Source organism: Engystomops pustulosus, chromosome 4 (assembly GCF_040894005.1).
Source record: "Engystomops pustulosus chromosome 4, aEngPut4.maternal, whole genome shotgun sequence".
NCBI lineage: Eukaryota > Metazoa > Chordata > Amphibia > Anura > Leptodactylidae > Engystomops > Engystomops pustulosus.
Genome location: NC_092414.1, coordinates 168,469,461 through 169,046,176, shown reverse-complemented (window position 1 = coordinate 169,046,176; position 576,716 = coordinate 168,469,461). Strand labels below are relative to the sequence as shown.

Here is a 576,716-nt window from a genome sequence, read left to right as displayed (position 1 = left end):
TGATAGAAGTATAGCCTCCAGGTAACATATTTACTTAACATCTAAAGTTGAGCTGCAAATAAGAGTGGGCAGTCATCTGTGCCCAATTATTTTGGGGATCGAAACAAGATTTTTCTAGAAATCCAAACCCCATAGTGCTGGCGTGTTGGATAGAAGAGAACAGGGCCCTGCGGCTACCATGTATAACTATAAACATCTGATGACAAAACTTTTTTGTTCAGCTTTTCAAACATTTAATCTAAATTCCCAATGCAATTTTACATTACCTCATAAAAATGAATATCACATGTACAAAACTTCCAAATGGTAATTTTAGTAAGTAATACTTAGCTCTTAAATATGCTATTATGTCAGTCTATATAACAAATCAAGACCATGACACAGGAACCGTGCACTATACACCTGCCAGATATATCTTTCATTATATGAAGAACCCCAAAAAGCCATTATATCTTGGCTTTTTATATATCATACATCTGTTTAGATCTTAACATTCGTGCAATATATTTCCTGTAGTATAAATACCGGTCTCATTAATATGACTTCCCTGTACTGAATAAGGAGGCTACAGCTGGATAGTTGACTATTTATCAGATCAGCAGGATGCAGAGCGCAACCAGGGAATTTCTGCGACTCCCCACAAAGAGTTGTGGCCAACGTAGGGAACTATGAGAATAAAGATGGTTATTTTCATGTAAAGTTTCCCTTGTCAGCAAGTACCCTTACTAAAGGGATGAATCTATTGCCCTATTGTCTACATATGTACATTTCAAAATGTAACATTATGTCTGCATGTTTTGTTATTTATTGCATTAGATTTCTTATTCTAAATTATTTTTGTAAACTATTTCTTATGATGCATTCACACGAAGGTATAAAGGCCGGATATATACTCACCGGCCACTTTATTAGGTACACCTGTCCAACTGCTCGTTAACACTTAATTTCTAATCAGCCAATCACATGGCGGCAACTCAGTGCATTTAGGCATGTAGACATGGTCAAGACAATCTCCTGCAGTTCAAACGGAGCATCAGTATGGGGAAGAAAGGTGATTTGAGTGCCTTTGAATGTGGCATGGTTGTTGGTGCCAGAAGGGCTGGTCTGAGTATTTCAGAAACTGCTGATCTACTGGGATTTTCACGCACAACCATCTCTAGGGTTTACAGAGAATGGTCAAAAAAAGAAAAAACATCCAGTGAGCTGCAGTTCTGTGGGCGGAAATGCCTTGTTGATGCCAGAGGTCAGAGGAGAATGGGCAGACTGGTTCGAGCTGATAGAAAGGCAACAGTGACTCAAATTGCCACCCGTTACAACCAAGGTAGGCAGAAGAGCATCTCTGAATGCACAGTACGTCGAACTTTGAGGCAGATGGGCTACAGCAGCAGAAGACCACACCGGGTGCCACTCCTTTCAGCTAAGAACAGGAAACTGAGGCTACAATTTGCACAAGCTCATCGAAATTGGACAGTAGAAGATTGGAAAAATGTTGCCTGGTTGCCATCATGTCAATATGGGCCAAAATCTCTGAGGAATGCTTCCAGCACCTTGTTGAATCTATGCCACGAAGAATTGAGGCAGTTCTGAAGGCAAAAGGGGGTCCAACCCGTTACTAGCATGGTGTACCTAATAAAGTGGCCGGTGAGTGTACGTCTCCCATAGGCATCTATGGCGGCTGGGCTCGGTATGGTAGGCACAACGTGTTCACCAGACAGTGACCGCAAAAAGTATAGAGCATGCTCTATCTTTGGCTTTAAAAATGGCCATTATTTTCTATAGAGAGAGGAGGGGTGAGCATCTTCCTCCTTTCCAGCTTGCCTGACGTGTGCCCACCAATGGCGGATCCTCATATAAGTAGGGCCCTTTACTACCTAGACCACCGTAGTGAAATGTGTCCGCCCGCCGACATTCTTCGAATATGTCAGTGGCGCTGATGATAAAGCAGCGCCACTGATGGCTCTTGCAGGGCCCTGTGTGAGTATGTGAGGAAGCTTTGGACAATCTTTGCGCAGGCAGGAAACAGTTAATAATGCTGCAGCACAGACTGTCTGAAGATTCCTCGCTGTGGACCTGGGATATTACCTCTGATTCAGGAATATAATTAATGACGATTCCTGTAATTGCCTCTTCCGCTGAGCAGCTGCTGACCACCGGCTGACCACCGGCTTCAGCATATTTAAAGGGGCTGGGGAGAGGATTATGGGAGGTATATTCGGTGGGGGTCTTTTTTGAGGTGACAGGTCCTCTTTAAGTTCCATTATTGTGCTTATTCTCTTGTGCCTCCGTTACATAGTTATCGAAAAAATTGTAAAGTTCCATATTTTGACATAACTAAATCACAGTCACCTAGAACTCTATGGTGCATCCTCAAGATAAGTGCTTACAATCCCCCACTTCTCCACAGTTTAACGTGCCATACTACTATGTATTCAGTTGTAGGCTTCCTTTAAAGAATATTTTTATGATCCTCATATGTCCTAAAAGAGTGGAAAGAAATTATTGTACTTTGTTAAAAGGGTCAGCCTGGACTAAAATATTGATGACAATCAGGTCAGGGATGAGGAGGAAAGGAAAATTGAGCCCTAATTAGAAGCCAAATAGTTCTTCTGCCTACTTGAGGGCCACCTTAGATTGCAGCCTTCAATCGGGACAATTTCCCTATACTAAATAATGTGATTGATGGGTAGAAAGGAAAGCTAAAGTCAGGGTCAAACACAGAGGGGCAGATTTACTTACCCGGTCCATTTGCGATCCAGTGGCGCGTTCTCTGCGGTGGATTCGGGTCCGGCCGGGATTCACTAAGGTAGTTCCTCTGACGTCAGCCAGGTGGCGCTGCTGCGCTGAACTCCGCTGAAATGCACTCAAGTACACCGGCCTATTCCTGGTGAAGGTAAGTGCAAGCTCCGTGACACTTTTTGTTTTTTAAATGCGGCAGTTTGTCCGAATCCGTCGGGTTTTCGTTCGGCCACGCCCCCCGATTTCCGTTGTGTGCATGCCAGCGCCATTGCAGCAAAATCTGATCGCGTGCGCCAAAATCCCAGGGCAATTCAGAGGAAATCAGAGAAAATCGGAAATATTCGGGTAACACGTCGGGAAAACGCGAATCGGGCCCTTAGTAAATGACCCCCAGAGAGTATGTCAGAGATCAAAATCAGAATCAAAATTTGGAGTCACAACAAATAGGCAAACAAATCATTGACATAGAAAACCATCCCCAAGGAAGTTATAAAGATGGCTAATGAGATAATAGAGAGAAACACTACAGGATTTTTAACCATTAATTTCCTCTAACCTGTACTGCAAACAAGAGACACAACACCTTAGCCTGAAGTAGGTCATCAATATCAGATAAGTAGGGATCTGCCAGCTGCTAAATGATTCAGCCATGACACTTTTGTGTTAGTACAATGATCATTTTTCATAACACCAGAATTTGTACAGTTATTAATCGACAAGACAATAGCTTGGAAAAAAACGTGGCTGTTGTTTGTTTTCTCATGCAAAGGTGTAATGCTAAATAATAAATATCGTATGTGTAAAGTGTGAAACCTTATGAGTTATGACACAGAAAATAAAGCAAGTAAAACAAATCCTGTTCCATGGTGGCAGTACTTTTGTTTGTTACAATCACACGTTACCTGACAAGTCCTATCAGTAGCAGAAGAGTAACATGGTTGTGTAGTGTAGATAAATAACATCTGTACCTGCCGCTATAAATCAATATGTATACAAATATTACCAAAAGGAACTCCATGTGCATTCTATAAAAAGATAAAACAATCTGGCATTAGGATACAGCATATGCTGAGATGCCAGATTTGTAGCTCTTGTGCAGATTTTTCATTCTATGCTCTAAAAATCCACCGCGTGCTTAGCGTATGTAAAATATATGCCATGGCTTTCCGAGAATGTACCAGCATATATATTCATAATTATTAGCTAAGCAATGGGGTCATAAGCACACCGAGGACGAATATTGTTAACTGGTTGTAAGTCAATTGTAAATTACATGATATGATTAGAGATGAGCGAACACTAAAATGCTCGGGTACTCGTTATTCGAGGCGAACTTTTCCCGATGCTCGAGTGCTCGTCTCGAATAACGAACCCCATTGAAGTCAATGGGAGACTCGAGCATTTTTCAAGGGGACCAAGGCTCTGCACAGGGAAGCTTGGCCAAACACCTGGGAACCTCAGAAAAGGATGGAAACACCACGGAAATGGACAGGAAACAGCAGGGGCAGCATGCATGGATGCCTCTGAGGCTGCCTAATCGCACCATTATGCCAAAATTATGGGCAACAGCATGGCCATGACAGAGTGACAGAATGAAGCTAGATAGCATCTAAAACATCCAATAATTGACCCTGACACTATAGGGGACAGCATGCAGAGGCAGCGGCAGCAGGCTAGAGAGTGTCATGGCGACATACCCTAAATGGACTCAGGCTTCAAACCAATGGGTGGCAGACAGGAACCAAAGGAGGTGAGCAAGAAGCGCTCAAATAATATCGGTACATGATAAAAGTTTGCCAGTATATTTTGTGGATTACACAGCAGGGTGGCGACAAAGTTAACATGGAAGCCATGAAAACAACCCAAAATTCTGCCTGACACAGCTCGTTTGATAAGGGGACCATGTATGGAGGCAGTGAACTAGTAGTAGATTAAAGGTGCTGCAGTTAAAACTATGTTAGTTGGATCTTGGCATGGAGCTGGCGCTCCGCTGCCAGGCGAGCTTTCGCCAATCCAAGCCCCTGTCTATAGGCTACTCCCCAAACAGCACTTCTAAGAACCTTTTGTATAAGATCAAGTGTAGTAGCGTTCTTATAAGTTTAGGATATGGCGGGTGAGGGGAATGTAAACAGATGCGCAAGAAGCGCTGAAATAATATCCCTAAATGGTAAAAGTTTGCAAGTATATTTTGTGGATTACACAGCAGGGTGGCGACAAAGTTAACAACTTTGATGTGGAATGCCCTGTAATAGCTCTTGGGCGGTGTGCCTTTTATCGCCTAGGATCAGCAGTTTCAGCACCGCCTGCTGTCGCTTAGCGACGGCACTGCTGCTGTGCCTAGAGCTACCGACTGATGGCGCCATGCCCACGGATGGTAATTCGGAGGAGGAGGAGGTGGAGGAGGGGTGGGAGGAGGTATAGTAGGCCTTTGAGACCTGGACCGAGGTAGGCCCCGCAATTCTCTGCGTCGGCAGTATATGACCAGCCCCAGGGTCAGACTCGGTCCCAGCCTGCACCAAGTTAAGTGTAGTAGCGTTCTTATAAGTTTGGGATATGGCGGGTGAGGGGAATGTAAACAGATGCGCAAGAAGCGCATGATGCGCATGGAGCTGGCGTTCCGCTGCCAGGCGAGCTTTCGCCAATCCAAGCCCCTGTCTCTAGCCTACTCCCCAAACAGCACTTCTAAGAACCTTTTGTATAAGATCAAGTGTAGTAGCGTTCTTATAAGTTTAGGATATGCCGGGTGAGGGGAAAGTAAACAGATGCGCAAGAAGCGCTGAAATAATATCCCTAAATGGTAAAAGTTTGCCAGTATATTTTGTGGATAACACAGCAGGGTGGCGACAAAGTTAACAACTTTGATGTGGAATCCATGAAAACAACCCAAATTTCTGCCTGACACACCTCGTTTGATAAAGGGACGATGTATGGAGGCAGCTATATGGACGACTTTTGGAGGTAGCAATGGAGACAACGTGTGGAGGCTGCTATGGAGACAATTTAATTTGGATAGTGCCTGTATGTGGCAGTCCCAAACATTTTTCAAACCAGAGGAGCAGGTAGGTGGCCCTCCAGTAAAATGGGATAGATTGAGTGCCTGTATGTGGCAGTCCCAAAAATGTTTCAAACCAGAGGAGCAGGTAGGTGGCCCTCCAGTAAAATGGAATAGATTGAGTGCCTGTATGTGGCAGTCCCAAAAATTCTTCAAACCAGAGGAGCAGGTAGGTGGCCCTCCAGTAAAATGGAATAGATTGAGTGCCTGTATGTGGCACTCCCAAAAATTGTTCAAACCAGAGGAGCAGGTAGGTGGCCCTGCAGTAAAATGGAATAGATTGAGTGCCTGTATGTGGCAGTCCCAAAAATTGTTCAAACCAGAGGAGCAGGTAGGTGGCCCTGCAGTAAAATGGAATAGATTGAGTGCCTGTATGTGGCAGTCCCAAAAATGTTTCAAACCAGAGGAGCAGGTAGGTGGCCCTCCAGTAAAATGGAATAGATTGAGTGCCTGTATGTGGCAGTCCCAAAAATTGTTCAAACCAGAGGAGCAGGTAGGTGGCCCTGCAGTAAAATGGAATAGATTGAGTGCCTGTATGTGGCAGTCCCAAAAATGTTTCAAACCAGAGGAGCAGGTAGGTGGCCCTCCAGTAAAATGGAATAGATTGAGTGCCTGTATGTGGCAGTCCCAAAAATTGTTCAAACCAGAGGAGCAGGTAGGTGGCCCTGCAGTAAAATGGAATAGATTGAGTGCCTGTATGTGGCAGTCCCAAAAATGTTTCAAACCAGAGGAGCAGGTAGGTGGCCCTCCAGTAAAATGGAATAGATTGAGTGCCTGTATGTGGCAGTCCCAAAAATTTTTTAAAACAGAGGACCGGGTAGGTGGCCCTCCAGAAAAATGGAATAGATTGAGTGCCTGTATGTGGCACTCACAAAAATTGTTTCAAACAGAGGACCGGGTAGGTGGCCCTCCAGAAAAATTAAATGCATGAAGTACTATAGCAAGAGCCAGTGGGCCCTGTCAAAAAATAGCCATTTTCCTCTGCTTTACTGTACAAAGAGGAGGAGAAGGAGGAAAATGAGGAGGAGGAGGAGGAGTGGATCAATTATTCAGGTTGAGCTTCCTTCACCTGGTGGAGATTGGAAATTCTGAGAAATCCAGCCTTTATTCATTTTAATAAGCGTCAGCCTGTCAGCGCTGTCAGTCGACAGGCGTGTACGCTTATCGGTGATGATGCCACCAGCTGCACTGAAAACCCGCTCGGACAAGACGCTAGCGGCAGGGCAGGCAAGAACCTCCAAGGCGTACAGCGCCAGTTCGTGCCACATGTCCAGCTTTGAAACCCAGTAGTTGTAGGGAGCTGTGTGATCATTTAGGACGATGGTATGGTCAGCTACGTACTCCCTCACCATCTTTCTGTAAAGATCAGCCCTACTCTGCCGAGACTGGGGACAGGTGACAGTGTCTTGCTGGGGTGACATAAAGCTGGCAAAAGCCTTGTAAAGCGTACCCTTGCCAGTGCTGGACAAGCTGCCTGCTCGCCTACTCTCCCTCGCTACTTGTCCCGCAGAACTACGCACTCTGCCGCTAGCGCTGTCAGAAGGGAAATACTGTTTCAGCTTGTGCACCAGGGCCTGCTGGTATTCATGCATTCTCACACTCCTTTCCTCTCCAGGGATGAGAGTGGGAAGATTTTGCTTGTACCGTGGGTCCAGGAGAGTGAACACCCAGTAATCGGTGCTGGAATAAATTCTTTGAACGCGAGGGTCACGGGATAGGCAGCCTAGCATGAAATCTGCCATATGCGCCAGAGTACCAACGCGTAAGAATTCACTCCCCTCACTGGCCTGACTGTCCATTTCCTCCTCCTCCAACTCCTCCAACTCCTCTTCTTCTGCCCATACACGCTGAACAGTGAAGGACTCAACAATGGTCCCCTCTTGTGTCTCGCCAACATTCTCCTCCTCTTCCTCCTCATCCTCCTCCACCTCCACCTCCTCCGATATGCGCTGAGAAACAGACCTCAGGGTGCTTTGGCTATCAACAAGGGAATATTCTTCCCCCGTCTCTTGTGACGAGCGCAAAGCTTCCGACTTCATGCTGACCAGAGAGTTTTTCAACAGGCCAAGCAGCGGGATGGTGAGGCTGATGATGGCGGCATCGCCACTGACCATCTGTGTTGACTCCTCAAAGTTACTCAGCACCTGACAGATATCAGACATCCACGTCCACTCCTCATTGTAGACTTGAGGAAGCTGACTGACCTGACTACCAGTTCTGGTGGAAGTTGACATCTGGCAGTCTACAATCGCTCTGCGCTGCTGGTAAACTCTGGATAACATGGTCAGTGTTGAATTCCACCTCGTGGGCACGTCGCACAACAGTCGGTGAGCGGGCAGTTGGAGGCGGCGCTGCGCTGCCCTGAGAGTGGCAGCATCTGGGCTGGACTTCCTGAAATGCGCACAGATGCGGCGCACCTTCGTGAGCAAATCAGACAGATTGGGGTATGTCTTGAGGAAACGCTGCACTATCAGATTTAACACATGGGCCAGGCATGGCACATGTGTCAGTCTGCCGAGTTGCAGAGCCGCCACCAGGTTACGGCCGTTGTCACACACAACCATTCCCGGCTTGAGGTTCAGCGGTGCCAGCCACAGATCAGTCTGCGCCGTGATGCCCTGTAATAGCTCTTGGGCGGTGTGCCTTTTGTCGCCTAGGCTCAGCAGTTTGAGCACCGCCTGCTGTCGCTTAGCGACGGCACTGCTGCTGTGCCTAGAGCTACCGACTGATGGCGCCGTGCCCACGGATGGTAGTTCGGAGGAGGAGGTGGAGGAGGGGTGGGAGGAGGAGGAGGCATAGTAGGCCTGAAACACCTGGACCGAGGTAGGCCCCGCAATCCTCGGCGTCGGCAGTATATGAGCAGCCCCAGGGTCAGACTCGGTCCCAGCCTCCACCAAGTTAACCCAATGTGCCGTCAGCGATATATAGTGGCCCTGCCCGGCAGCACTCGTCCACGTGTCCGTGGTCAGGTGGACCTTGTCAGAAACGGCGTTGGTCAGGGCACGGATGATGTTGTCTGACACGTGCTGGTGCAGGGCTGGGACGGCACATCGGGAAAAGTAGTGGCGGCTGGGGACCGAATACCGAGGGGCGGCCGCCGCCATGAGGTTGCGAAAGGCCTCGGTCTCTACTAGCCTATAGGGCAGCATCTCCAGGCTAAGCAATCTGGAGATGTGCACATTAAGGGCTTGGGCGTGCGGGTGGGTTGCACTATATTTGCGTTTCCGCTCCAGCGTCTGGGGTATGGAGAGCTGAACGCTGGTGGATGCTGTGGAGGATCGTGGAGGCGACGATGGGGTTTTTGTGCCAGGGTCCTGGGCAGGGGGCTGACTAGCAGCTGACACAGGGGAAGGAGCAGTGGTGTGCACGGCCGGAGGTGAACGGGCTTGTTGCCACTGAGTGGGGTGCTTAGCATTCATATGCCTGCGCATACTGGTGGTAGTTAAGCTAGTAGTGGTGGAACCCCTGCTGAGCCTGGTTTGGCAAATGTTGCACACCACAGTCCGTCGGTCATCCGGTGTTTCCTTAAAGAACCTCCACACTTCTGAAGATCTAGCCCTCGCCGCAAGAGCCCTCACCACGGGAGCTTCACTAGTTGACAGTGGCGCTGATGCACCAGCTCTGGCCCTGCCTCTCCGTCTGGCCCCACCACTGCCTCTTCCAACCTGTTCAGGTCGAGGACTCTCCTCCGTCTCAGAAGCACTGTGTTCACCCGGCCTCTCAACCCAGCTTGGGTCTGTCACCTCATCATCCTCCGATCCCTCAGTCTGCTCCCCCCTCGGACTTCCTGCCCTGACAACAACTTCCCCACTGTCTGACAACCGTGTCTCCTCATCGTCGGACACCTCTTTACACACTTCCACTACGTCAAGAAGGTCATCATCACCCACAGACTGTGACTGGTGGAAAACCTGGGCATCGGAAAATTGCTCAGCAGCAACCGGACAAGTGGTTTGTGACTGTGGGAAGGGTCCAGAAAACAGTTCCTCAGAGTATGCCGGTTCAAATGCCAAATTTTCCTGGGAGGGGGCAGACTGGGGGGGAGGAGGCTGAGGTGCAGGAGCTGGAGGAGTGGGGATTTCGGTGACATGGGTGGACTGCGTGGAAGACTGACTGGTGGTGGACAAATTGCTCGAAGCATTGTCAGCAATCCACGACATCACCTGTTCGCACTGTTCTGGCCTCAACAGTGCTCTACCACGAGTCCCAGTAACTTCAGACATGAACCTAGGGAGTGTAGCTCTGCGGCGTTCCCCTGCTCCCTCATCAGCAGGTGGTGTCTCACCCCGCCCAGGACCACGGCCTCTGACCCCTGCAGTAGTTGGACGCCCACGTCCCCGCCCTCGTCCTCTACCCCTAGCCCTCGGGTTAAACATTTTTAAAATGAGAGTTATAACTTTTTTTTTTTTTTTACTTCTTTTTGTTTTTTTTTGTGTTTTTTTGTGGTTTTTTTTTTTTTTTGTGTTTTTTGTTTTTTTTTGAGTTTTTAAAACCAAACAATCCTATCCTATTGCTATGGCTATTTTCTAGCCAAGTATCAAAGGAAGCACACTACTATGCCAGATGAGATGACACTGAGTTAGTGCCTAATAGAAATCCAACCCCTACTGAATTTTGCCACTTCGGCCTTTGCTATGGATATGTGCGCCACTAAGCGCAGAACACAGCGGTCGCAAGTCTCACTACAAATTGCTCAGAATTGGCAAGTACATGCACTGCAGAAACTACAGCCACCAGCAGATCAACCAGAAATCAAATATATAGAACGCTACTGTAGGCTTCAAGAAGCTGTTTGTATTCTCCTATGGCTATTTTCTAGCCAAGTATCAAAGGAAGCACACTACTATGCCAGATGAGATGACACTGAGTTATTGCCTAATAGAAATCCAACCCCTACTGAATTTTGCCACTTCGGCCTTTGCTATGGATATGTGCGCCACTAAGCGCAGAACACAGCGGTCGCAAGTCTCACTACAAATTGCTCAGAATTGGCAAGTACATGCACTGCAGAAACTACAGCCACCAGCAGATCAACCAGAAATCAAATATATAGAACGCTACTGTAGGCTTCAAGAAGCTGTTTGTATTCTCCTATGGCTATTTTCTAGCCAAGTATCAAAGGAAGCACACTACTATGCCAGATGAGATGACACTGAGTTATTGCCTAATAGAAATCCAACCCCTACTGAATTTTGCCACTTCGGCCTTTGCTATGGATATGTGCGCCACTAAGCGCAGAACACAGCGGTCGCAAGTCTCACTACAAATTGCTCAGAATTGGCAAGTACATGCACTGCAGAAACTACAGCCACCAGCAGATCAACCAGAAATCAAATATATAGAACGCTACTGTAGGCTTCAAGAAGCTGTTTGTATTCTCCTATGGCTATTTTCTAGCCAAGTATCAAAGGAAGCACACTACTATGCCAGATGAGATGACACTGAGTTATTGCCTAATAGAAATCCAACCCCTACTGAATTTTGCCACTTCGGCCTTTGCTATGGATATGTGCGCCACTAAGCGCAGAACACAGCGGTCGCAAGTCTCACTACAAATTGCTCAGAATTGGCAAGTACATGCACTGCAGAAACTACAGCCACCAGCAGATCAACCAGAAATCAAATATATAGAACGCTACTGTAGGCTTCAAGAAGCTGTTTGTATTCTCCTATGGCTATTTTCTAGCCAAGTATCAAAGGAAGCACACTACTATGCCAGATGAGATGACACTGAGTTATTGCCTAATAGAAATCCAACCCCTACTGAATTTTCCCACTTCGGTCTTTGCTATGGATATGTGTGCCACTAAGAGCTAAACACAACGGTAGCAAGTCCCCCTGCTAATTCCTCACAAAATGGTAAAAGATGCAAATTAAAATAAAAAAAGTAGAACGTTATTGTAGCCCTAAGAAGGGCTGTTGGGTTCTTTGAGAATCACTCCTGCCTAACAGTAAGCTAATAGAACACCCTAACGCTTTCCCTGACCAGCAGCAGCTCTCTCCCTAGCGGCATCCAGAGACAGAATGATCCGAGCAGCGCGGCCAGCGGCTAGTCTATCCCAGGGTCACCTGATCTGGCCAGCCAACCACTGCTATCGACGTGTAAGGGTACCACGTCATGCTGGGTGGAGTGCAGAGTCTCCTGGCTTGTGATTGGCTCTGTTTCTGGCCGCCAAAAAGCAAAACGGCGGGAGCTGCCATTTTCTCGAGCGGGCGAAGTATTCGTCCGAGTAACGAGCAGTTTCGAGTACCCTAATGCTCGACCGAGCATCAAGCTCGGACGAGCATGTTCGCTCATCTCTAGATATGATCATGGAAAATTATTTATACATGGATGCAGTCAGTATGCATGTATAAGTAGGGCATAATGAATCAGTCTTGTTCCAGAGCTATGATTCAATGTAGCATTCTGCTATTATCTAGAGCTCCTTCTTGCCATACAGGACCTTGTTACCACTAGGAGCTCTGCTACCTCACTCACACATAAGAAATAAGAAAAGATTTGTCTACTCTGAATAGGTACATACCTAAATGCTCTGGCTATATGTCTCTGTCCTTGGTGGTAGTTGGATTACCTTTGAATTTAAATAAAGTGCCAGACCAATGATTGCAGGAACAAAGGCCTGGTGCTGGTGCCACCTCTTGAAGCTCCTGTTGGACTGTTGTAATATAACATGCCCTTTAGAGCAGGTAACAGTGGTAGTCAATCAGTATCCGGTAGTCAGGCACTGCTGAGGTCAGTCAGTGAAGGGAGGACATTAGTGTAAAGTCCATTGCTGAAACAATGTGATTAGCTATAGTTACAGTATGATCTGTCAGACTACAACATAATTTGAGAACAGGTGTACGAGAGCTGCAGGAGATATCTATAACGTCCGTGCCAGAATAGGTGGTGTTAATTTGTGTGTGAGCTTTGACTTAGTGTTCTGTGTTTGGATTACTGAGCCACACCCTGCTCCTTCCATTTCAGCCCTGCCCAACAAGGGTTACTAGCCTGATGGACAGTTCCCCCAGTGTGCTGCTGGAGGCGTGTCCGGGAACTGCCTTATATACCTGCCTACTCCATCAGACCTGGCTGGTTATTCAGTCTGATCTCTGTATCTAGCATTTTGTTGCTGTTTGTTATTCAGTGTTTTGACTTCTGCTTTGCCTAAAGACTAGAGGTGAGCGAACATACTCGTCCGAGCTTGATGCTCGTTCGAGCATTAGCGTACTCGAAACTGCTCGTTGCTCGGACGAATACTTCGCCCGCTCGAGAAAATGGCAGCTCCCGCCGTTTTGCTTTTTGGCGGCCAGAAACAGAGCCAATCACAAGCCAGGAGACTCTGCACTCCACCCAGCATGACGTGGTACCCTTACACGTCGATAGCAGTGGTTGGCTGGCCAGATCAGGTGACCCTGGGATAGACTAGCCGCTGCCCGCGCTGCTCGGATCATTCTGTGTCTAGATGCCGCTAGGGAGAGAGCTGCTGCTGGTCAGGGAAAGCGTTAGGGTGTTCTATTAGCTTACTGTTAGGCAGGAGTGATTCTCCAAGAACCCAACAGCCCTTCTTAGGGCTACAATAACGTTATACTTTTTTTTTTTTATTTGCAGCTAGTACCATATTGTGAGGAATTTGCAGGGGGACTTGCTACCGTTGTGTTAAGCTCTTAGTGACACACATATCCACCTCAAACACCAAAGTGGGAAAATTTATTAGGGGTTTGATTTCAATTAGGCACAGTCTGCCATTTACTTTTTATTTTACGTTTATTTTTTTAATAACTCAGTGTCATCTCATCTTGCATAGTAGTGTGCTTTCATACTTGGCTAGAAAATAGCCATAGGAGAATCCAAACGGCTTACTTACGCCTACAGTAGCGTTATATATATTTGATTTCTGGTTGATCTGCTGGTGGCTGTACTTGCTGCAGTGCATCTACTAGCAAATTGTGAGCAATTTGTAGTGAGACTTGCGACCGCTGTGTTTTGCGCTTAGTGACGCACATATCCATTGCAAAGACTGAAGTGGGAAAATTTATTAGGGATTGGATTTCAATTAGGCACAGTCTGCCATTTCCTTTTTTATTTTACGTTTATTTTGTTTAATAACTCAGCGTCATCTCATCTGGCATAGTAGTGTGCTTTCGTACTTGGCTAGAAAATAGCCATAGGAGAATACAAACGGCTTACTTACGCCTACAGTAGCGTTATATATATTTGATTTCTGGTTGATCTGCTAGTGGCTGTACTTGCTGCAGTGCATCTACTAGCAAATTGTGAGCAATTTGTAGTGAGACTTGCGACCGCTGTGTTTTGCGCTTAGTGACGCACATATCCATCGCAAAGACCGAAGTGGGAAAATTTATTAGGGGTTGGATTTCAATTAGGCACAGTCTGCCATTTCCTTTTTTATTTTACGTTTATTTTGTTTAATAACTCAGCGTCATCTCATCTGGCATAGTAGTGTGCTTTCATACTTGGCTAGAAAATAGCCATAGGAGAATCCAAACGGCTTACTTACGCCTACAGTAGCGTTATATATATTTGATTTCTGGTTGATCTGCTGGTGGCTGTACTTGCAGCAGTGCATCTACTAGCAAATTGTGAGCAATTTGTAGTGAGACTTGCGACCGCTGTGTTTTGCGCTTAGTGACGCACATATCCATCGCAAAGACCGAAGTGGGAAAATTTATTAGGGGTTGGATTTCAATTAGGCACAGTCTGCCATTTCCTTTTTTATTTTACGTTTATTTTTTTAATAACTCAGCGTCATCTCATCTGGCATAGTAGTGTGCTTTCATACTTGGCTAGAAAATAGCCATAGCAATAGGATAGCATCGTTTGGTTTTAAAAACTAAAAAACACAAAAAAAAACAAAAAACACAAAAAAAAGTTAAAAAAAAATTAAAGTTATAACTCTCATTTTCAAAATGTTTAACCCGAGGGCTAGGGGTAGAGGACGAGGGCGGGGACGTGGGCGTCCAACTACTGCAGGGGTCAGAGGCCGTGGTCCTGGGCGGGGTGAGACACCACCTGCTTATGAGGGAGCAGGGGAACGCCGCAGAGCTACACTCCCTAGGTTCATGTCTGAAGTTACTGGGACTCGTGGTAGAGCACTGTTGAGGCCAGAACAGTGCGAACAGGTGATGTCGTGGATTGCCGACAATGCTTCGAGCAATTTGTCCACCAGTCAGTCTTCCACGCAGTCCACCCATGTCACCGAAATCGCCACTCCTCCAGCTCCTGCACCTCAGCCTCCTCCCCCCCAGTCTGCCCCCTCCCAGGAAAATTTGGCCTTTGAACCGGCATACTCTGAGGAACTGTTTTCTGGACCCTTCCCACACTCACAAACCACTTGTCCGGTTGCTGCTGAGCAATTTTCCGATGCCCAGGTTTTCCACCAGTCACAGTCTGTGGGTGATGATGACCTTCTTGACGTAGTGGAAGAAGTGTGTAAAGAGGTGTCCGACGATGAGGAGACACGGTTGTCAGACAGTGGGGCAGTTGTTGTCAGGGCAGGAAGTCCGAGGGGGGAGCAGACTGAGGGATCGGAGGATGATGAGGTGACAGACCCAAGCTGGGTTGATAGGCCGGGTGAACACAGTGCTTCTGAGACGGAGGAGAGTCCTCGACCAGAACAGGTTGGAAGAGGCAGTGGTGGGGCCAGACGGAGAGGCAGGGCCAGAGCTGGTGCATCAGCGCCAAATGTGTCAACTAGTGAAGCTCCCGTGGCGAGGGCTAAATTTTCAGAAGTCTGGAGGTTCTTTAAGGAAACACCGGATGACCGACGGACTGTGGTGTGCAACATTTGCCAAACCAGGATCAGCAGGGGTTCCACCACTACTAGCTTAACTACCACCAGTATGCGCAGGCATATGAATGCTAAACACCCCACTCAGTGGCAACAAGCCCGTTCACCTCCGGCCGTGCACACCACTGCTCCTTCCCCTGTGTCAGCTGATAGTCAGCCCCCTGCCCAGGACCCTGCCACAAAAACCCCATCGTCGCCTCCACGATCCTCCACAGCATCCACCAGCGTTCAGCTCTCCATACCCCAGACGCTGGAGCGGAAACGCAAATATAGTGCAACCCACCCGCACGCCCAAGCCCTTAATGTCCACATCTCCAGATTGCTTAGCCTGGAGATGCTGCCCTATAGGCTAGTAGAGACCGAGGCCTTTCGCAACCTCATGGCGGCCGCCCCTCGGTATTCGGTCCCCAGCCGCCACTACTTTTCCCGATGTGCCGTCCCAGCCCTGCACCAGCACGTGTCAGACAACATCATCCGTGCCCTGACCAACGCCGTTTCTGACAAGGTCCACCTGACCACGGACACGTGGACGAGTGCTGCCGGGCAGGGCCACTATATATCGCTGACGGCACATTGGGTTAACTTGGTGGAGGCTGGGACCGAGTCTGACCCTGCGGCTGGTCATATACTGCCGACGCCGAGGATTGCGGGGCCTACCTCGGTCCAGGTGTTTCAGGCCTACTATGCCTCTTCCTCCTCCCACCCATCCTCCACCTCCTCCTCCGAACTACCATCCGTGGGCATGGCGCCATCAGTCGGTAGCTCTAGGCACAGCAGCAGTGCCGTCGCTAAGCGACAGCAGGCAGTGCTCAAACTGCTGAGCCTAGGCGATAAAAGGCACACCGCCCAAGAGCTATTACAGGGCATCACGGCGCAGACTGATCTGTGGCTGGCACCGCTGAACCTGAAGCCAGGCATGGTTGTGTGTGACAACGGCCGTAACCTGGTGGCGGCTCTGCAACTCGGCAGACTGACACATGTGCCATGCCTGGCCCATGTGTTAAATCTGATAGTTCAGCGTTTCCTCAAGACGTACCCCAATCTGTCTGATTTGCTCACGAAGGTGCGCCGCATCTGTGCGCATTTCAGGAAGTCCAGCACAGATGCTGCCACTCTCAGGGCAGCGCAGCGCCGCCTCCAACTGCCCGCTCACCGACTGTTGTGCGACGTGCCCACGAGGTGGAATTCAACACTGACCATGTTATCCAGAGTTTACCAGCAGCGCAGAGCGATTGTAGACTGCCAGATGTCAACTTCCACCAGAACTGGTAGTCAGGTCAGTCAGCTTCCTCAAGTTTACAATGAGGAGTGGACGTGGATGTCTTATATCTGTCAGGTGCTGAGTAACTTTGAGGAGTCAACACAGATGGTCAGTGGCGATGCCGCCATCATCAGCCTCACCATCCCGCTGCTTGGCCTGTTGAAAAACTCTCTGATCAGCATGAAGTCGGAAGCTTTGCGCTCGTCACAAGAGACGGGGGAAGAAGATTCCCTTGTTGATAGCCAAAGCACCCTTAGGTCTGTTTCTCAGCGCATATCGGAGGAGGTGGAGGTGGAGGAGGATGAGGAGGAAGAGGAGGAGAATGTTGGCGAGACACAAGAGGGGACCATTGTTGAGTCCTTCACTGTTCAGCGTGTATGGGCAGAAGAAGAGGAGTTGGAGGAGGAGGAAATGGACAGTCAGGCCAGTGAGGGGAGTGAATTCTTACGCGTTGGTACTCTGGCGCATATGGCAGATTTCATGCTAGGCTGCCTATCCCGTGACCCTCGCGTTCAAAGAATTTATTCCAGCACCGATTACTGGGTGTTCACTCTCCTGGACCCACGGTACAAGCAAAATCTTTCCACTCTCATCCCTGGAGAGGAAAGGAGTGTGAGAATGCATGAATACCAGCAGGCCCTGGTGCACAAGCTGAAACAGTATTTCCCTTCTGACAGCGCTAGCGGCAGAGTGCATAGTTCTGCGGGACAAGTAGCGAGGGAGAGTAGGCGAGCAGGCAGCTTGTCCAGCACTGGCAAGGGTACGCTTTACAAGGCTTTTGCCAGCTTTATGTCACCCCAGCAAGACACTGTCACCTGTCCCCAGTCTCGGCAGAGTAGGGCTGATCTTTACAGAAAGATGGTGAGGGAGTACGTAGCTGACCATACCATCGTCCTAAATGATCACACAGCTCCCTACAACTACTGGGTTTCAAAGCTGGACATGTGGCACGAACTGGCGCTGTACGCCTTGGAGGTTCTTGCCTGCCCTGCCGCTAGCGTCTTGTCCGAGCGGGTTTTCAGTGCAGCTGGTGGCATCATCACCGATAAGCGTACACGCCTGTCGACTGACAGCGCTGACAGGCTGACGCTTATTAAGATGAATAAAGCCTGGATTTCTCATAATTTCCAATCTCCACCAGGTGAAGGAAGCTCAACCTGAATAATTTATCCACTCCTCCTCCTCATTTTCCTCCTTCTCCTCCTCTTTGTACAGTAAAGCAGAGGAAACTGGCTATTTTTTGACAGGGCCCACTGGCTCTAGCTATAGTACTTTATGCATTTAATTTTTCTGGAGGGCCACCGACCCAGTCCTCTGTTTTAAACAATTTTTGGGAGTGCCACATACAGGCACTCAATCTATTCCATTTTTCTGGAGGGCCACCTACCTGCTCCTCTGGTTTGAAAACTTTTTTGGACTGCCACATACAGGCACTCAATCTATTTCATTTTTCTGGAGGGCCACCTACCTGCTCCTCTGGTTTGAAAACTTTTTTGGACTGCCACATACAGGCACTCAATCTATTCCATTTTTCTGGAGGGCCACCTACCTGCTCCTCTGGTTTGAAAACTTTTTTGGGCTGCCACATACAGGCACTCAATCTATTCCATTTTTCTGGAGGGCCACCTACCTGCTCCTCTGGTTTGAAAACTTTTTTGGACTGCCACATACAGGCACTCAATCTATTCAATTTTCTGGAGGGCCACCTACCTGCTCCTCTGGTTTGAAAACTTTTTTGGACTGCCACATACAGGCACTCAATCTATTCCATTTTTCTGGAGGGCCACCTACCTGCTCCTCTGGTTTGAAAACTTTTTTGGACTGCCACATACAGGCACTCAATCTATTCCATTTTTCTGGAGGGCCACCTACCTGCTCCTCTGGTTTGAAAACTTTTTTGGACTGCCACATACAGGCACTCAATCTATTTCATTTTTCTGGAGGGCCACCTACCTGCTCCTCTGGTTTGAAAACTTTTTTGGACTGCCACATACAGGCACTCAATCTATTTCATTTTTCTGGAGGGCCACCTACCTGCTCCTCTGGTTTGAAAACTTTGTTGGACTGCCACATACAGGCACTATCCAAATTAAATTGTCTCCATAGCAGCCTCCACACGTTGTCTCCATTGCTACCTCCAAAAGTCGTCCATATAGCTGCCTCCATACATCGTCCCTTTATCAAACGAGGTGTGTCAGGCAGAAATTTGGGTTGTTTTCATGGATTCCACATCAAAGTTGTTAACTTTGTCGCCACCCAGCTGTGTTATCCACAAAATATACTGGCAAACTTTTATCATTTACCAATATTATTTCAGCGCTTCTTGCGCATCTGTTTACATTCCCCTCACCCGCCATATCCTAAACTTATAAGAACGCTACTACACTTGATCTTATACAAAAGGTTCTTAGAAGTGCTGTTTGGGGAGTAGCCTAGAGACAGGGGCTTGGATTGGCGAAAGCTCGCCTGGCAGCGGAGCGCCAGCTCCATGCCAAGATCCAACTAACATAGTTTTAACTGCAGCACCTTTAATCTACTACTAGTTCACTGCCTCCATACATGGTCCCCTTATCAAACGAGCTGTGTCAGGCAGAATTTTGGGTTGTTTTCATGGCTTCCATGTTAACTTTGTCGCCACCCTGCTGTGTAATCCACAAAATATACTGGCAAACTTTTATCATGTACCGATATTATTTGAGCGCTTCTTGCTCACCTCCTTTGGTTCCTCTCTGCCACCCATTGGTTTGAAGCCTGAGTCCATTTAGGGTATGTCGCCATGCCACTCTCTAGCCTGCCGCTGCTGCCGCTGCCTCTGCATGCCGTCCCCTATAGTGTCAGGGTCAATTATTGGATGTTTTAGATGCTATCTAGCTTCATTCTGTCACTCTGTCATGGCCATGCTGTTGCCCATAATTTTGGCATAATGGTGCGATTAAGCAGCCTCAGAGGCATCCATGCATGCTGCCCCTGCTGTTTCCTGTCCATTTCCGTGGTGTTTCCATCCTTTTCTGAGGTTCCCAGGTGTTTGGCCAAGCTTCCCTGTGCAGAGCCTTGGTCCCCTTGAAAAATGCTCGAGTCTCCCATTGACTTCAATGGGGCTCGTTATTCGAGACGAGCACTCGAGCATCGGGAAAAGTTTGTCTCGAATAACGAGTACCCGAGCATTTTAGTGCTCGCTCATCTCTACTAAAGACCATTCTTTTTGCAAAACGATTCTGTACCTTTACTGGCTGGGCCAGCCGGTTATGGCTGGTGGGGTATTGGATGAAAGGCTTGGCGTAGAATTTAATGCTGTGCAAGCCCCACTAGATACATTAGGAGACCAGAGCCTCTTGATGTATCCGTCGGTGCTGGAGCAGCAGCAGGACGCACAAGTGATAAATAATGATCCCCCATAAATACAATTTTAAATAATGTTTGTGGTGCCCGCAGTTTTTCACCTGATTCTTTGTATTTTTGAGCTGCTGATTCCAGAAATACCTTCTTTTTCTATCTATTATTAGAGTGTTTCCATCAAGATTAAGTACAATGGAAAAATGGTAGAGTGGACAATGGGATTACACCTGTGATGGTTCATTACTATTTGAGCATCCTGCGCAAATATCCAAGAATACCTGATCACAGGCTACAAATATCTAGCTATATAGATGAGTAACTCACATGTGGCAGAGTTCAACTCACTAATTCACATGCAGGAACTTTACATCTGTAGACACATGGAGTAGCGGATTATAATATAGGCAGTTTGGACAGTGGTGCGGGGCCCAAGGCTTCTAGGAGGCTCATGGCCACTGTAACCACTCACCAAATTTTGTACTGAGAAGGACATTTGTTCCTGCTCTCCATACACATGTGCACAAGAGCCATTTCAGGACCTTTGAAGGTCCACCAAAGATTGAAAGCAGGCAGAAAGGTTGCATCTTCTTTCCCCCAAGAAGCTTGATTCTAGTACCTGTCAGGGAAATATCCCTTTATCTCGATGTGATGGTGGTCCAAATCATTGTATAGTACGAGCTGCTCGGTGAATCACTCAGACCTTCACATGTTGTTTGAGAGGATTCCAATTTATTTAGGTTGCAGACAGTTTTTATAGGTTCTTGAGACAAAGGAGCCTATTGAGCATGCTCACATTCCAATAGCCAACAGGATGTAACTGAAAGATGATCAGTGTCCTTGGGGGGATGGTGCTATTCATAGGGATCTTTTCTATCCATAGAGCCAAAAATCTTTGTATAGATACATGATAGAAGAACAGATTCAAAAATGGATTAGATTCCCTCACATACCATAAGTAGGAAATGAATTTCAGACTTGTAGGAGCTATAATATTCATACAGCCCAGGGCCCATAGCAATCTTAATACACCCCCTGATGCATAGCAAAGGAAATCGGGTCAGTAGAGTTTCAATCAATATTTTTTAATTATTCATTTTTTTATTATTTTATATATATATTTATTTTAGCTTTGAAAATCCTTGCAAGACTATGTTCCAATCTTCATCATAGGTTCTGTGAGGAGCCTCTGTCTCTGAGCTCTGTCCGAGCTATTTTTTTAAATGATTGATAGTGATTTGTAAGCGGATCCTTCTAAACTATCACATAAATGGAAATCTGCAAACGTATCACTTTACTGGAACATAAAAAAGCTGCTAATGCTGTGTATATGTTTATAACATACATTTTATAAATGTGGTGTGTAGAAAAGGCATTGGATGTATTGTGAAGGAGGTTCCCACCGACACTGTAAACCAAATGAATGTGTCTGTAAGAGTCAAAGTTCTTTTGTGATCACAGCTTTGTGTGGGATTATGTGAAATCTCCCATAAGATTTGTTTGGAGCGGCTTCTAAATCATCAATGTGTTTACTCGTAACTAAAAATCACAGAATGCAAATGCAGAATAGAAACTTATTATTTTCCCCTCTTGTATCTATATAGAGGAATTCTCAGTTTTACCCTCTTTAAAGGTGAACAAATAATGTAGAGGCATATAACTTGTAGAAACTAACAAATCATCTCAGCAGCTAGATTTTTCAATGCAAATTAATGGCATCAAGAGGAGTTGTTGAGGAACTGTCAAATAAATAAAATATTAAACCCAAGTTGAAAAAAAAAATGAAAACTAGGCACCTGTGTATACTGACAGATCTGAGAAATAACCGCAGGCTATAGGAAATACCTCTCAATACTGCAAGTTATTAACTATTTCAGTGATACAGAAAGCACTATGCTCTCTAATCATTGTTTCACATTGTAATTTAGGTATTTTTGAAGGGTCTGGAAAAGGACAAAAACAGTGAGCCCGGAGACTAAACTCTCATCTGTGGTGTCCCTGCCTAATCGCCCTACTTGCCCAAAACCGGTCATCCTTAGAGCAAACATAGAGACAAGGACAAAGGTTACAACCAGGAGAACAAAGCAGTAGAAAAACAAAAGGCAAGCAAATATTCAGGGACAGGCAGAAGGTCAGCTTGCCACTTACAAGACTATAGCAGACGAATACCACCAGTCCATGAGATGTCGAAGCCAGAGTCTAGAAGGTGATTGGATCAGTGCTCTTGAATGAGACTGGGCAGCACTGAGAGTGGGGAGAGATTCTGTCAATCATAATGGATTAACTGTTGATGAACCAGAGCTTTGCTTGCAGGAGACAGGTGAGTATGGTAGAAAAATTATCAAGGCTGCTAAAATTGGAAATATACTATTGTTCAGACTAGCAAAATAAGGGAAACAAACTGATAGTTATCAGTGCATTATCAACCATCCCTTATGGGCAGAGGATGATGTAGGCACACATGTAACATCAGTATGGCCAATCTACCTTCCAAGACCATATGATCTTTCCTGGTTATATTGATAAATTACCCAATATCCTGCCCCCACGCACATCATTTAAAGTGGCTGCCATCCAGTCATTGCTATGCTCCTCTTTGTTGACAAGGTAGGTACGCTCACCCTTGCAGTGCCGCATACCTGGTACAGCATTGAAATTAATGCTGTATCATTGGACCGTAAGTAGTCAGACATCAGCGCCTGCCTCTGTAAACAGACAGCACTGATGGACTAGATTCTAAGCTAGTCATGATTTAGTTATAGGAGATCTACCATTTGATTCTATGTATTATGAACCAAACATACGTTGAGAATGCTGTAACTACACTGATGCAGAAACATATCTTGTTTAATCCCTAAACCAAGTGGTTTAACTGAAAAAACAATTATAAAATTACACAGCGCTTCTCCTCACACTAAATATGCACTGCTTCAGCCATGTCACGCCCAGCATAAGCCAATAATATGTCATCACAGTGTGTTGTCCCTGACAGGCAGAAGTAATCAATTGCTGCACCCCCCCCCCTTCCAGCTGCTGTCTATGTCTCATCTAGCTCAGCTTGATTAGTCCTGTCTGGATAGTTTAGGATGCTCCGTGTGTAATCTTTTTATGTAGGCACCCAGCTTTCCCAAGGTCCTGAATTTCACAATTGTTTTTTGAGCAGAACCACTCGGTTCAGGGATTAAACAAGTTTCTGCATCAGTGAAGCTACAGCATTCTGAAGGTGTGTTTGTTTCAAAATGCAAAAAAGCAAATGGTAGATTTCCTTTAAAGGGAAGCACTGCAAGATATTAAGTGTCACACAAGAAAATGTCTGTTTAGATCGAGTACATGTCTCATTTCTAATAAGACAAAGTTTACATTTATCAAAAGCTTAATTACCCAAACATATTTCACAACTGGGCTGACATGCGATGGCTGATACACTTGACATCATTTCAAAGATAACTTATTTGGCCTTTGTAGCAGAGATTATATTAACTCATAAATAAAAATAATATGGCAAGTCTGATTAGAGCACAAACATGGCATTATTCCTTGGCGGGGACACGTGTTGAATAGCAATGCTTGTCCCCGCAGACACTGCGGCCCGTGGTGTTTAGTATGCAGTTTCCTCTTTTCTCATGCAATATCTCTGTTAAATTTAATCAAGGAATAAACCGTTAACGAACACCTCGGAAAGGTCAGGCACAATTTTTTTTTCCCCAAAGTGATTCATCTTAGCCAGTGATATTTAGGTTGTGTGGAATCCTGTGAATTGTGAGCACATGGACAGACGCCTGTTGGACACCGATACAGATATAGTTAGAATGAGGACACTTGAGAATCTAGTTAATAAATGCAAAACCTTGCCGAGTGGAATCAATCCGGTGCCAGTCATGCACAATTGCTATATTCCACAGGGCACCTTTGAACCGTTTGTAACCTAAATATAGAACAGACGGAAGCAATTCAGGGAGTGTATCAAGGAAAGACACTGAAGAAATAAGGTCTTATTATTTCCATTGCACATAATATTGCAGTTCAGTGGATAATGTAGCAATGTGATTTTACTTAAAGTACGTGCATGGTTCTTTTATTAGACACAGACATATGCTCCAAAAATATTACTACTTCAGTGCTGCACTTTCATTGTGAAGATTACTAATACAATATAGAGTATGGCCGAGAAGTGTAAGTGTTCTGCTCAGCTGATCTAGGAGTGAGCTACATCAACCAATGATTATTTTAAGGGATACAGGCGGTCCCCTACTTAAGAACACCCGACTACAATCCCTAGTTACAAACGGACCTCTGGTAATTGGTAATTTGCTGTACTTTAGCCTTAGGCTATAATGAATAGCTATAACAGTTATTAAAGGTGTCTGCAATTAAGATTTATTGCATATCCTGGTTCTTATGAAAACCCAACATTTTTAAAATCCAATTGTCACAGAGACCAAAAAAATTTAGACTGGGGTTACAATAATAAAGTATACGGTTCCGACTTACATACAGACTCAACTTAAGAACAAACCTAAAGAACCTATCTTGTATGTAACTCGGGGACTGCCTGTATTCTCATTATAGACATATATGGAATATCCACCGGTCATCATATGTCCCTTATCACACTTCATTGCACATAGTACTGTGGCTCTTGAAATTGTCCCACATGTAGGTGATGGGGTTTCCAACGGTCTATCATACAATCTCAAGCAACAATTTCATACATTTATTAGATCCAGATGCCTGCACTGCATATCTGTCCTCGCAGTGGCCTTTCTTAAGTGCTCATGAGAAATGTATTTATTAATCTGTTAAAAAGAAAGTCCTTTGCCTGTATCTCATACAAAAACAATATTATTTTATAAGGTTATTGTAGTCAGTTATTGTATCAGTCCACAGAGGGGCCGTTCTGAAGTGCACATAAACGAATTGGCTCGTACTGAGACATTTCCATTGCTTGAGTCAGTTTGAGCCTAAACATCGTTGAAGTTATGGAAAAAAGGACCACTTTTTTTCTTACCTGTGACCTGCTTGAGTGCTGCTTACTTTCTGGTATAAATTTTAACCTGGACTCATTTATTGTGCACCCATTGCTATTTATTTAGTAGTTGTGCTTCTAGGTCCTATAGTATCTATCTATCTATTTATCTATCTATGGAATCATAAGGTATCCATCAGCACCAATAAATATCCTGGACATGTGACATATCCTGTGCCTGTAAAATGTGCCCTTACATGTACAGTTTATATAGTTATTTGTGCATACAATATATAATAATATTATTTTTACATATAGTATATGCTGACAATAGTTAGTGGATGCTTCAAACTGATCTGATGTGTGTGATCGGTGCTGGTTTAACAGGGAACCTGGTTCAGGTCTAGGTTTGGTTTCAGTACTCAGCCAGGACATGAAAAGAATACAACCAAACCTGAACTTCTAAGGATCTGGTCATTAGGATATATACCAATTTTTGTACGGTGGCATTCTGTGTATAAAGGTACAGTATATGCACATTTATCTGTACAGTATGTCCTCGGAATATGTTCCTATTGATAATGGGTTGGTCTTTAGCTTCTCTGCCGAACCCAGAGTACTTTAGTCTCACTCTGTCAGAAGAGTATGAAATGATGATGTCTTGAACCTTAAAGTGTAACTGTAAAGCTATAGTGATTTTAACAAATTATTATATGTGATTCCCCCTTTGAAAACAAACAGAGCAATGCCAACTTTGTGCTGCTCACCCTTTTCTTTCCAAAGTTATGACATTTTCTGTTCTAAAAGTGTTTGATTAAAATCTTTCTCACCAGAAGTGAAGTGGGCGGAGACTAATGTCTATCAGTCTATGCCCTTAGGCTGAGGCCAGTTACCTTGCCCACATATCCCATGATGTCTTGTGTTCTCTCTCAAAGTAATTTAGCATTAAATCCATTTAGATTCCCACATGTAAATCCAGTGAACACTGCACAGTGAACATACAGGATGTATATGGGGACTAGCCTGGCAGCTTCCATCACATGGAGGAGCAGGGAAAATGTAATAAGTGGTAGAAATCATAAGTACATGAATTATGTGCCTGTGTTGTGTGAGTACTAAAGGTTAATAGCTTATCTGCGCAGATCTGATACTGCAGCATGAGGTGCAAAGAGAAACAGACTGGATTGACTAGGATGGAGGGACATATGTGGAATAGGGAAGATCTTGTACCTCACTATTCTGTGCAGGAGACATCGGCATTCACTGATCTGCACACATCCAGCTCTGATACATTCACTACCACATGACCTCCTCCCCTGTGAGCAGGGAGCAGCAGCTCCTCTCCTCCCCTGAATCCAACCAGAAACAAAGTTTAAACAAGCCACATACTCATAGGGCTTATCAGCACATGGAGAGGAGGAAGCCATTGCAGCACTGAGGTAATTTGAGGGGGATAGCAAAGAAACTGCTGCATATTGCTAGCAAAGATAATAGGTAAAGTTGTTTTACATCCCAAGAGATATTGATTCATGGAAAAAAAAAACCTTTACAGTTACTCTTTAACATTTATTTGTTTTTGTAAAAAAATGCCCTTTCTTACACTGAAGGCATCAGCGACTTTGGAGACACTGCAGACAGTTTGAACAGTCAGATCATGAGACAGGCCCAGGGTCTTACATTATTTCTTTTACATCTACCCCAGACTTATTTTCTTTTATCTTTAGGCCTATTTATTTGTTTTGTACAATAGTCTGGTCCTTTTGCAGTTTCTTAAAGCTGCCCTTCTTACTGCTTCTTCATTATCAAGATCACACAAATTACCATCTCTTATAAAAGTATGCTGGTATAAGCAATGTGTGCAAAAATGCTACATTCTGTATGCTTTAAATAATCAAACAGCAGATATTGAAATAGCCTAGCGTCTTTTCATATATATATATATATATATATATATATATATATATATATATATATATATACACACACTCACTGGCCACTTTATTAGGTACACCATGCTAGTAACGGGTTGGACCCCCTTTTGCCTTCAGAACTGCCTCAATTCTTCGTGGCATAGATACAACAAGGTGCTGGAAGCATTCCTCAGAGATTTTGGTCCATATTGACATGATGGCATCACACAGTTGCCGCAGATTTGTTGGCTGCACATCCATGATGCGAATCTCCCGTTCCACCACATCCCAAAGATGCTCTATTGGATTGAGATCTGGTGACTGTGGAGGCCATTTGAGTACAGTGAACTCATTGTCATGTTCAAGAAACCAGTCTGAGATGATTCCAGCTTTATGACATGGCGCATTATCCTGCTGAAAGTAGCCATCAGATGTTGGGTACATTGTGCTCATAAAGGGATGGACATGGTCAGCAACAATACTCAGGTAGGCTGTGGCGTTGCAACGATGCTCAATTGGTACCAAGGGGCCCAAAGAGTGCCAAGAAAATATTCCCCACACCATGACACCACCACCACCAGCCTGAACCGTTGATACAAGGCAGGATGGATCCATGCTTTCATGTGTTGACGCCAAATTCTGACCCTACCATCCGAATGTCGCAGCAGAAATCGAAACTCATCAGACCAGGCAACATTTTTCCAATCTTCTACTGTCCAATTTCGATGAGCAAATTGTAGCCTCAGTTTCCGGTTCTTAGCTGAAAGGAGTGGCACCCGGTGTGGTCTTCTGCTGCTGTAGCCCATCTGCCTCAAAGTTCGACGTACTGTGCGTTCAGAGATGCTCTTCTGCCTACCTTGGTTGTAACGGGTGGCGATTTGAGTCACTGTTGCCTTTCTATCAGCTTGAACCAGTCTGCCCATTCTCCTCTGGCATCAACAAGGCATTTCCGCCCACAGAACTGCAGCTCACTGGATGTTTTTTCTTTTTTTGACCATTCTCTGTAAACCCTAGAGATGGTTGTGCGTGAAAATCCCAGTAGATCAGCAGTTTCTGAAATACTCAGACCAGCCCTTCTGGCACCAACAACCATGCCACGTTCAAAGGCACTGAAATCACCTTTCTTCCCCATACTGATGCTAGGTTTGAACTGCAGGAGATTGTCTTGACCATGTCTACATGCCTAAATGCACTGAGTTGCCACCATGTGATTGGCTGATTAGAAATTAAGTGTTAACGAGCAGTTGGACAGGTGTACCTAATAAAGTGGCCGGTGAGTGTATATATATATATATATATATATATATATATATATATATATATATATATATATGCTACCTGCACTATAAAAAAGTGTGCTTAATGCCAAACAGTCACAATAATCTTTATTTGTAAAGGTAAGTTTAAAATTTGTCTTTTATTAATTCACAAATTTAAAATAATGTGCACTGGAAAATGAGAAATTTACACTTGCAAACTTATATAATTTTATTTACATACTTGTATCAAGGTCCTTTTCCACTTTTTGTGAAAGTCTGCTGTATGCTATTCAAGTTATCTATAGTTGCAAAAAGTGACCTGTAAATGACCTACATATTGTGATATACTTCCTTTCTGCTACATGTGACCTCAAATGGTTAATGATCTTTTTAGGGAATGTCTAGAAGATTGTGCACAGAGTACGGTTGAAGGTGTTATTATGCTTAAAGGGAACCTGTCACCAGATTCACTAATAGGCCTAATGAAAAGTTCCCATAGCAATATACTAACTTGTGTACACAATGGGGCAGATTTACTTACCCGGTCCATTCACGATCCAGCGGCGCGTTCTCTGCGCTAGATTCGGGTCCGGCCAGGATTCACTAAGGCAGTTCCTCCGACGTCCACCAGGTGTCGCCGCTGCGCAGAAGAGCATAGGAACGCACTGGAGTTCACCGAGCCATCGTGGGTGAAGGTAAGCGCGAGTCCAGCGTTACTTTTTTTTTTTTTATGCGACGGTTTTTCCGAATCTGTCTGCGCGCTGGAGTTCACTGAGCCGGGCTGAGTGAAGGTAAGTGCAAGCTCCGCGAAAGATTTTTTTTTTAAATGCGACGGTTTTTCCGAATCCGTCGGGTTTTTGTTCGGCCACGCCCCCCGATTTCCGTCGTGTACATGCCAGCGCCGATGCGCCACAATCCGATCGCGAGCGCCAAAATTGCGGGGCAATTCAGGGAGAATCGGCGCAAATCGGAAATATTCGGGTAACACGTCACAAAAAAGCGAATCGGGCCCTTAGTAAATGACCCCCAATGTTTTTAGCTAAAAAATGCATAGTTCCTATCCCCAGAAAATGTAGTTTGCAAGCCTACCGGGCACCCTGCTTGAAGGAGAAGGTGTCCCAAATTTGTCTTCTGTTCATGCAGGGCAATGTTTCTCTCACTTTATGTCTGCTTTATGTTGGCCAGTCCCTTCTCCGCCTCCCATGGGCTGATGAGTCAACTTCCGCTCTGCACTGCTAGAAGGAGGGGGAACAGAAGACATGTGGTGAGAGACACACTGCCTGCATAATAGCACGTGCCCTTGGGACAGCCAGCTCCTTCAAGCAGGGTGTAAGGGCTTACTAACTTGATGGTACAAGTTAATATGGTGCTTTGGGAATTCATTGATTGGCTTATTAGTGAAAATCATTTTTTGCTGATTATGGGTTCCAATAGCATACGTCTGGTGATTTAAAAATTACCTTTATCATTATTCTGAATAATTACAGTACTTTTTAAAAACTTTTTTTAATATTACCTGGCTCCCAGCCAGAATTGTGTAATGAGTCCCTGGTGGATGAGGGTGGAAGAAAGCTGCAGTCATTGGGGCACATTTACTCACCCGGTCCAGTCGCGATCCAGCGGCGGGTTCTCCGACGCTGATTCGGGTTCTGCCGGGATTCACTAAGGTCTGTGCGACGATATTCACCAGGTGTCGCTGCTACGCCGAGGTCCGCTGGAGTTCACCTGCTTTTTTCTGGTGTATGTGAGTGCTTGATCTTGCGACACAAATGGCTTTTTAAATTCTGCGGTTTTTCCGAATCCTTCGGGTTGTCCGGTGGCCACGCCCCCCGATTTCTGTCGCGCGAATGTCGGCGCGATTGCGCCAAAAATCGATTGCGCGCGCCACAATCCCGTGAAATACAGCGCAAAGAGGAAATATTCGGGAAAAACCCGACGGATTCGCGGCTGCGGACCCTTAGTAAATGTGCCCCATTGTGTCCCTTTTCCTACCATGCTTGCTCAATGCATTTGACAGGAAGTGGGGAGAAGGGGACAGAGAGAGCTGGATGAGTGTGGAGAAGAGGAAGCATGCATGAGATTCTGAGACACAGACATGGACAGGTGCTGGCAGCGAGCCAGGTAATGAGAAATAAATTATTATTAACTACTGAAATGATTCAGAATGCTTACAAATGATTATTTAAAGTCAGCATTAGGCTATTAGAACCTGCCAACATCTAAAAAAGGACATTCCTGATGGCAGGTTTGCTGTGAAAAGAAAAAGTGCTGTATAAGGACTTGTGCCATCCACCCCGACTGATAGGCACAGTGACTGCGACCACTATGGCATAATTAGGACAGGAAGATATATCACTGCATACAAGCACTGACAGGACTATTCTTAGACAGGTTAGATTTCATGCCAAAATCTAGATTACTGAATTCAGATTCTGCACGACTTCAGGATAAAAATATGGCAGCCATGCCAGAGGAAATAGAGTAGGGTGACACATATGACAGAGCTTTATTGGGCTCCATATGCAACTTTACAGTCTCTAAATTACAAGCATGAGACCTTACATGCAGTACCGTAATTTACCTACTATTTGCCTCAGTAGGTTTCAGGTTTAGGATACTGACCTATACTCCATAGTTACAGCACACGGAACAAATGGTTCATTTTATCTAAAACATAATAAAATAATATGTTTATAATACAAATATTAGATAAAATGCATCTTAGTCTAAAACATACAAATTAGATAGAATTCTTACTGTTTGTCCCTATGAATCCTGATATTGTCCTAATTATATATATATATTCATAAAGGAATAAATATATATATATGAATTTTCAATAAAGTAAAGAGCTTAACACATAACACAAGATAGAAACAATCTTAATACTGATTAATAGTACAGCATAGTGTCCCAAGTTTTGGAACTGATCTCCTCCTGGTGGGATAAAATGTCTTGTGTACTTAGTTTCAGTCTCCCGGCACATTCTAAAGAACTCATTCAACGATAAAACATGTCTATATATTCATCCACATATTCCAATAGAACAAAATGTAATTAGCATTTGGGGACAGAATGATATTATTGCATTTGTTTAAACAAGGGAATTTCAATCTTAGGCTTTAAATGGATTATGTGTCAGTGAATTTCACACGCAGAGTACTAAGATATAGATATGGAATTGTCTGCAGTCTACAGAAAAAAAGAAACCATTTAGTGATTTTGTCCTTTTTTTGTTATCTGTCTTTTTGAACTGTTACTTGTATTTTATGATTACTTTCTGAACATAAAATAGGGAAGAAAATTCAATGGTAAAATGTAATATCCTAGCAAATTGCTGTAATTAAAATAAAATAATAATCGGACGGGGAATAAACCTAAAAATATCATCCTAATGGCCTAGAAAGAACTGGTGAGCAGCTTTTTGTCTACATCCACACAAGACATGGATGAAGCAGAGTCATTTCATCAACATGCTGTGACCTAAGCCTACAAGGTAAGCTGACCCAAATTGTGGGATATCAACAGGTAGACTGTGAATTACCTTCCGAAAAAACTACCAAAATATTTAAAACAGTAGTAGACAAGAATGAATTAAGTAGCACAGCCATCCTGAGTGCTATAATGAATTATATTATTTTAGGGTACATGTGCATGGCCAAATTGTAAGGAGTGGGTATATATATTGTTAATGCAGAATGTTGGTTCATGTTAAAGGGAATCTGTCATTAGGAGTCCTTTTTCTGGCTCCTCAATGTTCCCATAGAGAATAATGAACATATTCCAAATAGTTATTTATTATTTAAACTGGCTATATCCCCCCCAAAAAAATAAGGTAGATGAAAGTTTACATGCAGAGCTGTGTCCCTAGTGCCATGGGAGTGGCCAGTGAGGAGTAGTTTAAACCCCATCCTTTGGAAACCACCCCGTCATGCATCGATTTCCGATAAAAAACTAACATGGTTCTCATATCTCCTCCCCCATCACTTCCACCCTCCGTACATCATATATGTCTGCCCAACTCCTCATTGGCCACTCACATGGGACTAGGGACCCAGCTCTGCATACAGAAAGGTAAACTTTGATCAAACTTATCTTTTTTTGGTAAAAAGCCAGTTTTACTATAAAAATTCCTTGACAATGTGTACACTGTTGTCTGTAGGGACATGGGGGAGCCAGAAAAAGGGCTCTTGATGACAGGTTCACTTTAAACAAAGTTAGAATGTAAGCTTAAATAACTTCAGGTATGGCTTGGGGTTATCAAGGGTTGAAGCAGCATATAGATGGAGTGTTGGCTGTCCATGATAGTTATAAAACAAGAAAAAACTTTTGCCACCTTCATTTAGTGATGCATGAAGGGGAATATAAACCACAAAAAAGTTCACGGGGTGAAACTGGTCAGAAAAGGGCCATAACCAGTCACCGCCAAGGAGACTAAACACCTTATGACTTCATAGCTGATAAATCAGAATAAAAATTTACAAATAACATGGTAAACTTTATAACTGATAATTAGAGATGAGCGAACATACTCGTCCGAGCTTGATGCTCGTTCGAGCATTAGCGTACTCGAAACTGCTCGTTGCTCGGACGAATACTTCGCCCGCTCGAGAAAATGGCAGCTCCCGCCGTTTTGCTTTTTGGCGGCCAGAAACAGAGCCAATCACAAGCCAGGAGACTCTGGACTCCACCCAGCATGACGTGGTACCCTTACACGTCGATAGCAGTGGTTGGCTGGCCAGATCAGGTGACCCTGGGATAGACTAGCCGCTGCCCGCGCTGCTCGGATCATTCTGTGTCTGGATGCCGCTAGGGAGAGAGCTGCTGCTGGTCAGGGAAAGCGTTAGGGTGTTCTATTAGAATAGTGTTAGGCAGGAGTGATTCAACAAGAACCCAACAGCCCTTCTTAGGGCTACAATGACGTTATACTTTTTTTTTTTTGTTTGCTTGTGGCTGGGCTTGCTGGCACTAGTAGTGCAGCTAGTACAATATTGTGAGGAATTTGCAGGGGGACTTGCTACCGTTGTGTTTAGCTCTTAGTGACACACATATCCACCTCAAACACCAAAGTGGGAAAATTTATTAGGGGTTTGATTTCAATTAGGCACAGTCTGCCATTTACTTTTTATTTTACGTTTATTTTTTCATAACTCAGCGTCATCTCATCTGGCATAGCAGTGTGCTTTCATACTTGGCTAGAAAATAGCCATAGGAGAATCCAAACGGCTTACTTACGCCTACAATAGCGTTATATATATTTTATTTCTGGTTGATCTGCTGGTGGCTGTCCTTGCTGCAGTGCATCTACTAGCCAATTGTGAGGAATTTGGAGTGAGACTTGCGACCGCTGTGTTTAGCGCTTAGTGACGCACATATCCATCGCAAAGACCGAAGTGGGAAAATCTATTAGGGGTTGGATTTCAATTAGGCACAGTCTGGCAGTTTCTTTTTATTTTACGTTTATTTTTTCATAACTCAGCATCATCTCATCAGTGTGCTTTCATACTTGGCTAGAAAATAGCCAAAGGAGAATCCAAACGGCTTACTTACGCCTACAATAGCGTTATATATATTTTATTTCTGGTTGATCTGCTGGTGGCTGTCCTTGCTGCAGTGCATCTACTAGCCAATTGTGAGGAATTTGGAGTGAGACTTGCGACCGCTGTGTTTAGCGCTTAGTGACACACATATCCATCGCAAAGACCGAAGTGGGAAAATTTATTAGGGGTTGGATTTCAATTAGGCACAGTCTGGCAGTTTCATTTTATTTTACGTTTATTTTTTCATAACTCAGCGTCATCTCATCTGGCATAGCAGTGTGCTTTCATACTTGGCTAGAAAATAGCCATAGCAATAGGATAGCATTGTTTGGTTTTAAAAACTAAAAAACGCAAAAAAAAAAAAACACAAAAAAACACAAAAAAAAGTTAAATAAAAAGTTATAACTTTCATTTTCAAAATGTTTAACCCGAGGGCTAGGGGTAGAGGACGAGGGCGGGGACGTGGGCGTCCAACTACTGCAGGGGTCAGAGGCCGTGGTCCTGGGCGGGGTGAGACACCACCTGCTGATGAGGGAGCAGGGGAACGCCGCAGAGCTACACTCCCTAGGTTCATGTCTGAAGTTACTGGGACTCGTGGTAGAGCACTGTTGAGGCCAGAACAGTGCGAACAGGTGATGTCGTGGATTGCCGACAATGCTTCGAGCAATTTGTCCACCAGTCAGTCTTCCACGCAGTCCACCCATGTCACCGAAATCGGCACTCCTCCAGCTCCTGCACCTCAGCCTCCTCCCCCGCAGTCTGCCCCCTCCCAGGAAAATTTGGTATTTGAACCGGCATACTCTGAGGAACTGTTTTCTGGACCCTTCCCACAGTCACAAACCACTTGTCCGGTTGCTGCTGAGCAATTTTCCGATGCCCAGGTTTTCCACCAGTCGCAGTCTGTGGGTGATGATGACCTTCTTGACGTAGTGGAAGAAGTGTGTAAAGAGGTGTCCGACGATGAGGAGACACGGTTGTCAGACAGTGGGGAAGTTGTTGTCAGGGCAGGAAGTCCGAGGGGGGAGCAGACTGAGGGATCGGAGGATGATGAGGTGACAGACCCAAGCTGGGTTGAGAGGCCGGGTGAACACAGTGCTTCTGAGAAGGAGGAGAGTCCTCGACCAGAACAGGTTGGAAGAGGCAGTGGTGGGGCCAGACGGAGAGGCAGGGCCAGAGCTGGTGCATCAGCGCCAAATGTGTCACGTAGTGAAGCTCCCGTGGCGAGGGCTCCCGCGGCGAGGGCTAGATTTTCAGAAGTCTGGAGGTTCTTTAGGGAAACACCGGATGACCGACGGACTGTGGTGTGCAACCTTTGCCAAACCAGGATCAGCAGGGGTTCCACCACTACTAGCTTAACTACCACCAGTATGCGCAGGCATATGAATGCTAAACACCCCACTCAGTGGCACCAAGCCCGTTCACCTCCGGCCGTGCACACCACTGCTCCTTCCCCTGTTTCAGCTGATAGTCAGCCCCCTGCCCAGGACCCTGGCACAAAAACCCCATCGTCGCCTCCACGATCCTCCACAGCATCCACCAGCGTTCAGCTCTCCATACCCCAGACGCTGGAGCGGAAACGCAAATATAGTGCAACCCACCCGCACGCCCAAGCCCTTAATGTCCACATCTCCAGATTGCTTAGCCTGGAGATGCTGCCCTATAGGCTAGTAGAGACCGAGGCCTTTCGCAACCTCATGGCGGCGGCCGCCCCTCGGTATTCGGTCCCCAGCCGCCACTACTTTTCCCGATGTGCCGTCCCAGCCCTGCACCAGCACGTGTCAGACAACATCATCCGTGCCCTGACCAACGCCGTTTCTGACAAGGTCCACCTGACCACGGACACGTGGACGAGTGCTGCCGGGCAGGGCCACTATATATCGCTGACGGCACATTGGGTTAACTTGGTGGAGGCTGGGACCGAGTCTGACCCTGCGGCTGGTCATATACTGCCGACGCCGAGGATTGCGGGGCCTACCTTGGTCCAGGTCTTTCAGGCCTACTATGCCTCCTCCCACCCCTCCTCCACCTCCTCCTCCGAACTACCATCCGTGGGCATGGCGCCATCAGTCGCTAGCTCTAGGCACAGCAGCAGTGCCGTCGCTAAGCGACAGCAGGCGGTGCTCAAACTGCTGAGCCTAGGCGATAAAAGGCACACCGCCCAAGAACTATTACAGGGCATCACGGCGCAGACTGATCTGTGGCTGGCACCGCTGAACCTGAAGCCAGGCATGGTTGTGTGTGACAACGGCCGTAACCTGGTGGCGGCTCTGCAACTCGGCAGACTGACACATGTGCTATGCCTGGCCCATTTGTTAAATCTGATAGTTCAGCGTTTCCTCAAGACATACCCCAATCTGTCTGATTTGCTCACGAAGGTGCGCCGCATCTGTGCGCATTTCAGGAAGTCCAGCACAGATGCTGCCACTCTCAGGGCAGCGCAGCGCCGCCTCCAACTGCCCGCTCACCGACTGTTGTGCGACGTGCCCACGAGGTGGAATTCAACATTAACCATGTTATCCAGAGTTTACCAGCAGCGCAGAGCGATTGTAGACTGCCAGATGTCAACTTCCACCAGAACTGGTAGTCAGGTCAGTCAGCTTCCTCAAGTCTACAATGAGGAGTGGACGTGGATGTCTGATATCTGTCAGGTGCTGAGTAACTTTGAGGAGTCAACACAGATGGTCAGTGGCAATGCCGCCATCATCAGCCTCACCATCCCGCTGCTTGGCCTGTTGAAAAACTCTCTGATCAGCATGAAGCTTTGCGCTCGTCACAAGAGACGGGGGAAGAAGATTCCCTTGTTGATAGCCAAAGCACCCTTAGGTCTGTTTCTCAGCGCATATCGGAGGAGGTGGAGGAGGATGAGGAGGAAGAGGAGGAGAATGTTGGCGAGACACAAGAGGGGACCATTGTTGAGTCCTTCACTGTTCAGCGTGTATGGGCAGAAGAAGAGGAGTTGGAGGAGTTGGAGGAGGAGGAAATGGACAGTCAGGCCAGTGAGGGGAGTGAATTCTTACGCGTTGGTACTCTGGCGCATATGGCAGATTTCATGCTAGGCTGCCTATCCCGTGACCCTTGCGTTCAAAGAATTTATTCCAGCACCGATTACTGGGTATTCACTCTCCTGGACCCACGGTACAAGCAAAATCTTTCCACTCTCATCCCTGGAGAGGAAAGGAGTGTGAGAATGCATGAATACCAGCAGGCCCTGGTGCACAAGCTGAAACACTATTTCCCTTCTGACAGCGCTAGTGTGTAGTTCTGCGGGACAAGTAGCGAGGGAGAGTAGGCGAGCAGGCAGCTTGTCCAGCATTGGCAAGGGTACGCTTTACAAGGCTTTTGCCAGCTTTATGTCACCCCAGCAAGACACTGTCACCTGTCCCCAGTCTCGGCAGAGTAGGGCTGATCTTTACAGAAAGATGGTGAGGGAGTACGTAGCTGACCATACCATTGTCCTAAATGATCACACAGCTCCCTACAACTACTGGGTTTCAAAGCTGGACATGTGGCATGAACTGGCGCTGTACGCCTTGGAGGTTCTTGCCTGCCCTGCCGCTAGCGTGTTGTCCGAGCGGGTTTTCAGTGCAGCTGGTGGCATCATCACCGATAAGCGTACACGCCTGTCGACTGACAGCGCTGACAGGCTGACGCTTATTAAGATGAATAAAGCCTGGATTTCTCATAATTTCCAATCTCCACCAGGTGAAGGAAGCTCAACCTGAATAATTTATGCACTCCTTCTCCTCCTCATTTTCCTCTTTCTCCTCCTCTTTGTACACTAAAGCAGAGGAAACTGGCTATTTTTTGACAGGGCCCACTGGCTCTAGCTATAGTACTTTATGCATTTAATTTTTCTGGAGGGCCACCTACCCGGTCCTCTGTTTTAAACAATTTTTGGGAGTGCCACATACAGGCACTCAATCTATTCAATTTTTCTGGAGGGCCACCTACCTGCTCCTCTGGTTTGAAAACCTTTTTGGACTGCCACATACAGGCACTCAATCTATTTCATTTTTCTGGAGGGCCACCTACCTGCTCCTCTGGTTTGAAAACTTTTTTGGACTGCCACATACAGGCACTCAATCTATTTCATTTTTCTGGAGGGCCACCTACCTGCTCCTCTGGTTTGAAAACTTTTTTGGACTGCCACATACAGGCACTCAATCTATTTCATTTTTCTGGAGGGCCACCTACCTGCTCCTCTGGTTTGAAAACTTTTTTGGACTGCCACATACAGGCACTCAATCTATTTCATTTTTCTGGAGGGCCACCTACCTGCTCCTCTGGTTTGAAAACTTTTTTGGACTGCCACATACAGGCACTATCCAAATTAAATTGTCTCCATAGCAGCCTCCACACGTTGTCTCCATTGCTACCTCCAAAAGTCGTCCATATAGCTGCCTCCATACATCATCCCCTTATCAAACGAGGTGTGTCAGGCAGAAATTTGGGTTGTTTTCATGGATTCCACATCAAAGTTGTTAACTTTGTCGCCACCCTGCTGTGTTATCCACAAAATATACTGGCAAACTTTTATCATTTACCAATATTATTTCAGCGCTTCTTGCGCATCTGTTTACATTCCCCTCACCCGCCATATCCTAAACTTATAAGAACGCTACTACACTTGATCTTATACAAAAGGTTCTTAGAAGTGCTGTTTGGGGAGTAGCCTAGAGACAGGGGCTTGGATTGGCGAAAGCTCGCCTGGCAGCGGAGCGCCAGCTCCATGCGCATCATGCGCTTCTTGCGCATCTGTTTACATTCCCCTCACCCGCCATATCCCAAACTTATAAGACCGCTACTACACTTAACTTGGTGCAGGCTGGGACCGAGTCTGACCCTGGGGCTGGTCATATACTGCCGACGCAGAGGATTGCGGGGCCTACCTCGGTCCAGGTCTCAAAGGCCTAATATACCTCCTCCTCCTCCCACCCCTCCTCCACCTCCTCCACCTCCGAATTACCATCCGTGGCCATGGCGCCATCAGTCGGTAGCTCTAGGCACAGCAGCAGTGCCGTCGCTAAGCGACAGCAGGCGGTGCTCAAACTGCTGAGCCTAGGCGATAAAAGGCACACCGCCCAAGAGCTATTACAGGGCATTCCACATCAAACTTGTTAACTTTGTCGCCACCCTGCTGTGTAATCCACAAAATATACTGGCAAACTTTTATCATTTACCGATATTATTTCAGCGCTTCTTGCGCATCTGTTTACATTCCCCTCACCCGCCATATCCCAAACTTATAAGAACGCTACTACACTTGATCTTATACAAAAGGTTCTTAGAAGTGCTGTTTGGGGAGTAGCCTAGAGACAGGGGCTTGGATTGGCGAAAGCTCGCCTGGAAGCGGAGCGCCATCTCCATCCCAAGATCCAACTAGCATAGTTTTAACTGCAGCACCTTTAATCTACTACTAGTTCACTGCCTCCATAATAATAATAATAATCTTTATTTATATAGCGCCATCATATTCCGTAGCGCTTTACAAATCATAGGAAACAAATACAAATGTAATGTAACAGAGCACAACATTTGTATGGAACAACAGGAGTGAGATCCCTGCTCGCCAGAGCTTACGGTTTATGAAGATGATGGGGTAACACGAGGTAAAAGAATATTTAATGGTCAAGCCATTCTTCTTAGGGAATAGAACAAAATATAATAAATGGAATTGCTGTCGCTTGAACCACTCAGCCGTCATCTTATATACCAGGTCCAGGGTGAATGGGACTGCTGAGAAGTCTGGTGCCTGTTGGTTGCTGGATAACAGATGGGAGGACGACACAGGACGGGTTAGTAGAAGAGTTAAAACTTCATGCAGTTAATGAGTGCTATAGGCTTGCCTAAAGAAATGGGTTTTAAGAGCACGTTTGAAACTTTGGAGGTTAGGTATTAGTCTGATAGTCCGGGGCAGAGCATTCCATAGAATTGGTGCAGCTCTAGAGAAGTCTTGAAGACGCGAGTGGGAGGTCCGCACTAGGGTAGAGGTTAATCTAAGATCACTGGCGGATCTAAGAGCACGGGTTGGGCGATAGACTGAGATAAGAGAGGAGAGGTAGGGGGGTGCAGCATTATACAGAGCTTTATGGATGAGGGTTATTATTTTAAACTGTATTCGAAAGGAGACGGCAGCCAGTGCAGCGACTGGCATGAACTGTAGACATACATGGTCCCCTTATCAAACGAGCTGTGTCAGGCAGAATTTTGGGTTGTTTTCATGGCTTCCCCCACAAACTTGTTAACTTTGTCGCCACCCTGCTGTGTAATCCACAAAATATACTGGCAAACTTTTATCATTTACCAATATTATTTCAGCGCTTCTTGCGCATCTGTTTACATTCCCCTCACCCGCCATATCCTAAACTTATAAGAACGCTACTACACTTGATCTTATACAAAAGGTTCTTAGAAGTGCTGTTTGGGGAGTAGCCTAGAGACAGGGGCTTGGATTGGCGAAAGCTCGCCTGGCAGCGGAGCGCCAGCTCCATGCCAAGATCCAACTAGCATAGTTTTAACTGCAGCACCTTTAATCTACTACTAGTTCACTGCCTCCATACATGGTCCCCTTATCAAACGAGCTGTGTCAGGCAGAATTTTGGGTTGTTTTCATGGCTTCCATGTTAACTTTGTCGCCACCCTGCTGTGTAATCCACAAAATATACTGGCAAACTTTTATCATGTACCGATATTATTTGAGCGCTTCTTGCTCACCTCCTTTGGTTCCTCTCTGCCACCCATTGGTTTGAAGCCTGAGTCCATTTAGGGTATGTCGCCATGCCACTCTCTAGCCTGCCGCTGCTGCCGCTGCCTCTGCATGCCGTCCCCTATAGTGTCAGGGTCAATTATTGGATGTTTTAGATGCTATCTAGCTTCATTCTGTCACTCTGTCATGGCCATGCTGTTGCCCATAATTTTGGCATAATGGTGCGATTAAGCAGCCTCAGAGGCATCCATGCATGCTGCCCCTGCTGTTTCCTGTCCATTTCCGTGGTGTTTCCATCCTTTTCTGAGGTTCCCAGGTGTTTGGCCAAGCTTCCCTGTGCAGAGCCTTGGTCCCCTTGAAAAATGCTCAAGTCTCCCATTGACTTCAATGGGGCTCGTTATTCGAGACGAGCACTCGAGCATCGGGAAAAGTTCGTCTCGAATAACGAGTACCCGAGCATTTTAGTGCTCGCTCATCTCTACTGATAATCCATGTTACATAAAATACAGTAAAACTGTATTTTTTGTATATTTTTATTCTGATTTATCAGCTTTGCGTATGAAGACATTAGGGGTTTAGTCTGAAGGGGAGTATAGAAATAAAAGGAAATAAAGTCTTTCTTTCAGCTCACCGACATGTAAGAGGCCATATGAGGATCAGGCGCACGGAGCAAAGAAGTCGGGCCGCTCCGAGACAATGTGGAAGAACAAACGAAGGTAAGCTCCAGCGAGGATCCAAAAATGTGGGAAGTCAAGAAAAAATATATGAAAAAATCAAAAAAATGGAAGCATAAAAACTAACTTTTAATTCATAAGGTTAAAAAACCATGTGCACATGGGAAAGAAAAAAGCCATGACGCGTTTCGGAAGTCAATCCTAAGTCATACTGGCGGGATGACTAAGGATTGACTTCCGAAACGCGTCATGGCTTTTTTCTTTCCCATGTGCACATTGTTTTTTAACCTTATGAATTAAAAGTTAGTTTTTATGCTTCCATTTTTTTGATTTTTTCATATATTTTTTCTTGACTTCCCACATTTTTGGATCCTCGTTGGAGCTTACCTTCGTTTGTTCTTCCAGTATAGAAATAAGGTCCCACCAAGCGTGAAGTCAAAGATCTGTCCTAAAATAAAGTAAGAGAGAATCCCTTCTACACGGCAGGAGTAAGATGACCTCTCCCATCATCAGTTATAGGAACATAGATGTACTGTATACAGAGCCTTCAATGGTTTTATAAAAATCGATGAGCCACCTGCTGTACAGCTTTTCCCTATGCTATGGATAAAATATTGAGTTTTTATGATAATGCTTTGATTATTACTAAAATATACTATTGTTCATAAAAATAAGTTTAGAGTTTGATTCAATGGGAAAGAGAATACTGCACTTATTGATAAAATGGCAAATTTGTCTATATTGGAGCAATGATATAGAGTTTATCATAAAATTCATGCACACATTGATGAAATATGTATTATCTCTGTTGGAAGAAACTACAAATTGTCTTAAGGCAAGAAAAGATTTGGCTTTAAGAAAACATGTCTGCCATGTCTATCTAATAATAATAATAATTCCTTTATTTATATAGCGCACACAGATTTCGCAGCGCTACACAGAGCTTGCCAAATCGGTCATAAACAAATCTATGAAATATAGTAGTGAATCAACAACAAATCTGTTATTGTATACATTATATAACCCTAGGACGGGAAGATATAAAGGAACCTGGAATATATAATAGGGACCCAGCCGAGAGATACCTTCAAGAGTACACATTTATTGATTTAGGATGTTCCCCTCACACTGTGGCTTATACACTGTGAAGAAGCAGGTCCTGTGTATGGCAGTTCAGGTAGCAAGTCTTGAGAGCATATATTAGCATCTGAGTTGTATGTCTGGAGGAAAGTATTGCTTTCACGATATCTTTAAATAAAACTTTTATAGATATGTTTTAAAAAGTAATGAAAAAAAGTGGTTAATAGAAATCCATCAAAATAGTGAACACCCTATAATCCAAAAAAGCGAGGACAGTATTGCACCTAGATATTTAGCAAGTCCTTTTTTTTTCAATTTTGAAAAGTTCCTTTCCTTTAATTATTTTTTACTTTATGGATAGTGTTGAGTGAGCCCATTGAAGTTTAGGTTGGAGTATGGCTGAAAGTCAAATTAAAGTTTGGTTTGGTAGATGAATCCCTTGAAATCAAAACGGCTATAAAATGAGGGTAGTGAGATTTTGAGGGCTGAAAAATGGGAGCAATAACATGGTATAAAAATGGGATAGTGAAAGTACTTAAAATAAACATAAAAAAAACATTAAATAATAAATAATTAATAAATAGGTGTGAAAGGTCTGGGGGGTAGGGGGAGGGAGGAGGAGGTGGGTGTGCTGGTGTAATTTACTGTCACTGTGTCATAAGATGGTTTGGTTATAAACACACAGTTATTGTCACTGTGCTATAAGGCAGCATGGCTATACACACTCAGTTGCTGTCACTGTGCTATAGGATAATATGGGTATACCCACGCAGTTACTGTCACTGTGCTATAATATAGTATGGGTGTACACTTGCAGATACAGTCACTGTGCTAAAACATAGTATGGGTATACACATGCAATTACTATCACTGTGCTATAGGATAATATGGGTATAAACATGCAGTTACTGTCACTGTGCTATAATATAGCGTGGGCATACACATGTAGTTACTGTCACTGTGCTATAAGATAGTAAAGGTATACACATGTAGTTACTATCACGGTGCTATAGGATAGTATGGGTATACACATGTAGTTACTGTCACTGTGCTATAATATAGTATAGGTATACACATGTAGTTACTATCACTGTGCTATATGATAGTATGGGTATACACATGCAGTTACTGTTACTATGCTATAAGACATTATGGGTATACATATGCAATTACTATCACTGTGCTATAAAATAGTGTGGGTATACACATTTAGTTACTGTGACTGTGCTATAGGATAGTATGGGTATACACATGTAGTTGCCGTCACTGTTCTATAGGATAGTATGGGTATACACACAATTACTATCACTGTGCTATAAGATACTGCCACTGTGTCATAATAAAGTATGGGTATACACAATTTATTTATTATTATTAATATTATTATTATTTATAGAGCACCAATTATTTCATGGTGCTGTACAATGAGTAAGAGGTTCACATACATGACACTAAGACAAGAACAAATGCAATTAAAAATTACAAAACTAAGTGATCAGGAGACAAGCGGAACGGAGACCCTGCCCATGAGGGTCCAAATCTATCCTGAACAGGTGGGTTTTCAGATTATATTTGAAGGTTTGGAAAGGGTTGGTGAGGGGAGGGGGGATCTGATTACTGATAAGGTAGCTCACTGCATAATTTAATTATCTAAATCAAAATATCGTACGGACTTAGTAAAATCTGGGGATGAAGTGGAGTGGTTTAAAGTTGCTAGCAAAAATAAGAAATCTTCAGTTCGATATCTCAGTTTTTTTAAAAATACAATAAGTAGAGAAAGCAAACTAAAGAAAATGACTGACAACATCAAAAAATATAATGATATAGTAAAATGTAAGGCATTTAATTTGCTGGGAACAAAGTGTTTTTCACAATTTACATACTTTTACATTACCTTCTTTAAATAAGTTCAAAAGAAGTTTGCCATGAAAATAAAAGATTTCACATGCAGCTATTCCAACCTGTAACAGCAAGTTTTCAGGCACTGAAGCAATTCAGAGTATTTTCTGCTTCCCATTCAACAATTTTTTTAAAATGTCAGCTAGCTACAGCTGTCAATAAACCCAGAGCTAAGGGAGGGGTTAGACAAAGGAAAATGTGTAAAAAAATAAACAAAACCATGGGGGACATGTATCACTCCTATTGCTTTCTTTTTCTATTTTTTTTGAGACTTTTTGTGCAACTTTTCACAGTTTGAGACTTTTTAGGTGCAGAATCAAAGTTAGCAGCCTGTATGTATCTTTGTAGCCCAGATGTTTGTTCAACTTGTGAGACTTTTGGGCTCTGAAATTGTCCCATTCTTGCACCTAATAAGTCCTGAAACAGTGCATGCTAGACCCAGACTTACTTTTTGTAGCTACTATTTGGGACTAAAAAGTCTCACTCCACAAAAAGTCACAAAAGTGAGACTAAACAGGCAATGCATCACATGTATCACAAACGGAAAAAACTTAAGATACATGGGAATGATTAAGTAGGCCAACTTCAGGAAACTTGAAAAAGTGGCAGCCGGAAAACTATGGTATGTGCCCCAATGAGCCTTATTTGAAAAATGTTTGTTTTCCTGGTCCAGAAGGAATTATATACCAATTTCTAGGACAATTGGAGCAACATCAGTTTGGAACAAATAAATTCAGAAGAAATATTTTGAAAATTTTTGAAAATCTTCAGCAAAGCGAATTTTTGCTGATTTGCTCATTTCTAGCCAAGAGGAAAGATATGCATTTATACAATTGTAATTTACTTTATAAATGTTTATATATTATACATTACTACCAAAAATGTTCAAATTGATGTGCTAGGTCCAATATAAACCAGTTAGCAATCAGCACTGCATTTTACTATCATTCTGAGTCTACCGCTATGATTCAGTTATCAGCAAACCTGTCTATACATTAAGATCCAATCCCTTTCAAGTCTTTGTATAAATTCCAGATATCATTGACATTAAGATAAGCTGTGCTGAAATTGAATGAGTGCAGGCAATCATTACAGGGAATTTGTATGAGAATGCACGTATCAATTTCATGTGACTTATATAAGCGCTAAAAGCATCAAAATTGTTATACATAATGTAAGGCAGATTCCAGGATGTAAGGGATGAAATTGGTGGTTGAGGATGTATAATGTGTATATTTATTGCATATTAGGAAAGGATTAATGTATTCATAACTATAATATAGTTATTGCCGCATGTCCAACGTTTTGAGTTTGTTAGGAATATGCTATTGCTAAAACTATAAAGACAGGGAAAAAAAAGGTGGTGTGCAACTAAATGGAATAGTAGTCCAAAATTGTAGAATAGCGTTGACACACTTACTAGGATTTAGTGCTATTACAGGAGAGAATCTATGCGTTGGTTCATAGATTTGGCACAAATCTGATATTTTTCAGGAACCGAATCAAAGCTTTTCTGTTATGCTTCAGACTAATCTTGTAAAATGGTGGCTAGCTACTTGTCGTGCATCTCAGAGCTTTGGGAGCGGGGGTTAGAAAATTAGAGAATTGGAGCTTGTTTATGAAATATCTGGGTTTCAAAGTACTAAATGGATTGTATGCCAATTAACACAATACAGACAGTTCCCGTGTTATGTACAAGATAGGTTCTGTAGGTTTGTTCCTTAGTTGAATTTGTATGTAAGTCGGAACTGTATATTTTATAATTGTAATCCCAGACAAATTTTTTTGGTCTCTGTGACAATTAAAAATGTTGGATTTTTATAAGAACCAGGATTAACAATAAAGCTTTGCAGACACCTTTGAAAACTGTTATATCTGTTTATTGTAGCCTAGGACTAAAGTACAGTAATAACCAACATCCAGAGGTCCATTTGTAACAAGGGGTCGTCTGTAAGTCGAGTGTTCTTAAGTAGGGGACCGCCTGTAATTGGTGCAACATTGGTTCAGACTAGAGATGAGCGAACATGCTCGTCCGAGCTTGATGCTCGTTCGAGCATTAGCGTACTCGAAACTGCTCGTTGCTCGGACGAATACTTCGCCCGCTCGAGAAAATGGCAGCTCCCGTCGTTTTGCTTTTTGGCGGCCAGAAACAGAGCCAATCACAAGCCAGGAGACTCTGCACTCCACCCAGCATGACGTGGTACCCTTACACGTCGATAGCAGTGGTTGGCTGGCCAGATCAGGTGACCCTGGGATAGACTAGCCGCTGCCCGCGCTGCTCGGATCATTCTGTGTCTGGATGCCGCTAGGGAGAGAGCTGCTGCTGGTCAGGGAAAGCGTTAGGCTGTTCTATTAGAATAGTGTTAGGCAGGAGTGATTCTCCAAGAACCCAACAGCCCTTCTTAGGGCTACAATAACGTTCTACTTTTTTTTTTTTTTATTTGCATCTAGTACCATTTTGTGAGGAATTAGCAGGGGGACTTGCTACCGTTGTGTTTAGCTCTTAGTGGCACACATATCCACCTCAAACACCAAAGTGGGAAAATTTAGTAGGGGTTGGATTTCAATTAGGCACAGTTTGCCATTTTTCCTTTTTTATTTTACGTTTATTTTGTTTAATAACTCAGCGTCATCTCATCTGGCATAGTAGTGTGCTTTCATACTTGGCTAGAAAATAGCCATAGGAGAATCCAAACGGCTTACTTACGCCTACAGTAGCGTTATATATTTGATTTCTGGTTGATCTGCTGGTGGCTGTACTTGCTGCAGTGCATCTACTAGCCAATTGTGAGCAATTTGTAGTGAGACTTGCGACCGCTGTGTTTTGCGCTTAGTGACGCACATATCCATTGCAAAGACCGAAGTGGGAAAATTTAGTAGGGGTTGGATTTCAATTAGGCACAGTCTGCCATTTGTCCTTTTTTATTTTACGTTTATTTTGTTTAATAACTCAGCGTCATCTCATCTGGCATAGTAGTGTGCTTTCATACTTGGCTAGAAAATAGCCATAGGAGAATCCAAACGGCTTACTTACGCCTACAGTAGCGTTATATATTTGATTTCTGGTTGATCTGCTGGTGGCTGTACTTGCTGCAGTGCATCTACTAGCCAATTGTGAGCAATTTGTAGTGAGACTTGCGACCGCTGTGTTTTGCGCTTAGTGACGCACATATCCATTGCAAAGACCGAAGTGGGAAAATTTAGTAGGGGTTGGATTTCAATTAGGCACAGTCTGCCATTTTTCCTTTTTTATTTTACGTTTATTTTGTTTAATAACTCAGTGTCATCTCATCTGGCATAGTAGTGTGCTTTCATACTTGGCTAGAAAATAGCCATAGGAGAATCCAAACGGCTTACTTACGCCTACAGTAGCGTTATATATTTGATTTCTGGTTGATCTGCTGGTGGCTGTACTTGCTGCAGTGCATCTACTAGCCAATTGTGAGCAATTTGTAGTGAGACTTGCGACCGCTGTGTTTTGCGCTTAGTGACGCACATATCCATTGCAAAGACCGAAGTGGGAAAATTTAGTAGGGGTTGGATTTCAATTAGGCACAGTCTGCCATTTGTCCTTTTTTATTTTACGTTTATTTTGTTTAATAACTCAGCGTCATCTCATCTGGCATAGTAGTGTGCTTTCATACTTGGCTAGAAAATAGCCATAGGAGAATCCAAACGGCTTACTTACGCCTACAGTAGCGTTATATATTTGATTTCTGGTTGATCTGCTGGTGGCTGTACTTGCTGCAGTGCATCTACTAGCCAATTGTGAGCAATTTGTAGTGAGACTTGCGACCGCTGTGTTTTGCGCTTAGTGACGCACATATCCATTGCAAAGACCGAAGTGGGAAAATTTAGTAGGGGTTGGATTTCAATTAGGCACAGTCTGCCATTTTTCCTTTTTTATTTTACGTTTATTTTGTTTAATAACTCAGCGTCATCTCATCTGGCATAGTAGTGTGCTTTCATACTTGGCTAGAAAATAGCCATAGGAGAATCCAAACGGCTTACTTACGCCTACAGTAGCGTTATATATTTGATTTCTGGTTGATCTGCTGGTGGCTGTACTTGCTGCAGTGCATCTACTAGCCAATTGTGAGCAATTTGTAGTGAGACTTGCGACCGCTGTGTTTTGCGCTTAGTGACGCACATATCCATTGCAAAGACCGAAGTGGGAAAATTTAGTAGGGGTTGGATTTCAATTAGGCACAGTCTGCCATTTTTCCTTTTTTATTTTACGTTTATTTTGTTTAATAACTCAGTGTCATCTCATCTGGCATAGTAGTGTGCTTTCATACTTGGCTAGAAAATAGCCATAGGAGAATCCAAACGGCTTACTTACGCCTACAGTAGCGTTATATATTTGATTTCTGGTTGATCTGCTGGTGGCTGTACTTGCTGCAGTGCATCTACTAGCCAATTGTGAGCAATTTGTAGTGAGACTTGCGACCGCTGTGTTTTGCGCTTAGTGACGCACATATCCATTGCAAAGACCGAAGTGGGAAAATTTAGTAGGGGTTGGATTTCAATTAGGCACAGTCTGCCATTTGTCCTTTTTTATTTTACGTTTATTTTGTTTAATAACTCAGCGTCATCTCATCTGGCATAGTAGTGTGCTTTCATACTTGGCTAGAAAATAGCCATAGGAGAATCCAAACGGCTTACTTACGCCTACAGTAGCGTTATATATTTGATTTCTGGTTGATCTGCTGGTGGCTGTACTTGCTGCAGTGCATCTACTAGCCAATTGTGAGCAATTTGTAGTGAGACTTGCGACCGCTGTGTTTTGCGCTTAGTGACGCACATATCCATTGCAAAGACCGAAGTGGGAAAATTTAGTAGGGGTTGGATTTCAATTAGGCACAGTCTGCCATTTTTCCTTTTTTATTTTACGTTTATTTTGTTTAATAACTCAGCGTCATCTCATCTGGCATAGTAGTGTGCTTTCATACTTGGCTAGAAAATAGCCATAGGAGAATCCAAACGGCTTACTTACGCCTACAGTAGCGTTATATATTTGATTTCTGGTTGATCTGCTGGTGGCTGTACTTGCTGCAGTGCATCTACTAGCCAATTGTGAGCAATTTGTAGTGAGACTTGCGACCGCTGTGTTTTGCGCTTAGTGACGCACATATCCATTGCAAAGACCGAAGTGGGAAAATTTAGTAGGGGTTGGATTTCAATTAGGCACAGTCTGCCATTTGTCCTTTTTTATTTTACGTTTATTTTGTTTAATAACTCAGTGTCATCTCATCTGGCATAGTAGTGTGCTTTCATACTTGGCTAGAAAATAGCCATAGCAATAGGATAGCATCGTTTGGTTTTAAAAACTCAAAAACACAAAAAAAAAAAAAAAAAACACAAAAAAAAGTTAAAAAAAAATTAAAGCTATAACTCTCATTTTAAAAATGTTTAACCCGAGGGCTAGGGGTAGAGGACGAGGGCGGGGACGTGGGCGTCCAACTACTGCAGGGGTCAGAGGCCGTGGTCCTGGCCGGGGTGAGACACCACCTGCTTATGAGGGAGCAGGGGAACGCCGCAGAGCTACACTCCCTAGGTTCATGTCTGAAGTTACTGGGACTCGTGGTAGAGCACTGTTGAGGCCAGAACAGTGCGAACAGGTGATGTCGTGGATTGCTGACAATGCTTCGAGCAATTTGTCCACCAGTCAGTCTTCCACGCAGTCCACCCATGTCACCGAAATCGCCACTTCTCCAGCTCCTGCACCTCAGCCTCCTTCCCCCCAGTCTGCCCCCTCCCAGGAAAATTTGGCATTTGAACCGGCATACTCTGAGGAACTGTTTTCTGGACCCTTCCCACAGTCACAAACCACTTGTCCGGTTGCTGCTGAGCAATTTTCCGATGCCCAGGTTTTCCACCAGTCACAGTCTGTGGGTGATGATGACCTTCTTGACGTAGTGGAAGAAGTGTGTAAAGAGGTGTCCGACGATGAGGAGACACGGTTGTCAGACAGTGGGGAAGTTGTTGTCAGGGCAGGAAGTCCGAGGGGGGAGCAGACTGAGGGATCGGAGGATGATGAGGTGACAGACCCAAGCTAGGTTGAGAGGCCGGGTGAACACAGTGCTTCTGAGACGGAGGAGAGTCCTCGACCAGAACAGGTTGGAAGAGGCAGTGGTGGGGCCAGACGGAGAGGCAGGGCCAGAGCTGGTGCATCAGCGCCAAATGTGTCAACTAGTGAAGCTCCCGTGGCGAGGGCTCTTGCGGCGAGGGCTAGATCTTCAGAAGTCTGGAGGTTCTTTAGGGAAACACCGGATGACCGACGGACTGTGGTGTGCAACATTTGCCAAACCAGGATCAGCAGGGGTTCCACCACTACTAGCTTAACTACCACCAGTATGCGCAGGCATATGAATGCTAAACACCCCACTCAGTGGCAACAAGTCCGTTCACCTCCGGCCGTGCACACCACTGCTCCTTCCCCTGTGTCAGCTGATAGTCAGCCCCCTGCCCAGGACCCTGCCACAAAAACCCCATCGTCGCCTCCACGATCCTCCACAGCATCCACCAGCATTCAGCTCTCCATACTCCAGACGCTGGAGCGGAAACGCAAATATAGTGCAACCCACACGCACGCCCAAGCCCTTAATGTGCACATCTCCAGATTGCTTAGCCTGGAGATGCTGCCCTATAGGCTAGTAGAGACCGAGGCCTTTCGCAACCTCATGGCGGCGGCCGCCCCTTGGTATTCGGTCCCCAGCCGCCACTACTTTTCCCGATGTGCCGTCCCAGCCCTGCACCAGCACGTGTCAGACAACATCATCCGTGCCCTGACCAACGCCGTTTCTGACAAGGTCCACCTGACCACGGACACGTGGACGAGTGCTGCCGGGCAGGGCCACTATATATCGCTGACGGCACATTGGGTTAACTTGGTGGAGCCTGGGAGCGAGTCTGACCCTGCGGCTGGTCATATACTGCCGACGCCGAGGATTGCGGGGCCTACCTCGGTCCAGGTGTTTCAGGCCTACTATGCCTCCTCCTCCTCCCACCCCTCCTCCACCTCCTCCTCCGAACTACCATCCGTGGGCACGGCGCCATCAGTCGGTAGCTTTAGGCACAGCAGCAGTGCCGTCGCTAAGCGACAGCAGGCGGTGCTCAAACTGCTGAGCCTAGGCGATAAAAGGCACACCGCCCAAGAGCTATTACAGGGCATCACGGCGCAGACTGATCTGTGGCTGGCACCGCTGAACCTGAAGCCAGGCATGGTTGTGTGTGACAACGGCCGTAACCTGGTGGCGGCTCTGCAACTCGGCAGACTGACACATGTGCCATGCAGGTTTCCTCAAGACATACCCCATTCTGTCTGATTTGCTCACGAAGGTGCGCCGCATCTGTGCGCATTTCAGGAAGTCCAGCACAGATGCTGCCACTCTCAGGGTAGCCAGCGCCGCCTCCAACTGCCCGCTCACCGACTGTTGTGCGACGTGCCCACGAGGTGGAATTCAACACTGACCATGTTATCCAGAGTTTACCAGCAGCGCAGAGCGATTGTAGACTGCCAGATGTCAACTTCCACCAGAACTGGTAGTCAGGTCAGGTCAGTCAGCTTCCTCAAGTCTACAATGAGGAGTGGACGTGGATGTCTGATATCTGTCAGGTGCTGAGTAACTTTGAGGAGTCAACACAGATGGTCAGTGGCGATGCCGCCATCATCATCCTCACCATCCCGCTGCTTGGCCTGTTGAAAAACTCTCTGATCAGCATGAAGTCGGAAGCTTTGCGCTCGTCACAAGAGACGGGGGAAGAAGATTCCCTTGTTGATAGCCAAAGCACCCTCAGGTCTGTTTCTCAGCGCATATCGGAGGAGATGGAGGTGGAGGAGGATGAGGAGGAAGAGGAGGAGAATGTTGGCGAGACACAAGAGGGGACCATTGTTGAGTCCTTCACTGTTCAGCGTGTATGGGCAGAAGAAGAGGAGTTGGAGGAGTTGGAGGAGGAGGAAATGGACAGTCAGGCCAGTGAGGGGAGTGAATTCTTACGCGTTGGTACTCTGGCGCATATGGCAGATTTCATGCTAGGCTGCCTATCCCGTGACCCTCGCGTTCAAAGAATTTATTCCAGCACCGATTACTGGGTGTTCACTCTCCTGGACCCACGGTACAAGCAAAATCTTTCCACTCTCATCCCTGCAGAGGAAAGGAGTGTGAGAATGCATGAATACCAGCAGGCCCTGGTGCACAAGCTGAAACAGTATTTCCCTTCTGACAGCGCTAGCGGCAGAGTGCGTAGTTCAGCGGGACAAGTAGCGAGGGAGAGTAGGCGAGCAGGCAGCTTGTCCAGCACTGGCAAGGGTACGCTTTACAAGGCTTTTGCCAGCTTTATGTCACCCCAGCAAGACACTGTCACCTGTCCCCAGTCTCGGCAGAGTAGGGCTGATCTTTACAGAAAGATGGTGAGGGAGTACGTAGCTGACCATACCATCGTCCTAAATGATCACACAGCTCCCTACAACTACTGGGTTTCAAAGCTGGACATGTGGCATGAACTGGCGCTGTACGCCTTGGAGGTTCTTGCCTGCCCTACCGCTAGCGTCTTGTCCGAGCGGGTTTTCAGTGCAGCTGGTGGCATCATCACCGATAAGCGTACACGCCTGTCGACTGACAGCGCTGACAGGCTGACGCTTATTAAGATGAATAAAGCCTGGATTTCTCATAATTTCCAATCTCCACCAGGTGAAGGAAGCTCAACCTGAATAATTGATCCACTCCTCTTCCTCCTCATTTTCCTCCTTCTCCTCCTCTTTGTACAGTAAAGCAGAGGAAACTGGCTATTTTTTGACAGGGCCCACTGGCTCTAGCTATAGTACTTTATGCATTTAATTTTTCTGGAGGGCCACCTACCCGGTCCTCTGTTTTAAACAATTTTTGGGAGTGCCACATACAGGCACTCAATCTATTCAATTTTTCTGGAGGGCCACCTACCCGGTCCTCTGTTTTAAACAATTTTTGGGAGTGCCACATACAGGCACTCAATCTATTCAATTTTTCTGGAGGGCCACCTACCTGCTCCTCTGGTTTGAAAATTTTTTTGGACTGCCACATACAGGCACTCAATCTATTCCATTTTACTGGAGGGCCACCTACCTGCTCCTCTGGTTTGAAAAATTTTTGGGACTGCCACATACAGGCACTATCCAAATTAAATTGTCTCCATAGCAGCCTCCACACGTTGTCTCCAGTGCTACCTCCAAAAGTCGTCCATATAGCTGCCTCCATACATCGTCCCTTTATCAAACGAGGTGTGTCAGGCAGAAATTTGGGTTGTTTTCATGGATTCCACATCAAAGTTGTTAACTTTGTCGCCACCCTGCTGTGTTATCCACAAAATATACTGGCAAACTTTTATCATTTACCAATATTATTTCAGTGCTTCTTGCGCATCTGTTTACATTCCCCTCACCTGGCATATCCTAAACTTATAAGAACGCTACTACACTTGATCTTATACAAAAGGTTCTTAGAAGTGCTGTTTGGGGAGTAGCCTAGAGACAGGGGCTTGGATTGGCGAAAGCTCGCCTGGCAGCGGAGCGCCAGCTCCATGCGCATCAGCCGCTTCTTGCGCATCTGTTTACATTCCCCTCACCCGCCATATCCCAAACTTATAAGAACGCTACTACACTTAACTTGGTGCAGGCTGGGACCGAGTCTGACCCTGGGGCTGGTCATATACTGCCGACGCAGAGAATTGCGGGGCCTACCTCGGTCCAGGTCTTAAAGGCCTACTATACCTCCTCCCAACCCTCCTCCTCCTCCGAATTACCATCCGTGGGCATGGCGCCATCAGTCGGTAGCTCTAGGCACAGCAGCAGTGCCGTCGCTAAGCGACAGCAGGCGGTGCTCAAACTGCTGAGCCTAGGCGATAAAAGGCACACCGCCCAAGAGCTATTACAAAGCATTCCACATCAAACTTGTTAACTTTGTCGCCACCCTGCTGTGTAATCCACAAAATATACTTGCAAACTTTTAGCATTTACCGATATTATTTCAGCTCTTCTTGCGCATCTGTTTACATTCCCCTCACCCGGCATATCCTAAACTTATAAGAACGCTACTACACTTGATCTTATACAAAAGGTTCTTAGAAGTGCTGTTTGGGGAGTAGCCTAGAGACAGGGGCTTGGATTGGCGAAAGCTCGCCTGGCAGCGGAGCGCCAGCTCCATGCCAAGATCCAACTAACATAGTTTTAACTGCAGCACCTTTAATCTACTACTAGTTCACTGCCTCCATACATGGTCCCCTTATCAAACGAGCTGTGTCAGGCAGAATTTTGGGTTGTTTTCATGGCTTCCATGTTAACTTTGTCGCCACCCTGCTGTGTAATCCACAAAATATACTGGCAAACTTTTATCATGTACCGATATTATTTGAGCGCTTCTTGCTCACCTCCTTTGGTTCCTCTCTGCCACCCATTGGTTTGAAGCCTGAGTCCATTTAGGGTATGTCGCCATGCCACTCTCTAGCCTGCCGCTGCTGCCGCTGCCTCTGCATGCCGTCCCCTATAGTGTCAGGGTCAATTATTGCATGTTTTAGATGCTATCTAGCTTCATTCTGTCACTCTGTCATGGCCATGCTGTTGCCCATAATTTTGGCATAATGGTGCGATTATGCAGCCTCAGAGGAATCCATGCATGCTGCCCCTGCTGTTTCCTGTCCATTTCCGTGGTGTTTCCATCCTTTTCTGAGGTTCCCAGGTGTTTGGCCAAGCTTCCCTGTGCAGAGCCTTGGTCCCCTTGAAAAATGCTCGAGTCTCCCATTGACTTCAATGGGGTTCGTTATTCGAGACGAGCACTCGAGCATCGGGAAAAGTTCGTCTCGAATAACGAGTACCCGAGCATTTTAGTGCTCGCTCATCTCTAGTTCAGACTAAATAGATGCAGAACTGAACCAAATCATTGGAAAGCTTCAGTGTGGCAAATTTTGGATATACACTCGTCTCCATTTACATTTCCCCTTTGTTCATGATATCCTGAAATACAATACAAAGTGGAACCAAACAGAGACACACAAACATTTATCCAATTTTGGACATTTTTAATTAATTTATATTATACATTAAGATATACATTTTAAACAAATTGAAAATATCCTAAAACTACCTTAAAGCTTACCACTAACAAAAAATAGAGTTATCAACCAGCAACTATTAACTATTGTTCTATAAATTGCCTTGGATTGACTAAAAAGTTTTAGAACCCAAGGAAAACATATTTGTGTTAACCGGTTCGCGACCGCCCGCCGTGTATTCACGGCGGCGGTCGCGTTTCGATGCATGGAGAAGTCTCTGCTGCATATTCTTGCAGAACGCCGGCAAACATCTTTCCGAGGATCGCCGCTCCCCGTGACGTCATCGGGGAGCGGCGATCCATTGCCATGGTAGCTTCGGGTCTCACGAAGACCCGAAGCTACTTCGGGTTAACCCATTCATTACAATGTGCTATCAGCACATTGTAATGTATGAGGAGTAAAATCCCCATATACTGCCATACTGTAGTATGGCAGTATATGGTAGGATCGATCAGACAACCTAGGGTTAAAGTACCCTAGGGAGTCTGAAAAATAGTAAAAATAAAAATTAAAAAAAAGTTAGAAAAAAAAATTATAATAAAAAAACCTAAAAATTCAAATCACCCCCCTTTCCCTAGAACTGATATGAATATAAATAAACAGTAAAAATCATAAACACATTAGGTATCGCCGCGTCCGAAAATGCCTGATCTATCAAAATGTAATAACGGTTTTTCACTGCGTTCAACCCCGTAACGGAAAATCGCGTCCAAAGTCAAAACTGGCACTTTTTTTGCCATTTAAAAAAAAATTAAAAATTCTATAAAAAGTGATCAAAAGGTCGTACAGTCCTAAAAATAATATCATTGAAAACATCATCAAAAGTCGCAAAAGATGACACCACCCTCAACTCCATACACCAAAGTATGAAAGTTCATGACCTCTTTCTTTCTAAGTCTTTTGACATGCTTGCCATTACGGAAACATGGATCCAGCAGGATGACTCCGCCTCCGTTGCAGCATTGTCTTATGGCGGTTTACACTTTTCGCACTGTTCCAGACCTGAGAATAGGCAGGGAGGTGGGGTAGGCATACTCCTCTCTCCACAATGCACTTTCCAGGTCATTCCTTCTGTACCTTCTCTTACTTTCCCATCTTTTGAGGTCCACACCCTCAGACTTTTCCACCCATTCTCTCTTCGTGTGGCTGTAGTATACCGTCCTCCTGGCTCACCCTATCAGTTTCTTGACCACTTTGCCTCTTGGCTCTCTCACTTTTTATCCTGTGACATTCCAACCATCATCATGGGAGACTTCAACATCCCTGTTAACACTCCCATTTCCCCTCCTGCCTCTCAGCTCTTAGCACTAACTACTTCTCTCGGTCTTTCACAACTCTGTGATTCCCCCACTCATAATGAAGGAAACATCCTCGATTTGGTCTTCTCCCGACCATCTTCAATATCTGATTTTACCAATTCCTCTTTTCCACTTTCAGACCATAATCTCCTTTCTTTTACTTTCAATAACCCTTCTCGTTCTCAGAAGCCTTCCACCCATCACTCATACCGGAACCCACGTGCAATAGATACTCATCAACTCACAGAAAACTTACAGTCTGCACTGTCCCCCATCTCCTCTTTCACCTGTCCAAACCTGGCTGCTAACCACTATAATCACACTGTCAGAAGCGCCCTAGATGAGATGGCACCGCTCACTATCCGAAATTTTCAACACACACGCAGGCAACCTTGGCACACTGAACAAACTCGTTTCCTTCGGCTGTGCTCCAGGATTGCTGAACGTCTGTGGAGAAAATCGCGCACATCTGCAGACTTTCTTCACTTCAAATTTATGCTAAAAACGTATAACTCTGCCCTCCACCTCGCTAAACAGGTCTATTTTACTAATCTCATATCCTCTCTCTCTAACAACCCCAAAAGGCTCTTTGATACCCTTCACTCCTTACTAACACCCAAGGTGCAGCCACCTGTCACAGACCTTGGGGCTGAAGATCTGGCCGCCTATTTTAAGGACAAAATAGATTGTATCCGCCAGGAAATAATTGCTCAATCCACTCACCCCACTAATCCCCTTCCCTCCGATACCTTATCTTGTTCACTCTCTTCCTTTGAGCCAGTCACAGAGGAAGAAGTGTCCCGGCTCCTTTCCTCTGCTCGCCCCACTACCTGCATCAGTGACCCCATCCCCTCACATCTGGTACAGTCTCTCTCCCCAGCAATCACTTCTCACCTAACTAAAATTTTCAATCTCTCTCTCTCTTCTGGGGTCGTCCCCTCTTCTTTCAAGCATGCTATTGTTACCCCTTTACTAAAGAAACCTTCACTGGACCCATCCAATGCTACTAACTACCGACCAGTTTCTAACCTCCCTTTCATCTCCAAACTCCTGGAACGCTTGGTCTATTCTCGACTAACCCGCTATCTCTCAGCTAACTCCCTCCTTGACCCCCTACAATCTGGTTTCCGCTCTATGTATTCCACTGAAACTGCTCTTTCTAAAGTCTCCAATGATCTCCTCACTGCAAAATCCAAAGGTGACTATTCTCTCCTCATTCTCCTGGATCTATCCGCAGCGTTCGATACTGTGTACCACCAGCTCCTCCTTAGGATGCTTCACTCCATTGGCCTAAAGGACACTGCACTCTCGTGGTTTTCTTCCTATCTCTCTGACCGCACTTTCAGTGTCTCCTTTTCTGGGTCTTTCTCTACTCATCTTCCTCTCAGTGTTGGGGTTCCTCAGGGCTCAGTCCTAGGTCCTCTTCTCTTCTCTCTCTATACTGCCCCCATTGGACAAACCATCAGCAGATTTGGTTTCCAGTATCATCTTTATGCTGATGACACCCAGCTATATACTTCTGCACGTAACATCACTCCTGCCTTAATCCAGAACACTAGTGATTGTCTCTCTGCTGTCTCTAACATCATGTCCTCTCTCTTCTTGAAACTTAATCTTTCTAAGACTGAACTTCTTGTCTTTCCACCATCTACTAACCAACCCAACCCTGACCTCTCCATCTCGGTCTGTGGGATCACTATAGCACCGAGGCAGCAGGCCCGCTGTCTTGGGGTTGTGCTGGACTCTGACCTCTCCTTTTTACCATATATTCAATCTATTGCTCGCTCTTGCCGTATGCATCTCAGAAACATCTCCAGAATCCGGCCGTTTCTGACATTTGAAACTTCTAAAATGCTAATTGTTGCACTTATTCACTCTCGACTAGACTACTGTAACTCTCTACTAATTGGTCTTCCACTCTCTAAACTCTCTCCTCTTCAATCTATTCTTAATGCAGCAGCCAGGCTCGTCTTTCAGGCCAAACGCTACACGGATGCCTCCAGTTTGTGCCAATCACTGCACTGGCTACCTGTCTCCTTCCGTATTCACTTTAAGATAATAACCCTCATCCACAAAGCTCTGAATAATGCTGCACCTCCCTATCTCTCTTCTCTCATCTCAGTCTATCGCCCTTCCCGTGCTCTTCGATCTGCCAGTGACATTAGATTAATCTCTACCTTAATTCGAACCTCCCATGCACGTATCCAGGACTTTTCCCGAGTTGCACCAATTCTCTGGAATGCCCTTCCCCAGACTCTGAGACTAATGCCTACCCTCCAAAGCTTCAAACGTGCTCTTAAAACCCATCTCTTTAGGCAAGCCTATCACACTCGCTAACTGCTTGAAATGTCAACTCTCCCTTTACTAATTCATCCTATCTCCCATCTGTTATCTGGCAAACAGCTGATATATACCAAGCTCCAGGCTTCTCTGCAGTCTTTTTCACCTAGGACCCTGTAAATAAGATGGCGGCTGATGGCTGGTCCAAGCAGCAACATCGTTGTTTAGTAAATTATTTATTAAATTATTTTATATTGTTCCCTTATAAAGAATGGCTGGACCATTATACAACCTCTTGTGTCATCCCCTCATCCTCATAGTCTGTAAGCTCTTGTGAGCAGGGCCCTCACTCCTATTGTTCTATATGACTGTTTGTTCTTTGTAATGTAATATAGTTGTATATGTCCCCTATGATTTGTAAAGCGCTACGGAATTTGATGGCGCTGTATAAATAAAGATTATTATTATTATTATTATTATTATTATAAAATAAAATAAAAATTTTTGTTCATGAGGTTTTAATTTTTGTAAATGTATGAAAACATTATAAAACCTATACAAATTTGGTATCCTTGTAATCGTACTGACACAAAGAATAAATTAGATGTGTCGTTTTTGGCGTGAAGTGAAAGCCCTAATATCCAAGCCCACAAGAATACGACACAAATGCGTTTTTTCACCATTTTCACTGCATTTGGAATTTTTTTCCCGCTTCCCAGTACATGGCATGGAATATTTAATACCATCACTATGAAGTGCAATTTGTTATGCAAAAAACGAGCCGCCACATAGCTTTTTACGTGTAAAAATAAAAAAGTTATAGATTTTTGAAGGTGGGGAGTGAAAAATGGAAATGAAAAAACGGGAAAGGGCCCGGTCCTTAAACGGTTAAATATCATATCTACCCCTGAGGAAGCCACATTTTATGGCAATACGCGTGAGGCATTCGCTCAGGCTCCCTCCTGCACACCATGGTTCATAGGATAGCATATTTTTTTCTTGCTCAGCAGATGTTCATCATCTTCAGTCATGTAGGTCTCTGTGTTTGTGCTTATTTTTTCCATAATTTTATGCTATTTGATTGGAATAATATTTTTCCTCACATGGAGAAGATCATATCTTATGCATATCATGTTCTATGCCCTTCTGCTGCTTAGCTGTGGATATTATATTTAAGGAATTTTGTGGTGTTGCATTTGGGGGCTCAGTGTACAGGTGCACTGGTCATTTTCAGGTGCCAGAAGCCTGTTGTGATTTTTGTATATCTGTCCATGTGATGTTTCTTGTCTTTGTGTGTATAGATTTTTCATTAATAAAAATTAGATCTGGTTTTTGCTACGTATTTTCCATGATTTCTTCATGTGTGTAGCATTATTGCAATTATTTGATGGGACAGGGTTCATTCTCTCTAGTTGTAAATATCATATTTAGACCAATATCTTGTATAAAAGTGATTAATGTTTAAAATACTCTATACAGACAGTATACATGCAATATAGATTCTATAGGTTTGTTCTTAAGTTGAATTTGTATGTAAGTCTGAACTGTCTACTTTATAATTGTAGATCCAGACAAAACATTTTTTTTTGCTCCATTGACAATTGGAGTTTCACAATTTTTCTGAGAAAATACTGTGAGAAATGCCGTGAATAAGATACAGTAAAACAACTGTAATAGATGGCGGACCAAAATATGACAAAAAAGGGTTCAAATGATATGAAAGATGTACAACAATAAAAATTACATCAATTCATCCAGATTATAAATTATACATTATAAATTATAACGGGCAACAGTGCATGAAAATATACAATTCATGTTATAAATTCATGTTATACAATGATAAAGTGTCAAAGTGCATAGTTAATACAAGCTGCTAACAGCATATTTTCATTGAAGTTCACAAAATGCAGATTATACATAAACAGATCTAATCATTGTTTGTAGGAAGCCATTGCTTAAGCCATTGCTTAAGAGGATGCTTGTAAAAAAATATCTGTATAGTGTAGCCATTATACCACAAAGATGGATTCAGAAAATCCTAATAATGAAAGACAGAAAGTAGAACAAAATAAAAATACAAAATAAACTTCCAATTGAAAATACATTACAGGAGTTCACAAAAAAGGTTTGAAGCTGATGGATTCATTGAAACCAAAAACAGAGATTGTGTTAAGGATTACTATTAGAGATGAGCGAGTATACTCGTCCGAGTATACTGCTCGGTCGAGTATTAGCATACTCGGACCGGCTCGTTACTCGGACGAGTATCTCGCCGGCTCGAGATCGAGCAGTAAATTAATAAAATAAATTGAATAAAAGTATTTTTATTGTAAAAAAAAATATTACACATGTTTGCAGATGTTTTACTTGTAAGAACACATTGAAATAACACTATTCTTCACTTTCCAGGTGTTCGCGCGTGTCTCCCGCTAGGTTCGGAGATGTTCGGAACATCTGGAATGTGAAGAATAGTGTTCTTTCAATGTGTTCTGCACTTAAATGGTCCTGTATTCACTGTTTTTAATGTTTTAATTCTATTCTTCACTTTGCAGCTGTGCGCGCGTATCTCCGAACCTATCGGGAGACACGCGCGCACACCTGCAATGTGAAGAATAGAATTAAAACATTAAAAACAGTGAACACAGGAGCATTTAAGTGCAGAACACATTGAAAGAACACTATTCTTCACATTCCAGATGTTCGTGCACATCTCCTAACTTAGCGGGAGACACGCGCTAACACCTGCAAAGTGAAGAATAGTGTTATTTCAATGTGTTCTTACAAGTAAAACATCTGCAAACATCTGGAATTTTTTTTTTTTGCACTGTTCTTTTACTGTTCAGTTTTATTAAAAAAATGCTCGGGTCTCCCATTGACTTCAATGGGGCTCGTTATTCGAGACGAGCACTCGAGCATCTGGAAAAGTTTGTCTCGAATAATGAGCACCCGAGCATTTTAGTGCTCGCTCATCTCTAATTACTATCCATTTTGTCTCTTTTCACATGAGGGCACCTTTAAGATCATCCCCCTGCCACCCCACGCCACCCTAAATACACCCTGTCAATTCCATGCACCCTGAGTCCTTTAGGATTACACGAGTGGGACGCTGCTGAAATCCGATTGGCGTGCTTTAACACTCAGACTTTTAAGCCACCTGTAGTCATACCAATACAAGGTTTATTACATGGAAATTGGGCGAGATATTTTCCACCCACCATGTTGCATGTGATGTTATATACAATGTTAAATTCCTTGCCTTCTGCTGTATTGGGAAAGGTGGAAGATCAGACTATGTATATACATGCTGTACAATGCCCACATGTATATGTCCCCTATCTTGGTCCCCGACTTCCAAAAGGATTTGGATTCAGGGGTACATAGTGGCTCAATGTTAAGATGTCACCAAAATTTTTAGGTCTGCGCCAAATCACAGAAGGAGATGATGATAAATGAGGTGCCAGATTCATATCGGTCAATAAATAAGGCCAGTGTGTACATAGAATATCTGAATATCAGTCTGAAATGAAAGTAGTAATGAACCTAACCTGTGTATCATGAGACTTGTTCCTATACAGTATGTGTTCCGTTGTTTACTCACCAACAATGAGTCTCTTGATGTTTGTTATGCTCTGTAAGACCTTTTTGTATGTCGAAGTAACTAAATCTCTTTTCAAGAAAACATGAAGTTAAATCATCTGCTTGTTTTTTAAAAGATTCCTCATTGGAGCAAATACGGCGTTCCCCCAAGAACTGCCCAACTTGAATTGCTTGTTTGACTGTACTGTCACTGTGGTTTTCCTAAAAATATCAGTGGACACTAAACCAGAGTGGCCATGTCCAAAAACTCCAACTGAGACTGACTGTATTTCCAAGTAAATTTAATGTTGAAATCATTTGTGTTTCAGATGAAATTGCTCAAGGTGTGACGTGGAACCCTGGGAGATGAAGAGCATGTCATCAATATATCTATACCTCTGGATCATGGCTTCTTGTCCTGGGGTCTGAAACACTTCCTCTCTCTCCCACAGTCATAAAGAACAGATTCGCATTTGAGGGGGCACAAGTGGCTGTTCGCCGGAGCTGGCGGTACTTGAAAGTAAACTAGTTGTGTGTGAGTGCAAAATGCAATAAAAGCATAATGAACTCTATCAAATCTGGATCTAAATTCATCATATCCAGAAAGAATCTTGAGGCACGTACTCCATGGTCATGTGATATAGACGTGTACATGGACTCCACGTCACATGTCACAAAGAACATATCTCCATCCAAATGTAGTCCATTCAGACATCTCAGCATATCCATTGTGTCCTTATTGAATGATGCCAATGTTTCTACACATTGTTTTAAATAAAAGTCCACAAACCTAAAGGTTTGTGAACCTTAGGCAAATAAAAAAGGTGGGCTTGACAGGAAAAACAACAGTTAGGCTACATGCACACGATGTATGCCCCATAGGTAGTTTTGGTGAAATGGTCTGCTGTGTAACAAAATCCAGAATATATGTATCCAATTCCATTTTGAACCATGCAGTCGGATCTAAGTGTAGGACTTTGTAACAATCCGTTATACGCAGTGGACAGAAAGCCTCTTCCTCATACATGTGCACAGGACAGATGACAGATCACCATAGACTTGTGTGGTGCTTTTTCACATGCGCGTCTTGCAAAAGTAGATTATGCCAAGATTTTTACACACGTAAAAATAAAAATCTAAACAAAATACTGGAATAGAAAATGGGGTCCTCAAGGCTTATCTATTGGGATGCCCCGAACAAATCACTTAAGGCTGTCATAGAAAAAATACAACTAGTGATTGAAGCTAGTGAAAAACCTATTTATTATTTACAAATATTTACAGGTGGTGGATAAGTGTCTTTGTTGGCATATTCGGTACCTCGGCACTGGTAACCAGTCTAGAGAGAGAGAGATAAGTGAGCGTATAAGAACTTGTCGAAGGTGTCCCCTTAAAGTTAATGAAGCGTATATGTAAAGGACTCACCTCCGAAGTGTATGAATACGTCTCAAGAATCACAGATGGGTCATCTATGTAGCTCCTTAGATTAGGTACCCGGAGTGGTACACCCTAATGTATTTGTCTGGCTGACAAGTCAGTATGGGTGACCAGAGGAGAAGGTACATAGAGTGTCAGACACAGGGAGGAATGAAAGATGTCCGTATGGGCTCGGGTCTTATTGACTCAGTGGTCGCAAGAAAACCCTATAGTAACCCTGATTCAGGACAATCCTATTACACCCTGTATGCCTACTGGAACCTGACCCTGCAATAACTGGCCCTATTAAAGACCTATGTTTGCAGGTGTCGTCAGGTAATTTTTTGCTTGCAACAGATAATGTCAAAGGAAGAAAACAAATCCTATGTCATGGGGTCATGTCACAGGTGTAATGTGTGAATCCCAATCCCGACAAGACTTGTTTCGCCTTAAAGGCTCATCAGGTAAAAATAAAAAAAATTGTGTATATGGGTGAAAAAAAATGCTGAATACAATGGGTCTGTCAGAACTTGCAAATTGTTCTGATGGGATCTGGTTTCAGGTTTCTTGCCAGAAAACCACACCCAGAGCTGCCTGTGATTGACAGCTCCATTTCTGATCTTGGGAAAACTGGGTGCATCTTTGAACTCGTAATGGACGGCTAAGCCAGTCAGTGCTGGAGGGAGTGTCCATTACTGCCTTATATTCTGACCAACCCTTCATTGGGTGCTGGTTGTTTAGTCTCCTGTGTTCTCTAGTGCTCTTGCTATTGAGTTTCTTGCTATTCTGTGTATTGACTTCTGCTTTGCCTACTGACCATTCTATTTGCTATACGATTCTGTACATTTGCCGCCATCTTCGTTTTGACCCGGTTGTTTGACTCCACTTGTCTGTCTGTATCTGTTTCTCTCTCAGTATCGTTTATCTCCTAGTGTGACCCCTCTTCCCTGTCTCAGTCTTGTGTCGGTTTCTGTGTTCATGTGTGAACACTGACCTATATCTTTATTTGGTTACCTGTCTGCTCCACCATCCAGCAGATGCCAGATGAAGTAAGTCTTCCCTGTCATCTTGTAGAGTCACTCAGGGACCATCAGTTAGGTTCCTGATAGTGTGTTCCTCCTTGCCAGGGCGGTGTATCTGCTTTAGGCAGGGCCTTAGCTCGCAGGGACGTCGCAGGGTGAGTTCACCACCACTTACGTAGTCTGACAGTTAGCGCCAAGCCTGGTTGTGGTTGCACGGTTGCTGGACAGGTGCTGACAGGGTCAGAGTGCAATGCGAGTTCTGCATGTCAAAAACATGCGCCAAACTCGCCTGTGAAAAAAAGTGTGGATGGGGCCGCACAAGCCCTAAGTAACACAAAGAAAAAACATTTAATACAAATTAGCCAAAACAGAGACTGGACTGACTGAAAAACTATAATAAGAAAAGATAAATCTCCCCTTCTGTGTTTCTAGAGACAATGGTCAGGCAGTGAGCTTTTAGAGCTGTAAGACGGAGGGTCATTGGGGAACTTTCTTTTTGTTTTGTCATTCCTGCCCCAGCCTTCAAGTTGTTTTCCATGATTCCTAGAAAACCCCTTTAACAACCCAGGTCCCTGCCATATTGTATCCCTGATACATTGCAAAGACTTCCAAATAAAATTTGTTTTTCAAATAGCATATATCTCTCAACATCTGCAGATGATTGCATCAGGCATATAGTTAATATTTGATATGATGTTGAATAATTTATATCAGATACTGATTCTGTACGCGAGCCTGAAATTTCAGCTTCTGCACAAAATGCAAGACCATGACAGTGTATACCACAGAGGTAGGAAAAGGCTCTCGGCGGGTCCTACCTACTCTACTTACTAATCTATAGAACATTTTCAAATTCTAGCGATTAGATCTGAATAAAATTCATTATGTTCATTAAGAACATTTAAGACATTTAAGTAGGTAAATAGAAATTTTAAAAAATTAGAAAAATAATAAGTACAGTAAATAGCTTTTCATGTAATGTAAATTAATTACTGTAATCACTGTTTATCTATAAGCCACCGTGTTGAAACACACAAAAGCAAGTTTAGCTAGTAATACAAAGACCTTCAGGTAATGTAATGTTCAGAAGAACTATTAATATCTTTAATTGTAGCAAATGCCAAGGAAAAATAAGCTGTGACGTAGGCGAGAAATAAAAACGAATGTAAATGAAATAGCCAGAACAGCAACTAATTGGTTTCATACAAAGTTTTGCATGGTTCCACTAATTGATTCTCACATCATGTGGTCCCTGACTTTTTTCCTGTATGACAAGCTATATGTGATGTATGTGGGGGATTTAATACATTTGTTTACTTTTTGTTTACTTTTTTGGGTCATACCATATCCTGTTCAAGCCCCAATTTTCTTAACATCATCACCTTCAAATATTCATTTGAACAAAAGAATAGAACAGATAAAGAAAGTTTCCAATTGTGCCAGTTGTAAAGCAACTATATTTGGTATATTGGCTCTTCACTGTTATAAAAGACATAACCCAAAGCAGCAAAAAATAAAATATTTTTTATCAGTAAACCAAACATTAGTGATTTGTTTTCTTTTTTCTCTTTTGTTGTGCCTTTTTGGTTGTTTTGCACCTCGCGCCCTTTTTCTATGTATTCCATAGGCTTTAAAATTAAAAACTAGAGATTTTTTTGCTGCATCAGATTTGCCCTATTTATTTAGCAGGGCAGATTTCTTTGCCTTTTCAGCACAAAACAGGTCAAATGCGGCAAAGAAAAAGCCACAAAACTTGGTGTTAGCAAGTTTATTTCATGGTAGGTAGAAAAATTTACCAAAAAACTGAAAAAAGTGGTAATAAAGCCATAAATTATGTCTAATTAATGACAATAACATAGAAGTGAATTGATGGATTTTACACAGAAAGGAGAACACAAGTAACTATGATAAATGACCCCCATTAGGTAGCCAATGGACATTAATATTTTTTGTCAATAAAGACAAAACATTCCTAACTAATGTATTAAAAAACTAGAATAGGTACAGTAAATATAATTGATGGATGTACAATCTTAAAAACCTAAGATTTTGAAGAATAAATTTAAAGCAAACATGTCACCAGGAATGTAATTTTCATCTGGTGACAGGTTCCAATAGCCTATGCTATGCTGGTTTTAAAAATGACTCTGTCAGCATTCTGACTAATTTCAGCAGTTTATATAAGTTTAATTGACATTATCTGTCTCCCTGCCAGCAACATGTGGTGAGTCCTTGGGGGTATCTGCAGAATGTGTGTGCCTGTATCTCCTTATGCATTCTTCCTCTACTCCACACAATTCCCTCCTTCCCTGCTCAATGCACATGACAAGAAATGGGGAGGGAGCTGCTGCAGCTGCCCCCCTTCAGCAAGACTCACCACACACTGCTAGCAGGGAGCCAATTAATTTGAAATTAAAAACTAATGAAATGATTGAGAATGCTGATTAAGGCCTTTGTAAAATCAGCATAGCTTAGGCCAGTGATGGCAAACCTTTTAGACACCGAGTGCCCAAACTACAACCAAAACCCACATATTTTTCGCAAAGTGCCAATGCGACAATTTAAGCAGAAACTTATTACTCCCTGCTCTGTCACAGGATTAAATTATATAGGCACCGGAGGACACAAATACAGTAGAAAGAAGGAAAAGAAGTTTGGATTATCATTGTAGCTTCCTTCTAGGATCCTGGGACTGCAAGAGGCCTTGAGTCCTGTTTGGCAAACTCTACCCTGGGGTGATGGCAAGGGTGCCCATAAAGAGGGCTCTGAGTGCCACCTCTGGCACCCGTGCCATAGGTTCGCCACCACTGGCATAGGCTATTGGAACCTGTCACCAGCTAAAAATTATATTACTGGGGACGCTATAAAGAAAGAGCTATGAATATAAAAATGTCTCTAACTCAGAAAAGAAGGACAGGGCTTCCAGACTTGTATACAAAAAGTATTCTTATGTACTGAAGCACAATAAGCATTGCAGAAAACGTACCAGTGTAAAAAAAACCCTCAAACAATGGGTTGGAATGAAATATTCGAGGGGATGGGAAGGAATTAGCACATTTCCAGAACACACAGAGAGCTATTTGTCAGATTAAACTGAATAAATCACTGGAAATTCATGCATCCCTCTTAGAATTAGAGGGAATCCATATAGAGCAACAGCAGCAAGGACATTTTAGGTTACACGGTTTTCAAGCCTGTAGCTCTATACTCACAAAAGGCTTCACAGATTCTCGTCTAAAAATGCGATTGTATGACATTGTTATACAATACCGATGTATCTTGTCTTTTAAAGAACACCTGGGTGTTCCGGAAAATGCCATTATCACCAAAAACTGTGAGAATAATAACTACATTATCATTAGGATTAGATTCTCTTTTTCTTTGACTATTTCTACCCATGAAGAAAGGAACAAAACATTCAAGTCCTGATAATATAAATGTAACCAGCTAGCAGAAGGATAATGAAAACAACATTTTATTGAAAATGTTTAGTAATCTATAAACCAATATAATTGAGGAAACCAGCATTTTATTCATTGCTATTAAGTAGACGCATTGGGAAGCAGCTCTCAGCAGTGGAAAGTTTTGTCATTTATTTTTGCCGTTTGGCTTGTTGTCATTTTATTTGTGAGAGGTTAAGAATAAGTGGAATCATCATGACATCATCTAAAAGTACATAATTCATTAAACATTAGATAAGTTAGACAACAATAAAGACGACGGATATGTCCACGCATTTCTCTAATTTGTCTTTAAAACCATATGCTTTGGCAAACAAAAACCCTTGAAATGCTAGTGATCATAACATAGCTAAAGAAATATTTAAAGGCATAAGAACCCGCCTGTGACTTCTGCCTGAAACCCAGTAGATGGTACTCTGAAGGGTTATAATCCTCACTGCCTGCTGTATTTTATGATAGAAATAGCAAAATATATATATATTAATACGGGTGTCCAGGAGCCTTGATACAGTCATTGGACATTTTCTGTGGACCTGAGCCCTGAGTTAAACATAATTACAAGGTGTTGTGACATCTCAGCAAGTCAATATTAGTTTGTGATCTTTATTACATTTCACTATGGCAGTAGTTTGGATTTTCACAGGTTCTATTCAATCAAAGGTTTGAAAATGGTACCAAGCCGCTTTCCAGATGGATTAAAATTGCTTTGCCTTCATGCTTGAGGTAGACTAATCCATCCTCCCTTCTCTTTCATGTCTGTTTTCTACCGTGGGTTTATGCTTTGAATATGGCCTGTGTTAAGTGCTGCTCTTCTTCAATGTACATTATTTAGACCTATATTCTTCTTTTATAATTCTTTATTACTATATACTAAATATATTTCATAATATCATGAAGGTAAGAATGCTATTTACTGTATCCGACTATGTGCTGTTATTGGTTTATGTGGCAGCCAAAACATTGTGCACTTTCTGTTTATATTTTATCTACACTTTGACCACAAAGTGAATCTGTTTTCTGCACTGAAAATCTTCAGTAAGTGCAATGTAAATAAATAAAACTTCCAAAACTCCTTTCCGATATTGCAGGCGGTATAGATTTGCTGCATTTTTCTAATGTCTAGTGCAGAGGGTAAAAGCTATGAGTGTCAAAATTCTCACCTAGATCTCTATAAATATATTTTTACGTGGCAATATAAATATCCCATAATGTGGGTTTTAATTTATCCAATATGGTCTACATCCTATGGACAACTTCCCATGTGATTTCACAAGGCAATGAGTTAAAGAGAAAGGGGCATGAATTCAAATAAAAGGATGTGGCTTGTGATGCTCTAATGTGTGCCAAAATATAGATTGAAAGTTTGGTGCAAAAATCTGCCATACAGTCATTCAGCTGATGAAATCAAGGATAAAAACATAATGCTCATTACTAAATGGGGCCTCCTTGACATGGCCAAAACTGATTGACTGGTCAAGATCATAGATACAATTCAATGTTTTTCAACTTGCAAAGATTGCACCTATCACCAACCAGAAAGTCAATGGGGGTCATTTACTAAGGGCCCGATTCGCGTTTTCCCGACGTGTTACCCGAATATTTCCGATTTGCGCCGATTGTACCTGAATTGCCCCGGGATTTTGGCGCACGCGATCGGATTGTGGCGCATCGGCGCCGGCATGCGCGCGACGGAAATGGGGGGCGTGGCCGAACGAAAACCCGACGTATTCGGAAAAACCGCCGCATTTAAGAACGGAAAAAGTGTCGCTTGGGATGCGCTTACCTTCACTCAGCCCGAGCCGGTGAACTCCAGCACGTTCCAATTCTTTTCAGCGCAGCAGCGCCACCTGGTGGACGGCGGAGGAACTACCTTATTAAATCCCGGCCGGACCCGAATCCAGCGCAGAGAACGCGCCGCTGGATCGCGAATGGACCGGGTAAGTAAATCTGCCCCAATATGTTTTAGAGTGAAATATTCATTGAAGTTTAATTGCTGTCTTTGGAATGGGTTCCATCTAAAAATAAGGACAATTGCTTTTTATGTGGTTTTCTAAAGTAGCATTGAGTAACAACATTCAGTAATCATAATTGACTTTGTAATGGCTGATAAGAATCCTCATTCTTTCATTTATGATGTACAAGAAAATTTAGAATATTAAAAGTGAAGTGCCCAAATGCTGAACAATAGTGATGAGCAGACCTAATGAAGTCAAGTCAGACACGATTACGGGTGTTATTATCAGGAGGTTGAGCCAAACCCAGACCCAAAGTTCTAACTGAAGTTCAGGTTCGGGGACTCAAACCCACAAAGTTTTCACGGAAGTGAATTTTGTGGTTCGGGGCCGTCCAGCTCCTCTGGCTTGAATTCTCGCTATTTCCCTGCGTAACTGCTTTTTACTTTGAAAGTTCTGCTGTATTCTATCTTAAAGGGAGTTTGCCTTACACAGTACTATAGTAAACTTGCAGAACATTGTAGAGAAAAGCACAGAGATTTCCAGAATACCTTTATTTATTCCGTCCATTCTGTAGTTTCTGAAAAAATCCAATTTTAATTAATTTGCTGAGGCATTTGGTGAACCCGAGGTGTACCCTCAGCACACAGAGCATTGCTTCTGTTGGACCACTCCCTCTTCATCAAAGGAGAAGACATGTTTTGTGAGCATCCTATGATGGCACTTGAAGGAAATGGAAGTGGTTCAGGTGGAAAAAGCAGTACTATGGGTGCCAAATACAGAACCAACTATTTTATTAGTGTGCTGGTTAAAACAGGATTTTCTCAGAAATTAAATAATAATCCTCAATAAGGATGGCATTTTGGAAATCACAATGTATTTATCTACTTGCAGCCAGCAGATTATAAGGTTACTTTTAACACCAAAACAAAAGCAACTGACAGAGCGATGAGACTACATAGAAGCTATCTGGAAGAGGGAGAAGGGATTAGTGAGTCACAGCAGCTTTGTCAGTGGTTGGAGAGAACCTATGGCATAGGTGCACTCAGAGCCCTTTCTGTGGGCACCCAGTCAATCACCCCAGCACACCAGGACTCAGAGAATCTTCCCTCAGTTCCAAGCAACTTAAAAGATGCTTGTTTCAGTGAAGTCTTAAAGTGATACTTACTCGGCTCCTTGGGACTGTGGGAAGAGGGAGAATGTGTGGACAGGGCTGAATTCTCGTTGGAGGACCTCCTGTTGGCCCCATGATTTTCTGTGTGCAGATGGACACTTGAAAGAAGCTACTGTGTTGTTGTCCTCAGGACGCCTATATGATTGAAAATTGTTGACGAGCAGGGAGCAATAAGTTACTGCTTTAATTTTTGGAACCATGCAATAAATAAGAGGGGTTTTGAGTTTCAGTTCAGGCACTAGGCCGCTAAAAGGTTCACAATCACTGAGCTAGGTCTTCCCTAGTACATAGGTGATCAAACTACAGGCCAAGTGACAAGAGATGCTAGGAGATGAACATTACAATTCACAAAAAGACCACAAACATTTCTATTCTTCAGTTAAAACACACTGGACTGAAGATATCTTAAAAGTTTGTGTAAACATAAGATACTCTTAGGTTACATTCACACTAAAGGGTGACGCACGGCACAAGTCGGAGCGCCGGAGAGGAGGAGGGGTGAGAGCTGCGCTCCCAAGCCCCTCTCCATAGAGATACATGATGCACAGCACCGTAGTACAGGGAAAGATAGGATATGTCCTATCATTTCCCCTAGTACGGAGCGGTACAGTGGCACACGTGTGCTGCACCATACTGCTCTGTACCGTGTATGCGCCCATTGCCGGCATATGGGGACATATATACGGCCGCATGCTTTCAGCCATATATACGTCCCCTAACGGTCGTGTGCATGTTGCCTTAGATTAAGGGCAAGATTTTCTTATGTAAATCTCTAAATATCTGGCAATGTAAATGAACTTTCACTAACAACTTTAGTATTTTCTTTCTTGTGCTTTAACTGTTTGTTAAGAAACAGTTATTCATTATGTGTCTTCATTCATCTCACTTACATGGCACAATCCTTATTTATAGCCATCATTCTAAACACACGGCATTTAGTTTCTTACATTTTATAAAATTAGTTTATATTTTCATATTTGTCTGCCCCATGATGTGTAAAAAGAATATAATTTTACTTAATTTGCCTTTGTTGCTCCAGCAACTGTCTGACTGATTTCATTCTAGAAGATCTTCCTTTCATTAAACTGCACAGTTAAGCTGGATCAGACTTGCCATGTGCACAAAAGTAAGAAATTTACCACACGAGAAACTACAGTTGATAATTATTTGTGTTATGTATATATTATGTATTTAGCAATTTGGACTACTGTGAAAAAAAAAACATAAAAACAAGCAAATCTTTAAATGAGTTGCAATTCCCTATAAGAAGGTTTTATCATTCCCAGTAAAACCTAAAATTCTGTTGTTCTATAGACACTTAAAATTCAGAGCCAGGTGAAGCATATCTATTTTACAAAGAAGACATTTTTTTTTTCTAGTTTTTAAATGGAATTTAAACCTTTAACCAAGGTAAAAATTAGAGATGAGCGAGTATACTCGTCCGAGTATACTGCTCGGTCGAGTATTAGCATACTCGGACCGGCTCGTTACTCGGACGAGTATCTCGCCGGCTCGAGATCGAGCAGTAAATTAATAAAATAAATTGAATAAAAGTATTTTTATTGTAAAAAAAAAAATATTACACATGTTTGCAGATGTTTTACTTGTAAGAACACATTGAAATAACACTATTCTTCACTTTCCAGGTGTTTGCGCGTGTCTCCCGCTAAGTTAGGAGATGTTCGGAACATCTGGAGTGTGAAGAATATTGTTCTTTCAATGTGTTCTGCACTTAAATGTTCCTGTGGTCACTGTTTTTAATGTTTTAATTCTATTCTTCACTTTGCAGCTGTGCGCGTGTATCTCCGAACCTATCGGGAGACACGCGCGCACACCTGCAATGTGAAGAATAGAATTAAAACATTAAAAATTGTGAATACAGGAGCATTTAACTGCAGAACACATTTAAAGAACACTATTCTTCACATTCCAGATGTTCGTGCACATCTCCTAACTTAGCGGGAGACACGCGCGAACACCTGCAAAGTGAAGAAAAGTGTTATTTCAATGTGTTCTTACAAGTAAAACATCTGCAAACATCTGGAATTTTTTTTTTGCACTGTTCTTTTACTGTTCAGTTTTATAAAAAAAATGCTCGGGACTCCCATTGACTTCAATGGGGCTCGTTATTCGAGACGAGCACTCGAGCATCTGGAAAAGTTTGTCTTGAATAACGAGCACCCGAGCATTTTAGTGCTCGCTCATCTCTAGTAAAAATGTTTTCCCATCAAAGCATGAACCATGAATGGACAGTTTATCATGTCACTTTTTTTAACTAGAGATATCGACATATATTCCCTAATGTATTACAAGGCCATGATGATGTCATATACTCTTGACATCATGACTTGTGACACAACATCCCACAACATCGTTTTTGAACATGGCCTTGAAAATTCTATGTGTATTACATAGGCAAATTGTGTTCCAGGGTGGAGTAAGGAATGTTTTGCATCAAGCTAACTTTAAAGCATGACAAGAAGCCTAGTGACAGGAAGCAGAATAATAGCTAAATCTTTGTATATCTCTCTAAAACAACACATTCCCAACTGTTTTCATGTGTTTGCATCTCTTCAGCACAGTATAGGGAACTGGTTTGGCTGATTGAGAGGCCAAGGCCGCAGGTCAGGGAAGAAAGATTTCTTGACAAGGTCATGCTTGATGTTAAGGGGGCTGTCTCTAAAGTAGCTTTGAGGCAAAGTTTTACTTACTCCACCGTGCAAAACTATTTGCATGTTTAATTCCCAGAATCCCCAGAAGAGCATGCATGGCGTTTAAAAAGAACCTTTCACCACCTCACACTTGTGGAGATGAACATAACATTCTGTAGGGGCTGCTACATAGATTCAGGGGCACTTTGAATTTCCTTTTAGCCGGCAAAGTTGCAGAGATATCAGTCAGAGAGGAGGAGATGGAGCTGGGAGTGTGTGTTATGCTAATCTTATCTCATACTGTTATTAGTGAGCTGTGTCAATTTTCTATGTGCATCTAAAGGTTATGTTCAAACAAAATCCGCTAGTATTCTGTTGACATTGTGTTTACACTGTGTTTACAAAAATGCAATGTTACAAATAGCTATGCGACCAGGATACAAGGGAGTTGATAACTTAAGCGCAGTGTAAACACAAATGTATTGTAAACACACATGCAATGTAAATGCAAAAACAATGTAAACACAAATGGGAAGCAAGTGTAATATAAACACAATGGGGCACATTTACTTACCCGGCCCATTCGCGATCCAGCGGCGCGTTCTCTGCACAGGATTCGGGTCCGGCTGGGATTTAAGATGGTAGTTCCTCCGCCGTCCACCAGGTGGCGCTGCAGCGCCGAAAATAATCTTAACGCCCCGGAATGCACCATCCCATAGAAGGTGAAGGTGAGCGCTCCCCAAGCGACACATTTCGGTTTTTAAATGCGGCGGTTTTTCCGAATACGTCGGGTTTTCGTCCGGCCACGCCCCCCCGATTTCTGTCGCGTGCATGCCGGCCCCGATGCGACACAATCCGATCGCGTGCGCCAAAAACCCGGGGCAATTCATGTACAAGCGGCGCAAATCGGAAATATTCGGGTAACACGTCGGGAAAACGCGAATCGGGCCCTTAGTAAATGACCCCCAATGTGGCAGAATTACTTACCCGGCCCATTCGCGATCCAGCGGCGCATTCTCTGAACAGGATTCGGGTCTGGACGGGATTTATGAAGGTAGTTCCTCCGCCGTCCACCAGGTGGTGCTGCTGCGCTGAAAATCATCTGAATGCGCCGGAATACACCGAGATGGACCAGGTGAAGGTAAGTGCTTCCCAAGCGACACATTTTCGGTTTTTAAATGCGGCGGTTTTTCCGAATACGTCGGGTTTTCGTTTGGCCACGCCCCCCGATTTCCGTCACGTGCATGCCAGCGCCGATGCGCCACAATCCGATCGTGTGCGCCAAAATCCCGGGGCAATTAAGGTACAATCGGCGCAAATCGGAAATATTCGGGTAACATGTCGGGAAAACGCGAATCGGGCCCTTAGTAAATGACCCCCAATGTGAACGCCATGTAAATATAAATGTGAACACAGTGTAAACACTATGTAAACGTAAAGACAAACTCTATTTAAATGCAAGGCCAGGCGTTAACACAAATGTGCTGCAAGTGCCACGTAAACGTCAATGCAACGAGAACACAATGCAATTGCCACATAAATGTGACACAAATGCCACAAATAACACAAATGTGCCATGAATGCAAATGTTAAACGCAAAGGCGACTCAAACTCCATGGAAACACAAATGCGATGCAAACACCACTTAAATGTAAACGTGATGCAAATTGAATAAACCCAAATGCCACATAAATGTAAACACGATACAAACGCAACATAAATGCAAATGCAATGGAACCGTAAGTGTAAAAGAGACATGAACACTAGCACCATGTAAAGGTCATGCTTAGGTAAATGCAATGTAGATACTTTTACATCACATTTTATGTTTTCATCGCTTTTGCTGTAACATTGCATCTGTGTTCACATCATTTTTACATCATGTTATCATATTTGCATTTGAATTACGTTTGTGGTGGCATCATATTTGTTTTCACAACTGCAATGTAAACAGAATGTACACGCAATGTAAATCCAATTTTGTAACATTGTGATTATGTAAACACAGCATAAACACAACATTTTTAGCAGAATGTGTGTGAACACAGCATTTACACAGCATTTTAAAAAATCACAGCTCACCAATAGCATTATTTAGAACTTATAGCAATATTTTCACACAAACCGCAAGCCCTTTTGACATCATAACTAGAGATGAGCGAGCACTAAAATGCTCGGGTGATCGTTATTCGAGACGAACTTTTCCCGATGCTCGAGTGCTCGTCTCGAATAACGAACCCCATTGAAGTCAATGGGAGACTCGAGCATTTTTCAAGGGGACCAAGGGTCTACACAGGGAAGTTTGGCCAAACACCTGGAAACCTCAGAAAATGATGGAAACACCACGGAAATGGACAGGAAACAGCAGGGGCAGCATGCATGGATGCCTCTGAGGCTGCTTAATCGCACCATTATGCCAAAATTATGGGCAAAACCATGGCGATGACAGAGTGACCGAATGAGGCTAGATAGCATCTAAAACATCCAATAATTGACCCTGACACTATAGAAGACGGCATGCAGAGGCAGCAGCAGGCTAGAGAGTGGCATGGCGACATACCCCAAATGGACTCAGGCTTCAAACTAAGTTAAAAAATTCCTTTAGGCAAGGATAACTTGTAGCACTGTATGTATCAGTATTTTTCCTGGTTAAGGCGGCAGAGAGGAACCAAAGGAGGTGAGCAAGAAGCATTGAAATGATTTCCTATGGTATATTTAGTCGATAACACAGCATGGTGGCGACATAGTGACCGAGTTCCATAACGTATCCGGTGAAACACCCGAAAAATGAGCCTGACAGCTCCTTTGATAAGGGGACGACATGTGGAGGTAGCCATGGAGACGACTTCCATGATTAAGAGCGACAGTATGGGGCATCCATATTGCGCTGCTATGATTGCAACTTCCGGTCTCCAGCATGGTGGTGACAGATGCGCCGAGTTCCACTATGTATCTGGTGAAACACCTGAAAATTCTGCCTGACACAGCTCGTTTGATAAGGGGATGTTGTGCTGTATATCCTCTCGCGCTCCAGCGTCTGGGTATAAAAAGTTAAAAGTTGCGCATGGAGACATTGGTGGACGCTGTGGAGGCGAAATGGACAGGAAACAGCAGGGGCAGTATGCATGGATACCTCTGAGGCTGCTTAATCTTGGGATGGAGCTGGCGTTCCACTGCCAGGCGAGCTTTCCAAGCCCCTGTCTCTTGGCTCCACCCCACCCAAAATGGGCCTGGGGGCCAGAAGCGTTTACTTTGAAAAAAGTATAATTTTCAAAGCAGGCGGGGGCTACAAACAGCACTTCTAAGAACCTTTTATATAAGATCAAGTGTAGTACTGTTCTTATAAGTAATTGGCTTGGTTATGGTGGGTGAGGGGAATGTAAACAGATGCGCAAGAAGCGCTGAAATAATATCGGTAAATGATAAAAGTTTGCCAGTATATTTTGTGGATAACACAGCAGGGTGGCGACAAAGTTAACAAGTTTGATGTGGAAGCTATGAAAACAACCCAAAATTCTGCCTGACACAGCTCGTTTGCTAAGGGGACGATGTATGGAGGCAGCTATATGGACGACTTTGGGAGGCAGCTATGGAGATGATGTGTGGAGGTAGCAATGGAGACAACGTGTGGAGGCAGCTATAAAGACAACGTGTGGAGGCTGCTATGGAGACAATTAAATTTGGATAATGCCTGCATGTGGCAGTCCAAAAAAGTTTTCAAACCAGAGGAGCAGGTAGGTGGTCCTCCAGAAAAATTAAATAGATTGATTGCATTTATGTGGCAGTCCAAAAAAGTTTTCAAACCAGAGGACTGGGTGGGTGGCCCTCCAGAAAAATTAAATACTTAGAGTACCTGTATGTTGCACTCACAAAAATTGTTTAAAACTGAGAACCAGGTAGGTGGCCCTCAAGAAAAATTAAATACATAGAGTACTATAGCTAGAGCCAGTTGGCCCTGGCAAAAAATAGCCAGTTTCCTCTGCTTTAGTGTACAAAGAGGAGGAGAAGGAGGAAAATGAGGAGGAGGAGTGCATACATTATTCAGGTTGAGCTTTATTCATCTTGATAAGCGTCAGCCTGTCAGCGCTGGCAGTCGACAAGCGCGTACGCTTATCGGTGATGATGCCACCAGATGTACTGAAAACCAGCTCAGACAAAAACGCTAGCGGCATGGCAGGCAAGAACCTCCAAGGCATACAGCGCCAGTTCGTGCCACATGTCCAGCTTTGAAACCCAGTAGTTGTAGGGAGCTGTGTGATCATTTAGGACGATGGCATGGTCAGCTACGTACTCCCTCACCATCTTTCTGTAAAGATCAGCCATACCCTGCCGAGACTGGGGACAGGTGACAGTGTCTTGCTGGGGTGACTTAAACTAGCAAAGGCCTTGTAAAGCGTACCCCTGCCAGTGCTGGACAAGCTGCCTGATCGCCTACTCTCCCTCGCTACTTGTCCCGCAGAAGTACGCCCTCTGCCGCTAGCGCTGTCAGAAGGGAAATACTGTTTCAGCTTGTGCACCAGGGCCTGCTGGTATTCATGCATTCTCACACTCCTTTCCTCTCCAAGGATGAGAGTGGAAAGATTTTGCTTGTACCGTGGGTCCAGGAGAGTGAATACCCAGTAATCGGTGCTGGAATAAATTCTTTGAACGCGAGGGTCACGGGATAGGCAGCCTAGCATGAAATCTGCCATATGCGCCAGAGTCCAAACTCGCAAGAATTCACTCGCCTCACTGGCCTGACTGTCCATTTCCTTCTCCTCCAACTCCTCCAACTCCTCTTCTTCTGCCCATACACGCTGAACAGTGAAGGACTGAGCAATGCTCCCCTCTTCTGTCTCGCCAACATTCTCCTCCTCTTCCTCCTCATCCTCCTCCACCTCCCCTGATATGCGCTGAGAAACAGACCTGAGGGTGCTTTGGCTATCAACAAGGGAATCTTCTTCCCCCGTCTCTTGTGACGAGCGCAAAGCTTCTGACTTCATGCTGACCAGAGAGTTTTTCAACAGGCCAAGCAGCGGAATGGTGAGGCTGATGATGGTGGCATCGCCACTGACCATCTGTGTTGACTCCTCAAAGTTATTCAGCACCTGACAGATATCCGACATCCACGCCCACTCCTCATTGTAGACTTGAGGAAGCTGACTGACCTGACTACCAGTTCTGGTGGAAGTTGACATCTGGCAGTCTACAATCGCTCTGCGCTGCTGGTAAACTCTGGATAACATGGTTAATGTTGAATTCCACCTCGTGGGCACGTCGCACAACAGTCGGTGAGCGGGCAGTTGGAGGCGGCACTGCACTGCCCTGAGAGCAGCATCTGTGCTGGAATTCCTGAAATGCGCACAGATGCGGCGCACCTTCGTGAGCAAATCAGACAGATTGGGGAAAGTCTTGAGGAACCGCTGAACTATTGGGCCAGATTTAACACATGGGCCAGGCATGGTACATGTGTCAGTCTGCCGAGTTGCAGAGCCGCCACCAGGTTGCGGCCGTTGTCACACACAACCATGCCTGGCTTCAGGTTCAGCGGTGCAAGCCACAGATCAGTCTGCGCCATGATGCCCTGTAATAGCTCTTGGGCGGTGTGCCTTTTATCACCTAAGCTCAGCAGTTTGAGCACCGCCTGCTGTCGCTTAGCGATGGCACTGCTGCTGTGCCTAGAGCTACCAACAGATGGCGCCATGCCCACGGATGGTAATTCGGAGGAGGAGGTGGAGGAGGGGTGGGAGGAGGAGGAGGCATAGTAGGCCTGAGAGACCTGGACCGAGGTAAGCCCTGCAATCCTCGGCGTCGGCAGTATATGATCAGCCCCAGGATCAGTCCCAGTCTCCACCAAGTTAACCCAATGTGCCGCTAGCGATATATAGTGTCCCTGCCTGGCAGCACTCGTCCACGTGTCCGTGATCAGGTGGACCTTGTCAGAAACGGCATTGGTTAGGGCACGGATGATGTTGTCTGACACGTGGTGGTGCAGGGTTGGGACGGCACATCGGGAAAAGTAGTGGCGGCTGGGAACCGAATACCGAGGGGTGGCCGCTGCCATGAGGTTGCGAAAGGCCTTGGTCTCTACCAGCCTATAGGGCAGCATCTCCAGGCTAAGTAATTTGGAGATGTGGATGTTGAGGGCTTGGGCGTGTGGGTGGGTTGCATTGTACTTCCTCTTGCGCTCCAGCATCTGGGGTATGGAGAGCTGAACGCTGCACATGGAGACATTGGTGGATGCTGTGGAGGATCGTGGAGGCGAAGGTGTGGTTTTTCGCATGGGAGGTGTTTGAGCCGGGCAGGGGGCTGACTAGCAGAGGCAGCAGATGACACAGGGGAAGGAGCGGTGGTGTGCCCGGCCGGAGGTGAAAGGCCTTGGTTCATAGCATTCATATGCCTGCGCATACTGGTGGTGGTTAAGCTCGTGGTGGGGGAACCCCTGCTGTTCCTGGTGTGGCAAAGGTTGCACACCACAATCCATTGGTCATCCGGTGTTACTTTAAAGAACCTCCAGACTTCCGAAAATCTAGCCCTCGCCAAGGGAGCTTCACTACGTGAAACATTTGGCGCTGATGCAACAGCTCTGGCCCTGCCTCTCTGTCTGGCCCCACCACTGCCTCTTCCAACCTGTTCTCGTCGAGGACTCTCCTCCGTCTCAGAAGCACTGTGTTCACCTGGCCTATCAACCCAGCTTGGGTCTGTCACCTCATCATCCTCTGATCCCTCAGTCTGCTCCCCCCTCGGACTTCCTGCCCTGACAACAACTTCACCACTGTCTGACAACCGTGTCTCCTCATCGTCCGACACCTCTTTACACACTTCTTCAACTACGTCAACAATGTCATCATCACCCACAGACTGCGACCGGTGGAAAACCTGGGCATCGGAAAAGAGCTCAGTAGCAACCGGACAAGTGGTTTGTGACTGTGGGAAGGGTCCAGAAAACAGTTCCTCAGAGTATGCCGGTTCAAATGCCAAATTTTCCTGGGAGGGGGCAGACTGGGGGGAAGGAGGCTGAGGTGGAGGAGCTGGAGGAGTGCTGATTTCGGTGACATGGGTGGACTGCGCGGAAGACTGACTGGTAGACAAATGGCTAGAAGCATTGTCCGCAATCCCCAACATCACCTGTTCGCACTGTTCTGGCCTCAACAGTGCTCTACCACGAGTCCCAGTAACTTGAGACATGAACCTAGGGAGTTTATCTCTGCCGCATTTCCCTGCTCCCTCATCAGCAGGTGGTGTCTCACCCCGCCAAGGACCACGGCCTCTGCCCCCTGCAGTAGTAAACAATGCTATCCTATTGCTATGGCTAGTTTCTAACCTACACTAACAGCACACAACAGGATTTTGTGCTGTGCCTGATGACTTTTAGTTTTGAAAAAAAAAAAAAAAAAAGAAAGGGAAATGCAGACTGTGCCTAATTCAATCAAACCCCTAATAAATTGTCCCACTTAGGTGTTTGAGATGGATATGTGTGTCACTAAGAGCTAAACAGAACGTTCGCAAGACTCCCTGCAGTCTCGTCACAATATGGTACTAGCTGCACTACTAGTGCCAGCAAGGCCAGACACAAGCAAATCAACAAAAAATAAAATATATAACGCTATTGTAGCGCTAAGAATGCCTGTTGGGTTCCCGTATGGCTAGTTTCTAGCCTACACTGACAGCACACAACTGGATTTTGTGCGGTGCCTGATGACTTGTAGTTTTGAAAAAAAAAAAAATAGGCAGACTGTGCCTAATTCAATCAAACCCCTAATAAATTGTCCCACTTAGGTGCTTGAGATGGATATGTGTGTCACTGGTCACTAAGAGCTAAATAGAACGTTCGCAAGTCTCCTTGCATCAAGCTCGGACGAGTGTTTTCGCTCATCTCTAATCATAACCACTATAACGTTGTCAACACCAATAATGCCAGTACGGATGTTTTGCATGTGGCCTCCCTATCTATTTATTGACAACTTGTTTACATGCCTCAAGTTGTAACAATGTTTAACTGCTGTAAAACTGCCATGTGCACCCACCTAGCATGCCTTATGTCTTGATAACCCCCATCCCCTGCAAAAACTGCTGCAACCTGTTCCTTTCTCCTTTACTCTCATCAACAGAAACTCTTTGCTCAGCAGAACATTATTTCGTAACCTTGAGCATGGTCAGTTTCAGACCCACAACCACATCCACTGAGACATGTGGAAAATCATTTAGACAGGCTTAAAGTTCCCCCTGCTGTTGTGCCATGCCTTAACCTACTAAGAGGCTCTGGCCTATGAGTAAACATGGTTTGATCTGAAACAAGGTTTTACTATAGTCTCTATGGGTTTACCCGCAGAGACTCTAGTAAATTTGGTGGTACTGGCTTCAACTTCCCTGTCTGACTAAACCTATCTGGTAAACAAAGGCCACAGATTGCATTTTGCAGGACTTATGGAATCCACTGCCAAGTTGTAACATCCATGCCAAAATCTTATTCTGTATGCAGAGTACAGCTTAGGTGGTATTTACATTCTTGTGTTTTTGTGTGTGTAAACTGTGGCTTTGGTTGCTGCTGTGTTGAGATTGATAAAGCCACACCCTGCTTTCTGCAGCCCAGCCCTGTAGAGGGAGGATTATTAGAATAATGGAAGGCCAACCCAGTCAGCTTCTGGGTGCAGCACCCAGGAACTCCTTTATATAACTCCTTTTTTCCACTACACCTTGCTAGTTCTACTAGTCTCCTTATACATTTCCCTATTGCTAAATTGTTATTACTTTACTTACTTATTACTTTGGTAATTTGATTCTAACTCAGTTCTGTCAAACTCAGCTTGTTTGTCTATATCTGTTCTTTGCCCCTCTGTGTTCTTTTCTGTATAATAGTCTGCTTCTGGCATCATCTTACTCATAGGCTCAACCATCTAGTAGCTGCCAGAGGAAGTAAGTTCTCTCTATCCACTTGCAGGGTCCCTCAGGGTCTTTTAGCAGGTTCCTGATAGTGGGTTTGCCCTTGACAGGGCCATATATCTGCTTTAGGCAGGGCTTTATCCTGCAGGGACATCACAGCTCACCCAGTATGGCTGTTTGTGCCAAGCCTGGTTGTGGTTGCGCTATTTGCTGGGCAGGTATCCGACACAAAGCTTTTGGTGCTAGATAAAATGTTCGCTTATTAGTATATTTCATGCTATGTGACCTTTTCATGGAACAACACATTGTAAAACAATAAACAGCATGTAATGTAAATATTTGTAGTTACTGACTCCGTAATTAAAATTAATGTTAAGTACAAAAACAAAGGAAGAAAAAAGCTAAATTAATTTAAAATGTGACTATTCCTTAAGTTCCTTGATTCCCGTTTTAATTGCTCATTTTCTTTAAGAAAATTTCTGTCGAGTGCTTGTCATGCTTGACTACTACCAATTATTTTTTTCAGTAATGGAGACAGTTGTCAATTCAAAAGAGAAAGAATTGTTTTATATGGCATGAAAGATTTGCTAAAAGCTTTGAGTTAAATAAAAAAAAGGAATAAATTCTTCAGACTAGTCTTGGCTAAACTATTGTCTGGAAAAACTTTCAGTCTCTATTATTAATATTAGGTCAGAAAAGATATAATAAGATATGCCAAACGAAATACAGATGCTTGGGGAAGATGGCTGGCTTACGAGTCACCAGCGATGTCATATTAATGGTAATGCTAGAGGAGAACAGAGATACAAAGTGAAGCTCATGAAAGGCAGTGCTCCCTGCTGTCTTACACTGCTACATACTTAGAAAGAGATCTGACTACTCAAGTTTTACAGCCAGAAGGTTTTCCAAACTCATCATCAATCTGTGAAGCATCCAACCAAGCTCTGCTTGAAATCTTAGTAAGGTCCAATTCTTTATTTGAAATCATAGGACAGAAAATTCTAAATGTTTAGTGCCTAGCCAGAGATGTGCTTGTGGAAAAAAGAAGATGTGGAGGGTTTAAAGTGATGGCCCAGTGTGGCAATCACTGAAGATATTACATCAAGGACATTGGGTAAACTTCTTTTTTCCTTAGAATGATGCTAGAGGCTTCCAACAGATTGTCCAGTAAAATAGAATTATAAGTAAAGGGGCTCTTCTACCGTTTCAGCTAGGAGTCTCTTAATAGCAATGGAGCTACTTGAAGAGGCCATTTACACCATGAGGAGTGTCACAGTTCCAACTATTGTGGTGTTGAAACACATGGTAGGTCCTGTGCACTAGGGACTAGAATAGGGGTAATAGAGTGATGTGGGAACATGAAGTTCTAGGTAATGATTTTATTCTACTGGATGACCCTTTAAAGTCACAGTAGTCATACAAGTCATTGTGACTTTCGCACTATTACTTAACACTATGGTATGTGGTATTATGGAATTAATTAACTATGTTGTTTCCTGAGTGTGTTTCATCTGTATTTTATACAGCAGCATCACAATTTAATGTTATTCAATGTAGTCATGCACACTTCTGTTTTATTCACAGGTCTGTATCAGTCTGGCAAGTCTGCAACATTTTTTTCTCAAGCAGGTCCTATGCCTGTCCGTATTTGTGGCTAGTGACTTCACATAGAAGTCTATGAAGCTGTGAAAAATACTGAAACTGATACTGGTGCCAGCCATCCGAATGCCATCCATATTTGTGGATCAGTTACTGGGTAACACAAAACCAAGTACTGGAACACGCCAATGTCATCAATTGCCAGCCTTCCATATTTTATACAGACCTTAAATACGTTGGACATAGAGGTGAAAGACAAGACATAGAACACACAGAGAACAAAATCAGGCAATGTATCTGTTGTTTTCAGCCGGTATGGAATGGATCTGGACATAGCACATGGCCAGGTGGAGAAGGGAGGGAAAGTGATTTCTCCTCACTCCTCCCCACTCCATTGAAATTCAAGCACCTGGTTCAGTCACCATGCTATGAGACACAATGGCGAACATTTACTTACCAGTCCCATCGCGATCCCCGCTGTGTGTTGTCCAAGGAGGACTTGGGTCTGCCGCGATTCACATAGCTCGTGCGTCCGATTTCTTGCAACCAGCGCTTTCCCCGCTGAGGTCCGCTGGAGTTCACCTTCTTCTTCCCCCAATGTGCTCACCATAACATAACCAAGGGCCATAGACTTCTATTATGATCTAGCCACAATTTGTGCATCCAGATTACACATACAATTATGAATGGGGCTTTAGACTGCAAATGGGGTGAGGTTTTGGACCTTGTAGAGAGAGACCATACTTGAGTGCTCTAAAGACCACATGAGGGGCCATAATGACTGTCCGAGCTAGATACTACACATTAGCTTCATTGTTCCTGCCTAGACTTGTACTGTTCTGAGGAATGACATAAACATTGATTTTGTAATCGGCCCGAGAATTGTGGACATACCGAAATGAATTTATAGCCTGACAACAGCAATAAAAACACTAAAAATCAAATAAATATTGACATATGTTTAAACAAATCCAGCTGAGCTCAAAAGAAATATGGAGAAGTTGTAGAAAGCAGTAAAATGGGCAAATTGAAACAGATATGTTATTTTAATATCTGTGTATTATTCTTATGTCATTTATTATAGGAAATGTTACAACTAGTTAGGTTGGCCGCAGGATAAAAAATTTACCTTCATGAAGTAAATGAATCCTGGTCTAACTGGTAGAATATGAGCAGCAGGAATTCTGGCTATACCACTAGATCTTATGTTGCATCATGACACACAGTTATCAGTATTTATATGTAAATTCTGGAATATAACAAAATCAGTGCATCAATTCTTGATAAGTATAACTAATATCCCTGATAGATTTATTCTTTACATTGAGACCAATTATTTTAAAAAATGTGTCTTTTCAACAACAATTGAAATAAAGAGCACATCAGATGAGCTTGTGGTGTAAGTTCTATTATCCTGTTGCCCTTAAAGGGCATTGACCTTTTTCCTGACCTGAAAAGACAACAAACCATCATCAAAAAGCAGTTATGACCTTTTATCCGATTGGTATTTGTGGTGGGTCATATTTTTTCCCACTATACAGTTAAAGTTACGACCACTAGGCTTAAACTTTAATGTTTGGTTTGTAGAACTGGTCTAGGAAAAAAATAAAGGCTAATACAGAACCCGGAGCTAGAGCACGGTATTGGTCATTCCAATTCCTTCTAATAACAACCTCCTCTAAATAGATTCACTACGAAAATAAATGGCCAACTTGCTGTATTGTATTTTACTATATATTTTGTAAAATATAGGACATAGCCCAAGTTCCTGAGTAGAGATAAGTGGACCCGAAGTTTGCATATTAAGGCAGCAATTATGCACCTATGAACTAAGAGGCAGAACTTGAAGCTGGGCAGTAATGCAAAATCTGTAATAGGGCCTCGACCTACTATGTACTATATATAATATTGGTCTTTATATGTGGCAGAGTAGCCCCATCAAGATCCAATAGAGACTACTAACTCTGCACCAACTTTAAGCTACAATTTTTTAAAAACTCATACATCGCATTGTGAAATAGACTATAGATTTCCAGTTGAGCAGCGGTGCTCATGGGCTGTATAACAGAAGATGTGACAGTTTAAGAGCATTTTATGCCTCTCTAACAGCTCAGCAGATTTATATTCTCATCAAGAAGTTCTATTTCCCATTCAAATGTGACCTGGCCTGAAGGGGAAAGACTTCAACATGATATTTTCTGGCATTGTATTAGCTCTTGTAGATGGCAAAGTTTTTTCGCAATTACCTTTAATATATTTATTTTAATATATAATAATATTCATAATACAACAGTCATAAAAGTAATATTTGCCTTCTATTGCCATAATAATTAGATTCTGCATAAAAAAAACAAAAACTAATTTGGATGGCACAATTTGGATGTCATATTAGGTATGCCGCATTTTATATTGGGAAAAGTTGCATGTGACTAAAATTCATTCATGTTTCATTGTTTGTAAAACAGTGCAGCTAATATGGCAGCGATTTCAATTATATTTTTACTGATCCATCTGTGAGTATAATAGATGCAGGGTATTTAGTATTTTCAGGGTTAGACACAATGGGGGGGATTTACTTTTTCATTTTTTGAGCTAGAGACATGGGGGAGGTTTATCAGAAGACCTGATGGCAAAACTGTTCTAGATTCCCATATCAACCAATCACAGCACAGCTGTCATTTAAAAATTAAAGCTGAGCTCTGATTGGTCCCCATGGGTAACTAGAAAAGTTTTGCCTCAGACTTTACTGATAAATCTCCCTTATGATTGCAGTGTCTTTTTGGACAAAATATGAGTTTATTATTTTATGGTTTGAAGGTTTGAATTTTTACTTTTAAACAAAAATTTTGGTTTAAAAGCTAAAATAAAGTAAAATAATTATACATCTTTCAGATATTGTTTTCTGACTATAACAAAGTGTTACCATAATACAGATACTTTAATAGCGTTTTGCGTGATATGCTGCAAATTTTGATGAATCACATGTTAGTTTAGAGTACCTGGGTGTTATATATGGTGACATTAATGACGCATTGGGGCACATTTACTTACGCGGTCCTGCCGCGATCCCCGAGGTGCGTTGTCCGACGAGGATGCAGTCTGGCGCGACTCATTGCCCGAGATCCTGCATGCCTTGCTTTCCCACTCAGGTCCACCGGAGTTCACCTTCTTCTTCCCAGTGTATGTGAGTGCATGTGAGGATTAAATTTTTAATCCTGCGCTTAGTCCAAATCAGTGGGGTTGTCTGACGGCCACGCCCTCTATTTGTGTCACATGAAAGTCGGCACGATTGCACCAAAATCCAATTGTGTGTGCCAAAAACCCCTGTTAAATGCGGCGCAAATCGGAAATAGTCAGGAAACCCGATGGAAATGCGGTCCATGGACCCTTAGTAAATGTGCGCCATTATTTTACTTGCAGTCTCTTAAAGGTCAGAACAGAACTATTTCAAATTTTAATTTTACATTTTACTTTTCCATCATAACTGGGGTTGTTTTGCAGCCCCAGTTATAGGCGACCAGTGCACTTTTGCTATGACAATTGTAACTGTTTGTGTTGCATTTGTTCTTGACAGACCCAGCAGCAGCCACCTTGCTCCGGCATCCAACTGATTACTTGTTTCATCATGTGATCATTGGATATAAACCCGCCTTGTATCACCTTTCGCATTGCTTGAAAATGGCTACATGGAGCTAGCCGAAACGTTGCATTGTACTACCACTGGTGTATGAATAAACATTAATCACCACAGAGTGCTGCTCTCCTGCTGTCTTCTTTGGATCTGTTTGGTGCCTTGAGTCGGGCCCATAGAGCTTGCACCCACCTGGATCTTAATCCGATTGCTTCACTGTGCCGCCCTCACCTCCTCTTGTGATGTGATCATTGGAATGGAAAGAGGCCATGATACTCTGTTCTCACAGCACTCATGCCCTGGACATGAGAAATATGAGAGTAAATACGGACTCTTTTAAACACAGCTGCCTGCTGCAGTGGACCCAACACTCTGATACCCAATTGGTTGAAAATACAATACAACATGGGAAGCATCTCTTGTGTTTCATGGTTCTGTTACAGCACCAAGGATAACGTTTAAAAGGTATCTTCGGGTCCCCGGTTTACCTACAGGATAGGTTCCATAGGTTTGTTCTTAAGTTGAATTGTAAGTAAGTCAAAACTGTATATTTTATAATTGTAGATCTATATATGTAGATCTATAATATATAAAAAATCTGCTGTAAAGGTAAAAATTGTAAAGGGACAGCATTGCACAAAGGTACTGTATATTGAAGATAACGCCAGCTCCGGTGTATGTAGCCTACTTTCCACAGCCGTAAGACTCACATGAAAAAATTGGCTATGTCTCGGCATTCACAGGAACAGTCAAGAGATGTAAAGAAAAGTCTTCTGGGGGGCGTGTCCTGCTGCGCTTGGAGACGGACGTGTAAGCCCGCAGCTCCGGAGCCCGGCGGTCGAATAGCGGCACACTGCGACCATAGAGCAACCTCAATTACCGTAAAAGGTAGTACTTACCCTGTAGAAGAACCGGGAGGCATGGCCAAAGGAAAGCTTAAGAAACGGAGCCCGCTGAAGCTCACAAAGTTTTTTCCCGCCACGGAGCAGAGTCAAAATCGGCCGCGCACTCTGATCAAATAGAGCAGGAAGTTGGAGACAGAGAGGAGGTAGAGGCCCCACAAACCACATCAAAGGACGACTTACTGCTGGAGGAAACTTTACTGTCCTTGGAGTCCTCAAGCAGCAGTCAGGCATCCTCCCCAGCTAATTGCAGGAGCCAGGAATCGGCAAGTGATGCGGCCATACCGGTGACACCTGTACCAGCTCTGATAGATACCCCGCAGCGAGGCTCTCCTAGCAAAGAGCACAGAGCTAACACAGGTACGTGGGATAATATATATGTCTCAGCACCCTCTCATACGGCGCACAATGGTGCGACAGACACTGCACCGGTAACAATAGCAGCAATGAAATTCATGCTCTCTGAATTGCTCACTGGGGGACAGAACATCTCATATAGAGAGTAAAATGGCTGAGATAACAACAGCCCACAATGATATGGCAGACATCAATATATCAATGGAGGAACAACTGCAAGCTATGCAGGCCAAGCTGGCAGATATAGAGGACAGGTCGCGAAGGAACAAACTTCGGTTCCGTGGAGTATCGGAGTCAGTCAAACCCGATGACTTATCAGAGTATCTGACGGATTACTTCTCATTACTCCTGCCTCAAGCATCACAAACTGACCTAATAATTGACAGAGCTCATAGGCTGCCTAAGCCAAAGCATCTGGCGGGTGATGTTCCGCGCGATGTCATAGCGCAAATTCATTTTTACCACATCAAAGAAAAAATAGCGATGGCGGCTCGTTCGCACCCTATCCTATCGCCGCGTTTTAAGGATATCTCTGTCTATGCCGATCTATCAGCAGCTACATTGTCACGTCGCCGAGCCTTCCAGCAGAGCACTGCCATTTTTAGAGCGCATGGCATACAGTACCGTTGGGGTTTCCCGGTTAAGTTGATGGTTAACAGGAATGGCACGAAATTGATGGTTAACACACCAGAAGAAGCTCTACAGCTGTGCAAGAAATGGAACCTTACTGAAGTAGAAGTTGAGGCTCATCCACCGAAACGTCCATTACCACCTCGTATTCAGGAAGAATGGAGCACAGTCGTTTATGGAAAGAAGAGGTCTATGTGATCAAAGGACTTCTCTCTAGTTATATTGTCCGCAGAGTTTATGCTTTATTTTACAGGTTGTATCTGTGGTCTGCCTAAAATTGATCATATGACGACCGTCGCGGACACGTTACATCCGGTCTTTATGGATCTGGATCCCGCATGAACATTTGCACTCTTTTGGGTTGGTTTTTTAATGTTGTCATGGTAAAGTATTTACCTAGTTTGTTTTTTTTCCCTTTGTTTATGGTCATTACTGTATACAAGCATTGATAGATCCTAAGTGCTGCTGTAGGAATAGAGATGCGAGTCTAGTCCGGGGGGCTCAGCATCTCCTGATGGTAACACTGCAAATATTTAAGAATTTAGTATATAATCAGAAATATGGTACTTAAGTTTATGTCACTCAATGTGAAAGGTTTAAATTCCCCACAAAAACGGTCCCTAATGTGGGAGACAGTGAAAAAGCATCATAGTGATGTCGTGTGCCTTCAAGAGACGCACCTAAACCAGAATGACGGCTTTCGCCTCAAAAATAAGAATTTTCCCATCATATTTCAGGCCTCAGCTGTAGGTAAAAAAGGAGGGGTTGCTGTAATAGTAAAAGACTCCGTAGCATTCCAACTCCAAGAGTCTTTAGTGGATGAGAATGGGAGGTTTGTAGCAATTATTTGTCTAATCAATAACCAACAATACACCATTGTGTCAGTTTATGGGCCCAACAAGAAGCAACATACATTTCTCAAGAAGCTTTTAAATAAGATTAATAGGATTAAAAAAGGATATTTAGTTATGGCTGGTGATTTCAATCAGACACTTTGGCCGTCAATGGATTCTACATCTGCTAACAGAGTGCCAGAACCTACACCGTTTGCCCAAACTATATCTCAGAATGAATTATACGATGCTTGGAGAACTAGAAACCCTACTGAAAAGGATTTCTCATTCTTTACTAATTCAAGTAAGGTGTACACTAGAATTGATTATTTCTTAGTGGATAGATGGGTATTGCCATTAGTCGATAGGGCCTCTATAGGGGTTATAAGCTGGTCCGACCACGCTCCGGTGGAACTAACCTTAAGGGAGGAATTCTCCACTCCAACCAATAAAGTACGGCGCATTAATAATTATATACTCCATCACCCTAATTACGCGGTAGCATCACAGATGGAAGTGGATGAATGTTTCAGAATAAATGATGACGGAGCAGTGGATGATCCCACCTTATGGTACGCGCACAAAGCCACTCTAAGAGGGCATTATATAAAACAAGTGTCACACGCTAAGAAAATTCATACAGAAAAAGAGAACGGTTTACTTTCTCAATTAGCAGACTTACATAGGCTAAATAAACAAAATTATACTTCAGAAAGAGCAGCGGAAATTACCCTAATTGGTAACCAACTTAAAGAAATGAATGCTCATAAATACGAGTTTACTTTGAGGAAATTAAAAATGTCGTATTATTGGCTTGGAAATAGGCCTGGCGCTCTGTTGGCAAGGTGTCTAAAAGCTACAGTAGCGAAGTCCTGAATCCCCTTCATCTATAACAAACATAAAGTACGGATTATGGACCCTCAGGGTATTATGGATGTATTCACAGAATATTATGGGGATCTGTATAACCTAGCCAATGATCCAATAACGCCGCAGCCCAGGGAAAGCGATATTGGCAAGTTTTTGGCACAACTAAATTTACCCAGCTTTTCAGTTGATGAAGCTAATATGTTGGCATCCCCTTTTACATCAGAAGAAGTTCTCAAAGCCATATCCTCACTTAAGAGCAATAAAGCCCCAGGGCCTGATGGCTTTTCTAACGAATATTATAAACACTATAAGGATAAACTAGTCCCATACTTGGTGAGGATTTTCAACAGCTTTATGAGTCAAGGCAATATCCCTACCAAAATGCTCCAGGCTCTAGTGATAACCCTACCTAAACCAGGGAAATCTGCTGATTCTCCTGCTAATTTCCGTCCTATTTCCCTTCTGAACACAGATCTAAAACTGTATGCGTCAGTAATGGCTGGAAGACTTGCGGATATGCTCCCGAGGGTTGTGGCAAAGGATCAAGTAGGTTTTATTAAGGGGAGACAAACGGCGAATGGTACAAGAAGGTTTATTGATTTGATTTCAATTGCTGAGACCCGTCGGGCGCCTTCTCTGCTTCTCACAGTAGATGCGGAGAAGGCGTGCGACAGGGTACACTGGGGCTATCTAAGCCAGGTACTTAATAAATTTGGAATAATAGGCCCATTCCATAGTGCGATAATGGCTTTGTATTACCAACCATCGGCCAGGGTATATTATTCAGGGACTATGTCACAGACATTTGGGATCACGAACGGCACAAGACAAGGGTGCCCCTTGTCTCCGATGATATTTGCTTTGGTAATGGAGCCGTTTGCTCAAGCTATTAGGCAGTCGTCGGAAATTGGGGGCATACAGGTAGGAGATAGGGACCATAAAATTGGCCTGTTCGCCGATGATGTGGTGTTTTGTCTTACTGACCCTGAGCAATCCCTCAAGGGAGTTATGAAAGTCATTTTAGTTTACACTAAACACAGTTTAGTAAAATTAGTTATTACAAAATTAACCCAACTAAATCGCTCATACTAGATATGGGTGTTCCTCCTGTAGTGAGGACTACCATTGAGAAAGCTTACCCATTCCAGTGGGCAAAGGGGGAAGTTCCATATTTAGGAATTAAATTGACATATCCTATAAATAATATGTTCTCAGCTAACTATGTTCCACTGATCCCTTCATTGACAAGGGAACTCAGCTCATTTTCTAATCTCCCTATATCGTGGTTAGGTAGAGTCTCCACAATAAAGATGATGATACTACCCAAAATACTTTATAGTTTTAGGAATGTACCGATTTATGTGCCTAAACACTTTCTTCGGAAGCTTCAAGCTGTACTTACGTCGTTTATGTGGAAGGGACAAAAAGCTAGAATTAAGATGTCAATTCTATACCCATCTTTAACAGAAGGAGGGTTGGGATGCCCGAATGTAGAAAAATATTACGAGGCGGTTATAGCGGACCAGCTACGAATCTGGTGGCATGGAGACTCTGATAAACTATGGGTAGACATTGAAAAGAGTGTAGCAGAGGTACCATCACTACATTCTCTTTTATGGGCGTCAAGATTTACATATAAGCCGCTTCCACGTGTAACCCCACCTATGGCTGCAGCCCTCACAGTTTGGAAACATGTATTGTCCAGACCACATTTAATTCCATTGAGATTGAGTGAGATGCCCTTGTCGGTGATGGAGGTAATAATTCCTAACACTAATTATGAATACTGGATGTTAAATGGGATCAGTGAAGTTGAGCACTTATTTAAGGAAAATGTCCTGAAGTCCTTTAACGATTTGATGAAGGAGTTTGGATTACCTAGGAAGGACTTCTATAAGTTCCTACAATTGTGCCACTTTTTGCAAAAATACAACCCATCTGGCCAAATAGAGGTCTCTAAGTACGCCAGGCACTTTCTATCTCCCATGAATTTCAAGGGAATCTCTAACGCATATTCTGCGCTTTCAGTGGAAGGCAAAATTAACAAAATTCCATGTCAATCAAAATGGGAAGAAGAATTAGATAGCACATTTACTTCTGAACAATGGAACATGGCTCTGCAGATTAGTCATAAGTCCTCGTACTGCATAAACCACTTAGAGGTTTCAAGGAAGCTATTTTATAGATGGTATTACACTCCGTATAGATTGTCAAAAATTTTCCCAACCACGTCAAATAAATGTTGGAGGTGTAATTTAGAGACGGGTACATTGCTACACACTTGGTGGTCGTGTAAGGTATTGACTTCTTACTGGAAGGAAATTTTTCTTTTAATAACAAAGGTTCTAAAATATCCACCCCCATGGGGGGCACATGTAGCGCTGCTCGCCTTGGGATTAGAAGTAGTACATAAACACGACAGAGCTATAATATTCCAATTTCTTACCGTAGCTAGAATTAATTTGGCTAGAATGTGGAAAACAGCGGAGGTTCCGGCTATACCAGTAATAATTAACGAAATCCAGTATAACTGTACTCTGGAGCAACTTATTTACAATAGATTGGGCTTACATGCAGCCTTTGCCAAAAGATGGGATAAATGGATAGCACATAGGGGTCAGATTTAAGCATCTACAACTTGTACTTGTATACTTATGCTAACCGATAAATATGTTTTTACAATTAGCTGACAGTATGCACCAATGGATCGAAGCAAAATATGTTTATTCTGCGTAAGCATCAATTTACCTTGATACTAGTGATGACTCAATTTAGATGTTTTGTTGTAATTTACCCTTTTTTGTACCCTTTTCCAGTGTCCTTCCTTATCTCCACACCTTTTCACCTGTTATGTAATAAGAATTTGGGGTATGACTCCTGTGTAGGAATCATGCTCGGATGTTCGTAGTTTATATGTTTAAACTCAATAAAAAATTTGTTACAAAAAAAAAAAAAAAAGAAAAGTCTTCTTTATCAAAGTCTCGGGATCATGACTAAAACTCTCTGCTTCGAAACATGCAGATCATTTGAACACTAGTAGCTGTAATGTTCCTGAGACTTTTATTTGCATCTTCTGATTGTTCCTGTGAGTGTCGAACCTTTACCAATATTTTTAAAGGTGCTCTCTAATCCCATCTGGAACATACTTGGCTATTCTTAGTAGTCCTTCAGAAAAAGAGAAAGTTGAGCATGATCAAAATATTGAGAAAACATGCAAAAAATCGCGTACCCCAACCTTTGCTGCATCTCCTTCATTCTGAGGATATGCAGAAGTCCTTAAAGAAGAACTTCTCACTCATCAAAAACTTGTAGCATATCCTTGTCATGGTAGTAAAACCCCTTTAAACTAAAGGAACTGTTTTATATATTGGAAAATTTTCTATGAACACAGCAATTCTGATATATTTTAGAATTATTTAATTCATTATAGATGAATATCAGATATATATTACTCCTCTTTGATTCAAAATCAGCTACAGAAACTGCACAATCTAACCTTGGATAACATCTTATCTGACCACCCCATGCACCGATGACATTGTAGATCACACTCAGAATCTTGCTCTTACATTGAGTGAGAAAAATGTTACATTTAAGCATAAAATAATGGAAGCCGCTGAAGCAGAACACATTCAACCCATGATTGCGATATAGAAAACCTAACCCTATTAACCTTTCATAATGATGGAGAGAGAGCTCATGGCTTCCGTCTCCATATTCATAAGGTCAATATGTCTGGTGCCCGATGGGTTATTAAAGGACGCGCCATGTGTTGTTATACTTTTAATGAGTTCCTCATTTTAACTTTTGAGTTGAGTAAAAAGGATAAAAAAAAATCTTTGTGAATGATAAATGATCCTGAAGAAATGCTCGGTGTGATTACTTATGCAGTAATGTACTTGTGCAGTAACTTAGTCATGTCCTGTCCTTTTCATTTTATTTACAAAAAGGAGACAAGGCACTTTATTATGCGAGAAGAAAGCAACGAAAATTAATCTGATATACAGACCCTGACATATATAATGAAAGGTGCTCTTGGCTGGCCTTGGACTTGATGTCACTGGTGAGAGTTTATACATAAACTTTCTTTACTGCCCTAACAAGCTTCACAAAAACAAGGATTTATCTTTTAGAGAATCACACATGTATCAGATTCATGTTTAACCATAGGTGGAAGAAATGTCTCAGGAAGCATAAAGTGATCAGGTAAAGTCGATTCATCTATCACTTTGTACCTGCTACCAATCGGTAAAAGGGAACCTGTCATCATAGACCCTTTTTTCAAATTGCCCATGTCCCCCCTTACGTTAATCATCATATCCCCCCCCCGACAATTCTTATAAAACTTCTGCCATTTATTGGGAAAAAGATAAGTTAGTTTAAAGTTTTACCTGGCTCCCTGCCAGCATGTTTCTCTCGGCAAGTGGGTTGTTTTTTTATGTTCTGGTAGAATAATGTGAAAATAACTTACTGTATATCACCTTCAGAGAAGGACAAACATGACAGATACATGCAAAATGACACATCAGAGTAACTGCAGAGAGAAATGATTTGTGTCTACAATGATCATTGTTTTTTGTCCATTAGATCGCTTTTATGAGATTCAGGGAATATGGGAAAGGTAAAAAATAAAGTGTCAGACTACACTGGATTTGTTTCTGTGTGGTTTGTCCCCATGAAGATGATGCAAAGATTTGCATATGTGTTTTAGGAATGAAACAAAATTTTGATTTTTATTGAAGATTAAAGATCTATAAATCGATTCCTCTTATTATCATTTTAGTAGAAATATAAACATTTAAAACCAAAAAAATTTGTAACAAAACAGAATAGAACCATTATAATAACACTCGCCGGAATTCTTAAAATTCCACCCGCTTGCACTCCTGCTCCTGCTCCAGCCTCTTAGGAAATCTGGCATAGTCTCCGCCAAGTCTGACTGTATTAGACTAGATCTAACCTGGCAGAGTTTTATTGCTATAGTCTCCATTGGTTTTTAGGCAGGGACTATAGTAAATCCGGTGTGGTTTACATGCACATGTGGAGCATTGCCAGACTCGAGAGAAACTGCACAACAAAATATGATAAAATGTGAAAATACTGTATAGAACCTCCATTTTGTTTCATTGATGTTCAATGCTTAAACGGTTAACAAGCTTAACAAGGGCTGCTTTAAATAGTTTGAAGGGTACAATTTTTAGAATTCAGGAAATCGCTAATTTTTAGACATTTTCACCAAATTTTAATTTTTTTCATAAATGTATGCAAAACAGTTCAACCAAAGTATTCCACTGAGGTGATGTACAACATGTCACGGAAAAAAAAAATCTGATTATCACCTTGGTGAAGCATTCTAAAGTTATAATCACACATATTGACACATTGCAGATTTGAAATATCAGACTGGGTCATTAAGGTGAAAATGAGCTTGATCCTTAAGGAGTTAAAGGGAACCTGTCACCTGGAGACCCATTTTTAGCACTCCCCCAGTCCCCATAGAGCATAGTACATACACTGCCAAAGTGTTTTTGTATAAAAAATAGGTTTTACAGAAAAAAAGATGTTATATTGTACCTTTCATTAGCATCTGCTGTGTGACTAGGCAGTTGCCAATTGGGAGGGTCTGGAAAGGAGCAGTCCCCCCCCCTTGGGAAACATGTGACCTTTTCAAATATATGAATAACTCCCCACACTCGGGATTGGCTGTAGAGGAGCAGGGGGCGTCGCTAAGCCCAGTGATGGGTGTTTTCATATATTTGAAAAGGTCACATGGAGAAGCTGAATCCCAAGAGTGGGGGGAAACTGCTCCTTTCCAGCTCCTCCCAATTGGTAACTGCCTAGTCACACAACAGATGCTAATGAAAGGTACAATATAACATATCTTTTTTTCTGTAAAACCAATTTTTAATACAAAAATACTTTGGCAGAGTATGTACTATGCTCTGTGGGGACTGGGGGAGTGCCAAAAATGGGTCTCCTGGTGACAGGTTCCCTTTAATTACGGTATGTTTATTTTCAAATGTATAACCATTATGAAAAAAAAACATTAATCATAGTTATTTTTGTTAATTGTTATACAGAAGAAGATATCTTTATTTGTACGATTTGTTTAGAAAGCAGACCATCTGTTGTATCTCACATAGCGTAATCCTTCTGTTGTAATTGATGATGATTAATGGCTTGTTGTATGGGTTACTGTGTAGGGATTTTATGCATTTAGTAGACTGTGAAGTAAAATCATAACATACATTTATGATATTAATTGTTTGGCAAAATAGATTTTTGGTTTCCCTTTCTCTTAGAGTATAGCTCATGCATTCAATGGTTGCTTCATTTGGAGGCTAGCGGAAAAAAAATTATCCAAAAAAAGTTAGATATTTTGGACTATTTCCAGATACATTCAAAACTGCCTGCTGTGTCTGCCTTTGGGTCAGTACAAGAAACAAGTTTGCTTTAACTAGACTATTATGAGAAGCTGCAAGTGTGTCTCCGGAGACATGTGGTGATAAAACACTTTACTAATTGCAGGAACATTTGTAAAAAGGACTAGAACAAGAATCACTTCTACAACATTTTACAGTGTTTTAATTATTCTTGGACAATGATGATCATTTGATTTTTTGTGTGTGCCTTAATATATTCCTAATATGGAGCTGGATTCTGATGTGAGGTGTTAATTAAAAGCTAGGGAATAATTTAGGATGTAGCAAATGTTAACATAAAGATGTTTTAAACCAAACCGCAAAGGCTACTGGACACTGAACCTAGATTACATGATTAGGTGTCAACTTTTTATTTAACATTTCTTCAAAAAGAATAAACATTACTTGAACATGCAAGGGGTTATTTATCATATGCTAGCACTCTTGTGTGGCGACTCAGGATAATGTGGCGTTAGAGATGAGCAGATCAGAACTTTTTGTTCAAGTTCAGGGTTTGGGTAAAACCATTGCGACCCAAACATATTGCCAGATTGGTGGCCAAACAGCCAGTGTGGCAAAGTGACGCCAAACTAGCCACGACTGTGATTGGCTAGAAGTGGCACCCTGGCTGGCCAGGGGCGTAAAATTGGAAGATTTGGAAGAAGGTTATGCTGGACACACCAAACTACTTATGTCCAGTATCGGCCCTTGTGTTATAGAACAATAAATAAATGATGTACTCAGTGGCTGGCTGTATAGCACTTATTTCTACACCAGGTCCCTTGAAATGGAACTTGTGTAAAGTGGGAAGTAATCACAAGTGCTGGTGGGTCACAAGTATTTGCAATTATGTCAGGGCTTCTATGCCAGTTTTCTTGTATAGAAGACTCAATAAATTACCTCCACCGTGATGTTAGCCACTAAACCTGTTCAAAGTATTTGACATTGTCTCCATCAGATATATTTCTTCAACTGAGATAGATCACATGTTTGAATGCATGCATTTCATATTTGGTGTGCTTCTTGTAAAAGGTTGTAAACAGCTATAAACTATTTCCTATGCCTAGGAGGTGCAATTTTTTTTTCTGTTTTTCAAAAATCGCTACTCTCACATCTGGAATCCGGTGATAACTTTGAAGGTAGGTTGGCTTAGGCATAATAGAAGTTGCAAAAGTAGATGTTGTTATTTCATCATCCTATTATTTTATTTGTTTCATTTACTATATATACTCAGTAAAAGCAGAGTTTCTTAGCAGAAAAAATGTGCTGAAAAACCCTTACTTAGCGTATACTCAAGTCTATAAAAAAACCTCTCTACTCACTTTTTCGTCTTTTGAAGCTCCAGCTCTGTCTTCGGGTCCTTGCTGCGTCGCACACACCATTAGGTCAACCGCTTGGTGACATTATAGTGTGTGTGTCGCCATCGACACACACTATGATGTCAGCAAGCAGCTGATGTTTTGGTGTACGCAGTCTGTGACCAATGCATTTAGCACCCTAGGCTTATACTCAAGTCAATAGGTTTTTCTAGTTTTTGTGTTAAAATTAGGTGTCTTGGCTTATACTCAGGTCAGCGTATACTTGAGTATACAGTATACAGCAATTCTCTTTTGCCTTCTTTGACAAAGGTGAAGATTGATGTACCACAAATTCTGGAAAATAGATTCAGGTCTAGTAAGAGCACTCCTCCCCCCCCCCTCATGTTTAAGCTGATGAAATCCTACTTGTGTTGGGGGACCACCTTATCAATCACTAGCCAAAGTGGTGACCTATGCAAAAAGAGTTTGTCACCTAAGGCAAGTGCAGAATAAAGCAACTAATTGGAACAGTGTGCAATTTACTAAAAGTTTCTTCTCTTTACTTTACAATAAGACAAATCTCCTCCACACTAGTAGGGCCCAGGCTCCTACTATATTGTTTCATTATTTTTTAATCTTTCTGTATATGCTGGTGCAATTTGACTACTCTGCATTTAAGGCTAACTACTTCAGCCATATATTCCCTTAGTTGGTGTAAACCATAATTTTCGCCCATCTTGTTCTGCCCTCTCATCCCTCCATATGGCGTCCAGTTTCTTTTCATAAACTACCAATTGCTTTGAATTGCAAGAACAACTATTGTCAGTTCACCTGTTTTTAAGGATTAAAAATTAAGAATTTTGTAATGTTTTTAATGTTTTATGTTTTTTTCACTTTTTAGGTTTACTTATTCTCAATAAAAATTGAAACCCCCTCCCCCCACCCCCAAAAAGGTTTCTTCTCTGTTAATTTTGTTAATGAAGCTAGGCCATCACTTAGCAGAAAGTCATGGGTGGGCACATATATAGATATATTAACAAATACAGGACACTGAATTGATCTTTTGAACTTTATTTTGAGAAGAGACCTACATAAACTATGTCAGGATACATGTTTAATTACGCGTTCATCAATCAGTAGATGGAGCAAGTAACATAACACTGAAGATTATGACAGCATGGATAAGAAGACAACAGAGACATATACAGTAAATGAATATTTACAGCAGTAATGTAAGATGTCTGTTTATGTTTTTATATATATTTATATATAGGTAAAAAAGTTTCATTTAACAAAATTCAAGGAAAGTGTACACCATTTGTCTGCAGCAGTAAGCTATGTTCTTAAGGTGGAACTAGAGAACCTTTGGACTGATTTTCGAACACATAGGAGAATCATTTTGCTGAGGGAATGAGAGAAAGGCGTGGTATACAATGATGGCTTTGGTGCTTTAATAAAACAAATTACTATTTTTTCATGTTTTCACATCTACATTTGAGAACTTTTCTTAAAGAAAAAAAAAAACATGCCCGGTAAGACAATTTACAAAAGTCAGGTTTACATTAGATTAATACAATAACCAGGAATGAAAACATGTGCAGAGTGGACAAGACAAACAAGAAACATGAAAAGTCATAACGAAAACCAAAAATTTCCAGACTCCAGGTCTGTGTACTAAGGCAATTAAGCAAAGCCAGCACATTTGATCTTCCTCATACCATGATTCCTGCTTCAACAGAAGGATTTTGCATTGATTCATGATAAGGATAAGGACAATGTCAGCTTGGTCACAGAGGATAGTCATCATCTTATTTTGGAATTTGCTTTGGGAGGATTAATCATAACATTGGAGATCCCAACACACCCCTAAGAATGCTAAAACATTGTAATGTTCCACAACTTAAAGGAATTAAAGAATGGAGCAAAAGTCAGAGTCATCTAGTCAATACAAGGTAAAAGTTTAGATCAACAATACTATGTTAATGCCGGAAAGAGTGCATTCAATGTATTGGCTACTGACATTTGACTCTGTTTTTATGTGCTAGTTATATATACAAAAAACTTCAGTGGACAAGAGATTTTTTTGGCAATAATTAAAAATACAAAGCAGTAACTCTTAAGGGGTTGTATATGACCGATTCATGTACATTGTAACAGTTTAGCCACAAAACTGAAAATACAGACTTAATACTAGTATGCTTCACAGCTTAAAAAGAGACTTTATCCCCCCTTACTGGTACATGCATTTAGCCTGTGTTCAAGCATGACCATTAATGTAAAATATGTCTTGACCCAAGTTTTGCAAGGTGAAAATAAAGAATTTGTTGTATTACTCTAGTGGTTACATTAAATTATAGAAATGTAATAAATAATAAACTTAATTTTGCATGCATCCCAGCATATTATTTATTTAAGACTGTTGAAGGTGTTAACAAAGTATTTTATACCAGCCAGCAATAGAATTAGCCAAGTACATGTGAATGAGGAAATCGAAAATTTACATCCAAGCTTTTACATGGATACGGTTGTTTCAGCAAAATACGATTGAAGACCTGCTCATTGATTATAGGAAAGGTTAGAGTAAAACCATTTAACTGTAAAACTTATTAAAACCAAAGGGGGTTATTTATTATATTCTGGTGTTTTCTGTGTTGGCCCTGTCTCGTGTAAAGTTGAATCTGCCCCTTTCCAACCATGAATGGGTAGAGGATATAGCTAGTGCACAGGGTCAGGGATGCCCTGGGTCAGCCCTCTCCCCCTTAGGGCCTTCCACACTTAACACCCCTCCACGATCCACTTGACATGGAGGGTGTGTAAGGGGGTAAATAATCACAATTCCTGACATTACAGAAAAAAACTGGTATACAAACCGTGATCAATTTCCCCCCAAGTTCTATAAAGCCTAGAATAAAATGGTCACAAAATTAGCATAAAAGCCTTTATATAATATCTACAATCTATTCATCCAGAACTCTTAAAATCCTAGACACTTTAATGTAAGGGGTTATGTGCTGTTGTGGTCTAATGGGGTACATGTTGCAAAACTTTCATACAAGAGTCCTCCCCAAATACATATAGACAGAGCATGTAATAGAGAAACGGCTCATGGTAGGGGAGTAGTAATAACAGAGCTAGGGAAAATGTAATATTCTAAGGCTAAAACCTTTACAAAATGTCACAAAGAGGTAAAGCCAGATCAACAAAATACATTTACCATGACTTTCACAATTCAGTTTATACATAAGTGTCAGTATGTTTTTCCTTTTATAATAGAATTAAGATTATTTCCCAATAATTTTTTCTCTCCATAATGTAAATGTTGAAAGGTTAACACACTTCTTTGCATAAACTAAAAAGGGGCTTTCTTGCCCAGTTACTTTGGTTTCCTTCTCTCCAAATCTGTTTTTTGAAATTTCTTTGAACTCTAGAAACTAGATGAAAGCTCATTGGGGTTTCATAGTAGCATAGTGTTATATAGGGTTACATAGAAGCCTTATTGGAAGTGGAGGATGAGCTTTGAGTCACAGAAGCAAAGTCTTCTCTCAGAAGCTACAAGTGCACTGCAAACTCACACCCAAATCTGCAGAGATAAGAGCTGCTGGCAATTTATGACTACATAGTGACCAGAAACAGTTTTACTATTGATTCCTGCAAAAGTAGTTAACATTTTGGAAACACTTGAGGCATGTAAATCCGAATTTACATACAAAATTATATGCTCAAATAATATAACACAAATAAATAAAATATTTATATTTTATCTTTCTATCTCTTATTTAACACCAAATATAAAGGTAATTATAAGTGGAAGGTGCTGTTTTCATTTCTGTATATATTCAACATACTGTATATACTCGAGTATAAGCCGACCCGAGTATAAGCCGAGGCCCCTAATTTTACCACAAAATACTGGGAAAACCTATTGACTCGAGTATAAGCCGAGGATGGGAAATGCATTGGTCACCGCTGCCCCAGTGTATATAGCCTGCCAGACCCTGCCCCAGTGTATGTAGCCTGCCAGACCCTGCCCCAGTGTATGTAGCCTGCCAGACCCTGCCCCAGTGTATATAGCCTCGCAGACCCTGCCCCAGTGTATATAGCCTGCCGCCGCTGCCGGACAGATCGCACAGAAGATATACATGGGTCGCCGAAAAGGTGAGTTTAGATATATTTATTTTTTTGACTCAAGATTAAGCCGAGTTTGGGTTTTTCAGCACATTTTTTGTGCTGAAAAACGAGGCTAATACTCGAGTATAAAATAAGGTAATTAAATAATTTAACTACATGCATAATCATTTTGTATATTATTTTTTTTTAATTATGTCAAACATTAAACAATTTGGGATATTTAAAATATATTTTAAGGTTTTTTAATTACACAATCTCACGGGGAAAAAAATAATTGGCCTGATATGATGCTTGAGACAGTTAGCTCCTATTGAAATTATAGCTCTATACCACACCCCATAAATCTAGCAAAAAAAAAAAAAAAATTACTTTCCTAAAAAAACATTTTGGATTTTTCGTATAACTACAATGTAACTAAATTTGCTGGAAAAAATGCTAAATTAAATATTATTTTGTTAACCGATTCAGGCTTAAATGAAAAGAAATGATATTGGGCATGGAGCTAGAAATATATTCATGGCAAGAGTAATATAGGATCGTTAATTTTTACATCTTTCTGGTAAAATAGTTTAAATAAAAAGAAAATTGACATTTTGCATAGGTATGTAATATTTTACAATTAAAGAAATATATAATGTTGGTAAATATTACAAATACACTGAATTACTTACAAGAAATTAATATATAATTAAAATACTGAAAATTGTGGGTTGAGTAAGATTGTTTTAGAAGATTTGTGCTATATCACTAATGCGGTAGACTTGGGGATACTGGTCTCGCGTAGAGGGTAGACCATAATACTAGTCTACACTGCAAACTTTATGCATTCACTAAACAATAAGATAAAGTTAGGTAGTTCAGAAGCCAACAGACTTGCCAATGGAGTGGTAGATGATGATGGGATTATAGATGTAATTCTAGGCTAACACAACAATGTCTTCACAAAGATTCTCTATTGATGCCAACTCTCCATACTTGGAGAATTAAAGATAATATTCAATAAAGTCCATTGATCAAAAATAAACACATTTAACCCCGGGACACCGTAACTGGCAAGAAGTATAACAAACAGAAGCAGATCAAGATGGATTTAATTACATGATTTATGATGGAAGGAAGGTCTCATCTGAAATTCCAGCTGGATGTTGTTATTCACAGCTACAATGTTTCATTCATATGGAATCATTTATTTCTAAAACATCTGTTAGCTTTCTTGTAATAGAGTAAATTCATGAAAGAGGGAAAATTGGAACTGAAAATTTTAAATGATTCATTAATAGGGATGACCCATTAAAATTAGAATTTAAACAATCGGTACCCGGACCCAATTGGTACCACCAGCAATTGGTTCTGGTGCCGTTGGTGTTAACTGTTTAAATGCCACTGGCAAAGCTGCCAGCACCATTTCTTCAATTATTGTGATCGCAGGTTTCCCTGTCATCAGGTAGAGACAGCTCTCCCTTAAATCCTGCTGCCCTGCACCACCGGCATGCTAACATGATAGTGGTGTGCCACTATTTTTGGGGGGGATTGACATTCCCCGTTGATGCAGCAATTGAAATGCCAGCTTTTCCAGTGGCATTTAAACAGTTAATAGCCGCAATTGGTTCATGCTCAGTACCCAGATCTAAAGAGTGTTTCAAATTCGTCTGAACTGAGTCCAATCATCACTAGTATTATTTTCATGTATAGTATTTATGAAATATCCACAGAATATGTCATAAATCTGTGATAAATGTGGGTCCCACTTGAAATTGAGGGAAGGTTGATCCCATTGCGGCCAGGCAAAATGAAGAGGTGGCAGCACCTGCATTGCCATTATCAACTATTATCATTCTATTGGAACAGTGAAAATAACCCAGTAAATTGAAACCATTATTTTTAGCATTTTTATAGACCTGGATGGAGAGTGCCTGTGCATTTTGATCTATAGTAAAATTCTATCTATTGGAATATCTCTTGAATTAAGAGGCTGGAAGACACATCACAGTAATAGTCCAGTATATATAAGAGTAAGTCTTAGCACAGACATTAAAATTACTTTGTATGGGCATTTGCAACCTGTTTATCTAACATTAAGCTGACCATATGGATTCAATGGCTATTAAACACTATTCCTAATAAACCCTCAATGCACAAGTTTTGCTGAATGAGTTTTCAATGAGGAGAAAGAAGGAGGCCATAGGTTAATAGGGTTATATAGAATTATTAATTGTTAAGACACCAAATGGACATGTTTTGTACCATATCAGGAGAACTAAGCCATATATTCTAATCTTGTTTAACCATGTGACAATGTGACATAAAACCAAATCTATGAATGACTACTGTCTAACACAGGACTTTGACAGCATAAATTACAAAAACAGACAACATTTTAGCCAATGTGCAAAGCAGAAGCTGTTGACATTGACTAAAATGTGACCAAACTAACATGGATTCTAATTAAAATAGATAGCAAATATGAGTTTAAACCAGGCCATTAATATAACGCGGCACTGAACGACATGGAACCCCCATTCATTTTAAAAATACGTGCCTTTAATGTTCGACATCCATTAGCACTAAGTGAGGACAGGATGTACTATGCGCAGATGAAAACAGCCAGACAAAAATCATTCAGTGATGTTTCTGTACCATGCAGCACAGAATCACCTCCCCTGGAAATAAAATGGTTATTTATATGCTGAGCAGCCTAATAAATATTGCTAATAAGTAACTCTTGATTTTATGTGGGCTGAAATGAAGCTGTAATTTCCTCTTCATTTTACCTTCAGTTAAGATGTGACTTGAAGTAAACAAAATGATCATAATTGCTGCTTTTGGAAATTGTGTATGAATTTGCTCTACTAGACTATGTATCTATTTGGCACACAACATGTATATCAAGAAACAGTATAAAGCCAGATTTATATATATGTTTCATTTAATGCATTAGGGTAACTCTCTTAAAAAAAATTCAATAATATTTTTTTTAAATGTGGGTCTTATCAATGGCACATCCATACTATGGAGCTATCAAAATGAATGGAAATGTGTGGAAATAATAGAGATGCTACACAGACTCCAATGGAGTATAACATTGGTTTTTGAGGCAGTGGTATAGGGAAAAGAAGAGTGCCATCTGCTTTTCTTGGTACAACATATGGCTTTATACAACTCAATGGTGCTGTGAGTGATAAAAGTAGTACTTTTAACAGTGCCCAAAAAATAAGGTATATATAATGTGAATATATCATGTTTCTGATTGCATATCTGCAATATCCAGAAGCGAGTTTGTAAACACTTTGTGTAAACTGGGTCAAAGATGAAATTAGAACTAGACCTATATAGTGAACAACCGTCATTTTACAAAGAACATGGAAATTCTTATTTCATATATTGAGTGTGTACCATTGTCAACTCATTTCTATACTTGAAAAAAGTTAATAAAATGTAGGTGTTTTATTGTAGTAATTTACCCATTTACCAGATAAAAAGATAGTAATATACTTTATCAAGCATGCTTGTCCATGATCACTGTCCATGGTGCTGAAATAATATCTAGCTAGTATTTTTATTCTTCTACAGAAAATGCTGTAGATGTTAACATTACAACATAACTACAGTATGTAAAAAGAAGAGGTCTGCTTGTTAATTTTGCATTTTATGGTGTATAATTAAATACTAAATATATGAAAAGAAAGAGTGAAAAGAGTGAAAATAGAAAATAAACAAACAAATATATGTGTAATTTAACATAATAATAAAAACAGCAACAACTGAAGCTTGAATACAGGAATGCCAATTAAACTTGATGCTGTTTCTGAATATCAACACCTTATGGGAGATAATAAGATAAGCTTCACTTCTTGTAAAAGGCTTCCCAATTATTGTGACTTGGTGGGTATTTTTACAGAATCATTCCTTATAGAATAGTAAAAGAGTAAAAGAGGGAAGCAAAACCCCCTTCTACATGGATTCAAATTTTGTGGATAATCTATAGATTTAGGACTGGGACAAACTGCAGTGATGAAATACAACTACATAATTTATAATAAAATATAATTTTTTGTATAGGTTGTATTTCTGTTTACACTGGATTAAATGAAAGACCAAGCATCAAATAGATCAACAAATACACCTAAGACTACACATATTTGCTTTGACCATCTTATCACCAAGGGACCCTTCTAAAAGGTTGTCACCAAGGGACCCTTCTGAAAGGTTGTCACCAAGGGACCCTTCTGAAAGGCTATCACCAAGGGACCCTTCTGAAAGGCTATACAACAAAAACTTTAGTTATGATAGACCTGCAAATATACCCCAAAGAAATCATAGTTAGTGTTGAGTGGAATCAAATGGCAAAGTTTGGATCCATGCCAATCCATTACCAGGAACGCCTGTTAACTGTTTAAACTTCACCAGTGGTATTTAAACTGATGTGGCATGTACAGTCCTACATTTTGGGGAGAATCAGTGCATCTTTCACATAATAGGGAGCATTGATCCTCCCCAAAATGCTGGGTGTTAATAGGGGTGGGCTTTGGGTTTGTGACTGGCTGGAATTTCAAGGTAAAACAAGAACTTGGGTGGGTTCAACACTAATCATAATGAACACAGATAAGGTAAAAACTTCAATTTAATGCAACTTTATAATTAATAAAACACTATCAGTTTTTAAGTTGCAACTTATTACTTTCACAAAGTTGAAAAGCAAGTAAAATAAAAGTTTACTAATGATGTAACTTCTACACTGTACCAAGATAGTATTTTTATGGGGGAAGTAAAATCATTGTTTAAGGTCGATATAGAAAAAAAAACGGGTGCCAAATGGTGGCCACATCACTTGTACAATGAGAATAGAATTTGTATACATCATTTTCAAAAAGAATAAAATAAGAAATAAACACATTTTTTCTAAATTTACAGGTTTTTGGAAAACAAGTTGTGATCATTTTTTAAAACCTATATCCTTACTATACTGTGGGAGGATTCAGATCATTTTACCACTGCTAGGGAATTAATATTAATTCACTTATTAAAAATAATAAGTCACAGGGCTACTCTTTTATGAAAGGGAATCATGGACCATGTGGAATACCAATATCTCTTTACAAGCTGGAAGAGAAATGTTATCTGGGTATCTCCCCTTTAGCTTGTTCATGCCTGGGTCCACATGACCTACAGTACTCTCACTATAAAATGAGGGGAGACATGTAACTGTACTGAGGGTGTCTGTTGGTATTGCACATTACTTGTGGTTAGGGCATCATGGATGTCTTTCACGTAAAAGGATAGTCATACAGCAAATTGTCAGAAGAACCATTTGACAAATGTTAGAGTGGAGACACATAATGAAATATATGTCTATTAAACATAAAAAAAACCCTGCAAGATTTATACAGACCAGTTTACGACATTAATAATACAAGAGACGAGAGATTTTATTTGCTGAATATAACGTCAATACAATACTGATTGCTTCTGAAATGAGACCTCTAGCTTTTTATATTTGGCAGTTAATTGTCTGGAACAAATAGACACTATTCCCGTGAAATCTCCCATGCACCTTTGTTTTTTATTTTCAGAATGCTCTTAGCTTATGTCATCATTTATTTATGCATTCCATTAAAGCAATGACATTCTAGAATAACTAAACAAATAGTAAAATGAGCAGGACATTGCTTTCCCGATGTGCAATCTGGCAATGGATTAGAATGACCACTCTGCCGGTGGATGAACTGCAGCATTATCACACTACAATATTTTACTAACAGATGTTTGCTTTAATCGACTGTCTGCAAATGAGCAGTGATGTGAAATCTGCCACTAATGTCTGTTTCACTGCTACCTAACACTTTCCAGAAGGCTCAATCGCTAATACTAGTTTTCTAGCCTTGAAAAAACATAACAAGTTGTTGGGAAATTTTTAAGGGAAAATATTGCTTATCCTTGTATTTATCATCCCATGTGACTCACAACGTATTATGAAATAACCAATCTATAAGACCTATGAGCCTATGGGGGAGGGGGGTGTATTAAGACTGGCATATTGGATACCACCACGCTGGTGTACTGCACACTAGATCTACTACAAGGTCTCAGAGATGTGCTCTGCTGCCAAAATTAAGTCTCCATTATAGTAAATACCGCAGGCTACGATATTCACAAAACCAAAATGTTTTAGGGAGGGGTTGGGTTATTGGGGCTTTTAACATGCCTGATCTTAAATTCTCAACTCTTTGTCACCTACATATCTTGAAAGTTTGTAAGTATGAGTTAAACATGTTGCCTCACTTAAAATGGCTGGTTTTCATAACTTTCTGTTATGCCACAGCACATCGGCCAGTTATCTACTGAAATAGACTTAAGTGCATACAATTGAACTACATAAGCTTTTGACTTATTAATCCTCAGAAGGATGGGGCCGGTTAATGCACCTCCTTCCCACTTTTCCCTAGATAGTTATGTAGTGAGTCTAAAGGAATGCAATTATGTGGCGTGATGGTAAACTTTTAACATTACTGCATACAAATATAGAGTATAATTATAGTTGCATTAAGATATTAAATGAAAAAAAAAGATGATGATGAAAGGTGATGTTTTCTTGTGGGTAAAATTGTGCCTTTAAATATATATTTTGGATGTCAATTAAATCCCCTCCTCCTTTATCTCTTTCCCTTAAAAACATTTGATTAATGTCAGCTAAAATAACCATTTATGGCCAACTGGATGGTCTCAAATCTGCAGATTCCCCCATCTCTACTGCAATCCAATAACTTTACTATAGAGAATAGATGAATGATCTGTGAACCAGACTAACTGGCTTTTCACTTTAGCAGATGCTTAATGATGGGAAAGCACCATCATTTACTAAAATGCCGCTTCAAAAGGGTGAACTACAAAATACTGCTTAGCCCACAAACTAACTTAACAACCTACAAACATTAACATTCACAAAACTGTGTCAATGGATACTTAAATAAATATAAATTATACATATTTGCAAAAAAAATCTAAATAATCTGTGTTTATCATGGCTTCACTTCCATCAAGTTTTACAATGATCCAGAAAGCATAGAGGTGTTTACTGTTTGCTAGATTTCGTGTTCCCTTTATATGTACAGCCCCCCGAGGGATTCTGTAGGCCATATCTACCGTCAGATTGGCATACTGCCTAGATATGCAGCTGTGCTTGTTTGAGAATGGTCACAAGTACATGATACTGAGGTCACAAAGATAGAACTGCGTATCCCTCTTACAATGTAGCTCCATCCTCCTGCATACTGAAAATCAAGAGGAAACAAGAGATAAGCTGAACAGGACATAGATATGGTGGGTTTCAACTGGGATTTACTGTGCCAAGAGATGTACATTGCCATATGCATTCCAATCAGCCTCTCTATAAAACTCCCTGCTTGGAGGTTAACTTGGATGTCAGTGTCATCTGTGCAGAAATTACTTGGAAAGAAAGATCTTCTGAAGTCTTAATATAAGAGTCAATTCCACCCAGTCAGCAGGAAATGAACACATTTTTTTTCCTGCTTTGTGTTTGGAATGAATTCGTGGCAATTTTTCAACTCCCAACCTTTTGCAATCTTTAGAATTCAGCTTATTTCAATTCTTTAATAGTTACAGAAAAGAGATTTGTCATATCATAGCAGATGCATGTTAAATAAGAGCTAAGCTGTAGTTTATAATCTATAGTCATATGAATGAATATGTTGTCATTTCAGGCAGATGAAATAGTTAAAATGCAGTAAGGGGATGTATAAAGCCTCATCCCTGCTAGTTTCTGCACTTTTATGCACACCACTTTGGGCATTACGGTGCAGAGGGCCAGCAAGAGGTAGGCAGGGCATATTTACTAGTCTCTGGCAGCGACTATAGCTAAAATCTATGCCAAGTAAGACCTCTATAAAGCTTGGGCCTGTTGGACATCATGTTTATGTCTACTAAGAGGCTCTGGACTCTGGGCCGCAGCTGCCATGCAAATTGGCAGTCTTGGTAAAATTCCCCCACTGTACCAAACATTTTAGAAGAATCTGTTGTGTTTGAACATGCAGATTAGTTCTATTTCTATTTTGCATATGGATGCATCCATGTTCGGACCATTTTTGTGGTCTCATTAACTTCTATTTTATGGTTCACAAACATAAAAAAATAGTCCATGCTCTATCTGTCTGACATTGTGGATGTTAAACCATCAAATTCCGGCATTTGCATCCCCATTTTCTTTGGGATAGACCTGAACACACTGCTGACACACGTGGTGCCTAATGCCACCATGGGTATCAGCCGTGTGTTCAGGTACCAGAAACTGAAGCAAAATTTAGTTTCAAGTTTGGCCAAACTTGCCTAGACCTAATTGGACCAGGTGCTCTTAGTATATTATAAAGTGAAAGATGTTGCACAAGAACGGTTAAACTCACATGGAGTGCTGTATTCCATTCAGATGTCTGGACTTTAACCATTCTTGTGCTGTGCTGCAACTTCTTTTGCTTTATTGGATATAGAGAGAACCGATAGCGTTACGACTGTAGGTTACTGTCTACACTATAATCAGTATCTTATTCATGTAAATCATGGATAGCATGGTGAAGGAAAAAGTGCTTTAACTCAGACTGGCTCTCCCTAGCACTCTTTATAACCTTCTACAGTCAGCTTTTATAGATGTAACTTGACAAATGGAATTTATGTGATATCATAGTGTAGTGAGGACTATACTAGTAAGGACTATACGGACCCAAACTTCCGATGAACGTTCGCTCAACACTACTCAAGTTAGCTAGTAACATATCAAGTATAGATATAGGGAATGATATGTAGTGAGTCCCTATATCTATACTTGATCAATTTAAGAAGGGAGGAAACAGGATATAGAAGGAGACATTTATTAATATTCTACAAAGTATCTTATATTGTCTTGTTCTATTAATTTATGCAAAGATTGCTGAAAAATGTGTGACCATATAAATGTCGGACTGTGTCTGTGCTCTTCAAGATAATTGATTCCCACATTTGCTCATCAATGTTAAAGTTTACATTTTCATTGCTAAAATGTACCTACATGATGATCAAGTACCAAATCAAGAACCGATTCAATCTTCTATTCAAGTACATGTACCAGAGTTGTAATTAACTGATAATTAATAATATGCCATCCAGTTATGGAATATATCACTTATTGGTATGAATATATTATCTGCTCAGTGAAACCTTAGTAAAATGCAATGGTAATTGAAAATGAATGATATCTTGCATTCATCATTAATACATTGCTGTCAATGAGGAAGACTTGGGCAGTCTTCATCTTTGACAACTCATCATAATATTGCACACTGTATTAATAAACTTGGAAAGCCATTATTGTGTCCTGAAGACATTTATAAAGGACAGTTTTGAGCATTTTCTCCGCTAAATCTATTTTTTTAAAAAATCTGATTGATGCAAAAGTTGACAACAGAGATGAACAATATAATTATTGGCAAGGTTATTTTTGTTACTCAGCTAACTACCCAGTTATAATTGCTTCAAAGACCACTGGGTGAATGAAAGTCATTGGGGGTCATTTATTTTAGTTTTTTATTTTTTGTTTTTCTTGTTTTAGTATTTCCATATTTGTGCCAAAATTTGCAACTTTTCCACTCGCCTAGAAAAGTGAGCTATGCAAGAATTTTGGCGCCTGATATTAGAATACAGGTGTGGATGAATAAAAAGTTGCACTTTTGGTGCTTACCAAAAATTGCACAATTCATATCCAGTCCGCAGCAGGTGTAGGGAAAAGTTTAGAAGGGAGTTGCAGAAGAATTAGGGATTTTTGTGTGACTTTACAAAAAAAGAAGAAGCAACATGCCCGATTTATTACACTCTAAGACAAATAAAACAAGTCCAAAGCCCAGAAAAATCAAAAATAGACACAAACAAATGTCCTGATTAAAGATAAATGACCGCATTGTCTGACTGCTGTAAAAATAAAACAATAAACAAAAAAATAAAAATCCAACTTTTAGACCTTTATTTCTGAGTTACATTATCACTTCCAGTTTACAATCTATAGCATATATTTATGTCTGTGGGATCATGGTTTGTATTTCAACCACAGCAATGCAAAAATTAAGTGTCATCCAGCTGCCGCAGCAAATCATGACTTAATACCACACCAGATAGCGGCAATTATCAACTGGTTCCTGCCATGGTTGGAACTGCTGCAGAACATTCCAATGCGACTACAACTCGGGTATTACTGCTCGAAAAATGGGTGGGCCATTGACAAAAACTTTACCAGGGTAAGTACGAGAACCTGCCGAACCTACGAATCAAGGGAGGCATGCTGTCATGACTATGCAACCACACTCATTTCAGTGATAGGAGGTGCATTTGGATTTCCTTGACATGCACATCCAACCTATACAAGGTAGCGGTTTTCACCGAGGGGTAATGCATACGGTAATGATTTCATGCCCCCCTTGATCATGAGAAGACAGCAGTACCTGGAACATAAAAGGAAGTCTTGAGTCCTTCTGCTAGTGGGTAACATGACTCATGGCATCTTTGGAATAAAAATCCATTTTACAGGGGAAGGTTCGATATGGGTGGCCCTATTAGGGTCTTATACTTAAAGTTTAAGACCCTAAAATTACTTACTTAAAGTTTATTTCCACTGACCGACCAATTTATTTTCTCCTTCTCCATTAGTGCTATTTCATGTCATATTAAAATTAAAATACAAGAATGAGAATGTAAGATTTTTTTTTTAATATAAGGTTATTTAATGCAGAGACTGGAGAAACTGTAAAATGACAAGAGACATGTATAAATGTAGAATTCTGCAGCTTATGTGCCCCCTGCATAGAGAGGCCAGCAGTTATAAGTGAATGCATGAGTATTTTACGGCTATCCTCTGCTACCATGAGTCAGTGTTGTCATTCGAGGTTGATCAACCTGTCTTCACATTATTTTCTTTTTGTTGTTTTTTTTTTCTTTTAAATATATATAATATATGTACAAGTGATAGGAACTGAATATTTACATAAGCGGCACAGTGATTATTTTTCTCATTCTTAAAGGACTATAAAACACGGACATAAAATTCCTCAAAGGGTCAAAGGAAAATTATCAAAATTAAACAGCCAGCATACTATACAATTATGCAAATGCCCTAGCTTGAACAACAACACTTGGATGAAAAGAATATTGTAGCAATATATTCCAGGTAATGAACATGTACTTGGTATTCGAAGGCCTATATTACTGTGCCAGCTTCTTTAACCAGAATCCATGCTGATTTTATTTGCCTAGTTTCTTTTATTTGTAGAATGAGTGTAAATATGCGTCAACTAAATGTTAACAGAATGGCCATGTGTCCATCTGGTAGACTTTTCACCGTGGATCCTCTTTACTTCTTCCTCAGTACTAGGAGTATCAATAGTCCTATTGTCTTTATCAATAACTGCTCAATTTTGTGGAGAAGTTACAACAAATAACTTTTTTTGACTTCTCCTCAATGAATAAAATAGTCCCATGGATTAATGAGCGAATCATGGCTTGTACACAATACACATGTTGAAGATGTCACTTATAATCCTTTCCTTTTAGTTCCTTTCATTTGGTTTATTCATCTTTACATCCATCATGTCAGGGTTTTCTCCACATGGTCTCATCTGAACCGTGTAAATAAGAAAGTTTTTAATATCTTTTTATACACTTTGAAGTGCAAGAACAATATGGATGCCTTAGGGGGTCTTCAAAGTAAAATTCATTGTTTGTAGTGTCTTCCATGATTATATCCACTTGGAAAAAAAGTGTCCAGAGATTTTGATTTGTTAATTTCATTAACATTAATTCCTTTATGTTGAAAATCTAACTATTGTTTTATCACTAAGATTTTACCAATTTTTCCAACTTTTATTGGAAGTTAAACTTTTTCCACACCCACCTTTCTGCTGGGCTGAACGAGAAGACACTTTGCTCAGTTTTTTTGGCATAATTATGGGAGGTAATTTCCGTTTGTCATGAAATGATTTGAGCAGTCATCCCTAAACCAATCCTAGTTTTCATCTTAGCCTCTGAATCAAGTCAATGGATTAAATAAGATACATGAATTGTAGTATACGAAGAAAAAACATGACAAGAAAAGTGAAGTTATTTGGCTATGTAAATGTTGTTTAGGTACAATCAGGTACAATTATCTTACATCTAATGTTATAAATTTTTTATGGGGAACTAAGACTGGGAATGGTATGGCGAGATGAATACATCCCTCATTAAAATGTCCTCCTCTATGCTTACATAAATAATATTAATAAACATTTTTAATTGTATTTCTCTAGATTTTTTCTTTTACGAAAATAAATTTGTCCTTGTATTATTAGGATACTTATATAATTATGAATTTAACATGACGGAGGGAGTCACTGAAAACTGACCTCCCATAGAACTGTAATTCAGACCTGAGACATACTACATTAAAACAAAGACATCCCCAAAAACATCAAAAGCAGGAAGGACAATAACACAAAAACTATCCATTCCCTAATAGACATTTCTCTTGACAGTATTCTTATATTTGCGTACTCGAGTGAAACTTTTATACCATTTGTTTACCTGTTGAAGGTATAAGGTGATCAAAGTGGCATACAGTGTTTAAATATCACCTTTTTCTCAAAAAAAAAATGTAAAAAAAAAAATTAAAGAAAAAAAAAAACCTCAATTGATCTAAACAAACCTATTGTATTACCCGTAGGTACCAATTAATTTTCCAGAAATCAGAAATCCTATACATTTTGGAGTTAACAGATTATAAAAAATGTTCACAATTTTAGAAGTATTTTAGAACAGTAGGTAAATGTACAGCTTCCAAAAAATGGCTGAATTCGTCTCAGTTTGTTGCTGTTTCTTTAATGAATATACACACAGACCATTGAGTTTCCATGCTCCTTTTATGGGAGACAACACATTTCATTGCTGCAATCCACCACTGTGTATGCAACAAAGGTAAAATTCTCCATTGACTATTTCATCTTAAGGCTTGATGCCACTGTGGAGTTTCGCAACAGGATTGTCTTTATGCATTTAGTTAAGTACTGAGCTGTGCACACTGGTTGAACAGGAGCAAAAGGACAACCACATCTCCAGTGGAATAAATTACGTCCCAAATTTCCCAATTTTTATTTTTTGATCAGTCTGTAATAGCAGAGACTTCCTTATCCGTTGTATTGGTGGAAGATATAAAAAAAAAAAAACTCATCTGCTTTTACAGGCTTTCTTCTGTGTTATAATGTGTTGCAGGCACTTAAGTTTTTTGTTGGGTTTTTTTGTTTTGTCTTTTTTATTATTTTTTTTCCATATGAAGACATTTTCTTGGAAAAGCAGGATAAGGGGAAATGAGGGTAAATCGGGGTGGAACAATTTAAGAAGTGGCATTGTTAGCCCAGAATGTCCAAGTAAATTGGGGATGCCTTCCCTAGGGCTTGAAGAATCTTAAATATTTCTTTGATATTTAACCGTAGCTGCGGCTCTCTTTGCCAGCACCCTAACATAATGTCATAGATTTCTTTTGGAGCCACTCGTGGTCTTTCCAGGACACGTCCCTGTGTGATGCACTCAATAACCTGAAACAAATAATAGAAATGAGATAATTTGTGAAAACCTCATTTCTACTGACATGGAATGAACAAACTCTGGAGACAAAATAGATATAATTATACAATTAATATAATACTTATAATCTTAAACATATGGTCTAAACACCCTCAAAATGGCTATAACCTTGTTGCTTATGATATATATTCTAGCAAGAAAATGTTTTGCTAAAATGTGCAACTTATAGTCTGAAGGTCTAAGAAGCCAAGATAGACAAACCCGACAGACCCAAAATGAATACATGCAGGACTTTACAGTAATGTCAGAAGGTTGTTACCGATCAAATGATTCAACCCTGTAAGGTCATTGAACCTTTTTGTGCCGCATGTATGGACAGAGCTAGGGGATGGGAGGAAAAGTTACTCTCCTTGGGAATAGGTATGTATAAGAAATGTGTGTGTGAATAAGTGTATGTGACAGGCCTATGTGTGGATGGATTTAGCAGTACTCCATCTATCCATGAGTTAGCCCCCCCCTACTCTCACTTTTAACCCCCATATTTAGTACTAGCCCTCATTAGTACTAACACTAATTAATAGCCCCATATTCAGGCATAAACCCCCTTAAAATCAGTAATAACACTTAACTCACTTATAGCCTTCCCCTAACTCATGGATAGTGGAACACAATGGGGCTCATTTACTCAGGGTCGCGCTGCTCATTTTTGTCGGACTGTGCGCCTTTTTCGAGGATTACATGGCTTGCACAGGTATTTAACAAGCTGGGATTTTGGCAAAGTTGATCTTTTTTTTTTTGCGCAGCTGCGTTGGCTTTCATGGAACAAAGATTACGGGGCGTGCCCACGGACGATCCGACTGATTTGGACTGAGCTTGGGATTTAATTTTCAAATTGTGTCACAAGCCCAAACACTTACATACACCGGGAAGAAAAAGGTGAACTCTGTCGGACCTGAGCGGGGAAGCGACACATGCAGGATATCGGGGGCACGATTTTAGTGAATTGCGGCACAGTGCATTGTCGTCAGACAACGCACTTTCTGTGAACTCCTCCGGAAGGGTAAGTAAATGTGACCCATAGTGTTAACATTGCACTGATTTAAACAGTAACAGTAAACACAATGGGAACACCCTGTTTACACCACAGGAGAAATTATCTTGACAAAGGGATAATTTTTTGAAATTATTGAAAGTATACTTAAAGAAATGTCTAAATTAGGCAATGTGAATGCCGAGATAAGAATGAGGTTTTTTTAAAAAAAAAATTTTGATGTCCAAACCAGGAGTGGAGAAAAAAAGAGGAGGAGCAGCATCTCCATTATATGTGTGTGTTAACAGATTGATTTAGCAGAGCTGTCTGTTTGGATAGATATAGCACAACTGTCTATGAATGGGTGGATGTAGCAGAGCATGTCTAAGTGGATGAATGGTTGTAAGAGTCCTGTGTGTGTGTGGATAAATAAATGGAGCAGAGTTGTGTGTGAGTGGAAAGATGTATGTAGCAGAGCTGTATGATTAGGTAGATATAGCACAGCTGTGTGTGTGTGTTTGTGTGTGTTTCTGTGTTTCTGTGTTTCTGTGTGTGTGAATGGGTGGATGTTGCAGAGATGTGTGTGAGTGGATGTAACAGGGCTGTGTGTGTGAGTTAATGGATGGATATAGCAGTGCTATATGTGTGAATGGTGGGATAAGAATTTGTATGCAACAGTGTTGTTAATTGCTGCTTAGGACTGCAAGTTCTACTGTATCTCATACACATTCAATTTGTATCCTTATGCTGCAAACATTAAGAATTCATGGCAATGTAGCAATAGTGTGTACATAGGCTAAAACTTTCATCACAAATGTGAATCAAGTGCACAAGACAAAATTAAGCATCTGTATTACTTAAGAATACTGAGATCTGGGCCTCCATCAGTTCAGTATTCGTAAGTAATATTAAACTGTAGAAGAAAAGAAAATAGAATCCTGTACATTATATTTTTCTATTTTTTCTATAGAATGGCATGTTTTATACCAAAAAAAACCCCAAACATATGCGGCAATTCTGTCCTGGGGCCACACATTTCAGTGCTGGCCTATAGATTTTCTAGCCTCCTCTAATAGATGTGTATGGGATAATATAAGTAGGCTTTATCGTGACGGAACTAATTTAATGATTAGATGATTGAGAAAGGCAGATAGGTATATACAGTATTTATAACATGTAAATGCAAACTATTGAGGTATGTAATATACTATGTCTATCTATGATTGAATCTCATTGCTTCTCATCTTACATACTCAACAATATCTTGAGAAAGACTGAATGTCGAAACATTGAATGTATTTCTGATGAATAAAGAAAACACTGGATTCACTGCATTTACAATGGAGTGCTGCTGCTTTTCCTCAATTTTATTTACAATATCATTCACTTGTCATCAATGAATATCATGAAGCTATTTTACCAAACTAAATTCAGAAGGAATAAGATTGTTTATAATAGACCAGGGGTGTAACTACAGTGGTAGCAGCCATAGCAACCATTATGGGGCCCACAACGTCAAGGGGTCTTGTCATCTGACCTGTCACTAAGGAATGGAGGATGTGCACCATTATATACATTGTAGAGCATAATATGTACATAACATATATGTGATATATATGATGTATATGTGTGTAACTGTGATGTGTATATACTTTATGTATATATGGTGTATGGTATGTATATATATTGTATTTGTGTTTATATGCTGTATGTCTATATAAGGCACTATATGTATGTGTACATGTGATGTGTACATGTTCTTTATGTGTATAAATGTGTGTGTATGAGGGAAGAACTCTATATTTATGTATATAGGTATATAGATGTGTGCGTATATTTGAGTGTAATATGTATATTTTTAAGTGGGAAGGGGCTCCATTCAGAAGTCTGCTATGGGGCTCTCCCTCTCCCAGTAATGTAATAGTCTCAGTCTTCTCAGATTCTTGCAGAAGCCTCATTTACTTTAGATAAATTGTATGAACACAGAAGAATGGATGTATCTAGAAACCCTGGACTCATGCATGTGTCATACCTCTGTATTTGAGAGCTGGAACCATGGTTGCTTTCCATAGGTAAATATTTCCCAAAGGATAACGCCAAAGCTCCACACGTCACTCTCTGTGGTAAACTTTCTGTACATTATGCTTTCTGGAGGCATCCAGCGGATTGGCAGCATAGTATGGCCTCCAACCTAAGGAAAAGATAGCAAACAAGTAAACATGATTTTTTATACTATGGATTTATAATTATAATATTACAGTCTTTGTTTTCCTCATATGCTGACACCTGGGATATATGAATGTCAAATCAGCATTGAAGAGGTTTCCCAGATTGTTGGAAAACCCAGTGGAGGGAGGGGAGCCCAATGCTACATTGGCTTTGTAAACTTATGGGGAGAAGTAAAACTATTCATTATGGGTTGAATAATATCCCTTTAAAGATTTTTATTACAATGTTCTTGGTTTCTCTAGTATAGAGTTTTCTTCTCTCACTCTCTGCCAGATAGTTTGTTCTCTTTGCAGAGAGTTATGTCTGCTTTCTCAGGGTGAACCTCCTATCTCTGGTTTCCTAATTGGTCAAAGAGCTAAATTCTTATCATACTGACCATACATCATCGCATACACCAATACAATACAAGCTTGTCCAAGGGGTTTCTCTGCAAAGAGAACAAAGAAATCTGGAGAAAGTGAGAAAAGAAGCATGTACAGGTGAAACATTGAGCAACTTTATGTATGCAGCCATGCAAGAGAAATAATGTGAATAGCCTTTAAAGGGGTTGTCTGTGTATAACTCGGAGGGCTGTAAAACCAAAAAACCTTTATACTCACCTCTCTATATGTTCCCATTTACACTTGGTATCTTGGCCGGTCTCAGTGGTCATGATGTCACCACCGGCCTCTGTATACAAACAGAGACCTACAGTGACCGCAGCATTGAGGGCATACGAAAGTGGTAGCAAACCTTTTAGACATTGAGTGCCTGAACTACAATCAAAACCCATGACATCCATCCAGGATGACAGCAAGAGTTGAGGGGCTTGCAGTAGGGGCTCATATGAAAACCAGCCCTATCCACACCTCTGCCTCATGAATGTTGTGGCTAGGATACCATGAGTCCTGTCTGGTCAATTCTGTGCTGGGTCAAAAACTCAGAGGGTTTTGAGTGCTGTCTCTGGCACCCGTGCCACAGGTTCGCCACCACTAGTAAACGGGAACGCAGAGAGAGGTGAGCATGAGAAGTTTATACTTTTACAGCCACCCCAGCTATATACATTTAGTTTTTTCCTGCACAACTCCTTTAAGAAAAATAGCAAATAAGAGTGACCCCTGTTATACCACTGTATTCACCTGTTTTGTAAAATTGGGGTTTTACAAAAAAAAAATATTGGTGTTGCCATTAAAATTGATATAACAATTCATAAAAATGTTGTACATTACTTTTTGAAGAAATCATCATTTACCTATAATCTATACGCAAAGAAAGAAGGCATTGCACATCTACAGGATATTGTATACTCAAATTATAAAGTGTGGGTTCTATATTTTGAAACATATGATCAAAACATACGTCAAAATCTTTACAAAACCTTTGAAGAGGCACAGAAAGAATGAATCTCTGATGTAAAAAGATATGGTTCTGTATTCCTAGGTGCCCGGCTCTTGTTATTTACTTATTGTTACAGTAGCATCATATTGTGAGGATTACATGCTGGCTTATTAAAGGACAGTCCGGCCACCAACCTGTGCCCTAGTACTGAAATAGAGTTATTTGTAATAGAACAGCCCTAAGGCTGATGCTAGACAATAAAGGAGACGTTTATAGAACCAGAAACCAAAAGCAAACAAATAGACAATATAAAATAACATATGTTTCACGCACAAACAATGGCCCTCGCACTTCTCTATTTTCTTTGTGTAAATGAGCGCTAAATCTTCATTTTAACACAATATATAAATGGTGAATCAATTCTCTACCATCAAAATGAGGCATGGTGAACCAGAGACACTTATTTATAGATCCAGGCACTTGATTGTGGTAATCTTTATTACATTCATTATGCATGGCCTCCTTTTCTCTAAAATCTACTTTTAAAATTATGTAAATGAGCCTGAAGGGCTCTTGGGGTTTTTACAAGAGCTCCTCCATTTTACAGATTCACAGTCTGTTCCATTGTGTGTTGAAACTTCCTGTGCTGCAGGGAGATTATATCAGGCAGAGGGGAGTGCTGAGAAAGAGCAGAGGGGGAGACAGTCTAACAGCCTTTAAATCTGCAACATGAGGGGACTCTGGTAACACTCCCTGTAACCATTGAGACTCATTTGCATAATTTTTAAAGTTGATTTTAGAAGGAAGGAGGCCACGGATAGCGCATATAAGACATCACATTGCCTGGTTACCGGTTTATTGTGTTTGATTTCCATGGTAGATTTCATTTAAAAGGGGTGTACTACATTGCAATGTCCCCTTTTACTAGATGGTCCCCATAATTTTATCACAAAATGTACTTTTGCTATGACCACCAGTGAGTAACCGAATAGTTCTCATTCCCCTACCAGAATAACATCAAGTGAGGCAGTTAGCAATTATATATCATATATCAAATATATCAAATAATACTTTTTATAGTAAATACAGTACAACAAATCCAATGAGTTATGGGATAGAATAGATGTGCAAATCTACACCTAATGATATAGATTTTGCTGCATATTCCACTTTTACAAAAATGTCTATGCTCACCCACCAATCAGCAGCCACTATTGTTGATACACCTCCGGTAATAATGCATCATTAGATGTCATTACTGGAAGTTGGGAGACAAAACTGGCAGGGGATTATAAAAAATAACAAAGATGGGAGTGCCAAAGCCTTTACAACTGTCCCTGATCTACAAGCTAATTGTCCTGCTTGTGAAATCATAGGTAAAAGTTCTAAATTAAACATTAATTTTAGAGCGGAAACAACAACAACAACCTAATTGGTAATTGACCAGAATTCTAAGTACAAGGAATCGGTTATTTAGCGAAATACCCATCTGTGGCCATGGACGGAAAACTTTTAAGGGCCCATTCTTATCTATACAGAGTCTTTATCAGTCGTTCACTTGCATGATGCAAAAAAGCCAGAAAGAACATATTCCAGAAATGATGCCCATTGGAGGAGAAGTATCGATGTGTTGCACCTTAGATCAGTGAAGAGTACGATTAGACGAATCATCTAAATCAGTCAGATTTATCTGTGTTCATGAAATACAATGCCATCTACCTCCTCAAATATTCGATTAAGGTAAGTATTCTACTGCACTTTTAAAGGAGCTTTGAACTCAGAAGCCAATAGTCGAAAAGCAGAGTTGGGGATTGATGGTTTCTGGCTGATTTTATACACGGTGCTGTATTTCTTAAACTTTGTGAGTAAAAAAAAATACTTTTAAATGTGAATTTGGATCTTATTGATATGTACCATGGATCTGCACCTTTCTATCTAGTATTTTTACGACTCGAATAACACTGTAGGACACTGTAACATTTGTAGGACTTGAAGACACATATGCGTCCGATTGAATACAAAAGAAGGAAAAGGGCAATAGAATACTTGCCTTACCTAAAGATTTGGATTCCTGAGACAGTGTAGAGGTAGCAACTTAGCATTGTATTCAATGAACTTCATGTAGGGTACATTTACACGAATGTGTGCCGGCTGGTCGGGCAAATGTCAATGCACTGGAGAGGAAAAGGAATGATCACTGCTCATCCATCCCTTCTCCATAGAGCAGCGCCATAACATGCCGACATATAGCACATGTTCTATTTTGCCGTTCACTGTTATAGTGCGGTGAGGCAATGTGTGCTCATCGCACAGTGACCGGGGTCCATAGGCGTCAATGGGGACCTATATCTGGTATCAGTCCCCATTATGTTCCTGTGAATGTACCCTTTAGTGTTTTAATTGTAGGTCTGGAACCGTAGATCCCTCCAGAGACTTATTTTATTGCTTCAATTCCAGTTATGTTTTCTTTTAGACTTATTTGATGACTTACTAATCTGGCAAAGTATAAGACTGGCAAGTCGTACTTTGCTTTATGTATAAGTTGGTTTAGATTGCTGCACAATTATAATTATTTTACGTAGGACGACATGCCCCCTTTTCGGAAAGTGTCTAATAAATGTGATACAAGACTGTTTTTCCTCCAGAATTCGGGTTCAGACAGCTTGATATATCTTCCCCATTATTTTCTAATGGATTGTTTATGGCATCTGGCTCATAAGCTTTGAAGTGAACATTCTTGTTTGCTCTTCTTTCTGGCTATATGTTTCTATGGACACAGGATAGTTTCACCTAATCACCAAAATGTCATCAGCTGTGTTTAAGCTCAAGTATATAAAATACTGGTGTGTTCTAAAGTCTTGGGGAACCCAATTTTTCATTGGTAAATATCGACTTGCACTTTAATAATTTAGGCAATTTAAGCTTATTTTGTAAGAAAAGATACTGTAATGATGTTACATCCAAGGTCATGAATTAAAGACAGCTTTATTATTTATTTTTTAAATAAATCTGTGACCTTAATTAAACTTGTGTCTGACTGTGTTCATGGACAATGTAGGTCTTCAGTGTCGTTAAGTCCTAAATTAAATGCTAATAAATGTATTGTTAACATTAGTACAATAGTAGACAGCTCATTGTTATGCATCATCCAAAAAAAAAAATCCACTCTCTTCTTCTAGTATATTGATAATAGGAAACAATAATGGGCTCAGCACCACATGTTCAGACATTATTTGCCTATTTAAGCAAAGGCAAAGATTCAAGAGCTTGTTTACTTAATGTGTTAGATGTTTGCATAGTGCAGCTAATTAAATACTTGAGATTTGCTAATACTCCGATACAAGGGAATATAATAAAATTAGTCTTCATTGCTCTAAAATTAAGCATTAAAGCAATGAGGTCTTGTTCTGATATTGTTATGTGCTGCAAGATATTCATACATCTGTGAAGCCTCCTAGAAAGATTCTATGATAAAACGGCACAAATAGAATTCGCTATGCACTGCTGCACACAATACGCCTGCCTAAAAGCATTCATAGGTTAATGTTTGTTTTCTGGCTTTGGAACAAAATGAAAAACAACGCATAATATATTATTATTTTTCTTGTCTCAATGATCATTTCATCAGTTGCATCAGTTTTTCTCTACTGTTGAGTTAAATAATAGACTTTTATGTTGGCTTCAAAATTATAATCAAAGTCACAGTATATAACAATTAGTTCTAAACCGAGAACTCCTTCAGACTCACTAATGAAGCACTTTAGTAGCTTTGCGGTTTGCAAGGCAATGGATATTTTTCATATTGTTTACTTAGAGACACCACAAACTCCACACTAGTAGTTTTATATAGTGTTTTTTTTTTCCATGTAACAAACATGTTAACTGCTGGTCCAAGAAACAAGGAAATATTATACAGCAGTGTATTCAAAGCATTGCGCACCTTGGCAATCCCTTTTTGGTAGACGCCTAATTGGGGTGAAGTAATCCATGGAAAGGCAAGACTGTAAGATTAGCTATCAACCAGCCCTAGGCCTTATGCCATCTGACCCCTCTCCCCCTTAAACATGTATTTTAAAGAGAACCTGTCAGGGCGATTTGGGGCACTATACCACCCACAGGTCGTTATGTACCGGTGGTTTATTGCCTCGTATCGCACTGTATGAGGTTTCTATGTGGGTGCAATTAACATTCCCTTCCCTCCAGAGTTCCATGCGTCAGTGAAGCTGGGGTGGTACACCATGGGTATGGTGATTGTGCAATGAAGAAGGGAACGAATCATGGCTTTACACAGCATTGCTCAAAGAGACGTGCGGCAGATAAATCTGCAGATGCCTATAGTCCGATGTGCCTCATTGGATTCACATTTAGGTAAATATAAATGTTTTTTTTTACATGGGGGCCATGTAGAGACTTGATACAGGCTGATTTGGGACCCTAGACCTCTGGTTGGTGTAGGGTGCTAAATCGACATGACGGTCCACTTTGGGTTTGATCAAACCTGTGTTCTTATTGGTGTGCCTCATTGGACTCACATTTAGGTAAGTATATATGTATTTTTTTTTTAACATGGGGGCCATGTAGAGACTTAATACAGGCTGATTTGGGACCCTAGACCAGTGGTTGGTATGGGATCCTGCCAGCTGTTACAGCAGAAAGAAGACAGAAGAGGACCCACGATGAGCATCGGGAATGCCAGAAGGTGAGTATGTAAGTTTATTTTTTATGTGGGCTGGCTATATACTAAAGGGGGCTGGCTGTAGAGTAAAGGGGGCTGACTGGCTGTATACTTAAGGGGGCTGGCTGGCTGTATACTTAAGGGGGCTGGCTGTATACTTAAGGGGGCTGTTTGGATGGCTGTATACTCAAGGGGTCTGGCTGGCTGTATATTTCAGGGGGCTGACTGGATGTATACTCAAGGGGGCTGGCTGGCTATATACTTAAGGGGGGTGTTTGGCTGGCTGTATATTTAAGGGGGCTGTTTGGCTGGCTGAAAACTCAAGGGGGCTGGCTGGTTGTGTACTTAAGGGGTCTGACTGGCTGTATACTTAAGGGGGCTGGCTGTCTGTATACTTAAGGGGGCTGTTTGGATGGCTGTATACTCAAGGGGTCTGGCTGGCTGTATACTTCAGGGGTCTGCCTGGCTGTAAACTTAAGGTGGCTGGCTGTATACTTAAGGGGGGTGGCTGGCTTTATACTTAAGGGGGCTTTTTGGCTAGCTGTATACTTAAGGGGGCTGTTTGGCTGACTGTATACTTAAGGGGGATAGCTGGTTGTATACTTAAGGGGTCTGACTGGCTGTATACTTAAGGTGGATGGCTGTTTATATAAGGAGGATAGCTGTATATTTAAGGGGGTTGGCTGGCTTTATACTTAAGGGGGCTGGATATATACTACAGGGGGCTGGCTGGCTATATACTGCTGGGGGAAGGCTATATACTACCGGGGGATGGCAGACTATATACTACTATATATTGCCTGCTATATACTGGGAGGCTGTGACCAATGCATTTCCCACCCTCGGCTTATACTCAAGTTAATAGGTTTTCCCAGTTTTGGTGGGAAAATTAGGGGCCTCGGCTTATACTTGGGTTGGCTTATACTCAAGTATACACAGAAAATATGTGTGTGTATATATATATATATATGTATATATATATATATACATATTCTAACAGAACATAGCATAACCTAGTATTTTCTTGAATTTGAACTAAGAGATAATAAATCTAAGAGATCTAAGAAATCTTAATTATTCCCTTCTATGGGTGCCATATTTTCCCTGTTACGTCATGATGATATATTATACAGGTTCTGACAATTCAAAGACATCAAATGTGCACAAAACAGTATGAAAAGCATTTCCCTATTATTATATTTGTAGGTTACCTATTGTTTGAAAAATGGGAGAAAAAAGCATAACTGACTAAATGCCTACTCTGCTAATGAATTATATCAAATTCTAAAGTAAAAACTATGATACAATGAAACATACATATACGGTATACAAATAAACTGCTACTGCAAAATGTACATACAGGCCCTTTATTTATGATAAAATAACACTTTTTTACAACCTGCTCTAAATATTTTGTAAAGGTGGAAAGATATTATCCCAACTTTGATAAAGAAATTTCTGTGTCATATGATACAGTTGTCTCCTAAATTCAGAAATGACATGAGACAGTACAAGGCTTGCAGTTGGTGTTACTTGGTGTTGATGTGTATCCACTAAGGAACATGGCTAAAATATAAGTTTTAATAGCTCATGACTTTGGAATTGCGTAAAGTTATGGAAGTCATTACTGAACAAAACATAAACCTGAACAAAGCAAATAAATGAAGAGCCAACAATATATAAATAGCTATAAATGTTACATTCTGTAAAAATAAAAATTCTGGAGGAAAGCATTATGCGCCTCTATGTGTTTCATTAAGATTGAATGTTCCAAGTTCCCATGATGTGTGGTAAACCATAGAAGAGCTGACATCTGCTCCTTTCCAATGACTGGATGAACACTGACATGCACTTCCACTGGACCAGTGGTTCTCATGATGCTCAATTCTCTCGGAGACTCTGAAGGCGGTATTTTAGAGATCATTATTTCTACAGTTTCAATCAAGGGAAATGGTTAGTGCTCTTTTAATTATCATAAGGCTGCATAAATCAAACACTCTCTTGCCTCTTCTCAAAAAAGAATTTCATTTTCCAAAGGGCAAGCAAATCAATTTTGCCAGACTTAGTTTCAGGCAGCGTATGTGTAAGACTCAAAGGACACAAAGGTGACTGGGGTGAGGGCTGAGCTGTGAATGGTTGCAATGTATCTAAATAATTAAAGGGTAGTCTTCTTACAGTATGGTCCAGTACCCAAATGAAGAAAAGAGTCTTTTATCACAATTGTTAATGATTTTTAAATGTCTAAAATTAATAGATGGATAACAATGTTAAAAATGAAGAGAATTATAACGACTAGCTAACTTGTGTTAATAAGTTTGTGGAAATAATTTTGTCTGCATACAGTTCAATGGTGATCTAAGATGAGTATGTAGTTACCCTGCTCCAGCTCCATGCTCTGGTGGAGTAGTCCCTGATCTCTTTGTGTATACTTATTGTCAGAGAGATTGTTCAAGGAGACCCCAAAAAGAAGAAAATTTACAGGAGCAGGAATGGTGATGTCACCACTACAGCTCCTGTGACAATAAACGCCATTGGTTGCCTATAGGCATCATGGGTTTTCTTGACTACCACAGCTAAGGATTTAAAGTATGGTTTTATTTACACATATTCAGCATTCAGGAAATCTCCCGGCATGTAGACTGGACATGTCCATAGACTTATACTAGCAGAGAGACACATCTCTTTTGCCTCCTTCTGCTCAGTATATGCCACTTACAACTTAAAGCACTGGATGAAATAGTACAATAGACTACACTGTACCTGCTTCCTTTTGCAGAAATCAGTATTCACACAGTCTAGGCCATAATAGCGATAATGGGGGTCATTTACTAAGGGCCCGATTCACGTTTTCACGACGTGTTACCCGAATATTTCTGATTTGCGCCGATTTTCCCTGTATTGCCCTGGAATTTTGGCACACGCGATCGGATTTTGTCACATCGGCGCCTGCATGCACGCAACGGAAATCGGGGGCGTGGCCGAACGAAAACCCGACATATTCGAAAAAACCGCCGCATTTAAAACAAAAAAAGTGTCGCTCGGCACGCGCTTACCTTCACTCAGCCCGGCTCGGTGTACTCCAGTGTGTTTCCGATGCTCTTCAGCGCAGCAGCGACATCTGGTGGTGGTCGGAGGAACTGCCTTAGTGAATCGCCGGAAGACCCGAATCCACCACCGCAGAGAACGCGCCACTGGATCGCGAATGGGCCAGGTAAGTAAATCTGCCCCAATATGTGTGATAGATGTTAATGTATTGCATCCATCCCAAACCTCCAATGAACATATGATGTTGATGTTTCCCCAAATAAGGGCATTTATGTTTCTCGAGCGACACCCTAAACATTGGCAGTTGATTTCAGGGGGAGGAACAGAACCGAAGCATGTATCACACTGCACTAGCATACAGTAGGGAACACTACTGCCCTCTATTGTAAGGATATTTTGGGAATCCTCCTGATGTATCCTTAGAGTGGGAAAAAAAATTAGGTGTGAATGTAGCCTAAGCATGTTAATATTAATATTATTATAATATTTTTCTTTTTGCTCCATTCCTAACCTCCAAGAAAGTTCTATATTGATAAATTATTTATTTTTAGTTAATTGACACCTTAGGCGCATTGTATTGTGTTCAAAATTATTATAATAGATACACTATAAATATTAAATGCTATTTAATTCATTTGTCCCTGGTTTAAAAAAAGAATGTTGAGATTACATCTTTTAGAGATGCACCTCTCCAGGACAATGAATGAACGCCTAAGTAATCTAACTAGAGGCACTGAGATGGAAAAGCCTAACATTGTACATTTTACTTTCAAAGTGAAATGAGGGAGAAAAAAAATCATTTGGATGTGATCTACAAATCTGCTTCAAACAATTAGCACTATTTAGAGTAAAATACGTCAGGTGGCACCCAGGAGACCCAGTGTTTTATAGAACAAAGTTTTCTGTGTGGTCCCTCTTCTGCAGTGCATCAGTGAGTTGACTGTGCGGAGAAAATGATAAAGGTTTCTCTGGGGGAATATACAAAAGGAAGGATGAAACTCAATGTGAAATCATTTGGCTGAGTCAAGTTTCATTATTCCGGGGGGAGTAATGCAGCTACTTCAGTTTTGTAGCATTAACGATTCGGCACAGGCCACTTTTCCAAATATCCCTTCAGGATCACCCAGTAGGGACCGTGATGGAAAGGACAGTCATTCTTTTAATTACCAAATCATTTAATGTTCTGCTCGGCTTTCTCAAACATACGGGATTTTTCTCGAACATATGCACTTATAAAACAGATTAGGCCTGAGAGATCTCTGCCTGCTCCATATGGCTTCTTCGAGCACACAAAGCTCCGAGGGGCTAGGCATTTATAAGGTGGCAGAGCTGGCGTCATTTATGTTTACTCTTTTTGTCTTACATTTTAATGCCTTCCAGTATAATGTAATGTCTTTTAGTGTCACAGAGTCATCCGGGGTTTTGTTACGTAGCAGACAATAACATCGGGCAGAGGAATCTCGTATCATACAGTACAGCAAATGTGCAATAAAAGGTGGCCGTTAAAAGGCACCAAATAAACAAAGTATTCTTATATCTATCTTAACCTTCAGATACGATATAACTGCAATATTTAGCACTAGTTAACGGGACACAAGTGCCACACAAGACTAGTTGCCACACAATAGTGATGACTAAATGCAGATTTTCCTCCCTGATGCCCTTTTCCCTTCAACATAATAAGTACATTTTAACACATTGAAGTGCCTGTAGATGATGGGTCTTTGTGGAGGGAAACATACATGATTTACCACCCAGGGTATCAATATTTGTGAATGTACAGTATAGTACATATCAGGCACAGCCTACGGAGCATCATTTTGCTTTGGGGTCCAACTTTCCTGCTTAGTGTCATGTCAAAATACATAACAAAAAGCAGAGGGGAATTATATTCCCAAAACTATGGTTCACTCACAGATGCAGCTTATATGTACTTTTTACTCCAAATCTAACAAACTATTATCGGCCCTGTTTTTAAGCACACTGTGTCAAATTTACATCCAGTATTACTTTTTTACCAGTATTTTGCAAGAGAGTTCACTGTATCAAAAATCCATACAGCAACCACTTTACAGACTTGTTACAGGCTTTTAATGCATTTATTCTGTCATATTTAGTATATATAGCACTCTACTGACTGAAGTTATAAAATGTTAAAAATAATTACTGCACGACTAGTTTGGTAGCCTGCTGAAATATTTATTTCCCTATTGTATTTCTGTTGATATGGAGTCCAAGGCATTTACTTCTATATATGTATCTATGGACATAGCAAAACATGTCCCCAAAGCACACTTTAGTGCCATGCTCTACTAAGCTAATAAGGACAAAATCATGTGGCCTAGAAGAAATTAATTACCAACTAAAGCTTCCTCTAAAGCGTACACCCACTACAGCCGCACATGCAGCCGGTAACCGGTGCTCACTGTCAACCATTGAGCCTCTGTGTACAATATTTACTTGATATGTGTTCCATTGATGCCTTCACACGGGTTAATTTAGTCATCATTCTTGTAAAATGCCTTTTATCCCTCATGGGGTCAAAAATGCAGTGGAGCTCATCAATGCAGTTAAGTTCCTTACTCGTGTCCGCTCAAACTGCTAACCCTACCCCTCTGTCTATGTATTCCTCCTCTTCGGCATGCACAGTTTGCCTGTGATCTCGGCTTTATCTCAGCCGGCTCCACAGGTGCACTGTGCATGCAACAAACCATTATTAGGTAGCATGGCAAGTCAGTAGAGGGACCTACACAACATTAGGAAGGTGGTTTGTTATGACTGGTGTACATTTACTTACTTGTAAGTAAGTTGATATATATGTATATACAGTATATATGTATATATTTGCCATGAAAAATGCCTAATCAAGAGTGTACATAGTTGTTCTGTAAAACCAGCAAAAAAGAAAGCAAAATGAAATGTACACTGATTTTGACAATTATTTTTACAGATCTCGCTTACAGAACTAAGTCTATAAAGAAACTTTGCTATTGAGCCCTCTGCCTTATATGTGCCACCTATGAAATCTGGTAAAAGCTTTTGGGGTAAAGGGTATTCTCTGCCCACACGTCTTCACCCCCTATTTATATGCTCTTGTTTATTTAGCCTACATTGACTTTACTTTTTACAGCTACGTATTAACACATTAACATCTGATAGTTCTTTACAGACATGAATAACCTGCTCTTTCTTGGAACACAGTCATTCATATTCCTTACTATTCGATGCATTAGATAGGAAACTTCTGGAGAATGCAGCATCTCCAGTACATTCCCTGCTGCGTATGGTCAATGATGCTGTTAATGCTTCATATAAACAGGATTTGGATGGCTGAACCAGATGTGGTCAGTCCCCAGGTATCCTCACAACATTCCGCTGAAAGAATTTCCAAGGGTAAACATTTTAAACAGTGATGTTAAGCACCGATAAAAACACTAGAAGTCTGTATTTACAATAGACATTTTGCATTATATCTCTCATGATCATGCACACTGAGATCATAATAAAAATAACTTATACTCTATTCACTGTTATATCAAAATTGATAATTACCCTTACCCGGTAGTAGTCCGTGCTGTACACATCTCTCGACATGCCAAAGTCTCCAATCTTCACAAGAAGGTTTGCACCCACCAAGCAATTTCTGGTGGCCAGATCTCGATGAACAAAGTGTTGAGATGCAAGATAAACCATTCCTGAAGCAATCTGTGTAGCAATATGTAACATCTGAGACAAACCCAAGTCTCCTTTTGTCTGTCTAGGTTGGCCATCAACCAGAATCATAGCATCCGGTCCATGGGCTCTGAAATGAAAAAAAAAAGGTTTAGTACTATCATGGATAGTGATAGTTCTGAAAATCAGGTATGATCTTATCTTACATGAAACACAAGCAATATTTTAATACAACTGTTCAAAAAAGTATTTACTTAATATTGAGGCAATCCATGTGACTGCCCTTGAAGAATGGATGTCCTCTAGAGCTTTTGAGGGTTTACAAATGATTCCCTTTTTTAAGGAACTGACTTGTTAGCAAATCAAATCAGAAATTATTATAGGGATCACAGAATGATCTTGGAGAGTATAGAATTGATACTTTTCCATTTGGAGGGCAAAATCAGAATGGAATGTGGTTATTTTTGTATGTGCTCAAACGTAAAGTGGTTGTCCAAGATCAGTCTTACTTGTGGGAAATGAAGAATTGGTAGAGTGAAAGGCCATGTACGACAGATGCGCTGTTCAATTATGTCTTTTGGTAAAAAGTAAAAGGTGGTGGACAATGCGTTTTGGAATGCATCGTTTTCTTTGCCAGGTCCATGTCACAACACTTCAAAGTGGTTCATTGGGCAAGTCTTTGAGTCGTAAAGGTTAAACACATGTTACAAAAGTCGTGTCGGAGAGGAAATGGGTGTGAGTTCCTGTTTTGATGGAGCCCGCTGGAGAAGGGGCTAAAAGTTTAATTGTTCTGCTGGCGGCCGGCAATGGAGCGCTGGGGGCCTCCAGCAGAACAATTAATGGGAACTCACACCCAGCTCTTCACCGAGACGACTTTTGTTACATGCGTTTATCTTTACGACTCAAAGACTTGGACGATGGTACACTTTGAAGCCTTGTGATTTGGACCTGGCACATTCCCATAACATGTTGTCCACCACCTTTTACTTTAATAAAAGACATAATTGAACAACACGCCTGTCGTAACTGGCCTTTTCACCCTAGTTCACCTATCTTAATTATATTATATTCTCATATAACAAATTTCTGCTTGAATCCATATACTCTTTTGTTGAGTGATAATGATGGAGAGATGGATATTTAGTAAGTGTAGCTTCTTTTATACAAACAGTTATATAATCACACAGAAATTTTTGAACATTTTTATACTGATCTAAACTTTCTTTGGATCCAAGGATGCATAAATATTTCATTGCTTTGTAGCACCGCATTGCTAAAACTCTACAAAACCCATATCAGTGAATTGTATCTCAATGCCAATTTACTTCCATATATCCCAAGGGTTTCTCTCAATCTCCTAACAAGATGCAGCAAGAGTATTTCATACAAACAAGCACTCTCTAAAAACTATACAAAAGCAGATGAACCGCACTAAGATATCGCCAAAGACATGCTGCCTAATAAATCAAACAACATTTCCTTTATGTGTCAGCACTTTTTTTTACGCATTTTGCCCATCATAAACCCATTTCCCTGAGATGAAGAAGATGGAAATTGTACTGAGTATACCGTACAATGCATTTAAGACATGAAACAAACTACCTTTGTCAGCAGCAACAAAACATATTGCCTCAGTCCATGTTCCTCAGACGCTGCACATTCATATATGAGTTTTACTAAGAGTTTTATTCTGTACTCCTAGTCTTATGTTCTACTAGGAAACACCAACTGTTTACAAGTAAATACATTACAAAAAAGGATTGTCTCTATTGATATATAGCAAAATAATATTATAGGTTCAAGGGTTTGTCTAGAGTTGGGGGGCATTGTTTATAAGTAATCAATACTCGTAAACAACTGATGAAGAAGATGTATAAATTGACAAGATACTTTTATCAAAAATCACATAATAAAAGTTGGCTGGGGTTACAATGATAAAATTTACAGTTTTGACTTACTTACAAATTCAATTTAAGGATAAACTTACAGAACCTATCTTGTACTCTGTAATACAGGTAGTCCCCAGGTTGCATACAGGATAGGTTTCTGTAGGTTTGTTGATTTTATCATTTTAACCCCAGCCAGAATTGTTTTGGTTTTTGTGACAATTGGATTTTGGTATGTCATAAGAACCAGGATTAACAATAAAGCTTAATTGCAGACACCTGTGATAACTGTTACAGCTGGTCAATGTAGCCTAGGACTAAAGTAAAGTAAATTTACCAACATCCAGAGGGCCATTTGTAACCAGGGTAGTCTGTAACTTGGGTGTTTTTAAGTAGGGGACCGCCTGTACATAGTCATATTGTATATTAAAAATGACACAAGTCCATTATGTCGAATTTATAATTCTAAAGATTTGATGCAGAGGAAAGTGATAGTAATACAGATTATTTTTTTAGTGATTAGTGGTATATTTGTAGTAAATTGACAAACATGAACAGAAGAAAGTCAGATTAGGAAAGAGGGGTCTAAGAATCACAATTTTACTTGTTCTTTTTTCTGAATTTGGTCTGTTGCTCTTTAACTATGTTCGGTATGCATTGACCATATTATTCTGTAGTTTCTATATATTTAGTTTGGAACAAATGGTACCTATAGCAGGTAAGTAGCTAAAAGAAAATACATACAATAATCTAAATAATCTTAAAACTTGTGAGTTAATGTAATTACTTCAACTGGTATTAAAGACATTGCAATACTTTTGCCATGATGGAACAACAGAGGAAGCTCTCCATCTCATAATTTGGGTGCTATTGTATGTATTGGCTATGGCATTTGAAAAGTCCCACAGTCAGTGTCAGAGATATTACCAATTCCAGCCATCACAGCGAGATATCAGATTTATAATAAATTCAACCTTGGCAAATACCAGTGTTTGCTGTCTCTAACATCATGTCCTCACTCTTCTTGAAACTTAATCTTTCTAAGTTAGAACTTCTTGTCTTTCTACCATCTACAAACCAACCCAGACAGCTTGACCTCTCCATCTCTGTCTATCACCATAACCCCAAGGCAGCAGGCCCGCTGTCTTATAGTTGTGCTGGACCATGACCTCTCCTTTGCCACGATTATTCAATCTCTTGCTCGCTCTTGAGTTCATGCATCTCAAAGACATTTTTAGAATCTGCCAATTTCTTTCAATTGAAACTTCTAAAATTCTAATTGTTCCCCAGATTCAATCTTGACTAGACTACTGTAACTCCATACTAATCGGTCTTCCACTAACTAAAATTAACTAAAAAACTCTACAATCTATTCTTATTGCAACAGCCAGGCTTGTCTTTCAGACCAAATGCTACACAAATGCCTCCAGTCCGTGCCAGTCACTGCATTAGTTGCCCGTCTCCTTTTGAATATAGTTTAAAATAATCACCCTCAGCAACGAAAGCTCTATACAAAGCTGCACCAACCTACATCTTCTCTATCATCTCTGTCTATCGGCCAACCCATGCTCTTCAATATGCCAGTGATCTCAGTTGATTCTCTTCCTTAATTCAAACCTTTCACTCTCATCTCCAGGACATGTCCCGAGGTGCACCACTTCTCTCGAATGCCCTTCCCTTGGCTATTCCATCTCTTTAGGCAGGCCTATCATACTCACTAACTGCACAAAACCCCAACTCTTTCTTTTATAACCCATATTGTGTCCTCCACTCATCTGTTATCCAGCAAACACCAGATACCAAGCTACAGGCTTAGCCCTAGTGTCTTTGACCCTGAACTTTTTATATATACGATGGCAGCTGATTTCTGCTTCAAGCAGCAGCATTTTTATTTATTAAATAACTTTATTCTGTTTCCTTGAAAAGAATGGCTGGAGCATCATACAAACTCTTCTACATCTTGTGTCAACCCCTTATCTTCATAGACATTAAGACTGTAATGTAGTATTTTAATTGGAAATGTCCCCTATTATCTGTAAAATGCTACAGAATATGGAGCAATATAGATGAAGATTATTATTATAGTATCATTATTAACATTGGGTCATGGTGTGTTATGATACTAAACCAACAGGTTATACTTTTAGTCTTTCATGTTGTTTATGGCTTAAACAATTTAAGTTAAACTTAAAATGTTAGAATTTACCCCCTCTGTAAACTGTATATTTCAGATAAATTACATTTATTTTACTTCAAATGCATCTACTTGGTCTCTAATTTAAAATAAAATCTTTTTGCCACCAAACTGGAAGTTAGTTCATTACATACTTCAAACACATTTTGTATAAGTCAGTAAATGTTACCATATAAAATGCTTCATATTTTTCTAGTAGACCAATTTGTGTCGGAAAAAAGTGAGATACAAGTCAATATTTCATCGTAATGTGGGTCGTAAAATACCCAGACCTACAACAGAGTTTTATTTTCTACTTTTCAAAATGGAAATTCTTTTGTATGCTTATTCACATTTCATATATTAAATATGCCTACAGAAAACCTACAGCACCATTGCCAGGTACTTGAAAGTGAACATGAGGCGTGAAGAGATTTTAAAAACCCTTCATAAATATGGAGATTTAATCTGTCATATGGAAATCATAACTTTGAAGAAATTCAGAAATACATGTTTTATATCAGGTTTTAAGATTTTCATATCCAAGGGCAGGAGATGATGTGCTTTGAATGATGGTATTCTGTTTTCAGTGCAAGTTACTAGTGAATTTTATTTATTTATTTATTTTCTTTTATTATTTTATACAACTGCCAGTTATAGATAGTTCCAGCTGTTTATATTTCTTTTACTTGTACTTTCACACGGAAATATTATCCCTGTTGCACGAATTTCTTTAAATTTCTACCACCAGGATGAAGGGTTGTAAACCAAGCACACTGACCTACTGGTATGTATCCCCTCTGGCAGGATCCGCTCTTATTTTAGCTTCTTATGCACTTTTTTTTAAAGGCTTTTAGAATCATGCAAATGAGCCTGAGGTCCTCCAGGCTCTATAGTTGTTAATAGAACCTGGAGCCCCTTAGACTTTTTTCTTAAATATCAGGCATATGAAGTTATAGAAGAAGCAGATCCTGCAAGAGGGGGTTCACACCAGTATGTCAGTGTGCTTGGTTTACAATCCTTCATCAATAGTTTACAATAGTTATCTCTATTGTCTGGCTAACCTAGTATCTGCCACAGCCATCTCTCTGTAATCTGCCTCTCTCTATACTTTGTGTCTGATTGCCTACTCCCTCTACCTTGGGCAGGGCCTGTCCTCCCTATAAATATTCAGCACAGACTACACCCTCATGTGGTCAATATCTGTCCTAGCTTTGTTTTCTTGTACTATAATATTTGATAATCTTCTGCTAACTGATCTCCGACCTTCATTTCTTACTTTTCTTTTGGACTTCAATTTTGTGATTGTCTGCTCCAACTAACTCAGTTTGTCCACACTTATTGTGTTTTTTGTTTGTCATGTTTTTCGTGTGCACTGAGACCTAACGAGAGATTGTCTTTAAGTTGTCTACTCCCTACTAAGAGGGGGGCGGGCAATTGGAAGGGACAGCTGGGAAGTGGGTTTAGCATCAGGGCCCTCTGTCTGAGTCATCTGTCTATTTCCAGGGCTTGTCTTACATAAGGCCATATAGAAAATGTTTATGTTTCTATTTACTTTTAGTGCATTTAGTTTTTACACTTAACTTTTTTATTTTGGTAAATTAATATTGATGCAGTTGAATCTCTTGTGTCTTGTTCACTTGAGGATGTGTTTGCCTTATTTAATGTGTTTAAAACTAAATCTAGATTTTAATACATTAGCACCAGGATACAAATTCTGAAATCATACAACCAAACATACCAGACTGCTTTCATTTTTAAACTCTACTTGAAACAACATCTACAATATCTATAAATGGAATGTATTGGCAAGTGATTCGACATTCAAACCTATTATGCAACAATATGAAGTGCTATTCACGTTAAGCACTCCAGTCTTCATTGGCATTGTAACATTCACAGGTTCACTGTGTAGTTGCTTTCCAACTCAAATTAAAATTAGCTCAGTACATAAGAGTCTACACTGTGTTTCCTTGTAACATAAACAGGAAATCCAACCACATAAAGGGTCAAGCTGAGTATTTTCTATGGTTTTGGTCCATTACTCTGCCTAAAATGACGATTACAGCATTTAACAACTCAGTGTCTTTTCCAAGAGAGGAGATGGTGGCCTCTTAAAAGACTATAAAATGAATTTGTCCGAGTTTAATTGTGACTTTCAATAAAAATTGGAAAAGCAGTAAAATGAGAGAAGCTCACTTTATAACCAGCTTCTCTTGGAACAGCGTCATAAATAAAGTTCCAGAGGTTTTATTGCAGTTCATTGTGCCTTGTGGAGAAAACATTGAACAATAAAGGTGACCGATGCAGCAGGGAAGTCATTTTAATTTTAAACTGTCGACCATGTGGGTGATTAAATGCTTTGGAGGTCTCCCGGGACAGCGCTTCACAAGGTCCCTGCCACTGTCCACATTTGAAAAGTAGACATTTTTAGAAAGTAATGTCAAAAGATGAAGGAAATATTTAATGTGAAACAAAAGATGTGACTGGAAATATCAATGACACAAAATAACAAGGGACCGTAGAAATAGTGTGCGCCAAAAGAAAAATGCAAAAACCTGTTGATAGTTGAAGTATTGGTTAAGAATTTTGTACAACTAATAGGACATAGGTGGTAAAATGGTAAACCTGTTATCATCCCACAACATCATGGTGTGGTTATCTTCATACACAATGGGGCAGATTTACTTACCCGGTCCATTCGCAATCCAGTGGCGCGTTCTGTGCGGAGGATTCAGGTCTTACGGTGATTCACTAAGGCAGTTACTCCGACGTCCACTAGGTGTCGCTGCTGCGCTGAAGTTCACTAGAATGCACTGAACTTCACCAAGCCGGGCCGAGTGCAGGTAAGCGCGTGTCAAGCAACCCTTTTTTTTATTAATGAGTTGGTTTCTCCGAATGCGTCGGGTTTTGTTTGGCCACTCCCCCTATTTCCGTTGCGTGCATGCCGGCGCCGATGCGCCACAATCCGATCGCGTGCGCCAAAAACCCGGAGCAATTCAGGGAAAATCGGCGCAAAACGGAAAAATTTGGGTAAGCCGCTGTAAAAACGCGTTTCGGGCCCTTAGTAAATGACCCCCATTGCGTTTTAATGCATAATGCAGAAAAGACCAATTTCTAGCCAAAACCTATATAAATCTCGTATCTCCGGGATCTTGCTGATCCCCAAAAAATGGTGCATTTTTTGTCAATTTCCCTGATGTATGACATCCATATACCTAACATTTGTCTAAATCTGTGGTGACTGGACCTGTTAAAGTTTGGGTCTTGAATACATACTGAAAATGGCCAGTAACAACTATGATCAATGATCAATCAATGATTACCGGTGTTAACTGTTTAAATGCAGTCAGCAAAACTGCCATTTTGGAGAAGATTGTCACTCCCCATAAAATCATGGAAGGGTGCCCAACCTCCTCAAAATGACAGGCCACCAGCACCGCCACCATGTAAGTACATTGATTCAATTGCTTGTAGCTTTGAGGGTGGCATTTAAACAGTAAAGACCTCTGATCAGTTGGACATGAACAAACCCAAACCTGAAAAATCTGTTTGAATCCCAAACATGGACCCCAAACCTCAAGTCACACCCAGGTTTTAAATTTTTAAATGCCAGCAGCACTGTGCATCATGATTTTGGGGAAGATTTTATGTTCCCTGATGACGTCATTAGGGAGCTCTGATTGCCATGGCATTTAAACAGTTACCCTCAAACTTGGGTGTCAACAAAGGAGGTGGTAAGCACATTTGCAGAATAAACATGAATTAAGGGCATATTTCTTCCAACACATACAGCTAGGGAATAATGGCCAAGTGTTAAATATAAAATGGGGTTATATTACTTTTTAAAGAAACTGTTTTCATTAAACAGAAATGTATTTACCAATGATGTGAAAACCACAGAGCTGTGTAGCAATGTTACAGCTCCTTCTGCAATTATGTAAGTGCTTATCATTCAAAACAAGGAAAATATCAAGGGTCCAATTTACTAAATACCAGCACAGAACACTCGTAATTATTTGAAGAGGTAAGTACCACTTTATAACAAGTTTAAAAACATGATTTCTATGTAATAGGAGACTACCATCAAAGCGAGCACTCTCAAGCCCTTTTAATTATCTGTTCAGTGCAGTGTTAATATTCAGCTAGGTGAATGCAATCAGGAAGAGAATGTCATAAGTGAACATTATTATTGTGCCGATCCTATTATTTGGAGAGTGGGTAGCATTGTATTTACAAACATATAAATAAAGCAAGTTCAAGCTTTGGGACAAGGCTATAAAAATAATGGCAACACTATGAATGGGGATGATAGCAACAGCAGAATAAGTAGGTTTTGTAGGTTCCGATTCACCAAAAACAAGATGCTCAATAACATATCTTAATTTCTTGGTCACTGAAAAGTTTATATGTTTATATGTGAATTAGCTTTTAAAGGTGTTGGGGGGTGGTCGTTACCTTTTATGTTTATTTCATACATATAGACACACCCACAGAGAAAATAAACGGTTACCATTCAGTTAGCTAGTATAAACTTCTTCACAGACAAGCTCCAAACTTCTGTATTTTTTGAACAGTTGGGTGGTTTTTAAAAAGTAAATTAACAGTGGATTTCTGGCCAGCACACAGTCCATGAGTTTCAAACTTATTGGGGCTCATTTACTAAGGGTCAGCGGACCGCACAAACGTCGGATATTCTGACGATTACCGTTTGCCGCCTCATTTAAAAGAGGAGATTGTGGCGCACGAGATCAGATTTTTTTGCTGCAAACACGTCGGCTTTCATGCAACACAAATCGGGGGGCGGGCCATCGGACGATGCAACAGATTAAGACTGAGCACAGGATTTTACATTTGAATTGGTGTTGCGAGCCATGCACTTACATGCTCTGGGAAGAAGATGGTAAACTCCGGCGGACCTGATCGGGGAAGCGACACATGCAGGAGATCGGGCGCATGATCTGCATGAATCGCGGCAGAGTTCATCCTCGTCGGACAGTCTGGATCGGGACTTTTTTTTGCCTTAGTCTACCAAAACAGGTCAACACAAGTTCATTCTGCTCTTAAACTAAGAGGCCCTCTTAAAAATGGTGGGAGTAAAGCTTAAATAAAAGGTTCCCATGGTTCATTTGTCAAACAACCCAACAGATTAGAAAATATGTCAGCCAGCTACTTTACAATATATAAAATACTTAATACTTAATTTTTTTTATAAAAACATGGAAGGAAACGGATGAGAAAGAGAAAAAGTGTCAGTCAACAACATTATAGGGCTATAGATGGATATAGCTATGAGACGCTACATGTTTTTTTTATTGATGTATAGTATTCATTGTTGTGCATCTGTTATTTTGAGAACAGAGAGGAGTGGAGAATGTACTTGTCCTCACATATTTGGCACGCAATCATTGATACAAAGCATATAAATGAATCCTCATAGCATCTGAATAGTAAAGTAGAACTGCTATCTCTCATACCTAACCATGAACAAGGCTGAACTTTTTATCAATATTCTTAAAAAAATAAACTCATTGTGCTGATTGTTCAATTAACTATACACTATACCTTAGGAACTTGTTTAGATCCCCATGCTTCATGTACTCAAAGACCATGATAAGTGGATCTCCATCACCACATACGCCATAGAACTTTACAATATGATCATGCTGTAGGTTGGTAAGAAGTTCTGCCTCTCTTTGGAAGTCTTTGCGTGCTGCCAGTGTAGGGTCTTTCAAAGCCTGAGGATGTAAAGGTAACAGTCTATTAGTTCTAACAATTAGTTGACAACATTAATCACCCCCCCCCAACAAATATATAGATAAAGATTTACATTTTATTTGGAAAATCTTTGGTGGAATTTTACTACAAGAGCCGCAACCAATTTCATTGTCTAAATTGTCTTTATAACACAAGGATCGTCATCCCCAATGACATCATGAGGAATAACTATCCTCCCCAAAATGATTCCACTGGCATTTAAATAGATAACATGGTTCTGGCACCAATCACAGGTGTTAATTGGGTGCCCACATTCAACTGAACAGAATTTTAAAGTTTGTGTTTGACCCAACTACAACAAGTCTAAACTTTCTTGGGTCCACTCAGAAATAAATATATCCCAAATGTGTTCTCCTGCAGCATGGAAGTACTCACTCCTGCCACGCTCCCTTCTCTTATCCCAATGGTACTCTGTGTTTGACAAAGTCGTAGAGCAAGTCAAAGTGTTTGGGTCACAACAAAAGCATCACTTGGCAATCTACTTAATTTGAGTGCTTATATTTCCTTAGGGCATATTTCAAATGCATTTTTAATTAAAAAAGTGAAACAAACTGCACTTTGGATACATATTTATGTTAAGTTTTAGCATGTTCCTATCATATTTGGGTTCAATAGAAAAGGCTTTACTTGATTTACATAATTGACCTTTCTAACCTTTTCTTTAGGTTGGAGAAAGAAGTAACAGTTTTTCCTACAACTAAGAGTTGAGCGAATAATTTGATTAAGACCCATGACAAATCTTTTCAAAAATTTTAGGAAACTTCTATGAATTGAATCTCTATTGCATACTACAGTACCCTATTAAAGTTTTCACGTAACTTTGTGTTAAATAGGTTTTATGAGAAAATTGGGCCCTTAACTAAAGTTAAGCTACAGTAACATGAGAAACTGCGTGAGCAACTTCACCACTGAAGGATCACTCATTTTTGGTCTACCAAAGCAGGAAAGAGCTTTTTGTTACACTCAAGCTCTTATAAGCTGCCTCTTTACAGAGCACTTAGAAGCTCCTCCCTTAAACGCAATTTGTCAGCAGTCATTGACCTAGTAAACCATTACCAGTCATTGTCCAGATGCTCAACCCCTTCCAAATTTCTTTCATGGCTCAGTGTGATGGCATCAACCATGAACCTACTTTAAAGTAAAATGTAATCTGGGTGAATAAGGTCAGAGAGGCAGATAATAAAACACTGAAGTCTATCTCCCCCCCCCCCCCTCTGCTTTGATTGACATCCTGACACACCACACTTCATGAGAGCCAGTTTGTGATGTCCCTGGACATAAAGATGCAAAATAATGAGAAGGACATATTTTTTAAGCAGGGAGAGCTTGACTGTAGTGCTAAACTTGTCACATTCATGACTTTATACAACCGATTTACATCTCATTTTTATGTTGATCTTCTGGATGAAGATCCACCGCACCTCCCCATAAAAGAAACTGGAAGGTGTTAAGCTACTTGACAAACAACTTTTATTGGTTTACTAGGCAAATTTCTACTGACCTGTTCCCTTTAAGGATAACTCCTTTAAATTTCAAGGGATTTTTTTTTTTTTTGCATATTAGAATAGGGAAAACTGATGAAATTTATAGCGATTGTATTTAATGCTGCCTTGAGAATAATCTTGCCAATTACATGATAATAGTGAATTTGGTAAGTTTTTGTGCATGAAAACAAAGCATTTATCCAACAATGTATATACATAAGAAACACTAATTCATTTTTAATATTCCTCTCTATTTTCCTGCTGTGCTTAGTAGTTGATGGATGGTGTGCAACTAAGTTTAGTCACCATGGTATAATTAGGTAAGATGTATCGGTTTGTATACAGATTTTCTCCAAGCATTTGTTCACTCTATAATGTTTTTTAAAATTGTAAAATTCTTCTTCTTTATAATTAAGATGTTATGATTTGTTTTTATGATGGATGAGAATCAAACCTGTACTATAACAGAATGTAAAACATCCCTGGAATAAGCTTCATCCTAGCTTGGAGATACAGAATCTCAGAAGAGTAGAATCCAGATTTATTGTATTCATAATCTTAAAACCCATCGACTCTCTGAGTCTTATTTGGCAGTTTGTATTCTACTTGGAATTGCTTTTCATTTCCATAAAAGTCTATGATATGCCAGAAACCCACACTTCACTAAGTATCATATTTTCGTGTAGTTTTATGCTGATTTGGATCATGATCTGTGAAAGTACATTTTTAATCCCAGCTTTAAATCTGTCAAGACTACATAAAGGGAGTTGATTTTCTTTACAAACTTATTGCTTCAGGGCCTTGGAGTCTATTCATTGCAATTAGATAACTGGTCCACCCATTGGTTAGTGATGCTATTAGATCATTCATAAGATACAAGTGTAAATTGTACTAGTCGTAGGGAAAAACACAATTATTTGCACATAAAATGTAGAATATTATATAGAATATGCTCAATCTTGAGTTTGCTTTTGTTACAGTAATAGTAACTTTAGGTCATCTATTAAATATGCACACATCTTCTTTATAAATAATATGCCATAAATAAAAGCAGCTAAACATTGTAAATTTAAAGCAGCATTTTCTTACCCCGGGGCAGCCCTATAAAAAATAATGAAATGGCCATACAGAGCAAAAGAAATTACCAATATTAGGTAAAAAAATATACTGATAATCCTATGTGTATCCAGTGAGTTAAGGTCATAGCCATGTTTAGGACAACAAGTACCCTCCCCCTTGTCCGTGCTGATAGTAATCTATTTTTGTAAACAGAAATGTTAAAAATGAAAACAACACAGGAAACGGCACTCAAACGTTGCAAAGTGGTTAGTTAACCATGTAAGAGGAAGCTGAATGACAAGAAAGCAGCGGGTAATTGTTGAGTTCATTTTTGTTATTGTTTTGAAAGTCTCCAAGTGTCATTTCCAATATGGCATCTCTGTGAAGCTTGTAATTTAATAAACAAAAGATCAATAACATTTTGCGATGTAAGTAAGAAAGCTGAGTGGAGCGCAGTATCTTTTAATTATTAATCATTGTATGGAACTGAAAGCCCTAATGACAGCAGCATGCCATACATATCTAGCAGGGCACGGGCCGTGAAATGCAAAATAAGGAAGGTTCTTATTACACAGAGGAGCTTGTGTGATTAGACAGAGAGGAGCATCGGAAGGATGGAAACATCAGTCAGCATTGTTAATCTAAAGATTCCCTGCTATGAATAATAACTTCAGAACATCAGATTTCTGGCGTCAATCAGGATTAAACTGCAAATACTCGGTCTCATGTGGTTGCATAGCACAAACTACGACTTCAGCACTGCCAAGTAGTCATACCTGAGAGTCAGGGCAGATCAGAGTCAGGCTATGCCCACAAGGCTAATCATGGCTTTAACATGAGATACTCAGCCATCTGTTTTCATATCAGTATCAGGCATGACGAAGGCTCCGGTGCGGAGCAGAAACGTGTAGCATAGAGATGAGCGAACATGCTCGTCCGAGCTTGATGCTCGGTCGAGCATTAGGGTACTCGAAACTGCTCGTTGCTCGGACGAATACTTCGCCCGCTCGAGAAAATGGCAGCTCCCGCCGTTTTGCTTTTTGGCGGCCAGAAACAGAGCCAATCACAAGCCAGGAGACTCTGCACTCCACCCAGCATGACGTGGTACCCTTACACGTCGATAGCAGTGGTTGGCTGGCCAGATCAGGTGACCCTGGGATAGACTAGCCGCTGGCCGCGCTGCTCGGATCATTCTGTCTCTGGATGCCGCTAGGGAGAGAGCTGCTGCTGGTCAGGGAAAGCGTTAGGGTGTTCTATTAGCTTACTGTTAGGCAGGAGTGATTCTCAAAGAACCCAACAGCCCTTCTTAGGGCTACAATAACGTTCTACTTTTTTTATTTTAATTTGCATCTTTTACCATTTTGTGAGGAATTAGCAGGGGGACTTGCTACCGTTGTGTTTAGCTCTTAGTGGCACACATATCCATAGCAAAGACCGAAGTGGGAAAATTCAGTAGGGGTTGGATTTCTATTAGGCAATAACTCAGTGTCATCTCATCTGGCATAGTAGTGTGCTTCCTTTGATACTTGGCTAGAAAATAGCCATAGGAGAATACAAATAGCTTCTTGAAGCCTACAGTAGCGTTCTATATATTTGATTTCTGGTTGATCTGCTGGTGGCTGTAGTTTCTGCAGTGCATGTACTTGCCAATTCTGAGCAATTTGTAGTGAGACTTGCGACCGCTGTGTTCTGCGCTTAGTGGCGCACATATCCATAGCAAAGGCTGAAGTGGCAAAATTCAGTAGGGGTTGGATTTCTATTAGGCAATAACTCAGTGTCATCTCATCTGGCATAGTAGTGTGCTTCCTTTGATACTTGGCTAGAAAATAGCCATAGGAGAATACAAATAGCTTCTTGAAGCCTACAGTAGCGTTCTATATATTTGATTTCTGGTTGATCTGCTGGTGGCTGTAGTTTCTGCAGTGCATGTACTTGCCAATTCTGAGCAATTTGTAGTGAGACTTGCGACCGCTGTGTTCTGCGCTTAGTGGCGCACATATCCATAGCAAAGGCTGAAGTGGCAAAATTCAGTAGGGGTTGGATTTCTATTAGGCAATAACTCAGTGTCATCTCATCTGGCATAGTAGTGTGCTTCCTTTGATACTTGGCTAGAAAATAGCCATAGGAGAATACAAATAGCTTCTTGAAGCCTACAGTAGCGTTCTATATATTTGATTTCTGGTTGATCTGCTGGTGGCTGTAGTTTCTGCAGTGCATGTACTTGCCAATTCTGAGCAATTTGTAGTGAGACTTGCGACCGCTGTGTTCTGCGCTTAGTGGCGCACATATCCATAGCAAAGGCTGAAGTGGCAAAATTCAGTAGGGGTTGGATTTCTATTAGGCAATAACTCAGTGTCATCTCATCTGGCATAGTAGTGTGCTTCCTTTGATACTTGGCTAGAAAATAGCCATAGGAGAATACAAATAGCTTCTTGAAGCCTACAGTAGCGTTCTATATATTTGATTTCTGGTTGATCTGCTGGTGGCTGTAGTTTCTGCAGTGCATGTACTTGCCAATTCTGAGCAATTTGTAGTGAGACTTGCGACCGCTGTGTTCTGCGCTTAGTGGCGCACATATCCATAGCAAAGGCTAAAGTGGCAAAATTCAGTAGGGGTTGGATTTCTATTAGGCAATAACTCAGTGTCATCTCATCTGGCATAGTAGTGTGCTTCCTTTGATACTTGGCTAGAAAATAGCCATAGGAGAATACAAATAGCTTCTTGAAGCCTACAGTAGCGTTCTATATATTTGATTTCTGGTTGATCTGCTGGTGGCTGTAGTTTCTGCAGTGCATGTACTTGCCAATTCTGAGCAATTTGTAGTGAGACTTGCGACCGCTGTGTTCTGCGCTTAGTGGCGCACATATCCATAGCAAAGGCTGAAGTGGCAAAATTCAGTAGGGGTTGGATTTCTATTAGGCAATAACTCAGTGTCATCTCATCTGGCATAGTAGTGTGCTTCCTTTGATACTTGGCTAGAAAATAGCCATAGCAATAGGATAGGATTGTTTGGTTCTAAAAACTCAAAAAAAAACAAAAAACACAAAAAAAACAAAAAAAAGTAAAAAAAAAAAAAAAGTTATAACTCTCATTTTAAAAATGTTTAACCCCAGGGCTAGGGGTAGAGGACGAGGGCGGGGACGTGGGCGTCCAACTACTGCAGGGGTCAGAGGCCGTGGTCCTGGGCGGGGTGAGACACCACCTGCTGATGAGGGAGCAGGGGAACGCCGCAGAGCTACACTCCCTAGGTTCATGTCTGAAGTTACTGGGACTCGTGGTAGAGCACTGTTGAGGCCAGAACAGTGCGAACAGGTGATGTCGTGGATTGCTGACAATGCTTCGAGCAATTTGTCCACCACCAGTCAGTCTTCCACGCAGTCCACCCATGTCACCGAAATCCCCACTCCTCCAGCTCCTGCACCTCAGCCTCCTCCCCCCCAGTCTGCCCCCTCCCAGGAAAATTTGCCATTTGAACCGGCATACTCTGAGGAACTGTTTTCTGGACCCTTCCCACAGTCACAAACCACTTGTCCGGTTGCTGCTGAGCAATTTTCCGATGCCCAGGTTTTCCACCAGTCACAGTCTGTGGGTGATGATGACCTTCTTGACGTAGTGGAAGTGTGTAAAGAGGTGTCCGACGATGAGGAGACACGGTTGTCAGACAGTGGGGAAGTTGTTGTCAGGGCAGGAAGTCCGAGGGGGGAGCAGACTGAGGGATCGGAGGATGATGAGGTGACAGACCCAAGCTGGGTTGAGAGGCCGGGTGAACACAGTGCTTCTGAGACGGAGGAGAGTCCTCGACCTGAACAGGTTGGAAGAGGCAGTGGTGGGGCCAGACGGAGAGGCAGGGCCAGAGCTGGTGCATCAGCGCCACTGTCAACTAGTGAAGCTCCCGTGGTGAGGGCTCTTGCGGCGAGGGCTAGATCTTCAGAAGTGTGGAGGTTCTTTAAGGAAACACCGGATGACCGACGGACTGTGGTGTGCAACATTTGCCAAACCAGGCTCAGCAGGGGTTCCACCACTACTAGCTTAACTACTACCAGTATGCGCAGGCATATGAATGCTAAGCACCCCACTCAGTGGCAACAAGCCCGTTCACCTCCGGCCGTGCACACCACTGCTCCTTCCCCTGTGTCAGCTGCTAGTCAGCCCCCTGCCCAGGACCCTGGCCCAAAAACCCCATCGTCGCCTCCACGATCCTCCACAGCATCCACCAGCGTTCAGCTCTCCATACCCCAGACGCTGGAGCGGAAACGCAAATATAGTGCAACCCACCCGCACGCCCAAGCCCTTAATGTGCACATCTCCAGATTGCTTAGCCTGGAGATGCTGCCCTATAGGCTAGTAGAGACCGAGGCCTTTCGCAACCTCATGGCGGCGGCCGCCCCTCGGTATTCGGTCCCCAGCCGCCACTACTTTTCCCGATGTGCCGTCCCAGCCCTGCACCAGCACGTGTCAGACAACATCATCCGTGCCCTGACCAACGCCGTTTCTGACAAGGTCCACCTGACCACGGACACGTGGACGAGTGCTGCCGGGCAGGGCCACTATATATCGCTGACGGCACATTGGGTTAACTTGGTGGAGGCTGGGACCGAGACTGACCCTGGGGCTGCTCATATACTGCCGACGCCGAGGATTGCGGGGCCTACCTCGGTCCAGGTGTTTCAGGCCTACTATGCCTCCTCCTCCTCCCACCCCTCCTCCACCTCCTCCTCCGAACTACCATCCGTGGGCACGGCGCCATCAGTCGGTAGCTCTAGGCACAGCAGCAGTGCCGTCGCTAAGCGACAGCAGGCGGTGCTCAAACTGCTGAGCCTAGGCGACAAAAGGCACACCGCCCAAGAGCTATTACAGGGCATCACGGCGCAGACTGATCTGTGGCTGGCACCGCTGAACCTCAAGCCGGGAATGGTTGTGTGTGACAACGGCCGTAACCTGGTGGCGGCTCTGCAACTCGGCAGACTGACACATGTGCCATGCCTGGCCCATGTGTTAAATCTGATAGTGCAGCGTTTCCTCAAGACATACCCCAATCTGTCTGATTTGCTCACGAAGGTGCGCCGCATCTGTGCGCATTTCAGGAAGTCCAGCCCAGATGCTGCCACTCTCAGGGCAGCGCAGCGCCGCCTCCAACTGCCCGCTCACCGACTGTTGTGCGACGTGCCCACGAGGTGGAATTCAACACTGACCATGTTATCCAGAGTTTACCAGCAGCGCCGAGCCATTGTAGACTGCCAGATGTCAACTTCCACCAGAACTGGTAGTCAGGTCAGTCAGCTTCCTCAAGTCTACAATGAGGAGTGGACGTGGATGTCTGATATCTGTCAGGTGCTGAGTAACTTTGAGGAGTCAACACAGATGGTCAGTGGCGATGCCGCCATCATCAGCCTCACCATCCCGCTGCTTGGCCTGTTGAAAAACTCTCTGGTCAGCATGAAGTCGGAAGCTTTGCGCTCGTCACAAGAGACGGGGGAAGAATATTCCCTTGTTGATAGCCAAAGCACCCTGAGGTCTGTTTCTCAGCGCATATCGGAGGAGGTGGAGGTGGAGGAGGATGAGGAGGAAGAGGAGGAGAATGTTGGCGAGACACAAGAGGGGACCATTGTTGAGTCCTTCACTGTTCAGCGTGTATGGGCAGAAGAAGAGGAGTTGGAGGAGTTGGAGGAGGAGGAAATGGACAGTCAGGCCAGTGAGGGGAGTGAATTCTTACGCGTTGGTACTCTGGCGCATATGGCAGATTTCATGCTAGGCTGCCTATCCCGTGACCCTCGCGTTCAAAGAATTTATTCCAGCACCGATTACTGGGTGTTCACTCTCCTGGACCCACGGTACAAGCAAAATCTTGCCACTCTCATCCCTGCAGAGGAAAGGAGTGTGAGAATGCATGAATACCAGCAGGCCCTGGTGCACAAGCTGAAACAGTATTTCCCTTCTGACAGCGCTAGCGGCAGAGTGCGTAGTTCTGCGGGACAAGTAGCGAGGGAGAGTAGGCGAGCAGGCAGCTTGTCCAGCACTGGCAAGGGTACGCTTTACAAGGCTTTTGCCAGCTTTATGTCACCCCAGCAAGACACTGTCACCTGTCCCCAGTCTCGGCAGAGTAGGGCTGATCTTTACAGAAAGATGGTGAGGGAGTACGTAGCTGACCATACCATCGTCCTAAATGATCACACAGCTCCCTACAACTACTGGGTTTCAAAGCTGGACATGTGGCACGAACTGGCGCTGTACGCCTTGGAGGTTCTTGCCTGCCCTGCCGCTAGCGTCTTGTCCGAGCGGGTTTTCAGTGCAGCTGGTGGCATCATCACCGATAAGCGTACACGCCTGTCGACTGACAGCGCTGACAGGCTGACGCTTATTAAAATGAATAAAGGCTGGATTTCTCAGAATTTCCAATCTCCACCAGGTGAAGGAAGCTCAACCTGAATAATTGATCCACTCCTCCTCCTCCTCCTCATTTTCCTCCTTCTCCTCCTCTTTGTACAGTAAAGCAGAGGAAAATGGCTATTTTTTGACAGGGCCCACTGGCTCTTGCTATACTTCATGCATTTAATTTTTCTGGAGGGCCACCTACCCGGTCCTCTGTTTGAAACAATTTTTGTGAGTGCCACATACAGGCACTCAATCTATTCCATTTTTCTGGAGGGCCACCTACCCGGTCCTCTGGTTTGAACAATTTTTGGGACTGCCACATACAGGCACTCAATCTATTCCATTTTACTGGAGGGCCACCTACCTGCTCCTCTGGTTTGAAACATTTTTGGGACTGCCACATACAGGCACTCAATCTATCCCATTTTACTGGAGGGCCACCTACCTGCTCCTCTGGTTTGAAACATTTTTGGGACTGCCACATACAGGCACTCAATCTATCCCATTTTACTGGAGGGCCACCTACCTGCTCCTCTGGTTTGAAACATTTTTGGGACTGCCACATACAGGCACTCAATCTATTCCATTTTACTGCAGGGCCACCTACCTGCTCCTCTGGTTTGAACAATTTTTGGGACTGCCACATACAGGCACTCAATCTATTCCATTTTACTGCAGGGCCACCTACCTGCTCCTCTGGTTTGAACAATTTTTGGGACTGCCACATACAGGCACTCAATCTATTCCATTTTACTGGAGGGCCACCTACCTGCTCCTCTGGTTTGAAACATTTTTGGGACTGCCACATACAGGCACTCAATCTATCCCATTTTACTGGAGGGCCACCTACCTGCTCCTCTGGTTTGAAACATTTTTGGGACTGCCACATACAGGCACTCAATCTATTCCATTTTACTGCAGGGCCACCTACCTGCTCCTCTGGTTTGAACAATTTTTGGGACTGCCACATACAGGCACTCAATCTATTCCATTTTACTGCAGGGCCACCTACCTGCTCCTCTGGTTTGAACAATTTTTGGGACTGCCACATACAGGCACTCAATCTATTCCATTTTACTGGAGGGCCACCTACCTGCTCCTCTGGTTTGAACAATTTTTGGGACTGCCACATACAGGCACTCAATCTATCCCATTTTACTGGAGGGCCACCTACCTGCTCCTCTGGTTTGAAAAATGTTTGGGACTGCCACATACAGGCACTATCCAAATTAAATTGTCTCCATAGCAGCCTCCACACGTTGTCTCCATTGCTACCTCCAAAAGTCGTCCATATAGCTGCCTCCATACATCGTCCCTTTATCAAACGAGGTGTGTCAGGCAGAAATTTGGGTTGTTTTCATGGATTCCACATCAAAGTTGTTAACTTTGTCGCCACCCTGCTGTGTAATCCACAAAATATACTTGCAAACTTTTACCATTTAGGGATATTATTTCAGCGCTTCTTGCGCATCTGTTTACATTCCCCTCACCCGCCATATCCTAAACTTATAAGAACGCTACTACACTTGATCTTATACAAAAGTGCTGTTTGGGGAGTAGCCTAGAGACAGGGGCTTGGATTTGCGAAAGCTCGCCTGGCAGCGGAGCGCCAGCTCCATGCGCATCATGCGCTTCTTGCGCATCTGTTTACATTCCCCTCACCCGGCATATCCTAAACTTATAAGAACGCTACTACACTTGATCTTATACAAAAGGTTCTTAGAAGTGCTGTTTGGGGAGTAGCCTAGAGACAGGGGCTTGGATTGGCGAAAGCTCGCCTGGCAGCGGAGCGCCAGCTCCATGCCAAGATCCAACTAACATAGTTTTAACTGCAGCACCTTTAATCTACTACTAGTTCACTGCCTCCATACATGGTCCCCTTATCAAACGAGCTGTGTCAGGCAGAATTTTGGGTTGTTTTCATGGCTTCCATGTTAACTTTGTCGCCACCCTGCTGTGTAATCCACAAAATATACTGGCAAACTTTTATCATGTACCGATATTATTTGAGCACTTCTTGCTCACCTCCTTTGGTTCCTCTCTGCCACCCATTGGTTTGAAGCCTGAGTCCATTTAGGGTATGTCGCCATGACACTCTCTAGCCTGCTGCCGCTGCCTCTGCATGCCGTCCCCTATAGTGTCAGGGTCAATTATTGCATGTTTTAGATGCTATCTAGCTTCATTCTGTCACTCTGTCATGGCCATGCTGTTGCCCATAATTTTGGCATAATGGTGCGTTTAAGCAGCCTCAGAGGCATCCATGCATGCTGCCCCTGCTGTTTCCTGTCCATTTCCGTGGTGTTTCCATCCTTTTCTGAGGTTCCCAGGTGTTTGGCCAAGCTTCCCTGTGCAGAGCCTTGGTCCCCTTGAAAAATGCTCGAGTCTCCCATTGACTTCAATGGGGTTCGTTATTCGAGACGAGCACTCGAGCATCGGGAAAAGTTCGTCTCGAATAACGAGTACCCGAGCATTTTAGTGTTCGCTCATCTCTAGTGTAGCATTTTATTGTTATACATTTTAACAATTTTTTATATTGTAAAATAAAAAAGTGCTCTTTTTGAGCCATTTATACTCATTCATCGAGGATTTTCTAAGCACCAACACTCCTGCCTCCATTTGGGTTTTCCACATTTATATATTAAGGAAACACTCCAGTCACAGCTTATTCATTAAATTATACCTTTTGCAGGGCCTGAGGGAGGAGCATGACTCTAGGTTCTAGTAATGTTCTAGGAATACAATGACAAAGAGTCCTGCTCATTTTAAAGGAAACCTACCATCTTGGATCTACCTTTTAAGGTAGATCCGGTGGCACGTTCAACGAATGAATTACATGGGAGCCCTTTTTAGGGCTAATCCTTGAGCGGCCTGTAACTTTATAAATCTTTTAGTCACCTAATATGCAAATATCTGAAAGAGGCTACTGGGGTGTGGAGAAGCCGAAGCTGAAGCTACACGGCGCAGATACTCCAAACCCTAGTAGCCTCTTTGGATCCTCCTACTACGAGATCTTCAGCGTGCAGGTCCTGTTAGTTGTACACACTCGTCCGCGGTCTGCATAGGCTCTCTATGAAGAGCGGGCGGCTGCGCATACTTGGCTGCGAAGCTTAAAAAGGGCCCCCATGTCATTTAGTAGTTGAACCTGCCACTGTTTCCACCTTAATAGGTAGATCTGAGGAGGTAGGTTTCCTTTAAGGCCTTATATCATGCATTCAATGAAATTATCCCTTTATCAGCTAGATGGCATTGTAATTGCAATGAGTCCTCCACTACGTGTATGTTACTAACATTGCATTGCCATTTCAAGGCTTATCTTTTTATCAATTTTAATAAATATAGCAGGTTTTAACAAGTTATACAATATAAATTTGGGTGCATAAATTAGTTAATAATAGTACACAAACACATAGCATCAATTAAACTCTTTTTTACCCAGCAACCTATAAGCAATTGTCATGAAAAATAAATTATGGTTTGTTCATGAAATGGAAGGAATCTTTCACAAAAGGATAATCCATTTTACTTTACAAATTCCTGGACGCCTAGCAAATGCCAGAGTCATTCTATAAGGATCTAAAACAAGATGTAACAGGATAAGAAATTGGTTATGTCTATCAGGGGTTGTGTATACTTTTTTAAAAGAGAACCTACAATTTAAATTAACCCACCCAAAATAAATTCATTATTAAAAACTATTATTAAAAACATGTGCCTTTATCCGTAAATGGTTATTTTCCATGGCCGCTATGTTAAAAAATCAGTTTGTAAACATATATCTTATGAATCCAATCACACTAAGTGAGTCCTGCATATTGAAATTTACTTTTCACCTTGTTCCTGCTGTATGGAACATTGCAAAAGAGCTATGGTGCATAATTGGGCATTTTATGTCATGTGACCAGGGTAATGTCCTTGAAGGTACTTGCCTGTACTTAGTTTCATTTGCAACATCATTTGCCGCCATGGAGGAATGGGGAGGAGTAGAAGTCCATGGAGGAATTTTGTTATGTCATGTGATCAGATACATACATGGGGTAGATGTTGCAAATGGAACTGGGTAAAGAACCTTAGATGACATAACTCCGGTCACATGAAATTAAGTCCTGAATTATGAGAAAAGGCACAGGGAATGGAGAGGAGTAGATGGTCGGGGCTGGCCGAGCAGGACACGCCACCTCTGATGCCAGATGGGATTACAAAGTTGACTTTATAAGGATGTAAGGGAAATCATTATTAGCTAAAAGAAGCTTTAGTTAATAGGACTTTATGAGAACCTCTCATTAGCTGTATTTTAGACAGGTTCCTTTTATTGCAATCTCGCTTCTCCAATAATGACCTTTTAATGGCAAGAGGACTAACCTAAAAGGCATCTCATTGATTTATTTGCCCCCTTTTTATAATGTTATATTCCTTGTATAGATTTTTATGTTTATTAAATTTGATTTGGCTTGTATTTTTTTTGTTAGATCAGTTGCACTTTCATTTAAGAAATCATTAGGGCAGATTTATCAAGTTGCCTGAAAGTCAGAATATTTCTAGTTGCCCATGCCAACCAATCACAGCTCAGCTTTCATTTTACCAGTGCTTATGAATTTTTTAAAGAGGAGCTGTGATTGGTTGCCATAGGCAACTAGAAATGTTCAGAATTTCAGACAGCTTGATAAATCTGCCCTCAGAGTAACTATGAACTATTATTCTAGTGTTCTGAGCTTCTTTGTAGGACTTAAAAATCCAGTAAATTGCCAAAAAATTAATAAAATAGAGATGAGTGAATCATTGAAAATACGAATCACTGAAGCTTTGCCAGACTTTTCGCAAATTTCAAATAGTTTCCAAATCTTTTGAAATTGAAAGGATGTTGCTTTAATTGTCCTGAAATTTAGCTTAAAACCCCCTTTAGTTCTCAAACTGAAATCAATGAACATTTTGAGGAATCCATTAGACCTCCATTATAATTATTTAAAACAAAACCTGAAGAAAATATGAAAATATTCAGATTTGATTTGGTACTTGAAAATCGTAACAAATCTTCAAATCAGCTTATAGATTTCTTCATCTCTGGTTGTGAGCAGTCCATAACAACGTCATACATCTTTCATTCTTTTGTATTCATCCTCAACTGATGAGTTTTCAGAAAGTATATATCAGAAAGCATCTTGTTTGATGTAAGACATCACTGAGGACCCTTAAACCATCACTTTCTTTTGATTCGTCACTTTGAAGGATAATAATTTTTCCATGTTATAAAAAAGAAGGACTCGCCTACATGGCTATTATTAAAGATTTAAACCTTAAAATCCTTAGGCCTTTCTCTATATATGTTTCAATAGTCAGAATAGAAAACCAACATTGCAAAACTACCGAGCCGTCTCTTTATCTAGTGAAATGGACGTTGAAGCCTCTCGAAGCAGAAATTATCTTTATTGTTGCCCATCCAAACACCAAGCTTATGCTTGCTTCACATAATCTTCAGAAAAATCCAATTATAGATCTAATACAAAGTCCATGAGATGACACAACACAGGCTACCGGATCACAAAACCTGTGAAAGGCACTTGAACTAAAGCTAGGTCACAGCTGAAAAAGAAATGAGGTAGCATTCTGCATGCCTGACCTGCAAGCAACAAGATTTCTAGAGTAGAGGACCAAAGTATTGTAATGGCTCCATTATTGGATTTTAATGCTTACCATATGATATTAACCTGTGGGCTGCTAATTTCTAGCGTGTCATGCTTTGAACTGTTCTGTAACAATTAATGGACTTACTAAAATACCCATTCCGCCTATTTTTTTACATTTTTTTAACCCCTTAAGGGCCAGGACATATTCACTACCCATCTTTAAAAATCGATAATAGAGATGAGCGAACACTAAAATGCTCGGGTACTCGTTATTCGAGACGAACTTTTCCCGATGCTCGAGTGCTCGTCTCGAATAACGAACCCCATTGAAGTCAATGGGAGACTCGAGCATTTTTCAAGGGGACCAAGGCTCTGCACAGGGAAGCTTGGCCAAACACCTGGGAACCTCAGAAAAGGATGGAAACACCACGGAAATGGACAGGAAACAGCAGGGGCAGCATGCATGGATGCCTCTGAGGCTGCTTAAACGCACCATTATGCCAAAATTATGGGCAACAGCATGGCCATGACAGAGTGACAGAATGAAGCTAGATAGCATCTAAAACATGCAATAATTGACCCTGACACTATAGGGGACGGCATGCAGAGGCAGCGGCAGCAGGCTAGAGAGTGTCATGGCGACATACCCTAAATGGACTCAGGCTTCAAACCAATGGGTGGCAGAGAGGAACCAAAGGAGGTGAGCAAGAAGTGCTCAAATAATATCGGTACATGATAAAAGTTTGCCAGTATATTTTGTGGATTACACAGCAGGGTGGCGACAAAGTTAACATGGAAGCCATGAAAACAACCCAAAATTCTGCCTGACACAGCTCGTTTGATAAGGGGACCATGTATGGAGGCAGTGAACTAGTAGTAGATTAAAGGTGCTGCAGTTAAAACTATGTTAGTTGGATCTTGGCATGGAGCTGGCGCTCCGCTGCCAGGCGAGCTTTCGCCAATCCAAGCCCCTGTCTCTAGGCTACTCCCCAAACAGCACTTCTAAGAACCTTTTGTATAAGATCAAGTGTAGTAGCGTTCTTATAAGTTTAGGATATGCCGGGTGAGGGGAATGTAAACAGATGCGCAAGAAGCGCATGATGCGCATGGAGCTGGCGCTCCGCTGCCAGGCGAGCTTTCGCAAATCCAAGCCCCTGTCTCTAGGCTACTCCCCAAACAGCACTTTTGTATAAGATCAAGTGTAGTAGCGTTCTTATAAGTTTAGGATATGGCGGGTGAGGGGAATGTAAACAGATGCGCAAGAAGCGCTGAAATAATATCCCTAAATGGTAAAAGTTTGCAAGTATATTTTGTGGATTACACAGCAGGGTGGCGACAAAGTTAACAACTTTGATGTGGAATCCATGAAAACAACCCAAATTTCTGCCTGACACACCTCGTTTGATAAAGGGACGATGTATGGAGGCAGCTATATGGACGACTTTTGGAGGTAGCAATGGAGACAACGTGTGGAGGCTGCTATGGAGACAATTTAATTTGGATAGTGCCTGTATGTGGCAGTCCCAAACATTTTTCAAACCAGAGGAGCAGGTAGGTGGCCCTCCAGTAAAATGGGATAGATTGAGTGCCTGTATGTGGCAGTCCCAAAAATTGTTCAAACCAGAGGAGCAGGTAGGTGGCCCTCCAGTAAAATGGAATAGATTGAGTGCCTGTATGTGGCAGTCCCAAAAATTGTTCAAACCAGAGGAGCAGGTAGGTGGCCCTGCAGTAAAATGGAATAGATTGAGTGCCTGTATGTGGCAGTCCCAAAAATTGTTCAAACCAGAGGAGCAGGTAGGTGGCCCTGCAGTAAAATGGAATAGATTGAGTGCCTGTATGTGGCAGTCCCAAAAATGTTTCAAACCAGAGGAGCAGGTAGGTGGCCCTCCAGTAAAATGGGATAGATTGAGTGCCTGTATGTGGCAGTCCCAAAAATGTTTCAAACCAGAGGAGCAGGTAGGTGGCCCTCCAGTAAAATGGGATAGATTGAGTGCCTGTATGTGGCAGTCCCAAAAATGTTTCAAACCAGAGGAGCAGGTAGGTGGCCCTCCAGTAAAATGGAATAGATTGAGTGCCTGTATGTGGCAGTCCCAAAAATTGTTCAAACCAGAGGAGCAGGTAGGTGGCCCTGCAGTAAAATGGAATAGATTGAGTGCCTGTATGTGGCAGTCCCAAAAATTGTTCAAACCAGAGGAGCAGGTAGGTGGCCCTGCAGTAAAATGGAATAGATTGAGTGCCTGTATGTGGCAGTCCCAAAAATGTTTCAAACCAGAGGAGCAGGTAGGTGGCCCTCCAGTAAAATGGGATAGATTGAGTGCCTGTATGTGGCAGTCCCAAAAATGTTTCAAACCAGAGGAGCAGGTAGGTGGCCCTCCAGTAAAATGGGATAGATTGAGTGCCTGTATGTGGCAGTCCCAAAAATGTTTCAAACCAGAGGAGCAGGTAGGTGGCCCTCCAGTAAAATGGAATAGATTGAGTGCCTGTATGTGGCAGTCCCAAAAATTGTTCAAACCAGAGGACCGGGTAGGTGGCCCTCCAGAAAAATGGAATAGATTGAGTGCCTGTATGTGGCACTCACAAAAATTGTTTCAAACAGAGGACCGGGTAGGTGGCCCTCCAGAAAAATTAAATGCATGAAGTATAGCAAGAGCCAGTGGGCCCTGTCAAAAAATAGCCATTTTCCTCTGCTTTACTGTACAAAGAGGAGGAGAAGGAGGAAAATGAGGAGGAGGAGGAGTGGATCAATTATTCAGGTTGAGCTTCCTTCACCTGGTGGAGATTGGAAATTCTGAGAAATCCAGCCTTTATTCATTTTAATAAGCGTCAGCCTGTCAGCGCTGTCAGTCGACAGGCGTGTACGCTTATCGGTGATGATGCCACCAGCTGCACTGAAAACCCGCTCGGACAAGACGCTAGCGGCAGGGCAGGCAAGAACCTCCAAGGCGTACAGCGCCAGTTCGTGCCACATGTCCAGCTTTGAAACCCAGTAGTTGTAGGGAGCTGTGTGATCATTTAGGACGATGGTATGGTCAGCTACGTACTCCCTCACCATCTTTCTGTAAAGATCAGCCCTACTCTGCCGAGACTGGGGACAGGTGACAGTGTCTTGCTGGGGTGACATAAAGCTGGCAAAAGCCTTGTAAAGCGTACCCTTGCCAGTGCTGGACAAGCTGCCTGCTCGCCTACTCTCCCTCGCTACTTGTCCCGCAGAACTACGCACTCTGCCGCTAGCGCTGTCAGAAGGGAAATACTGTTTCAGCTTGTGCACCAGGGCCTGCTGGTATTCATGCATTCTCACACTCCTTTCCTCTGCAGGGATGAGAGTGGCAAGATTTTGCTTGTACCGTGGGTCCAGGAGAGTGAACACCCAGTAATCGGTGCTGGAATAAATTCTTTGAACGCGAGGGTCACGGGATAGGCAGCCTAGCATGAAATCTGCCATATGCGCCAGAGTACCAACGCGTAAGAATTCACTCCCCTCACTGGCCTGACTGTCCATTTCCTCCTCCTCCAACTCCTCCAACTCCTCTTCTTCTGCCCATACACGCTGAACAGTGAAGGACTCAACAATGGTCCCCTCTTGTGTCTCGCCAACATTCTCCTCCTCTTCCTCCTCATCCTCCTCCACCTCCACCTCCTCCGATATGCGCTGAGAAACAGACCTCAGGGTGCTTTGGCTATCAACAAGGGAATATTCTTCCCCCGTCTCTTGTGACGAGCGCAAAGCTTCCGACTTCATGCTGACCAGAGAGTTTTTCAACAGGCCAAGCAGCGGGATGGTGAGGCTGATGATGGCGGCATCGCCACTGACCATCTGTGTTGACTCCTCAAAGTTACTCAGCACCTGACAGATATCAGACATCCACGTCCACTCCTCATTGTAGACTTGAGGAAGCTGACTGACCTGACTACCAGTTCTGGTGGAAGTTGACATCTGGCAGTCTACAATGGCTCGGCGCTGCTGGTAAACTCTGGATAACATGGTCAGTGTTGAATTCCACCTCGTGGGCACGTCGCACAACAGTCGGTGAGCGGGCAGTTGGAGGCGGCGCTGCGCTGCCCTGAGAGTGGCAGCATCTGGGCTGGACTTCCTGAAATGCGCACAGATGCGGCGCACCTTCGTGAGCAAATCAGACAGATTGGGGTATGTCTTGAGGAAACGCTGCACTATCAGATTTAACACATGGGCCAGGCATGGCACATGTGTCAGTCTGCCGAGTTGCAGAGCCGCCACCAGGTTACGGCCGTTGTCACACACAACCATTCCCGGCTTGAGGTTCAGCGGTGCCAGCCACAGATCAGTCTGCGCCGTGATGCCCTGTAATAGCTCTTGGGCGGTGTGCCTTTTGTCGCCTAGGCTCAGCAGTTTGAGCACCGCCTGCTGTCGCTTAGCGACGGCACTGCTGCTGTGCCTAGAGCTACCGACTGATGGCGCCGTGCCCACGGATGGTAGTTCGGAGGAGGAGGTGGAGGAGGGGTGGGAGGAGGAGGAGGCATAGTAGGCCTGAAACACCTGGACCGAGGTAGGCCCCGCAATCCTCGGCGTCGGCAGTATATGAGCAGCCCCAGGGTCAGTCTCGGTCCCAGCCTCCACCAAGTTAACCCAATGTGCCGTCAGCGATATATAGTGGCCCTGCCCGGCAGCACTCGTCCACGTGTCCGTGGTCAGGTGGACCTTGTCAGAAACGGCGTTGGTCAGGGCACGGATGATGTTGTCTGACACGTGCTGGTGCAGGGCTGGGACGGCACATCGGGAAAAGTAGTGGCGGCTGGGGACCGAATACCGAGGGGCGGCCGCCGCCATGAGGTTGCGAAAGGCCTCGGTCTCTACTAGCCTATAGGGCAGCATCTCCAGGCTAAGCAATCTGGAGATGTGCACATTAAGGGCTTGGGCGTGCGGGTGGGTTGCACTATATTTGCGTTTCCGCTCCAGCGTCTGGGGTATGGAGAGCTGAACGCTGGTGGATGCTGTGGAGGATCGTGGAGGCGACGATGGGGTTTTTGGGCCAGGGTCCTGGGCAGGGGGCTGACTAGCAGCTGACACAGGGGAAGGAGCAGTGGTGTGCACGGCCGGAGGTGAACGGGCTTGTTGCCACTGAGTGGGGTGCTTAGCATTCATATGCCTGCGCATACTGGTGGTAGTTAAGCTAGTAGTGGTGGAACCCCTGCTGAGCCTGGTTTGGCAAATGTTGCACACCACAGTCCGTCGGTCATCCGGTGTTTCCTTAAAGAACCTCCACACTTCTGAAGATCTAGCCCTCGCCGCAAGAGCCCTCACCACGGGAGCTTCACTAGTTGACAGTGGCGCTGATGCACCAGCTCTGGCCCTGCCTCTCCGTCTGGCCCCACCACTGCCTCTTCCAACCTGTTCAGGTCGAGGACTCTCCTCCGTCTCAGAAGCACTGTGTTCACCCGGCCTCTCAACCCAGCTTGGGTCTGTCACCTCATCATCCTCCGATCCCTCAGTCTGCTCCCCCCTCGGACTTCCTGCCCTGACAACAACTTCCCCACTGTCTGACAACCGTGTCTCCTCATCGTCGGACACCTCTTTACACACTTCCACTACGTCAAGAAGGTCATCATCACCCACAGACTGTGACTGGTGGAAAACCTGGGCATCGGAAAATTGCTCAGCAGCAACCGGACAAGTGGTTTGTGACTGTGGGAAGGGTCCAGAAAACAGTTCCTCAGAGTATGCCGGTTCAAATGGCAAATTTTCCTGGGAGGGGGCAGACTGGGGGGGAGGAGGCTGAGGTGCAGGAGCTGGAGGAGTGGGGATTTCGGTGACATGGGTGGACTGCGTGGAAGACTGACTGGTGGTGGACAAATTGCTCGAAGCATTGTCAGCAATCCACGACATCACCTGTTCGCACTGTTCTGGCCTCAACAGTGCTCTACCACGAGTCCCAGTAACTTCAGACATGAACCTAGGGAGTGTAGCTCTGCGGCGTTCCCCTGCTCCCTCATCAGCAGGTGGTGTCTCACCCCGCCCAGGACCACGGCCTCTGACCCCTGCAGTAGTTGGACGCCCACGTCCCCGCCCTCGTCCTCTACCCCTAGCCCTGGGGTTAAACATTTTTAAAATGAGAGTTATAACTTTTTTTTTTTTTTTACTTTTTTTTGTTTTTTTTGTGTTTTTTGTTTTTTTTTGAGTTTTTAGAACCAAACAATCCTATCCTATTGCTATGGCTATTTTCTAGCCAAGTATCAAAGGAAGCACACTACTATGCCAGATGAGATGACACTGAGTTATTGCCTAATAGAAATCCAACCCCTACTGAATTTTGCCACTTCAGCCTTTGCTATGGATATGTGCGCCACTAAGCGCAGAACACAGCGGTCGCAAGTCTCACTACAAATTGCTCAGAATTGGCAAGTACATGCACTGCAGAAACTACAGCCACCAGCAGATCAACCAGAAATCAAATATATAGAACGCTACTGTAGGCTTCAAGAAGCTATTTGTATTCTCCTATGGCTATTTTCTAGCCAAGTATCAAAGGAAGCACACTACTATGCCAGATGAGATGACACTGAGTTATTGCCTAATAGAAATCCAACCCCTACTGAATTTTGCCACTTCAGCCTTTGCTATGGATATGTGCGCCACTAAGCGCAGAACACAGCGGTCGCAAGTCTCACTACAAATTGCTCAGAATTGGCAAGTACATGCACTGCAGAAACTACAGCCACCAGCAGATCAACCAGAAATCAAATATATAGAACGCTACTGTAGGCTTCAAGAAGCTATTTGTATTCTCCTATGGCTATTTTCTAGCCAAGTATCAAAGGAAGCACACTACTATGCCAGATGAGATGACACTGAGTTATTGCCTAATAGAAATCCAACCCCTACTGAATTTTGCCACTTCAGCCTTTGCTATGGATATGTGCGCCACTAAGCGCAGAACACAGCGGTCGCAAGTCTCACTACAAATTGCTCAGAATTGGCAAGTACATGCACTGCAGAAACTACAGCCACCAGCAGATCAACCAGAAATCAAATATATAGAACGCTACTGTAGGCTTCAAGAAGCTATTTGTATTCTCCTATGGCTATTTTCTAGCCAAGTATCAAAGGAAGCACACTACTATGCCAGATGAGATGACACTGAGTTATTGCCTAATAGAAATCCAACCCCTACTGAATTTTGCCACTTCAGCCTTTGCTATGGATATGTGCGCCACTAAGCGCAGAACACAGCGGTCGCAAGTCTCACTACAAATTGCTCAGAATTGGCAAGTACATGCACTGCAGAAACTACAGCCACCAGCAGATCAACCAGAAATCAAATATATAGAACGCTACTGTAGGCTTCAAGAAGCTATTTGTATTCTCCTATGGCTATTTTCTAGCCAAGTATCAAAGGAAGCACACTACTATGCCAGATGAGATGACACTGAGTTATTGCCTAATAGAAATCCAACCCCTACTGAATTTTCCCACTTCGGTCTTTGCTATGGATATGTGTGCCACTAAGAGCTAAACACAACGGTAGCAAGTCCCCCTGCTAATTCCTCACAAAATGGTAAAAGATGCAAATTAAAATAAAAAAAGTAGAACGTTATTGTAGCCCTAAGAAGGGCTGTTGGGTTCTTTGAGAATCACTCCTGCCTAACAGTAAGCTAATAGAACACCCTAACGCTTTCCCTGACCAGCAGCAGCTCTCTCCCTAGCGGCATCCAGAGACAGAATGATCCGAGCAGCGCGGCCAGCGGCTAGTCTATCCCAGGGTCACCTGATCTGGCCAGCCAACCACTGCTATCGACGTGTAAGGGTACCACGTCATGCTGGGTGGAGTGCAGAGTCTCCTGGCTTGTGATTGGCTCTGTTTCTGGCCGCCAAAAAGCAAAACGGCGGGAGCTGCCATTTTCTCGAGCGGGCGAAGTATTCGTCCGAGCAACGAGCAGTTTCGAGTACCCTAATGCTCGACCGAGCATCAAGCTCGGACGAGCATGTTCGCTCATCTCTAATCGATAACTTTTTTATTTTTCCATTTAAAGAGCAGTATCTGGGCTTATTTTCGTGTAGCAAACGATGAAGCAGCACTCAGTGATAAAGAAGACGGGTTTTATTCTGCAACCAAATAGCAACGTTTCACCTTTTCCATAAAGGCATTATCAAGCTTGATAATGCCTTTATGAAAAAGGTGAAACGTTGCTATTTGATGGTGGAATATAACCCGTTTTCTTTATCACGGATTGCTGCTTCATCGTTTGCTACAAGTCTAGTGAGGTTTCTGTCAGAGCCCCTATGAGGACCTGCACCCACAAGTTCTTTATTCACGGTGCTGCTCTACAGTGCTTTGTTGTTTATTGGGCTTATTTTCTGTGTAACTAACTGTACTTCCTAGTGACAGCATTTCATATCACATGCCAGTTACTTTTAAGCTGGAAATTGCAGAAAAAACACATTGCACCATTTTCTTGTAGACACAGGGGCACTTTTACTAAAAGCAATGCAAACTGCACCCAGCAAAGATGGGGGCCTTTACTTGTTGCCAGTGTTTTTGCCAAAAGCAGCAGGTAAATGGTTAACACCATCAGTGGGTGTTGACTGCATAATTCAGCCAACACCCATCATGTATGAAGAGGGCTCAGCCCATGAGCCCTTCTAATATATCCTTATTGCATTATAACAAACATGTATGCCATAATGCGTTAAGGGGTTACAGATGATAAAAATGCTGTTATGCCAATAATCGTTCCTCTACATATTTAAGATACTCATGTCGATCAACGCAATTGACAAAGGTTTATCATGTTTTCATGTTATTGTTGGCATATCATTCATGGCATTGTACAAAACCATGCTAAAACATGTCTGCTTTCTTCAAAAAATATTACCACACCTATCTACAGATTATTGGTGATGTTGCAGTTCAGTTGCTATGCACTGCAATACAGTTGAACTGATGTACCAAATATAACTTTGATTTTGCAAAGTTTTTGGAAAAAGGATTTTTTAAACTTGACTGTCCTGACATTTATAAAAAATATTGCAACCATAAATAGCTTACATCTCACTCATTTTATATCTCCATCCCCTTTCCTCCACTATTGTAATATAGGCTCCTGCTCCAATTTATTGCCTTTACTCATTCTTAAATGCTCCATTCTACAGACTATATTACCTCACTGCTACTATCATTGGACAGCAGATTTTATTTTTTTTCTATGTTACCCTATTAATACATTTCCAATGTATTTTGCTACTTGCCTAGGCAGTTAACATATACAAGCTAAAAATGATGTGTAATCTCATTTTGTACATTTACATTATATGTAGCACCTTAAAATTTCTCTGTGTAACACATTTTTAGCTGCTTTTTGCTTTAACTTCTTGTTTTCACATATTTTATGTATTTTTACATAATTAAGATTGTAGAATAAGAGGCGACAGATATAACAATTATACTTGGTACCTAAAGACCCATCTGCGACATAGCTGTAATAAGACACTAGTATGATACATTACACTTTATAGGGGGAGGGGCACTATTACACATTTTGCCTTGGAGTGCAGGAGTTTCAGGTTGTATAACATCTGCAGCTCAATACATTGTTCTTGTTATGCAGAACAATGCAGGTTATTGTAGATTTTTTTTATTATTATTACTGTTATGTTTTATTTCTGTTGTTTTCGGGAACTCTCCAACCACCTTCCTCTATTATCCCAGTTGGTTGGAATGGGAGAAAAAGTTAATTACCTATTCTACAGAAATAGCAAGACCAAGAATATTTAGACAAATGATAGCTACATATTACAGATGGGAAATCATCCATCCTTGTCTAACATAGTATATTAGTTCTAGTCGATTTATATCTTTATGTTGCTGGAAGTATTTCTTTCAGGAACATTTTTGTGTCCTTCCTTTTTGTAACGATGCTGTGATGTTCTAAGGTAAAAGGGAAGACAGAATCTTGTTGTTTTGTTATATTTTATTTTCTAAACAGACCCGGAGTTTCCAATGTTAACAAAAATCAAGTTATTAATTCATAATGAATGTTCTGTCCTAAAAATATATTTAATATTATTAATAATAATACCAACTCTATTCCTTGCCATTTGTATGGCATAATTGAAAATGAAGACTTAATTTAGCTTCGCTTAACCTCTTTCTGCTCCAAGGTTGCAGACGACTCCCTGCTGAATTGGAGTGTATGGCAATGTACTTGTGCCAAGCTGGCATTACGACCTAGGAGCTCTTGCTGTGTGAATTTCTGTCTCAGTGCCACCTTGGCATTTGTTGCCTTTCAAAATGGAGATAAGATGTTAACCATGTAAACAATTCTCCATTTAGGAAAATATTACCCATACTGCATCCAATAAAAGTGGAGGCTATTTAAAACTTTAGGAAGAAGAGTTATAGTTCTCTGTGTAGTTAACATGGGGCAGGGACAACATAAGAACTTGTCATAAGACATGATTCAGGAAGCTCCAGCCGATGTCTGTAATTTGGGGCATCTGCATGATAAGTGGAAACGGTTTGACCTTTCTTGCGAATATTGTATTTAGCTCTTCTTGGTGAGTGACTTCCAAGGTTGGATTGGTCAATGGTGGAAAAATTATTGTAATAGTGGCTATAGGTTATGTCAAAAAGGTTCTTTGTGAGGAAGATTTTTGTTAATACATTTCTCATGGTTCCTTCACTTTATAGTTAATATGAACATTGATAGTCTACATAACAATAAGACAACATAATACTAGAACTAATGGGCTGGTCAATGCATATCAGTCTCTCAAGGATAGCATCCGTCTGCAGGTGGGAGAGAGAGGTGTCCAGAAGTAGTAAGTAAATGCATAAGGACTATGCATAAATATAACGATGCACCTGAGCAGGTTTTAGAGTATCATAATTGAGGAATCCTCTCAAATATATGTTGTATGCTATTAGCATATATGTATACCGTTTCTGTAACACTAAAGATCTACCGTAAGTAACTTTATAAAAACTTTGTTAGAAATTGGTTGTTCTCTGTACCAATCTTGCAGAGGCCTAGATTCAGGCCAAAGATAAGATACAAAGGTAAGATCCAAACTATTATGGAATTAATAGAACCTTCTAAGTTTTAACAATATTGTCCATGTTAAAGGGAACCTGTCACCAGGGACCTCATTTTCACTGAAAACAGGTTAAAGAAGCCCATGACACCTGCAGTGCAAATCTGCCTTTCTGCCTTTTCTAAGCATTTGCATTACAATATAATTCTGTGTTATAACTTACTCTTGCACCCTGACAAAATGCTGGGGTAGTCACAGAGGCTGGGCTTTGGTCTGAATGCATTTCAAAAAACAACAAGTGTTTGCACCAGTTTTCTGTCTGATTTTGCACTAAGAACATGCAAACTACTTGCACATGTAATTATGAAGTGTCTGCACCAGTTTTGTGTTGAGGCTGCACTGTGTCTGACATGACATAAAAACTGTTCACCTAGACAGTCGTGTTACTGCTTAGTCTGAGTTTGCGCCAAATTTACATTTATTACTGACATGCCACACAATTGTGCAGCATCAACAAAGTGCACCAAAAAAAATGGTGCACACTTCCTGAGCAGTGCAGGTACACCAGATTAATGAAGACTGTGCGCCACTTATGATGAATCTATCGCCCTCTGCACACTCCACAGGCAACTGCACGTGGTACAGACTGCACTAGTTTTGATGTAGGGAAATGGGAAAGATTTACTAAGGCCCATGTGCCAGTTTTCTGTTAGACTTTGCACATTCTTTCTAGAGAAAAATTGCTTGTACACGTACTTAAGAAATGTCACGCAACCTTTTTGTGGTGCTGCTTCACTAGGCATCATGCAAGACAAATCAAGGGGTGTTCCGGGGCTTAGCCTGACCGTGCACCAGATTTATTATGCAAAGTCAGGCAGAAGTGTATCATGAGCCCTATGTTAAAGGTGCACCATAAAAAAGTTGGTGAACTCTGCTGGGCCAGTGCAGGGAAGTGACAGATGATTTCTGGAGCATGTTGTTCATGAATTGGATGCACTGCTCTATACACAGGCAAACTGCTTATAATGCAGTTTGTGCCACTCTTAGTAAATGTGCCCCAATGTATTTTACTGTTGTCTCACTTCTAAATAAACTGCTGATGTCTTTGATCCCTTGTGTATCCATGGTTTGAAATTCCTTATCGAAGAGATGTGGAAAACATGACTGGTATGTATGATTTCGGTTGGCTTTGTGTATTGAACACTAAAAACAATAAAAACCGAATTGTTAAAAATTTGTGTGGAATATCTGTAGTTCAGGTCCTCTCATCTCTATTCATAATGTTTTGCACAACAAGCTGGGTTACATAACCACCAAGTCAAAGTTTAAACTACCCCACATAAGTCATGTGATTCTAGCAATGTATACAGTAAGGAAGAAAATATTTCCTTGTGTTGTTTAAGTTACCTTGACGGCGACAAGCATTTTGTCTTTGGTTGGGCTGAGGTTGTAGCACTCAGCAAGAAATACTTTCCCAAAAGCTCCTTCGCCAAGTTCCCTCTTCAGAACAATGTCCCTCCTTTTAATGTACTGCACATCTGCATGAGAAAAACAAAAAAGACATTCCTGAGTCCTGAATAACACAGCAATTCATTGCAGACCTGGACGATATGTACAGTTTATATATTCTATATATCAGCATAAGAGGAGACATCGATAATTTTGGCAATTACAGCACAGAAAGCTTGTTGTGCTGTGCAGCCAAAAATGTTCCTGGTGCAGTGGTAGAAAGACACAACTTTCATTTATCTGAAATTATTAACATTCCTCGGCTCGGAGCTAACTACACAGCAGCAGATTTCTGAGCTAGAATAATGGAACAATACATCTGGGCAATTACAGCACTGACATTTTGCTTATTCCTAACAGCTGCGCGATGTCAACTTGCTTGCAAGTTTCCTATTAACTTTTGTATTTAATGTATTTACTCGCTACTCTTGTGTCTGGACTTTTCTATTTGTCCAATGTTCTTTTGTATCCAGTGAAGCGTAATGATTTTTAACATCAATTGAGGTGGGCATTGGATCAAACAATATCAGACAATCTTTAAAATCTAATACACTCTACTAAAAATATGTATGACCCCCAGCACAATGGAAGTCTGCTCCAGCAGCAGTTGTCAAAGATGGCTCGGAGGAAATACTGTATAGGTAGAAAGCAGACATTGGAATAAGTAGCATTGCTTATCTGGGCTAATGGGATCCGTAGCAGTAAGATTTCAGTCTCATGGTGTAGAACTTACCAGTTTGTGCCAATGATGTTCAGCTGAGGTCCAACACTGGCCCCAGATGAACACCCTTGAGGCCAGTGAGAGGCTGCTGCAATCATATACTGTTGACATTAAGCTGCAGTGGATACAATGGGGCAGATTTACTTACCCGGTCCGTTTGCGATCCAGCGGCGTGTTCTCTGCAGTGGATTTGGGTCCGGCCGGGATTCATTAAGGTAGTTCCTCTGACGTCCACCAGGTGGTGCTGCTGCGCTGAAGAGCATCGGAATGCACTCAAATACACCGGCCTATCCTGGATGAAGGTAAGTGCAAGCTCCGCGACACTTTCGGTTTTTTAAATGCGGCGTTTTTTCCGAATCCGTCGGGTTTTCGTTCGGCCATGCCCCCTGATTTTCGTCGCGTGCATGCCAGCGCTGATGCGCCAAAATCCGATCGCGTGCGCCAAAAACCCGGGGCAATTCAGGGGAAATCGGCACAAATCGGAAATATTCGGGTAACACGTCGGGAAAATGCGAATCGGGCCCTTAGTAAATGACCCCCAATCTGTCAATGTAATGACACTACTGCATCATCTTTATACCAGCAGAGATCGGCGGTGGAAATAGTGCTACACAGGACTGGAGGTTAGGACAAAGTAAGTATAACATAATTTAACAAACCATAAGATTTTGTGTGCTGTTTTTCTAGTGTAATTGCTCTGCTTAAACCCCACCCCTATGCTGTAATTGATCGTACTGTTCCCACAGACGTCATAGCTGGCTCTCCATAAGTCTGCTGAATGATCCATTCTGAGGTAGGGAGAGCTTGACTTCAGAGCTGAACTCTCTGCCTCCTTGACTTTATACAAACATGTTACAGGTGTGAATCTATTTGGATCCTTTTTTTGCTGACAAGTTCCATTTTAAAGATTACTGATATATGGATACACTAAAACAAATGTAAGAATAAACTTTTTCCATACACAACAAATGAATCCTATCTCAGCGTCGAAGCCTAAGTTGCATTTATGAAAGCATGAGAGAGGCGATACATACTGTATACTGTATTTACATAAAGATCCTTGGACATAGTCATGGTAACCAAAAAGATGACATATAAAACTCCTATTTCATTCCATGACTAAACAACGATTTATTAAAAAAAAAGAAGCAAATAATAGGTTTTTCTGCATAAAAGACTTTCCAGCATACTCAACCCGGTCCATTGTGTATAGCTCGCTGATATGTTCACACCACATTGACGAAATAAACAATTTACTGAAATTAATTACTTTAAAAGATTTCTTTCTACCACCCATAGACAGATTTTTCTCTTTTGGAAGAGTTACAAAAGGCAGCTGCATAAAAGTAATATGTGGGTGTATAAGAAAAAAAAAATAAAGTCATTCTGTAAAGAATAATTTCAACCTTTACAGTGTTCGTGTGCCAGAACTGAGCACAAGAGTTAGCAATGTCTGCTTTCTGCGATAAGCCATGGCTGAACTGAAAAGAGATAACACGCTCTTGTAATAGAGAAATCAAATCTGCAGCAGGATTTAGCCATAAAAAGACAGCCTTGTGGACAAGTGGACAACCACATTTTTTGTTGGCTGGCTTATTGATATACTGATATATAGCTGAGCTTTAAATACATTCATCTGAAACAGGCTGAGAAGAAATACAGAGAGTACAGGAAGTACAGGTTGTTTCTAAGTTGAATTTGTATGTAAGTTGAAACTGTATATTTTACAAATAGCCTGAGCCAATTTTTTGTTGGTGTCTGTGACAAATGGAATTTAAAAATGTTGAATTGTCATAAGAAGCAGGATTAATATTAAAGCTTCATTACAGACGCCTTTGATAACTGTTACAGCTGTATTGTAGCCTACGGAAAAACTACAGTAAATTACAAACATCCAGAGGTCTGTATGTAACTAGGGGTTGTATGTAAGTTGGGTGTTCTTAAGTAGCAGATTCATTACTAATAGATTCAATGGACATCTGTTTTGTGGAAGGAGGGGTTATGCCTAAATTCATAATTTACACAAAATTAGGGAACTGCATAAATATCCTCAGAGCAACTGTGATTTCAAAATGGTTTCCATGTGCCGTATTGACATCTTCATAGATATTACTAGATCTGTTCCTGGTGTAGAGACCCCCACTAACCATTAACATTAAAGGACAACATTCCACTTTCCATCAGCGTAACTCTACAGCTGAAGGCAGCTTTGACTTGAGCCCCGTAAAACAAGTTCTGGCCACAGACAGAGACAGTGAACCGTGAGACTAAATCCACTTCCTGCCTGGTTGCCAAACTTATCTTAAGTAGTAAGAGACAACTAGTGAATGTTTCCAATAGAGCATGCCCCTATTTTAATAGGTGAACTCATCCTTTCCCTATTGCCTTTGTAGTGTGGGGCAGTAACCACCTGTCTACGTGTTATAAAGAGACACATACACAGATGCTGAGAGAACACGGCAGCCCCCATGTATTTCTATATTTATTCACATTTTAATTCATAGTTTTATTTATAATAAATAGTGTTAATAATATGAATTATTGAAATAAATTATTATAATAAAAACAAAATCCCTTGAAAAATGATTATGAGATTAAAAGATATGGTCAATGTTATTCCTATATGTGCTACTCTTACCTATGGGTTAGGTTTGGTTTTGTAGCTTACATGAATGGAACTAATATGTTATTCCAGCCATATCCAATGCACAAGGGTGGCATTTAATCACATTGCACCCTAAATTTGTCCTCACAATCACTTCTCAAGGTCATATATGGTAATTGTACATAACATACTTTCCGTTACAGGAAACATATCCATAACCATAGTTCCAAGAGACAGATGGGTTGCGACGTACAAAGCTATTCTTATCTAACTTTCTCGAGAAACTTCAGGCCAATGATGACCAGTTTCTGGATGATGAGGTCAGTGTTTTACAGGGAGCATGGAATTAATGTGTTTTATTAGCGTGATGTATCACTGCACACAGTTTGTACTAGAAGCTATCCACTGAACTATGATATTGATGTCAGGCAACATAAAAGATGGCTGTCCATGAACAATGTACTTCCAGCAGAAAATATCATTCCCACTAAATAACATACACTGAATGTTAGTGAGAAGAAATCTATTATTTTTTCCCTGTACACCCTTTTCAATAAAAAAAGACCAATTGCGCATGAAAATGGTCCATGTTTTCAAACACAATATGGCTCATTCAACATTCATTTGTCACAATGTCAGCTAGATTTCTAAACATGTCCCGCTCCTTAGAAAATGCAATAGAACATGTTAGTACTTTGCCTAGAAGAGATATTTTAAGCAGCTCTTTTCTGTGTTCCTCTTTATTCTGGTGGGTGGAGAACTAGCGACAGTGACTCACTGCTCCCATATCCCTTCTGCAAAGAGCTTCTGTATAATCTGACAACTTAGTAAGGGGTCATTCATACTAGAAAAAAGAAATGTAAGGTTACATTCACACAACGTGTGCCAGCCATACCATAGTGAGGCGGGCACACATGGACGCCTGGGAGAGGAGGAATGCTCACCCCTGCCCCTCTCCAAAGCGATGGATGGCGCACTACCGTTTATGGGGGACGTATATATGCCATACATACATCGGCCGTATATACGTCCCCCATTCAGCCATGTGAATATAGCTTAAGAGTGTTTTCAGAGAGAAAAAAAATATAAGGAGTAAAGGAGAGAAAGCAGTAATCTACTCTAAAAAGCAGTCGTGTAATTTGAAGCTAATGAGCCCCAGTGCAAAGTCCGTGCCAGGCCCCCGAATATACTGTAAGGTTTATAGTACTAGTCTTTTCATATGGGAAAGTGACACCTTACGGCCCCCCTAGGCTTCTTGGGCCCATGTGTGACAGTCCCTTCAAGTTACCCATCTGCTGACCAGATACATTACAAAGTTATTTTTATTTTACTGATGTACAAGCCCTAAAATAGTTACAATCCCTGATGCACATCCTATTTCTTTTTACACCCTTACGCAAAAACCACGCCAAGTTGACATGAAGGAGGTCATGACTATTCTCAGAGTGGAACTGGCACAGCTTATAAGATATTCCAGCCTCTTATAGGTCAGAGCCTCTAGGTCTGTCGCAGTGGGAGGCTGCAGGGTTTACACGACATGCTGGAGACAAATTTCCCAAATACATTTTTGCTGGAAGTGATTGATTGAAATTATGGAGCTGATGCATGAACACTGTTAACATTACAACTAATAAAACTTTCATCCTTTCACTGACAAACAGCTCTGCTACATCCATCCATTCACTCACAAAGCTCTGCTGCAACCACTCTCACAGCTCTGCTATAACCACTCACATAGCTCTTCTATAACCACTCACACACAGTTTGGCTACAACCATTCACTCACACTCAGTTCTGCTACATGCAGGCAATTTTTAGTAAAAATGTTCTTGCTAAAAAATGCACCTTATAGTCTGAAAAAGACAGTATATATAATGGTAATGTGCCTATCGAATGCATAATAATCTTATGACTATTTTCAGTTTTCCCATTAGAACATTAGTCCTTACGTGACTGACAAGAAACAAGTAACAATAGATGATTGATTGTCATTCTTTAAAGTTTTAGCACATTGGCATACATTACACTATACCTTATTTTTAGAATGATGCTCTAACTTAGTCACTGTAACTTCGGTAATACAATCTGTTTTTTAAGACAATTACATCTACCTACGGTGAATGACTTGACTATAAAATTATATTTACTGATGAGCAAATTTAACCACCTTTTTAGTGGTAAGTTCAGGTTTGTTAACTATCAACATTTAGTATCATGAACTAATGACAAAGCATGTTGACTAATGACATAGATCTAAGATGCCATCTACCCATGTTATCTCCCTAATTTCTACGTTTTTATTCCAGCAAGCATTTTTCAAGGGTTGTTGGGTTATTTATTTGTATTTGTAGAAGTTATCTTTGTATGCTTCAATATTGCATGAAAATTAAATAAACAAAACTAAAAGTTTCACACGTGATATATGAAGCCACAATCCTGTAATAACACCTATTAATAAAGCTGCAATGATCTCTCCGATCTCTACATAGTTTAATATTGTTTCATCCGTGCGTCTAATGCCAAACTGTGCAAGGAACAACTGCAACTGGCAATGGCCAATTGGCAAATAACTCTTACATTTCTTGGGGTCCAGGGCAGATTAAAGGGGTTGTCCGACTATTTTAAAAAACTAACATATGGGCCAGAGAGGTAAGTTTGCAAAAAGAAAGCTATACTCACCCTCTCTGTTGCTCCGCTTTCCCTACCAGTAATTTGTTTTGCTGCACACTTCAAAAATTAAACAGGACAATTTGGGGCACTAAACCACCCACAGGTCCATAAGGTTCCCTTTAACGCAATACTGAAGAAACGGAAAGGAGAATCATTATCCTAAGCCATAATCCTACAATAAGGTTATAGTTCCATATTATACCCTAATGTGAGACTTGTAAATAAAACGTAACCAAAGTGGTGTCAATTATTGTAGCTAGTTTCTCCGAAAGATTTCAACAAATCGAAATGAAATGATCACAAAAACAGATTTCAAAAATTGCCAGGATTACTGCACTTTTGACTGTATTTGAAATCCCATTTGATGTGAGAAAAAGCAATTTACCTTTTCATGATTTTGGTTCAGCACAACCAGATAGAAAGTCAGCAGGAAATCCCTCAGATCTACTTAAATTGGACTTCCAAGCCCTGGCAAATGTAAAATTAGGAATAAGCATATAACGCTGGCACTGACTTAGTTGTAAATCATGAAACTGAAATCACAGAAGGTGACAACACCTTCATATCAAATGTTTCATATTGATCTAGATTCCTTTACTTTCAGAAAAAAAGCAGCAGATATAAAAAAAAATCGTCTCACAGTGACAGGTACTTCTGCTCAAATTCCACCTATTCAGAGACAATGGGGCACATTTACTTAGGCTTTGTGCCGCACTGTTTCCGGACTGTGCCCCATCTTCAATGGGAACAATGCTTGCACACCTATTTAAGTAGTGGGTGCATTGCGATTGTGTCGCACGCGACCCTCTTTTTGGCGCTGGCTTCCAAGAGGCAGAATTGAGGGGGCGTGCCATGCCGGACGTACTGACTGATACGGACTGAGTGCGGGATTTAACTTTCAAATTGTGTCGCAAGCCCAAGTACTTACATGCACCACTAAAAATATGACAAACTTTGTCGGACCTGAGCAGGGAAGCGACACATGCAGGATATTGGGTGCACAATCTTAGTGAATCACGGCACAGTATATTATTGTCGGACAATGCACTTTCTGTGAATTCCAGGGATGGGTAAGTAAATGTGCCCCAATTTCTATATCATATATTATGAATAATACATTTAAAAAAGATTGACCAAATCCATCCCTCAAGTAAAAGCTTCATTGCTTACAGTAATTTATAAGCTTGAGAGACAATTAACTGCCCAATTAATTAATTGCCCAGTACCCCACCCCCTATACCCCCAACAAGGTCAAAACAACAGGAGAATCAGGAAGGGAGAGAGAAGGGAGGTGAAGGTATCAAACCTATATACCAAGTAAGTCCAGATCCATGTGGTACGTAATAAAGTGTGGGTTGGACCGGTATGGTAAGTAACACACCAAAGAGAGGCTTCCCATGAGCATACACAAAAACAAAAGGTACCCCTTTAAGGAGGGACAGGGAAAGAGGGGTAAAAGGAAGCACTATGAAAGACCAAATTGAGTCTGAATAATTGCAGTAAAAAATACTTTATTAATGACTATTTAAGACATAATGATAAAAGCAGGATGAGAATCCTCAGACGATGCTGAGGGGGAATGACAGTGCAAGGCGGCGACAACAAATGAGAAAGTCGTCACCCCGGGCAGACATAGGAGGAATTACACATGGACAAAGCATGCACATGTAATAGGTAAGGCCAGAAGGTACATATAATGAAGGCAACAGGTGTAAAGTGGCACACAGCTGCTAACATGCATAAACATAGGTAATGTGCACAAACAGGTAGAGATAATACCTTACCAATGAACAAAAGGATAGATGAAGTGGACCTCCACTTGTACACCAACAAGGTGTACAAGAAGGATACTACTCTCAATTCTTTCTGCTCTATAACATGTTGCCTGTGGACAGGACACTTTGCAGCAGGTTTATTGATTGGGTTACAAAACAAAACAACCTTCTTAAATGCCTTGCACCACAAATATCAAGGGTTTCATACACTTTTTACCACTAGTTTGGGTCATGGCCACTGAAAAGGTGGTGTGGCTTCATGGGAAAAAGTCAGCAGATTGAATTAAATGTACAATCTGTTCAGTCTCTGCTGCTCTATAACATGCTGCCTACACACAAGACATGTGGTACAATTATCTCAACCCCTGTTACTCTTTATCATGCTATTTGAAAATAAGAAAATCTGTCTATTCTGTCCAACCACTCAATCATAGAATACTATGTCCTATCTTTTCAGATCCTCCTGCTTCATATTATGCTGCCTGGAGATAGTATACTTCCATCATATTATGAAGTTTTAATAGTAGGGATGAGTGGACCCAAACATTTCGGGTTCAGGTGCCCGAAGCCAGACTTCTGCAAGAAGCTCAAGTTTGGGTTCAACCTCCATTGGTAACATATGTGATGAGTGCTGCAACGGATTGTAACTGTATAAATCATCAGCGGAGCAACAATCCTAGGAAAAATAGTGGCCCAGCACACACCACCAGTATTCTAATGCATTTAAAGAGTCCTGGCACCGATCACGGGTGTGAACAGTTGGAGCGAGTGTTCCGAATCAAACTTTCAGGATAGGGTTTGGCAGAACTAGGCTAACCCAAATCTGAAAGCGTCTGCTCATCCCTATTGAATAGCCATCAAAGGTATTTAAGAACAAGGTATTATAGAACAAGTAGATACTAATCAATGTAGCCCATCAAAGTGTTTGGTCTTTTTAGACACTGACATTGCTTCTAGATATAGTAAATTTTTACACTGTTGTATTGCCTTTGTCTACTACATATTGGACTAAAATATAAAATTTACATATATCCAATTTGTGATAAATCACTGAGGTATTTCTGCCCTTTGTCCCTTACATATATGTGTCCTTGCTGCAGGTGGCTCTATCAGACTGTGAAGGGCTAAATCTGTTAGCGTGGAATACATCAAGACCGCTGTTTGTTTGTTTCACATCAACCTGTAGAGTTTTCTCAGCTAAACACTTGTCACTTGTGTGGATTTAGCAATCAGCTTTTAAAGGAAATCTCGGCCCGCTGTGTATTCATTAAAGACATTTTAGAGTCTTAAAAAGAAACTACTTGAATGGCAAATTACAGATAGTAAGTCACCATGAATTCTGCTTCCCGTCAAACCTCATTAGGTGGAATTGTTGTGTTGCTCAACTGTGGTAATGCAAAGTGAAAGTCAAAATGGAAGCAGGTCGAATGCCTTGAAAAGCTAAATTCAAATGTCTTCTTCTTTTAATGGCGAAGGGCAAGGGTGCTAATAGTCTGTGTCTTCTGAGCTCACGTCTTGAAGGTTGGTGATTTTCTAAGCACTATGGACAACCATTTCTATATACTTTTACTTATTTTAGATTGTCTCAAAAACTTTATAGAATATTAGAGAACAACACAAACTTTGCACAATTTTCAAAGAAAACCTGCCGATTCAAGCAAAATCTCTGTAAATAATTATGTCCACCATTTAATAAAATTTTGGAAAAATATTTGTGTTTTTTTTATTAAAGATGTTCAGTCTCTTTTTGTGACTCCTCATAGAAACACATGGGGATATGGGGGTGTTTCTTTTCATGGTGTAAGGCTACATGCACATGTCTGTGTTATGCAGTGATTTCTATTGACCTGTAAATACAGCAAGGTTTTCCCTGGCCCTGTATGAGCCACAAAACTCAGAGCAGGTCCTAATCCTGCAGATGTTTGCAACTCGGGCAGTCTTTTTTCGAGCTCACATGCCAATGACAAACAGGCTGTAAACAACAAACCTTTGGATCTATTATTCACAGCCCATATGTGTGCAGGCAGGATAGCAATGTCTAATTTGCACTGACAATGCATGAAAGCCATGAAAGTGTTACAATTCCTGGTGTACAGTCCGGAATTGTATTTTTACCCCCCTCCTTACAGCAATTCCACACCAAGTGGGTAAGGAGAGGCATAGAATGGGCCCGGGAGGGGTCAGAGTAGGACCAGATGGGGACCCCTGGATTATTTGTGGCTCTTAGGACACCTGGAGCGATGTGTGGGCAGTGGAGTTAATGCAACAACTCTTGATAAAGAGTTACATCCCTACTATAAAGATATACATTCCTTTTAAAAACACAGGAAAAAACTATTTATTCCTAGATTCTTAGAAGAAGCAAAAGAAGAATGGCACAGCACAAACTTTTATGATAAAATAGGATAAAGATTAAAGGGTGTTCTCCTGACACCTATACCCACACCCAATAGATAAAGGCCTATCTTAAATTTTAAGATTAGCAATCAAAGAAAGGTATTTAGGCTGCTTGTAGCCCTGTCCTGTGTGCCTCGATGTCACAATAAATATGAGCTATGGAACAGGTAGGAATGCAAGTTGGGAAAAATGTTGGCTTTAATCAGATCACGTGTTTCTGTGGTGAACTGCTCCTTCATCAGGTCTTGTGGCAGATCAATAAAGACGCATATATACAAAATGTAAAATCTTAATGTTTTGAAATATTAATATTTCTACAGGCAGAAATATTTATACATCAGCACAATTATGTGTACAGCAGGGAAAATTTATGCATATATCGACAAAAGTTTAGTGAGGGCACCTATGCTTTAAGATTACCAGAGCAAAAAATCAGGATTAAACAAAATTGGTATAAAAAAAAGTATTAATATTTGATATTTTGATTTACCTTATATACTCGAGTATAAGCCTAGTTTTTCAGCACAAGATTTGTGCTCAAAAACCCTAACTCGGCTTAAACTCGAGTCAACTAAAAAAATAAAGACTCACCTTTCTGACGTCACCCGTAGGTCCTCTTCTGTCTGAGACAGAAGAGGACCTATGGGGGACGTCGGAAAGATGAGCACAGTGTTATTTTTTTTCCTACTACAGGGGTTGGGCAGGTTGTATGCTACAGGGGCTGGCAGACTATATACTGGGAGGCTGTAACCAATGCATTTCCCACCCTCGGCTTATACTCGAGTCAATAGGTTTTACCAGTTTTTTGTGTCGAAATTAGGGGTCTCAGGTCGGCTTATACTCGAGTATATACGGTACTTAAAGGAAATCTACCATTAAAATTCATCATGATAAACCAATGGCACTTACTCATAGATCCAGGAAAATGTGACTGTAGTAATCTTCTTATATTCGTTAACCATGGTCTCCGTTCTAAAATGAACTTAAAATTAGGCTATTGCAGCTGAAGGGCTCTGTTAGTCCCTCCATGATGTAGCTTCACAGTGTGTTAACACCTCCCCCTCGTCCCTCAGCACTCCCTCTGCCTTATGTAATCTAACGCAGTTTTAGGGGGGGAGTGCACAGTTGCACAGTGTAAGCTATAGCACCGAGGAGACCCCTTCTAATTAACATTATAATTACAAAAATGTAAGTAGAAAGGATACATGGGTAACAAATATATGTAGATCACCACAGTCACTGTTCCTGGATCTATGAGTTAGTGTCCCTGGTTTATCATGATGGATTTTGATGGTAGATTTACATAAATTGTGTTTAACATACTTTATTTTATCACAAACTTTTATTTGTCTCATTGAAAAGTGCATTTGTTCTACTTTTACTGATAAACAATATGTACTATATCTAGGCTTTTCTAAAATACGTATCATTTTTGTGAAATACAAATCTTTTTCCCATAGAAATATCAATAAACCAAAACATTTAGATTTCGAGTTTTAAGTGTGCTTATAGATATGTCCCTCTCCGCAAATCTAATGAAAGGGGTTGTTGACCTAGAAATACATATACTGAATAAGGTCTCATGCACAGGAACTACTTTGCCGTCTACTGGGCACGCACCATAAGGCACCATGCATGACAGCACCGGAACTGCCTACACCACAGAAGATAAGGCAGGTCCTATTCCTGCCAGGCTATGAGGAGGGGCAGTCACTTTCTGCTGACATCGGCAGAGTGAGTGATATTGGCAGTCTCAATTGTGAAATTTAATTTCAGGACTTGTTTGTTGCTGATCAAGTAATTTTTCAACTGGTCTTCAAGAAACAAGGATGAAAAGAAAGGATGGATTATGGAAATAACTAAATGACTTAGATAGTAAGTATGATTTTTAAATACAGTATTCAATTGTTAAGTTAACATTTTACCACTGTCATTTCCTGTTATTATTAAAAATCGAGCAGCTCTGTATTAATGGGGGTTTGACCTGTGAGAACCACTTTTGAGAATGAGCAAGAGGAAGTAGTAGTTTAGTATTACATTGGCTTTAAACTTTTTCTTTTACAATGGGGGGAATTCATTAAGATTGGCCATTATGACTAGATTGTCTTAAAATTTACCCTGCTCCAACTTGTCCAACCAATATGGGCACAAACTTTGGCAGTTCGGACCTAAGACCAGGTCTGATCTGGCATAGTCTCTGGTGGAGACTATGCTACATCCAGCAGCCCCTCCCAGAAAACTGTCAGAGAAAGTACAATGAGTTCCCTCCAGTGTGCGGATGGGAAATTCCTGTACAAGTGAACAATGTTCCATTAGTGGGGGCTATCACAGGCCAGACCTCAAATGAAAAGAAAGCAAAACAAATCTTAAAGACATTTCAAGAATACACTAAAAAGGTTAGTTTATTACATCATAAAAAAAAAAACTAAACTTTGGTGTTTTGCCATTTTTCTGCCTCTATGGTAAACAATCCAGTGACAAATATGCTGGTAACCTGCCTACAACATTCTGGATGGTAATAGCAATGGGAAAGTCAGCATAGCAGAGAATCAGGGAAAAGTCTCATCTCATGCTTAAATCCACGATCCAGGCATCTATATGTAGCATATAATAACATACAATATACAGTACATAAAATATTGGTGAATATGACTAGTAATTATAAAAAATTACACTACATGATGCGACTGGAAGGTGCACTGCCACCTGGTGGTAACAAATGTTTTTACAGTATCTATCGTATCTAAAGTATATATAATTATTTTTATGTTATAAGAGGCTCCTATATCAATAGTAATTCCTGGTTCCCGTTTCTGCCTCTATTTTCCCGCTTTCTAATAAACATACTGTTTACGTGTAAAGATGACAGCAGATCTTTACTAATATCACAACACTGATTACCTGCCATTTCCAATAATCCATTGCCCTATCAAATCATTGCATTAGGCTCTAGGCGTAACATTTAAAATACATTAAATCTGTGATAAATGGTTGAGCTGCACTGTACATAGATCCCCAGCAATACGTACACACTCTCTGCTCGTTTCCCATTTTGGTGCATATCATTTGCTTCATCGGGGAATGAATATTGATGACCTATGAATATTTCTGGCAAACACGCTCTATGCAGCTGGGTTTTCAGAACGTCTGCCAAGAGATTTTTCCTTAGTGTCTGCTTGACAGAGCTGCCTTTGATCACCTCAAATACTAAACCAAGACGTTAAAGAGGAATCACATGGTCCAGTGGATGGAAACCGTCACCCGGAGCAGCATGGGAGAAATATAGAAGTCTAGGATTTTATTTTACACCATAGTTCATATTGCATGTTTTCTACAAGTGCATCCAGAAATCCGATGTATGGTTGCCCCAGAAGCTGGCAATCACTTTGACTTCATTTTAAATGATAGCAAAGCTGTTTTCCATTGCTGACAGATTCTGTTCCACTTAAATGAATCGGAAAAAAAATGCGGAGCAGCTGCAATATATAATAAGGCAGGGCCTCTGAGAGATGGCTGAGGGAGATTTTGTTTGGTTGCTTCACACTGGTTCTAGATGCAAAGAAATACAGTAAGAACTCATATAAGTACCTTTACGTTATAAGCATGACCTGACCTTTCAATATATTGTTTTCTGCAATATTTAGCTGAAACTGTTGGCAACTAAATTGGCCTCTAGGCACATTGGATTGTGGAAGGCTTTTTCTGCTATTGGAGGATTGTGTGCCTCTACATTAGTGAAGAAAATGTATTGCAAGCACAAAATAATGGAACAGCAGATGTAGCAGAGCAGGATAGATCATTCAACCTTGTATCTGTTATAGGCTGGATCCATACAGGAAAATGGAAAATCGGCAGTAAATTTCTCTAAATTCCACCATGATATAAATATTTCATGATAATATTCCTATTGCTGTAGCATTGCAATGGTTAAAAGCGGTAAAGCAAACTTAGTTCACTTGCAAGCATTGATCAAACGCAACATTGATCATTAGAGGTAGGGCTTGCAATCTAGTTTGGGTTCAGGGTTTGGGTTTGGCTGCCCAATCCGGATGTATTGCTGCATTGGAGGCTGAACAGAAAATCTGGCAAATTGACACACCTAGCAATTAGCCATGGTTATTATTGACCAGGGGTATCCCCTTGGAAAATTTTCCTCAGGGTAGTGCCCGTTGTTAGGGTTCGGGGTCAGTGGACCCACTGGACCACCGCGGGAGATGGAACTACCCAACACCTGGGATAGGAGAATAAGTGGCACCTGGTCTTGCTGGCAGCGTGGTGCCACCAGGTTATTCCACAGGTGCGACTATCCCGCGGTGGCAGCCAAGGTCGCAGTACAGGAATGTGATCCAGGCTCAACGTCAGGAACAGGCATGGAGTCATGGGAAGGCGGCAGAGATGCAGAGGTCAGGTCCGAGGTCACAACAGGAATTCAGCATAGCAGGGAACAGGAACAAAGCACGGAATACAGAAACACACTGTGAAGCTTTCTTTATAGCAATGAGCACAAAGATCCGGCAGGGAATCCTGGGAACGGCTGGCCTTTAATGAGATCCGGGAGTTCCAGAGAAAATAAGAGGTGCGCTGGCACTTTAATTCCTCGAGTGGAGAGGGGAAAGGGGACGCGCGTGCGGACGGGAGCAGGAGCGTGGAGAGGTGAGTTTGGTGCCAGGGGTCAGCACCTCGGAGAGGGGCAAGAGTGTGCCCGCGATCCGAGACATGGATCGCGGTTGCACCCGTCACACCCATCTGATTTAGAGATCATGAATGAAAAATTTTTAAAGGTATACTGGATATTTTTCTACAATAGTTGTACATATATTACAAAGACTTAAAGGGGTATTCCATAACAACAGGATAGGAGATACATTAATCAATCGGGCCCCCTGACATATCATGAGAACAGGGTCCGTTGTACCTTAAAATGAAAAGATTGACTACTCATCAGTATGGTGCTGAAGGAGATGGCCAAGTGTGGTACTGGGCTACTTCCATATGCCCCCCTTCCCCCACTGAACCTCAAGTTTTCCCTTATGCTGTGTATAGGGAATAACTTGATATTTCTGGGCATCATTTTCTAACAGGGTCAACAAGGGTCAACTTTAAACCCTGGGACCTGGTTAGAAATTTCTTGTGTAAAGTTCACAAGAAACATATTGGTCTTTTATTCTTTATATATTTGCATTGTTATGCACATTTCTATGTGTGCTGTAAATGGGAGGCATCATAAAAGATCATCCTCAAGATGTCTGCAGAAGTTAAAATTAGAAAAAATGATATATAAAAGTGAATGAATGCAGCAGGTAAAATTAGATAAAATTAAATACAGCAGCAAATCCATATAAAAAATAGAGGTAAAACAGAAAAAAGTAGTAGAATAGCTTTGGTGAATGACAACTTAAAGAAAATCTACCATCAAAATCCATCATGATAATCATGGTATACTTATTAATATTATATTTGTTGTCTGCCATATTTCTAAGGTCAATTTCTGTTATTATTTTAATGAGCCTGTTGGGTTTTTGGGTCATTTTCACAGCCCTACTGTGCTGTAACTTCACAGGCTGTTACAATGAGCAGAGCAGGTCTCTCCTCCCCCTGCACTTCCTGCTGCTGCTAGGTTATGCAGGCAGAGCGAGGAGAGAGAGAGCAGGGGAAGGGGAAGACATGTTCGGCTCATTGTAACCGTCTTTGAATCTGCAGAACTAAGGTAACAACCCCAGTGCTATTCAGGCTCATTAGCATAATTTGAAGAGTGTATTTTAGAAGGAAGGATTCCATGGATAACAAATATAAGAAGATTACCACAGTCGCGGTGCCCGGGTCTATGAGTAAGTGTCCCTGCTTTATCACATTTGATCTTGATTGTAGATTTTCATTATCTACATTTTACATACTCAGCTTCATATACATCATGATACTGCAGCGTTGGTATTCTACTGTACGTGGCTTTACTGATTAATAATGTACAATTAAGCCGACACCATTCGAGTTCACTGTGGCTACCACTAGGAGCTCATCAAACTTCCTATACATCTCTCCAGGATAGAGACTCTCGTTTCGCTGAATCAGAAGAGCCCGATGGAGAGATGCTGTGTCTCACTGTTTCTTGTTAGTTTAATCACAGGATTGTCTGGTATTAAGTTCAGCCCTTCTATCAACACTTTGTAATTACTCCTGAATGTTACACTGTGGTGTTGATGCAATCTTTCAGCGCCGCAAGGAAGGCATTGAGCACAAGCGTAGCAAAGGCAAAGCTGCTGATTTTATTGTGATATTGATGAATACGTTTATGAGAAGAAGGATTCCTTTTATAGCTCAGGTGTATCTGACTAATAAATCCCTGCAACCAGATTTATTTATTGGGAAACTGATATGTTATATCCTTGGTCCTCCTGGATTATAAACACGTAGAAATGGGGGGATTTTCCCAACATGCTTGTGACTACATCATTTCTATACTTGAACATGTTGTGTTTCGCCAGATCTTTATTTCCGTAAATGGTTGACTATATTATATTTCTGAAGCTTTTTTTTTTCCTTTTTTTGTGGTGTCTCCACATTATTTTTCTAGAAAGTCCTGAATAAGTTGACAACTGTTGGAGCAGTTGAAGCTTTGTCTATGCATTAATTAAATACAAAATATGATCCAGAATTTAGCATTTTATAAGGAATGCAAGTTTTTATTAATGAAGATAAGGCAGAAGAATTTGACTTTTTGTTCCATTTCTGAGGAGGCAAGGTTCTGTAACAAGTAAATTGTCATCTGTATTATTCCACAAAGTCCTCCACTCTTTAGCTCTATTGATAAAAAGAGCAATGACTTATAGAATATAGTAACCAAAATAAAGGGGGGGGGGCATTTATCAGGGCTTCTATGCCAGAAAATAGTTGTAGAAGACCTGAAATAATCACATTTGCTAGCAAATCTCCAGAAATTGTGATTATTTCCCCCTTCATGCCATCTCCACCCCAAGGTAGTGTAAGGTGGTGTGAAAGGGGCATGGTCGTCTGTGGAGTGGGTTGGCACAGTGAGCTCCTGCCCCACGTTTCCAGGCTATGAAATATTTGTACACCAGGTTGGACCTGGCATAGAACTATGCGCTGCACAGCCCAGTTGGCAGATACCGGAGGCCGTAACAAGAGGCCGGAGGTCTCTTGATGTATTCAGTGGTGCTGGAGGAGCAGGGCTTTTATCATATACTGGCGCATGGAGCACAATGCATCTCCCCCATTGTCTGAAAGTAGTAATATATAAGAGAAAGTCAAATCAATTTCATATTATTACAATAATTTGAAGCAGAAGAATAGAGATAATATCATACATTGTTAAGAGAGCATAGTTTAAAAAAAAGCTTGTGTCTGCAAAGCCAAAATGAGCAGATTTGACATTTTATTTTTTTTTTATAAAGAAAAGTTAGAAGAAAGTACAAAAAGAAAATTTGTGAAAGATTAATTAATTATTATTTTAGGTTTACTTGATTCTCCGAGAATCGTATACTATAGAGAATGCTGGCATTAGAGCTCTGATATAGGCACAGTTTCTGGTCTACAGAAATTGTGCCCCATGTCGAGTGGGGCCGTTCATGTGCAGGACATGGCGCTATTCTATGCCTGGCCAGAGCCTCTTGAAAGATCCGTCTGGTGCAGAGGGAAGGGGGTGGAGTGGATCAGGGGCACCATTATAAGATGGGACACCATGCACCAGAATGTGATAAATGTGCCCCCTCATAGATGGTATGGCAAAAATCACTTCAGGCAATCATTTTGTAAAATGTAATATCAGTCTCCTATTGTATATATATATTTATATATATATATATATATATATATATATATATATATATATATATACACTCACCGGCCACTTTATTAGGTACACCATGCTAGTAACGGGTTGGACCCCCTTTTGCCTTCAGAACTGCCTCAATTCTTCGTGGCATAGATTCAACAAGGTACTGGAAGCATTCCTCAGAGATTTTGGTCCATATTGACATGATGGCATCACACAGTTGCCGCAGATTTGTCGGCTGCACATCCATGATGCGAATCTCCCGTTCCACCACATCCAAAAGATGAATGTGGATTGGATTGAGATCTGGTGACTGTGGAGGCCATTTGAGTACAGTGAACTCATTGTCATGTTCAAGAAACCAGTCTGAGATGATTCCAACTTTATGACATGGCGCATTATCCTGCAGAAAGTAGTCATCAGATGTTGGGTACATTGTGGTCATAAAGGGATGGACATGGTCAGCAACAATACTCACGTAGGCTGTGGCATTGCAACGATGCTCAATTGGTACCAAGGGGCCCAAAGAGTGCCAAGAAAATATTCCCCACACCATGACACCACCACCACCAGCCTGAACCGTTGATACAAGGCAGGATGGATCCATGCTTTCATGTTGTTGACGCCAAATTCTGACCCTACCATCCGAATGTCGCAGCAGAAATCGAGACTCATCAGACCAGGCAACGTTTTTCCAATCTTCTACTGTCCAATTTCAATGAGCTTGTGCAAATTGTAGCCTCAGTTTCCTGTTCTTAGCTGAAAGGAGTGGCACCCGGTGTGGTCTTCTGCTGCTGTAGCTCATCTGCCTCAAAGTTCGACTTACTGTGCGTTCAGAGATGCTCTTCTGCCTACCTTGCTTGTAACGGGTGGCGATTTGAGTCACTGTTGCCTTTCTATCAGCTCGAACCAGTCTGCCCGTTCTCCTCTGACCTCTGGCATCAACAAGGCATTTCCGCCCACAGAACTGCCGCTCACTGGATGTTTTTTCTTTTTCGGACCATTCTCTGTAAACCCTAGAGATGGTTGTGAGTGAAAATCCCAGTAGATCAGCAGTTTCTGAAATACACAGACCAGCCCTTCTGGCACCAACAACCATGCCACGTTCAAAGGCACTCAAATCACCTTTCTTCCCCATACTGATGCTCGGTTTGAACTGCAGGAGATTGTCTTGACCATGTCTACATGCCTAAATGCACTGAGTTGCCGCCATGTGATTGGCTGATTAGAAATTAAGTGTTAATGAGCAGTTGGACAGGTGTACCTAATTAAATGGCCGGTGAGTGTATATTATAATTTTATATTTACAGTTAGGGCCAGAAATATTTGGTCAGTGACACAATTTTCATGAGTTGTGCTCTGCATGCCACCACATTGGATTTGAAATGAAACCTCTACAACAGAATTCAAGTGCAGATTGTAACGTTTAATTTGAAGGGTTGAACAAAAATATCTGATAGAAAATGTAGGAATTGTACACATTTTAGGAGCTCAAAAGTAATTAGACAAATAAACCCAAACAAAATATTTTTATTTTCAATATTTTGTTGGGAACCCTTTGGAGGCAATCACTTCCTTAAGTCTGGAACCCATGGACATCACCAGATGCTGGGTTTCCTCCTTCTTAATGCTTTGCCAGGCCTTTACAGCCGCAGCCTTCAGGTCTTGCTTGTTTGTGGGTCTTTCAGTCTTAAGTCTGGATTTGAGCAAGTGAAATGCATGCTCAATTGGGTTAAGATCTGGTGATTGACTTGGCCATTGCAGAATGTTCCACTTTTTTGCACTCATGAACTCCTGGGTAGCTTTGGCTGTATGCTTGGGGTCATTGTCCATCTGTACTATGAAGCGCCGTCCGATCAACTATGCAGCATTTGGCTGAATCTGGGCTGAAAGTATATCCCGGTACACTTCAGAATTTATCCGGCTACTCTTGTCTGCTGTTATGTCATCAATAAACACAAGTGATCCAGAGCCATTGAAAGCCATGCATGCCCATGCCATCACGTTGCCTCCACCATGTTTTATAGAGTATGTGGTGTGCCTTGGATCATGTGCCGTTCCCTTTCTTCTCCAAACTTTTTTCTTCCCATCATTCTGGTACAGGTTGATCTTTGTCTCATCTGTCCATAGAATACTTTTCCAGAACTGAGCTGGCTTCTTGAGGCCTTTTTCAGCAAATTTAACTCTGGCCTGTCTATTTTTGGAATTGATGAATGGTTTGCATCTAGATGTGAACCCTTTGTATTTACTTTCATGGAGTCTTCTCTTTGCTGTTGACTTAGAGACAGATACACCTACTTCACTGAGAGTGTTCTGGACTTCAGTTGATGTTGTGAACAGGTTCTTCTTCACCAAAGAAAGTATGCGGCGATCATCCACCACTGTTGTCATCCGTGGACGCCCAGGCCTTTTTGAGTTCCCAAGCTCACCAGTCAATTCCTTTTTTCTCAGAATGTACCCGACTGTTGATTTTGCTACTCCAGGCATGTCTGCTATCTCTCTGATGGATTTTTTTCTTTTTTTTCAGCCTCAGGATGTTCTGCTTCACCTCAATTAAGAGTTCCTTTGACCGCATGTTGTCTGGTCACAGCAACAGCTTCCAAATGCAAAACCACACACCTGGAATAAACCCCAGACCTTTTAACTACTTCATTGATTACAGGTTAATGAGGGAGACACCTTTAGAGTTAATTGCAGCCCTTAGAGTCCATTGTCCAATTACTTTTGGTCCCTTGAAAAAGAGGAGGCTACGCATTACAGAGCTATGATTCCTAAACCGTTTCTCCGATTTGGATGTGGAAACTCTCATATTGCAGCTGGGAGTGTGCACTTTCAGCCCATATTATATATATGATTGTATTTCTGAACATGTTTTTGTAAACAGCTAAAATAACAAAACTTGTGTCACTGTCCAAATATTTCTGGCCCTAACTGTATAACATTTTTTTATTGTGTTTGGGGGGATGTGTTGACAAATTTTTAAAAAATAATTAATTAACAAACTTTTCTTAGTTTGTAAAATAAAATCAACCTACTTCCTCCGATGGAGGTCTTTATTCCAGCCTGTACAGTGTGTCCATGGAGGCTGCATGAGCTTACATCCAATCTCCCTGTGTTTGGTTAAACAGCTCTGAGAAGGGAGGATTAACCCCTTCATTTTCTTGATTGATCTTTGGAAATACTGCTCAGAGCATACTACAGCCAGTGAGAGAGCAGAAAGGGTTAACACACAGCTGTGTAACACGCAGTTGAGGAGAGAGAGAGACCCATCTTAAATCCTGTAGACAGAGTCTCCATAGCAACTTAGAAGTAACGTTGTAACTAAGGGGCACTTAGCAGTCTGTTTCTTTACAAACTAAGCTGAATTTCTTAATTTAGTATATTACATAAATGTTTACAACACTCAACCCCCCCCCCCCCGAATATCCAAAAATCACCTTAAATGACGGCTACTTTTTAAGTTTTCTACCTAGTCGAAACTGCATGTGTTCCATTTGACAGACACCTCGTAATATGTCCTTGAGTTTTACTGTAACTAACCTGCAATATCACAGTCTCTATGAAAGAAGGAAGACAATAAATGGTTGATTTCACAATTCTGCCGAAAATTGCATTGACCTTAGACAAAGCAATTAATGTAAGATTTGTGTCTTTCTAATACTTAGTTATATCCACATGTTTCCCTGAGATCTTATGGGATACAATATATTGTACATTGATCAGAAATCGATTCCACCTCCTTTAACACTAAGTTTTCTACATAATAAAAATTTCCTCCTATGTCCTGCAATGCTGGAGCAGGTACTCCATATATACTACAGAAATTGAACCATGTTGGCACCTAACATTTCTACCAAGCTGACAGCAAACACACTCGAGACAGTAAATTGTAGGCATTAAATGGGTGTTAAGAAAACTGATTGCTATGCTGTCAGGTCATGTCCACAGAGGTCTTACAAACCTCCTATATCCCGAAAAGTACGAAAATCACACAAGTTGTTATTATAACAGGCTGTGCCGTGTGAACTCAAATTAACATTTCAGATTTCACAAAAGCTTTGAATGCAGTGCCTTGTACATTGTAAAACCGGTGAACAGCTTTATTATTATGTGACGGTAGAATAAAGCTGGACCCCGGTCATCTTCGAGAATTACGGGATGTTTGATATACTGTACAATAATTAAGAAATTTGATGTAAATACCAGGAAATCTAAAGAAAGACATCGCATTGGTTGTGATTGGAAATACTTCTCCTTGCCCAAAGTTCCCAATCTACCGCTTTATTATTCTTTGTGACCCATTAGTAGCAAGGATCATACACCCTACCTGTTTTCATTGCTTTCTTTAGCATATTGTAATAAATGAGCATAATATATTGCAGATTTTTTTCTATAACTTTTCCATTGTTTACTTTTTTTCTAATTAGAAGGGGAAATTTGAGAAAGGGCTATCCACAGGGCATCAACATTTTTGTCTGGCAAGGAAATTACATTGCATTTATTAAATTAACTTTCTTTCTTCTACAAATCTACGTCAATTTTTACTTCTAAACAAAGACTTTCATGATGTAATTGTGAACTTATTATTTCTGCAAAGTCTACATTTGCTCCAATGACAATATGAATACTTAAAGCTTAAAGGGAACCTGTCAGCAGAAATTGTCCTAATAAACCGCTTCCAGTTTGTTGCCAGTTTCCATATCATGTTCCTTCATAAACTAGCGTGTTGGCATCATTCAGCAAAATAACTAAAGTCGAACTCTCTCCTTCAGATCACCCCACTGATGAAATAGACATCATGCACCAGAGTCCTCCAGAACTGATTGCAAATGTTCATGGATACAAGACCATCAATTACAGTAAAAGGGGACTTCAGAAGCAGGGAGAGTGTGACTTCAGCACTAAACTCTCCACCTTAGTGGCTTTATGCAACCAATGTATATCTCACTTTAAAGTAAATTTAAAAAGTAAAGGTAAAGCTATGAAATGATAAGGATCAGAAAGTTGTTACGCTGCTCCACAACAAACTTAAAGTGGTGTAAGTAAATTTCTGCTGATAGGTTCCCTTTGAGAGTGCTGACTTCGATCTGAAAATACCCCAAACATTAGTACTAGCAAAAATGGGGTGCAGAGGGTTCTTATAGCAAGCATATCACATGAACAATAATAACTACTGATGACCAGCCAGGTGGGCTACTGAAGTTAAAGGAAAACTTTGAACTTAACAGAAGTTGATAAGCATTTAAAGGACATCTACCAAATGGATCTAGGATTGTAAATCAAGCACACCAACATACTATGTGTGCCCCCTATGGCAGGATCTGCACTTCATTTAGCTTCCTATCCTTGTTTATTAAAAAAGGTTTTAAAAATGATGCAAATAAGCCTGTGGGACCTGCCTCCATAGGCGTTTTATGAAGCCTGGAGCCTCTCAAACTAATTTACATAATTAAAACATTTTTTATTTAGAAAACAAGGGCATTATAAGCTAAAAGAAGAGTAGATCTTGCCAGAAGGTGCACACCAGTATGTCAGTGTGCTTGGTTTACAATCCTTGATCCTGGTGGTAGATTTCCATTAAGCATATATGTTGAAGACACAACACGTAGAACTATTGTTGATCAAAAATAGGTTATATTGAAACTGTGTAATGGGTTTAGGACTTCTAATGCAGTTAATTAACATGATTATATAAATTTCCAATTTTAGACTAGAATTATTTTAAAAATTGTGAGTGACATTAAAGAGGAATATTTCATTACCTGGAATCTGATATGTATGATGACATACAGTAGAACAGTGGCTAATCTTCAACTACATCCTATAGAAAATCTAAATACAGTAAAATTCCGTAAAATTAGTCAGAATTTTTTTCTAGTTGTAGAGATATAAGCAGAATTTTTAAGTTCCATACAATGCCCTACAAAGATTTAACTGAAAAAGGACCTTTCCCTTAGAAGACCCTGTTCGTGAATTAAAATAAAAAATCTTACATTGAGTTTACAAATTGATCTTTAACTAGACCAATCTCCCTGTTGTATATTTCCCAAGTATTTATGATTTATAGTCTTGGGAACATTATTGGTACTTTTAATGTACACTATTTGGTAAGATTTATTAGGAGAGCACAGAGGACTGCAGTAGTCTGCCTGTGCCAACGAGGTTAAGTTAAATGATCTGTGACATATTCACTTAATATTAAAGCTTTCAAAAAGATGAAGATATTTTTCTCTGAAAAGATAAGTCATCAGTTCTACAGATGCAAATACCGTACTGCATATGAAGTGCAAGTGAGGTAGAGGATTAATAGAGGATAAATATTTTCAATTTTTTTAAATTGATTAATCACCAAATAGATTTTTTTCCACCATTTTTTCTAATGCAGCACATAATGCTAAGTTTTTAACATTTATTTAAGAGAATAAAGATTGTTAATACAGGCGGAGCCCGACTTAAGGACACCTGACTTACACACAACCTCTAGTTACAGTCCGGCCTCTCTGCCCACTGTGACCTCTGTTGAAACTCTTTGGATTCTTTAGTTCCAGGCTGCAATTATCAGCTGTAAGGTGTCTATAATGAAGCTATATTCATAAGCCTTGTACTTAAGACAACAAAATAATTTTGAAAATCCAATTGTCACAGGGACACAATTTTTTTTTTCTAGAGCTACGATTAAAAAATATACCAGTTCTGACTTGCATACAAATTCAGCTTAAGTAGAAACTTAAAGAACCTTTCTTGTACAAAACTGCCTGTACAGTGGTTTCAGAATGCAATCCACCACAACAACCCTGAGGATCAGAATTTAACTGTCCCTTCCTGCATGAGTTTCCATCAATTTTTACAGTTTTCTTATTAAAAAAGGTAAACCTTTTTAGAAAAATAAAATAATTGAATACTTTCTGCAAATTCATTCATGCTAATTGTGCCATAAGTAATTGCTGACTCCATATAGCCACCCAAACCGCCGACCAAATTTTATACTCCACCCATGAAATCCTTGTAAATCTGTTCCTGCTTTCCATACACATGTGCACATAAGCCATTTCAGGACCTTTGAAGATCCTCTAAAGGTCCCGAAACACAGTAGGGAAGCATCCTCAATTCCCCAAGAAGCTTAATGCTAGTAGCATGTGAAGGGAGTGAATTCTGAAATTGTAGGGGCTATAATATTCATACAGCCCAGGGCCCATGGCAATCTTAATACATTCATGTTTGCATGGCAGAAAACTTGCACAGAAGGTACGATACTTTAGCCCCTTTGCCCATGGTTGACCCCCGTGAGACCGGAAAGAGCAACCTGGAAGGATCTTTAGCATTAATTATCTGAACATTTTTCTTTGGTGGCTTCATGGAGCATGGTGACCTGAAACTTGCTGATGAGTTGGCGTAAGGGGGTATAAAGTCTCAATTCCTTGCTGTGCCCATGGAAGTTTGACTATTTCAGAACTCATTCAACAGAATACGGTGTACAAACTCTGATAAATCTACCCCGTTGTATTTAGTGTATTCATACATAGACCTTTCAGATATGGTGGATCAAGGCTGTTTTTCACTGCTGTCCACTGCCGGCCTGACAGCTATCTAGAGCATACCTTTTATGTGCATTCACATATATATTAATACAATGTTGGCGTAATTGTTCATATCATCTAATATATACAAAAAAAATTCTAATTATGGTAAATCTTATTGGGTTAATTGTACAATTATTTCTCATACTTAATTTACATGGTACTGAAAAGTAGTTTTGTTTGATATAGAATTAAAATAAGCTGCAGCTATAAAAGAATAAAACTGAGAAAATATGCTAAGATGACAACCTCTGACTATAATAAGCCATTTGCTATTTACTGCAAAATACTGTGTAAATTAGTCATGCTGATAATCCCACTTGGTATTTTCATTTCAGTCATAGGCTCCAAAAAAACAACCCATTTACTGATAATTAGAGATGAGCAATCCTCTAGCCTTTCATTTTTCTAATTATTTGTGAAGCTGGGATTCTATTTTCTTCAGAATAATTCTTCCCCCATGAACAAACTTTTTGCGATTCAGCTTTTATGTTCTTAAAGCAATGAAGCTGACAAATGCCAAAACTTGAGACTGTACAACATTCAGTGTGTAGACATCACACCATGGACCAACATCCAAAGAGAGGAAGCCATACTTGCCCCCAATACCGTACAGTACATAAAGGCATTATTTTAGCGCTTCTCATTTTAAGTTCTGCAAGATATATATGATATAATCCAGCCGGATATAAACTCTAAATATAAGTCACGAAACAAGAATATTTTCATCCTATTCTTTGTTTAACCACCTAAAGATTTGAAAAGAGAACCTGTCAGTAGAAATTGATTTTTATAAACCAGTATGTTGTCAAGCAGCGTAAAGGAAGTCTACCATCAAAATCAAGCATGACAAATCAGGAGCACTTACTGATGACGCTGGTAATCTCCTTATATATGTTATCCATGGCCTCCTTCTTTCTAATATTAACCTTTAAAATTATGTTAATAAACCTAAGGTGCTACTCTACCACCTGTGTGATAGACTGTTACACTGCCTCTTCCTCTCTTCCAGTCTCTGCTCCATCCGCAGTGAGTGGTTCAATGCAGGGCTATTAATTAGAGAATAGGGGCATTCTGAGTCAGAGTGAGCTTAACTGCAGTGCTAAACTATCCACCTCCATGACTCTTTACAACCGTTTTGCATTTCACTTCAAAAGTTGATTTTCTGGATGATGTCACCACATACATGATCTGGTAGGTGTTAATACTCAAAATACTCAGTGACTTATTTATTATTTATTTGGGTTTGTTACACTTTTACCATTCTTGCCTTTTTTCGGAAACATTGCAGGGGAAATTTGTATTTTCCTTGAAAAGCATTGGAAGTTTAGCTCTGGAACTTTTATTTTATAAGAAGTACAAGAACGGGATGTACTACAACATGTATCAGTGTTACTTTTATATTGTCTTTCAAACAATAGCAAATGCAGTGTTTCTGCACGATAATTCTTCAACAACAGCATGTACTATTCTGGACAGATTTCTCACAAACTTAGAAAAAAAAACAAGAAACAACAAGTCATATTTTTTGGTTTGTACTTATTAAATTAGCAATGCTTTTTTATAGGGAAAATCTAAAGGAACTTATTTTTATTTAATTGTGTTTTGATGGTCATCTTAGCTGCTCCAAATGAAGTTCCTAAATGAATAAATCCTAAAAGTAGCCATTTACCTTAGACTGATGATCAACTACCTGTCATGGTAGTCCTCCTATCCCTTCTATATGTTGGACATATGAACCTGACCTTCATAGAAAGAGGAGCATGCCACTGGCAGAAACCTCCCCTGAAAGCAAAATATCCATCATTTTAATATCTAACATGTCTGATCCATCCATTCCTGTCAAGGAGAGAACCTTCTCTGACAAAGCATTTGGGACTTTATACATACACATAAGAAATAGGTGTTTTTGAGCAAAGTTGCATGAAACTATTACAGGATTATTGAGTGGATGTAATTCACCCGGTTCAGTTTTCGTTAATGTTTCTAATAACGGTTTTCTCTACTTCTATGAAAACTTTGAACTGTGATATGGCACATCACACAGAAAAAGGTGACCACAAAATAATGTATGATGCAGTTCTGCTTTTTCACATATTATTGTGGGAAATAAGCAAAGCCATAGACATGTGACCTTATTGTGGATTTTTGGGTAAAGTGAAATGCAGATGTTTATTTTTCATACCAAAGATCATGTTGGTGGTTTAGCAAAACCATACAGATATAAAGTTTTGCCTGTGAATCCTGAGGTAGAACCAAAATCACTATATCACATATAAGAGTAAACACAATTATGTGTCCAGTTATGAGCACAGGGGCAAAAGCATACAAATGCCATGGAGTTTAGATGAAAGGTTTGTCCACTTTTAGGAAATAAATTATAGTGTTTGCATAAAAGTTTTACGGTTTTTCAATATAATTTCTGTATCCATTATGCTCTGCTTGCTGTCATTGTATAGGAAGTTTCATTGTTTACTTCTTGTGGATAGAAATCTGTCCAAGGTCATGTGATGTCACACAGGTGTATGACTCATTATAACACACAGCTTAGATTACTATAATGAGCTGGGCATCTGTGTGACATCACATGACCAGGAACAGATTTCTATACACCGGAAGTAAACAATGAAACCTCATGTAGAATGTCAGGAAACAGAGATTTAGAAAACCATGAACTGATACCGAAAGCATATTTAAACATTGTATAACTTTTCATTATTTGGTGGAAACTGGACAACCCCTTTAATTTACATGGCTTTACAAAAACCAACCATATCATATGTCAGAAATGATTGCTGCAGAAGACAACCCATTTAGATCAGACACAAATAAACACCTAAGCAGTTAAATAACACAGATACATCTCATAGAAAATAAAGTGTTTATTAAGAAACTGTATATAATGAATATATTTTGAATACACAAGATTTGTGTAACCAGTTTCTATATTATGGCACAATATTCATTGTATTAAAGTTACATTTTCGTTTTTCAATAGGCTGAATGTGAGGTAATAATCTTAATTAAAATATCAGCCTTTTGTTCCAATTTTAGATCGCTGGTCCAATAAAATGGCAAAAAAAGAAAAAGAGTTTCCCTGCAGTTGATCAACATGGTACAATACATAATTTTGGTGGTCACTAAATTGTTGAACTTAATGGTCATGCTTAGAGTGGAGGTCCACCTTCGATAACATTGACACTATCCTTAGCAAATATATTTTTCTATCTTTTTACTTCTGTAGTTTAGAACAAAACTGTCGCTGTCTGGTATGATAAAAAATGGCCAAGAAATGTAAGGCTACTATGTACAGTATCATAGTAGCTTTAACATTTCTTGTGAAGGTCTTTACTATCAAAAGTTCAACAGACTTATTTTCGGAGAATGATATCATGTCATTGGTTGGCAACTGCATTGATAAAGTATTACGGAAGCAATAACCTAATTTCCACTGCATGTTACAGGGATGTCTTTAACCCAGATCTGGTAATACTATGTGGTTTGTTTTCCATTGTAAGTACCGGATGACAGAACTAGAGGTAACCAGCATTTTGGACTTTTGACACTGTAGTACTGCGTAATATTACTTGCTATCTAATTTAGGGTAGGTAATAAAAAAGTACTTGGACCAAGGTAACAAAAGTCGCAATGAAGGTGAGAAAAGGTGACCCTGTACCATGTAATGGAAAATGAGCTTATTGTTACATGAATACCTTAAATATTCAATATAATGTAAATATTTAAGATGGTTGTCCAGTCACAATGAGTTATCACCTATTCCCCGCCTTCATCAGCTATAGAAAAACAGAACAGCAGGACACATGTGTGTGCAACTTCTCCATTGATTTGGGTGAACAATGGACCCACGTTTTTGTGATCTGTGGTAGTCCCACCACTGAGATCTCCACCAATCAACAAGTTATACCTTATACCTATCATTGTGACTGGAAAACCCCTTTAATACATAGGAGAGATTCCTCAGCAACAGCTCGTTGACAAATAATAGGTAGCAACACAACAATGTGTTTTATAGTTTTACAGGTAGCAACATAAAGATGAACAATATATTATATGGTACATGAAGTACAAACTGCAAAAATGTAATGGAAAGTATTACAAATGTGTCAAATTATACATTCACATATAGTCAACGTTAAACAAACATGAATCTTTACAGTAATAAACATTGTACAATTGCCATTTATACAAGCTAATATGTTGTACTGATATGTTCATTATTAAAGCAGAGCTGTCCTTGAGCCCCTTATTATTGTATTTTGCATTTGCTTTGTATACAGTGATGGAGCAATTTTATCAATTATTTAGAACTTTTTTTTACAGAATCACTTGAAAGGCTACAACATGGCTTTGCGGTTAAAGGCATGACTTTGAAGGGAAAGGGACCGTGACTTAAATGCACCAAATTTTTGTGTAAGATTCTGGCCTGAAACAAGCCACTAACACAAGACATTTGAACCACTACAGGACAACCTGATTTACTGATTTACTGACAAACTACTGATTTCGGAGACCATATAGCTCCAAGCTTAGACTAAGAAACTAGCTTTCTGATCTACTGATAAGCAGAATAGATAAAGTTTGTGAATATTCTGTTCAGGTCCAGCTACAAAGCCCGGCCCCAGTGGGTGATCCTCCTCCCTAAAATGTAGGTGCACATGCGCTGTGCAACATGTAAGTGCTGCGCACCACATTGACTGATCGTGGGTGTTACCAGCAGGGGAGGCTAAGTCAAATCTTGGGGTTTGGGTCTGCTTAACACTTCTTAGGTAATGCGAATATAGTAAAATACACTTTGGGATATATTGTCACTATCTCCCCCTCTAACACATTACAGTGGGCCATTAAACAGTTGCCTAATTGCCGAATTGTGGACCCTAGGTCAATGTGCAAAAATATATTATGAAAGTTAGAAATTAAAAAAATACAATTTGGCTCTTGTTGTGTTCATAATAACCCAAGCTATAAAAACATCACATTAGTCTTCCCATGCAGGGAACACCATAATAAAAATTGAAAAAGAATTTGCCAAAATACCGTAATTTTTTTTTTGTCTATATTTTTCTTTCAAAAAAGTGCAGTGGTGAGATTCTTTTGGTGAGATGTAGTATTTTTCTATTCCCAACCAGAAAGAGTTAATAAAAAAATAATAAATGTTATATAGTATATGTTCCCCAAAATGGGGCAGTTCCACTTTTCGCACAAAAAATATGCCCTTTTACAGTTACATTGACAAAAAAAAAATATTAGGGCTTTAGTTGTGTGTTAACAGAAAAATGTAAAAAGAAAACTGGTGTTCATTCATTCTGGGTCATACAGTGGTTTAAGATGTATGAAGTTTTTCACACATCATCGAGGCGAGTTTTAAGGAATTAATATTGGTAAATATAAGCCATAGCACATATTCTTGAGAAATTAAAAGTATTTAGTCATTCTCGCCCAATACAAATTCTCTATTTGGAAAGATTATTCATAATTCCCTGTATACAAAGCAAATATTTTTTGGGACCATACGACAATTGCCCTTCAACTGATATAAATTAATCATTTTGTTTAGCTCTCTTAAATAAGATGAATGTGTTACAGAATATAACAAAGTGAAACTTGGCACAATTTAATATTCAAGAAGTATTTTTATAAATATTGGTAGATATTATTCAGAAATTTTCATATGTAATAAGAGCAAAATATTTCTCTACTATTCATTACTTGATCTGCAGTCATTTTGTTTGTGTTAAATTATCATAGAAAACATAGCTTTTGTCTGATGTGTAGTAATATTTCTAAGTGTACATACAAACAGACACATTTTCAGGCACAATGGTTCTAGGGAACGCAGGCTTGGATTTTTGCACTCTTACTTTTATATTTTATGGGAATTATTGGGCTAAGGGACTTACAAGTTCTAACCTTGCTCAGAACTATAAACTCTAATTTACCAGGACACAGGAAAGACGCAGGAATTTTATGGCAAATAAAGCACAATATCTATGGATATGTTTATAGATCTGATAATCTCATCAATCTGCAGAGCTTCTGATATCATTACAGGAATTTTAAATTGTTAGGGTGATCAATGAAGCAGAAACGATGTATCTTGGACAAAGTGCATGACAAAACATTGATCACAAATGAAGTGCATGCAGCAATAGTTTGCTGGTTTGGTGCCTTAGACAACATGACAGTATAAGGCCTCATGCACACAACTGTTTAGCGGTTGTATAAAAGTTTGGATTTGGGCCTATACAATGCCTACAAATGCTTTCTATTTCACATGTGGGCATTGGCATGTTCCATGGGGTGCCATATTATAAGATGTATAATGTGTATTTTTGTAATAATTTACCATATGGAGTCACCATAAACTGACACATGGGGAACATATGACTCATTAGTAAGGAGCCATATTGAATCCAGGTGCCTCTATATAGGCTCCGTGCACACAGAAGAGCTGTGTGTATGATGCTCTAGGATGATATTTATGTGATAAAGGTTTGAGGTCTTAGTGTAGATATACATGTTTTATCTCTGCTGTAGTCTCCCTTCTTCATCATGAGTAAGAGGTAATCAATGGCTACCGAAAATATGCTGTTCCTCTTAAATCTAGACGATAAGGCCATTTCTCTATTTGGCACCATCTTCAAAATATGTTTTCTGTGTATACAAGGTGAGTACAACAGAGTCAAATCCATGTATCATACCCTAAAAGGACCAATTTAGTCAAAGCAAATATTGCTTTTTGTGACTTAATAATTTTTACCTCACGTGTTGTCCCCCAACCCCACACGTCTTACCCCTAAAAAAAGAAAATAATACAAATAATAAAAATTCTGACGCACAAAAGATTTGTAAAACATTTCATTGAAAAATAATTACAATTTCTCCTGTTAAAAAAAGTAAGATTTCACTTCTTATTGTGTCGCTTCTTCAGTCACAAAAACCTACGATGCCCTTTTCTTACCAGTCTTCATTATTTAGAGACTTCCATGACATACAAGGCCCTGCTTTATGAGATCTCTTTAGGTTGCCATTTCAAAGGATGATGACATCATTAATAAGGTGGTGTGAAGTCACAGGATCACAGAAAACTCAAACACAGATTCCAAACAGGAAAAACACGACTAAGGATTTTTTTTTTAAACAAATACAACTAGTGTTTATTATAAAGATGGCTCCTTTCGAGTCTGTCTCCTTTGTTTTATTATAAGTTGCTGCTCCTGCTGCTGTTGCTGTGGCATGTCTGGATAATTTGGAAAGCAGTAGCTACTGTAGTTAAAGCAACATTTATCTTTCGACAGAAATACGTTTCTGTCGTATTAAAAGTTTACAACAGAGGACTAGTGCAGTCTTGTGAAACCTTGATCCAAAAGTTTTCTGTGCCTCCCTTCACATTTTGAGACAACAGCCTAAACTTGACAACATAAACAAGGAACTTTAGAGGCTTAAAAGACGTGGCGTCCTTTGCTGAAATAAACACCGACGTCGTGAACATAAATGCCTTGGTTAAGAGGTTTGGGGTGTCCGGGAAGGCTTATTGTGTTCAACATATATTCTCTGAAACCTAAAAAAAAAAGAAAAAACAAAGGCAAAATAAAGGAAGGAAAAACAAAAATAGGAAGGTAATTTAGGGAAAAATAAGCAAATAAATATTATGTAATAAATTCTAGTTTGAAGGGAACAGATCGTCAAATAAATTAGTCCATTAAGAATAAAGGGAAGAGGAAAAAGGAAGAGGATTTTTTTTTGGTTTTGTTTTAACTATGATGAACATTAAACAAGTTGTCAAAATAAGAAAGGGCCACCATTTTTATTACACTTTGAGTGAAGAAATAAGAGACAGTCAGCAGGTCAATTATTATTGCAAAAATGAAAAAAGCAAGCAAAAAAAAAATCATTATCCACATATATGCCAGAGCAGTATGTGTTCATAGTATCGCAGTTGAGAAACATAAAAACCAGGAAAAAATCCTATTAAAAACCTATTCTATATATTTTAGAATAGAAGATATGAAATATATATATATATATATATATATATATATATATATGTGTGAAATAAGCAGCAAAAAAGTAGTGACACCTAAACAAATATGTGCGACTTCCTTTTAAATAAGAACTTGCCACATGAGCCAGTATACATGACTTGCAAAAGTGATGCAGCACCAACAAGAAGGATGACAATGAGGAGGAAGATGAATTTGATAATAATAATGATTTTTTTTAAAAACAGAAAGCATAAACAGACAAGTTATGGTATGAACTTTTTATGGTGTTTCATGCTTATTATCTTCAAATCACACAGATTACAATAAAACACATGTAACTGCCTATATGTTAACACTAGCATGATAGCTTCCATATACAATGCAGTGGCATTTAAAGGGTAACACCCATTCCAGCACTGATTGCAGGTGTTACTGGAGGGGTTCAGCTTTGAAGAGAATGGAAGAGAACTTTCAGGTTGAGGTTTGGCCGAAATTGTCCAAACCCAAACCATAGACCCATAGATGAACAGGACCTTATACATTCCATATCTGAATACCACAGCTATAAGGAAATGTATGTATGGTAAGTGGTTGTGAATAAAAAGACTAATAACATATTCGATACTTTAAGTACTTGGGATGTGGAAAGGGGAACCAACACATAGGTGGGTGTTAACTGTGAAAGCATGCAGTCAGATCACTATGAGAGTAACAAAGAAGATATGTACATCTCAATGGACTTCTTAAAATAAGAAGAATTTCATGTCGAACTACAAACACTGCTTCTAGGTAAGGATATAGATATATATATATATATATATATATATATATATATATATATATATATATGCAAAAATGAAAAAACGGCAGCATTCCAATGTAGTTAAAAAACAAACTTAGTGTTTATTCCACCTCCAGCAACGTTTCGGCTGTATTCCCAGCCTTTGTCAAGAACGCAGCGGAAACATTGCTGGAGGCGGAATAAACACTAAGTCTGTTTTTTCACTACATTGGAGTTCTGCCGTTTTTTCATTTTTGGATATCTAATGGACTCTGGCTGGTGAGAGTAGAGGATAGCACTCATTACATTTGCTGTTAAGGACTGTGATGCTGATTTTCTTTTATATATACTGTATATATATATATATATTCATATATATATATATATATATATATATATATAGGCTCAAATCCTTCATTTTTTAGGGACCAAACTTAATCTGAATCTTTTCTGTTTTGCTTCACCAAATCTTTCAAAATGAGGGCCAGTTAAAGTAAAAAAGAAATGGGACATCCTCTTTAAAAAATTAGAGAGGGTTATAATCCAATTTCTAGGAGTAACATCAATTCAGACAAATTCAATTGCATCTTTTGAAAAACTTGACAAAGCTTCTATGAATTGAATTTTGGATGATCTCTTACTCTCATCTTATGCCATATGCTTGCAGGAAAATGTAGAGTCTCTATGCTGGCATTCAGTCTTTGGGCAGATTTGTTGTATAGATACTATAAGTTCTGAAAGAAATGTACGATGAGGTAACAAAGTTAATCCTTGCATTTGTCAGACACAAACAGTCTTGGTGACCAGCCATTCCAAATCCACTCCTACCTCCACGTTATTATTTTAAGGACACCACTACATGTGCTGGTCTTATTTATGTGGTCAATGAAGCAGGTGTCAAAATTACCAAGCTGCTCCACCGACTTCTTTTTAAAAAATGATCATTTGCTCTCATTAGTGTCTGCTCTGCAGTTGTGGACATACTTTTTGTTAAAGTGCTATCTGCACTGATCACAGCAGATTAAGACTGCCATGGGCCCTGGGCTGTATGAATATTATAACCCTTACAAGGTCGGAATTCACTTCTTACATGTGGTACTAGAATCAATCTTCATGGAGTTTTTTCATTGAAATTTGCCCTCTCCTGGGGCCATACATCAAGCACAGGAGGGTAGAAGATCGGTGTCCCTGGCTACTCAACTGCCTTTCCCTTTTTTCTCTATGGTTACAATTAAAAAATTTAAATAAATTGAATTATTAAAAGGACGTGTGATTATTCTGTTGTTACTCACAAATCCCAGTCATTAAATCTGCATGTTTCTTCTGTCCTTGTATTATTTCCAGTTACCTTACTATGTATTTAACCCTCTACCTGTTTTCATTTTGTAATTTGACAATGAGGATTGAAGAAACAGCTTAAATCTGTGGGAAACGGCTGCAGGAAAAAAACTTTTGTATGGGAACGGTAATTATACTTACTGAATGTGCTGAACATCACCAAGGAGGTGACAAAGTGGAATCTGAACTCCAATTTCTAACTTCCCACACATACCATCATTGAACTGCAGGGATGTTCTACCCACCCTGAACCAATGTGCACATAAAGTACTAGATGAAAGACAACAACAACAAGGCTGTATACAATAGTCCCTAGCAATTTCAGACCGTAAGAGAGGATTTTGTACAGAATATTCTAGCAAAGACCTGAACATACAGATCCTTTTCATATGTTATCCAGTTTTTTTAAAATATCACAAAATTCCCAAGCAAGGGACTGTGTACTGTTGCTTTTGGCCTGTTTGACATTGGCGGATGAGTGCCACTTCCCTTGCAAATGTCTATAGGGCTGTCACATTCAAGGTACAGTTAGACATGGTGTATGCATAGTGCCATGAATGTTTATAATAGTATTCAATGGTGCCATAAATTACCTGCTGGTTGTGTGGTTGTGAGTCATATGCACGAAATGAAATAATGCAGTTCACCCAATAGAATATAATAATAATAGTCCTAAACAGACAAAAAAAACCTACCTTGTTTAATAAAAGATGGATGGAAGATTCCACCACATAAAAACTTAACCAGTTTTACCTCTTGTATTACCCTTACCCAGTTTAACCACCAAGTGCCTCCCAAAGGGATTTCCATAACCCTCTTTGTAATCGAGGGTAAATTAAACAACCCAAGCTTCTTAATCCCAACTTCAAAAGTCCTTTATACAACAAAAGTGGCGCAGAATTATCAAAAATAGTAGAAGGTGCCCGTGGAGCATGAAGTGTGCGACAGATACTCAGTACTTGAAAGTTGTTCATGAATCTGGTACGCCTTGCACTGCTTCAGCAGAGTACACCAACTTTTTTTTGGTGCACCTTTAACATAGTGCACCCAAGAACACGGGGCTAGCACTACTCAGATGAATATTGTCAAGGTCAAAGTCACACAAAAACTAACCAAACAAGAAACAAAAAACAGAGTGTATTTGTACTCGTTTTGTATTGTTTGTATTGATTTGCTCATACTCTGCCTGTTTTGAGAGTGTTTCATTATAGTTTTATTTTGTTACTATGCTCACTACCAAGAGGGGTCTTCTCCAGTAGGTGGCGGTTGGTATATCTCTGGACGACCAGCATTGTCATATGCAAGGTCCTCCGGAATGATCATATTTGTGTGTTTTGTTCACACTTTTAGATGGTTTTAACATGTTTGTTCGTGCTGTGGTGTATCTCATATATATATATATATATATATATATATATATATATATATATATATGTATATATATATATATATATATATATATATTTATATATATATTTTTTTTAATTATTATTATTATTTTTTTATATAAATACATTTTGATTGTGTTGGTCATATAGCATACATTCTGTTCTTTGTTTATTGTTCCTTTAACATAGGGCAGCACAATTCTGTCAGGCAGAATTTTTTGTTTCGTTGGGAATAGGGCACCCCCGACACAAATATAAATACATGTTCAAGCAGTTTGCACTAAAAAGAATGTGCAAGGTAAGGCAGAAAACTGGTGCAAAGGCTTGAATAAATCTGGCCAAGTGTCTATTTACAGCCTATTCATAGTCTTCAAAACGCACTATCCAAAACTAGAATATAACTTATTTGTAGAGTTGCCACATTTCTCACATTGGTATTTTTGCATTTTAATCTACACGGTTTCTAGATATTCTCTTTATATAATGCATTAAAGATTAGGGAAAACAGAGTAAGATATGTAAGAATATGTCAGATATTTTTTAGAGCAGTTGCTTTAATGCTCCCCCCACCCTGGTAGGTGATGATAAGTGCTGAGCATTATATTGAAAGTGTTTACAAAAATAAGGTCTATGATAATGCAGCGAAAAATATATGTGAAAGGAAGAGAAAATGGTTTTTCGTGGCGAGGTGCCCAAGTACTGTGTTAGCACTCTTCGTTTCCTGCAACGCAATAAAAATGTAAAAGGAGAAACCTGATTATATAAGAAAATCTCGGTTCTTTTGTTCCTGACTTCTGCTAATGACATTTTTGTTTTTCTAATTAATTTATGTAAAATTAAAACAAGATTCTTACTATTCCAACTGCGAGATGATATACAAGGGGGAACTCCTTGGAAAGCCTGATTAGCACTTTTGAGAATGATAGTTAATTGTTACTAATTAATAGTCATTCTATCTTATTTCTAATGCTTACCCAATTATTTCTGCTACATTACAGAAAGTTATAATTGCTAAGTGAATAAACTGAAATAAATGAACAATGAGAGTCTGTGTTATAAAAAAACCTCAAGATTCCGACCTGGGGAATTGTATGGTTGGTAGTTGACTAAAACCAAATTTGTGAAGCGAATAGATAATTGAAGATTGACTGGATTTTAAAAATGTTTTGTTTTTTTTTCCCTTTCTTAGATACCAATTGCACTTAGTTACAAAAATTCTTAACGGTAAGTGTCAAAAAGTACAATTTAATAGAATAGAAGAATAAAAGAATCTCTTTAGTTACAGCTGCTTTAGAAACATAAGTACTCGAATGAGGGTTTGCAACTAATTGGTTGAAAGATGTTAGCAGTCTAATCAAATTATTATTATTTAAGATATTAAGTTATTATTAAGTATGGATGTTTTATTAAATGGTTCCCTAATGATTATCGCTAAAGACTGATATGAATTCTTGAGCATTCACTGCAGCTATTGCACTGCCAGTGAAAACATGCATGTGAAAAGATACATTGCAGACTTTTGATGACTGGAAATGTCAACAGTACATGACCATTGTGATTCAACCAGGGAAACAAATCAATTAAATAATATAAAGGAATAATCTTTACACGAACAAGAAAATATTCAGTTCTTTCCAAAATCAGAAATGTCAGATATTGAGTGACAACTACAGCTCGCTTTCCAAAACTCTGATTTGCCAAAGAACCAAAGAGCAAACCAAAGATGTTTCTGATTTCAATTAGATAACATTGTCTTCATTTTGTTTCAGTTTGGTTCCAAGAGATAAGAGATATGCAGAGTCAGGAAAAAGACTGGTGACACAGACACAGATAGTGGGCTTTGAGATTAAATCCACTTTCCTTTCCAACTGTCCCTGCCTAATAACTCAGCCTATTCTAAGCAATATGTAAGCAATTGGTCAACATCCCCTTCCTCTGCCAAAGTTCAAACAGAAGACAAAGACTAAACAATACAAACAGAGAGGAATAGACATCAAAAATTGGGTTGAAACCAAAAGGAGAGTGCAATACAAAATCTGTAGGCAATCAAATAGTCAAGGTTACAGTTAAAGGGTCAAAGATTACAGAATACAGAATGACAGAATAACACAACTAATTTAGTAAGTACAAAACAATAGCAGGCAAAGAATAATAGTCTAGAGAACCATGGTCTAGCCCTGGTCTAGAATATGATATATGGTATTCTCACATCAGAAAAAAATGGCAATGGGAATAGAAAGAGATTCTGTCATTTACAATCAGTTAACTTTTGATGAACCTGAGTAGGTGCAGAGGCCCTGATAAATATGCCCCCAAAACTTTTTTTTTTATTTTTATGTAGTGAAAATTCTACAAAATGTAGGGAATTAGGAGTGACGCAGATACAAAGTGCTCTAAATCAAGGAGTATTATGGTTACCATTGGAGAAGTGATCATCTCTAGGAGACGGAAGAGGAATGGTTAGATATCGAAGGGAGTTTGTCTTATACTGTTCGCATGACACAGAACAAGGATAGGGTGGAAGACAGAGATGGGAAAGGAAAGATAAGGGGTGCATTACTGTGTGGGCAAGAGTGACATGACTAGATTTTAATCTATTGTTTACAGGCAAACAGTAGAGTAACTGGCACAGGGTAGAGGTAATGATGTAGTGTATAAATATGGCTATTGCATTTAGGATAAATTTGAATGGAAAATTAGTAAGGGATAAGTGAATAATTAAACCATTGGCGCTGTAACTTTTACTACACACAGTGCCTCTTCAGTCCGTATGCAGTGTCTGATATTAGACCATGATTAGGAAAACAGCACATCTTTTTTTCCTACCCCCCCCCCCCCCCTACAACTCACATCTATAATTTTTAGGTATTTCAGCTCTTCCTATTTCATTTCAACACATTCAAGTTGAAAAACACATCTTTTGAACCTGTGGTACTATATATAAAAAAAATTAGCAAAGTTTTTCTAGTGCAATGCAAGCTAAAGGCTGAGCAGCTATTAAAGAAGACAAGGTAGCTCCGCGTTTGAATAACATCAAGGGGGCCAAGGTCATGTTTAGCTGTAGTTGTGATCAGATGGGCTCCCAGCAGTTGTACATATACCGATCACATATTTATAGCATATCCTAGTGCTATGACATCAATCATTAGAAGAACAGAACCGCTTTAAAGTATTCTGTCATGTTTTGATGGACAATAGAACAACTACTCTGATCACTAAGGAATTCCTGGCAAGAATGTAGACTTATTTCTATATCAATTTTAAAAGTTGAAATCTGAAACATCATGAAGGCATTTCTTCTGATCTATGCTAGTTACTATTACATTTTACTCCACATTATCTATGAAGCTTAACATAAATGTATTTTATTCTGCTGTGTCCAATTGGACTGTGCATAAAGTACATAAGTGTTATATTGTTTGGCCATGCAAGAACTAAACTACTTTATATTGTCAAGGAAGACAGAGACAGAGTATTTTTTTGTAGTTGCTATTGACATATAATTATTTGGAGCTGACCAAGGGAAACCATTATTTGCACCTGTACAAGCGAATTGTCATGCAGTTTATGACAGTGTTTTGAAGGACTTTGGTTTCAGACAGTTTCATCTTTCCGATGTCTCCTCTCCCGGCTATTACACACAACTGGTTATGAGACGGAAAAGTTATGTCCATAATAAAACATCTAGAGAACCGGCGCCTGGTTGCCAATACAAGGAGAAACAAAAGAAGCCCTATAAATAACACCACTTACATTATTAAGTAAAACAGTTCAGCTTGGGCTTGTTATCTATCGATTGTGTACTTACCAAAGGAAAAATAGATGAGAAGCAACTATGTCACGTAACAAAAAAAAAAACATTTATTTTTACTATTCTGCCAAAGTACAGTACGGTTATAACTAGACACATTTTTTTCCTTTAGGTTACTGTAAAAAAGACTTTGCTTTGTTTGAAAGTTCTAAAGCCAGAAATAAATTATGTTCCAAAGCCAGACTCCCACAATCAAATCATGGACATCATCTTCTTATGATGTCTTTAGCTTAGGTCAACGGACCCATTATTTTTTTTAAATTTCTTTATGGGTCGAGAATGATAAAGCATGCAAGTTTTCATACATACAGTTCAGTTACGACAATGTTGTACGGCGGATACAGTCACATCTTATACAATTTTGAACAATGTATACTGCCTATTACTTTCCAGTTCTAGCTTCTCAAAAGCCATTATGAGGTTGACTGTAGCAGTACATTGATTTAGCATGCTATTCAGCATAGAGCAACCTGATGATCCAGAGTGCAAACAACACTGAAGGTAACAATCAAACCTAGTAACTTTGGTTCTGCAGGTACTGACCGAGGCCATAAGTGGTATAGAATTCACTCTGTCTCCATTAATGGTGTTACATTTGGTTAATCAATAAGGAAGACACACAGGGATCCTCAAATGAGGGATATCTCCACAAGTTTGAAAGGGTAGTACACCTTTCCTTAAGGAGAGCATGCATTCAACAGTGAGGTGAATCTCAGGTCTAGCTGCCCTGTATTTACAAGGGGAATAACTTGTCAGGTTGGAATCACACCACACACTCCTGATCCATTCAAGTTTATCTGGGTAGTTCCGGTGTTTTGTATATCACTGCTTCATATGGAAGCAGCTGGTTGACTAATGTCTTCCACATTCTCACTGTAGGTGTATGAGTGTCACACCATTGTAACACAATAAATTTCCTGGCCATGAACAACGCTTCCTGCAGAAAAGCATGGTGCTGGTGGGACCATTCTTCCTCAGATAGTATGCCCAAGAGACAGATCTCAGGTGTACATGGAACTGTCAGTGAGATGAGACTAGTCAGGAAGTCCTGTTCACAGGACTGTACAACCGGAGTACATACCCATAACATATGCAGAAAGTTGGATTCCAGGGAGCCCCATCTAGTACAAGCAGTTGTATGTACTCGACCTATTCTCTGAATGCTTACCTAAGGTAAAGTATACCTCATGAAATATATACAATTGTGTTCAATGATAATCAATCGTTGGTGAGACTTTAGTGTGGGAATATAAGTGGTCAGAGACTGTATCTTCTGAAAGAGCTGTGTCCATTTAGTCATTGTCTTCAATGGGGCATGCTCTACCCTTTACATGATCAGATATGTGTATATAGCTGATATAAGGCATCTTGGAACTTGGATCTTATAGATGCCCATGAGGTATTTGGATATTGGCGGTGAAACTGGTGGGAACTGAGACCTAAGAGCTTGCTGCAGTTGAATTTATCTATAGAACCACCTATCTTCTAAGTCATATTTCGACTGCAGGTCAGCATTGGTATATGGAGACTTCTCCCCTGCTTGCATCATACTGAGACCCCTTCAAGATCCTCAAAGTGAGGTAATGTTGCGTTTTTCCATAAGTACATCCCTGCTATAGTGTTGAAGAAATGTGTGATCTATTTTGTATGTTTTCAGACCTGCATAGCCAATCTATGTATTGGGAAATGTGGCCGCAGTAATTTAAAGGCTACTGGCACCTTTGCCAATAGCATTTTGAAAGTTAACAACCATGTGACATGTTGGGGTCAGCAGGTTTTTAACCGGTTCGCTGCCGCGTTCCGATGCATGGAGAGGGCTCTCGGGCCGAGCCCTCTCCATAGCCGGTAAGTCTCTGCTGCATATTGCAGCAAAGGCTTACCGGTAACACCCGCGATCGGTGCCGGCACCGATCGCGGGTGTTTTCTTGCTGATCGCCGCCGGCATCGGGGAGCGACGATCCATCGCCATGGTAGCTTCGGGTCTCACAAAGACCCGAAGCTACTTCGGGTTAACCCATTCATTACAATGTGCTATCAGCACATTGTAATGTATGAGGAGTAAAATCCCCATATACTGCCATACTGTAGTATGGCAGTATATGGTAGGATCGATCAGACAACCTAGGGTTAAAGTACCCTAGGGAGTCTGAAAAATAGTAAAAATAAAAATAAAAAAAAAGTAAAAAAAAAATTAGAATAAAAAAACCTAAAAATTCAAATCACCCCCCTTTCCCTAGAACTGATATAAATATAAATAAACAGTAAAAATCATAAACACATTAGGTATCGCCGCGTCACTGCGTTTAACCCCGTAACGGAAAATCGTGTCCAAAGTCAAAACTGGCACTTTTTTGCCATTTAAAAAAAAATTTAAAATTCTATAAAAAGTGATCAAAAGGTCGTACAGTCCTAAAAATAATATCACTGAAAACATCATCAAAAGTCGCAAAAGATGACACAACCCTCAACTCTATACAACGAAGTATGGAAATGTTATAAGCACAAGAAGACAGCAAAATAAAAAAAAAAATTTTGTTCATGAGGTTTTAATTTTTGTAAATGTATGAAAACATTATAAAACCTATACAAATTTGGTATCCCTGTAATTGTACTGACCCAAAGAATAAATTAGATGCATCATTTGTGGCGTGAAGTGAAAGCCGTAATATCCAAGCCCACAAGAATACGACACAAATGCGTTTTTTCACCATTTTCACTGCATTTGGAATTTTTTCCCACTTCCCAGTACATGGCATGGAATATTCAATGTTTTAATTTTATTCTTCACTTTGCAGATGTGCGCGCGCATCTCCGAACCTATCGGAAGACACGCGCGCACATCTGCAAAGTGAAGAATAGAATTAAAACATTAAAAACAGTGAATACAGGACCATTTAAGTGCAGAACACATTGAAAGAACAATATTCTTCACATTCCAGATGTTCCGAACATCTCTGAATTTAGCGGGAGACACGCGCGAACACCTGCAAAGTGAAGAATAGTTTTATTTTAATGTGTTTTTACAAGCAAAACATCAGGAAACCTCTGGAATATTTTATTAAACAATAAAAACAATTTTCTTCACTGTTCTTCACTTAATTTAATGCTCGATCGCGAGCAGGGGAAATACTCGTCCGAGTAACGAGCCTTTCCGAGTATGCTAATACTCAACCGAGCAGTATACTCGGACGAGTATATTTGCTCATCTCTACTCATCACTAATTATAAACTAAGGATAAAAAAGAAAATATAAGACTCAAACACTTCAAGCAGGAAAAAAGACAAAAAATTTCAGAGTGAAACAATAATAATTTATGCATATGTTGTTAGGTCTCTGATTTAGAAAGTAATGATTCACTAGGGGTTATCAATATTCACAAACAGAGTAGAACTTTTTGTGCTTTTCCTTCCAAAAACAGATCGTTAAATGGGCACAAATCTTATTTAGATGAAAGGCAATATTATTAATAAACATTTTTCTACAAATAGATCCCGAGTGTTGTGTTAATGGAAATTTATCTATTTCACTTCATTTAAAAACATGAGAGCCGGATAACAATTCAACCCGTTCTAAATCTCCCATTACGGGTTATATCACATGGTGAATAGGGATCATTTATAACAGATATATTTTTGTAAATCTACCTATCTGAGTAGGATATTTCTTTCTTACAAGGTCAATCCTTGCATCTAGCAAGGGAAAACATTAGAATATGTTATCACAATGTAACTAAATGCTATGAAAGCCCTGGATATCAACGAGGAGTGTGGCAAATAGGATTTATAAATAGGTACAAACAGGACTGGAAATTTCAACACATTAGCGCTTACGTCAATACACTTATACTGATAAATGATTGTCAGAGTATGAAACAATAGTTCTCTATCAGTGCAGAAAATGTGTTTTTTTACGGTGTTTATCAGTCAATGGCTTCACTCCTCATAGTGTCATACATAATAGCTGAGCATAATTCAGAGTCTGAATGCATGGTGAAAAGAAATGTACTAGCTGGGAAAGTAGCTGCCGTCACTTCTTTTTCTTATTAAAATCCTGATATACATATAATAGCACCGAGCGTAAGGAAAAACAGTACTTGTAATTACAGCAAAATAAGAATGCTCAAAAAAAGGAAAAGAAATGGCAAAAACAATCAGATCCATTAATTCATGGCCTTTTTATAATCTGTTTTATAATGTGTTACATACACTGCAAAATGCAGCAATATGCAGGTCTCAAAGGAGTTTTCCATATACCTAGGGAGCTAGGGTGGAATAACCAGGTTTCTAATTGGAAGTTTCAGGGTATCAAGAGTCCTCCTTTAGCTAATAAGTGCCCCCCTTAGACCAGGGAACATAAAATAAATTGACATTCCCTGTTAAATTAGCTACCCAGAAGCTGAAGTACATGTTGTTACCCCCTAGAAATTTAGACTGGATGTAGGCCAAAAAACTGGAACTGGGAGCCGAAGCAGGGTAAGCATGCTTTCTCTCTGTTCCCCTAGCAGTTTTCAATATTTTCTGAAAAAAAATTGAATCTATGAAATTTGTTATTAGGCTCTTGACATCTTCAACCTCTAAGATGTTTATTCTATTAATAATAATTATTATTTATTTGAGAGCATAAAGTATTAACATGCTCCTCGTCCACAACACCATGCTAATGATTGTTCTTCATTCATAAATCTCTGGCATATAATCTCTAGATATGGGGTTTTAATGTAACAATGGTCATGTATACCAGGGTTGAGTTTAAGGTCCATCAAACTATGTAAAATATGAAACAGTCCACAGTAAACTAGTAACACCCTTAAGGAACCCAGTGCACAGAAACACAACTGCTTGAAAGATGTTTCCTAATAATATTGAGTAACTCTGCTCTTCAGATGATGGTGAATAACAGGGATCTGTGGTAGTCCAATTTTCTAAATGCCACTCCACTTCGATTGAGAATGGAACCCAATTCTCATGATTAGTAGAAGTCTCAGTGGTTGAATCCCGATAATCAGACAGTCAAACCTTGTACCACTCCCTGTTGGAGGAGTCTAGACCTACTGGAGGGTCAGACTAATGTTATCCTACTAAAAATGTAAATTTTTTATCATGATTTCAAATTGGTTCAAGCAGTTTGGTCAAATAGAAATACTATGTAACAACTTTTTAAAGTGCTTTTTGAGCTATCAAATATTTCTTCTGTGACCAGAAAAATGAAAGATTGAAGAGAGTTCTCTAGATTGAAGAAGTACACCATTGTCTTTTTAGATGGAATGGGTTTTGACCATTGTAATGCTTACACAGTAAAGTATGCCCCTTAGACATTTATGCTCATACAGGTCCATTACGCATGTGAAATCAATCGTATTTGATGCTGGCCAACTTGTAACCCATAAATGCTTTCTAACCATGACCACAGTTCCTTCTTGTAAAATATTGATCTCATGCCCATTTACAAAGATGTTTTTGACCACAATACAAATATATAACAGGATCCTTATACGTGGTCAACAATGTTCTGAGTCTGTAAAAGCTTTTCTCTCCATTAATGATTGAACAGCTCAAACCCAACCACCAAACCATGTAATGGGCAGAGCGGCAGCTATCATTGCTTCAAGCCTTGCTACTTCCATTTGTCTCAGACAATAGTTTGCCACAGTTTAACCAACATCATTAAAACAAGATTATAATTGATTTCTTTTTACTTAAGGCAGGAAATGGCATTTTCTACAACCCATGTTGTATACGCAGGGGGAAATGGCTGAAGAAACAGCCGGGCTCGGCAGCTGTTTTTATCATGAGAGGAAGAAGACAGTTTGAGCTTCTTAGCATTGAAATCTATTGAGGATTAGGCATAAACTCACAATAACAGTTGCTCTATTCTCAGGGGCAATTTAGATATTTATTTAGACAGAATGCAAATAGCTGATTCATTGAAGCCATATTTATGAGATTAAACAGCAAAAAAAAGTATCACTGCCATATCTATGTAATTAATGCAAGTACCAGGCGGAGTAATGAGCTTTAGATGACAACAAGACACTTACGATTACAGAGAGGATGCTTTATGAATAGTTCATATTTTTTACAATGCAGAATTTTTTTTCTCACTAAGATAAAAGGAATATATCAGTAGTTTTCACCCCACACCACAGATTGTTGACTATTTTATCACTATATTTTATCAATTTTATCAACTCCTCTTCACTGGGCTTTCTCTACATGTGTTGGTTTGATTAACCATTAACCAGACTGAACCCCACACTGCTGAACTGGATTGAACATGTTCAGCTGATAGGGGTTCAGGCAAGTAAATCTAGCCAACACACAGAATTGCTTTTGCATTGAACTTGGCCATATGATATAACCCTTACTGTATGTAATCCTTAACTCTACATATTGTGTGGGTAGTATTTACTCCATAAGAAGCAGTACCTATGCTCTATTTCTCTATATTATTTATTATCTTGTGAAAATCTTGCTAGATATGAAGGTACTGGTGACAAACTGACTATGGATTTGCATAGGACTTTCAGTTGAAACTTCTGGGAGAAAAATACATTGAGTGTAATTTGTCTTTAGACTGACCCCATTATGACTGTTTAACCGGTTCGCGTCCGCCCGCTGTGTATTCACGGCGGCGGTCGCATTCCGATACATGGAGAGGGCTCGCGGGCCGAGCCCTCTCCATAGCCGGTAAGTCTCTACTGCATATTGCAGCAAAAGCTTACTTGTAACACCCGCGATCGGTGCCGGCACCGATCGCGGGTGTTTTCTTGCTGATCGCCGCCGGCAAAGCTGCCGGCGGCTTCAAACAGATGGCAGCGCCGAGGATCGCCGCTCCCCGTGACGTCATCGGGGAGCGGCGATCCGTCGCCATGGTAGCTTCGGGTCTCACGAAGCTACTTCGGGTTAACCCATTCATTACAATGTGCTATCAGCACATTGTAATGTATGAGGAGTAAAATCCCCATATACTGCCATACTGTAGTATGGCAGTATATGGTAGGATCGATCAGACAACCTAGGGTTAAAGTACCCTAGGAAGTCTGAAAAATAGTAAAAATAAAAATAAAAAAAAAAGTTAAAAAAAAAAAAATTATAATAAAAAAACCTAAAAATTCAAATCACCCCCCTTTCCCTAGAACTGATATAAATATAAATAAACAGTATAAATCATAAACACATTAGGTATCGCCGCGTCCGAAAATTCCTGATCTATCAAAATATAATAACGGTTTTTCACTGCATTTAACCCCGTAACGGAAAATCACGTCCAAAGTCAAAACTGGCACTTTTTGGCCATTTAAAAAAAAAATTAAAATTCTATAAAAAGTGATCAAAAATAATCCTACAGTCCTACAGTCCTAAAAATAATATCAATGAAAACATCATCAAAAGTCGCAAAAGATGACACCACCCTCAACTCCATACAACGAAGGATGGAAAAGTTATAAGCACAAGAATACAGCAAAATAAAAAAAAACATTTTGTTCATGAGGTTTTAATTTTTGTAAATGTATGAAAACATTATAAAACCTATACAAATTTGGTATCCCTGTAATCGTACTGACCCAAAGAATAAATTAAATGCATCATTTGTGGCGTGAAGTGAAAGCCGTAATATCCAAGCCCACAAGAATACGACACAAATGTGTTTTTTCACCATTTTCACTGCATTTGGAATTTTTTTCCCGCTTCCCAGTACATGGCATGGAATATTCAATGTAATCACTATGAAGTGCAATTTGTAACGCAAAAAGGAGCCATCACATAGCTTTTTACGTGTAAAAATAAAAAAGTTATAGATTTTTGAAGGTGGGGAGTGAAAAATGGAAATGAAAAAACGGGAAAGGGCCCGGTCCTTAACCGGTTAATGTCCGTCTCTGGAGCTCCTCTGCCATCAGATTAAGACTTTGGCCTTGGATATATCTGCTGGCAGAGTCACAAAAGTCCAGAACATAGACCATGGTAGGGACTGGCGTCAATTTGACTAAAACTTGGGCCTGAATGGAAAATCACAAATAATGAATTTGTCCTATTCTGAAAACTGAAAACAAATAATGAATTTGGTGCAAGCAGGGTCTATGTCAAAGTGACTTTGCACTGTCCTATGTTCATTTGGCGTAATGAAAAGTCACAAAACAGCATTTGTACTACAACTGCGCCAAAACAATGCCAAACATAGACAAAAACAATGATATATCACACCCATTGAGTTGAATGTATATTGCTGTGTCCTAGCTTTTGGTAGAAAGAATCACGTAGTTCAATGATGTTTATGACAAGAAATATAAACACTGATCCCCGAAATTTTGATGCATTTTATTCTCCTCAAAGATTCATGGTATTTTTCATAATGAAACTGAAACTAAAGGCAAATCCCAAAGCATTGCTTTTTAATTTCGATCACTAACTAAAAAAAATATTCCATACAAGACATTTGTTATATTGAAAATACTGCAATTATTTACATCAACTGCCTTATTCAAGAGCTCAAAATTAATTATTATAATACTAATGTAACTGCAGGAATGTTGTAAAAAATTTTATTTGCTCAACCCTTCCCGTGTCTCAAATCACAAATGGGGGCTGGCGGCGAGCACAAGACAGATCATTTTATTCCATGTGCAAGTTGATTTGTTACATTTGTTTATCTACTATATACATAAATTGTTTGCTTTTTAAGTGTTTTACTTTTCCTAGGATTAAAATAATGATTGTTTATCGTTAAGATAAGTAACTAATATTAGATCAGTGAGGGACTGAACCCTGGCACCATCACAAACAACTTGAATTCGCACAGTGACTTGGAAAGCTTTGGTCCAAATTCTGAAAATGTATTGTCCTCCTGGAGCCCATTCTTGGCTTGGGGTTCACCAGGTGGTGAACTACAAGGGCAGCTACCAGGTAGTGCCCGCCATGACTTTGAGCAAGGTCTTGGTACGAGAAATGGAGGGATTCAAGGACTCCAGAGTGAGTGCCTTACATTAGTTGTGATAGAATTTTCAGGACATGCTTGTAAGGTTTCTAGGAAGTTGATAACTGCTTCTGAAACCTCTGGGCTCAGACCGATTCAATGTTGATCCAAATCAAATTTCTTTGGAAAAAAAGATTGAAGATTTTACATCTTGTATTTAGGATAGGGAAATTTGACTGAAACATGTAATTTATTCATTATGAAAACTTGGGTAGTTTTCACTATATTTCTTGATCCCAATACATGAACACTTATATTCTATATTTAAAAGAATCAGACATGTGCAAATCCAACTATCGAATCTAGGAATGCGATTTCTCATGGCACCAATTCTATTACAATATCACAAGATGAGACAAGATTTGATAAGTGATGGGCTACACACAGGATCAATGACTTATCACAAATAACTCTGTCATGACACAAGAGTTGTTATTGGAAACAAGTATATGTGCTCCAAGTTTTCTTTTATCATTTGGGTATTTTTGTCATTTTCATTCACTCTTGTTAACTTGTAAAGGAAACCATGATCCTATTTTTATAATAAATAGCCTTGCGACTTGCAGAATGCAGATATGATTTAGGGCAGTTTGTATTCTGTCTATGCATTTCTGCAAAATGAAATGTGTTGAATGCACAAAATTTTTGGCTTCCATAAGTGTAGGTAACATACAGTGTCCCCTTCTGCCTCTTGAACTAAATAATGTCATTATCCACTTAAAGAAGAGAGCATTAAAGTCTCTGAATTTTCTTCCTTAAAGGGAACCTGTCACCAGGGACCTAATTTTCACTAAAGACAGGTTGCAGAAGGCCAATACACTTGTATTGCAAATATTATTTTCTTCTTTCTCTAAAAGTTCGCATTACAATATAATTGCGTGCACCCTGACACAATCATCTGTGTAGTCCTAGGGGTTGGGCTTTAGTTTGGCTGCATTTCAAAAAACAACTCCAGACTCCTCAGTTCTCAGCTGCCATATTTGTGCTCCTGTACAACTCCTCCCTCCTGCCCCATTATAGAGCTCACAGCCTGGAGAGATGACATCAGTGGGGGAGGGAGAAGCTGTACAGGAGCACAAGGGTGGGGACCAAGAGCTGAGCAGTCTGCAGCACTGACAAGTCACATACTGTTTTTTGAAATGCATCCAGATCAAAGCCCAACCCCTGGGACTAGATAGAGGATTGTTCAAGTTAAGTTATAACACACAATAATATTGTAATGTAAATGCTTAGAGAAAGCAGAAAGGAATATTTGCACTGCAGCTGTAATGGGCTACTGTAACCTGTCTTTAGTGAAAATGAGGTCCCTGGTGACAGGTTCTCTCAAACAGCACCCTGTGCTCTTTGGACCTGATGAAGGGAGCGTTTTTCTCCTAAAATAATTGCTCCCTATCTATTCTTAATTTATGCGACATTGTTACACTTTGAAACCTTAGAAACATGCCAATTGAAACCTGAACTTTCACTCAAAAGCTTGTTAGTTGTAGAGAATCAAAATGTCCTAGCAGTTGTTTTATCATCATTTCTTCAATTTGCTAATATGTTTTGCAGAATAGTAGAAAAAAGGTTTTATAGTGTAAAAACAAATCTGCAGCCAAGTATAGGGATTCATGGTCACTCATATCAATAATTCAGTAATCACAAAATATTAGAAACTCACAAAAAGAATGTGTCCAATCTTTCATTGCAGTAAACTTAATCTTTTTTGCAAACCCATTGTGCAGTTTTTTTCACCCTGTACGGTTCAGCTTTCGATAAAAATAATTCTTACTGAATGATTATGCAGACAGTAGTCTACATCAGTAAAATCCTAATACGTATGGGACTAAAGTCTTTATATTACTATCCCGAGTTGAGCACAAATGGAGCTACACAGTGCATCAGCCAATGTTACACAATCAGCTCATCCCACTGCTAACATGACAAGTCATAACAACCAACATTGGGAACAAACATAATTAGATTCATGGCTGTCAGCCCATCCATGTTTACGGTGACATTCACCTAACTGTCCATGTGTTCTTCTGCATTAAAAAAAAGCTTCTTCTCAAAGATCCTGAGGGACAGCTAAGGGTCCAGGATTAATAACATACTGGCTCAAGAAGAGGCTTGAAATCGAAGTGGCTGGAGCCATTGCCTGATTTTAACGAAACTTGACCTGATGACCTATGTAACCACTGTCATGGGAAAACACGAATAACATCAGCTACAATGTAGTATAGAATAATTGTTCTTAGGTACCAGTAGAACCTGAAGGATTAAATGTCTGACATGTGTCCTGAGAACTGTAAGTTGATCTAATGACTGTCATGTATTGTTTTACATGATGTAGGAAGTTATCACAGTTCTGAGCGATTCCAGTTTTTATTCATATACCTTAAAAATAAATCTGAGAGCTGTGAAATCTCACAAGCTCACATTGTAGCAGCTCCTATGTTTCCAGAGATTGACAGTTGTGTTGACGTTGCTGTTTTAAGTGATATCTCCTCGAACAGCCCTCAGGAAATATCTCCTTCATCCTCCTTCTGGGATTGAATGAGTTTTTTTATGATGTTGCATTGATCCAGAAAGCCAGAACACCTGATATTTACAATACATGTCATGTACTGATGCCCGATTAACATTACCGACATTGTGTTGAAGATAAAAAAAAAATCATTCCACATTTCTTTAATGGATTTGTTAAAAGTGGACAGGTTTAGTAATCTCAAAATTATTCTAAATATGTTCTACAATTGGCCGAATGTTTATAAGAGTAGAACGTCTTGACATTGCCTGATACTCTAGAGGGTAAAGGAATTTGGGAAGCAAATCTAAGATTGTTCTTAATGAAGCCGATGAAAGGCGTTCTACAATGCAGAATTGTTTTCTTTTTTCTACGTTCATGGTTTTGACTTACAAGCGAGTAACATCACAACATTTCACTTGCATTCAAAAACATCCTCTTGGAACGCAAACTGACAGCAACGCTGCTAAAATTTCTACAGTCAAGAAAGATAACATTAAGAACTGACATTTAGCAGCACTAATTGCTTAATTTCCATGTAGAAAACCCCTGTGTGTGCTTTATTTTAACTGTCATGGCTTCTTCTCATTCCAGGCACAGCAGCCATGGCCTTGAGAAATTTCCATGCAAAATTATTGTTGGTCTAGAATAACTTAGTTACCACTGACAATCTGCCACTGTGAAATGTGGCATACATTTCCCACAGAAATATTTTTATATAACATAATATATATTTATGTATATATATATATATATATATATATATATATATATATATATATATATATATATGTGTCTGTGTGTGTGTGTAACACAAACAATGCATTTTACCATATGAAATTATTTATTATTCTGTACTACTACTAATAATTCACAAATGATTTTTTCCAACAGTTTATAAATTATATAAAAACCTGTTTAGAATAATGGTTATTCTCTGCTGATCATGTTGTCAGGTCCCCCTCCAAATTTTATCTCCAGGCCCCTCTCCACAGAATATACCAATCACTGGCAGAGATGCATAAAGGTTACAGCCAATTATTTACTTATTTACTAAGCAGTCATTCTCTGACCAGGCATAGATTGGAGATATCCAATCAGATCAGAAGCCGTATTGTAGTTTTAAACATTTTTCACTTTTTTTAGAGGGTATTCCCACAGTAATATCTTTCTTAAATATTCTCAGGGTAACAAAATAACACATTCTCTAACTCAATGTTATTAACAAAAATAGAGCATTTCACAGATATAATTCCAACCTGTCTCTATCAGTCCTGATGTTTGTATTTTTGTTTTCCCTGGTTCAGACCATAAACTGCTGACTATGGTCAGGCATATTCCCCTCATGAATAACTTCTCTGGTATCTTTTTGTATGTTTTAATTGATTAATAAAGTTTTATCTAATCTATCTCATTGGGAGGGGGATGAGGCAGACAGCACTGCAGTGTGCAGGCTAGACCAGCACTGTAAACTACAGAGAAACTTCCTGTAGGCAAGTAGCATGCAGATAACTTCTCTACATACTATAGATAAGAGACGGTCTTGATCCAAGGAGAGGGGGAGGCATAGCAAACTATATGTTTTATAGATGAGATAGCAAGGCTATCATTGTGTCATTGTTTCTTATTTTCATTTCATGACTCTGATCTGTCTCATCTCTCTTTTAGATATTATTAGACTCTTCAGAGGCTAAATGAAAGTGTAGATTAACCCTGTACTTTAATAATAAAAGCACATTGTTTGCACACAGCATCATAAGGCACAGAGGGATCATGAAGTGTCTGGTTAGAGAGTCCCTGCTCACACTCTGGAATCTTACACTGACCATCACTGTTTGATAGTAGAAATAACAGTAATAAAACAGAGTAAAATTATAAAGTATGGGATTAAAAATTATCTCTTTTGTGTAAACGTCACTAGGGGATTTGAATTTGAGATCAGTCTTTCATGGGCGAAAACTCCTTTAAGGAAATTTGTCAATAGTTTTGATCATGCAGCACTACAGACATGCTTCATCGTAATTTTGTGTATGTAGTAGTACAACTATGAAAAAACTATTTTTAGGATTTTAGCTTTTCCAAGTGCATTGAGGTTATGTCCGAAGGCTTTTGTTGTCTCATATCTTTGCTTTTAGCATCTCCACAACCCCTTTGGAGAAATTGGATGTGTGGAAATACCATAGATTCCAGTAAGAAAAAAGTTCATACACATATTTGCCCCAAATGTCTGAAAATTTTCAGTGATTTGGATAAATAAAATACCAAAGTGGTTTAGCTGAGCATCCATCTATATACTGGTGCCAAACCCCTCTGATGGTCACATATATCTCATATCTTATGAGAATACTGACTTGTTGATGCTCGTCAGGGGGGTATAAGCATGCTCCTGTATACAAATGATGTGTAGTGAAGTTGTCAACTAAATCCAACAATTTTTTAAAAAAGAATTTACCTTTTGAGTGTATTTCCACAATTTTTCTCTTAATACGATTTGCTAGCATTTCTATTTGACAGCAAGTTCAGATTCATATCAACTACATACATCTTCATCACCACTTGTGAGTGACAATATTTTGGATGTTTCCAGCCAATCCTCCCTACTTTACATCATTTAGATTCTGGCAATGTAAAATGAATAATATTTTTAATTCAAGTTACCTGTCATTTATTTATAAGTTGGAACTATGTGCTACAGCTTTAGATGTGTGGATTATAAATCAGCTGTGTTCCCAGACATTAAAAATGCATCCAAGTCATAATGTATTATGCCAAAACCATATTTATTAATGCTCTAGGTTTCTATTTCACTCTTTCCTCTCTAGAATACAGCTGTCTTTCCTTAGATTACAAGCCTTCTGACTGGACCTTGACAGTATACTGCCTGGAAACCTTGTAAGCAGCCTATACCTACGGTGTAGAGTCCACAGGACACCTTAATATTAAACACTTTCAATATAATGCTGAATTATAAGTATCTGATCTTTTTTTGTGGCCACAAATGACTTTAGGATGTTAAAAGTGTAGATTTGTACCGTGATAGCCATGGAGACCAAAAGAAGAGTGAAGAAATCAGGAGATACCTTTTTGAGGCTAACTGAGTACATATATATATATATATATATATATATATATATATATATATATATATATATATATATATATATACACTCAGCCTTGAAAAGGTATCTCCTGAAAAAAATTCTGAATGAAGTGAAAATGATGAATAAAGACTTTTGCGCCATTTCTTGTGGGCTTGGATTTTACGGCTTTCACTGTGCGCCCCAAATGACAGGTCTACTTCATTCATTGGGTCAGTATGATCACAGAGATACCAAATTTGTATAGGTTTTATAATGTTTTCATACATTTACAAAAATTAAAACCTGCACAAAAAAAATTCTTCATTTTGCCTTCTTCTGGTATTAATTACTTTTTCATACTTTGGTTTACAGAGCTGTGTGTGGTGTCATTTTTTGCGAATTTGATGAGGTTTTCTATGCGTCTTTTTTCAGGACTAGATGACCTTTCAAGCACTTTTTATTGAATTTTTAATATTTTTCAAAATGGCAAAAAAATGCCATTTGCGACTTTGGGCGCTGTTTTCCGTTACGGGGTTAAACGCAGTGAAAAACAGTTATTATATTTTCATAGTTCGGGCATTTTCAGACATGGCGATACCTGATATGTTTATGATTTTTACTGTTTATTTAAATTTATATGACTTTTAGGAAAGGGGAGTGATTTATATGTATGTATATATATATATATATATATATATATATATATATATTTATACTATTTTTGAAACTCCCTAAGGTACATTTGTCTGATTGATTCTACCATATACTGCCGTACTAGAGTATGGCAGTATATGGGGATTTTGCACACCATCTATTAAATTTCACATTGTAATAGATGGCCTAGATCATGATAGCCGCAGATCTTTGTGTGACCCGAGGATGTCATAGCAATGTATTGCCACTTCACGATTACGTCACGGGGAGCGACGATCGAAGCCAAGATGGCGGTACCCATGTCCCTCCTCGTTAATGCCGCCAGCAGCTTTGCCGGCGTTAATCAAAGGGTTAACACATGTGATCGTTGCTAGCACTGATAGCTGGTTTTAGCAATGGGCGTGTGCTTCATTTTGAAGCAAATGCTCGGTGAGTATGAAGAGGGCTCAGCATGTGAGCCCTCTTCATACTCCCTCATGTGCAACATGACGTAAGGGTACGTCTTAATGCGCTATTTGGTTAATTGACTCATTTAACACTGGACTAATTTGTCTTCAAGTTTTTTAATAATCAAATTTTAATAAAAATCACATTATTTGAGACCTAGTAAAACATGATATGACAATATCTATAACCATTTGGCCTAATCTAGAGATTATTCCTTTTAAAATATCATTATCTGTTTTAAAATGCCAGAAAAAAAAAATCTTCCAAAGTTCAGCGGTGTCTCCAGAGAGGAGACTTAGCCAATATATTTACAACTCTTTGTAAATTCTTGTACAATTCTTTTTTACTTAAAAATAAATCTATTCTGCAATATTTTCTGTTCATATGTCTAACTAATTTACAGGAATTGCATAATATAAGCTATTGGCAAAAACTGATTGTTGGCTTTAGTACAGTGGTTTCGAATGTTTCTTGATCCTAAGTGACTTGTATTTATCAAAGATTTAGCACATCTTAACCCCTATTTCCTGTAAGGCGTTATGGAGTGTTTGTCTTGAACAGTGGTGCATACGATTAATGAAAGGTGTACAGCTGCAGGATCCTTTGTGTATTTCACGTATCAAGAAATGCTATTATTCACAGCTGACAAAACACAATGTCCTATGAACTGATCAGCGGTGTCATTGCTTAGCAAGGGCTCACTGATTTCTCCACAAATCGCTAGAGTAAACGTAAAATGTATCTTTCTAGAAAGAATAAAATATATGAGTGTCCTACCCTCCCCGCTATTCTATACACCCCAGGGTTCCGATTTAATAGGGTTAGATTTGTGCACAGATTAACACATTAGTAATGTTGACATGACTGTGACATGTGAACTCTTCTTGTCCTTATAGATTCCTTCATGTGTGATGTGTGAATTTAAACAAAAAATCATGGACAATGTAACAAAATATTTTCCTGATCCCTCCATGTCTATAGAGGTCTGTATTGTACAGAATTCAATACTAAGTCTTCAAGAGACCTTAATAAGAATCAGATGACAATAATAATATGATAGTCATGTGATGTGACGGCCCAATCTGTATCCATTAAAATATTTTAAAGGAGACTCCTTTAAGATACTTTGCATACTGGTGGTGTACACCGTGAATGCTAGTTTGGGATTATATGCACACTTTCTTACTACAGTATCCATGAAAATATTAGCAATCTAGATATTTTTAAAGTCCAAAGATTAAATAAATAGGGTTTTTTTAGAGGATTACCAGTGGCGTAACTAGAAGCTGATGGGCCCCAGTGCAAAGTCTGTGCCGGGCCCCCAACTATAATGTATGGTTTATAGTAATAGTCTTCTCATATGGGAAAGTGACACCATAAAGGCCCCCTAAACTTCTTGGGCCCAGGTGCGATCACAACCTCCGCAGCCCCTCAAGTTATGCCCCTGAGGCTTACTCTTCAAACCATGCAATAGAATACAAGGGAATTGAAAGTTTATCACACAATCTGATGAATGGATGAATTTTTTGCAGAAATTATTTTATGTAATTCTGACAATTTTCAACCTGATGACCAAATACCAGTGTAAACTGGTGTCAACATGACTAAAACTCAACATGTTAAGTCTTTTTATAGATGGTGTAGGTTTTGGAGTTTGAATGCAATCAATTTGCAGGACGTTATCATGATACAATTATTTTATTCACATCCAGTCAGTGTAGCAATAATTGTCCATCTTTAAATGTAAACCATTCCTAACCATGCAGCCTTATATCCCAGGAGTAATCCTTTTTAATTCTTAGTTAAAATTTTGTGAATTATACGTTTTGGGTTACCTGAGCCTTTGTTCTCAAAAGCCTCAAGGAAAGCAACACACATACTTTGTTTGTATTGACGAAACTTCAAATTAAATGGCTTTCCCAAGTAGGAAGTTAGGCCCTATCATGTGGATAACTTTCTGATCGATGGGACAGATCATAAGAACAGGGTTCCAATGATGTACTCTCGTCACACCCCGAGATGACCGGAACAGCCAGTCGTGCATGTGTGGGCTGTCCCGTTCATCTCTATGGTGCTTATGGAGATTGCTGAGCGCCATACTCGGAAATCTTCGTCAGCTCCATAGAAATTATTGCGGCACCCTGGCCATGCGCAACTAGCTGCTCTGACCACCCTGGTGGGGCTACAAATGGTGTGATAGGGGACCCCATCTGATCCCCATTCTAGTGATCTGTTCCATTACTGAGAAACCCACCGATCAGCAAATTAGACTCTATCCTGTAGGGCCTGACTTGCTTTGTGAGAGACCCCCTTTAAGAATATAATGAATATTGCTGCCACCTTGGAGTGCTGTGATCATTCTTACACAGATTTACACATTCAACATCATCAAAGCACAGTGCTCAGATATCTCTGGTGCCCATTCAGTGTCTATGAGAGTAACCAAGATATCTTAGCACTGTGCTCAGCAATATCCAATAGTTTCAAATTATTGAATGGAGCAGGAGCATTACAGCCGCCCCATCTGTAAGAGACAAGACGGGGTTCTTGTGATCGGTGGGGTTCCATTTTCATGATTGTGGGGATTCTAACAGTTTGACTTCCACCAGATTGTTTTCCTCTATCCTGCGGATTGGGGATAACAGTCAAACTGGGCCAAAACATTTAACATGCTTGCTTGTAAGAGGTAAGTATGCAAGTATATAGGGTTTGGGAGGGGAAGCTGTTTTATGTCAACAATTGCATTGAGAAATATCAATATCGTAAAAAAATGATAATAATTACTGTGGATCTAGAAATCTTTGTTGATACATAATGTTATTGAGTCTTTTCTTATCAGGATTTTACTATAGTCCTAATAATAATATTGAGATATGACAAGTGAGAATAGGAAAATAAGGGGTGGGGGCAAATGACATTCAAGTATGAAGTAACTAGTTACAAGTGTGACCTCTGTGAACCCAATTGCTATGTCAATGACCCGAAGTGATTTACAGCTAATTTTTCCACCTGTTTAGATAAGTGACATCACTCTTTACTTTTTAATAGCTTAATTTGCTAAGATCAAGGCAAAGCTAAGTAGGATTGTAGATCACCGCTGATACAACATACTTGTCCTTATGACCCTTCTCTCTAGCAGTACACTAATGATCGCTATAGTAGGAGTGAAAAATATCCAAGGCTGGAAATTGTTCCAAGCTGCTTCCATCCCAACATCAGTATCCATAAACCTGTTTTCAATATTTCAGATCTGACTCTATTACGCTGAACTAAGTGGAAACAAATAAGGATCCGTCATCGTATGCCATAAGCAATTTTTGTTAGCATAGGGTGGACAGAAATCTATACTACGCCAATGTTCTATTAATAGTGTATCAAGGAGTTGTTTTTCACTGGCTGTAACTTAGTAACATTTATTGACATGCCCTTTTATGAAAAAGAAGCTGCTAAGCAGAATAAATAGGACGTATGCATGAACATAGACTGGAAAATTAAATTAAGAACAGGGAGAAGAACAATGAGAGTGATAAGAATGATAACTTCTCAACAAAATGAATCTGCCTTATAGGACAGATAAAATATATTGCAAATATCAATGTGAGTTTGGGCCTTGTCATGAAGATATGAACAATACACAGTTCATCACAAGACGATGCTACCAATTTTTTCTACCTGATGTTGTTGGTCAGTGAAGCTTAGGACTGTAATTGGCAGAGCAACCCATTTACAGGGTTAAATGTTGAGTTTCAAGTTAACGAAGGTCAACTACTGCATGGAGTTTGATAGTTCACTATGTATTTTTGTGGGTTCCTAATGGATTATACTCTAAGCATACTGATAGGTTGAATAAAATTGGTCATGGTGCATGGGTGTCTGAGAAAGATTAAATATTTTTTATGCTTTGGGGGAAAGGGATGGATTTAACCCCTTAAGGACAGAGGGTTTTTCAGCTCATTTCTCGCTCTCCAACTTCAAAAATCCATAACTTTTTCATTTTTCCGTGTACAGACCTGTGTGAGGGCTTATTTTGTGCGTAACAAATTTTAATTTCCCGTAATATTATTTATTTTAACATGCCGTGTACTGCGAAGCTGAAAAAAAATTCCAAATGTGGAAAAATTAAAAAAAAAACGTCACGTTCTTGTGAGCTCAGTTTTTACGACTTTCACTCTTCGCTCCAAATAACAAGCCTACTTTATTCTTTGGTTCGGTGCGATCGCGGTGATACCAAATTTATACAGGTTTTATTGTGTTTTAATACATTTTCTAAAATTAAACGAATGTGTACAAAAAAGAAAAAAATTTTTTTGCCATCTTCTGACGCTAATAACTTTTTCATACTTTGGCGCACGGAAATTTGTGAGGGGTCATTTTTTGCGAAATGAAGCGACGTTTTCATTGCTACCATTTTGAGGTCTGTGCGACATTTTGATCATTTTTTATTTCATTTTTTATGTTATGTAAAAAGGTGTAAAAGTCGCATTTCGGACATTTGGGCGCCATTTCCCGCATCGGAGGTCACCGCCGCCCGTAACCGTTTTTATATTTTGATAGATCGGGCATTTTGGGACGCGGCGATACCTAATATGTTTGTGATTTTTACTGTTTATTATGTTTTATATCCGTTCTAGGGAAAGGGGGGTGATTTGAACTTTTAATATTTTATTAATTTTTTTTATTTTTTAAACTTTTTTTTTTCTTTTTTTTTTCACTATCTTTTAGACCATCTAGGGTACATTAACCCTAGATGGTCAGATCGCTGCTACCATATACTGCAATACTTCTGTATTGCAATATATGGCATTTTTGCAGCACATTCATTACAATGAGCCAGTGGCTCATTGTAACGAATCTGCAGCTGCCAGATAGCCTCGTGTCAAACGAAGACACGAGGCTACCATGGCAACCGATCGCCGCCCCCCGATGACGTTCGGGGGCGTGGCGATCGAAAAAAAGATGGCGGCGCCCGCGCGCCGCCGTCTTTTAAATGCCGCCGGCGACTTTGCCGGCGGCAACGGGGTGGTTAATAGCCGCGATCGGTGCTAGCACCGACCGCGGTTATTAGCGGTGGGGGTTTTATGCATTATGCAAAAACCCCCACCTTTGTATGAAGAGGACTCAGCCCGTGAGCCCTCTTCATACATCCCTTATACCTCTGCGCCGTAGAGCTACGGCGCAGAGCGTTAAGGGGTTAAATACCCTATATATGGATCAAAATAGCTTGTTTCTATAATAAACAAACAACCACAGCAACTTTTTTTAGGTTGTAATATTGATTAGCTATGAACAAAGCAGAATTGTTTTGTAGTGCCAGCTCCATTTCACTTGAATGAGAACTGATCTGGAGTGACTTGGCAATTTTGTAGAGAATGGAGCTGGACTTGTTCCTCTTTTCTCTGTTGTTATTATAGAATAAGTTGATAAGTTGAAGTCTTTAGTATTGACACCCACTGATTTGATATTGATGTACAATTACCACAAACTTACATTTTTGTCAGTAGCCTTTTACATAGATTTTCATATTTTATTACTTCAACCTGCCTCATTTATACTGTACAAAATCAAGATACGGTAATATACCCAATGGGGGTCATTCATGGAGCATAGTAGTGGACCCTATTTTAAATAAAGTTTTGGTCTTCATAATGCAAAAAAACAATAATATAACTCCACCTCCTACAAACTAGGACTTTCCAAACTTCGGTTAGATTAAAAAATAATAACTATTATTTGTATTGTATCTGTAAATAGCATATATGTACATTATTACACAGATTATGCCACATACTTAAGGTGACTCATCCATCAGGATCAAGGGTTGTAAAAGAAGAACACTTACATACGGGTACGTGCCCCCTGTAGGATCCACTTTTCTTTTAGCTTCTTGCATCCATGTTTAACAAATAAAGGGCATTAAAAAATATGCAAAGGAGCTTAGATACCACTCAAGCTCATTTGCATAATTTGACTGCCTTTTATTTCTAAAAACAAGTGCATTATAAGTTTAAAGAAGAGCAGATCCTGCCATCAACAAATCACCGAAAGACAGATTACTAAATGTCTTAGCACTTGGATCCAGCCCTCTAGACTCATATTAATTGCAGAAATAGGGGTCCCTTGTCCTTCAACTAAATTAGAGTGATGCATGTCTGCTACCACTCCATTGAAAGGATGTCAGACTGAAAAATATTGATCAGAGATGCCGAATGCAGACGAAATATATATTCCAGCAGATGTGCACCTAGCATGCAGAGACTTATCACCTATCCTGTTGTTGGTATGGCACATAATTGTAATAAAGAGTTGACATTGTTTATATTGTAAGCTTCATATATAGTATAACTGTTTTAAAAATTCATTATCAAACACCATAAAGATGGTAATAGCAAGAATGACTTATTTTTACAGAATTTTTCAAAATAAAGCAGACAGTAAAAGTAACAAGGAAATGTTGATAAATGCAATAAGCAAAGATAAATGGATGCAGAAAGCAAAGATGAAAGTGAAAGACTATGGCCCAAGTCAAGAAACTTTGTCTCCTATAAAAACAAAAACACTGGTGAAAGTAGAAGGCACCTTAAGGTAACATAGACACCTGACTTGGACTGGGTTCATTATAGGTAATCTTTGAGGTATCACTGAGTAATCACTCTGCCAATGGTATTATGTAGAGAGAAGAATGTAGGGGGGGAGTCTATTAATTTTGACAACAAATAAATATTTTTTTTAACAGAATGTTACCCTACAAAGGCAATTTGTACATTTTAACCAATAGCAGCATTTAGTATAAGGGGGCCACTTACTGGGTATAAAATAGGGGGCTTAATAATGAAAACATTGCAATATAACACACATGGACATCTAAGGGCTATGATGTAATGAAACATACAACTTTTCAAATTTAATTGAAATTCAAGCTCCAAATTACATAGCTGTATATCTTTTTAGAGCAGAGGTCCTAATATTTTTTTTAATCAAACTATGTTTAACGTCTAATGGGCTTTAATCCACCATTAACTTTTACAAAGTTCCATATCTACAACACAACAAATCCATAATATCATCAACAAAATCAACTCAAACCTACAATCATCTTATACTAAATTTAATAAAATTGGCTTTGTCTCCACTCCTGGTTTGTCCATTTTAGAAAACCATTTGTATTCTTCATAAAATCATGAAGACTTTTTAGAGGTGCATCTCTTTGATAAGGAAGATAAAATATCTAGTTGTACGTGTATTCATAAATATCGGGCATCAAGTGCTGAGCACTAAGAAAAGATGCTCCATTGTTACATAACAAGAAATCCAACTACTAAAACAGACAGATAAGAAGTGTTGACTTTCTGCTTCAATGAGACTTCCCTAGTTATGCTATACTGAGTAAGATACATATTCAAAAATTGGTTTACTTACATGTGTCTGGCTTGTGACAATTGTGGCCTTGACGGAAATACTGTGGATTTTCAATAACAGGAATCCGAGTCATTCCAATGACGACTGTGTCTGGACCAGCATCTAAAGAGTTTGGTGTTGTGATTCCATGGTTAATATGATGTAGGGGGCTGGCAGAATCTTCTTCTCCACTAATCACAGCAACCGGACCTTTAAAAGAAGAAAATCAAATATACACTAAATGATGGCTTTTCCTATAATTGAAAAAGTGATAAACTGTGTCATGGACATCTTACAGGCTGCCAACATATTCTATAAGGCCTCATGCACACGAACGTAATCCCTTGTTTTTGTACCGACTGATATTTACGCGTGAGCGCCGCACATCTCACTGCTGTGAGTAGAAATTAGTGCTATAATTTGCAGGCAGTCGTCCTGTCCATGGCATGGTGTAGGCACCGACGGTGGACATGAGTAATTGGAAAGTAACGGGGCCTTGCATTACATGTTTGTGTGCATGAGGCCACAGACTATACAGAGATTTTGATCACTGATATTAGTCCTTATTCTTAAGAGGACAATCAAGTTCACATAATTGTAATGCAATGTAGTCCGTGGGGTTGATTTATCAAGTGTTATCACATTGAGTACCAGTGCTGGATGTTCACCGAACCCCGCAAGTCACACTGTATATGCTATATATCTCTTTGTACAACGCCATATGACCGAGTGGTCAAATCAACTCTATGCTCCACCTGGAGTTAATTTGGGCATCAGAAACTGGACTGATATGGGCCATCCATGCCCCTCCATGCCTATTTGGTCAAAGGCAGGAGGGAGTTGAAATTCCTGGCTATTACAAGCCTTGATAAATCCTTGTACACTATTTACTTATTGAATCATTATGTTTTAAGAATTGCTGAAAGAAAATGCGATCACAGGTAAACTTCCGAACTCACTGCTAATGTTGTCATTGGTTTGGGCTTGAACCCGGACCCAAGGTGAAGTGTAGCACTTGCCTTACTAATTCCAAACTGTGCCTAATTATAGAGATAATGGGCCTTATTATCTCTTATGTGGTTGCAATTGACCAATACCAAGTAGAGAATCTTCTAATCCTTCTGTCCACCATATTTACCCTGCGTCCTACATTTACCACTACTAAATATGTCATGTCCCCATTTATTTTAGTAGTTAATATATCACTTGCACATAATATAGTAGATTTTAGCAAGTTCCAGGCTAATCTGAATATATTTAATTATTGGCCTAGTTTACAAGCCATTCAACAAGGCTGTGTGTATTAATAAACCTTTTAGCACTGTAATTGCAAATAGGCATCAATAATTTATAGAAACAAGTTGTGCTGGAAATTAATAAAAAACACAAACACAAGGGAAAATGTCAGGCTTGGAATTAGATGGCTTTAATCACAGTCGCCTTCTACTAACAAAATCTTGGATTTCTACAAATGCTTTGGGCTTTATAAATTTGTAATTGTTTGTCCACAGACTTATTTTGGGTTGTATAGAAATGTGCCCTTATTAGCATGGAGTACATGGATGTGATTACTCACTATATGGTTTGATGTATAATAAATCAAGCACTCAAAAATCAGGTAGAGGTAGACGCTCAGAAGGGCACTTCAATAAGACCGGAAAAGACTATAAAATTGCAATTCTGTGATAGAACATCAAATCCTAGGACTGCTCATCAGGGCTGCTAGCATGTTCCGAATCTTAATCTGCAGTTTTACAAGAAGACAACTACATGTGCTCTTATTTTGTCTTTTATGGGCTTCCATAGTCCTGCTTGTTTGGACAAGGCTCTTCCTTTTTTTATACATAAATTGCACTTGTTAGATTAGTTTTTTCATGAATTAATACATTAAAATATTATCAGTGGAGCATTTTATAAATATTATGTACTATTGTGAATATTGTGAATTGGCTACAGCTACAATACTGTATATGTATGTATAACTAACTGTATAAGTTTCAGAATAACCTGACTTCTGATACTGAAATATCTATCAGAAAAGATTGTAGGACTGAATCCATATTAACAGTGCTCTCTCACAATATGCATACTCTATCTATCCATCTACAGTATCTACTGTATCGATCCATCTATCTACTGTATTCATCTATCTATATACAAACACATGCACTAAGACACGGATATTGCAGTGCTGCAGCGATGTTTGAATTATGGTTCAATATATTCCAGTGTTCTCTGAAACATTTGTGCCATATTTTTCTATTTATTTGTTTTCATCAATTCAGTCTTGACTGTGACAAGATGTGTAAATGTCGTATCTACCATTGACTATTCCATACAGACACATTGTAAAAAATCACTGATTTTTGCATTCTGGCTTTTAGCTCCATGTCATAGTGTTACACATTTGACCTATAACTGAGTGATTTTGCCATTTTTATATTGACAGCGAAAAGAACCAGAGCAAATGACTCATATGCTGATAATTCCCACTCTCACGTATGCTTCAAGTGACTCATTCCAAGTCTTTAGATCTCAGCAAACAACCATTCTAATGCTCACTGATGCAGTAAAAGTTACACTGGAGCCAAGCAGTCAGAGACTCACTAGGCCATTCCACATGGCATTTGTTTCAAATGTAATGTTATCAGTGGAAAATCCTATGGTTAGTGTTGTATATTGCAAAGCCATACACAACATATGGAAGTCAACCAAAGCCAATGAAATTGGAGGGGCAATTTACTGTTTCATGTATATGGGGTCCTCTTAACTTTCTTCCCATAGCAGATGTAGAGGGGAATATAGATTTGCCAGTTTGAAGTGCCTTTTTTGTTTGTTTGTTTGTTTGTTTTTTGTTTTACTTCTAAATATTTCTGGCTAGAGTTTGATAGCCTTTCTAGTCAATTCATATGAAAACTTGACTTCAGTTTAAGTGGGTGACATCTATATCATGTATATGTTCAGTGCTACAATAATAATAATAATAATAATAATAATTCCTTTATTTATATAGTGCAGACAGATTACGCAGCGCTACACAGAGTTTGCCAAATCACTCCCTGTCCCCATGGGGCGCACAATCTAATCAACCTAACAGTGTGTTTTGTAGGAAACCAGAGGACACCCAGGCAAACACAGAGAGAACATAAAAACTCTTTGCAGATGTGGACCCTGGGACTTGAACCAAGGTCCCCAGTGCTGCAAGGCTGTAATGCTAACCACTAACCCCCCGTGCTGCTGCGATGCTTATTAGGTATAATCCTAGATTTCCCACTGTGATCTTTGGCCAATCGTTATAACATATGTGGACCCACCAAAACTTGGTGCCCATGCTCTACAGCAATTGACTTGCCACCTTAAATGATGCAAAGTTTGACAATCCCAAGCTTATTGACATTAGGTAATAGCTAGAACAGTAACTGTGGACAGAACTGTTTAATATTAAGATGTTTCTTCAGTACAGTGCAGGGAATGGATTTAGCTAGGTGAAAGGCAATGAACATAGGTTAATTCGCCTTATGGAGATTTCCCATGTAGTCCACACTTATAGATGTAAAGAGTCTTGTATGAGGCATGCATGGTCACATAACATTAAACTATTATTCCTTTACATCTGATATTTCATTTATTATAGTCGGGGCTGCTATATATTCTAAAAAAATGAATTTGTAAAACTCCTATGTCTACTGAGAAATCTTTCTCTGTCACATTTTACCCTAGGTCAGTGATGGTGAACCTTTTAGAGACCGAGTGCCCAAAATACAACCAAGACCCACTTATTTATCGCAAAGTGCCAACACAGAAATGTAATTAGTGATTTATACTCCCTGCTCTGTCACAGCTTTCATTCATATCAGAACCCTGAGGACATCAATAAAGCAGAAAATAGAAGAAATTTGGATGATCATTGTAGCTTCCCTCCAGGATCCCATAGACAGGAGGAAATGTCAGGGCAGGAGCTACAATGATAATCCAGATCTGTCCACACCTTCCCACTCCTCCAGTAGTACCAGGTAGAGCTGTCACTTTAAAATAGCTCTGTGCACAGCAAGTTCTGGGCTGTCTAGGGCTGCAGGAAGATACCTGGAGTCCTCTCTGGTGATGGTCTGGGTGCCCACAGAAATGGCTCTGAGTGCCACCTCTGGCACCCGTGCCATAGGTTCGCCACCACTGCCCTAGGTGGTAAGTGTCAAGTAAGCACCATGACATCTTTGTACCTTAGATCTATCATGATGTCTAAAGAAACTGATCTTAAACATAAGAAACTCAGAAATGTTGTGCAGGCCAATAACCGGCTGCTGTTTTCCATATTTTCTTTTTTTCTAATGCTTTTTAATGCACTGCCTTCCATCTGGTTTCTCCAATCTAAGATGGTTTATCGATCCTGTCACTTTGCTCACAGTCATGGCTTATTTCCTTGGGCACCCCATACTTCTATTTATTTTTTCTACAAAACAAAACCACTTTAACCCCATGAGGATGCAGCAATCATATACTGTATGTCACAGGAACCGAGGTCATGCTCCCAGTAAGAAAGGTACAATGAATGTTTTATCAGCCGGTGTATCCTTACTGTATGTTCTACTGACCAGGGGTAACCATGACTATCATTAGGATCAGGATTCCTGGTGTAAAATGGTAGAATCAGGCGGATACAAGTGTCTGAAATGACGGAATCACGGAAACTCCCAACAGGGATATTTCCATTGAAAAGACAATTTACTAAGAATGTTTACTAAAATATCTCTCAGATTATTCCTAATAAAATGAAGATTAGTGAATTTTTTCATCCTTGCCAATAGAAGGAATGCAAAAACAAAAGAAGTTTTCTATCACCACCTTGGCTGGTTATATTGTACTGCTTTATGAGACTTTTTGGTCTCAGTGGTGACTTTTTGGTCTCAGTTGAGACTTTTTGGTCCCCATACTCCTGAGACCCAAAAGTCTCAAACAGCAGTACAAGAAACCAGAAAAAAACTTTAGTTTAGTTTTACTTTAGTGCTCCTAAGGTAATTATAAAGGTGACCAATTGATCACTCAACAAAATGTTGGTATTTATTTATTTTTTTATTTTATGTTTTCTCATTGATCTATTGATTGGAAATACCTTGAGTTGCCAATATAATGTTAAAAAAGGATTGTACGATAACCAGCAGGAGGTGTTGTAGTGCAATTCAGTGAACGCAGCTGTTACGGGTGGGTACTGTTTATTTATGTTGGGTGGTCATTAAAGGGTTACAGAGTATTTATACCAATAAATAACATTTTAACGTTTTACAATTTAGTACATTATTAATCTTATTCTAAAAACTACACAATATTCTGAACAGGCATTTTCCGTCCTGTGTATAGATTGCTGAGATATCAGGCATTAAATCTTTTGTGATCAGCTGTATATAACAGTATATAGATTCCTTTGTAGAAATATATGTAAACTGCTAATATATGCAAATTAATCTTTCATATAAATTCCACATTAATTTCTAAGCATATTACTAACCAGATGTTAATACGTTGTTATTATAGAGAAGAAGTTCATCTGCTAGTTACAAAGAACATAGTCCAAGGTGACACTACGCATTTCACATTACCTGGGCACAATGTAAGTCAATACCTCAGGGCTTTACATCCTATGCTCATAAATTAGCAAATCTTGTCATATCTATTCCCTTATGCTCAGGTTGCTGTTCTGTCGGTCAATACTTGACTATTTAACCACCTTAAATATCCTGTCTATTTTTTTTCCTGTCCTAATGAGTTGGCATTTGGATCTGTATAAACAGATGGCTAATAATCAGTGGTTAGCAGTCCTAATGGATTTGGCTTAAATTTTTAAACACTAAAGGACCCTTAGGAATCCCTGACGCCACCGAGGTTCTTCATGTCCCAGAGTCAACAATGTTAGTTGGTTACTGATTATACGTCAATGAATCTTAGGTTATACATTCTGGACCTGAACAGACTCAGAGGTGTATCTTGAATGCTAATTTATCAGGATTCTTAATTGTATCATCAAGGAGTATTAATGTACTCATTAAACATTCATAATTATTTACATGGATATAGAAAATCCTAGATAAGCATACATTTTTGGAAAACAAAAATCGAAACAGTTCAAATGCTCCGAGGAAGGGGAAATATGTAGTTTTAGGTGGGGGGCTCCTAGTAGCCACTTTTATGTTAGATGCAGAGTAACAACAGTTTAGTAGCAATTTGCCGATTGATTATGCATCATGGAGATATTTATTTATCCCTGCATCTGTTTATGTCTGCTAATTTATTTATGTCTGGATTTGACTACTTGTTTCCTCTGGTTTTATTCCTATTTCTGTGACTTGCACTTTTATATACATGTTCGCATCATTCCCTTGGCATACAGTTTTTGCCCAATCTTTACTACATGATACTTAAGGCCCATGTGCTTAAAAACAAGTTGTGTTCATTAGGTTATAATTAAATTAAAACTGTAAAGTATAAAACCTTCTGCATAGCTCTGCACTAAGCAAAAATAAGCATTTCTGTAACTTACACTCATTAGCTATCTGCAGCCAGGTAGCAGGAAGAAAACTACCAGTTAAGCTCCTGTATGATGCAGAGCTCCACAGCTCTGTGTCTTCCCTTCCTTGCTCTGCACTAGATCTCTGTACAAGCAGCAACACTGATTCTGTGTCCTGATTGGCTGAGCAGCTTGTGCACGTTCACGTGAATGCTCTGAGTGCTATTGGCATCACTGCCCATAGCTTATGACACAATCAGGAAGTTCTACCCACTTCAGGAAAAACTGAGAGGATATCCTCATATTTCTATTACCCATATATCTCAGGAAAGGAAGACGCCAGAAGCATGATACAGATATTGTTGAAATTGCTGTCAAAGGCTCTCTCCAGCTTTACTAAGACTATTTTTTGTCAAATAACTTTACAGTTATGCTTTAAACATTTTTTTTCAAGAACTATCAGGTCATCGTGCACCTCATATTCCCACACCCAAAATTCACAAAAATGTTTTTTAACCATGACTGGAGTGACAACCCTGTTTATGGTACGTATCCAGACTGCTGCACTTTTTTCAGTTACTTCAGAGTTGTGTCTAACACTTACAGATCACCCCTGTTTTTTTTTCTTTTTTACCTCAGTGATAAGAAATTTTATCAGCTATATTGTGGATATCTATCATTTAAGTCAATTGCATGTTTAAAATGTTTAACCTGTGTCTTAAATTTTACTATCAATACATTTATTTTTTTTATTTTAGGATGACATTTTGTTTAGCACCGCAACCAAGATCTAATTTTGTAACAAAAAAAAAGTTTGACAGTAGTCTGTATTTGACTGGTAAAATTGTAGTACATATGACTGCATGGTCAGATTATACCGAATCAGTCTGAAGTCTGTTACCATGGAGATTAATAAGTCTGCATATGAGCCGCAAACATAAAATGATTTCTAATCTGAAACCATTCTCTTTTTTATATTAGATAGTTTTGTGAATAAATTAATATAATAGTGAACCCATTTTATTTTCAGCATTTTGGCCACTAGATGACATTATTCCATCTGTTCCAATGCATATGACATGCACGTTGGACTGTAGGCAAATATAAAAACCATATTGCCAGGACCTTCTGGCACTTAAAGGATTAACTGAGCTGAAATGCAGACATAAAGATGAAATCATTTTTTTCCACATTGCTTAATCCCTTATATACTAATTAGATTTCCGTCAGTTTCATTGCACTTTGTGTGTTGTAGTCTTTGTGCCACGTGCCAGAGAATCTGCAAGGATCATTGAGACAGCCTCTGCCAATGGCAAGCAGCCAGTGAGGGGGCAAGCAATTGGCTGTGCCAATTCCTTAAGCCTTTCTGAAAGGTAAGCAATCCGAAAAAAACAAGCTATGTTTCGGAATTAAATCAATGGATTTAATTTTTCAGGGCAGGACTCTAGTGAACTCATGTTCTATTTTTGGATAATTTGCTAATATAATCCTTTTCTGCTAAACCTACAGAGACAGGCTCACAGAGAGCTAGAAGCTACAAGTTCTAAAGTTACTGAAGAACATGTTTCATGCATAAGCTATTAATGGATAATGTCTTGGCAGATGTATGTTAAAGAGATACAGCTGTCATATTATATGATTGGCACATGAAATTAAACAGAATGAAGAAAAATTGTGGGAATAAAAGCAAAGCAAAATGGGGGTACATAGGTTACAGCTGTATTCGGGGCTGAAGTCTGATTGGCTACATAAAAAGACATGGTTTTGGGGGGGGACTAAACTAATTATTGTCATATTCAAAACATAGTTGAGAGACTTGGCACTCCCACCAATCAAGTAATTGTCCTCATTGACTGAACTGTAAGAAGATAGCTCCGTCTGTGGTGCATCTGCAAGTGCAGCTGTCATTGTAGTGCAATAAGAGTGCAGATACCTGAGTTTTGGATACGGGATGACCCCTCACTTCATCTTAAAACAAAGCAAACTGGAGGGAACACTGGAGGAGATTTATTAACGTGTCAGCCCTAAGACCAATGCAGAGTACAACTACACAAATCTCTACAGCACCAAATGTATCACTTTGTCACATCCTGGATGATTAATCTGGTGCAGAATAAGACCGGGGGTCCTACTTTGCACCTCATATTAGTTGGTCCCGGTTTCTACGCCACAATGTAGAATTTTTTTGTGCATGAGTTTTCTCCTGCGAGACCACACTCCATTTTTTGAGGATGCGTCCCTTTTTAAGACTAGTTGGAAAACTGATAAAAATGGTTTGAAACCTTCAATAAATGTGATGCATTGCTTTACTCCAGTAAGAAAGGCAAAGATTATGGGGGGAACATAGGTTGCTGCTGTATTCAGGGCTCAAGCAATATTGGCTGCATAAATAGACATCAATATTATGAATGGCACATGGAAGTAAGGTATGGATTAGAGATTGTCTGTAATTACATGTATCATACTTTAATAGGCACTAACATTCAACAACAAACATTGGGGCCATGCATTTTTAATCTAGAAATGTATGCCTATCCTTTTTCCTTTAGGGTGAGGAGTGCAACAGCGATGAGATGAGTTGAGCTTCTTGCCTCAGGCAGCACAACCTGCATCAAGATGGGGGAAAGCATCATGTGCACAGTTACCTGCTACAAAGCTCCCATCTTCCTGTGCTGCAAAGCTCCAATCTCCCTGTGCTGTGATTATTTCCCCTCTTCCACATTTCCTTCTGTTGTCGGAAGGTGAGAGGTCACTGTGCTATGCCACGTCAGGAGCAGGACACCACAAATTTTCCTTATGTGTAATTTGTGTGTTTCTGTATGTGTAATATATGTCTGTGTTACCTATCTGTATATGTATGTGTAATCTTTGTTTTTGTAACCTGTGTGCATTGTATGTGTAACCTATGTGCATATGTGTATGTAACTGGTGTATATAGCTGTGTAGCCTGTATCAGTGTAACCTGTGTTTATGTGTGTGACCTGTGTATATGTAATCTGTATGTATATGTGTGTGTGACATGTGTCTATGTAACATGCATGTGTATATATGTGTGTAACCCGTGTGTATATGTATGGGTAACCTGTGTGCATTTGTATGTTTAACCTGTGTTAATATGTACTTTCAACCTGTGTCTGTGTAACCTGTGCCCATTGTATTTGTACCTTGTGTGCATTGTATGTGTAACCTGTGTCTATGTAACCTATGTGTATATGTGTATGTAAATGGTGTATATGGTGGTGTAACCTGTGTGTATGACCTGTGTTTATGTAATATGTATGTATATGTGTGTGTCATGTCTGTATGTAACCTGTGTGTGTATATATGTATGTAACCTGTGTGTATATGTCTGTGCAACCTGTATTTGCATAATCGGTGTGTATATGTCTGCATGACGTGCGTTTATGTAACCTATGTGTATATGTATGTGTAACCTGTTTGCATATGTATGTGTAACCTGTGTTTGTGTAATCTGTGTGTATATGTAAACTGTATGTGCATGATGTGTTTATATATATTTATCTGTATATAGATAGGTGGGATTATGTACAAATATATGTGTTAGGCTGCTTCCACACAGCCAAAGTGATCATGTATATATGACCGGATATACGTCTCCATAGACGGCTAATGCGCCCAGTTGTGGCATGGTGGCAACGCTCATCCCGTATGCCAGCATGGGTTGCAGCTCACACTTGCATTTGGTAGGTTATGTTTCCCTTTATATTATCAAATAGCAGAAAAAATTGTGCAGCATTTTTTTTTCTTATTTTAATAAAAGAGGTGAAACGGATGGTAATCTCCCATACGTTGAAGGTATCAGGGAACAGAAGGAGTTCAGAAGACTTTCCGGTCTCCTTCAGTTTTTAGTTCCCATTATGCTCTCTTAGTACAGAAAATGTAATGTAAACTCCATTTTCAAGTGGGAACTGGAGTTTAGGATTGTGCTGGCAGTGTGGATTCTTCACACAACATCAGAACTTATAATGGAGTCTTAAATAGCAGAAATGCGCATTGATTTTTTATCAAGCAGCAGAGAGTTGAGGTTCAGCCCTTGGGGTTGGTCTTGTTTGCTTATTTTAGAGGGTGTTGAATCTGGTATCAAAGCCAGTTATGTTTCTTTGCAACTTTCTTATTTTAAAGTTGCACAATGATCGCTGATTTATGAGAAACCAATTCTTATCCTCTGCATTCCTCATATAAATCAGGCACATTGTCTCAGGAACTTTTCTGGGCAGGGGAAAAAGTCACATAAAAATGCACAAAAGTAACAATGTTTCCAAAAAAGTTAGAATGCAATTGTCTGGAATCACAGCCACCCACTGGATTTATAATGATATAAGAGACACTTCTCTCTTGTTCCGGACATTATATTATCTTCTTCAAAATATGGGGAATCTCCTATAGCAGCAAAATAAAAAATAAAATCCCTCCAAGCTGGGGAATACTTAGCTCTTCATATAATTCCTTACTCTCACACTTTTACAATCTTAATAACAAGATCTGATAAAACCCCCTACATTTCCCATAATATATCCTTTGGTACTGTTCTTATATTATAAGGTGTAAATGATTTCATGTGAAATTTCCCTGGAGATCTCCATTAAGGTGCCATTCATGTAGGAAAACGTTCTTGAAACTGATGAATTGGATTATTTCAGCAGACTACATTAGTTAAGATCTATAGTCACACATTTACATACATCTGGTGTGATCTGTAATGAAATGATAACTTATAGCGCGGCGTGGCTGTGTGATTGTTTCCATAATTCATCCCTGTATCTCCTGTAAGTCATACAAGACAATAACATTTTATATGAATAAATGTGATAGCTAAGGCTGAGGCTGGCATCACAACCTAATCACCAAGAATGTGACAAGAGATGTATGATCTCCCAGAAATAAGAACACCTGTGGAATGGTGGGAGCCCATTTGTCATTCGTATAATGACTACAGGAGTCCATTTAGAAGTGATAAAAGAGGTTAAGGTAGTGCTCTTAAAATCTATGTTGCTTCTCAATTATAACATTACTCTTGTAGAAACAACCCAAAAAGCATCCATTGATTGATTTTTCATAGCTCTTGAAAATCACGTGAGAAAATTACAAATATCCAATTTCCATCATTTAGATCTATCATGAGGGATCCATGGTTACAATCTGGTTGTAGTGTACACTCCAAATTCTTATTTCCTAAGTACAGTGATTTTTCAGGACAACAAGTTCCTCTATTAAGAGAGAATTTGGAAATAAGATGGTTTTTGCAGGGCTAAACTTATTATTGATACATTCGAAATATAGTTGGAAGACTCGGCATACCCACCAACCAGGTAATTGTCCCTATGGACTGAGCTGTAAGAAAATAGTGCAGATACTGTGCAGAGCTGTAAGAAGACGTGAATGAGAGTTCAGATACCTGAGGTTACGATATGGGATGGACCCTCACTGCATCTTAAAACCACCTAAACTAGACCAGTGTAGAGTAGAACTAGACAGATTAATTCCTGATGCTGGATGATTAATCCAGTGCAGTATAAGGCTTTATTCACATGAATGTATAGGGCACGTATGTATACATATACGACCCCCAAACTCATCAATGGCAGTGCTCATCCCTCCTCCTCTCTAGCACCCGATGTGTGCCCACCCAACCGAAGCCGTGTGGGCATACGTTCATGTGAATGTAGCCTATGACTGAGTTTGCTGTTACATGTAAAAGCCAAAGCCCCATATAATTGCACAAAAATGTTAAAACTGCACAATGTTGAGATAATTGAAGGTGGAGAAAAGCAGGACACAGGCCATTTAAAAAAAAATTAAACCCTGAAGTAAAAATCCAACACAGACTCCGTCTTGTAAACCAGCAACATGCACAGTGGATATCACACCCAGCTCCAGAACTAGTGACATAAATGGCCACCTTCTTCTACACGGCTTTTCTTATTACATCAGAAGTCACCACAATCCTGAGCTGTACTATGTACATGCATTCCAGGTAGTTCCCCTTTCCCACCATCAACTGCACAGGGACAAACTCGTCTAGTATCTACATAAATCACTTTTTGTTGTTGTATGCCATGGTGGCATATTTTACCCAACATTGCGTGACTTTAGGGTTGCAATTTTTCTCCACATAAAAATGCAACAATGGTATCTGCCCAAAAAATTGCGTAAAATAATACTCCAAAAAGCTAGATATGACTACTAATAAATTTCCCTCACTGTGTTTCCTCCTGTTCTTCTGATGAAAGAGGAAGAGAGAAACAGAAGAGCAAGTTACATCTAGTAACTCACAAACCCTTCTGCGATCCCTTCTAAAGTTTTTCCTATGCCTAATTGGGACTGGAGTTTATTTACATCTTTCTAACCAAGATTTGCACCAAAATAGAGCCATTTTACTACTATTTGTGACACCATTGTGCCTTTTTTAACCTGTCCACATCTGGATTTTAAAGAAATATCAGGTGCAAAATTCTTGCATGTCTAATTCTTGCACATCTCCTCCTCCTGCTCATCCTGTGAATAATATATAGTTAAGCATTGCTAGTGTCTGTGCTTTACCTGGTGACATGCTGTGTTCTGCTATACACATGTGTGAGACAGAGACATCAGCTATACATGAATCTGACATGTTCTGCTATAAAGTGGCTGACTATTGTATCTTTCCTATACACAAACAGGGTGCAGGGGTTCTGAGCACCAGGAAGCACATAGAGGAGCCATTATACAGGCTGTCAGTCATGTGAGTATCACATACATACACAGGCTGCAGGGGGTGTCATCACCAGGAGTGTAACATCATTATACAGGTTGTCAGTCATGTGTATAGGAGTATCTCATACACACACAGGCTGCAGGGGGCTCCAGCACCAGGTACTACAGAGAGGAGCCAGCACCAGGAGTGTCCCACCATAATACAGGCTGTCAGTAAAGCACTGGGAATGCGGTTGTGCTTCCCACTCATGAACAAGCTGTACAGCGGACAGATTATTCATTGAACCTCTCTGGCATCATTTGCATACAGCTTTAGTACCTGATTGCTTAAGTTTACAGGCATATAGAGGGACAATGTAGGAATAGAGGCAATGTTTTCTAATAGTTTATGAAAATATATTTAGTTTTGGGGGTTTATTTGCTTGAAGGTTCTCTTTAAGTTAATCCTTGTTAAAGAACAAAGTATAGGAATCGGACATAGTGGATTTTTTTTTCAGGTTTTAAGTTAAAATTTATAAAATCACAAAATTCAATAAGTGAAATCATATAAACAGAAAGTTATGTTGTGAAGATGTAGCATGTTTTCTATGAAGATTGAGGTTAGAACTCATAATTATTAGGAGAAAGTTTGCACTCGGTGCTGTGTAAATATCAGTGCCACATCTCTGTCTTTTTATGTTTTACTTAAATTACCCCAGAATAATTAAGCATTCCCAGTTGTGTGCGGGGATTATAAGTAATTATGGTTCACAAACATGTTAACCAAAATGAGCTGTCATTTTTTTTCCTTGTCATGTGTTCAGTCATCCACATCTGTAGCATTAATCACATTTACTATTTCCATCGCCTCCCTTCCTCACCTTGCCTCACACATCATCAGCCTCCAAGAACAGGAGAGCAGGCCTGTGATATTTTTGAGAACTTCAATTATTGTTTTACCTCTTTAGGTAATCTAATTAAATACACAGGTTGACGAACGAGAAGAAATCTGAGATCTATTTTTGAGATGTTTGTTGGACGCCTAACAATTAATAATTACCATAAAGAAAGAGCAGATGTAGAGTTATAGGATTATAACTCAATTAGAATAATAGTAGGTTAGAGCAATCACCATAGTAATAGCAAATAAACAGGAACAGCTCTTTTTGCTCTATAATTATATGTTTTGGCCGATCATTCCTGAACTAAGTTTAGTAGTTTGTGCAGATCAAGTAGTGGTTGTCCAAAATTTTGCCATGGGGAAAATTGCAAAAAAAACCCCCACAAAAGACCTTTTTCTTATCTAGTGAATCCAATGTTACTGTTCTTGGACTTCCCACTTGGCTATGATTGTCTATATTTATATGTTGTCTGTGATTGGCTGAATCAGTTATACCTTGTAGTCATGTATCAGGTAAGCAGTTACATTGTTTCTAAATAAAGAGGATCCGATTTATTGATATGTTACCCCAGAAAACTTTCTGAATTATTTTGAGCCACATTTACCAAGGGTTTGAGACAGATTCTAGACACAGAACACACAATTTTATATCCTACATGTGGTCCGAGGACTTCCATAGAAGTCAATGGGATCTTAAATGTTGCTATGTGACCATCTAGGCAGGAAAGAAAGTAGATTAGAAACCAGTAGATTAGAAACCTATCCATTTTTTGCAGAAGTGAAAAAAGGATGAGATGTGAAAAAAAACACATACCAAAAGTAGGCTTGAGTAAAACTTACTGGAAAATATGGTTACATGATTGAGAAGCACTATTTTTTTGAATAAACATCTCTAGATTTGTTGATTGCTTGGTTGTGTATGGTTTTTTAGCTCAGCCTGTGTCGGACAAGCTATAAAAGAATTTATTAAAGGGGTTTTCCCACAAAGACAAGTTAAGCCCTATCCATGGGAAATGGCCTTACTTGTTGATCAGTGGGGGTTTCAGTGTTGAGACCCCCGCAGATCGCGAGAACGAGGGGTTTGGCTGACCTCTCGCTGCTCCTCAGACGGCCGGGCATGACTGTTCTGCTCCATTTATCTCTATGGAGCTGAAGGAGGCAGGCCCGTGGATAGGGCCTAACTTGTCTTTGTGGGAAAGCCTCTTTAAAGCTTGTGCATTAAAATATTTGAGAAGATTTTTTTGTTTTTTTCTTTTCTTGTATTTCTGACTTTACATTTAGAACCTACTTTACTCAGCTCCATACTATTTTTTTAGTAAAACCTAGAATTGCACACACATACAGTATTCTGTAAATCTCTACAGATATGTGCCGATCGGTCCTTACAGACTTTAGAGTGTAATCTCCATTGGAACTAGGACTGATATGCTTGAATAGTAAAAACGAAATTGGTTTAGTCAGAAGTGGCTACTCAGCTACATTTATTGGATTCAACAGAAAGAAATTTCTGCTTCATTTGTGAAGATAAATAAGAAAATAAATCAATATTGATCTAGTTGCTTCCCTCAACATCCTTTTAATAGAAAAAAATGTTTCAAATACAAAATTCTGTGTGTTTGATGTGTTTCCATGTGATGGGGTTTGTGCTTCTAGGGAGAAATAATCCAACCTGATTTTTTTTTCAAAGAAATTGTCATCTTCATAAAAAACACACAGTATATCTTTTCCCTGTAAAAAAGCCTCTACATTTACATCTTAGATTTAAAAATGGTTTAGTATGTTAAAACCTTGAAATAATATAATCTGTAGCAGTAGTAATTAGGATAGAAAGTGACCAATCAATATATTGGGGCACATATACTAAGGTCCTTGCACCAGTTTTCTGTTGGGCTTTGCATATTGTTTTGTTGCTTTGTTTCTTAAGCTATTTGCAAGATCTTGGAACATTAATATGTCTGTATCAAATACTGCAAAAACAGATGGCAGATTTTTACTTCATTTCTGGTTGCTGACAGGATGAAGCTTTGTCATTAAGGTGTGGCTTAATACTACACCCTGCTGCCTACATGATACCGAGTAGTGGGAGGAGCCTCTTCCTGACAACAAACTCATCTACAGTCTGATACAGGAATGTGAGAAGGTGGGGTAACACAGCTGATCCTTTTTAGATAAATGTAAAAAAAAATAGGAATTTTTTAAGCTTAATCAACAAAAGATACAAAGATTAAAGCATAACCATCATTTCAGGTGATTTATGATTTTGTGTGTGTGTGTGTGGGGGGGGGGTTGTGAACATTCTAAAACTCTCCTTAGTTTGCAAAGAAACAGACTGCTAAGTGTCCCTTAGTTACAATGTTACTTCTACATTGCTATGGCAATTCAGTTTACAGAATACACAGGTATGAGTGTTAACCCTTCCTGCTCTCTCCCTGGTTGTCATATGTTATGAGCACTATATTCAAACATAAAGCTGAATATAAATGGGTTAATCTTCCCTTCTTAGAGCTGTTTAAACACAAACACACAGATTAGATGTGAGCTCATGCAACCTCCATAGACACACACTGTACTTGCTGAAATACGGATCTCTATGGGAGGGAGTAGCTTAATTTGTTTACAAAGTAAGCACAATTTGTTCATGAAGCTTATAAGAGAAATGTTCACCATACCCCCCAAAATACAATATAAAAAATTATCTGAAATCTCAATTGATTTGTGCAAAGAACAAAAAAAATGAAGAATGTCCAAACTGTAAGGAACTTAGATTCTAAAATATGTAATAATGATTTAAAGATGATGAGTGTAATCTGAGGTTTCATCAGTGAAATCACATTACAGTTATTAAATTGAAGACTGGATTTTATTTGACATACAAAACCAAAATTATAGTTCTCTAGTTAACTTGCCAATAGTTTTTAGAATATAATGCATTCAAGCAGATAGTAAATTATATCCATTCCCATAACTCCAGTAATGTAATATCTCTCATAGAAAGAGGCCATCTGAACTCAACAACGATGATCAGATTGCAAGGTTGAAGCTCCTTCTATTGCAAGTAGTTATGATCCCAAAACATAAAGCGGAATGTGCTCATTGTCGTTATACATTGAGATGCTGGGCCTGGGACATGTTATCCCGTGTTATCCCGAGTGTTAGGCTTTTCAGAAGGATGTTGTTATACCCACGAGTCCTGTGATACATAGGTGTACGCTCCACAATCCATTAAGTACATTATAAATCCACTAAATGCTCTTAGTGGGAAACAACAAGCAAGTGCCAGGATCGCAAGTCAGAAATGATATCATCCTAGAGTAAACCAGTCAGTCTTTAGTGCCAAAAGATTTTCTGTAGGTCAGCCAGGATACAAGTGTCATAGCAAGAGTATGGACAACATCTGAAACCCCTAATTCATTAACCATCGAAAGCATCCGCATTTCCCATAAGGATGTTCTGTTCTCATTAAGAATCTAGTTACAGAAATATTAGGTGACTTTATTGCCAGGTCACAACACATCATCAATATTACAATTTCAGGGCAATGTTATGTACACCTTTTTTGCATCTATAATATGATAAAAACTATTTCCTTAATAGACCATCTCACATCTGCTTCTTCTCACTACAAGCTGTTTTCCCCCTGTGCATCAGAGAAGCGATGTGACTGTTAGGTGTGTATGTCTTAATATACTAAGTTGGCAGACTATGGTGCTTCAGCTGTTCATGGACCAACTATTGCCCGTAGCAGGGGCAATATGAAGGACTGCGGAATTCAAATTGGCAGGGTGCAGAGGGACAAATGCTTTGTGCAGTGCTGTGTAATCTGTGTGCGCTATATAAATAAAGAATTATTGTATTATTATTATAAAGTGTGTATTGGAACCAGGCAGATAAATTTTGGATCGTCATATATGACAGCCATCTTTGGCCACATATATATTTATATATATATATATATATATATATATATATATATATATATATATATATATACTTCCCTTGGTCCGGAGCTTCCTGGTGTAGAATAGCGCTATAGCCTGCACCTGAACTTATAGCAAGTGAGGGGACCAAATATTCCATGGATCGGCACCACCCCCTTTCTGCCCAAGTGGCATAGAGAAAGAAATAGTCTCAATTCCCAGCTCTGCACAAGGAATTGTGACCATATCACTTGTACAAGCGGTGATAACACAAACCCTCTCCCCGTAAGTCTCTCTTTGATAGAGGAGAAGTCTCTTGTATGGAATCATACAAGACCTGACAGCGGCTACTTGGCGCAGGAAGATATATGTGGGCTGTGTATTTCAATGGAAATCATGCAAGGTATGATTTTCCTCTGTGAAGATTCTGTTGGAGACCTACAAATTAAAGCTGGGGGCTAAGTAATGGGGTACACTGTAATGTGTAATGTGTTTATTTTAAAAGGACTCTTCCAACACAAAAGAATAGCGCAAAGCAGAAAACCTCCCTATGAAACTATGAAATTTTTTTTCAAGTGACATTAACCCTTTAAAACAGGCAGACTATTAAGTCCATTTTACAGCCATCTAGTAGTTGGGAAACAATGCGATATCTGCTATTTTCTAATACGTTGTGCCAGCCAGTCTGCCCATGACATAAAACCTGTCGGTGATTTATTACCAACACATGACAGGCTGTTTATTGCCATTGTCTGTGACTGTATATTGCTTTTCAATGTTGCGAGAAACAACTGGCACCGAACACTTTACTAGCACATTTTTGTCTGTACTTTTATTATTTTTTAAAAAAAAGTTTTTTTCAAGAATGAACAAACTTTACATATTCATAAATTCTGCAAAACATTTATGTTTCTACAATAAAAATTGCCAATATTAGCCTAAAATAGTTGAAAAAACCAAACTTCCAATTTTTGTAAGGAGCAAATCTATTCAGTATGACTTGATGTCTATTTATCTGTTAAGCCTGTCATCAACATACTGTATGTTATAGAATGCAATGAAATAGTGATTTGTACCCAGCTGTGCTTCACGCCAGCAAATATTGTAAATTAAGCTTCATAAACCCGAGTGAGTGAAAGCAGAACAGATAACATTGTTTTTTTTTCTGCTTAGGGATGCATTGGATTTATAGTCTCATAAAAAGGAGCCAAGTCTTGTCCTGTGAGGCAAACAAAAGAAAATCAATTTCTTAATTTTTATTAGGGGATGTGGGCACAATGCCAGCATTGCTTATTCTACAACTTACTTCCATTGTAGAAGGGCATTTTATGTGAACATTGGTAACAAGTGCCTAGATTCGTGTGAGAGCTTGTTATCCCTATCTATAGACTCCAACCAGTTCTGTAATGATCTATGGTATGAACAGAAGAAAAACTCTCTGGTGTAATAATGAGGTACATTGGGAATTACATGCAGGGTTTTTTTTTTAGAAGATAAAGTGATAGGGTCTCCTATAGTATATATTATAGTTACTGGTACTGTAGAACCAGCAAGTGAATAAAAAAGTCCCCCAAAAATTCTTAAAGTCCTATACATGACACATTGAAGGGAATGCATTAAGACTGGTGCTCAGTTTATCAGTCTTAAAGGGGTGGGCCACTATACCTCATGTATTTTTTAATGTGTGTGTAAGTGTGTGGGGGGGGGGGGGGCAGGATATTTGGGAATTTACCAATATTCATCTAGTAAAAGTTTCTGCTCTGTTTTCTTGATATGTGAAGTAAAGCCTCCTGTCTTTTACCTCATCCTCATCAGCCAGATATTTCTGTCCATAAAATTGCTGTAGATGGAGGGTCATGTGATCTCTAAGTGGCGGTTGTTCATGGAATTAAAAATAAAAGAGATTTTTTTTTCCATTCCATTTATTTCCATTCGTTCCATTAGGGAACTACAGTAAGAAGAACATTTGACAGTTCTCTGGAAGAACTTGGACTTTATAATTCTCTGACTTAATATGATTCTGACTACTTCTACAAATGGATAAAGAGCCACCAAGTCCATAGACTGCAATAAATCTAACTTTGTACTTTATATTGCACTATGACCAATTACAGAAATACAGGCACCAACATCCAGGGGTCCGTTTGTAACTAGGGGTTATATGTAAGTCGTGTGTTCTTAAGTAAGGGATCACCTGTATAACGGTAATATTGTTAATAATAAGTAGCAACAATATAATTCCAAAGAAATGTGTAAACACTGCATCTCAACTTCCACTGACGAGCACAATGATGCAGGTGCTGGGCAGTGGCCCAGTTAAGTCCGGTGCAATGCTTAATCTCCTGACTCACTCATCTCTGGCATAGACATATCATAAAAATGATATAAGCATTTCATTCTGAGACACACAGTGGAAGGATTGGGAAGAAAAGCAGCATCCAATTGATTTTCAGCATGTCTGCTCTTTACCGTTCAGTACAAATACAACAGCAAATCAATAGGAATAACACCACCTTAGACATCTAATCTGTGCTGTTCGTTAGATGAATTTTTATAAACTCCTCTCACTGCTACAGTTCCATCAGAAATAGCCTATCAAAAGGGGAGGGGGCTCCATAGCACCAGATAAAGGAAGGTTAATTAACACTACTCAACTTCCTAAATCACTCATTTTCTGAAAGTCTGAAACTAATTGCCAGTTTGGCTAATTGTATATATTCAGTACTTTATTTCTGCTCTTGAAACAAGTAGGCTGCATGTCATGAATACTCTTTCACTTTAAGTCAATTAGAGTAAGCAAGAACAGTAATTAGATATTAAAGAGGATCACATCTGCTGGAATTGATAGATAGTTCAGAGGTTTTGGGGGAAATTACTGGTACCATTAAGAAGATCTTTGGCTGGGAAAAAGAAATGGTATCATGAAGGTCACTTTAGGTTCTATACATAGAATAAGCAAGGATAAGGTACGTATCCCCGCTAAACTTGAAGGAATGGATAAGCTTTAAATATCGGGAATACTTATATTCCCAAAATATTACAAAAAAATATTTTTTTTTTTCTATAATTGTACATTGGACATTATGGTTAAGGATTAATCGATAACTGTCTATGCTGATTGGATAATATAAGACTGTGTAGGAACATTGGACCCAGCAAGTGAAACCCAGTTGACAATCTACTCATCATTTTCCAGGAAATATAACAATAGGACAGTCCAACATAGAATTACAGGAAAATATAATTCAGTATATAATGAACTTAATCATTCAAACACAAATAATAAGAACAGAATACTCTTCAGTGATATGACACAACATCAAAAGAGAGTGACAAAAATATGCTAAAATCCTTGCATACCCTAAAAATTAATGAGTGAAAGTGGCACTGAATGAAACACGGGCACATTTACTAAAAACAGTGCAAACTGCTAGTGTGCAGGGTGCGCCAGAATCAGGATTTCTGTCATACGTTCTTTATGTTTAAAAATTGGATTTTGGCTGCACACTTAATCAAGTATTCGATGCAGGTGCACTGGAGAGGGTCCCAATCCCATATAGTGTAAGAAAATATTGGACTCCTGTCACACTGTATAGGTTGCAGGGAGTTTTTTATTGATACAAACTATTATACGTGACGTTTCGGTCAACAATAGACCTTTATCAAACTCAGTCTGTAAATTGGAATCAGTAAAGGGAGGTATGCTTGCAGCAATGTAGCGCTGCCCAGAAGGAATAGCGGTCTGTGCCGCTTAGTGGAGTGTGGCGCCACACTCCACTAAGCGGCACAGACCGCTATTCCTTTTGGGCAGCGCTACATTGCTACAAGCATACCTCCTTTTACTGATTCCACTTTACAGACTGAGTTTGATAAAGGTCTATTGTTGACCGAAACGTCACGTATAATAGTTTGTATCAATAAAAAACTCCCTGCAATCTATACAGTGTGACTGGAGTCCAAGATTTTCTTATACGTTCTTTATGAGCGCCCCTGCACAGCTCCGACAGTTTACGGTGCCATTGGCACTGGGGAACCCGAACCTGGAGACCTTTCTTAAATTTGGGTTTGCTCAACTTCCAACGGGTCCATTAATCACTACCCAAAACAATAATGATTTGTGATTGAGGCAATATGCATCTCTATGCACTGTGATCAGGTGGGACTTGTATCAGAATGTGCGGAGTGGATAAATTAAGAGAGGGGCTCTGAGGGGCTCCGGTGATGTATCAGGGCACCCTAGACTAATTTGCATAATTTTTACTACACTATATTGTGGCAATCGTAGCATTATAGTGATCAAGTTATAATAAAAGAAGTTTTGAGGAGCTAACTGAGTAAAACTGCTAGTAGATATATTTTAAAGTGCAGTAATGACATTTTTGAGGCAAATACATAATAATACAGGTGGTCCCCTACTTAAGGACACCCGACTTACAGACGACCCCTAGTTACAGACCGACCCCTCTGCCCACTGTGATCTCTGGTGAAGCTCTCAAGATGCTTTACTTTAGCCCACGTTGCAATGATTAGCTGTAAGGTATCTGTAATGAGGTTTTATTGCTAATACTTCTTCCTATTACAGCCAAAAATTTTGAAAACCTATATTTGAGGAACCTATCTTGTACATAACCCGGGGACTGCCTGTACTTTAATTTAATTGATGTATTTTGGTAATTGCATCATGATGAATTTCCAAAATGGAATAAACACATTGGGGGTTATTTATCATTGGTTTTTCTGGGCTTTTTGGAGTAAAAAATTCTCAAAGTAGTCACATTGAGGGCTACATACACCTCTTCATTAATGTGGCCTACACATAGAACTTCTGTCAGTGCAACACCAGTGCAAAGCCAGATTCAAGACTTTAGCAAAAAGTCTCATAAAAAGTTTCAAACTTACTCCAGTCCCCTGCTGGTCTATGTGCTGAGACTTTTTATGCATTTTGAGACTTTTTGAAAAAAATCCCAGACAGAAAATAGACCATAAGAACATTTATTAAAGGGCCAAAGCCACTTTAATGATTTGAATGGGTAGCAGATATAGACATAGAACTGTCCCAAGAAGCTGGTCTAATGATAAATGCAATGAATGTAAAATGCAGAGAGGCGTTTAGTCACTCACCATACAGACTCAGCAGACTAGACACATTAAATATACTATAAAGTACTTATCAATATCTATACTAGCACAGAATGTACAATGCATTGTCATTTAGGCTGGACAGAAACTAGACTATTCTCTTAACAATTTGGCTAGAAAAGCTAGATATTTATTGTCATCAAACACCACTTCATCAAAGAATCATTTCAGGGGCCATGAGAGGTCAAAGTAAAGCTGGTCCCTAGCCATCGCTTCTATGATATAATGAATGAAATTTCACATTCAATAAAAGCAATCAAAAGATCCTATACTCAAATTTATTACAGTGGCCTCTGTGTCACTGTGCTTTTCCTAGTTGAAAATGCTTTGATTTTAGTGGCAGACAATTTGCAAAGATTTGCATTGATGATCTCTATCATCCAAAGATATAATACTTATTAAAAGAAAAGGTTTTAGGTACAATAAAGGTAGGGAAGTTTAATTCTGCAGTTTAATGTCTGAGATATGTGATGAATCATGCTGGACCTCTCTAGAAAATCTACTGCAATTTTGCATTACAGAAGTTCCTGCCAAAAAGAGGTATTAATAAATAATATGATAGACAAATACATAAGTATGATAGATAGATAGATAGATAGATAGATAGATAGATACTGAAAACGGGCATACAAGCTGCAGCAATTCCCGCCGCGGTGCTGGGAATTGTGACTTCTCCCTCCAAAGTGCTGGTTTCGTGGACAGGGGATGGTGCTGCACCATGCAGTGTTGCTGCCCTGTCCCTGCACATTGAAAACAGTCTGTGTCCGTTCAGTAGGTCGGGGTGAGGGTGGAATCATATGCTGGTGCAATTAAAACCTGCATATAATAAAGGTGCCCCAATACGGCTTAGCACCCTCCTGTAATTGGGTTTGTTCTGTGCTGTTATAGATTTTCTTTGTTCTTGGATTTTCTTTGTTAGATTTTTTGTCTGATTTAAATTGTTTTTCTTTGACTCTATGTAGATCACTTACATCCTCTTACATCATAAGTAACACTCCATGGGCTGATGAGGTTACTGATTGACTAAAGTGGGTCTGTGGCCCCCAGAAGTTTTGACCAAAGCCATGTAAGTGTACATTTTCTTGACATCTCTGCCCAAGAACCTATGGAGGTTTTCCAATATTCCCAGAAAACCTCTTTAATGTGGCTACAATGCAGGTTCGGGTTTGGCTCACTTCCCTCGTGTCACAATTTTTCTGGAGGTCGCCGCTGCCTGATGATTTCATGGCCCATTAAAATGCTCCCTGCAAACCTTTGGCAGCATTTAAAGAGTTAACACCAGCTATAAGTGTAAGCACAGATTGCGTGTGTTAATTAGTGGAGGTTTGGGTTTAGTCTCTGGACTCCACGCTTAATTTTCAGGTTCAGGTTGGGCCCAAGTTGGCCAACCCCAAATCTGAGTGGTTTGATCATCACTAGTGGCTACAATTATCCACAGTAATTCAATGTCTTGAACCTTTTTGCAAGCATTTTTTTTTTTTTAAATCAAGCGTGTTCATGCAAGGATCAAAATTGTTCCTATTAGCGACACTGACATGCCTATCCCTCTAATGAAGTATATGATATAGTGCAGAGGCTGTTCATAGTGTGTAATCACTGCAGATTAATTAGGGCAAACATCTATCGCGAATAATATTGTATATTTGTATATCCAGATTTTTCACTCCATTTGCATGACAATCGCTGGAGTACATAGTAAAATAATGAGTGAAATTTAGGTCAGGCCTCATATTCTCTTCCACTGAATATTTGGCAGAGAATGAATTGAGAACTGCTTGAGAAATACAACTGCTACATAACCAAAACACTTGGCCTCTGGCTCCAATCTCTTATGGAAATTAATGCCAATGGAAGTGTCAGTTTCAATTTCATAATGTTATTGGATGTAGGTGAGGCTGGAAGAGGTCCCATATTCCTGACAGCCTATCATAGTGATGGGGATTATGGGTAAGTAGACAGACAGTTCTGACAAGGGAGGCAATGACTCAAGATCAATTAAGCTGACAAGGCTATCTCTAAGCTACATCATTTATTGCTGACACGATTACATTCTCTATGGAGATGAGAGTTTCAGAAAGATGTATTTATATCATCTGAAATGGTAATCAGAAACCAATGAATTTCTAGGGGAGATATCAGACCCCTCTCCTCCAAGACTCAACTATAGTATCATATTTATGTGATGCTGAGATAAGGTGAACTCATGTGTCACTGCATTATAGGCTTTTCGACTTCATAAAATCACCTCTTCATTACACTTATACATCGCCTATCGGTTTTATATCAGTCAATGCTAATATATATTTTCTCATTTTATTATACAAAAAGTACTCTACTGTCGGCTGTCTGCTGGATCAAGCTGATGCCGTTAGCAGACTTTCTTAGTGAATAAATCAGCATGCATCATTAAACACAATATACATCCTGCCGAGGGCTGTTGACTCACTGAACTCATCCTTCTGGACAAGGTCGTACTCGTTACGGCCAAGGGAGAATCACTATATCGTCTATGGTGTTGTTAGGCATCTACATTTTAGTAACTAAATAAGAAAGGTAACTAATGTCAAGGGTTACATTTTCTTTTACATTATTTTTTTTTTATTATTATAGACACTTTTGGGAATGGACAACAATGTATATATTGGTTGGTGGCAATCCAGGTTCCAGAACATTTTCTAATTTTCTTCTTCCTTAAAATTGTTTCGGAAAATGATAATAGTTGGTCAAAGCCTCCATTTTATTGACTCATAGAGTCAGGCATTCAACACCTATCATTAAGGACAAATGAATATTTGGAGGAATTCCTTTTAAAAGTGGTCAACCAGAAATTCAGCACTAGGAGCTGCTTACTAAAGTAAGCAGCTCCTAGTGCTAAAACAAATGCAGCAGTGTTACAATGATAGTGTTATCGGAAACTTCCGATAACATTATCTAACACCGCTGCGGAGTATATTACAAACGCCAGACCACTCTCAAATTGGTCTGGTGTATTAGCTCCATAGGTGTATTCACTCCATAGCTCAGTGGTGACTCCAACGCATCATGCGACAGTCACTGCCCCTAATGCTGCCCACAATCCCGCCCCCTCATGAATACTCCGTTTCTATTGTACTCTGCAGCGGTGTTTGTTAGCATTATCGGAGGTTTGCGATAATGCCATCATTGTAACACTGCTGTGTTCGTTTTTAGCACTAGGAGCTGCTTACTTTAGGAAGCACCTCCTAGTGCCGAATTTCTGAGTGACAGGTCCTCTTTAAACTTCTTTATGTTTTACCATGCTTCACCTACCATAAATGCGTTCTCAAAAAAATTCTTCTTTCCATCAACATTTGATATCAAGGAAATGTTGGGACTCCTTGATCCACAACATTGGGTCCTCCTCTACTGTCAAAAATGTGTGGTTAGGCCATGTCCACACCACCCCTAGTGGTGTCTGCCCCTTGTTCTGTTTTTAAAGGGTATAGCGGACACCTAAAACTTTTAAAAAATGAAATGGAAGACTTTCTCTTTACCTTTTGTTCCCTTTGACTTCCCTTCTATCAAACTTTATTTACAATAGAAAAAAATGTTTAAGAAAGCATTTATCCTGCCATTACAAAGTGACTGATGGACATAACCAATGGTGGTGAACCAAGCCATAGCCAACACTAGTAAAATGTGGCGGTTTTGGCCAATATTCCTCTCTTTTGTATGACCACCATAAAAATCATTAGGAATAAAGCAGAATAAAGCTTTTAAACATCTATTTTTTCCCATGTTCGAAGTAGTGACTTTTGTTTGAACGCTGATTGATCACAAGTTCTTTGAAGTTTCATTTTACATAAGCTTCACTGTAATTCCATTGGGAAGGTATTTCCTGGGAAAAACTAATATTCATGAGGATGCAGATTACCAACTCCTTAGGAATCACTAAGTCCATTTTAGATCTCTAAACAAAGAATCTAGGCACCATAAAATACCATCAAAAACAATATGTTCTTGTTAGTAAATAAGGGTTCTGTATAGTTGGATGTTCTGGTTTTTATTTAAAAAATCGATGTATATTACATTATTTTCTATGAATGCTCAAATTTCCTGTTAAATATATATAAAAGAAATTATGAGAGTGGCAAGAACAGAGCATCATGAGTTGCTGTAAACAATTTCACCTTTGTAGAGTATCCCTTGGAGTTGCACTTCAAAAAAAACCAATATACAGACAAAACATGCAACAATGTTTTTTCTTTTTACACAATTTGTAGAAAAATATTTTTTCAAAGTTACGGTAAAAGTGAATGCATATGCAATATAAGGTCAAGGTCTTGTTTAAAGCCAATTCCCAGGCTTAATTATTGAGAAAAGATAATGAATATTAGATTGGAGGGGGTTTAACACCCAGCACCACCAAAGATCATCTGTTCTCAGCTGATGAACCAAGAATTAAACAGGAATTAGAAAGATCTGTTGTCAGCTGAGTCACCGCAACTTTGGACCCAATTGATTAAATGGGAGGTGATTTTTGCCCAATATACTTCTTTAAGACAAATACTGTAGGTCAAGTACTGTAATGAAAATTACAATGTTCTTTCTATTGTGTCCTTAAAATATGTGTTATTTATTTGACGTTATGAAAACAGGCCTAACAGGTCAAGTACTGATGAAAACAGGTCAATTATGGCTCTGACCCTGATCTATGTCATGGATGTAACCACACATCCTTGATGGGAAGGTATTGTTTAGTATCAGGAAAGATTTGCCACCCATCTGTTCTGTGCCATGTGCTACCCACTGATAATCAGCAAAAGAAATCACACATATAGTAATTCACTTTCATGCTGCGGTCTCTCCCTTTGTAAACAAGCAGCCCGAACAAAATCAATGACATGAAATGTCAATTTTCAAATTAGAATCTAACCTCTAACAAAATCAAGGTTGCAATTAACGAAAAGCCACAAATGTGTGTAATAATGCACTTATGATTGGATCAATATGAATTTCTTTTCTCTAATTGCTTTTGGAATGTGAATGCTTTGACCCCGTAATCCTATTGTATATACTAATTAATTTCCTTTGGACATTTTTCCATTTGGCCATCATGTTTGCTCTTCTAGAAAGGAAATTCTTAAATATGAATTTAATTGTATTCATCAAACAGGGTATTCAATAAGATGACTAGATAATAAATACAATAAATACTTCACAAAGATCTTAAATAGTACTCCTAATACAGGCGTTCCCCTACTTAAGAACACTCGACTTACAGACAACTCCTAGTTAAAGGAGGACCCCTCTCCCCACTGTGAAGCTCTTTGGATGCTTTACTCTAGACCCAGGCTGCAATGATCAGCTGTAAGTAATCTGTAAGTTTCTGTAATGAAGCTTTATTGATAATCCTTGGACCCCTTACAGCAAAACATTTTGAAACTTCAATTGTCACTGGGGCAATACAAAAATTTGTCTGGAGCTACAATTATAAAATATACAGTTCCGACTTACATACAAATTCAACTTATGGACCACTCATGAACAAACCTATAGAACCTATCTTGTACGTAAATCGGGTACTGTCTGTATTGACTAAACTTAGGTATAGGACTATAAATACATACCTAGTTACCTTTCATAATACTTTAATTTCTTGGGAATTATTAAAAGAGATGAAAGCTGACCTAGTTGGTATGGGAAATTAATTAATTAACAATTATCTAATGATTAACTATTTGCATACCTATAGCATGTTTCACTTATTGATTCAGCTCTGTAAGGAGATTAGATCTATTGACTGTAAGTAATTAGGGACATTATCCTGCTCAAATAAGAAAGAAAGGCAGGGGAAAATAAGGGCACAGGAACACATTTCTTAAGTACAATATATTGCAAAGTTTACTATTATCATCTGCACTATTAATGTATTTAGTTACACTTTAACCTTATGGACCTTTGCCAGTTGACTATTTGGTTAATCATGGTATGGCGATATTTTTTTTTAATTTGCTTTAATACTGTAGTAAACAATACACATATAACAATAGAGGTACAAAGTATTATGTGAATTTTGTAACATAAGTTTTGTTGCAATAAACAATGAATCATCTGGTACTTGTAATCATGTTATCCCTAACTAAAAGAATTCCATATTTTTCTCTAGAGAATCCATCATACATAGATTCAAGAGGCCTAAAGCCTGTTGGAAACAGATCAATACAACCTTGCACACATACATTTTAACAAGTCACAGACTGTCAGATACCCTAGTCAATTATATATTATAAAGATAATGAACTCGATCATATGCTAGGTTAAGTTCAGTCCTTCACTTGTCATTTGATATCACCATTAGTTGAGGGAATATACCAAATAATCTACACTCTGCTTATTTTACATGTATATAGTACAAAGTGCATCCAAGTACAGTCCTATCTGGTTATTAGTCATGTGAATCATGGTGACACTGGACGTTGGTTTCTCTAAAATGCTTTTATTATGGGTTACTGAAATTCACAAAAGGGCTGGAGAGATGTTTACAAAATGCAACAGCTTCCATTTGCCAAGGGGCTGTGCCGAATCAGGTAGCGGTGCAATCCGTCTCTGTTTGTTAAATCTCAGTGACCCATACGCATAAGAATTTAGCTTCAAGCTGCTGCCCATAATTTATTACACAAAACGCTGTTGGCTGTGTGCTCACTCTACTGCACTAGAATGAAGACAGTAAAAAAACAGCTTAACTAAGAATCATTTTTACTTTGCATGCCATAGGGATAAAAAAAAAACTTTAATCAATGAAACAGATTCATAACATTTGGGGAAAAAATTGTTTTCATGTTTCTCAAGCAAGTTTATCCAGCATTTAGTTTTACACTACAATTCAAGGCACGACCTTGACACATCAATCCATTATAGGTATAATTCAAAGCCTTGTTAGTTATGGTTAGTTGCTGGGCACTGCCTCTTAAATTGATAAATTGAATGTAATACACATGCCACACCAATTGAGGGTTACCGGGCATATTGTATGTGTTCACTTTTCTACCAAGTGCCTGCTACATAATGTTATACCTTTCTATTTCCTTTTAATCTCGTCCTTCCTGCCTGAGGTTATTTCCTGAAATGCAGATATTTTGATAATGGGTTTTGGAGACACAAAGACATGGGAAGACAGAATGGCAAAATGAAATAATTGGCCACTTGAATTGCAAAACCGCCCTGCTCAGAAAAACAACACTAAGGTATAGAAGGATAAAGTACTGAAGAAATAGCTTGGAGGGAAAGTGATTGTTTTGCACAGGGAAACGAAGCAACAATAGAAAAAGCAAACAAATTCCCACATTTTTGGAATAATCTTGAAATCCTCAAAATAAACCTTTATAGATTCACAATTTAAATGCGGCTGCTCTAAATTTTTTTAGATTTGGCATATTAACTAATCCTAATTTTAATGTATAGGCATAGATATAGCAGTAGTACATCTTTAAACAAGTCTCATATCACCTGTTTGGACCAGTTGGCATCCAAGTTATCCCATGAGTTTTATTTTACATCACTTACTGTGAGTTAAACCTGGGATTGTTTAGACAGAGCAGATACATGTATTTCCACTATACCATACCCTTGGGTAGCTTGAATGGTTATGCAGATGCAAAAACAATGGAGTAATGGAGATGTGAAATGGCTCTTTGTACCAACATTTTGGTTTACATTTTTTAAGTATCATAAGCCACACTTCTTTACATGGAGGTCATGGTCTTAAATTTCTCCTTTATTTCATTTCATGCAAGTATAGTATTCCATTTTGCAATTTAGGAGAAATGTTCCCAGGAGGAGTTCTTCCAATGCTTTCCCATGAACCTTAAAGAATATAAGTTTGGTAAAAGACTCAATACCATCAAGTCCAACCTATAAGAATTAATACAATGTTTCTCCCTATAATCAGTGGAATTTTTTTCTCTCAAGAAGACATCTAGGCATCTTGAAGATGTACAAAGAATCGGCCATAACAACTTCCGGTGGAAAAGAGTTCCATAGTCCCACTTCTATTACATTAAATAATCCCTCACAATGGCGAAGGACCCTGGAACAGTTCATCACCCTCTTATTTGCTAATAATAACTTGAGAAGAGTCCTACACATTTTTTCATCATCCAATGGCAAAGATTGTAGAGTCTCTCTTAAAGATCCCCATAGCTATCCCATGCTCTTTGTCTTTGATTGGAGAAGAGTAGCTGAAGGACACTAATGCTTTGTATTATGTTTGGATACAAATCATTAATTCTGTTAATGACCCACATTTTTAGATCAGTAATATAGCTGTCTCTATAGTTGCAGAAAAGACAACTCACTCTCCCGTGCAGGATAGATAACCAACCTATTGTTCCTTTTTTTGTATGTGTTCAAGAGAGGCCTGGATGCCTTTCTGGAGAGAAAAAATATAACAGGTTATGGGGATAAAATATTTATTTAATTCTTAAAGGTTGGACTTGATGAACTTGCATCTTTTTCCGGCCTTATATACTGTCATAACATGAACAGAATTTGCCTCCAAAGTTATTTAAATTATTGTAATCCTCATAGCTCCTGGCATTAGATTACTTCATTGCCATTGCACTCTGAGGTCCCTTTAATCTGTTCTGCAACGGAGATTCCCATGGGAAAAACTGAAGTGTTTGAACCTCTCTGACTTTTCAGAAGCTGGTTTTCAAAGAACATCTGTAAACAATGCTTGATACGCAAACCAGGTTATCAGATATGAAATGTCTAGTGGGATTAAAGGGAATAGGTAAAAATGCAATGTGAGAATGACAAAACAAATATTAAAGAAGATATTTAACATCTGAATCAAATCCTATATGTTTCCCCACACACAATTTTGTAGATTTTCTGGTAATCCTATCCGCGACAGTCTTCTGTCTTAACATTACCAATTGCTAGTGGATACATCTATAAGTGCAGGAACTTTCTCTTGTCTTCAACCATAATTTCCTTATTTCCAACCAAAGAAATGAGAGTAAGTCAGCTCACCCTATTACAGTGAATAGCGACACCTGTGTGAGCAGGGAGCTCTCTGGCTTGAGAGGGCTTGACACATAGATAAAAGGAAAATCCAGCTTCCATATGACTCCATGGTGCAACAAGATTTTCTTAAAAAGGTCTAAGCAAAACTTTATCCCATTGAATGAACATAAATAATCATGCCATGAAGAGCTACATGGATTCCGTCTACGTGTTTTGGATACATCTTATCCTTATTCATGACCAACACAGATATAAACCTGTGGCATTAAATACTAATAGAAAGGATCACATGATTTCCTCGATCCAATGACAACACATGATCAAATTAAAAAAGAGAGAACATTTGATATCCAGCGCATAAAAACAGAGAGTACAACATGAAATCAGATTCATTTTCAATAATGACAGATCATATCTTTTGTTGAGGCCTTTAGGTACATTTATGTGCAAAGTAAAGATCCAAAATGCTTAGTGGTTAAGCAACTTCCGCCTATTGTCTTCACCAAGTTCCGTCCTGTACACCTTTTCTATATCCTTTCGTTATTTTGGTTATTTTTTTTATCTGGTTTAACCTTTTGTGTATGCTCTTTTGTGTGGCGCATCGGCGCCGGCATGCACGTGAAGGAAAACGGGGGGCGTGGCTGTGAAAAAACCCGACGGATTCGGGAAAAACCGCTGCATTTTTTTAAAAAAAGTGTCGCTTTAAAAAAAAAAAAAAAGTGTCGCTTTTTAAAGTGTCGTTTTTTAAAAAAAAGTGTCATGTGCTTACCTTCATCCAGGATGGCTCGGTGAACTCCAGTGTGTTCCAATGCGGATTCGGGAAAAACCGCTGCATTTTTTTAAAAAAAGTGTCGCTTTAAAAAAAAAAAAAAAGTGTCGCTTTTTAAAGTGTCGTTTTTTAAAAAAAAGTGTCATGTGCTTACCTTCATCCAGGATGGCTCGGTGAACTCCAGTGTGTTCCAATGCTATTCAGTGCAGCAGCGACACCTGGTGAACGTCGGAACTGCCTTAGTGAATCCCGGCTGGACCCGAATCCACCACAGAGAACGCGCCGCTGAATCGCGAATGGACCGGGTAAGTAAATCTGCCCCAATGACTTCTTAATGCCATTGGGCACGGTCACTCAATGACCCTTAATGTTTGTATTTAAGGCCATCCTGTGGGTATGTTTACTATTGGAGATTACTATTTTATTAAATTTGCCATTTTTCAGGCATCAAATTCAATCCTAATCAATCTTTTCTGATTTACTTTCAAAATGACATCAAGCTAATACTTTCTTTCATTCCAAAACTTATGGAAGTGTTATAAGCTAAAGAATTAAAAAAAAAAAAAAAACGAAATTGAAGCTTTTATTTTACAAAATATATTTATTATTAGAGATGAGCGAACACTAAAATGCTCGGGTACTCGTTATTCGAGACGAACTTTTCCCGATGCTCGAGTGCTCGTCTCGAATAACGAACCCCATTGAAGTCAATGGGAGACTCGAGCATTTTTCAAGGGGACCAAGGCTCTGCACAGGGAAGCTTGGCCAAACACCTGGGAACCTCAGAAAAGGATGGAAACACCACGGAAATGGACAGGAAACAGCAGGGGCAGCATGCATGGATGCCTCTGAGGCTGCTTAAACGCACCATTATGCCAAAATTATGGGCAACAGCATGGCCATGACAGAGTGACAGAATGAAGCTAGATAGTATCTAAAACATGCAATAATTGACCCTGACACTATAGGGGACGGCATGCAGAGGCAGCGGCAGCAGGCTAGAGAGTGTCATGGCGACATACCCTAAATGGACTCAGGCTTCAAACCAATGGGTGGCAGAGAGGAACCAAAGGAGGTGAGCAAGAAGTGCTCAAATAATATCGGTACATGATAAAAGTTTGCCAGTATATTTTGTGGATTACACAGCAGGGTGGCGACAAAGTTAACATGGAAGCCATGAAAACAACCCAAAATTCTGCCTGACACAGCTCGTTAGATAAGGGGACCATGTATGGAGGCAGTGAACTAGTAGTAGATTAAAGGTGCTGCAGTTAAAACTATGTTAGTTGGATCTTGGCATGGAGCTGGCGCTCCGCTGCCAGACGAGCTTTCGCCAATCCAAGCCCCTGTCTCTAGGCTACTCCCCAAACAGCACTTTTGTATAAGATCAAGTGTAGTAGCGTTCTTATAAGTTTAGGATATGCCGGGTGAGGGGAATGTAAACAGATGCGCAAGAAGCGCATGATGCGCATGGAGCTGGCGCTCCGCTGCCAGGCGAGCTTTCGCAAATCCAAGCCCCTGTCTCTAGGCTACTCCCCAAACAGCACTTTTGTATAAGATCAAGTGTAGTAGCGTTCTTATAAGTTTAGGATATGGCGGGTGAGGGGAATGTAAACAGATGCGCAAGAAGCGCTGAAATAATATCCCTAAATGGTAAAAGTTTGCAAGTATATTTTGTGGATTACACAGCAGGGTGGCGACAAAGTTAACAACTTTGATGTGGAATGCCCTGTAATAGCTCTTGGGCGGTGTGCCTTTTATCGCCTAGGCTCAGCAGTTTCAGCACCGCCTGCTGTCGCTTAGCGACGGCACTGCTGCTGTGCCTAGAGCTACCGACTGATGGCGCCATGCCCACGGATGGTAATTCGGAGGAGGAGGAGGTGGAGGAGGGGTGGGAGGAGGTATAGTAGGCCTTTGAGACCTGGACCGAGGTAGGCCCCGCAATTCTCTGCGTCGGCAGTATATGACCAGCCCCAGGGTCAGACTCGGTCCCAGCCTGCACCAAGTTAAGTGTAGTAGCGTTCTTATAAGTTTGGGATATGGCGGGTTAGGGGAATGTAAACAGATGCGCAAGAAGCGCATGATGCGCATGGAGCTGGCGTTCCGCTGCCAGGCGAGCTTTCGCCAATCCAAGCCCCTGTCTCTAGGCTACTCCCCAAACAGCACTTCTAAGAACCTTTTGTATAAGATCAAGTGTAGTAGCGTTCTTATAAGTTTAGGATATGCCGGGTGAGGGGAATGTAAACAGATGCGCAAGAAGCGCTGAAATAATATCCCTAAATGGTAAAAGTTTGCCAGTATATTTTGTGGATAACACAGCAGGGTGGCGACAAAGTTAACAACTTTGATGTGGAATCCATGAAAACAACCCAAATTTCTGCCTGACACACCTCGTTTGATAAAGGGACGATGTATGGAGGCAGCTATATGGACGACTTTTGGAGGTAGCAATGGAGACAACGTGTGGAGGCTGCTATGGAGACAATTTAATTTGGATAGTGCCTGTATGTGGCAGTCCCAAACATTTTTCAAACCAGAGGAGCAGGTAGGTGGCCCTCCAGTAAAATGGAATAGATTGAGTGCCTGTATGTGGCAGTCCCAAAAATTCTTCAAACCAGAGGAGCAGGTAGGTGGCCCTCCAGTAAAATGGAATAGATTGAGTGCCTGTATGTGGCAGTCCCAAAAATTGTTCAAACCAGAGGAGCAGGTAGGTGGCCCTCCAGTAAAATGGAATAGATTGAGTGCCTGTATGTGGCAGTCCCAAAAATTGTTCAAACCAGAGGAGCAGGTAGGTGGCCCTCCAGTAAAATGGAATAGATTGAGTGCCTGTATGTGGCAGTCCCAAAAATTCTTCAAACCAGAGGAGCAGGTAGGTGGCCCTCCAGTAAAATGGAATAGATTGAGTGCCTGTATGTGGCAGTCCCAAAAATTGTTCAAACCAGAGGACCGGGTAGGTGGCCCTCCAGAAAAATGGAATAGATTGAGTGCCTGTATGTGGCACTCACAAAAATTGTTTCAAACAGAGGACCGGGTAGGTGGCCCTCCAGAAAAATTAAATGCATGAAGTATAGCAAGAGCCAGTGGGCCCTGTCAAAAAATAGCCATTTTCCTCTGCTTTACTGTACAAAGAGGAGGAGAAGGAGGAAAATGAGGAGGAGGAGGAGGAGTGGATCAATTATTCAGGTTGAGCTTCCTTCACCTGGTGGAGATTGGAAATTCTGAGAAATCCAGCCTTTATTCATTTTAATAAGCGTCAGCCTGTCAGCGCTGTCAGTCGACAGGCGTGTACGCTTATCGGTGATGATGCCACCAGCTGCACTGAAAACCCGCTCGGACAAGACGCTAGCGGCAGGGCAGGCAAGAACCTCCAAGGCGTACAGCGCCAGTTCGTGCCACATGTCCAGCTTTGAAACCCAGTAGTTGTAGGGAGCTGTGTGATCATTTAGGACGATGGTATGGTCAGCTACGTACTCCCTCACCATCTTTCTGTAAAGATCAGCCCTACTCTGCCGAGACTGGGGACAGGTGACAGTGTCTTGCTGGGGTGACATAAAGCTGGCAAAAGCCTTGTAAAGCGTACCCTTGCCAGTGCTGGACAAGCTGCCTGCTCGCCTACTCTCCCTCGCTACTTGTCCCGCAGAACTACGCACTCTGCCGCTAGCGCTGTCAGAAGGGAAATACTGTTTCAGCTTGTGCACCAGGGCCTGCTGGTATTCATGCATTCTCACACTCCTTTCCTCTGCAGGGATGAGAGTGGCAAGATTTTGCTTGTACCGTGGGTCCAGGAGAGTGAACACCCAGTAATCGGTGCTGGAATAAATTCTTTGAACGCGAGGGTCACGGGATAGGCAGCCTAGCATGAAATCTGCCATATGCGCCAGAGTACCAACGCGTAAGAATTCACTCCCCTCACTGGCCTGACTGTCCATTTCCTCCTCCTCCAACTCCTCCAACTCCTCTTCTTCTGCCCATACACGCTGAACAGTGAAGGACTCAACAATGGTCCCCTCTTGTGTCTCGCCAACATTCTCCTCCTCTTCCTCCTCATCCTCCTCCACCTCCACCTCCTCCGATATGCGCTGAGAAACAGACCTCAGGGTGCTTTGGCTATCAACAAGGGAATATTCTTCCCCCGTCTCTTGTGACGAGCGCAAAGCTTCCGACTTCATGCTGACCAGAGAGTTTTTCAACAGGCCAAGCAGCGGGATGGTGAGGCTGATGATGGCGGCATCGCCACTGACCATCTGTGTTGACTCCTCAAAGTTACTCAGCACCTGACAGATATCAGACATCCACGTCCACTCCTCATTGTAGACTTGAGGAAGCTGACTGACCTGACTACCAGTTCTGGTGGAAGTTGACATCTGGCAGTCTACAATCGCTCTGCGCTGCTGGTAAACTCTGGATAACATGGTCAGTGTTGAATTCCACCTCGTGGGCACGTCGCACAACAGTCGGTGAGCGGGCAGTTGGAGGCGGCGCTGCGCTGCCCTGAGAGTGGCAGCATCTGGGCTGGACTTCCTGAAATGCGCACAGATGCGGCGCACCTTCGTGAGCAAATCAGACAGATTGGGGTATGTCTTGAGGAAACGCTGCACTATCAGATTTAACACATGGGCCAGGCATGGCACATGTGTCAGTCTGCCGAGTTGCAGAGCCGCCACCAGGTTACGGCCGTTGTCACACACAACCATTCCCGGCTTGAGGTTCAGCGGTGCCAGCCACAGATCAGTCTGCGCCGTGATGCCCTGTAATAGCTCTTGGGCGGTGTGCCTTTTGTCGCCTAGGCTCAGCAGTTTGAGCACCGCCTGCTGTCGCTTAGCGACGGCACTGCTGCTGTGCCTAGAGCTACCGACTGATGGCGCCGTGCCCACGGATGGTAGTTCGGAGGAGGAGGTGGAGGAGGGGTGGGAGGAGGAGGAGGCATAGTAGGCCTGAAACACCTGGACCGAGGTAGGCCCCGCAATCCTCGGCGTCGGCAGTATATGAGCAGCCCCAGGGTCAGTCTCGGTCCCAGCCTCCACCAAGTTAACCCAATGTGCCGTCAGCGATATATAGTGGCCCTGCCCGGCAGCACTCGTCCACGTGTCCGTGGTCAGGTGGACCTTGTCAGAAACGGCGTTGGTCAGGGCACGGATGATGTTGTCTGACACGTGCTGGTGCAGGGCTGGGACGGCACATCGGGAAAAGTAGTGGCGGCTGGGGAACGAATACCGAGGGGCGGCCGCCGCCATGAGGTTGCGAAAGGCCTCGGTCTCTACTAGCCTATAGGGCAGCATCTCCAGGCTAAGCAATCTGGAGATGTGCACATTAAGGGCTTGGGCGTGCGGGTGGGTTGCACTATATTTGCGTTTCCGCTCCAGCGTCTGGGGTATGGAGAGCTGAACGCTGGTGGATGCTGTGGAGGATCGTGGAGGCGACGATGGGGTTTTTGGGCCAGGGTCCTGGGCAGGGGGCTGACTAGCAGCTGACACAGGGGAAGGAGCAGTGGTGTGCACGGCCGGAGGTGAACGGGCTTGTTGCCACTGAGTGGGGTGCTTAGCATTCATATGCCTGCGCATACTGGTGGTAGTTAAGCTAGTAGTGGTGGAACCCCTGCTGAGCCTGGTTTGGCAAATGTTGCACACCACAGTCCGTCGGTCATCCGGTGTTTCCTTAAAGAACCTCCACACTTCTGAAGATCTAGCCCTCGCCGCAAGAGCCCTCACCACGGGAGCTTCACTAGTTGACAGTGGCGCTGATGCACCAGCTCTGGCCCTGCCTCTCCGTCTGGCCCCACCACTGCCTCTTCCAACCTGTTCAGGTCGAGGACTCTCCTCCGTCTCAGAAGCACTGTGTTCACCCGGCCTCTCAACCCAGCTTGGGTCTGTCACCTCATCATCCTCCGATCCCTCAGTCTGCTCCCCCCTCGGACTTCCTGCCCTGACAACAACTTCCCCACTGTCTGACAACCGTGTCTCCTCATCGTCGGACACCTCTTTACACACTTCCACTACGTCAAGAAGGTCATCATCACCCACAGACTGTGACTGGTGGAAAACCTGGGCATCGGAAAATTGCTCAGCAGCAACCGGACAAGTGGTTTGTGACTGTGGGAAGGGTCCAGAAAACAGTTCCTCAGAGTATGCCGGTTCAAATGGCAAATTTTCCTGGGAGGGGGCAGACTGGGGGGGAGGAGGCTGAGGTGCAGGAGCTGGAGGAGTGGGGATTTCGGTGACATGGGTGGACTGCGTGGAAGACTGACTGGTGGTGGACAAATTGCTCGAAGCATTGTCAGCAATCCACGACATCACCTGTTCGCACTGTTCTGGCCTCAACAGTGCTCTACCACGAGTCCCAGTAACTTCAGACATGAACCTAGGGAGTGTAGCTCTGCGGCGTTCCCCTGCTCCCTCATCAGCAGGTGGTGTCTCACCCCGCCCAGGACCACGGCCTCTGACCCCTGCAGTAGTTGGACGCCCACGTCCCCGCCCTCGTCCTCTACCCCTAGCCCTGGGGTTAAACATTTTTAAAATGAGAGTTATAACTTTTTTTTTTTTTTTACTTTTTTTTGTTTTTTTTTGTGTTTTTTTGTGTTTTTTGTTTTTTTTTGTGTTTTTTGTTTTTTTTTGAGTTTTTAGAACCAAACAATCCTATCCTATTGCTATGGCTATTTTCTAGCCAAGTATCAAAGGAAGCACACTACTATGCCAGATGAGATGACACTGAGTTAGTGCCTAATAGAAATCCAACCCCTACTGAATTTTCCCACTTCAGCCTTTGCTATGGATATGTGCGCCACTAAGCGCAGAACACAGCGGTCGCAAGTCTCACTACAAATTGTTCAGAATTGGCAAGTACATGCACTGCAGAAACTAAAGCCACCAGCAGATCAACCAGAAATCAAATATATAGAACGCTACTGTAGGCTTCAAGAAGCTGTTTGTATTCTCCTATGGCTATTTTCTAGCCAAGTATCAAAGGAAGCACACTACTATGCCAGATGAGATGACACTGAGTTATTGCCTAATAGAAATCCAACCCCTACTGAATTTTGCCACTTCAGCCTTTGCTATGGATATGTGCGCCACTAAGCGCAGAACACAGCGGTCGCAAGTCTCACTACAAATTGCTCAGAATTGGCAAGTACATGCACTGCAGAAACTAAAGCCACCAGCAGATCAACCAGAAATCAAATATATAGAACGCTACTGTAGGCTTCAAGAAGCTGTTTGTATTCTCCTATGGCTATTTTCTAGCCAAGTATCAAAGGAAGCACACTACTATGCCAGATGAGATGACACTGAGTTAGTGCCTAATAGAAATCCAACCCCTACTGAATTTTCCCACTTCAGCCTTTGCTATGGATATGTGCGCCACTAAGCGCAGAACACAGCGGTCGCAAGTCTCACTACAAATTGCTCAGAATTGGCAAGTACATGCACTGCAGAAACTAAAGCCACCAGCAGATCAACCAGAAATCAAATATATAGAACGCTACTGTAGGCTTCAAGAAGCTGTTTGTATTCTCCTATGGCTATTTTCTAGCCAAGTATCAAAGGAAGCACACTACTATGCCAGATGAGATGACACTGAGTTATTGCCTAATAGAAATCCAACCCCTACTGAATTTTGCCACTTCAGCCTTTGCTATGGATATGTGCGCCACTAAGCGCAGAACACAGCGGTCGCAAGTCTCACTACAAATTGCTCAGAATTGGCAAGTACATGCACTGCAGAAACTAAAGCCACCAGCAGATCAACCAGAAATCAAATATATAGAACGCTACTGTAGGCTTCAAGAAGCTGTTTGTATTCTCCTATGGCTATTTTCTAGCCAAGTATCAAAGGAAGCACACTACTATGCCAGATGAGATGACACTGAGTTAGTGCCTAATAGAAATCCAACCCCTACTGAATTTTCCCACTTCAGCCTTTGCTATGGATATGTGCGCCACTAAGCGCAGAACACAGCGGTCGCAAGTCTCACTACAAATTGCTCAGAATTGGCAAGTACATGCACTGCAGAAACTAAAGCCACCAGCAGATCAACCAGAAATCAAATATATAGAACGCTACTGTAGGCTTCAAGAAGCTGTTTGTATTCTCCTATGGCTATTTTCTAGCCAAGTATCAAAGGAAGCACACTACTATGCCAGATGAGATGACACTGAGTTATTGCCTAATAGAAATCCAACCCCTACTGAATTTTGCCACTTCAGCCTTTGCTATGGATATGTGCGCCACTAAGCGCAGAACACAGCGGTCGCAAGTCTCACTACAAATTGCTCAGAATTGGCAAGTACATGCACTGCAGAAACTAAAGCCACCAGCAGATCAACCAGAAATCAAATATATAGAACGCTACTGTAGGCTTCAAGAAGCTGTTTGTATTCTCCTATGGCTATTTTCTAGCCAAGTATCAAAGGAAGCACACTACTATGCCAGATGAGATGACACTGAGTTAGTGCCTAATAGAAATCCAACCCCTACTGAATTTTCCCACTTCAGCCTTTGCTATGGATATGTGCGCCACTAAGCGCAGAACACAGCGGTCGCAAGTCTCACTACAAATTGCTCAGAATTGGCAAGTACATGCACTGCAGAAACTAAAGCCACCAGCAGATCAACCAGAAATCAAATATATAGAACGCTACTGTAGGCTTCAAGAAGCTGTTTGTATTCTCCTATGGCTATTTTCTAGCCAAGTATCAAAGGAAGCACACTACTATGCCAGATGAGATGACACTGAGTTATTGCCTAATAGAAATCCAACCCCTACTGAATTTTGCCACTTCAGCCTTTGCTATGGATATGTGCGCCACTAAGCGCAGAACACAGCGGTCGCAAGTCTCACTACAAATTGCTCAGAATTGGCAAGTACATGCACTGCAGAAACTAAAGCCACCAGCAGATCAACCAGAAATCAAATATATAGAACGCTACTGTAGGCTTCAAGAAGCTGTTTGTATTCTCCTATGGCTATTTTCTAGCCAAGTATCAAAGGAAGCACACTACTATGCCAGATGAGATGACACTGAGTTAGTGCCTAATAGAAATCCAACCCCTACTGAATTTTCCCACTTCAGCCTTTGCTATGGATATGTGCGCCACTAAGCGCAGAACACAGCGGTCGCAAGTCTCACTACAAATTGCTCAGAATTGGCAAGTACATGCACTGCAGAAACTAAAGCCACCAGCAGATCAACCAGAAATCAAATATATAGAATGCTACTGTAGGCTTCAAGAAGCTGTTTGTATTCTCCTATGGCTATTTTCTAGCCAAGTATCAAAGGAAGCACACTACTATGCCAGATGAGATGACACTGAGTTATTGCCTAATAGAAATCCAACCCCTACTGAATTTTCCCACTTCGGTCTTTGCTATGGATATGTGTGCCACTAAGAGCTAAACACAACGGTAGCAAGTCCCCCTGCTAATTCCTCACAAAATGGTAAAAGATGCAAATTAAAATAAAAAAAGTAGAACGTTATTGTAGCCCTAAGAAGGGCTGTTGGGTTCTTTGAGAATCACTCCTGCCTAACAGTAAGCTAATAGAACACCCTAACGCTTTCCCTGACCAGCAGCAGCTCTCTCCCTAGCGGCATCCAGAGACAGAATGATCCGAGCAGCGCGGCCAGCGGCTAGTCTATCCCAGGGTCACCTGATCTGGCCAGCCAACCACTGCTATCGACGTGTAAGGGTACCACGTCATGCTGGGTGGAGTGCAGAGTCTCCTGGCTTGTGATTGGCTCTGTTTCTGGCCGCCAAAAAGCAAAACGGCGGGAGCTGCCATTTTCTCGAGCGGGCGAAGTATTCGTCCGAGTAACGAGCAGTTTCGAGTACCCTAATGCTCGACCGAGCATCAAGCTCGGACGAGCATGTTCGCTCATCTCTATTTATTATGTTTCGGAGGAGTAGATGGTCCATACACCAATTTTAAGAACAATTGGAGAAACCTCGTTTTAGGCTTTTACAAATTGACATTTAGATGATTCACTCATCTTTATGTACTACGCAAGAAAACTTTGCCCCTTCGTTCAGCTGTGATGATAAGTAATAATTGTTAAAAATAAAAATGCCTGGAAAAAAAATCTAAATTTATTTTGTTTTTATGATATTTTATATACAAGTTTATGTGATAAATTAAAACATAAATAATTACTCTGCAGACTCTGCTGTCAACTCAAACCTCTATAGGAGAAATTTTGATTAATATGATGATATAAACAGGAGAAAGTAAAATTCATCAGGACATTCTTATTACTTGAAGACATCATGGAGGATATTTACTGCCAGAGGCCTTCTCTCATTATTTTGATTTAATATGGAATATAAAAAAGGGTCACATGTTGGTAATTAAAGAAATTTAGCTTTAGGTAAGAGATTATAAAATGAGAACTATATATGCTGGTAAAAATGCCACATTGGGATGGAAGTATTGTAATATAATTTACTGTGAAAAAATACACTGTTTGCTCTTTTTCAGTTCAGAAATAACTTAAATCAAATAGCAGTTCTGAGATTGTAAATCAGAAAACCAAGCTCCTCTCAGGGTGCTGGAAAACTGATATAAAAATATGACATTTTTTGAAGCATTTGTGAAAACTGCATTGACTCAGTGAGGCTTGGTGCCCTCATGCAGGGACTAATAAGAGACTCCCTCAGATCATTGTTGAAGCAGTTATTCCTCACACACTGTGTGATTTACAATTGTTTTTAGATAATTTTCCAGTCTTATTATTTAGTTATGAAATTAAATTATATTTAAGTAGAAATAAAGAGGTTTCTCACAAATGTCAATGCTTAGCGGTGAGAGTGCAATCTGCTAAAAGGTTTTCCCACACAGTACTTGACCTTTGGCCTTTAAAGTCAACCTGTCCCCAGGAATGTCATTTTTAGCTGGTGACAGGTTCAAATAGCTTATGCTATGCTGATTTTAAAAATGCCTTTGTCATCCTTTTAGTAGTTTATAATAGTTTAATTTACAATACTTGCCTCATTGCCGGCAGCATATAGTGTGTCCCTGTCTGCCTGTGTCTCCTCAAACATTCTTCCTCTTCTCCATGCCTTCCCCCTCACTCCCCTCACTGCTCAATGCACATGGCAGGAAGTACGGAGGGAGGGGAAGCTGCATGAGAATGGAAGAGAGGAGATTGACACAGGCACATACCGGCTGCAGCTGCCCTCCTCAGGGACTTACTGCATACTGCTGGCATGGAGGCAGGTAATGTGAATTTGAGTTATATAAAGTACTAAAATTATTCTTTAGGCTATGCTGACAAAAGGCATTTTTGAAATCAACATAGCCTAGGCTATTGGAACCTGACACCAGCAAAAAGTCACATTCCTAGTGACAAAGGCACTTTAAGATCTTTAGGTCATGTGACCCACTGGCAGCCTTAGATGTCTTTGGTAATCCATCAGCATATTATAATTTTCTACTCACAAAACATTGTGTTTGTTTAAATAATAATTTCCCAACCCAAAATACTCTATCACCTGTCTAGCTTTAAAACGCATTTTCATAATTTCCAAAAAATTACTGCATCTCATACTGAACTTGGACTTTGCTATTGCATAGTAAAAAATCCTTATTGCCTGCTTTGTTTTCCATAACTATGTGATAGTAAAGTGGGTCTGACTATATTATCTTTGATATTTGTTATTCCTTTCATACCTTGCCCTATGTGACCTTTGTATGTATGAATGTGGGTATCCTTAGGACCTTTAATATAAACTGATTTATATTATATAAAGTCTTTTATCTCCCTGGCAATTATTGGCAAATGTTTTATTCTTAAGAAACCACCGGGCATCAATCCAAAAAGAAAAAACTACAAGCAGTATGTTCTACTTTTGTATAAATTTCAGCAATTCTAAGCATCCAGAAAATTGTTCAAAATATCGGAAGACAGAAAGCTACACAACTAGAATGACTAGCTACCAAACCCACATGTTGTTACAATCAGCAATTCACAGCAAGAAAGACAGGAAAATCAATACTCATGATGTTCAAGAGAAAGCAATTGCAATAGCAAAAGGTCCGACATCGTCACAGGTTTAGATAGTACATACAGTATAACCATTTACTAAGGAAATGCACATAAAAATTTTCAATTTTCAATTTCAATTTAATAATTGAGCTGTGAGTGGGTTTCCAGGTTAAAAATATTGATGGTCTATTCTAAAGGAGAGAATATTACCTTTAAAAAATATACCTTTAAAGTCAAGCATAATAAACCAGGGACACTTACTCATAGATCCAGGCACAGTTACTGTAGTATTCGTCTTAAATTTGTTATCCATGGCCTCATTCCTTCTAAAATCAACTTCTAAAAATATGCTAATGGGAAGCGGGGGTTCCATAGCCCCTCAGTGATCTCCTTTCACTTGTTGTTCACTTGCTGAACATGTCTCCCCCTCCTCCTGCTTTATCGCACCTCCCTCTGCCTGTGTAATATGGCAGTAACAGGAAGTGCAGAGGAAGGGGACACCTGCTCTGCTCATTGTAACTGTTTGTGATCACTGAGAGGTTCTGGAAACACCTTTTTCCGAGTATTCTGAGGAAACATTAACACAACTTTTTAACATTCTATACAAACCCAAGTTGTATAACTTAACCCAACATTGGACTCTCAGGGACCTTACTGAATAGCATATAATATATATATAAATTCTCTAAGGACCCAAATCAAAAAGAACTTGTACATCAGAGCCAAAAAAGTCCTGAGGCTAGCTGTAATCTTTGGAACCACAATGAAAGACCACCAGATGACAGCACAGTATTAAAAAAATACTTGAAATATAATCAAGGCCTATTTCATGAGTATAGGTTATAATAATAAAATAATATGTAGACCTTAAAAAATATTGATTATTGATGCCAATGAGCGTTATTAACTGGAAATTACAAATTCCACGTCTAGTGCACTAAAAATACTTTGCACTATATATTCTTTTTTATCATATATTTTTTTCACTTTGATAAGAATGTATGTATTTTTCAAACCCTATTTCTAATTAAAATTGGCATCCTACCTTGAGGTTGCCTAGCATTTGCCCCAAGCCATAGTATTGATGTTTATAACATAAGGGAGGCTGCTACTGCTTCAAACCAATGCTAAAATATTAATTTAGACTAGGAGCTAGATGTAGCGTAACCAACAACACAATATCTTCTGCAGTGTCAGCTCCGTTGTCTCTTCTAAGACAGATGCACTAGGTATAAGGACAACATGTCCTGACTGAATGCAAGATAAAGCCGCCTGTGCTTTCGGCTGGCTGGTGTACCTTATTGCTCACTGAACACATACTTTCTTCCCAGGAATATTAAGTGTCGGAGATGCTCAGCCTGTATGTACGGTCCTTTATTTTATTCTCTTGGTGCACTCCTGCAATCAACATTATCAATTTTTTTCTAACCTGTTTCCTACACAAGTACATTGTGACATATTGCTGTACTGCGAATGGCTTGGGCATACAATGAATAAACAAATTTTTCTGCTACATTGAACAATAACCAATTCCAGAATGGGGTTGAAAGCTAGAGATAAGTTGAAAAGTTTGAAGTATACTAAGATTTTCTGTGAAACATAGTGGGCCCCTTTTCTTAAATTTTATGAGGAAGAGGTCACATCAATTCTGCCGTATTTAAAAATGTATAGCAAAACAATATTAAATTTGGTAACTTACTACATCTTAGGCCTCATGCACACCACCGTGTCCTTAAACCGGCCTGCAAACAGGGGAATGTTTCGGCCTAGTGGAGATGGGAGGGGTGAGAGCTGCCAGTGACCATACATAAATTTGGCAGCTAGCTCACGTCCACCGTATGCAGTTGTGCATATGAGACCTTAGAATGTCTACTTTTCTATAACACATGAAAAAACTGCATGAAAAAAATAGCAATTCCTACCACATAACATGGGGATTTGTGACTTTTGGCCCTTTTGTGGTGCTTTTCAAAAAATGGGCATGGTGGGTTATTTACAACAACCTTCGTTTAAAAAAAAACTGTTGCTGATTACAGCTGAAATCTACCAAAACCTGATTCAGATTTCATTTCACATAACTGGAACAATGCACCAGTCTTAATACAATGACCTCCATATTTTTCTAATTATTTTTGTTAAAGTTCGGTTATGTGATCGTCATGTTTAATGCTCACATTTTTTTTCAACTGCAGAATGTTCTGTATATACAAATTTTAAAAAGTAAAAAAATGAGAGATAGATTAGATAAATTTTATTATCTAGTCCAAGAATTAGGTAGGTTGCAGGATTTTAGTTTCTATAGGAATAATTCAAACGCATCCAGAAAAAAAAATTACCCTCCGAAATAAGTTGAGTTTGTGTCATTTTTGGAGTAGGTAGATAAAGATTCTATGTGCTGTACAATGAAAGAGGATTCCAATAGAAATCCTTTTCATGGATAGTTTATCACTTCATAATCCAAACCAGAGACTCACAAGTCTACATCACCTCTATGTGTCATCTTAGCAGCTAATAAACACATGTGCTATAGACACATAATATAAAAATGACATAATGACATGTTTTATAGAGCATGGGGACTATACACAGCAAATCTTTCTGGATTACAATAACGTTAGTCATCAGATGGAAGTGTTAAGACTTGATTTCTAGTCCCGGTAACGCATTCACACTTACGCCTTCCATGCTTGTGTTAAGTAGTTGCATTAGACTAAGTCATACCCAGTGGTTTTACTGATCTATATTTTATTTTTTTCTTCACTCACACCTTCAGATTGACTCATATACAAATCCCTGCCATAAAGTTTTGCTTATACAGAAGAAGTAGCTTCTTGATGTGGAGAAAATTGCACTAGAGTAAGGAATTGACCTTTATCTGAGTTTATTTTTTGTAGGAAAAAAACTTTTAAAGCACATTTCATGATCTATGACTAAGGTAATGGGTAAGGCGTAGAATGTCAGAACTTCTAATATTCAAAACTTTTTATTTCATAAAATTATTATTATTGCATCTGATTTTACTGTGTGAGCCTTGTGTCTTAAGAAACTCTCTTGGTGAAGAACATATTGGTGGAGAACCCATTTTAACTAGGTACAAAATTAGCTAATTGAATTCAGATGGACCTATGTAATACTTCATTTTATCTTTGGTAGCGCTTAAGGCAAGTTTAATAGTTACATCAGCATTTGTGGAGATTCTATATGCCAGGGGATAGAGGGTGGCTCTTTGCAGCTGCACACTCAGTGATTAGCCAATAATGGTGAGACTCTTTGTACAAAAAAAAGTATAACTTAGCAAGAGAAAATTGCCATCTGTATTTCTTCAAGGGGCCAACTGTCTCTCGTTTTACCAAAGGTGGCCATAGATGTTATATGAAAAAAACCACAACAACAGGAGGTTCTGGCTGACCATCTAACTTGGGTCTTCCAACTTTTCCTTGATGTCAGAGAAAAGTAGAGAAGAATTATTCAATCTCATTTTAACATGTCTAATTATTATGTCCACGGGGGTATGACCTGCCATAAGAAGTGTTTACTTGCCTTTGGGCATAAAGTGTACACACTTAGCAAATGGCAAATGATGTGGTCAGAAAATGATGATTTGACCAACAGAACATTTCGCAAATAGATATCTAATATTTCTAATCTGCTTAAGGACTTATTCACAAGACCATTTTTGTTCTCAAATGGCAGGTAATTCATTGCTCCATAGGTTTCTATTGTTCACATCCACAGTGTGGTTCATGCACCATATCTCACCACACCATGGATGCCTTGACTGGATGTGCTGCAAATTATAGAGCAGGTCCTATTCCTGCCGCATGGCCTGTCATTGGTTATCGGCATGTTGAGCAGTTATCACCAACCAATGTCAGAGGAGACACAAACTCTCCTCTGGGGTCCACAAATTCAGCATGATGCCTTAAACTAATTTGCTCATTTGCTCTGAATTTGCTGACTTCCTGATTAACTTATGATAGTTCATCAGGAACTACTCAGCAGATAATAAGACAAGAGTGATTTGCAGAGAAGAGTGAGTGAACTGCAGCATGAACCAATGATTATGCAAGAGGTTTCTAAACTACCCAGAAGGTACTGTCACTAAATTATAGTCACAAATCCCAACTGCACTAGTAGGAAATAACTAAGATCAATTAAGGTAAAATACAGTGTGGCTTATTTACTAAGGGTCCGCGAATCGCATTTCCGTCGGACTTCCAGACATTTTTAGGATTTGCAGCGCTTTGACAGGAATTTGGAAGGGGAATGTGTCAGATTTTGGCGCTGCAACGCCGGCTTTCATGCGTCAGAAATCAGGGGGTGGGCCGTTGGATGATCCAAAATTGTGTCGCAAACAATGCACTTACATACAGCGGGAAGAAGATGGTGAACTCTGGTGGAAGCGGGAAAGCAACAGATGCAGGACATCGGGCAAACGATGTTGGTGAATCGCGGCACAGTGCATTGTCTTAGGACAATGCACTTTCTGGAACTCCTCTGGACAGTTAAGTAAATGTGCTGCAGTATGTTAAGTCAACAAATAAGGATTCCTCCTCTCCTGCACATATGATTGAAATTTTAGTAATGTCCAGTACTTCAGTTCTTCACCCTTCTATTTGTACAGGAAAATTTGGTGCATGCCTCAAGCCTGGTGTCCATATGAAACAAATACTGTGTAAGAAATGGATTCAGTACTCAATGACAGGCCATCATCCAAAAAGTTGCGACGATTTTTGGCTTAGTATAGCAATGGTCTTGGTTTTATCAAGGCTAAGGCTATACTAAGCCAAAACACGTTGATCTACTGCTACATTTTTAGTATATATCACTATTGATGATGGATATTTATTAATAAACAGAACATTGGCTAAGGGATCGTCATCGAGTGCTGGATCAAGACGAAAATAAAGGTTAAGGCTATACTAGGCTGAAAACCAGTCGATCTACTGATATATATTTTGTATATGTCACTATCTAGATAATGAAGATAATGAAGATACTAATAAACTGAAGATTGGTTAAGGTATCGTCATCAAGTGCTGGATTCTTACCCAGTAAATAACTGTAATAATAGATCTTACCAATAGCTTAATGTTTCCACTCTTCCTGATTTAGAAATGAATATGCTTTTGTGGTATATGTGCAGGATGGCTGATATTACTTATATACACTGTAGCTGGAATCGTTGTTTCTCGGTATGGTTGATATATGTAAGTGTCAATGATTGCCATCAAGGTAATGTGAACTTTTCTCTACCACCCCAGCAGGAACTGATTGTGTTATTTTTTTTTTTATTTTGATAAAGTGGCGATGAAGCAGCTTCTATAAGCAATGTCCTTTGTGATGTGTGAATTCTCTGCATCCAAATAATACCTGCAGGGCTTTATATTCTGGTTTCCTTACACATTACTTGACTTGAGGATTTAAAATTCTATTTGTTGTCCACACATATTTCTTCCATGGTCTATCGGGAGGGAAGAAGATATGGGGCGATCTAGTCACCGACTCACTGATAAACTGATCCTGTGATATAAGAGATATTATATGACATCTAAAATATCATACAATTACATTTTATATAAATATGGTGATGGGAGAAATGTGATCAGTACAGTAAATATGTTTCACATATTTCACAGCTTTAACAGCCTTAAAGATGGTAAAAAGTCCCTCTATTGATACATGAAATAGGTCCATTAAGGTAAAAATGTATAGGGTTCCTTTAGGCATGGGAATTTTTTTCATCTCTAATAGTGCATGTGTAAACCAACAGAATAGTAATATGATTATAAATGTTGTTGTCTTAAAGCATAACTAACCTGAGGACAAAATAATATATATATATATATATATATATATATATATATATATATATATACTGCATATTTGTAAAGCAAAGTCCAGCTCATCGCAACACAGTGTTGATTTATGCCATATCTTCACAATGCGAGTGGTGCACGTGTAGCGGTCTGGAGGCCGCGGACAATAAATGTAAAAAAAACAGGGTATCCAGCACTCGATGCATGCAGGAATATGAACAAGGCTTCTTCTTTATTGCTGGTAAAAATTCATGTTACACCAACAAACAGATGCCAAAGGATCAACGCGGAAGATCATGAGTAAGAGGTCCAGTGCTGAAACGCGTTGATCCTATCGCAGCTGTTTGTTGGTGTAACATGAATTTTTACCAGCAATAAAGAAGAAGCCTTGTTCATATTCCTGCATTTTCTTTAAGTTAATGTAAACCTGAAATGTAAAACTACCTCAAGCTATAAAAGACCGTAGAATACACTTTATTAGGGGTCAGCATTTAATGATTTTGTCTGGAAAAAGAATCAGGTGACAATGTAGTCATTGTAAGTAATCCAACCAAAAATATTCTCTGCTTCTAGGGTAGAATATCTCTGTAATGGGGAATCCAATGAAGCTTGTCACAACTTTTCTGCATGTAAGTTTATTGAAAAAAAATCTGGTTGTGGCACTGGAGGCGCATGGAGGTATAGTAGGACTCAATCAATATTATAGGTGCCATACTAAAGTTCCACTGAAAATACCATAGAGCGGAGCAGAGAAATAATATAGACATGTTCAGGCTCCATAACAATCTTAATCCTCATGCACACACGGCATGTTTTTTCGGCCATCTCACACTCCCATGTATTCTTATGTGGTCATACACATAGCTATGGTTTGCTTATCCCTGTGAACGAGTCTAGTGCCCCTGAAAAAAGTTCATTGCAGGTCTTATTCTTGTTAGTCTTTGCTAGGGTGTCCTCTGTGTGTCATCCCTATTTGCGGATCAGTTGCTTGGTAACATAATCATGTACTACTTATTTACTGGCCTTCTGTTTATTTTGTGTATCTACCTGAACAGATGACATACCAGTGACACACGGACTGTTTTTGCAGACTAATTGGGGGTAATATATAATTAGGCCGGCTCCTTACGACAGCTCTGTCAGTCTTTGGAGCCCTCAGTGACGTCGCCACTCGTGTGAGATCCTCTCCCATGCTCCCAGCTTTGGAGAGGGAGGTGTGGGGGCTGCATAATTAGCTGCCCGAAGCACAGGTCATCTTGTCCCTGTGCTCCGTGCTGCTAATTATAAGTTTCTTTTTTAGGTGATCCTAACGTGTCAAGCTTGGAGAAGAACACCGCCAGGATGAAGAGGAACTTAGGTAAGTATGTTTATCTGTATTTTACGTTATCTTACTGGTAGATTTCCTTTAAAGTGGTTTTTGGTCACTGCTGGCAATGTCTTTTGTTATGCAGGTTGTTTGCAACAGTGGCATAAAAAGCCACAAAATGCTATCAAAAGTCACAGGTCATAGACCAGGGTGGGTCAAATTGCGGCAAAACTTGCACATAAACTGAAAAATCACAAACTCATGAATTCAGTCGTATAATGAAAACACGCCTATGCAAATCATGAATTTGGTGCACACAGGGTCTTTGTCAAAGTGACTTTGCACAGACCTATATTCATTTGGCACAATGGAAAATCGCAAAATACCATTTGTACCACAACTGCGCCAAAACAATGCCAAACATAGACAAAAAAACCCAATGATAAACTGCAAACACTGACAGGGCATCCTTGGCTTCGGGACAAATGTTTGTGTGAAGGTAGCCTTGCAGACGTAGGACTGTGGCAGAGTCCATTGGACTCAGTATATATAGTATATAGGTGTTCCTGGAGGCAGGAACCATCAGTTATGTATTGCTATTCATATGGCTCGGCCTCGTATGTACATCCTTAAGGTAAGCCTTTTCCCCACTCCACAGTAATAATTACACTTGAGGATGCTTAGTAGTTTCCAGCAATATCTTACTGGTCCCTCTAAATGAGTTTTTCAGTGGAGATCTCCACAATGATAAAAATGCTGATATTATTTTGCATCATTCTGAAAAACTGATTAGGTGAATCCAATTTCTTCTAATGCCGGGGTATATTAGAACATGTCTTCTACAACGCACTTATCCTGCTCCAAATTATTCTGAGGCTTTCACTTCATTAAAAGCGTCTCTTTCACATTATGATTTCTAAACCCTGCAAGTTTATCCAGACAATTAGATTTTATTCGTCAGGCACCACCTGCACAGTCAGGAAATAAAAATATTTTCTTGCAAACAGACATAAAAATCTATTGAATTTGCGTTCACATAATATGTAATAGATCAAGAAGGTCTTCACAACCGAATTATATTTTCAGTGTTTAAAAGAAACCTGTCATAAGGAAAGTGTAATTCTATCTAAAGGTAGTTTGTTATAGAGCATGAGAAACTGAGCAGATTTTTTTAATAGTTTCCTATCTGCAGGCAGTATGTTATGGAGCAGGGGAAGCTAAGCAGACATTATATAGTGTCCTATATGTAGGCAGCATGTCTTAGTGCAGAAGAAGCGGAGCAGACTGTGCATAGTGTCCTATCTGCACGCAGCATGTTATAGAGCAGGAGAAGGTAAGCAGATTTTACATAGTGTCCTATATATAGGCAGAATGTTGTAGTGCAGAAGAAGCATCCATTGATCAGTAGGAGCAGATTAAACAGTGTCCTATCTGCAGAGAGCAGGAGGCGATGAGCAGATTGTATATATTGTCATATCTGCAGGAAACATGTTATAGAGCAAGAGGGGCTGAGCAGATTGTTATAGAGCAGGAGAAGATGAACACATTGTACACAGTGTCCTATCGGCTCAACTACTTTTGCTCCATACTGCTCAGCTCTTGCTGCTCTATGAAATGCTGCTTGGAAATAGGATTTACATCTTACCTGCTCTGCTACTCCTTCACTATAACTTGCCTCATCAATAACTACATTATTATGGAGACAGGTTCCTTTTATGGAGATCCTGGTGAATAAAATCCCACTGTTATGGGTGATGCATAATGAGTGGGAGAAGGAGACATGTGACCACTATAGCCAATCACTAACCGAAGTAGCATCTTGCCACAGCCAGTGATTGGCTACAGCATTCCCATAACACTACACTATATTATCACTGCAGCAGGATGTAGGGCAAGGTCAGGAAGTGCAACGGTTTAGTGAGGTGTGAATGCCTTGTCTTTATCAGCTTTGTCAACTATTTTATTAATGTGCTTTCATTACTAGTCAAGATGAGGATAAAGATGTAGGAAAGGGCCTATTTTTTAGGGGCCCAATTGTTCTATAGTCGAACCTTGGCTAGAAATATAAATGTTTGCGTTCAGCTGAAATTCCATTACAAAGAAGCAGGGGCCTTGGTGGAGACTCTCCGTAGTGTCCCAGTACATTGTCCTATCCATCTTCAGTTCACATTGTAGCTCTGTACTTCGTGTATTTTGGCCTTATTGCTCCTTTAAATAACAGATGATTATACACAACCCCTCGTCCCTCGCTCATCCCAGCGCTGACTCGCTGGTAAATGACGGCTTGAAAGAGAAATCAAGATGAAGACGCCGACAGTTGCACTCCGCCAGGAGTCGTTGGGCTGTCCGTAATCTCTGGGTTAAATAAACAACGCTACCTCCAGACAGCACAGGTGCTAAATAGCTGACAAGGGGCTCCTAACAAGAGACAGACGGGCCGGCTCATTACATGCTGCAGGTGTCACAGCATCCATGTTGTTACACCATATTTTCAGCTGTATCGCGCAAATTACAAGCACATAAACAACAACACAAGATTAATAGCTGCTACCTAACACTTACTAAACAGATGAAACTAATGTTTTGGGGTTTCGCATGAGTGGAGCTAAGAGCTGTAGCTCTCTCCGATTCTTCCATTGGTTTAACACACAGATATTATGTACTTGCTGGCTGATACAATAAGGAGAGAGAGCCTTACAGTAAGTGAGAGCCGAGAATATGCTGATGTCAACGGGAACAATTTGCCAGGCTGCCACTACGCCCTTTACTGTCAGAAATGTTTATTATGTGACATTTACGACAACTTATTAAACCACAGGCGATTTGCAGAACAATTCAGTTTGTATCCAATACACCCCATGGTTCTGTTTGTAGACAATTATAGACATTTAGAGAGAACGTACTAATAAGCAAATGTGGCATATGTCATATGTGGGAAACAACATTCAAGTGACAACCAATGGATAAGATTGGCTCTTTTACAGGATGAAGTCCAGATATTTTTTTTCCTAATTTTTAGCAACACTTTTAACACATTATGGGGCAAAATCTAATACTATGAATGAACAAAACCAAAATTTGTAATCAGTCAATTGCGAAGTCTTCAAAATGCAGGATACACTGTTCAAAATGGTCCAGTGCAGAAATTCCTCAGACCCTTACCAAGAAAGAAGCGAGCAATTCCCCAGATCCTAAGCATGGAAGAAGCCAGCCATTCCCCACATCATGAGCATGGAAGAAGCCGGCAGTTCCCCAAAACCTGACCATGGAAGAAGCCAGCCATTCTCCACACCCTGACCATGGAAGAAGCCAGCCATTTCCCACCCCCTGACCATGAAAGAAGCCAGCCATTCCCCAGTCCCTGGCTATGGAAGAAGCCAGCTATTCCCCAGACCATTACCATGGAAGAGGCCAGCCATTCCCCACACCCTGAGCATGAAAGAAACCAGCCATTCCCCACACCCTGACCATGAAAGGAGCCAGCCTTTCCCCAGCCCTTAACTATGGAAGAAGCCAGCCATTCCCCACACCCTGACCATGGAAGAAGTCAGCCATTCTCCACACTCTGACCACAGAAGAAGCCAGACATTCTCCACACCCTGACTATGAAAGAAACCAGCCATTCTCCACACTCTGACCATGGAAGAAGCCAGCTATTCCCCACACCCTGACCATGGAAGAAGCCAACCATTCCCCACACCCTGACCATGGAAGAAGCCAGCCATTCCCCACACCCTGACCATGGAAGAAGCCAGCCATTTCCCACCCCCTGACCATGAAAGAAGCCAGCCATTCCCCAGTCCCTGGCTATGGAAGAAGCCAGCTATTCCCCAGACCATTACCATGGAAGAGGCCAGCCATTCCCCACACCCTGAGCATGAAAGAAACCAGCCATTCCCCACACCCTGACCATGAAAGGAGCCAGCCTTTCCCCAGCCCTTAACTATGGAAGAAGCCAGCCATTCCCCACACCCTGACCATGGAAGAAGTCAGCCATTCTCCACACTCTGACCACAGAAGAAGCCAGACATTCTCCACACCCTGACTATGAAAGAAACCAGCCATTCTCCACACTCTGACCATGGAAGAAGCCAGCTATTCCCCACACCCTGACCATGGAAGAAGCCAACCATTCCCCACACCCTGACCATGGAAGAAGCCAGCCATTCCCCACACCCTGACCATGGAAGAAGCCAGCCATTCCCCACACCCTGACAATGGAAGAAACATACATACAAACATAACTGTGTCCACTCAACCCTACTCCTGACTAATGATGAATGGACCTGAACCACAATGTTTGTGTCCGGGCTGTACATTGCAGGTTGGGTTCTGGCCACTCATCCCTATCACATACCCCATATAATTACATTTTTGAATCTGCTAAACATAGATGTGTTCTAGATTAGAAGAAAGTGAGAAGAGTGTGGCCTTCTGCATTCAAATGTGACGGTTCTTGTTCTCTTCCTTTTTCCAAAGCCAATTTGCATCTATTTTTCACATATTCTAATAAACTATAGTCGATGATTGATTCATGAAAAATGGGTATTACTACAACATGCTTTACTTTTTAATGTATTGGTCACATAATCCATTAAAGAAACGATCATGGCCACTGATCCATTAAAAAGTAGTACTTTTGACTTTACAGCTAAGCTCCATGCTGGCTAAATCCGCCGCTGACCGTGCCCCCCTCATAACCCTCCACACCCACTTGGCTTAAAGGGGGAAATAATTGCAATTACTGGCAGTTTGATTATAATTGCGATTATTTAAGGGCTCTTACTCCAGTTTTCTGGCCCTGATAAATTTCCCGCAAGGAATTATGTGAGGACAGACCAAGAAAAAAAGACAACTTGAAACAATGCTCAATCATGATACATGACCCCCATTGAATTTTATCATCTAGAACAGTAGAAACCACACACTCTGTAATGGTGGTGCTACAATGTGAGATTCTCCATACAAATATATCCAATCTAAAATCATGGCACACACAAAGATTCTTTCTATTTTAGAATTCTTTCTATTTTATTTTAGTGAACATTTCACATAGTATAGCCTTCACCGTAATGAATAGGTAAGTAGAAGTATATACAAAAGATCGAAAATTACAACGTTCATGCCTCACCAAGTCTCTTTGCCTACATCTTAAAGCCAGATCTAACTTCACAAAGGTTGGGGGGCGGAGCTTGACCGCTGAGAGTGATGGCCGCATAGTTCTGCGCTCCTCACTTCACCGAGTACGGGACCTCTTCTAGCGTGAAAGCAGCCTGCTTAATATGGGCAAGAACAACAAGGAGAAGGCTAAAGATACACCAGGAACAACTAAAGGTGTGAAAAATCAAGCCGACCTGGAGAAATTCTTGCGAAGAAAGATACGCGAATCCCCCGCGCGGCCATCTAAGATGGCGCCCGCGTCGAGAACAGGTACTGAAGAGGATTCAGAGATGGAGAGCACGGGAGATCTGTCTGACAATGGGGGAGATATTAACTCGGCATATGCCGCACCAGCCTCCAGAGGCTTTATCAGACGCACCCTGCTACAGGCGCTCGACCCGATAGCCAGGGACCTGGCAGAAATTAAATCGGACATGAAACATCTGGGGAACCGCTTGGAGCAGGTGGAACTTACTCAAACAGACATACTGTCTTTTAATTCAAAAGTGAAAGACTCACTGCAAATACATTATGATTTGATTAATGAAGCCCTGTCCAGAGCTGAAGATCTCGAGAACAGGAGCAGGAGACAGAATGTCCGTATTAGGGGCCTCCCCGAAGTACATGCTCATGAGACTTTGCCTGTCATAGCCAAAGAAATCTTTTCTAATCTCCTAGGGCAAGAGAAGGCAGAAACCATAAAAATAGAGCGCATACACAGGGCGCTCAGAGCCAAGCCCAGAGCGGGAGAACCTCCAAGAGATATTGTATGTGGTCTTCTTCATTTCACAGATGCGGCCGCCATTTTGAGAGCCAGCAGAGAACAAGGAACTGTGACATATCAAGATGTAAACATATCTTTCTACCAGGACATTGCTCCGACAACACTGGCCAAGAGGAGAACCCTCAAACCACTACTAGATGCTTTGCGAGCCTCTCACACCCCCTTTAGGTGGTTATATCCTTTCGGTCTTAGCATACAGAAGGACGGCAAACAAATCATCATCAGAACACCAGGAGATCTATCAACAGCCTGGCCCTTATTGGGAATACAACCCATGGATATCCCATCATGGCTTCCATCGATGCAAGAACTCAAGCTTCCAGCTCTCCCTACCACACCAGCTTGGAATACAGTAGGGAAATACAAGTCACCCAGAAGCAAGAAACCACCGAAGAACAACGAAGCGACACCATGAGAGCACATGAACTCGTTATCTCCAGGAAGCTATAGAGGAGTGAGTTCATAGTGTATCCGAGTTATTGTTGGATTGTTTGATCCATGCAGTAAATAATAGAATGTTATCTGCTGAGGAAAGAGTATGCTAGAGCCTCAGGTTCTAGATATTTAGTCTAAGAAGTTACTTTTGAGGTTGTTCAGTTTATGGACAATAATTTGACTTTTAAGTTGTGTTACAATAACCTAACCCATATAAGCTCCTCTTAGAGGTCCCGTACGAGGAGTCCCGTTTAAGGTCTTGCTTTACAAAATTGACTCCCTCCCCCCCCCCCACTGCCGGCCTTACCGGAGCTGGAGAAAGGGAGTTAACACACCTTCACTAGGAAATACTAGTCTAAAGAACAACAGGAAAGTTAGCTCCAGAGTGAAGAGATTAAGAGCGGATACCCAATTTTACTATATGTTCTATGTTATATGGTTTATTGTTTTCAGTAACCCTTCCCCCACCCTCCCTTCCCATGAGATGAGTATTGGCGCAGTCCGGGATTATTTCTGGGGGCCAGCCCTATTGAGGTAATAATGATGGGAGATTATAATGTGATATCCTATAATGTGAGAGGGATGGGCACGCCACAGAAGCGTGGTCAGATTTGGCGCATAGTCAAAAATCTCAAAGCGGACGTCTTGTTCTTACAAGAAACGCACTTTAAAAACAATAGAACCCCTAACCTACCAATGAGGGATTTCCACTTGTGGTACCACAGTACTTATCAGAAAGCTTCCAGAGGAGTAAGCATCGCGGTCCATAAGAACCTTCCCTTTTCCCTCCTGTCTGAATTTAAAGATCCTGAGGGAAGATTTCTATTCATTAAAGGCTCCATTGGAGATTCAATAGTGACACTAGCAAATTTGTATGCGCCGAACACTGGCCAGGCCAAGTGGATTGCTCAGACACTCGAGAAACTTCGTCTATTTACAGAGGGTATTATTATTTTAGGAGGAGACCTTAATGTCTCTCTTCAACCCTCATTAGACTCTACGGGCACACAAACACCTTCGCTCAGGAAACTGGCTAAGATCACTAGAGCATTAGGGAGCTTGGGGTTAGTAGATGTATGGAGGCTTCTTAACCCGTCTACAAAAAACTTCACTTTCTACTCTCCCGTCCATGATACTTATCATAGGATAGATTATTTATTTGTTCCCAAGAAACAGCTATCCCAGGTTAAAACAGCCGAAATAGGCTCGATTCACGTTTCTGATCACGCCCCTATTGGGATCAAGATCAATCTCAAAAATACAACTAAAGGTGAGTGGTGCTGGAGACTAAATGAGACGCTGTTAGCTGAACCGGCAAATAGAGAGAGGATTGAGGCTCTTATCAATAAATGCTTCTCTGAAAACAGTGACAATGGGCTCCCACTCCCAATACTATGGGATGCACACAAAATGCAAATTAGAGGGGAAATGATTTCTTTAGGCTCTTATACTAAGAAAATTAGAAACAAGAAGCTTAACGAGCTACTTGTTAACATAGCTGAACTTGAATCATCGCACAAAACGAACCAGAATCCCGACACCCTAGAGGCCTTAACGGACTTGCGTAACAAAGTGAAAGATCTCTTAAATGTGTCCTCACTTAAAGCGTTACAAGCGATTCGATTTAAACAATATGCCCACGGGGATAAGGGTAATAAAATGATGTCTGCCCTAGTGCATAAACAAAGGGAGAAAGCTAGCATCAAAACAATACTTAATGAATCCGGAGAGGCAGTCACCAATACGGAAAGCATAGCGGAGGCCTTCCGTACCTTTTATGAGGAATTATATAATATTAAGGACCCAGCGGATAAATTATCCAAAGGGGAGAAGGAGCTCAGAATAGAGGAGTTTTTAAAATCTTGTAATCTACCCAAATTGAACAGAGACCAAGTACTCAGTCTAATCCAACCATTCACGGAGGAGGAATTGAGTAAAGTGCTAAAATCCATACCATCAGGAAAGAGCCCAGGTCCAGATGGCCTGCCTATTTCTTATTACAAAATGTTCCAATCCACGCTCTTGCCTCACTTCACTCGTTTATGCAATGCTCTCCTGAACGGAGAACATCTTACTAAACAATCTCAAGAGGCCCATATCACCATTATACATAAGGAAGGGAAAGACCCTAAACTTTGTGGTAACTACCGCCCGATCTCTCTCCTTAACAATGATTTAAAATGGTGGGCCAAGGCTATGGCGGAACGACTTAAAAGCATTTTACCTGATTTAATAGGATTGGAACAAACGGGCTTTGTAGTTGGTAGATAAGGCAGGGATAATACGTGTAGGTTAGTTAGAATAATAGAACTGGCAACTAGACAAAAAACCCCGTTAGTCCTTCTTGGCACGGATGCCGAGAAGGCTTTTGACAGGGTTAGCTGGCCCTTTCTTATGGCCACTCTTTCGAGCTTTGGTATACCTGACCAATTTGTTCATGCCATCTTAACGCTGTATAAGGCTCCCACGGCTCGTGTAAGAGTCAACGGATCCTTTTCTTCCTATTTCAATATTAAAAATGGGACAAGACAGGGGTGCCCTCTTTCCCCCACATTATTTATCCTAATTATGGAGACGCTAATAAGGAAAATTAGATCTCTACAATTGATAAAAGGTTTCCAGATAGGAGATTACTCCCACAAAACAGCTGCCTTCGCAGATGATTTATTGATAATTATGACTAACCCTTCCCAAGCCCTGCCAATAGTCACGGACCTATTCAAGGCATTTGGAGAGCTCTCTAATTTTAAAGTTAATTTCTCTAAATCAGAGTTACTTAACATCACCCTACCAGACCAGGCTATCCAAAAACTGAGCCAAAACACTCCATATAAATGGCAGAGACAGAGTATAAAATACTTAGGCATAAACCTTACCTCTGATGTGAACAAATTAAACGAAATCAACTATACTCCTCTACTCTCCCAAACCAAATCTCAGTTGGAGCATCTGAAAATTCCATATATGTCATGGTGGGGGAGAAAGAATTTGTTAAAGGCATACATACTCCCTAAGTTTCTTTATCTGTACCAAACTCTCCCCACGAAACTACCCAAAACTTTTTTCACTAAAGTTTCCAGAATCTTCGCTAACTTTCTTTGGAAAGGAAAAAGGGCTAGAATACCCACGAGATTACTTGCACAGAGAGCCAAATTAGGTGGTATTGGATATCCAGAAATGCTTAGCTATTACAAGGCCACTCAGTTAGCTAGGGTGATTTCTATCACACAATCTCCTGAAGCTAGCCTATATAACTCCCTAGAGAACTCCACTTGGACCGAGAGTGACAGAGCCCGAATATGGGGATTTACACCATTGCAAAAAGCGGAACAACACACAAGTCCTTTACATGAGGGGATGTTCCAGACTATGAGAGAAGTAAGAGACAAAATAGGAATAGAGGGGTTACCATTAGAACTACTACCCATGAGTTTGCTTCCATATATGGTCTTACCAAAAAGATACCATTATGATTCCTTTTGGAGTCGCCTACACCAGTATTCTGTGTTCTCCTTTTTCGCAGATGTAGAATCCGTAGACGAACACCACCTAACTAGAAAGACAGGGCTTCTGCTCAAAAACTTTATCCACATCCACAACTTTACAGATGTATGTAATAGATTTTTAGCGACGTTATGGCAGAAATCCCGACCCGCTGACTGGCTAGTAGCACTGGCAAACAAGAAACCCTTATATAAACAATTATTATCAAGTTGTTATGAAGCTATACTACTGTTGGGAAAACAAGAAACCCCCTCTTATGTTCACAAATGGGAAAAAGAATTACAGACCTCCTTCTCTAAGGAGGACATTGAAAGTCTATTGCGTAACTCCAATGGCTACTCTAGATGTATTAGAATCAAAGAAAATCATTATAAAATAGTCACTAGATGGTACAAAACACCGTCATGGCTACATAAAATAAACCCAGACATACCCAGTACGTGCTGGAGATGTGGACTAGACACAGGGGATATGACACATATCTGGTGGTCCTGCCCGGTAATAGAAGATTTCTGGGACGCGGTCCTTGAGGCAACCGGGAAAATCTGCGACATGCACATTCCTAAATCACCTAAAGCCAACTTATTAGGAATTCCAGACAATGGCTTCATACTGGGACACACCCACCTCCACACCCATTTACTGACAGCAGCTAAGCTACTTATCCCCAAGTACTGGAAATCAAGCAACTCCCCCTCTATAGCACAATGGTCTGAAAAAGTAAATGAACTTTGCAGATTTGAAGAATTAGCGCATTGGTCTTCTGGCTCCAGAGAGAGATTCCTACGCATTTGGTCGCCTTGGATAGCCCACAAAAATAAAGCTCGATAAGGTTGCAGATTCCATTATCTCATCTCTAGTTACTTACCTTCCTACCCCTCCCACCCACCCCCTTCCCTTACTACCCCTACCATATCACTTTTGACTAAGTATTACTTATATTGAACATACCTGCTTATTTGTCATGTTACCGTTAAATACAGAATGTAAGTATACTATAAAAAATTGGTACGATATATCTACAACTGTCAATGTTTATGTGAATTTTTTATGTACCTAATAAAAACAGTTTTAAAACAAACAATAACTTCACAAAGGTTGCGATGACCGAATCATCGTAATTTCTGATCTGTTGTATATACTTCTACTTACCTATGCATTATGGTGAAGGCTATACTATGCGAAATCCCCACAGAAGTTTAGTCATGGCACCAGTCTATAGTTGCTTTACATATCAATTTGGAGTGACTTTGCCCAGGTTGTTAAAATACTGGATAGATATGCTAATTTTGTATACAAGCTAGATGAACTACCGTATGTTACAATGTTGATTTTACTCACAATAATTTATTACTTTATACCTCTCCCAGTGTCCCTATAGTTTTCTATGGCGCTAGCTAGATTTCATGTTGGGAATGTCACCCTGCTGCATTTTGTCCCTTATTTTATTTTATCTGTTTGGTCAAGGGTCAGCAAATATAGAGACTAATTATCCCAACAGTGTTGACAAAAGGTAGAGTAAAATAAAAGCATGACTGAAACCCATGTAACCCAAGCCTCAGCCATCGACAGTGTAGACTGATTCCCATTTGTTACTAAGACAGCAACACAATGAACATTATCATTAGGAATATGAGTAGCAGCTGGGGGGCCCCAGGGCCCAAGGAAACCGTGCCTGGATCTTTGACAGTAACAAATATTTTCTTTTCTTTCTGCTATCCTTGTGAATCTTCTTTACTAATCCTACATTCTTCTGGAATAGAGATATCGAGTGTCACAGTCATGGATGGTGCTAATGAACAAAGTGCTTCATTAACACATGACACAGATTTGTGTCATATGCATTAAGGAATTCCCAAATTGCCAACGGTGTGCTAACACTTTTCTACATTGTGCTAAAATAAAATTACACTATTAACAGAGATCATATTTCATGTCGGTATAAATATATTTTCTAAAAAAAAATTGAGTCTATTATAAAAAAAAAATCAATTAACAGCTTTGGCCCATTTTCACACAGCAGTATTATACTGCATCATAATGGAGTCGTTACAAAATAATGAAGGTGTGTCAACACTCAGGTGGAGATTATAAAGAGAGAGTGCCTTATAGGGAACCTGCAAGGGGGATTTGTTCCTTATGCATCGTTGGTTTAGTGTCCCAAATCTCTCTCGGCACCAGTGCTTTCCAGCAAGTGAAGCCGGCATATAACACTCCGTCTACATTGAGCAAGTGCCGTAGCTATGGAACATGTGCAGTGAATCAGGGACTCTACTTGCATCCAGACATGAGGTTTTTAGCCTCTTCTCTTGCAAGTCAGATGTGCCTCATTGGACATCTAGGTATGAATAAAAGTTTATTTTTTTACATGTAAGAACTTCAAAAAGATCAGTTTGGGACCTGTAGTTGATTTAGGTTCCCAAATAGACCTGACAAGTCTTCTTTAAATGGTAACTGGGGGAGGAGAAGTTATAAACATTGCAAATGATAAAGAATTTTAACAAATCCCAAATGCAGGCTGCAAACGTTTTCATGGCAAAGTTGCTTTCATTTACCATTCCATTTTAATGATCTTAGTAAACTTAACAATCATAATAAACTATACTGTATGGGTGATTCATGTAAAGCAAATCAAACTAGAACATCCTCTAGTTTGAAATGGATTGGACAAAATGCAGCATAAAATTAGAAAAAGCAGTGGCACTCACCAATTGGATGAAATCAAGGCTCTTTATAAAGTTTGTGCGGCAGTGCAGGGAGGGCACCAGAACACGGCAGGCAATGGCCATTTTGCGTGGGTATGCGCTTTCTGGAGAGGCTTGAAAAAGCACAAAACTGCGAGAAGGCCCGTTGCCTGACATGTTTTGGCATCCTCCCCGCACTGCCACACAAACTTAATAAAGAACCCTGATTTCATCTGATCGGAGAATGCCGCTGCTTTTTCTTATTTTATGTTATATGGACTTGCTCTTCAGCTGAGCACCAGCTAGGATATTGTGTACACTGGTGCCCTCCACTGATATCTTCTACCTAGCAGTGCTAGTCAAGTGAATCCCAAGATATTTCCTTGCGGTGCTCCTTCATGTTTCTTCTCATGGTGACTTTTGGATTGGACAACATCTATTACCAAAATGTCTACTATACCTAATGCACATGAAAGGACTTAAAACCAGGCCGGATTTGCGGCCCATTCTTGTCATGGTGGACATGGGGGTCTGACCTTATCACCCCTTTCAACTCCATAGGAAGCTAAGTGGAATAGAACCTGTTCTATATTTTGTGGTGTGGCTGCATAGTTCGGTTATGGTGTGGCGAGACACTGTGTACCCACCACACTCTGACCATGCACTATAGACAGTCGTGAGCTGGTTATGTGCATGAGGCATTACCAAAAGGCACAGAAAATAGCTATTTTTTATATTTATATCAACAAGTTCTTGGGTTAAAAACAAATTACTGTATTCTGGCCGAATTTGACTTTCTGAAAATTGAAGACTGGACCCGGAGCATCTTAATGATATATTATGCAAGGAGTCTCTTCCTTGTTTAACGGATTTCTGATGTTGGCACAGTGTTAAATCCATAAAAACGAGTCCATGACTGAAAACGCTTGTGCAATTTTATTCTTACTCTCCCTCCCGCGGCCAAATGTTTACTGCATCAAAATCCGTCAGTTTAGTGGGGTAAGGTTGGTATATTGACCAGAATGTAGATTGAGTTTCATACACTGAACTTAGAGCCTTAACCATATGTAACATCGGCACATTAGAGGCACATTAATAAAAGGCATTGCAGTTACTCTGTATTAAAAATGTAGCAATGGTGATAAGAAATTGCATCTAATAGAAGTCTCCAACATAACATAGGGCCTGACCTTAGACAAGGGCTTCACTTTATGGCATTATCTTACACATCTATTAATTTGGTCATCAGTAAGAAATCATATTTTACTACCAAACGCGCGGAGCTGACAGGCACTGTATATAGACGGGTGTGTTTTATGGGGGATATTGGAGTATTGCTTGGTTGGTCAGCATTTTATTTTTTACATTTGTCTGACACTTTGACAGAGCTATAAGCCATTCTCCTGGTCTGGTTTTAGATCTGCTGATGCATGAGCTATTTAGAGCATATATCAATCCAGTGTGTCCCATATATAACAACCAATAATAAAACTGTGCATTAAACTTTCAAGGCGGATTGGGAAAAGGCATGGGTGGGACAAGGTGCCATAATCACTTATGTGCTCCTGTCCCGGAATGCCCTGCGTCCTCAGCAATGATATACCAAGCCGCTCAAGGTGATAGTAGACACTGGCAGGAACACAATTTGGAAAGAGATGTATAAGCCAATAAAGCAGACAAAGTGCAAAGCGGTTTCTGAGTTATGTGAAAATACTGCAGATGTTTTCAATGGATTACATTAGCACCCATTAACCACTTGCTCCTGGTCAATTCTGTGGTGCCCATAATAGCTGTCCTAGAAAATGATTATGGCAGCTATTGAAGCCGGAAACAATGGAATAAAAGAAAGGCTGTGACCGGTCACAGGAAGAAAAGGATTGATTGGATTAAAATCAACTGGATAGATAGATAGATAGATAGATAGATAGATAGATAGATAGATAGATAGATAGATAGATAAATAGATAGACCTTCACTGATCTTAAACTACGGCAATCATTTACCAGCATCCAAAGCATAATTGATACATTTTTAAAAACTGGATAGCCCCTTTAATAAAAATCATCAAATAACTTGATGAGCATTTCCAGATACACCCTGTTGCTCGTCTAGCATGTCTCTATGCTCCGCAACCTCTGCCAGCTCCATAGAGATAAATGGAGCAAAACAGACATGAGCGGCCATCTGCTCAATTCATCTCGGGGAGTGACAAGGTGTACTATGGAGGTAACTGTGACCCCATAGGACCCCCCATTCTGGTGATCTACGGCAGTCTCATCACTCAGCATACAACTCTGCCAAAACTCTTGTTTACAGTATTCATGTAAGACTTTTGGCAAACAAACATAAATGCCTAGAAAACTGTAGCCATTTTCATCAAAGAAATCATTTCAGAGGTGTTCAACAGCATGAATCAATATCTGCCGTAAATTTAATTTTCGGCATGCCCTTATTGGTGATGCTTTAAATCAGGTATTTGGAATTCAGTAAACAGCTGGTTCCAGCTTGAGCATGAGAGCCCTCTGGTTTTGCCTGGACCACTTTGTAATTAATCAAGCATATCTCTGCTGGAGGCTTGTACTATTCCAAATACACTGCTCAGGGGGGACTCCGAGCACATCTGCCAAAACCTCATTTTGCACATATGTAACAAAAAGATATTCTAAATCTAATTATCACTTACACACACTACTAGGAAAACACAGAAAATGCAATCTTGTTGTTAGGACTGGTGGAGGCATCATGCTCACAGATCAGAACTGACGTGCCGTAAGAATATTAGTAACCGAAGCTCCAGCAATTAATCAAGATATTCCCAGCAGCTGCCCCATCTATTCCGTAGTGGATTTACTGTATATGAAAAATGATTCTGTTACTATATGTACAGATTACTTTTCCCCACTGATTTATATGGAAGCCTAGAGAGTAGATGGAGAGAGCTACACATTTTACGTTTTTATTAGTATTTACTTGTATAGTCAATACTCTGTCAAGAAATGTCCATTGCCTGTGAGCTGTAAGATATATAACACATCTCTCTCACCTAATTCTTTTGATACATTGGGGTAGATTTATCAAGTGTCTGAAAGTCAGAATATTTCTAGTTGCCCATGGCAACCAATCACAGCTCCCCTTTAAAATATTCATGAGCACTTATAAAATGAAAGCTGAGCTGTGATTGGTTGCCGTGGGCAACTAGAAATATTCTGACTTTCAGACACTTGATAAATCTACCCCTATATATCCAAACTTTAGGATTAAATAGGTATTTTAGGATTCATATTGTATATTGATCACCTGTCCTTAGGGTAGATCAGCAATTTTAGACCATAAGGGCTCAAACCCAGCCCCCCAGAATGAGGATCCAACAAATAAATTTTTCTGCCTATTAATTTCTCAAAACTTTGTTCTGGGATGTGTACATGTATTTCTATGGGATCATACACAAAGCTGTGGCTTCCACAGCCCTGGGTGTGAGCCGACTGCCACAAAAATCAGAGCAGGTCCGATTCTTGCCTCGGCCCTCCCATATAAGTCTATTGGGTTATTAAAAACAGCTGTCATGCTTGTGCAGTCACTATTTACAGATCTGTTGGTAGTTAACAAAATCATGTGACACTTCAAAGGGTTGGCACAAGCTAGTGACATTATTTGCCAGCTTTCCGATTTTTGGGGGGAGATGGTAAGTAGATGACACATGGACTGTTTTTGTGGAGATAAGTAGCACAAACATGGTCGGTTTGCCGGGAAGAGAAAACAATTATTCATGTAGGTGGCTTTTATACAGTATAAACTGAAAATGTTGCTTATTTATCATAAAGTATGCTGGGTGATAAACTTGACTTTGACTGACTAGATTTATTTAACCCCTTAACGACTTGTGAGGAACTAGTATGTCATACATCACCTGCCAATGTTTGGAGAGGGTTCATGGGCTAAGTCCTCTGCATATCCGGATAACAACCGCGATTAGTGCTAGCACCATTCGCTGCTGTTTGCACTGCCATCGCCACAGGCAAAGCTGCCAGCGGCGATCGTCGCTCCTGTGATCAAAATCCTGTACAGTCGTTCAAATGGTAAAATTGGAAATGTCATTAAAAGTCACAAAAAATGACACCACCCACAGTTCCATATACGGAAGTATGAAAAAGTTATTAGCGCCAGAAGATGGCAAAATTAAGAATTTTCTTTGTACAGAAGGTTTTATTTTTTGTAAATGAATGAAAACATTATAAAACCTATACAAATTTGGGATTCCCTTGATTGCACCAACGCAAAGAACAAAATAGACATGTCATTTGGGGAACACAGTGAAAGCTGTAAAATCCATGCCCACAAGAAAATTGTGCAAATGCCTTTTTTGAACCAATTTCACTGCATTTGGAATTTTCCCAGTACGAGGCATCAAATATTCAATACCATCACTATGAAGTGCAATTTGTTACACAGAAAATAAGCCATCACACAGCTCTGTATATAGAAAAATAAAAATGTTATAGATTTTTGAAAGTGAGGAGTAAAATATGGAAATGCAAAAACAAAACAGGGCCTGGTTTTTAAGGGGTTATTATTATTAATATTATTTATTGGTCTGGTATTATATCGGATGGAAGTGGCTGAATTTACTATAAGAAGCTGAATCTAACATTAAATGATGCCTGAAATGTAGATCACAAAGAAATATTCATGAGAAATATGAGTAGTAGGATAGATGATATGTGTGTATTCAGTAGAGAGTCACTCCCATTGTGGCAGATTGTGCCTTTAATGAACAACTAAAGCGGCAAGATTTTAAAACAAAAATGTCAACCACGAGGCCTGTGGCCTGAATCTGAGCTACCTCATCATTTTTATTTTCAGCTTTTACATATAGCGCCACAACAGCCATGGCCAGATCTCCTGCTTGAGGCCCCATAACAGCCCCAGCACATGAATCTTCTAGGTTGTTCTTGCCTGTCCGCCAGTTTCCCCGATTGCTGCAAAGGTTTCTGTCACTGATCAGGGAAATTGGTTAGGTGTAAGGAGATGGGGAAAAGGAGAATCAATGAAAGTTTCAGAGTAGAATCTTACAACTACCATCAGCTATTGGAAGGCAACAATGCTCAGGTGGCTCCAGTGAAATTTAACTTGACACCCAAAGTACATTCTGAAAATATTTTTTTTCTTCATCTACATTGTATAGATAGTATTGTAATTTTGTATGATTTCTGTGTGGCTCTTTAGTTCTCATTCTTCATTATATATACTGTAACATCATTGGGGACAGTTATCAAGACCTGTATTTTCAACTCTGCTCTTGAAATGCCCTGCAACATTGGAAGTCCGTGCTTAAATTATGAGGTACCACCCATTTCTAAATCGTTGAGGTTTGGAATGTTTAAGAGATGACAATGACCTCTAAAGCAACCTATGATAGTCTTGATTGAAACCTAACAGACCGACTTACTTTCAATTACTATAAAAATGCTTTGTTTGCGTGTGAATAGCTACATAAATATAAGTTATTAAGTAGCAACAATTTCCAATTATGTACCCAACACTTTCAAAAGTCTAATATAATCCATGCTATTTGACAAGTCAACATGGCCATATGTGCACATTTTACATTTTTGCCCCCCATCTATAGACATCCTGTATTTTCAGTCACAGTCCATGTTACTTCATATTGCTGTGTAGGAAGCTGAATTGTACATAAGAAAATGGGGTTAATAAGGGAGACATAAGTGAAGCAGGACACGCTACCTTTGCCGGCTCAGAGCAAGGCTTGCTGTCTCCATGCTCTGCTGCACTGATCTTTAATGTTGCTAAGGAGTAAATGAAGACAGAGAGAATGGGCATTTTTCATAAAAATACAATTTACAATTATAGCTTCAGTCATTTACCGGGCTATTAACATTCATCAAGGTCAATCAGGACACACTGGCAGCGGGCCTATTGCTTGTGCTCTATTTTTCTCCTGTGCTTGTCCTTTATTTCAATTCTCAATTTATGTTTTTACAACTTGGTGTCTTGATTTGATCATTAGCAGTCACCAAATGGAGAGCTGTCTGAGAATTATGGGGTGCGTGGCCTGATGATAACTAATAATTAATCGTGCGATGCATGACAAATGACAGTGCTGGGAAAGATCAGACATAAGGTTTTCATGGAGTTTGGCAGAATAAAAATTCTTGTAAATATTTTATAGAAACTACTAGAAGCTTTGTGGCTTATTATGTGGTTTTGGTTTTTCCTCAAATAAACAGTATAAAAAAAGATGCAGTGTTTCAGCAAAGTTATTCTACCATGGATAATGACAACCAGTACCCTACATTACATTATCTTATTAAGACTAATATTCTCTAGTTTGATTCAATTTGTAACAAAATCTTGGATTGGGAATTACTTAAAAGGTTTGCAAGTGTCCAAGGATTCGTTGTTAGTAGAGGACTGCTGTACATATTTGATGGCTGATCTATATATCTCTATGGGACTCTCTAAGGCCTCTTCCACTCAAGCGTTTTTCACACGCGTGTTCTGCGCATGCTTTTGACGCGCAGAACTTGCATTGCACTCTGCCCCATTGTTTCCAATGGGCTTGTCCTTATCTGTGTTTTTTTTCACAAGAATGAATGCGCTTTTTATTCAAGCACTTTAAAATCGCAGCGTGCTCTACTTTGGCGTTTCACTTGCGTTTTTCATGCCCCATTCAAGTCTACAGAGACGCATCAAAAATGCATTGCAGTCGCGAGCAATGCGAGTGCAATGCATTTTAAATGGATGGATTGCTAGGTGATGTGAAAAAAGGCAGGAAGTACCGATTTAAGAATCATGTGATTTAAGAAATGTGCATGAAAAACGCAGCGAAAACGCAAGAAAAACAAAAACACGCACGTGAAAAACGCAAAAACGCTAATGACTCCAAGGAACAAAGGACCAAAAATGCAGAAAAAATTGTCAGTTTTTTACGGATTGCGTCCTTACATGATCTGCATTGCAAGTGTGGAGAGGCCTTAGTGGTCATGCATGCCTCTTACTTTACTTAAGGTGCTCAAGGACCTTAGTTCTTATTATGACTGAAGGTGAAAGTAGCCCTCAAGAAATCAGAGCATTGTGGAGCATTGATCAAGGCTTGTATGGCGAGGAATTATAACAATGTTTCCCCTTACCACCAAGGGTTGGTCCTTGACAGGCCATGGAGCATTAGCTATACAGTTCCTGACGCAGGTTATAAAGTTCCTGGCGTACTAGCTATACAGATCCTACTGGAAAATTGGGCACTGTTATTGATTCGGTTCAACTAAGTATTAAATTAAAATTGGGCACAACAATCAATACAAACACCTCTAGTGAAGGCCCAAGAAAAGCCTGCTGTCTATTAATACAATTAGAACATGAAAATACTGCAGCATTTTTCTATATTTTACAAAAACAGTACATATAGACAATACAGATAGAGGCCAAAAGGACATCCAAAATAGCGATATATGTACCTTTTATAAGTACACAGAGAACTTTTCTCTGAGTATTAGCTCATACACAATGTGCACAGAGCTTCAACTGGCGCTATAGCAGAAATCTAATCTGTATAATCTGATTCACCTTCATCGCAAGGTCTTGGCACCTATCAACAATGGCAAGCAAAATCCAAAATTCAGAACAAATGGCAGCTTGTGGCAGACTGTTTATATTCAGAATATTTACAAGCGCCGCTCACTCCAACCTTAATCATTTTAATTGCATCTGAATACCTTGATGGATCTTAAAGCTCTGTTTCCATTTCCAAATGATACTGATCTCTGGCTGTGACTACGCTCCACAAGAAGCCATTACAAGACCAGCTACTAGATGTATTATTGCTGGTGCTTTATACACGATGTGGTGACAATCACTCTATATCACGTGGATATTGATAAGAACAACATATACTCATATATAATGCAAGAGTCTTAAGGGGTGACCATTACTCTACATGCTGCCCTGCAGGCAAAGCAAACCAGATCCCTTCAATATGCGCACATCAGGTATTGTAACGAGGATGTACATGAAAAATCCTCATAATCCCTCCATAGAGCTGTCATCGTATACCGTCATCCGCTTATAGTTATTTATATGTTAATCATCTTTGACTCCTGAAATTAATAAAACTGAAACAATTAATATGCATCATGGCTCAAAATACGTCTGGTTATAAAATACATATGATTCTGATGAACTCTTGTCAACGTCATAGATGATTCTATGAAATGTGAAAACGCAATTCAGATTAACCGCTTCTCACCAGGCAGTCAATTATGTCTCCAATATTAAAGCTTTTTAGTATTTATCAGCAATGGGTTAAAAAAAGAGAAGCAAAATCTTCCTAAAATATCATAAGGCTATTCCGATGATTAATTTTACTATGTTCTGTTTTTAATTGTAGTTAGATTTTTGCCAAGATTGCAGATTTAGAGCAGTAATAGAATCCAGTGCTTAGAAAGAGGATGACTGATGCATTTAATATGTGGCGCGTAAATGGAGCTGGGTATATAGAATGTGTCTGATGTATTAGTTTCCATTTACAGCACTTTCTCTCTGTAACTCAAACCACAAACACTTCACACTGGCTGTGGGTCAGCTGGCAAGACAAGGAAGCAATGGCGGGCATAATAAAGTGATTGGTAAGATTCTAGTACGTGGAGCAAATGACCAACCAAAGCTTAATTACAGGACAAAATTGTGCCAGCACCCCGTCACACTTCCCAAAATCAGAAATGATGAGGTTGACATTAGTGATTACTTCTTCTAGGCAGATTGTTCATAGCACTGAGAACTTCATGTGGGCAGCCCAGAATGTAATGCTAAGGTATTGGTGGTTAGGAACCTCTTTGAACCTCGATGTTGCTACTGAAAGTGACTATGGTTGACAATAGATGACATCATGGATGGCTATATTGCTAGAAATGAAGAAACAAAACAATGGAACAGATTTGGAGACCCTGTGGTTTGAAATATGAAGAATTGTATCTTATATGGGGAAGTCATTGTGGCTTACAATGGAGGATATGTGAATGGCATTGAGGGAATTGGATTGTATGAGGGACAACCTTGGCTAGCCACAGTAATACTCTCTGCTGGGAACAGTGTGACTGGCATTGAGTTCCCAGTGTAGGAAATATATATCATTGACACAGTTATACACATTTTACAATGCTATTCACAATGAAAAGGGGGTTTATATCATTCTGATTGCGATTGATATGAGGATAATGCTTGGTCTTCAAAAAAGGAGTTTGTAGAAATACATATCCTAAGAAGTAGAGGCCTTTGGGTAGTGTGATCTTTTTATATATCCTCATATCATATAAAGAAATTGGTATTCCAGGATTTTTTAATTGATGCCTTAACATTAGGATATGTTCTTAATATTGGTACGAAGTACTAACTGGCCATGTGAGTGATGGACAAGACATATTTGACATGGACCCATTTCTCACAAGAACTTATCGGTGGGAGTACTCGGTGTCAGGCACCTCTTGTTTCGAAACCAATTACTTATTTTAAGGTGTCCACAAAAAAAAATGTTTTTGAAAATCCCTTTAAGCAAAGTGGGAAGTTACTAAATATGTAGCTGAAATAGTGGTAACTGATGACACAAACAATATCTGAATGAATATAATAAATATGACATTTGCATTTTTAATACAATTAAAAATGACAGGATACTGTATTATCTACAGAGAGCCCTGCTTCCAGTCTAATAGATGGGGCATAAGTATTATTTACAGAGTACAGTATAAGAGAATGAACTCAGGAGGAATTACTTACTGCAAGACAATACACCAAGAGAGACTCATCAAAGACAACAGAGTATTGAATTCCACTTAGAGTCAGTCTGGGAACATGGCACTTACAGAACATCTCTTTAATGGCCCAATGAGATCTTTACAGTGGAAGTAATTACTGATCTGTGAACGTTCCTATGTATAAACACTCGCACACAGGATCACTTTTGTAATCCTCCTCTACTTATGTAAAACCAGAGTCTGAGCGTCTCCACTACCTTAGATATATAGTAGCAACATCGGAGACTCTAAACTCCTTTCAGGCTGTTTGCCAATTTATTGTTATTGCTATTATAACAAAGCAGCTAGGTTTTGGCCAAAATCCAAAGCTTCAATAGCCCAATTTCTTCACTCTACTTAAATCATACATCAATTTAAAGTTTGACTGATTAATACTCTTGTCCTTAAGTAACACCTTTCGCTTTGAAGGGTATGCAGAAGAAGGAAACATCATAACATGAGTATTACCAAGCTCTATCATGACTGGCCGTTTCCATCAATGGGCTCCGATCCAAAGTTGGCATGGGGGCCCATATTCCTAAAATCTTGCTGCCACCCCCGTCCCGCATATTATACTTTAAAATGCACATATATGCTAGACCAACATATACTCATACACCTTATATATAGCGACCAGCAGCAGACTCTACTCTATAATAAATAATATATTACCAGTCACCCTGCCCATCGTGTTGAACAAATAAACTCACTACTTACCCTGTCATGCTTGGTTTTCTCTTCTCACTGTGGCATCCCATGCAGTAGTGCGGGCAGAGCCATGTCTGTGTGCTCTCCCTGTGCACACTGTATGATGTCACACAGTGTGCACAGGCAAAGCACACAGACATGCCCGTGCTCGTCTCAAATAACGAACCCCATTGGAGTCAATGGGAGACTCGAGCATTTTTCAAAGGGACCATGGTTCGGGAATAAAATGTGTTATTTGATTGAAAAAGAATTTCTTCTCATAAGTTAGCAGATGTAAGCAAACATCTGCAATCTATTCTTCACTGTTCCGCGCGTATATTATCTCCCGACAAGTTAGCAGATGTGAAGAACAGTGAAGAATAGAATAAAAACAGTGAACACAGGATCATTTAAGTGAAAAACGCAGTGAAAAACACAGTGAAGAATAGATTGCAGATGTTCGGAACATCTGCTTACTTGTCGGGAGATACGCTGTCCCGGGATCCGTGCTGCTGCTCCCCGGTGTCTCCGTGCTGCTGCTCCTCAGTGTCTCCGTGCTGCTGCTCCCCAGTGTCTCCGTGCTGCCCCGGTGTCTCCGTTCCTTCCCCCTGCCCCGATGTCTCCGTGCTGCCCGATGTGTCCGTGCTGCCCCAGTGTCTCCGTGCTGCCCCTGCCCCAATGTCTCCGTGCTGCTCGATGTCCCCCTGCTGCCTGATGTCTCCGTGCTGCCCCAGTGTCTCTGTGCTGCCCCAGTGTCTCCATTCTGCCCCTGCCCCGATGTCTCCGTGCTGCCCGATGTCTCTGTGCTGCCCGATGTCTCCGTGTTGCCCCAGTGTCTCCGTGCTACCCCAGTGTCTCCGTTCTGCCCCTGCCCCAATGTCTCCATGCTGCTCGATGTCTCCCTGCTGCCCGATGTCTCCGTGCTGCCCGATGTCTCCCGGGATCCGTGCTGCTGCTCCCCGGTGTCTCCGTGCTGCTGCTCCTCAGTGTCTCCGTGCTGCTGCTCCCCGGTGTCTCCGTGCTGCTGCTCCCCAGTGTCTCCGTGCTGCCCCGGTGTCTCCGTACCTTCCCCCTGCCCCGATGTCTCCGTGCTGCCCGATGTGTCCGTGCTGCCCCAGTGTCTCCGTGCTGCCCCTGCCCCAATGTCTCCGTGCTGCTCGATGTCCCCCTGCTGCCCGATGTCTCCGTGCTGCCCCAGTGTCTCTGTGCTGCCCCAGTGTCTCCATTCTGCCCCTGCCCCAATGTCTCCATGCTGCTCGATGTCCCCCTGCTGCCTGATGTCTCCGTGCTGCCCCAGTGTCTCTGTGCTGCCCCAGTGTCTCCATTCTGCCCCTGCCCCGATGTCTCCGTGCTGCCCGATGTCTCTGTGCTGCCCGATGTCTCCGTGTTGCCCCAGTGTCTCCGTGCTGCCCCAGTGTCTCCGTTCTGCCCCTGCCCCAATGTCTCCATGCTGCTCGATGTCTCCGTGCTGCCCGATGTCTCCGTGCTGCCCGATGTCTCCGTGCTGCCCAATGTCTCCGTGCTGCCCAATGTCTCCATGCTGCCCGATGTCTCCGTGCTGCCCCAGTGTCTCCGTGCTGCCCCAGTGTCTCCGTGCTGCCCCAGTGTCTCCTTGCTGCCTCAGTGTCATCGTTCTGCCCCTGCCCCGATGTCTCCGTGCTGCCCGATGTCTCCCTGCTGCCCGATGTCTCCGTGCTGCCCCAGTGTCTCCGTGCTGCCCCAGTGTCATCGCTCTGCCCCTGCCCTGATGTCTCCATGCTGCCCGATGTCTCCGTGCTGCCCCAGTGTCTCCATTTTGCCCCTGTGCAGATGTCTCCGTGCTGCCCGATGTCTCCGTGCTACCTCAGTGTCTCCGTGCTGCCCCAGTGTCTCCGTTCTGCCCCAGTCTCTCCGTTCTGCCCCTGCCCCGATGTCTCCGTGCTGCTGCTCCCCAGTGTCTCCGTGCTGCTGCTCCCCCGATGTCTCTGCGCTGCTGTTCCCCCGATGTCTCCGTGCTGCTGCTTCCCGGTGTCTCCGTCATGCTCCCCGGTGTCTCCGTCCTGCTTACCGTGTTCTTCAATGTGTTCTTCACACATATATATTGTTCTTCACATAGTATTTTGTTCGCACCGTTCCACGCGTATCTCCCGGCAAGTATTCTTCACTGTGTTCTTCACTGTGTTTTTCACTTAAATAATCCTGTGTTCACTGTGTTCCCTGTTTTTATTCTATTCTTCACTGTTCTTCCCTGTGTTTTTTTAATTAAATGCTCGATCTCGAGCAGGGGATATACTCGTCCGAGCAACGAGCCGTTTCGAGTACCCTAATACTCGAACGAGCATCAAGCTCGGACGAGTATACTCGCTCATCTCTAGTCCCAACCTCTTTTGTCAACCTTTGCTGGACTCATGCATGCAAAAGTAAATACAGACATGTGCACATGTATTCATGCACATATATTAACAGACACTTACAGACACAAATATTCGTGTACACATAAACATACAGCCATATGCATGCACATATGCAAACATACATGCAGACATATGTACACACATATACATGACAGAGTCATACACAGACACATACTTTAAGACCCGAGCAGGCACTTTTTGTTCACCTATTCATACACCCATTCATATATGTCACATATATACTTATTAAAAGTGAAGTGAGGGCCTTGATGGTAGTATGAGCACACTTCAGGGAGGCAGAGGGTTAATCTTACAGAGTGTCCCAGAGCTCAGCTCCTCCTCCTGTGTGGACTCTCTGCTGTGCTCCGCCCCCCATTTATTCTCATTGGAGCAGAAACTATAATGTAAATTTCCCTTCACCGAGCACAAAGGGGGCCAGGAGGCAGAGGGACCTCCATCAATGGGGTCTGGAGCTAGAAAGCTTGTCAAGCCCCTGTCCTTCATGTCAAGGGGCCCACTGCTGTCTTCAGGATGAAACAAAAGATATTGAATGGTGACATCCCCTGTGACCGCGATCGGTACGCCCCTGCCAGTCTAAGGCTGGCAGGGGTTAAAACTCCTTCAGCTCATTACTGGAAAAATAAATTCTCCTCCTGACATGACCCAGATGCTAGTTAATTTCTTAGTTTCCTTGGTCTCCAGGTGTTTGTCTGTTTAAACATTTGACTATTTTCAATGTTACTTGGATGTCTGATATGGATTTTGTTGTATTCCTCTTGTTGTGAGTATTAAGGTGGATGTGGATTGTCTTTTGTATAGTGATTCTGCTATTGACTCTGTGGTTCTGACTGAAACTTGACTTGCTGACTCCTGAAGTACCCCTTCCCCTGTTCCATGCACATTAATTGTGGAGGGAACGTCTACATGTCGGGGCTATCGTTAAGCAGGGACAGACTGGTTGGTTTAGTGCTAGGGCACACTTTACCATTGCCATCCTGTCCTGCCTATAAGCTAAACCATGGTTCATAAATTTGTTTGAACAATGGAACCCTTTATATATATTTTATCTCCCTATAAATCCCAATCCACAAAAAAGAACAGGGAAGTGCTTCATGAGCAGATTATCTTCAGTTGGAGGACTTGTTCTGGTTTGTTTCTAAAATTTTTGTATAAAATGACAAATTTTTTTTTTTCAAAAACAAAGAAATCAACAACTAAAAAGATCTAAAGATGGTATTAATCAGTAACGGAATACTGTTACTCTCTCTTTAATGTGGCTCCGTATGTTTTCTGTCATTCTTCTCCTAACAGTAACTCCACAGGCCTTTACTTTGTTAGTCTTTCATCAAGTTGGCATATAAGACACCTTCAACAACTCCCTTGATGTTAATACAATACATTATCTCATCAATGTCTACATAGTCCTCTTACTTCTCATTAAGATGTTTCTACAGAAGTCACTAGCTGCATCTACTTTATCTAGGTCATTCTGTCTGTAGTATTCCCGCATTGTTTGATTATCTAGCAATAAGTGCAGGGGGTCCATTAAAGTTTATAAGGTAGCCCGTACAGTAAATTTATATTAACCACTTCTAAGCATGTAGTAAATAAAAACCTTCCATTCTAGAACACTAATAATTAATTGTAACTAGGGATGAGCCTATCGGAACTGCAATGATTGGCTCAGAGCCGAACATTGTGGGTTCTGGTTTGTGAACCTGGATTTCAGCTAGAAATTTGGGTTCAGAGTTTAGGCTCATCCCCAGCACTAACATCCAAGATCGTTGCAGGCACTGGTTGCAGATGGTAAACCTTTAAATGCTAATAGCAAAGCAACCATTTTTGCTAACATCTTTGCTACAAATGATGGTATTTAAAGAGTCAACATTTACAATACCAGGAGGTATTCTACTTCAAGCTCAGGTACCAAAACCAAATGTTTTTTCTAGGTTTGGCCAAACTCGCTGAACCCAAACCGCTCATCACTAATTGTAATTTCATTTTTCCCCTTAAGGGAAAAATTTTTGTCTGCTGAGTAAGGAATATCATAAAGTGATTTACCAAACAAAAAATATTAATGAGCTATCCCAAAGATTGGTGGGAATGAAGGATGCATCTTTTCTGCCTGCTTTCAAACTGCAGTTTAAGAACCTTTAGAGGACCTGCAAAGGTCCTTAAATGTTTTTGTGTATTGAGAGCAGGAACAAATATATGAGGATTTCATGAGTTAATGTCCTGTACAGTAAAAAATATGGTGGGTGTTTTAAGTAGCCATGGGCCCCCTAGAAGGTTTGGACCCCAGGCTATCGGCCAAATATTATGTTCCACTATTGGCAGTAAGCATACCCTAGCCCGGTTCTTATAATTCCAGTGGTCAGATCATCAAAGCTCATGAGGTTTAATCTAACCTGTGGATAGGGAATGACTTCTTTCCATGGGACAATCCTTTTAAGAATTTAATTAACATATAATGTTGTCTTATTAATGTTCATATTAAATTCACTTTGACCATTTATTAATGTACATTATTTAGATAATTGTTAAGTGAAACTATGTCTATGATACTGTAATCCTACCTATATTTACCGCTGATGTGTAAATCTGCTTGTGAACGTAAAATAGACTATATTATTGGCAGTTTGTTATAACTTTGTCAAAAAACTCAATAAAAACAATTTAAACAAAAAAAAAATCACTTTGACCAGTTCCTTTAGATTAGTGATCAAGAACATATCCACACCTGGTTTCACAACTTGCGACTGTGTATAACATGCGCAATACATGTTCATCCATTTATAGATGAGAAGCTAAGCAATGTACATAAAATATGCATAATGTTTTGCAATGCAAAGAAGACAATACAGTAGAAACCAATGACATCAAATGCAATATGTCCATGTCTAATAAAACATAGAACACTATGATGCACACTAGATATTCATATCAAAATAACTTTATTTCTACGACTTAAATAGATATTTATAGTACTATAAACATCACCTGCCGTAGCTAAGGGCATCATCAGAATAATTGTACAAATCCATATATAATTTATATCTATTAGTACTAACTGTTTATCAGGAGGGAGAAAATGACCCCCCATCTCCCTTCCACTAAATCATAATCAACCACTTTATGTTAAAGTACCTATTAACTAATGCTAAATTAATGGAGAAGCTTTGGAAGCACATTTAACATCCACATAAATATCAAATGAATGCGCTTTGATCAGAAGTATTATAATGAATACCAAATGAATTGATAGAGATGGGCCTCTTAAAAGGCTTCCTGATATTGTGCGCAGAATATATTTTCCTTTGCTTTTATGTTCTGCTTGGGAAATAAAAACTTATCTTCTTCCATTTGACCGCTCAACTGAAATGATAATGTCTTCTACAAAACCCTTGCACTCTCTGGCATTTTAATTGATGTATTCACTCAACAATGCCAAAAGACTAAGCTATAAAGATTAATAATATATTCCCATGATGCACATCCATCAAGCCATCCATTTGCAAGCATTAGGCATGTATATTGCAGGAGGCTTTTATTGTATGTAGGAATGGTGCTACGTTTGAAGATCTTCAAACATGCCAAGGTCTTGCAGCTTCTGTCCCCATGTCGGAGCATTGACACGCTGTGTGCATTGATGTCAGCACTCAAGGTGATGAAACAAGACAATTTTGGTCACATTAAATCATTTGAAGGAATTTGCCAGCATTATGTTAGTAAAGTTATTTCAAGTTGAGGTAATTACTTTTTATGTACTTTTTTTTAAAGGGAATGTGTCAGCTACATCGAAACCAAAGGTCCTAAATCATTTCTTACCTGTAGTGAGCTGCTCTGCATGATGATATTGAAATGAGTCAATGGGGGTCATTTACTAAGGGCCGATTCGCGTTTTCCCGACGTGTTACCCGAATATTTCCGATATGGGCCGATTGTACCTGAATTGCCCCAGGATTGTGGCGCACGCGATCGGATTGTGGCGCATCGGCGCCGGCATGCGCGCGACAGAAATCGGGGGGCGTGGCCGAACAAAAACTCGACGTATTCGGAAAAACCGCCGCATTTAAAAACCGAAAAAGTGTCGCTTGGGGAGCGCTTACCTTCACCTGGTCCGAGGTGGTGCATTCCGGCGCGATGAGATGACTTTCAGCGCAGCAGCGCCACCTGGTGGACGGCGGAGGAACTACCTTCTTAAATCCCGGCCGAACCCGAATCCAGAGCAGAGAACGCGCCGCTGGATCGCGAATGGGCCGGGTAAGTAAATTTGCCCCTATGGCTTCATATCATGCACATATCACTCCTAACAATTTCTGTACTGCAGCTTAGCACGGGACATGTTTGCAAAAGCACAGTAGAGGAAGGGGGCACTGCAGATGGACTCAGGACAGATCAGGAACACCCGGACAACTCAATTCATAGGATTACAATGCAGAGTGGAGGTCTCACTTTATAATTCACAGGAGCCCCTGACTCATTTCATTATCATCATGGAGAGCAATCTACTACATTAAATGAGGTAGGTCCTTTGTTTCGAATAGGTTCCCTTTGAAGGAAGCCTGCTTGACTCTCTGATCACTAGAGTTGGGGGTTATTGTACTGCAGCAGTAGGCAAGTTTTCTACAATTGTATAGGATAGCTATATTAGTCAAATGCTACACTAAAGATCAGTATAAAGTTAGGGACATCTATTCTTGTGATTGGTGGAGGCTTCATTGTTCAAATCCCTTTAATCTACAACTTCATCCCTATACAGTGTAAAGTTGAATATAGCCCAATTAATGAACCAAAACTAAAACCACTGCATGTAAACCATAAAGTTTATTTTCCATAACAGCAAGCAGATATCTCCAAAGAAATGGAGAATTTTAGTAGGCTTGTCCCAGTGTTCCTCCCTGGTAGATATTACAGAAATGAAGCACTGGGCAGTTCAATTTCATCATACCCAATCCTTTTGCCTTTAGGATATGTAAATTACAAGAGGTACTTAGTATTACAATACTAAATAAGAAAAGTCCAGTCTAGTCCACTCATTATATATTAGATTAATCCAGTGCCATCAAGGAGAAACTCATTATCTACATATTGGATTTATCCAGCCTCGTCTAGTCTATAGGAATTTTACTACAATATCTACCTATTAAATTAGTGCAGTGGAGCCTAGTCAGGGTAAAACTCATTATCTACATATTGGATTAGCTCAGTCCAGACTAGTTAAAGCGAAATCTGGCGTAAAGCGAGTCTTCAAATAGAATATTGTCTTCTAATAAACTCTACAGTATTAGAACATGGTTAAACAGCGACAAAAAATATTCAGTGTTCAGGTTCATTTATTTAGAATATATATATTCTTCATATTCCTCTAGTTCAGAATTAAGGAAATAAAATAAATTTGTTAATCTTTATAATGTATGTTGACATTTATTATGAGTCCATTTTAAAGAACAGCACATTTGGTCGTTTTCAAATATGTCAGAGAAAAAAGAAAATGAAAGTACATTTTATATGATCGCTCCTTAAAAAATGTGACCTCAAAAACTCAGCAGCCTGAAATAATTTTTGCATGAACAGCATGTTAGATGTGTGACTCTTGGGAAGCAAGTCTGACTCAATAACTTTCTTACAAACTTCCAATGGCAGGTACCATTTATTCAACCTAAACGTGGCCCAGTGCCTAATGTCTCATGATTTGAGAATATTTGATATCTTTAAATATTTAGTACAGTAGATATATTCCAGTAATTTAATACTGATGACTTGTTCTTAGGATAAGACATCAATACCACATTGATGGGCTTTCAACTCCCATCTCCACCTTCTAGTCAACTGCATGAACTTATATGGGACTGAACTTGAAGAACCTTTTTTGGCAACTACACAGTGTACTGAGTTGTACTCGTTCTGGTGCACAATCATTCTGATGTGCAATAACAGCTATTTCATATGAATTACTAAAGATTGCATATTCAATATTAAAATCCTAGAACACCCTTGAAGATAAAAAACATACAAACAATAAAAACTATTGCAACATTATAGTTTGTTAGGCCAAACACAGACATGTCTGTCCGATTCAGTCTTTGGCTTCCAATGTCGATTTAGAAAAAATCTTAGGTAAAACAAAATCCTGTCATATTCATAGCAATCGGAATAAATCTCCGGATCAATAACCAACCTTCAGAAGTTCACTATTATTATAAAAAAAATATTGTTCTATTCAAGTAAATTATCAAAATCTTTCTTGAACATTGTTATTAAATTCCTCACAAGTTCTTCAAAGTCACAGCTCTTGCAGAAAAGAAGAGGTCTGAATAGTAGTACTGCCTTATGTCAGTCCTCTACTACTTACTAGCCTTCCAAATGTGTATTAGAAAGAATTAAATGGTATTGGTAAAGCAATGTTTTATCTTTAGCTTTATCTCAAGCTTTAACCTGTGACAGTTCTACACCAAACCCTCCCGGTCGGGGAGCCTCCCGGTGCAACCTGTGGGCAGGGTGGACATCAAGCGCCGACACACGATCCATCAGCATTCAATAAATCCCCTCATTGATGTTATACACCAGCAGGCAATTTCAACCCCAGCTCTGCTTTGTGAATATATGTGTGAGAAAGTAAGAGAAAGAGAGTGATCTGCATAACAGTCTATTCTTTGTTTATAATATTTCATTTTGACTTGATATGATTTTAGTACTTTCTCTCTTTAGTCTAATAAATAGTAAGTCCTGTCAGTTTGCGTTCTTCTCTACCCGACTCCTAGTACTAATTTGTACAAGATTTGAAAAGGAAGCATTGCATCTGTTACTCAATATTAACAAGAAACTCCAAGCAGGGGAGGAAGAGAATTCAATGATGGTGGCATGCCGCCAAGCCAAGAGACTCCACTGAAGTTTAACAAGGAGCTACATCCCTATTATGTATTATTTCAGTGTAATTGATAAAATCAGATCTTTTGTAACTGCAATTTTTCACGGAGATCAATTCAAGAGGTCAAACACAAGCCAACACTTCTATATAGCAGAAGGGAAGTTTCACAGTTTGTTCTAAATTCTCAGTGTAGAATAACATAGTAACCATGTGAGCCAATAACATGGGCACAGAAGTGAGACACTAGATTATATTTCTCATATGTAACTACAACCAATACTTTACATTGTGATGTGCAATGTAAGCCAACAACCTCCATTTGTCTGGTAGTTAATGTAGATGTCACCAGTTAGCACAATGCTAGAGTTGCAGAATGTAGGTCTCCAAATCCCAGAGCGATCGCAGTATGTGCTTATTTCTTATTTTTTCCACTCAATGTTAACAGTTTTTGACATATGTCCTGAGAAAGGCTATAAAGGTTAAAGGACGTCAAAACTTGGTTGAGTGAGATGAAAGCTGAACCATTTTGTATTTATTCATTTATATTAGTTATAGTATAATTGTGACTCTAACATACGCTTTTTGGATATATATGTTCCCATATATGTCCCATGCTTATGAAACATGTGTTATGCAGTAATACAAATTAAAACATATTCAATCTTCTTACAACCATTTCAGCCATCTTATGTACAAGACGTGGTGTCAAGTTTTAAAGGTGTTTGCCGCTGTACTTCATCTTTTGTAATGTGTGGGGTAGGATATGAGGTAATTTTCCATTATAAATGTATTAATAGATCTTCACCACTTTCTTCATATGTAAAGTAAAGCCCCTGGTTCAGACATCAGCCAGATATTCCAGTCCATAAAATGGAAGGAGCAAGACCGGTTTGAGAGAAAGTGGGGCCCTGGGCAAAACTAAATGTGGGGCCCTTAAATAAAACTATTTTATAATCACTCACATTCAGTAAGATTGTTCCCTTTAGCCCTGCACAATAATAACACTTTGTAGTTTACAAAAAGTAGTAAACTAAAAGTAGAATTGGCTGCTTCCAGTGTTGGCCACTACCATTTTGGGGTGGATTGTTGCTTCCGCTTGATGTCTTTGGAAGTGATGACCATTCTGGAAATGGTGGCACGCACCGCTCCCAGCATGTAAGTTCCAGTGCAGCCACAGTAGTTTAAATACCACTAGCAGCTTTTCCAGTGCCACTTAAACAGTTTAGGTCCGGGATTTAAAATTTTTGTCTGAACACAAATGTTTTTAGGTCCAATCATCACTAGACAGTTATTATTAATAATATTAATTCCTTCATTTATATGACAGTTAGAGATAACCCTCTGTCTCCTGCCATTTTATGGACAGGAATGGTAGCTTAGGGTATAACACGTTTCAGAATTTGAGGCTTTACTTTATATTTCAAGTAAGTGGTGCAGAACTTTTAATAGATTTATATTGGTGAATTACCTAATACCCTGCTCCCTACACATGGTAGGAATAATTAACCCCTCTAAGCAGTAACTGAGGAAGGCATACTATACAGGGTCAGATTCGCCATTTTTTGGGCACCAATAAAAGGTATGGCTGCATATATACTAGCCCTTTGCTGTAGGTTTATAGCCACATGTTCTAATAGGTAAAGCCAGTGTGGTGGATTACTCGTATGTGCTAATTCCCAGTATCCTAATACTAACTGCATTACTTTGTTATGAAATTATACATGAAAAAAACATGGCAAGAACATTCGTATACAAGAAGAACAACAAAAGGCATAAAGAAATCCAATAAAAGAATATGTGCCAGTTGTAATTGAAATAGATGTTGAACAGACACCATTGCAACTTTTCTTACCTTTCATTCCAAATTTTGAACGTCTTCCATATTTGTTGATGACAATAAACAGGACCACTAAGAGGACGCACGCAAAAGCCGCAAGACCGACTGCTATGGAAACCTAAAAATAAAAATGCAAATATAAGGACAAGAGGTCTTCATGCTCTCATAAGTATGAGGACATTCAAGACACGTTCTATACAGCATAATTCACCCCACCTCTTCTCCTACCACAAGGTATGATAAATGCTCGAAATTACCCTGTTCAGATGTGACTGTCGTATAGCAATTCTGGATGCACACAGTTAGTATCAATTTATTCTATTAATGACTTTACTGCAACTAAATGCAGTCACTTTCCAGGAGTATATATCTGATATGCCCAGTATAGCCTCTATGTACAGGCAGTCCCCGGGTTACATACAAGATAGGGTCTGGAGGTTTGTTCTTAAGTTGAATTTGTATGCAAGTCGAAACTGTATATTTTATAATGGAAGTTCTAGACAATTTTTTTTCTTTTGCCCCAGTGACAATTTGAGTTTCAAAATTTTTGGTGTAATTGGACCAAGAATTATCAATAAAGCTTCATTACAGACATCTTACAGCTGATCATTGCAGTCTGGGACTATAGTAAAGCATCCAGAGAGCTTTACCAGAGGTCACATGGGGCAGAGGGGTCCGTCTGTAACTATGGGTTGTCTGTAAGTCGGGTGTCCTTAAGTAGGGGACCGCCTGTACCAGACATAGACCAATCCTTTACCTCTTTTCAGACATGTTGTTATAATTCATATGATTTTTGCTTATTATTTAATATGGCATTTTATATAGGTGTCTTGTACTTTGTTGGAGACATCCTTTACAGACTAGTGTTTGGAAGGCTAGTGTTTTGCAGATACCTTCGATGTATATTTACACTAAATGTGAATAAACATGTGACTCTACTGTGTATAGTGTTTTCCAACTTGCATGGATTGAGTGATATAAGGGCAATAGAGATGAGTGGATATACCCAGCAACAAGTCATGGCTGTGATTGGCCAGGTATGTCCACCAGAAGTCCACCTGCCCAATCACCCCCATGTATATTTTCTAGGCTTTCTGATTGGCTGCTCTGCAGCTCATCAAGCAACATTTCCAGGTTAGAAGGCTGCTAACCTAAAGTCCGATGTCTGTAAATCTCTAAATTGCAGTTATCTTGATTTTTTGGGTGACACAATGCTAGAAAAGTGATCTGTTTAGGTCAGGGTATTTTAATACAAAACTAGGGAACCAGTCTTATTTAGCAATAGATAAGTAAATGGTAGTCTTAGATGACAGAATAGGCATCATGCACACAAACATGCATTTTGAGAGTCACAAACAAGGGTCACGGTGTACTGTTGCTTGTGGCCTGTTTGACGGCAGTTCGACTCATCCCACCAGTGTCCATAGGAAGTGACTTCCACCACCGCAAAGACAGACAGCAATAGGACCTGCCCCATTTTTGTAGTTTGCTTCACTGTACCATGAACGTTGTCCATTGAAGTCTATAGGGGTTTTGAGTAATCTGCAGTTAATGCGTTCATGTCCATAAGGCCTAAATGTGGTATGTGTTAGGATGCAGCCATAGATATCTGTGTGGATATACATTTGTGTGTGTTATTAGTGGCAGCAGAACTATGAAAAATTCTATTATATACCAGAATTGTACTGTAGTTGGATTCATATCGATAGTATAGCTTGCAGCTACAATCCTGAAATATAAATGCATTTTTCACAGCCCTGCTGCTACTAACAGCACAGAAAACACATTTCCAGGGCCAATACCTAACACTGTCTGCAGTTTTGTATGGTTAAAAAGCACCGTGGTGAAGTAAGTTCACTCTCTCCTATGGATGTCTTTTATTGTCTTCTGAGATAAGATTTCAAGGTGCAGAAAGTCGTATTAAAGAGTTTTACATCTGTATATCCTGTTTAGTATGTGAATCGTAGGAAGAATGATGCCATTACATCTTGTACTGTACTTGTTTTACAAGTTGAGTTTGACGCTAAGAAGCCAATTCCAATAACATTTACATACTATACATTCCATAAAATGCAAAGCAACAACCCCTATGATTTTCCGATTTTCTATCACCATAACTTGGGTGATCATTAGCAACATTTGTTCAAAGATCCTTTTATATTCAGTTTATTATCTGCACAGAAGGCGCTGGGGTTGAGAAATATGCTAAAAAGCTGAGCCTGTGTTTTCTTAAGACATCAAAATGTAACTCACGCCAAAAGTGTCCTCTTCTGGTTTATGAGTCACGCTGATTGGAGGCGTGGGACTTATTCCAAGATCTGCTACTGAAACAAAAGGAGTTGAATAATTCTATGAACAATATATTATTATTCTTCTTATGCACTGCTTGCTTAAAAGGCCACCAACTATTTTTATCTCCGGGTTCAGATAATTGGATACCAGCAGACATACTAGTGCACTTCACCGTCTAGGGACCCATCTGATTTGGAATATAAATGTATGAATGCCCTGAGAGCTTTAAGAGCCTTTGTAATAGAATTCACGCATAATCAAATATGGACATCTTCAAACTTATTGCGGAGAAATATCCTGCTGGTTAGTTTTCCATCGTGACCTCAACCTCTTGCTTTGTGACCCAGGAGACTACTGTTCTATTAACAAAGAATGTAATGTTAACAATTCTTGGCCAAATATAAATTGGTGAGGAAAGGGAATTCCCTGGCAAGACCCCTTTGGCTTTCCTGTCAACATGATCTATTAGGCGTTTGGTAAGAGAGACCAAGCCCATGAAGTCTATTCAGTAAATTTAGTTTTATGAGGCCCCATATACTTCATGGAAAAAAAGCAGTATACGTACCTGAAACAAAATAATCAGTATTCTCTGTAAAAAGGACAGTAAATGGCAGATTTAGTAAATCAGAATGAATGGTAAACCCAAAAATAAGAACATGTGATGAAATGGGTACAACATTGGGTAAGAAAATGCACATCCCTATCCACTAAAAATGGTAATCAGAGAGCATAGAGAAATAGATAGAAAAATATAAAAAAAGAGATTTATACAAAATAAATAAATTGATACAGCCCTATACTTAATAGGTAAACAGGAGACAGTTCTGAAGACACTAGTGACAAGTACACTAAAGAAAACAGTATCATGCTATACAAGCTTATCACAATGTGAGAATACAATGTGATTTGCAGGAAGCATGTTATAGAGCAAGGGGAACAGAACAGAATGTGTATAGTGTCCAATCTGCAGGTATCATGTTATAGAGCAAGGGGAACAGAGCAGAATGTGTATAGTGTCCAATCTGCAGGTATCATGTTATAGAGCAAGGGGAACAGAGCAGATGTGTATAGTGTCCTATCTGCAGGTATTATGTTATAGAGCAAGAGGAACAGAGCAGATGCGTATAGTATCCTATCTGCAGGTATCATGTTATAGAGCAAGGGGAACAGAGCAGATGTGTATAGTGTCCTATCTGCAGGTATTATGTTATAGAGCAAGAGGAACAGAGCAGATGCGTATAGTATCCTATCTGCAGGTATCATGTTATAGAGCCAGGGGAACAGAGCAGATGTGTATAGTGTACTATCTGCAGGTATCATGTTATGGAGCAAGGGGAACAGAGCAGATGTGTATAGTGTCCTATCTGCAGGTATCATGTTATGGAGCAAGGGGAACAGAGCAGATGTGTATAGTGTCCTATCTGCAGGTATCATGTTATAGAGCAAGAGGAACAGAGCAGATGTGTATAGTGTCCTATCAGCAGGTATCATGTTATGGAGCAAGGGGAACAGAGCAGATGTGTATAGTGTCCTATCTGCAGGTATTATGTTATGGAGCAAGGGGAACAGAGCAGATGTGTATAGTGTCCTATCTGCAGGTATTATGTTATGGAGCAAGGGGAACAGAGCAGAATGTATCATATTATAGATCAAGGGGAAATGAGTAGATTGTAAATAGTGTCCTAGTTACAAGGATCATGTTATAGAGCAGGAGGAGCTGAGCAGATTGTACATCGTGTCCTATATTCATTCAGTTGTAGAGCAGAATGAGCTAAGTATATTGTTGTAGATTGTTGCAGGCAGAATGTTGTAGAACTGGAGGAGCAAAGTATTTGTACATAGTGTCCAATCTACAGGTCACATAGACCAAGGGGAGCTGAGCAGATCAATATATGGTTTTGTGAAAGATAACATTCAGTATAACTTGTAATATATTCCTTTACATCCCTGCTCTCAATATTATCAGTCACTGACAGCTATACACAGCCATAGAAGGGAGGACGTCAATCAACGATTGGACCATCTCCTGAATACTCAGCATAGAAGGGGGAGAGAAATGAAAGGATAAATGCTGAATCTGGCTATGCTGAATCTTTTCATGCAAAACCCTCTGTTAATCTGCTTAGATCCTCTATAGATGCTCTATAACATGCTGCCTACAAATTATATCAGGAAAGACTGTGCTTGCATTGGCTTAAATATTTCCAAATATATATTGAAGAACCCCATCTCACAGTTGTGTCAGATATAAACAGTTCTCTTAGACCCCTATTAGGGGTGCTTATTACGGTTATAAAACCAGACATCCAAACTGTATTCGGAAGGCAAAAAAAGCTAAAATTTTTAGCTAAAAATAAATAAGAATAAGACATTTAAATATTTCTCATTTCTAACCCTGCATTCTCCTCTACTGCAGTTTCTGCAACATTATTCGAATTTTTCTCTGTACAATGCCACTTGTAGAGCTAGTAATCCCAACATTTTTATGAATGCCAATGAATATAAATCCTACAGCATCAACTTAACATCCGTTAAAAAAAACCTGCACTGTAAGGAACTTTGAGTGATAATTATAAGGAACTAAAGTGATCTTTTCTATATATTACCTTTGTAAATATGAACTAAGTTATATTTCATGAGGTCTTTTAGGATGGAGAATACTATCTACAGTTTAATTGTTTAGAAAAAAAACCTAAGAATAGGAAATTCATTATAACACGTTATACAAAAATGTCCACTCACCAGGATATGGCTGCTCCAAAAAATGTGCATAAACTGTTTGGGTAGCTATTCCAAACTTATTTCTAGCAATCAGTGTATAGTTTCCATTGTAATAATGTGTAGGTTTATTAAACAATAGGCAGCCTTCCATTAAAGTGTCCTGCTTATAAACCTCTTGCCGTATGAAATCCACTGGTCGTAGGGGCTGATTGTTGTGATACCAGGTGAGAATCGGGTAAGGATTTCCACGAACGGTAAATTCAATGCAGTGCTCCAGATGAACAACGGGCTCTCTCAAACTCAATATCCGCGGAGGATCTACATATTAAGAGAAAGTGAAAAAGTTTTGAGGTTTATATTTTCTAAAAGTACAATTAACAGTTTGGTTTTTGGTACTTCCGAATTTCAATGTTATAAAAGGTTTATAGGTTTATGTGTTTTCCGGTTGGCTTCTCTATCAAGAAAGTTATATGTCTCATTCTTGTGGGAATAAATTTTGAAAAATCAGCACACAGTATTGACAAATTCTACGCATATACGCACATGGTTTCATTACACTCCTAAAAAGATGACCATTCCTTTGCAAACTGGGCAAAAAGATTGTGGTCACCTATGCAGCTCCCATGTTCACTATGACTATGCAGCATCGCTAGGCTTAAGAACCATCTCATTACCCATACAAACAGTGGCGCCTTCTGCAAGATGCAACATACTACATTATAAGTAGATTAACATTTGCAGAAATGATAAGGAGGGAAGAGGATGTCCAAAGTCATCACATTTTTCTGTATTATATCTAGTAAACATTCACAGATTTGTACTTTTTCATTTTCAATTATGTATGGTTTAATGACACATTGGGGCACATTTACTTTCAAGTTCGCGCAACTTCACTAAATGTGCATTGTCCATGTATAATGCTGCGTGCAGCGGTTCACTAAGATTGTGTGCCAGAAATCGTGAATCTGGCGCTTCTCCGCAAGAGAAGAAGGCCTGAAAGAGTTCACCATCTTTTTTGTGGGGCACCTTTAACTTAGGGTGTGCAACACACTTTGAAAGTTAAATACGGAGCTTAGTCCAAATCGGTCTGACCGTCCGATAGCATGCCTGATAATTTGTGTCGCGTGAAAGCCAGCGCAGCTGTGCTACAAAAGGGTTGCATGTGACACAATCGCAGTGCAGACGCTTCTTAAATACCTGTGCAAGCCGTTTTAGCCATGAAGAACACGCACAGTCTGACAAAAGTGCAGTGTGTGACCCTTAGTAAATGTGCCCCAAAGTTATTAGTTAAGCTAGAAAACACATTGGGGGTCATTTACTAAGGGTCCGATTCGCGCATTTTCGTCGGATTTCCAGTATTTTTCCGATTTGTGCCGTTTTTCCCTGAATTGCTCCGGGTTTTTGGCGCACGCGATTGGTTTGTGTCACATCGACGACGCCTTTCACGTGACGCAAATTAGGGGCTTGGCCGTCGGAAAACCCGGCGGATTCGGCAAAATCTTGGAATTTTTTAAAAAATGTATCGCTTGACAAGCACTCTCTTGCACCAGGAATAGGATTGTGAACTTCAGTGAACTCCGACCGACTTCAGCGCAGCAGCGACACCTGGTGGACATCGGGTGCACTACCTTAGTGAATTCCGGCAGAACCCGAATCTTCCTCTGAGAATGCGCCGCTGGATCGCGACAGGACCGGGTAAGTAAATCTGCTGTATTATCTTTTTTTCTATGGTTCCGTATGATATTGCAGCTCTTGTACCTTTTTGCTTGACTGGATCTGATATACTTTCTTAAAAAGTAGCCATGTTTTTCTTATCCTGCACTGCATCTTATGGGGGTTTAAAGTCTGGAAACCCCAAGGAATCCCAAAAAATAGACCTTCTTATATATCACTATGGGGCAGCTAGCACGGTGATCTTGTTGGTCCTTACCACCTGACCCCTATTGAACAGTAAGGATCAGTTCACACGTGCGGAGTATCAGTTACACTCTCAATTTTATAGGTGAATAGAAAGTCTCAGTTTAGCCTCCATTCCCCAGATTTAAGATTTAACTTGCAGCCCAACAGAATTGTGCTAAAAGCTTTATGCTATAGGTGCACCAAAAACGGTTGGTGCACTCTGTCGGAGCAATGCAGAGGGCGCCAGATTCAGGCAGAACATGCAGCAGAAATCCTTAATCTGTTGCCCTCTGCACACTACACAGACAAACTGCATTTAGTACAATTTGCACTGTTGTTAGTAATTGAGCCCCATTTTATTTTGTTCTGAAAAGTTGGATGTACATTCTGGCACTAGTGCACTTTTGTTCTCCAGCTTTGACTAATTGAAAACTTGTATTCACACCACTACAAGTCCTCTTGTGCAAGACTTGTAAACTGAGCCTTACTCGTGACCTATACTTTGTTGGGCATACCATTTTATTGGTACCGTAGTACATGCTTTATGAAAAATACGGACCCAAAAAGTTTAGAGGGCATATTCACTCCAACTTACAGTAGATATTGAGTGACACAGTAGTCTTTGTCATCCCAACAATATTTTCTGCAATACAGGTTACGTTGGATCCGTTGTCTTCTCCGGAGACGTTGACTAGCGTCAGGTTAATGGAATGCACATTGGTCCAGTTGACATTAGTCTGCAGCCACCACGAGCATGTCAGGGAAGCATTAAAAGAAATATGCAAGAAAAAAACGTTAAAAATTGAACAAAGCAAATGCAAAAAGATTGCTGTGAAGTTATCTGCACGGAAGAACAAAAGCTGCTTTCATTATGACATCAAAGGAGATTTCAGCAGCGAGAAGAGGATTCAATTCTACAAATGCCTTTTTTGTACCTAGTTATTTCCTTTACAATGTTAACTATATTTTTATCTCTATAATTGTCAGAATAAAGTCCAATTATAATACAATTTCCAGATAAACAATGGAAGGGAATTCATACAATTAGTAAAAAAAAATGTGTTTTGTTCATAATGCTTGAAACTTTACAATTGTGGAAGACATTATAGAGCTATTCAAATCGGTAATTTCTTTAAATTGTAGAAAATGAGCAGATTCTACAATCTGATAATTAGTGTTTTAGACGTGATCTCGGAAGACTAAAACAAACAAGATTGAATATGATGTTATCTTGTTATGCAAAGGCCTGCTCTACTGTATAGTTAATGGAAGAACAGACCCAAAGAGAATACTCAGCTTGCTGTACTTCAAATAAACAATTCAGATACATCATCATTTTATAACATTATTTTTAAGACTCTGTATGCTATCCATTTTATTTTTGCAGAAAACATACTGACCCATTGATTTCTATGCAGAAAACACCTCCATGTTTTTCATAGATGTGCAGACCGTGAGAAAAAATTAGCAGCATGATTTTTTATTTGATCTCTCATGCAGACCAAGGACCTCCATAGAAGTCAATGGATGTGCAAAAAAAGATGGATTGCACACGGATAACATCTGCATGCAGTCAAGTTTTTTCAAATATTGCTAACCGGGAAGGTCAGTAAGTAGAAACCTATTTGTTTTTATTTGCAGATGTGAAAAAATGAATGTGTATACAATACGGAACCTGAGTGAAGTTGGCCCCCCCACCTTGTTCAAATCAAACAAAATTGGTGTCAAACGTTTGTGCTACGTTTGTGCTGGTTTGTGCAGCAAAAATTTTTGTTTGTGCCGCCATCGTTTTCGAGATTTTAATGAAAGTTTCCAGAGGTCATCAGAGGTCAACCAGCCCCCCCACATTGCCCAAATCAAACAAAACTGGTGCCGAACAATTCTGCTACATTTGTGCTGGTTTGTGCTGCGCAAATTTTTGTTTGTGCTGCTTCTGTTTTGAATATATGAACAAAAAATTAAAGTTCAAAAGTTCAAGCAGCCCCCCCCCACATTAACCAAATCAAACCAAACTGGTGTCAAACGTTAGTGCTACCTTTGTGCTGGTTTGTGCAGCAAATTTTTTTGTTTGTGCCGCTATCATTTTTAAGGTATGTTCAGGTGTCTGAGGTGTTTAGGATGAACTGGTAAAAAACAAACCTACTGACACTTCCCTGGTTTGATCACAAGGGGGAGCTAGAAAACACATTGTACTTTGGAAGAAATGAACTCTGATGACCTCTGCAAAAAAGTATGAATATATTAAAAATGATAGCGGCACAAACGAAAATTTTTGCTGCACAAACCAGCACAAACGTAGCACTAACGTTTGACACCAGTTTTGTTTGATTTGGTTAATGTGGGGGGGCTGGCTGAACTTTTGAACTTTAATTTTTTGTTCATATATTCAAAACAATAGCAGCACAAACAAAAAATTGAGCAGCACAAACCAGCACAAACGTAGCAGAATTGTTAGGCACCAGTTTTGTTTGGTTTGGGCAATGTGGGGGGGCTGGTTGACCTCTGATGACCTCTGGAAACTTTCATTAAAATCTTAAAAACGATAGCGGCACAAACGAAAATTTCTGCTGCACAAACCAGCACAAACGTAGCACAAACGTTTGACACCAATTTTGTTTGATTTGAACAAGGTGGGGGGGGCCAACTTCACTCAGGTCAATACGGACTATGCAGATATCACACGTCTGCACTTTTTTCTGACACCAGGAACTGTGCCTATATCAGAGTTCTAATGCCAGAATTCTCTATAGTATACAATTCTCGGAGAATCAAGTAAACCTGAGATAATAATTATTTAATCTTTTTCTAACTTTCTTCTATTTTTTCTTTATAAAAAAAAAATAAAATGTCAAATCTGCTCAGACATGACCTTCTGAATGATCCCATAAGTTGGGCATATGGTCTGAATGGCCATACGGTGTATAGAGATGTGTATACGGTGTAAAGCCAACAGCCATACCTCCCATCTACTCATATACATACATAATAAGTTCAGCTAAGCAAGCATGTGTTTTAAATAGTAAGAGAGGAATAACCTGTGGGGTATACTCCCCATTGAGAAGGAGAAATCAGGAATGTTTCAGCAAACCTAACTGTGCTAAAATATGCCATCAGAAAAGAGTACCATAACCACTGACATTAGACATAGGGGCACATTTACTTACCCGGTCCGTTCGCGATCCAGCGGCGCGTTCTCTGCACTGGATTCGGGTCCGGCCGGGATTCATCAAAGCAGTTCCTCTGACGTCCACCAGGTGGCGCTGCTGCGCTGAAGTCCGCTGGAATGCCTCGAAATATACCGGCCTATCCAAGATGAAGGTGAGTGAAATTTTCGCGACACAAATTTTTTTTTAAATGCGGCGGTTTTTCCGAATACGTCGGGTTTTCGTTCGGCCACGCCCCCCGATTTCCGTCGCGTGCATACCGGCGCCGATGCGCCAAATTCCGATCGCGTGCGCCAAAAACCCGGGGCAATTCAGGTACAATCGGCGCAAATCGGAAATATTCGGGTAACACGTCGGGAAAACGCGAATCGGGCCCTTAGTAAATGACCCCCATAGTGTCAGCCCCATCAAGAGCACAAAGTTTTTCTGATGTTCATAAAAACACGAGCATAGTCCAATCTACAACATGTAACAATAATATAAACTATGAAACAAATGCAGCCAAGTAATAGAGCAGTTAGATTACAGATTTCCATTTTTTTTTAACTCCCATTAAAAAGTTTTCTGATGGGGTACAAGTCATTACTGAGACTTTGTATCCTAATCTCTGAATATGTTCTAGGTTGTCTCTATCTGTTGCTGGAAATACATTTTTACAAGGTTCCTAAATACTTTATACTGTATATCAATTCCTTGTGATTGTCAAGAGCTCTTCCACCTTTGTTATGAACCACTTAGGTGCATGATATTTTGGCTACACTGCTATTAGAGCTACTTTAAAACATTTGAAAAATATTCTGAATTCAGTTTGAAAATCTTAAAGTAAACTAATTAGATTGCAATTAATTGTGTAATATTTTGTTGTATAAAAATCACTTAATTTAAGAGACATAAAGTCTTAAAGACATAATTAAAAAAAAATGATTATTACAATGAAATAATATAGACAATGGTCAACATTTATGAAGCAGTCTGTTCCTGAATTCTGCTTTACAATACACATAAATACAAGTGCAAACTGCTTGTAAATGTATTTATGAAGTGTTTGCACCAGTATTGTGTTGTGGCTGCACTACGCACGCCACAGCAAAATACTGTGCACCTAAAGGGGCATTCGGGTGCATATTTGCGCCACCATCAAATTTAAGTCAAAAGTCCCAAATAATTGTGACACACGCTCATTAAACTGAGCGCACCATAAAAAAACTGGTGCAATCAGTCGATGCATTGTGGGAGTCCACAAGGTGCACAAGATTCATGAATCGGGCACATTGGGGCAGATTTACTTACCCGCTCCATTCGCAATCCAGCGGCGCGTTCTCTGTGGTGGATTCGGGTCCGGCCGGGATTCACTAAGGCAGTTCCTCCGATGATCAGGTGGCGCTGCTGCGCTGAAGTTCCCTGGAATGCACTGATCTTCACCAAGCCGGACCGAGTGAAGGTACCCGCAACACTTTTTTTTTAAAATGGGGCGGTTTTTCCGAATCCGTCGGGTTTTCGTTTGGCCACGCCCCCCGATTTCCGTTGTGTGCATGCCAACGCCGATGCACCACAATCCGATCACGTGCGCCAAAATCCCGGGCAAAACAGGGAAAATCGTCACAATACGGAAATATTTGGGTAATACGGCGGGAAAACGCGAATCAGGCCCCTAGTAAATGACCCCCATTCTATATGATAGGGAGGTAAACTGCACGGAGTACTCTTTGCCTCACTATTAATAAAGGTGGACTAATATTGAAAGGTTAACTGAAAGTAAAAATTCCACAAAACAAAAATAACAAAAATTGTTTGAAGCTGCAGATCTTCTTGCTGCAAAAACAGGATTATTAAATCAGTAAAGTAAATAGACCATCAGCTCCTGAGTCTCTGACTGTTTGCAATCATATCAGGTTCACTAAGGTGAGCAGACTATACCGAGTCCACAGACTGTAATAACAATCAGGTTTGTGTCCAGGACTCAGGATCAAATCCACATAATCTTTATGAGAACTGCTCATATTACACCATCTCTAGAAATACACTTTTACACATTTTAAGCCAACATTTGACCCCTTATCATGTTATGATTAAGAATCTGAAATGGATCAATATGAATTGCTGGGGATACCTGTCATTTCTGCTATTTTAATGAAGGTATTTTAAATAAACTTTTATTCTTCTTTTTCGATAAAAATACCAAAATAACTCCAAGTTCATTACACTACGGGTGGATATCTTATGCAATCTTCTCCATATGAAGTTTTCTCCAGTCTGAGTCTATGCCACACAGAAAAATTAGGTAAGCTCACCCCTACAACATTTCAAGGTTTGGCAGTATAGATCCAACAGTCCTATGAGTGGTGTCCATAAGGTACAACGGGGACATCTGTTAAACCCTCAGGGGTCACCAATAACAGAAAAATCTGGAATCCCGGCACTATGACTTTGGCATTATGCTTTGATTATGGGCATTGCTACATTTGAAATGCATAAGCTGGCTACATGGATACATAACTTTATACTGAAAAGCCCCAAATATGGAAGTCAGAATAACTCCTTATATCATCAGTAGACATCCTGTGATTATTAAATATAAAAATGAAATATTAAAGGAAATCTACCATCAAACTCAAGCATGTTAAACCAGGGGCACTTACTCATACATCCAGGCACCGTGACTGTGGTAATCTTTTTATATTTGTTATTCATGGACTCTCTTTCTAAAATCAACTTTTAAAAATATGCTAATGAGTCTGAAGGTCTATGGGCACGTTACAGAAGCCCCTCAATGCTCTGGGTTCACAGGCTGTTTTACACTGCAGCACCACCTTTCTCCACCCCCTGCACTTCCTGTAATCTCAGTAGCAGTGAGCACAGAGTGGGAGGGGAGAAGTGGCAGTATGGAGGGGCTCTTATCACACGCCCCTAGCCTTTCTGGCTAATTAGTATAATTCCAAAATTTGATTTTAGAAGGAAGAAGGCCATGCATAACAAATATAAGTAGATTGCCACAGTCATTGTGCCTAGATCTATGAGTAAGTGTCCCTGGTTTATCATGACGGATTTTGACAGTAGATTTCCTTTAATGATAAAATTGAAATAAGGACTATGGCCTTAAGACAGAATCTCTCTGAAATATAACAGCAATGTATAAAATATAGAATACGCACACTATACATGTTATTTTGGTGACACCTGAATGAGACTGGTTAATTACAATGCACACATTTGTGAATCTTATAACATTCAGTTCAAAGAGATCCATCCCACAGTGGAAAATTGAGATGACGGTCGTGTTTTGACATAACAGAAAAAAAGACAACAGTATAGGATGAGTTTCAGTGGAAGAAGAAAGAGAATGAAAAGAGACAAGTGACAGGTTTCGCCTGATCCATCTGATATACTCCATGTAATAGACAAGACAGGACGACTGCAGTTACTGTAGATATGTACTGCAGATGGAACAGATGCCGTACTAAGTCTCTTGACCTTCTTGTCTGCACTTCACTAAAGGGGATGGACAAGGTTCCCAACCCCTATAAAATATAAATAGGAGATTACTGATTCAGTTCACTGCACAACTGCTCAGCTAAGCAGCACTTTGCGAAATTATCTACTGTATATACAGTACTTCCTGGTGTGACAGCTAAAAAAGTTGTACTAAAACTTCTGATGAACTCAGCTTTTTATTGAAAGTAAAAGCAAAAGCCTTTATCGAATTGCTTCAACATTTGAAGTAAACCATAAAAATGAGTATATGTGTCACTGTGCCCTTCAGAACGGCTCAGATCATTGGTGCGGCATACGTACAGTAATTTAAGTGCCAGGACATGCCATGACTAAGAATCTGGTTCCAAGCAAAACATTGCACACAAGACCTACTTAGATTGATCTCTTATCTGGAACCTAAAAATGTAGCACAATTTTTACATCCTGTTATATTGTAGTATTGCAGACATTTATTCCATTAATAGCCGTAGAGGTCTTATGCTGGGGCTATACAGAGCAAAGATGGTGTAGAGTTTTCAACGGGGAAATTCTAGTACATGTTGCTTTACATGTAATTTTAGGGCAAATCACATTGAATCAGATGAATTTTCTTGCAACTTGCCTGATTCTCTGAGGGTCAATGCAAATTTTAAGCTTTAGTCTATGTGCACATGACTGTTATTGTGGCTGTGATCTGGACGGACCAGATCATGCCTTTAATAGAGGTCTATGAGGAGGGTCACAGTGTCTCACCACACTTTGACCATCTTTTGCCTCATTGTGGCCGCTTAGCTTTCTTTGCAGAGGGGAGGGGTGAGGAGTGTTCTCCCTTCCCCTCTTCTGCACCGGGCTGGCCCAGGTGAGCGCATGGTAATGTGCATGTAGTCTTACAGTGCAAAGATTAAAGGGATAATAATATAGGTTATGTAAACTAAGCCCTTAATATCAGATTATTGGGGGTCCAACTTCCAATGGTTACACAGATCAACTGTAATAAGCAGCTGTATCAGTTGTCAGTGCAACAGAGAGATCAGGTTACTGCAGATCAGCCAAAATTTAATTAAACAGGATCTAATTGGCAGTGGCCATGTTCAGCCACTACATATAGAACGAAACTGTCTGCTATCAGTTCTATTAACTCTTTATTGGCTGCTTGGAACAACTGATCCTCAAGAGTGGTAGGTGTTGAAATCCCTCTGGTGTAAAACTAATTACCTATCCTTGAGATAGGTCATCAATATTTTTTAGCTATACTTTAAAATACAGTGGTGAAACCTGGAGCAATATTGAACCTGATGCAAGTTTAAAAGCCCCTGGGCAGATCACATTGAGAAGTGGGCTTTAGTTGCAGCATGTGGATATGATCTATTTCGGTGTCATCCACTCTGCTACAATGGTAGATCATAGCCAGAAGGCCACTGGGGAGTTGGCAGCCGATACCTACTCTGATAACTGCCCATGAGGATCTAGTTACAGTGTGGAATCATTATAATTTATAAAGTTGATATGGTATGACTAATAAATTAGATATACATGATGTACAGAACTATAACACTTCAAAGAATTTCATGGCCACATAACATACAATACCTTCTACATGTTTCCTACTGTACCTGATCTACCCTTAAAGAAGACCCATCACCAGAATTTTACCCCTCACACCAGTAATACCTTTTGGTAAAGGGTTAAAAATACCTTAATTACAGCCGTTTTTCTAACATGCAAATGAGTAGACAGGAGACAACTTCTGAAGAGAAGAGTCACATTTTCTCCAGGCTGTCAGTGAACCCTGCCTCCTTTTTTATTGAAAGCTTTGTGTCTCTTTAAATCTTAACCTGAGCAGACAGGAAGTCCTCACCCTGTCCACTTCCTGTCCTTACCAGAATGCTGTCCCTCTGACTTTCATTATTTATTTAGCAGAGAGCACTGTGTGGGACACTCCAGATCTTGTCACCATTTCACACACCCCACAATGGGCCCAGCCAATTGGCAGTGGCAGGCCCGGCTCCAGCACCCGGCTGCCCCGCTGCCCGGGAGGTTCCTTCCCTCTCTCATCGCGATCTGTGTCCTCCAGGCACAGATCGCGATGAGTACATGTGCAGTCACAGCTTTCCCCGGCAGGAGCTGCAGAGGCTGAAGGACCTGTAATGACATCATGGTCACATGACCTGCCGGGGAAAGCAGTGGCAACTCAGACCTGCATGTGTGAGGTGAGGGGGGGAGAGACATAACAGGGGCCAGGGAAGGGGGAGAACATGGGGGCCTGTGTGTATACAGTAGGTGGAGGGGGGCAGTGTGTATACAGGGGGGGCAGTGTGTATACAGGAGGAGGGGGGTCAGTGTGTATACAGGGGTGGGGGGGGCCAGTGTGTATTATACAGGAGGAGGGAGCAGTGTGTATACAGGGGTAGGGGGGTCAGTGTGTATACAGGGTTAGGGGGGTCAGTGTGTATACAGGGGGAGAGGGTGGCAGTGTGTATACAGGGGGAGGGGGGCAATGTGTATACAGGAGGAGGGGGGTCAGTGTGTATACAGGAGGAGGGGGGGCAGTGTGTATAGAGGGGGAGGGGGGCAGTGTGTATACAGGGGGAGAGGGTGGCAGTGTGTATACAGGGGGAGGGGGGGCAATGTGTATACAGCGGGAGGGGGGGCAATGTGTATACAGCGGGAGGGGGGCAGTGTGTATACAGGGGGGGGCAGTGTGTATACAGGGGGAGCGGGGGCAGTGTGCATACAGGGGGAGAGGGTGGCAGTGTGTATACAGGGGTGGGGGGGTCAGTGTGTATACAGGAGGAGGGGGGTCAGTGTGTATACAGGGGGAGGGGGGACAGTGTGTATACAGGTAGAGGGGGGGCAGTGTGTATACAGGGGTAGGGGGCCAGTGTGTATACAGGAGGAGGGGGGCAGTGTGTATTATACAGGGGGTGGGGGCAGTGTGTATTATACAGGGGGAGGGGGGGCAGTGTGTATACAGGGGGAGGGGGGCAGTGTGTATACAGGAGGGCGGCCCATAAAGGGCTCTGTCGCCCAGGGGTCCACTAAAACCTGGAGCCGTCCCTGGGTAGTGGCCATAGTCACATGCAAGTTGATGGAGCTAGCATAGACAAAGGCATAAAAGGTTTGTGGAACAATTTTAAGGGTTCCCTTTAAGGGATGTACCCTTGAACTTACCAAATGTCCAAATTACATTTTGATTATATGACATTTTACAAGTATGCTTATTACAGTAACTTTTTTGTAGTTTGCATAATCTTAAATTAAACTGGATGGAATCATTTTCTTCTTCAGACCACGTATGGTCGTATGGGTATAATCAGTTACAGGATATCCTTACCTGATGTGTGCTTATTGAATGCAGGTGGGAAACAGTCCAATCAACATCTGGTAATGGTGACCCTGAACCATTGCAGGTAACCACAGCATTGTCCCCTTCATGTACCTCCAAACTACTGTGGCTGACGCTGACCTCTGGCATATCTGTAGGCAGAGGAAAGACAAATCATCAGCAAGTTACTACATTATACCTTACTGTACCTCTTCATGAAAAAATGGATTGTTTGTGGGGTTGACCGGTTCACAAATGTAAAGTATACCTCTGAAAATCTGATTATTCCAAGAGATGGTTTTATTTTACCCGCCCATGCACTAAAGTGCTGCATCTCGTCCTATCTTAATTCCCAACGGACAATTTAGTGATTATATTGCACTCCCCTAATAGGTCCTATTTTTAATCTTGAAACTTTTGCTGATATGAGCTGGAAAGAAATAAAACCTATTTACAACAATGTGATCAACAATTGTAATTGCCCCGAGCTCCTAATCCAGAAGATGCTACTAGGAATACATTAATATGGAGGATTTACATCCACGGCTCACAGAGCGACATAAAAGGTACTTGAAAATAAGGGATCGTCTTCAGGTTTTACATTTTTTTGCAAACAAAATAAAAAAACCTTAAACTGTTGTGCTAAGCTGATTATATTGATCCCATATTCTCCAACACCTGTTGGCAGGCGGCGCGGAATAGGACTCTGAGTGGCAGGGAGAATTATTTATCTCGATAACAGCAGCTAATCCTCTAGGAAGACAAGAAGGCCGGAATATATTAAGATGCTCAATGCCACCAGGAACTGTGATAACATAATTCAAATCAGCATCGTACCTGCATACGGAAAACGACTTGTTTTATTGTCTCTTAAAACACCAACTTCAAATGAAAGAGACAACTGATAAGAGAGCGCAGAGCCGTATCCAACAGTAAGAGCTTATTTTTCTACAATGATTTTAGATGATATGCTCGGCTGTGATCTGGTCAGGACATTGCTTTACTGTTATGTTATCTAAGAACCACGCTGGGTATAAGAGGGGACTCCAGCACATTGATGTATCTCCCTTCTCATCTTGTAGGATGGCTTCAATGTTTTAGTATGTGTTATATATATTTTATGGCCAGCTGAGCATAAAACAATGGGAACCTATAAATTCTCAATGTGGTTTTGTGATCATATATTGTTGCTTCCATTTATTTCTATATTAAGAGAATTTTTCCCCTTCACTTCATTAGCTGAAGGGCAAAGTCAAATGTATCCACATCATGTGTTACCCTTTGGATTTATGTAGCATTCTCTTCTCTCATTGACACGAATATTGGGAGAGGACTTAGCAAGGACATTTCTTAAAGTTTTTTTTTAAGGGGTATACCGGGAATATAAACGTCTGATACAAAAACCCAGATAAAGCTATTAATCAATGAATATAACAAATCTCACAAAATGGAGCTTAAATAGTTTGATTTTATGATTTATGGGCTTTTTAAAGTAGGCAGAGTTATCACCAAGATGACCGCCATTGGAAACTACAAGTTATATGATCCTTTAGTTCTCAGTAACTCCTCCTCCCTCTTATGCTCGGCTCCCAGTGATGATGTAACAGACTGTCCTTCTCTGTTACCATAGTAATTATGTGTAACTGCCATCACAGCACATTACCTCACTGAGATGATGTCTCACACAGCTCTGGCCATACTGGATGCACTGCAACCAACCTACTACAGCCAAACCTAGTGGTGATCACATGACCTGCCCAGGCAGGTACAGGACATGTGATGTGGACATTGGACCTACAACTATCTTCTGTCCTGTATCTGATCCACGCAGAGAAAATCAATGGACTGGTTCAAGGGCCAGAATCATTTTAATTTTCCAATATAGTGTATGCCCACAACATTTTTCTGCTAAGGGGGACCAAATTTTAAATAACGACTAGAGATGAGCGAGCACTAAAATGCTCGGGTGCTCATTATTCGAGACGAACTTTTCCAGATGCTCGAGTGCTCGTCTCGAATAACGAGCCCCATTGAAGTCAATGGGAGACCCGAGCATTTTTTTAATAAAACTGAACAGTAAAAGAACAGTGCAAAAAAAAAAATTTTCAGATGTTTGCAGATGTTTTACTTGTAAGAACACATTGAAATAACACTATTCTTCACTTTGCAGGTGTTCGCGCGTGTCTCCCGCTAAGTTAGGAGATGTGCACGAACATCTGGAATGTGAAGAATAGTGTTCTTTCAATGTGTTCTGCACTTAAATGGTCCTGTATTCACTGTTTTTAATGTTTTAATTCTATTCTTCACATTGCAGGTGTGCGCGCGTGTCTCCCGATAGGTTCGGAGATACGCGCGCACAGCTGCAAAGTGAAGAATAGTGTTATTTAAATGTGTTCTGCCCTTAAATGGTCCTGTATTCACTGTTTTTAATGTTTTAATTCTATTCTTCACATTGCAGGTGTGCGCGCGTGTCTCCCGATATATATATATATATATATATATATATATATATATATATATATATATATTTATATATATATATATATAACCCTAAATATCAGCAAAAATTCTACGACAAAGGGTGAAATCTAAATTATAATTTTATTTATAAAATTAATATTGTAAAAATATACAGAATCATTGTATTACAAATAAATACGCACCACACTGTGAGATGTTCATCCTATGAAGTGAGATTTTATGGCCTCTGGTGGTACAGTAAAGGTTCTGCTCCCGTAAACTTGCCTCATTCTTTAGATAAGCAATCTGTATCCAACGGATGGCACAGTTGCAGGTGAACTGGTTGTTTTCTATTATTCTGCAAAAAATAAATTCAGAAACAGGGGTAAGTGAGAATCTATACACAACAATTATATCTGCAGTAGGAGCAACTGGGGTGACATTTAGTGACACGATTGTGACAGGTAACCTGCAATGCTTCTTCTTCTTCTGCTTATATTCTTAAGGGGATAAGCACTCTTAAGGACATGCTGAAAAGCCACGGCTAAATGTCACCTCTAATGCCTTTCTAAAAAAGATAAATCTGTTCTACCTGCAAAATCACAGAGGACAACTTTGATCTATTATACTCTGAATTTAGTTAAAGACTTTGTTTAGCATTTGTTTTGTATAACTGGGTTTTGGGTAATGACCTGTAAGCTGTGTCAGTAGTTCTCAGCGGTGGCCAGATTTTTAAATAACACAGATGGCTCGGCTGGAGTGTCCAGTATAGTTACAGTCCTACAGTATCCATTAACTAAGACATAAAAGTCATAAACCAAGTAAAAATGTAAAAAGTAAAGGCAAGTACAGCAACTTCTAACAGATTTCGTCCTAACTGATTCAGTGGAAAAAACTATAGGACTAACGCATTTCTGACCTGTAAGGTCCTAACATGAGTAAGTAGAAGATTTTTGTCATTAACAAATATTTTAGGTACTGTATATCATTAATGCTTACTTGCAGTGTACATACTGTTGCAATTTTCACTTGGTGTTAGTGAGTGATATCCAAAACATTCGAGGGACGAGGCAATGTACTCTAACCTTTAGGTGACTAAGGACTTTGATCATCCAAATGTCCATTTCTATTTAGAGTGGGCTTTTATAAGACCTACCGAGGAAATCCCATAATCACTGTAATACCCAAGAGCAGTTTTTTCTTTTATGTTTCTATTTCCATTAAAGGGGTTGTCCCATTGGGCTGGGGGGAACGGGGCTTTAAAAAAAAGTAAACATTTATTATCCACTCTGGTCAGATACAGCGCTGGGACAGGATATGGGTGGGTGTAGCAGGTAGTTCTGACAGTCAGCAGCACGGACACTAGAAGGTAAGTACATGTTTATTTTTTTTACCGCCCACCTCTAGGTTTTTTAATAACGTTGGACAGCCCCTGTAATGTGCAGAGGAATTTAGAACTTTTGAAGACAAATAGATGACTATTTCAACTCTGAATTCAGAAGATTTGTACTGATAAAATGGTAAAGCCCTATTGAGTACTATTGATATGGTGTATATGTACATCCTCATTCATTCATATAAGACTTATGTATACTGTTGATTTAAGAGAAGGGATCATTAATATAGTCCAAGGCTTGTTCTTTCACTTGTGCTGTAAGGTCAGGCAAAAAATAAGGAAACATTTAGAAACAACAAGGTGTCGATCTGCTTCTGATTGTGGATTGTCATAGGAGATAATAGATGCACCTTGAAGAGGTAAGACGGCTGCTTCATTGTACAAAACCTATGATCCTTGCTTCAATTACAAAGTGATCCATCAGATAGGTAAATATCACATTATGAAAATGAAGTTCTACTATGAAAATGAAAATTCTATTGTAATAACTTATTGATGGATTTTCCAATCAGAAACAATGGTGGCATATAACTTATTACTGCTATATAGGCTGATTGGAATAATTTGAGGTGGCTGAGCCGCAATAAAACATGTGCTCCATCAAAGTCCCCCCCCCAAAAAAAAATCACATTTGGCCTTGTATCTGGAAGAACTAAAACATGAACCCAAGGTTGTTGAGTGGGGTTTTCATCATATTAAACTTGTTTCAAAATAAAGTCATTGGAGGCTATAACGTGTTCCCGTACCACTAAATACTTATTAGAATTTTGCTTAAAATTAGATTTTCTAAGAAAATAAGAAGGTGGCTGAGCCTCAATAAAAGATGTGCTCCATCAAACACCCCCCAAGCCCCCCCCCCCCAAAAAAAATTCACATTTGGTCTCGTATCGGGAAAAACTAAAACATGAACCCAAGGTTGTTGAGGGGGGTTTTCATCATATTAAACTTGTTTCAAAATGGAGCCATTGGAGGCTATTACGTGTTCCTGTACCACTTAATACTTATTTGAATTCTGAAAAAATCTGATTTTCTAAGAAAATAAAAAATAATTCATACTTCATGATAATGTGGCTGGTATTCAATCTCCCTTAGAACAGACACCTTATTTCCCGGAAACTTTGTTTTGTTAAGGTTAACATTCTAGATTATGGAAATATCGCCCATTTTACAATAATTTTAATCTAAATAATAATTATAATGGCAGCCCTTTAAATGACTTGACATTTCTGCGCTGGAATATCAGAGATGAACCTAATGAGTGAAAATCAGCCTAGACCTGTCATTATCCTGATAGAACCCGAACGATCATGTCACTATAATACTGTGCCCCAGGGACGGAGAAAATGGCTCTTCTTCTGATGCCTTATCAGTGATAAAAGCTACATGGAAAGAGCTTTAACTCGCTACTACAGTAACCAATAAAGTGGATAAAATAGTGTCTTGCATTTCTGTTGATAATTAATGAAGTCTGCATTAATAATGAAAGACCAGTGCGCTCAGGGGCGAAATTTACTAACAACCTGCATTAGTGCCAATGATGTAACTTGTCTCAATAGAAAGACACATGGGACGTCTGTGCACAAATTATCTGTTGCCATTTACTGGATCCATTTAACACCACAAACCTGCCACATTTTTGTTCTATGGATTATTTATACATCTGCCTCATTATTTATTCATGCCGCATTTTACACAACTATTTTGGGCGATGTTTATGGGAAGAAATGCAGTTATTATTTTACTTAATGTGCTTCTGGCTTCCTAATACTGCACATCTATTTCCTCATAACTGGAAGGATGTTTTAATGTTAAATCCCTCTGCGATCGAGCAGTTAAGAGTGAGATAATGCAGCACACTTAATAGCCTCGTACATAAAGGACGGACAGACTGTTACCTGAAATGTATAGTAAGCAAACAATCATTATCATGATCAATGTAAACCATACTGATGTATGAGTGTAAGGCCCAATTTACACCTGAGTTTGGACTTCCACTATTAACTTCTGATGCAAAAATTACGGAAAAATAACAAATCCATTAAAATGCCCATTAATGTCAATATATCTCTCCTATTGCGTTCATTTTCTTTTTTTTGTGCAACTTTTTCTGAGACTTTTCGCAGTTTGGGACTTTTTAGGTGCAGAATCAAGCAGCGTACCAAAGTTAGCAGCTTCAAGGATTTAATCCAGTGTCCGTATTTATCTTTGTAGACCAGATGTTTGTTCAACTTGTGCGACTTTTGGGCTCTGAAATTGTCCTGTTCTTGCGCCTAATAAGTCCCAAACATAGCATCCAGAATTACTTTTGGTAAACTAGTATTTGGGACTAAAAAGTCACACACCACAAAAAGTCACAAAAGTGAGACTAAATAGGCAACTCATCACATGAATCACAAAGAGGAAAAACGTAAGAAACATTGCAATGATTAAGTACAGTAGGCCAACTTCAGGAAACTTGAAAAAAGTGGCAGTCGAAAAACTTTCATACATGTGCCCCAATGATTTTTAATGACTTTCATAAGTGGTCATTTGCACCATTTGAATTATCATTTTTGTTATGTAAATTAATAGTGGATGCCCAAATGCAGGTGTGGAATAGGCCTATGAGTCCCAATATTTTGGACAAAGCATTTAGGACATTTTGGTCTCACTTTACACCTTTTTACAAAAATAAAATGTAGTTACCCTGTAGATTTATTAACTGAAACATTTATGAAAAGTCACAAATATTGTAACAATGTTACTCAAGAAAGGGTTAGCATAGACAGTGGAGGAACAATATTGGCACATTTATCAAATACTTCAAAAATTTGGCATATCTCTAAGTCAACATAGTCTCCAGTAGAGATAAGTGAATGCATTAAAATTAAAATTCTAGAAACCTTTTTGGGTCTGGGCTTCAATACCGAACCTGGATACCAGCCAGTAACACCTGCAATTGGTACTTGCAACGGACTTGGCGGCCATTGTGATTTAAATGGTGCTGCCAACTTTGCAAGAGTCATTTAAGGAGTTGAAGTCTGCAAACGGTCCCAGCACTGCTCATGGGCATATTGAAATGGGGAAGAAGGGGGGTGTTTGGGCCAAACCCAGGCCTTAATTCCTAATGAATTTCTGGTTGGGTTCCCTCAACACTATTCTCCAGCAAAGCTAAGATAAAAATATAAATACATTTAAAAGATAGATAGGATATATGAGATGAATTAGATAGATAGATAGATAGATAGATAGATATATACATAGATACATAGATCTTTAGGTTGAAGAAATGAACCCTACTAGCAATGCTCAACTCAACAATTGTATTGGCTGCCACGGACATCTTCTCTGTAAGCTGAAATAAATTTCACTTTGGAAACATAATTAGATTTTTTTTTTTTTTGCATTTTGGCAATAAGTTCTGAATATAATTTTAAACATATAATTGTAGGCGTTTTTGACTTAATTTTCAATATGAGACTTATTCATATTGTGTGAATTTTCAACCTCAGCTGGATTGTCACAGCATTGCTTCAGGCTCTGCACCACATTTATCCCTCTTTCATATGCCCTAATAAATAATTTTTCATTCACACTGTTTGCAAATGTGTTCCTGTCGCATAGCAGCGAAGGACGCAGCTTATGGATGACAAATGTAGTTGCAGTACCTTTGCTTTGGACCTGGCAATGGAGCCAATGACTAGCAGGAAATAATTTTAGTATGAGTGACCGAGTCCTTGTTGCCCCTACTGACAGTGTATATTATTAATATATAGAGTGACATTTGCACTTTAGGGCAGATGTATCACTGTGTTTTTTAGTGACTTTTCATTTTGTCCCAGTAATTTTGTGCCAGTTTTGTGACTAAACACCAAAAATAACCATGTTTTTCTCATTTATCCTATCAATCTTAATGTTTTGCTCCACCTATTAAAGTTACATCATTAGAAACTTTTTCATTTAGGCTTAATTTAGGTGCAAATACACTCCAGACTGAAGGTAAAATAGACTGAGAAGCAAGCACTAAGCTCTTCTGCAGAGTATTGTTGAACCTGTATATTACAGTAGCAGAACTCAGCCAGTGTTTACACTACATGCAGCCACTGTTTATAGTCCTGAGCCTCTGTTTACAAATATTCTGCAAAAGCAGCAGCTCAGAGCAGGATAGAAGAGAAGTGTGTGGGAGCTTGCATAAGGTACAGAGAAGTGTCCCTGTGTAGTAGAATGACCACACTAGTGTCTGAAGGAGGAATACTGGCCATAATTAGAGGCCAGAAGAAGATCAGCACTGGAGGATCCCCTCCAGGATAAGCCACTTCTGAGGAGGAGCTTTGGTGCAGCTTGTCAAACATCAGGGCTCTGATGAGAGTGTCATTTTCTTGTTCGGGTGTGACAGAGAAGCAAAGTGGAACTTGTAGGAATCAAAGATTGCGCCTATATTGTGTCTAAAATAAGAGGGAGGAATTCAACTTATCACAAATGGTTGTAGCTTGTGATAAATCAGGCCAATAAATCTGCCTCGTTTAGGCACAAAATGGAACTAGTGCACCACAACTGTAATACATCTGGCCCTATAATGCTCAAAGATTCAATGGCCTATCAGTAGTCATTGACAGTAGTTTCCAGCCAATCCCTATAATTAGAAGCCATATTGATATACAGAACCACAAAGTTGATCGGTGTGGAGGCTCGATTGTACCCCACCATATTCATATCTAAAGAAAAGGCCATAAATGGTAAATCTGAGCTTTCCCCTTTAAAGGTTAAACTATTATACTCTATTAACAGATAGAGCTAAACACGTACTGTAACAGTCAGATATTTTATACTGTAACAGCTCCAATTTTAATAGAGGCGCCAAAGAGGTTATTTAATAGAGTATTAAAAGATAGCACAAAACCTCCCAAAAACACCTTAAAAGTGAGAAGCGATCCACACAGCAATCTACGTCAATGATTCAGATGTACTTGATAACTCCTTGTATAAATAGCACAAGTGAAACGTTTCTTGTATGTGACAAAGAAGCTTTTTTCTTGATAATCTACCATGAGACCTCACTAGAAGTACAACTAAACTTTATCAAAGTGATGTATAGAATTGACCAGGCTACTGCTCATTAAAAGGTAAAATAATGTCCTAACATTTTGTCCTGATATATGTAGATACTGTATTTCGTTGGTGGCCTGCTTGCCTTCTTCTCAGTCAGTATCACGATAAAGATCAAATTTAACTTTTCTTAATTTTCCACAGCAAATATATATCTTCAAAAACATTACCAGTAAATGGATTGTGTCTGGGAGGATCAGTAGTACCCTACATGGCTACATGTATGGAAGTGTTGCTGTGTTATACTAGTGCACTAGAGTACTAGAAGATCCTCAGGTAGGCCCAGAGCTCTAGAGGTCCGACTAGAGACAAGGCATCTAGAGACTTTTTCTATTAGAATGTAGACTCCAAAAGGCTCTGTAAAAGGGAATTTTCAAGGATTTAGATTGCCCATCTTCATGGTAGGTCATCAATATGAGATCAGGTAGGGACAGCCCAACTTTTGCCAAAAAGTTGATAGTATGAGTAACAGTGCCAGGTGTAGGGACCTAGAAGTGCACAGCTGTATCTACTGTGTAGTAGCCATGTTAGCTTAAAAACATCAAATTATGGTCTAGATATAGATTTGAACTATATTGAGATTTTTTGCATTATATTGATAACCAATATTGTGTACAAATTAACAAAATGAATAAACCATATTGGGCATATTAGAAGATTTCTCTAGAGCGTGTCTATATCCCATTGTCAATGGAGATTATAGAAACATGCATGTAGGTTATACAGTGCAATATGACCATAGCAGAGACATGCAATTATGTGGAACAATAGAAAGAAAGCCATCGCTCACTCACATAAGCTGCATCCTCAATATAGACGAGGTCCTATTCCTCCTTAGCTCTCGGTGCACGGAAAGGCAGTCCTGCCGGTTGACTGAATGATGCACAATGAAACGAAGGTATTCCAGCACTCAGAATCTTCTTTAAAAAAATATTTGAATTTTTATTTTGTAAATATTAAAATTGCAAGGTCACATCCTGGCATATCATCCAAAAAAGAAAAGATCTACGCGTTTCGGACTAGTGTGCTTGCGTCCTTATTCATGATCTGACGCAAGCACACTAGTTCGAAACGCGTAGATCTTTTCTTTTTTGGATGATATGCCAGGATGTGACCTTGCAATTTTAATATTTACAAAATAAAAATTCAAATATTTTTTAAAGAAGATTCTGAGTGCTGGAATACCTTCGTTTCATTATGCAATTATGTGCATTATTCTCTACTGCTTCCATTTTCTATATACAATTCAGCAATCTACAGAAGTCACAACAGTATAAACAAGCGCATCTATAATGCCGAGACAAGAAGTTTTACGCACAATAATTCTCCACAATGGGCCATGCGGAACACCATTAAGTTATGGCAATAGCAAAGAACGTGTATATATAGAGGCTAATCCAGGGCCTAGTGCTGCACATGGCGAAATTTGTCAATGACAGTGTTATTGCTTTAGCTACATATGTAGCACACTGCATCAATGTCACCAGATTGCTGAGAAATCCAAATGGATAAAGGTGGATTCTGATTTAATATGACCCTGTCACATTGTACTGTAGCTTTACTGCCTTTAGATTGCCACATACTTCAATTCTGTAAAATGTAACATTCTGTAAAGTAGAGTCTAAATACAAACACATAAGCAATACTTACGACATTTATGTGTAGCCAAAAGTATCCTTCTTATACAAATTCCCCCCCAAAAAAATTCACTACACTACATTTAATTTTCCTCTTTATAGAGCTAACCTAATTCTAAAAGTTCTGGATGAGTAGTTTGCACCACATCCTTTAGGCTTTTGTTATTACTGAAAATGTGTAAATGTTAAATAAATAATAAAATAAATATGATAGAAGCTTTTATAAAAATATGTGTTTTAGTGGACTAGATGGGATTAATTAACAATTTCTCCGACTATTAAGGCTACATCAGTTTATACTGATTCAATTTGGGCTCAAATCGAATCTTGTGAAAATTTGACAAAACTTCTATGAATCAAAGCTTTATTGATTCGCTTATCTATAGTTCTGACCCTCCTCTAATAACGAACACAGTAGGCCAGCTGAGGAGTGATCCAGAAATAGGTTATCTATCGAAAGAATTTGTCAAGATTTTCTTTAAGAAGAAATATATATTAAGAAAGGTGTAATACACCGAAACGTTGCTACCCGTTCCAATAAAACTCACTCACGTCGGTTTGAACCTTGGAGTGCTGCCTGCCTTTTCCTGTCGTTGACTACAAGTAAAGATCAAGCCGAGACCCTTAGAGGCATTGCACCCCTCCTTTTCACTGTGCGGACTTGAACTTTTTCCAATATATATATATATACATATATATATATATATATATATATATATATATATATATATATATATATATGTTGTGATTTCATTTGATATCTTCTCTGGTTCCAATTTTATTCTTATCTAAATATTAACAAATCTTACAACAAATCTTAGCCCAAGGCTTCAGTCAAGATCACTTTTATTCACTTAGTACAAAGAACAGATGATTACGAAGTAATGGGGCATATTCTTTCTGACGTGAATGTCATCTGACAGCGCACTTTTTTCAGTCTCCAGAGGAATGCCCCTGAGCTTTGTTTTCTTTTTTCAGTCAGCTGAAATAACATGATTTTAACCAACCAGTAAGCAGAGCAGAACGTCAGTGAATCTACCATATAAAACACGCAGAAGACTGACAAGTAATTCCAGGGTGTCACTAGTAGGCCTCTATAGAGATTTATTTAAAAGTCCTGCACAATACGAAAGCACTTGTCTCTCGTGATACAGGATGACAGCTCTTGAGAAATAAGAGGTATCATCCGGAAGATTCTGTTGTCACTGCTGAAACAATGAATTATCATAACACCTTCTGGAAGGATGATTATTTGGTGGTGGCTTTAGAAGATTTTTACATAAGGATGCCATGGTGACTATCTCTACTTTAAAAAGACAGACTGCAGAATACTTAGCCAAGTTCAACAAAGGGTAATACTAAATAGTATTGTAAATCATGGTCCAGCTAGAATAAAAAGATGGAGAAAAACAGAAATTATCTGCTTGATGTCTCAGAAACCAATAAATGAAGGTATAGTTTCTATTATTCTAACCTTATCAGTGAGGAATTTGAAGAAAGGGGTTCCTGGTATAAAAAATGTATATTATTTAAAGGGATTGTAGGTTTATGACAAATCATTTTTTTGAATCACTTACTTCCAAAGGTTATACCTCTGAATCTTAAAGGAAACCTACTATGAGAAATCTACCTATTAAGGTAGATCTGACGGTAGGTTGCTAGTAACATGCTAAGCCCTAACCCATTTTTAACTAATCCTAAAATACTTCCTAAACTAAACTACACTTTATTTAACAAATATGCTAATTATCAGCAGAGGCTACTTGGGCGTGGAGTAGCCTTTCCAGGTAGTAGGAGCAATGGCTAATCCCTCTGCTGATAATTAGCATATTAGCTAAACATCTGCAGATAATTAGCATATTAGTTAAATAAAGTGTAGTTTAGTTTAGGAAGCATTTTAGGATTAGGTAAAAACAGATTAGGGTTTAGGATGTTACTAGCCACCTACCATCAGATGCAGCTTAATAGGTAGATTTCTGATGGTAGGTTTCATGTAATGCCTATGCTTTTTTTCTTATTATGGTTATGCTGATGGTTATTATTTTTGTTGATTATTATTGATATATCATATTAATGGTATTTTCCAAAATTAGCCCTATTGACTTAATTTTACAGTACTGGTGGCAAGAGACCATTTGGGTCCCTTCAGACTACTGTGTTCAGGTTTGACACCAACCACCTTACCCCTTATATTAATGTTCTTGGCTGGTGATCCACAGAGAAACTCAAATTACCAGGGATTTTGGCAGCAAAAAATGATTGTTTTTGCTTTTTTAATGCACAGGAAGGGACCTCCCTTGGGTGTGTGTGAAAATATGACTTTTCTTCATGCAAATAGGTGGGGACAAAAATGGAAAGTCTTTAGAAGTGGGGGTACAATGGGACATTCTATATTGGTGTGGGCACAAGAGGTCAAAGTCTACATGAAACTGACCAAATATAATTATACTGACTTAGTAATTAGGAAATCATGATAACTGTCAAGTATAAGTGGGCCATCAATGAGCATGTGTTTAGGCTTAGTGCCTATGGCCCTACACCACTAATATAGGGGGTATCACTGAGACATTGTAAATAACCACCTACCTAGTGTTAATGTTTTTGACAGACCAGAATTATGTCACCTAAGTTGTGTGAACATTTGCACTCTTGGACAGAATTTTTATGTGCAATGCACAAATCTAATAAATTATATTGATTCTAATAACTTATACATAAACTATACAAAAACTATTAACCGTATTATTTGCAAGTCACTTTTACCTATGATTATTACAGCTTCTGAAAGTACTCCATCCTAATAACATGCCACTGTTCTAACGCCAACACTGGTGAATGTAGTGTTTAATACTGTGGTCAGGTAGGGTCAGAGCTGTCAGCATGTTTATTATTGCGGTCAAGATCTTACGTGCTTTGAGTATCTATTTTAGATCCAAAGAAATTGCATTGAACTTGGACATGCCAATCACATGTAAAAACCAAGTGGGTTGACATTCTACATCGTAAAAAAAAATACATTTGCCTGGATGTCGGTAAAGAAAATGTAATCCAGGCTTTCTCCTTAGAAACAGATCTTCAATATCGTGACACTTGATTTGAAAAACCAAATCCCTATTTCCATCATGTCTCCCCAGTGTGCATAAACATCAATCTCCCTAGTCATTCTGAAGAGAAACTCGAAAATTAACAGCACGGGAACATACTCTGAAAGCAGATGTAACCTTGCAAAAACTTGGTAAATGAAACAAAAACAGAAAAAACACACAGGAAAAGGAATCTTCGCGGCTTAACTCTTTCCCGAGCTTTTTCCGATCATGTTCACATTTATGACTTTCATTTCTTCCAGTCCTAATCAAATAGACTCTACTCAGTTTGCACCATATGTTTAATGGCTATGTTTCAGTCAGCTAATAAAATTGCTGCAGATTAATTGACATCCCTACAGACAACTCCAGCCTCCTCCTGTGCGAAGGAGAACATCTTTATGGTTTCCGGTCTCCCTCCTTCTGAGGATTTTTTGTATATATTTTCCATTTGCCAAGGATTGTGACATTCACGATGTCTATCTAGAGAGTTATTATAGGACTTGACGCAGGTGCGGCAGTAAAAATGTGACAGATTGGTATATAAATAAAATGAAGGCCATTAATATCAATGTGTTATGTGAAAAATAAACTCTTAGACATAGAATATTACCTCCCCCCGACAGTCACTATTTGCTATTTCAGCAGTTACTATACTAATGTATTGGTAGGGCACTGAGGGCAGTAGCCTAAGGCACTATTCACAAGTCACTTTTTCTGTCCAAGCTTAGTTTTGTTGCCTGTTGTAGTAATAGTATACTGATCTGTATTTGTTAATTACAGCTCCCATTGTCTTTTTATTTTACTACCACTGCCAGTTATAATTTACTGTGGTCTATAAATTAGGATTCCAGGAAAATTAATTGCAGGCTAAATGGTCTTATCAATGAAATCTGTGTGAAATGGTAGGGGTGAATAAATGATGTTCAGATTTAATAATATATTGTGAATGATTCCATGCTTGGTATTAAAACATGTACTAAATGTGGGAAGGTTTTCTTTACTCATGGTTAAAGTTGTCTGCAGGTGCAATGAGGCGTTTTATGTAAATGACCCAAATTTGGCCAATGAACATTCTCAGAATTGTATATGTCCAACTTGGTTATTTTCTAGGGGGTGCTAAGGAATTTGTATCTCCTACAGACTTTATTTTCTAAAGATGCAAGAAAAGCGGAATTGATTTCTGCTAACATTAGCACTGCCCTGCTTTTCCCAAGAATGCAACATTCACATTATCTTCTATTGTATTTCTCTATTCCATTCAGGTGAGTTAATATTAGGTCTACTACTACAAAGACTTTTCTATGTGAGAAATCAGTGTCTTTTTCTGTTTGGGTCCTTTTCTGCAATTTCAGAAGGGTATCGGTAGATGTTGCATATTACGAACAGATTTGGCATGTTGCATTTCCCTGAGGTAAATCCGCAGTGTATGATAGTAACATTGTAGTTTACAGAACTCTACAAACGCCAGGCTATGACCAAATCAAAGCATTATAGGCATAAAGAAACAGCTGATTTCGAAAGCATCCATCGTAATAGCTGTGGATTTACTGCTGAGGGATATTCCACTACCATTACACAACATATGCAGCTACCCTAAAAAACATTGTATGTCTATAGGATTTATGGGGATAACCACACAAACTATATTTACTACTCATTTATCGTTCACTGTTAGCAACATTCAGGCAAATGCACTCTTGACTTTAGCTTCCGACAGTATACAGAATATTTTATAGATAGGCAGAAAAGATGAGCAACTTTCCTTAATTTAGTCTATTTGATTAAAAAGTGAATCATTTTACAAATAATAAATATGGTCAGATAATTTAACTATCTCATATATATATATATATATATATATATATATATATATACACACACACATAAGAAGAAAGAAAAAAATAGCAGCTCTCCAAGGATGTACAGTAAAGTGATCAGGTGGATGTATTCCATGTTAGCACCAATGTTTCGACTCTAGTGTTGAGCCTTTCTCAAACCAAACCAAGGCTTGAAAAAAGGCTTAACACTAGAGCCCAAATGTTGCTGCTAACATGGAATAAATCGACTTCATCACTTTACATCCTTGGACTGCTGTTATTTCTTTTCTTACATCTGGAGGACCAATCGCCTGGCCCTGAATAGCATGCACCCACCATTTTCCTTCATCTATTTCCTTTTATATATATGATATTATATATGATATATTGTGGTGATGAGAACTTGTTTGCATGGATCTTTTACACATTTACCAACATAGAAGGGAAGAGCAAATGCTACATTTCCAGAGGGCAATGTTCTTTTGGTAATCTTACATCCTTATTGTTATCTTAACTTTTGGCCTATTTAGGGAGCTATTAATAACCCATCCATATGATGGTTGTGCATATACACTATGGTAGGAGCTGGGTAAATGGTAAGGTAAATGCTGTTCCAGCTTTCTATACAAATGCTCTCAATGAAACAAAAGAGAGTGGCGTCTGCATAGAGCTAGGATGGCTGCTACATATTGTAAATATGTCACAACAGAGAAAGAGATGCAAGCCCGGAGATTACCCAGTTACCATGTCCCTGCCTACTTGCTAAGCCCCATGATAAACCACAAGTGGCAACTGGGCAACAGATTATATGCTCAGGATAGATAAAAGATGAACATTGAGAGACAGTGAAATAGACAGAAACAAGCAAAGTCAGAATAATAGGGTCAAAACCAATATGGTTGGGAGGTACAGAATGCTTAGATAAAGAGTGGTCATAAAACACAGCAAGAGTTCACAGAAAGACACAATAGAGACAGAAGATCTACAAGCAGCAAGAGACCAGAATAACCAACGACTAGGCAAAGGTATATGAGGAGTTTCTGGAACCGCCCCCACTGCTTATTGGTTCAGCCAACCATTACTCAAACTAAACCTGATATACACACTAGGCTCCAAAATGAAAGCATCCAGTTTTCAACAGAACACATAGTTCAAGCAAAGGAAGAAAATTCAATCACAGCCACAAACAGAGCAGCCCTGGGTGGGGTCCATAAGCTAAATAGCTAAATAGCAGGAGTACTGGATGCTGAACCCCCCCCCCCCACCTTCCTCCCAATCAACTTCAAATATCATACTGTGAGGAAAGGTCACTCATACTTTTGGAACTAGCAAATGCCTGTAAATGAGCCAACAAAGTTTCTTATGAATACTTGTACCAAATAATTAGACTGAGGAAAGGTTACTGTGAAAGGAGTATTTAGTTTCTCACTTATTGGGGGGCTAATAACTAGTAATCAACTATTCTTAATTACAAAGTTGAGAAGTTTTGCTGTGCTGTGAATTTGGTGGATCACCATTGGAGGCAACAATTCAAAATTTGTAGACTTCAGGACTCAATGTTCATAAAGTGCAACTTGTTTGGTAGATATTCTAAGGATCATTTCTCAAGCGCTCTAAGCATCAGGAACACATGGCTTATGGTGGCAAGCCTGTCTTGCTTCCCATGGAAATTCAGCAAATGTTGATAAATAACTGTTTGCTGTTTTCATTACACAGACCCAGGATGGGGTCTGCTAATCTGGAAGCCTCTACAGACACAATTTAAACTTTACTGCAAATAGAGAGCTTGCCAATTTACACGAAATTAATGTTGTTAATTTACACAGAGGCAAGCTAAAAATATGGAATTGTAAAGCTTCCAGATGTCTCGGCTCTTCAACAATAATGTGTAGTCCTCTTTAAAGGTAAAAGTCATTGAAGTATCATGGATGCTAAGAAAATGGATCGGAAAAATTGCAAAAGGAACTAAATTCTGCAGCAATGTTTTATTTGTTTTTTAAATGACGACCATATTGTGTTGTGTCATGTGAAATATGGATTCCTAAGTGTGTATAAATAGTCTTATTCGTAAAGCAGCATGTGTCAAATATTACAAGGGTTGGTGGAAATATGGAATAAAATGTTGAATTGCACATTAATTTCATTTGTAAAAAAATGTTAAATAATGTTTAACATAATATGGCTGTCATACGTTTCATATCTCCAAAATATATGTTTTTTTTAGAAGGATTAACAATACTCAGCTGATCAAAATACTTCCTGCTGGCACCCAAGTGATCAAGCGTAATCAACTGGAGAACTCAGGAAGAGCGCTCAATTTCCCTGCAGCGCCACCACAGGGGAGCTGAAGCATTTTACAATTCTCATTGAAAACAATCGACTATTGTTGTAAAGCAAAGATATTTGGATTCCTTCGGAGAGGTACACTGAAAAGTAAATATGATAGAAATGAAGGGTAAGATTCTCACCATAAAAGTGTCACCAGAGGTTTCCACTACTTGTACACTTCATGAACATTTGATTTGGTGCTCTGCGTAGCAAAATGGTTGAGTGCATATAAAAGAAGAAAAAAGCGGCACTCACCATCTAAATGTCTATATTATTCATATTACTCCACAGTAGTGAGAGAGTAAAATCTGGTCACCTATACGTCAATTGATGTTTGTATACAATCTTCATCAATGTTCTCTACTGTAGATGAGAGAATCTTGAATATGCAATCTAAAAGTGTGATTCCACAATAAGTCAATCCCTTTAAGGAATGGAGGTCTTTCATAAATTTCACTACACAGCTTTTACAGAGGCCAACATCAGTTGTTTGACGTATTTTCCTTGCTCTATTAATCTCTGACTTTATTGGTTGGTGTTATAGCCTTATATTAGCAGGTGATCAAATTAAGAGTATATCAGCTATGCAAATATATTTGGCCATTATTTTTATGCATAGGAATACATAAAAACATAATGGAATTGCATCAGGCTTTAAAATGCTGTACTAATATGTTAAATGTATGAATGTCCTTGTTTATTCAAAATTAACCTAACCCATCCTTTACTAATTTTACAAATTATAAGACATATAAAAAATAATTCTAAAAAAGTGAAAATAAATCTCAATAAAACTGATATTCTATATGGTTTGAGTTACAGTAAATTGTGCTAGTGTTGGCTGACAAAAACTATGTTAATAAAAAGTTGAAATCTAATCAAATCTAAATATTTTCTGATTTTGTTTGGACGAAACATGTAGATAATCTGGAGCCTTCTGCACACTCCACAGGCAAACTTCACACAGTACGGACTGCACTAGTTTTGATAAATGTGGGCAAATGTGTTTCAACACACAGAAGGTGGTGTCCATTCAATCATTGGCCTTAATGGTAATCACTTCATCCAATGATTGCTGAGCTGGGAGTTGAAACCAGCAGAGATCTTACAAAGAATGGTCACTAATACTTCTCTTATTTTTTAAGCCACTCTGATTGCATTTGCAATTCTATTCATAGAAATAACTAATAAAAAAAATCTAGAATTCTGAAATACTGTTAGAGGTCCAAAAGATGTTCCTACTCAATAATTGATCTTTATCCATACAAGAGAAAATTCCAATCTTCCAAAGAAGTGGGACTTCTCACTGGACTTCTAAGCACAAAAAGATCAGGATGTCAATCAATAAGTTATAAAATAAAATAGAGACACTCCCAGGTTACGTACAAGTTAGGTTTGTTCTTAAGTTGAGTATGTAGGTAAGTCTGATCTGTTGCGGTGGGCAGAGAGGTCCGTTAGTAACTAGGGGGTCGGGTGTCATTAAGTAGGGGACTGTCTTTATTGTACCAACCTGCTTAGCTCCTCCTGCTATATGCTATCTATGATAGAAATAGATGTGATAATATTTTCATGGTAACTGAACTACCGGCCCTGTCAGGTAGGGTATGGAATGTCCTTGCCAGAATTCCCTCTTTTATATAAAAATATGACTTACCTATAAAAAATCTCCAAAAAAGTCAGGCAAATATGACTCTTCCCCCCTCTTTTTCACATGAGATTAATCTAGTTTAGTGGTTGCAAGGGTAGTGTCACATCAGAACACCCTATCTTCTGTTCTATAGAGCCTACAAACATGCTTTTTTTCCGTTTCTGCTTATTTTCTTTTAATTTTTTTCTGTTTATTATTAAACTAGCCGTTTGTCCAGGTCTGTAACTCACAGAACCACTAGCCCGATCAGAATCTAAAAAATGAGATTCTTATCTTTCATATGCCATAAAAACATGTTCCTTATTTCTAGAGAACCAACGATAGGGGCTTCTGAAGTGACACTACTAAACTTGGCCTATCTCAGGTGAAAATGGGATGATAAGAGTCATAGTTGGCCAACTTTGGGGAACATTTTATAAAGGTAAACAGGTGAGATTTTGCATAAAAGATGGAATTGATTTCATAGCTAGTAGTTTAGTGGGATAAAACCTGGGCTATTTCTATAAGGCTATGGTCTAAGGCTTGATATATGTGGTCCTTCCTATCCTGGTATCGTAAAGGCCACAGTACTTGTAACCCTTCCAGACAGCACTGTTTTCCCAGCCGATAACTACTAAAGAACTGTACCATGACCCCATTCACTTGGTTGGACGAACGCTAATCTTAGAGTGATGACAAATCATCAAAGATTTACCATCGCTTTATGAGATGAGAATAACCTTTAAAGTCCACTACAAAATGACCATCAGGCTACAATACGCTGTGATGCATTTTCTTACATGCAACCTCATTAAAACCACCAAGGCCAAATAAGAACGTGTAAAGTATTCTTGTCTAAATTAATAAAACCATTACCACTGCTATCATTAACATCTCATTTCCCTTATGACCTTATTATGGGAGCCTTTTCCCTATCTATGCTAAATGGAGCATGCATATTTTACAAGATATGCACATATTTCCAAGTAAACTGTAAATTAGAAAAACGCACAAATGAAAACTGGACAACAAACGAGACAACCTAGGCAATATCGGCTTCATTTATGGTAATTGAAATGGCTGACTGATGCCTCTTCATCTCATTAACTTTCACTCATGTAATTTTGATCCCAATGTTAATAATTATGGTCTCAGCTGGAAGACAATAGGACATCTATTACTAAATTTGTGCTATAGGGAAGGGCAGTCATCTCTTATTTCTCATTGCCGGCTATGGAAAATAAGGTTATATGCAATAATTTAATCCATTAGATTGCACAGACCTATACATCCTAACCCGGTTTGCCTTTCCTTGATGTGTCATTTTTCCTTGTGAAGGATCACTTTTATATTCTATCCTGGCCCATGATAAAATTTGTCCTCCAGTCATTGAAATAAGCGCAGAACCTGCCACTTTAGATGTGATTACCCTTCCCATGAACTTTAGAGCAACATCCAGATTTTCCTTCAAACACATTTCTGTTCTCTAAAATTCAGCTGGCGCCATGCGAGTACACAGAATATATTTCACAGAGTACTCAAAAAAGCCTAGGGCTGGGCCAGGGCCATTCGTATGCACTAAGCATAGTCCTAACAAATATAAAGGTCTATTCTTTCCTTATTGTTTATCACCATACAATGTAAATACTACAGTATATCTCTCACTCAAAGCAGTTTAATTTCTGTTTTATACAAAACATTTAAAGACAATCGTTTAATAAGTTTATTATAGATTTTATTTCTATTATCATTATTGGGTTTTTTTCATCTAAACCTCATGAAACGCTGCCTATTTTGATTTTAAATGACAGATTATTAGAGTTGTGGATAATAAGACGTATGGAGAAGTCTTAGAACGGATACACATGTGCGTGCAAAAGTACTTCATTCAGATTTTCACCTCTGGTCATGTTTTGGCTTTACAGTACAACATTTACTACATCCACAGTCCCCAGAGCCTTCTTCTACAAGGTCGACTAGGTCATCTAATTTGAAACTGCAATTCCTTGATAGAATTTGTAAGGTTTTGGAGACATCTTGTTGTTTCCTAAGAGCAGCTTTGTCAGCTCTGCTACTTGTGGGCTTTCCTTGTCTCTTTTCATGTGTGCTGAAGTAATACCTCTTCCTTAGGTGTTTCTCTTCTGTCATCATAGGTAGCATTTTTCCTACTGAGAACACCAGGGGAGTTGCTGCTGTGTCTCCAGTATGTAATGAAGAATCAGCGATGCTCAGGCTGAGAACCGGATTTCGCTCATCTTCCTCCCATACCATAGAGGTCATATTGATTGAAGCTGTAAGGTTGCACTGTAGCATCATTGATTCTATGTTTGTTATTTTTGCATAACAACACTTGATATTGATTTTAGGTGATAAAGTGATGTTCTACTTATCAGCTTTTCTGTCATATCTTAGTGAATTTGCAAGAACTAATAAATCAGTTCTGTGCTTCAGTAGATAAACATCATATATCTGCAGCGTATGGGTCCAAAGAACTGAAAATTAATTTCAGATTAGAAGATCCAGTGTGAGTTACTATCATATGCATCCAGATAACAATGTGTCATATTATTTAGCAAAATGTCTAGAATATCCATTGAAAAATGAATGCAGTAGTGTTTTACCATAACTTTTTTACATTATGGGTCCTCTATTACTAGCAAAGACCTTTTCTTTATAGTAGAATATCTACACAATGAAGTTAAAACAAATGATGAATTAAACCCAATAAACAGCTACCAAATTCAAAAGTTTTCCTATAAAGAGCAATGTGAGAGTAAAATTGAATCATGGAGATAATGCATGAGTCCCTTTCTGTAGCCGAATTGCACTTGATAGACTAGTAAGATGTCTTTAAGGAGCTAATATTAGTTGTATCTTTTTATCTAACACACTTTAATAGCTTTTGGCCAAATAGTCATGTGACCAATAATTATACACCCCTCCAATCTCTAAAATGTACATGCTACTTGGTTTGACTGAACTGGCATGTGTTCTCAATGAGGGAAGTGGAATAAGACACATCTGGTGGCAGTTTATCTCTCTTGATAACAGAATCAGACATGTTTAAGGCGTAAATCACCAATCCTTTTTTACCTTAGCATTATAATTTGGGATGAGCTGAAAAAAAAATTGTGGTCCTGCCAAAAAAAGTTTGAATGACTTACTTTGGGCATAATAAGGGGAGTCTATATGACTAAGAACGCAAACCTAATATCCCACTGTATAAGTCCAGAGGGGCTTATGGATTCCTGCCAGTTTGACTTGGCCCTAAGCCTCTGTTAGCAAACAGAGACCAGTGGTGAAAGGAGGTACCTCATTGTGCCAGAGCACCGGATAAAACTAAGTATACCATGTTTGTCATTTTTCATACTATCTGGGTCACATCTGGGTTAAAAAGTTAATCCTGGACAACCCTTTTAAATCTAGTTCTATATACTGTAATTCTGTGAAGCTGCCTTCAAGATACTAAACTTTTATAGCTGGTAAATGCTTAACAATAGCAACCAAGATAAGCTATTGAATGCAATTCACAGGATTTGTAATTTACAATGATTTGTTATGTGCCATAGTTATTCCTGGAGACTTTGTAAGAAGGAACAAGTGTTTACCCTATGAGAGTGTCTGAAAAAATCAAGAATTCCACCAGTCATCATTAAACAGTATTGTGCACAGTATAAGTACATGAACGATGTTTAATCCACAGACGGATCAATCAAAGTATTCTAAGAAGACACTTAGACCACTTTTTCTTATCTCTTGTGTTGCTCAACAAGATCTGAAAACTCGTTCAATATCCGCTTGTGAAATATAGAATTGATTTAACATCCAATTATTCTTTGAAATAAGTGTTCAAAGCTTTATCAATAATTCAGGGAACTGCATCCAGAAGCCTTTATTTTCCTGTCAAAGAGGTCTTTATATCTTAAAGAGGTTATAGGAGGTATCTCAGGGGATCTCTAAAATTGTAGGTACTTGAATGGCTCGGTGACAAATTGGCTGAGAAAGCTCTGCTAAGCAACAGACTATTAAAGTTAATGGCATCAACTATTTTTGAAAGTGCCCCCAACTACCGTTGCTGATGCCGACATTATTGAAAGAATTATTTTCTTTTACTTTGACATAGCCTTTCAAAGCTCAAATATTTGAGAGTTTACTATTTCTAAGGAGAGAAAAATACTTTACCACTGTATATTATTACTGGAAGCTGTGTCATTGTAGATGTCCTAGTTGTTGAGTTTTATTTATTCTATGCACATTTTAATAAACTTAAAATTTTAAGTAAGTATATAAATTTCTCCCACTCTGCCAGAGAATAAGAAGGAGAAGTGCCTTTTACTGTATAAGACCTGGTGTGGTCCTTATACAGCCCACCTGTCCATGCATTACACTGTATATGGGGATAAAAGCCATAGACTACAAAGGGGAGGAATCTATCAAGCACTGTCTCCAGGCTCTTAGTATATCGCCCACACAACTCTACGGCCATGGCTTGGTGTAAAATTATGCTATAACCTGAGAACTGGTTCAAGCTATAGCTAGTATGCCCATTCCATGCCCCTCCACTTTAACCTTATGTGGAGGTGGTGTAAGGGGAGAAATAGTATAAGTCTTGAAAAATCCCCCCTAAGTGATATCTAATTTATAGTCAAAGGGTCTATTTCAATAATAAGGTATTTAAATAAAAAAGCATAATAAAGTATATAGCTACAAAAACTAAACTGCCAATATCCTCATATCACTGTTTTAGGTATCATATAGATTATTAGTATCTCTAGTATAGTTATCACAACAAACAGAGGAAATTCTAAAAGTTATACTCACAATTTACTTAGCTCTAAATGCTGAAACAGCTGCCAGGACAATGTTGTCAATCGGTTTCCAGAAAGGTTTCTAAAAAAAGAAATCAAGAAATAAGCTTATGAATATTGTAATACTTTTATGTAAACATATATAACAGTACTGTATACAGGGTATAGTAATCATCTGAGTAATACATAACCCTCAATAATTATCTGCATCACTCGTGGTATATGTAGCGGTGACGTTACACATAATTTTCTTTCTGTACACTGACACTACGGTACATAGCATTTGATGGCTATGTGGACTTATATAGGTGGCAATGCATATTAATTGAATCATTATAGGGTTATAACAAAAAAAACGGTTAAATGATAACACACTACAGCAGAAAGGAGTTGAAAGAGTTCATACAAAACGGATTTGTTGACCTTGGTGGACAACACATTTCAGCAATTAACTGTTCCTTTCTTCAGATTACACTGGGGGAGATTCATTATGCCTTCTCCATCAGTTTCCATGACCTGCACGCTACTTTAAACATGATGGGGTGCGGCGTGAGCAGGGAATGGGGAAACTCCAGCAGTTGAGACCTAACTGGTAGAGTTTGCGTCCAATCTTCTAATCTGCCTACTAGAATAAATTTCTGCTTTCCTAATACTCAAAATATGCAAGTACACATGTGTAAGAGAATCTGCAAATCAGGTAATTTTATTAACTTGACAAATCTATTTGCTTGACACTAATAATACATTTTATACAGTGCAATTTGTATATTTAGATAAGCCACTAGATGAAGACCTCTCATATGGTGTCTCAATGTTAAGGAAAAGTATTAATTTAATTAAATCAATTTGAATTTCTATAACATAAGTACCAGATTCCCAGTTAATTGAGTTACTGATATATCTTTGCAAATTTATAATTTACTCTAAAATATTCCAACCCAAAAATATAAGCAAATTCCCTGGAGCCTGTCTTCTGAATGTATTTCATTTAGATGTATATCTTAATGAACATGTAGCTAATCTGCTAAACAATTATTCTCATTATTCAGAGGTCGTTCCGTTTAATTCAAGGAAGGAAACTGATACAAAACAAGTATTGCGTAACAGCCTCTGTCCAAGAATGCAATAAGAAGCTGATGGTATCTGTAGACCTGATTTTTCAGTCTGTTAAAACATTTCCACTTCTATTAGCCACCTTTTATTATAGTCCATTATTAATTATGAAAACTCTTTACTGCAAAGAGATGAGTGCACAGAGATGCCATTCATAATCCTGGCACCGAGCAAGTGACAGATGCTTAGCCAACAGCTACTTTCAGTTGAATATACCTGCATGCGACTCTGAGATGCAAAGTAGAAATCACAGTAGAAATCAAGAGGGAACAGAGAACAAAAGTTACAATGTAATGCGATCACTTCTTTACCAGATCAATGATAGTTTCGGCATTCTGAAACTTAAATACAGATAAAGAAACTCCAAGTATCTCCAAGCCAAGAGAATATTCTTCTAACTTTAAATTAAACAATTCTTGAATGGCTGATTTCTTCTGCACCTTCATTTATCTTTCAAAGTAGTACTGCATTCCCCAGATCAATGCTGGAAGGACTGCAGCTTTTAAGAAGTACAACACAATAGCGTGCCGGAACATTTTGCTAAATATTCTCTTTGTAAAGTCTTCCAATTACATGCTTCAAGTCATGTTGAAAACATATTCCCAATTTCTGCAAAAGTACATCAATCACTTCATTCAAATGATAGTTTTTGACGACTGGAAAGTCAAAACAATTTTAGCTCTGGAAAAATGTATTGTGTTTTTAAGTCCTATTTCTAAAGTACGTTGTAAAAGCATGGCATGGAAATGTAGACAAAGTATGTCCCTTGATGTACTCGAAACACCTTTTGAAGCTTAGGTATATATCTATACAAAATACTATTATCCTGTTCACATGTCCAGCAAAACACCAAACATAGGGTTCTCGAACACTTTCATCACTCATCAATGTTCATTTATGTTTGAAGGAATCCACTTAAAAAGGAGCCCAAAACAAGCCCAATAATGATGAATTATTTTATCTATTGTCTGCCAAATGAAAGACCGCAGCAATAATTTAGGCAATTCAAATTAATCCATATGAAGAAAAAAGTTTGCAGTATCACTAAAATTAGGATGCTTTCATTCAATTTTGAACAAGGACTGAAAAATATACATAGACAGCAGCCATTTCCCACACTGAACAGAAGAGAGGTGGCACGGTGGCTGAGTGAGTAGCACTTCTCCCTTGTAGCACTGGGGTCCTTGTTGGTATAAAAATATCCTTGTACTTTCTGTGTGGAAGTCAAATTTCACAAACATTTGTTGGGTTATGTGAACAGATTTAGTTGCCTTTTTTAATGATGGTTTTTTAATTGCTCGGACAAAGGTGATGCAAACTGAGGAATGTCTGACATGTCTGAGGAAGGAGGACACACCTCCGAAACGTCACACTAGACCATACAGGCGTCGGTTGCTCAGTGAAAAGCCATGATCCCCTAGCGTGCTAAAATTTTATGGACAATTGACACTGTTTGCCGAAGATATGGTGATGTACTATCCTTTGAATCAACAGATAGCCCACAGACAAAAACGGATAGGTGATCGGTATAAATCTATCTCTTAATACTAATAAATCTTTATATTATTTATACAGTGCCATCATATTCTGCAGCGCTTTACAGATCATGGGGTTCATAGACAAACAAAATATGACAAAACATATAATAATAAGAGTAATAACATATGAAACTATCGAAGAGTAGGCCCTGCACGCAAGGGCTTACAGTGTATGTTTCATCAACGTTTTCAATTAACAAGCGGTAAGTTGGTCTGGCCAAGCTCTGTAGTGTACAAACCATCATTCAAATCTAGGAAAATGTAACCTATTCTGTAATAAAAAGAAAAGTAATTAGGAAAAGTATATCGACAAAGTCAGAAATCGGAAACTTACCGAGGCCTGTAATATTTATTGCGCCTCTTGGCACAGTTTCTAGATAGAATGATATATATAGTATCTGCTCTCCATTGGCTATAGCACTGGGAAAAAGTATGCGGCTCAAAATGTGACATGGTTTTATGTAACTTCTTTGAAATTAACAACTTCTCCTGAGGATCTAAAACATGCTCATTGCGATGAATATGGAGCTGTGAAAGACCTTGCAACACAAATGAGATTATCCAGATGAAAATGAATACAATGTTGATTTAATTTGACAAATTGCAAACCCTGCAATGACTGTTGTAGAATGCAAGAATTAGCTCTGCAAGGTGACTATAATGAAGGGGAGGAGTCGTGCATAAATTAAGAGATACAGTACAGGCGGTCTTTGACGTAAGGACGACCCCAAGTTACAGAATGACCTCTCTGCCCACTGTGACTTCTGTTGATATTTTCTGGAGGCTGGTACTGTACTTTAGACCCAGGCTGCAATGATCAACTGTACAGTGAATGCAATGAAGCTTTATTGTTTATTCTTTTTTCCTTGTCAGCCAGAATTTTTGAAATTCAGTTGACACAGGAAACAAAGAACCAACCTACAGAACCTATCCTGCAACCAAGCAGGGACTGCCTGTTATTATATGTGGAAGAAGGACTCAATGAACTGCTAGTGTGAACAGAAACATATAATGGTGACTTAATCTGTGTAATTGCTTATTGTTTGTTCCGAGACATTTATTGGTGTTTTGTAAAATTAGCAAATTGTGCAATGGTAATTATTCTTATGCATGTCAATGTTCTAACGGCAAAACTGTCACGATTATCTGATACTTTCTTTCACAAATAGTTTGTTGTAGATTAGAATAATTGGATGCTAGGCTGAATTTTGTTTGGACTATGTGCAGGTCACGTAAGGTTCAGCATTCCAACATGCCCGATCGTGTCCTTCTTGTCCATAAGGGAGATAAAATAAGTGTCTGACAACAGTTTCCTTCCTTTTATTTGTTCAGAACACATGCATGCTCAGCTGATCCAAGATTACTTTTGTTTCTTATGGTATATACAGGTGGTCCCCTACTTAAGAACACACGACTAACAGACAACCCCTAGTTACAAACGGACCTCTGGATGTTTGTAATTTACTGTACTTTAGCCTTAGGCTACAATAAACAGCTATAACAGTTATCAAAAGGTGTCTGCAATTAAGCTTATTGTTTATCCTAGTTATGACAATCTTGACAATGACAATATGGCTTGGGTTAAAGAACAAAATAACAGAACCTATCTTGTACGTAACCCGGACACTGCCTCGTGTGTGCAAAAAATGTCAAATAAAGATTACATTGTTGTCATCAATTTGCAAGAGGCATTTGTATACTGTTTTTCTGATGAGCAAAGTGTTTTAGAACACTAGAGCGGGTTATATAGAAAATTCCAGAAAAACCGGAGCAGTTAATAGTGATTTGAATTGGACCCAAATTTAATCTTTTGAAAAAATTCATGAAGCTTCTACATGTCAAATCTTGGAAGATTTGCTCATTCGCTGGATACTTTTGAAATCTGTTTATTTAAAAATGCTTTGAACTTATCCAGAACAGAGAAAAGGTGAGAAAGGACAAATCTGTATACCCTACATACTAAATCACCTTGAAGGATAAACCTGAGTGGCAAGATGTTACTTGGAAGCTGAGAACAATAAATAAGGAAGACAATGTCCTGCTACTAAAGCAAAAACTGACAGAGCAGAATACCCCAAAGTATTAGTTAATTGAGACAAATTTGTTCTCTTTTGGTGTAATTACAAAACAGACCATTTTACATAATTTAGCATGAAACTAGATTGATGGTACAGAATGCAGGAAGGTATTAGGGAAAGTGTTTCTGAAAATGATCTTAAATACAGGACACACATGGAACAAATATTGATAGAAAATGATTCTAGATATAAAGATTTTAGATTTGGTATTTAATTATTTTACCCCATTGAGCACATATAAACAATATATTTACACAAACCACGACAAAAACTGCAAATCAAAGCAGCACTACAGGTATCTACCTCTACAAGGCTTTTGAACAAATTGAAAATTTGAACAAGCAGTGTTTTAGTAAAAAGGATCAAAGCAACTTCCTAGACTTCACATTACCTCACGCTGCCTAGACAATGGAGCTAAGATGGAATCCCATAACAGAAGTCACAGAGTTTACCCCATTAAATTGAACCTGTCTGCAGAAATTGACCTCATTTTCTGCGGACAGGATGACTTCACTCTGTCATGGTCCAGTGTGGTGGAATCATCCAGATAATCCACTTTGATGAGAGATGAAAATGTTTTGTATAAAGTCACATGGATGGAGAGTTTAGTCCTGATGTCAAGTTCTCCAGCCTTAGTATGACCCTCTGCTATCTTGAGCTATGGATGCAGGCCTGACTGAAGAGGGTATTTTGGGCCTTCAGAGGGGAGTTCTCCACTTCCATGACTTTATACAGCCAAGTTACATTTCACTTCAAAATTGATACTCTGGAAGATTCCACCATTCTGGCCCATGAAAGAAAAGTAAACTGAAACATATTCATCTACTTTAGTAGAGGTCCCTTTAGAGGCTGGAGGCGTGCATCACTTCAGATGTCACTATCTATGTTTCTATAGTACCTAGAAACCTGCTTGACATATTAAAGGTAAGAATCTTTTAGATTATCTAACTATAATTGACTGACCCATAGAATAGATCATTAAAAGAGAATTGGTGGGCATCTCTCGGGATCCCAACTGATCAGCTGATTGACACTACGGATGGAGCTGGAAGCAGATGTATCATACCTCCAGCAATTACCTTATTTATAGGTCATTAATAGTTATGGACTAGGAAACACCTTAAAGGAAACATACAATGAGGAATATACTATCAGAAGTAGATCTGATGGTAGATTCCTCCTGCCTGCCTCTGCACTAATCTGTAATTTAATAATTCTGGAACCTAAGATAACTTGTTTTAGTAATTTAACTGCAGAGGCTATTGGGGCATGAACTAGCCTTGCACTGGGAGCTAAAGCTACTCCATGCCTCAGTAGCCTCTACAGTTAATTTACATATTAGTAAAATGAAGTTTTTTAACAAGTTAGGTTAGATTCCAGGATTATTGAATTACAGTTTAAGGCAGAGGCAAGAAGGAGGCATCTAACATTAGATTTACTTCTCATGGTAGAATACTTATGGTAGATTTGCTTTAAAAGACCCCAATGTATCACAAAATAATTTCCATGCATTGTAAAGCTATATTAGTAAATGTAATGACAAGCTACAGTTTACATTCTGATCACTAGGTAACCACACATTGTAACATATAGAAAGAACATCTTCCAACAGAGCTTTGTAAAATCATGTTTTTTTCAAAGCTGGTAATCTTGCACTACAAAGGATATATCAGGATACATATATTCTTTGCTGTAATATTGGTCAATAGATGTAAGAATGGGTTCTATGTAGTTCACTGCCACTTTTTACCTTGCCTATTTACTCGTATTAAATTAAAGCAAATTTGTCACTTCAATGTACTTTAGTAACATGTAACAGTCTGGTAGTTATCCAAACAACCTTTGATTTCAGTTTTGAAGATTTTTCTTTCTTTCAAACCATTCTAAATATAAATGGCTATGTTTTTTGAGTTAAAGAAAATGGGTTTGTTGTCCTTTAAGTGACTTACTGTAGAACATATCCTTTCAATTAAAAATATAATTAAATGTATGACACAATCACAACAAAAAAGCGGCTATCATCCTATCATGCGTTAATGGAAGCGGAAAGGTTATTTGAAGAATGGATGTAAAAGTAGGACTCTTTTGAATAGCCTCATAGAGTGCATTACCATGAAAGCAAGCGTTATTCAACAAAGAACATCCCTCCATCACATAAACAGCTTATCATCTATGGAACGCTTTAGTCAATGGTTGCTTAACATGAAAAACAGAATGTTTTTTGGACAAAATTGTCATTATTTTCCCTGTGGCCTGGATGTCCTTCACCACTAAAATGTTTTTTGACCATGAGTGATAAGTATTCTACAAATAACCAACACTTTTAAGTTGTAAAATTGACTTCCTATCATTTGTAGCGTTACTTATTTTTCATTGCTTACTTAATTACTTAGTACAGTAAGAAAAAAAGAGTTGAAAAATATAAAGGTGAACAACATTGTACAATGAATAAGATGCTTACATGAATGAGAAAGGTTAAGAGCACCATCAAACAATTGGAGATCATCTTCAGAAAGCTAGAAGAGATATTGTAAAGCATCTAAGGTTACAATTTCAGTCACATAAAGAGGACTAATATATATGTTTCATATCCTGCTGTTCTTGCTTCAAACAAGGTACTCAGCATGACCCTGAAGTTGTAGATTGAGTTGACTGGCGGTAATACTGTCAGTGTTGCTCTACTAGATCTCTTATTGGTTCAGACTCTTTCAGGAGGAGCTGTAGCTCAAGATAATCTGAGTTCATTTGATGGAAGACAGACATCATACAGAGAAGATATAAAGAATCTTTGGATTGTAAGGGGCCAGAAATAGGATTAGGCATTACTAAACCTCAAAAAGATAAAGTGATAGCACTGGTTTCAAATGTGCATATATATTTTGACATATGGGAATATAAGAGCGATGAACTGCAAAAAAATATTCTGTAGAGTATATTAATGTTATTCTAGCTTTTAACTTTAAGATAAAGAGGATAAGAGTTAAAAGTGTTGTCCCCTTTTAGGCTCAAAGGGGTCAACCATTATTACCTTGTTAAAGTTTCCCGTTCACTGAAAGGGGGAGTGGGCCACTTCCTATGACGCCCCATGTCCTGCTGGCTTCCACCAGATGGAGAGGGCCATGTAGTCATTACTGTCTGATACTCTTAGGTAATAACAACACACATATCAGTGGTTGGAGAGTTGTGACAAGGATATTCACACACTCCTACAACTACCGATATGGATGTGATGATCCAGATGAGGCATTCCGTTAGTAATGACTTGGCCAATGGAAGAGAGCAGGAGAGAGGACATTACAGGAAGTCCAAAGTCCTGCTGCAGGCGATTCCAAGGAGGATCAACCACTTTACAAAAGTAATATTTCTCTGCCTATATAAGATGATGTGATGCTGCTATTGGTTCTGTATTCTAGTATATTCGTTTTGAGATCCCAATTTACCAGAGGAGAAAATGTGTTAAAGTCATACAATCAGATCTAATGCCACAATATTTCCAAACAAAGAAGTAGAATTAAAGAAACTTGAGTAAAAAAATCAACATTTTGTAAGCTGTCTTACAAAGATCGGCACATCTGCTATACATTTAAAGCACCACTTTTGGAAAAAGAAGGTGTAAATCCATGAATTCCAGCCTAAAACAAAACATGAAGAGCTGAGAAGTCAGAGAATACAATGGCTGGGGATGCGAAATGATCCATACAGATTAGTACATCCAATATGTCTACTGCTCACTCATAAAATACGCACAAAATCTTCTGAAACAATCTAAATCATGTTGCACTTCTCTACATGACAATGTGAATGTTTCTTATGATACAATAAATAAATAAATTATTGATGCCTTCAAATAAATTAAAGCTGTTGTATAAAAAAAAAATACTTTGGCTTAGCTTGTTAATGTCTGGCAGTGTCAGTGTAATGCAGAGCCAAGGCGGGGTAAAGCGATGGTATATGCAATGCCAAAAAAACAGATGCCATTTAAAACTGTCAGGAAACCTGACAAGCTGTTGGGCAGTGCAATATACAGAAAGAAAAGCTGCTGGGATAAAGAGATTTCACATACGGCATAGGAGAAAGACAGCAAGGGAATGTATCCTATAGAGCAAAAAGATCTTTTGTCTATTCCTGTTTCTTTCTTTTCATTTTGAATATATGCAGATTCAATAATCTTTGCTGGTTCTGCATTAGTAATGTCATTTATATGATTCACATGACTTCTGTAGTCAAGTACTGGCTTTAGTGGGGATCATTGGTGCGGCAATGCTGGAGCAGAAAGGGAGTCTACCGGCTGTTTTCACCACACAAAGTTCCAGACAGGTACTGGTCATGAAGATCTGTGTAACCATACATTTGGGTGTGATGTTAGTAGTGGCAGGATTGTGAAAAATACATTTATATTTCAGGATTATAGCTGGACTTTATACTGCACTGGGGCAACTCCTATGTAAGATCACTGAACACAGCATAGCCCCTCCCCCTGATAAACTGCTGTAGGATTCAAACAGAACCCTGCTTCAGCAGGGGGTGGGGCAGTGCAGCAGCAAAGTAAAGGCCTTAGATATCTCAGATTTTAGAAATTAAAAATGTAAATATGTGAATAGAGCACCAGTGGAGACTTAAAAATGATTAAGATTTTCACTGCTGTCCTAATGGGGTGACACACCGTGATACAACCTATTCAATCACTTGGGCCCTGCGGATCAGTGGGGGTCCTACACTGACATCATCAGGATGTCACTATGGTATAAAGCTATGGCAGAGCAGAGAACAATATTCCCCTTCAAAGTGGAGCTATGCATTAAGGGGCTCCCAAAAATAACTTTGCTTAGGATCCCAAAAGTACCATATGACTGCCCTGTAAAAGTATCCCAATGTTAAACCACGTAAAGACTGGACTTTGCCTTAAGCAAAGAACACTGTGAACACTGTGAACAGTAAAAAGTTGACATCATTAAAATGATAACAATACCAAAGTTCATAGCGCAGAGCACAGCATCAGCCATTTAGTGCACTTCTATTCTTCATAAAAACATCTCGCGGCTGCCAGGTAAGATCTACATTGGAAATTGAACGGAAAGTGACCTTTGGGCAAATCACATTATTAGACCTCACAGAAGATGCCATAAGTATATTTTCCCATTTGAGCCAGTAACTGCTTTGTTAATATCAAACGATCGTTCATAATCAGACGGAGTAATAGAAGAATATGAAAGTGTATGGGTTAGTAAGCTGTGTTTTGAATGGTCATTCTAGAACATAACTCTTCTTATTATTACTCTATATAACAAACCCTTTTATATCCTTTATGATAGAGTCTGAAGAAGACATAGCCAAGTTATTATGGTAATGAGCGACCGAGGCGAGGGAATTCACTGAACCATAAAAAACTGTTACTGAAAAAACTCTGACTGATACATAAGCCAGCACTTTATTCTTTCTCGGATCACCTTGCATAACGTCCACAATTCATTCTTATGGGCCTTTCCATTAATATGTAAGAATATTTTACGAGGCAATAAGAACTCTACCACCGCTATACATGTCGTTTTTCTTTCTCAGGTTTGAGTTGTAAGAAACAATTTCGAGAGAAGATTGTAACAAAGTAAACAAGAATGCTGCACAAAAATATCCGTCACATGGTGCAAGTAAGACAAGTACGTTGCTGCGAATGCCTAAGGTTTAGCGAGCTTGGATGTCTTCAGTTAGTTTTCAAGATTTTTTTTTGTTAAAACAGATACTGATACACGTTTTTTTCATTCTACTTAGTTTTAATTATCCAATTGTGGAGTTATTAATTCTAGTTTTGTATATGATGACAGGGCAGCCATCTTGACTCGGCTACTCTTAAAGAATCAGAGATAACGTTTACATCAAACAATGGACAATATCGAATGAGTTGGGTATAGGGATTAAACTGCAGGAGGTATGGGTTGGAGGTGCTGGATTTTTATTTTTCAGCTGGGATTGTGTTAAAATATATTATTTTTGGTTACTTGATCTTACATTTATGGGAAAATACAAGATTATCTGAATATCGGTTTTGATTTCTTGAGAAAACCTCTATACTGAATGCCTTTGACAATGTTCTAGCTAAAAATCATATTGTAATGATATGTTGATTCACTTTACTTGCTAAATTGGATGAGAAAGAACCTTCCTAATGTTTCACAATGGGAAAAATTTGTCATAAGGGTGGCTAAATATGAAAAGATATATTACAGAAACATTGGATGTTTAAAAAGATTGGAAGAGATTTGGTTGGATTGGTGTAAAGCATTTAGGGATGAAGGGAAAGGGTGGATGGGAAGGCAATATAAGACTAGTTTCACATTGTTTTATGCCATATGGTTTATGGATACATCCGGGGGAACCGCCCCACCTGAATGTGGCGTAGGAGTATACATCAGTAGCCACCGGTAATTGTCACTATCTTTACATGGACAGCGACATCACTGGGTCCCCTCTACTGCTGAGCGACGTATGCGCTCAGGAAGCCTAGATGAGGGGTGTAATACATTGCATCTGCTACCCATAGGTTTATACTCCCTCTTCTGAGTATATACGTCGCTCAGTTGGAGGGAGAGGCATGGAAAGATGTAGCTTACTGTGTCCTCCCATCCTGCCATTTTCACCAGATGCTACATATAGTGCTCAGACAGAGGAAACAATTATGCTTCCGTCTGCCACTTTATGCCTGTGTATACGACGGAAGCTTTCTCAATGTATAGGCTTAGAATATACAGAAAACTTGATGTTAACCCAGCCTAAATGGTATATATTACAAAAAAGAGGTGACTAATGGGAACATCTAGTGTGAAGATGACCTACTGACTACAGACATGTTAGTGTTCTGCTCATACTCTGTTACAAACGCCATTGTGAATGCATGAGAAGAGTTAAGCTGTAACCAACACTCTTCATCAGCATATAAAACTGTTGCTTGGCTAAATCCACTTTCACTTCTTTGGGACTTGAAGGACAGTCCCAACAGCCACACTGAAGGGAATAAGGGTACATTCACACAGCGGCATACCGCCGTGTGCTGGAGAGGAGGAGGAGGCGGCCCCTCCTCCCTCTATAGAGAATAGCGGTGCACGACCGCACACATGCCAAAAGATAGAGCATGCTCTATCTTTTTGCGGTGTGCGGGCCGGATCGGTGCCACACATGTGTCTATGGGGATGTACATGTGAATGTGCCCTTTAAGATTAGAACACCTCACCAATCTACTGCACTTGTAGGCCATATTAATTTAGAATTTGTCTGAATGATAATTTTTAAAAGTTTAAGATGATTAGGTGATACATCACATCAAACAGTTTCTGACTGGTGGAACAGCGCTGTTGGCTGAATATTGGTTACTATTTTCACGTTTCAACGTAATATATGAGCTGAAGCTAGGTTCACATCTGCTCTGTCAGTTAATTAATTTTTTTTTTTTTTGGACAAAACGTAACTGCTTGTGATTCCCCTGTCTTAACATTCTTCCCACCAGTGCACAGCACACCAGATTTACGAAGAGGCTCCCGAATGAAATCTCCACCAGCTAGATTTTAGTCATAATCTACACTGTTTTTCTGGTGCAGGCTATAGTAAATATCCTAGAATGATTTTTTTCTTGCCTGGTAACTGGCATACAAGGCGTAATAAATCTGTCCCAGTAACCTCAGTCAAACACCTTTGGGGCTTCCTTGGTTCCACTTTTTTAAGTTTTCAATCTTCTGCTGCAGAATGGAGCAGAATAAAAGGAAAAGCTATCAATCACTGGAGTGAAAATGATCCAATCAATAAGAACATGTCGGGCCTATCAATAAAAACAGAATAAAATATTCCCCTTCAAGTCAAATATGAAAAGAACAAAAAATACATACATAAAATGACTACAACAATCATAATGTAACACAAATGCCTGGAAAACTGGTGAGAACATGTTCAAATAATCTATAAAACAGATGAAAGTATTCCTGTACAAAAAAAGTAACATTGTGCCTTAACACTATCCATTTATTTATCTGATCTCACTTGCATATAGAGTTAAAGAACATTAACATTGAGAAAGAATTTAAGGAGAAAATTGAATTTCCAGTGAGCCAAGGAAATTTCAGTCTTTCAATATCACTAAGGAAACAAAAGAGACTTATCTGTGTTCCAATCTATAAGCAGACAGGAAAAAGTTTGCTTCACAACAACATCCTGATTTGCTTTCTGAGTGTAATTTCTCACTCATTTCATCTTTTTTTAATTTTTCAGTATCTTTTTGCACGTATAAACCTGTAATAAAAGGTCAACCGTATTTATTATTAAAATGTCTAAGACAATGTAAAACCTTAGACAGAATAAGACCATACATCAGGGGATGTAGCGGTGAGCGCATTACAGATTCAGGGCATGACTACAAACAAACACAGTCTACTGCCGAATAAACACTGAGGCCATTTATGTCCCTAGACAATTTCCTTTGTACTGCAAGCGATCGTCTATGCAGAAATAACAGAAGTAATATATAATAAAATCACACGCAAGTAGAAAAAACGTTGCCAACTTACATAAGGCTGAGTTTTGAGTTGTCTTAAGCTGTACAATATGCTAAAACAGCATGACATTTAGCACATTTAGGAGGAACGGGAGAGCTATTACATGTAGAGAAGCCAATCTGTTCCATAGGTAAGATATGGCTCTCTTGCTTGGATATCTATTATTTTGAACTACATCATTTTCTTACACCTACAGTGTCATGATCCTTGACCTGCTATCAGTGCTAACATTTTGTGAATATTTCAGCATAGAGTTGATATTTCACCAAAATGATCTATTGTTTATAAGAATAAGAAAAATATTTCTTTAAGAAATCATACACCAAAAAAAATATATTGTAGGAAACAGGGTTGGCTCCAGGTTTCAGTGACCCCTGGGCGACAGAGCCTCAGAAGGCCCCTTTGTAGTGAACTCACATGGCAGCATTAAAAATTCAGTAACTAAAACAGTCTCCGGTTACCTGAAATATTTCCTAGTTCATCATAACAAACAGACCCCTCTTGGTTATTATATAATAAAGCCCCCATCACCCCCATGGACTCCTTATGTACAACCTTATGTTGGCCTCCCACCAGCACTTGCCAAGGTGTGCCCAGTACTAGCATCGGCCCTCGTAAGAAATAACATGAAACTTTAAATTTGTTAAACATTCAGTTCAAGTTTGATTGTTATAGCAATAAGATTTGTGGGGGTTCATGTCAGTGGATTAGAGTACAGAAGATATAGGAGCACTCTGCCCAGCAATTTCAGACACACCCTTAGTTTTCCATTTAATGGCACATGCACAACTGGGCACTCCATCAATTAGTGACAACCGCAGCCCCATTCTTGTGATTGTGTGGGTCCCAGATTCTTAACTCCTATCCTGTGGATAGTTGATAACAATAACACTTGGTATGACCTTCCTTTTAACCAAGTATATGCTATATGTAATTTCATTACTTCTATGTTGCTAATCAATTTGTTGCTTGCTTTTTTTTGCTTTTTTTTAATCAGTCCACACTGTTGAAAATGTGTGAATTATCCTATTCTAGCCACGTGGATAGTAAATTTGTATTCTATTGAAGCACACAAACAAACGCCTACAGAAAAGAAAAGGTTATCACCAACTTGGCTAGTATGAGCCTATTTACATATTAAATTTCAGGGGCCAATTGTTTCTTTTCAGGTGAAAAGAAACAATTTATTGATCGGGGTCACAAATACAATGCAATGGTATTAGATTTACCTCTTACTGGGTATCAGTAAAGCAGTCAGTTGGCACTGTCTCTTTATTGTCCCCTAGCTCGGAATGTGCTTGGCATATTCACTTTGGATTGCATAAAATTTTTGGACAATTACCATTGAGTGCCAACCTCTTGGTCTTTATACATTGGGGCACATTTACTAAGGCCCTTGCACCAGTTCTCTGTGGGACTATGCACATTCTTTTCAGTGGAAACTGCTTGCACAGTTATTTAAGCAGTGTCTGCACCAAATTTCTGAACTGAAATGTATGTTTCGGTGCTTAGTCTGACCATGCGCCAGATTTAACATGAAAAGTCCAACAGAAATGTGTTGCACCCCCCATGTTAAAAATTTTTTTGGTGCACTGTGTTGGAGAACCAGATTCATGAAGAATGGGAGCCACAAATCATGAATTTGGCGCCCTCTGCACCACACACAGGCATACTGCACATAGCGCAGTTTGCACTGTTCTCAGTAGATGTGCCGATTGTGTTTGCAGCCCTTGATTTATTCCCATTGACATTTGTTTTTCTCTGGCATATCTATAACTTGTGTGAATCACTAGCTTTCAGAAGCATTTAGCTGGTTAGTAATAACAGTAATATCTGTTCGCTTCTAAATATGAGAAACTACTTATATTTTTCTATGTTGCTAAAAGCAATAAGTCATTCTTATAATGGTGATGAAATAACAAACAATTATTGTTTTACTTCTGCCGCAAAACAGCCCAGCAACAAAAGGAGAGAAAAGCTAAGAGCAGTAAACAACTCGAAAATGTGACAAAGTGCTCTTAGGTCCTATATTATCAAGAACTATTAATGGTGCTAAAATTAGAAGCACATATTCCTGTGCCCACAAGCAAGTGATTCCAGCTTATATTAAATCAGTAACACAGAAATGGCTTCTAATTTCTTGTGGAATGTTTCTCCGCGCCTTACTCCTCTCCGAGCTCTGTGTTAATAAAATCTCACGTAATGCAGGTTCTTCTTCTTCAAAAATTTGAAGAAAATAAGGAAATTAAGGCATATTAGTAATCAAGTTCATTTGTAGATGTTTAACTATAACGTATAATTGTCCTAAATATATGTGTTCTTTGCGATTGAAAAGATGTCTGATGTTAAAGTGAGGTAGAAACATATATTTGTATTTTATGAAAGACATCCTACCTTTACTGATTAAATGTTCATATGTACAACCAAAAGGTTATGGCCCCTTCCCCACTTGCGTTTTTTACATGTGTGTTCTGCGCATGCTTTTGACGCGCAGAACTTGCATTGCACTTGTATTTTTTTCACGCACATGTGCGCGTTTTTTTTAACGCGCGTTTTTTTTAACGCGCGTTTAAGTCTCAGCATGCTCTACATTTGCAAGTCACGCACGTGAAAAACGCACCATACAAGTCCATGGAGATGCATCAAAAAAGCATTGCACTCGGAGACACATGCAAGTGCAATACAAGTGCAATGCATTTTTCACGCATCAATTGCCATAGAAAAGATAAACCTCAGTCCTGAGTCCTTTTAACGCGCATTATCTGTGCATGAAAAACGCATTGAAATTGCATTGAAAAAGCGTGAAAAACTGAGACACTGAACAAACTCCGACTGAAAACTGATTGCACTCTGATGCAAAATGTCATTTTTTAACTGACCAAACCCTGATCACACCCTGATCAAACTCTGACGTGATCTGCAACGCAAGTGTGGAAGGGTTCTAAGGCTGCATTCACACGGTCGTTGGGGGACGTATATACGGCCGACGTATAAATGTCCGGCCGGGAATGGGCGCACAGGGCAGTACGGCACGGGCTGTACCGTACCATTCCGTACCACGGGAAAACATATCCTATCTTTCCCCGTAATATGGCGCACTATGGTACGGCGGACACACGTTCATGTGAATTCGCCTTACACTGTATGTTAAGCCAAAAACTGTACAAGATGTAGATTTTGTACGTTTGCTTTAAAGTTGAATTTAAATAAAAAATGGAATAGACATATTTTTAGTATATTTAGTTGAGTTGCCATACATATTAGTTTTTTGATAATTGATCATTTCAACCACAATCTTTATACATCTTTATTTAGTGGAAATTAGCAATGCATAATTATTATTATTATCCAACCGGTCAAACATTTCCATCAATAAACTGATGATTCGTTAGAAGATTGATTGCTCATTAGTTGCTCCATTCTCAACCTTCAAAACTTGTATCTAATATCTATGGACTTTAGTCTGAAGTTTAGTATGGACCTTAGTCTGAAGCCATTTCTCCTGTGAAGATCTGTCCAAGATACTTCAACGATCTCCCATATTATGCCCACTATTTGATGCACCCTGTAGATGCCTGTAAATTTGTCATGGATCCTGCTTCCTTGGCGCGCGACACACCCTTCTAGAATCACAAAATGTGTTGGATCAATTTATTGTAGAAGTTCTGAGAAAGCTGGGAGGTCAGAGTGGCACTACTTTGGTGTTAAAGAAGAATCACTACACCATTTGGAGTATCTCTTATTTAAAGAGCAAGCTTTATCTTTCAATAAAATCCACTAAGTCACTGAATTTTGCAGTGAGCATCCTATTACACCGAGTCAGCGCCAACTCCGAACACACTTCTAGATCTTCTACAAATCCTCTGGTTTTTCACATATACCGAGCATGAGATCCAGTGAGGCCCAAACTAGGTTATGACCTCAGTTATTATTTTCAGCCACTACAATGATAATGCAGAACTCTGAATGAGCTTTTAAAATGATCGATGCACTTTTCATGGTTTTTGTTAATTAAATACAGTTGTGTGCAGTAGCTAAGAAATGAACATCAAATGTAAATTTACCCCATACATGTGAATAAACACTTAGATTTTCTAAAGTCTGAGAATAGTCTCCAATTTCTAACTAAACATTTCATTACAATGTTGTAATATGCTAGTAAAACTATTGAGAGGCTGTAATTCACAATATAGCCCTTATACACGTAGACACATATAGGACAGATATCTTTTGACTATTTGAAGTATTTGAAAAGTCATGTTGTTGTTAGCAGGTTATCTCATATCACATATCTCAAGATGTGCTGATCTAAAAAGAAAACAAAGAAGGTTACACCTGTGAAAGTGCATAGCAGGCTAGCATACTACAGAAAAATTGTCCTAATACAAAGGATTGAAACGCTTAAAGGAAATCTACTACCAGGATGAAGGATTGTAAACCAAGTACACTTCCATACTGGTGTGTGCCCCTTCTGGCAGGATTTGCTCTTCATGAGCTCCGTATTGCCATTATTAAAAAAAAAAAATCTTTAGAAATGATCCAAATGAGCCTGAGGGGCTCTGAGCTCCATAGCTGTTAACTGAGCCAGGAGCCCTCAGATTAATTTGCATACTTTTTGAAGCTTTTTTTTTTTTTTTAAACAGGAAATAAGAAGCTAAAACAAGTGCAGATCCCACCAGAGGTGACACAAGACTCCATGTAAGTGTGCTTGGTTCACAATCGCTCATCCTAATAGTAGATTTCCTTTAAAGCTGAGGTTTGGCTATGCTTTGTTCTTCATGTTGGATTATTCCAGTAAGATGCCTGTAAGCAGCTTTCATGCTAAACCGACAAATGAGATGTTCACATTTGCTACCCTTGCCAGGCTTTTTTGGTACTTACAAATACTTCAAATTCATGGAAACAATGACTGCCAATGATGCCACCTGTTCTTTATGCCACCCTGGTAGGCAGCAGCCCCAATGTGCAACCTGATGCTTTTTTAAACATGTGCCACTCAGCACTTGTATTTTTCCCAAATGAACCAAACAATCCCAGCAATTATAAACAGACTATATTGTTGGCACCCCAAACTGGACTTTTCTAGATGAAATTCTATCAACAACAATAAAGGCTGCATCACACTTCAGATTAATTTGCAGAAATGGAGCTGTGCTTATGCACTCTCCACATGAAGCGGCCATTATGTACACATGAAATGAACATAAGCACAGGATGCATTTTCCTTAAATTGTTTCCACTCATCCTGTGTTCGGTGGTTATTTACTCATAAGAACCTTGGCCAATGTAAAGAGAACAATTGCTCAAGGGTATTCTAGAGGGCAGGAATATTTTCTAAAGCAATGTGCATCTATACCATAGTTTAAACACTGCACACACACTATCAGAGCCGCTAGCGAAATGTCAGAGATTCAATTTCTTTCAGGTCTTATGCTTTTAACATTGCCAGCTACCCTGACTGACATATTCATATATATATATATATATATATATATATATATATATATATATATATATATTTATCATAAAAAAATCTCAACGCAAAAAAAACAGGCAATTCAAAACCTATATAGCGCCAAGTGCCATATTTAACTAGTGTTAACTATGGGTTTATGATGTCCTTGAGGTCTAAGTCAGAGAATCATTAAAGCCCATAGCCCATCCTCAGGACATCAATTTATAATCGGGTGGTCCAATACCTGACTGCAGCACCAAACAGCTGTTTTAAGCAACATAAACAGAGGAGAAGGGTTCAGGAACAATTGACTTTATTCTATGAAGTGGTTGAAAACCATAACTACAGCTACGGCTTCCATCCACTTTATTATAACCTTTAGATGCAGTTTAGCTTCCTGTCACTACACCGTGAATGGACTAGATTGTTCTGGACTTCAAGTTGCGTATTCTGCAGAGTTGAATCAACTAATTGGTGCAGAGACCTGTGTCATCCTTTCATTGATTAGCTTTCTGGAGGATAGCCCATCAAAAAAATAAGTGGACGTCTCATTTATGTGTTCTCAAATATGGCAATTCATGGATACAATGAGTTAGCGGGAACCTGTCATCAAGAGGTCTTTTTTGGCTCCCCCATTTCCCCCCCAAAAATAGTGTCACATTGCCAACGTGTTTTTACAATAAAGCTTTTTTCCCCCAAAAAAATAAGTTACATAAAAGTTTACCTTTCTATATGCAGAGCTGTGCCCCTAGTACCATGGCAGTGGCCAATAAGGGGCGGTTTCTCCCTACCCTCAGAAAACTGCTCCATCATGCATTGATTTTAAATAAAATAAAGCTTTCATGCCCACATATCTCCTCCCCCGTCACTTACCCCCTCAGGAGGTCATACGTGTCTGCCCCACTACTCACTTGCCATTTTTTCAGAAAAAGACAGTTATACTAGAAAAACTATTTGGCAATGTGCACACTATTCTCAATGGGAACACGGGGGAGCCAGAAAAAGGTGATGACAGGTTCTCTTTAAGGTTAGTAGATTACTTTAAATGTGGATTAACATCTGTTTCTGTCATCTAATGACAAAAGGTGTCATATATAGTACGGTAGAAAAAAGACATATGTTCATCAAGTTTAACCAAGAAAGGAAAGGGAAGGAATGGGAGGAGGAAGAGATGTATAGGAACATAATTCTATACTATAATATAACCACCAATGTTATTTTGATGTAAAAAGGCATCTAGGCCCTTTGTGAAACTTTCTGCTATCCCTGCTGTGACCACTCCTGAGCTCCGCTATTCGACAGATTCACAGGGAGATTAAACCAGGGCAAATGAAAGGTTACTACTGTTAAACAAACATCTAGTTTTATAACAGTAGTTCATTCTTCGAAGACAGACAATAAAATAAAATTGTATGTTTGAATAATGCCTTTATGATAAAAATGTATCTAACCAATGAACCCGGCAGCTCAAAAATATGAATACAAATTAATAACTACATCTTTTTACTCTCGGTTCTGGAGGCTGATCAAATATTGACTTTTATGTTGGACATACAATGTTTTAAGTAGATAAAATAATGAAGATGTATAATTTAAATTAAAAATTAGGGATGATTAATACTACTACCTCCAATTTGTCATCTACATTCATAGCATCATATTCCTGAAATACATGGAATAACACTAATATCCAATTCACAGCCACTAAAAAATCTTACATATTCAAAACGTATCATGTTCAGTAAATATTGCCTTTAATTGAAATGTCGGAACGCTATGCACATTTTTCATTAGCCAAGATGTTGTGTCTGATTCATAATTTAAAGAATAGAAATGAATGTAGATTGCCTGCATATTGTCTTTTCTCAAGTACATGCGTGAAGATCATGGACGTGCACTGAGAAAAATTACTAAAGACTAGTACAAGGTTTGGCATTTTTTTTTATTCTGGGCCTATTCATCTAAATGTTGTCTATATTTAAGACCCTTGAAACCATAAACATGCACAATATAGAAGAAGTCTGCCACAAATACAAGCTTTTAGCAGCAAATATTTATTTAATCTGATCTTCCCCCTCCATACCCATGATGACCATCCTTTAATATTTATAACATAAATGACACAATTTTACTGTTACTCATTTTTATTTTGAGTGGATCTAACTTCTGGTTCCCAGCCATCACATATGAAGAACATGGGGTCACCAACACAGAGGGGGGAATATAACATGCTTTGTCCACCTGTTTTCTTGTGGAGAAACGAGCTGGGGCACCCAGAAACTGGCAGAGACTACATCAGACATCTCCACCAAAGTCAATCCAGCGGTAGAGTTCACTTACTGATATGCTAAGAGGCCAATGCCTCTTAGCATATCCCTCATACCTTTAGCCAGCTGGGAGAAAATTAAGGATGATCAGTAGGCCAGCTTTAATAAATTCCCCCGAGAGTCACATAAATAAAACCATTGGAATTTACAGAATAAAAGAATAGTTTTGGATGGGATGTACCAATGCATTTGACGATTTTCCCCAATATTGCAACTTTTTCTATAATGAACCTACCCACTATATTTTTTACTGTTAAAGAAATATTTTGTTTAAAATTATAATTATATAAAGATATATAAAAAAAATTGGACAAACTGACTGTGACAAATCTTCGGTGGTAGAAATCTCCTTCGTAATATTCTGCATTTCAAGCCTGGTTATACTTGGCTAACACATTCACCTTAATCTTCCATGTTTCATGCTCACTTTAATTTTCTATGTCTCTTACGCCTTGAATTCGGCCCAATTCAATTTTGCTGCCTAGCCATGCAAATCCATATAGCTGCTTAATGGAGATCGCTTTCTACCTTTCAGAATGCCATGTTTGATGGACATTGCAACCTCTATGCCATCTGGCTGTATTGTATGGGTCTTATAGCATTGCCAACACTTAAATGTTTATTCATATCTGTCTTCAATAATATTTCCCATATAAAACAATGGAAACATAGGCCTCTAACGTTCTATTTAATGTTCTCAATTAGTTTGGTCTTCTTTATGGTTATCAAAAGAACTGTATAGTGATAACTGACAACCATCAATGCCAATCACTTACCTGTATGTTTGATTATCAGATTTAAAAATATATATATATGGTTCCAAGTAGGTCTTAACATTTATTAAGTATTAATTTAAAAAAGAAACAAAACAAACAATATTTGACAAATAATAATAATTAGTTAATATTTGTTTCACAAAGCATAAATTAATAAGTAGTGTGTGTGAGAGAGATATATTTCTCTACAGACAAAATCTTGTCTTATCCAGGGGTCATGCTGACCACTCTCCAGCCATGTCATGATTCAAACATCATTTAGAAATGACTGTGTCTTCGCTGTTGTTTACCTTATGAAGTTTCTCTCTTTGAAGGCCATGTTGTGACTTATGCAAAGCTAATCCAAGGACAATTAGCATAAACATTCTGTTTATATAAGAACAAGGCCTCTGGAAGAAACGGTGCATAGTTCATCGAAATTTTTGGAGAATTTCTTAAAGGGGAGATTTTGGTATATTCAATATAGCCTGTGAAAAGGAGTCGGGTAAAGGACCTTCTTTAGCAGCATCACCACTTGTGCAACTTGCAGGCTCTTAGGCCCCTTCCACACTCGCGAGTGTGATGCGATGAACTCAACGCGTGCTGCTCGGATTGCACGACTCAAACGCTGCAAACCGGAACTGAACTCAGCATGTCAGTTCAGGTTTGCAGCGCTCGGACCGTGTGATCCGAGCAACACGTGTTGCGAGTGTGATGGGAGTTCATTGCATCACACTCGCAAGTGTGGAAGAGGCCTTAGTCAACCATTACCACTTTTTATGTGAATGTAGCATAGAATGTCAATGTAAGGCCCTCAACCTAACAGCTGTGGCTTGGCCGAAACTGGATCAAGTAACTGGACAATGATCCCAAGCACACCAGAAAATCTACAAAAAATGGCTGAAAAAGTAAAAAAGCAAGATGGGGCATTGGCCCAATTATAGTCAAGACCTCAAACCAATTGAAATGCTACGTCAGGACTACAAACCTCAATGAACAGAGATTACGAAGAAAAAAGATTTCTGTGGAATCATGGGAAAAGGAAGGAAGGTAAGAAGGAAGGACATAGAAAGCTTTAGTCAATGAACTTGGCAACACTGGGTCTTAGTAGATACTGGCTTCATGTAACTTAGGACACTACGACCAGCATGTCATGATATTAATGAAACTGGTATAAGAGAATGTTTACTGGACACATTGAATTGTGATGTCACCATCTGCCACCTTGTTCTGCACATGAATACAGGTAAATCTATTGCATTCAGAAAATGGGTTTAGAACCACTGTTGTGTGGATCAGTGTTTTATTATTTTTCTGTGATTTACCCTTTTCGGAAATTGTTTTTATGCTTTCCCTTTGTCTTCTTTGAAAAGCTCCATGATGTATGCCATTTGTATTTCTAGTTAAATAAACCTTGTCCTTGATTTCAATGCATATGTAGTGTTCCCTAGCAACGACTTCTCATGCACTTGCCCTTTTCAATATGCGCAAGCTAACACAGCTTAGATGTTCACAACGTCCAGCAGCTGTACCAAGGACTTGTTGCAGGGAGGCACAAACAAAGAGCAAAGCCGACGCACATCTAAGGTGTATTCTGATTGTCAGCTTGAGATATTTTAATGGGAAACACAGCAGTAAACATTTTAATTACATTACAAAGCTCAGACTTCACAGTAATGCGACTGAGATAGACAATTACGCATATAATGTGCACCTGCAGTCCTATGGAAAACACTATATTATTATTCATATGTTACTGTGCTATACCCTAACATACATACAATGGGCACATTGTGATGTCTGAATAACGGATAGCCGCAGCAGTTCATAATTACAACATAGAACAGTTACATTCTGTTCACACTAGGCTGGATGCTTACAGTATACAACAAAAAGTCAACAAACTACAAATAACGTAAAGTAACGCAAGACTAACACAAGAGTGTCATTCAGCTTAGCCTTTGAAGCCTACATGTGTGTTTATAAAGCTTAGTCTTTTAGGGAATAGATTTGGCGACACACTTCTGCTGCATGTACGGTATGACTCAAACCTAATGTGAGTGGAGCCTAATGGGTATTTAGTGCCCAACTAATTACCCTTCACCCTTATCACACAAAAAAGGAAAAAGAGAATTCTTATTGTATCTAAGATCAATGGCCAACGTAGCTCAATATATGAATAGAGGATAATAAATGGGATCATCCCACCCCACAAACATGTCATGCAATATATGCCATTTTAAAGAACATGGGGCGGTGAAAAGATTGATACAGTGTTTAGTGTAAAAAAGCTTAGGAGAACTTGTTATTATCTTGAATTGTAAATTCATGCAGGTGAAAAGAATGCCTTATAGCACCTTTACCATTGCCAACACCATAGACATCATTCCACTGATACTGGCATGGTTGGAATTTTTGCTCTATTCCCTACCATGCACTGCTCTGACAGGGTGCACCACTTTTTTTTTGGTGCACATTTCACATAGGGCGTGCAACACAATTCTCTCGGACTTTGCATGTTAATTCTGACTGAGAAAAGGAATGCCCCCTTTTGCACAGAAATTTGTGTTGCATGAAGTCTGCAGAGACTTCTTAAATATCTGTGCACTCGAAAGAACATGCAAATCTGACAGGAAAATAGCACACAGCCCTTAGTAAATGTGCCCTAATATTCCATGTGTGGGCTGACCAGTGGTTTGCATAAAGGTAAAACTATGTCCTTATCTTAAGCATCTATTCCTCTCTAGATACATCCTATAATCTTATTTGCTTTAGCAGAAGACACCTGGTGCTGATCACTAACATTAAGTTTACCATCCACCAATACCCCCAAGTCGTTTTTTTTATCAGTTTCTCCAAAAATTTACCATTTAAAATCTAAATATAATTTTAACTTCCTTGACCCAAGTGCATAATTTTACAATTAGCCACAATAAACCTCCTCTGCCAAATCCTGTCCATGATAAACACAAAATGTTTGCTTTAAGAGTTTATAATCCATGATCAATCCACAATCCAGTATGCCTGGCTCTCATCACTTATCAACTTTTTGGAGATATCCAATGGCAGAAAGATAGAACTGACAATATGAAAAACGACTTATCTTCCCATGAAACTCACAAATATCTCTACCACGAGACTGAAAGGTGGAATGAAATGTCACACCGGCATCAATTCAATCTGCTTAGTGTACGTGTGTGTTGGATTAAGAAGCCGAGAACCATTTAACGGATTAGAAGACGATTTGTAATAAGGAATCGAAAAATACACAATTAACTTTACATAAGGCTCTTGAGCGTGTCCTGGTGTTAAAGATTCATTATGTTCTGCTCATATAAATGCCACCTCCTTCTTGCAGTCTGTCTAAGCAGAAATTTCAGCATGGAGGTTTTCGAGACACCAGCTTTGTTTCTGTGGATCTTCCATGCCAAGTTTCAAAAAGTTGTTGGTGGGAAAAAAAACAACAATATATTGCAAGCTGGCACGTTGTAAAGAGCTCTCTGTCAGCTACTAAACGCTTTCCAATTAATTTTCCGATAACTTGCTAGAACAGAAGGATGTTTTAATGAATGCAGTTGACCTTTAAGAATAATTAATATCAGGATAACAGACTAAACTGAGAAAATGATTACGATTATTTTAATATATCCACCACCAAAGCAGTTGCCTCCACATTTTCCGAAGAATTGTTCCACTCTTATCTCTTATTCATTTTGATCTTGCCTGCAATTAGTGTTCCAAGATACTGGTGGAGTGACAAATAGTCCTCAGTCGAAGGTAAATAAAACCATCAGGTTTCTGCATCTGTCCAAGATCTTGTTGCTTAGCAACAAAGGAAAAAGCTATTCAAGTGGCTATTTGATTCACGTTTGGCATAAAGAATGCTGAAAGAATAACAAGTAGAAGCAAGAGGAGGGATCCATGTAGACTGCCACCACCTACACTTACTTGAAGGCTATACAGCCCCCCCCCCACCCCCCCATGCTATCCATCATACTTAGCCGGTGCCAGGTACGGTTGTCACCGCAAAGTTATAATACTGGTAATTCATGGAACAATTATTGCAGTCTGTTCACTTCAAGCCCGTTATTACTTGTTGTTTGCCTGGAATGAAATTTGCTTTCCAAGAAGGACCTGCCCTGTATCGAACCCTCACGGCTAATAATGACTACGGCTGGTTATTAATAGGTACGTGACGTGCAGATAGGCTGCAGTTTTACCCATAAATAGAATGCGTCAAAAAGGATAAAAGGATTGTGGATTCTTGGTCTATTCTAATATGTAGAGCTAACAAAACAAGTTAATCAATACTCAATCCTATTGCTTTGGTGGTGATGCATTAATGTGAAGCTTTCCTTTATTAGGAGGGTAAATTACCATCTGCCATATAAATATCTAAATTTATAGAAAGCCTATAAGAATACACATTCTCCCTTGGCATTTAAGAACCCATGGCTACAATTCTTTTACAATATATAGTGCTTTTAACTTTGTGGACGGCATATTAAGAAAAAACCTTAAAGAGGTTTCTCCCACCCCCAATACTTATCATTGAAACAAGTTGCCCATGAATTTGTGAACCCCCTGGAAACGGACTCAGACATTGGGTTATTTGCATCATACAGAATTATAATGCAGGGACTCCTTGCCTGCCGGTTGAACTGCAGCACTGACAACATAACAGTTTTCTACAGTATCAATGAAGTTTGGCCTACAGGGAATCCTTGTATCTTATTTTTGTATTCTACAAGGACTCCCATCTTGTGCAAAGTATGCAGTCTGAGGAATCAGACCAACATACAGGTCTGTTTCTATAGGCCTACCATAGAGGATAAGTTATGTGTCTGTTTTCTGGGGGTCCCAGTTGATTAAGAATGAGTTTCCTGACCCATGAAGGACCCAAGTAAATGTAGCAGTGACACGTGTATATGCATTTTTCCTTAATTTTATGGGAACTTAAAGAATCATGTCATTACTGATCATCATTTGTTCTATGAATTTATTTTATATCTACAAATTATTATTATTGTATTATTATTATGTGAACACCCTTGCCTCAGCTGACATTTGTTTGAGCTCACCAACATCTAACTAAAGAAATGAAAACATAAGACTTGACAGGGTGCAAACACAACTGGCTGTCCACACGTACAGTAGACACCTATAACATTGTCATCTTGTGATGACATCTCACAAAATTCTAATAATCTATCTGATTAATCTCAGGAGAAGTCAAGTCAAGAATAATGTTGGTTTAAAGAGCCACAGTTAAAAAAAAACCTTATAGGGATATACTGTAAAGAAGCACCTAAAATACTTCTTCCTCCAATACTTTTCCTTACAAGGTTGCAGATTTTGATTTTAAGAGTATATGTAAAATATGTGTAATAGTTATCTAATATAAAATGTAGGAAGAAATCCTCTATTTCTCAATGTGACCTCATAAATGGGCATCAATAGTGTTAGCTCGCTGCTAATTAACCTGCTTCCAGATCATTGTCAAAAGTGACAAAATAATCATTAGGAGTGAATGCTAATATATGTATTGTAAAATTGGGATTTGCATAGAGCTATGACCTTTCATCAGCTTCAAGTCCTATACATACTTGTACCTTTATACAATTACTCATCTCATTAGAATCCTTTATTGAAGATAATGCCAAGATATTTCCCAGACTTGGGCAGTGCAGTAAGCAGGGGGAAAGCAGATGTATAACACAAGTGAACATGGAGTTTAAGTTGAAACGGAGCCCTACAGATTACATATTGAGGAATTACATATTTGTTAAAAATGTCTGGATTTGTGTGGTTTGAATGACCATGGCAGTAGCCTAAAAGTTTCCCATCCAGTGCCACTTGAATCAAAGGGTATAGTCAACCCTTATCCAGTAACACTCCCGGGGAATGAAGTTACTGCCACTGAAGTCTGACAATGACATAGTCTGCCATTAAGTCAATAATCTCCAAGTTAGGCCCCATGCACACGACATATATGGCGGCTGTATGGTAGCCATATGAATGTCAGCTAGCAGATGGCCACCATAGAAGCGAATTGTACACGGCATGGTACGGTGAGCACATGCTTGTTTCACTGTACCATGCTATTAGTGGAAAAAAGGCTCTTTACTTCTCCTTATGGAGAGGTGAGGAGCGCTCCCCCCTTCCCTTCTCGGGCCGCATGATACGCCCAGGCTGGAGCATATATTTGTGTGCATGAAGCATAAGGCTATGTTCATATTGAATAAGGATACTTTGAGAGGATTCCCAATGTACCCTTACAAAGAAAGGCTAGGACATACAGTATAACACTGTATGCACAAATCCTTTCTCCCCTTCCCCCCTGAATGTGGGAGAAGGGGTTTAATTGGCTGCTGCCAATGTCCAGGTTGTATCCCCAGTGACATTCCCCAGTGGTTGCCATATGTTGCATTCATCCCCCATAGGCTCCAATGGCTTCTGTTGAGCATACACGTCGTTCAGCAAGAGGGAGTAGATATGTGACGTATACTGCACAGCTGTATGCAAAAAGGATGCTTCTATCCGCTAATATATATATATATATATATATATATATATATATATATATATATATATATATATATAGATTCACTCAGTGTAGACAGCAGGAGCTTTACTGGCATAAGGGCTGAGGGTACAAAAAACATGATGTAGCTTTATTCAATAGTGACTTATTAGGGACTACATTAGGGACATACTTTGTACATCTTCTGCTAACATGCAATAACAGGGGCATAATACCAGACAGATTTGAGAAGTATCGCTAACATACCTTTCTAATGTAAACCAATGTGCTACGGTGATGAATGACTACCTACATGGTTAAAACTTACTTGACTATTGATCAGAGAGGGCAAAATAAACATTAAGACATGTAAAGACTTCAATAGCAATCCACTGGCTTTATGTAAAGACACATCATGGCCTAGACAAATAGCATTGGTGGTTTATGTATTGAATTCTCAAAGAGTAGAGAACACTTAGTAAACCGCATTTTGATCCAAAGACTTAATATATTTAGAGACTATTGGACATTAATAGCTTTGTAATGTGTCCTGTAATTTGCTGGTCTGGAGTGTAAATGATTCCTTATGTTTATATCACTACAAAAACATTTGCCTTTATGCATTTTACCACTGGTGACAAGATGTCTGAACATGTGCATGTCTTTGGGTAGTTAAATAAATGAGAGCAATGTAAAATGAATTAATCACCCAATCCATATGGAGAGCATCAAGCCGACCTTAAATGCTGGCCTATTGAGAATATCGACCTCTGGCTTCATAGTTTGTGCAATATCCTTTTCCTCATTTATGTATAAATCTATTTTCCACCATTATTATTTTTCCATTATTTTAATGAAACATTTGATAAATTTGATTTAGTTACAAATATTCAGATATAGATTTTATTTACAACTAGTTCCTTGGGGTGGACATTTTGGAGACTATGTTTCTATAAACATTGTAAAAGTGCATGTGCTCAAGAGCAGCCGAAAAGATTGGGAGTTAATGGATAAAAAAGTGATCCTAATGTAAATTTTTAAAAAATTCCAATATATGATAAAGCCCAGGCTCCAGAGACCGGGGAGTTGCAGCTTAGGCTACATTAGTACCACGTTTTCCATACCTTGTGAAGATACGTCGGGAAGATTCCCACTGTTCTTACAGTGTATGAAATAGACGTACCACTATGTATGCTTATACAGTGGGGCAAGTCATGGGGGAGGAGTGAAAACCGGCAGTAGGCACTGATTGGCTACTGCTGATGTTCAATGTTTTCTTCACTAGGGAACACCATAAGCGTATGTTCAGGGGAGGATGAGGAGAGGGATGCAGTACTGCGGCATCCGCCCCCATAGAGTTCAGTGGCCTCCGCATAGCATCCATGTTGCTAAGAAGGAAGCAGCAGGATGGAAAGATACAGCACAAACCATACAAAGCATGGTGTAAAGCTAGCCTAACACAATCTTATCTGTAGATGTAATATATATTGTTGCTATCCTGTGTTTTATAGGACTGTAGTAGTACAAGAGTGCTTAAGTGATAATGGTAAAATTTGGGTAACCCTGCCCAGGTTTACACAGCAAGGCTAAAAACTTAGCTACAATAGAGAATAGTGTGAAACGGGTCATTTTAAAATCAACGCTTCTTTAATATTGTTTAAAAATTCAATATATACAAAAATTGTCCCAAATATAGCCCTGAAAAGGGCTCCCACATAGATTTAGATGTCATGTAAATTTGGTGCTGAATTTATGGCAATGTGAACATTCCCTTAATGTGTAGCTATTGTGAGGACTGGATTAAGACATTTTTATATGAACATTTACATTAAAGATGAGAAAAATGTAAAATATCCAAATAAAAATCCTTATATAAATGATATGTCATATGTATATTTATAGGACATTAACAATCTGGGTAAACTTTGGATACAACTTTATGAGTGGTATAATGACAGCTTTTAGTGGTTGTCATCCAGCATCTATCATTAAACCCGCAGAAAACCATAATAACTCTAAATCGAAGATTCATAATATATTTTTTTACTAGAAACTTATTTCTTGGTAATTTTAAGATTTGAGGAGGACACTTTATCTTGACTAACTTCTATATTTGGTATATATATTGCTATTAACTCTATAATTACATAATATACTTTATTTATGGCCATGGACACACTACGTTGATCACCATACGCATTAACCATCAGTTATAAAACAAGCTGCTTACAGAAGATGACAAGAAGAAATGTGCAAAAGTAGAAAAGATATTCAGTGCTATTAAATATGGAACCTGTGGGAGCAAGTACGTCAATGTGTCAAAATAAGCCCACGTGAAATTACATTGAAGGCATATGTTAAAAAGACGCTTTATTTTGCATATGATAATGTGACACTAGATATAAAGATTTATCTCTGCCACCCGGGGGCTTTCCACAAACTCAACGCATTCAGCTGAATAAATATAAGCTGAGAAAATAAGATCATGAAGGTTGAATAACCCAATAATATACATCCATTCCTGTGTTACAGTTCAGCATACTCCAGGTCCACCCATATCTGAGTGACCTTCTGTCGGCGTGCCATATTTTTGTGTTTAGTTTACAACCAGCACCTATCTTATCAGCACCTACCTTATCTCAGTATAATATTTTGCCTTACTAGTATTAGATGCATCCTCAATACAATAGTCTGTGAGTATTTTTGATAGTGTATAATGTCTGTTGTGTCTTGTCTGAAAGGATTTGTCCCTTTCAGTAAACATCTGATGCAGGATAAAGACTGCAAAGAGTATCTCATAATCCAGGGTCATTCCGGAATATTTTCCATTTTTGTTGTGTTCCCTACTGGACTGCTTAAAATGGTTAGTCTTTTGATATCTGATTGCTAAAATCTATGTCTCTCTTGATACATCCCATAGTTTTATTTGCTTTATTAGCAGCTGCTTGACTCTGGTCACTAAAATGAAGTTTATCATCTCAAGTCTTTTTCTCCGTGAGTTTTACCAAGTAATTCAGTGTTTAAAATCCTTTGGTTTCCTTATCAAGTGAATAACATTTTAAGATATTAAACTTTGTTAGCCCCTTCTCTGTCCATGCATATACAAATATCATTGTATTATATCATATTATTTACTTGGTTTTAAAGCAAGTGCTGTATTTTTTCAATCATAATTAGTGATGAGTGCACCTGTTGATACTGAATTTAAAAATCCAGTTCGGTACCCAATTCCTGACCATAACCTGCCATCACTGCCAGCACCAGGGTGTTAACTGTTCAAATGCAAAGTTAAACTATTGGCATTTGCACCTGCTGTCTTCATGATGCACTGGCACTAACCTGACATCATCAGGGAGTGACATCCTGCCCAAAATGGCGTTGCCGAGTACTGCTGCTTCAGATAATGCATTTAAAGAGTTAATTGTGTGTGTGGGGGATGATGTTGAGCCAAACCTTGCCCCGATCTGGAACTTCTAATGAAATTCAGAATCGGATTCTGGGAAACTAAACCGTAAAGTTCAGTACATACTAGAGCATTGCTGTTTCTGTGATACCTGTTGGGACTGTGTGAGATGCGATTATCATGTCAGGCTGCATTAATTGGCAGTTAAGAAGATCTTAGTGTCAAATGCTAAATGAGGTTTCCTGCTATCATCCCGAGCTTTCTAAACATTGCCATTAAACTTTTTAACTTTCATACTCCATTGTAAAAAATAAAACCCTCTTTGGAGCCGTTATTTTCAGTTATAACAGCGGACAGTGCAATTAGTATGGAACAGGACGGGTTCATCTAGTCATTGTGATTACACCACAGGGGTACAGAGACTTGTAAAGGACAAAGAACATTAAAAAGTGACACAAATAACTTCAAGTATGACACTATCCCACCCCTGCAGAGGTCTAACTCTAGTAAGTAAGCTTTTGTTTTCCAAGCTACTGCACTCTGTATGTCATTGAGACTCTTCTCGCAGTTAAAGTAATGGCTAATGTCAAAGTTTTCATAAGAGCAAGTCTTAATTTTTTATTGTAGAGTCCTATTATAATGCATAATGAGTAACTGTTTGGCCTTTTCATTTCTTAATGAATTTTCAATGGCTGACACTGAATGATTGTTCCATTGCTGCCACTTAATCAGAGGTTCGCCACTGACCCTATTGTGAGGGCACTTTGTCCACTGCAGTTATATGGCTCTGATGACACCCTTGGTTTATCATACAGCATAGCAGTAGCAGTCTAGGTTAATAAATGGCCATCAAATTTTTGGGAAAATCTAATTATGAGTAATCAGAGATGTGTGTATATACTCAGAACTACATACAACAATATGGTCACAAAAGTTAACTATGGTAGTTAAGCATGCTCTGTGTGTATATATATATATATATGTATATATATATATATATATATGCACTAAAATAACTACTCAAGTGCAATACCCAGAACCCACACACATATATGTTGAATGTATCCATACACATATACTAACAAGTAGGGCATCCATTTTGCCTTCATCTGCCCAGTATAGATTGTATTCTGTGGAAAGCACAGGATGGGAAGATGCAGAAAGATTTCCATCCTGCTTGCTCTTGTTGAAAGATGAGTATGCTAAAAACTGTACAATTGAAAACAAAGCAGTATAGAGCAGCACCGTGACTGAAGGCTTGGTGGGTGCAGGTCTTCGTAGGGGTTCTGACAAAAATCTCGCTCAACTAATGGCACACGATGAAGCAGCACTCCAAGATAAAGAAAATGGGTTTTATTCCACTGAATAAAACCCATTTTCTTTATCTTGGAGTGCTGCTTCATTGTGTGCCTTTACTAAAAACTGTACAGATGTTATGGTTACACTGGACTAGACTTATGAGAACCAGCCTGATCAAACCATGTAAATCTAGTCCAGTATGACCATGACATCATGTACAGCTTTTTTAAAGATGATGAAAATAAAGTTTTGACACATTTAATGGAATAACCGTAACTCATGCAACATTGTATTGCATCTCTCCCCCAGCCTCCATTGAGCAAATACTTTGGTCTACAGGAAGGAGGTCCCTGTTGATGTCACTGTCCATTTAAGGACAGTGACATCACTGTGGGAAACACCATGAACACCGATAACCGCCAATTACAGGCTGCTGCCCGTGTTCTCTCCTCCCATGTTTGGGGGAGGGAAGGGACAGGGTAAATTATTCCCATTGTCAGGTCATCCAAAACACTGCACTTCAGGGGAAATAAATCTTCTTTTGTGAGCTCTATAGCCTGACAGTGCTTCCTTTTTTTTTTTTTAATTACCCAAATGACTTCATTGGATTAAAGGTTTTGGATAGAACCCTTTCCATAATGGACTGTGCTGTCTATGTTTCTTTCTTTCTTTACACGTGGTGGTGAAAAGGTTGATTTCTGACTCAGAATATCAGTATAAAATAAAAGCATCCTCAAAATGACTGATTATAGAAAATTGTAAACCATGAATTGCCATAAGAAGGAAATGATTCTCTATCCCTATAAATTGTGGGTGAGAGGGGTTTCATGGTCCTAGTTATAAAATGTTCAAGGTTATCATATTTCAAGGTCATTTGCAGAATGACTGACAGCCTTGTCTTTTTTTATCTCGGAATCTCAGACATTGTTTTCCCAAGTGATGTCATCTAATTATCGATGAACGATGAAAGCTGGGACCTCAATGACCCGGTGAGTCGAGATGGTTGAGCGGAGATAACGTGAACAATAGTCATTCTTTATCTTCAGAATACCTACAGCAAACAAAAGCTGTGCTATTCAATTCAGTACTACCCTGCAGTGCATGGGAGAAATTACAGAATAATGTGAACTGTCCTATAATTAACTACAAGTGCTCATTACTGTCTTTTAATCACCACAAGACTGACTTTTATATCATGTAACTTCAACAATATAACCGGATGACATCAAGAGAAAACTACTTACATACTTCACAAGGACAACTATTTTTCTACATCTTTTTATGTGACGTCAATACAGTCTGTTTACCATCTTATTACCAGCCATAGGTAAAGAATAACACTGGCCAGAAGATGTGAGGTAACACTGATCTATTGATGGTAATATGTGGGTGTATCGATCTGCATTGCTAGCCTTTTATAATAGGCTACTTTCACATCTGAAGGAATAGCAAGTAAAATGATGTGTCATACATAAGAGGAGGGATCCATGTATACTGCCTCCGCCTACTCTGACCAGAAGGCTCTACAGCCTCCGCACCATCCATTATGTCATGGGGCATTGCTTGGTAGAGTGAAGCGAGGGGAGCAGTGATATCCTATAATAGGAGAAATGACAGACACCACCGTGGGGTCCTTTATTCTACCAGACACATTATGATAGCATACAGTGATATTTTGTCTGGATATTGCTTTAATTAATTCAGCTTCCCATGCAGATATCATCCAGACTTTTTGTAACAAATCCCGATCTAGTGACATCACAAGGTCCCTCCTTCTGCTGAGTAATGAGGCTAGGGGGAGGGATGCAATTCACTGTAGCCCCTTCCCATAGGCTTCTAAATGCATTTACATTGCTCAGCCATAGTTGGAATCCTATTTCTATTCTGGAATAACAGTTTCTATTGTCAATTGCATTTTGGCTCTCTATATCAGATGGACAGTGTTTGCTACAGCAACCAATGACCACCCATCAGACAGTAGAGAGCATAATTATTATATTTTCAGGGTCATTTCAATGTTTCCTATGCTAATTAGGCTCCACAATCTAAGCGAATTAATCCTAAACCGAAGCAGACAGCCTGGTTCTGTACATTTGACACAAAATTTTTAAAATAATAGAGGAATAGTGATAAGTTGACCTGTCATGTAAGTTTGCGTACATAGTTCAGGCGCATTCCTTCCGACCCAGACACATTGCTAAATTGGCAAATCAACAGAGGGACTCCCTGGGCAATCACCCTGGCTAGTTTTTTAGGGCATTTATTTGCCGGAATCGCTGCTCAGCAGCCGATCTGGTTATATGTTTGAGGTGTTAGGAATGCATGCATATGCTCTACTCAGGAACATTGAGGAATATAGACCAAGAGGAGTGGCATCTATGAAAGGACGCAAAGAGATAGAGTTGATGAAGCTGTTGTATTATGTTGTGTCCACCCCTCACCTATACTGTAAATCCAAAAATGATCATAATATTCCAGAAAACTGAAGTGAAGAAAGGACAGCACTAAGTGGGGCTTAGCTTAGAATAATGACCACGTGCTAACCTGCCTGCATTGCCTCCACAGGCTTTATTCGCGAAGCCAGATGCAAATTAGAAATATTGTGAGGATTAGTGATAAGACAAAGAAATTGGTGTTGTTTCATGGTGCAATAAAGGAGATTTTACTTTTATTAGAAACAGGAGTGTGGAGCATAGGCTGAAATGATTTATTAATAGCTTCCAGCTAGGTTTATTTTTACAAGTTGTCCATCATGAATACATTGGAAAGGCAGATGTTTTGATGGTCATAATAATAATAACGACAAAATGCTTATTTTCCACTGTGATTTTCCACTATTCTGCTCTGCCCATGTTCTCAAGAATGCTAAAAACCTCAACTTTTGTCATGCCTTTAGACAATTCTCCCTTGGCTCCTATAGGCACAAAATTGCTTATGGCATTAACCTACTGTATCTCCTGTTGGAAGAAGGATCAGGAATGTGCACATCCAACCTAATTGATTCTCTTGTATTTCCAAGTTAGGCTGGTTCTAGATGTGTAGCTTCACTGCATGTACTTCCAGTAACTGAGCATAGCAATCCTTAAAGTCCCATATAGAATGATTGTGCCCCCTGCCCCAGGCTCTGTTTATTTGGTGGTATATGAGATCATCTTCCTGGCTGTCACTGGTATCCCAACTTACGATCAGTAAATGATATCTTCAAGTGAATACCCCTGTGAACCCTTCTTCGGAATTCAAGAGATTCTTATTATGCCATCCAAAAAAATGGCTCCTCTAAAGGAAACCTACAAATATGAATTTAGGGTGAGGAGTAGCATTAGCTCCTAGTGTCCGTCCAGGCTAGTACACGCCCCAGTAGCTTCTGCAGTAAATTTACATATTACTAAAAAAAAGTTTTTTTAACAAGTTAGGTTAAGTTCCAGGATAATTAAATTACAGATTAGGGCAGAGGGAGGAGGAATCTACCATAAGATCAGCTTCTAATGGTAGATTCTCATGGTAGGTTTTCTTTAAAGGTAATGGGGCTTATTTACTAAGGGTCCACGTATTGCATGACTTCCCAACATTTTCGGGGATTGCGCGGCTGTGACCACTATTCAGTAGGGGATTGTGTCGCACGGGATCGGATTTTGGCGCAGCTGCGTTGGCTTTCATGCGACAGAAATCGGGGGCAGGCCATCGGACGATCCGACTGATTCGGAGAGAGCGGGCTTTAACATTCAAATAGTGTCGCAAGATCAAGCAATCACATACACCACGAAGAAGATGGTGAACTCCGGCGGACCTCAGCGGGAAAGCGACACATGCAGGATATCGGGTGCACAATCTTAGTGAATCGCGGCACAGTGCATTCCGGTCAAACAATGCACTTTGGATGAACTCCATCGGCTGGGTAAGTAAATGTGCCCCAATATGTCTTTCTTCGATTTCCCCTTGTACAGTCTTGCAAAAATACTAGTTAATTTGTGACAGTTTAGACAATAATCCCAAATTTTTACTACTCATTCCAGCAGCAACCATTGAGGAAAAGGAAAATAAAGGAAATAAAAGGTATACAATAGCAATACATATACTTCCGACAGTGTTTCCAAAGTGCTACCGGACAATAATTGAAAGTGTCAGCTTGTATCTCTCTTCTATTTGTCGTGTTTGTCAGATAATAGCATCTGACATATTATCCACTGTTCGTGACTGAGCTCCACTGAGGCATGGAGGAAGTTGTGAAGAGCTACGACAGCACGCTCCGAAAATATCAGTCACATTCGCTTTCTTCCTTTCAACTGCGCTTTTCCTTCTAATGATCGGACTGGGAGTGTTGCATGTGCCTTTCCTACTGACTGATAAATAGCTCCGGGGGAAGAAATGTGTAATAGACATGTGCCATCTACAATATAAGTTACTTGCTCATTGATTAAGATGCTATGACACCTCAGCTTATGGCAGCAGCACAGGACAGGGACGCCATGCTCCGTGACATGCATGGAAATCTCCTTTTTGATAAAAAAAGGAGGAAGGTTGCATCATCAGGAAATAGACTAAAAAGGATTATTAAGAGACTTTGCCTAGGAGTGCACAGACGTATGATCTCACCGAGTCTTACATAGACGGAAAGTAATTACTGATAGGTTGTTATGGCTACAGCATGCAAGAAACATCCATAATGTTACTGAATTACTCAAATTACAGAGAAATGAAAGGTGAAGACATACAAACATGCTCTATGTAGATGGAGCACACATTATGACACACATAAAACATATCAATTCAGTGTTTCAACAGGAAATTGCATAAAGCAGTTTTCTATTTTTTTTTTTTTGGGAGAGACCTTTAACACTTTGACGTCCTCCTCCTGGGTCTTGTGGAGAATACTGGAGAGGTCCTTCAGAGGCTTATAACTTCTCTGCATTGTATTCTCACAATGCCGTGGTTGGCCTGGGAATCATGGACCATAAAGTTTCATGAGTGACCTCTGTAGGGAAGGGAGAACTAAACACCAACACCGAACTGCAATCTTGCTTATAGGTCAGCACTGATGACCCACCTACAAGCAGGGAATCCTCGCATCATATATTACTATGATTAAAGATGTCTCATTCTAGATGAATGTCACAAGACCAACCTCAACAGTGTGAAACAGCCCTAATAGATAAAGATCCTAAACAGAGTCCTCTAGATCTAATAACTCAGAATTCCTCACTTAGATATATAAAATAGGTTCTCTAAAGAGAACAACATGTTTAAAGCTGGTATTTTATGACAATGGCTACGTCCTTACCTAGAAGACAGAATGGGAATTAACTCATTGCTTAAAGTCTTATTCTTTGAATCTACAAAGGTCCACTCATGGCTGTAGGGAAGTTTATTTAGGCACTGAAGGTCATTGAAGAGCAATTCTGTTTTTTAGATCACTCAAAGAGTCCTTAACTGGTGAATCTGCACATTGCAACAATATTCTGCAATAGAATTTTTACTTTGCTTAACCCTTGGAGAAGTGTTATAATTTTTATTGAAAATTGCTCAAAAAAGAAACAAAAGAAAGGCTGCAATTCCCAACACAACCACCTTATAGTCAAATATAGAAAAGTCTATCTATCTATCTATCTATCTATCTATGAATCTATCTATCTATCTATCTATGAATCTATCTATCTATCTATCTAGGTTCAGTGAAGAGGCAGCTCTGTTTGTAGTGGTGAAAGGGGTGTACTGTTACACCTTTATCGAGCATCTATCTATCTATCTATCTATCTATCTATCTATCTATCTATCTATCTATCTATCGGTGTGTGTTAAAGGGGTTGTCCAGCATTTCCAATTTTTTTACATAGCTGGAGGGCTGTAAAATTAATAAAGCTCATACTCAGCTCTTCCTCACCTTCTCCCACAGCATCTCTAATCATTGCTTTGTCTCTGTTTGTATACATAGACCAGAAGTGCAATCCCAACCACAGGGGAGCACCTGCTACTACTTGATACTCATGCAGTAGCAGGCAGGTGCCATTGTTCGGAACAGGGTCCATGAACTTTCTATACACACTTTTTATTAATTTTACAGAGCCCCCCTGTATAAACTCTTTAAGCTAAATATTTCAAATCTCAACATGATTTCATTCTTAATTGTTCCTGTGGGGTTTACAGGATTATCAGAACAAGATGAACGTTATTGAGTAACCATTGGTACAATGCAATATGACAGTAAAGTCTTTTTGAAATGTTACAAAATTGTGCAAATTTTGGGATTTCATGCCAACCCACTCCACTTTTCACTTCAGACAACTTACTCCAGATTTACGGTGTGAATCCAGATGTGGGAGTCAGGGTAAATTTATGTTTGCTATTGTGTGGCCATACTATATTAATGTAGTAGCAAAAATGAAGTTTCTCTAAGGCTGCATTCACAAGACCGTATGGGGGACGTATGTGTGGCTGCAAGCTTGTGGCCATACATTCATCCTCCATAGAAAGCAATAGTAGCACGGAGCGATACGGTGCCGCACACGTGTGGCAAAGTACATGGGGAAAAGATGGGATATGTCCTATCTTGCCCCATGTTACGGGGCCGTGCGCCATGCATGGCTATGGAGAGGGGACCGGTCACCCCTCCTCCTTTCCATCACTGCGAATTATGCCCGCCACGCCATATGTTCGTCTGCATGTAGCCTTAGTCTATTCCATACAAGGTTTGGTGAGATTTGGTTTGGTTCTAGTGACTCTGGGGGCTATTAATACATTTCTATTCATAAAATTGTATAACCAGGAGATGGGAGCACGCAGCTCTGAGCCATAAATGTGCTTTTATTGGTATAAAAAGGGTGAAATAATGTGAGCTGCAATGTCATTTTCAAATCCACATTACAGAACGATAAAAACCAATATGATAAAAACAGAGACGTGTTGTCTAAAAAACATCCAACTTATGTTACTGAAAGGTTCAGCCCGGGTTAAACTTGCAAAGGCTGAATTTCATAGGAACCATTATACTGAAAAATAATTCTAGGAACAGAGTCTGCTTTCAAATATACTTGAAGGAAATGAATGGTTTTATTTGCAGCTACTAAAATAAAATAAAAAAAAAAACATTCAGCACATCACAGCAGGTACCAATGGGGGGTTTGTAAATGGAGACACAAAGCACTTCCCTTCACCCCTGCTGGGAGACAACGCGAGGTGCGGAATGAAAAATTAGCTTTTTCTCTTTTTTTTTCCCTTATAAAAGCTGCGGTTCTGTGAAAAAATCATCTGCTGCCTATTTGAGGAAATTTATTTGTCATTCATTTCCTGTCAAGCCGAGAAACATGTAAGAACTTCAGAAAGGTGACTTTATACAGAACATTTTAAGATCTGTGTCACCACCTTGATGGGAAGACACGGCCAAGCAGGAGAGTGCCCAGGGGTTTTCTACTTTCTGAACTAGCTTTTATTACAAGTCATTTTCTATGTTCAGACTTTACAGCAAGAACTTTTACAATGATACATTGATCACTATTTCTTGTACAGCTAAATGCTGTTGGCTACACTCAGTTTACAAATTTAGACCCCTTGCGCAGGAACATAGGCTAGTCTTGGCCTTAGCCCGGGCGAGTATACAGATGGGTGCATGAGGGAGGAGTGTTAAGCGCTCCTCACCCCTCCCCTCTCCAATGAAAGCTGAGCGGCGGCACTGTAAAAACAGCTAATTACAGGACATGCCCTTTATTTTGCGGCACAGCCGTCCAGCTTGGTCACGGTGTGGTAAGACAATATGTACCATATATACTCGAGTATAAGCCAACCCGAGTATAAGCCGAGACCCCTAATTTTAACACAAAAAATTTGGAAAAACCTATTGACTTGAGTATAAACCATGGGTGGGAAATGCATTTGTCACAGCCCCCCTGTAGTATATGGCCAGCCAGCCACTGTAGTATATAACCTGCCAGACCCCTGTAGTATATAGCCTGCCAGGCGCCATTAGTATATAGCCTGCCAACCCCCCCTAGTATATAGCCTGCCAGCCCCCTCTAGTATATAGTCTGCCAGCCCCCTCTAGCATATAGTATGCCAGCCCTCTCTCACATGTAGCTTGCCAGCCTCTGAAGTATTTAACCTGCCAGCTCCTGTAGTATTTAACTACCAGACCCCTATAGTATATAGCCACCACCCCCTATAGTATATAGCCAACCAGACCCCAGTAATATATAGCCCCTGCCCCCCAGTATATAGCCTGCCCCCAATATACTGTGTGTACTCACCTTTCCCCCCTCCCCAGCAGATCCTCTTCTATCCATCATGGCATCGGCTCCGTGTCACCGCATGGTCCGTCGCAGGCACCATGATGTCAGCAGATCACTGACATCAGTGTCTGCCGATGCTGGGGCACAAAAATATCAGCGTCCGGCTGATGTCACAATGCCTGCGATGGACCGGGACATGGAACCGATGCTTGGCCCGTGATGTATGGAGGAGGGCCTGCCGCAGGGGTGTCGGACGGTGAGTACACTTTTTGCTTTTTTTCTTGACCTGAGTATAAGCTGAGTTAGGGTTTTTCAGCACATTTTTTGTGCTGAAAAATGCGGCTTACACCCAAATATATATGGTACTCACTGGAAGATGACCGGGTGCCATAGACATCTCTTATGACACCGGGTCGCAGTGTGGTTAACACACACGTTGGGGCTTATTGGGGTCCACGGAATGCACTTTCGTCGGATTTTCAAAGTTTTCGGGATTTGCGCCACTGTGTATTTAACTGGGGATTGTGTTGCCCGTGATTAGATTGTGGTGCAGCTGCGCTGGCTTTCATGCAGCAGAAATTGGGGAGTGGGCTTTAGAATGATCCAACTGATTCGGACTGAGCGCGGGATTTAGGATTCAAATCATGTCGCAAAACAATCCACTGACATGCACCAGGAAGAAGAATGTGCCCTGTTGTCTCACTGCACCGCAACTGAGCCAGGGCAAATTGGTATCTTAAATACAGTCACTGTATATCACCTCCCACAGGGGGAGTAAAAATGCAGTAAATTAATAAAAAAGTTGCTTTTCCTTACAAGCCCCCTATAAATTCATTAATGATTTTATGGCAATCTACACTTGTCTTCTGAGGCCTTCAGTGGTGATGTCAGCCTGTAGGGCACAAGACTGCTTAGGTCACTGAAAAACTAGTTAAATATATGGCACACCACTGCCACAAGATGGGCTTGGGCCATTTAATCACTGGTACTGTATCAGTGCCGGTTCTTTAGTTCCTTTACAGCAATTCCTCCATCTAGACAATTTATTTCAAATGTTTAATTGAAAATTATAACAGCTAAGTTGCAGTTATCATCTACATGCTATTTTCCAACTTTCTGCTTTCTCAAAGATCATTTATAGTATAATAGATACAAAGTCTTATAGCAGAAGTAAGAAAAGCTATTTTTGAAGGACTGAGTAAAGATGGGATCAATAGGGTAATAAATATTATGTTTTGAAGCTTGAAAAGAATTTCTTATATTTCAATAGCGTTAATTGCGCCTCTTTAATAATACGCTCATTACAGACGATAATATTCCGTCCTTCAGATACATGGAATCTGCAGATAGAAAAACAGCTCTCTTTTGTTCTCATGAGAAGAGAAAAGTATCAAGACCACATTCCAATCCATTAAAAGGGAATGCAAAGTGTCAATGAAAGTAATGATGCTTTATGTGGAGAACGATATTATTCTCATACAGAAAATTCCACCTCATTCATTTACATACAACAAATAATATACGTAGAAAGAACCATTCTTATTTAGATCAATGGCAACTGTTAGTTCTGCAATATGGTTATGAAATACTAAAATATGAATGGAGAGCAGCTACCGATTTTCCTATTCACATCAACCACTGAACTGATCAGATCATGCAAAATAGATGACAGTCATGCTTAGGTTCAGCTTTGCACGATTCTTAGCCATATCACACCTCCAGATTTAAGATTGGGGAACAATTTGCTGTCATCAATCTGCTGACAATGCCATATAAGTTAGGCGCGTAAGATATATTTAGGTGATTGCAAAGAAAGAAAGGATAGCAGCATCCACAGGGGTATAGATGCAGGTTACGTCTGTATTGGTCACACAACATTAAGGCTCCAGTAAGGGGCATACTACATTTTATACCCTTGTGCATGCTGCCATCATTCCTTTTTTAGATTAGTGTTACTAGACTCAATGATTTCATCAATTGGCATGCACCTTAGTATTTTTGGTCTATTTTTTAGGAGTATGATATGCGCTTGCCTTGTTCTGTACAATACTTAGGTGAATGCTCCTACTAGTTGTTTGACATGAGTGAGAAAAAGAAGTTTGATCTGCCTTTTGCCAGTTACTACCACTGCTTTTACAGAATGTTCTACTTTCAGATCCTTTGTCTTTGCCATTGACTGATGGCAACTGCCCATTAGGAAAATCCCTAGAGCTGTCGATCAAAAACAGAGAAAAGTATTTATGAGGTCTTGCTTGCAGTCGCGGAATGTCCAGAGAACATTGTGACCTTGTTCAGTATAAAATATACCTATATTTTACCTATGCTTTATATTTTACCTCTTCTTGTGTTATCTAATGATGGAGAAACAAGAAACCCCAAGACCCTTTACACGATGCTGTGTGTCGGCTAGAACCTCTGGTCTGAACGCTTAAGACCAGAACTGAACTCAGCATGTCAATTTAGTTCCATTCTTGAGTGTTCAGGCCAAAGTTTCTAGCAAGCACATGCTCGTAAGTTGTACGGGGCCTAAGACATACTAAGAGATATTTGACCACTAATAACTAAATTAGCAGGGTAGGCTGACTTGGTTTCAATGTGAATGGAGACCTGTAGAAATTAGGAGTCCTCAGTCAATGATAGCTAAAAAGATGATGCCACCTGTATGCTTTCAAGACTACTTGGGTGTCTTTGTCAAACATGGTTGGTGAAGAGCCCCAACTAGTCTTTAAAGCTTGCAATTTGCATCATCTTTTTTTAAGCCAATAAAAGTTATCCATGACTTAGGACTCTCTTTTATGTATTTAACCATTGACTAAAGCAGTATAAAGAACATTTTTCCTCTATTTGTGGACCTATACACAGAAATAGGTTGAGGACTCTAATTTCTCCAACATTGCAACATGCAAGGGAAAGACTGAAATCACAGTGCGACCACTGGGTGGCCACACAAAGAGATATAAAGGAAACCACTTTGTAATTCAATATAATTATTTCTGTTACAGCATTAGCAGTTCTGCCAAATAGGGCAGCTGGTCCAACATTTCAAAATGCTTTTTCATTGATCACACTATGATGAAGCTACGGCCAAGTTCCATCATACTTCTTGAAAGAGACACTGCATGTGATGTTTTTATGTGACAGCTCATCTCCACAAAGAGAACATGTGGTCATCTAGCTACAGCCATTGTCTAAAAGCAACAGTCAACTGATGCATCAAGAACATGTTTTCTTCACTTCAATAATTTGGATAAGATCCCATCTGGCTGATAAAGAACCTCCCCGATGCTATCCAAACCATGGAGGTCTGTTAGAAGCTTCTAGTCTAGATGAGCAAGAAGAGCTTTCATGTTTCTGAATGATCTCAATACAAATATGAGTGAAATGAAGAGGAGACATCTGTGTGTTATGGTCGTTCTAGTAAAGCTCTACCCTGGTATTATGCTCAGGAATCATATTCAGTCCCATAACAAGCTTCATAAAAGACTTGCAAAATGCTGCATTGCCTTAAACCAGAATATTCTGCCTTAAATAACAGCAATTTCAAACCAGAAATTAAATCAAAGTTTTATTTTGCTACTAAACTTTATGAACCTCTCAAATTCGATATCAAATTCAATTAAGTGGCTGTTCCTGTTCACGAGGACATGTATACAATGTTTAAGATGTAATTCTAAGTGTTCTGTTTTTAGACTTTTTAGAAAAAAATCAATGCAGGGCTGTACAAAGCTTAACATAACGCGAAAGGTTTAGATGAAAGAAATTATACATTAGTTTAGGGAAAACAAAATCTCCATTTAGGAATGTTGGAATGACGCATTCAAGCTAAATAAATCAGGATCTTGTATGTATTAGTATCAGACTTCAGATATGGGGCACATGGAGGTAATGTAGGGCTCATTGAACACCTTGCTCCTGGCCATGGAAGCCTTGTTCCACAGCAGCCAGATGGTAAATAGTAGTAAATGAGATTGAAACTACTGTATACTCCACCGAGCACTGCCGTTTCTGGGACAACTCCTTTACAACTGCAATGTGTAAATGAGGACTAATAGAGGAAGAATATAAACCAAGAGGAAAAATGAAATGCACCGTAAAATGTCTATAGTCTTAATGAAAGGAAAGTAAATGTATACTTGTGCTTTGATGTTGTATAATATGTCCTGATGTTGCTTTACAAGAGTCTTCAATTTGTTTTTTAAAAAAAGGAAAATATCATTAAAAAGGCACCTACTAAATTATGGATATTTTCGGAATAGTATTTCATGTGGAGCATTCCTATATCATACATTTACTGCACATCACTTCTCTCATAGACGTGAATGTAGTAGTGACGTAAGCATAGTCTTGCCATTCTGCCCAGCTTCAAGACAAGGGTCAATGGACGACCATTCTCAAGATGTTGGAGGTCCAGTGCATATTTTATAATGGGATTTCCTCTAACTTAACACAATCAAAAGTTTTATTGCATGCAAAAGTTATGATGCATTGGAAATATAGGGGGCTTATCAAGTCTTGTTCTGGAGTACAAGCCCTCATAAAGTAGCGGAAGATTTATCAGAAGTGTCTGAGAGCAGAACTGTTCTAGTTGTTCATAGCATTAGCAACCAATCAGAGCTCAGCTTTCATTATCTCACAGCTGTTTATAAATTTAAAGCTGAGCTCTCATTGGTTTCCAAGGGAATCTAGAGCAGTTTTACCACACAAACCTCTGATAAATCTCCCCATAGTTCCTAACTATTTCCCTACATATACAACTTGGGGTGGAGTGGTGTGGGTGGGCCATGTTGGTGCACTAGTTATAGCCACTAGTTATAGCCTGCCCCTGTTCCTGGCTCAGCTTATAACACAGGTCTACACTAGGCAGGTGCTATCTTAAGACTCTTGATATATCCAGTGGACAAAAAAAGGCAATAAGGGGAGGGGGGAATCAAGCTCTTGCCCACAATTTGCCAGCATTTGATAAATCTTCCCCTTGATTGTAAAAGGAGCCCAATCACATAAAATAACAATATCATGACCAGTATGGAACGTTTCTGCCCAAAAAGAGTGTTACATTTTAAAAATGTGCACCCAACATACCACTTTAGAAAAATGTGAGCATAAAAGATCAAGGAACAAGTTTAGTATGAATGGGGATGCCTGGGCCCAAAGAATACAAACAGGTGGAGGGTATAGCTGAAGTATAAGTCCCCTGTAAATTTTGATGCAAGGAATGTGCCACAAATATTACAAGGTTGGAAACTATTTAGAATTCTCTTGTTTTGGTGCCAGCAGAGCAAAAATAGTCTAGTCTTAATAAATTGGGCCCATTTAGTGTTTTATCAGTAGAAGGGCCTCCCAACTCTTTCCAACCAACTTGAGAGGAGGAGGGTGGTGGCAAGTTGAGCTTTACATCACCAATTCTTTCTTCTAAGGAGAGATAAGTGATAACTAGAGATGAGCGAGTATACTCGTCCGAGCTTGATGCTCGTTCGAGTATTAAGGTACTCGAAACGGCTCGTTGCTCGGACGAGTATTTCCCCTGCTCGAGATCGAACATTTAATTAAAAATACACAGTGAAGAACAGTGAAGAATAGAATAAAAACAGTGAACACAAGATCATTTAAGTGAAAAACACAGTGAAAAACACAGTGAAGAATAGATTACAGATGTTCGGCACATCTGCTTACTTGTCGGGAGATACGCGCGGAACAAAATAGTATGTGAAGAACACATTGAAGAACACGGGGAGCAGCACAGAGACACCAAGGAGCAGCACAGAGACCCCGGGGAGCAGCACAGAGACCCCGGGGAGCAGCACAGAGACATCGGGGGAACAGCAGCACGGAGACACTGGGGGCACAGCAGCACAGAGACACCGGGGGCACAGCAGCACTGAGACACCGGGGGCACAGCAGCACGGAGACATTGGGAGCACAGCAGCACGGAGACATCGGAGGCACAGCAGCACGGAGACATCGGGAGCACAGCAGCACGGAGACATCGGGGGCACAGCAGCACGGAGACATCGTGGGCACAGCAGCACAGAGACATCGGGGGCACAGCAGCACGGAGACATCGGGGGCACAGCAGCACACATCAGGGCACAGCAGCACACATCGGGGGCACAGCAGCATACATCGGGGGCACAGCAGCACACATCGGGGGCACAGCAGCATGGAGACATCATGGGCACAGCAGCACAGAGACATCGTGGGCACAGCAGCACGGAGACATCGTGGGCACAGCAGCACGGAGACATCGTGGGCACAGCAGCACGGAGACATCGTGGGCACAGCAGCACGGAGACATCATGGGCACAGCAGCACGGAGACATCGTGGGCACAGCAGCACGGAGACATCGGGGGCACAGCAGCACGGAGACATCGTGGACACAGCAGCACGGAGACATCGGGGGCACAGCAGCACACATCAGGGGCACAGCAGCACACATCGGGGGCACAGCAGCACGGAGACATCGTGGGCACAGCAGCACGGAGACATCGGGGGCACAGCAGCACGGAGACATCGGGGAGACTTCAGTGGAAGAAGAGGAGCAGATCCCGGGACAGCGTATCTCCCGACAAGTAAGGAGATGTGCCGAACATCTGCAATCTATTCTTCACTGTGTTTTTCACTTAAATGATCCTGTGTTCACTGTTTTTATTCTATTCTTCACTGTTCTTCACATCTGCTAACTTGTCGGGAGATAATATACGCGCGGTGAAGTGAAGAATAGATTGCAGATGTTTGCATACATCTGCTAACTTATCAGAAGACATTCTTTTTCAATTAAATAACACATTTTATTCCCGAACCATGGTCCCTTTGAAAAATGCTCGAGTCTCCCATTGACTTCAATGGGGCTCGTTATTCGAGACGAGCACTCGAGCATCAGGAAAAGTTTGTCTCGAATAACGAGCACTTGAGCATTTTAGTGCTCGCTCATCTCTAGTGATAACCAGTCTGGTAGTATCTCCCAATCTCTGAAGCAAATGTATGCTCAGTCAAGGTCAGTATTCATGTGTTTGTATGGGAGCGTGAAAAAGGAGAAAATGTTCCTTTAGCTATAATCTATTTAGATTGTGTGACCAGCCTAGCGCTTTTCTAATAAGAACGTTCTATCTATCTATTTATCTATCTATCTATCTATCTATCTATCATCTATCCATCCATCCCTTATATATCTATCTTTGTCATCTATATATTATTTGTTATAATACTAGTAGACATAAAAGTGCTTCTTACAGTTTTGCAGGCATTCATTGTAAGTTAAGCGTAGCCAAAACGGAAACTACACTCTGAAGTGACATAAATCCTTCAGTATCTCAGCAGGTAGGGAGAGAATCCATTTTTTTCCCTTTCTTTTATTTCAGCTTTGAGTGATCATCCATGGGAAAAAAAAGAACTTGAAAAGTTAATGAAATTTTTATGTGTACTGGGATAGGTAAACGGTCTGTTTGGCACTTTGAGATGATGAGATAATCATTGGAGCTTTGATCACTTATTCAGGTGACAAAACTGGAAAACTTCATGAGCGGAAATTAAAACGAAAGAAATTTAGTTTGTAGATGAACTGGAATATAAAGGAGGCAGCAGAGAACAATCCAAGTCCCTTAATGACCAGGAGGAAAGGGTTCTCACATGAAATTGTTGTGGAAAAAGGCTTTTAAGGTTTTCGTTAAATAGGTAACGCAATCTGATATATGGGGAAAAAGCATCCGAACCCAATACATGGGAAGTGCATCTATGTAACTATGGAACATACAACGACGTAAGAATAACAGAAATCTAGAAGGGTTTTAGGGTGAAAATTTTTTCCTGAGGTCATCAATATGAGATAGCACAGGCCAAGATCTCACCAATCACCTGCATTTGTAATCCTGTGGTGTTAGAAATACATATTAGAGGGGTAGGTGCACATAAGCTCCCATGGAAGTAAAACAGGGGGGTAGGCTTAGCTGCTTAAAGGGGTTTTCCAGAGGTTGAAAAACATGGAAGCTTTATCTCTTCTGGCCATAGGTGGTGCATAGTACAGCTCCATTCATCTCTAAAGAGCTGAGCTCCAATACCAGCACAAAATGGAAGCAGAAATATTTTTTAAGCTTCCACTTTCATCCACTGTGATGATGAAGATATATAAAAATAGTTGTTCGGAGATGGTGCTAAGTATGCCACCCATACCAGTCTGCACTAGATAATCTATCCTAAGAATACATTATCAATACCAAAATCTCAGAAGACCCGCACATAATGTCCTTACTAAAGAAGAAAATATTATGTTAACTTACATGTAGTGCAAATGTGGGTTCTTGGAAAAGGCCCTTGGCTGTATGCTCCTCAGTCCACAGTTCATGATCGTTCTGTAAGACATAAGTATTATTAATCAGATGTCTCACATATTGAGAATGTAGATCATAAATTATTCAAAAGTACTGAAGACTAGGAACATGTTCAACATCAACTTTTATATTAGCATGGATGCAACAAATATGTCAGTATGGAAGAGGAAGAGGAGAAAGTCGAGAGGAGGAAGAGGAAGAGTAGGATGCAGAGGAAGAAGAAGACGAAGATGAGGAAGAGGAGGAGGAGGAGGAAGAGGAGGAAGAAGAGAAAGAGGAGGAAGCTGAAGAAGAAGAAGTAGAAGAAGAAGAGCAAGAGAAAGAGAGAACAATACTCAAAAATATATTTATACTCATAAACATACGACATTAGGAACCAGAAACTATAGGACTTCCTTACTCCCCTTTGAAAAAGACTTTTATCTTATAAAAATCTGATTTATGCCATACTGCTCAAATTCAGTAATAATTCAACAGATGAGCCATCTCCAAAATGGAAACAGAACATAACCATAAAATAGAAACAGAAAATAAGAATAAATCTCATTTTCACTTCATACACTCTACATACACATTCCAATATCCATTGCATATTCACTACACACTCCCATATATTAATTTTCACTTAATATATATATACACACACACTTGTCACTTGTCACACAAAGACACTTTTGACATATCTTTTCACTTTACATTTGTCCTACTTTACATTACTAGGTATCAGCCAGTATTGTGTAGAAGGACAAATAACTTTTACTAAGGAAAAATTCACAGAAGAACTTGTTTTATGTGACCATTTCTAGTTTTCTATGTTATAATAAAATATGTAATCACTATAAGACTGTGTTCATATTGCAACATTGCAAATCCTCAGTACAAGAGCTTTAAATTTAGACACTTTCCTAGAATTATCCATACAACAATTCCTACAGTGTTTGCCGTATTTGTTGCTTTGCTTTGAAAAAACAACATGTTGATTTTTGCCGTCAGCATGTTTGGCCTTCTCTGGTGTGTGCGCTGTAAGCCGCTACACGAGATATTCTCTGCCATGAGCCATTGTAAACATGATTTGTGTTCGGCTCAGTTATGTGAAATTATACAGCGTTGGCTCTTTCGCAAACTCTCTTTTTTTTGCCCAACGTCGCAATCAGTGATGATTGGCTCCTTTGATCTTTTTGTTAATTATTTTCTACTCTTTGTAACTGGATATATCTGAGGTGAGAAAGTAGGTTTCCCGTGAATGGTTGGCTGCAAATGGCAGAGTTATGGTAAGTTACTCCTTGTACTTGGAACATTGTCAAAGTATCAGCGCATAATTCTGTTCATCTGTAATAAATCACACACATTCCATGGAGACAGACTGGATACACTACTTTCACTATTCCGATGAAGATTTCTTGTGGAATTTATGCATATACAGCAATCTTTTTTACTCTTTAGTTACCTAGCCAATATTTCACAACCAGGTGTGTGTTATTACTTCAAGTCAATGATGCATTATTTAATGTGAAGTTTACCTTTGACTCGTAATATTGTAGAGCCCCCCCATACACATTAGTTTCCTGTTATATTTTACTACGCTATATCGCAAACATATGTTTATATAGCGGGACCTGTTCTGTGCATGAACACAGAGTAGGGACCGTCACAAAGTTTTTTCCTGTGATTTAGCGAAAGGCTGGCAAGTAGTCAGGGACAGAGATTTTTGGGCAGCACAAGGTCTGCACTTCTTCCCTATCTTAAATATGATACATTTTGAGTTTTTGAACAGTTGTTAGTGATGACATACGACTTAACATAAATGTGTCAACATCATGATGGATCCCATCCATTCCATCAATAGGGCATCAAAGCAATCAATTCTAAAAAGCAACACTCTTTCATTTGGTTTAGATACCATTACAATTTGATTATATGTTAGTGAAAGATTTAGTAAAAGCATTCAATATTTATGAATGTCAGATGGCTATCCATCCCATCTACTTCTAGCCTTCTCCATGGTCACTTCCATTACACAAGTTCAAGCACCATTGACTATAAATAATATATGAGTGAAGCAATTTTTAATTACTACTTTTTGTTGTCATGTCTGCTATGTTCATGTGTCCACATGGTATACAGAATTGCAGAGAGCCCATTCCCTGTATGACAATTAAAGAAGCCTTCTATAGATTTCAATAGAAATGGGCCCAGGGAAGAACAGAGTAGGGAAATTATATAACTGCACTAGAACCTCGATTATCCATGTTGTGACTGGAAGCATGAACTCCGATAATTAGATGCTATGGTTAATTCATTTACATGTTAACTATACAATGCGTTCAGACATTATAATAACGGGAAACATACATTTCTTCCCCCAATACTGCATGACGATAATCATATACTTGCCTAATGAAAGTGTGGATCATTAGGTTTATACACTGGGTTCTTACGTTGCAAATACATCATGCCCAAACTGAAGCCTCCATGCACCCTAAATCATACTGACAAGATAAGTACAATGTCTGTAGTACTGAAGAAGTAGAAGAAGCAGTGGTTATGCATGCACACTACAGCTCCATTCACACAGAAGACGTGGAGAGAACTAGTCAGACTGCAGATGTTACTGTATACAAAATGTCAAAATATGGAGAGATGTACTTGAGTGGACCCCTTGTGACTCTATTAGTGAAAACTTGTGTATCATGTGTCAGAAGGCCAATGTAGATTTAAAGGGTTGAGTTTGTTTTTGTTGTCTTTTATTTATAAGTCTAAAATTAAAGGAATTCAATCAAAAACTGGTCTAAGAATTTAATATTTTATTATATTAAAACGTGTATTGATTCTCCAGAGATTTGGCCTCCCTTCTCCTTGCATGAAATCATTTAAGTGTGTTATGTTCGGCAAATGTCATTAGTCAGGCCCAAGGCTTTGGTCCAGAATCCGTAAGTGAGGGTCTCACAGTTTTACAGAACATGGAGCTCTGCAAACAGCTTCATTAGCATTAGCAAATAAAGTCTTGTGTGAAACTTCTGCCAGTTCCTGTTCTCTATAGTAGAAAATGGAAAAGCCAATTGAGCTACCAAACAGTAAAGCCTCTTATTTATCAGAGAAGTTGTATGTAGACTATTGTTCTAAAGTGCTATTTTTTGTTCTTAACATGAGATAATATAAATGTTGTATTACAAAGGTCAGTTTATATAGAAGCAAGTATTATAGATAAAGTCATCAATTATTCATAATAATAAGGACTGTTTATGAAGTTTAAGAATAGGGCAAATTTATGAAAGTGTTTTTGAAATCAGTTTTTCTTTGTGCGAAATTGACCTAATAGACCACTATCAGTTTGCTGTATCATCATCGTCCAGTAATATCATTTTCCAGGTTATGTTCCTTTCATGGTCCAGCGTGGTGGTATCAACCAGAAAATCTACTTTGAAATAAGATGTAAATTGGTTGTAAAAAGTCATGGAGGCGGAGAGGTTAGTAGTGAATTCAAGCCTTCTCTGCCTTACAACGTCTCCTTGGCTATAACTAACATCCATCCAGGGACATCAGTGGGACTAATGCCCTGAAGCCTGGTGCATGACGTCAATCACAGCAGATGGGGTGATGTGAGGAGTAGAACTTGACTTCAGCACTGAGCTCTCCACCTTGTGACTTTAGACAACTAGTTTAACAGCTCACTTCACTGTTAATTTTCTGTATGATGCCACCACTCTGGGCCATGAAAGAAACATGGAAATATGGAAAGTGTTAATCTACTTGATACCATGCTGGTTGGGGTTTATTTGGTAATTTTTTGCTTAAAGATACCCATGAAAGAAACCTAACATTTTCAGCTGGTTTCTTCCATGGCCATGACGATTGTCTCTTGACCAAATTCTGACACAATTGCCCCTTGCCTAATATACCTAGCACCACATTTCTATAACTACACTAGTATTGTAAAGGGTTATGGAGTAATGAAATGGCTTTTACAGCGAAAGGGAATGGCTCAAATATTTGCAGATGGCTTATTTTTCTGCTGTAAGCTCAACCAACAAATTTGAGGTGTAAGAGTAAAGTAGACCATCGTAGACTACGCCAGGTTTATCATCCAGCTGTAAACATTGGCACAGATTGGGCTGCTTACAGTATCTCTCTTTCAGTATCCTGTTTAGCCCCTATTGTATATTTACAGGGTTCCATCACGCCCTTCATACATTATAAGTGCTCAGTGTTGCAGTCTTGCAGCACTGGGGCCTTGGGTCCAAATCTAGTCATCCGTGTCTATTCTGAAAGCATAACTTTTGGCAGGTTACTGTCAGTACCCCTCAATGTGCTGATGCTATTAAAAACTGCTACATAATTTAATACATGTATTGATCAGATATGAAAGTTTTAGTCAGGTAAAAGAGTATTCCATAATTCTTTGAGTACTTACAAGTTTTGGATTCCAGTGTAAAGCTCCATGTCCACTGCATTTAATATCTGTAACTCCTCCCAGTTTTCTATGTGTCTATAATAGGAAAAAAAACATTGCTGTTAGTCATTATCATTACACGACTACCTCACTGATTATATCAATATAGGAACATGCATTGAGTAACAAGCAGAACTGGACTGCACCATAACAATATGAAATCTGTTGAAATAAGGGTTCTCCATGAGACATTCCATAGGGCAATAGTAACAAGAAAGAGTGCAAGGAGAATAGGAGAAAGGTCAATGCATGAGACCAACCAGGAGAGGAGAGGAAACATCAATTGTCCATTTATAGGATGTAGAAGGACCCACCTCATGTATAATAGCCAAGAGGTTTACTGCCTGTTATACTGTATGTATTGGGATGTTTGTTGTTATATTATGTTTGGTTTAATGGATCTTTGTCCTGCATGTTTTATCCCTTTTTGTTATTAAATGTCCCATATGTAGATGAATTATTATTTCTATTTTTGTATTCTTGGTTATGTGACCATTTATGTTTGTATAAAACATACTCAGTAAGCCTCAAAGGTATCACCTGATTTCTTTACTCTCCTTCTGCTCTCTATGGCTAAGACAGTACAAGTCTACACTCTTAGCAACTTGGAGGATACCACAATGTACTGAAAGAATGGAACAGAAAAACCAGCTTTGCTCTTAGTGGGACACATTTTTCTAACTGGCTGCGCCAATTTTCCGTCTGACTTTTCACTGAAAAGAAAGTGCAAAGTTCTTGCACATGTATGTATGAAGTGTCTGCGCCAGTTTTGTGTCATGGCTACACTGTTTTCACCATACAATTCTCAATTAAAGGGGTGTTCTAGTTCAGAGTTGGACCATGCACCACATTTATTAAAAAAAACTGGTGCACTCAGTTTAACCACAATCGCCCCGTGCAGGGTGCGCCACATTATTGAAGCCCATGCACCAGTAATCAATAATTCCAGTGTGTATAAAACACTGTGAATGTTCTGTTTCATGCAGAACCTCATATCTGAACTAGTATTCTCGAAAGCTTATCATTAAATATACTCCATTAGCCTCAAAAAGGTATCACCTGATTTCTTCACTCTTCTTCTGCACTCTATGGCTAATGTGGTACCAGTCTACGTTACCATATTTGTGGAAGACCTCATTGTATTATATTGTGGCTCTCTAGAGCATTGGGCCATACTCATAGAGCATACATTTGGCAAAGCCTTGGTCCAAACCCATGATGATTACTAATAATATAATATAATAAAAATAATAATATGTATTTACATAGTTCAAAGATATCAACATTGTGGAGAACTACTTGGTACTTGGTTCATACTAATGAGTGCTCTTCCTTCCTGACTTGGACCATATCACATCTTATATAAGACTATCCTCACACTTTGCAGTTTGTCATACGGAAGCTCCACACGCATATATGTATAAAGTCTGCATCAAATACACAAAGGGATCTACATGCATTTTTGTACTGGTTTTGTTTCACCTCGTCTGACATCATTTCAAGCAAAAATCTGCATCAAATCTGCATCATGGACCAGTTTTGATGCAGATTTGTTCCAGATTTTCAAATGCCCATAAATTTCAATGCAAAAAAAACACATAAAAAGATTACGTGAAATGAACATTATTTGAATTTCCGCATTGTACAACAATTTACGGGTGGTAAAAAAATACAACATCTACATTACATTTTCATATCACATTCACTTTAATGCTTTTTTATTATACTTCAGAATTTCTGCACAGAATCTGCAGTGTGTGCAGATAACCTAAGGGTCCCTGTGATGCCTCCTGATAACTGAAGAAACAGTATCAACTCTTATTGGACCATACTACCATCCACCTTCTAAAAATCTCTTTGAAGTGTCATTCTTGTTAAGTTCCTATCTTACTATTCCCTACAGTACATGTTCTCCCTGCATTGTTGGGAATACAGAATGACTGCGTGTGATCTGCTTGTTTTTAGCAATGTAATTGGGCATAACGCAAGAGACCTGATTATCCTATATATTACACACATATCAACAAAAACATTTCCAGAGTGTTTGTCCTTGTCTCATCACCCATCTGTATGAACATCTCCCCATAACCAAACAATTCCTTATGTGCTGACATCCCAGTCTGTTGCCTAGCTAGAGGGTTAAGCTGTTCCTCGCACATGTTGATGAGCGCTGATGTTTTTAACATCTAGTCATTTTTATTCTTTTTTCATGCTACCTCCCACGCAATAACTGCCTCCCTTATGTAAATATGTATTTTATAGATCATGTTGCTTTTTCACTTTTTCTGAGAGTATTAGCACAATGTTGAGATTAATTATGCCTTCACCAGTTTTCTAGAGGAGAAGGCACATAAATTTCCACCTCCTCACCAGTTTCCTGGCTTCTTCGATCAGCACGCCACGTTGGGCGTGTTGGGATGGTGAGCTGAAAACCGGCAGAGACTATATGAAAACAACCTGCCAGTTCAGATCTGGTCTTAGGTCTTCTTAGTAGGCCTCTTAGTATACATGGGGGCCAGACCACCAGCAAGGGGAATTTTAAGACTTGACAGTCAGGGGAAATCATAAGTCTTTATGAATCCCCACCTAATGTCTAAGATGAAAGACCAAGTGGTGTACAACAATTACTATAGGACTTATTCTAGATGATCTCCACCTGAAGAAAGTTACCTCCTGATATTAGTGTACTATCACATTTCTTTCTTTATCAAGCTACCAAACTGTCTGATCATTCATTTATTAGTTGTATCTGTTTCTGAGATGGCTGCCTACCATAGAGTAGCCCAAAAGCCACCATACAACCTTTCTAGTGGGGTCAACTGGCTTCTTTAGCTTTTAAAACATCTTCCTGTGAATGTCACCCACCTACCCTGTGCCTATGCAAGTCTCTCCTTTCACTATATGGACTTTTTGGGGCATACTTTGCTCTCCTTTACTGTCGGAAGTATATGTTTGGAAGACTACCTTACATACACAGGATATATGTCACAGGTGGCACCACCATATCCCATTGTGATCAGATTCTGAAAACAGCTTTGGTCCTGGACATTATCCCAAACCAGGCAGAAAAGTATGGACATATTAAGACTGGTCAGTAACTAATTCTCCAGTAAGTAATATGTCATTAGAATCCAGTACCAGCTCAGTTTACAAAATGGCCGCCTTTTCCGGTTTAAGTAATGTTGAAAAATAAATTCACAGCCAATGACCTAGATATATGCAGAATACAGAAACCATGTCCCACTGTTATATGCAGCTCATGTACACAGTTTTACTCATAGAGCTGTACATGTGCTACAGTCGCCATACTGAGATGAAATTATGATGTTCGCCGCATACATTAATTATAGAATATGACAGAAAATCTCTAGAAGGATGTGATGAATGACCCTGTGCTGCAAATCTATAAATCTGCTGAAAGATGCCATGACAAAATAGCTACGTTGAAACTCACATCTCATATTGCAGGCGGACCATCCATCGAAGTGTTAAATATTGCAGCGCACGCCTTTTGCTGAGTGCCGGGGAAAATTAATGAGTTTTTCCCTCCACAAAGCCTGTAAAAGCTATGTTCACTTAATGAATATACATTAACCCCATCATCTCCTGTGTGAATGAAAGCAGTCATTTATTAGTGTTCTATATGTTGTTATCGTGAGTAAAGGGCAAGGGTTGCGGGGATAGAAAAACTACTATAAAATAGATAAAAGCTGTGGATAAAAATGACAGTATATAGATTAAAATGCATGAATAAAATGAATAGAGGATTGTATAAGAACGCTGACGTAAAAAGTCCCCAATTACTATGAAGTCCTTCAGTTCCTATTGTACTTGTGTGTGGATTCGCTCTGGATCTAAGATGTGAATGCTGCTCTGTAAATCCCCAGCATATTACAGTATAATACATGTGGATATTGTTTTATAAACAACTGCATGGAAAATGAGCATACTGACAATCTTCAAATCCAGAGAATGTCAATTATGTCACAGATCTGCCAAGGATATTCACCCTTTTCATGGTAGAATGAACCACCATACAATCCATAGGAAATGGAGCATAGTGGATATCTTCTCCTGTATTCTGAATCACCCAAATGATTAAGTCCTCATTCACACAGTGACTAGAGATGAGCAGATCAATTCAAGTTCAGGTTCGGCCTAAAAGTTCAGTCCTGGTTTAGGTTCTGAGTGCCGAACAAGAACGCCCATGATTGGTGCTAGCACCGATCACACTTGTTACCTTTTAAATTCCACCTCCAAAGCCACCACCATAAATTTTCTGAGCATCGTAGCTCACTGCGACACCTTTGGAAAGTGCCAATTATAGATTAAGTGGTTTTGCCAGCAGCCTTAAAGGGGGTTTCCCACAAAGAAAAGTTATGACCTATCCACAGCACCCCACAGATCACAAAAACGAGGGGTCCGGTGGGGTCTCACGTACCTCTATCGGACCCCTTGTCACTCCACCAGTCTAACGGAGTAAATGGCCGCGCATGACCATTCTGCTCCATTAATCTCTATGAAGATGACAGAAATTGCCAAGCACCGCGCTCATCAATCTCTGTGAGCTCCATAGAGATTAATGGAGCAGAAGGTCATTAATCTGAAAGAGCAATGATGGACCCCTCGTTTTCGTGATCTGTAGGGGTCTCAGCACTGAGACCCCCCTGATCAGCAATTTAGGCCCTATTTCCGCAATTCCTAAAAAAATGCTTATCATAGCAACCTTCCCTTTAACAACAACAAAAAACAGGTATGACTGCCACCTGTGAATCCTATGTAGCTATGATGCCAGCTGTATTTCTTGTGCCCTTCAGTCTAAAATAATGGAATTCAGTCTAGTACTGTATATGGTTACATGCTCAGGAGCTTAGGCTGCCTCCTTGATCTCCCACAGGTCTCTTCATTATTGCAGAACATCTGATGCCAGCAAAAATTAGATTAAGACTGGCATAAAAAATGGCTGTTTTAATAAACTCCTATATGGTTAAACTGAAATTCGTGGAGTGATTACATTTTTTAAGGGGCTGTCCACTGATCAGAAACTAGGGTATATACAAGAGAGAGTCAACCATACTGCCCTTGTTATGCCCCTCCACAACCACTGATATGGGAGTGGTTATTATGGAGGGGGCGTGCATTGAGAAATAACATCCACCAGAATCCAGTATTTCACAGGCAGTCCGAGATTCTACTGATGACAGGTCATGTGACCCTCGGCTCCCACTGGAACAGAGAAACTTTCCTGGGATGAGTATGAAATGGGTGACCCTATTCGGGTCTTGAACTTAACCTAGTACAAATTCTGATTATTGGCCAACTTTTTTATGAATAAGCAAGCACTACTGTAATGTCTGCTAAATTGGTTATAGAAGAGCCCCTACATATATATGTTCAGCTACTTCTAACATGTCACATCTCCGGCACCAACCCCATTCATATAGGTGCTGCAAGAATAGACATTAGTGTAGGCGTTCATTGCTATTTTATTGCTTGTTTTTCTGATGTTTATTTGCAGAAAATTCATAGCTTTCCATACATCCGCCATTTACAACATAAAATACAATCCAACGACTAGCTAGGAAAAGCTGGGCATCATTAATTCTTTTCTATAGTAAACAGGAGAGTCTTTATCCACAGATGGAGCTACATTATGTCAGAAGGTAAAACCATTAAAAAAATCATGTTAAACTTCCTGGTAGAGCTTACATTATACTTTGGAGACTTTACATTGATGTTGGGGGTTATGTTTCTCTTGCAATGGCCTTAATAGTTTAGGGCAGTGATGGCAAACCTTTTAGAGACCGAGTGCCCAAACTACAACCAAGACCCGCTTATTTATCGCAAAGTGCCAACACAGAAATTTAATTTATGATTTATACTCCCTGCTGTGTCACAGTTTTCATTGATACCAGCACCTGAGGACACCAATAAAGCAGAAAATAGTCCCATGTAGAGCTGTCACTTTAAAATAGCTCTGTGCACAGCAAGTCCTGGGCTGTCTGGGACTGCAGGAAGATACCTGGAGTCATCTCTGGTGATGACCTGAGTGCCCACAGAAAGGGCTCCAAGTGCCACCTCTGGCACCAGTGCCATAGGTTAGCCATCACTGGTTTAGGGAGTCTGTCAATATCACTAATATGTTTCTTTCCTTTACTATAAGTCTTTCAAAGGAGCCTTAAATGGAAGCTGTCAGGTGCCTTTCCCCACTTAAAGGGCCCCAGCATCATCATGTTATGACCTTTTCTTTCGGTTGCTGAAAAGTTAAGTTATAAACTTATATAGGTGAATTTACCTGACGTAAATTTACCTGTGATTAGTTTACCTAGTCCTGTAGTTATCATCCCAAATCATATGAGATTTTACTAACAGCTCGGAAAAGGCATAATGCTGGCATCAGACCATGAGGGACTGCGGGACTGCAGGACAAGAGAAAGGCCCACATACATTAAAGCGGCTGCACCAGTTTTCTGTCTGACTTTGCACTAGAAAGAACGTGTAAACTACTTGTACATGTATTTATAAAGTGTCTGCACCAATTTTGTGTTGGGGCTGCACTGTGTCCGACAAGACAGAAAAATGTGCACCTAAAGGTGCGTGTTACTGCTTAGTCACAGTTTGCGCCACATTTGTTACTGACGTGCGTCACAATTCTGTCTGCGCCATCATTCGGCAGCATTAACAAAGTGCACCAAAAAAAATAGTGCACTCTTCCCGAGGAGTGCAGGGGGCACCAGATTAATGGAGACCGTGCATCAGTTTTGATGAATCTGCCGCATCCTGCACACTACAGAGGTAATTGCACATAGTACAGAGTGTACTAGTTGTGATAAATGCGGGCGATTGTCTCTCCCAATTCATTGAACTATTTTAAGTTAATTCCCATATGCCAATCTAAGGTTGTAAAAGCTAACAACTTTTATTTTCGCCAGCAGAAAGCTTAGTTAGTGGCACTATGGAAAACATGGTTACTTGATGCTGCTCATGTTGGGGTCTGTTAAGGGTGGGAAAATACCCTGACGGTTTCTCGTCAAGATAAAATGTATTATGTTTGAAGCGCTACTCTGTGAACTGGATATGGATGTTGAACCCCCTCCGATTCATTGATCACTGAATCTGTAGCCCAAGGGTCCAATTGTGGAAAATCCTTTATCTATGAAATATCGGCTTATTAAGTAAGACAAGTATAAATTCATACAATATATTCTATGTCCATGAAGGGCACAATAGTTCTTCACTTTCTAATGTCAGAACAAGGTAGTAAAGGGATAGTGAAACCTAACACTAAACCCCCAAAACTGTCCCTGCCTACTTGGCAACTGCCCTAATTGATAACCACCAAATGGTTAACGTTCCCTTCACTAAGAAAAGTGCAAGGCAAGGAGTACTGCAATAGTCAGCAAGCTAAGGTCTGTACCGGGATTGTATGTGAAGATTCATATTGCTATCCAAGAGATATTCCAAATCCACTTCAAAAGCCCAAAGAAGTCTAAATCAGAAGTGGAATAAATAGCCAGAAATAGCCAAAAGGTCCAAACAGAGATCAATCCAGCAGCACATGGACTCACAGACAAAATAGCTAGGAAACTGGGAAATGAAATGGCAGGTCTAGTATGGAATACATAGGGGCACATTCACTAAGGGTCAGAACGCCGCACTTTTGTCGGGTTTCCCGAATTTTTCTGTTTTGCGCCGAATTGTCCCAGGATTTTGGCACACGCAATCGGATTTTGGCGCATCAGTGCCGGCTTGCACACGACAGAAACCTGGGGGGTGTGGCCTTCGGACAACCCAATGGATTCGGACAAACCACAGAATTTTTGTGTCCCAAAATCAAGCACTCATATGCACCATGAAGAAGCAGGTGTACTCAGCCCAGCGGCGACACAGGAAGGAACTCAGATGCACGATCTTAGCGAATCATGCTGGACCTGAATCTACGTCGGGCAACACACTGCGGGATCACGACAGGACCGGGTAAGTAAATCTGTCCCATAGTATCTGGTCAGAAGTCAGCTGGAGCCAAGTGAAGGATAGATCTCAGGTTCGAACCCCTGTTGCCTCTCTGCCTCATCCTTCCAGCATGAGAATTGCCTGCCGAGGGCTTCTTGACCTTCCAACCTGTTAAAGTAAGTTGTATATAAGGTACGGCAATATGATGTCTCAGTGCTGACTGTGTACTTATTGCCTCCTTTATTCTCTATGAACCTCATTCAGGTAGGACGCCTCAGCAGGTTTGAATTTCGCCTTATGGTAAACCACAGATCGTGATCACATCACAATCCTTTGTTTCAGATTACAAAGCGAGCTCTGCTGCATTGAGAGTCCCTGCTCCAGCACGTCTGGTTTATTCCATGTGAGAGTGGCAGGTATATACCAGCAACATGACTAGATGAAAAATAAAGAAATCAATACTGCCTTCCATCAAACTGCTTCTCACTCTTTGTAAACCGCAGCATCAATTTTCACATTTATCTTGCAGACTAACTAAAGGTGTAAAGTAAGATATGCCAGGAATAGACACCCTCCAGATATATCAAGTTGCTATGACTTCAGTGACACCTTGCTACATGATATGGCATCAACTAAGAATAAAAGTGAGATTTAGATATAAGCAAGGTAACATACTGCACAAGGTAGTCATACTCCAGCACCTAGAAAACAGGGTCAGGTCTATTACATGATTTATTATGTTTTAGATTTTTATATGTTATTTTGTGCTTACTTCAATCAATATACAAGTTTTTTTTTTTCCAAAGCCCTTCACTTCACTGAATTACAGACACACATTCTTAAATATATATAACGCATCACAAAGGGTCATTAATGGAAGGTTGGAAGGTGTGTAGTGTATGCCTCCAAGACAAGAGCAGAAATCTACTTCAATCTACTATATCCATGTGACCGTGGCAATCTTCTTATATTGGTTACCTATGGCTGCCTTCCTTATAAATTATTGAATTATGCTACTGAGCCAAATGGGCTCTGGGAGGGCGTTAACAGGGCCCCTCCATTCTCTTGCTTGAGATGATGTGCAGGAGCATTTTCCCCTACCACTTTGTCAGATTGGTAGAAGAAGGGGGTACGAGGGAGGGTGGGATGTGCTCCTGAAAGTGTAACAGGCTGTGAAGCTCTAGCACTGAGGGGCTCTAGGAATGCCCCCTCAGAGCGCTTCAGTTTCATTATCATAATTATAAAAGTTGATTTTAGAAGGAAGGAGGCCATGAGTAACAAATATAAGAGGATTACCACCATCCATGGAGCCTGGATCTATGAGTAAGTGTCCCTGGTTTATCATGATGAATTTTGATGGTAGATTTCCTTAAAAGAATGCAAGATGTTGGAGTTGGTGGAGGTTGTACAAAATCATCTTTATTCCTGCACTGTAGGTTAATCTTTTACAAATGTAACCTTTTTATACTTGTAAATAACTGATGACTACACCATTCTTATGGGGGACATGCTTCTTCTTAAAGTATGGCGGTCAAAGGGTGTAGACAAACACCAATTGGACATTTTCAACCTATCCTCCATATACTTGACATTGTTCATAGGCTTCTTCTTTTTTACCACCTCCACCAAAGCCAATATTTTGCTCTTTAGTCCAAACTATTCCTTATCAATGAGTGTTGTTAATTTCTACAAGAAGGATGGGTGGTGTAGGGCTAGCACCACCCAATTGACAGAAAAGAACCTGATTGTCATGGAAGCAAACATCTCTCTTTTAGTTTCAGTCTACATACCAACACTATGTAAAACTTAACTGTATCATATATTGAATAATGACTGAACCAAGTACTGATTATGTAAAATATTTTTTTTAAAATGTCCTTTAGCTGCATAATAAATCATAAGATGTTTCTAATCTATATTCTCAATCTGTGAGCCTACATGCATAATAGATAAAGCCATGAAGGTGGTGCTCGACGTCTACCATGTAATTGTACATTAATCCCTGTCATTTTCCACATATTACATTGTCATGACAACGCCTGGCTATATAGCTTTTTTAGTTTTTTTGTAATCCATTTGTTGGGATTTACGTTGTACGAACTGTACTACCCACTAGTGAGATATTGCGAGGGCCTGGAACACGTGCCGGGATCTCTACTACATCTCGATTCTATAATAAATGAGCTGAATTAATGACTTGTTATTTTCATGCATAAAACACAAGTCGGGGAAAAAACAATCTCTGAACACAACCCAACATTCTCACTACATATGCAGCGTATTCTCTTGTGGTTTGGCTTTCTGGTCTCGGATTAAAAGCCATTTCATAGAGAAGATAAGCTGATTCTTGCAGTGTTCCAGTGGTTAGTAAATACTTCTCGAGCGGTTTGTGAACATTCTTGGAAATTCATGCATTCCCCCCCTCCCCCCCCCGATGGACGTGTATCTTTTTCAATCACCAAGGCCATTTATCAAGCCTCTGGTTCATGTGATACCTAAGAGAACTGGCTTTCATGAAGGGCCATATATGGTCTCGCTCACTTGTAGTGTAGATATATTCAGCCTGCGAAAAATATTTCACAAGACTCTAAAAAAAAATTTGCTGGGCAAAGCACCAAGGCTGCAGGCCAAACGCTGTCATGCTTATGTTTGTTTTATGGTCTTAAACAGTAAACTTTGTAAAAAGATAAGGCACATATCAGTGGGCCATATAAGGTCACAGTATAAATAGCAGTTGTGACATTACTCTCTTTATATGGAGCAGGGGGGGGGGGGGCAAATACTTATCTGCAGCAAAGTTTTGAATTGCATTTCAGTGTAAACCGATTACATGTTTGTTTATAATCAACAATATAAACAATATAAAATAGCAAATGCTGGATAATTGTAAACTAAAGACATAAAACAGAAGAATGCTTTAGGAGCTCAACATATCTGAAGACACACAACTGACCCATGACCTTTTCAATGGCTGTTATTTTAACTTTTATTCTTAAATGCTCTATAAGAACAAGTTTTAAGTGGTTTTACTGTGCTGAGATAGCGTTAATCTCCGTTGCAGTCACATGATCACATCTGCATTCCAGATTTCAGCAATGACTGATGTCAAGTACATGTGGATGTTTTGCAAAGTGACTCCCTTCATTTACAGCATATTATCAATCATACACAGGGCAAGGTTACTGATATCCTTTTGCCTCATTGTATCATATGCTCTATGCTCCCACTAGACTAGCTAACCAAATTGTGGATGTACAGTGAACAGGAAATCATGGGATTTGTAGGATTTTGCACATTGCTAAATAACTGTTTCTAATTAGTGTTCAACTGATTCAAACCTCAAAGTTCAGGTTCATATAGAACTTTGTGGATTTGTGTACCCCGGACTTGACTTCAAATTTCGGTCTGGGTTCGTCTCATTTTAGGGAGGATCATCATTATAATAATAATAATAATAATAATCTTTATTTGTATAGCTGCATCAAATTCTGTAGCACTTTACAAATCATAGGGGACAAATACAAATATAATATTACATTACACAGTTCAAACAGTCATATGCAACAATACTAGTGCGGGTCAGAACTCAAACAAATTTTTAAAATTCTGTTCGATTTTAACAGGTCCACTCATCACTTTTTCTAGTCCATTATTAGTAGATATAGGTCCAGAAGTTTCACAATATGCTTTACTCAACATTACCATTTGGCCATTGCTAGCCATCTCCAATGGTTTCTATAGCATAGGATATAATTAAAAATGGCCGGTAGTGTCTGATTCCTAAGTGCTGTAAATGTTGACTTAATTGATCATTCATAAACCTGTATTTTAGCAGGAAGGAGCCTTATTGTGGATCTCATAAGTTTATGAGACTTTATTTTACCTCTGTATGTCTCCAATTAGATTCTGTATTATAAAGTTATCTCTTCTCGAAACATAGATTTTTGGGGAGAATAAATTGGAATGTATACATAGTATGAATAGTATAGTATACATTTTACCATATATTTAAAAGGGTGTTCAGGGGTGGTGGTTGCTATATAATAAAATAGTACTGTCTGTTCCTTACCACTCATGGAATGCCTTACTGATTCTGAACATAACAAGGTGGGGGCTGCGCAGCCAAATACTGGTGGGAAAGGTGAGCTACATTAGTCAGGGATTGGCTTAGGATCTCTCCTACAGCATCCTGTGTTATCGGGAGATACCCATGAAGTATAACAAGGATAGGGTGTGTCTGTACTGAAGTCGTGGGGAAGTAGTGAATAACATTTTATTATGTAACTGCCCTTTTAGTGAGTTCTTTAATTAGTATAAAATTAAAATTTACGAGAAAACCCTTTTACTAGAGATTCAATGTTTCCTTATTGATAAATGTGGCGTCTGGCCTTTAGTGAAAAGTCTCCAAAAAGTCGCAATCAGGTCCAAACTATTTTCTACACCTGTTCAGGGGCAGCCACAGATTTGTGACTTTAAAAAACAGCACCATGAAAAGTCACAAAAATGAAAGAAAAACGAAAGTCAAAAGCTTGATACATGTGCCCCCATGAGTGGCAAATTGAAGGGAGTCTACCACATCCACCAAGTGGTATAATCTGTTGGCAGCATGTTGTAAAGAAATGCACTGTGATTCCTATTATCCATTAATCCATATGGTAATCCTGAGACCTGCTTATAACCTCCTAAAATGCCTTGCCTTTTTCATGGGTGCTCCATACTTCCCACAAGACTAATCTTCCGGCTTTTCTGATGGAGAGGATAGCGATCCATGGAAAAATGAAAGTGATCCGAGCTGATGAACTTGGTACACCAACTGCCTCATTTGCATATGGATTAAAATGGGACTTTTTTAGAAACAAAATTATAAAGGTATTTTTGTAATCATAGTGCATTTCTCAACACCAAGTTTTCGTCAGATTATAATGGTCAGAGAGGTGGCAGAATCCCTTTAAACGAAGCTGCAGAAGCTTTACTATTGGGCCTCTCTTTCATATACATTTGCCATAGTGCTAAAATGGATTAATGTGCAAACAAACATCTCAAGCAAGAGGAGAATACCAGCTTCACAAACAGATTCTTGTTTGCATGCTTCCCCATTGTTCTGATTTCAAGCTGTTTTAATTAATATCTCAGGCGCAGAAACAGTTGTATTGCATCCCAAACGAAAAAAAGAAAGGAAGATGAGAGATCAAGATTTCCCGGGGGAACGGCCTAAGACTGAGCTATCATAAAAAATGTAAAACATCAATGTTCCAGTGTTCTGTGCATTAATGTATATTTCATAAGTATGAAATTATGTGCATGCCTACAGGTATCTATAGTCTTGTGGGTAAAGGCATATCTTTGTCTTTGTGAAAAATCTGACATTACCAAGCTGAAGTGTTTTGAAGGAGGAGGACATTGGCTGGAGTCCATTATCATCGCCTCTGCTTTATGTTTAAAACAGAAATTCACTTTTAGTTTTCTATGAGTTTTGTGGAAGAAATAATTTACCAAGAACCACAAAGGGAAACAGGCAAGTATGACTCTTTTCATCCCATTTTCATGTGAGATGAGTCAACTTTAGTAGTTGCAAGGGTAGTGTCTACATCTCTGGTTCTGTAGCTCACAAAGCCCGATATGATCTGAAAGATGAGATTCTTATCTTTAATATGACAACAGCATGTTTCCAGGTACAATACACGGGCTTCTCAAGTTACACTACCACTGCAACCACTAAACTTGACTCATCTCTTGTGAAAATAACAATGTCACGAATCCAAGAAAAATAGACAGCACTTAACCAATCTTCCAAAATATTTTCTCTTCTTTTTATTCCATTAAAGGAAATCTACCATTTACTTTTATGCATTTTGAGCCAAACATACCTTGAGAATGCTGTAGCTACATTGATGCAGAAACATATCTTGTTTAATGCCTGAACTCAGTGGTTTTGCTGAAAAAACAATTATAAAATTATGATAATGAGGCTCTGTCGCTTATGTGGCTACCCCGGCACTTCTCCTGTTTCCCTAATTATGAACTGCTGCAGCATTGTCCTGCCCCGCATAAGAATACATCATTACTGTGTTGTCCCTGATGGGCAGAAGTGATCAATTGCTGCACCATCCCCTCAGGGGTTTATAAATGGCAGCCAGGGCACCTAGTTTCCCAAGGTCCTGAATTTTATAATTGTTTTTTGGGCAAAACCACTCAGTTCAGGGATTAAACAAGATATGTTTCTGCATCAGTTTAGCTACAGCATTCTCAAGGTATGTTTGGTTCACACTGCATAAAAATAAATAGTAGATTTCCTTTAAAGACATTTACTTACAATGCAGGAGACTGGGTACAAGAGAAGAGAGGTCATGAGGGGTTCCCAAAGATGAGGCGATGTGAAAATAAGGTGAGATTTGATTTGCCTTTCAATTGGGTAAATATAGAGTGATACATAGAAAGTACATTTAATACCCTACCCGATGGACTAGTAGTTTAGTGGGGTAAAAGCTGGTGAAAGGTTCTCTTTAGTGTAAGTGGTGTTGTCTCTCTGATGTCATTCCAAGTTAACTTCTTATTGGATAATTTAATTAGAAATTTAAATCACATCCATTACACCAGCACGTAAATCTAATTTTATAACCCACACATAAACTACAATTTAATCTTCTAAAATAAATGTAATATATAAAATATATCGGTGATTCTTACAAGAAGACCACCTCCTTCCCTTCTCTGTCAGATCGTTGGTTGGAGATCTTATACTGTGTATTGTTTTCTACAACTCACTTTTTTATTTTCCTTTTACATGCAAGTGAAAATGGTGTCTGTCATTTGGTTCTGATTTGCAGTTAAATCTGTAATAGAGGGTCAGAAATGTTAACTCAGCCACAAGTTGAACTGTGTTTAAACTTCAACATTCAGATCCATGACAACCCCTTCACATAATGTTATATTCTAACTACAGAACTTTTACATTTGCTGTTAGCACAATGTGATTAACAATTTAGCAACTGTGGTCTGCTTCACACCGCAGCAGCTCTCACGAGGGGGCAGAGGTGTTAGCTCGCAGTTACGCAACATACCACAACACGATAGTTGCAATCAAACCTCTTCTTCTTCAAGCTCTTTCAGAGCGCATCAATATAAAAGATCCCTAGGCCCTCTTTGTGTACAGCAAAACATACAAACTTTTTAATAATATGTCCTTGGCTCGATAAACACATAATTGATATCAGGGATTCTTGCCAAGAATAACTGTTTTAACAAGGCTAACTGAACGGCAACTATCACACTGTTATTCTGTAAAAAGAAATCGCCCTCAATCGCTAAGGTCCAACTCAGGAGATGGCTAGGAAACGCAATCTGTTGTATTTCCTGGTGTATCCAAGGCTTAGATATACTGACACTTATCCATGACGCTGTTCGTACAACCCTTACAGCGACTCCACTGTCCTATGGCCACAACATTCATGGATACATGGCTGTTAAAGGGGTATTCTTATCCAGGCATTTACATTCAATTTAATAAATCTTCCATAAATACACATTTCTTTAATTAGATGTTATTAAAAAAATGTTGCTGTGTGAAGATAATTTCTCATAAATGTAGTCATATGTTCCCTTAGAAACAGGACTGTGCTCTTGGATACGACCACTGCTACTGGAGGGATTGCACAAAGACACAAAAAGTTTTTGTATATGAAATGTCGAGGAGTTATTGCATGTCAAACAGCCGTCCTGTGATAATGAACGCTGAGTCCAGGTGGCCAGACATGCGCTATTGAGCCCTGTCTGACTACCTGGATTCAGCGTTCATTACCACAAGACGGCTGTGGGTTATGCAGTGAATCCTGGAACTTTTATTTTTTAGCTTCATTCTATAAAAAAATGCACCCTACTTTCAGGATTTGAGTAACTATAAGTTTTACATGCTTGAAAGTAATGGAAGAGACTGTTCTGCATTAGAAATAGTAAGTGCAGAGCATACCTAAACCGCAATGTTCTGGTCAATGCTGAACACTGCAGGTTCGGATCCCTTCAGTGTGTGGGCGGGCACTGATCGCCGGCCAAATACTGCTCAATTAAATGCCAGCAACATCGGTGCAAATTACTCTAGGATCACAGGATAAAGTCACAGGAAGTGAGAATCCTGGAAAATTTGTAGCCGCTGCTATTTAGATGGCACCAGTAACTGGCAATTGGTGCTGGCTAATGGAGATAAGAGTTTGGGTCTGGGTACCCAAGCCAAACTTTGAGGTTTGAGTACGGCCAAAATCAATGGATCCGCTCATACCTATTTTTTTTTTCTTTTTTAAGCAACAGTACCCATCTTGCCCATGGGCTTTGTCAGTCTGATTCACTTAAATAAGGCTAAGCTGTAATATACGCCTATTTCCTTTTGGAAAATTCTGTGAATCTTCTGCGAAGTAAATATTGGAGGATTCGCCCTTCTATATTGTATTCATATTTCAACCAAAAAATTATAGCAAAATAAACAAACCTGAAAAGTATAGATTACAATAACATTTGGATAAAACACACTTTTTTTGATTAATGTCTGTGTCAAAACTAAATTAACAACAGAAAATACCTATGCCCAAATACAATAGTATCTGGTAATATCCCTTTTTAGTTGTCCAAGTCCATCAAATAAACCAACTTATTGCAGCAATATATCGCTGGTGCCAATAACAGATTAATTACCCCAATCCATTTAATTTATACAGAACGTTCCGAGGCTCTGATTGTATAACACTGTTCAAAGCCATTAGCAATGATTAAATGCTGTTATAAAATCTCGGGGAAACTGCATGCTTGTATGATTCTTCAGAACACACACAAGTGCAGAAAGCAGGCAACTCTGGGAATTGTTACAGGAAAAAGTTTGCATGAGAAGTTCATGTCTAAAGTTGTTTAGGTCGTGACTATTGCCAAGCGTAGGATAATGAGGTAATAATGTCTGGATGTTTCTCTGCCGTACAATTAACATGACAGCAAAAAATTGGAAGTAGAAGAGGTCCAATCAATCAGAGAAGAAAGCGGCGTAGTAATACATGCACAAAGCCGTACACAGGCACATACATACATTATATCCCCTGGCAACTCAAACTGCTCTGGTGAAGACTGCGTGCCACATCGCAATTAGTAGAGGGGAAATTTTACACTCGCAGCCATCTCTAGTGATACCCATAGGAGCCATAGTGGAGGATAACAAATTTAGAAGGATAGAGCAATTATCATTGTATTTATCAGGAGAATACATTGGGCTCATTGGGTAAAAATAGTTTTTGAAGCCACCAAGCCCAGGTCATGTGTGGCACTGTAGATGGCATAAATCATAATTTTCACTCGCTGTGTTGGCTCATATGTCAAATAAGATGTTTTATTTACAAGAAACAAAGTCATCCTTTAAGATTGGAACCAAATCATAACTTTCGCTTTTTACGACAATTGTGTAAGCTAAGATCTTCTAAGTTTTGGCTTCTATTCTCTGCTCTGGTTTATTAATACATGGATTTTTATTAGAGAACAACCTTCATGAATTTGTTTTGTTTTTTTTACTTTAATTGAAGAGGGGTTGTATTTGTAAAAAAACAATTTGCAAGACTTGCTTGTTTGCCCAGGAGATTGCATTCTACATTTATGACGTTACATCCATCAATCATGTGACTGTTTAGCCAATTACTGACTGTGGTGGTTTTATGTACATGAATGTCACAAGACCACTGGGATTAGTGATTGGTTGAATAGTTATGTGAATGATAGACGTTTCATGGACAAGTCATCATCCTGAAGTCCCATACACCCGAGAAAGGGAGGTCCCTTAGCAGACCGGTATAGTTCTGATAAGACTCTCTATATTTTTAGAAAACCACTTTAAAGGGGTATTCCGGGAATATGAACGTCTGACACAAAAATCCATGATGATATAACTAAATGAATATAACAATACTCAATGTCATTAGTCACAAAACGGAGCTTAAATAGTTTGATTTTATGATTTACAAAGTTTATGGCCTCTCTAAAGTAGGTGGAGTTATCACTAAGATGGCCGCCACTGGAAACTACAAGTTCCATGATCCTTTAGTTCTCAGTAACTCCTCCTACCACTTATGCTCTGCTCCCAGTGATGATATAACAGACTTTCTTCCTCTGTTACCATAGTAATGATGTGTAACTGCCCTCACCACAATACTGTCCACACTGGATGCACTGCAACCAACCGACTACAGCCAAACTTAGTGGTGATCACATGATCTGCCCAGGCAGGTACAGGACATGTGATGTGGACATGTGACCAGCAGCCATCTTCTGTCCTGCAACGGACCGCGCGGAGGAAATTAACGGACTGATTAAAGGGCCAGTAGCATTTTAATTCTTCATTACAGTCTATGTCATCAGCATTTTCTGCTAAGGGGAGCAAAATTTTAAATAACAACTAATTACATATTAGCTTATATTTTGAGTGCCCATTTGTATATGAATTATGCTGATTCCTGGAATACCCCTTTAAGTAAACCAAAAAGCTAGAATACATAAAATATCCACAAGTAATAAAATAAGATAAAATATTTGAGACAACAAGACTTAGACAACAAAGTCCTTGGAATCTTGTGCCATTTCTTATGTTAGGATACATCGCAGGTAATATTGCACAGATTGTATCAGTATTATTATGTGCACTAGTATATTGACTTATAATATCCTAAATAGCTGAGGCATGAGACACCAATTCAGTTAGTGAGAGGTACAGTATATGAAACTGACTTCATATAGCAATGATTAGCGCTGCCAAAGACTATTTCCCCTGTAACTAGGACATGCCATGTATAGTTGCCAACAAATACAGTAAATTCAGTATTCCAGACAAATAGTCCCCATCTGTATTTTATTAGACGTTTTTACTCTTGATTATTTACATGATCATTTGTGAACACTAAACACATACTGTTTTAGCAACATTTAATTTAGAACTCATGTGAAATGAGAATTATGGGAAAACCGATCCTTCCCAATAGTAATTTATGTAGTTTCCCCTTTGATCAAACATTTATGGTTTTAGTCTGTGATATAAATGATTTAAAATTTATTACATTTTAATATGTAGAGGCACAGTATAACAAATAAGAAACATTCCAAAAACTATATGTACTGAACCTCTATTTCAGGTCATGCACATGGTTCCAAAATTGTCATCTGCATGTGAAGCCATAAAAACGTTACATTGTGGTTGCTAATTGTTCATAAATTATAGCTGTATAAGGCTTTTATGAGTGCGTGTTGGGGGTCTGGTATGGCAAGTATAAACGATGGCCAAGATGTGGTTAATACAGAGATGATATCAATTCATTTCAAGTGAGACTATAGAGATGACCTTGCCGCTTTCCTGGGTTATGTTACAACCTGTAGTTAATAACAATTTGGGACTCTTTGTGGGCCGCTTGTATATTTGGTGTCCAGAGAGTAATGTGTAGTAATGTCCCCATTTAATTATTATTTTTAGTTATTTAAAGAACATTAGTATTTCCATGGTGCTGTACATTCATTTGGTGGTTTACATACATAAAGATGCAAGAACAAATGCAAGTACAAAAAGGACAGAGATCTGGAACAAGTGGAAAGAGGATCCCGCCTGTGAGGGATCGCAATCTACATGGGAGGGTAGATGGTGATGTAAGAGGAGCGAACAGAGCAGTGCATTTTGTAGGCAATCCTAAAAGGATGGGTTTTCAGTTTGAAGGTTTGGAAGGTGGGGGGCAGACATTTTAGTAGAGAGTAGAATATAGGGGAAGCATAAGAGAAGTCCTGGAGATGGTTGTGAGAAGAGCAAACAGTGATAGAGTATAGAGTAAAGCAGAAGGTCCTGTGAGTTGGTGCACTCTTTATATATTTTAGATATGTTCATTGGTATTGAAAGCTACAAGATACAATCTTATCAAAACAACTAAAAAAGTTATATATATATATATATTGTATTAGTAATGCAATTAAAAAAAAAGCGTCTTAGGGCCACGATGGTTTAAAAAAATGGATGACCACCTGTTTATTTTTGTTAATGGGCAGCACATGGCAGAACTAAACTGCCAAAACGGTTTTCAATCGCCATGGACATCTATTACATACACGTGGTTTAGACTAGGACATGCTCTACATTTTACACAGAAAACGGATGGCTCTTGGATGGCATCCAAGTGCCAATTGTGAAAGATGGTTTATATCTAGGATACACTTTTGAAATTCCTCAGTTGTAACACAGGTGCAACTCATCTGTTCAAAACAGAGACCAAATGCATGCAAAACGCAAGCCAAAACGGATCCAAATCGACAATGAGAAACAAGCGGTGACATAATTTATTCACAGATGAGAATTGGCCATGTCGAGAGCATTTAGCCTTTGACTCTAAATGTTACAGGACAGCACGGTGGCTGAATGGGTAGCACTTCTGCCCTGCAGCGCTGGGGACCTGGGTTCAAGTCCCATCCAGGTCAACATTTGTAAAGAGTTTGTATGTTCTCTCCTTGTTTGTGTGGGTTTTCCTCCCACACTCCAAAATATACAGGTAGGTTGATTAGATTGTGAACCCCATTGGAGACAGGGAGTGATTTGGCAAAACTCTGTGCAGTACTGTGTAATCAGTGCTATATAAATAAAGAATTATTATTATAAAATGTTACAGTACCTTTAAGCAGCCAGTTCTACGTACCGAATAACTTTCCTCTGTACCTGCTATTAATAATGACCACCCCACCATCATTCCAGATGGAGACATAAACAAATAAAGCTGTCTAGCATCTCTACAAACTCTGGCATCTTTGCAGCAGACTGTTCCGAAGAAAGATGGCTAATATACTGTAAAATACAATCAGTGGCATATACTGCAGGTGATACAACACAATAAAGCATCTAGTATCCTGACAGTATTAAAGCAAATGTCACTACGTTTGCTTTCCAATCATGTTGTGACATTTATATAGGTAGTAAAGAAACAATGTAAGTTAGAATATGCACCCGTAATGCGTATTATTAATGTATAAACCTTTGAATGTGACAGAAGCGTGACATTTGTTTCAATGTAGCTCATCTCGCTTCCAAGGATTTCTGCATATGTATCATTTATGGAGACCACAGCTATTTAAAAATAGTTTTGGTGCAGGCAATCAGATTGTATATAGAAATTATATTATATTATGCAGAGGATGGGAAGAACATTAGCTTCCAGTCCTGCGTCGCTCAAGGTAAGTAAGTGAACCGTGTCATGCCATAAAATATACTCTATCTTTATCCCAATAGTGCACATTTGGCACTCTGCTTAATTCCTTAAACCTGCTGATACAGAGATCTAAGAATAAAGAGTCATTTGCCACAGAACTGCCAGGGTGGAGATTTTCCCACTAGCGACAGGGAAGCAGAGTTATATTTGGATATCAGTTGGATTGCTGAATTCCCTGGCGGGTTATTACATACAATATAGGCCATGATTTCCATAGATGACTTATGAAATGTAGATATGCAGTTTGTGGGTTACATGCAGCATCATGATAAGTGAAGCAAAAAAAATCTACAATATACACACACAGTATATATATATATATATATATATATATATATATATATATATATGGTATAACCTAAATAAATAAAGAGATGAAAAATTATATCAGATATTATGGTTTCTAAGCTTCGCTAGAAGTCACAGTGGGCAGAGAGGGCCATCTGTAACTAGGGGTTGACTGTAAGTCGGATGTGCTTAAATTGGGGACCCTCTGTAATATCTTGTTCTGCTCAGAAATCCTATATAGTCTATCCTATTTACCCTGAAAAGTAGGTATTTATTTTTATTTTGTCTGAAGAAAAAACTTTCTACTGAAAAAGTTTTACAAGCTTAAGTGATCTTCACACATTAGACTTCCATGGAATATTCATACAATATGTCGTACATGACCACTGGGTTGGGATCTGCTGTTAGAGGAAGGGTTGACTTGTCTTTCAGCAAGTAATTGCTACATCCACTTTGAAGTGATCTTCTGTTGAGCCACAGGTTTTATGACATATTTATTTACACATTTATTAGCCTGGTTTCATTGGACTATACGGTCAGTGGCCACAAAGCATTTTTTTTGCAGCGATTCCACTAAAAATCCTTTTTAAAACAACTCGATGGGGCAAATTTATTAGTTTTCTGTTGGGCTTTGCACATTCTTTGTAGTGAAAACTGCTTGCACATGTATTTAAGAAGGTTCCACAACACATATGTGTCACACACGACCCTTTTGTGTTGTGGGGCTGCACTATTATTCATGTGATCAAAATTTCTGCACTGAATGGGGCGTTCCAGTGCACAGTCTGGACAAGCGCCAGACTTAACATGCAAAGTCCAACAGAACAGAATTGTGTCACACGCCCCATGTTAAAGAAAGTGGTGCACTCTGTCGGGGCAGTGCATGGGGCGCCAGATTCATGAAGAACATGCGCCAGAAATCCTGAATCGGCGCCCTCTGCACACTACACAGGAAAACTGCACATAGTGTAGATTGAACTGTCCCTAGTAAATGTGCCCCAATGTGAACATTCTTGTAATAGAAAAGGTGATTTCGTATACAAGTATAAGTCACATTATTCCTATTCAGGAGGTATAACCCCCAACATTGAATACGTTCCAACCGCATGCCAGGCTGTTAAAAATTGGCTATGAAAATCTGAAGAGAACCTCTTTTTTTCACATCCGAGAATCATCATGTTTGTCGGCAGGAAGCCTTAGCCAATGGATGTCACATGACATTTAATAAATTTAGTGCAATTTCCAAGAAAACAGACTCCGGAAGAAGTGACTGTAAAACTTCTGGTCATGATAAACCTCCCCCATTGAGTTATTATATGATCACTGGTGACATCTCATGGAAGATGAAAACTTTGGATTTTTAAAATTCAATTGATTGTCCTTAAATGTCAAATCACTTGCATTCTGGGCCGCATTATTCAAACACATCAAAGCCATTTCTTTCAGTGCTTTTAAAGGCTAATATAATTTATGAGAAGATTTGGTCGTAGTTTGTCTTCAAAAGAAATATCAGTTTTATTTCCGAGCCTTTGCAGGTACAAGATGACCTAGAGCCTCACTTAGATAAATGTCCTGAATATATTGTCTTGATTTTATTCCTTGATGTAAGCATTAAGCATCCCAATTACATGCTGATATAGATAAGTGCTCACCAGACCCGGATATATAGACAACTTTACCCTTATTTTCCAATGCTATAAGGACACACGAGACATTGTAATTACATTCAGCATTTGGGGAGAAAGTGATTAAAAATCCAATTGTGTGCACTTTAATCCACGCAGCAGGAGCTCGCAGAACTATTTATCATCTGCCAGATGTAAATCAATGTACAAACCTGTGTTAACTTCATAGTGGAGGAATTGGTTTGCATAGGAAATGTATAATGTGCAATAATTCATTACACTATGCATAAACATGTTTCGAAGATCCTCTATGCTAATGAAATTTCATCTATATATGACAAACACACGTTTTCTCAGATATGCAGATTTATTGATACACTTTGTGATACCCTAGTATGTATATCATAAAAATATTGTAAATCTAAGATACGAGTTTGACATTAGAATATGTTATTTACAGAAGAATTGCTAACATACCTACAGAATTTTCCACTGGCTACCTACATTAGGTAGCTGATGAAAACCAAATAATCTTCAACTGCAGGAATAAATCACTATCTAATCAACTCAACTGTCTCTGCTCAAAAAAATAGCAAAGCCCCAAAACATCAAATTAACCCCTTAGGTAGCTGATGGTCAAACTCTTGTTATTTCTTTCAACTTCATACACATGCACACTTGGCTTGACTGTTGATACATGTGTTCTCAATTGGAAGAAAGAAGTAAGCCATTGCTAACCAATTTCTGGTTGAAAACACGAGTGGAAATTGAACTGTTTGATTTGTCTTGATCAACATTTATTTTTGGGCTGAATCAAAAAAATAAAAAATTGCTGCTTGATCCCACTTGGATCATTGATTTGGACAAAATCCCTCCCATGTGTCAATTTTATTGTACCCTGCATGAAACAATTCGTAGTGGCTTTGTCCATGCTGACTGATCATCTAGAGAAGAAGGATGTGAAGCAATTTACTGGTTTCTACTAAAAGATGACCTTGACACCATGTGTCATTCCTTTAGTGGCAATTTTCTATCATGCAAGTTATAAAAAAAGTCACAGTTTCTGGTGCAAGTAATTGAAATAGTGGCTTTTTTGTTCATTTTTGCCCACTTAAACATTTTATTAAAAATGGCGTGGTGTGGAAGAAGGTTGTCCAAAGCATGGAGAGCTTGGATAACCACATTTAGCACCGGATATAGCTAAAATCTATGCCAGCTGAGATTTCAGTTCCGATGTAAATGATGCACCATAATAATGAAGGGGGTGGAATCTCTAAACCATTATGGAAAACTTCACACCAGTGCAAGTACAGGTGGTCCCATGGTTTACATAGGTTACAAAGGCTCGTTCTTAAGTTGAATTTGTATTTAAGTCGGAATTGACAGACACCTGATAACTTGATAACTCTTATGTTGACCATTGCAGCATGGAGCTAAGGTCCATGGAGCTTAGAGATTACAGTAGCAAAAGAGGTCAATCTGTAACTAGGAGTCGTCTGTAATTTGGGTGTTCTTAAGTCAGTGACTGCCGGTATTAATGAGTAGGCTCCAATGTGCTCACTAGAGGGGGGGCTATATTTATATTTATGAGCTTCCTGGTATATGAGTTTACTGGCAGAACTGTACAATTGCAACATAAGCTAGGCACTTACATTGGGATGTGTTACTGAATTGACAAGGGTTCATCCATATACTATTAGAAGTAAATGGGATGTTAAATTATTGAAATATTGAAACTATAGCAACATTTAATTATATTTTAGAATTTTGGAAGTGATAGTTCGTCCTAGTCTTTCAATTTCTTCATCTTGTGCTCTGGTTTTGTATCATTTGAAGTGTTGGAAGTGAGATATTCTCCAGAGATGGATTTTAATCAACCTAGATAGCCATCTCGGAAACATATTGCTGTAAGCTGTAGTTCCTGGAGGTTAATTGGATTGACATAGTTAAAGATAACCTGAATGCCAGGACATCCTAGCAGATTCTTGCGCCGAATTTCCTAAAAAAAACACCAAAGAGTTAACACTAGCCTGTCTCGATCCAGATCTATATTGCAGTTTTATTATACCCTTATCTGATAGTTAGAGAGGCCAGGACACTCATTCACAAAACCACAGCGGCAATGATGAGATATCCCGGATGCTGAAGCAATCCATATCACCATTAACAAGATGCTTAATTTCTCATCTTGATTATCTTGTTTGCATTAGTTGGAATTAAACCCTTGAATCCCCACTGGAAGGATTTCAGTTTAATCAGTCAGGGAAAATTTCCATCACCTCATTTATATTAACAAAGAAAATTCCAACTCTGCTTGTTAAAAATCACTTGGCTGCAAGAGGACCAGAGGATGGAGGAGCCTTCCTAGTCAGTGGGAGCTCACCATGTGACCGGGTGAGCAGGGATAATTTTAGAAGGATTTAATAGCGGATATCCCCAAATCCAAGACACTTTCAGCTGTTATCTAATGAGTGACATTTGCATAAACTGTTTAAGATAACGGGCCATAATCCTCCAGAAATAGCACAACAAAGACTCTGTGTCGATTATCTATGCGTGCTGTCGTATGAAGTAGGCAAATCTCATCAGGAGAAACTTTTTATGTCAGATGAGTGAGTATATCTGGCATATTAGAGAGTTCTCAGAGGTTACTGGGATATTCATCGTACAGAGTTCACAATATTCTTCTAATCTGAACCACTAATTCATCCTTCTACTACACATCCTGTAAATCTCTGATCTCTAATCTAAATCATGTTTTTAGGGTGGCATTTCAGAGGCAGCTTAAATTAATTATATGATGGCCAGAAATAGGTAAAATAGGTGGTTCACAAACTTTTGAACCCAAGTTCCAGGGCCCCAGTACACAATATTTAAAGGTGTTCCCACCTATATTAATAGATAAGCTTATAGGTATCTTCATATGTTATAGTGCAAGAGTGCCAAACTCCTTCTCATCGGGGGCCACATTAGTCTTGTGGTTGCCTTAAAAGGGTTGTATGTAATGTTATTCCTTTATAAATGCATCTACTCCTTAACATTTAAGTAAGATGTTTAGTAGTTACATTATACACTGTGTAAACACATATACATATTGTTAAATAAGCTGAGACACCGCCATGGCCAATATTTGCCACTACAGTAGCCAATAGTCACATTTCTATTAGAGTGCCTCCACGCAGCTACTCTGAAGCTGGCAGATGCAATGCGATGACATGAACACTTCTACAGGCTTCTGAGCAGTGTACAGCTGCTGCACAAAGCAGAAGAGAAGAATAGTGCTGTTGCTTTAAGTGACAAAGGATAGGAGAGCAGCGTAGTAGGCTGCTATGCTACAATCCCTACTCTCCTGGCATAGGGTCAGGGAAAGGGAGACAGGCTAGATAACACAAGGCTGCAGGATGGATTTGGCCTGCAGTCTTTGTGTTTGACACCCGTGTTGTAGAGTGACCTCATGACCTCTTCTTTGGGACTACTTCCACTGTAACTATGGAGATTACACACCACTTCTAAGCAGTCTTCGGCTTGGAGAAGACCTTTCACCACTCAGTTTTTCCACTTTAGAATCAGTTGCACTATGACTGGATACTTTCAATGCCAAGCCAACATTTTCACTCTAGAACTTTGTACTGTGATGGATAGACCTACCGTATATACTCGTGTATAAGCCGAGATTTTCAGCACAAAAAATGTGCCGGCTAGTGAAAAAGAAAAGAGACCTGGAGCCTCTAGTGAAGAAAGAAGAGGGGAGCTGTCACCGAGGTTCGGAAGCCGCCGCCAGGACCGGGAGCCACCGCCGAGGACCGGGAGCCGAGCATCAAAGGTGAGTATCGTCGGAGGGTGAGTATTAAGTTTGTTTTTTTTATTCACTTGGCATACTGGGGGCAGGCTGTATACTACTATTGGGGCAGGCTGTATACTACTATTGGGGCAGGCTGTATACTGCTATTGGGGCAGGCTGTATACTACTATTGGGGCAGGCTGTATACTACTATTGGGGCAGTCTGTATACTACTATTGGGGCAGGCTGTATACTACTATTGGGGCAGGCTGTATACTACTTGGGGGCAGGCTGTATACTACTTGGGGGCAGGCTGTGTACTACTTGGGGGCAGGCTGTATACTACTTGGGGCAGGCTGTATGCTACAGGGGGGAGGCTGGCTGTATACTACAGGGGGCTGGCTGGTTGTATACTACACCCTCGGCTTATACTCGAGTCAATAGGTTTTTCCAGTTTTTGGTGGTAAAATTAGGGGTCTCGGCTTATACTCGGGTCGGCTTATACTCGAGTATATACGGTATGTTAATGGAACATAACACCAAAAGGCCATCAAATACTAAAGGATCAGTTCAAAATCACTTTAACTTTTTATGGGTATTTAGTAGACATCCTTATTTAGATCAGTCCGATTACTTGATATAAAACTTTCCCAAAACAATGCATTGTGTAATTTTTCAATTATTAGTTATTAGACAACTTAAGAACTTATGAATAGTTGGTCTGAAAAATACATAGAAGTTAATAGAGCACTTGTAGAAAACATATAATATATTTTGAGTATTGAGGGCACTTGTAGCTCTCTTATCCATGGATGTTATGTGGTCACGTTTTCTCTTCTCTCACAGGTCTGCAAGCAAAACTGATGAGCATGTGCTCACAGTAAGCGACCTTAACCTTCCTAAATTACTCTAAATCTACATTAATGATGAATGACATGAGGTCATTTGAATTCACACACCGAGTTTCTCAAATGGACACAATTTGGGTGAACGGAGTTCTCCATGCCCTCTTTTCGGATTAATAATACAACCTATGAGAAAATATGAAATCCAGTTTTTAAGCCCATACCCAGCACTTACAATCGCCTTATCTGTCTTATCCAGAACCCGATAATTAATGTACAGTCAGTCTGTTGATAATGAATTACAGGCAGATCCGTAATTTGCTTGTTGCTGCCCTCGTTCAGCTTCTCAAGGGCGTAAAATACTCCAAACAAAACCCAACATCTCCTTTTCCCTCCAGGTAAGAACACATGAAAGAGATGTAACATGACGACTGTACAACATGTCCTTGGAAACATGTAGAATAGTACACAACACAAATTTCCCCGATCAATCCTGACTGGAAACAAAAGCCGGATAATCTCCCCGACTCGCTCGCCGTTTATTTGGCGGCTGTTCTATTATATGGCGCATTCTGCTCTCTAATTAGGACAAATTATGTGAAATCTTTAGAAGAAAACTGTTCTAAGAACATGAAGTGACATTATATTGACAGTGTGTGGGGGTAGTTCTGTTTGAGTCTGTGGTAAACGCAGTTTGTTAAGAGAAGAGTAGGCGGGTTAAGAATTGATATTTATCATAGCGGCTCTTAACCATTTAGCACCCGCTTTAAAGGTAACAGGAAAGGCCAATGACGTCACCCTGTCATCAATACAATATTTACCGCAATGAATGATATCTTAACCCTTTGAGCAATAGATGGTAACTGGGATGGTGCTGAGATGATAATAATGACAGCAGCACTTATAAAGCTGAGTATACACTTTAAAATGCTGACACAGCTATTCTGCCTGGCCAAGCATGCAAGTGTTCTCTAGTCATGCTAAAATAGTTATACCTGACCCTTCTTGTCCCTGACATCTGCCGACAGGGGGATGTTGAAATTGAAGTAAATCTGCAAGGTAAACAGTGCAGTTCTAGAGGATTTAACTCACTACCCTCTCAAATAAAGAAATATGTGTAGTCTTATATGTATAGATCTGTGTTATAGAGCAGGAGCAGATGAGCAGGTGGTATACACTCACCGGCCACTTTATTAGGTACACCTGTCCAACTGCTCGTTAACACTTAATTTCTAATCAGCCAACTCAGTGCATTTAGGCATGTAGACATGGTCAAGACAATCTCCTGCAGTTCAAACCGGGCATCAGTATGGGGAAGAAAGGTGATTTGAGTGCCTTTGAACGTGGCATGGTTGTTGGTGCCAGAAGGGCTGGTCTGAGTATTTCAGAAACTGCTGATCTACTGGGATTTTCACGCACAACCACCTCTAGGGTTTACAGATAATGGTCCGAAAAAGAAAAAACATCCAGTGAGCGGCAGTTCTGTGGGCGGAAATGCCTTGTTGATGCCAGAGGTCAGAGGAGAATGGACAGACTGGTTTGAGCTGATAGAAAGGCAACAGTGACTCAAATCACCACCCGTTACAACCAAGGTAGGCAGAAGAGCATCTCTGAATGCACAGTATGTCGAACTTTGAGGCAGATGGGCTACAGCAGCAGAAGACCACACCGGGTGCCACTCCTTTCAGCTAAAAACAGGAAACTGAGGCTACAATTTGCACAAGCTCATCGAAATTGGACAGTAGAAGATTGGAAAAACGTTGCCTGGTCTGATGAGTCTCGATTTCTGCTGCGACATTCGGATGGTAGGGTCAGAATTTGGCATCAACAACATGAAAGCATGGATCCATCCTGCCTTGTTTCAACGGTTCAGGCTGGTGGTGGTGGGGTCATGGTGTGGGGAATATTTTATTGGCACTCTTTGGGCCCCTTGGTACCAATTGAGCATCGTTGCAACGCCACAGCCTACCTGAGTATTGTTGCTGACCATGTCCATCCCTTTAAGACCACAATGTACTTAACATCTGATGGCTACTTTCAGCAGGATAATGCGCCATGTCATAAAGCTGGAATCATCTCAGACTGGTTTCTTGAACATGACAATGAGTTCACTGTACTCAAATGGCCTCCACAGTCACCAGATCTCAATCCATTAGAGCATCTTTGGGATGTGGTGGAACGGGAGATTCGCATCATGGATGTGCAGCCGACAAATCTGCGGCAACTGTGTGATGCCATCATGTCAATATGGACCAAAATCTCTGAGGAATGCTCCCAGCACCTTGTTGAATCTATGCCACGAAGAATTGAGGCAGTTCTGAAGGCAAAAGGGGGTCCAACCCGTTACTAGCATGGTGTACCTAATAAAGTGGCCGGTGAGTGTATGTTGTTGTATCTTCAGGCAGCATGCTATAGAGCAGGAAGAGCTGAGCTGATTGTACATAGCATGGGCAGCATGTTATATAGCAGGGGAAGCAGAGCAGATTATGTATAGTGTTCTATCTGCAGACCAAAGTAATAGAGCAGGAGGAGCTGAGCAGATTCTATGGTGTCCTATCTGTAGGCAGCATGTTATAGAGCAGGAGGAACTGATACAGATTATACATAAACCATGACTAAGAGCAGGATGTAATTGCTTGAAACGCATAGTTCTGTCTACTTTTTAATTTGGATGTACACCAATTTTAATGCTCGAATAAAAGATTTTTCCACTTTTTACAACATTCCTGGAATGCTGGAAAGTTTTTTTCTTGAAATTATACTTAGGGTCCTATCTATAGACATCCTGTCATGGAGCAGGAGAAGCTGAGCAGATTCTACAGTTTCCTATCTGTAGGCTGCATGTTATAGAGCAGGAGGAACTAAGCAGATTGTACATAATATCCTATCCACAGGCAGCATGTTATAGAGCAGGAGGAAATGAGCAGATTGTACATAATATCCTATCCGCAGGCAGCATTCTATACAGCAGGAGAAGGTGAGCAGATTGCACATAGTATCCTATCTGCAGGCAGCATGCTGTATAGTGAAAGTGCATTGTCCAACGACAATGCACTGTGCCGCGATTCACAAAGATCGTGCGCCAATTAGCCTGTATGTGTCACTTCCCCTGCGCAGGTCCGCTGAAGTTCACCTTCTTGTGCACCTTCGGTGCATTGGATGCAACTCAATTTGAATATGAAATCCTGCCTCAGTCCAAATCAGTCGGATCGTTCAACGGCCTACCCCCGATTTTTGTCGCCTGAAAGCCAGCGCTGCTGCCCCACAATCTGATCGCGTGTGACACAATCCCCTGCTATAACCCTGTCACAGTGGTGCAAATCCCAAAAATGACGGGAAGTCTGACGGAAATGCGAACCGTGGACCCTTAGTAAATAAGCCCCAATGTCCTATCCGCAGGCAGCATGTTAAAAAATGTCAGAAGATGAGCAGATTGTGTCTGGCTGTAGGAAACATGTTAGAGGGAAGATTGTACAAGGGACCTATCTGCAGGCAGTAAGTCTAGCAGCAGAAGGTGTTGAGAAGATGCTACAAGTGTTCAACCTGCAGGCAATGTGTCATATAGCAGGAGCAGCAGTGCAGTTTGTCCTATCTGCAGGCAGCATGTTATAGAGCAGGAGGATCTGCAGGCAGAATCAACTATAAATCACTAGATATCTGTCATTGAAATGGAGAAATGGGGGGACGTGCTGCTTATGGATGTATTCATGTTTCCATGTAAGCCTATGGGTTTTATAGAAATGATGTTTATGCTTTGAATGGAGTAAAGTTAAACTTTATATATATGTCAATCTTACAACGAGGATCAATCTTTAGGATTGGTCATTAACAACTGTTTTATCTTTTAGTTCTTATTTTCTTGGTAACTATTTTACACTTGGCACAAAAAACAATAAATTGGCCCTTTCAGACACGACGCGTCTTTGTTAGTGACAGCAATGTGACTTAGGTGGTTGCAATCTCTGCTCTTCTGTCCCACTAACCGCCAAAACATAATTAAAATAAAATACTCCCTAAAATTGAGAAGAAGAAATTACCCTCTCATCTCCTAACTTCATGATTGCTCAGATTAGTCCCCCACTGCGGGTTATAATGTTATTCCAATTGGAGCCTATTTAAAGACACAGCAGGGGTTTTATTTTTTTTCTGCAGAAATATAGGAATTGCTGACATTCAATACAAAATATGCCAAGTTCTGTCAAGACTTGCAAACTTTTATTTACTTGTAAGAACACGCTTGAGTGTTGTACTCCCTAAAAGGTTCTTGTTTGATGGAGTGACATTACAATAATGCAGAGTCCAGGTTCTCCATGTAAAGGCCCCATCTCTGAGCCTGTGGGTTTGATTCCACATCTTTATGGAGTTTGTATGATCTCTTTGTTTACCTCAAGTTACCTCGACTATTGAAGGCTCCAAGTTCCTCTAAAATTAATTTCATTTGAGAAACTATACTCCAGACTTCACATTGTATGAAGGTCACTACTTTACAAAACACCCATGACAACTGGGGGTACAGGCTGTACACCTTTGATTGATAGTAACTTTAAAATCTAGAAAATGGAGTCCAACTAGAACCGGGCACTGCAATCAACGTCACCTCGATATATGCCCCAATCAGCCAAGACAATAGATAAATGGTTACCATAATAGGACTAGTGGGGAGTTTCCTGATTGTAGTGGTAAGTACCTGTTAAAAAATTTAAAGGGGTTTACCTCCATGTTTTTTGTAATGTGTGTGTAAGTGAGGGGGGCAGGATATTAGGTAATTTACCAATATACATCTATTACTAGTTCTGCACGACTTTCCTGATATGTAAAGTGAAGCATGCTGTCTTTTACCTCATCAGCCAGAGATTCCTGTCCATAAAATGGCTGCAGGTGGAGGGTCATGTGATCTCAAACTGGCGATTGGTGATGAACAGAAAAAGATCACATGACCCTCCATCTGCAGCCCTTTTAACGACATAAATGTCTGGCTGATGAGATAAAAGACCTGAGGCTTCACTTTACATATTTATAAAGCGGAGTAGAACTATTAATAGATATATGTTGGTAAATTAAATATTCTCCCCCCTCACTTACACACAAATTTCTAAACCATGAGGTAAAGTGTCCAATGCGTTCAGGAAGGACATAGAGTGAGTCAACAACAGGGTCTTGTGTGCTGATGTTCAATGTTGTATATTGGGGAAATAGGTAGTCCTTCCAAACTGATCCTACAGAAGAGGTACTGAATCACACACTGCTTTAAGGGTCTATAGTAGGGTATGGTCAAAGGTTTGCCAATCACAGTGCATTGCAGCTTGAGTCATACAGGGTAATCCTAACTACAAACTGGCAAAAGTAACAACGCTGGACTATGCCTACTGTTGAATGTTGCCATGTGCTTGCACAAACTGGATTCCAGGCGAGCACAGAACCAGGAGGAGAAGGTGGGAGGAGTGATGGATCTTCACCCCTACTCCCTTCATAGGCAGATGAGCAGCATTGCCCCAAATCTGCTGAATTTTAGAACAAGTCTTATACTTTGCAACGTGGCCGCCTATGCTCACCATGCAGTGACCGGAGCCATAGAGGTTTATGGGGGCCATGATCTGGTCGCATGATTTGTTCCCAGAATGACCATGTGAGTGCACCCTTATGGGGGAGATTTTATCATGACAGTTTCTGCTGCACAAGCCCCCAAATAATTGCAATACCTTGCAAACTGACAGACATTGTGAATATTATCCCCTTTACATCACCTCCACAGCAAGGGGGGCTTGAAGCGATGTGAAGGATACAGGAGTTACTAGCATTCCTGCCCTGTAACTGCTCACTCGCTACAGCCAACAACCATTCAAGCAAAATTTTACACCAGCACAGTCTGACCAATGAATACATCGGGATCCCACAGACTCCTCATGTATAGGGCTTCACCAGAAGAGTAGGACATTTATCATATGCCAGTGCACAAGTACTGGTGTCTTATAAATGTCCCCCAAGGAGTCTGCCAAAACTGTTTTGGTGCCAGATATCACATGACACCTTAAGACATCTCATAGAATATATTTGTTAAGGATCTTAGATGATTTTGGTGCCATTGGGAGAACCTAAACATTAGTGTAGGTAGGTTTAAATGTAATGGTTGATCACTATGTGCCATGTTGGCTAAAAATATTATTATTATTATTATATTATTATAAATATTATTGTGACTTCACTCACTGTCTGTCCATTGAATACCTTTTTAAGAAATGTTACCTTCAGATGTAGATGAGTAGTTGAGTGTGCAATATATTCATTTGTATCTGTTCCATAACTTACAGTAATGTAAAATCCATCATAAGAAATTCTTCTAGAGCCTACGATCATAAATTCTATTGCAATTTCGTTATTGCGTCTGTGTGGGAGAGATTTTTCAATTATGTTTTCTTAATCTCTGAACTAACATGATGAGAGCTTGTGTGTGTGGGTATTTATGATTCATCCTGCTCCGTTCTATACAATCTTCAATTCTGAAGTTCCAGACGAAGTTTGGAAAGTTCCAAACTTTTACATCCATCCACCCACAAATCACCTTCAGGCAGAAATTAAAAAAGAAAAAAAGCCCATAATATCCAAGCTTGCATTGGTGGAATACTAATTGTGTTGGTTTCCTTTCATATTGTTATTTCATATTGTATTTCACAGAAGGCATTTTTCTAGGTCAATGTAAAAACAAAATGGTTTCCTATAGCCAATACACTTATCTCTCTTCTGGGAACACAGCCATTTGTTTTTAGAAAGAGTTTTGTTCGGAATTTTGCTGTTTCTTCTTTTAATTACAATCACAGCAGGCTACCGCTGAATATAAATTTCTACATTACCACCTTCCTTCCAGCCACGTTCATACACAATAGTCAAAATGATAAAATGATAAAACAGCTCTCCCTGATTGCACTACAAGATGTATGCTTTGTATGAAGAGAGGACTTAGTTTCCATTTTAAGTAAATCCCAATTCAATAATTTGTGTGAATAAAACATAAAAAGATGCGGGATGCACATCGGGAAGGACTACACATATTACAAATGACGTAACATTACTTGTGGATGGTAAATGGATATTGCTATTAGCTTAAATGCAAGTTTCTGTAGAACTGAACTTTGTTAAAATTTAAAAAAATCTTTGCTTATATATATGTTACTATAACTTAGACCAGGACATCATCAGAGATTTATCTGCCCACTTGACAGTGTTTCCTATAAATCTTCTTGGAGCCTGCTAGAGTTTTATGTACTGCATTGTCCTCTCTGTTGACCTTTATGACCATTCTTCTGCATTTCTTTTGTCCTTTTTTCACTTTGGTGCAGGGAGGAAAAGTCCACCAGTTGTCACCCAGCACTTAGGGTGGGATGGGCAATTAGGTAGGGATAGTAGGGTGGGGGGTTGTCAAGCTTAAGGGTTCACTGTCTTTGTCTCTTCTACCTTTCTATCTATTTCCTTAAAGCAGCAATACAATATGATTGTATGTACATATTGGATCTTTCACAATATTAATTTTAATGACATACTTTTTTTCTGCTGTAACTAGACTGTAAAATTCGATATTAACCAGATACAATACTACAAGTGTGAAAAGAGCCTATGTATATGTTAAAGGGAAACTATCACCACATTTTTTTTAAAATACAGCTAGTGGCAGGTTCCTAAAGAGGCAAAAATTGTTTCCTTCACATAAAGTTATAAACTTTTCTGGTATCTAGGGATCTATACAGCGTTTTGAGAGACATGGCCTAATGTCCTATGACCAGGTGACATCATCACAGGTCCTTTAGCCTCTCAACATTAGCAAACTGTACACATCTGACCACATAAAAAATCACAACATACCATAATGGACTTCTACTCCTCTCTATTCAGGCTGCTGTGATTTCATGTGATATGATATGCTGTGAGTTCATGAGATATATGCTTGGTGTTTGCATTTTGCTAGTGTTAGAAGGCTAAAAAACCTGCAATAATGTCACCCTGGACACATAAGATTACTGCTGCATGAATTCAGCCCGAGGAGGCCATGCCAACTTCTACTCTCTATATACAAAGCTAATCATTTCTCATTTGAGAATATTCCAAGCCAAGAGGACAGGTAATGAAGATATGTGGATCCAGACCCAGGAGTCCATTACTTCAGAGCGCTAACATCCAGACCCAGCTGTCCATTACTTCAGGGTGTTTAGAATAAGCACATGCACCTCCTTATTATAAGTATTAAATGTTCACATAGATCACATTCTATAGGCATAACATACACCAGTTGTCCTTCATAGCACTGATATGTTGCATGTATAAATTCTTGATCATTGGTAAAATAGTCCTTGAGAAATAAAAAAGAAACATTGAACAATTCAACATCCTATCTAAGCTGCATATCTTGCAGAATTCAGGGGTTGTATTGTCGTTAACATTTCCAGCTATGACAATATCTTGTCTCAACAGTTTGCAAGTTTAATATTCTTTGCAAAATTTGTCAGTAAAGAATGCGCACATCAAGGAGAAAATAGAAGAAAGAAATATTCTGCAGATCTTTCACGGAAGTGGTAAACAAGTATCTCCAAGACATTAATAGAAAATAAAAGAGAGCCTTGTAACAGGGGAATTCTTTGAATCCGGATAAAGAAGATTTAGATGATTTCTATATCTGCATAGATCTATTAATGGACATTAAATATTATATAGTGTATATATAGTTATACTGTATATTAAATATCAATGTTTTTAGCTCCGACCAACTGATATAACTTAAAAAAACCTCAAAATAAAAAATGTACAAAAAAGAAATATCATATCTGAACAGTATGTGGATAGTTTACAGCATGAAATCCATTTTTTAGAACATTGACTTTTAACAGAAGAGACTGTGAAACACTGAATACTTTTTGAACGCTGCAGAAAGAGCAATAGACAGAATCAGAGGGTATCTAAACAATTCCTGCACTCCAATGTATCCCTTTACTCTACATAGAGTTGAGTCTCCATGATAACAGACTACAAACAAATCTTGTGTAGTCTGAACCAGCAGCTACATGCCCCTCAATTTTCCCCCTAGCTCTAGCTAAGTTACTAAGTTTCTATTTTTAAGATTTCTAACCGAGTTTAAAATAAAAACGGTAAAAACTAGCTTCTATAGTGACAGCAAAATAAACCAATTTTTCATACATAAGACAGGAAATCATAAAACAGTTTATGTTGTGAGGAAGGAAATATTCCTATCCCTTACTTAAAAGAGTTGTCTATGAAAAACATGGCTGCTTTCTTACAAAAGCAGTGCCCCACCTGACCTTGGTTAGTGTTGGTATTGTAGCTTTGCTGTATAGAGATAAAGGGAGCCTAGTTGCAATACCATACAGTACCCACGGTAAGTGTGATGCTGTTTTTGTTAGAAAGCAGCCATGTTTTTTGACCTGCAGACAACCTCTCTGAGGAGAAAAAGTTATGGGGTACCATTTATGTCTAACATATACTTGCTGGTTCACTTTTGCTCTCCAAAGGGCAATTTCCCATAAAAACAAAAATGTATTCACTGATCAGGCCTGATTGGAGCCCAACAATCCTGAAAGAACTTTTAAAAGTTGAAATTTCAGTTATAGACTTATAATGGGAATGGAGGCCTACTGGGCATATAGGCCTAAACATAACTGTTACAACCCCTACATTACAATCTTTTACAAGCACACTAAAATATATTTATAAATTCAAGACTCCGTCTCATATAACTTATAATCTTAAGGGCATCACATAACCATTTTTGGCTTTGTAACTTCTTAGAAACAGCACAGCAATGCAGACACTTTTATTTCTTAAATAGGTAAAGATGCAAATGTTCAGCCAAGTTTCATACAGTAAACCTCTTCAATAAATCTTTTTTATGCTACTCCCAGGAAAACTGATCTCTGGCTCCATCGCTGTGTTTTTTTCATCTAGACAAGAGATGCCAGGATGTGCCGAGCTAAAACTGTGCCAAGAAGAAGACTCTTGTTTTCATTTTACTGCATAGAGAGACCATCAAGTAAACAAAGTCTAGCGCAAATCAGTTTGGAGACGCTAGAGAAATGTCTACACAGCACAACAAATTGCCAACTCAGAAGAATGAAGATGCTTGTATGTACTTTTTGTGCACAAAAAGTATTTGCGGAAAAAGTAGAAAAACACTTTTCTTATTTAGTTTTTGGAAGAAAAAAATTTCATTTTGACTATACTCTTCATATACTGATTTGCTGATGTGTATCAGCACAAGCGCAATAAAAGTTGCGGAGAGAGAGAGTAATTGCAACCCACAGAGTAACTAAGTAAAAATATGTATTCTCTCATTCTTTCCTATACCTTCCTATATAGATACCTAATTGAGAAAAATAATATAACCCTAAATAACAACTTGCCCCATGAATACCATAAAAGGTACAATTGCTTCAGACGTGACAACTTGGACCCTGACCAACTATGAGAAGGTGATGCTTTGATTATTCTCATTAATCCAAGTGAAAGCAAAAGGCCACAAGGTTGACCACCCACCATTCATGTTACCACCATGATCATACATTGCTTTCTTACATTATGGGTGATAAATGTTATTTGGGAAAAATCCCTTTGAGTATATTTTAAACTGAGGCTGAGGCCACCATTCATGATCATTCATGGAAAATATAGTGCAACAGCCATTGTATTTAATTCAGCTATTGGAATAGAAGTGTAATGTAAAGTAACCTTTTGTACTTTGAAGTCAGTGGAGAACACAAAGCTAATAAAAGGCTTTCAATTCACATATCCTTCTTAATTTCCCTTAAGCTCTTCTTAAAAAAAGAGTGTAATGGAAACGCCCAGTGCAGGTAAATTTAGGGAAAAAATCTAATTAATCAAAATTTGACCCACAAATGTCTGATGTTTGTTTAGTTTCAGGTCATCTCATACTTTCTTCTCCTCTTGTATGTAAAGAAGACCTACTCTTGTGAAATGTAAAAGAAGACCATCAATAACAGCATGTATGGATACTATCATAGGATATCATGGAAATATATATTAAACCTACAAAATTATGTTGGAACCAAAGATGGAAAAATATGATGCTACTGTCTATTTTTACTTCTATCAGTAAAGGGACCACAAGCCCAAGATATAGGCTTGAAGATGCAAACAACTGTAATATTACAATATTTTCAATTTTAGACCTTACAATTCAGTAACAATTTCTTTTTATTCACTTTATTCATTTCATAGTCATATTTCCTAATTGCAACTTTTTACATTTTCCCTTTTGTAAGGCTAAAGTCCCACTGCGTTATAGATCAAAGTCTCCAAGAAGACCATATGAAATATTTAGAGAACATTAAGTTACCAGTTCAATTTTTTCCTCTGTGCCTTGCCGACTGTAGGATGCATATGTATTGTACTATCAAGATACACTAACCACGGAATAGAAATGCAAACTTCCTTCCAGAAGAAAGCTGGCACAGCAGGCGCAGAATGCTCAGGGATTGACAAGAAGTTTGAGAAAAAGAGATATTTCATAGGAGTTGTTAGAGATGGACTGGAAGGCTCAGCTGGATGCCTATCTGGAGACTCCAGGTATCAAGTCTGTCCAATTGGTCTGACACTTTAGCCAAGTAATGAATGGAATAAAGAAGTGGTAGACGGAAAATTCAAGATGACGGAATAAAAAGTCAGAAGGTGGAGTGACTACAATGTCAATATTATCTGAAGTGCTGCGCTCAAAATATAGTAATTCAAGAGGGGTTTTTAACTGGCACACAAAGCACAATGAACAGCTGCAACTTAGTCCAGCTTTCAACTTGCCAGGTATCTATATTTTTTTGATCATTTCTATTAGTATTTCCTGCTGATGTGAGCTGACATTTTGTTTCTTACTCTCTTTAGATTTTTGAGACATGTTCTGCCAACATTTATACACAGAAAACAACAGATGGTGATGATACACAGTCATCTCTACAGCCCGTTGCTGTTCCTCACTAATCACACAAAATGTAGACATCTGAGACAGGGAGAGGGGCTACAAAACCAAGTGATTGGTTTATATAATGAATATGCATTGGATTGCACATCAATAATTCATTTTGAGATTTTTAGGCTTGTACTGCTCTGGATGCTTCTTGATGATATTAGACTGGACTGGATAAGGCCGACTTAGTAACTATGGAATGCGGCCTTTCCTTCTCTTTGGTCACACTTATCCCCTTACTCTGGATGCTAATGATTTAGTTTTCTTCCCTAGCTGCTTTTCCTTTCCAGCCCCTTGCAGAGTCTTTTTTGGTCACCTTTCGTTATAATGAGTCAAACTCTCCTTGCTTCTCTACTTCTAGACAGTGGCGTAACTTGAAACTGATGGGCCCCAGTGCAAAGTCTGTGCCAGGGCCCCGACTATAATGTATGGTTTATAGTAATAGTCTTCTCATATGGGAAAGTGAGACCTTATGGGCCCCCAAAGCCTCTTCGTCCCAGTTGCGAACGCACCCTCTGCACCCCCTCAAGTTACGCCCCTGCTTCTAGACTAGCTTTTGGTATCTTCTCCACTTTGGTGGCACTTGCCCTTTACTGTGTCCCATGTCCCTATATGCTTGGACACGTTGGTACAAGTATCCATGCCCACATGACTTCAGGCCCAGTCATTGAGAGTCAGGCAGTTTAGTACACTCTGCTGACAGTCTCAGGCCCAAGCATACAATACTATCCCTTCTGTACCTACAGTTTTAATGAAGGTTCACCATCCACCTGTCATGTCAGAGCCCTTTAATTCCCCAAACATAGAGTGATAAATTTCAATGGCATACAAAACATAACATAACACAGTAACAGTGAACTAGGAATAACAATGTGCATGGTAACAATAATTAATCCTCTACAGCATCACATGTGTATGTGTTCCAATGCTGTAGATATTTAAAAACACCAGGTATAACAACCAAAAAGATACTTTCAAGGGAAAGCTGTTTATCATGAACACCAAACAACAGCTAAATAATTCTACAAATATGGACCATTTATTTATATGGGGATCATAGTACAATTATACTGCAACTATTTATCCATGATTTGCTAATCAGTTTTAGATGGAGCAAATCCTTATTGTAGTTGCTATAGTAACACTATTGGAATTCTGCTAGACTGGCTTTTATTAACTGTTGCTGCATGATGGATTTACTTAACTTCAGGCAAAGTAGCATGCTATTGATATGTTATCTGTTTTAATGCATTTTAATGTGCATGAGTTGCACTTCTTGTGTCTCCATTCTAGTAATTGTATTTCACAAATTCAAGGGTTTCATAGAAATATTAAAATTGTCCTCTTTCTAGTGGAAATTGGCATCACCAATTGTAACAGGAGGGATTGGTGTGTGCTTGCCCTTCATTCCCTTTCAATGATTTCTAGTTAAAGGGAACCTGTCACATAGAACATTAAACCTGAGCTGCTGTCAGCATATTATCGAGCAGGGGAAGCTGAAGATATTCTATATATATATATATATATATATATATATATATATATATATATATATATATATAGATGTAATTGTACTTCTATTAAATTATATATATATATATATATATATATATATATATATATATATATATATATACATATATATATATAATATTTAATAGAAGTACAATTGCATCGGTCAATAACATGCTGTCTGCAGATCAGTTGTCATGCTTTATGATGAAGGTTCCCTTTCATCATCCCGACTCATTGTAATGTCAATAGAAAGGGTTAACACTATACCCATTCAAAAAAGAACTCAATAAAAAAAAAAATTTGCTAACAGGATCACATAAGATTCCAAAAATTAACAAAGAGTATATTGGATATTTAGAAAAGGAGGGTGGTGGTTGAAACAAAAGTTGGGGTTTGTTTTTCTGATCACCACTAACATGTTTTCTCTACTGGAACAATTTAAGTTCAATGGTAACCAATTCTATAATTTTTTTTTTACAATATAATAGATGGGATTGGCACTCAACCTCTCACCGCTCAGAACATGTGGTTCTGTAGCAGTACACTCAGCACTTGTCTTGATGTTCAATCCTGCATATCTTTATTAAGTAGCAATCATTAACATGAGGAAACGTTTTGGCTTGTACAGAGCCTTTGTCAAACCTGCCCTCATGTTAGTGATTGCTAATTAATAAAGATATGAAACATTGAACGTTTTGATAAGTGCCGGTTGTACTTCCTTACATGATTATTTTTTTCTAGGTTTTTGAGAGGGCAATTCTATAATATTTATGTGTCATTCTTTACCTATCCTCTTCTCTGACCATGTCTAGATCCAAGATAATAAGCTTATCAAGATAATATTGTGCCACAAATCAATCTCCAATATGTGTCTATCTTTGGTCCCTTGACAAATTCTCCCATTTGTAGTGGGAGTAATTCTCATACTTAATTCTTAATACTTATGTACGTGGGAATTACTTTATATAGGTTTTCCGAAAATTAGGTTCAGGAAAGGTGATGCTAAACTAGGAAGCACAGCTGCATAAAATGATTTAACCTTCTCCTCTGTTGCTCCTTGTAAAATAGCGCAGTTAACCCACACACGATTCCTTATTAGCAGTTTTTGTCCCATAAAGTAAACACTGTACACGGAGCATGAATGCCAAGCTTCTATGCCAAGACGGCGTGATGTGTGTTTCCAATGTTTACGAGAAATTTCACTGCTTTTCTGGCGACCAGTCCTCCCCTGTTATTTATTACTGATGAAATTGGTTTACAATGTTGGCAATGGCTGGACAAATTGCTCACCTTTTTTTCCCATTATTATGAGTAATGTAAGATATTATTACACTTAGCTGTAATGGAATTGTTGCCATTGAGGCTGTTGAGATGTCTATGGCTTTGATCATAATAAAGCTTAGGGAAGCCACATTGGTGATACCACCTCCAAATCGTGAATGAAGGAATGAGGTTGCCTCCTGTATTATGGTTACCATGGAGATTCTCACATTTTAATTTCACACTCACGCCTTTAATTGGAATCACACGAGAAAAAGTAAAAATAGCCAACAGCTGTCGAGAAGAATCGTGTCTTCCTTCCACACTTGTAATGAGTAAAGTAAAGAGTTTTATGATCGCGTCTTGTTAAATGTAAAAGCTGTTTGGTGAGCTCAGATCAGGAGACTCTAATGAGCAGTGTATGGGTTTGCCCTTTACAATATAAAAGTAAATAAAACTATAATACACTGCTGCCATTTTCCAATTTACAAGGTTCGAAACAATGTATACCCCATTACTTAACCTTTTGATCAGTCTTGTCCCGGTATGTATTCCGTAACATAAGTAGCTTTCCTGATTAATATCATGTGTTTTTGTAGTGAAGTGAATTGCAAACTTCCAAGTGTGTCACTCCATTGTCTTAAATTAGATATTGGAATAACTTAATAGTCTTTAATCAATATTAATTCAAGTTAGGCATAAAACTGTACTTTACTTTGGCTACATGAACACAAACATCTATGCCAAGAATTAACCCATGTGAGATCCCATCAATGTTTTCATGGGCACTGTACTTGTGTCAAGACACAAAAGCCCTGCCCTTCCCACAACCTCTTTCCCTGCCTACATGCCAGCCCCGTGCTAAATAACCGGTGATTACTGGGTGACAGTACCTAACCTGGGTTTGTACACAGAAAAGTAACACATAAACAGGCAAGATGGACAACAAAGGGATACAAGCAAAGGGTCAGAGAAACAGCAAAAAGCACAGTAAGTGGATAATATCCAGATGACTTGTCTAACAGGCAACTATTTATCAACATGGAATTAATTCAGTGACTGCACACTGCCCCAGTAGCTGATTGGTGCAACACTCTATCACTCTCATAGCACTGCATACACAATGCTAGTTTAGAAAGGCGTCAATCAAGCCGCCCTCTGGAGAGTATACACCTGGGAGTGATTTTCAGCTCAGAGAACTCAACCTGCAAATAGAAGCTTCAAGAGTTCTGACAGCATACCTGTTCTATCCACATAAAAATAGTTCATGCGCTATTTTTTATTTCCTCTTTTACGGATCACTACATTTGCCAGAAACATAAGGTCATATGCATGAAGTCCAAAATTTGATAATTGGAAGCTACCTATTATCAATGGGGATGAGAAGATCATTAAATATTTGTCTTGCAAGGTTTAAGCTTTGGATCCAAAACTGTTGGCAAATAACACCCTCTAGTCCTCAAAAACACACATTTTGTTTAATGAAAATCTCCTATCTTTTTTTTAAAAACAATGTATTTTCACTTGCCCATCTCCTTCTTTCCTGGGATGAAGGAGAGCAGTATCCAGCTAGCATTTGAAATGATCCAAAACAATTAAAAAACTATTCGGATTAGATCTGAAACATGCCCAATTTGTCTCAAATCCACAAGCCAATGAATAGATTCACCCTTATATTTAAGTGAAAAGACATGTCCATGTTCCTGAATGGACACTCTGATCTATGATCACATATTACACACAGGGTAAATGGATATAGTATATACACTCCAAAACATACTGGTAGGTTGTTTAGATTGTGAGCCCCATGGGGACAGGGACCAATTTGAAATGCTTTGTGCAGCGCTGCGTAATCTGTGTGCGCTATATAAATAAAGAATTATTATTATTATTATTATTATTATTATTATACTGACAGCATTCAGTGATATTCCTTTGTGTACAGAGGCTATTTGCTCATAACAAACACCTTCAGCAGGAAGAAGCCATCATAGGCCAGGTGTGAGATCCTGTCCCTGCACACACTGGGGTGGTCTTAGAGCGGAGTTACAGGGGTTGACAGGGGTTGCCAACAGGGATATTTAGGCTAGTGAAAGTGGAAATTTCTTTCTTGCTTCCTGATCACTCATGGATGAATAGCACTTACCCCAGGTTATGCTGTGTGTGCTTTATGTGTGTAAATAACTATATTAGTGTAATTATTATATAGAAGACTTTGTACGTGTTCCTATAGATATTCCAGGTGTTATGTGGTTTACCGTATATAAATAACTAAGCAGGGCGGCACGGTGGCTTTGTAGGGCAGCACGGTGGCTTAGTGGTTAACATTAGAGCCATTCAAGTCCCAGGGTCAACATCTGAAAAGAGTCTGTATGTTCTCTCTGTGTTTGTGTGGGTTTCCTCTGGGTCCTCCGGTTTCCTCCCACACTCAAGAACATATCGGTAAGTTGATAAGATTGTGGGCCCATTGGGGACAGGGACCGATTTGGCAAACTTTGTGCAGAGCTGCATAATCTATGTGCGCTTTATAAATAAAGGAATTATTATTAATTATTAAATGTCTCCAGTGAGTGTATATATATATTAGTGTAACTACATGTACAAACAGTAGCCGTATTACAATCACACGTGGATCTATGTATATATATATATATATATATATATATATATATATATATATATATATATATATATGCCATTGTACATGATCCTCTATTTGTAGAGTACCCAATATTGGATTAGTCTTTACTTTATTGCAAAGGATACATCAAGCAGCAGGTAAGCACGCCACAACTAAAGTCTGCCTTTAAAGAGTCCTGATGTTTTATGGTGCCTGTCGGATGTTTGTTCATGTTTGGTCTATATGTAGAGTATTTGTATATGGTCAAGTAAAGGATGTGACTTCCTCTATCAGGATATATCCAGGAACTGCAGTAGAGTTAGGATATATGGTTTATACATAGACATTGCTCGGCATGGGCGTAACTTTAGAGGTCACGACTGGGCCTAAGAGGCCCAGAGGACCCTTATGATGAACCTTGCCTATATACTATATAGTACTCTAAACAATACATTGTAATTGAGGGCCTGGCACACATTTTGCACTGGGCCGACAGATTGAAGTTACCCCACTGTTGCTGGGGATTCAAGAGGGGCAAGAAAGGAGGCCTCTGTGTGTAGTTGTGCTCTCTATGTATTTTGTTGTGTACTTTATGTAATTACTTTATCACATGTATGTTTTTAGTAGTCTTTTTATATATCTGTGAGGCTTGTATGTTACTCCTGTGATGGGTGCTTATGATAAATAGCACATAATAAGAAACTAAGGAAACTCCTAGGAACTGAGAAAAGAAAATCCAAACAAATCTACCCCCTTTACCCCTAAGTTCAACAGGGCAAAGAGAATAAGATGTGGGGCAACCAAACATTATAACAATCAATCTATCTCAAAACAAAAGGAATGAGTTATTTAAGGAATTTGTGTATTCAGAGTCATGGCAGTATAGCATGTAAATTGCAGTTTCCACACATAAAGCAACTATATATATTACCTATCAGGGCTACAGTATAAAAACTAGAAACATCTCAACATCTGAATCTTCAGAGGATCCCAAACTGTAGTTAAACCTAATATTAGCCCCAAACCTACTGAATTAAAGAGACTGCAGAAGGTTAGATGAGAAATCCCATGGATGGCCCCTAATAACAGAACAGATTTCTAGTTGTAGAGTCCTATGTACACATATGGAAGCAGTCCTATCAGGTAGCGAACATGTCTAAGAACCGTCTGCAATGTCTGACTATGATGTTGTATATGATATATCATTGCTTAATAATCGGACACCTCTCACAACTAACATGTAGCAAAATAACATGCAGCAATCCCTAGGAACTAATCTAAACATTCTCCTGTTTTCTATAATACAAAAAAGATGGAATTACATATATCATGTAAGTTAGGATTACATTTAAACCCTCAATGGAAACAGTGGATTCCATTAGATTGTATATACGGCAGGGAAATCTTGAGTGTGGTAACAATTACATAATTATCTTTGACCAAATAATTTCTTTCACCTTGATCTTTACAAATGCAGAGCTTCAATGTGATCTAAAGTTCGGATGAAAAGTCTGTCCGGTATGTATCTAGGATTGTGAAATGACTTATAGAAGGGAAGACGTATTGGTGGTTGTCACCTTAATAATATTGAAGTGATTGATTAGAATGTAAGCTGTCAATTCACGTCTTCCATGTGACATCAGTCAAACACCTCGGGGGCATATGCTGGACTTGTGATGTGTTAGACCTGTGAGCTGACTGTGTTGCCAGGCAACTTAATATGTATTGTGTTTTTTTTCTTTTATCTTTTCGCTTTTATCTTCCCCATATGAAGAGACTTGTATTATAAATAATACATTATGGTTGGGGAGCAGATTTTGCATAGGGACTTTCACAGGACTTTTCAGCCATGTAACATCCCTGGTGTGTGGGCTGCTTTACTGAGGTCAGAGAACATCTTTGCCAATGATGAACTGACATAAATAACAATATTCATTAAATATTATGACAATAGAGCAAGATGTGAGATTGCAACGTCGTACCACTACATGGAAGTTACTCTTGTAACAATGTTCTGTATACAAACGAAAGCTACATTCACACAGCGCATGTACGGTGGCAAGCTTGTGCACGTGGGGCACTGTACTGCTCCGCACACGGGGTAGAGATAGAACATGTCCTATCTTTCCCCATGTGCACAGCCATGCTCCATGACCTCTGTGGAGAGGGGAGGGGTCACCAGAAAGCTGCAAATACTATCATCAGTTACATAATTCTGTGATCTTTATGTTCCACATACAGCCTGTATATAACACAAATTAAATTCATCATATTGGTACAAGCACCACACGCTCCGCACACCTTGAAGTTGAACCCCTTATAAATTGTTTTACATAAATTCACTGCACTGCTATCCTGTATCAATTTACCCATCAAACTTCACAGTCTAAGACCTCATGCACACCACTGTGTTTTTTAGTCTTCTGCTAACCCTTTTTTTGTGGCTAGTACATGTCCCCATTACTTCCTATGAGCTCATGCATATCCCATGGCCCCATGCATGAGCCGACTACCTGGATAAGAAAAGATGGAGAATATCCTATTCCTACCACAGCAATGCTTGTCTATTCTCATCAGTTGTATGAACAAGGGACATATGCCAATAAGAGACAGGGCATAAACAATGGATCCACAAAAGCACACATTTGTGTCCATGTGATCCAAAATTAGATCTCAGTTATGACCATGGGTCAACTTAAAAATAAAAACCTTTTAGCCTTTATAAATCTTAAAAACACTTTACAAAAATGAAAAACATAAGAGATATACTAAGTAAAATTACACAGAATGTGAGGGTAATTTTTGCCCCAAAACTGCATAGTTTTACTACGTAAACATTTACAAATAACTTTTAGACAGTTTTAGTACAGGAATATCTGCCCAAAAGTGTAAAGCATGTCATCAATTTGCATTCTTGTTGATGTAGGTAAGTAATACCATACATGCATTTAAAAAACACCAAAAACAGAGGAAAAAAACACAAACATGATAATACATCCACCACTGCCCCCTAAATGCCCTTTCGTGGTCTTGAAATCATGATCCGGTATGTAATGCAAGAAGACAAATTTAAACATCTCTGCCTCGGGGGGGACAGGGTAGTGACATCCATTTCTAAATTTGTGCAACAAAGGTTTTAGACCTCTTTTTTTCCCCATGGGCTGATACCTAGTCCCTGCTGCTTTAGTGCTTTTATGATAGCTTGTGTCTGATTCATGCTGTATAATATGAAGAACCTCATGGTGCAGATTGTGTGGTATAGATGAAGCTTTCCTATACACATTCTGTACTCGTAGACTTTTACTAGGACCATGGGATATGGTTAATCAGTGTACTGAGGAATAATAAACACATCCATTAATTATGAAGAATTTTACAGGCCCCGGGATGATGTTGGATGATGTATGAGCTATAAGTAACACTGGGTAAGTCAAACAAAAATAAATAAGTAGTGTATCTGTTTACTCTGGTAATCACCATATTTGCTGAAGGAAGACGTTAAATACAGACTAAATATTTCCACTAGTACAATCAAGCGTAATGATAATCATATACATCCTGACTGGTGCACGAGAAAGGAGCAGTCAATGTAACCAAAGCCTCTAGAGAGAAGTTGTTTAAAAATGTTTAATAGAAGAAATTTGTAGCATTTTGTAACAATATACAAGTTGAACATATTTGAAATTTTTATGCAGATTCCATTTATACATCCAAGTCTCATTATAGCCGTGTTATGCAATGAAATTGAATAGACTGGGACTGCACATTGTCCCACTCAAGTTCAGTAAAGTCACTCACATAGTGACTTTAATGAACAATGTTCTATTCCATTCCAATCTTCAAGATCAAAATGGCACCATCCTTCTGGGTCAGACTATGATAACACCAAAAGGCAACAAAACGTTAATAAATGGTACACATCAGTCAGATGAATAAGAGACAAAGACTGGTGGTGAGTAAAGACACGAACAATGTGTAAGTTATTTAATAAAAAGTGTTTCTTTGGGCTACTTTTAGTTAAAATTTGTAAATATTGTAAAGTGATGTTTCAGTGTGTTGAGATGCAAATTATAGGTTATGCCTGTGGTAAATTTGGGTATGTGAGGACCAGACAGGAAGGTGATGGAGAAGTTCTTGTAAGGACTAGAGATACAAAACTGAGACTTTACCGGAGAGATCAATAGATGTCTTCCATTTTGAAATGTTTTTGCTGTACAATGTCAAGAGACTCACCGAGGGAAGAGGGTCTAACAGAACAAGGGAGGAGGTGGATGTGAATGATATTGAAAAAGGATTGAAAGAGCGTAAAGTGTTAGAGGAAAGGCCTTAAAGGATAATTATTTAAAAGGGTTTTCCTGGAATTTTGGCTCGATGTTCCATGGGGGTAATTAAGGGAATAACCTGATTTAGCCAATAAGTGGCCTCTTGGAACATGGGATGTCACTTCTGTGGACCATGAGGGTCAATTCACTGTCCAAACCAGGTTCTATTATTCCTCAGAACTTCGAGTCATGTGTCATGCTGAAAACTGGATGCACCAGTTAATTTCAAGTACAGGAAGCAGAGGAGGGGAATTATACTTCTCCCCACTCCCCAGGTCTGTGAAGGCCACTCAATGTCCAAAGCTGGTTCCCTGACCCTCAGAACTTCTAGACATGTGTCATGCTGAAAACTGGATGCACAGGAGAGTTGCAAGAACAGGAATCAGAGCAAGGGAATTATACTTCTCCCTACTCCCCAGGTCTGTGAAGGCCACTTATTGCCCAAAATAGGTTCCCTGACCCTCAGAACTTCTTGTCATGTGTTGTTCTGAAAACTGGATGTACTGGAGAGCTGAAAGAACAGGAAGCAGAGCAAAGGAATTGTACTTCTCCCCACTCACTAGTACTTAGCCCCACAGAGGCTCAGTAATGCTTATTCCATATGAATGCCTATTCTATTATGTCCTTATCCATAACCCAAAAATAGTCAATCTTGTAACTGATAATTGCCAATCCTGTTATACCCACAATATTCAATTTACTGTTACATTCAGTGTATAAATTTCCATCTTCTTAATAAGAAGTGCTCTCTGCCTTAGGCATGCAAGTCTGCATATCATAATACAAAGCAAATGATACAGTTGTGATATCATGGAGCATGTCTGTACACTGACAGTAGAATCATATCAAGTAAGTAGAAGATAAAACATAATTATTCCTTTTTCTTCACTTTTTACCATGACTCCCTATCCTCTATCATTAATGGTGAACAGATGACTAGTGACACAACAAACCTTATTAGACATGACTGCTCTTGTCATCATGGAATAACTACATTATACACTACAGTTTTTGTATCTTTTGCACAATACAGGCGGTCCCCTACTTAAGGAAACCCGACTTACAGATGACCCATAGTTAAAGACGGACCCCTCCGCCCACTGTGACCTCTGGTGAAGCTCTCTGAATGCTTTACTATAGTCCCAGACTGCAATGATCAGCTGTAAGGCGTCTGTAATGAAGCTTTATCGATAATCCTTGGTCCTATTACAGCAAAAAAATTTGAAACTCCGATTGTCAGTGGTGCAAAAGAATAATTTGTCTGGATCTATAATTATAAAATATACAGTTTTCTACTTACATACAAATTCAACTTAAGAACAATCCTATGGACCCTATCTTGTATCTAACCCGGGGACTGCCTGTACACATAAATTGTAAATAAATTAAAGTCAAACCATCATCTTTCTATAAGTAGACAACATAAAAGAGATAACACAGAGAGAAGAACATAGTAATAAGTCTTTTTTGCTTCTCATGTGGACCTAGAGGTAACAGGTTTGCATCATGGCAGCAGCTACTGTACTGGTGTGTAGCAAAATCCGTCACCGAATTACAATTTCTAATGCAATGTGAAAGAGACGGCTTATCATGGTTTTGATCACAATAACAATGGCAGCTATCTCGCTGGATTTCATTTGGATAGCGACTCATTCTTACAGCTGCCTCACAGGCATTTATGCATTTCAATAAAGCTGAGCTGATGACCTTTTCACTTCTTGTGTGGCTTAATGGTGACTTACGACAGCCTCTCACAGCGGTGGGGAAGAAGGTTTTTTACGGTTTTATAGAGAGATGACGCAGGCATCGGAACAAACGCAGATGAATGTTTCAAGTCTTCAGCTACCAAGTTCATCATTTCCTCACAGTTTGATACAACCCTCATATAAAAGTCATTTGAGATCTGTTACAAAATTGGTACAGACCTTTATCTGTAGTGTACAGAATAATGCCAATGATGGATCTTGTGGAGTAATGATGTAGTAGGATTGTTAGGAATGATTTGAAATTACTAATTTACTTGACAATATTTTCTAAGTGAAATTTGTATAAATGGACCAAGGCTGCTAGTACTGAGGACTAGAGATGAGTTTCGGCATTCGGTTTCGGCCGTGAGACCAGGACATATTGCCAGATTGCCATGCAAATAACCAATCCAGCAAATTGATGCCCATAGCAACTAGCGATGGCTGTGAGAGTCCCCCTGGCTAATCATAGCCATGACTAGTTGATATGGGAGTCAATTTGCCGAATTGGCTTTCCGTCCGCCAATCCGTCAATATGTCTTGGTCGCCATGCAGAATGCAGAACCCAAATGGGACAACCAACAGGACAACAAACATACAGCTCACCACCAAGTATCTCCTAACTAGAGATGTGTGAATTAGCTAAGATTTGCTTTTCTGAAGCTTTGTCAATTATTTCAAACAATTGAATTTGGGTTCTCATCCATTACTCTAATTGTGCTGGAATTTGATATATAACCCCCTTTTATTTGTAACATTCTATCATGCTTTCATTTTAGAGATCTATGGAGGCCATACATTACAGACCTACTCACATGGATACTTCTTACTTAATATTTATTTCGGTCTATTGGGTTACGTATAGTAGTATAAAGAACAGAGTAAAACAGATATTGTGATGAGGATTGTAATGTAGCTAATACTGGTGAGAATGCTTGGTCTGGCCAAGGAGCATCTGCTCATAATCTAATGTTACTGGGGCAGACCGCCATCAAATGACATCAAGGGAAAAAATATTGGGCAACATTATTTATTTTGTGTGTGATCCTATATTTTTGCCTCTAAGATAAGAAGCACCAATGTTTTCTGCAATCAACAAGCTGCCGGTTTAATATCCAATACCCCGAGTAACCACTTTCTCCAATAGTACGGTATTCTTTAGTGACCTTTATGTTCGGAAGGTATTGTTTTACTGTCCTATCCAAGAACAGAATATCGAAGAGGGAACGAATGTGAGCTCCAATATTTATAAATTGGTATTTATTGATAGAGGATATCTAGGTAGAAAATTCCAAATAGGACTCCTCGAGGCGACAATACGAGTCCTGATTAACCTGCCTATAGGCAATGATTGACAACGTTCCATTTACACACTCTGACGAAAGCTGCCATTTATATGTGTGTTAGGTTATAAGGACTCTTTGGGGTAGATTTATCAAAAGTGTAAAAATAGACAGTCTTATGCTGCACATGGTTTTTCCCAATGTCTGATTCTGGATAATCAATCTAGCGTAGTATAAAATTGTCTAGTCGTACGTTCCCTCTTCTATTAGTTAGAGCACAAATTCTGGTGCACTAGCACTATTTTTGAGTTTTTGGTGTGAAGTCACAACCCTTTTGTCATACTAGTCGTAAAAGGGCCTGTAAAGGTCTAAAAAAAAAACCTTGATAAATGTGGCACAGTATTTTGGTGCAAATTACAACAGAATTCTGTCGTAAACAGATAAATCTGCCCCAAAATGTCTATCCAAGGATTCCTGCTCCAAATCATCCAGTACAAACCTATACATTAAATGCTCAGGTTATCTCCCCCTATTACTATAGACTTTGCTCCAATTGGGCAAAATAAAACACTTTATACCATTTGAGGATTAATTATTCAGACATGCATTGAACTGATTCCACTGTCAGCTGTATAAGAGGAAACACAGATCAATATATTTGCCCACCGCACTTTTCAGTTAACCTTGTGACCACTGCAGACATGTTGTATATTCCCTTGGTATCTCATTGAAATCCAAGTATTCCAGATTGGTGACAAATTGATAAGAGCGTGAGCAATACCATGAATAAGGTCAAAGGTTCTACAGGAGATAAGAAGGGCAGATGAAAAGGTCAACTGTTCACATCTGTAATCGATGATGAGGGTAAAGTTTAAGCTGTATTCTTACATGTTAATAATGTGCACTCTGTAAAATAAGCACTCTGCAGACTTCTGCATTATAGTGTGGCACCTTTATGGGCACCACAGTAACATCTACATGGAGGTTTCTTTTATGCTATTTGTCTTTTTATAGGTGAAGTAGAAGAATTATATCATTGTAGAAATAGTCATTTAAGCAATGGGGGACATGTATCTTTATTTCTGATAGTCAAATTGTCTCATATTTGCGACTTTTGCCGTTTTTGCGACTTTTCACTGCAACTTTTGCTGTGATTTTTCAAGTACGCCTTGGTCAGCCTTGTGCAGTGCCTTATGTTTCTTTATTTTCAGATGTTCTGTGCAACTTTTCACTTATGTATCACTTTTTTTGCTTATTTTTGTGACTTTTTAGGTGCATATGTGCACCTGGTCCAGGGCAGGTGCAAAGGAAGGATTTTTTATAATGGTCCCTGTTTTAACATGTAAATTGGAATTATTTCACATGCTTTAAATGTTTAAAATTTTGCATAGTAACCTGTCTTTCGAAAATTCATACAATTTTGCACTTACATTTTTTTTAATTTATTGGTTACTTCTAAGGGTGCGGTCACACAATGGGGCAGACTTATCAAGCTGTCTGAAAGTCAGAATTTTTCTAGTTGCCCATGGCAACCAATCACAGCTCCCCTTTAAAATGAGGCACTGGTAAAATGAAAGCTGAGCTGTGATTTGTATTTACAAAAGCAATGTAAATGTGACATTAACGCATGCGTCAACATCGTGTTTACAATGCGTTTTGTAAACGCAAATGATAAGAGTAATGCAATTAGGCAAATCACATCTCCTTAGCTGTTGTAATGTGTTTCAAAATGCAATCAAAACGCAACGTGTAACTGAACCCTTAACACCACGAGTAACCGCACCCTCATCTGTCATCATCACCCTGGGGTGTGACTACAGTGCTTAAAAATGCAGGACACAGCCTCAAATCCACAATTTACAGTAGGGTCCACTCCTGTATATAACCCCCTCACGTGGCTTCTGTCCATGTGGATTTGAGACATTTGCAACAAAAAGTCTCAAAAATAATCATACATAAGGCGCAAAAAAGACCTTCCAAATGTCTCAAAAATTCACCACAGAAAGAAAAAACTATGATATGTCCCCCAATGTCTTCCCTTTTTGTTAGGAGGTTTTCTTATCTTGGAAGTCACATACATCAGTCACATGGACAATCGTTTAATGAATGTGGTTGAGCTGCGAAACCAAGCTTATCCTCTATACAATGTACTTGGTGCACAGTGAAGAGGCAATAGCACTTGTCCTATTCTCTAAAGACAACTCATTAGCGGGCGTTTTCAGGAGCCAGAGGTCAATTGCTTGCCAGATGTTTTGCTTTTAAGAAGGTAGGGCTCATGTGTAATTATATTATTTCTATAATTATGATACGGTATGTATTTCATGTACCATAATATTACCCTTGCACTTCCATGAACTACAATGTGAACACAAGCTGCTCATTGCCCATGCAGACATATAAGGCAGACATAGGAAACACAGGGCATGGTGTAACATTCCACTTAAATGCGCACTGAGGTGAGACAAAAGATGGGGGGGCTGACATATAAATCAATGGGCTGATGTATGTTTAGTTTCCAGTGGATGTAGGAAGCGGTGTTAACCAGCACCACCTGCACACTGTAATGGAGCAGCAGCAATGTGAGAGCCATTCATAGCACTGCATGTTCACTGTTAGCCATTGATTGACTTCTCCATTGTGAGTGTCCATCCATATCAATCACATCTAGCCAAAGGTCTACTGTGCGAGATCTATAGCATGGTGGGGGGGGGGGGTAATAACAGTTCAGCTGGACATAATAGTTTACTAACAGCTAAACGGGGAGGGGGGACTGTGCACTATAGCAACATAAAAGGTACAACTATCACTACAAGTCAAGTCAGAGTTGAATTATAATCACAAATATACCCCCTATAGCAACTGTTATGGATAAACAAGTTGCTTTAAGACACCGAGACCCTAAATACAGATCAAATATTTTTGGTCCCTGTGATAATTGGATTTCTACATTTTGGGCTGCTATAAGAACAAGATTTGACAATGAAGCTTTGTTGCAGATTAGACATTTTTTTTATCTATTATAGTTGATTATTGCAGTCTGGAACTAATGTACTGTAAATTATTAGCTTCCAGTAGTCTGTCTGTAACGAGGAGTCGTCTGTAAGTGGACACTGCCTGTAGTGGTAGAAGAAGTTTGCTTAGGATAACCCTATGAAGAAGACTTTCCGTGGTGCATCTTACATAGACAAAGCCATGAAATTAAAAAAAATCTCTGCATTCAAGGATTATTCATGGAAATATTAACCCCATACACCACTATGTGGTAGATCTATTAATACTACTTCCAATACATATGCCTTAAAAGTTCTGTTGGGCTCAGTTGAATATAAATTGGCCATATCTTAACACACAACCAAACTTATACTTAACATTATTTTACTGAACTAAACCTGGTAAGGGGGTGACCACCATGTTAAGGGATGGCAATCAGCTGTGGCAGAATATTAAAATTCACAGTATTATAAAATGGTCAATCTGTGTATATTGTGTTATTATTCTCATATTCATAAATGAGTAGGGCTAATTTACACAATTGAGCTGCTTCTGTGAGCTCCTGGAAAAAGTTGTAGATAGACGTCCTAGGCCGAAAGCTGTTGAGGATGTGTATCCATGCATCATAATTATATATGATGCAAGGAGTCGCTGCTTCTCTGCGGAACAACAATAACCATGATTTCCCTGTGGTGCTCTTGTTCAGAGATTGTACAGCGATTCCTAGCATCATATATAACTATACTGTCCCCAAAGTAGCGTTGGGTTCATGGTGGCCAACACAATGTCCAGGATTCACGGAGTGAACCTAGTTGTGTGTATAAACCCTAAGTATTTATGGTCAACTGCAATCCACAAAATTGCATTGAACAGCTGTAGCTCAACAGCTAAAATCTATTAGTGGCAATACAAAATGTCACAGTAAAGCCCTGGCCTTAGTCACAATCATTGCGAAGACAGGGCTAATAAGGACAAAGAATAAATCCTACATGTCATAAGAATATATGAAGTTTTAAGCAGCAACGAGTTAATTTCAAGGCTGATATTTCCTTGTGGTCATTCAGGAATATGACAGCAGCCAACAAACATGACCTGATACAGTATATGGTTTAACCTTGTCATTAACCGGAGTTTGATTTTAAAAAAAAAAATCAAATTAAAAAAATCCAGATGACTACACATCCTCTGTCCGCAAGTAATGTACTTGAGACCCTTTTGTTCCATAGCTTGTAAAATGGTAGCTGGTTAAGAAAATTTACTAAGCCAATGACATAGCAAGTCTCCGCTGAAAAACCTGAACATAAACTTGTCAAGAGCAAACTCCCAGATCACCTGCTCCACATTTCATGCTGCAGTGAGTCTCTATCCCGTTTGTGTTCTAAAGTCCCAATTTCAGCAACATTATATATCAGGCTGCCTGGCTGTCACCTGTGCCGGCGTATAACTAGTCCGTAAAAGACCTAAACACTGCAGGGTATTACATGTGCTATTTTCACATTTCTTTTTATGTGTGTTTTTCTTTTGTTTCACACTTCCATTACTACACTAGGGCAAAATTAACAAAAAAAAAAAAAAACACAGAAATAATTTTATATTTACTTACTTCTCAGTTTCACACAAATGTACCAATCTTTTCCTTTTTATGTACAAATTTGATTATTTGGAACCGGTCCTGGATGCTTTTGTACAGACCATTTTAATAGAAAATAGTATTTGGTGAAAATGTAATATTACAGAACTAATTTGAAAAAATGTACTAATTTTGTGAAAGAATATTGGGGAGAATGTTTCATATGCTGGTGCATGGTAAACCAGTGTATGATGACCCCGGCAGCTCCCTCAGGGTAGTTCTACACCAGGTCTGGGTTACAATGGAATTAGGCTATAGTCTGCGCCAGTTCTTGGTAAAGGCTATAGGCAATGTGCAGGCACTGGGACGGCCCGCTCCATCCCTGGGTATACCCCCTATCAAGCCCTTTCACAACTTCCAGGCACCCACTTGACTTAAGTTGAGCCAAAATATGTTGCACCACATGTATTATTCATTTGCAATATGTTGCTCTTCGTAAGGGGTGCGAATTATATAAAAAGAGGTGTTATTTTGTCACAAGGGCAGAAAGTGGCAAGTATTAAATGCAATTGTGCTAAAATTATGTAAAAATGTCAGCCAAATTTAAGTAACCAGGTGATGCCCCGTTTAAAAAAATTGTCTCAACAAAATAGTTTGAATAAAAGATGCAGAATAAATAATTGCCCATTTTTTTTTACTTTCAGGACTTAGTTTCTATTATTAATTTATTGGATAGATGAATAAGTTTACCTTTTTCCCCAATACACAGAGTAAACAATAGCATGCACTAAGGCCACTGAAATCACATGCTCTAATATAATGGGAAAACTTCTTCAAACTGAAAAAACTCCTCCAGAACAAAACATCTAAATGTCTAAATGTAAACACAACTCTGAGGCTACCTCCACAAGAATGTGTGGTTTCATGGGCCGCAAACGATGGTCCATTGTTTGGTTGTGTAGACTACTCGCAGAATGATGCCAGAGCCACAAACTCGATAGCAGGTCCTATTCCTATTTTTTGAATCTGAGGCTCTAGAAACCATCACCCCATAAAAAAACATGGGGACACATGTTGTTGAAACAATGGAGGAAATTTATCACCTGTATCCTAAGACACGACTGTGGTGTTACTGACTAGCTGTTGGTTTCTAAAATGGAATAGATTGATGTGGCGCACAGATGTAATATATTTAGCGAACAACAGTACTATACGTGCACCAAAAAAATAAAATTATTATTGTTTGGCGCACAGCATTAATAAATGAGGCAGAAATTCTGGGTCGGTAATTCATATTAAATTCCAACCACTGACTAGAACACATCCCAAAATAGCAACCATGTGCAGGAGACCTTAGGGTTATGTATATGGCTTTAAATCTTGAACCACCAAAAAATTCATCGGGTTAGATTTTACCCACGTAGAAACAAGGGGCTGTAACTTCAAATCATTTTAAAGGTAATATGATTATTTGTTACTAATGTCTATGTGGAGTGTAAATATAAATCTTAACCTGTACAGGAAGATCATGATTTACAGTTACCCCTGTATTAAATATACAGTTATCAGCGTATCAAGTTATTGTGACATCACTGTGATTATAACCCTTGTTTTGTGACATCATTTCATGCCTTATATTTGTATTAAGATGTTATGTTTATTAACCGTTTTCTTGACATCACATTGTTAATAGTTTTCTTTGTTCTGTGTGTTTATTATATTATACACATTACTACTATTTGAACTTCCTAAACAATGCTGTGTTATTCAAGAAGATCTGGAATCTGCACAAAGAAAAGCAGGTAAAGAGAGATCTGAGAGACAAAACATATTATCATGGTGGCTACATATGAACCTTCCTGTCTGTATAATCACATTACAGCATGTGGTTAGAAAGATCTGAAACAATCCCATGGTAATTTTACTAGTCACAGTTTGTTCCAGCTGTCAAATGGACTGACTATAGAAAGCATTAGTGACGGAAACTGCCTGGATTCTGGTTTCTGTTCCGTACCTTTTTACCTGGGATTTGGTCTGTGGGATCACTATAGCACCGAGGCAGCAGGCCCGCTGTCTTGGGGTTGTGCTGGACTCTGACCTCTCCTTTGCACCATACATTCAATCTCTCGCACATGCATCTCAGAAATATCTCCAGAACCTGCCCATTTCTGACAATTAAAACTTCTATGTAAAATGATTGTAGCGCTGATTCATTCTCGACTAGACTACTGTAACTCTCTGCTAATTTGTCTTCCACTCACTAAACTCTCTCCTCTCCAGTCTATTCTTAATGCAGAAGCCAGACCAAACCCTACACAGATGCCTCCAGTCTGTGCCTATCACTGCACTGGTTGCCCGTCTCCTTTTGAATTCAGTTTAAAATAATAACCCTCACGTTCACAAATCTCTGAATAATGCTGCACCTCCCTTTCTCTGTCCTCTCATCTTAATCGATCACCCAACTCATGATCTTCGATCTGCAAGTGAAATTAGATTAATATCTACCTGAATTTGAAACTCCAGGACTTCTTACAAGCTGCGCCAATTCTCTGGAATGACCTTCCCCGGATTATCAAAGTAACATTCACCCTCCAAAGATTCAAATGTTCTCTTAAAACCTACACTCGCTAACTGCATAAAATGTCAACTCTCTTTTTTTACTAAACCATCTAAACCTTCTGTTATCTGGCAAACACCAGATAGATTCCAAGCTCCAGGCTTCTCTGCAGTCACTTTCACCTTGAATTTGTATATAAGATGGCGGCTGATAATAATAATAATAATAATAATAATAATTCTTTATTTATATAGCGCACACAGATTACGCAGCGCTGCACAAGCATGTCAAATTGGTCCCTGTCCCCATGGGGCTCACAATCTAAACAACCTAACAGTATGTTTTGAAGTGTGGGAGGAAACCGGAGTACCCGGAGGAAACCCACGCAAACACAGAGACAACATACAAACTCTTTGCAGATGTTGACCTGATGGCTGGTTCAAGCAGCATAATTTTTATTTATTACAATATTTTATACTGTTCTATTATAAAGAATGAGAGGACCATTATACAAGCTCTTATACCTCTTGTCACCTGTCACCCCCTTATTCTCATAGAATGTAAGCTCTTGTGAGCAGGGCCCTCACTTATGTTATTCCATATGACTGTTTGTACTTTTTAATGTAATATTATATTTGTATATGTCCCCTGTGATTTGTAATGTGCAGCGGAATATAATGGCACTAACTAAATAAAGATTATTATTAATTAATATTTAGAAGGTTAATTTATAAATGGTCACTAGTGTTTCAACGACTTTTGCATAAATCAGCAAATACAATTAAATATATAAAAAAAATTTGTAATAGATTTTTTCAGAGTTAAAAAAGGATCATTTTCCACTTATCATTCTCCAAACTACAGGTGTAAGGGCTTAGCCATACTGGCATCCCAATGACGTCATAAGTTGCCAAGTCAGAAGGCATCTTCTATTACAGCCATGTGGAAGCAGACTGTAATAGAAGAGCATTATTTCCACAACATCATTGAGTTTAAACACCCTAGTTGGCCAGGAAAAGTAAAAAGAAAAAATAATTTTATATAAAATTATGTATAATTATATATAAATTAATTAAATAATATAAAAAGGATAAAATTCTAAATTGAAATAATTCCCCATTCTCCTAAAATACATATATAAATAAACAAAAAAAAATCATACGCATGTTAGGCTTCCCCTGTGTCCCAAAAAGCCTGATCTATCAACATATAACTCTTATTAAGTTTAATTAAAATTGATTAAAAAGTTGTACATGGTACCAGAAATCCCAATACAACAAAATAAAAAAAGATAAAGGTTTTAAAATATGGCTCAGCAATGACTTTTTTTTTAAACATTTATAATTATTTTAATGGTATTATAACATAAAACTATCCAAATGTATTATCTCCATGGCAGCACTGACCCAACGGAGAAGCACATTGAAAGGAGTTAAATAAATTTCTCGAAATCTGTAAAATGTGTAATTTTTTTCAATTACACTGCATTTGGATTTTTTTTCAGATTCTCAGTACACAGAGTATCATATGCTGGTACTAGGACTTACAATTCATTCCTTAGATAAAAAGCCCTCATATGGTTCTGTAAATAGAAAAATAACAACAAAGATCCTATTTGTGAGTGAAAAATGTAAAACCAGAAAAGTGCTACAAACTAAAGGGGTGAACAACAAAAATCTATACATATTTTTAAAAATCTTATTAGGTTTATGAAACATTAGGGGAAATTACCCATTTTGCTACAATTTTAAGCCATAATTATGAAGTGTGGGAAGAATAAATCCCCATCTCCATTATGAATTATAAATAACCTTCTAATATTTTTTATTTTTTTAATTTTAAAAGTTTTCAAATGTGAGTTTTTGAAATGTACCATTTTCCTTAGTGGCGACTCTTCTTGAAACTGACAGCAAATCCTCTTTGATTCACACGATTTGTGCGGCTCTATTAGTAGACAGATTTTTCATGAACGATGACATATTTTCTATATCTAAAACATCAGGATGCATAAATTAAAACGTCAGTCTAAAATGATATTTTTACTACTTCTGCCATCAGCACAGATTTAAGAAATCCCATGCAAAGTGTAGAGTAATATTTAACATATGCAATGATTTAGCATATGGAATATGTTAACTGGAAAATCACCAAAGGCCGGTCAATGTGTCTGAGAAGTGCTTCTAGTTAAACGAGGAATGATGTAGGAAATAAAATAAGGAAAAGAGGAGCCAATATATTCATATATTCTTGGCTACGTTTCAGAAAGGATAAAAATATGTCTCATATTTATGTATGTATGTATGAATATGTCACAGTGACATTATGCAGGCCCTAGAAATCATGCAATGTAGGTGCATTCGAAGGGTATTTGCCTCCCTGATGAGTTTTTACAAGGACAATCATTTGCACTTTTCGGATATTTCTGGGATATCTCTTTTATAGGATGGATTCCGAGAACCCCAAGAAAATCTGTTTACCATCAAAAATCTATACAATCACTATACTTTTTTGAATTTCTATTAAACAGAACCCTTGATGGAGTGAAAAAAACCCGCATTACACATGTATATTATTATATTATAGCAAAATATAGTACTTTTTACTACAATACATTGTATATTTGCAATATATTAGCAATATTTTTTATAAAGGGGTCATCTTTCTGTATAGGTCTTTATTTGACATGTACTGTTTTCTATTACGCAGTAAATTCCGTTACCTATCAAACGAAATCCACCATCAAAAGTGATGATATACCAGGATGAATACTCATAGATCCTGGCACCGTGACTGTGGTAATATCCTTATATTTGTTATCCGTAGCCTCTTTCCCTCTAAACTCAATTTTGAAATTATCATAGTATCATAGTATATAAGGCTGGAAAAGGACGCAAGTCCATCAAGTCCAACCTTTAAGAATTAAATAAATGTTTTATCCCCATAACCCGTCATATTTTTTCTCTCCAGAAAGGCATCCAGGCCTCTCTTGAACATGTACATAGATTCCGCCATAACAACCTCCTGCGGCAGAGAGTTCCACAGTCTCACTGCTTTTACAGTAAAGAACCTTTGTCTATGTTGATGGTAAAATCGCCTCTCCTCTAAGCGTAGAGGATGCCCCCTTGTCCTGGTCACAGGCCGAGGTATAAAAAGATCTTTGGAGAGAACCTTGTACTGTCCGTTCAGGTATGTGTACATTGTAATGAGGTCTCCCCTCAGTCGTCTTTTTTCTAAACTGAATAATCCCAAATTTTTTAATCTGTCACTGTATTCTAATCCCTCCATTCCTCTTATAATCCTGGTTGCTCTCCTCTGCACCCGTTGCAGCTCTACTATATCCTTTTTATACACTGGTGCCCAAAACTGTACACAATATTCCATGTGTGGTCTGACCAGGGATTTGTATAAGGGCAAAACTATGTCTTTATCATGAGAATCTATTGCTCTCTTGATACATCCCATAATTTTATTTGCTTTAGCAGCAGCCGCCTGGCTCTGGTCACTAAAATTAAGTTTACCATCCACCTATACCAACCAAGTCCTTTTCAGCTCCAGTTTTACAAAGTAATTGATCGTTTAGAACATAATTATACTTTTTGTTTCCATGGCCCAAGTGCATAACTTTACATTTATCTACATTAAACCTCATCAACCATTTCTCTGCCCACTCCTTAAGCTTCCACAAATCCCTCTGTAATGCTAAACTATCGACCTCAGTATTTATTACTTTACACAGCTTAGTATCATCTGCAAATATTTAAACTTGACTGTGTAAACCCACTACAAGGTCATTAATAAAAATATTAAAAAGAAGTGGCCCCAATACTGACCCCTGTGGCACTCCACTGGTAACATCAACCCAATCTGAGAATGTGCCATTAATGATGACCCTTTGTTTTCTATCACTAAGCCAATTACTTACCCAAATACACAGATTTTCTCCTATTCCCAGCAGTCTCATTTTATATACCAACCTTATATGTGGCACGGTGTCAAATGCCTTTGAAAAGTCCAGATATACAACATCCACAGCGTCTCCCAGATCCAGTCTTGAACTTACCTCCTCGTAGAAACCAATCAGATTAGTCTGACAGGACCGATCTCTCATAAACCCATGCTGACGCTGGGTTATAACGTTGTGCACAGTGAGATACTCCAGGATAGCATCTCTAACAAACCCCTCAAATATTTTCCCCACCACAGCAGTTAGACTCATGGGTCTGTAGTTTCCAGGATCGCTATTTGATCCTTTTTTGTATATTGGTACCACATTTGCTATGAGCCAGTCCTTTGGAACATAACCAGTCCTCAGTGAATCTTCAAATATTAAAAATAACGGTCTGTCTATCACCGTACATAATTCATGCAGAACCCGGGTGTGTATGCCATCTGGCCCCGGTGATTTTTCTATCTTAGTGGTTGCGAGGCGGTGCCTTACCTCTTCCTGGGTTAAACTGTTGACGTTCCAAAAAGAATTTACATTATTCCTAATTGTGTCTTCCACCAGGGGATTTTCCTGGGTAAAGACAGTTGAGAAGGCGACATTTAGTAGATTGGCCCTTTCCTCATCTCCTTCCACCATGATCCCCATGTTATTTCTAAGGGGACCCACACTCTCTGTTTTTAGTTTCTTATCATTTATATACTCGAAAAAAAATTATGCTTATGCCCTCATATAAACTCTCTGCAGAAAGGGAAGTTTCAGCACACAGTGGAAGGAGGAAATACTCCTGCACAGTGTAACAGGTTATGAAGCTGCAGCACGGAGGGGCTCTGAGCCTCTGCTAATGCCCTCCATTGCCCGACAGAGTCAGTAGCATAATTTTAAAGTTGATTTTAGAAGGAAGGGGGCCATATATAACAAATATAAGAAGATTCCCACAGTCACAGTTCCTGGATATATTAGTAAGTGCTCCTGGTTTATCATATTTTACTTCAATGGTAGATTTCCTGTAACTATATATTTGATGGGTATAAAAGAAAGAAAATGTGTTTTGTAATATGAATAAAGCTATAACATACCTATACAAACCTTTTTTTAACTTTCTGATTTTAGAGTATTTCATAGGGTAAGTGCAAGCATCAGCTATTTTCCTCCAACAAAATCATCAATGGATATACAAGCTACCATCCCAATAGGGAGGCAGCCTAAACAATTTGGGTTCCTAGGTTGGTACTAAGCTTGTAAAAATTGAAATTTTTGCTGTCATATATTTAGTTTCATTCTTTGTTCGAATTTTGGTCAATTTTATGACCCATGAGCTGTTCAAACCTGTTTCCTAGAATGATTCACAAACTCAGCCTAAACCCGGTCTACCGCAAGGTTACTCTCTCACCGGTTGGTGTTGTGCTACTTAGGGTTTCTCCAAACTCAAACCACTTTTTGGTCCAATAGGTCCTCACTTGCTGCATGACATTATCAACAACAATACTCCTACAGAGCAGACTTGTGTAGACCAAAAACAAATTCACATTGATGTCGACTATGCTGCTGCTGTTCATCACCCAGGTATTGATGGATATAATATGTGATCCACACAAAGTTTCCTGAGACGAAGTTCACCAGTAATATTTCTTGGTCCAATAGAAAATACAAGTAATGACTAGCTTGCATCTTCAAAGATGGTTTTTCAAGATGCAGTAAGCAATTTCATTTCTGTCTCACAGTTGGAGACCATACCAAATGAGCTTTTATATTGGCCTTTTGGACTTTCTCCATTAAAACTCAATGTTACATGCAAATAACAACTCCACCAGCTCCCATTACAAGCACAATAATCCAGTCCAGAATACAATTACATGTATGTGTATATTATGCAGGGGATATTGAAAGGCCACATCCTTCCCGCTCTAATGTTTGGCTACTAATTTCCTTCTCTCCTTCTATTTTCCGTCTATTAGCATTTATTATGAGAATTAGAGTTAGATAAAACAGTGAGACAATTCAAATGTCATATATTTTCCCATAAATTCAAAGTCAGTTTGGTTAACCCTAAAAAACATCCTGTAATCGGCAAATTTCTGTGTAAACAGAGGTGGGGTGTCTACAGCAATGGTTGTTGTTAAACTGATTTCGATATTCCAGCTGGTGAGGTTTCAAAACCATTTAAGAACTGGCATGGGATCAGGAAGCTGAATAACAAGAGGAAGAGGGATTGGATCGTTTCACATAGGATGTATGAAAAATTAAGTGTCAAATAATGCACAAGGAGACTATTAAGAAGCCCAACATCTGGAGCAGTTGATGGATAAATTGGACAAGGCAAAGGATTTGAAAAGGAGCCTAGACAAATCAAAGATAAGGTCCATGGAAAGCCTTTTTACGCTCTAACAAAACAGCATGGATTAACAGGCAGACCGTAAAAACTATGAGCATTGTTACTCATTTCACATCTAAATGTAACAATAAAAGCAGTAGTCCAACATAAACTGGAGGGAGAAGACTTCCTGCAGAAATTGAAGAAGAGGGAATTCATTTTCTGTGTCCAATTATGTTAAAAAAGGGTTTTCTGAATTATAAAATGAATTTCCACATTCATGATACTGATGTCTTCCGCCACATTGTTTATTTCAGGAGCCATAGAAGAGTAGTGGCCATGCTATCTTCCTAAATAACCTATATAATGTCTGTGCAAAATTGTCTTTTTATCTTTTTACATTATTTTGTTATACCAACCCAACCAGACGAGTAGTTGGTTTGCGACTTAAAAAAAACACTCAGATTGGGCAATTCTCATATAACAGTCTTTATGGACTACCACACCGGTATCGGCATAGTTTGGCCTCCGGTGCTCCTTTAATCTCTTGAACATTAAAGTAATTTATAGTAGGTAGAACCTCTGGAAGTTTCATTGAGTATTTCTTATCATTAGGTCTATCATCTCAATTTAATTAGATAAAAAATATTTTTCATGGACGCATAGTTTACATATTTTATTACATCTCAGAATTTATCCAATTGTCAGAAATGCCAAGCTTCTAGAGACCAACTGACATAGTAATGCACTGCTGGCAATTTTTTAATAATAATTATTTTGTAACTTTTGCCAAGTCGCTGTTATTATAATTTATAGCCTGTTGCACCGTATTTTTTCTTTACCAAGGTCAACAAAGCCCATGTGTCTGGAACTTCCATGTTCTCATCTGATGTCTGGCAGCTCCATAAAAGGTCAATTCCCACCTCTCACTGTTAGAAGACTCTTTATGAGGGGAAAGAAAAATTTAGCAAAACAACCAAAAGTATATACCCGTATAAGCTGACCCAAGTATAAACCGAGGCCCCTGATTTTACCACAAAAACCTGGTAAAACCTATTTTTTTTTTACTTGAGTATAAGCCGAGTGTGCGTTTTCAGCACATTTTTTTGTGCTAAAAAACTAGGCTTATACTCAAGTATATATGGTACATTCCAATCTATTTGATTTAGTGGATTCATAACTTGCATTGCCTTAGTCTGTCTGCTGTATGTTCTTTATATTCCTACTTAGTATTCAGTGAAAGTCCAATGAATCACAATGCTACAGAGGAACCGTATCCTGTGGAGCAGAATTGTCTTTAATGGAGATGTTACTTGACACGTTTAAAAAGAAAATTTCTAGGGCTCACGTCAATGATACTTGACCACTTCCATATGACACAAGTAGATTGTGAATTTTACACACTGTATCTCAGTTTATAAGAACATTATACAATATTTCCGTACACTGCATTTAACACATAGTACACAGTACTGTGCAAATATTTCACGTAGACGTAGAAAAAATGCTTCAGAGAAAGAATAAAACAAAGAATAAAAAATAAAACTTTCCACCAGAATTTCTTCAAAATTCTGTGCAATTTCACCTGGGAGATTTGATGCCCCTTTGGCAGCACATGGTGGTCACATAAAATATCAATTTGATATATATTTTTCTTTTGTTCTTTCATTTTGCATTTTGTTAATTGATGAAAATAAACTATTAACACTAATCTCTTTTGGAAAGTATTATTTCCACATATGCTTACAAATTTGTTCCAACCCAGTGCAGTGTGTCAATGTAACTCTAAAATGTTATGAACGTATGAAACCTTCATGTCATGTAGGCATGGATGGGTGGTAGAAGGGGGCGGCAGTCAGCATGCCTGTGTTGTTTTGCAAAACCACCGAAAGTTTGGCACTAGAGGCCGCGCCACCCATCAGGTACATTAAGAAGTCTAAGCCTCTTGATGTATCCGGCGGGACACGGAGGAACGTAGCAGCTATAATACACCAACACAGAGGTGATAAATCTTGCCCAGTAACTTTTCTTCCTTTATCAGAGAAATGTTGCAAGACTAAAATACCATAGAAGCAGAATGTGTTTCCACTATTAATCTCCTGGAGATAGGAGTCCATGTTAAAATCAATGTTAAGAAGATTTGTAGGGATACCCGACAATGTCCTACAATGTTAGTAAGTTTAAGAGTAATCGTTCCAAGGCTGATTCACAGGGGCAGATTTATCAGAAGTATCTGAGATCAGACCTGTTCTAGTTGCCCATGGCAACCAATCAGAGATCAGCTTTCACAGCTGTTTATAATATTAAAGCAGAGCTCTAATTGGTTGCCACAGGCACCTAGAACGGTTCTGCAAAGCCAAGGTAGACCAGGGCAAGATCCACTCACCATTATGTCAACTTTTTGTTAAAGTGCTCATGGGGGCAGGAGTGGCCAAAAAGTATATGTCATTGACCAAAACATTAGACATAAAACTGTCATGCAAGGAATTATATATATTCTCCCCACTGTGCATGAATACAGTTTATAACCTACACTATGAACATATATCATTTCACTGTACAATATCCCTTGTTTATGCTCTAGTTGCTTATACAGCTGTAAAAACCCACCATGCTGAACAGTGTTAAGGGGAATAGCAAATAGTGGTTCACAGCTGAAATACTGGACATATACAAAGATTTAAGAGGCATGGTAAAGACTAGTGCTACACACCCACAAGATCATTCCACATATAACCATTTTTTGGCTTCATTTTAAACCTCATCTGAAAATGGATTTTTTAATGATTCTCCTACTTCTCCTTATTTCCTATATATTCCTAAAAACATATAGTTAAGATTCTAGCGATAGAGCCAACCATTCATCATCTCCCTATGTTGCCACTTACTATACTGTGGAGAGCTTCACAACATGGTAATACTATATAAATATAGGATAATACTGGATAATGATCAAAGTGTCTGCCAGGAGAAGGTGATTATCTTCTGCTTCTCAATGGGGTTCCTCCTGCGTCAAGGATAGCAGCTACTATATCTGTCTATCTATCCATCCATCCATCATCTATATTTTACTATCTATCTATCTATCTACATCAGGTCCTTCAATTATATAGACAAAGGAAAAAAATCCAATACCTTGAGAAAGACTCACTGTTTGGAGCCGAAACGTTACTCTTTCACATAGAATAAATCCACTAAGGTATTTTTTTCACTACAATCTGGTGTGCTGCCTTTTTTCCCTTTGTCTATCTATCTATCTACTTATCTATCTATCTACTTATCTATCTATCTATCTATCTATCTACTTATCTATCTATCTATCTATCTATCTATCTATCTATCTATCTATCTATCTATCTATCTATCTATCTTTCTGTCTATCTATCTATCTATCTATCTTTCTATCTAGCTATCTTTCTGTCTATCTATCGCTGATAGACAATGTGACTAGAGACAACTCCAGGCTTCATCCTCGACCAGTAACCTCAATTTGAAACCTATATGATTTACTTGAAAAATTGACTGTGTGCGCAAAATGACGGTTTTGCCGTGGGTTGTACCCTCCAGGTGGTCACTTCTAATAAAGGTGCCTGTTACACTGTAGCTGGTGAGTGCCGCAACTTTCTTTCTCCTCTTATTCATCAGCACTTTGAAACCTACCTTAGCGCCAAGTGTGCTTTAAAAATCTACTCCACATCTCTATATGACTGAAGAGCCCAGTCCTGGCACAAAACAAGTTTCTTTTAATCTTTTAAATACACAATAAGGTCCCGTGTCTCCAAAGATCACATATTTTTTGAATAATGTTTTTTATTTAAATAAATGAATGACTTTTATGTTGGGTGAGTGTCATCAAATGTGCTTTTGAGGCTATCATTATAGCTGAAACTCTATCAGGCATTCCACTTACATAACCTGGGCAGTTCGGGAACGGGAAGTGCGACTGACTGACCCCCCCCCCAATAAATACAGTATATTGATATTGATATTGTGACAATATCACAAGGTCAGCATCGTATATACTCATATTGAATATTGTATTCACTTGTCCTACCATCATACTACATGCTTGGATCTCTGGCCCTATTTTTTCTATATATTATATATCTATCATTTTATTCTACCAATTTATTATTTATATATTGTCTGTCTATCCATTTATGTAAAAAAAAAAGTAACGTGCTACAGAATTTCCAGTTCTTTTGCTTCTATAAATCAAAGGAAAGACCCCTTGAGTATTGTGAAAGAAACTCAAGAGCCCGATAATAGCATCTGGCACATCGAATCCATTTAGGGAGTGAAAAGGAAGTTTAAAGTAATAAAAAATATGTTTTTTTAAAGTTTTTTTAAAATAAAGAACAGTTCTAGATTATGTGAGTCAGGCAGTGGCTCTAATAAATTCATCATTATATTAATAGAAGTCTGGATTTATAGATTAATAATAATTTATATTGGAATCACATCAATATATATATATATATATATATATATATATATATATATATATATATATATATATATTGCTTATTACTGAGATACACCCAGGCAGAGGGAACATCTCTATTAATATGCTCTCATTTGCTATGTCCTATAGAAATGCTATGTATATGAGTTCTCTACATCTGGGTTTCTGCTGACTTGGTGTCTCCAATAAAGCTCATTTTCGAGGAAGATAAATCCGTGGCTCTTTCTATAGTACAGGCCGATAATTAATCCTTCCAGCTGCTGCACATTACAGCAACACAAGCAACTAGTAGATTCATCCAGCGGCTCCATCAGGAAGAACTAAACATTCATCTCTTTACAGAGGAAGTGGCACAGATTTGTGAAGGCGGAATCTATACTACACATACACTGACATTGCGCCTTTGTTTCTTCTCTTCTAATATCTGCTGATAATGGAGGAGCTGTAGATGGTTTAATAATATTCCATTCAATCTCACAAAACTAATTATTTGCCCAGCGTCTGAAACATTTTAATTGATTTTTTTGTTTAAACCTTTCTATGGGAAATTAGAAAATAAAAACCTGTGGTGTAATTTTTTTTTTGTGTGTTTTAAATATTGTACCATTCACCAAGGAGCATAAATATATAATTTATCTTTATTTCAGATCACTACAATTACAGGGATACCAAATGTGTGTGGGAATTTTTTGTTTAATAACTTTTAGACAGTAAGATTAGTTTTATTATAATTTAAAAAAAATGTGTGTGGTTGGATGCTAAGGGTTAGAACATTTTAATTATTTAGTCAAAGTACTTATGTGTTGGCTTTTTTTGCAGCACTGGATGGAGTTTTATTTGAATTATCTTTTGGTAGATTGTATATTTGGGGGTTTTTAAAAATGAATTTTGAAGGAAAGGGGTAAGGAAAAACAAAATCAATATTTTAGTGTTTTTGTTTTTTTTGTTGGGGGAGGGTAGAATATTATTCTATTTTTGAGGGGAGGGAGGTGTTGATACCAAAAATTTGTATGCATATATTTTATGCTTTATTATTAAGATGTATGATATTTTATTTTTTAAATTTTTTTAACAGTTTTTCATTCCCATTATAGAAAGTCACATTGGTCCAAATATATGAAAACCATTGGAAACTGACTTAGTGCAGTTTGCCTTATTAATGTTAACTTTATTGGTGCACTTGTTTCATGCTGTTGCGACACAAGTATGGTGAAGCGCAGTAATAAATGCGGCACAAACGACCGTTAAGCACTACCACGCCCCCTTTAGGTGCACAGTTCCTAAAGTGTCAGACAATCTGCAACAATGACACAAAAGTGGCACAATAACATAATATGTACATGTGCAAGCCTCAAAGACACTTCTTTTACTGCAAACAGACAAAATACTGGAATATTTCTAGTTGCCCATGGCAACCAATCACATCTCTCCTTTGAAATATTCACGAGCACTGGTAAAATGAAAACTGAGCTATGATTGGTTGCTCTGGGCAACTAGAAATATTCTGACTTTCACACACTTGATAAATCTGCCCCAATAATACATCTGGGCCATTGTGTTGGCTATCACTTGTATGATGCGTTGCTAAACTGAGTTCACGAATGCATTATATATTGCCCCTCTAAAATGACAGTCTATAAACCTTGCCAGAGGTTGTCCTATCCGGGAAGCCTTCACAACCTTCCCCAGATCGTTGTGCAGGGGTTCCAATGATATAGGGGACAGAAACCCTTCATACTTCTAAATATTTAGATGTCGCTTTCAGCACAATGTCTGTGCCCAAATGTTCACCTGGATGCAGCTGTGTGTCCAAATATGGCAACTTACTGTCATGTTGGATCAACAGTTACATCCATCTGCATCTAGTGATTCATTGGGCAGATTTAATCTATCTATGTTTTTATCTGCACTTCAACAAACTTATTACATTGTCTGGTACAGGATGATACTTTATCCCTTTTGCAGGTTTAGTCTAATCTAATGTAGTCTAATTTTATACTTTTGCAGGTTAGTGATGGTGGTGGCATATCACTTGGATAGGCCTCAATATCAGATCAATGAGGGCATCGGAATCAACACAGAGGATCAGTACAGGACCATTGTTTGAATAGTTCTCACCATCAAAACTGCAGCTCTTCTACAGTATTATTCTCTTTATTCTACAGTATCTCTGTGTCGATCCAGATTCAAGAATTGCATGTATTTGGTGCTTTTGTTATTGTACTGTGCAACCTGCAGTATAAAACTATTTATACTAGATTGCCTTGTGTTAGGCTCCGGAGGCCTGACCTAATAATTGTTGTGAATGACAAAGGATGATCACAGGATAAGGTCATCCCTCTAGTATTTGTTTCTTACTTCACTGTGAAAAACAAATAAATAAATAAAAAATAGAGCAACCGGATACCGGATTGAGGACATCGGATATCTTTTTAATGCAATACAAATGCTTAATTATAGTAACAACATTATTAACCTGTTATTAGCCTGTTAACCTAAATATTAATAATAATAATAATAATAGTACAGGCGTTCCCCTACTTAAGAACACCGGACTTACAGAGGACTCCCAGTTACAAACGGACCTTTGGATTTCGGTAATTTACTGTACTTTAGCCCTAGGCTACAATAAACTTAACTGTTATCAAAGGTGTCTATAATTAAGATTTTTTTGTTAATCCGGGTACCTATGACAACCCAACATTTTTAAAAATTGACTGGGGTTACAATAAAAAAATTGACTGGGGTTACAATAATAAAGTATACGGTTCCGACTTACATATAAAATTCAACTTAAGAACAAACCTACAGAACCTATCCTGTACATAACCTGGGACTGCCTTTAGTAGTAGTACTTGTGGTAGTAGTAGTAATAATAGAAGTAGTAGCAGTAGTAGTAATAACAACAACAACAATTAATATTTCTATAGTTATTATTAATCAATTATTATTTTGAGTAATAAGAGTAGCAAACCCTAACAATGATGTTTTCAGTGCAGCTTATAAGGCATGGACCATGCTATAGCATTTCTATTACTGCAGCATTTAGTGAGCCTCAGGCAATATGGGACAGTCTTGTGATATATTGGTGAAAACAGTTCACAAGCCGTGAATTAAAATTACCAATCATTGTACAAATTGCCTGCAACCGAAGCATCATAGAAGTTTTGTACAATGTTTTATTAAGATTGACTAAAACTCAGGAATTGCACAGCTTTTATAAATCTCTGTCCCCCTAATAATAGCTTGCAGCTTGAAAGAAAAAAAAAGCACATTAACTTCACTGAATAAGTTAATGGGCCGTGGCAAATCCATTTCAGAGTCACTGTAGGCTATCTTCCTTAGGTAGCTGGAGTCTGAATAAGCATAAGGAAGAGAAAACGCAAGCACGAAAGTGCAATGGCAGTAAATATCCTCTAGCTGGGTACAGATAATGTTTAACTTACTAACATACACCATGCAAATAACCTGCCTTATCCTTTGATTCTGAAATTACCCAATTTCAGGATACTTTGCTTTAGAATTCATAATTCAGAAGTTTATGTTTTCGGTAAATGTAAATATGTAAATTTTTTATATAAAGAGACGATGCATTAAAGGATTTTTCCAGCTGTAGGGAAATTGCCAGTTAGCTGCAAATGTTATTAAAAAAGTAAAAGACTGTATTTTGATCCCTGCTACTGCCACAACAGAGAATGGCTTCCCCTGCCCATACAGCATGTAACTGGCCACAGTGATGACTCAACTCTACCAGTGATTGGCTTATTGGGTCTACCAGCCACTTCCTGTTGTGTCAGGTCAGGAACAGGAAATAGAGCACAGTCAGCACTGGCACACGACCGTAACTGCTGCAACAGTGCAGCAGTGGGGTGAGTATAAGCTCATAGATAGAGCTCAGTCCTGAGTTCTTTTCATGTGCATTATCTGCGGCGTGAAAAACGCATTGAAAACGCATTGAAAACACCAAAAAAAAAGTGTGAGAAAAACTGAGACACTGAACAAACTCTGAGTGAAAACTGATTGAACTGACCAAACCCTGGTCGCACTCTGTTCAGACTCTGACGTGATCTGCAACGCAAGTGTGAAAGGAGCCTAAGAGATGGCTCGAAGGATGTCTTGGTGTAGCCTCAAACCATATGACTGCCAGAGACCATCGAAAAGTGTAGATTCAAGTGCAAAAGTAGATAAGACCAGGTGGAAATATAAAGGTGCATACATTCTTCTCACCTTAGAAGAATAGGAAGAAGAGGACTATAGCAAATAAACCACATTTTTAGACATTGTTACATACAAGATAGGTTACTTGGGTTTGTACTTAAGTTGAATTTGTATGTAAGTTGGAACTGTATATTTTATAATTGTAGCTCCAGACAAAGAATTTTTTTGGTCCCAGAGATAATTGGATTTTCTAATTTTGTGCTGTCATGGGAACAAGGATTATCAATAAAACTTCATTACAGACACCTTACAGCTGATCATTGCAGCCTGGGACTAAAGTAACATCCAGAGAGCTTCATCAGTTGTCACAGTGGGCAGAGAGGTCCGTCTGTATCTAGGGGTTGTCTGTAAGTCGGGTGTCCTTAATGTCAGTGATGATGATTGTAAGGAGAACACATACAATTGTAAAGGCTGCAAAATCATTCGTTGAATTATAAGTATATGAGTAGCTTGTATTTACAATGATATACAAATATGTGACTGTATGAATAAGAACACATAAAAGTACTTTACCTCTACACGAAACAACTAAAATGAAAGGAAAAAAGAAAACCTTATTGTTGCAGTGACAGTACTTGAGCGCACAAATTCTACCACTTACTAAAGGGACATTAATGTCCTCATTTCCCCCATTTCTCAAGGACTGAAACTGTTTGATTGTAATGAACATTTTGTCCATGACAGAATTAGAAACCAATTATCTCGGTGCTGGCTGCGTTGCGCTCTATCAGCTTGCTTCATGTTCCAACCTTCTGCCCAGTCAATATCTTTTGACATCACTGTTCAGTACAGCATGTTTGCAAGACAATAAGATGCACAGTAAATTCTTAGTTAGAACAACTACAATACATTTTGCAGATTCCAAATCTGCAATTACTGTTGGCAGAGGTAAAGGATTATCTATAATTTGCTTTGAAAAAGAAACGCAAGTCTACACGTATCGAAAATGTGACTATTTATATCAATGGAAAGTCGTCGCTTAAGAACCTTCAGTAAGGAGTTATAGAACGTGCTGTGCCAATTAAAAACTAGGTTTTTATAGTAATCATCTATAATTAGAATATGGGAACAATATCAGATCCTTGGGGGTTCAACAGCAGATCCCACCTATTGTTATTACCATCTAGATGGGGTGCTTCCATTTACTATGTCTATGTACTATGTATAATCTACATTGAGCACAATACCAAACACAGCCACTATATTTTGGAAGGCGCAGTTTGATGTAGAATATTAGGGACTGGACAGAGTGTAGAACCGGGCAGAAGAATAGCACTTCAGAATACATTCAAGTCTGGATAAAAGATGTTCTTCTAAAATAGTTATAACCTATCCACAGGATCCTCAACGATCAGACAAATGGGACCCCCACAACCTGGAGAATTGTGATCCTGTTCTCACTAATTGTTGGCGAGACAGAAATATGGGAAAAAAGAACATATACTTTCCTCTTGCGGGTCTGATTAATTTCTCCGAGCCATATCAGATGGTACAAGGCCCGTTTCATCAAATCAGTGGGCTCCTCGGACTAGGAGATAATATAGAAAGTGAAGTCCCCTGAAAAATGGAAATTATTACATGTGGTCCAAGGAGGCTACTCATTGTCTGAAGTGGATCCTATGACCCTCTTGAACTTCCAGCAAGGCACAAACCCAAAATCTAGAAGTACCAGAGGAAAAGAGGAATAAGGAGCCAAAGATAGGTAAGTAAGTGTTCTTTTGTGTATTCCGACCCCCTGGGAGTTTTCCAAGAATTACACTACATAATATGGATCACATATGGCTATAAAATAAACATAAAGAGTTTACATTTCAACAAATGTGTTGAATACTACCTTATACTTTTTTTAGTAATCTGTTCCATTTTAAGAGAAGAGATTAGATTCCACGTAACATAATGTATGTTGAACACTACATATGGCTGTTTTGATGGGAGATGCCTCCCGACAGACAATACAGAAAATATTTTATTTTTAGCGGAAAATACAAAATGACTTCTTTTCTACCAGTGAATAGATCAATGTTTTAAGACTTTTACCAAATTGTTATAGCACCTCCAGCAGACACGTATGTTCCGTAACCCCCTGGCTGGAACTCAATGACATAGTGTTATGCCACCTTCTTCCTATTTATAGTATGTCATGTATTATATCACCATATAACTATGTGCAGAACATCTTACATTTCTCTTTGCCTTGATGATATGAAAATCTACAGCTCAAACCTAAAAGTTGAGATCACTGAGATGCAATACCATTTGCAACCTAGAAACAAAAGTGGCGCTGTTTCTGGAGACAAGCTATTGTTTCTTGCGAGTTACACAGCTTTTTCTTTATATCACTTTTGCTTTTCAGATCACGTAGCAATAGCTCCATAAGAAGCAGAGAGCGAACTTGAAGCCTGTGAATCCTAATGAAAAATCTGTAACATGTGACATTTATAGTATTGCTGTCATTTTATGTCACAGAGAAGCCTGGGTGACCCTGCGCTCCCCATAGTTATGCCCTTGGTAGCACATTTATTTCCCCTTAATCTATTGTGAAGTCTGTAATAAGGCAGAAACTCAATAATGTTGTTGCATATTTTTTAGATTTTTTACAGATTTTTTTTTTATCTAAAACCAGTTTACAAAAATACCTGCACATTCTCTGGATGCGAAAATGTTTTTGATTGCAGAAACTTGAAGAATACATTTGCGGGGTGTAACTTTATCTTAACTATTTTCTTCAAGATTCCCAGTTTTTTAGGGGCTATTTTTTTAGGGTTTTGCTTTAAAATAGAGATACAACTACGCAGTGTGAATGCTGCCTCATACATCATTTGCAGTTAACCTTCTATTCATGCTATGTATTTTCCAGAACGGTTACATAATGGTATTAAATGTTGGAACGCTGGATACAGGTAGCGATCATGTTGCTAAAACGATTTTATCTCCACCATCGAACAAATCCAGCTGCAGGTGACTTTATAAAAGAAGAAAAACTCATAAGTCCAGTATTCTCTATTTTTAGCTTGTCAATAATAACCTTTAGGAGCTCGTAAGACCTATAGAACTATGCACCTGAAAGTCCATCAATGCTTATATTTTTGGAGGTTTTATTGTTATTTCACAGTTATACGGCCATATGTGGTGCTGCACCTTACAATGAGATTGCTAAGGCTAAGGCTTTTGCATGACATTTAACATTTAAACCAGAGAAAGCACCAGATATGTTAAAGAAAATCACCATCAAGACACTTACTCATAGATCGAGGCACCGTGACTGTGGCAATCTTCTTATATTTATCCATGGTCTCCTTCCCTCTAAAATAAACTTTTAAAAATATGCTATTGAGTCAGAAGGGCTCTGGGGGCTTTACCAAAGCCCCTCCATGCTGTCACTTACAAACTGTTAATTGTGTCCCCCTCCTCACTCTCACTGTGTGCTAAAACTTCCACTGCTACAGATCCAAACCTATTGTGGTCATAATAATTATTGAGCCATTTATTTATTACGAGAACTGATAGACCACCACGGGCACATAGGGCGACATTTATCCAGACTTGTACACATGTTTTTTTGGAATACAAGCTTTGAAGTAATTAAGATGACTAGTGAACATCATTATTTCCCCTTCACAAGGTGTGTCATTTCCATGACAAGGGTGTGTGGAGGGGCAAGAAGGGGGTACTGCTGATGGGGGAGTGGGTTTGTTTGCGGTGTTTCTGTCCCTGCAATTGCGTACTAGCTATAACCTTCAGGTTTTACAGGCTATAGCATAATTCTACCCCAGGCAGGACATGCCTTAGAGATGTCCGCTGGCCCAGTTGCCCACAAGATACATCAGGAGGCTGGATCATATGATAAATTCCACCCATAAATCATCACTAGTAATTCCCCTCTCCTCCCCACTGCCATCACTGCCTTGAGTGGTGAAGGGGGCATAAAAGACAGATGAAGTGCCCTCCTCATGGATACACTGTACTCATAAACTACTGAATGTGTCCAGTGTTTTATTTCAGTGCTTTATAGGAAATCTAACAAATGGAAGAATATTTGTCCTATGTGTGAGCAGCATGTTATAGAGGAGGAGGAAGTGAGCAGATTGTAGGTAGTGTCCTATCTGCAGGCAGGATGCCATCGAACAGAAGGAGCAGAGCAAATTGTACACACTTTCCTATCTGCAAGCAGCACTGTATAGAGCAGGAGGAGCTGAGTAGTTTGTGCATATTATTCTATCTGTAGGTAGCATGTTAAAGAGGAGGAGGAGCTACGTAGATTGATAAATACCCCTGCCAGAAAAGATCCAGTATAACTTATCATTCATTATAAATAGTTTCTTTACGATTCTTTCGATGCTTTGAAATTATTATGTGAAAATACTATATAGCTAGGACAAAAACTCATCCGTAATAGACAAAAAGCTATTTACTAATCGAAAATACTGCTTTAAAATGAAGATACAAAGCAATATTCTGCTTATATTAACTGTATTAAACCTATTACAGCGCCAAGGGGTGGAGTCTGACACAGGGATTCTGTATCAGGCTCCTCCCCCAGGCAGCACCAGGTATAATGTAGTGTATCAGCAGAATATTCCATTAAATCTTCATTTTAAAGCATCCAAAGACTGATTGGTTGACAATCCTGCTGCCGTATCCCCAGTTTCTAAATATACTCATGTTCTCATGGAAACATCCACGTGTGTTATGGAAACACTACAGTTCCGTTCCAGTCAGCAGGCACTTCAGTCTTGTAATAAAACGGGTTTACTCAGCTAATGATTTCTGACACGGTGATTGATAGGGTGGTAACTGAACATATGAAGTGGTGACATCAATAAAAGCAGCGAGGACAATTTGCTTGGAAAAGAATGTAAAGAAGTTGGATTTCCGATAAGAAAATAATAGATCAAAACTGTACACGAGTGAACACTTTCAGATTTTGGGCTGTAAATTAAATTGTAGCTACGTTCTTATTCCATAGTTCTACTTTCCTGTGTCCGCCTTAGGTAATAAACATAAAATATCCGCTGGTCTTTAAGATGCAGCAATCATCTGATAATGTTAGCATCTCATAGAAAGAGAGATTAAGAGAAGCTTTTAATGGGATCAAGGTGACTTTACATCCCTCTCTTTTACGTGTTTGCAAGTCTTCTCCGTGGATGAAACTAGCTCAGCTCTGGATTGAGATCTTTTCCTGAAAAATACCCAGGGAGTCTGCCTTTGCTATTTCACGCAACAGAAGTGTAAATCAAACCGCGCAAATGTTAAATCCATAATTCCAGGAAACAAAAGAACGATTAATGGGCTCTTCAAAGTAAAACTAAAAGTAAAATGTTAACATTATTATTATCTACTCAAAGTTGACATTTTTATAATTTTGCGTCGTGGGTGGATAATTGTGTATTGTTGATGGTAAAGAAATTAAGCAGCGTAATCCCTTATGAATATCTCAGGGCTAAAATGGTGGTGATAATAACGCAGGATCGGGAGAACGATAAAAAAAACGACTGCTAAACTGAAAATACAATACATCATGTACAAATGGGCTACTGACATTTACAGATAAGGGTGGTACGTTTAAGAAAATTATTGGAAGTTGTGACATCTTGTAATGTTGTATCGCTTTAGTTATATAATGGCAGGCGCGTTCTGAGAGCCGGGGTGTCATTGGACTCTTTTCAAATCTTACCGGCTGGTATGGAGTGGAGCCTCTGTTCTGCAGAGCACCACAGGCTAATTTCCATATCTTAGAAACATATTTTTTTACAAAATTCCAGCCAAGCAAAGTGTTAAAAATGAAGCTTGGGACGCATGGTGATTGAAAGGTACATAATAGCCATCTACCATCAGGTAATCTGATTGTAGATGTCCTTTAAAGAGTTTAAGAGAACCTGTCACCAGGGACCTCATTTTCACTAATGACAGGTTCAGTTGTGTAACTTGAAGCTGATGGGCCCCAGTGCAAAGTCTGTGCCAGGCCCTGACTATAATGTATGGTTTATAGTACTAGTCTTTTAATATGGGAAAGTGAGACCTTATGGGCCCCCTAAGCATCTTGGCCACCCTCTGCACCCTCTCAAGTTACGGCCCTGGACAGGTTTCAGAAGCCTATTACAGCTGAATTGCACATATGCCTTTCTACTTTATCTAAGCATTTGCATTGTAATATAATTGTGTGTTATAACTTACCTTGCACCCTGACAGAATCCTCTGTGTAGCCTCAGTGGTTGGGTTTTAGTTTGGATGCATTTAAAAAAACAACACATGACTAGTCTGTGCTGCAAACTCCTCTGCTCTCATCTCCACCTTTGTGCTCCTGTACAGCTATTCCTCCCCCTCTGATGTCAGCTCACCACACTGTGCAGGAACAGGAGAGAAGTCAGCACCAATCAGGGGCGTTACCAGTAATTGGAAGCTTACCATACACTGAAATACTGTAGTACTGCAGTATGAGGCAGGAGTGAACACAGTCTGGAGTTCGAATACCCAAACCAAACTTTTGTTCATAGTTCTTTTATTGTTCAGTAATGTCTCATTTTTATATATACCCCATGACCTGTAACTTGCGGCAGAATATGATGGCGCTATATAAAGATTTATTAGTATGGGGAAAGGGATCAGTAGCATACAGTTTGTCTAAAAGTAGGCACGGCCGAATGGTAATGGATTGTCAAGATCTTTCCCAAATGATATCAATAGTCAAAATACCCACTTGTATGAAATGACATTAGCCAAAAACAGTAACCTAATGGAAGAGTAACTGCATTATGACTACAATAGAAACAAAGAAGTCTTTGTACAAAGCAAGCAGGAGCTGTGTAATTGATATGTGTAACAGAGTACTGAAGGGTGTTATATACTAATTTCTAGGACAATCGGAGAAACATCAGACCCAAACCAAATCTTTTGAAAAATTTGATGAGGATTCTACTAATCAATACTTGGATAATTTGTCCATCTCTATTGGAGGGAAGCTGATAAAGACTTTGGGGGATATTTATCAGGGCTTCTGCGCAACGTCAGCGCCGGCTAGTGTGGAAAGACGAGAAGGGGGGGCAAAGCTGGCGAAAAGTGGGCCGGCGCAGAGACGGGAACTGCACACATACTGCAGGGGCCGGCATAGAGATACATAGAGAATGCTGTGCAGGCCCTGCCGGATACATCAAGAGGCTGGAGACTGCATCAAGTGCCGATGTATAATAAATAACCACCTCTGTTCATATGTGAACCCACCCTAAAAAATGCCTCTTATTGAGCACCCCCTCCTCTTTTTGACCTTTTCTTCAATTAGTGCTACATTTCATCAGAATGCAAGAAATTAGGCAGTTGGGACATGTCGGTCTCCAGTCTCCTGCTTCTGGATTTGCTTATGATGATGCCATGTGTAGTAATGGGCCTTCCTATTACTGATATGCCAGCGGCTGTTTGCTACAAGATTATCTTACATCCTATTTCAGGAAAATCTGTTACAGATTACACAGTGTAAGGCTGCTAAATCCCATCCTATAATGTTGCTGTGTAGCTGGAGGACCATATCATTCATTCTGCTGGTGAATGATCTAATGGTCTCCCCATCTGTCCCATGTGCCTCTGGCTTTGTATACAATGCACACGTTGTGTACCACTTACACCGTTCTATGTCACCACATTATATTAATTTTGGAATCGGAACAATGAAAACTCATAGCGTAATAATGAATCGTTAATAGAGATCTAAACACTCCCTAAATTAAAGAGATCCCCTCCATCATCTTACATTGTAGGATTAATGCTGAGCACTGGAGAAGACACTTTGATATTAATGGAATCTGAAAAGACAAGGCAAAACTAGCACAAAGGCATTAATATTTCCTAACATAGTAGTGAGATCATACAAGCTAAGAAGCTCTTCAGGTTCAAAGTCATTTGAATATGTAGAAGAACTTGACAGAAGCACAAGCTGTTGCTTTGTAAGTGCGATGATCAGTGATCGGCGCATCATGTGTGATTTCCCTGTTGTAAAAGCTATTAAACCAGATATGTAAATATTTCATAGTTTAATAATTGCACTTCTAAGAGGAAAATATACATAGAAAATATGAGCTTGTATTTCCTTGTTTACTCTACGTTGCTATATGGAGATTACCAATAGATAGAAAAAGCATCTAATATGAAAGCATCTTAGGGATTTATTATTGAAGACTTATTATTAAAATACATCATCACTACCCAGATTGGTGAGGTCCATCTTTCAGCTGCTGCACTTTATGACCAGGTACAGTAATGTGTATTATTTAGTGGCCATATATGGTACGGCAGCTCAGTCTTATTTACTAGAATGGTAACCAATCACAGCTAATTATAGCTCTAGAAGTTCCCTTAAATCAAAAGACTCTGTGCATTATGTAGTGGTCATATAAGGTACTGCTGCTCAGACCTATTTACTAGAATGGCAATCAGGCACAGCTGATAAATGTTCCAGACCACCCCTTTAAGAAAAAACTATTATGCTGTTCACACAGTTATATATACATGTGTTTTTGTGATATTGGATGCTGCTTTTATCTTTCTGTGGTTCAAGGAAATACTGTTGCCAGTGTCTGTGGGAAACAATTATTCATTAAAGGAACACTCCAGTCTAAAGCTAATGCATGGTGCAGGTCCTGAAGGGAGGAGCTGGACTCATTGTCATTGTATTCCTAGAACCTTACTAGAACCTGGAGTCCTGCTCCTCCCTTTAGGCCCTGCACAAGGTAGAATTCAATGTATCCGCTGTGACTGGAGTGTTCCTTTAAACTCTTCTATACATGCTAATAGGCTTGTGATAACTATGAAGCCTGCTGGATACTCAGTGAGCACTTCACTTAATGCATTGTGCAAATGGCCTTGAGCATTATGCACTGCAATACGGTGTCCATAATAGAGCCATATTTATACACAAATACCTCCATTGAATGCATAACCACCTTATAAGGGATCTGGGAAATATAGGGCTTGTATTATTCTTCAGATCACTCATTTCACAATTAAGCAAAATGTGTGGAATATTTACTGTGGTTGTTATGGTTATTATTTCTGAGGAGCAATGGTGTAAAATCCATACATTAACAGATCTTTTTGGCAAGTAAAAACTCTTTGTATTTAGTGTACAAGGTCAAAAAAGACAGAAGTAAATGCAGGGGATCCATTTTCTTTGGAACTCTACACCATTACAAAAGATGCATCGAGTGACAGTATAACAGAATGGTTGTGCCTGACTCCATGCCACCGATTTCCACTGATTCTGGAAATTTGGGGGGAGGCATACAAGCCTTGATAAAGTCAAAATATCCAGCACAAGGCCAGGAATAGCAACTTTTCCCCCTCTTATGACACAGAATGGGGGAAGGGCATGGATAACACAGTACAGTAAAGCCATAGCCATTTTCTGATGCAGGTTTTAGAGCAATTGGACACCAGGTATGGCCAGAACCTCTTAGTAAGTCTGGTGCAACCAGTGGGGAGGGGTTAAAATCAATAAATATGCAACCCCCATCCACCAATTGTGTTTGGTTTAGCTGCATGTAATTGAAATGGACTGTGCAGATTTCATATTTTTTTTCATCCTGTAAAATAGGGTACACCATGTTTTTAATCCTTTAAAGAACTAAGACAAGATTTTAAATGATCCCCTATACCAGTGATGGCGAACCTTTTAGAGCCTCAGTGCCCAAATTTCAACCAAAAGCCACTTATTTATTGTAAAGTGCCAGCACAGCAATTTCAGCAGTAAATTATTTCTCTTTGTTCATTGACAACTTTCAATCCTTCAGCCTCCCAAGGACACAACCCAGTTGAAAGGAGGAAGGCAAATTCATCTATCATTGTAGGAAGATTCTGCAGGCAGATTCTTTGAGTATTGTCTGGTGAACTTCATGCTGGGGTGATGACCTGGGTGCCCACAGAAAGGGCTCAGAGTGCCGCCTCTGGCACCAGTGCCATAGGTTCGCCACCACTGCCCTATACTTTTGTTGGTGCATGTCCAACCACTGGGACTCATATTGATCACAAAAGACAGTCCCATAGACAATATAATATGGTGTGACCGGAGCTCTATATAGTCTTCAAGTCCCTTAATGTTCATCCAAATTCATATGCATTATGTGTACACCTTCCAATAAAATCGCTTGTCCTGTTGGACCATTAATATTCCAGACGAAAATAAGGCACCATCCAGACACGGAAGCGCTCAAATATATTTCTAGTACTTAAGATTCTCTTAGTAGCATATCCTACCATACAGAGAAAAGAATGCGGACATAGTGTAGACAGTTCCAAAAGTTCAGTAGTTTATTATAAAATCTACTCACATATGATCAGATAAAATTGCGCAATATAAAATCCACGAGGACAGTTACATAGACAGTTACATTAGAACACCAAGTAGTATGATCAGGCCTCTTCCATTCAGATAAGGGAATGGGATCCCTGTTTGCATGATCAATGGCTTCTAGAAGACCTTCATCATATTGTCATATTATAATACAAGCCTTTATCATAGATAAGGTGCAATATTAATTGAAGAAACCAAATAATAAATTAGTCTGCCACTGGATTGTGTCCACTTACATCACAGCAAAAAATAATATACATGTGGTCCCCAACCTAATGACACCTGACTTAGAGACAACCCCTAGTTACAGACAGACCTCTCTACCCTCTGTGACCCCTGGTGAAGCTCTCCGGAAGCCTTACTTTAGTCCCAGGCTGCAATGATCAGCGGTAAGGCGTCTGTAATGAAGCTTTATTGATCATCCTGGTTCCCATGACAGCAAACATTTTTGAAAATCCAATTGTCCCAGGCATAAAAAAAAATTGTCTACAGCTAGAATTATGAAACTAACTGTCAAGGATTGAGAACCAAGCACACTTACATGTTGGTTTGTGTCCACTATGTAGTACCTGCTCTTATTTTAGCATCTTATGCCCGTGTTAATATTAATAAATGCTTTAAAACTTATGCAAATGAGCCTGAGGTTTTCCAGGGTCCATTAGCAGCTGTAGAGCCTTCAGGCCCTCTGTAAGGGCCGCATGTAATTGTAAACCGCATGTAAATGTCCTTGGTTTAGAATCCATGATCATGGTTGCAGATTTCCTTCAATAACAAGCCTAAAGGACCTATCTTATATGTAACCTGGGGACTGCCTGTAGTTGGGAACTCCTGTAATAACCAATAGGCATTTCTGCAGTGGAAATATAAACATAGTGGTAGACATTCTAAGAAAAAGTGTGTGAAAATATTCTTAAAGGTTTTAAATGTAAGCCAATGTTAGGGATATTTTAAACAATAATTTATGCCTAATGAAGCTGGATGTATTTCTTCTAAAATCAGAGCATGGTTATCTTTTACTTATTCCAACCTGGAGACAGATGGGCAGACAGATGGAGAGATAGACCTCTATAAAATATATATATAATCTAATATAGAGTTCATACCTAATGGGCTCCGTTTTCTGGATTCTGTTGTGGCCATCATATGGCAAGAAATCAGTGACTGGAAGAGAAATCCATTTAAACACTGAACAAAGACCCAACTCTACATAATTAATTACAGTGGAAATTGGCAAAGCTCTACGCCATGCAAGCACAAATACGGTGCCGCTGGAATGGCTGATATTCCACCGTGTCCACATATTATACTGCAGTCCTCTTATTGGCAATACCCAATTTTCAAGCAGAAACCTGGACACAACTTTACCTGCCTGTAAATACATTATATAAGGAAAGGGGAATTGTAATTTAGAAATATATAAATAAAGAATTTAAGAAAATCTTTTTCAAAATGCAAACATTTTTGCTAAGCTAATGTTACATGCCATATTTCTCCAAAGGCAATCTGCCCATCTCTCACGTCTGATCCGTCTGCTCTCAGAACACGGGAGTGGTCATATATCCAGATGGTCTCTGAAACACCTTATTACTAAAATTCTAAAAAATAATTCTAAAAAAAGTGCAAATTAAAAAGAAACTATTCATATTATACATGGATTAGTGTCTTATAGGAGTTGGAGGAGTAGGAGGTGTTGTGCAGATTTTTTAAGACATAATGAAATATAACTTGAGATCTTTTCTTTTTGCAGCATGTAAACACAATCTAAGACAAGATTTAGCAGGACCTTAAATCTCTTAATTACAAATTGAATTTTTTTCCACAAAACTTTTTAACTTACTCAGCTCTTCTTGCTATATAACAAGTTGCCCATATAGAGGCAGTCCCAGGGTTACGTACAAGATAGGTTCTGTAGGTTTGTTCTTAAGTTGAATTCGTATGTAAGTCAGAACTGTCTACTTTATAATTGTAACACCAGCCAAATTTTTTTTGGTCTCTGTGACAATTGGATTTTAAAAATGTTGGGTTGTCATAAGAACCAGGATTAACAATAAAGCTTAACTGCAGACACCTTTAATAACTGTTATAGCTATTTATTATAGCCTAAGGCTAAAGTACAGTAAATTACCAAAATCCAGAGGTCCGTTTGTAACTATGGGTCATCTGTAAGTCGGGTGTTCTTAAGTAGGGGACCGCCTGTATATGATTGCAGGCTCAGAATAGGTCTTAGTTCCTTTTGAGACTTCAAGGGAACCTGTCATCAGGAGCCCTTTTTCTAGCTCCCATAGAGAATAGTGAATGGATAATAGTGTACACATTGCCAAAGAGTTTTCATAGTAAAACTGTCTTTTTCCAAAAAAAAAAAGATAAGTTAGATCAAAGTTTACCTTTTTGTGGGCAGAGCTGTGTGTCTAGTCCCATGGGATTGGCCAGTGAGGACACCTCACACCCACCCTCGGGAAACCGATCCATCATGCATGGATTAAAAAAAAAAGGTCTCCTATGTCCCCCGAATCTCCCTTCCCCCCATTGCTTCCCACCTCAGGGCGCTATACATTTGTTCCCCACTGCTTACTGGCCACTCCCATGGGACTAGGGACACAGCTCTGCATACAGAAAAGTAAACTTTGATTTTATTTTTTATTTTTTTTGGAAAAGCAGGCTTTACTATAAAAACTCTTTGGCAATGTGTACACTATGCTCTATGGGGACATGATGGAGCCAGAAAAAGGGCTCCTGATGACAGGTTCCCTTTAAACATTTATAAGCAAAACAGTTTTGTTGGTCAGTGTAACTAATAATTATCAGAGGTGCCTCTAGTAGGAAGAGCCTTCAAGCCATCCAGTTCCATTAACTGTTGGTTGGGGAATTGAGCTCAGACAATCACATCCCTATCCCGAGGAAAGAGCATCAGTATGAAAAATGCATGCAGTGCTAGTAAACCCCTTTAAGAATCAGGGTTTGTTAGTCATTGTTGGCCATTATTGCAGGTCCAATAGAAATATAGTAAAGAGCAATGAAAAGGGAATGTTGTAAAAACTTAATGTAGTAGAAGCCTAAAGTCGTAGCTTTACCAACAAGACTTTACATTTATATGCTGTGGCTGCCACGACTATAAGAATGTGTGTGTCTCGTAACAATATAAATGTCCTAGGTACGGCAAGCAACATTAATAGTTCATTCAATTTTAGCTCTAAACATTGAGAGTTGGGAATACTTGTACCAGGCAATGTACTCTTCTATATATATTTCTATCAAAAAAAGCTGGAAAGCAATCAGCGTAAACAATTTTTGTAGCTCACAGCTACCTGTAGCTATAGAAAGCGTAAAGTGGAAAATAAATTAAGTACACAGCCCTCCTATTTTACTATGTCTCAATTGAGGCACTCCTGGTCTATTAAAAAATCTTGAGTTTGCTCAATAGTGAAGATTAGTGTGGTAACGGGAACAAGTCCTTCACCAAATTGTAACCCAATTCCAGAAAAATTTGGAAGATATTTCTTTCTAAAAATGTCACTTAGTAATCATCAAACAAATTCTTATTCTTGATAGTCTACAAGGGAATTATCAAGATTTGGTGTATCATGCAACAGGTCTCAATGTCCCCCCGCTCCATGCTTTGTGCTGGTACAATATGAGGTTCCAGCCTATTAGTATATCAAGAGACAAGGCCTGATATAATGTCCCCATCCTGCCTACCCCATGCCACTGCGTGGCCCACAACACGCTCTATATCCACGCTATCCCATAAAACTTCACTTGTATTCACAATCTTTAAAGTCCCAATGTGGAACCCTTTTGTTGCCATGTTACACACACATAAGGATTTTAAATGCTGTCATAAAAGTTAAGTTTTATGGGATAAGTTGGATCTTTTATTAACCCTTCTGGGTTAGAAAGTACTTTGTTCTAAATTATCCTTACTGTTCTATTTGGCCTCTTGTTGTATCTTTGTTGAAGTGCCATTAGTTACTGTGCTATTCTATGCCAGGCAGGGCTTGGCATTGAATTCCCTGGCTGCACAATCCTCCAGCACGCCCTTCAGAGCATCATTCTCTAGCCCCTGATAAATCCCTCCTATTGACTTCTAGTAGACTACCAGAAAGTAATAAAGGTCTTGGAATCAATGGCAATACAATTTTCCAAAAATATTTTTTTCACGGAATCAGTATTACTCTTATGAGAATTGGTGTGGTAATGCAACTCAATCTCTGTTAGATAAGTAAAGGTTAGCGATAAAGCAATTGCACCATTTCTAAAAAGAAAAAAATTCTAATCTTAGATAACAAAACGTAAAGTTAAGAAATAGGAACAAAGATAACGTAAAAATATAAAGCAGATCGACCTCTAAGATTCAGGCATTGAATCCAGATCATAAGCATTACTAGAAATGTCAGACTGCTCGAAGCTATTTTATGGCTCTATTATACCTAACATCTTCAATACTAATGCAGAATAACTGTATCCTTCTTAATTAAACTGTACTTTCCAAAATGCGGTGCTATCTATACTAAGCTTATCAATCAATAGAGCCATTACATAGGGACATGTAGACTACTAGATCTATAGGAACTGAGTAAGATAACTGTAATTTCTATGCAGGGGCATAGCTATAAGAAGCAGGGCCCCATAGCAGACTTCTGAATGGGGGCCCCCTACCACCTCAGAAAATATACATAATTATATACTCACACATTTATACACTTACACGGATCTATCCCAGCAGATGCTGACCACATGGGGGAAGTACACGGCAGGAATCAGAGATGAGAGATCTTAATACTGTTGTTCTGCTGTCCCCTTGCTGTCCCCATACATTTATTATATGAGCTGCCGATTCATGCTGTGTAGTGTGGAAGATGTGCACTGTTATATATATATTATGCTGTACAATTTGCAGTATAACATGTATATAATGATGCACATCCTTCATTCTTTAGTGTGTCAGGTTGGATGCTGGGGCCCCCTAACACTGCAGGCCCCATAGGAGCTGCTACAGCTGCTACCGCTGTAGTTACACCCCTGTTTGTGTGTTATTCCCTAAATGTTGGTCGTGTAGCACTATTTTATATTGGTCCACACTAAGCAGGGATGTGCATTATAGGAATATGCTTTGTTAGGGCTCTATCATAAAGAGCCAAACTATATAGAATCATATTGTTAAAGGGCTATGTTACATAGGTAGGACCATACTGCACAGGACTATGCTATGAAGGTCCAATGATACTTACATGACTATATTGTGTAAGCACATGCTGTGTATGGACTCATGCAATGTACTATAGTTGCATATTGTTTAGTGCCATAGTAAGTAGGACCATATTGTGTAAAGCCATGAGGCAGTTGATAGGACTGTATTTTTTAGAGCTGTAATATGTAGCACCATAACGTATAAGTACATATTAGTGGGTTATATAATGTGCAGGATGATACAGGTTGTGAAGGTTTAAGTAAAGAAGATACATATTGGCTAGAGTCATGCAATGTGAGCTCTCATTTTCCGGTTCACATAGTGCAAATCCATACTGTGTAGAGTATACATTTTATGGTATGTAGCATGCAGTATATTAACTTCAATGGGACAAGAAACTGGAATTGTAAATGCCAAATCATAAGAATAAGAAACTACCGCTCTCATTAACACTATTACACCTTGCTAGCCTCTTATCCATTCCAAAGTAAGCAAGATTAAATCCAATAATCAAGCTCCTGGAAAGTCTCCAAGCATCCAAAAACAAACTCTGCCATACCTAGCACACATGAGCAGCAAAGCCTGGAAAATTATCTGCAAAGACAGCCAAGAAACCTAAGCCCCAAATCCTCAATTCACAATTATGCGGTTGTGCCACATTTATCATGCCTGAGCAATGTTAGTAGCAGGCAGAGGAAGGCTTTCTTGTCATCAGCAGTGCATTAACCAAATGGATTCAGTCAGCGAAATAAAACTTTGCTTCCAATTTCTTAATATCTCCATGTTCAAGCAAGCCGATTCCTCTGCAATGTATGTATGTATGGATATATCATGCATGCAAGGGGTACGCTGCCTCCGATTCCGTAATGAAGTTGTGAGAGCGGCGGGATGAGCGGAATTTAAATATATTGTGGTTAATGCTGTAAACTGTGACTTTGCCCTTGTGTGACCTAACAATTTATACATTAGTTTATGGTTCACCGCAAATCAAATGGTTAAATTTCATTTCTATTTTTAGTAATATCTGTTCTAACTAGATGGAAATATCCTGATAATATTTCAGAGGAGTGAAGCTGAGAATCCTCATGGGGGAGGTACAATGTCAATAATTAAAATGAGCATTTCTTTATCTACATTTAATCATCTTGATTTGAGCAACAACTTTAATTCCATGGGTGATGATGTCATATGATGTGTGTGATGTCATCACCCTTTGTCTCTTCAAAATGAATCCCAAAACTAGAATAATTCCATCATGGAGCCATTGGTAGGAGCAGAAACAGCTTGATGGCCACAAATGGATACATCAATGCAGAGATAATGATCTTTGTATAGATAATGCAAATCAATCTCCAAGCTAATAGGGGGCAGACCCAATTAGTCTAATTCAGTGGCCCCCTTAATCTATCTGTGGGTGAATCTCATCACATTTTTATGACTATACAAATCTCTTACCTCCTTTGAACAGCAGGCTGAATCGAATATCCACACAGATGTGATCTGCTATGTGCTGCTTTATCGGTTTGTGGCCAAGGGTTATGAGGTATGGCAGAGATCAATTAGGATTGACCATTTGAAAATTTGTCTTCTATTACTAACACTATCTACATGTCTTAAAAAATCTGCCGATTTATGTTTAATAAATATACCAACACCTCCTATGGGCCCCCCTGGACCCACAATCTATCAGGTTGTAAATACTGTGACTGCGGCTCCTTTCCATTGTAAAACTGGCCATGCATAAAGGAATCAAAAAATTTCCCCCCGCCCCATCCAGGAGCTTTACTTTTTTTATGAACAGTTATGTAGTTTCATAATATTCATTAATAAGTAGGGGTTTCAGGGATATGGAGCAAACTTTTTGTTCATTGATATTAAGTGAATGACCTGGCACTCATGATAAAGTGTTAAAGATGTGTCCATCCAAACCTTTCCTTTTTATATGATATGATCAGCGTTGTAACATAAAACATCATTTAGCAATACTCTGGTTTATAGTTTATGGATCTACATGTGTCTACACGGGATTTGGGTACAAATTGCTTCCGGTCAAGTGTTTTTTAAGCAATTTTATTATTATAAATAAGTGGAAATGTGATGTAACATATGTATCAATAGCACAGATAAGGAAATCATATACTGAGCAGATCATTTCATCGGCTGAACCCGTTTACAATGCAGGTGGGATGTTTACTTGCATTGCTCCCACAGCGGGAATGTATGTAACAAATATGTGATAACGAAAAGGTGAAGACAACTGACCCCAAGGACCTTGGTCCCTTTTAGCTCCTACCAGTAATGATTTATCCTCAGCACTGCTATCCGAGCAGGCAGCTGACATTTAACATCCCAACTTACGGAGCTCAAGGCCAACCCTTTGATGTGAAACAGTGCGGCTGAGATTGCAATGTGAAGCTCCCCTCGCTCCTCTGTCTCTCTGTGTCATACAGTCAACACGTTCCGTGCAATTGTCATAAGATACTGATCTATCCAGGTCACTAAACCTGTGCCGTGTCATAGTGCGCTAATACATGATCTCTTAGATAACTGCAGCCAAATCTGTCAGGTCAAGAGAGAAAATGCAGCAGGCAGCTAAAATAATTTCACTCACCCACAAGGAAATGACCCATGTTGGGGTTAGGGTTTTAGGACTACAATAATCTCTTACAGAAATAAAAAAGATCAATTTAATATTTTCCTTGTAAATAAAAAATAATAGGGGGCGTGGCCTGATGCCGAGCTAGGAGGACGTGCGCCGCGGAGCTCCCGGGACCCGGCACCCCATCACCCTCCCTAGGCAGCCATCCTCCACCTGTGCCCCCTCCAGCCTGCTCCCCGGTGCCGCGGGTACCTGCCTCCACGCTCCGGTGCCGATATCGCGGAGGTCCCCGGCTCCTTGCGGCCCCCCCGCACTCCAGCTCCTGCAGCTCCCACGTGCCCAGCGCGGCGGCGGGACCGTAGCCGCCCGACATCGCGGCTGCGCACCGGAGCGGTGAGGGAAACCCCCCCCCGCCTCTGGACATACGGAGCCGCCGACCCACTTGAAGGATCGTGGCAGCGCTCCAGTCACCCCTGCAGCCTGCCGGAGGCGACATTCTACTGGACTCCCCTGCGCTGCCTGAGGCCTAGGCGCGCAGGGTTAACCTCTCCCTTGCCGGACTGCAGCCAGGAGTAAGGTAGGGAAGTACTTCCCCTGCTGCTGCCCACTTCTCACCTGGGGACCCCAAGCTGTGCAGCCCAGCACTGAGTCCTCCATACTCCCAGTGACCCCCTGCCCGGGTTCTGTTTTGTATTAACCCTTGCAGTGCCGCTGCAATTTCCCACGTGGGCCCTGATTCTATTTCTGCTAATTACTGGACGCTAGGCTCCTCGATTGTTTATCACTGGCCCCCTCTGCCCAGACGCCATGGGTAACCGGAGGAAGACGGCTAAATTGCTCAAAGCAGCGTCCGGGGTGTCTGCGCCTCCATCGGATGATGAATCCGTCCATGAAGATCCTCCATTCCAGTCCCTGGAACCCCTGGATGCGAAGGACTGCTCCACATCACAAGCCGTTCTAGCACAGATTCAGTCGAACGCTGCCAAAAAGTTGGGGAGATTCTCCCGCACACAGCCCTGCTCTCCTCAGGGGTCCCCAAACTCCTCTCCCTCCCTCTTTGAAGGCTCCCAGAGCCCGCCACAGCTTGTAAGCTATGAAGAGGGCGCTGATCCGCCTGACGTGGCCACTGAACTGGACCGCAAATTTGCAGAGGTGCTGGCGGCCATTAACGGATGCCAATCCAAACTGGTCACCAAGGTGGATGAGCTGCGACAGGACTTTGTTCTTTTAAGACACGATGTCCATAAAGCTAAAGAGCGAATCACCGAAACTGAGCGCAGAATATCTGAGGTGGAAGATGTCCAGAGGCCTATGCCGACACAGATAAGAGAGCTTCAGCGCCAAATGTCTGCATCCATCGACAGAGCGGACGACCTCGAAAACCGACTGCGACGGAACAACGTCAGAGTGGTTGGCCTCCCCGAAAAAGTGGAGGGGTCTGACCCGGTATCCTTTTTTGAAAATTGGCTCAAAAATTTGCTTCCTGCAGATACCTTTTCCCCGTTCTTCACAGTGGAAAGGGCCCATCGTGTGCCATCCCGCCCTGGCCCCCCAGGGGGCAATCCAAGACCCTTCCTGGCCCGGCTGCTGCACTTTAGGGACAGGGACTCTATCCTCAGGGCTGTCCGTACCAAGGGAGAAATCCTCTATGCCAACAGCAGAGTGTCCTTCTACCCTGATTTCTCTGCATCCGTCAGGAAACAACGCGCACAATTCACTGAGGTCCGTGCCCGTCTCCGTGACAAGGGGTATAAATACTCCATGATGTATCCTTCCAAGCTCCGAATTGTGGACGGACAGAAGACTCGATTCTTCACCTGCCCAACCGAAGCACTTCACTGGGCTGATGCAGCTCCACGGGCTCCCGCTGCAAGGCCCGCACCTCCTGAGTGACTGGACTCATATATCCTTTTATCTGATGAGCTATGACATTGCTGGACTTAGTCCTGTATTGATGCTTAGGGGTCCTAAATCATTGCTCTAATTTTCTAATATTGCTCTACATTGGGGCGCACGCCTCGTATATGGTGCCCCATAACTGATGTGCTATCTCTTTTGGTCAATTTGGCCTGTGCGCCACATATGGCACTTATTTCTCTTTCCCCTCCCCTTCCCCTTCTTTGTACCTACTCCCCCCCTCCCTTATCCTCTTACCGCTCCCCTCTACATATTACTCTTCCCTTATCCCCTCCTTTGCTCTCTTTAAACATGGCTGCCTAAATACCTCCTGTTTATATATACTCTGAGGGTTAGGGGTCCCGGGACAAATGGTGTAAGTTTGTCTTGAGTTAGGGACCACTGTTCTATTCTTTGATTGTTATTGGGTATAGGTCTGCACTACTGCTGTTAGGGTGTTAGACAGGGGGTTTATATTCTTGGGATTGTTAGTACAGTTCTGGTTATATTTGTTATGCTCACTGTTGTCTGTCTGTCTATGTCTCTGTGGTATGAAAGGATGAATGCTTGGTTGCTCACGTCTCCTTCCCCACACCCCTTTCCCTTCCGCTAAGATGTCCTCACTTAAGGTAATGAGTTGGAATGTGAGGGGACTCAACTCCAAATTCAAGAGGGCTCTGATGTTAGACGTCATTAAGCGTCAGGCCCCTCACATTGTATGTATCCAAGAGACACACCTTACGGGTCAGAAGGTCCTCTCTCTGAAGCGGGCCTGGGTGGCTAGAGGTTATCATTCCTCCTACTCTGTCTACGCCAGGGGAGTATCCATACTCATATCCAAAGCGCTTCCCATAGAGGTCATACAGGTAGCACCGGATCACTTTGGCCGGTACGTAGTCATACATTGTGCCTTGTGGGGCTTTACTTTCACTGTAGTGTCGGTCTATGTCCCACCTCCCTTTGATCCAGCTGTATTGCACCTAATCTCCGGTAAACTTGCTTCTATGCCTCCTAGTCCGATCCTCTGCATTGGTGACTTCAATGCAGTCCCTAATCCCTCCCTGGATCGCACAAGCGGCCTAGACACAGGCTCGGTCCGTCTGAATGAGTGGCTCACTTCTCTAGACCTCGCCGATGTTTGGCGTAGTAAACATCCTCAAGAGAGAGAATATTCATTCTATTCCTCTGTGCACAAGAGCTTCTCTCGGATTGATCTGGCCTTTGTCTCCCCTGATATGATGCAGCACGTTGATCAAGTATCCTATTGCCCGCGCAGTGCATCTGACCATTCCGCCTTGCTTATCAGTCTCCTTATAGGCCCCCCCAGCGACTCCCGCTTATGGCGCCTGCACCCGGCCTGGCTCCTATCCCCAGCGGTCCAGAGTACTGTTAGGGCAGCGCATAGCGAGTTCTGGGATGTACACTCAACCCATCCTGATCCTCTTCTAGTCTGGGACTCGTACAAGTCCTCAGTGCGGGGAGCATTCATGTCAGGTGTAGCTGGCCATAGGAAGTTATTAAATGCGCAGGAGGAGAGGCTGACCGCTGCACTGGTGACTGCAGAAAAGGAATATCTAGAGAAACCTACTCCGGGGAATAAAAAGACTTGGGCCCAAGCGCAGAGGAACCATCTAGCTGTAGTGAAGGAGCGCACCAGCAAGCGCCTGCAAGCCAGGGAAGCGTCCATCTTTGAATTCGGAGATAAAAATGGGAAGCTGCTTGCATATCTCTCGCGGGCTGAACGTCCGTGTGCATCCGTTCCATCTATCCTTGACAGTAACGGAGCCTTGAACACAGAACCCCGGGCCATAAACATGGTTTTTCACGAATTCTACTCTTCTCTTTACAGCTCCAGATTGTCCGCCTCTTCCGTCGAGATTTCCAGATTCCTTGACAGTCTTCCACTTTGGAGGCTCACACCGGCACAGTCATTGGAGCTTGATGCCCCGCTCTCGGCGGAGGAGGTGGAACTGGCCATCCAATCATTGCCCCCCGGTAAGACACCTGGACTTGATGGGCTGGGAGGTGAGTGGTATAGGGATAACTGTGAGACTCTGGTCCCCCATCTCCTTAGCCTGTATTCCGATGCGCTCGACAGCGGTTCCCTTCCTGACTCCATGCGAGAGGCCCTTATTGTAGTTATTCCCAAGCCTGGTAAGGACCCTCTGCATCCCGACTCATACCGTCCAATTTCCCTCCTAAACTCAGATGTCAAAATACTAGCAAAAATTCTGGCAACAAGGCTTAATAAAGTAATATTATCCTTGGTGCACCCAGACCAGACAGGCTTTATGCCAGGGAGGGGTACTGACATAAATATTCAAAGACTACACCTGAATGTAGCAGAGGCAGAGAAGTCTTCAGACCCTGGGTTTATATTATCCTTAGATAATTGCAAGGCGTTTGATTCTGTGGAGTGGCCCTATTTGTGGACCCTCCTGCCCAGGCTGGGTATTGGCCCTCGCTTCACAGCATTGGTTAGGTTATTGTATAACGACCCTAGGGCTAGGGTAAGGACCAATCTTAATATCTCACCTACTCTCCCTATGGCCAGGGGCACTAGACAGGGTTGCCCACTATCTCCCCTCCTCTTCGCACTTGCCATTGAGCCCCTTGCTGTGGCGATCCGTCACTCTGATAGCATTAAGGGCATTGCTAGAGGTTCTATCATTGAAGAGGTATCTCTCTATGCTGATGATACACTTGTATATCTTGGGGATGTGGGCCCCTCTCTGGAATCCCTTCTGTCCCTGATAGAATGCTATGGGGGGTTCTCAGGTCTCCGGGTTAATTGGGACAAATCGGCCCTCTTTCCCTTATCAGATATAGGGGTACGCGCCCTTCCCGTCCCAGTCCAGGTGGTGTCCACCTTTAAATATCTGGGAGTCCAGGTGTCACGCAAGGTCCAGGCATATACAGAGCTAAACATCACACCCCTGATAGCTGCAACGGAATCGCGCCTAAAAGCCTGGTCCACTCTCCCCTTGTCCCTATACGGGCGTATCAATATATTCAAAATGATCTTCCTCCCCAAATTTCTATACCTTTTTCATGCTTGTCCTATACTGCTCCCTAAGAGTCTGTTCAAACGCTTAGACGGCATTCTCAGGTCCTTCTACTGGCAGAGTAGCGCCCCGCGATTCAGTTTAGCGCTGCTTCAGGCTCCCAAGTCTAGGGGTGGACTGGCTGCCCCAGATCTGTATCTTTATTACCTGGCTTCCCAGCTAGTATATGCCCAGTGGTGGATAGATATAGACATGGGTAATGCAGCTACTGCACTGGCTGGTGCCCTGGTAGGTTCCTACGAGGCCCTTACAAACCTGCTGTACAGGTATAAGTCCCCATCTGATACCCCACTTCCCCTACGTACGGTAGCGGTGTGCTGGCGTAGGGCACAATCCCTGGTAGACACAGGCAGCTCTCCCCCTCTCTCGCCTAGGACTCCATTGTGGCTCAATCCGTGGCTCTCTCACTTCCTCTCCCTCCCGGGCTGGACAATGTGGGGGGCGGCGGGGGTGAAATTTGTAGGCCAGCTATTATCTCCGGAAGCAGAGTTACTCAGCTTTCACGAGTTAAGGGAGAGACATACTGTACCCGATACGGCCAGCTTCCATTACACGCAATTGCGACACGCATTCAAAGCCCAATTCGGCTCCTTCAGCCTGACAGTGAAATTCTCCAAACTAGAGACTCTGATGAGTACCCCAGACCTCCCTAAGCCACTCACTCAGTGCTATGCTCTCCTACAAGAGCAAAAGTCCAGACCGTTTGATAGAGCCTGTGAACGCTGGAGACAGGATATCCCTGACCTGTCGGATGATGACTGGAGGGAGGTCGAACTGTCCTACTTCACATCTGTAGTGAGTGCGAGGGACTTCCTGATCCAATCTAAATTCCTCCATCGAGTATACTTCACCCCTGCTAGACTATTCCGCATGGGAGCAATGCCCAATGATCTTTGCTTTCGCTGTCAGGCTGAAGTCGGATCCTTCCTGCATTGTGTCTGGTCCTGCCCTAGGGTTCTTGTCTTCTGGTCCGAAGTGCTGGAGTTCCTAAATGTACACTTTGATTTCCCACGATTACTGTCTCCCTCTGTGTGTCTCCTCGGCATCATAAATGAAGTCATCAATGGCCACTATGACAAAATTTTCTTTAGGTTTGTCCTATACTACGCCCGAAAAGTGGTGGTGATGACCTGGAAGGACCAGGAGCCCCCTCCATTAAAAAGATGGATATTACTTATTAACAGCGTCATTCCCCACTACCGGTCCCTGTATGTCAACAGGAAGTGTCCCCAGAAGTTTGACCGCATCTGGTCCAGATGGTGCGAGACTCCCCATACTGCCCTATGATCACGTGTGAGATATACTCCTCTCCATGATGACGGAGACTGAGCGTGCTGGTGTGTGTGTGTGTGTGTGACTGATTGTCTATGTGTCAATAGTTATTTGTGTTGTATCAAGATGTCTGGTTACAATATCTGCTGTCACTTATCGCGGTATATCCCTTAGCTAATATTGAAACGCAATAAGATCCTGTTCATTACCACGGATGCTATTCAATTATTCTGTATTGTGGGGAAGAAAGTATGTAACAGACAATCTTGTTCTTTGGTTTGTTTATTGCAATTGTTAAAAAAAAATTTTCCAAAAATTTGCAAAAATAAATACTTTTAAAAAAAAAAAATAAAAAATAATAAACGTATTAAAAATTAAAGTGTAAAGGTTAAAATATTTTCACCCAAAATTCATTTACATAAAGATGAAGTCAAAACTCTGAATAAATGCTGCATCATTTACATCTATTAAAAGTGAATTTTTTATTTTGGGACCTAACAACACTGCATCAATGCAGCCAAAATTTGACCTGGGAAAGCCGTCTCGTAAAGGGAAATGATTAAATAGGCACTTACTCGGCGAACACTGCTGCTACCAGTTCTACAAACCCCAGCATCATCAGTTGTCAATGGTCAAAGCTGCTATATGACCATACATGTAATTTTATATGGATCATTGTATAAAAAAAATTTAGTATTACATACAATGCATGCACAGATGAGTGGGATCAGTCAAAGCTACATGTCCATATGCTCTAACATGTCATATGGAAATCCCTATAGAGAATACTTTTTAGTGCCAGTGGATGACAGATTGTTCTTTCCGTGGGTTTTTGCAATCTGTTTATGCTGTTAAACAAGACAGGGTATTACCCCCATTGGACATACAGTCTCTGGTCCAAGGTCCATAGTACAGAATATGTCATAAGTGTCTTACAGCTGTAGGTGAGCTTTTCTTAGAGCTTTATCTACACAAAACGGTTCCACAACTTCATCCACCAAGAACATAATGACATCTCCATAGCATACAGCATGATATACATATCTAATAGATTAGAGTTTAAACTTTAGGAACTGAACATATCTCCACAACAGGTGTTCTTTGTCCACATTGTCTTAGGAATCTGACAGCTCCCCACTCACACAGGCATATGGAAAATGAGAATATGGGTGCCCCAACCATGGGTTTCTAGGCTTGTACCTTATTTAGCAGTCTGTTACCTCACACTCAGCCTTTGTTGACACAGCCTTGCCCATCTTCCGTGTAAAAGATGACAAGAGATGATCCCCCTGACATTGAAATCATGACCATGGTGCACCAAAACTCAACTTTTGATATACCGGTAAATAAATAGACACCTAAAAAGCCACATCTTAAGGTAATAGGTAACCATGAACTGGCAGGGTTCATAAGGAAGAAAGTAATAAACTCCCAGTAAGATTTACCATTCACCATCCCAACAGCTTGACTATAATTGGACAGGAAAATATGTTTTTTTTCCCCACATAATAGCTTATGTTTGTGCTACTTTAATATACAGAGCGCCCACTTAATGCATGCAGTGTTTTTGAGTTGACCTCTGTCCATAAATTCAGAAGATACGGTAAATCACAACAGATGACAACACATGTCTGAAATCAGAGACAGTGAGATAAAAACTGCATAATAAATGGCATTCTGGAAACTGGAGGTCACCTGCGCGGACTCATCCAGAATACAGATGTGAATAAAACAAAAATGGGATTTTTATACAATAAAATGTGGAAGCGCAATATTCCCATTTGCGTAGAACACGCAGAACTGTGAGGATATTCACCATCTTCATTATCTTATGCTCTGGTAAAATGATTAGCCTATGCCTTGTAGCCCTGGATGCTGAGAGACACATTAAGTAACATTCTGCCTCCATCATATAATGATATGATACATTTACCCGCCTGCTGTAAAGGTTTCCACTATTCACAGCACATCATCGGAAATTACAGAGTAGAATAAATAAATAAATTCCAGCAACATCTGTACTTATGTCAATGTGACTAATGTTACTACCTCCTGGACACTTGTAATCTTCAGTCTAAGAAATATTAGTCTAGTACACAAACTGGAGGATCTTTCCAAGTATAAAGACTCAAACACATGGAAAACTTCCTGCAATGATCTTAAATAATGGAACACAGAGTCCCTATGGGACTTTAGCAAGGACCAGGAGTGCATCTGTAGATTCTCCCAGAGAGAAAGGACTTGATGAAGATACAAAACTCTTTTTGACTTGAAATAAAATGAACCAATGAAAGAGCAACATGGGTCCAATACAGTCTATGGGTGTTGAACAGGCGGTCCTCTACTGAAGGACACCTGACTTACAGACAGTCCCTAGTTACCCCTCTGCCCACTGTGACCTCTGGTGAAGCTCTGTGGGTGCTTTATTTAGTCCCAGACTACAATGATCAGCTGTAAGGTGTATGTAATGATGCTTTATTAATAATCCTTGTTCCAATGACAGCACAAAATTTTGAAAATCCAATTGTCACAGGGACCAAAAAATTCTGGAGCTACAATTATAACAAATACCAGTTCTGACTTGCATGCAGATTCAACGTAAGAACAAACTTAAAGAAACTATCTTGTACGTAACCCAGGGATTGCCTTTATTAGATAAGCCGAGAACCATTGTTTCAATGACAATATCTGCGACCTACAAACACTTAAGACGTAGCAAACTTTAACTTGAAGGGTTTTATCTGGGCCCTTATTCATTTTTAAAATTGAAGACCTATCTGCAGTATCTGACTGTTGGAAACCCAATACGAAGAGCGCAAACCAATCACTTGTAACAATGGGTTCCATTTGTCAATGGACTCCTATGTAGAGGAAGGTGTTGGAAGTAGGAAGCTCCATCCACTGTATAGACTTGGTGAAGGACATCTACAGCAGCAGTACCCTCATGTTGCCACATTAAACTGGACAAATTCTTTGTTATTTTGGTCCATTTTGAGCATAGGTTTGAGTACCCAGAAGCTTCATATTCTGGTCAATTCAGGATCTAGATGTCGGACTTTTGCCAATCTGATACTTCTGACCTATTCCATGGATAAGTCCATGGTATAAAACCCCCTTCACCACACAGTAGTATCAAACATTAAATAGTGTCTTTTTTTGTGTTAAAGTGAACCTGTCACTGGCCTTTTCCCTATTGAACCTAAAATACCCTCAGGAAGGTTGTGAGATATCCTTTTTACTATTCCCTCTTTTATGATAAAAAAAAATCAATTTCATGTATATCCCTACAGAGATGGTAGAAGGAGAGAGATGATCAATAAGAAGACTTTCATTTTGCAAAACACAAAGATCTGTCAGGACTTTCTACCTCACGACACAAAAACTTATTTTAGGAGAAAATACTCATCAAAACATTTAAGTCCATGCTAGATCCATACAATATACTTCCTACACCAAGTGAGAGTGGCTGTCAAAGGAGAAAAGACTAGTCCATTGAGTGGCAACTGAACCCATAGTCTGGGATTCTTTAAGGAGCTGTGACAAATAATAAGACGTAAAATATGTAGAAACATACACAATATGATAAAGATTGTCAAGTTCAGCATTATAATTGCTTCTTAAAAATAAAAAAAAGTTTATAACTGCAGTTAAATGGAAGAACTTCTGAGACAAGACAAAGACAAAATATTCTACGAACTTTAAACACAGACAATAAAACTTCCAAGACACAAAAGCAACAGAAGGTAGAAGAAAGAGGCATAGTGGGGATGATGGATCATGGAAGACACAAACAGATCATTGATTTCATAGTCAGACAATTGTCTTGACAGATAAGAAAAGAGCAGTATGAAGGAATAAAAGCAAGTGACAGGTGTTTGAAAAGATATTTTGCAGTTCTTGTTTTGCTTTATTCAACATCAACCAGTGCTTCTTCAATAGACTTAATATGTGCAGGCATCACTTGCAAATATATCCCCCCTCCCCACCTCCGGAGCGCACTAAAATGAACAAATTGACTGTCATTACTTCACGGGAGACAATACAAAATACAGAACTTTCCGGGTTATGTCTTCCAAGAAGAATATGTATAAATCAGCGCAGCAAAAATAAGAGTGATTAAAACCATTAACTAAGAAGAAAAAAATACAAAGGGAAATAGAGAGCCAAGAAACGTGTGAAATTCACGAGTGAGGCCAAGTCGCAAACGGTCCAGTTCTTCCAAGAGGCCAAGTTAAACAAGACACAATTAAGCTTAACCTAGTTCCCCACAGGCTTCATAAAAGCCTGAGACACTCAGTTAATGAGATATGTGTGTGGTGGAACCATTCAATGGCTTTCTCTTAACCATACATCCCGTTTCTTCAGAAATACTGAGGTTTGCCCACCGGAGCATCACATGAGTGTTACTAGCTGCAAACTCACCTCCGTTTATGGAAGCAGAGACACATGGAAAGTACATTATATTCCCTTTCTTAGGAAAATTAGAAAGAAAGCTAACCTCATTGTGAAAAAACCCAGATAATTGTGCAGCTGAAATGTCTAACCCACCTACAGTTTTCCATGTGTCAGAAAATATATGCCAACTTGTAGCCAATTACACCATTTTTTACAGCACATTGGAAAAATACAAGAAATCAGAGATGTTGCAGAGCTATAGTCCTCATTATTTCATTTTTAGTTCACCTAGTATTCTGTATGGGCCAAATAGGCATCTTAGACTACATTTACACCTCGTTTTATGGATATGTTCAGCATATTTACCAGGAAAGGATATACACTGAATGTATCCATAGATATATACTGGCAGACAGAACCATCCTTTTTGCCTCTGTCTGCACAGTATACAGCACATACTGGAGGAGACAAAGGAAAACAGGATACACTCAGTGGAGGCCATTGGAACCAATCCCAGCCTCTGCTGAACATAGAACTTGCTCAGTAGGAGAGAGGACCCCAGTGATGTCATTGTCCATATTAGGATGGTGACATCATTGGGGAGACACACTGAACATAAGAAACAGCCAGTGATTATTTGCTCCCCCCCCCACCACTATTAGCATAAAGTGGGATAAATTGCTGCCCTCCATTGTAGGATTCTTTAAGAATTCTCAGACATGTCCTAATAACGGAGAGGTGAAATAAGGTGTAATTGCAGCCTTATAGGGTGTATGTTAGCCCCTGAATTTTACTAGCTTCCCTGTTGTGATACCAAATCGTGATGTAATGCTTATATGACATGCAGGGAAAACTGTTACTTTTATGCTTCTTCAGAAGTTTAGACGTGCGCCAAAGTTAATATACCCAAGATCGCCATTTCATAACATAATCCTTTCCTAGCATCAAGGTCTAATAGACGGGGTTGTCATATGTCCTCTATCACCTTCTTCTACTTATGCACACAGCAGTTTGCATTGATTAGTTCACCGAATGAATCCAAGGAGGACAAATTCCCAATTTAGTGATATAATTTATCCTCACTTTCCTTGCTGCTTCCCAGTCACCGCTAAGTGTTTAAATTTCTCTTTCCCCTTTGATCCTGTCTGCAGAAAGAGACGCAGAGTCTTTATGTCAGTACTTTGAGCAGCAGCCATGAAATCTGGAGGCTGGTGACAAGTCTTGGAACACGACATGTTTTATCATTATTATGACATTCAGGATGTCCCAGGTTTCCGTGGCTGGGTTTAATCATGAATCAATCAATCACATGCATCAACGTAGAAGTAGGTCATATTGTCCATCACCTGCGGTACCACTGCCCTCCCACGCCAGATGTTTGCGTCTTTCAAAGTGCTTCTCCTTATGTAAAATAATATGGATGCCAGAAGAAGTCCTATTAACAGTAAATCCCAGGGTCCTCGGCCTGTTACGTAGGAACATTGACACTTAGTACAGCACTCCCTGCTACGCAACTGATCAATTAACTTCCAGTGTCTAATTGGGTCTGAAGTATGTAGTCTAGAAGTCATTTACAAACTGGGACTTCTTACTTGGCTCCCATCCCTCTCGCTGATTCGCTTGAACTTTAGTAAATCTTCAGGAGATATAGAATGTGAGTAATGGACTTGAGTAAATCTTTCAAGGTTTCATGAGCAAATTTTATGTTAAAAATACATTTTCCATGGAACCTCAGCTGATTTACTCTCTTCTTTAATCTGAGGCTTAGACTACACACTTTCTCTAGGGCTATTATTTAACCCATTCCATGAGGATTGCATACAACTCAATAAACTAGATTGAAAATGAAATTTCTTAGTGGTGTTACAAAAAAGTTTGATCCCTACATTATAGTTGCAACTTGTGGCCGAAACCTCTTCCTAACAAGATTTTCAATGTCCCTATGTCTATGTAGATAGATCTCAGATTTACCAGGGTGGGATTTCAGTTACAAATGGTTGCCTCAGCATGGACACACATGCAAATTTAGGTGCTACCCTGTTCTAAACTGTTTGACTAAGGCCGGTAGTACACAAGCAAGTTTGTTCCGACTTTGTGACCTACAGGCCTAAACATAGAATTACCTTTAGGCCATTAAATCATGAAGACAGACAGAGCAAATTTGTCATACCAAGCTCACTTGTGTGCAAGCAGCCTAAGGTTAAAAAAGTAACCCCATTGTTACAGGGGTATTTCCCTCTGGGATTTATGACACGTATACAGTACCTGTATCTATAAGAGCAGGGATTCCCTGATCCCGCCATACGGACGGAGTGATAAGTGAGGCGACTGCACAGTTTTTTCTTATTGCCTTAGTAGCATCACATCTAGTTAAGCATGCGGATAAATGTCTTAGATAGGAATACTCTTTTAACCTTGTGAGTAAGATTAGAATAGTCTAGGGTTCTGTTCACATCTGCATTGTAGGAATCTCCAATGCGAATTCATTCACATTTCTATGAAAAAAATACAGCTTTGTACACCCTGTGCAGCTGTCTCCCTATAGTGTCAACTCTTTATATCACATACGTCATAGCCGAATTGAGGGTGTCATGTCTGACTATTGGAGTGCAAGTAGACTCTTTCACTGTCCTATGGCCATAATGTGTCCACATAATAGGGTATGTTTAGCTGATGTATCATATCATATATCATATTCTAATGAATCCATAGGGCTATGGTTATAAAATAACCATGAGGGGGCTGTATATAAAAAAAACCATGAGGGGGCTGTATATAGAATAACCATGAGTGGGCTGTATATGAAATAACCATGAGGGGGCAGTATATGAAATAACCATGAGTGGGCTGTATATAAAATAACCATGAGGGGGCTGTATATAAAAAAAACCATGAGGGGGCTGTATATAGAATAACCATGAGTGGGCTGTATATGAAATAACCATGAGGGGGCTGTATATGAAATAACCATGAGGGGGCTGTATATAAAATAACCATGAGGGGGCTGTATATAAAATAACCATGAGGGGGCTGTGTATAAAATAACCATGAGGGGGCTGTGTATAAAATAACCATGAGGGGGCTGTGTATAAAATAACCATGAGGGGGCTGTGTATAAAATAACCATGAGGGGGCTGTATATGAAATAACCATGAGGGGGCTGTATATAGAATAACCGTGAGGAAGCTGTATATAGAATAACCATGAGGGGTCTGTATATAAAATAACCATAAGGGGCTGTATATAGAATAACCGTGAGGGAGCTGTATATAGAATAAGCATTAGGGGGCTGTATATAAAATAACCATAAGGGGGCTGTATATGAAATAACCATGAGGGGGCTGTATATAGAATAACCATGAGGGGTCTGTATATGAAATAACCATGAGGGGGCTGTATATAGAATAACCATGAGGGGGCTGTATATAGAATAACCATTAGGGTGCTGTATCTAAAATAACCATGAGGGGGCCTGTATGTAAAATAACCATGAGGGGGCTGTTTGGTATGATAAACTAGGGAACAGGAGACCGTTTTAATTTCACAATTTTTAATACCGTTAAGTGAGTTTCACCAAAGGGGCCCACTGAGGCTCTGTCACTCAGGGGCCTGCTGAAACCTGGAGCCGACCCTGCTCATATACATAAAACAGTCCCATAATCCTTCAATGATGTGAGCAGGTCTTATTACCAAGACAGTGGATCTAGGGTTTGGGATAACTATATAATAAACATCAGAAATGAGGAGTTTCCAGACAATGCAAATCCAGATAATTAAACTACAGATTTAGTCAAACTGCAACATCTGCATTATCCTAATTGAGAGCGTTCTCATAATGCACAAATGATGAAGCTCTTCAACGTTAAATGAAAAATTGAGCTCAGCTACATCCTTATACACAATACCTCATCAATCTGCCGCACACATCGCCGCCACTTTGGTCCTGTAGTTTCACCATAGCAATTATCACCAGTCCTGATATACACTGACATATTGATTGAAAGCTAAAAAACACACATCACTCAAATCATCTGCAAAATTACAGCCCATACGATGTCTCTAAATAGTGTGATGGAAGAGTTACATAGTAACCTGGTACTGGAGTAATGGAGGCAGCAGATGTGGGCTTTATACTGAGTTCTGCTTCATCGTCTGAACACCAGATATATAAGGGCTGTAAATAGGGATATTGTGGACGTTGTACCCAACTGCCGTATGTATGAGACCTCCCCTATATATTTTATTACTATAGAATTATTATTACATTCATTTAAACATGGCTCAGCGCATTCGTACAGGTACAAGTAGATAAATGTCATCGCTATGTACTGGAGAATTCACTTGTGGATGTCAGCAGGCTTTGGCGTACACATGCATGCTTGGCCTGGTTGAGTGGTGCATGTGTGCTGAATGAGAGAATGGAGAAAGTTGTCCCCCAGTTCATTTCAGTAGTGGATTATAATATAGGCCGTTTGGGCGGGAGCTCGGGCCTGAGGCTTCTAAAGGTCCCATGACCACCCAAACCACCCACTACGACCTTCACCCATAAAATCTTTGTGCATCTGTTTCTGCTCTCAGAATCACATATCTGGAAGACCTTCAAAGAGCCATTTCAGGACCTTTGAAGGTCCTCCAAAGGTCCTGAAATTGCAGATTCAAAGCAGCCAAAAAGGGACGCATCCTCCACTGATTCTAGTGCCATATGTAGGAATTCATTCCAGACTATACAGCCCAGGACCCATGGCAGTCTTATCCGCCCCTGGTTCATTTGGCAGCGTTGTTTCAGTAGTCACCCATTACATAGTCATCTCATTGTCCACTGTACAGTATATATCAGGGTTTGTACACACTGCCATTTATCCACAGATGTCTGTGGCCCAATGCTGTGCCTTTCTTTTCCTCTAGTCTTTTCCTATGAAATTCATATGGCAGACATCCAAATCGAAAAATATACATAGCACATTGGGTGCCACATAAAATAGATGCTCCCCTCTCTCCTATATGGGAAGGTATCTCCTTAATATGGTGGTATAGGCAGTTTATATGTTGTAATTTGTATATTGTATTGTATATATACATGGTTTGCTGTGTATCTGAGGCCTCATCATATATTTCCAGCTTCTGTTACCTAAAGCACTTAAGCTGAATACCATCAACCTGGGTAAAGCAAAGATCAACATAAAAAGCAAAACTGATGACTATAGATAGAAAGAAGAAATAAAGCTAGCATCTCCCAGGAGTCCCGCTGAATCTAACCCGGGTACCATAACAATGTAGAATTTTCTCATAATCTTAAATCCATCTCAGAATATCTGTACTATTCGTTGAGAAGAATGAAATGTATAATATCTCATAGACTGTAAGGTCTTGTGAGCAGGGCCCGCACTCTATGTTATTACAGGCAGTCCCCGGGTTATCTACAGGATCGGTTCTGTAGGTTCTGTAGGTTTGTTCTTAATTTGAATTTGTATGTAAGTCTGAACTGTATATTTTATAATTGTAACCCTAGTCAGATTGTGTTTTGGTCTCTGTGACGATTGGATTTTGTAAATGCTGAGTCATAAGAACCAAGATTAACAATAAATCTTCATTACAGACACCTGTGATTACTGTTTCAACTGTTTAATGTAGTCTAAGGCTAAAGTACAGTAAATTACCAACATCCAGAGGTCCGTTTGTAACTAGGGGTCGTCTGTAAGTCAGGTGTTCTTAAGTAGGGAACCGCCTGTAGTCTGTAATCTCTTATTGCAGTGATGGCGAACCTTTTAGCGGCCGAGTGCCCAAAAAAACACCCAAAACCTTATCGCGAGGTGCCAACCAAAAATGAAAGCAGTAACTTACTGCTCTCTGTTCTTCAACAATCATATTGGCCTCCATAGGACAGCAACACAATAGAAAGATGGAAAGTTTGCATAATTTTATCTTCTTTCCAGTGTCCCTCTGTAGACCTGTAGGGGCCAGTAGGAGGTCCTCCAAAGATAATTCGTCCCTGTCTATTCATTCTCCCTCTTCCTACAGTCCCAAGTAGCGAAGTAAGTATCAAAATATGACTGAAAGCAGCATTTTCTAAGTTGCTTGGCACTGCAGGAAGATTCTTTGAGTCCTGTCTGGTGTGCTGGGGTGATGGCCAGGGTGCCCAAAGAAAGGGCTCTGAGTGCCGCCTCTGGCACCCGTGCCATAGGTTCGCCACCACTGTCTTATTGTATTTGTATTTTATTTATTTTATTTGTACCAGTAACTCATAATCTTTAAATCACTATGGGACATGATGGTGCAAAAAAAAAAAAAAATTCAGATTTATTATTTATGGTTATAAAATAATAAAATATGAGTTTTTTTATTTTCAAAATTTTATTTATTTATTTTTTTAACTTTCAAAAGTGATTTCATTCTGAAAGTACAATTTTTGGGGGATTTCATTGCAAATGTAAAAACACGGTAGGACGGTCCCATTTCCCGTCTGTACGGTGGAGGTTGATTGCTAAAGTTTATTTGGCATTTGTAATTACATGTTTGCGGCAGAGATGAGACCCAGGAGTGAGGCGTCTGTATGGGTTTAATTAATCCCTGTGCACTCAAGCTGATCTTTGCTAGATTAGAGAAAATACTGTAGTATTATCACAGATCAGATGTGTAAAATAGCAAAGCTCATAGCCAGTATTACAGTACTAATGCAATGCAGTACAGTAAGTGCTTTTTCCTGTGCAGTGCACTGCCCTCTAGTGGACATTACAGGTTATACAGGGGAAGAAATAGGCAAACACTTTGCTAATGATATTTTAGGCACATCTTCACGATTATAAATTGTATTCATGGAGACTTCGGCACAAACATGTTTGACCTTCTGTACTGAACTTTATTTTTTTTTATTACCGCTATAAATAGTTTCTCAAATAATAAAAACTTCAACAAGGCAAATGCATGCTAAATACTATTCCATTACAAAAGATTAAGATATGGCTGGTGTAAATAAAAAACACTAGAGCCATTAAAATTTGTCGAAACTCGACAAACGTAATAAATGTCGGAATTCTGAGGGAGTTGAACAGAGAGATTAAATATAATACATGATTGGAAATAATGAGGGAACTTTGTATAGGATCTGCTTGTGATTATACAGCTGTGTGGGGTGGGGGCTGGTGATGACAGCTTGGGTAATTTAGAGGCCCTTTGAGTTCGGATTAGCTACTTTAAGAGTCAAGAGCATGGAGAAGCTGTGTGCACGGGGTCAGAACTATGAAGCTATAGGCACTGGCGAGTGGTATATCTTATAGCCTATGTGTAAAATGACCAATTATGGGACAAATTGATAGAACTGTAGAACAACGTGATTCAAAGGGATAATTTTTTGTAGTGCAAAAGAATATTATTTCATTATATTATTTTTTTTAATTTATGTATTTATAAAAAATGAGAATGAAAAGTATCTAAATAATTAAAATAATAATAATTCCTTTATATAGCGCACACAGATTACGCAGCGCTGCACAGAGCTTGCCAAATCAGTCCCTGTCCCCAATGGGGCTCACAATCTAATCAATCATAAGTATAAAATAAAATACAGGTGGTCCCCTACTTAAGAACACTCAACTTACATATGACTCCTAGTTACAAACGGACCTCTGGATATTGGTAATTTATTGTACTTTAGTCCTAGGCTACAATAAACAGCTATAACAGTTATCACAGGTGTCTGTATTGAAGCTTTAGTGTTAATATTGATTCTTATGACAACCCAACATTTTTAAAATCCAGTTGTCACAGAGACCAAAAAAGTTCTGGCTGGGATTACAATGATAAAATATACAGTTCCCACTTACATACAAACTCAACTTAAGAACAAACCTACAGACCCTATCTTGTATGTAACCCGGGGACTGCCTGTATATCATGATCTAAGAAAAAGAACTTATTTACATTATTTTACCACATGGTTCTTTATAGATTAACTATGATGAGTTTGGACTAACGGGCACAACAAATAACATTTATAGTAACCCGGGTTGTAAAGGGGGTTGCCTTATCCTATACGGATGCAGTCTCACTGCTGGTACTTCTTGTCATCATTTTCCAGTGGGATGCCATATTATTATTATGTATACATATTATAATGACCATGACTAAATGAGTAGGTCATGGCTTCTGGCTATGAAGCGAAGCAGCACAGATGTCTATTGATGACTATATTGATGGCCATTGATCTCAATCATCACCTTTTAATGATTTCTTTGTATTTGTGCTGTGGGGGAACAAGCTTTTACTTTGCATTTGCTCCCTTAACACTAAGAACCAATATAAGCACACGTGTCCCAACCAGATGAGCTCATTTATTAAAAACACAATATTGAAACATTGTTTTATACCACAAAAATACAATAAACACATGACTGGAGACTATTTGATGTTTTGTAAAAAATGTTGTGTATCCCCATGGCTACAGACTACAAACAGTCCATGTATGTAGTCTGACACTGTAGTCCCCTGATTCTCTAGTATACACCTCTTCTTGGTTGTTCATGGAGAGCAGGTCAAGAGGTAAACTTCTTGTTTGTGTATTGCAGGTAGCCACACAGTTCCACTGCCATCCAACTACATGACATCAACATGATAAATAATCATAATGGCAATCCTAATGCTTAAACCCATTCTGATGGCTAAAACTCTATGTGTGGATAAACAATGCAAAACCAGAAGAAGAAAGAGCCCAGAACAGAAGCAAATTAATATGTTTTAGGTAGATTATGGTTGGAGCCATAATATAAAGTGTGTGGGAGGTGCATTTTAGATTTGTAAAAAATGATCCACAACTATAATTTCTGCATCACAGTACAGACCGACACCTCTGCCCACTGTGACCTCTGGTGAAGCTCTCTGGATGTTTTGCTTTAGTCCCAGACTGCAATGATCAGCTGTAAGGTGTCTGTACTGAAGCTTTATTGGTAATACTTGGTCCCATTACAGCAAGAAAATTTAGAAATTTCAATTGTCAGTGGGGCAAAAAATGTTTTTTTTTTCTGGAACTACAATTATAAAATATACAGTTTCTACTTGCATACAAATTCAACTTAAGAACAAACCTATGGAACCATCTTGTACGTAACCAGGGGACTGCCTGTACTAATTTATGTGAAACAGATGCCTATCCAGACCTTTACAAGCTCTGACTATCCTGTACCCATATTAGGGGAATAGTTGGGTACATCCTTTCTGTTTCCTACTTTAAGGGGTAGTCCGGAGGTAGAAGAAATGGTAGATTTTTTCCAAAAACAGTGCCACACCGGACTGTGGTTTGTGCTGGTTCAGCTCAGCTGTATAGAAATGAATGGAACTTTGCTGCACTACCAAGTACTACCCATGGTCACGAGAGGGGCTGTTTGTGTTAGAAAGCAGCCATGTTTGTAATGAACTCCTTTAGTGTGTCACTAGCTGATTTATTGGCTGCACCTGGTACCTCCCATGTATAATTTCTTAGGAGCAATTTTTAGGGTTTCCCCTCCTTGTTCCTGGCCATATCGGACTATTATTATGGCTGTTGATTTATTAGTGATCCCACAGGATGGCACATTGTTGCCCTCCTGCCATGTTCACCAGGCAGTTCTAGTTTAAAGATCCATGGTGTATATTGTGCGATTCTGTGAGTCTTTTTATTGTGTCTCTGATAAATGAACACACAGACATCCCATAACATTGAAAAGACAGTTTACACACTAAGCCACTCCGGTGAAAGGCTCCTCTTTGTTTTTCAGACAAAGCCATTCTCATAAGAATTATACTGGATGTGATGGGATTCTTACATTTTACCTCTATTTAAATATCAGAAAGAATCCGAAAAACATATAAGTCAGTGTCACATCCAATAAATAAAAATTAGATGTGACCTGATTGATCAAGCATGGTATAATAGAAAAAGAAAGATCACTAATAAACAGCAAAGAATGTGAAGACGTGGTGCTAAAAGTTCTAGAAGTTAGAACATAGAAACCTACATATAACCTTTCGCTTTCTAAAATAAAGAGCTGAAGATGCAGAAATATAAGAGGAAAAATATAACGATGGCTGAAAGTCAAAAGAGAAAAAAAATAAAAGTAGGATTTGTTTTTTAGAAGTTTATGTCTTTTTCTATTTCATCTATGTATCTACAAATTTTTACTTTCTTCATAGAGTTGCGTGTATTTTTATGTTTTTTTAGATCTAGTCTAATTTTTTCCCGATTTTCCTGTATTTTCATAAAACTCTTTGTATTTTTCTTGGACCTGGCACTATATACTTTTGAATATATACATATATATATATATATATATATATATATATTTTTTTTTTTTTTTTTTTTTTTTTTTTGGATATATCCAAAAAATAGTGGCGGCACTCTTGAGAATGTTAATGAGAAGGGTCGGGTGCACGTCCCAGAACATAGACAATTGGTCCCTCCAATTCAAGATATGAAGAAATGGCAGTACTCTGAAAAATATGTGAAAAAAGGTACTTGTTTATTCCAACATGTGCCAAACAGCTATGTTTAGGCTCCTTTGGCCTGGAGCCTTCCTCAAGCCATATATATATATTGTTTTTCTTATTTTTTTTTCTTAGAAATGTCTGTATGTAGTATTTAAAGATTATTTTTATTCTCGGACCTGTATGTATCCTTTTTTTTTGCATCCTTTTTTTTAAGCCTTGCCCGTTCTTGCACGATGAGTAAATCAGGTCATTGTAAATGATTTTCATAAAATTCTTCCTATTAAGGATAATCTGTGGGATGGTTTTGAAGACATTAATGTGAGATGAGCATTAACTACAGACTGTTTTACAGGTGATATTATGATGTGCATCAATTACTGTAATATACATTTATAATAGGAGCACCCACTTCAGCGTGTGATCACCACCCATGGAATTTCTCCTATCTGACTCTACCATGCATTACTGTGCACTCACCCACAATAAACCTATCAATTGTTATTACATACAAGAAGCTTTTGCATCTGTTTAAGCTGTAATTAGGAAATACCTACATAAATTAAATTCTTCTTTAATTGCCTAGTAATGCACAGTCTCAGGCTCAGCGGCAGCTTCTTCTCCACACCAACCGCTTCCATTTCTAGACCTTTTGTGTAGGCGGAATGTTAAGAGAAATCTGTTCAAATTTTTTTTTTTTGTTTAGAGGGAAGAAGGGAGAGGGTTTTCTTTTTATCATCAATCCCCCTCCTTCCGCTATTAGCTTTAGTTTTTTTTTTTAATTTTTCCTCCCATCAATGCTTTCCCTTGAGACAATAAGACTGATCAGTAGCCCTGACAAAGGATGGAGCAGACAGAAGGATTTAGAGAGTGACAGATTGAGAGGAAGCCTAGAAGACGTATTGAAAAATGAAAAAGAATGCGAAGATGCATAAGATAACGCTCCCTCCTGAAAATGTTAACTTAAACGAAACAATAATGAAAAAGTACTGTAATATCCATCTAACAACGCAACCACTAGTACAGAGAAGTACACATCGCAAGTAGTATGTAGTAATATAGTAGTAATGTAGCAGTAGTAATAATATAGTAATAGTAAACATTACAATGTAAATACAGAATGTATAGAATTGTGGAAAGAATAAAGGATTGTGGTTTTATACACTTATATGCTGAAGTTGTAAACTTACTGAAGCTTATCAGCTGGATACAACTACAATCCCATTTGTAAGGACTGATACTTATTTGCAGGGATATGTTATAAGTCTTAGGCTATATTCACACGAACGTATGGGGGACGTATATACGGCCGACGTATATACGGCCGATATACGTCCCCCATACACTCCTATGGGCGCACGGCACCCTACGGGAGCGGTACGGTGCAGCACACGTGCGGCACCGTACCGTTCCGTACCCGGGAAAAAGATAGGACATGTCCTATCTTTTCCCGTAATACGGGGCCGTGCGCCATAGGTTGCTATGGAGAGGGGCGGGGGTGAGCTGCGCTCACCTCCTCCTCCTCTCCCCGTACACTGCCGTTGCCCGCTACGGTACGGTACGGGCGGGCAACGGCAGTGTGAATATAGCCTTAGTGTTTTTTGTAATTTTTATCAGTACACGCTAACAAAGCTACTGTTCTATACAGGACATGAATATGCAAAGCTTTCCACCAAAGTTGTATGGATAACATTGTTTAAAGCTCTGGTATTATAGATTATATACACAGATATATGCAAAGTATTATATAGTGGAAGGTTTACAAATTGACATAAATTAAGTATTAAAGGGGTTGTGCCAACTTGATAATCTGAATGGTGGGTCTGACTGCTAAATCCCCCACCGAGCACACTTGAAAAGCCTGCGTCCTGCCACTCCATTCACTACTACAGGAGTGCAAGAAATTCCACCCAGCACCCATCTATCTCCATTTCAGTCCAATTCACTCGGTCAGTGAGAGCACCAGAGATAGCAGAGCACAGTGCTCAGAAATTTCCAACACTCCCATACTGCTGAATGGAATAAGAGTTCATGCTCAACCGGCTGCACTACTTATTAGCGAGAATAAGACTCCAATTCTCTGTTTTGCTGTGGGTCAGTACTTGTCATCTTTGGGGGCCCAGCAATCAGACCTTCCACCAATCAGAGTGTTATCCCCTATTATTTTCAAAATAATCAAAGTTGGTACAGACCCTTTAAAGCTGTCCTTGGGGCATACCTGAGAATTACAGTTGAAGTATTAAACTTCATCTTAATATCGCAAAACATTTTATTTATGAGAGACTGAAATAATTTTGTATGGGGTTTAATAAGCTTCGGTGTATACACTTAGATTGTAGACCTGTTTACTGGCAAATTCCTCCTTCCGCACTAGTATAGCAATAATTAATTAATAATAATTTCTTTATTTATACAGCACACACAGATTACACAGCGCTGAACAGAGTTTGCCAAATCAGTCCCTGTCCCCAATGGGGCTCACAATCAACCTACCAGTATGTTTTGGAGTGTGGGAGGAAACCGGAGGACCTGGAGGAAACTCGAACAAACATGTAGAGAGCATGCAAACTCTTTTCAGATGTTGACCTGGATGGATCTTGAACCCAAGATCCCAGTGCTGGAATTCTGTAGTACTAACCACTAACCCAACGTGCTACACCCTACTTGTGTGTTTTATACCTATTTGTGTTTGTTTTCTATACTATGTCAAATATATAGCACCATGGGATTAATAGTGCCCTATAATTAAGTGATAGTAATATTATGCCAACTTTCATGAGTTGTTAAGGGGATTTTTAAATAAATGTTACTTATATCCAAATACAAGAGGTCGGAGACCAACTTCTCATACAGTCTACCATTAATACAACATCCGTAGTATCAGGGCCCAGGGCAGAAGAAATTCCTATGTAGGTTGTGCTATCTAATTATATCAGATTTTATACTATACAAATATGTTATTCTGACACATAATTACAATATATTTCTACTCGGTACAACATTAGAAAGAGATAGTTTGGATCATTCTGTGGTCAGAGTCAAAAGGTTTATGAGAAAATAATGCAGTTTGTCACACAGCGTCGTTTTCAGTCCCACGCATACAATATGTATGGCTGCATAAAGAGACATGTACATGGCGCATTTCAGAGATAAATATCCCCCGCTCACTCCCACACATACATGTTGATTAAAGATCAGAATTGCAGTAAACGGCTCGGTTTGTAGACCTTTCACTGCTGTGTCATCTCTTCCCTAGACTTTCCTGGTATATACTAATTGGGAAGCTGATGGCTGTGGCATCGCATCTTTAATTATTGTGGAGCCTTTTTATATTTTCACACATTGTTCAATGACCATCTATGATGCATGTATATGTTGTATTTATAGGCTAACAATAATTACTTATCACAACTAATTCTTTCTTAGTTCAAGAGATTTTCCAGTCCAAGGATAAAGGAACTAAGAAAAGTTTAAAAAAGTTATTTAATTGTCTTGGTTATTTGTTTTTACTTTTGTCAAAGCTTTAATTCTGGATTCTCAAACATTGGTCAACGTGTGATCCAATCGTACCCTCCAATAAAGTCTACAAGACAGTTACTTTTTCTAATATAACCACCATTGGTTTATTATGGCCCAGTGATGGCTAGTGTGGACTTGTGTCTGCAGCACCTTGCACAGGAAGATTGGAGAAGTCTTAGAAAATATGAGTAAAAAAGTAAAGACTCCCTGCCAGCAGCTTGTGGTGAGTCCCAAAGGGGGAGGGGGGGGCAACTCAAACAGCACAAGTCATCTTCTCATCAATCCCTTCTCCTCACTCCTTGCCCTCCCTGACCATTAGTCTCTCTCCAGCTCCCTTCCCTCGCTTACGTCACTTCACTACTACAAGTAATTCTCGTTTGAATTGTCCCCCCCCCACCCCTAAATTATATCCAGTTATTTCTTGATCTCCACCGTGCCAGAGTAGAAAGTGCCCAATTTATTGGGAGTGCACATGCTGAAAAATCTCTAATTTAAAGCATCTATAATTTATTCCGGTTTCGGATGTAACCTTACCATGTTCCACTAAACCCCCAACATCCCCATACATTTTAGAAAAGCAGCATACAATAGTAAGAGTGGAAAAACTTGCAACCTTTAGGTCTGAAAATGGCATAAATATGTGATGAATTTTAGTTATTTTCAATAAAATAAAGGGTGAAAAAAAACTGTTCAAGGTCAAAGGGTCAGAGACTTAAAATGGGGGTCCCGTTTGAAGTGGTTTCAAGAAAGAATAACGGAAATAATTCACAGCAAGTGTTCAAAAGGAGGTTGGAAACGTTAAGTGTATTTTTTCCTTACCCGGAAGATATATCAAGATGAGTGGCACAAGATTTTTTTTATTTTTTTTTTTTCTAAAGCTGGTCATTTGGAAAAATGCATCTTGGGATATCCTTTCTGAAGTCAAAAAGGAAAGGTAACCTGCCCGTTCTACTAATTTCTACGTAGTGCCCCGATTATGACTATAAATATTCATCCACACACGCTCTCTAGTACTCTGGGTCCTGTGGAAGTGTGTTCCCCTGACATTATAAGGAACCACATTAAATCCATGTTCATGTCCCTCCAGCCCAATTTATTGATACTGAATAAATTGTACCTGGTATGAGAATATTTTAGAACTGGAAATTGCAAATGCTAAAATATACAATAATTTACTGTGTATTAGAGATTTTAAAGAAATAAAATTACTTTTCTCATAATAAATACATTCCATCTTATATAGATTGGACTATTGCTGTTTTTTATGATATTTTAGAGGTTTTTATGCAATATTTTCCTATATTCCTTTCCAGTGACCAATCATTTTTCCATTTTTTTTGAAAACAGATATTCCAGATCAATGGAATTAATTGTATTAATAAATTCTTTTACTGTGCATCATATGAAGTTTTTCTCACAGATCCTCTTGTATCCCATTTCAAGGACAACTTTCTCCTATAGGATTTGACAGCTATAGCAATCATTTGTTTCATTGTGGTCACCCAGATACACATTTGGCACTGTACAACCAAACATAGCATGACCTCTGACCAGAAGCACATGCTTGAAATACTCATATTCAATAACTCTGGATCATTGCATCATACAGGGTAAGAATGGATAAGGAATTATGTTCAGGAAAAGAAAGGCCGATTGTGTCGATGTCCGTACACAGAGTGTAAGGACAAATTCACCAAACTGCATGTGGCCTACAGAACAATGACACTATTATGTCTGGGTGGTCAAGAATAAAGAGGGATGTAGATTAGAGAAAAACAAAACTTACATTCCCACTGATTTCCATTCAAACATATTTTTAAATTGTATGTTATACCAAAACTTCAATTTATCAAATGATTAATAAAATTGATAAAAATTAATTAATTGTATGTTGTAGTGTTCCTAGGAAATACTTATCCCCACACTTCCCCTGTAGATTAGGTTTCATAGTTTGTGGGTGATTTATAGAGTGATTTACTACTCTGGTGTTCAAAACATCAAAATATGTCACATTTATTAAAACATTGTTCCTTTAACTTAAATGAGTTGGCCACTATTAAACAACTTTGCTATGGAAAGTATAAGACCTTAATAGAGTCACCCATGGAGTTCTTACCCTGGCAAAGTTTGTGAAAAGCCAAAGGGACTGGCAAGTCACATGATCTGCCAGCAGTAGGACCCAGGGCTTCCTGTCAAGTTCAATGACCTGTTGCCTTCTGGTGGATGAAGGGGGCTGTGACGTTATCACTGTCTGTACGCCCCCTCTGTCATAATCACTCCCATTTCAGTGGTTATAATGGGAGGGAGTGTCAAGGATAACCCCGCCCCCTCAAACCACTGCTATGGGAGTGGTTATAATGAAGGGGCATGCAGGACATGGGATGTCACAGGAAGTCCTGAGTCCTGCTGCTGGTGGATCAAGTGATCCAGGGTAAGAACTACATGGGTGACCATAAAGGGGTCTTATATTTATGTTTTGTAACAGTGGTCAGCCCCACTGGGTGTTGACCACACATCTCAAATGCTGGAGACTTTATCTTTCTGAAACAGAAAAAGTTGCAGTTTATTTTGGCCAATTTTTGGTGGATAGGAATCTTTAAATGGATAACAGAGGGCAAGTTAAAGGGTATTTGAAATACAGCTGTCTGTTCTGTAGATGAATAATATTCATATCTCTATTTTGTCAACCTTAGTTTAGCATACATAGATACATTTGGTCTACAAATAAAGGCTAAGTAGTCACATATTTTAAGAAAACATTGTTTAAAACTAAAACTAATTTAAAAAGAAGATAAATATCCAAACAGTAGTCATATATTTCTGTTAAAAGCAGTCTACCCGCATTTTTGACCAAGCAAAGCTGCAGACAGTCTTAGGTAGCAGCCCTGTGGATCTGCATAACCATACCCTTGTGTTGTTAATTACAGCAGGACTGAGAAAATATTTTTTTTATTCCAGGATTGTAGCTGGATTAGGAGCAGTGCTATAATATCTAGTCAGAAGCCTGCTACAGTTTTGCTCTGAGAAGAATAAGGCAAGTTCCATACTTGCGAGTGTGATGCGATGAACTCGTATCACACTCACAGCTCATGCTGCCGGAATCTCCCAGCCAGAACGCGTGCTGAGTTCAGTCCCGGCTTTCAGTGTTCGGGCCGGGAGCACAAGCTGCAAGTGTGATGCGAGTGGGATGCGATGAACTCACATCTGTGGAATGGGCCTAAAGGGGAAGTGCTGTGAGATATCACAAAAGAGTCTACACGAGTGCAGGAAGTCCAGCTACAATCATGGAATCCAAATGCACTTTTCACAGTCCTGTTGTTGCTAGTATGCAGATAGGTATGGTTACATAAATCTCCACCACTGCCAATAGAATCCCTTTAAATGACAGTACCAATACATCAATATTATGTATAAGTATGTACGATATATATCTGCTGTGAAAGGCATCTGTATTATATCTCTGAGTAAATAAAACATTTTTTTCGGAAATAATAAATTATTCAGTTATTGTATTTATTGTGCTGGATTTGTAATGTATATTTCATTAGTTTCTGGGTTAAGTATGTGTATTCCCTCTACAAAGTGTCAAACCAGGACTTATGATGTGGATGGCAAGCATTTGCCCCATAGACTCTGCCAAGATAACATTCTTGATGTGCCCTTTGTCATCCATTCAAGTTCTTTTTCACTTTCTCCTCTGTTATGTCACTTAATATCATTTGGGTTTCTCATTCTGTTTTGTGCAGAAATAAGAAAATCGGTTTCAGGAAATTCAACATTGTTCAGCATTTTCTGTTTTTGAACTGTGCATGAAGGTCAATGAATTAGAGGAATCTGACTTATATTTTGACTTTTTTATGAATCCAACTAAATTTTGGGATAAAACTATACATTTGATGTCAAATTGGATACCAATTTCATAGTAAACACTTTTGACCGTACTTACAGTACTGGTAATCTATTAAAATGAACATTAATCGATGAATACTAATATAAATACAAGGTTTGGCAATATTTTGGGATACCTTGAGGCTTCTTTAAGCTTTTTTGTGTAATACCAGAAAAGATTTAGACTCCATAGTCCTATTCTGCAACAGATAAATCATGCCGGGTGATGTATCTGGAGTGTTTGTTGGTCTAGTTTACAACTGCATTTTCTGGTTCACAGACTATATTTTCTGGCATCCGGGCTAAGTAATACCCCTTTTCACAAGGTCATGCCCCCTTTTGGACCAATTGAAAAACTACCTAAAAATGTTCTAAAACCTTCAATAAATGTGGTACACTTCATTGCAGGTGTAAATTACTGCAGAATTCTGTCTCAGACATCTGACTGAGAAGACACTGATCCAATGTATTAGAGAGGTTGTGTGATATTAATAAAAAATAGTTAGGTGGTCCCTTGGGGGCTGCATAAAAAATAAACTTGTATTTAACTCCTCAGTCCCTGCTACTGTCCCAACCTCAGAGTCTCTGTACAGTGTCCCTAGATGTTCACAGAGGAAGGGAATCTCAGCTTGGACAGTAGCCCACCCACTTATCACCGTATCCCCGTATCAGGCGCAGTGCTTGGCCACTAGGAAGCTGTCCAAAAGCAACTTCCGTGTCCCTGTAAACAAACAGGGTTACGGCATGGGGGGACTTGTTAAGGGACACCAGGAGTATGAGTTTATTTTTTTATGCAGCCCTCCGATAACCACCTAACTATTTTTTATTATTCTCGGTAAAGCCCTTTAAGACTGCTGCACTGGGTGCCAGACTGGTGCACACAGCCTGAGAAGAATGGCTGAACCCAGCCTGTAACAAGCCAGATTTACTAAGAGGTTTCCACCTCTTAATAATTCTGGCACTGCACTCGCGTACTAAAATGAATCTACCCATCCCTAGACAGATATAACCTGTGCCAGGTTATACAACATTTTATTGCATTTTAATATATTTTGGCCAAGGTTAAAGTAAATTTGACTGGTCAAGGTGTCCCTGCCATCGTCTGCTTGTTTCATGCTATGCTGTGGTCACTTTAAAAAAAATAAATTGCAACATGTGGCACAAAAAGTCACAATTTTCCATACACCAAAATAATCTGGTGCGCAAGACACATTGGCTCCAACTCTTCTGTGATCGCCGGGGCCTACAGGTCAGTGAGTTACCGGCATTAGTAGAGCTTCACTAAGGTCACAGTGGGCGGAGAGGTCATTTGTAACTAGGAGTCATCAGGGACTGCCTGTATATATCTCACCCTCTAACTGTATTTACAAGGTACCTGGTTTAGATATGTATGTATAATCCTTCCTTCAGACTTAATTTCTAGTATTCCCAGCAGTTGTCATACTTATTGCTGATAGCATCTACAAGTCTACACAGCATCATCATCTTATTTCAGAAGTCACTAAGATATCTATTCTGATTTGAAGCCATTACATTATTCCTTACAGCCATCTGTCTTAATATTGTACATGTCATTCTCTCCGTATCAATTACACATGCTCAGATTCAAGAAAGGAGAGATATCCTTCACCGACATGTTGAATTACAGGGCAAATCTGACTCTCATAACCTGAATGTCCACTTAGGTTTTTATCAATCATTGGAAATAGGTTATAACCAGCATAACCAAATAGAAAGAAAATAAATACATCTTCAAACTTAGCAAAAAAGAGCGCTCATTTCTGAAATCTGTACTACTGACACAACTTCTGGTCACATTATTTGTAAAAACTTGTGTTCCCCACAAAATAACAATTTAAAAACCATCTCTCATAAGTACGAATTTCTAGGAGGAATTAGCAGGATTATAATGAAACCTGGAGTTGAAAGATAATTTCTAATCCGCAGTCTATTCCTCAATATTTATACACTAAAATCTGACCAATCACATAAAAAGAATTGTTGGTATCGATTGTACCTACTGTTATTTACATAGCCTTAGGCACATTGTACTGAGCATATATACTGTAGATTAGGTTTATGTTCCATGGATGTAAAAAATGATACAGGAGGCTAATAAGATACTGGTTTACAAAAAAATCCATGAGTAAATTATATAGACATATAGTAGACTAGATGTATAGGTACTATCTGTATTTAAAAAGAAGAACATTTTTTACAAAACTGGAGGAATGGAGGAAAATGGGGAATTATCAGAGCTTGTATGCCTGAAAACACTGTACATTGCGCCGTGATTTAGTCGCGACAGTCAGGAATTGAGACTACTGTGCTTGCTTCGCCAGTTGGGTGGGGAGGTTGTGCTGCTGGTCTGCAGAGAAGGCCGACATAGGGTGGGAATGCCTTGTGCCCGTGCACTAACAATAACCTGCACCAGGTTCAGGCCCAGTCTATAGCGCAGTTCTATACTAAGTCAGGCCTAGAACTGTAGAACTGAGCCGGACGCACAATGCTGGGGGTAGAATTGAATCATATGATACATCCCCCAAAGTAGAGGGACCATTTTATCCTGTAGCAGAGTATTAAATGTATAACACATTTATCTGAGAACTTGATATTAAAGGAGTAGAAACTAAAAACATCAGTTTTATATAATTTAGAATAGGTTTTTTACGAGTAGTAAGAGAAGCAAAACCTGATAGGACTCCACCCATCTGATAACTCTACCCACCCGCTTACTCCACCCACACAGTGATTAACAACAAGGTTCCCTGACCCCCTAGCCACAATGATTGATTGACAGCATTCTATCAGTTTTGGTATGTTGAAAGCTATTATTCACTTTATATGAATCATGCTCCAAACCACATACTCCTACATGAAAAAGCCCAGGTTGTCTCAAGCTATCTTATCTTCCAGATATGGCCATAATGATCACCTGATAGGCACACTATAGAAATTACTTAAATATATATCATGGTTCCAGAAAACCCACACTGTCAGCATTGTTGATACAGGGGGATCGTATTCTACTTATTTGGCTCCCAATTACAATTAGCAAGTGACAGCAATATCACTTGCTAATTATCGTACAAGTCCTGCACCGCATGATGTGCTTCACCAGACAGCCTTTAATTAGACGCGATGGTGTTGTATAATCTCTGTGTACTTGGAGGATAATGCATTTTCACTACACAGCAGCTTTCCTTTGATCTCGGTGACCCTGAATGAGTGTCTTGGGGGTGTCTACTGAGGTCAATGACAATGCCCGCTTTATGATATGGATAATAGAGTCCACAATGGAGACACCCCCCCCCCCCAGTCATTTACTTCAAAATGGCCTGAAAGATAATTAAAAATTTGTAAGTAAATAGGACTGAGAACCATGCATGGGTGCCATATCCACAATCACACACTATGTCATGCTATGTAACTTGTTATGAAAATGGTACTGTATGTACCTCTGGACAGCTTGGGTGACAGCACAAAAAAGTAGCATTTTCTGGCACACGCCATTGAAATTATTATTTTGGACCCATAAGAGTAAAACTGGATAAAGTTTTAAAAAAGTGGTGTAGTGGGGAACAAGGTGAGTAGGGCACGGATGCCTTGACCAGCCAAATCTATTATAAACTGTTACAGACTTCACGACAAATTGTAGACTACTGATAGGAGGCTTAAGGGATTACACTGCAGTAAGTCTATTTAGTCTGGAGGAAAAAGTGTTGGTCCGGGTCATAAAGTGAAAGCGCTGGAGACCAAAAATGACTATAGACCCACACCTGATTGGACCCACCATGAATTGTCCTGCATTACCGCTGTTCAATTCGCTGTGCATCACTGTCTGATAATTTGAAATCTCACTTATAGTTGAATGATCTTCAATCCATCTTTTAAAGATTACAATTATAAGTTAAATTTTAAGGGACAAATGGGTGATAATGTCCCTGTAGGACAAATTTCTCTTTTTTCAAAATTGAATGCAATGCACACCCTGGTCACAATAAATAACCTTATTTTTTGTTGAGACTTCATTTATGGCGCAACTATGTACAACCTGTTTATAATTCTGGTTTCTGTGTGCCAGTTGTGCCAAATATTAAGACTGGTGCACAAAGCACCAATGTGTCTAGTTACTTGTTCTGTACAGCCTTTTACTTCAAGTTAAAGGAGAGCAGAAGGAAAAGGAAACTAGAAGCATTAAACAAGTGAATTCATCCCATAGTAATGGGGTTTCTCTTTAGACTCCAGCAGACCACCATCTGGACACAATTGATTTCCCATTCATGCCATTAGTTAGCCTTATCACACTGACAAAATGGCTTCCTCCACCAGTCGTGACAAGAAATGAATGAATGCAATTTGTACATTCTCGTTTTGCAAGGTTATGACAAAAAATTCTAATTACATTTGCATTTGTGAAATACTAGCCTTCCGCTCTCCTCCTATTTCTCAATCACGGATAAAGGCATTGCTGACAAATCATCACAATATAAAAAGGGAAAAGAAAAACACTATGTAATTTTGTGATCTGGAATAAGAGTCCGACTGACTTCAAAAACCAACCATTACGTATAATCATCCATTTCTTCAAGCCTAAAAGCAGGTTCTTCAGGGATGCACCTGGCATACAGCTGAGTGTACAGTTATGATTGGAGCTTGTACCTTGTGGATTGTAATAGTAGAGGGACAAGAAGGAACATTAAGAAAAAGCATCTGGATAATAAAGTGGTGATGTCCTGCATCAACAAACCTGCTGTACTGGCTAAGTTGTCTTACAAGTTAGATGTGTTTGGACTATTATGGCCTCTTGTAGAGTTTTCACGTAACGTGGAATATAATTATAAGCAGCTATCTATGCCACAACCAATGTATTATATTGTTCTTCAACAAAAAATGCAGATTGTGTTTAGAAATATCTGTTTTGTGCACAATATATATATATATATATATACACACCCATTCATACACATTCATACATATATATACACACCCACACACATTCATAAACACACCCACTGACAAACTATACGTATGTTGACTCTTTTACACTACTTTGAAGTACTGCCGTTTTCTTTATTGGATAGCTATCATTGTTCAAAGAAGGGAATTTTTCTTCAAGTTAAATGCAACCAAATATTTCCAAAAATTGATTATGCCTAAAGTTTAAATATAATAAGTGTTACATAAAACAGTTCCTTAGAATGTTTAGGTTGGAAAATATAAAAATTTCCTTAGAGATTTGGGCTTGAAAGGCTTTGGTCACAAAGAGATTAATATTCTGTCTGTAGGCTTACGTTTAGAGCTGTTAAATTCCCCAGCTCAGTTGGTGTTCTGACCATATTCAATTTAGTGGTTAGAAGAAAACTAGTACAATAACATTTTGCAGATTATAGAAATAATTCTCAAATACAAGTTAAGCTTCTCGACTTTGTCCAACTCTACCGGTGGTTGAAACTCTTAGAACCACAAAAGAAATGTAGCATTTATCAATCCGCTATGGTAAACCTGTCACTTAATAAGTCATGTTTCAGAATCATTTGCTACAAATAGAGCCAGCTCAATACTCCGAAACCAAGAGGCGAATTAAAGTGATCATGAGAGCTGTCTGAAAGATTAACGAGGATCTAGGAAATCATGACCCATAAAGAAGACTAATAAAGTGATAGGATGGTGGTTGGATGTATGGGAGAGAAGAAACTATTTTCTTTTTGTAATACTTCCCAGACATCAAAGCAACACTGGGTCAAATAATCTTTATGTACTGTAGCGAACCAAACAACTGGTGATGGAAAAGACATTGGCGAGTGTAATGTGACACATGGTGGTTGTCTTTAATCTCAGTAATGTTCCAAACCTACCGCCCCCCCCCCAAAAAAAAAAGAAAACTTGGATTTCATAAAAGGGAATACTAAAGACAGAAAAGGCCGTAGCACATTTGTGTACAGTAGTCTGTGGAAACGGGCCTGTATGTGGGACCAATCCCACGGACTGCCACTTTGCACTCAATGGGAGTCCTTGTATAAACAAGTACTTGCGGCTGAACTGCAGCACTGTCCTCACATCATATTTCTGTATGCTACAAGGTTTACTAACTTGCACAATGTTGGCAGTCATTGGGATCAGTCCAATATGCGTGCCCATTTCCTTGGCTTTACATGTTCATCTGCAGCCGGCCTAGGGAATAGATTTGTACTAGTACCGTAGTTGTAACACAGTTGGTGCACGGCGTCAATAGACTTCTGGCCTTTAGCCAACAGTGAGTTCCACAGGTTACTAATATCAATAGAAAGACACATTATAGACTTTTAAACACGTGCATTAAGTGGCAGGACTTAGATAAGCAGTGTTTCATTACACAGATCATCAGGCCATGGTTACCCTTAGATAATGAAATGCACAGTATGTTAAACCCAACACAAAATTAACAGCTTGAGTGAAACATGAGTTGACCTTTGAAGTGTTGTTGTACAATAAAATGATGCTACATAAGGGCTTTTTAGAGTCTGAAAGTAATCCTTTGCCGTAAATAAGTTCCAATAACCTCTGCAATATGCTATCGGCATCATGTAAAAAGTAAATTACGGTCCATCAATACTAATTACAAAACACTCAATACTTTAATCTAGACCAACCACTCCTTCAGTGTGAGATTTAGAGTTCTATTTATCAAAGTTTTCTACTGTTTTATCTCTGGTTTTATCAATATGGGTTATCTTTGCTTCTCCTAGATGTTCCTGCTGTTGTGAACCAGTTCTGTAAATTAATGTTATTGCTTGTATAATGTAAAGTTATACAATTTTCCAATATACTTTCTGTATCAGTTCCTTACAGTTTTCTAGATCTCTGCTTGCTGTCATTCTTTAGGAAGATTTATTATTTAAAAATTGCTCTTTGGTCATGTGATGTCACACAGGTGCACGGCTCGTTATAACACATTCAGAGCTGTGTGATATAAGCAGTGCACCTGTGTGATATCACATGACCAGGGAGCAGAGTTTATCCACAGGATGTAACACATAAGCTTTCAATAGAATGACATCAAACAGAGATCTAGAAAAACATGAGGAATTGATACAGAAAGGATATTGAAAAACTGTATAACTTATCCTTACACCAACCAAATCAAATATTTTCTGAAAGTGGACAATCATCTACAACGACATCTACGTCATAACACCTTGAACATAAATGTATTTCTAGTATATGTGTTCCATGAACAATACTTTTTTGGTAAAAGTTTTACTGTTCCATAGACAAGAGCAACATTCCCATGCAATTTTTTGATTTTTTTTATCCAATACACCACACATTTTCAACTGGATCTCAATCATAATTGGCCCAATAATGTTGTTTGTTTTTATGAAAAAAATAGATTGTCAGACATGTTGAAGATACAGGCTGACATAACTGATGGCTATGTCTAGAGAGGGCTATGAAACACTGATGCTATAATACAAAGGAGAACATTATAAAAGGGTTTATAATAATATTTAATGGGATCATGATCAAATTATCAGATTGTGCTCACAAGTGATTGAAGCTATGGCTGTAACTCAACAACTCAGTAGTGGATTATAACGTAGGCGGTTTGGGTGGTAGCCTGAGCCCCAAGCCTTCTAGGGGGCCTTCAGCCATGAACCTATTTTCTATACACATGTACGCAAGAGGCCATTTAAGGACCTTTGAAGATACTACAAAGGTTCTGAAGCTGCAGATTGAAAGCAGGGCAGCATCCTCTGTCCCCCAAGAAGCTGATTCTAGTACCATATGTAGGAAGTGAATTCTGGACATGTAGGGGCCCATGGCAGTCTTAATCCACCCCTGTAATAACTTTATCAATTTACACTACACCAACATGTATGTGGTGAGCATGTGCTGTGTAATTGTATGCTAGATATCTCCTGCTAACAATAACTTATTTTATTTTTTAATCAAACCAAATTATACAGTTTACAAATGTACCTTCTATGTTCATTATACACAGTTTTCAGCCTTCATAATGTGAACCTGGCCTCAGTTTGCCTGACTTCACGCATTAGATGTTTCTGTTGTTATTCGCCTTGCATTTATCGAGGAAACAATGAAGCAGACACTAGAACACCAATTAACTCTGTAACATTGAATGTATGAACACTCTTCATGGACAGAGCATTTTATACATGTGTTGTCATTTTAGAAGTCTTGGTTTTACTTTGGTCAGGCAAAGCAGTTGGATAAATTGAATCTGCCCCTGCTGGAGACATCACTAAGGCAAGGGTTACTTGTGCACCATGCACCTATCACAGTGATGGTGAATCTTTTAGAGACCAAGTGCCCAAACTACAAACAAAACCCACATTGCAAAGTGCCAACATGGTAATTCAAGAAGTAACTTATTTTTAACTGCTCTGTCCTGTCACAACATTAAATTATATCAGCGTCTTGATGACGCCAATACAGTAGAAAGAAGGTGGAGAAATTGAGATTATTATTTTTGCTTCATAAGGCCCGAAGCAGGAGCTCCAGTGATAATCCAGCTCTATCCACACCTTCTCCCTCCTCCAGCAGTCCCAGGGAGCCAAGGATGTGATACCTCTAAATAGAATTTACTGTGGCATGTCCTAGGTTTACTCAGACTACAGGAGGAGCCCTTGTTTTGCAAACTCTGGGCAGAGTTGATCACCTGGGTACCCACAGAGAGGGTGTTACCCGTGCCATAGGTTCACCACCACTGCCCTATCATATATCCAGTTTGTATATACACTGGAGAAGATAATATACGGCATGTGCATGAAACCAGACTCTTATGAAGGAATTAAAATGGATTCTCCCACAATTTAAACTTATCATCTATCTACAGGTGGCCACTCTTTCCGAAGCTTTTGGGAGATTGAATTAGCCCAGTACATCACTCAACTATCATTATTCGTCTCTTAGACTTGGAATAAAAAGTCTGTTATTCCTTTTATAGATTGACGATGGGTTTGAAATGTGTCTTCAGAATCATTATCAGGTTTAATCACAGTTGTGCACCAATAATGTGACCAATACCTGTTATATGGCTGAATAGAAAAATGCTTACATATTTGACGCCTACAGAGTGTAGATCTTTTTTATTCACAATTTCGAGCTTGACCATATACAGTGTGGAGAGTCAGCAAAAATATATGAGTGATTCTCTATTACAACAAAAACATGTGGCCCTGTTTTCTTCACAGGTAAAGGTACACGTGGTGGGACCCTGAGTATTCAAACACTTGTCCTAGGAAGATCTTGGGGCAACCCAATTAAGGGATATTTCTATGATCAGAATTGTGGAGTTTAAAATGCCAGTAATGGAGTTCCTATCATTCAAGCAAATCTAACATTTTGCTGTCACATATGACAAGCAAATATGCGAGAAAGGAATGAAGACTCATTGTACCGTTAAAAAAGGTGAGAAAAACTGAGTGCAAGTGGGAGCTGGGGGTTGGGTTCACAAATCAGTCTTATAGCTGCATATCGTCATACCATATGTTTCAGGACATTATGTCATGTTTCACTGCATGGCTCAGTGGAGACCTATGTTAAAGAACATATACATGGTTCCCACAGAACCTGTAATCTTCTGAAGATGTCTTAACCCATTGATAGTCATAGAATATATGTAAAAAATGGAAGGCATAAGACAAAGCTATTAGATCACAATCTCATAGTCTCTATTACACTTTGTAGCCATGTGCCGTGATGAAGCCCACTTCTCTTGAGGATAGAATCAGCATTCATGAGAGTCCTCCTAATTTACAGCAGTACCACCTTCTGCATGAAACAAGTGATCATTGTATGAAAGTCAAACAGATACAAGTCACAGAGGAGGCTGAATCCAGCAGGGTGTTCCTGGCCAAAGATTGGAGAGAAGCCACTAATAAATCCCTCTGTTCAATCACGTGTTGTTCTGGCCATCGAGGAATGCAACTCGTGAGAGGACTTTAAACGTTCAACATTTTAGTTCTGACATTAAACCTTAAAGAAACTATTGGCTTATTGGTAAGTTACAATAAAACATGGCCTGTAAATATATACCATGATCATTTTCAACTAATATACAAATCTTCATAATAAAATTTGAAGCTATTTTACCCGATCTCAACAAGCTGGACAACTGGCGTACTACTAATTTAGCATTTGCATAATTATATGTTGTGTGGCATGGATTTACTATTTTCTAGTCGACAATTTTCTAAAATTACTCATATACTATAACTAAGATTCTTACTTCTGATAATTCCATGAGCTTTACTAATTCACTTCTTGGTTAGGATAGGCTCATATCAGCATTGTAACTTTTTACTTTGGTCTTAGAATCAGAAAACAAAAAACCACATAATGATAAATCCAATCCCAGGATATATACTAATGTCCCAGGACTTATCGACTGGTCCATCTCAATCCAACTAAATATCCATGATCTCACCACGAAAATAGCAAAATATGCTATATAGTTACTGGCAAAGATAATGGAGGTGCTATATGTAGACTCCACCTCAAGTGTGAACCCAGTACTATCGATATCACCGGGAAACATTACGTTGCCACAATAGTAAAAGTTTTTAGGCCTTTGACTTATAAACATTAAAATTGACCTATTCTTGAAATGTTTTCTTTGTCTTAGAGGTCTGAAGGTGGGTAGATGTAGAGGGCACAGAGAGACAACGCCCTATATTGATCACATATTTACCGATTCATCGCATGGGCGGAGTTCCAATCTACTGCAGGGTGGAGATTTTTAGGAAATGACTGATATCAATGACTACCTTATTGGAGAATATTTTAGGGAACTATAAACTGATGACTATGTTGTTGTTTTATTAACACAATTGTAAATCATCTGTTTGTTAAAGGATTTAAGTTATTGAGTACAGAACTTTAAAAAAATAGTTTTCTAAAATTTTGAGTAGTATTAAAGAGAATTAGATATCAAGTGATAAGGCCTTTTAGCACAATTAGGAAACTCAAGACAGAGCAGTGTGATAAGGTCATTATAAACATCAATCTCTTCATCACCCCCATCATCATCAACAGTCAACAACATCATTATCATAGTTTGGCAATGGATTAGTACTTAGAAAGAACAACAATGGATATTTTGGGGGTTTCCATGACCGGAGTATCTAAAGCTCCCATGTTTCTTACATTTCAGTCAATTGTTGGGTCTTAGCCAGTCAAGTTCTCATCACTCATGGTTCAATATGATATCCACCATATACACGTTACAAGGATACATACATTTACACCCAACAAAAGTAAACCGATATAATATTTCATTACTCTTTCCTTACATTTTCACTAAATATGTTTTTCTAGACAAAACCACAGTCTGCTTAAAATTCAAAGTTTATTTTTAATCTCATTCCTGAATTTGAGTCTTCCTGGCTCTGTGTCATCTACTCCGTGTTTTCCATCTCTCACTCTGCAACCTTGTTCACAAAATCTTGAGTGCCAAATGAAACAAATAGTCTTGCAGAGACCAAATGGACCTAAAATTGTGGTGTTCAGAAGAAATGGCAAATTTATAGAGCTGGAGTAGAGAGGCATGAGACCATTTGCTAGCACATAACCAAGCAACCTGTGGTACGCATAGACACAGAAGGACTTCTAATGCAGTATAATGCAATGTGGAGGCAGATGAAGCAACAGCTGACAAATGAACTTGGATGTGAGGAAGAACAATCAGGGGCCATAGATGTAGAGCCAGGATGAGTCAAGGCGGGCATGAATACTGCTTTATTTTCCCCATGCCATGTCCACACACTTCCATGACACCGTCACTTCCTAAGGATTATCTCTGGTGTGTGATCTACTCGCTGAGCTGAATATTTAAACACGGTGCTGTGTTTTAAATGAGAGGGTGGGGAAGCAATCTCCATGGCTCTTTCACAAATGCATGGTGTGAAGGAGGAAAGAAAAATCCTGACGACAAGACATTCAGCAAACCTTCCTCCAACCAGAAAGGGCTTTAACGCAAGAATTGTCTAGCAACCGGGGGTCGGGAAATGGGTGTTTGAACATGGAAACATTTTCTACTGTGCTGCTGTCAGCGGGTGAAAAATGCACTAATAATTCTTATCCAATACCTCCATTGCCCCAGCATTTCCATGCCCTGTGTATAACAAAAGGACTAGTCCACAGATTTAAGATATCCCTCTTTATGAAGTTTACCACCATTACACAGTAAATTATTAGAACAATGTCATGATATACTTGTCTTTTAAGTAAAGATTTGCCATTATGATCACTTACTATATGAGTTAAATAAGACGCTGTTAACTCTTTAGTGTCCACAGGGCCCTCTAGCAATGTTCCATGAGTTAATTCTTTACCACTCAACCATATGCAACAGTATAAACAAGAACAAAGGCAAGAACTATCTGCATCATTATCAATCTGTCAGTCATTTTTTACCCCCCCTTTGCAGCATCTGAATATAAGGAAGTTTGGGGAGATGATCATTTTGGATTATTTTGGATTGGTATATAAGTTTGGAACTGCAGTACCCATCTAATACTAGCATGAAGCATAGCATCCATTAAAATGGGTTCTGCTGAAGATGTTATTGCCACCAATTCTACTATGACAAAACATCTCTTGGTATGGATAGGGTGGCACTGAAGCAAAGGCACGTCCTGTCTGTCTTGGGTGTCCATCTTCTCATTTAAATGAATTAAAGTCAATCTCAAGATGCACTTAATGCACATTATGAGCCCAAACCATGAAGAATCCAAATGCATGATGTTCTATGCAGGCAACATAAAACTGGCTACGTGACTTGAGGTTCTTCTATATTGTTCAACATGGGCAATAGAAGTTGATAACAACCTGATTCATCTCCTAGTAAACCAGTTACCGCATACTCATTTTGTGCTGTTATTTTCCAACTATACCAGCCACTACACATACAATAGAGACCACTTTATAATGCATCATCTATCTCAGTTTCCCCCTACACAGCTACAATAAAGAAGAAAACAGAATATCTATGTTTTCCCATGGAACATAATTAATAAGAGTTATTATCGTGCCCAGTATTCCCATGACTCTGGGCAATAAAACCAGATTACGTCCATTCTAGTTAAGCAGTGAGCAAATTTCAGTATTTGCAGAAGTGGAGGATAGTATATAAAAATCACAGCGTGACAATTAAGCTATAACTTAAGAACATGGATCATGATGACAGGCTTATGAACCTGGTGCTGGATGCAAGACACAATGCAATCAGTGCCATCATAGAGCATATCACATGGACATTTTAGGCTGATCTGTAAGACTTACATGGATAATATGTTCTTGAAGAGGTCGGTGATGTTTAAGCTTGTGGTTCCATCAGTTGAATTGAATTCCAAGAGGGGGAATATGTTTGCATTGTCCACTTTGTTGCAGAGAATTTCAATTTTGCTGCACACACAATTACCAGGGCAAGCCACAACCGAACCCATACAGTCCAGAAAAATGCTCCATAGTAAGAAAATCCTCCAAAAACTGCACTTTGTAGGGCACGGAGACACATCCATTTCAGACAGATGTTTTCAACCCCAAAGGGGGGGGGGGGAAGAATGGGGAAGGAAACCAAGATGAGGAGATATCTCAGCCTTTTCTCTTGATAAGCAATCAGATGCAAAATCCTTTTGCAGCTAAAGTCATCCTGGAATGGCTCAGACGCACACTGCTTTCAGCCCACAGAGATGCATAGTGCCTGATGCTGCTGCTTCTGTCTTGTTGATTCCAGATTGTTGGTTTATTTTTTTTTCCAGGAGATCTACAAGACTTCTGAGGAATGCAATAGAAGATGGGGGAAACAGAAAAAACGGGTGCTAAAGTCACCAAGTCCCACCTACTGGGCAGATTTCTAACTGTCACACCTGCAAAAAAACAGAAAGAGAGGAGGTGGGGTGTGGGGAGAGGGAATCAGGGAAAGGGAGTGATACACATACAAGATCAGAGATCAAACAGCACCATTTGTAACCTGATGTATGCAAAAAAAAAAGACAAATACATTACACCTCCCCTATAAAAAAACGACAGTCTTTCTCTGCAAGACACATTCATTCCGGATGTTCCCTGCCTCATCCCTGGATTCTGCAGAGCACAGTGAGGGCTGTACGGCAAAAAAAGTTCAGGATGCTATTTTCATCATTGGATATCATTACCTCGTAATGAAGATGGGATACACAGGGAAGGGAGACGTGGAATTTTCTAATTGTTGGCTTTTCCAAAATCAAAGGTTTCAAAAAATACAGGGATTATTTCTCTTCTGGATGAGGCTGCGTGGGAACTGAGGATGGGACATGATGTTGCTCAAGTCAAATTAATCCGATACATCCAGATCTGCAGCAAATGTCCAAAATAATTCAAGTATCGTGGAAAAAAAGAAGAAGGAAGAGAAGGAAAGGCAACAGGGGCTGTGAGAGCCTACAGCATGTTGCAATGAACTAGAGGAAGCAAATTAAGATGCATGATGCATTTTTGGCAAGCACAGCACCCTAAGTAGATCCTAGCAATGCTTAATTTGCTGTGCCCTTCATCAATGCTCCCTCACATACCGCTATCTAAAATCTTCTGATTCTTTTGCTAGACGCAGACACACACAAGCATACAAGAATATAAAGACATACAAAGATACACACAATGATAACACAAGATGGACCTGCTAATGGGGGGTACAGGTGCACGCCACTCTCAGACCCTGCAGATTGTAGCTCCAAACACGAACTGCTGTCTCTTGTCCAAAGGAAAGGGAGAGAAAAAAAAAAGGTGGGAGTCTCAGCTGTTTACTGAGAGCCAGAGAATCAAAGCTGTGTGATCAGGATGAGGAGAGAGAGAGAGAGCGAGAGAGAGAGGCAGAGGGAGGAGAGTGGCAGCACACACACTCACACACCAAAACTAATTCTCTATGCAGTATGATGAAAAGGAGGACAGCAGGAAAAAAATCCCCTTTATCCTAATCCCCTACTTCATACACACTTGTGGAATTCCCCCTGTACTGCCTGCATTGTGCTCCCACCAACACTGCACCATTCTGCTTCTACATGGCACAGACTGTACATCCAGCTCAGAATGGATATTCCTATAAGACATCAATGAAAACGCAGCGTTCTGTACAATATATCTACATAAGCCTGAGAGCCTCTCACTGTCTACCGTATAAAGTGATTACGTCATCCGTACGTCTGGAAAAACATTGATTTTGACCCCTACATTTATAATGTTTTTTTTTTTTCATAATGCAGGTTTTCTGTATTATGTGGAAATAATAAAGCAATCGCAGTTATTACAATTGTATCGAATAAATAGGAAGACGTAAATAAGGAAAGCGAAATATCTTAACATCCCAAACGCAACAATGTTATTGTTAGATGATCAGACTTTTTGTTTTGGTGCAGTGACATATGTCTTCCATTAGGTGGCAGTGCTTAATGTGAGGTCAATTAGAGATGCTGTTTCCCTTTAACTAAGAATTGTGATACATTTATAATAAAGAGTGTAAAATTATGGTGATGTTACATTATATATATATATATATATATATATATATATATATATATATATATATATATATATATGTGTGTGTCAACAAATATTGGTAAAAAAGGAATAGATAACAATGCGTTAATTGAATGGATTGTGGTGACATTTGCATCAAGTAGAGCTTGGTTATGCTAACCATGCAATGATAATGTAAGCAGATAACACTCTACAGAGGCTTTTATGGGGCTAGTGAAATCTATAAAATAATAACCCCCTTTAAAGGGTAAACAGATCTATCATAGTAGTCATGAATGTTTTATTCAACCAAACATTGTTTATACCAATTAAGAAATGGGGCAAATAGATGGTGAAGACTAATTGGCAGGGTTTGTAGTAAAGAAATACCTTTCTCTTTGTTGTTTTGCTTTCATTTGTCCAACCTGGTGCTGCCGTTATTTTCTGGGTTAGACAGGGTCTGTCTCCCTCTCCCTCTAGGACCTGGAAGGGTCAGTATTCTTCTCCCTCTAGCACCTAGCAGGGTCTGTCTCCCTCTCTCTCTAGGACCTGGCAGGGTAAGTCTCCCTCTCCCTCTAGGACCTGGCAGGGTCAATCTCCTTCTCCCTCTGGCTACTGGCAATATAGTACAGCCTTCTCAGCTGCACTGACATGGTCCTGAAGAGGCTCTGTTCCTTTCTTGACAAGCAGGGCAAAAAGCCATTTCTATTGGCTGCCCTGCCATGAACATACTGAAGGATCTGTGGGAAGGATGACTTAGCAGTTGTGTCCACCAACACTTAGCTCCTTAGCTGGAGATCCTCATGGGTAAACACATTCAACATCAGGTGGTGCCATAATATGTTAATACATGTCATAAATCTTAATCAGAAAACAGTGTATGAAAGGCAAACAGTGTTCATCCATAATGATAAAACCACTGATTATAATATTCAATTTTATATTTTGCAACATGTTTTATAATATATGTTTTTATAATAATATAAAAAATATGCACATGAATGACTATCCATTATGCTACTGTACATTTCTCTTTCATTTATGCCGTCTCCATTTCCAGCACAACATCTAAACTAACAGCGCTAAGTCCATGAATATCAATAGTCAATAATAGTCGATAATAATTATTCCAGTGTATAATGACGTCACATCTTTTTGCAGGACGTATAGGATACAAATCATTTTATCCAGTTGGATTTCCGGCTCTTTCTCGCTGTTGTGTGTTGGAGGCTCAGATTTCTATATAAAAAAAATTCCATTGATTCTAAAATTTGGCTGGTTAGAAAGAAAATACTATGACTCCATGCAAATACTAATGGACTCCATTTTAGTCAGTCCATGTAGAGAGGTGTAACACAAGGGGGTCCAGTGGGTGCCATACCTGGATACAAGGCATAGGAGGCCATGTTGCCCATGTGAGATGACCAGTGCTATGAATATTACATTATCCCTGTGATTCTAGTGCAGATTTTCTATAGGGATCTATAGCTACACATCTGTCCAGCTCCACTGGTGTCTGTCATGTAACAAATCTGGCGCAGGAATAATTTCATTGTCCCACTCATATGATGGCGCAGAACAAGAGAAATTAACATCATGGATGTGAACAGGGACACCTGCGTATTACATAGGGTAATGTACCTGCATACTAAAATACTTACCTTATATAGGTAACAAACAAGTCAGTGTTTACATCTGCGTTGGAGGATCTGATAGGAGCCTTCACTCCTTCACTGGCATTGATTGATTTTATGATGATGATTTTATTGAATTTTTGTTTCATACTGTACATTTCTGCAACAAATATTTCTGCAACTCATTGGTCTTCATACACTGGTTCATTGCGGCTGCATTTCTCAGCCCTTTCAGATACTACACAGACACTGAACCAGCAGGGGAGTTTGAGCTTGCTAAACTCTATAGCTTGCAGACTTGTAAATGCAGCTATGACAAATGGCAGATTGAACATTATAAGAAATCTGTCAAAATAAAAATACAGTGTAATCTTTAGTAATCAGCAGCATGTTTTTGATAGGTGTAGATTGTACCAAGTGTCCTATCTGCAGACAGCATATTATAGTGCAGAAGAATATGAGCAGATTGTACATGTTGGGGCTCATTTACTTACCCGGTCCATTCGCGATCCCGCGGTGCATTGTCCAACGTTGATTCGGAGCTTGCGGGGATTTACTTAGGTCGTGCGATATCCACCAGGTATCGCTGCTGCGCTGAGGTCCGCCGAGGTCCGCTGGAGTTCACCATCCTCTTCCTGGTGCATGTAAGTGCGTGTCAAGCGACACATTTTTTAAAAAAAATACAGTGTTTTTTCTGAATCCGTCGGCTTTTCTGATGGCCATGCCCCCTGATTTCCGTCGCATGAAACCCGGCGCCGATGCGACACAATCCGATCGCGTGCGCCAAAAACCGGGGGAGAAACGTCGCAAACCGGTAATTTTCGGTAAACTCAATGAAAATGAGCAATTCGGACCCTTAGTAAATGAGCCCCAATGTTCTATCTGCAAGGAGCATGTTATAGAGCAGGAGGAACTGAGCAGATTGTACAGCGTCCTAACTATATGTATTATGCTATAGAGCAGGAGGTGCTGAGAAAATGGTACACAGTGTCCTATCTGCAGGCAGCATGTTATAGAGCAGGAAGATCTGAGCAGATTGTACACAGTGTCATATCTGTAGACAGAGTGTTATAGAGCTTAAAAGTTGAGCATGTTGTATATAGTGTCTTATCTACAGGCAGCATGTTATGGTGTAGAACAAGATGAGCAAGTTGTAAATAGTGCCCAAACTACATGCAGCATGTTATACAGCAGGAAGAGCTAAGGGGATATTACACAGTGTCCTATCTGCAGGCAGCATTTTATACAGTCATGTCCATAAGTTTTGAGAATGATACAAATGTTAATTTTTACAAAGTCTACTGCATCAGGTTTTATAATGGCAATTTGCATATACTCCAGAATGTTATAAAGAGTGATCAGCTTAACAGCAATTCATTGCAAAGTCAATATTTGCCTAGAAAATAAACTTTTTCCCCCAAAACACATTTCAACTTCATTGCAGGCCTGCCTTAAAAGGAGCAGCTAACATCGTTTCAGTGATTGCTCCAGTAACACAGGTGTGTGTGTTGATGAGGACAGGGCTGGAGATCAATCTGTCATGATTAAGTAAGAATCACACCACTGGACACTTTAAAAGGAGGCTGGTGCTTGGCATCATTGTTTCTCTTCTGTTAACCATGGTTATCTCTAAAGAAACACGTGCAGTCATCATTGCACTGCACAAAACTGGCCTAACAGGGAAGAGTATCGCAGATAGAAAGATTGCACCTCAGTCAACAATCTATTGCATCTAGCGCCAGGACCGTCTCTTAAAAGTGTTTTTTTCTTTGGGCTCGGGCTACCAGCAGTACAGAGCTTGCTTAGGAATGGCAGCAGGCAGGTGTGAGTGCATCTGCATGCACAGTGAGGCGGAGACTCTTGGAGCAAGGCCTGGTGTCAAGGAGGGCAGCAAAGAAGCCACTTCTCTCCAGAAAAAACTGCAGGGACAGACTGATATTCTGCAAAAAGTACAGGTAGAGGACTGTTGAGGACTGGGGTAAAGTGATTTTCTCTGATGAATCCCCTTTCCGATTGTTTGGAACATCAGGAAAACAGCGTGTTTGGAGAAGACAAGATGAGCGATACCACCAGTCTTGTCTCATGCCAACTGTAAAGCATCCTGCAACCATTCATGTGTGGGGCGGCTTCTCAGCCAAGGGAATCGGCTCTCTCACAGTCTTGCCTAAAAACACATCCATGAATAAAGAATGGTACCAGAATGTCCTCCAAGAGCAACTTCTCCCAACCGTCCAAGAGCAGTTTGGTGATGAACAATGCCTTTTTCAGCATGATGGAGCACCTAGCCATAAAGCAAAGGTGATCACTAAATGGCTCAGGGAACAAAACGTAGAGATTTTGGGTCCATGGCCTGGAAACTCCCCAGATATTAATCCCATTGAGAACTTGTGGTCAATCATCAAGAGATGGGTGGACAAACAAAAACCAACAAATTGTGACAAAATGCAAGCACTGATTGTGCAAGAATGGACGGCTATCAGTCAGGATTTGGTCCAGAAGTTGATTGAGAGCTGCCAGGGAGAATTGCAGAGGTTCTGAAGAAGACGGGTCAACACTGCAAATATTGACTTGCTGCAGTAACTCATTCTAACTGTCAATAAAAGCTTTTGTTACTCATAATATGATTGCACTTGTATTTCTGTATGTGATAAAAACATCTGACAAACCAGAGGGCAACAGATCATGTGAAAATATAATATTTGTGTCATTCTCAAAACTTATGGCCATGACTGTACAGGGAAGGCTGTCACTAATACAGGGAGGACTGTCACTTATACAGGGAGGGTTGTCACTAATACAGGGAGGGCTGTCACTAATACAGGGAAGGCTGTCACTAATACAGGGAGTACTGTTATTAATACAGGGAGGACTGTCACTAATACAGGGAGGACTGTTATTAATACAGGGAGGACTGTCACTAATACAGGGAGGACTGTTATTAATACAGGGAGGACTGTCACTAATACAGGGAAGGCTGTCACTAATACAGGGAGTACTGTCACTAATACAGGGAGGGCACAGGGAGGGTTATCACTAATACAGGGAGGGCACAGGGAGGGCTGTCACTAATAAAGGCAGGGCTATCACTAATACAGGGAGGGCTGTCACTCATACAGGGAGGGCTGTCACTAATACAGGGAGGACAGTTACTAATACAGGGAGGACTGTCACTAAAATAGGGAGGGCTGTCACTAATACAGGGAGGACAGTTACTAATACAGGTAGGACAGTTACTAATACAGGGAGTACTGTCACTAATACAGGGAGGGCACAGGGAGGGTTATCACTAATACAGGGAGGGCACAGGGAGGGCTGTCACTCATACAGGGAGGGCTGTCACTAATACAGGGAGGACAGTTACTAATACAGGGAGGACTGTTACTAATACAGGGAGGACTGTTACTAATACAGGGAAAGCACAGGGAGGACTGTCACTAATACAGGGAGGACTGTCACTAATACAGGGAGGACTGTCACTAATACAGGGAGGGCTGTCACTAATACAAGGAGGATCACCCCGTGATCTCATAACATAGATCAAAGAGGCAAAGCTTGGTGGATAACATACAAATAATACTGAATCTGTTTCTGTAAAGTCATGTATCAGTCTTCGCAGCTCCCCTGCTAGCTACCAGGCTGCCTGTAGATTTCTCAGCATTTCATAGTGACAGCTTTCTATTAAGTCTTCATGCAAGTTGTAAATCCAACACAAGTGTCGTAAAACATTGTAAAGTTAAACCAGGCTTATGCTGGATGATAATCTGGTGTAATGTAAAACTGTTTAGTCGTATTTTGCATCTCCTATTAGTTGGATTAGTTTATGGCAGCTAGTTACATAAATGGGGCATAATAGTACTACTCCTCCTCTCCCCATATGGGTACAGCACAGTACTATTTGTCCTATCCTGTATATATGGGCACAGATCAGTACTACTACTCCCAACCTTATATGGGCACAGTACAGTACTACTACTTCTCCTGTATATAAAGGCAAAGCACTACTACTCCCATCTTGTATATGTGGACATAGATCGGTATCACTACTCCCATCCTGTATATATGGGCACAGCACAGTACTACTATTCCTATCCTGTATGTATGGGTACAGCAGTACTACTACTCTTGCATATATGGGCACAGCATAGTATGATACTTATTAAGTATCATACTGTGTATTAGCAAGTACTACTAAAAGTATGTGCACTGCTCAATAAAAATGCCAGATTGATAGATAAAAATGGAAGACTTTCCTTTCATATCTATCTACCATGACAGCAATGTTAACATGGAAGGACCCTGACAGCATTCTGCTGAATTTAGTTTGGATCCAAACAGGTGTTACTGACTTTATAGATACAAAATGCAACTGGTGGAAGTGGTCATGGTGACCCTGGACAGAAAATAAGAGGTCATATGTAAGTCCCCACTTTTTATATAATGTGATTATTTATAAAAGCTCCCTAGTGCTGAGTATCTACCACTCTATGGTCAAATATTGGTGTTCCCATGGTGGTGGGATCAGTTTAGTGTCCTCCACACACTAAATCTGTTGCTATTCCTCTGGTTTGTAGAGTAACTAGGCTTTCAATAGGCTTGCTTTACCCTCTACAGTGGGAATGGAAAGTATTCAAACCTCTTGACATTTTTCACTGTTAGTTTCATTGCAACCAATTTATAAGATAAAAAAAAATTCTTTTTTTTGCTCATTCATGTATACTCTGCACCCCATCTTGAATGAGAAAAACCAGAAATGTAGATATTTTTGCAAATCTATTAAGTAAGTATAAAAAGTATTCAGTCTCTTTGCTCAGTATTGAGTAGAAGCAGCTTTTTAGATAATAAAGCCATGATTCGTCTTGGGAATGATGCAAGTTTTTCAACCCTGGATGTTGGTGGAAGCCAATTTCAAGTCTTTTCAGAGACTTGGGTTTAGGTCAGGGCTCTGCCTGGGCCAGTTAGGAATGGTCACAGAGTTGTTCTGAAGCCATTGCTTTGTTATATTAGCTGTGTGCTAAGGGTCATTGTCTTGTTAGAAGGTGAACCTTCGGCAAAGTTTGAGGTCCAGTGCATTCTGGAAGAGGTTTCCATCCAGGATATCTCTGTCGTTGACCACATTCATCTTTACTTAAATTGCAACTAGACGTCCTGTCGCTGCAGCTGAAAAATACCCCGTAGCATGATGCTGCCACCACCATGTGTCACTGTTGGGATTGTATTTAGCAAGTGATGGTTTTCTCCACACATACCGCTTATAATGGACACTAAAAAGTTCAATCTTTGTCTCTTCAGACCAGAGAATCATATATCTCATAGTCTGGAAGTCCTTCATGTTTTTTTTGTAAAGTGTATGTGCAGCTTTCATATGTCTTGAACTGAGGAGAAGCTTCCATCGGCAGGCTCTGCCATAAAGCCCCGACTGGTGGAGGCTGCAGTCATAGTTGACTTGTATTTTTCTCCCACCTCCCTACTGCATCTCTGGAGCTCCGCCCCAGTGATCTTGGGGTTCTTCTTTACCTTTCTCACCAAAGCTCATCTCTGATGATTGCTTAGTTTGGCTGGATAACCAGCTAGAGGACTATGGAGGCCACTGGGCTCTTAGGAACCTTGATTCCTGCCGACATTCTTTTCTAACCTTGGCCAGATCTGTGCCTTGCAACAATTCTATTTCTGAATAAATTAACAAAAGTATCTACATTTCTGTTTTTTTTCTGTCAAAATACGGTGCGGAGTGTACATTAATGAGCAAAAAAATATATATTGGCGTCAACCAACTAGTGTTGACTATCAAAAAATACAGCAATAACAGGTATAACAATAACAAGGTGCTGCACACCTCTCTCATGGAGCTACAAACAGTCAAGGGTTGATCCAGTAAACCCAAATTGTAAAACATATACAACCTTGCAGGTGGCATTTGGACAGTTAGTACCTGTGGTTTGGAAAAAAATACAAAGTTTGGGTTTAGTCGAACTTTAACTTCTAGGGGTCAAATTTGTCATTTGAAGTACGCAGTAAAAGCTGCAAAACAAATCTCACAAGAAATTTCCTAATTGCGTTTTTTTCATCAATTCTATTGCAATTCAATTTATTTTCCTGCATCCCAGTGCATTGTATGGAATATTAATTGGTGCCACTAAACATGCAATTTGTCCTGCATATAACAAGCAAAAAACAGAAACTAATATAGGATATGCTTGAGAAATTGTGCAGATAGGACAGAGTACAAGCAGGGAGCGCAGCAGGACTGAGAAGAGGATGTGCTTCCAGTCCTGCAGGAGAGGTCGGCACAGGCGCACATCCCAAAAGACTGAGCTGGAATATTAAGATGCTCCAGAAATAAAACCAATATCACTGTTCCCACTGAGAGATGACCGATATCTGCCCCTAAATAATAACGCTGGCTGGTTTGCAGAGTGAAATCCTTGATCTCATATAACTAGGTAGATATGGTGCTCGGTAGTCTAGGAACGCTACCAGATGACGACCCCTGTTGGAGATGTAACAGCGACCATTGGTGTAATTACCCTCCTCTCAATAACAATTAAACCTGATACAGGCAGTCCCCGGGTTATGTACAAGATTGGTTCTGTAGGTTTGTTCTTGAGTTGAATTTGTATGTAAGTCGGAATTGTATATTTTATAATTGTAATCCCAGCCCAAATCTTTTTGGTCTCTGTGACAATTGGATTTTAAAACTTTTGGGTTGTCATAAGAATCAGGATTAACAATAAACCTTAATTGCAGACACCTTAGATAACTCTTACAGCTGGTTATTGTAGTCTAGGGCTAAAGTATAGTAAATTACCAACATCCATAGGTCCGTTCGTAACTAGGAGTCATTTGTAAGTCGGGAGTTCTTATGTCGGGGCTGCCCGTATTTGCTTATAATTAAATAAGATGAGAATTGTGAAATGACTTGTATTATTGTATAATGCATCATTTTGTTTATATATATATATATATATATATATATATATATATATATATATATATATATATATACTAGCACCTGATAATGGCCTCCTAACTACCCTTCAGAGACAGATGCTGTTTAGGTGAGAGTTTTGCATCCATTTTACAGATTAGGTTATTGATCTGTTGTATTATTCACTACATCCTACTCACAGATGACTGCTATAAAATGCAGGATTCTAAATCTTCCATCTATTTATGGACTGGGCTTTTGGCAAAATGTGTGATGTCAATAAAGTAGAAGGATTAGGAACAGTTGCTTTGTGAGATACCACATTTTAGAATCACCATAGTTTTACTCTTTTCTCATATGTAATAATAAAACTGCACAATAATATTTTATATGAATATCATCAATGGTTACATAGCAACATCTTAAGTTAAACCTAATTGATTGATATTTAAATGTACACAAGAGGAGGACACAATGCTTCCCCAACTGCACTGATAAGAATCTGTTATGATGCTGCATGCTGTTCCCCTCTACACCACTAGGGGCAGTGTGGCAGAGATTTTAGTGCTTTTATGAATACATACTTATTTTCCTGGCTATTTCATTATAGATAATAATTAAACATATTAATGTGAGAAATGAGTTTGTAAAGTAACTTAGAGGGCAGCATAAAATTCACCTTATGTACAGTAACTTGACAACATGCAGACTTAAGAATTTCTGTTGTCTATAATAACAATAATAATAATAATAATAAGCTTTATTTATATAGCACCATCAAATTCCGTATTGCTTTACAAATGATAAGGGGCATCTACAAATATAATATTACATTACAGATTACAAACAGTCATATGGAAGAATAGAAGTGAGGCCAAAATGTCAAAACTGCAAAACACATAAAATTGTATAGAAAACTTGTCAAAATCTTTCTCCCTCCGGATCTCTTAATTATAAAAAATCTTCTGCTGTTCAAGTGGCTCAAAATTTTTTCATGTGGATAAGAAAGTGACAGGTCACTTATTATAGGGTTTTCTACATGGAAACAATGGTGAGTTTACACCTTTTAGACTTGAATGCTGATATGTAGATTTTTTACATGAAAATCATCTAGTGATATTAGTGATAAGCAAATGGTCCTAGATTAGATTTGCTTAAGTTTTGTCGATTTTTCTGCGTGAACTGGTTTTGCTCCAATTGTCCTGGAAATTGGTATGTACACCCTATGGGGTAGATTCTTTGGCACACAAGCCCTAAAATAGTCGCTATTCCTGGCACATGGACATAAATTGCAATATATTTACCCCCTTGAACCAACCACACACCAAGAGGGCATGAAGGGGTGTGAAGGGAGCCATGGTGGGTAGCAGAGGGCCTCCGTACTGCCTATAGTCTGCATCGGTCCCTGCAATTCTTCACCAGGCAAGAGCTGACATAGAACTACCCGGTCGCAGAGCCGGATGCAAGAATTATCAGGAGGCCAAAGCTTCCTGATAGATCAAGCGATGAGGGAAAGGCAGGGTTTCATCATACATTGGGGCACAATGCACCAGTGTAAGATATATCCTCTCCTATGTGTTTAAAATTTGCAGGATAGTAATAACCCCCTAACCAGCTCGTGCTTTAGTGCTCGTTGCTCATTTTACACCTTCATTCTTATGGTTAAAAGAATCTAATCCATTTGTAAAGCACAATAATTGTTGGATTGTCAAAATGCTTATCTGCCATTTTTCTTTTATATTTGTTGCATCTTAACTTCTCTATTAGGCAACAGCCGACATAGGGGACTATAGTTTGGCTGCATTGTCATGTCATGTCAAAGATGAGGTGGTTGGAAATCAATTCCAAAAGCTACAACTGAAATCTATGGTTTGTCTGCTTCAAGCAAACCAAATCCGAAAATCTTTTTTATCGCCTTTACCTCTGGCTTTTGTTATGCATTTCACAACTGACCATTGATTTAATTATGGGCCATGTAAAACTTCTAGGTGGTTTCTTTCTCCATGGATTACAACCTATCGTCAGCTAAAAATGAGTTGTTTAAAGTAAATAAACCCATTACTTTGTCCCTCTAAAAGAAAGTCTGGTATTCGGGTTTACGGTTTAAGCTCAGCCCCATTAGTAAGCAGTGAATCCCTAACCCTTGATGACATCGGTATAGCTGTGAAACATGTCAGGAGGGTCTTACAGGGCAATCTTTTAATCAGCAATTTTAGTGACTAATCTATCTAGTCAGTGGTGAATCAGCCCCCATTTTACTAGATGCCAATCAATACACACATAGGAATTTAGGGGAACATTTAACAAAGGCTAATACGCCAGTTTTCTGGTGTACAAGCCCTGAGATATTGGCAATTACCATTCCTTCCCTGAGCCTGAGCAATGGCTACACAGATAGGCTTGCAGTTTTTGCCGGCGGCATTTAAAGGGTTAACACTTACCACCAGTGCCAGCAGCAATGACAGTTGTTCTTGGTTGGTTTAGTTTCCATTTTGGTTACCCAAATCAAACCATTTTTCAAGGTATGGCCGAACCAGCCGAACATGAACCCAACCCGGTCAGCTAATCACTAAACAAGGACACGTGTGGATGTTCTTGTCCCTTTTAGGAGCAAGAGTGGAAGAAAATAAGAATCTCTCTTGCTCCACAAGGAAAGTGTCTCTAACAGTAAAGTGTCTTTGACTCTCTGCATTAAACCTTCCCCCAACTCTGACCCCCTCTACTCTTAAGAGATGGTTGTACCATCCAGCCATAGGACCTCTGATGGCTGAAACATCCAACCATGGGACCTCTGAGATGTAACGCAATATAAAAAGTCAAGGGTTGGAGAAAGATTTTAATCTTTCACTATGCTTATAGGACCCCAACAGTCACCAGAGATACACATTTATACCTTTATCTTCTTCCACCAGATTGAATACTGAAGTACATTGTGCAAAGATAATATATAATATGTGGCCCTTACTACACTTACATAAGCTTCAGGGTTGATAACTCCTGGTTATAGGGCAAAATCTAATTCTTAATTCTGTATCGGGAGCTGCAAAAACCTATTTAAAAATCTCTGCCTTGTGTAAGAATCTAACAACACGCACAAGTCCACCGACTCCTCCTGTGTGCAATGGTTTATTCAGACTTATTTTTAATTATTAAAACATTATTGTGTATGCATTGACATGCAAATGTTCCTGAAAAGTCACGTTTTTATAAAATCTTGTTTAAATACACACTACCACTCATTTTAAGCGTGCCGTAGAGATTGTTTTGTTCTTCATCGGAAGATATTATTTAATAAATACATAAGATGTCATGTCTAATTAGTGTCTAAGGAACTGGTAATTTTATACATGTTTACTATCTAATGGTCGATTAAATAAAGGCTTTTCAGCTCTTCTGTAATTGTGCTTATATATGAAGATGGTAAGTATTGGTCGGAATGCTGGGAATCAGGGATCGGGGGCGTTAAAGGTAGTAAAATTGGTGTTTTTTTGAATAAGCTGTGGATGAGTGCATCCAATGCACCCATATGTGTCATGAAACCAATGATCTGATACAGTGGAGTTAAATTAGTATTGAATATGTCACCAATATAAGTAAATATTATAATAGTGCTATTTACATGAAATTCTTATGAGATGTCAGTAATAACCCATACAATCCACACAGGTAAAGAAATCAAACTGTAGATATCCTTAAATTAAGTTATGTATAATAATGATAAATGACACAAGGAAACATTGCAAAAATGAAAAAAATAGAGGTGCAAAAAGCCTTGGAAAGTCATGACACCAGTTGAAATCCTTCAGCTATCAGAAAGCACTTCTGTAGTAAAACAAAAAGTGCACGATAATCGTTTTTGCAATAATTCTCTTTAGATGTCATACTTATTCACAACAGTTCACATACACTGTATTATCGTCATACGTAGGTATAAAATGTCCATGAAAGTCCATGAACTCATGGGTTTAAACACAAAGGAAATCATGGATATTATTTAGTGGGCTTTCATGGACTTGTATACCTATGTATGACGGTACTACAGTGTATATGAACTGTTGAATAAGTATGTAATACAAAGATTTTCAAAAAGGATTATTGTGCATGTTTTTTTATGACTGGATTGAATCTGGAGTTTCTAGGAACCTCCACCTCGCCAAAAGGGCTATTTTTAACATATCCCCTCTGTGGCTTAGCTTCACAAGATGTTACACTGTGTCAAAGAACTTCTTCCTCCCACTTCGTGCTACACCTTCCTGCTGCTGAAAGATTGCAGCAGGAAGAGGGAGCACGGGGAGTGTGAGATGTGTTCCTCTAACAGCCTGTGAAGCATGAAGGGGCTCTGGCAAAGCACTCCATAGCACTTATGATTCATTACCGTAATTTTAAAAGTTGATTTTAGAAGAAATAAGGCCATGGATTAGAAATGTAAGAAGATTACAACAGTCATAATGCCTGGATCTATGAGTAAGTGTCCCTGGTTTATCATGCTTGATTTTAGATTTCCGTTAATTTATAGAGGGAAATAATGTCACAGCAGTGATTTAATAAAAAATGTGAAAAGCAGATAGATGGAGCTTTCTTCTTTATAAGCTTGAAGTTAATGTAGATGTATATTCAAGGGTCTTCTGTTTTTGATCATCCACTAGAGATTTGAACAGAATCCACTGTGCCCATAGTGTGAAAAAGTTTGAAAATAGCTATTTCTTTGGCTCCTAAACAGCACCTGTATATAAGAAGATAACTGGTTGAATAGAATTGTAGAGCAACATTGTCAGGAAACATAAAGACAAGCTGTATTCAGTGAGACAGTGGTGTAGCTGTGTAGGGTGGAGGGGACAGTAATGTAGCACAGGTATTAACTTTTTAACCCCATGAGCCATGACCACAGCAAGCAAAGGTTAATTATAAAGTTTTTATAAATAAATTGTCTATACATTCTAAATAGTCTAGAGGAATAAAAACATGTTTGGAACCGAATAGGAATTCCAGGAGCAGCATGATTCCTCCATTACTTGTTGCAAAGAACCTCCACAGACTTGTTGTGATTTACATAAATTTTGGGGTTGCTCAACCTGACTCTTTTCCACTCGTTTCAACTGCTTTTCTTGTATAAACAGGTGACAACTGGGCGGCAGTCCCTACCCTAGATAAGGGACAAATGTCACTCAAAAAGCCTCACACAGAACATTACAGCTGGTTGTGGTTCCTACTCATGAGAATCCATGGAAGCAACCTTGCTCCAAGAAAAAAACCAAGAAGCCAAGAAGGTACCGAAGGAGTCAATTCTGAGAGTTCTGACAATTACTTTGTGATGTAGAAGAAACCAATAAGAATCTAGGTTACAATATTTAAAAAGTAAATAGCTTAGATGAAGACAGTCATGTACTTTAGCTTTGGACATTAAATGTGGCATCTGTGGTTATAAAAAAGTGTCAGTCTTTGGACAATATTGGTGATTGTTGAAATAGCTCCACACCTCAAAAAGTGATTTTACTCAATAATGAGCAAAGGCACTAAATACCTATGATGATGATATTTCAGTTTTTCTTTAATAAATTGGAAAAATAAATTGGCCAAAATTTACTGGGTTTTTTTTACTGTCAAATGAGCAAAAAATTTTTTTTGCATCTTACCAATTGACTGCAATGAAACAAAGAGTGAAACATTTAAAGGGGTCTGAATAATTTACCTACCCACTGTATTTGTAGGTAGTAGGGCTCTTAACACTGGAGTCCATATATGTACCCTTAATGAATTTTTTTTCCTGGATTAAAAAAAAAAAAAAAACATGTTATTGATGTCAAATCTTCCTTCATGCATGTATTTTTTAGCACTATGATTGGTTAACTATAGATATAATGTTAGATGTGAACTATGGAGGATAATGAAGCAGTGTAATAAGGCATTTGTAGCATAATGACTGCTGCATTCACTTTCCTGTGTTTTTGATGTTCTCTTGGCTCATTATAACAGATATTTGTATCGCTCTCTTCTATAGTATGAGAAATAATATGCTTACCTCCTCTACACTGTATCCTCATGCCATCATTTTGTTAGTACAGTGAAAAATATTAGCCTGAGCACAATATCTAATATAAGATAAATGAATAGTTACAGCGCGTCGCGAGAAGAAAAGCAGAAAAGGTGAATTGCGAACTTCAAGCCATCGGTCACTGACTTTTTGCTTTTCATTGCGCTGCAAATTACTGTAATAATTTTCTGTATTAAGATCAATAGGTTGTATTGAATGTTGTAGATTTGCAATAAGTTTGTGTCAGTCTGAATTATGCCTCTTTTTGTCCTCTTATAGCTACCCTAATGCCTGGCTTCAGTTTGCAGAGTCTACAATCACCATTTCTCATGTTATTGTACGAAGCATGGAAGCTTTAAGGTCACTTTATGATACATGGATGGACACTATTGTGCATATTACTGAACATTATTTCACTTACGGAGTATTGAGGAATAAATATTATAAGCACAATTTATTGTAAAAGGATATATAAATACGCTGTGGGTGACTAAGCTGCTGCTTACTGTACGGGTGGGACAGTGAAGCATTGCAGCAACTGTGGACACTCCCATAATATTGAATGGAAGAGCAGGATGTATGTATGACCTACAGATCAATCAATTAGTAGGAAGAGGACTAGTGATGAGCAGACCCATTAAAATGTGGTTGAACCCGAATTTTAAAAATCTGTTTTGGTCTGGGTTTGGGTCCCTGCACGAACTTGAACCCTAATCCCCACCAAAAAAAAAAAAACATGATGGGTGCTGACACTGGCATTTTGTGGAAGTTCATTGCTCCCAATTACCTCATTGGGGACTGGCAATCATCTCCAAAATGGTGATTCCCTGTGCTGCCGCCAAGTTTGTGATGGCACGCACGCTCCATTGGTTTAAATGGATCAAACTGAGGACCTAATTTGAGAGGTCACTCAGCACTAAACACTCAGCACTAAACAGACCTGGTATAACACCTTTAACAGCTTTAGAACCAGATTTTGCCAGGTTTTTGGATTTTTGTATATCCCCCCCCCCCCTTCCTTCCACAAACCATATTTTGAGTTTTCTGCTTACAGAGGCAAATTCCAAACTTTGAGTCCATAAGATCAAGGAGTTACCAAACTTATATAGTTTGGCTATGTCGTAAAATCTTTAAAGACACGGACCTGAGTACGGACCTGTGATTGTTTGTTGGATAAGATAACAATATATATATATATATATAATAATTTTTTTGGCAATTGCACAACCTTTTTATTAAAATTTTTATGGGTGCAAAATGGCAAAGAATTGTCAATTTGTACATTTGGATGTCTTTTTTGTGAGGCTTAACTAACATGTTCATGATTTAGTTCAGTTATATTTATAGTTTCAGGGAACAGGGGATGATTTTAATATTTTACTTTTTTAATTAATCCATTCAAAAAAATAATTATTTCAGGTCCCCTAGGGTGCATAAACCCTAAGGGGTCTAATTTCTTATGCAATATACTGCCATACAACTGTATTGAAGTATATTGTGAATATACTCCATCTATTGAAGTATGCCTCCGGCTTTACAGCCCACGCAGTCTCCAAGCTGTGATGGCAACCGATGGTCCTCTAATGGTGTCATCTACACCCATTTACCGATTCTATATATGTGGCATGGTTTGGCTGCAGCACCTTACAGGTTAACATCTGCAACCATTACCAGAATTGATCTTGACAGTTAGCGGCAGGTTGCTGCTGTTATATACAGCCGGCATATACTATGTATGAAACGGACTTAGTGTGTGAGGGTTAAATTAGAATTTACTGTTTCACAATAATCCATTAGCTGTAGGCTACTCTCACATTGTGGTATTTTGGTGAATACGTTGTATCAGTATAAGTAAAGGAGATCCAGAGGTGGAACAAAGAGAAAAAAGTACAATAGAAAATGTTGTAAGATTTGTACTGCCCTCCAGCAAAATAGTTGTATGTTCTCCATACTTTTCTGTAATGTGCTCCATGAGTGCGTGAGTCTCACCCCATGTGCTATATACATTTCATTGCTGGTCAGTGCTTCTCTATAATGTCTTTGATGTTGTTTCTTTGTGCGTGTGAGAGAGTTTTGTAGCAGAATCTTCATATCACCATCAAATTGATACAACGTTATCCGCACACACTCTTTTCTTTGGGGTAAAAGTAAAATACTTTCACTGTCATCTCCTATTGCAGCTGAGATATGACTGTGATCAAGGTGGTTACCATGGGATATTGCTTTGTTAAAGCATCAGAAAAAGAAAAAAAAATGATGAATTTTCATACAAGATCTACAGTATATCAATAAACATAACCTGATGCCATTCTTTGGTACTATAGCTATTCAATGATACAGACTAACATGATGAACAGGAAAACATTATTTTCATGACAGTAGAGTGCAAGGACGTTGCAGATGTCTAGACACTCCATAAAATGATATTTTAAAATCCGTAAAGGAAAAACAATGGAATATAAAAGAAAGATAAAAAAACTAGTTAACGATAGACTAGTGGCTGGATAGTCTAATGACTTTTGTGTTGCGGATGGTGTACAGGACAATGGAGCTTCTCCAACACCAATGTCTTGGACCTGGTAACCAGATTATCAGTTCGGACAAATCCTTCACACAAAATACAATCACATATATCTTCAGAATGACAACCAGAATCTCCACTGTAAAGTTACATGGATCATAAATTCTGTTCACAGTTTCTTCCCAAACAAAGACCACAAGATAGACATGATCAGAAAGTAGGTCAGCTACAAGACCTTTGTACATTAACCCCTTGCCGACCCAGGATGAAAATGCACATCCAAGTTGGCACATTTTCACAAGTTTTTGTGACCTGTGCTTTTTTGTTCCAAAAAGAAATAGTATTTAGCTTTAAGGCTAGGGAGTCAGGGCTATGGAAATGAGCCTGAAGGGCTCCAGGTTCCAGAGCTGTTGATTGAGCCTAGAGCCCTCAGTGTCATTAGCATCATTTTTTTGTAGGACAAGAGCATAAGAAACTAAAAGAAGGGTGGATTTTGCAAGAGGGGCAATCCCTGGAATGTAAGTGTGCTTGGTTTACAATCCTTTATCCTGGTGGTAGTTTTGAAATAACAAAAATTGGTCCATCTCAATAAAACAATCGATGGAATATATTGAAGGGAAGCAAAGTATAAAATAGAACAACATCATGGGATTGCAGCATCTCTTTCTGACACAATGTGTTCAAATATTAAAAGAACCTTGGCAAGGCCCGCACTAAACATGCCCTTACACAGTGAATAATTCATCATCACAACTGTTAAGCACAACATAAAAGTTGTACTGTTGTATAGATATTAACCCCTTTATGCATTACTGTTTTAAATGGAATATGGAAAAGAATTGCACATGCCATGGGCCCCATGATAAAATTTGGATTGCTTCCCCAAATACCATAAGCTCTTGCTGCCACAGACATATACAGACAGCACCATACTCATATGTCTTAATAATGAAATGTCCAGCATCCTTTCCTCATTAATTTAATCTCCCACAGTCTCATTTATTCATAAAAAGTCTAACAGCAACATTCTCCACTTATTAATGAAATGTCTAACAGCAGCCTCCTCTTCAGTAAAGAAATGTCCAGTAGCAGCCTGCTCTTCAGTAAGGTAATGTCCTGCATTAGCCTCCTTTTCAGTAAGGAAATGTCCAGCATTAGCCTCCTCTTCAGTAAGGTAATGTCCAGCAACAGTGTCCTTTTCAGAAAGGAAATGTCCAGCAGCAGCCTCCTTTTCAGTAAGGTAATGTCCAGCAGAAGCCTCCTCTTCAGAAAGAAAATGTCCAGCAGCAGCCTCCTCTTCAGTAAGGTAATGTCCAGCAGCAGCCTCCTCTTCAGTAAGGTAATGTCCAGTAGCAGCCTCCTCTTCAGTAAGTTAATATCAAGCAGGAGTCAACTCTTCAGAAAGGAAATGTCCAGCAGCAGCCTCCACTTCAGTAAGGAAATGTCCATCAGCAGCCTCCTCTTCAGTAAGGTAATGTCCAGCAGCAGCCTCCTCTTCAGTAAGGTAATGTCCAGTAGCAGCCTCCTCTTCAGTAAGTTAATATCAAGCAGGAGTCAACTCTTCAGAAAGGAAATGTCCAGCAGCAGCCTCCACTTCAGTAAGGAAATGTCCAGCAGCAGCCTTCACCTCAGTAAGGTAATGTCCAGCAGCAGCCTCCTCTTCAATAAGTTAATGTCCAGTAGCAGCCTCCACTTCAGTAAGGTAATGTTCAGCAGGACCATTCCCTCACAAATGAAATGTCCATCTAGATTATTTGTAACCAGAAAATGGATGTCCAATATTACTCCCTGTGTGGAGGAATTTAAAAAAATGGTTGATAGAATAAGGAAATATAAAACAATAGATGAATAGAATAGATAGAAAAAATAGATTAATGTACAATGATTGGTGAACATGAAAAGCAGAGGAAAAGTATGTATATCCCTATAGGATGAAAACACCATCAATGAGTTTGGAGGAAGGATTAAAATTATAATGCATTGGAATATCTGCATGCATTTTAAAATTTTGGGTTTAATTAAAGTATAAAATTGAATGTCCAGCAGCAACCTCTCCTCACAAATGAAATGTTCAGCAGTAGCCTCTCCTCACGAATGAAATGTTCAGCATCAGCCTCCCCTCACAAATGAAATTCCAGCAGTTGTCTCCCCTCACTTATTAAATGTCCAGCAGCAGCCTCCCCTGACTAATGTCCCTACAGGGCCCAAAATGTGAAAATAAAAATAATCTCATTACTTACCTACCGCGTTCCTCTGATCCTTCCTCTTTATCCGTGAGTCTATGCGCTCTGCCTGGGTGCACTATATTATGTGATACCACCTGATGACATCATAGAGTGTGTGCAGGCAGCATACACACACATGTCTTTGCCTTCATCACCATTGTAATTAATTGTATACATGTCTTAATCAGTTGTATGTGGACCCCCTCCATCCCTGGTCCCTGTCACCCCATGCGACCATGATTGTTACTCCCCTGCTTAACTAGCAACCATCTCAAATCTTAGCTGGTATTACCTAGAACTACCATTGTACTCTACATGTATATTCTCTTTGCAGATGATACTGTATAGTAATACCATATTACTATTTAATGTATACTTTGTCATCTAATGATTTTACTATCTGTAAACAATATTTTAACTGGTCAAGTCAATGTATGGTTATTTCTTGTCCACCAGTTTTCTGGAGTATTCAGTACGCCGGCGAGGGGAAAATTAAAATTGAGAGTTTTAATAAATTCCCTCCAATGTATCTTTTCTTTTTTCAGTGTTTGGGTCTTCTTCCTCTTAGCCATTGTAATTACTATAGTTGTTTGGTTAATGGTCAAATATTGAATAAAACATTTTAGAAGTGTAAATGCAAGGCTCCAAGACAAGTTGAAATGACCTCACTCTAAACCTGGCAAACACCGAGCTAGTCAAGCTGTTGTGGGTGACACCAATAAGAGAATTCATCTTCAAAGGTAGGTAAAGTAGTTCAACGTGTGGTATGGCGATACTGGTCTTAGCATTATACCATGTGAGAAATTTCTGCTTAAAATCAGATCTATAGTGCATTATGTTATATAAATGTAGACTTTTTATAGCTATTCACCTGTTATTACAAATTGAAAATAGCATCTGGAGCCACTTAAACCAAATGATACACAATGTTGGCTCGCAAGCAAGTATTGGCAGTCACAGCTTTATGCTATACTTTGCCATTTACTGAAAGTTGGCAACTGATGAAATAACTGAATTAAAAAGTGATACAATTGCAATATAACATATAGTGCTCAGTAGTCTTAAGCAATTAACTTAACCCCCTAATGACTTGGCCTTGTTTTGTTTTAGTGTTTCCATTTTTTGCTGCCCATCTTCAAAAATTCATACATTTTTATGGAAAGTGGAAAAAAAATCCAAGTGTGATGAAATTTGCAGAAAAAAAATGTTTCTATTGCCAAAATAACAAGTTAATGCCAGAGGAGCTCGAGCAGACGGTGCCCGAGCCTCTCGGCATACCTGGATTTTAATATATACAACCCACCCCCCCACTTCAAGCCTCCTCCTTCCATCAGATGGGGAACTGGGATCCGGGGCATGGGGAAAGCCGGGTGTGTGCTCTCTCCTAGTTCCCTGGCCAGCGGTAGGAGTAGGCTTGCTGCGAGGGGGGGGGGGGCAATATATCTGTGGAACCCAAGAGGCACTTAATTGACATCAGCCTGAGCGCCTCCGGCACTTTTACAAAGTTATTATTTTCACAATAAAAATGATGAAATACATATAAAGCACAGTCCCCCTATCCCCTAGACATAACAAGCAGCCTATTTAGGACACTCTACCACCAGTAATCTGGTGGTAGATCTCCGTTAATGACCAGTCCATTTGTCAATTTCTTTTCATCAATTTCTTCAACAAGTTATAAATTTTATTTATTTTTTGTCACTTTACCTGAATAGGTTCTTGTTTTTTTTTTTGGGGGGGGGTGTGAATGAAAAAGAATGTAAATCTGACATTTTTTTTTCTAATAAAATTTTCTGTTCATATTGTGAAACCTAAATAACATAATAACCTTTTTCTCTGGGTCAATAAGCATACAAGAGATCTTGAGATCTTCTTCTGACGTGGCGTTGTAGAAAGGCATCACGTTTGAAGCAGTACCCTTAATGGCCGTCGTAAGAAGACGATACAGTGGTCATTCAGGGGCTAGAAATACCTAAATTGGAGAATCGTCTGATTTGAAGCAATGTGTGGGGCCTCCTAATCTCTGTTGCCTCAGGAAATTAAATATATAGGTTGTTATGTTGAAAACTGCCCCTGCTCCTGTCATTGGTCTCAAAAACTTCAAAAATAGGAAACAAAATGGAAAGCGTGAAAACAACCTAAAACCTGTAGTAGTCTTCAGTGCCTTTGTCTGCTATAAAGATGCTTAATTGAAAATACTGGTTGTTAACTGAACCTTGACGCTGACAGAGTGAGCATAATTACCGGCAGTGGCCGGATTCATTAAAGTATGCTAAGCCTGTGCTTAGCTTAGTCAAAGTGTAGCAAAGCTTAGTATACTTTAATGAATCCTGTCCAACAGAAAGGAGAACAAATTGTGAAATAGAAAATACAAGATGCAAAAAGTTTTTTAAGCAATTAAGACCAAAGAGAATCAAAAAGAAATCCGGCAAATGTAAGATTGACTATAGCTGCAGATTGACTGACATTGGTTATTTTTCTCTGGCGGAACGTCAGAACGTTCCACATAACATCATCTACATTTAATGACAATGAAATGCGCAGGATTTATGCATTTGGTTTTGCCGTTGTCATTTTTCATAGAGAAGATGAATGAAGTGGCTCTATGTATTTTTAAATCTTTTTAATTTTGGCAGCCCTCGCTCTTTCATCATACCAATTGAAGCAAGCAGAATGTTAGGAATGACAGAGAATTTGCAAATGAATGTTTGTGAAAGATTCATGTTACCTCTGTTGACATACAAGTTAAATGTTATAATTCTGAGGAAACTGGGGACTGATGATGAAAGATGATTTTTAAGATCATGTTCCTTGATTAGTATAATTGCAAGAAGCTGTAAAGTCATGTTGTCAAATTGCATCAAACAGTAATACATTCAGCCTTATTTCCTCGAGATAAAAGCTCCAGATATGGAGATTCCTTGCCTTAATGTTGTGGTCACTTTGGGATATTGCTTTTATTATCTCTTTTCGACAATTTTTCCAACAGGGTTTATACAATTTTGATGCAGCTTTTTAATCTATTTTATTAATGTACTGTACATATAGACATCATAATTTAGATTTGTATAATTTCTAATATCTGATCTCTTGTCTGGATTCATAAAAATAATGTATTTGTGTTGTGAGATGATAAAACTTTCAAAAGGACATTGGGGCTTATTTACTAAGGGTACGGGAATCGCATTTCCATCGGCCTGTTCATGGTATTCGGGATTTGCACCACTGGGACAGGTATTTAGAAGGGGATTGTGTCACACTCAAATGGATTTTGGCGCAGCGGCGCCGGCTTTTGTGCAGGAGAAATCATAGAACCAGGCACCGTGACTGTGGTAATCTTCTATTTGTTATCCATGTACTCCTTACTTCGAAAATAAACTTTTATTGCTAATAAATTATACTAATGAGCCAGAAGGGATCTGGGGGAAATTATGACAACCCCTCCATGCCCTGGCTTCAAAGGCTGAATACAGTGTAAAATAACTTCCCTCTCCCCTTCCATTTCCCCTGCTCCATCAGCACTTTCCCCACTTTCCATGCTTGATTTTTGGGGTAGATATCCTTTAAGCATCTTCTTATTCTATGTTAGCACTAATAAATTTTATACCTAACAAGGGCTTATCAATTTAAGAAAAATGCTCTATGATAAGTTATAGATTTAAGGATAATACACTATAATATTATATGGGATTGGGCCCATTCAAGGTTCTGGCATAGGGCTGAGTCTGCCACTGCATCTCACTTTATGGATTGCAGCCTTTCACAGGTCTTGTTAACATACAATGATTCTGCCATGCTTATTAATAATAACTAATATATGTGAATGCACCCTACATGTAGGTTTATCTGCAGGTTTCACTCTATATATTATCTTACAAATTTTGATTAAAAATGCTTACAAAATTATACTCTGTGATGGCAGACTAACAAATAACTCCTGTATTTGTTGGGGGTCCTCCTCTATTAACATTACTTTTAGCAGTACTAGCAGTGAGGATAAGTGCATTGCCCTTTCTAGTGGGCACAGCTGCCAGCTTTGCGTTGCCTTCTCCATTGATTCTGGCACCAGTTGCCAAATTATTCCTCACTCATGGTCCTCCTCTGCTTCTTTCGCTCATAGGGGGATAAACCAGTCATTATTGCTTCTTAAAAGGTCAGTGCACACCCACTATTGTGTCATCAGCCAATCCCCAATGACCCTTGGTAAGCAGGTAGAAAGCTCACGGTACAGACTTGTCATAAATGTTACACAAGTCGGTCAATTTCTTCAGTCTGTGATGACCAATGGCTTGCAAGTTATTTTTGGCAAACAGATGAACAATGCTTCTTCCGCATACTCGTTCTACTACATTGCTTTTCACAAAACACTGGAATGACCTTCTGTTTTATTATTATTATTATTATTATTATTATTATTATTATTATTATTATTATTGTTATTATTATTATGTCGCCTTTCTTTATGCATCACTACTCACCATAAACATGAGATTCTTTTACGATAAAAGGAAAAAAATTCCTTTTCTGTCTCATGTGAAACTTAGCCTTCTATCTAGAACCTTTTAAAAGATGCCCATCTGTAACTCAGTCTTAGCCTTTTATGCTTTTATCTGAAATAACAAAGATTGTGTCCTTTACTCTCTCTACATAAATGTAGAAAAAAACAAAAGTTTACAATAATTGCTTATTTCAACAAAATAGTGTAGATAAATTCTAAATTATAGACTATAAATTCATATTATTTAGGGTGAAGGAAACAAGAAATTTGTAATGATTTTTTTCTGTAAGTTTATCATTATACAGTTTGTATCCACTCAAAACTACTATAAATAATTATAATTAACTATAATTATAAATATAATTATAACAGTAGTGTTGAGTTGACCCGAACTGCAAAGTTAGTTCATAGTAGTTCTAGGCCGTGGCCAGTTTCAGCTCAATTCCCCCACCATTAATGTCTGTGTTAACTCTTTATATGTTGCTTGCAAAGTCTCCATTTAAATTAGGTTGTTTAAATTGACATCATCAGGAGTGACAACCCTCCCCAAAATGGTTGGATGAAGGGTAATTTAAATGCTGCTGATGACTTTGCCAATGCCATTTAAACAGTTTACACCTGCAAATAGTGCCAGCTCTCAGCCAAACCTGAATTTCAATTGGTCTACTCTAGTAAATATCACTAGTAAATAGTAGTAGTTAAAAATGTATTTGTTGTTACATGTTTGTCAATGGATTGTACAAACAATTTTACATCAAGTAAAGTGTAGCTGTGGAATTGTTCAAAGTTTTATTCCAGATTAGGGGTGAGCAGATCAGTTTAAGTACTGAACATGAACTCGAACCCCCACTGGTAACACCCAGCATCGAGTGTGGGTATTAACTCTTTAAAAGCTGAAAAGCCACTGGTGGCGTGTGCACCACAATTTAACGAATGTACAACCACGAGCAGTGCCAGAAC

The 576,716-nt window shown here is 39.7% G+C and overlaps 1 protein-coding gene and 1 long non-coding RNA gene across 9 annotated transcripts; one reads left to right on the top strand and one right to left on the bottom strand.

The window, feature by feature from the left end:
• Positions 1-108,717: 108,717 nt before the first annotated feature.
• On the bottom strand, positions 108,718-551,319 carry NTRK3 (neurotrophic receptor tyrosine kinase 3). Of its 8 annotated transcripts, none has more exons than XM_072148525.1 (18): positions 551,067-551,319; positions 549,715-550,301; positions 415,260-415,334; positions 410,798-410,869; positions 361,299-361,367; positions 339,705-339,859; positions 337,051-337,193; positions 327,677-327,818; positions 325,204-325,500; positions 323,027-323,050; positions 322,423-322,493; positions 320,185-320,287; positions 234,029-234,217; positions 169,998-170,128; positions 142,837-143,009; positions 133,093-133,342; positions 120,307-120,465; positions 108,718-117,255 (listed from the first exon to the last, which is right to left on the bottom strand). In XM_072148525.1, the coding sequence occupies exons 2-18, from the start codon at positions 549,951-549,953 to the stop codon at positions 117,070-117,072; spliced, it is 2,478 nt and encodes an 825-aa protein (XP_072004626.1). In that variant the 5' UTR covers positions 549,954-550,301; positions 551,067-551,319; the 3' UTR covers positions 108,718-117,069. The 8 variants fall into 8 exon arrangements, with proteins under 8 accessions (XP_072004626.1, XP_072004625.1, XP_072004629.1 ...); XM_072148524.1 differs by having other exon boundaries at positions 551,087-551,319; XM_072148528.1 differs by having other exon boundaries at positions 133,099-133,342; positions 551,087-551,318.
• Positions 337,747-360,141, top strand: LOC140127632 (uncharacterized). The gene is made up of 3 exons (XR_011855034.1): positions 337,747-337,973; positions 354,747-354,977; positions 358,631-360,141. It is a non-coding gene; the product is annotated as an uncharacterized lncRNA (long non-coding RNA).
• Positions 551,320-576,716: the final 25,397 nt, after the last annotated feature.

Coding starts and splice junctions, on each gene's coding strand:
- NTRK3 (XM_072148525.1), bottom strand. CDS start 549,953: ATGGATGTGTCTCCGTGCCCTACAAAGTGCAGTTTTTGGAGGATTTTC. Junction 361,368..410,797: donor AACCCACATTTGCACTACAT/GTAAGTTAACAT, acceptor TTCTTTTTTTAG/AAACCTTTCTGGAAACCGAT. Junction 234,218..320,184: donor TTCAAAATTTGGAATGAAAG/GTAAGAAAAGTT, acceptor CTTCTTTTAAAG/GTCCGGTTGCTGTGATTAGT.